Source organism: Xiphophorus hellerii, chromosome 21, assembly GCF_003331165.1.
Source record: "Xiphophorus hellerii strain 12219 chromosome 21, Xiphophorus_hellerii-4.1, whole genome shotgun sequence".
Taxonomy (NCBI): Eukaryota; Metazoa; Chordata; class Actinopteri; order Cyprinodontiformes; family Poeciliidae; genus Xiphophorus; species Xiphophorus hellerii.
This window is the reverse complement of record NC_045692.1, coordinates 14,497,112-15,069,676: the sequence shown is the minus strand read 5'-3', so window position 1 is coordinate 15,069,676 and position 572,565 is coordinate 14,497,112. Positions and strand designations below refer to the sequence as shown.

At 38.3% G+C, this 572,565-nt stretch overlaps 27 protein-coding genes, 2 long non-coding RNA genes and 1 other non-coding gene across 45 annotated transcripts; 16 read left to right on the top strand and 14 right to left on the bottom strand.

Annotated features, from left to right (window-relative positions):
• The first annotated feature begins 2,241 nt into the window (after nt 1-2,241).
• Nucleotides 2,242-5,632, top strand: bdh1 (3-hydroxybutyrate dehydrogenase, type 1). Its single transcript, XM_032551158.1, has 5 exons — nt 2,242-2,502; nt 2,788-2,898; nt 3,415-3,556; nt 3,637-3,789; nt 4,424-5,632. Exons 1-5 carry the CDS (start codon nt 2,290-2,292, stop codon nt 4,888-4,890), a joined length of 1,086 nt encoding a protein of 361 aa, XP_032407049.1. The 5' UTR covers nt 2,242-2,289; the 3' UTR covers nt 4,891-5,632.
• An 866-nt stretch (nt 5,633-6,498) lies between these two features.
• On the bottom strand, nt 6,499-45,056 carry nck1b (NCK adaptor protein 1b). 3 transcript variants are annotated; one of them, XM_032551155.1, is made up of 5 exons: nt 44,801-45,056; nt 25,527-25,575; nt 23,571-23,827; nt 12,563-13,320; nt 6,499-10,922 (listed from the first exon to the last, which is right to left on the bottom strand). In XM_032551155.1, exons 3-5 carry the CDS (start codon nt 23,794-23,796, stop codon nt 10,722-10,724), a joined length of 1,185 nt encoding a protein of 394 aa, XP_032407046.1. In that variant the 5' UTR covers nt 23,797-23,827; nt 25,527-25,575; nt 44,801-45,056; the 3' UTR covers nt 6,499-10,721. The 3 variants fall into 3 exon arrangements, with proteins under 3 accessions (XP_032407046.1, XP_032407047.1, XP_032407048.1); XM_032551156.1 differs by lacking the exon at nt 44,801-45,056 and adding an exon at nt 37,569-37,610; XM_032551157.1 differs by lacking the exons at nt 23,571-23,827; nt 25,527-25,575; nt 44,801-45,056 and adding an exon at nt 20,170-20,393.
• Nucleotides 45,057-46,418: 1,362 nt separating this feature from the next.
• Nucleotides 46,419-52,435, bottom strand: slc35g2b (solute carrier family 35 member G2b). Its single transcript, XM_032551686.1, has 2 exons — nt 52,045-52,435; nt 46,419-50,056 (listed from the first exon to the last, which is right to left on the bottom strand). Exon 2 carries the CDS (start codon nt 50,027-50,029, stop codon nt 48,779-48,781), a length of 1,251 nt encoding a protein of 416 aa, XP_032407577.1. The 5' UTR covers nt 50,030-50,056; nt 52,045-52,435; the 3' UTR covers nt 46,419-48,778.
• A 22,058-nt stretch (nt 52,436-74,493) lies between these two features.
• On the bottom strand, nt 74,494-80,019 carry LOC116712217 (Golgi reassembly-stacking protein 2-like). Of its 3 annotated transcripts, none has more exons than XM_032552096.1 (9): nt 79,789-80,019; nt 79,278-79,358; nt 78,352-78,555; nt 78,138-78,224; nt 77,900-78,030; nt 76,806-76,944; nt 76,616-76,727; nt 75,650-75,772; nt 74,494-75,329 (listed from the first exon to the last, which is right to left on the bottom strand). In XM_032552096.1, the coding sequence occupies exons 1-9, from the start codon at nt 79,807-79,809 to the stop codon at nt 75,085-75,087; spliced, it is 1,143 nt and encodes a 380-aa protein (XP_032407987.1). In that variant the 5' UTR covers nt 79,810-80,019; the 3' UTR covers nt 74,494-75,084. The 3 variants fall into 3 exon arrangements, with proteins under 3 accessions (XP_032407987.1, XP_032407986.1, XP_032407988.1); XM_032552095.1 differs by having other exon boundaries at nt 79,799-80,019; XM_032552097.1 differs by lacking the exon at nt 79,789-80,019 and adding an exon at nt 79,493-79,765.
• A 173-nt stretch (nt 80,020-80,192) lies between these two features.
• Nucleotides 80,193-84,318, top strand: LOC116712218 (chymotrypsin-like elastase family member 2A). The gene is made up of 9 exons (XM_032552098.1): nt 80,193-80,408; nt 80,534-80,736; nt 80,829-80,923; nt 81,003-81,109; nt 81,218-81,346; nt 82,458-82,594; nt 82,694-82,839; nt 83,985-84,134; nt 84,230-84,318. The coding sequence occupies exons 2-9, from the start codon at nt 80,703-80,705 to the stop codon at nt 84,248-84,250; spliced, it is 819 nt and encodes a 272-aa protein (XP_032407989.1). The 5' UTR covers nt 80,193-80,408; nt 80,534-80,702; the 3' UTR covers nt 84,251-84,318.
• Nucleotides 84,319-85,588: 1,270 nt separating this feature from the next.
• Nucleotides 85,589-99,976, bottom strand: csrnp1b (cysteine-serine-rich nuclear protein 1b). The gene is made up of 5 exons (XM_032551243.1): nt 99,723-99,976; nt 91,792-91,991; nt 89,626-89,885; nt 89,238-89,534; nt 85,589-89,117 (listed from the first exon to the last, which is right to left on the bottom strand). Exons 2-5 carry the CDS (start codon nt 91,970-91,972, stop codon nt 88,134-88,136), a joined length of 1,722 nt encoding a protein of 573 aa, XP_032407134.1. The 5' UTR covers nt 91,973-91,991; nt 99,723-99,976; the 3' UTR covers nt 85,589-88,133.
• Nucleotides 99,977-182,235: 82,259 nt separating this feature from the next.
• LOC116712018 (LIM domain and actin-binding protein 1) lies at nt 182,236-198,640 on the top strand. The gene is made up of 10 exons (XM_032551681.1): nt 182,236-182,307; nt 182,541-182,713; nt 182,807-182,894; nt 182,986-183,342; nt 184,428-184,506; nt 186,926-187,077; nt 187,870-187,917; nt 194,828-194,958; nt 196,430-196,613; nt 196,735-198,640. The coding sequence occupies exons 1-9, from the start codon at nt 182,248-182,250 to the stop codon at nt 196,596-196,598; spliced, it is 1,257 nt and encodes a 418-aa protein (XP_032407572.1). The 5' UTR covers nt 182,236-182,247; the 3' UTR covers nt 196,599-196,613; nt 196,735-198,640.
• Nucleotides 198,641-198,774: 134 nt separating this feature from the next.
• Nucleotides 198,775-203,633, top strand: LOC116712017 (solute carrier family 22 member 13-like). 3 transcript variants are annotated; one of them, XM_032551679.1, is made up of 10 exons: nt 198,777-199,218; nt 200,354-200,457; nt 200,555-200,709; nt 201,292-201,463; nt 202,061-202,181; nt 202,259-202,353; nt 202,428-202,642; nt 202,784-202,892; nt 203,007-203,201; nt 203,282-203,633. In XM_032551679.1, exons 1-10 carry the CDS (start codon nt 198,844-198,846, stop codon nt 203,346-203,348), a joined length of 1,608 nt encoding a protein of 535 aa, XP_032407570.1. In that variant the 5' UTR covers nt 198,777-198,843; the 3' UTR covers nt 203,349-203,633. The 3 variants fall into 3 exon arrangements, with proteins under 3 accessions (XP_032407569.1, XP_032407570.1, XP_032407571.1); XM_032551678.1 differs by having other exon boundaries at nt 198,775-199,218; nt 202,428-202,892; XM_032551680.1 differs by having other exon boundaries at nt 199,130-199,218; nt 199,995-200,457; nt 202,428-202,892.
• Nucleotides 203,634-207,028: 3,395 nt separating this feature from the next.
• LOC116712349 (solute carrier family 22 member 13-like) lies at nt 207,029-212,325 on the top strand. The gene is made up of 10 exons (XM_032552221.1): nt 207,029-207,418; nt 207,520-207,623; nt 209,160-209,314; nt 209,501-209,672; nt 209,754-209,874; nt 210,299-210,393; nt 210,483-210,697; nt 210,800-210,908; nt 211,952-212,146; nt 212,238-212,325. Exons 1-10 carry the CDS (start codon nt 207,044-207,046, stop codon nt 212,299-212,301), a joined length of 1,605 nt encoding a protein of 534 aa, XP_032408112.1. The 5' UTR covers nt 207,029-207,043; the 3' UTR covers nt 212,302-212,325.
• Nucleotides 212,326-214,978: 2,653 nt separating this feature from the next.
• Nucleotides 214,979-221,706, top strand: LOC116712351 (solute carrier family 22 member 13-like). The gene is made up of 10 exons (XM_032552223.1): nt 214,979-216,861; nt 216,963-217,066; nt 218,488-218,642; nt 218,829-219,000; nt 219,082-219,202; nt 219,627-219,721; nt 219,811-220,025; nt 220,127-220,235; nt 221,276-221,470; nt 221,562-221,706. The coding sequence occupies exons 1-10, from the start codon at nt 216,487-216,489 to the stop codon at nt 221,623-221,625; spliced, it is 1,605 nt and encodes a 534-aa protein (XP_032408114.1). The 5' UTR covers nt 214,979-216,486; the 3' UTR covers nt 221,626-221,706.
• Nucleotides 221,707-227,182: 5,476 nt separating this feature from the next.
• On the top strand, nt 227,183-230,025 carry LOC116712269 (solute carrier family 22 member 24-like). Its single transcript, XM_032552151.1, has 6 exons — nt 227,183-227,324; nt 227,408-227,669; nt 227,771-227,874; nt 229,293-229,447; nt 229,634-229,805; nt 229,887-230,025. The coding sequence occupies exons 2-6, from the start codon at nt 227,547-227,549 to the stop codon at nt 230,023-230,025; spliced, it is 693 nt and encodes a 230-aa protein (XP_032408042.1). The 5' UTR covers nt 227,183-227,324; nt 227,408-227,546.
• Nucleotides 230,026-230,511: 486 nt separating this feature from the next.
• LOC116712352 (uncharacterized) lies at nt 230,512-231,047 on the top strand. Its single transcript, XR_004337514.1, has 3 exons — nt 230,512-230,526; nt 230,616-230,830; nt 230,932-231,047. It is a non-coding gene; the product is annotated as an uncharacterized LOC116712352 (long non-coding RNA).
• Nucleotides 231,048-232,119: 1,072 nt separating this feature from the next.
• On the top strand, nt 232,120-233,058 carry LOC116712353 (uncharacterized). Its single transcript, XR_004337515.1, has 2 exons — nt 232,120-232,277; nt 232,369-233,058. It is a non-coding gene; the product is annotated as an uncharacterized LOC116712353 (long non-coding RNA).
• Nucleotides 233,059-234,079: 1,021 nt separating this feature from the next.
• Nucleotides 234,080-240,167, top strand: LOC116712345 (solute carrier family 22 member 13-like). Its single transcript, XM_032552218.1, has 10 exons — nt 234,080-235,314; nt 236,238-236,341; nt 237,378-237,526; nt 237,711-237,882; nt 237,986-238,106; nt 238,201-238,295; nt 238,385-238,599; nt 238,692-238,800; nt 239,570-239,764; nt 239,862-240,167. Exons 1-10 carry the CDS (start codon nt 234,919-234,921, stop codon nt 239,923-239,925), a joined length of 1,620 nt encoding a protein of 539 aa, XP_032408109.1. The 5' UTR covers nt 234,080-234,918; the 3' UTR covers nt 239,926-240,167.
• Nucleotides 240,168-243,789: 3,622 nt separating this feature from the next.
• oxsr1b (oxidative stress responsive kinase 1b) lies at nt 243,790-290,980 on the bottom strand. Its single transcript, XM_032552219.1, has 18 exons — nt 290,628-290,980; nt 279,404-279,516; nt 273,309-273,417; nt 266,474-266,615; nt 258,527-258,582; nt 258,203-258,312; nt 254,461-254,562; nt 254,237-254,370; nt 253,917-253,965; nt 253,304-253,369; nt 253,103-253,225; nt 250,351-250,386; nt 250,017-250,196; nt 249,457-249,512; nt 249,302-249,354; nt 249,027-249,095; nt 247,566-247,630; nt 243,790-247,260 (listed from the first exon to the last, which is right to left on the bottom strand). The coding sequence occupies exons 1-18, from the start codon at nt 290,695-290,697 to the stop codon at nt 247,186-247,188; spliced, it is 1,608 nt and encodes a 535-aa protein (XP_032408110.1). The 5' UTR covers nt 290,698-290,980; the 3' UTR covers nt 243,790-247,185.
• Nucleotides 290,981-292,966: 1,986 nt separating this feature from the next.
• On the bottom strand, nt 292,967-297,253 carry myd88 (MYD88 innate immune signal transduction adaptor). Its single transcript, XM_032552222.1, has 5 exons — nt 296,794-297,253; nt 295,859-295,990; nt 294,599-294,776; nt 294,249-294,340; nt 292,967-294,150 (listed from the first exon to the last, which is right to left on the bottom strand). Exons 1-5 carry the CDS (start codon nt 297,101-297,103, stop codon nt 293,996-293,998), a joined length of 867 nt encoding a protein of 288 aa, XP_032408113.1. The 5' UTR covers nt 297,104-297,253; the 3' UTR covers nt 292,967-293,995.
• Nucleotides 297,254-297,433: 180 nt separating this feature from the next.
• cry-dash (cryptochrome DASH) lies at nt 297,434-305,332 on the bottom strand. Its single transcript, XM_032552220.1, has 14 exons — nt 305,138-305,332; nt 303,472-303,644; nt 302,416-302,509; nt 302,073-302,203; nt 301,819-301,967; nt 301,442-301,530; nt 301,266-301,339; nt 301,077-301,166; nt 300,537-300,616; nt 300,392-300,451; nt 300,144-300,301; nt 299,878-299,997; nt 299,542-299,718; nt 297,434-299,018 (listed from the first exon to the last, which is right to left on the bottom strand). Exons 1-14 carry the CDS (start codon nt 305,198-305,200, stop codon nt 298,911-298,913), a joined length of 1,566 nt encoding a protein of 521 aa, XP_032408111.1. The 5' UTR covers nt 305,201-305,332; the 3' UTR covers nt 297,434-298,910.
• Nucleotides 305,333-306,239: 907 nt separating this feature from the next.
• On the bottom strand, nt 306,240-347,489 carry map3k22 (mitogen-activated protein kinase kinase kinase 22). Its single transcript, XM_032551263.1, has 18 exons — nt 347,092-347,489; nt 336,226-336,309; nt 335,835-335,879; nt 330,215-330,312; nt 328,537-328,574; nt 324,349-324,448; nt 322,904-323,020; nt 322,626-322,740; nt 320,695-320,828; nt 320,045-320,118; nt 318,997-319,058; nt 316,822-316,893; nt 315,852-316,016; nt 314,518-314,666; nt 314,263-314,394; nt 312,021-312,150; nt 309,528-309,705; nt 306,240-308,624 (listed from the first exon to the last, which is right to left on the bottom strand). The coding sequence occupies exons 2-18, from the start codon at nt 336,242-336,244 to the stop codon at nt 308,396-308,398; spliced, it is 1,857 nt and encodes a 618-aa protein (XP_032407154.1). The 5' UTR covers nt 336,245-336,309; nt 347,092-347,489; the 3' UTR covers nt 306,240-308,395.
• A 2,068-nt stretch (nt 347,490-349,557) lies between these two features.
• On the bottom strand, nt 349,558-374,331 carry dlec1 (DLEC1 cilia and flagella associated protein). 2 transcript variants are annotated; one of them, XM_032550914.1, is made up of 39 exons: nt 374,221-374,331; nt 368,883-368,980; nt 368,658-368,801; nt 368,422-368,575; nt 367,808-367,921; nt 367,562-367,728; nt 367,179-367,387; nt 366,324-366,408; nt 366,148-366,235; nt 365,740-365,913; nt 365,532-365,668; nt 363,611-363,703; nt 363,260-363,350; nt 363,006-363,168; nt 361,776-361,968; nt 361,620-361,696; nt 361,291-361,453; nt 361,100-361,196; nt 360,854-360,984; nt 360,599-360,775; nt 360,380-360,510; nt 357,054-357,204; nt 356,554-356,670; nt 356,337-356,458; nt 356,070-356,255; nt 355,907-355,974; nt 355,687-355,838; nt 355,493-355,608; nt 355,333-355,403; nt 353,927-354,147; nt 353,712-353,843; nt 353,492-353,614; nt 353,312-353,406; nt 353,063-353,150; nt 352,776-352,967; nt 352,529-352,690; nt 352,292-352,442; nt 351,878-351,995; nt 351,521-351,783 (listed from the first exon to the last, which is right to left on the bottom strand). In XM_032550914.1, the coding sequence occupies exons 2-39, from the start codon at nt 368,946-368,948 to the stop codon at nt 351,618-351,620; spliced, it is 5,085 nt and encodes a 1,694-aa protein (XP_032406805.1). In that variant the 5' UTR covers nt 368,949-368,980; nt 374,221-374,331; the 3' UTR covers nt 351,521-351,617. The 2 variants fall into 2 exon arrangements, with proteins under 2 accessions (XP_032406804.1, XP_032406805.1); XM_032550913.1 differs by lacking the exon at nt 374,221-374,331 and having other exon boundaries at nt 349,558-351,783; nt 365,484-365,668; nt 368,883-369,130.
• On the top strand, nt 371,375-391,301 carry plcd1a (phospholipase C, delta 1a). Of its 2 annotated transcripts, none has more exons than XM_032550918.1 (15): nt 371,375-371,537; nt 379,573-379,731; nt 384,010-384,238; nt 384,555-384,684; nt 384,773-385,001; nt 385,104-385,305; nt 386,242-386,386; nt 386,462-386,614; nt 387,240-387,389; nt 387,479-387,635; nt 387,978-388,094; nt 388,197-388,375; nt 388,550-388,685; nt 389,237-389,386; nt 389,587-391,301. In XM_032550918.1, exons 1-15 carry the CDS (start codon nt 371,507-371,509, stop codon nt 389,676-389,678), a joined length of 2,259 nt encoding a protein of 752 aa, XP_032406809.1. In that variant the 5' UTR covers nt 371,375-371,506; the 3' UTR covers nt 389,679-391,301. The 2 variants fall into 2 exon arrangements, with proteins under 2 accessions (XP_032406809.1, XP_032406808.1); XM_032550917.1 differs by lacking the exon at nt 371,375-371,537 and adding an exon at nt 374,237-374,359.
• Nucleotides 391,302-391,464: 163 nt separating this feature from the next.
• On the bottom strand, nt 391,465-407,106 carry vill (villin-like). 2 transcript variants are annotated; one of them, XM_032550915.1, is made up of 20 exons: nt 406,936-407,106; nt 404,633-404,671; nt 399,394-399,477; nt 399,215-399,289; nt 398,908-399,107; nt 398,489-398,597; nt 398,127-398,237; nt 397,834-398,039; nt 397,646-397,724; nt 397,459-397,557; nt 397,194-397,347; nt 396,589-396,689; nt 396,339-396,476; nt 396,074-396,232; nt 395,706-395,885; nt 395,434-395,579; nt 395,163-395,307; nt 394,871-395,059; nt 392,859-393,119; nt 391,534-391,756 (listed from the first exon to the last, which is right to left on the bottom strand). In XM_032550915.1, the coding sequence occupies exons 3-20, from the start codon at nt 399,463-399,465 to the stop codon at nt 391,643-391,645; spliced, it is 2,538 nt and encodes an 845-aa protein (XP_032406806.1). In that variant the 5' UTR covers nt 399,466-399,477; nt 404,633-404,671; nt 406,936-407,106; the 3' UTR covers nt 391,534-391,642. The 2 variants fall into 2 exon arrangements, with proteins under 2 accessions (XP_032406807.1, XP_032406806.1); XM_032550916.1 differs by lacking the exon at nt 406,936-407,106 and having other exon boundaries at nt 391,465-391,756; nt 404,633-404,763.
• Nucleotides 407,107-408,954: 1,848 nt separating this feature from the next.
• On the bottom strand, nt 408,955-441,921 carry ctdspla (CTD (carboxy-terminal domain, RNA polymerase II, polypeptide A) small phosphatase-like a). 2 transcript variants are annotated; one of them, XM_032551533.1, is made up of 8 exons: nt 441,364-441,921; nt 422,713-422,879; nt 421,453-421,485; nt 417,374-417,475; nt 413,231-413,287; nt 411,904-411,996; nt 411,632-411,817; nt 408,955-410,915 (listed from the first exon to the last, which is right to left on the bottom strand). In XM_032551533.1, exons 1-8 carry the CDS (start codon nt 441,437-441,439, stop codon nt 410,790-410,792), a joined length of 840 nt encoding a protein of 279 aa, XP_032407424.1. In that variant the 5' UTR covers nt 441,440-441,921; the 3' UTR covers nt 408,955-410,789. The 2 variants fall into 2 exon arrangements, with proteins under 2 accessions (XP_032407424.1, XP_032407425.1); XM_032551534.1 differs by lacking the exon at nt 421,453-421,485 and having other exon boundaries at nt 441,364-441,917.
• A 4,507-nt stretch (nt 441,922-446,428) lies between these two features.
• Nucleotides 446,429-452,687, top strand: gars1 (glycyl-tRNA synthetase 1). The gene is made up of 17 exons (XM_032551527.1): nt 446,429-446,732; nt 447,079-447,180; nt 447,610-447,712; nt 448,115-448,256; nt 448,696-448,784; nt 448,964-449,040; nt 449,125-449,270; nt 449,358-449,507; nt 449,805-449,967; nt 450,061-450,225; nt 450,303-450,410; nt 450,493-450,638; nt 450,718-450,803; nt 450,884-450,993; nt 451,556-451,649; nt 451,742-451,932; nt 452,230-452,687. The coding sequence occupies exons 1-17, from the start codon at nt 446,475-446,477 to the stop codon at nt 452,353-452,355; spliced, it is 2,256 nt and encodes a 751-aa protein (XP_032407418.1). The 5' UTR covers nt 446,429-446,474; the 3' UTR covers nt 452,356-452,687.
• On the top strand, nt 448,507-448,641 carry LOC116712395 (small nucleolar RNA SNORA84). Its single transcript, XR_004337536.1, has one exon. It is a non-coding gene; the product is annotated as a small nucleolar RNA SNORA84 (small nucleolar RNA).
• An 885-nt stretch (nt 452,688-453,572) lies between the features above and the next one.
• hhatlb (hedgehog acyltransferase like, b) lies at nt 453,573-461,242 on the top strand. Its single transcript, XM_032551531.1, has 12 exons — nt 453,573-453,772; nt 455,426-455,552; nt 456,750-456,811; nt 456,877-456,990; nt 457,240-457,434; nt 457,509-457,718; nt 458,332-458,503; nt 458,618-458,762; nt 458,846-458,881; nt 458,955-459,156; nt 459,247-459,388; nt 460,667-461,242. Exons 2-12 carry the CDS (start codon nt 455,447-455,449, stop codon nt 460,867-460,869), a joined length of 1,587 nt encoding a protein of 528 aa, XP_032407422.1. The 5' UTR covers nt 453,573-453,772; nt 455,426-455,446; the 3' UTR covers nt 460,870-461,242.
• Nucleotides 461,243-462,999: 1,757 nt separating this feature from the next.
• klhl40b (kelch-like family member 40b) lies at nt 463,000-467,396 on the top strand. Its single transcript, XM_032551530.1, has 6 exons — nt 463,000-464,334; nt 465,162-465,322; nt 465,406-465,513; nt 465,610-465,795; nt 466,636-466,785; nt 466,978-467,396. The coding sequence occupies exons 1-6, from the start codon at nt 463,213-463,215 to the stop codon at nt 467,087-467,089; spliced, it is 1,839 nt and encodes a 612-aa protein (XP_032407421.1). The 5' UTR covers nt 463,000-463,212; the 3' UTR covers nt 467,090-467,396.
• Nucleotides 467,397-467,534: 138 nt separating this feature from the next.
• Nucleotides 467,535-496,834, bottom strand: zbtb47b (zinc finger and BTB domain containing 47b). Of its 2 annotated transcripts, XR_004337360.1 has the most exons (7): nt 496,160-496,834; nt 480,297-481,652; nt 479,792-479,939; nt 479,069-479,184; nt 478,629-478,773; nt 473,586-477,974; nt 467,535-473,555 (listed from the first exon to the last, which is right to left on the bottom strand). XR_004337360.1 is itself a non-coding variant. In XM_032551529.1 (6 exons), exons 1-6 carry the CDS (start codon nt 496,160-496,162, stop codon nt 477,535-477,537), a joined length of 2,208 nt encoding a protein of 735 aa, XP_032407420.1. In that variant the 5' UTR covers nt 496,163-496,834; the 3' UTR covers nt 467,535-477,534. The 2 variants fall into 2 exon arrangements, 1 of the variants encoding a protein (XP_032407420.1); XM_032551529.1 differs by having other exon boundaries at nt 467,535-477,974.
• Nucleotides 496,835-498,351: 1,517 nt separating this feature from the next.
• nktr (natural killer cell triggering receptor) lies at nt 498,352-511,742 on the bottom strand. Of its 4 annotated transcripts, none has more exons than XM_032550757.1 (17): nt 511,608-511,742; nt 510,548-510,626; nt 510,106-510,180; nt 509,084-509,191; nt 508,464-508,508; nt 506,703-506,790; nt 505,901-505,930; nt 505,430-505,575; nt 505,087-505,276; nt 504,821-504,988; nt 503,903-503,990; nt 503,568-503,716; nt 500,796-503,486; nt 500,633-500,713; nt 499,740-499,799; nt 499,109-499,210; nt 498,352-498,882 (listed from the first exon to the last, which is right to left on the bottom strand). In XM_032550757.1, exons 2-17 carry the CDS (start codon nt 510,603-510,605, stop codon nt 498,816-498,818), a joined length of 4,146 nt encoding a protein of 1,381 aa, XP_032406648.1. In that variant the 5' UTR covers nt 510,606-510,626; nt 511,608-511,742; the 3' UTR covers nt 498,352-498,815. The 4 variants fall into 4 exon arrangements, with proteins under 4 accessions (XP_032406648.1, XP_032406649.1, XP_032406650.1 ...); XM_032550758.1 differs by having other exon boundaries at nt 511,616-511,742; XM_032550759.1 differs by lacking the exons at nt 509,084-509,191; nt 510,106-510,180; nt 510,548-510,626; nt 511,608-511,742 and adding an exon at nt 508,222-508,245.
• A 4-nt stretch (nt 511,743-511,746) lies between these two features.
• On the top strand, nt 511,747-516,599 carry sec22c (SEC22 homolog C, vesicle trafficking protein). The gene is made up of 7 exons (XM_032550762.1): nt 511,747-511,990; nt 512,378-512,589; nt 512,856-513,019; nt 513,150-513,329; nt 513,449-513,570; nt 514,038-514,103; nt 514,204-516,599. Exons 2-7 carry the CDS (start codon nt 512,408-512,410, stop codon nt 514,402-514,404), a joined length of 915 nt encoding a protein of 304 aa, XP_032406653.1. The 5' UTR covers nt 511,747-511,990; nt 512,378-512,407; the 3' UTR covers nt 514,405-516,599.
• A 7,339-nt stretch (nt 516,600-523,938) lies between these two features.
• On the bottom strand, nt 523,939-560,162 carry vipr1b (vasoactive intestinal peptide receptor 1b). 2 transcript variants are annotated; one of them, XM_032552216.1, is made up of 13 exons: nt 559,950-560,162; nt 550,497-550,587; nt 546,964-547,074; nt 537,837-537,937; nt 536,099-536,196; nt 532,910-533,042; nt 531,719-531,872; nt 531,525-531,585; nt 531,371-531,443; nt 529,681-529,772; nt 528,973-529,102; nt 528,603-528,644; nt 523,939-527,743 (listed from the first exon to the last, which is right to left on the bottom strand). In XM_032552216.1, exons 1-13 carry the CDS (start codon nt 560,001-560,003, stop codon nt 527,555-527,557), a joined length of 1,329 nt encoding a protein of 442 aa, XP_032408107.1. In that variant the 5' UTR covers nt 560,004-560,162; the 3' UTR covers nt 523,939-527,554. The 2 variants fall into 2 exon arrangements, with proteins under 2 accessions (XP_032408107.1, XP_032408108.1); XM_032552217.1 differs by lacking the exon at nt 559,950-560,162 and adding an exon at nt 552,124-552,202.
• Between the last annotated feature and the right edge of the window lie 12,403 nt (nt 560,163-572,565).

Here is a 572,565-nt window from a genome sequence, read left to right as displayed (position 1 = left end):
GAATATATTAAGCCTCCACTGTTTTCACAATTTTAATTCAGCCAGTGGAGGGTTTTCAAGCAAGCTTAAGGTCGTGCTACCGGAATCCTCAATGGGCTCTTTGCACATAGAGCGCTGAAGTTGCATCCGCATGAGCGAAATGCAGCTTTCTTGTTTCCGCTTTGAGTTACCATGACAGTTGGAAAAGAAAGTCGCATTTCAGACGCAAATAAAGCAATACCATGAACATCGACTCCATCCATCCATTTTCTTCCGCTTTATCCGGGGTCGGGTCGCGGGGGTAGCAGCTTCAGAAGGGAGGCCCAGACTTCCCTCTCCCCAGTCACTTGTTCCAGCTCCTCCAGGGGAATCCCAAGGCGTTCCCAGGCCAACTGAGAAACATAGTCCCTCAAGCGTGTCCTGGGTCTTCCCTGGGGCCTCCTCCTGGTGGGACGTGCCCAGAACACCTCACCAGAGAGACGTCCAGGAGGCATCCTGACCAGATGCCCGAGCCACCTCAACTGGCAACTCGGATTTGGAGGCACTGATCCTCATCCCAGCTGCTTCACACTCGGCTGCAAACCGCTCCAGTGAGAGCTGCAGATCACGACCTGATGAAGCCAATAGGACCACATCATCCGCAGAAAGCAGATATGCAATCCTAAGGCCACAAAAACAGATCCCCTCAACACCTTGGCTTCGCCTAGAAATTCTGTCCATGAAAGTAATGAACAGAATCGGTGACAAAGGGCAGCCCCGGCGGAGTCCAACTCTCACCGGAAACGAGCCCAACTTACTGCCGGCAACAGTAATAACATTGTCTTCCTAATATAATGGGTTTTCAAGTTTTCATGGATTTCCAAACGATCCTGAACTAAGAAGACGGTGGCTTGTAATTATTCATCGCTACCACTTAAAGCTAACATCGCACAGCACAGTTTGCAGCCTTCACTCCGGATCAGCTTCTTTAGCCTAAAACTACCGGGGTGAGACGGAGGGTACATAAAAGAGCCATTCCTGTGTTATTTCCATGGAATCACTTCTGTATTCAGCCTGAAAAAGCGAGTGCATGGGAACGAGTGAGCAGACCAGAGCCAGACAGAACGAGTGAGCAGACCAGAGCCAGACAGCCGGGCAACTGATCCGCCTGTACACACTGCTGTAAACACCATCCTATTTGAGCTCTTCACAACAAGCATGCAAAAGTAATAAAACAAAATAACACAGAGACCTTAAGGAACACAGCCATATGTTTCTAAATGCAACAACTTTGAACTTGAACAGTAAGCTGAGCTCAAACTCTGACACCACTGCTGTCCTACTGTCAAGCTATGGGGCTTGTTGTGCTTCCTCATGCTTTGGAAGCAAAAAGACCAAACCATAATCTCCCCGTTACTTGGTCTCTGACACTAATGACAATGAACACATATATTATACTTGAAAATAAGTACAAAATAAGGTAAAAACATCGTCCTTTAGAATGGATTAAAATGTTTAGATACTTAAATAGCACATTTTTATAAGAAAAATGTCTGAGAATATTGCCTACCAGCATAAGCTAAAGTTAATGTTAGTCATAAAGTAAAACTCACATCTTAAAACCTTTCTCCAGCTTACGTGTTGGGGCTTCGGATCGATGTACATCATTAATTGTTACCTTGGCCGAGCCCTGCAAGCACCTGGTGTAAAATGCCATGTTCAATAAACCGGAAACGACCGAGCCGCTTTTCCCTAAACGCGGAAGCGGATGTGCAAAGAGCCCATTAGATTAAAGGTTTGAGTTCCAAACCATCACACTAGCACCATGTTTGACTGCTGATGTGATCTTTTTCTAAAATATTTGGTTCAGAATACACACCTTATAAAAAGTCTCACTTGTGAGTATTTTCCCAACTGACTTGGGAACTGTGTGTGTATGTATATTCAGAGGTTTCTCCGAAGTGACGTTGTTCCTATTCGGCCAAGTCTGCTATATTTTTACTGGATGTTTTTTTTAGGCAAGAAGGTTCCCCATTAGTTACTTCCGCTTTTACCGTGTCCCGTTAGTCGGCGTCACCGTGACGCAAATAATTTCAGTAAAAAAAAACAAACAAACTAAACCTTTAATCTTAACACAGTCTATGGTTTTTACACTGTGGAACATTTTGTAGCTGTTACATGAGATGCTTAAAAACGTTTTTTTTTTTTTTTTTTCTTAACCTTTATTCGACGTAGGGAAGGGGGCGTGTCGTGTCGTACAGTGCCGTGACCCCACGCTGGTGGGTGATGTAGTCAGCTTTTCCAGGAAAATAAACTCACAGCTGCTCCAAGATGGCTCCTCAGTCCGCTTTCCGAGTGGCGCTCCTGGTGTCCTTCTCGGTTCTCCTCACCGTGGTGCTGGGCTTCGGGCTCCCCGCTCTCCTCAACGCCATCATGAGGTTGCTGGGACTGCCAGAAACGAGCGTGACCGAGTGCATCGTCGTGATCTACGCGACTTTTGTACTGTATGTCGCGACCCCTCGAATCCCAAGGGGATCGGTTGAGGTAAGGGGACAGAGCAGAAACGTGGTGCTTTGTACCCGTCTTATGATTCTGCTGCACATTTAACCAGACTGTCTGAGGAATGTGTCAATATGCACAGCAAATTTATGAGAGGAAACTTCAGGACTTTAGATTATCAGAAAATTTCCTTGAGTGCAAGGTTAACGGTGCATGAGGATTAACCTTGCAATGTCGGCTGCAGCTCTGTACTTGATTATCTTATTTACAGTGAAGTATTTAGTTTTTTGCCTGTATTATGTGGAGTCATGACTGCTTTCTGTTTTATAGGTCCAAGGAAAAGCCGTGCTTATTACAGGTTGTGATACTGGGTTCGGTCTTTCACTTGCGAAACATCTGCACACGCTCGGTTACACAGTCTTTGCTGGGTGTCTACTAAAGGTAATAATCCAATCCTTTTTCAGAACAATTGTAGTGACATCATTTTTGGTGTTTTTCAAAATGGAAACTAAAGTGTGGCCAGTCAATACTTTGCAGAAACACTTATTACTGCCACTGAAGCTTTGGGGAATGTCAGTTCTGCACATAGTGACTAAACATTCTTTGCAAAGTAAATAAAGCTCTATCAGAAAGCAAACTCTGATTCTGAATTTTCATGAATTCCAGATTTGTGGAGTGCACGATTGGGTTTTCCTTGTTAGATTTTCAATGCTGTTGCATACATACAAATACAATTTGATTGATTGATACAGTTATGAAAACATGCAATTGTGATACTTTTATTTATATATTATATTTCTATTCTTTCCTCACAAGTTTTCATTTTCCATCCTCATCCTGCACTTCTGTTGAGCTTAAGCATTTTGACCAGTGAAATCTGTGTCCGGGGTTGGGCCCCAAATGGAGGATTTACTAAATGTTGTTTATGAGCCTGACTATATTCTTTACATAATGCAGGACAAAGATGGAGAGGGTGCCAAGGAGCTTGAGGAATTTCATTCAGAACGCATGAAGGTGGTGCAGCTTGACGTCTGCAGTGATGACCAGGTGAAAAAGGCAGTTGAATACATCAAAGGCAATCTGGAAGACTCACAAAGAGGTAATGTTAACAGTTTATTACCCCTAAATACAGATAAATGAAACGTGGGCTGATTCATTATGATTCTGTAAATCCGTCAGGTCTGTGGGCTGTGGTGAACAATGCTGGGGTGTCGACCTTCGGAGAGGTGGAGTTCACCTCCATGGACACTTACAGGCAGCTGTCGGAGGTCAATCTATGGGGCACCATCAGGGTCACCAAAGCTGTACTGCCATTAATCCGCAAAGCAAAAGGTAAACCCATGGAAGGTTTTTCTCTGTTTGTTACTTATTAACGCCCACCTTCGTGTAAGCATGACATATCAAAAAAATGATGCGTCCAAAGTTCAAAAATCTGAAAGAGAGACATTGTGTGTACAGTGAACACACAATCAAAGCCGGTTTTAGAGAATTTGGGGAGCAAATGTAAAATATATGATGCATTTTGTTTTTACCAAACTATTTTTTATCAGATATATACTGGTTTTTAACACAAGACACTGTAAAGTACAACATAAGCTTAGCAGCTAAAAAGAAATTCATTTAGTAGAATGTAAAAACAAAAACACTACCTTGTAGTAAATATAATACATTTGATTTCAAAATGAATTAAAATTTTAAGAATGCACAAAAATACACTTTAATGGTTATTGAAAAATAGCACAAGATGTTTATTCAAATTCTTTTCTTACTTTATTGGCAGCTGATGCAAAAGTCTTAAGTTCTGGCACCTTTTTTTTCAGGCTGATCTGATTAATTGGGTTTTTGACTTGGGGGAAAAAAATTTCAGAGCACCCAATATTAATATCAAAGATAACCTGAGGAAACACACACACACAAAAAAAACTAACCGATAAATATAAATGCGGTGTGTTTTATCCGCTTGCAGGCCGTGTTGTGAACATCGCCAGCATGTACGGCAGGATGGGCAACCGGCTGCGATCTCCTTACTGCGTGTCGAAGTACGGCGTGGAGGCCTTCTCCGACTGTCTGCGCTACGAGATGAAGACCTGGGGAGTGAAAGTGTCCGTCATCGAGCCGGGGAACTACATCGTGGCCACCGGCATCCTCACCCGAGACATCGTGGCCACCACAGCCAACAAGCTGTGGAACGAGGCCCCTGCCGAGGTGAAGGACGACTACGGGAAAAGCCACTTTGAGCAGTACATGGCACTGATGCGCTCTTACTGCAACAGTGGCGAGAAGGACATGACTCCGGTTCTGGATGACATCGCAGACGCCATCGGGTCAAAGCGTCCGTACACGCGGTACAGCCCCATGGAGCCACACTGGTGGATCAGGATGCAGGTGATGACCCACCTGCCTGGCGCGTTATCCGACTTGCTCTACTTCTAAAAGTGAAGTTTTAGCTTCCTCTCTATCTCCTATTTCACAATAGATCAGTCAGAGTTCACCCAACGTAGGGTTTCTGATTCCTCAGCACCTGAAATCGTTCACTGATTAAGCCTCAATACTTTTTAATGTTTTAAACTGTAAGTAAATAGCTGCAGTTTACGTTTTAATATGTCTGGCTTAGACTATGTATTCAGATCTATTCTCAGTCATTTGTTTTTCTCATCAGAGTTGCATCATTCTTATAGCTACCAATAACGCACTTTTATTGCTTGCTGTGATATTATCTAAAACAACTTTGAGCATGTTCCTTTTTATCTTTTATTTACCATGATACTTTGCAATGTTTTCCCTCATGCAACTCGTTGGGGAGGTTGAGGGGGACGAGGGGGGCTATGGCATGAAGACAAAGCGAGCTTGAAAGGGCTCCTGCTGTTCTGTTGTCGGAACAGACCGGGGCCGGACTTTGAGGGCCGCTGTGATGTTTGCCCCAGAGTTATGTAACAGCCACACAAACTCACTTCGTCCCACATGCGCCATGAAAACCAGCATACTACTTCACACAGAAGGGATTAATGAGGGTACTTGGAAGAAGAAGAAATGTTGTTGGACCACCCCTGTCTTTGTGAGTGAAATGTTATGCAATATATTGAATTATGCAAATGAACAGAGTGATTTATTTTAAAGTACTACAGTCAGTGTCATTTTTCAAAACCTGACTAAATAAACCAAAAGTCATGAGTAAGTTGTTTGAAATCGTTCTGAATCATTGTAAATGTAGTTTTACTAATGACCGCCAGGTGGCACACACACATCATAGATATAACTGCTGAAATTATAGACACTTCTCCATGAATTAGAACATAATTCAGGATTCATTACACACAGATATAAACAGTTTTTTATGAAGTTGTATGACTATTGTTTAGAGCTAATGAAACACTAAAACTAAAGTATTACATAAGGTCAATTACAAAAACACTATTTACCTCAAATGTTATGAATAATTTCGAAATCTCACTAACTTGCTGAAGAGTCTGTGTGCTTAAGAGTGCTGTATCTAAGCATATTGAAGGAAAGTTGAGTGAAAGGAAAAACTCCAGAAGTTTTCCACAGGCAACAGGAATAACCACAATATTGACAGGAATGTTAAGCAAATCCCATCCAAAGGACTGCTTCTACATGGTCCAAACTTTTCCCAGTAGGCTGACATGTTTGGGTTAAACAATGAGTTATTTGTCTAAATCTGACAAGCAGAAATTTGGATTTAAATTACCTGCGAGAGAGTATCAGCAATAAATAACTGAAATGTGTGGTGAATCTGTGGTGAGCTGAGTAACAGAAAAAGGTTAAAAAAAAAAGATTTAATATATTCAGAGCACCTGTGCTCCTTTTTATATCTTCATAAAAATATAACGTGCATTAAAAGTCAAGCAGACAACCTTTTTTTTTTTGCTTTTTATTACATCTTTAACACTCTAAATCTTCTAAATTATTACACCTGAAGACAGTCTCCCCTCCATAAAAACAGTATTAAGAGCATAACATTACATTTTTTTTCACAGCACTGCCTTTTTTTAAAATCATTCCACAGCATGGATCTGTTTCTTCACTCTCACTTACAGAAATAAAAAAAAAAAAAAAAAAAAAAAAAAAGCTTTGTGAGACAAATATCACCACAGAAATGTAAGCAGCACGAAAGCACCAAAATCAAACACGGGCCACTTGTTTTTAATATTATCAAGACATCTGTGTGAAAGTTTAACAATATCTCGGGTGAATTTAGCGAGTTCAGAGCGCACGGTAGTTTACTTCCCATCAGGACGAATAGTTTGACGAGCAGTCTTGATAATATCTGTCACAACTGACTTTTAATGTCTCTTTAAAGCAGACTTTTTTTTTTGTACAGCTTACAAGGCTCTGCTCATGCGGCCTCCTTTTTACTGTAAAATAAAAAAAGATCCCAGTAACAATATCTAAGCAGGGAGATACTGTAGTTCTGTTTTAATATCAAGCTAAATATTTAAATATTGAGTTTGTTCATATTTATGTGGCTAATCTGCAAACAAACAAACAAAAAAAAACAAAAAACAAAAGTGAACTCTTACACTAGTTGTAAATAAAGATGTAAAAATGATATCTTAAACTGTTGACGTTTCGAAACACAAGTTACTTGAGGTGCTCATACAGATTTAGGTCATGATTACATCACACCTGGAGTTATGTTTATCACTCAACGTCCGCACGTGTTTATCGTTTACATGTAGGCATTCACTGTTCATCTAATACTTGATGAAGTCAGCTATGGTAAGGTCACTTGAAATGGAACACACCAACTAAAAAGGGCGTATTATGCATGACCAAGAAAGGAGAGAGGGGTAAGTCCATGACATTTGGTGAGCGCTAAAGGAGGAAATGCTCTTTCCTTTGAGGATATGTCCGGCCGTCCCGACGCATCTGCTAATCGCTCCGCTGATGCACATGCAAAGCTTTAAGCAGATAGCAGTGATAAGAGAAGAAGGAAGTATGGGCTCTACAGAAAAAAGGGGGGGAGAAAATAATCGGGGAGCTAAAGCTTTGGTTGCCGTAAAGCTGTGAAGGCACGTTAAATTCTCCCAAATCCTTTAAAGTGGGGCAGAATGTGTTGGCGGATTCACTTTAATGCTTTGTGGCATCACAGATGCTGCAGAAACTGGGGGCCAGGGAGGAAGTACTGGCAACAAGCAGGTGAATGAATCCAACAAATGAATCCAGAAGATAGCTGCAGATTGGGTATTTTCAAAACCCTGGAATTGATGATATGTGGATTTGATAAAATCCACATATCTGCAAAAGGGAATGCTAATTAATTGCTAAGTTTAATTATAACTCGACAGTTATCTCCAAAAGCTTTATAATCCTGTTTTGTTTTATGTGTGCTACATATCAAGACATCTGTTCAAGAAACTGTAAAATTAGCACTTTAAACACACAAATCTGAATGAATGGTTTAACTATTCATAAAACATTTTCAGCTTTAAAAACTTTTATCTGAAACAAAATAGGGTGGTAAACAAAATCACGCGTTTTTCAAGTTGATGAAATCTAACCAGTGGCCGGGACTCAAACAAATAAACCTGTGAACGCACTGCACCCAAATACCTCCAGTTCACACTGGAAGCAACTACTGAGCGAAGAAGACAAAGTAAGCCATTTTCAGTAACAGAGATCTGAGAATTTGTTTTAAAGTAAACAATTGTATTTGGTGACCTGTCAGTGGTTTATTTGGGCTGCGAGAGAAAGCAAGACTTTCAGCAGATAACAGGAAGGTTAAACAGTGTAGCAAATTTGCTGCTTTGTTATTCTAAGCTCTTAAAATCAGTTTTGAAAATGCTGGATGATGAAATGTTTAACGTTTACATGAGTTAAGGTACAGAGTTACATTCTCCAGAAAATATACACGGAAACCGGTATTTTATCAATGCTAGCCCTGCTAAAAGCCAACAGAAAATGCTGGACTTCAAAGTGTACTTTAATCCTTTTGTGTTTGTTTTAAAAACTAAGACTCTCACACACAGTGTGACATCACCACTACTCATCAAATAATGACGTAAATGTTGTTTAAATCTTCCTGTAACAAGGTTCTCAAAGAAAACAATTGGGGAAAATGGATATTGATAGGTACAAGACTGATCATTCAGATTGGTCCATCTCTACTTCTGCCAATCACCTCAGATGCTTTCATCAAAAACCTTACACCCAGTCCTCCATCAGCTGCTTAGTAGATGATCGACTGGGCGTGGCTGTTACAGTGGAACATGCTCTCCAATTCCTTAGTCTATTTTTCCTTCCCTCATCCTCTTTTCTTTTTGTGCCCTGGTCCAACCAGCTGCAGCTGGAGAACTCATCATAGCAGGCTTTGTGATGATGATGATCATCATCATCATCATCCCCCTGCTGAAGCTGCTCCCTGCCAGCACTCCTTCTGCTGCAGCTTTGATTGCTGCCCTTCCACATTCAGACTCTACCTAGTCTCCTTTCAGTGAAAAAAAAAAAAAAGCTCACTCCAAACCTTCGCTGTACATAGAAACTTGGATCTTTTCTGCCTCCGCAAGGAATAGGTAGTTTTTTTTTTCGTATAACATCCATGCTTTGCAAGTATGCACACTTGATCTCCCGGTGACCCTCTATTCCCTTTAGTAATCACTAATTTAGGAGCGGTGAGATCACCCTGTTGGCTGCCTGAGCCAGTCCTCCTCTTCCCCTCTCTGTTCCAGAGAACTAGATTTATACATTTTCTTTTCCTGATGACAAAAAAAAACAAAAAGAAAAGGACTCTATGACTCCAACGGTGAGCTTTAGACACAAAGATACTCCCAAAACCTAGAAGTGCACTGACCAATCGACCGGAGATCAGAATAGACCACTTTGGTCAGCTTTAATTTGTGAAAAATATGATTTCTCCTCCTCCTGTCATTAAGCACACTTAAGCTATAAACTTTCTACATAAACCCATCAAAAAGCAGCATGTGTCATTAAAAAAAAAAAAAAAACAGACAACTGAAATTTGCAGAGATGAACCAATCAACCAGCTGGAGATCAAAATCTGCCAATTTTTTGCTTAGTCAGCAGATACAGGATTAAAAAGATAGAAACAAAACTAATATTCCCACCATTTTAATTCTACAGATTGCAGTAAAATGTATTTTGATGCCATTTTCCAATTTAGAAAAGGGGGAATCAGATAACAGCGGGGACATGGACTTTGGTCCATTAATGTGGATAATCTTGTAATTCCTTCATAAGCTGTTGGATTCCAAACCTGCAACACATTTGTTCTCATGTTTTATAATCCTTTTGGGGGAGAGCTGGGAAATCATTCAAAATCAGAAATGACAGATCAGTTCTCAGAACCCCAAAAGTTGGTATTAGTCAGAAAAAGTTGATTTCTACCAGCTGTGAATGGATTCTTAACGGAAAATAAAAGGGAGTTTGGTTTGACACTATTCTACTTATTTGCATCATGAGATTCGCCGTGTAATTTGCCGCCTCTTTGTAACATTCACATGATGTGGATACAGCAAAATGTGGCACAAGCAGTTCTATTGTACAAAACAACAACAACAAAACAAAGCCTACTTTGCACAAGAAATGGAGGAAAACAAAAAAAAAAAAGCAAATGCATTGTAACATTTCAATCTTAACAACACGGATCCTAACAAATCTAAATAAATATAGTTTGGTCACTTGATTTTTATCAATGATTAGCTGAGGTTGTGGATTAATGTGTCCACAACCACAAAGAAAGAAACAAAAAAAAAGCTTTAAGACAAACATTAAAGTGAGTCGACGTGTAAGACCTGCAGGCATGGCTCTGAGTAAGTCGTCATCTAAAAATATCTCAGTCATGTGTAGTTTAAAAAAAATAATAAAAATCACATCTTTAAAGGAAATTGTTAAAAAAAAAAGATTATATATTATCAACATAAAGAAATCTAAATGAAACCCTAATAGATACCAAGGGTGAAATACATGCCGTTGCCTATGACCTAACGTGGATAATTTAAAATGCGACCAAGAGGCCTGTAGTCAACTCTCCGGGTCCGTAAGTCTTTTCTTCAGCCCTCTCTCAACGTCTCTCCCATGCTTTTTCCATATCTCTTCTTGGAATGCTCACAAAGTGGCCATTTAAGTCCTGATGATGTGTTAAGTCTTCAGGCTTGGAGCAGAAATGTTAGTGTGTGTTCTGGTGTAAGAATCTGTTTTATATATGGAAGCCATTAATCTCTGTGCATGTCTGTGTGCGCGCGTGGGCGGGTGTGTGTGTGTGCGTGTGTGTGTGTGTGAGGATCGGATCAGGATGCGGCCAGGGCTTTGATCAGGTACAGTTTGTCTCCCTGCTCACTGGTGAAGATGGGAGCCTTTTTGTAGTGTTCGACAAGCTCTTCCATAGAGTTGAATTTGCGCTGTCCGATGCAGTAAAGGCTCTCCTTCAGCTGCACTTTGAAATGCTTGTTCTTGCTCTGCGCTTTTAGGGAGATGGAGAAGTCATTTGGCTGAAAAAGTAGAAGAAAAACTCGGATTAGTGACCACAGACAACAGGAACGATTAGAAGGAAAAGGAGGAAAGGAAAAGTCCAGAATTTTTAAGAGAAGGTCTGTTTAAAGTTTAGCAGCAGATAATACATATTCAGATTGGCTGGTTCCGGAGACTGAAGCTAATGGCTGCATTGAAAGGGCCCAAAAACAAAGCGGACTTAAACCGTAAAGTACCTCTAATCTTAAAAATGTCAGAGGGTTTATGTTAATGCGTAGCAATGAGTATATTTAAGCCATTGCTACGCATTCATTGGACGGTTAGTAATACTGATGATTATTTACACAAAAGACGGAGAAACGAGATCGTGCAACCCCAGTAATATTCCTGTGTGAAACGCAAACTGAGAGCTGAGCATTAGAAAACATTCAGTCAAAGTTAACAAACACAGAAGCGAAGATGGTTTGAAAAATAAAAAATATGTATATGTAACTAGAATATTGTTAGCTTGAACTGCTGTAATAGGTTTGCTTTCAAGTATTTTTTTACTGGTTAATGCTAGTTGGAATCTGTGCAAATAACACATGAAATACTGTTCTTACAAATCATAATGATCACAGTCTTAAAATGTTGAAAATCTGCTTCAGTCTTGGCTCTGCAGAGACTAGCACTTAGCGATAGTCTTCTGGGTACAACTTATTTGCATTTATACTAGACAAAGATGGCAAGAACTTTACAGCAGAAAAAAAAGAAGAGTAGAACCTATCGAAAACTTTTAGGGTAACAACACCTTCCAGACACCTAAAATAGGCACATGTATTTTTCAGGTGCCCTTAAACAGTTCTGGGAAAAAGATGTTAACATAAACTATAAATAGGATCCAAGTCAGCTAACTGACTGGGTAAATAACAGATTTATTTTTGTATTCATTGTCTTGCTGAAAAAGTCCACCCTCATTTCTTGTTTAGGTTCTTATCAAGAATGCCTCTGGCACTGTTCTCCTTCCTTCCATCACTGAGATGAAGTCTGCCAGTACTGCATTATCAAAGACGGCCCAACATCATGTTTCCAACCATCTGATCGCAGTAAACTCCCAGCAGTGAACTGACTTGTCATAGTCTTAAACCAACTTCAAAGACATTGAAAATCTTTTTACTTCAATAGTGGAGTCTTGTAAAGTAGACATTTCTAAAATAAATTGTGGTTTTTATGAAAATTCTGGTCTTTTTTGAAGCTCTCTGTAAGTGAACCGAAAATCAAATAATTCTTTTCACTCTGCTGGCAACCTTATTTGTGAGATTTTTGACATTGTCTTGGGAGAGGGCTGGGCTTAAATTCTTCTAACATGTCTCTTGTGTGTTTCGTTATGGTAATGAGAAATCTTGCATCATCCCCTTATGTAACACACATCTGAATTTACTGACTAATTGGGAGTTGATTTCTTTGTAGGCGTGGATTATTTGGATTGGTACTGATGTTAACATGACAATATAATCTGATTACTCCCTTCAAGAGTTTGAGAAATGTTGGTGTGTTCAATTATTAATCCTTTCTGCTGTATCTACTAGAGGTAAGATAGTAGCTGCTTATAAACTTTTAACAGAACATAATTTCAAAAATTCTGAACAACTCCTTTAATGAACAGATCTTAGTGACTGACCGATGACTCGCTATCTCGGATGAGGAAGTCTCCCTCCGTGCCTCTTTGATTTAGCGCCACCTCTGCCTGGTGGCGCGTCACTTTTCCGTAGTACCACTCCTTCCCGGCAAAGCGTCCACTGCCTGAGGGCGAGATGTAGTCACAGTCAGGCGTTGGAGGCCCGGCTGGCCCTGCTGTGGATTTATGGGAGCTGGAGTCAAGAACAGTAACATAGTTCTTAGGCACCAGGCCCAACTGTCCGTCTGCTTTGCGGCACTTCCACCACTCTGGGTCGTTCTCTGGTTTCTCTATGACCTCCATCACCTCGCCCCGCTCAAAGTTCAGTTCCTCGTCGTTGCCAGTGCTGAAGGGGTAGAGCGCCTGAACCGTGTGCAACACTCTGTTTCCGTTCGTGCTGCTTCTTACCACGTCAACCAGCTTCTCAGTCAGTGATCCGGCAGCCGGATCTCCCAGGCCGCCCATGCCTCCTCCCCCCGCCGTCCCATCCATGTCCTCCGTCACGTAGTTGGACGGGAACCAGCCAGACCGTCCGTTGTAGCTGCCGCGCCACCAGCCGTCGCTGCACTTCTCCATCACCACCACCCGCGTGCCCTTCACCAAAGAGAGCTCGTCCTCGCGCTCCGCAGAATAACTGAACTTGACGAAAGCGGGCACGTTGAGGTCGTACAGCCTTTCGCCGTTATCTGTGCTCAGATCCGTGTCGGCGTTGGAAGCGGTGTCTCTCATCCCTCCCTTCCTGCTTTTTACCTTCCCAATTCCTAGGAGCCAAAAAAACAAAAGATGATTAGCAGTAAGATCTACACATGCAGATAAATTTGTTGGTGCCCCTTTTAATGGTGGTAAATACTTACTCACCTATACCATTTCAAGAAATAAAATAAATTCATATTTTACAGTTCAGCCAGAATTTACAGATATAGCGGTTTCTTCATTCAAGTCAACAATCTCAGAAAATTAAACACATTTGGGGTCTTGGCATCCTCTTCAGAAATCAAACCAAATACAACTAGTACAGTAATTATTTTAATGTCAGAACAAATAAAAAACAGGGGAAAAAAGACATACTGGCTTTTGGCATTGTTATGCCCTGCTTAACATTAATTGACATCTAACGTTTATATGCAATGACCAGTGTCATAGGAAAAGGCTTGTACACAGAAAGGTATTCCCACTTGTGGCAACAGTAATTTTGTTAATTCTCCCCCCCAATTGAAAATCCTGAAATCATATTAAATATCTGAATACAGTAGAATAATCAGAGTGAAATTATTCTACCTCATTAAAAAGAAAGCAAAACATTGAGGCTATTGACATTTTTTTAGCAGAGGTCTCAATAAATTTGCCCATACCTGTGTGCCAAAATAAACTTTTTTTCCCCCTAACTTTCTAATGGTGTGGGACAAGTCTCAACAAGAAATGAAAAGTAAAACAAAAAGAAAATAAAGCAATAATTAGTATTACAGGCTTTCTAAATATCCTTTCCTTTTCACATCAGAGCCCAAACCCCCCACGCTCTAAATCTAAATACATTCTTGAGGATTAGGTGTAGGTGCTGAGGAAACAATAAAAATCTATGCTGGCATGGTGGAATAAAACTGAATGGGACGAAAACTTGTTTTGACATGGGCCTACAAATCCTGTAGAAACTGTTTTCTTTGTGTACCGTCACCTAATACTAAAATCAGACACCTCACCCCCACTCCAGTCGGCCTGCACTCACTGGAACAAAACAGTTCAGCCAGCTACAGCCTCATTGCTGCTAATCACATTGCAATAATCACCTTGGCCTGCACTGCATCCTGATTTGAAACTCTTCTACTTCCCTCCAACTCTACAGTGTTACTGTAGTTTCATTGTTGAAGAGCTGTGACCATTTTATAACGTTTAAACAACTCCAGCTCAGCCCAACCAGACACTGATATCACAGACGGTGACAGATTTAGGCTCATTTCTGATTACGTTTGCAAGGCTATTGCTTGCATAATCAAAAGACAGCTGGGTGAAATTACACAGTGGAGCAGGGTGGAGTCTCCGGGACTGTGCTGGGAGGACGGCGTGCGTCGTCTGTTATCCCAGCCGCTGGGGAAATGCGAGTGTCCTTTACCGCAGATGGATTGTTACTGAAAGGTGCCTCTGACTCAAGTGGAGCAGACAAATTTCACAGTAGGGCTCAGAGTCCAACGTCAAATTGCTTCCAGGTAGAGCCTGTTATTAGTCCCACCACTGTGCATAAGTACAGAGTGCAGACAGGGTGTTAAGAGCTGATGTCTGGAGGCGGAGGTTACGTGCTGCACACACGCCAGTTAGGCATCTTTGTACCAACTCAAACAAGACAAAAAGATATCGGAGGACAGATCGGAAGCTTCCGTCACAAAAAGGAACATATCAGATAAATTCCTGACATGCACAATTTAAAAAGAGATACTGCAGTTGGAACCTTTATGGTTGGAAGTGACCTAATTTAGCCCAAATGAAGGTTAGAGGCCATCAACTACTGATAGAGACATCTTTAGCCTCCAAATGAGAACAGAGAGATAACAAAGTTTATATTTTATCTAAGGAAAGGCTTATCATTGGCCTTGTCACTGGTGTCCATTTACTGCTTTTGTCTGCTATGGTCCCTGAATGCTTTGCATTAAAAAGGCAGAGCCACAGCATTTGCATAGATGCTCAATCTGCAGCCAGGTAAGTAATGGGAAGTTCTGATTTGCCTGCACAGCTAACAGATACAGGGGCTGCTACTGAGAGCAATGTTTCTCCTAAAGCCTCATCTATCATGGTGTTCTGGAGTTATGCAGAAGAATTCACCCGTTGGCTGTGTGGGAGAGCTTCCTTTACAGTTTAGCAGAGATAATATCTTTTCACATCAAACGCACGAAATGGAAATGCTTTTCCAGAGAAGGGCACAGCTGCACTGAGCTCAGGTGGCGCTAACAGATACTGGCTAGTGCTTCCTTGATATTCAGCCAGGCTTGTGTGTTCAATTGAGTTTTGGACATTTGTGTACAAATCGCTGGAAATCTGCAACAGTAATGTCACAGAAGTAATGCAGGAAGGAATCTTGCAGAGCCTTCCAAAACCACGGACTGAAGGTAATTTGGTTGGAACTGGATTTTGTTTAGATGAATAAGAATAAAAGGAGGCTGAAACAATTGCGCACCACAAGTTTCTGATTATTTGTGAAACATTCCAAGAACTGCATATTATTTTTCCTTGCACTTCACAATTATCCAGACTTTTTGTAGGTCCATCACAGAAAATCCTGGTACATATACAAATATTGTACTGTATGTCACTGGGTTATTTAAAATATATATTTGTGATGACTGGAAAGTGCCATTTGAAAGAAGAAGCAGACACCGCTCAGAGATCTAAAAATAGCCCTCTCCCCATTTTGCCTCATTTTCTACACCTGACAATAATCCTAAACAAAGACAACCACTTGAACTTTGTGAGCACATACGGTGTGGGACGTTCAGCTTCCCCTGAAAGCCACAAACCTTGTTGCGGCTCTGCTGCAAGCTGGGAAAACCTTACGAGAGAAATTAAAAACACCGTGCACTGGAAACTTCTCTCGTACAACATCACATGCCTCTTATTTTTTTGCGCGCTTCCTGAGAGAGGGATGTGGGGGAAGGAAATTACACAGAATCAGATGGCTGTAAATCACTGCAAACAATGACAAAGAGCACAACATGCACATGTTGTGTTCCTTCAAAATAAAATAAAATTTAAAAAAAAGAAAGAAAGAAAAAAGAAAGAACAAGAGTTTGTTTACAGATGAAACGCAATAACACAAAGAGAAGAAAGTGCCGGGAAGTCTGTCCAGCTACCGGTGACATACAAGAATGAGGTTTTTTTCTTCTGTCCAAACTCTGGCCTGCCTACGCTAGTTGGCTGTCCATTGTCTGCCAGGGCCCTTTCGACCTCCCGGCTTCCCTCCATTCCAGGGCTCTTCCTCTGTGGACGACAACACCCCGCGTCAGCCTGTCTGACAGGCCTTTAACATCCCTTTGCTTTGACACGGACACTTTTTCCAGCCAGTCAGGTTAAAGCAAACCGTCCTGCTACTTCTTCTGTGGCAAGTTGCCGTCACATCCTACTTCACAATTCTAGTGAAGTTGCTTAAAATTACTGTGTAGCAATGTCTGTCATCTGATTGCAGACACTCAGGAGGAGCTTTGCAAGTTCATGACAACAATATGTCTTCGGACATGTAGTGGAAAACAGCAGTCCTCAGCCATATGGTTTACTCAGAGACGTACGCATTAAGTGTAATGACAACATGTTGAGCCAGAAGCTGTGTGAGTCAATCAAAAGGAGAGGGACAGCGCACACATGAGTGAGTCGGCGTATTTGCGGTTGGGGCTGCCTTTTAGAGGCCATGGCTTCAATCAGGTCTGCCAACATGGCTGACGGATACACAGGAAACGTGCAGAGCTCTTTCAAGTTTCAACTTCAAATGCAGGCAGCCATCGATCTCTGTGATGGGGCAGAGTTCAAGGAGAGGTGCTGCGGAGCAAAGCTGCTGTCAGAAGCTACAGTGTGTTTGAGGTTGCGATCTGTCAGGTTGTATCAAATCAACCAGTTAGAAAACTACTTTCAGTACTCCACCTGATGGTAATCCATGCTCACCTTCATCATTACAACAGCGCTGGAATCATGAGCGCAAATTAAAGGATGGAGACATAATTTTTAAGTCTGTTTTCATCCCATTATCTTTCAGTTAACCAGAAAGACATGAATAAAGTAGGGCTGATCAATTTCAGCAAAACATCCATTTGCATCTATTATAATGAATCTTGTGACAGTAAATAACCCACATTTCTCCCATCTTCTACAGTCATCAAGATGTCTTTACTAACAGTATACCTAAGCAACTCAATCACTCAAACCTTTACCCAAAGTGTATGGATTGACTTTGGAGAGAAAGTTAATTCAACTTGCCAAACAACATTATTGGCATTATTGTCAATATACATACATGGATTCACTAATAAATGTTTAGGATTCTGTGGATTCCTTTATAATACACATCTAACAGCATAAAATCGGTGGTATGTTAATAAATAAACATTTGTGTAAGTGAGAGAACCCAATAGAATCTTTAGACTTAAAAAGAGATACTTAAACAACCTAAGGTGAAACTCATTTATTACACAGACACAGCTTTAATATCGGGATTACATTTGAAGAAGTTAATGAATCTCTACACCCTTCAATAACTGGGTTAAATTAAGTTTATTTTGCACAACTAAGTTCCTCTGTTTTATTCTTTTGAGATATTTTGAGTTCTTAAAAGTTAAAGAAAGAATCCAAATCTTTACACACACAAGCTGCTATTTTAATAGTGCTAGCAGCGCTACCCAAACCAGATAATAGTAGTAGATTTTAAGACACTTTAAGGGCTTAGTTCAATTCAGTCGAGTTATTATTTGTAATAGTTCCACTACCTGCAGTAGAAAGATTAAAACGTTTTGGATATTAAATAACCATGTAATGTCGGTCAGATGTAAACCACCTGTTTTAATTCCCTTTAGTAGTTTGAAAATGACTCATAAAATGACTAATAATGAAAGCTATTATTAGCGAGTATTAACAGTCTGTTAGTGTTTTGTTTAGTTGAAAGTCCATGTTTCTAAGATATGCATATCTATGACTAACTTGTCCATCTCCTGCAATGGTGTTCTCAATTTCCCAACAAGCTCTTAACTGTACAACATCTTTCTGTGAAGTTACCCAATAGATTCACAGGAAATCTGAACTAACCTTTGAAAATATCTTCATCATCCTTCAGTGTATAGCAAAAATAAAATCCTGTTGAATTGAGACTGCTCTCTTTCTCTGAGTAATGTTTACAGTTTGAAGGCTAGAAAAATATTTAACATTCAAAACTGATCTGCGTTTCTCCAATTTGTATTGGAGAAACACAATACAAAGAAACACATTTTAAATAAATCCAGTTGTGGTATCATTTAAGCAAAAACGATATTAACATTTAAATGCCGTAAGATGTGCTCAGGATTTGAACTAATACTCAAATGAGTTATTATGTTTAAATTCCTGCAATGACTGCAATGTAACCGATTTCATAACACAGGAAACAAGAAAAACAACAGCTTAAGATTCAATGAAACAAATCTACATTTTGGACGATTGTCCTAATAAAAACATGTATTTCAGATGTGATACATGACTATTACATTATAGCCAATCAGAAAGTCAGCAATCTCTAATATGCTTACTGTTCTGGCTTTGTGAAGACCACTACTCACTTCGTCTGATGTAAAGAGAAAACAGGAAAAGCAATGCGTGGTGATACAGCTTTACAGCAGAAAAAACATCTTGGGCATGAATGACTTGGACTATTCACACTAATCTTGGCCTAGCTATGATAAGAAGTTTTTTCCTTTCTTTGGTCTCTTAAGTCAGGAAACAGGAGTGAGCAATGTGGAGAAAATAAGCGGGAATTGAAGAGCGAGCCATCCAACAGACAATCCCAAACGACATGATTCAATTTCCCTCCGACTTCTCACTTCCTCTTTGGCTCGCACTGAGCTAAGAGAGAAATGTGGCTCAAATTAGAGTTTCCGCTTGCTGGGGAGGCTGAGAAACAGGAAAAAGGAGGGAGGGGAGCCAGAAAGAAACAGGAGGGAGAGAGAGAGAAAAAGTAGCAGCTTACAGAGTTTACACAAGCAAAATGCCTGTTAGCTCATCTCTATCTTCTTCACCTCCCGCTAGAGAACAAGCAGAGCAGTCAATGAGATTCCTGCAGACAGAGCCAGGATATATCAAGGTGAGATTACGGCCCAGTTAATTTTTTTTTTTTTTAAGTGTCAGTGTGGCTGTAAACCATTGACATTCCTCTGATAACCATGAGAGGTGCATAAGATGGGAACCCAAGTCCCATCAATCATCAAGGACTCCCTTCCTCCTCTTTGCACAATGACTACAGTGTTCTACATGAGAACCCTTCAACTGTAGCTCATGATCGGCGGCAGGGGGACCCTCCCAGAACCAGGGAGCTCGCCCTAAGGGAAACATAAAAGAATACAGCCATCTGCAATGTCGTGAGATACTCCTGAACCGGCTGGAGAGAATGACAGTGTAATCCACTAAGATGTAGCCCACCTCAATGAGGTAAACGTTGGAAGAAAACAATGAAGCAAGATTCTAGTCTGTGTGTGAGTTTTGTGCCTGCGTGAATTCAAAGAAAGAAGGATTGCCGGGGCAATTACAGGCTTGGGCTCAGCAGCACGCTTTTCAAAAGCATATCCACCCAGTGTCTGCAGCCGCTCACACACACTGGGACAGCCTCTCTTTGTCAGACCAAATGGGTTCACACTAAAATCTGTTGCTGCCCGCTCTGATCCTGACACTTTCATTCGGTTAGCTTGAAACAGACATTCGGACAAAGCAAAAATCTGATACACTAAGTTTAAAAAACAGCAAAAAAAGACCTGCATCTTTTTCCTGAGTTGTTCAAAGAAACCAAACTGCTCAGGGAAGTTCAGAGGGATAAATAAATAAAAATCAGATAAGTGGAAACAAAACAAGTCAAAACAACTTTATGGAGCAACTAAGGGCTAGAAAAGTTTAAAACTCACGAAAGAAATGTTTGAATAGGTTAGCCATGTCCATTTTGGGCTCGCTCTCTGTCTCGTTCGCAGTCCCTGTTCTCTTCCCACTGCAGCTGTGGAGTTATTCCATGTGAACACCCTGAGAGCTGGGCGGACTGTAGAGAAGGGCAGCCCACTTGCAGGCCATGTGATCAGGGGTTAGCCAATGAGGGCACAGGTTAGAGAGGCCTCCAGTTCAGCTCTGGAAGACAGACTGCAAGAGGCCTCAAGAAGTAGGAGAGAATGGGGAGTAGAAAGGGGTGGGGGTGAAGCTTAGACACAGAGCACAAGAGCTCCATGCTACACAAAAAGTCTAGGAGGCGATTTTCTAAACATATATACAGCAGATTTAAATGAAAAGGATTTTGAAAAATAAAATAAAATAAAAAAAGAGGAATCTCTGGGGAAGCAGCAGAGTGACTCAGTGAAGTCTCACATGACAACAGCTGTTTGAGAAACACTCATAAGTTTACAACAAACCCAGGGAACAGAAGCCGTTAATCACAGAAACACTCCCAAACAGTAAGAGAGCCGTCTCTAGACACATCATGCCCTCTTAAGCGATGACACAACTTCACACCCAGCAACAAAAAGATCAACTTTTCCTCCCACACAACATATCAGAGTGTGAGCCCGGAGTTGCTCCTCTTACTTGCCAATGTGTGACCCAACCGCCCACAGCACAGATTAGGAAAGAGGCATAGTTAATCAGAGATTACACAATGCCTGGTATTTTTTCCTTTTTCTTTCTGTATTACAAAAACTGTAGATCAACAAAGTGGTTTATTTAAAGTGGAGAAAAAAGATACAACCAAAAATCTGAAAATGTGGAGTGCATTTCAGACATCTTTTTAAAGTTTGATACCAATAATCTGAAAAGGTGTAACAGCAAATCGAGCCTGAAGGGACAACCGTAGGGTAACATGACCATCATTGTTTCCAAATGTTTTGTGCTTGCGTTTACACGGACATGATCTGCATTGCATCTATATAAAGTTTCATTGTGGAGCCAGTTGTCAAACCTTTTTGATTTTGTCAACATCAAAAAAAAAAAAAACATTTATGTTTTAACTGTTCTTGCATTGCCATGTAAATGGGGTCTTAGTCATGCAATCTAAAAGTCTGGGGTTAATAGAATGACAGCAAAGTGAAATTAATGAGAAATTCTGGTGTTGCTGTTGACAGTTTACCAGAGTTTGAGATATTTTGCAAAGAAGAATGGGCAAAACTTTCAGTCTCTAGATGTGCAAAGCAGGTAGAGAAATACCACAACACCCAGACAGTTGTAATTGTGGTGGACAATGGCTCCACAAAACAATGACTCCGAGATGAACGTACATTCAGACTTATGAACTAATGGGACAATAATGTGCTGCTCCATTAGATACAATCTCAATGAAATACTTTGACGTTTATGGTTGTACGGGGTGAGAAAACTTTTTAGAAAACAAAACAAAAGCCCTTCTAGGATTATGTTGATGTTTTAACAAGATTGCTGCAACTTAGTGTTTTATTTCGAGTGTATGGTAAGTTAGACATGACTTGTGTTTTTCCAGCCAGGCAGCTGTTCTTAAAAATGTAAAGATCGAATATGGTGACAGCTGGGATGTTTTTAAGAGGCCATGGGCTTTTGTTTATGGCAACATAACCTCCTACACACACAGACACACCCACACAAACACCGCAGAGGAAAAAAATCATATCATACAAATCTAGATACCTCTGAGTAACACATGCAGGACAGACTTCGCAGAAAATCTTTGCTCAAGTCATTGAGTTGAATTATTTAAAAACATTTCAATTCCTCTTTCGGCCACACTTTTCAAAAATATTGTCACACTCTACCCACAACTGCTGTGCACACACGCTGACACAAACACAAGAAAAAACGGGAAGTTGCAGTCCAACAGATAAGTGTTTTGCAAACACTGGTGAATGTGTGATAATTGTGAAATTATGACACATGACAAGGAGCACTCAAAACCACAGTTTTTTTTTTTTTCATTTTTAATATTTTCACCATTTGTTCATGTAAAAAACTAATTTGGAACTACAGTATGACCGTTTGCATCGACTGGCAATAGCTTCTTCGGTACACATCATCTTCATGCCACATCAACAAGTAACGGACTTATAGGCAACTTTGTTGTCAGCTTACAAGTTAAAAATATATATATATTTTTAACAGTCAATTAAAAAAATACAGATAAAGCATCACTGCAGAGTTGGTAGTGTGTAAAGAATCACCAACCAAAATTACATTCTACAATAATACATGAGAAATAATGATATTTTCCAGATCTAATACCAGGACTGACAATGATTCAACATAGATGGCAGAGAAGAACTCAGTTAAGACAAACAATAACTTTCTCATTCATGCTTAGCTTCAGCTTATAAATATTCTCTACTATTAAATCAAACAGCACACTTGTGAGTTTAGTTGTGTAACCTTGTAAAATAAAATGGCTGAGAATTTATGTTTTGTGTCAATAAATGTGAAGGTAAAAATAAAATCCATGCTATACTAATGTTATGCTTGTAAATCAGAATGTAGTTGTAAATAAATTGTCACCTTGTAAACCAAATAGACAATTTCATCTCTGTGGATCCATAAACAAAGATTTGTGTTGGTAAAGAATAACAACATCTACACATGCACAAAGAAGACATTCTCAGTCATTTTATTTTTTTTTACAAGGTTACAAAACTCAACTCACAACTATGCAGTTTGATTTACAAGTACAAAATATTTATGACTGAAATTTATGCCCATACTGGTCTTACATGGTTTGCAGCAGCTGGCAATAGCTACAAATTTAACTCTTTTGCTAAAGGAAACAAAACAGTCAGGATAGAAAGTCTAGGAACCAAAACTAATTTATACTTGTTACAAAGCCAGAAAGATAAAAAATATCTATAACTCCCTTACCTGAGTAAAAGCTTCAAAGTTGCACTTAAAGTCAGGCAAGATGATCAAAAGTGGAAGTCCAATTCTAGGTGCATGCAAGCAATAACCTGAGAATAACATGTCTGCACTCTGAACAAACACTCTGGTGAATAACGTGCAACAGGTTATATGTCACAGTTGTGGTCAAAACCAATATGAAAGTTGGCCTAGATAATGCTTTTGAAGCAACGTTGTTTCAGTTAATAATTAAAAGAAAATCTACATGTGAGAGAGGAACCCCATCAAGATGCTGAAGATATGTAAATATTTACAAAAGTATTATCTATGCAGCTTAACTGGAATATTATGAACTAGTCGAAAAAATAAATAAGCTTATATGGAATTCAAACCAGCATCCTTTCTCATGATTACTGAGAACCAACCTACTGTAGAAATAAACAGAAGCGAAACCAAAGGAACAAAAAGTAAATTCTCTTACCAAGTGTGTCTTTGAGATTCTTGACAATCGAAGCTTTTCTAGCGCTGTTTTTCCTCTCCACATAGTTGGACGGGACAAAGCCAGTTTTGTTGGTGGCGTTCCGGACCCTCCACCAGGACTTGGAGTCGTCCAGCAGCCACAGGCGCTCGTTCTTCTTGATGTCCAGCTCCTGGTCCTGCTGGGCCATGTAGTCGAACTTGGCGATGACAATCACCTCTTCAGTCATCTTGACCTACGGAGACCGATGCCTCACAAAACTGTTTAGAAAAAAACATAGTCGTCATAGTTTCCTTTAAACTTTAAGTGTTTAGATTCACATCAAAGATAGAGCCCAGATAGGTATAGTCCTGGTAGGAAAACCGAAAAACAGCTATTTCCATCACAACAACACTGTTTTATCGAATAATGTGTAGGACTACAGATGCTCTATTAGAAATGACAAAACTCAACAGAATAGCAACGTTTCTCACTTATTTCACCAAAACATTTTCTGCTGATCTTAACAATAGCATCCACAAATATATTACAGTTACAATAGACATGAATGCATTGCATCTACTCAACTACCTAATATTTATTTACATCCAAACAGCTCTTTGCTGTATTGATCTTGCACACACTGACTTTGCAATGTCAGAAATCATTGATACATTATGCAGCCTTATTGCAAACTAAATGAACTCCTTGTACATGTTTTTGGTGTCAGTTGCAGATCCAGCTGGCTGTACAGAAGGACTGCAGAATAACTAAGAAATCCATTAATGTTTGAAAATCCCTGTATGAACTATCAAAACTGCAAAACACTGCTCGGACTAATATTAGCTATCCAAGAACTTTACATTCATGCTCTCTATGCAAGCAGCATTTTTGTGACGGTTGTTGCTTAATGCAGCACAGAAATGTTTTAGAAAGTAAAGAGGTGGTAAAGTTATTAAGATTATGCATGTTTGCAATGAACTGAAAGCACAATGTCATTAACTGATATTTTATTATTACTTTTGGCAAGTCATGTCATTATCACAACATTCATCCATCATATGGCCATGTCATGTAACTCTACCATGAAGTTGCATTTTGGGTGGCCACTTAAAAAAAAAAATCTGTATGTTATGAGTTTGGCTGCCAAAACTTTTATACAGTGAACATAATGTTGCTGATCAGACAGATCTGGATTTTCCCAGCAATCTGTTTGTACCCTTAATGATCTGAATGCTGAAACACAGACTGCTGCAGCTTCCAGTCTATCATATGATCTCTTCTGCTGTGTTCTGATATCCTCAGCTGTTCTCAGAGAGCAACGCTGAGAGTAGTTGAAACACCAGTCACTAAAAATTATGACATTCAAAGGACAGTATTACATTTCTAGGGCAGAAAAAATATTTTTTTCTGAAGTTTTGCATGGAAATGACAAACTGAAACTACAATGTTATATTTTAGGAACCAAGCTAATACAGTAAATTAGCTTTGCCATAAGTATTAAAACATCTGCAGCAGAACTTTCTTTGGAAAGGAAGCTATACACCTTAAAACCTAAACATTGTTAACACTATAGATGACTTTCTTAACCAAGTCAACCCTCTGTTGGAGCTGAGGAGACAAACTTAATGGAAAACTACAGACAGGAAAACATCTCTGTTGCTCTAAACTTTAAGAAAAATTAAGGACACAGCAGGATCCTGATCATAATAGGTAAATAAGTTGTTGACAATCCTAATCATCATCATCATGACATGACACTGGTGAGATCTATGTAAATTTTTTTTGCATGGCACTGACTTCAGAGAATTGACCTAGAACTAGGTCAAAATCCAGACTTTTCCAAACTGTTTAGGAACAGTGGTTAAACTTCTCTGATCTGTATCCGAGATTTTAAATCTTGATCAAAATATCATAATTGATAAGTGTTACGACAAATGAAAAGGAGTACATTTGGAGACTGAAGCTGGACAGCCATACCTGTTCTGCATCAAAGCTGAGAACAAGCCGTTCTGATACTTCTGCTGACCTAGAACAAGAACAGAAACGATACAAGGAAGTTACAAATTAACTCCTCAAACTCTTTTGTTTGAAATACATAATTATGTGCTACAGTCTTATACAAGCAGGCTTCAGATGACATAATAACACCCCTTGCAGAAAACCTATGCCAAAAAGGTGTGAACCAGGGTTATCCAAATATACCACAACAACCGGGCAGAAATTCCAGCACCCATTTCCACAGTTTAGTCTTGTCGAGCAGAATTTCCCTCCACCAATTGTAGTATTAAAATAACAGACAAATTGCTTTGATACTCAGTCTTTAAAGCCAAGAGCTGTCAGAGAGTCTTCAGAATTACACGGGACGATTTCCTTTGACGAGCTGACAAAAAGTTGCCTTTCTTTGCCTGCCGTCAACTTACGCCAACAGGATGGTAAAGATTACTGTAATGGTGCAACTGGAATCTCTTTCTGAGCCGTGATGATGAAGAGAATTGTTTTAAATTTAGATCTGGCCTAGATTGGTTCACATATGCAAACCGCAATGCCAGTGTGAGCTAAATTATTAAATACACAGGGCTCTATTATCCACAGTGCTCCTTAGCTTCCCTCAACACATCTAAAATTATGATTGTGAAGGACTGAGAACCACTGTGAAAGTTAGTTCACGTTGAACAATGCGCACATTCACAACAACCAGTCTTATGACCTGAACAGCCACAAGCAGAGATAAGCTACGCTTAGTTTAACATTGCAGATCCTTGGGTCAGCTATGGTGGGGAGCAAGGCCTGACTGAAGTGGCTGCTCTGATGTCACGGGAGTGGATGAAGTTTCACCTCTCCCCCACCCCAACTGACTACAGGGAACAGACACTGACTTTATTGAATGAGAGAGGCTCTTAAATTTATTTGAAGCAGCAGTGCTGTCTAGGTTTCAGCCACAGCTGGCCTTGAGATGGGCGTATAACCTGATCTTTGGGCAAACAAGAGTGCAGGGAGCGAAGCAGACTTTCAGCATGGTTAACCAAGACATGAATAAGATGTCGATCGGATTTAAATCAGCTCGTACCGACAGAAAATAAATAATAAACAATCAGGGGGAGGTGGGTTACTTAATGTACCAAAGAGCAATTGGGTGTACACTGTGGTTAAATCTTAAGGCATGTTATTGCCTGCTTCTTTTCCATTAATTGCATTAGTGAACACTGCAAGAAATGCAAGGGAGCGGCACACAAAAACAAAGAGCTGATTTACTTTCCTCGAGTGCCTCATTCACTCAGACAAAAGGCAACAATCTCTCCACTCCCTGGGCTGGACGAAGTAGCTGTGTGCGCGCTCCGTCTGCCTTCACAATAACCCTCCGTTACTTTAATATCTCCACTTCTTGCTTTTTTTTTTAAACCATGTAATGCAAGAACCATCAGTACTCCGTTTCTTGCCTGTCTCACATTTCAGGTTGAATCTTGCATCTATTCTTTTAGCATTCATCTAAAAGGCCGAGTGTAAAAGTTCATGTTAATTCTTCAGTGACTTTTAGAGTAGATCAGAAACAGTGGGTGACAGATGCTCTGAGATAATCACACAGCTGCAGACTGAGCAGAGACCAGTCGCCACGCAGAAGCACTAAACACCAGGTCAGACAGGTCAAACTGCTCATATGGTGGCACTACGGATATTCATTTACACTGATCCCAACCAGTAGCATATGTATCTTCTCATTCAGAGTGTGGTAGCACTGAATTGGTGCTTAATTCCCTTTGTTCTCTAGATTTAACTAAAGACTTTCTCTGTGAGACGCGCCATAAAATTGGTTTGTGATCGGAGTTGGCCAATTTTCAGCAGAAAAAAAATCATTCTCATTGCTGAATGAATGAAACCTAGGCACTACCAGCACATGTAAATGATAAAAACTCATCGGTGTGGAAGTTTTTATGTATTTCTATTAGTAAGATGTTTTAACAAAGTAAAGGATAAAAGGTTGAAGAAGTACTTCAAAGGAATCCGTTTTCCCCAACACGTCACAACACGTCAAGACATGTCTGCCGTGCATTTAGGCTGCTACTTTAAGAGACAGCAAGATGTTAGCAGATAGCAGAGACTGAATGTGTGATATCAAAGTTGCTCTATTTTAACCTTTGAGTTTTAACTTTGGACTGTAAACTTGGGATAACTCCTGGTATGAAAGTATGCCAAGTTATCATTCCATAACCAGTAAGAGTTTCACTCAAATGACTGATGAGATGCCAGAGAAACTGTTGGAGTGACAGGATTTTTCTCCAGCTCTATAGAGTATTAAGAAAGCACCGCAGTCTTTCTCCCAGCTGTGGCTGCACACTGCTGGCCAACTGGCTGATAGAAGTCGCCAATACTTTTTCCACCTGACTTACAAAACTAGACAAATCAAGTCTTCAAAAATAGAATTATTCATGATATGGAAACTAAGGGAATTTCGCCCACATCTCAAATTATTTTAACATTGTTTCAAGCAACATTTGCTAAGCAGATAACTACAGGCTGGATACTGTGGCAGAAAAACTGACCAACTTTCAAGGTAAAATCAGCTTGTAATACTCCCAGATTTCCTTTATAGACAGAGCTGTTACCTTGAAGAAATACTTTCTGTACACAGTTTTGTCTCTGTGCATGCCTGGGTTATTCATAGGCCTGTCGCGATAAACGGTAAATCGATTGTACGATAAATTAAAACTATCGACGTCATTTTAATTATCGGCATTATCGTCTCTTCCGGCCTTTTTCTCTTTCTGTTGATGACACCGAATGAAAAGAGGCTCAACTCCAGTGCTCTCCACTGACCCTCCCTTCCTCATTTTACTTAGTGTAAAGCCCAGCGCACATGAGCTGTCGGCCGATTGTTGGCCCATTTTCAAAACCTGACAGACCACACATTACCCGACAGAAATCCTAGCTATAACGGTTCGATCGGGTTCGTTCCTGCCGTGTGGTGTCCAACAATGGGCACAAAATAATGGCTACAAGTTCAGTGAACTAATTTTAAAACCAGGTATTAATCAATGCTGTACTACAATCTACCTGCAATGCATGTGGCTAGTGTCAGTCCTGCCTGAATGAAAATCATTATAACCTATTTACGTCACGTTAACGAAGAACAGCTGAAAAGTTACCGGGTTTATCAACTGCGGTAGCAATTTCGCTCCAACTCCTCCCCTTGTCATTTCTATATTATTTGCATGTTGAATAAACATTAATGTTGTTTCCACATATCATCTCCAATGTCCGCTGGACTTCGTGTTGCGTTGTGTCAGCTGTTTGGGATTCCCCGACGTAATTTCCCCTCAAAAAGCGCAGAGGAGAATCCGCGCTTTCTGATTGGCTACCTGTCGCATTCAACAGGCTGCGTTAAGATCCCAGTCGGGAAAACCCCTGATTTGGATCGGAGCGGCAACGACGATCTACCGTAACACACCACACAATCTTAGAAAGATCAATGTTCTAAGATTGTCTTAAGGGGAAAAATAGGAGCAAAAAATCGTGTAGTGTGAACTATTGCATCAGGTAGTCGATGTGCCCATCTTCTCTATTTAAATCTAATTATTACTGAAGAGCAACATAATATACAGACTTCATAATCTGCCCTCTTTTGGTTGAATGCAGTATTTATTTCCACTTTGGCTTTATGTTGTTTAGTTTTTTTTTTTCAAGTGAGTTTTTTGTTAATGGAGACTGAGAATCCATTTCATTTTTGTTTTTGGTTGTTTTGTTTATTTTGTTTATCAGTTCCAGTGTTTAGTGTTCTTTTGAAAATAAAGTGTATCTATCTTTGGCAGGAAATCACATGCATTATTACGTCATTTCCATTAAATCAGTGTAAAAAGGTCTTCAAACAATATTATCGTTTATCGCAATAATTTTTGAGACAATTAATCGCTGAGCAAAATTTGCTATCGTGACAGGCCTAGTTATTCAGGTTCCTCCCACTAGCCAAAAACATGCCAGTAAAATGACCTCTCTACATTGCTCTGACCTATCCAGCAATTGAAGGAGTTAGCTTACTCTTTAGTAACTTTGTTAGCCATCATTATCAATTCTGTCCTTCAAAACAATTTTTTTTTTTTATTTATATATTTTTTTTCCATTAGAGGATAATTCGGTTCTTAATTAGTGACATGCAAAAAATGTTGTAATGATTCTATTGCAAAAGATCTACTATCTGTCTTCTTCAGAGGTTTCTTCTGTACCGCTGTAACACAGACAGCTACTGGAGATCCTTCCTGCTCACAGCCAATAGCATCTACAACTCTTTGAAAACACTCAGTACCAGTTACAACATTAAAATTTCCTGTAGGATTAATAAACAACTTTGGAATTAAACTATTTGATGATGTGTTGAAGTAAGAAGGATTACAGAAGGGGGAAAAAAAACTGGGTCAAAAAATAAAATATCTGACGTTTTTTGCATTTGTATTCAAATTAAATTAGGAGCTGAAATGTAAGCAACAACTTCAGCAAGCCATTTGTCTTCTTGGTGCTAACCATTAAAATTGAACAACAGTTCTCTGAGGTAAAATGTAACCAAAGGTGATCCCTGGTCATCTGATAGGAGAAAATTAAAGTTCAGAGCAGTTCTGTTTTAATTTAAATCATTATGCAAGGCATTAAATTGGGCATGGGATGAGCTCTCAATGTGTTGCTTAAGACTTTTTATTCATGAACTATTCTAGAAACAAAAACAAATGTAACAAAATATTTTTTTTGTTACATTAGTAACAAAAAACATTTGTTTTGTAACAAATTTGTTGCATTTGTTACATTATTTTTAGTTTTTTTTTTTTCCCTTTACACATGTAGACCAGAATAGAATGTATGGGTAACCACTTTCTATATTTTGACTATAAGGGGTTAAATGTCCAGTCAGTGAATGACATAGAACATAATTACAGAACAATTGAGCCTGTCTCTACAATGCAAATGGACACAGTTTTGTAAACTATGAGGAAACAAACCATGTCTTATCTGGGGAATGAGCCAAACCAAGGATTAATAAGTGATCCTCTCATGTTCACCCTTCAAGCACTACTAATAAATACTGATAAAAATATTATAAAATATTGTATTTATAATACAAAGTATTATACTTTCTATTTATAATACTAATAAACAAAGTATTTATTGGTACTAAATAAATACTGGTCCCTGTGTTTTAGCCACATCTTTGTGAAGATGTTATCATAAAAAAGTCTTTACAATGAAATCTAGAAAGTATATTTGACTTTAAAAACCACAAATACTTTTTGTCAGTGGTGAAAAAGCAGATGCAGAGTGCAACCTTGTGAATTCTCTTCTTATGGTGAAACACCAGTGACATAAATTCACCACATCCTGTACGCTACAGCTGCTGCGAAAACCTTTGCTGTGTGTCTCGGGAGATGGAGGAGAAAGGAACCCCCGACAACAGATCCAGTCAAAGAGCACACCTAGTGGTCAGTTTCAGCCACAATCCTGTTGGTACACATAGAAGAAATGTCAAACTGGCTTTAGACGGTTTTAGGAAAAGTCAATTTGCATCAGATATTTAAAGTTTAGTAGCCAAGTAGGGGAGAATGAATATGTGTCCTAGTTTTCCTCACACTGGGAGCAAACTGCTGCTGCTCAGGAGGATTGCTGCGGCACTGACACGGCAACGGCATGAGCTCACAGAAGCAGACAGGGTAACCTAATCCCTGTGACAGCCTGCTAAAATCACAGAGCTCTGCTGCCTTCAGGAATGTGCTCTATGTGTTCACTGCTAACTCAGCCCCCTCTGGCGCTGTAGCTCTTCCTCTAGCACGCAAAAAAAGTTGCATTTTAGCCACAGGGACCAGCCTGTTTCACAAAGCGACAGGCAGAGGACAGCAATGGACCAATAAACACAAGCTTGGGTTCGCTTTTTTTTTTTTTTTCCACCCTGAAGTGCATCAGCGAAAGCTCATGAGACTGAAGCTCATCCCGGCTGTCCTGGGTTCTCTCAAAACAAAACAGCGGCACCGCAGCAAAGGGTCATGGGAGACTTGGCAGGCCAGCTGTGAGACAGGAAGTGTGGACACAAGAGTGACCGGATGATGGGAAAGTGATGCTATCTGACAGAGCGTGGACTTGACCCCTGGGCTGAGAGTAGTAAAGATAGCTTATCTTTGAATCAATGTGCGTAATATAACTTGTTAAGGAGATGAAAGTGTTAACTTAAACACCAGTGATACTGAGAGAAGGAATTCCTCATTGGAAAACTGTCCTGATTTGGGATCACACTGAAATTTAATAAGACGGAACTGATAGCCTTACCGCCGTGATTGTTTGAAAGAAGTCGGTTATTCACCCCAGGGGATCCCCCTTAGCAGTAGGAAATATCCTAAAATAGATTGTGGCTTGTGTCCTTTGAGAATAGACAGATCTGCTCTCACAGCAATAACCAACAGCAAAAGGTTTAGTTTTCTGTCGGAACCACTTCACATCAAAGGGCCCATTCTTTTCTCCAAACAGAACTGTGTATAATGTCATAGATAAGCCACTGTTTGGAGACTGTTGCCTGGCAATTCCCCCCAAAAAACTGCTCAGGCTGGAAGCACTGGAGTACTAACACAATAATTAAGACAGAAACTGGGTTTGTTGGAATTAAGAAAACCACATTTTAAAAACTGCAGCTTGCTGAGCAACATCTAATTAGAGAAAACTTACTGCTAACATCTAGAATGTCTGCTTAAAGCCTTAAATTTTAGCAACTTAGAAAGCAATTCAGACTGTAGAAACATTCTTGATGGACACCCAGTAGAGTTAAATGCTGACAAAGAGGCTGATAAACCACCCTGGCAGGCCAAACATAATGAGCTAATGCAAAAAGCCTTTTCACTGTTTTTTTAAAGGACTTTGGATTGAGCCAAACATCTCTAGTTTAAAATCTAAATATGTAGATATACTCAGACTTGATTTGAACCTATTTTGACAATAAATTGAGATTTGCTTTTTATGACTATTATTTTTTGCATTAGAGACACCTAAGATGAGCTTTGACTTACTTAGAAGTTACTTAGTTACACTGACAAATTGTCTAAATGTTCAATCAATGTTGTAGCTTGCAAGGTGAATGCATCACTACTATTGATGCCCAAATCAAGAATGCAGAAAATCTTAATTCCTGACTAAAATGAACTCCCGATTTCTGTTGTTATATTTTATGTCACAGAATTATATATTTAACGCAGCTAATTCAATAATAATAATAATAATAATATTAGAGAGCACATCTTACATTTACATGAATAGCCTCCAAATCAAGGCAGGTCACATCATTTACTTGGCTAACAAATCTGATTTTTATCAAAATGTTTTTAATCCTTTACGGTTAGAGAAACTTCATTGGGTGGCTCACAGTCAGTCTGTGTCATGTGAGCGATTGGTTTCCAACCCTGTGTTGGAGAAACACCTTAGGATTGGTCAGCAAAAATTGAAGTGAAGACAAAATTCAAGCACGTGTATGGTATTGATTTTGTTCATTATGTAATTTTGATAAAAATGCACAAAAAAGACATCCCTATCATTTACATCCACGGTTTTTAAAAATACTCAAAAAATTTTTTAAATACTCCAAGAAGTTCAAACTCTGAATTAGATCTTCCAGAGCAGACATAATTCAAGGACTTCCTTTTAACCAAGATGCTGTATTTGAAATAGCTAATAGAATGTAAATAACAGATACATCTCTTAAGGTGCAGAGATTGTAGCTGGAAGGAAGTTGAAAGATCTATTTCTTTTTTAAAAATTTTATTTTTACCCCTCCAGGGGGTCTTTTGTGGGCTCTAGTGTCCCTTATATGAAAGTAGGCTGACAGGAAGGGGGAAAGACATGCGGCAAATGTCGCCGGGTCCGGGAGTCGAACCCGCGATGGCCGCTTTGAGGACTCAAGGCCTCCAAACATGGGTTGCGCTAACCCCTACGCCACCACGGCACCCCCGAAAGATCTATTTCAAATATGTTTTATGTAATATGCATTAGTGTTCAGAAGATGCTCACAGTCAAAATCTAAACATATTTTGATGTAAGCCCTTTGTTATTAGAAAATACATGTTGCTTAACGTCAGGAATAACCGATCATGAGACACTGGAGAAAGATTAGGTCACACAACCACTTCATAGTGCTTTCACTTCTCCGTTTCACTTTATGCTTCATTCCGGCTTCAAATTCCCCAGTCTGGTTGTTACGGTCTGGCCAACAGAGACACCGTCACAGGTGAAGTAACATTTCTTTTTAAATGGAAAACTGACAAAAGAGATGATCAGGTGATGCAATGATGGTTTATCTGATGGTAACCCAGGAAGGTTTTAAGTGGTTTACTCTTTCTGTATAAGGAATTGCAATTCCATTAGTTAAACTGCATCCCCAGAACCAGAACCAAACGAGGAGAAGCAGCTTTCAGCATCTATGCACCACAAATCTGGAACAAACTTCCAGAAAACTGTAAAACAGCTGAAACACTGACTTCTTTTAAATCTCAACTAAAAACCCACCTGTTTAGGATTGTATTTGAAATGTAATCAATTACAAATTTATTGATGGAACTTGACTTAATGATTGATTCTATGTTGCATTGTGTTTCTGTGTTTGATATGATGTAAAGCACTTTGAAATGCCTTGCTGCTGAAATGTGCTATACAAATAAAATTTGATTGATTGATTGATTGATAAACTAAAAATTTAAAAAATGCATGAGTTTTAACTTGAATCTAAAACTCATGAATGCTATTGAAACTTGCTATTAATTCATGAACTAAGAAGTGATTGCTCTGCCATACTTTAGTTGCTATACTTTTTTAATGATGGTTTTCCATGTAAAGAGGTTGATGGTCTCATTGATGTTTAAGCTATGACAATTGCAGTTTATAAGCTTGATTATGAGGCATTATATTTTAACTACAGATTTAACTATAAATAGATGCAGCAAATCACTACCTAGAATTCTAATAATCCAGTTTTCTTGTGAAAACAAAAGATGAGTCCTATTTAATTCTTTACAAGTCAACACCAATTTTCCAACATGTCTGGTGGGAGCTAAATCCTGATCAAAGCACTCAACATACAGATGCACACTTCTGATCAGAGCCATCAGATTAAACAGAGAGCAAAACCAGGATAAAGCTGATGTGATATCCAAAGTACAAAAGTAGAGCTATAAATAAAGCCAGTTTTTTTCCCCCAAAGATAAATGAAGCACTCTAAATGACCTCTTATAAAGGTTAAAGTGGATCACATTGTAAGAAAATATTCACTATTGTAGGAGTAGAAATCAGCTAAGCAGAGTGAGAAAAAAAAGTGACAATATCATTCAAAGGGTCTCTTCTTGTGGGTGCACACACTGAAAAAAAAAATACTTAGATGAACCAAATCGGTGATCTATATCAGCACTACACAGCCAGAACAAAGCCAGCTTATCATTTACTCATGCTGTTTCTAAGCAGCCTTTTACTTTTCAAGATAAACTATAGTAGCACAGCAGAACAGTTTCCAAGAACCCTAAATATGAGCCAGACCTTCACATAGTCACACAGAAAACACAGAAAAAATAGAAACTTTCAGATGGCTCCAACAATTCTGTTGCCAAAATGAATCACTGGAAGAGGTCATCTGTATGGAAAACTGAGCTAAAAAACAGATTTTCCCTGAAGATGCTCTCTAAAGTCGAAACAATCTATTCTTTAACTTTATTGTTACTAAACTAGCTTCAATGCCTTTCAGACTAGAATATTAAGACTATAGACCTCTGCCAAAGAAATCTCAGCTCTGCACAAATCAGCATCAACCAGATCTTTGATAGGAGATGGGGAAGAAAGAAAACATTTTCCTCAGAAGGACTTTGAACATTTGTGCATGACTTGGACGGCCTACACAGACTCCAAACAGCAGTGAATATTGTTCTTAAAAATGGGCTCCTTTACACTATTCAAGAAAAATTGAATTCCTGTTTTTAAACTAGTTTACATACAGCAAGAAATACTTAACATTTAAAATGATTCATCCAGAACCAAAAAATATTTATTATGGAAGAGATGATTTATGTAATTTACGTCAGCAATTTTGCTCAGTAGTCTTGCAGTATGGCATTTTCACTTCCCACATAAAGAAAAACAAAAGATTAGAAACTAGAACTAAGCACATAATTAATTTTTTTTTTCATAAAGAAGTGATTTTGAACATGGTGTTTTATAAGCAAATACAAATAAACCTCAGGCACTATCTTAAAAACATATATCCTTTTTCACACACTTAGAAATGGATTTATATTAAGATTGCTAAATAACAGAACAAGCGTCAATGATCTTGCCTGTCTATATTCATTTTGTAGCTAGTTGCTAAACCTGAACAACCAGATATCGAGGAGGTGAACTTTCCCAAAAGTTACTATTAATTTAAAAAAAAAAGTAAAGAAGTAAAATTTCTGATGTCAACTCTGGCTTTTCTTAGCGAAAGACATTGCTAAATAATCAACAACTACTGCAGTTAGCATAACTAACATCAGATTATCTGTGTATTTTTCAGATAATAATTAATCCACACAAAATTACCATCACTTCACTAAAGGGGATTTAATTTTGATTGCTGAATTTTGCAATGCTGTTAATGTTTTCAGCATCACAGAAACCAGAAGGCCTTATAAATGGCACAGTGTCAACTTAGTTAAGTTTTCTCCCCAGTTATTTGCACTAAATCAATCCAGCATTTCCCTCTTCAACTGTTTGCATGAAACACTTAACAAATCCCCACCTTGTTTTTTCTCCTTCTAAACACTAAAATATCTCCATAGATGGCCATGCTGAGTAAGTAGACGGTCCACTGGCATGTACAAAGTTTAAGTAATCCGTGCAATCCCAAAAACATAGACACATCACATATGTCTGTCTCTCCCTCTGAACTACATGCCTACAAGCTTATACCTCCAATGTAAAAACAGCATAAATACAAACAACTCACCAAAACGGTCTCTGGATTGGTGGTCTCAACCCAAGAGCCTACCCAAGAATGATGCCAACGTTGGTATCATTATTGGATCAAATCAGTCCAAAAAATAAACTGCATTTAGGTTGGACAGTTATGCACAGTATATTCTTATTTTACTGGGATCGCCTTCATGTACAACTGAATTTGTCACAAAAGCAAACTACAGACATTTAAAATTATAAAGTGGATTCACTTTTTTATAGCAAAGAATTTATAAAGAAAACCAAGCAATCAAAATAACGACTTCAGGGCCTGAATGATTCTACCCACAAGACGCTGTGTGTACAACAGTGCACTGTGTAACTGTGCTGCAAACTTCACACGGCACTCGTGTGTTAGTGACACTACGGAGTTGCCTAAAAAATATCTTTTAATCTGAAAGTAAACTTGCATTTCTAATAAGAAAATCACGACAGAAGTGCCTCCTTGTTTTTGTCATGGATACAGAACTAGAGTTAATATAACATTGTGGTTAGATAAGTGCATACATCCTCATTTTCATTCTGCCAAACCCACTGAAAGAAAACCCCTAACCCTAATGAACTAAGACAGAAACAAAAAGCTGAAGCTGCATACTTCTTTTACCCGAAAGAGGAAGTCTCATCACTGACTCCAAGTGTAAAACGATTGCAAATTTCTCACCACACACAGTCTACACACAATGACATTTTGCAGTAGTGGGGAGAAGAAACGTGAACAGTGATTTACAACTTTGCCTCAGTATACACTTAAAGACACACAAAAGTACTTCTCAGTGGCATCAGAGAATCAAATGCAGAAAGGCTGAGTGAAGTGTTGAATCGCTCACCCCATTTTCTAGATTTTTGACATTGTTCGGTGTTTCTCAACTAATTAAGTAGCAGTCACTTACGTGATAAAACACAATCAGCACACATAACACACTTCAGCAACCTATCCACAACTGATTTCAGATGTATTTGCATGTAGAACATCTATACAACTGACAGCTAAGCTTCCAGAACTAATAAATTTAAGGAGGAAAATCAAGAGCTACTCACTGGGCTGTTCTGGCAAGTCCCTTCACCATGATGTTATATCTCATACTAGTGGTGAGAAAGCAGGTACGTTAGAAACAACCCAGATAATTCTAAGGAGTCTGCAGCTCACAAAAACAGAGGCGGAGCTTTGTCATGGGAGATGAGAAATAAGACTTTTTTTTTTTTTTTTTACATGATTAGTCAGCAAGGATACAAATGCTTTTAAATTAATTTTACACCTCATTTACAACAATACTGTTTTGAAACAAATAGCACTGGATTCCTCTTCTGGAGAAAAGACACAAGAGTTAAGAACTTATCATGTGCATGGCAAACCCCAAAATTTTGTTTGACACTATCAGCTCAATTGTTTTATCGGCAACCCTACAATACCTAGTTGAGTCCAAAGCAAAAAGTAAAGAATTTTATTACTTTTTCGTTGGGTAGTTCAACAGTCATCTTTTCATGTTCCCTCTTGTGACTTGTTTCCTTCACATACTTGGTTCTCTTTCAGTCTTGTGACCTTACATGATGTTTCTGATTTGCTCAACACAATAAGACCCTCATCTTGCCCTACTGACATAACACTAAGCTTTGTAAAAAAGAAAAAAAAACCATTTGAGTCCATTGTCTCTTTAATAAATCAATTTCATCTGAGAAATGTAACCTTTTTTAAAGCACAGTAGCACTTTAGTTGAACTATACCTTAATCTAGATGCAACTTTACCTCAGAATTACAGGTCAATTTCTAAATTCGAACTCAAGTCAAAATGCTAGAAAATGTGGTAGCAGATAAAGTCGTGACTATTCTGAATAATCAGAATTTTTTTAAAAATTTCAATTAGGTTTACTTAAAAAACATTCTAGGGAAAACACATTACTCAAAAACTCTAGTAACATGATGTCAGCAGACTCATGGGAATATTCATTTCTGTTTTGATTAGAGCCTTTATCTTTGTTTGACACTGTTGACCACATTTTAATTATGTGGTTAACAGAAGTAGAAGCTTTGGTGTTTATGCCAATCAGCTAATGGAAGATTCCACCGAACTGAGGTGGAGTACCTCAGGGTTTTGTTCTGGGGCCTATCTTGTTTCTCTTGTACCTCTGGGTTTCATGTTACAGTTCAGTAGTACCAGTTTTAGAGGGTATGCCAGATATATTGGCATCAACATCAAAATTGGCCAATGGTAGGCATTTTCTTAACTTATCTATATTGGTTTAATGAGTAAAACTGAGTCAATATTAACAATGTTCATTTTCATCTTGTTTGCATATGTGTTTCAAGAGAGGGAGGTGGGTTGGCAATGTGGTAATTGTTCAGTCATGTGACAGTGATGGTAATTCAGCACAGGACTGCGCTGTGTTTAACTTGAGCAGAGATGCAACATACATGATGTGGTTGCTTTTACAAAGTGTAAATAATGTATGGAAATATATCTAATATACATATAACATTGGTAGTTATAGGTCCTAACAGCAGAATTAAAAATTGGATATCGGCCCAAATTTTCATATTGGTGCATCCCTAATCTCTCTTCTGATGATTTTCAGTCTACTGTTCATTCAAAAACTCTGGGTGCCATAAACCTCCTTAATTTGTTGTTTATCTTAGATCAGGTCTCAAGGCTGAAACACTAATTAGTGCAAAGGGATGATAAAACGTCACATTAAATAAATTAGAATATGCATTCCAACGAAGCTTCTTTCTCACATTAGAAGTATAACCTTCAAGCAGAGATTAAACTTACTTTTTATTAAGCCCCAATTTTTGTACTAAAAATATGTTTTATTGGTCTGACGTAATATTCTTAGATGTGTTTTCATTAGCTGTAAGTGGAAAATCATCATAATTAACAGATAATGGCTTGAAAACAGTCTGTGTGTACTTAATTATATAGTGTTTGAAATAGTTATTAATGTTTTGACTGTTTCTCGCTTAAACTGCTAGCATATTTTGTCTGCAGGCAATTCAGAATGCTGCTTTTAACCAACTACCTGAGAAATCACTTTACTCCTGATTAGGCATCAAACACTCCACTGATTACCTGTTTATGTTAGAGACCATTTTAAAATGTTGATTTCTCCCATTGATGGTCAAGTCCCATTTTACAACTCTGACATTTTCTACCTCCTAGTTCTGCCCATGTCCGCACGCCAGAAACTGTTAGTTGTTCACCTCAGGGAGGACCAGAAGGGTTTGAGTTTATCATAGCAAACTGTGGAACAAGCTGCCTCTGTCTATACTACCTATCTTTTGATTCTACACATTTCGTTAAAAAGAAAGCTTTAAAATAGACATCTTTATGGTGATGTGCTTTACTATGTTTGTATGCATTTATATGCATCTTTAATTGTTCGTTATTGAAAACACTGTAATTTTATATCTATAAAAGAATCAATTTTAGTTGACTTGGAGAAACAAGGTTTGCATTTAACCCTTCAAAAAGTCAACATGCATGGGCAGTCATTAGAAAAGATGAAAAAAGAAGATCGCAAAAGAAAAAGAGGAAATGGAAGACAACTTTTGCAACAACTTAGACTGTGGAGACAACATGATGAACACAATCCCCATTTCACCACGTGGAACCGATTCCTCAGCTAGAATTTAAAAAGGGAAATTTTTGAGCCACATCACATTTCTGGCTTTTATTGAAATGCAGTTAGCACTTTTCCTCTCAAGACTTGGCCGCTTCAGGCCACTGAGATCATCATCATCCATGTATGTTGTTGTTATTTTCAGTCATGAAAGGCAACAATTACAAAACGAGTGATTCAACAGGACATCTAATTACACAATGCCACCGCCAGTACAAATGTCTGCAGCTGCTTAACTGCGAAACCTCAATTGTGCACAAAAACTGACAGCTGACAGGTGCAAGTTTTCCAAACAAGTTGCCCCATGGCTATTTTTGGAATTCAAATACGAAAATAAAATGAGTGCCTTCAGGCATAAAAGATAATAAAAAAAAACTAAAGGGAACTAGTTCAAATCCGTCACAAGTACGCCCTCAAAGGCAGCTGAGGACAACAAAAGCAAGCAAATCACAGTTCTGCACTAATCCACTATTGCGCTCAAACATATAGCTTGTTTTGCTTTGGATGGCAGTCAGCACCATAGTAGTTCTACTGCAGTAACAACTGGGTTTAGTCACTTGTCATAACTCATAAAAGAAATTTATCAGAATCTGTGCCTGCCTTCAGAATTTTCTGCTGTTTGTATTTACGTCTGTGAATTTGCAAGTCATTGGCTGGAGGACTCAAGCTTTCTGCTGCTGACTGAACAGTGCACTTATGGTAAGATAGTTAATGTATGATGGCATTTAATGCATAAACTGTGGAACTGTAGCACTGAAAAGTGTTACTAAACACTCTAGGCTTTTAAAATTGTTGCATTAGAAGCCTTACAAAGAAATCTTGTATTGCAGTAAAACATGTTCTGCCCTTCCATCTCAAATGTAAACATGAATACCTTCAGGAACTTTGACTTTGATCAGAAAGCCCAAGACCAACAAATAAACATTACATGTTGGTCTAATAAGAAAAAGATTAATATGCCTACTTCTAAGTACAGTGGAGGACCTGTATTAGGGGTTTGTTATTCTTCCAAAAACCCTGCAAACCTTGTGAGTGTAGACAGTGGAGACTTTTAGAATACCAGGAGGTTTTAGATGATCTGTTGGACAATCCAAAATACCTAAACAGGGAATGTCACTAGATCCATACGGTCTAATTTCCATAGGAATTGCCCAGAAATAAATAAACCTTCTTTCATGGCTATCACACAGTGCATTGTGTTCTGCGTCCTGATTGGCTAAACAGTTACCGCTCTTCTTCTCTACCTGTGTGCCAATAACGTTACGGTATTTATACGTTATACAATTTGGCAAATTTTGGCAAATATATTTGCCCAGAAGAAAAAAAGAGCGACAACAACTACCGATAAATATGTTCTTCTCTCAAAAAAACACACCTGCACCACAGGCTTCAGAAGAAAAAGACACTACAGAGCAGAGTCAGGCCGCAGCGTCATAGTCAGAGGCACAGTGAAATATGTGAGTCACAATTTGTCCCACTGTACTTCATAGTGATGATTAAAATGATTATTTTACAGTTGTTATTTGTAACAAAGCGTTCAAACAAACAAAGCATTTAAAAATAAAATGCTTAGGCCTGAAAACAGGTTTTGTTCTTTGGTTTCAATGTATTAATTATTTAATTATGCTGTATAATAATTTTTAAAAAATAAAGGTAACTACTTCACATATTTCGCCTATCACGGGTTCTTTTTGGAACGCAACCCCCGTGAAAAACGAGGGTTCCCTGTATTGGGGTCCCACAGTGGTTGGGATCCTGTGTGAATTTGACATATTGCAGTGCAAATGGCTGAGCCTTATCTTAAGCTACGGGTAGATTATTCTACCCTACATTTTTACAATTCATAGCATACCACCTGTGAGAAGGGAGATACTGTCCCATAACAACAGAAACACACCGACAAATGCCACTAACCACAGAGAGAATGTGCAACTTGGTCCTTATGACGTGTTGATAAAGCTTGTGTTGCTGTGCAATTTATTTAAAAGGTCATAAAAACACAGGTGGCAAAATCTTGCCAGAAACACACACTCATTTCATCCATTGTGTAGCCGAGGCATGACATTTAGTCTCTCTTAGATTAATAAATGCAAGAACAATGTTGCATGAAAAACACAGAGCTTCTAAAATACAAACTAGCCGCATTAGGCCTCTAATTGATGGTTTGGTTGAAAATGTGGCTGTATAGTTACCTGCTTTCAGTTTCAGACATGTTTAAAGTAAACATAATTCCTCGGTGATGATGCCTGCAACTCCATTAGATCTGCATTAGATAATTTCATCATAACAACACCACTAAAGGTGGTCAGTTTTGTTGGGGCTACATTTCAGATCAGCTCAAACATGAAATTTGGGGAAATCACCTTGGCTTATAGGAAAACCATGATACATACTTGATACTGGCTTCTTGAGGTCATGATGATTATTCAATTGACTGTAAAATGTGACAAAAACATGTTGGAAGGAGGTAAAAGGTGATGTGCTTTTTATTAATACCATTTCACCGTATAATAGCAGTCACACAAAAAAACAATTAAAGAAAAATGTAAGAACAAGATGATTTTGTTTCCACAGGAAAAAAAAGTTGTTCTATCCCTGCTTAAATAATATCTACTTTAATAAAAATGTACTTTATATCATTTTTTATATAGTTTGCTCTGATACATAAATTAAAGCCAAATATCAGAATAAACTAGGGATGAATGATATATATTGGTATCGGCATGTGGTATTATTTTGGTCATGTGATAGTAATGTAGCAAGGTATAATGGGATGAAGCAGATTAGCAATGTCAGAATTGTGGTTTTTAAATGGTGATAAAAGTGTTGGAAAATGTACCTAATCTAAATAATATTGCTTATCGGCAATAGCAGCGGTATTAATATTGGGCAAAATTTTCATGATGGTGCATCCCTAGAATAAACACTGTCTAAGATCAGCATTAGTGTATGCTTATTAATAATGCTAAATGTGCAGAGAACTACTCTATTCTGCGTTTTATAAGGTAACATTGGGAGTAAGACTGCACAATATTTCACAACATTGCATTATCAGTGTGTGAGATATTCCAATGCAAAGGACTGTTTGAGCACAATAATTGTCAGGTAATATGTTATAAACTTTCATTTTACAAGTTAATCTAATATTTAGAGTTTCAGGGTAGCAGATACAGTGGACACAAATTACATACCATCATAATATATTCCAATATTATCGCCATTGTGACATTTTCGAATACTGAGCAACCCTTATTGGGAGCCTAATGAGTCAATATAATTTGCAAGACTGCATGCTCAGGTAGCCAGCCTTCAGTAAGCTACATTATTAAAATGTTGTTCATGGCTTGAGTTTCTTCAGTTTTTTCCCCGATTATCTTTTTTTTTTTTTTCTAAATTTGACTTTTTGAATGAATAAAGTCGTATTTAAAAGAATTTAAATTATGACACATTGTGTGATTTTTCATGTCAAATTTCACAGTCTATATTTTTCATGTAAACATGCAATTCACTGACTGAAAGTTTTATCCCAAGCATCTGGATCATATACATTAAAGTGTAAATATATCTACAAAGTAAATTGTTCCAAAGGAAATAGGAAGACACATTTAATACACATCTACTGATATGTGCATTAAATTTACATATGCCTATTGATTAGTTACACAATTTATTGATCACTGTTATCATTACAGCATTAATGTGTGCATTATCTCAAATCACACAAAACTGTTTAGGTGCATTATTTAGTAAGTAACTGTATCTCAAATACCATGTATTTACTTTCTATGACAGTAATACATTTAGCTAGATGAATGGACTTTACATACACATTTTAGCAGTCCCATTGTGTATGGGAAATAGTTGGATAGTTGTGATAACAAAAAGAAAAATGTGGGTGAATCACAGTGTACTTCATTACTGCAACACACGATTTGGGCTGTGATATTAGATTAGTTCCTCAAATATCCCCCTATACTTCATCACTCAAATGTAAATATGGTTGAAAACATAGCATAGTATAAAATATGAAGTGATTTATGGTTCAGAAGATGCTTAGTCCTTGCATGTGTTTTATGATTCCATTTGTCATCTATAATTAATCATGGAAACTTGCTTTTTCCCAATCTCCAAAACATCCATCTGATTAAGCTGAAACCGCCTTTCATGAAAAATATTTTGAAAATCTTTCAAACCTGCCTACTTTATAATAACGGTACAAACAAAAAGCCACTGTGCTTACTAATAGAGCATCTTCTTCATTTTCAATCTCAGTCAATGAACATAACTATGCTGAAACAAGACAGATTTAATGTATAACCAGGATTTGTTGCACCCAAATGTTTGCCTTTTATGTCAAGTTAAGCTTTTCAGTGTGGAGCCACCCAACTTGGTTAATCTATCTGTGAAAATTCAGCAAACACCAACATCTCGTTTTAGAGTCGAAATTAATGTTAACCCCTTTGCGGACTGTATAATGGACCAAGCTGGCTATGCGACAAAGCAGAAAGGCTGGCTTTCTCTGTTTTTGCCTCGGTTACCTTTTAGCTGTTAGCCTATGTGGGTTTTACCGTTAAACAGAGGGGGAGCAGCAGAGGAGTGCGGCTGCAGCAGAAGGCAGCCTGGCACATTCCCTGTTCAGTCATGCCACGTCTTACCTGACTGCTGATGGCCACCTCTTCTTATCTCCTTTTAAATATTTTGTATTGATGGAGGCGTCTCGAAAAAGATGCTCACAGTGGATGTCCACAGTCCTCTCAAGCCAGCGGCCAAATATTTTCTTTCCCAATCCGAGAAGCTAGCCTAGCTGACTAGACGCAGCGCCCCGTTGGAAAAGCATTTCTGCATCAGACCGTGTCAGAGCTCAGCAGCAGCTAGGCTAGCTAACTAGCTGAAACAGCTACACGGTACCCACTCACTCACTTTCCGACTGCTCCTCTGTGATTGGCTGCGGGAGGATAGACTGTGTTCTGAATGGACGAGCTCGCTGCCAATCAATGCCACTGCAGCTGTTAATGTTCTACATTCCCATAGAACGTCCTCCTGAATTTTGCCTTCCAAGGGTAAAACAACCATACCAGCATAAGATTATCCTCTATCAACTTCATAAGGACTGAAAATTATTTTTTTATGTAGTATTAACTGCCTAATTAATTTTTTTCTATTTTATTTACTGCTTAAATAAAATTAGCATTCAATGTTTAAAAAACATTGAATAACGACAGTGACAATATTTTTACAAAAGTCTAAAGAGGGTTTATCACCAAATGAACATAGAAATTATTCACCAGAGCCAAACCAAAATTCTTCAGTGGTCATGTAAGTTCTCAAAGCTAAATCCTATATAAAACATTTGGAGTGAACTGAAGAGAAGATGGAATAAGAAAAGACAAAGACTCTTGATCAGAGACACAACACAAAGTCTTTAGCTAGGTGTGTATGATTTTCTTGCAAGGTTGGTCCATCAACTTGGAAATTGTTGGTCTCTTTTATGAAGGCAAACATGTAAGACTCTTATGTGTTGCAGATTTACAATCATTTACAGAATCTTTTCTTTTTCTTTTTTTTTTTGAGTTGTGGCCAGTGAGTACTTCCAACTTCACAATGTTTGGCGCGCCTTTGCAGAAAGTTTGGACACAAATGTTCTAGTTGGATTGTGAGAAGAACTGTCAGAAAATCCTTTCTCTGTATGCTCCAAACTTGTGAAATGTTAAAGCAAAAGCGTAAAAACTGTTGCTCTGCCAAGAATACTGTACAATCAGAGCTATCAGCAATTGTGCCACCAGCAATTTTGCAATACACATTAATTACTTAATGTTTTTGTTTTTGCTTTTACAGATCTTTACCAAGGGTGCCAATGCAGAGTGATGTATTTCAAGGTATCCACGTTTCATAAAAATGCTCAGTAATCTGTATCGCTCACTACAAGTTTCCATGATAATAGAAATAAGCATACAGAAATAACATCATCAAATTCCGTTCAGCCATAATGCATCTTATAAATGTGTCTGTGGTTAAGAGAGTTGCAGAGTAACTTGGAAGGTTGTGCAGCTCGCTGCAGGATGCAATCTGTTTCCTGCTCTAACAGATGGGCCTCCTCTACGTGTCTTCTTCGTTCTGCACCCAAAAGCCAATCTCAAAACTACTCAACGTGAATTGTCAAGCAGGATTCTCAGTTTTGTTGGGCTTAATAAGCTGTAGGTCATGATAGAATTTATTGCAAAAAGCAAGTAAATAAATGCTGGTTGTTCCAGTTTTAATTGTAAACAAACAGGATTTACACATATCTTTTTTATTTACAATGACAGTGATTCTTTGCAGATGTGTCCAACATTAAACTGAGTCTCACTTATAACAGCCACCCTTGTAATACAGAGTGCATACATCACAACACGACTGCTTCTGCTGAATGAATAAAAAGAGGAAAAGTGATGTGTATTTTGTACAATTGTTGTGATCAAAATGCTATCTCTTCCTGACATTAAGGAAATGGAAGTAACACAAACAAGCTTTATCCTTTAGTGTGAAAACAATTTAGGCAGGGGCACTTCCAAAAGCTGAGATAATATTTGTTCAGGAATTTTATTATAGTGTTGTGTAGAATTGGATGATCAAAGCGATAAATATAAATGCTTAGAATATTAAATTGCGTTATAAAACAAGTAAATGTAAGACTGTCAAGCCAAGTAAATACACACGGCTAGCCTTGGTGGCACCACTGATATCAGCTTTCTTCTTTCACTCCTGGCTGTCAGAAACATTAAGTAGGTCATGAATGCCACCTGCTGGGCTGTTGGTGAAGCACGTCAGTTCTGAATCAGCAATGTGTCCTTGTTCATGGCAAGCATTTTTTCATCACCATTGTGTCTCTATTTCGTTCCTCGGCAGTTCCTTTTGACCCTCAAGGCGGCATCTTAGAGACTGTTTATCTTTGCTCGGTTTCCTGAAAAGACTAAAAAAAAAAAAAAAAAAATGGAGGAGACGTACCCGGTGAACTGCTGACTTAACTGATACAGAAAAAGAAACAGCAGATGGACCGGCATTGTTTAAGGGGGACTTTAATTCAATTCAGTGCACTTGCCTCTGGGCATTAGTTTGACATACATCTGAGAGTAAGCAGAAGCCACAGTCAGAGAGAAAATCACGTTTGTCAAATATAAACTAGCTAATGGGATTGGAGATGTAGTTTGAACAGAATAAATTGCTCAAGTCATTTATTCTAGTTTGGATTTTTCACTCCTAATTTTGGATTTGCCTTATTGAATCTAGTGTAATTCTAAAAAAAAGTATTTGTGTAAACCAAATTTGCATAGTTTCTCTGTTGTTTTGAAAAGTGTTGAATTTGGATTGTATGAAAGTATACAAAAAAATTGTGTATTCACATTTTGAAGTAAAACACAATTATTTGTGCTGCTTTTTAGGCCCCTGCATCCCATGATTTGAAATTCACTTTTTATTTTCACAAGCACAATTAAGTCACTGTACTTTAAGGAATCTGTATTAAATGCGTAGTTAGAGTTTAGATAGAGCTGCCTAAGTAAGTCCATATGCCAAAACAAAACAGTGAAATAGCTCTTTAATAACCTGGTGAATTGAAAACTATCTTCAGCTTCGTGTTACTTTGGGATTTGTAGAATAAGAGTATTTTGCACTTTTGGTTCGAATGTTATGTAAATATAAAAAAAATCTGTAGAGAATTTAGTGTTGAAGCACATGAATTTTCGAAATGGAAAGTGTCTTGGAAAAAGTTTGTTAGAGCCATCTATTCTTTTGTTAGTTTGGCTTTTAAATTAAAACATTATAGATATGGGACTCTCACGATAACGCTTAGCAAAATTGCCACGGTTTTAAATGATCACTGTGTTTGCTCAAAAATTAAAAACAGAATATATATGACATGTTTTTAGCAGACACTGCTCTTGCTTGTTAACTTTACTTTCAAAACAAATTTAGCTCAATAATAGGAGTGATAGTCATGATTGAGAATATTTTGAAGCAGCTAAATATGTCTTTATGGGGAATGAGGGACAGACCAGCAGTGCACAGCAACACATTGGGTGTGGGGGGCAGTAGTGCACTTTTCTATGCTCTGCTCAGCTCACTTTGACACTTTCTTTGGCATCTCAATCAGTTTAAAACTTAGAAAAGCTGTGATAGTGAATTGTAGTTGTTTTGAAAGCAACTATTTAGACCATGGTACTTTTACATCTGTAAACGGCCTATTCATAAATCATTGTGTTTTAGTCTCTAACAACAAATCAGGTCTTTCAGTGAAGCATTTTCTTTTTTTTTATTCCTTGTTACAATATGAATGGTTTCAGGGCTGACATTTACACAGTTTTGGCAGTGTGACGACAGAAGATTATATCAACACCTTGTGGCATCATAATTCACTCGTGCCTCGTTTTGCTGACATTTTAGTCTGTGGCACAATTTGACATTAAAGCATCACTATACGAAAGGGAAATGGTCACAATATTACAATTGTCTTTTATTTCACATGTAAATATTAACACTTTAGCTACACAAACTGGCACTCTGTTCACAGCACAACAATACAAAATCATCAGATGAAGATTCAGACATTCTTTTGATTGCACAACCAAGCAACACTGTAAACAGATAGACTGACAGATTCATTTGATAGGCGAGTCTAGGATTTCTTGGTAATCCTGCCGAATGGCCCTGCTCACTCTGTACAGCTTGACCCCGGTCAAAGTGAACACGCTGACCATGATGACAAGGCCTCCTATCACATCGTACACTGAGGGGATCATCCTCAGCACGATCAGCTGCAAAAACATTGAAACCACGATCTCTAGGTGCTGCACGGTGCTAACTAAGGCTGGATGAAACTTGTTTAGAGCATAGTAGACTCCAAGGAACGCTACCGTGGAGCAGATACAGATCCCAATTAAATAGCCCCAGGTCTCCCCATCCAGGGGAATAATAGGCTCCTGCATTATGAACATAGTGGAGGCGCCCCAGACAGTGCCTGTCCAGCCGAAGGTAAAGAGTGCTGTCCACATGCTGACGCGCTCTTTGATGGCTCTGTAGACAATCATGGAGAGGGCGGCGGTCAAGCCTGCCATAACTGTCATTGTATAGCCAAATGCCTCCTTCCAAAACCCCAGCCTGGACTTCTCCTCATCTGCTACATTCGGCACCATGACTAGACACAGGCCGAACACACTTCCCACCACCGTGACCACATCAGTGTAGCTCAGCCTCTCATCCAGCAGCAGGAAAGCCAGTATGGCACTGAAGACAGTAGTGGATGCACGCCACATGATGGTACCGTTGCTGGGGGGTACAATGGCAAAGGATGTGTAGGCGCAGGTGATAGAAATTACATTGCACACACCATAGAAGAAGAGACGGAGCCGGTAACCCTTGGGGCCAAAGGGTGCCTCATGGTAGTAGAGGACCACCATGATTGACAACACTTGGATCACAGAACGGATGAAGAGCAGCTCGAGAGAGGGAACCTTAGAGCGATCTGCTGCCAATCGGGTAATTAGCGCCACACATCCATGAGCTGCTGCTGCCCCAAACAAGGCCATCCAGGTCACTCTGGAAGCCAACACATTAGCCTCGCCAAAGCTGGCCAGCTGACCCTCGACCCCCTTGTCTCTTTGCACACTTGGCTGCTTAGGCTGAGTCTCCATGGTTCCAAAGAAAGTCCTGCTGCCTTTGGCATCAGACACCAGTCTCTTTCCAACGTTTGCCTCTGCAAAAGAACCAAAATCCTCAAAAGAGGGTGCATCGTCGTACCCTTCATCACCAGGCTGGGGGAAGTGGGTGGCATATTTTACTGTGACTGTGTTTGGGTGAATTTTGACCCGCTTCTTTGATCCAAACTGCAGGGAGGCTGAAGCTGCATCCATGACGTGTGAGGTATTTAACAGTGTTATCTGGAAAACAGGGAAGTAAAAAATATTATTTAAATTACATTTAGGCTCTTGCATTAAATATTCATAGCCCTGGAACTTTTTCACATTTTCTCAAATTATAACCATTAACTTCAGCATTATATTGTGGTTTTACTCAGTACACCAACAAAAAGTGATACATAAAGGACGAGTACAAGGAAAATGATACATAGTTTTGAATTATTTTTTACAGTAAAAATATGAAAAGTGTGGAATGTATTTGTATTTACATATAATCTCAGAGTCAACACTTTGTGGAGCCATCTTTCACTCTAATTACAGCAGGAGGTCTTTGGGGATATATGTCTACCAGATTTGCAGAAAGTTGTGTCCATTCTTCTTTGAATGCTGAGTCAGATTGGGTAGAGCATTTGCACACATCCATTTTTAACTCTTGTCACAGATTCTGATCTGTGATTAGATCCAGACTTTCACTGCACTGGTCTAACCCATGAACATGCTTTGATATAAACCATTCCATTGTGACTCTGGGTTTAAGTTGGGGGTTGCTGTCCTCCTGAAAGGCGAACCTTCACCCCTGTCCTGAGTGTTTTCTAGTCTTCATTCTAGGATAGCTCTGTATTTACCTCCATTCATCTTCTTATCAACTCTGACACCCATTAAAGTCCATAAGTAACAAAAACAGTCTTTTAACAAAAATGGTGCCATTACCATATGGCACATATTGCTTCTTCTGAGCAATGTTAGTTTTCAGCAAAACATAGTATTTCATTTTGGTCAGTACAACCAGATCACATTTTTTCACATTTTCTGTGTCCCCTACATAGCTTGAGGCAAACTACAAATAGGGCGTTTCTTTTTGCCACTCTTCCATAAAGGACAAATTCAGCATTTAATAGTTACCCTGTCAACAGACTTCCTCACCTGAGTGGTGGATTTCTGCTACTCTTCCACAGTTATAATTTAGGCCATTATTTAGGTTTGCAATTCTGCTATGCTCTGTTCATTTTTTTATATGATGAGTTGAACTGTGTTGTCAAGAGATGTTTATAGCTTTTAACTTTCCCACACTTTTCTCTCTGACCTGTCTGCTGTAATCTTTGGACTTAATCCTTTCTGCTCAGAACTGTTCTTTAACCAACTTTCCCATTTTTAATTTTGTTTTCATTGACAACCATGTATTCATTGTCACATCTATGCACTACTTTGTGTTGGTCTATCACATTAAAACTCAATAAGATAGACATTTATGCTCATAGGGGCCAAACATCAAACACTCTGAGGCTGATGCAGTCTGATGGGAATGGGATTACATAACAAGGAATCCACAGAGGGGGCTGATGCATAAATGTGGGCCATGTATGAGATGAATGGAGAGGCACACCATAATTAAGCTACATCTGAATACGCCATGTAGAAAGGATACAGGAACAGTCATCTGGAAAATTAGTTTGATTCTTTACTCATTAAATTTTGCATCCTGGAGTCAGATGAATCAGTGATTTATATTTTAAATTATATTTATTATACATACTGTATATTCATATTTTTATTCCCCCGCCCATATTTTGCAGTCAGTCCAGAACTAATTTTAGAATCACATTAAAAAAACCCAGCATGAGTCCAAACCACAAGGGGGCAGAAAGATACTTCTGACTGTTATATGGTTGGTCCTCTTTCATTAAGATTAAAATTAAAATACAAATTGATGAAAAACGGAAGTTGAAGAAATGACAAGATAAAAAGACGTCTAAATTAAGGCGTATAGGAAACGCTGCAATTAGTGTTTTTTTTTTTAATTGCCCGTGAATTTAAAGCAGGTAAAATCGTTTCTCCTCACGAATTGCGGGATAAAAATAAGAGCAATTCTTCTAATTAACGAGCGCCATATTAATAATTATATAATTTTAAGAGATCGCTAATCCATATCTTTTCTGACAGTCGTTTACATCGAAACCACCCGCCCCCCTTTTTTTAGTAAGAAAATGTTATTTTTAAAAACATCTTACCTGGTGTTCTTTAATGAATTCCTAATGATGTTGGATGAAGCAGAGGTCTGTGTCATAAAAGCAGATTTGGTCGGAATTCCTCATCCTTGCACTTGTCCATCTGCAGCTCCCATTCCCCCATGTTCCCTCCCCCTGAAGCGGAGCTTCTCTGCAAGACGTCTGCAAGACTATTTGTTTTTTCTTCTTCCTCTTCAAAACTGTTTAACCAACTCTGCCTTTGCTTCTGCCGCCTATGAATCTGAAGCTGCTGTTGCTGGTGAGGCGGGTGATGACGATGGTGATGATGATGATGATGATGATGATGATGATGATGGAGGGGGGAGGAAGCAACGGTCGTTGTCACAGCCAGCGGTTTCTTCTTTTCAGTCTAAATCCCACCCTTCCACCCCCCTCTCCCCCCAGCTACATTTGCTCTCGTTCGTCTTTCTCTAATAGTGGCAAAATAGGAAGAGGATGTACGTTGGAAGACCATCGTCATTATCATCATCATAATAATAATATAGCCCGAAAAAAAATGCACATTTGCTTCCTTCTTTAAGATGTTTGTTTCAAAAAAGAAAAGGATGTTGTTACATTTGTGATATGAGTGCAGATCTACTTCCTCTTTAAAACCATTTGTTGTAGATGAACATGGAAATTCCATTCATGTAGTTTTAATCAGATTATTAATCCTCCTGAGAACCCTAACTTGCTGTTCTGTTTTTGTGTGCAACACTCATTTATGTTTGCTCCAGTCACTTAACCAAAAAATAAACAAAGTTGATAATGAATACTTACTGTTTGAAATTCTTGAACTTTTTTCTACTCTGTGATGTGACAGCCATTAACTTTAATGTATTTACTTGAGATTTTATATAATGAACTATCACAAAGTAGCTACTTGTGAGGTGGAATAAAAATGAAACATAGTTTAACTTTGGATTTTTTTGTGTTTTTTACAAAGAAAGACATGAAAAGTGTGGCACGCATTTTCTGCCCTATTTAATCAAATGCCCCTAAATAAATCACGTTGCAGACAGTTGCTTTAATGCACCCCTATCTGAAATAAAATGTACTTTTGTGTAAAACTCTAGACAGCATCTGGAGGAAAGCTAGCTCTGCACACCACCCTTAACATGATGACTTCCTCATGATTGAAACATGGTGGCAGCATCATGCTGCATGCTATTTTCTCTACAGGCAACTGGTCAGAGTTTAGATACATTTATATCTAAGGGCTGAATATGAAGGAACTACATTTTTAATTTGAGTTGTGTTTGTATCTAAACTCACTTGAATTTCTGGAGTCCTGAAATTTGCTTCAGGATGGCCGTCATGGGCAGTTCAGCTTGTTTGACTTCCCATGAGGGAAGTACCTAACACAACCATTCTGCCTTGGACTAAACAGATACTTTGGGAAAGAAAGGTAAACACTTGCAGCAATGAAAACAGCAGGACCACAATAAAATAATATGATAATGTCGTCTCTTCATGCAGCAGGTTTATAGAACTTAAATTAGATTGTGAAGTTTACCCCCCAGGCAATGCACCAAGATTCCCAGCTGGTGATATAAGACTGTAACGCCACTGGCTCTGAAACATGACACCGATTTTAATTATCATGGAGGACCACAGAAGGTGATTTGCAAAGCTGGAGCAATTAACTCTGTGTCAACATCTGCATAAAGCTCCATGCAATCACAATAAATCTGCCAGTAGGGAATGAGCGTGTAATGTAATTGCTTATTAATGAAGGAAATTGTGGTCGGAAAACACGTGTAATTGTTTTCTGCACATGACAGGTAGCACAGTTACAAACAGTGAAACAAAAACAGTTGAGTGAACCCTTAAAATAATATTTCAAGGTGACATAATTCATTTTGTTTTCTTTTTTTTTTTCTTGTAAAACTGATGGTACATATCACTGCTAGAGCTTCAAGTTAATAATCCATGTATTATGATTTGGAATGAAAATAGAATCTTATATTCCTCAATTCTTCAATGAAAACGGCACCTTTTATGTGGGAGGCACTTGCCTTCAAAGGATAAATGAGAAACTTCCATCCCTATGCTGGATAGTTGGTGTGAGTTTGTGCTGATATACTGTATGGTGTGCATACAGTTCCATTTTTATCTCATCTGTTCTGTTTCATCCAGGCAAACATTGACAACCCCATGTTTCCCTGTCATTTAATATCCTCCTCTTTAAAAGGGTGTACTTTCTTTTTGACATGACAGCAAATCCTGTTGATCACATGTTTTCATTCCCACTGTAGATTCCTCTGAACTGAATTAGTGAATCCTCATCCCGATGAAGGGGATACAAATTCAGATATGTCTTACAAATAGCCATCCATCTGGATATTAATATGTATAAAGCCATAACAGCACAAGCAATTACCCATCCTAGGGCTGTTTGAGCACTTAGTGTTTGAGAAATAATAAAAAAAGCATGAAAATGTCCACTGTAAACTCTGCATGGCCTCACAGCTCATTGAACTAAGATGAGAAGTGGGAGGCAATCATGCCCTGTCTTCTCATTTTATCATGCAGGGCGTAGGATTAGTGCAGCTGACCCGGACTATTGAGGAAGTGCTCAGAGGTCTAAAATACTGGAGGTATTTTACAATCTCACAAAACACCCAAGTGATTCTCTTGTTTCTAGAAAATCTCTGGTGATGTAAGAGTAAGGCTAGATTTATTTATTTTAAGTGCATGTTTAGGTTTACGTCTTCTATGTTTGGTGGTTCAATCAGACATTGCATAAGGAGAGATGGCTTTAAGCTGAGGTGTTAGTTAAGTTGTACATTAGATACTAGAAAGCATAATTTCTGATGTTTGATCTATTACACTGTGTGAAGTACAAGAATTTTAATAAATTTAGATGTTGCATGGGCTGGTTAGACATGAAATGACAAATCAGGACTATCTTTTGAGAATGAAGCCCAAAAGAATCCTATTGACCTGCACTAGACTGTAGTAAAACTCTTGAAAACATAGTGGTTCATGCTGATGGTGGGGGTGTACTTGTGTGTTCTTTGTTCTGATGTTCTTACTGATGATTGCTTCCAGCAGGATAATGCACCATTCAGTTCACACCATGTCTTCTCATGGAAATTCACAAAAGAAAAATAAATAAATAAATAAATAAATAAATAAATAAATAAATAAATAAATAAATAAATTCAACTGAATCATACAGACAAATTCCAAGTCAAGTACATACATTCCAAATTGATCTTTGTTATCAAACAATGTAGTCAGTTTATATTTCAGATTGGTTAAGAAAGTTTCATACCTAAGGAAACCCAGTCGACTTTATTAACTCATTATCTTTCAGTATTCACTTTTCCTGGACAAGCATGTCGTTTGAGTGGACTGTGGGCTGCATTGTGTTGTTGACTTTTCAGCAATACTCTTACTGAACATCCTTGTAGCAACAGCAGGAAAAATAACTCCCCTTTATGATGAAGAAACATCCGGGGGAACCTGGTTCAGTATCCGTCTGCCACGTCTGACTGGAGCTTTGAGAAGACACAGCAAAGACACAACAAAGACACTGAAAGATTGATCTGGTGGCTTTGTCTTGAGGAGAAACACAGCTAAACAGGCATGCTCTGGGACAGTTTTCAAGTACAGGATGAAAGGGAACACATACACTTAGTCACAATAAAAGCTCAGCCAATAGCTTTGTCTAGGAGAGAGACCGTTTTAAACACTATAAGATATGCAGGGACAAAGATATCATAAATAGAATGAGAACATTTAATTGTTGGCAACTAAAATTTCTCCAATGGTGCCCTCCAGAAAGGCGTCTCAAAATGCCAGACCAGATGTAGCTCCTAGAAAAAACTGAGAGAAAACACAAAGTTGAAGCTGACAAACAGCAACAAATGCAACAATGTAATGTACCAGTATTACAATGTTTCAATATTGTACTAGCATTGTCTTCCACAGGTCTCTGCCCAGCAGAGCACCTTCGGCATGTAGAGAAACATAAAATCCCCTTCATTACAGGCAGACAACAAATTTGCAGGAACTGTGTGACGCTATCATGGGAATACGGACTAAAATATTTCCAAAAACCTGTTGAATTTACATTAAAAAGGATTAAGGCAATTCTCAGGGCAACCAGCCATGTGAAAAGTACCTGCAGCAGATTTACAAATGGAGGGATGTTTTTCAATGTTGTATTACTCTGTCTATTTCAGTTGAGCCATTTCGTTCTTATTTTGAGTAGCACACCCCTCTCATGAGGTTTGCATGATAAATAAATATGCAAATACCACTTTGGCATTTTCAGTCACACAAATGCTCTTTTCCAGAAAAAGTTGCCTCTATTTCTGCCTTGGCTATGAGCTTTTGGAGTAATTAGCACAAACAACACTTCACAGACTGAAAGAGATAAATATAGCAATGGGACTGTTTTTTATGATCCCTGTGATTTAACATTGAAACAAACAGTGAGACTTTCTCCAAGGCTGAAATTTGAGGCATTTCTGTTCATGCACCCTGAAGCTTATCTCTTGCTTTCAAATGCTCATGCTAAAAGGACCAGCTTCAGTCACAGTAAACACACACGGTAATTCCTTACCTGCAGCAGCAACCGCTGAAGCAGTAGTTTCACTCAATATATTCCAATGAGATGCTCTCAGCTACAAATGGAATTGTAGATTACTCCTGCAGGCTATTTGCGAAAATGTGAGAGCCCCCGAGCGCATTTGTATTGATTACATGTGGGTTTTTATTTGCCCGTCAGTATGCTCCCTCCTAAATGTTACAGATGTGGTACTTATTTACCACCCATTGCAAGCCTCAGCCATTCGTCATCGATCAGGTAGTTATACAGTATTTCTGTTGTAATAGCGCAGGATGAGAAACTCCAATCCCTTCTTGTACTCTGTCAGGCTGAGTTGGAAAATTCATAAGGTGAGAGAAGACTTGTCACTGACATGAAGCGGACAGAGAATACTTTTTTCAGCTTTTGAAAACAATGAAACTGAGTTGCTTGTGGGTGGTAAATGAATGCATGTGGTTCCTGTTTTGTTAAAGCATGAGGGCGAGGAAACATACCAACTGTGTTTGTTTTTTAACAAGATAACAATCGCTGTCCATCGTGTAACACAAAAGATTTGCCAAATCGGATAATCTAAAGTTAAAATATTACAGCGTTAGTTTACTACATAATGTTGCTTTCCAGTAAAATGGGTCACTGTTTCCTCTGTCTGAATGTACACCATGTTAAAGTTCTGCCAGCTGTCTATGTCAAAGCCAAACTTTCTTCTGCTTGAAGGTACTGACAGATATCGCTCCTAAAATAGCTCATCCCTGGGAGCTAGCTTTTGGCACTTTTGTTTTTCGTGTACGTACCGTGCCCCCAAATTATACACTGCCTCATACTTACTTATATGAATACCAAATAGGCCAGGGTAGAGATGTGTTCTAAATGGAGCATTTTAAATTATGAATGAGCTAGGGAAGTTTGAGGCTCTCTAGATTTGATGCTCTCTTTCACTGTGTCTAAGAATAAAACCAAAGAAAACGATGTCTTCGGTCTGTCTAAGATGTGGAATACTGAATGATGCTAAAGCTTGGGATTTTATTAACGTTTAACCTTATTAGTGGTGTCAGAAGTTTTGTTAAGATTTCAATGCAGCATTACAAGCTGTGTTAGAACAAATGCAATGTGCACCCTGCTAGCCCAGGGTACAGGACTCCCTTCTTTCTATCAGGGCTGCCATAATCCTTCATGACATGGACTCAACAAAGTGTCAGAAACATTCCTAGTCCATAGGACATGATGGCTTTACAAAGTTGCAGGTTTGTCAGTTGCACATCCATGGTGAGAATCTCTTGTTCCCACACTCTTAATGGCGCTCTGATGGATTGAGGTTGCTGACTATGAATGTTGTTGGAGAAGAGTGAGTTCACTGTCATAATCAAGAAACTACTTTAAACAGCAGTTATCAAATCACTGTTAAAAAAGAGCAATTTGGGTAAGCTGCAATTGCAAAATTATAGCTTTGGACATGGCAAAGCTGGTAGATACACACTCTATAAGACTTGCACTTGTAATAGCAATCAAAGGTGATTCTATATAGTGTTTGGGGATAAACACAGATGCGTACCATTCTTCTCTAATATGTATTTGGGAAAAAAAAGCTAAAAATGTATCTTTTTTCCTTCCAGTTCTATTTATTTACTACATTGTGTTGGTCTTTCATATAAATTCCCAATAAAACTCTTTAGAGGCTGAACAATTTCAAGAAGCTTGAAGACACTGCACATCCCCAGCAACATGAATCAGTGTACACACTCTGACACGATAGCAGATGATAAAAGTATAATTTGCCTATCAACTGAGCTATGTCTCATCTCTTTTATTTACTTTGAGAGACAGGAGCTGAAACGTTGGACCTTTTCTCTGAGGACTGAAATGACAGCTGCGCCATTAGCTGCTGTGTGTGGGCTCAACAAACTGGAAGCTGTAAAAATATCATAAGAGAACACTTAAGTGGATGAGACATTTTCGAATTTCATCACGGATGGACATTCGTCTGTCCAGTCGAGCATATGAGTGAGTAATCATCACAGCATCTGAGCCCAAAAGAGAGGTTATTCATGTGTTATACTGGGGGACAACAGACACAACTATAAAGCAGCAGTGCAGTGGACCCAATAAATAGCTTGTGTAGGAGTAAAATTTAGGCATCGAAGATAATAATGAATGGAGCTCCTTTAAATCTGATTAAGCCTTTCTATAATAGCAACTGTAATGAAGTTTCCTCTCAGTCTTTGCAGTCTTTTAATGGAAAGTAATAAGTAACTCAAAATTAGATGAGACAAGGCTGTGTGGAAGAGGTCGGAGTTGTTCACTCTTTCTGCACATGATGGAGGGCAAAATAAAAAAGAGGTAAAAGTGGTCATTTTGAGAACTTAGTCTAATATATATCTAAAGATGGTATTTATGGAGCATGAATGTCAAAGACCCCCATTAGGGGAACTTAATCTGTACTCATCACTAATCTCATCCTCTACTTAACCTTACATTAACAGTGAGGAGATGTTAGCCTTACATTAGAGTGAGACCAGGACATGTCCAGTTCTGGTCCTGACTTACTTGTTCCTGTTCCTGTCCCCTTTCTGACTTCTGCAACAGACCGACTTGATGCAGTAGCAGCAGTTGTACTTAATGCTTCTGACACCACACTGGCTGTGAGAAGAACACCACAGGCTGTCAATGCTGGAGAGACTCGTAGCACTGATCACAGTGTTTTATTGGGACCCTGCAAATGTTGAGGTGTGACAGTGCAAATTAGAAATGCAAACCTGGGATAGGCAAAACAGAAAAGCTTGAAAAATAAACTTGATGCCACCTAATCTGACATTTTAAACAACACATGATGAATCTTTAATTTTAAAAACAGTAAAGCGTGTTATGTCTCTAGGACAGGATCAGTTTTGCTGTCTTTCCCTGTGTTAATCTAACAAACTTTGACTTGGTTTCTACTCGAAGAAAAAAAGGATGTGAATGATATGCAGGCACATTTTACAGGAACACTTCACACTGCATGTTGCATCTTGTTCTGTACTTCCTCATAATTAGGAACAGATTTAATATCTAATGTCTGAACACTTTATTAAAAAGGAGAGACATAGTAAAACATGGCTTTTAATATGGCTATATCATGGAGGACTTGGAGTCAGTCCCCCTTTTGCCAAATTTTTGCAAATAAAATGTTCAAAGAAATTCGCCAAAAATTACATAAATTAAAATGATAATTCTTAAGAAAATGATTCCTGGAGAATGAAATAGGAAATAGTGACTATGCTAATTATTAATCCCAGTCTTATGTTTTTACACAAATTTTGGGATGTCCGTTCTGTCTGAGGTTGTTTCACTCTCATATTTGCATTAAAACAGGCTGTTGGTACCGAGAATGAAAATGCTAAATTATTATTTTGGTATCCCCTTACATGGATCTTCTGTCTAATTGAAAGTCCACTGGGGTGCAACAGTCAAGGCCTTGAATGCAATCAGACTCCAACAAAGACAGATTGAAATCAAATTGACTTCAGCTCCTCAGAATAAATGTGTCCTTCAAAGTCAGTTGTGCTTAAAAATAGGAGCAGTTCAGAATTGAGTTATTGATCATCTTCATCATTTACGCCACATTCATTCTGGCCTGACAGCAACATGAGGGCATAATAGATGCCTTGTGATGACTCCTTTCCCCAAACTGTTGTATTGGTGCCGAGACATGAGACAGTAATAACAGTGTAAACCAAAGTTAGATTGTTAAAGCAGCATGATACATTATTTGATAGGGAATTAATCACCGTCTGTTGCAAAGCGGTGCTGTCTGGAACAGGGGGAGCAAAGAAGGTCGGATGTGAAGGTGATTTATTACGGTGGATAATGGCTTGACTGGAAACTTCATGTTAAATGTACTGAATAAAAAAAAATGTCTCATTTATCATTGTATGCAGTCCTGCTGTTATTACATATTAGCTTTATTAAAACAAAGGGAGAAAAAAAATTTTTTGGATTGGAGGTAAAGCTTCCAATATGCAGAGCGACTGTGGCTCTGTAGGTAGAGTAGTCGTCTTGTGATCAGAAGGTTGTAGGTTTGATTCCTCCTGCTACATGTTAAAGTGCCCCTGGGCAAGGCACTTAACCCCAAACTGCCAACCGATCTGCATATTGGTGTATAAATGTGTGTGCGAATGGGTGAATGTGACTCTAGTGTAAAGTGCTTTGAATGCCAAAATCATTGGAAAAGTGCTATATAAGTTCAATGCATTTACTTGTGATCAAGAATGTATAGCATGATCAAAGTAAACCATCAAACAAAAGTATTCACCCACCTAAACTTTGTTACAATAAATACACAAACTTTAATGCACTTCATTGTGGATTTATGTAATAGATAGACAGTAAATAGTAGTGAAAACATGTAAAGAGAGACTCTGAAGTTTGCCAAGGAACGCTGGTGACAGGACAGGCTATTCTTTAACAGGGGGACAAATAATTTGTCAGAGTTCATGGGAAGGTGGATGGAGGTAAATGCAGGGGAATCCTGAAACAAAACCTGATGAAGACTGCAAAACAGTTGAGAGTTGGGTGGAGGTTCATCTTCTAGCAACACAACACTAAAACATAAAGTGAGAGCCACAAAAAAAATATGTCTGCCCTCCATATTCATGTGGGGCAAGACTTAATTACTGTTTCAGGATATTCTTAATTCTTTCTGACTGAGTTTGAAACATTTTACATAGAACATAAGCAAAACAAAATCAGAGTAAAGGTGTGTAATTTGTATCAGGGGCGGTTCATCTGCTGCTGTTCTGAAGTAAACTTCCAAGGCAACCAATTACCCTTAGATGTCACCTACTTAGAACACATATACTGAAATTGAATCTCAGTATAAATCCAGTAGCTGGGCCAAAAGTTTGTTACGAGAATATTAGTGAACAAATAGCAACATGAAGACAAAAGAATACACAGATCACCTCCTGGTCTCCTGTTAAAACCCCAGCTTCCTGAGTATTTTCAATTATACAATAAATCTTAGCTTCTAATTTATGATCGTCAGTGTGTTCATATGTGTTAGTCACAGAACAAACCTTCCTGGGTGACAGGAGATCAATGCAGACAAATTAATAGGTTTAGTTAATTAATCAAGAGCCACTGCTGTTTCAGTCTCTTCTGTTGGGGAGAGAAAACAAGTCATAGCTGTAATATTCTGTTTCTTCCTCACTACTAGCTACAGATGTTTTCTGTCCAGCTGCTCCAATTTTACTATCTCCAGATGATCCCTCAGTGTCTTAGTTCAGGGTCGTTTGGGTCTGAGTTTAGTTGAAAGGAGTTTTTTTTTTTTTTTTTTCAAACAGCACTTGTTGCCTGGTACCACAGGTTATTGATTTAAAAGCCCTGGTCGAGCCTGTTAGCTTTACCTTCACAAACACAGTTGCCATGACATAAAAGCCACCGCTGAGCTGATGTGTATGCACTGAAAAGGTGAAGGATCCAGACAATGCGAGCTAAATACAGTCACTTTAGAAAGCAAATGTCACTCCCGCAGGGGATAAACTTGTAAAATCAACTCTGTGAAGCTGTGGTTAGCAGCAGGCTAAACCACAACTTCTGCAGATGCTACTGCTGAGTCAGATATCTGAGGCTCTGAGCATAGATGCAATTCAATCAGCAGGTTTAGTCATGAATTCAAGAATGTAAATATGATTTATTTTTAAAAACTGTCAGCCCCCCCCACCAAAAAACACAAAAAAACTCCACAATAGCAAGACTTTTTATAAATCTGCCGCAAGAATGTTTCAGTTTGCTATTCTCAGGCATTTCTGACAGCAACTTTTAATGAGGCTAAAAATATAAGTGTCTCAACACCACCTTCTCCATGCATTTAAATTCCTTCCTGACTGAACATTTCTCAAAACATTTTAAAGCTTAATTTTCAAATAGATGTGTAACAGACAAGACTTGTTCATTTTATGCCATGTTACTTCTGTTGTATAACCATCGGGAACCAGGGTGTAGTTTATCATCATTTTGACGCCTCTGCATCGGGAGCCAGACAAAATTCCTCATCGACCTCGCCGAATACAGCTACGGCTCCTCTTATTGACCGCTTTGCCTCTCCCGGGGGGCATTAGACTTTTGCGGGCTCGTTACCAGATGGAGCGAGTCAGCAGTGGTGTACAAAGTAACCCCGTGCGCTGTCATTGAGTGAACAGATGGAGCAGGAGGAGATGGGTGATCTCATATGGAGCAAGGAAGCAAAAATTACAGAGGGAGGCTTACTGACTCTGTGTAACTAGGAAACTCAGCGACAAAAACTGAAAAAAAAGAAGAAAAAAGACAAACTGGTTTTTCAGAGGCAAAAACCAAAGTTACAATAGAGTGATATCAGTCAACGGATCTTCTTGTGGTATAAAAACTTCCTCAGAGTTCAGATCCAGATTCAACTGGTAATACATGTCAAAACTTTAAAAAATGATTTGAGCAAATCCTCTCCCTTCAATCTGAAAGACCCTGATACAGACTCCCCAAGAGTTGCAACTTTACTTGCATTAAATGAAGCATATGAAGCTGCTATATTTAATGTAGCATGGCACCTGCAGTTCCTTCTTTATGTGTCTTCCTGGGGTTGTTGGGGCCATTGGGATGGTACATTCTAGTTAAAGAACTGTGCCGCTTATGCTGGCAGCATGTAGAAGTAGCTCTGTTACATTAGCTCTGATTTGTTCTTTAAAAAAAAAACAAAAAAAACTCATGTTCATAATTGTTTAGTTTGATACATTTTGCTGACTCCAACATCTCTCTGCCCGACTTTAGCCATATGGCCAGATAAAGATTTAAAAAGGAGCAGCAAAAGCAAACGAGGTGGATAAGCAGTGCTTGCTAACAATTTGTGGTGTCATTTGGATATGTTGTTGTGGAATATCATCTGTGTTGGACAGAAATGTAGCTGTTAGTATGTTATTGCAGACATAACGCCTGTCTTCTAGCAATAGTCATCAGTCAGAAGCATCTTCGGATTTGTTGCAAGACTGACTGCTACCGTAGGTAGTTTCTGCTCACAGCATCAATATCAAAAATTACTACGAAGAATTATGAGTTACAACGATGTTTCATTTCTCTTTGGGATAAAATATTTTTGAATTGGATTGAATTGATATTGTTCCAATGAAAGCATCAGAGACTGAAATGAAATGCTTGGCAATTATTTCTGCCTACAGCATTTGAACCTAAAAATATTCTGAAGATAAAAAAAAAACAAAAAACTGTAATTGACAGAATCTGCTGGACTTTATATAAAGAAATCTAAGAAAAACAAGTGACAACTAACAAAATTTTCTACAATGAACCAGCATAAGCCTTAGATGGTCAGAAGAGTCACTGACTGAATGATTGTAGCAGTATTTGCCATCCATGGGGAGATTAGATGAATTTATTTGCCACTTCCCTTCAAAATCATTATGAAGCACAGTAGGAGATATTTCTTTTTCTCTCACAAAGGCATTTTCAGGAGCTGCTGGAAAAACTCCCTGCCCTAATTTCTGTAGCTCCTCCTCTTGGTTTCAAGCAGCATCCTTAGCACATGTTAAAACGAGACAGATCCACACCCCACCAACTGCTCTGCTCTGCAACTCTCTTCCTCTTGTTCGCACATTCGCTCTTCTCCACGAGGGCCTGGCCCGGAGGATGCCGTTTTATGTGAGCGGAGCAGCTGTCAGCAGAACAGCACAAGTGCTCTCTGCAGAGAGCACAACATTCTGAAGTGTGGAATATGCTATTTCTAGGATTTTTTTTTGTGCAAAGTACAAAATTAAAGCCCAGGACAGAACAAGCCCTACTACAAGTAATTGGGTCATGCTGCTTGATCGCGCTTTCACCCAGAACTCAACATATCCCTCTAAGAATGTCAGCTTTCTTATTGTAATGTAAACATTTGCACTTTTTTTGTGCTCAAAGACAAACAATGACAGAGAACAGGACGAGGTAGAGTTGTATTTGTGCCAAAGTGTGCTGGTGCGTTCAAGAGAGCATTTGGGACAAATGTGGGAGAGACTGAGAGGAGGGGCTTGAGAGGAGAACAGATAGTCACGACAAAATAAGGTATGAGTCATATGGTGACGTAGCTAGATGGGTCAGGTAGCACCCATGTGTAGAGTTATCACTGACCCCAGAGGCTGCAGGCAAGCAGCAGACGTGTCGCGGGGATTCAGCACCAAATTGAAAGTATAATTTTATCGTCTATTGAATGTCGGCTAAAACTGCAGAAATTGCTGCAAATCCAAGGGAATAATGGAAAATATTTGAATGCTTAGTGTTTGAAAGCACTTATTAAGGCTTCAGTGTGGCAGAGTATTGGTGCTGGTGATGAAAAAACTGCTGCCTTCTGCTTTATGGTCCAGTGTTTTCCGGCTCAAATGTCATTGATTTAGTTTTACAGCCTGAAGCTTTACTGTTTTTCTGCAGCCACTCTGCTCGCATCGGCCGTCATTGCAGGTTTATGAAGTGTTTTCTGCGAGACTGGCAGTAAACATCATAAAACCAGATGTCAGAAACACAGATTTAACAACTTCAGGGACAAATAAAAACAACATTTAGTCATTTTTAGTATCTGATACAGACTAAAGTAAAGGTGAGCAGGTTTGCTGGTTGCTATATGTAATATTTAGGACTATTTACAGCACATTAAAATGCTGCAGTGAACCTTTACATGTTAGGACTTAACACCAAGTGTTAAAATTAGATGTTGATCCATCAATCACTCTTTTAATATGATTTATGACATTTAAAACTTTTAGCGTTTTCACATTACAGCTTTAAGCTTAGATGTACTTAATTAGGTTTTTAGAAAAAAAATTAGTAGGTGGGAGAAAAATGAGAATTTGTTTTTAAATTACTTTATGAATAAAAATCAGTCGACCAGTTAGGCATTTTTTAAAACCACTTTCTGCTACAATCACAACTCCAACCTCCCCTGGGTATATCTCCATCAACTTTGCACTTGTAGAAATTGTTCTTGTCTCCTGTTCTGTGAAAATAGCTCACTTAGTCAGATTAGATTGAGCGCATTTCTAATCATCAATTTTCAAGCCAACCAACAGATTTTCACTTTGAAGCATTTTTATGAGACACACCAGCTCATAAAAATGCTTCCATCTTAACCTCTCAACCACATATTTAGCTGTGTTTTGGTTTCTTCTTCTAGAAGCTGAATTAACCATCTATCTTCACATCATGATCTTACTGGGCTCCCTGCACCTACTGAAGAAAAGCATATTCACACCATGATGCTGCCACTACCATAAATCACTAAGGTGATGGTGTGTTCAAGGTACCCGCAGTGGTAAAAGCAGCTGTATTTCTGCTGAATGAATTGATATCTATTTATGAATAATCTGAAATGTTGTTTAATGTGTATGAGAAGGGCTGACTATGTATGTACATGACAATTTTTATAGCTTAATTCAAAAACCATATATCATGTGGTATTATTTGAACGTATTTTGTGTTGCGTTCAAATAAAAATCTAATTAAATGCATAAAAGTGTGAGACGATCAAGATGGTCTTTTACGAGTTGCTGCATGTGAATCTAAGAGTACACCGGCTTCAGTACATCTCCTTTTGAATCCCTGACTCAGATCTTTGTGGGATTTAGCACAGAAAAATAAATGCATAAAACCATAAAAAAATAATGCTGTTGACTCATACGCTTTCCTGCAGAGAATCGAAGCTTAACGCTTAAGCAGCTTATCTGCAGGTTCCTCAGGTTGCATTCTGGATTCTCTTTTCAAAATCAATTTTTTTTTATTTTGTTCTATTTGTGCAACAACACTTTTATGTGGTTTCATGACTGCAAAGTCACAAGATTTGCCATTTCAGTATGTTTTCAGCTTTCTGCTAAAATTTACCATTGTGCAGGAAAGGTTATCATTGTACAAGAAAGAGAAGGGTTATAAAATGTAAATAACTGTTTGCGTTTAGATTTTTTATTAGCTATGGATTCCCTCCCTCTGCTGCTCATGTTTGCATACGTGGTCAATCGACATCACAGTCATCGTGTTATTAAATCAACAGGCAAGATAAAAGCCTCCTCTGTTTGTGCTGAGGAGCAGATGACGATAACAGCTCCTGGCAGCAGCCTCAGAGCGACGTTATCACAGAAGACAAAACCGTTGGGGAGCAATTAACAAGAGGTAGCTCTTTTTTTTGTAAATTGCAACCTCAAAACAATAGGATGTGTAGTACCTCTATTTGAGTCCAATGAGGAAACATGAAACATCTTATATTTAGAACCTTATATTTTCCTCTTCTGCACAGTAGATGGCTTGAACTTGTACGAATATCACAGGTCCAAGACAGCTGTTGTGTTACAATGATAAAAAAAAATAAATCTTTTTTCTTATTGCTTTTTTATAGAATAAATGGAGAAAGAAGGAAAGAAAGAAAGTGTGTGCATTAAAACCGAATGAGGAGTCAATACATTCTTTTACATTGGAACTGGTAGCTGGGCAAAAAGAGGCAACAGTTTGAGTTTAGAACTCAGATGATTCTCAGCTATGGCAAATTCTTTGAGTTACTTGTGTTTAAAACCAAAAGAACCAGTCACTGACCCGAGACAAACAAAAGGTGGACATCTTCTCCAGCTGGAGCAGCTTACAAGACAGATACAAACAGATGTTGTCTACATAGATGGGATGAGAAACATCACATATATCAGATTATTGTATCCAGAGATCTGAAACAATAGTGTAACTTGTTCATGCAGTTCAATTAGTGACTCCTAAAATGCTTTAAAGACTAAAACTAATGAATGTTGGGACTAAACCAGACATTAAATAGGCTTTGGCACATGGGACTTGCTTTGCACCAAGTGTTGCAAAGCAACCAAGTGCTTTGCACCAAGTGCCATGGACTACTAAAAATATTGTTGTCTGTCTTTTAAAAATAATAATAATTATTATTATTACACATTGTGAATGATCCTACCTTTATACTCTAGCCACTTCATCTTGAACGCTACCAAACTTCACATGCCATATGGATATAATTTCTGAGCTGGAAACATGATATTTGCTCTCACATCATTAACTGTAATTGCATGTTGCTTTAAATGTCACGTCGTGACTCAATGCAACAATCAGCAGCTAGCAGCTGGTTAACTTCTGAGCACAATGTTAAATTCCCACCCACCCAACAAGCTAAATTATACTGCAGGTGCAGCACAAGATCAAATCAAATCATATGTTTTAAAAATGAACACCTTACAGGTGGTGCTCTGCTCCTCTGACAGTGTTTGGAAATGTTGTGTTCCTTAAACCTGTGGCTCATGAAAGGAAAATAAGGGGGATGATGTGCAGAAAAACATTTGGTTAACTTTTCGTGAATTTTTAGACACAAAGCAGAACCCTGTAATTAAGTCCTGTGTGGCAATTTTCAGTTGCCATAGGGACACAGACAATGAAATTAATTATAGCCTTAGTGTCTAACCATTTTTTTCAAGAAGGTAAAGGTGGAATACTGGGGAAAGCTGCTCTTCTAATATTTCAACACATGTCCTCATCTCCCGCCTGAATACTTGAAAGCTAATTTAGATGACAGGGAAAGATTAACATAAAGCAGAGGAATTAGTTAACCTCTTTACTGCTGCTGCTACCAAAGCTCTCCATATGGAACACGAAGGGAACATTAGGTCTCCAAGAGGAGACCTAATGTTAAATCAGTGAGGCGCTCCTTTCAGTGTCTCCCTCACGTCTGTGTGACTCGTGTAACTGCAAATAGAGATGAAGAGCTGCAAAAACTCGCAGCTGTGCAGTCAGACGACACTGGATGATCACAGTGGAAAGTTGCCATCAGCACCTTAAAAAAAAGAAAGAGAAAAAAAAACGCACACCTACCCACACACACACGCCTTCAAACACACACACACATTGAGATGCAGGCAGATGCTCAATGTTCCTCTTCAAATTATGTTTTTTGTTATTGACAGTGGATCATCTGCTGATGACTCAGTACCAGACAAGAGATAGTCCGGCTCTCTCTGACTCACCTGATCCCCGTCTATCACTGTAAGTGGACACACGGGTCTAGGCAGGAAGACAAACCCACCTGTCAGACCCTTTTTACAGGTCGCTAGGCAAACACAGTTGTCACTTTGTGTGTTTGTTTTGTCCTGACACCAATATGTGAGCTTGGCTGGCTTTGGTAGGAAAAATATAAACTACTCACAACTATTCATAAAGCAACTTAGCAGTAGCTAACTGTGTGACAGCTCTTCAGAATCAGACTAGCATGGATTTTAATTGATTACATCAGTTTTAATTTAATTTTAAGCATGTAACAGTCCTCCTTATATCTTAAATAGCACTCAAATATTGAATTTTTCTTATCACATTACACACCAAATGTATTCAAACATTTATGTTTCAGAGTTGATTATAAGTCCTTTTGACTTTCAGTTAAAAGAATAGACTGGGAAATTATTTGAGAGTCTTCACTGTTCATAGGAAATGAAAAGTACTTATCTCACTCTTGGACTTTCAAGCATGAACTTGAGTCAAAGTGCAAATAGCAAAAGTAGCACTTACCCAGTTCCACCATTTTGTCACATTGCACGACCAGCAGGATGACTCACGCCTGCCAGATCAACAGAGAGGTTTACTGCAGTGCCTGGGACCTTTTTGCATTACAGTCACACACTCCAATGGATTCAGGGGGGATTTTAAGTGTTAGATCAACACAGAGAAGCATGCAGTCCTGACATGGAAGCAATCTGATACTTGGTTTTTGAAATGTTTAGCAGATATTTGAAAACTGTGCCATGCATAGATATCTACCCCACTTTGCTTTGATACCCTTAAATAGAATCCAGCTGCCAAATGCCTTTCAAAGCTTTGCTCAGTAAACAGTGTCCACATGTGTGTTTAATTTAATGATCTGTGAAGGCTTCAAAGGTTTGTTAGAGAACGTTAGCAAACAAACGGCCACATGAAGACCATGGACACATTTTACAAGGCGCTGCTCAATACAAGAAATCATGAAAATGGAAAGAGTATGCCAAAACAGCACAACGACTTTGCTGTCCACCTAAACTAACAGACCGGTAATGGAAAAGACAGAATCCATGCAGGGGACACAGCAAGGATGATGATGTCAAATCCTAAATGTGGAGGAAAATGAACACCGAACAAGCAACACTAGAGCAGTGACAAGTGGTAGAGGCAGCATCATGATGTAGGGAAGCAGCAGATGCTTTTAATCGTGAGTTGCTATTTTAAATGGCTGGTCTGAAACGTCCTCCAACATTGGTTTGATCAACATTGCAAATGTCTGTTTCTTTTAAGTATAGGAGGAACAAAATAAAACAAACAAAAAAAAACAATGCACACCACTCTCCAAAACGATATGATTAATAATTGCAGAAAAAGTATACGCTAAGGAGAATGCCAGTGTTGCTTTGGTCTAACAGTTTTCCACAGAGCTGCACTTATTTTGGCCATGATTTTTAGAGTCTCTCTTATGTGCAATCTGGTTGTTTGCACCTAAATTCCCACCCTGCATCAACCTGATTACACTCTCCATGTTACACAGGCTCAGTGTGCACACTGAGCCACATCAACTCTGCAAATCTAATCTTTAAATCAAAACAATTTTCAACAGAGGAGGTAGATGGGTATTTTTTTTCTCCCATCTGCACACCTCTGATAACACCATAGAATAATTCTGCATTTTATGTATCCGAATGCACCCACGCGTCCTCTTAATCGCCCTCATGCTGGCATTAAACATGCTTCCACAAAGCCGATGTTCTTCACCCCTCACCATACTGCGACGGCTATAACCTGCAGGGACAGAACACCCCTACACACACACACACACGTTTACTCTACTCTTATGACATTGATCAGTGATTTACCGACATGGTAAGAAAGCTGTGTGGTGCCCACGTTGTCAGAATCAAGCTGTCGTCTGTTTTTGAACACATGGCAGAACCAGAGCTGCAACTGGAAGCAAAATGCTGGAGCTGTTTCTGTAAGCAGGCGATCAATCACACAGATGCAGAGGGATTTTTATGTCAGCACAAAACAAATGGCAGGTTGTTTCCAGAGCAGAGGTTGGTACGGGAGTAAATGTTTCAGATGTAGGCTGTGCAACAACATCATCCATAGGTTTTTACACAAAATTGAAGTCGATTTATTTGACTTGAAGGCAGAACTTTGTTAACATCCTGCAGCCCTCCCTGGAATATGAAGCTTGTAAAATCTAGCTTTTCTCTTTATATTTGATCAGCTTGCTAAAGCTTTTAAACCCCATTAAATCAGCATATTTTACTTACACAAAATGTCTCAGTCCAACTTTAAATTTGGCCTTTGAAGTCAATAAAAGATCAAATATTTATTTTTGAGACATTTTTCATGGTGTTTTCTATGTGCTGAGGATAATCACATTACCAAACCATTCTCTTTGTTTTTAACTTCATCCGTCAGAGCGACTGCCTTACTTTGCCCCCACATACTCTATGCTGTGACGCAGAGTTCATAAATAAATCACACGGTCAAATCTTTGACGTAACAGAACAAACCTCATCCTTCCAGATAGAACAAGCCTCATCTCCTGTCCTGGCTGTTCACTAAGCACACAGCTTCAGTGGTGACTGTGTTTGTTCAAGTGGCTTTGGGAGGTGATGGGGCACCAACTGCCTCTGAACGGCATCCGCATAAAAACAAGAAAAAATGTGTTCATTGTAAAAAAAAAAAAGAAAAGCCGTGCAGTATCTCACTCATGCATGTACCTTTTTGTATATTTTGACTGAAGACAGCCATGACTGAGCATGCCTTTCCTTTAAGGGTTGTGGTTAACCGTCAAACATAGATAACTCTCAGAGACAGCGCCCCTACAGGGTCCAAACCCAGACTGTGTAGTGGTGGGCATGTCACACCAACTATGTCACAAACAGCAGGAACGGTGCCGAGTCGTCCTTCTCCATCTACTCGCGTTCACCGTGGGCGGATGAGCCAGACCTTTATGTGTCTGCCTCATTTGCTGCTTCTTCTAGCCAAAACATAATTTTTTTTCCTCAACAGTCAGACTACTTCAGTGGAAAAAAAACAAACAAGTTTGGACTTTACTAGACTGGAACAGCTTGAGATTTAATTGTATTCAAGTTAGTGTTCCTGATTTTGTTTTTATAATCATCTAAATTCTGCTGTGACGTTGACGCGTTGTCTTACTTAGCCGTCTTTGGTGGAAAGTAAAGAAACAAAACCTCCAGATGATTTAAAAATGTATCAATTTCCGACTGCCATGATTTGGACTGATCTGAACTGAAGCAAGCCCAGAGAGCAACAGCGAGATATGACACATACGATGAAGGTTGTTTTTTCTGCAGGTTGACAGGCAGCCACAGCAGCAGATGGGCTTGGACTTGACATCAGCAGGGACATCCTGACAGCAGAACACTGTCTACTGTCTTCTGGGGCTCTCTCTCCTCTCCTCACCCCAGCTGAATGGCAATCAGTAAAGCAGGGCGCTCTCCTGAACATTCCCACTGACAGCGACTATCTGATTTATCTCTTGCTGTCTTATGTAGAGGGAAATACTGTAAATTAGACAAGATTACTGCTCTGTTGTACAATTTACATGGCTGTAAAGAGAGAAATATAATAGAAATACACTGTTACACAGAAAGCATTGCATTGTCCCTTTCTCACAAGCATCTCTATACCACAGCTTAACTCCACTCTACACAGTTTGGGTGGCTTTCCATTACAGTAACAACTGTAGTGGGTGGGGTTGTCATATAATTGGGTGATCCTACAGTCAGCATCTTGAGCTGTTCATACAGACACAAAGCAACAACACAGGACATGGAAGCTATGTTGAACATTATGCGAAGTCTGTTATTGTTCTTAAAAACTCCTAATACTCTCAGTCACTGTTGTGAGACTTTACAAATGATCCACGTGTGAGTCTGTGTTGTACTTTTGATAACCTGTTTTCAGCGACCTTGTAGCTCAGAAAATGAAGTCTCAACAGCCAGTCCCTTTCTCAAACATTCATATTCATATTATAAATGCTTTAGGAGTATGTGAAGTTGTCACCAAAGGGTAAATCTGAGGAGAGCTGGTGTTTAATGGGAGTGAATCCAAAGCTTCTCTACAATACGAGCGAAAACGCTGTCCTTTGGAATCAACTGCAAGATATGCAAACAACCTCCAGATGAATCCAGGACCCATCACAGCGACAGACCTTGTGCATGAATGAATCTAATTATGGCCTGTACATTGGTGGTCTGACACGGACAAGCATTTACTCAGATCACTCCCTTTGTTGTGCATGATGTGTGAATCTTGTATGTAAATGTAACTCTCAGCACTTCCAAATAAAGCTTCCATCTTGTCAGAGTGTCTGTGATGAGGGTGGGGAGGTGATAGAAACAGACAAAAGAAGTCTGGGAGTGTGGGGGAATTTGTTCCCTCGCATATGGACAAAAACACAATTTTTAACAGTTTCGTCAGGTTTATAAACTGCATATACACAAATTGCTAGACAAACATTCAAATGTGCCAATAGAGATTTAATTAATGCCGAATGTTAATCGAGCTGCTGGATGAAGGACTTCAGCTGCATTTTACCCGTGTTTCAGCCCCCAACTCTGTTTGACCCCCCATAGATATTCCGTTTCACAATTTGTCATGCTGCAGCGCGAGGCTGAACGTTGGTGCCTGTGAGCTGAGCCTCTCAGAGGGCTGAGATAAAACCAAGCTGACGTGTGGGTTCAGCTGCGTCACACTGTCCTCTGACTGAAAGAGTCTCAGAAAAAAAGGAGCGCAAATGAAGGGAAGACGTGCTCCTCCAGTTGTGGCCTCCTTTTTGTAGCTCCCTCCTCCCTGCTTCTCCTGGCACACAGATGCTGCCTTTTCGCTTTGAACAGCTGCTTCAAACAAAGCTGTTATTGCCGTTGTCGTATCCAATGCAGGTGTATGAAAACACAGCTGAATTCTGGACTGAAAACAGGTTGATTTGGTAAGTAAGTTAAGGAGTTAATCTTCGAACATCTCAACACTGAAGTTGAGTCTTCAGACAAACTGAAAGGCAGTTCTTCACACAAGAACTATAATCTTTTTTAAAGATCCAGAAGACTCACAGGTTCGTCTCCCTGAGAATGCTGCTCCATCACTGGAGGAGAGAGATGAATCCATCTTCAGGCTTTCCTTACCATGATGCCCATCCCCCTCTAGCTCCCGCTCAACTGAGGATCTCCTTGGTAAATAATTGAGGTACATCCCCCCTCTGCTTTAGTGGAGCTTCTCAACTTGATGATTTTTCTGCTCGTGCAGCCAAAATTTGGTTCTATTTTGTTGAGACTTTGAATAAATTTAAAGGGACATTATTAATTTTAAGGTTACACACTGATTGGGTTTTATGTAAAGACAATGCTGTGTGGTTGCAGACTTCTGCACAAATTTGTGGTTGTTTGTTGTTTTTGAGATCTCTCATATCTGCAACCGAGAACCGACCAAATAATATAATCAGCACTACTGTACATGCCTGAATTATAATCTTCAGCTTTCAAATGTACAAATTTTGTATCCAAACACTTGATTTAACAGATTCCTTTATTCCGCAGAACTAATCTATATCTGAACATCATATTCAAAGTGCTACTCCATTCATGACATAAAAACGCAAGTCTTGATATGTCATCATTTTTCAAGCTGCAGTGAAGGAAAATGGCATTAACCAGGAGGCGTTTGCTGACCCCTGCTGTTGAGAAGCATAATCTCACTCTTAAGCCTCTGTTCAAAACCTGAATTGTGAAAATTATAACTAAAATTTGAAGGGAAATTTTTTTAAAAATCAGATCATTGCATGGATCATTAGTTCTGATGTTTCCTAGCTGGAAAAAAAATAACCTTCTGTACAATAATGCAACCACTTCCATTTTTTAAATAATTATTTTTTTAATATAAATAAAGCTTGAAACATAATTTGACATAAAAACATCCAGAAAAACAGGAGCAGCATCCCACGTTTCACTCATTTACACCAATCAAAACTTTGATGTAAGCACTTGAAGGCAGAAAGTATCAAACAGTAAATGCCTGAGAATAAAAAAAAAAATAATTTTCACACTTGATCCTCCCTAATGAAAAAATAAAACCCGCATTCCATAATGCCAAAAATAAAAATCCCGGCCTTCTTCTTATGCATACAAGTCAGCTTTTTTGCACCAACTCAACTAAGGCTTCATTTAGTGAAATCTTAAAACAAAGGGAAGTACATTCACGATGCTTTACCGACTCTGTAATTCTTAACAGTCGATACAATCTTTTTCTCTTTTTTTAATGTGCAATGCAGCATGCAACAGTGGCACTGGTAGAAATAAAAGGCGTTTCAACTTAAAAACAGGTCCAGTGATAAGAGTTTAAAATAATAATTTTTAAAAAAAGTAGCACTTCTCCATCACCGTGTGCTCTTAATCCTCTTTCTGCACCATTCCCTTTGCTGCTGCAGCTATTTAACTGCCTCATGTATCAGGCTCAGTCATCTCCTGCTCTAAGTGATGGCCTGAGCTGAAAACTTCCGGGTTAGGATTCTGCATCTCTGGGATGATCCCCACGCTCTCTGTGGCGTCGTTGAGGGCAGCAGCATCCGCTTCATCCTCTCTGGGACTGCCGCTAAGATTTGCAACACTCTCTTGCAGTGCTTGATGAGTGTCTTCTTCTTCCTCCCTCTCTTGAGATAAAAGCTTTTGGTCAAACCTGGAATCATCTAGAAAGGATAATCATATAAGTAGTCAAACTGTCGAAAAAGTTTGGTACATCAACTAAAACATCAATTTTCGTCCGTCTGTTGTTGAGAAAGACTAAGCACAAGTATTAATAATCGGGAGTCCTTACATTAAATGTAAATGTTATGTTTATTTTCTGTGCTAGAATAGAAAATAATGCACCTAGACCGAAGGATTTAATGACTTGAGAGCTGGAAGCTGCTTAAACTGAGTTCATAGTTTTTTTTTCAACCAAGACTGCATATTAAACATGTAATTGTTCCATCTAGTGGCACAATGTGATTGAGAGTGAAGTGCTTACCCAAGCTGCATTGGTCACGCATGTCATCTCCATAATTAGCAACCATAGAGCTGTGGCCTTCGTCATTGGTGGGAACAGCTTCGGATAAATCTGAGATTATGGCTCCAGGAGAGATGGAGGCATCTGAAAACAGCGCAAAGCAAAAGCAAATTATTTGGTGTGAAAGTACAGAAAATATTGACTTGTTCAGCATTTCTAGTGGTAAACGTAAATGGTTTGAAGAAAAATTATTTGCCACATTTTGTCATCTTAAAACGACCTACTGTAATATATTTTATAGGGGTTTCATGTGATAGACCAACACAAAGTAGTGTGTAATTGTAAAGTGGAAAAAAAAAAAGATTTTCAATAAAAAAAATGTGGTTAGTATTCAACTTAACTCTCTTAGACAAAAATAAGTAAGATCCAATACAACAAACTTCCCTCACAAAGAAGTCCACCATGCAGCATTCTCTCTCCCACCTGTTGAGCTGCAATATGTAAATTTTTCATTTAAATACCGTACATGAAAAGCTGGTAGAGACAAATCCCAGTTGTAATTAAGAATAATTTCATTTTTTAATTAAATATGTTAGCCGATATTAATGGCTATTGTATATATATACAGTACAGACCAAAAGTTTGGACACACTTTCTCATTGAATTCAATGAGAAGGTGTGTCCAAACTTTTGGTCTGAAATATATATATATATATATTTCTTTTCATATTTGCAGTATCTATTTTAAGAGCGGGAAGGTGGGGAGTTGCCCATTTGGTATTTGTTTGGTAATGTGACAGTGATAGTGACGCAGCACAGGATTGTGGGTGTTTAACTCAAAGCTGAAATGCAATATGGTCACTTTTGCAGTGTTGAAGGTGGATATGTAGATATGTAATATTGATACATATCAGTTATCGGCCATAACGGATGTCAATATTGGCCCAGATAACAGATTTGAATAGTTTTTCTAGGGAAGGTAGCTACCAATGTCTGCAGACTCCTTTGGAAGTGAGATTTTGCTCCAATCGAGCATAACTCCCTCAGTTTCAGTTAAACCTGCTTCATTAGTTGGGCTATTTTCACTCAGTAGAGGCACCTGAGGAGACAGAAACGCAAACATTAAAAGTCACATCAAATGGAAAACAAAGCTATAACAGGTAAGAACAACCTGTACCTCACTCTGACCAGATGAAATCTCCACTTCTCTGGTGCTTGTATCTGCTGGTTGAGGAACATTTCTGTTCTGGACATTTGGGTGAACTGGATGAGACGGGATTCTGTGCAGGTAGCCGTAGCCAATCCCACAGCCCAAGCTGAAATAAATTTAAAAAATGGAAAGACAAGTCATGTATGTGCTTCTATACATACATAAGAAAGTCCAGCCAAAATATATTCACATCTATTAAAAAAAAACTATTTAGACTGCAATTTACATGAACAAAACTATTTATTCTTACTGTAAGAGATAAGAACTAGGAGCAAACAGCAATGAAAAGCTTTTTTTTTTCTCCTTGGGCTGAGAAAGATTTCTTGGTGCCTCTCTGGTCTGTAATGTAATTCAATTTTAACTGATCAAATTTAGATCTGGACTCCACCAAAGACGCTCAAAAACGTTTACCATCAATGTTGCTGCTTGATCACGTACACAACTTAGGCTTTGGATCACAGATGGATGTTTAGCTACAAGGTTTGGAGCTGCTGAGAGCTATGAATTTCTACATGCATGGCGTCCATATTTTATCACCTTTTTCTAATGTGAAGAGGGTAACAGACCTATAATGAATAAATATATCAGTTTATGACACAAAACATGAAATATCTTGAATTTGTTTCCTCGCTAAGGTTTTCTTAGGCTAAAATTATCGAGATTATGCTTCTACCTTTATATTCTTATACATTCATGTTCAATAAATATGCATGTCAATGAGGCTTGTTTTTGTTTCAATGGAATAATGAAATATGAATCTGGCTCATCTTAAATGCTGCATTTTCATTAACTGTAAGTGGAAAATAATCATTAATTAACAGAAACAAAGACTTCAAAATGGCAGTATATTTGTAATTAATGAATGTGTTTTAGTCAGTGAATAGAGTTACTAAAATAATTCAATAACACTCTAATTTATTGAATAGGTCTATCTACACTATAAATATAAATAACGTATTTCTTTAGGTTGTTTCAATACAGAAGAGTTCTATTAGTCAGCAAACATTTTTAATTGATACAAATCTGGTTAATTTATTAATTTATTAAAGCTGATCACCCACCTTCCTTCTCCTCCCCAGGCTCCGTTAGGGGTCACTACAATCTCCCTGCACTGTTCGGTCTGCGTGTTATAAACTAAGAGCTTCAAAGGCTTCCCCTCATTGGCTTCAATTAAGGAGAAGAAATCTTCAGACTGTAAAGGTACATCACAAACAATTGTGCAACTTGAATTTTTTTCATTTTTTAGCTTTTCTGATGTTTTTTCTTCTTTTCTTAAAAGTAGAACACATAAAAACCTACATCTTGTAACACTTGGTCAGCCCCAACAATAAAGTCGTCATGTGGAATAAGGCCAGCGAGTGCTGCAGGGGAATTCTCCTCCACATCCTGAAAGCAAAAAGAGATTCAATGGATCAAATCATTTTAAACAAAATGTTTTTGTCTTTGTATCGTTCACAGGATGGCCAGAATTGAAGACACAAATCTCAAAAAACGAGGAGTAGCCCCGACTTACCAACACGTGCCACACATTCTCGTTGACTCCTTCAAAGCTGCAGAAGCGAACGCTGGCGCCCAGCAACCCCTGACCACCCCACATGTTACTGGGTGTCACCTCCAGCTCCCTCACCCGCTGGGTTTTGGAGTTGTACACTTCAAGCCTGACTGCCTTCTCCATATTGGCCTTCAGCAGATCTCTCAGCAAGTCGTTCTCCTTATTCTGGGGGAAACAAAAGCACCATCTAAGTTAGTGCTAAAGGTAAAAAGTTACAGCTGTACATAGAAAAATTGGACCCAATTTATATGTAACACGAATGATACATTTCTCAATAAGTTATGGAGTTACTGATGAGTTAAGGGATGGACCTAAAACAGGCCAATTCTCAAAGAAAACCTGTTGGAAACTAAAATATTTAAGACTGAGTTGGAGGTTCCAGGAATTCAATAATACCAAAACATTCAGAACTAGTGTAATTTGTTTAGCTTAGATTTAAAGTTAGCTCTAAAGATGATGTTCACTGACGCTCTCTATCCAATTTCAATGACTTTCAGCTATCTACAAAGAACAGGACAAAGATTTTAGTCTATTGATGTGCAAATCTGGTAGATGAAGCTACTCAAAAAATATGTATCATTGTAGTTTCACAATGAATTTACTCCAGGGGGGCTGTATACAATCACCCACCTTTATTTCTAAACCAATAATAATATGTGATTATTTCCACATCACACATTATGCAATACTTTCTCTGTCACTCATATTAAAATACACTGGAGTCTGTGGATGAACTGTATGGGAAGTTGGATGGATACTTTTAGACAGTTGGATAATAAATAAAGTCTCATTAATATATATATTTTTTTCCATTTCTATCCAGTACCAATCTAATTCTATCATTCTTTGTAGAATGTTTCTGTTAATATAATATGGCATTTACTCACAAGTCTGGTGTTCCCTATCGAGAGAATGAAGTCAAAGAAAGGCTCCAGACCAGCCTTCAGAGCAGGAGAGTCTTCTTGAACCTGAAAGGTAAAACAGCTCATTTGTCGTCCTCGTGTGTCTGTTTCAGATATTGCATGTGTCAGAAAAAGAAAGTCTTTGCTGGAAGTAACAAACACATAGCTGGCGCTTCTCGGGTGTTTGCCCCTTGACTTACTTTATTATTTATGCCAGGTCATTTTTCGGAAGTTTGGCACAGAAAACACTGAAATTATATCAGGGCAAAATAACAGCTTTGGGTTGGTGCCAAATGCCACCTCATCATAATGACAGTGTTGGGCGGCGGGTGCCAACAACAAACTTAAAGAAACATCTTCAGTTCTTTTTAAGATAAATAAAAAATGTCATTACAATTAAGAATATTCAGAACGTTCTTAACGCTAAACTGAACTGTAAACCCATTAGCAGCTAAATTTGCCGTAATGACATTAATAACCTTGCACTACACCTTACAAAAACGTACTCCGTGAACATGATAGCCACTGTTACTTCCACCGTCCGACAGGAGGGAGCTCTGCGGTAGCCCCATTGTCTTCAGCGGGTACAGTTCGTGTTAAGTGTCAATGAGGTAGAGTTGTGGTAGAGACCATTATAGGGAGGCATACAGTACACCAGGATGCAGCTAGCTAACACTAGCATGAGAGGCAGTTTAACAGCAGGTGCAACACAGAGTCAGGCAAAGCTAAAAAAAGAAAGGATAGCAGATAAATCGAACTAATCTGTGCTCGTCTACAGTGTGTACAAAGTGAGGGGAACATCTGTATTTGATTAGCCGTGTCTTGAAAGGTTGCTAAAGAACGGACAACAGTAATTTCATTCATTAAAATGGTTACTGTGAAATTAGAAATGTAGTGGTGTTAAATATTGTTGACCTTACAATCTGGAGAACATTTTCTTTACTTTAGCTGCTGCTAAAGTAAACTCTTATCTTGTTGGACCTTTTTTCTGTTTGACTCACCTGTCTCACAGAGGGTTTAGCAGAATTTCTTGTAATGTGACTGGATGACATCATGTGACTTCATCTGGTCTTTTCCCAGCATATCAGAACATGATAAAAAGAAATAAGTTCTTGTGTAAGTAATGTTACTTCTAAGTATAAAAATGCGTTAATATGCATGAACATATGTTTTAATTTGGAGCTAAATTTTGGTACTGAACAACACAAACATAAAATGTCTTATTTTGTTAACCATTACAGTTATTGTATGTTGATCCCCCAGTTTGTGTGAGGAACTCACCACCCTGGCTGCTGATTGGCCAGGTATCTCAACATTTGTGTAACTCAGACAAATCTTTTGAAGGTCTTCCCTTGTGAAACTGATATAAATACTTAAAGACAAACTGCATTGAGTATTCAATACTCCAAAATGATTTGGCTGGCATTTCTCCTGTCCTGCTTTGGTATGCATAGACAACATTCACTTTTGTTTTTAAACTGTGAACATTAACGTTGTCACTCTGTCCTGCATTTATGATCCTGTGTTTTCCAAAAGGGTTGATTTGTGCAAATGAACCTTTAAACTATAAGGTAAACAATGGAAGGGTGATAGGAGGCAGTGATGCTAAACCAAACACCTGGAAATGGCAGGTAAAGTATTAATTATGCTTCTGCTGTAAAATTAAAATCAAATACCACATACAGATGTTCACTCTTTGGTTTTTCTCAGATTTCTCTGCAGCTTGATTTATACAATGAAGGATACTTCAGCCACATCTGCGGAGGCTCCATTGTTGATAGTTTCTACATCATGACAGCAGCTCACTGCATTATAAGGTGGGAGTTTCTTACACTGGGCATCTGTAGGTCTACCATTTCTTCTTTGGTGCTTGATAAATAAGCGCATCTGATCATAGTGTGTTTTTTTCTCTCTGTCTTCGTCAGCTCGGATGTCAGTCAGTACCGCGTGGTGGCTGGTGAGTACACTCTGTTTGAATATGAAGGCAGTGAGCAGTTCACCTCTGTGGAAAAAATCATCATCCATCCTGACTGGAATGGCGATCTGGCCAACGGGTAAAGGAGCAGCTAGCAATATTTAATCTCTTAGTTTAACCTCAAACCTGCACACATAAATGTGAGCTGTGCTGCAATAATGAAAAAATGTAGTACATGAAATGAGTGACTTCTAAATGGTATGCTATATATTTTTTTCTAAAATGATAAATGACTTATACAAGCTTATGGTGGTAACCTACATTGTAGTCACAGCTGCCTTGGAGCAGACTGACAGAAGCAAGGCTGCCATACACTCATTACCACCTGTTGCTCTGGCCACCACCAGCAGGCAAGGCAGGTGAAGTGTTTGTTCAATGACACAATGACAAAGAGTGAGTGGGGATTCAAACCAGCAACCCACCGGTTACAGGACAAACTCCTACCTCCTGTCATCCCAAATGGATTTTGGCATAATGGCATTTTTTCCACACTTATTCATTTTTGTAACTTAATAAAACACTAGACATGTGCAATATAAAATATAATTGAAATAATATTAAATGTATTGGATACAAAGCATTTTTAGGTAATTTTCCATTTGAACAGCCAACAGAAACTACAACTGTTGAAAAACCTTCATTTGCGACATTTAATTTCACTCTGGGGTTAAGAACGTATATTTGAATTGAATTGAAATTAAATTGATCAAATTAAAATTAAATAAAAACAAATAATCCAACAAGATAAAACAGGAATTAGTATATTTTATATTTGCTGTAGTTGCTGCTGATGTCTCTTTGTATATATATATATATATATATATATATATATATATATATATATATATATATATATATATATATATATATATATATATATACTGTATATACAGTATATATATATATATATAGATATATATATATATATATCTATATATCTATATCTATATATATATATAGATCTATATATATATAGATATATATATATATATATAGATAGATAGATATATAGATATATATATATATATATATATATATATATATATATATATATATATATATATATATATATATATATATATATATATCTATATATATATAGATCTATATATATATATATAGATAGATAGATATATAGATATATATATTATTGCATTGGTAAGGCTAGTTATTTTTTCTATTTCCCTCAGCAATGACATTGCTCTGTTGAAGCTGGTTAATCATATCTATGACAATGGTTATGTGGAAATCACAAACCTTCCCTATCCGGACCAGACGCTGCCCCATGGCTTCACCTGTTACATCATAGGCTGGGGATTAATGGACTGTGAGTAATAATCATGTACAAATTACAAATGCACAAACAGCCCATAAAAATAGAAAAAAATATGTTAAAAAAAAATGTATTTTATGCTTACAAACTCAGATAATGGAAGCGTCCCTGACAAACTGCAGGTGGCTCCTTTGGATGTAGTGGAGCATGCAGTCTGCTCCCAGCCAGAGTGGTGGGGCAGCAATGCTCTTAAAACGATGGTGTGTGCTGGAGGCGATGGTGTCATATCTGGTTGCCAGGTTTGTAGACAAAGACGTGGTTTGTAAGATAAACCTGAAAATGAAAATGTTTTGTAAATGATTTTCTTCATGAACTAATAGTTTTTCTATAGGGGGGAACAGCAAGATCATCAATAAAACTAAAAATTTTGCAAGGGCTAATGTCTAACATCTGGCACTGTGGTTCTCCAAATTGGAGGTGGAGCCCCACAGTGATGGTCGTGAAACATGATATAAGATAAGAGATAAGATAAGATAAGATTTATTTGTCATTGTCATCAACAGATTACAACGAGATTGAGATTTGCTCGACTCGAGTTAAGATGCAGGTTATGTTATACAAAGATAAGGAAATAAGTAGTACAAAATGAGAAATAAATAGACATCAGAAGATGGTTGCAGCGCCTGGAGGTGTTGCAACAGAATTTACATTTTTAACAAAGTGGTGTCAAGAGCAGAAGTTCTTATGCCTTTGAATTTAGTGCCATGATTGCCATCGGGTAAAAACTGTTTTTTAGGCGATTTGTCCTGGTTTTTATTGCTCTGTATCTCTTGCCTGATGGCAGCAGCTGGAAGAGACCATGGCCAGGGTGTGAAGAGTCATTTAAAATGTCCAAAACTTTCTTGTGGAGCCTGGAAGTGTAAATCTGTTCCATAGTGAGGCATATGAGGCAACCCAAGGCAAAAGCAAATTTTGTGTCACCGTAGGTGTCAAACAGCAAATCAAAAGTCCAAACTGTTGTCAGTATGACATGAAAGTGCACCTAGTTCATTTTTAATCTTAAAACTTTTGCTATAAAATTGAATTGAATAGAGATTATTGTTATCCTGTTGTGGAACTGTTCCCACTACTTTGACATGGAAATTAGGTCAACAACCAGATCAAAATAATATTCAAAGCTAATTTGCATGATGTGATTAAATATAATATTGGTTGTAGGTCTCATGTCTAGCTGAACATTATGCGTTTATTTCCTTTTCTAAACAGCAATGCTCATATATGTCCACTATTCGTGTTTGGGGCAAAAAGTTTCTGGAAATATTTTTGTGGGGTTAGAAGCTATAACGTTTTGGAATCACCGATCTGTGCAGAGTTGTGCACTTTGTGAACTAAAAGTGTATAGAGTTACTGTATGTAGTGCATATGAATGATGATAATTTCCCAGGGCGACTCTGGAGGTCCCCTGAACTGCTTAACCGATGGAGTTTGGAGAGTCCATGGTGTGGTCAGTTACGGTCCGGCCGGCATGTGCAACCAAAAGTTCAAACCAACTGTCTTCACCAGAGTTTCCTCCTTCCTTCACTGGATTTATTCGGTAAACAACATGAAGCCACCAGAATGAAATGATATTTACCCAAATTGATGAATGCTGGGTCTATTTGACTTTTTTCTTTGTTTTTGTTTTTTCAGGTGATAGATCAAGCTTTTTAGATAGAAATGTGTGGACTTCTAACATGCATGTGGCATTAGTAAAATAAAAATCCTCTTATGTCTCAGTCCTTCACTTCAAATTCTTGAAAAACTCCAAAGTGTGTCATGTTTTCACCACACAGCACAACATTCCTCTTGCTGCAAGAGCCTGACACTCCTTTTACGGTCTCAGAAATGCATTCCTTATTGAACTTATTGCATGTCCTGTTGCTGTTTTTGGCACACACCCAGAATGCTGTATAAATGTTCATTGGTTCAGGACCAACAAGGTTATTATGATCTTGATCTCCTGACCTCCCAAGCTGCAGCCTGAGATGATGGAAAATTCCAAAGGATGTTTTTAAACCAAAGATCACAGGAAACCGACGATTTTCACTTAAATAGCATGTAGGTGAAATGTTTTTTCTTGAGTTGTCAGGATCAAGGAAAGCTAAAAGATTTGTGCAATTTTCGCCTAGGATCCAAGCTATACTAATTGTGACCAAATGTGAGCTAAAAGCAGTCACATACTCCCCCCGCCTGGAATTTCTGGCCATATGTTTGCGGTACTCTGGGAGACTAGAGCATGACATCATATTGGGTGTTTTTCCATTTTCTTCAGACATGGAGATTTTTCACAACAGATTTTAGGGTATTGTGTGAAAAATAATATTTTTTTAAGGAAGGTGAAATAAATTCTGAAAATGTTTAAAATGGCTTGTGCACAAAATGGCTTCTTGACCTCATAAACGATCTGCATTATTAACTTTTATAGGTCAGGTTGACGTTCGCAGTGAAACTTGACATTTTACATCTGTTACATATTAACTTAGTATATATTTTTTTGGTTGTGGCCTCCTCGTTTATGTCTTTTTCAGCTTTGGACATCTAGAGACGGAAAGTTTTGCCCATCCTTATTTGCAAAATAGCTCGGCCTCAGTCTCATTAGGTGTTTGATAATATCAGGTTTTAATTTTTTACCACAACTTTTCTCTTCTTGTAAACCTGGACCATGCAGAAGAAGCTCTGGTTGTATGTTTGGGATTGTTGTCCTGTTTGAAAGTAAACTTCCTCTCCAGCCACAAGTCTTTTGCAGGCTCCAAGAGGTTTTTTTTTCGTTCTTATTTATACTGAGATTAATTTATTTAGGGGTATTAAAGTAATGGGGACTTTTTATAAATGCACACGTTTTTTGCTAACATGTATCTTCTTTTCACTTCCATAATGCACTACTTTTTGTTGGTCTGTCTCATTAAATAATCAGAAAAGACATGAAAGGTTATAGCTGCAAAGTGAAAATATAAAAGTTAAAGAAGCTAAAATAAATGTATCAAACACATGACAAATCACACAAACAGCTAGGCATTTACAAAAGAATGCTTTTTTTTATTATCATTTGGAGGGACAAGCTGTCAAAATGGCTTAGATGAAAGAAAAATGATTTTGAACAGCAGATTAATGTGTGAATATGTAAAAAATAAAGCAGCTTTGTTTGCTCTGCAGGACCTTTTCAAGCAGAAATATGCACAACACAAAAAGGCAAAGAGAACGTAAGACACATTCTTTTGAAATAATAATAAACTGTACTGTAATATATTACACTGATAAACACTCACTGATGTCATTTCTTCATGAGATTGAATGTTTTTTTACAAGAGAAATTATGTTTGCTGGCAAAGAACGGTGCCAATCTTTGTGGCATACGAACATATACAGGATGAAATTATTACAAAAAAAAAAAGAGGCAAAAAGCGAATAATACATTTCCAATGTGCATTCTGCACTTTAAAAAAAAAAATACAATTATTCAGAAGAAGTTTTAACAAATAGGACCTGCATGCATAATTTCTAAAGGGTCCAGAAAAGGCTGTTGAAACAGCCGTGGAAAGGGTGAGGATATGTACATCAGCTCTCTAGTGTCCCTCAGCTCAAAAAAAGTCTTGTTTGATACTCAATGAGGCAACTCTTCAAATTTCAGGGTTCGGGATTAAAAACCGTATAATATATGCAGTTTTTAATCCACTAAAATACAAAAAAACCAAAAAAAAAAACCTTCGCATTTGTGTAATTTCTAACATATTTTAACCCAAGTCACAGACTTCCAGAAATACTCAGAGTACAATCAAATAGATTTTTTGCAATTTACGTTTTAGTGGCTTTTCTCTAAGATATTCAACCATTTGGCTGCCTATTAAAAATACTTCAGAATGCACTAACCTTCATAAGCATACATTTTCTCTATAATTCATATATTACAAAGGTCGTCTCAGATCGAAAATTATTAATTTTGCTTTCTTAATAAAATATTCAATTTGTCAGTGATTAGAATTCTTTCATCCTACATATATTAGAAAATATTAGTGTAATTTTTCTATGGTTATGTTATAGGCAGCAATACAAATAGAACCATAATTTTCTTTATTTGTTTCAGTGATTAGGGAGATTCCACAGTTTTCAGTCCCAAAAGCTTAAACGGAAGCACTGCGCGCACACCTCTGGTCGGCATGGCTCCCCTGATAAACAGGCACATCCAGTAAACTTCACGACAGCCCACGTTATTGCCAAAATGTCTTTAAATTAAATAACTCATAAAATAAAAGACAGAATAACTTAAAACAAAGTGTTAAGAGAATAGATATTAAATACTTTCGGATGGACTTGTGGTCCCATCAGTGGCGGTTCTTGAATGAATGACATTCTGTGCAAGCTCTTCTTTCTGCCAACCAATCAAAAATCCACAAATCCAGCTGGGGTTGGATCAAATGCAATGCAGTTCTTCATAAAGCACGTAAACTAGTCACCCTAAAGACAGCAGGAAGAAGGGGGCACTCTCCCACGACTTCACATGCATAAAAAACAATATAAAACTTGTTCAGGGCAGAAATGTAATACTTTCTAACAGTTTCTTGAGTGCTCCCCTTTGTAATGTCGCCCTGGGCAATTGCCTATATGAAACATCAAAAACCGCCACTGGGTTCCGTTTCCCATAGCAATACCTTAATGTGATAATGAAAAAAAAAAAGGAGGAAGATTGCACTTTAAGGTAAACAAACCACAGTGCTTTGTGAATGGAGGCTTCATCTGAAATAAATAAAACCATAAAGGAAATAATTTAAAACAAAATAAAATACAGATACAGCTTCCTTTTTGTTTAAGAATATGAGCAACAATACCAGCCCATAAATAAGAAACTCCATAATTTAGCATCAAACTGTTGAATCCATCCCAAATAACCAAAACAATGCCTATGCATACATAGTTATTTTCACAGATAAAGTGCTGATCGAGGAGCTCTGAGAGGATTTTTTTTTTCTTGTACCTTAAAAAGACCTTTTGAGATGAAGACTTCAGCTTATCTTTGCTCAAGTCATCTCCAGAAAGGAGGGGGGGGGGGATGCAAACAGAATTACTGTACATCTCAATCTGACTCGGGTTTCGTATGAAGGCAATCACAGCAATGGTCACCACACATTGCCTCCAAAAGCTAGAAAGCTAGAAAAAACTTTAATTCCCTGAGGTGAACATTCAGCTGTGTTGAGATTTACACCCAACCTGGAAACAGTTTTAAGGGTGATTCCTGCTCAGCGAGCGGTTGGTGGTCTTAATTTGGTTAAAAGAGCTTTCTTAGGATTCTCTGATTTCTATTGGCCTGGTCAAATTGATCTCTGTCCACTTTTAACCCCTAGCTGCCATCTCACACAGCAATCATCCCAAACTGCTTTGCTAACATTTTGAAGGCAAGTCTGGAATCTGAATATTTAATAGGCAAAAAAGAGGGAAATCACAGCTTCCTCATAACACATTGACATCTTATGTGCATTTTTCAGTCCTCTTCTAAAGCCCCCCTTACCCCCACCTCTCTCTCTTGTGGGTTTTTCCTTTCTTACATAGTTCACATATTTTGTCAAACTTTCACAGACTCCATCACAGACAGTTTCATGGCTTCCTCCATCAGCTGATTGTCCGTAAATGTAGCAGGGGGCTCTGGGACGGATTCTGAGAGGCCGATCAGAGATTCCAGCAGGCAGGTCCCCGTGTCGCTCGCTGCGGGAAAACTGGGGTAGCTAGGCAGCTGAAACTGGAAATAGTTGTCCATGTGCTCGTACTCCTTCAGGGAATTATAAAGCGAGCTGGGCCCCAAGCACGGGAAGCCATCAAAGAACTCCAGGTCTGACTCCGAGGAGAGGCTCAGGTCCATGTCGTAGCTCGCCGAGCGATCAATGCTGGGAGAAGGCGTGTGCGGGACGCTGCAGCTGTGGAAAATGCCGTTTCCCTGGTTGGCGTTTTCATCCAAGAGTTCTGAAATGGCCATTGCTCGATTGTCTGTGTGACTGTCTGTGGATTCCAACAGCGCAGCGTCTATGTTGTCATTTTCATCAGCAAAGTCCACAATGCTAAAGCTACTGAACGCCTCTGTTGTTGGCTGTTGCTTCTGTTGATTTGGGCAACAAGTGTTTTTACTGTCCTTATCCTCGCTATCCCCGCTATTCGTATCGTTGAAACTCAATATCCGGCTCAGACCTTTCTCGTCGACCTCCAGCTGGCTGTGATGCTTGCACTGGCTCTCGCCTGCCTCAGAGTCCTCACTCTGACCAGATGAGTCCGATGAGTCCGTCATGTCACTGCTGCAGCTGTTCTCTCCGCCTGCCATCAGCTCTGAGCTGAAAGGGAAGGAGGGCACCGCTGGTAGCTGGGTGTTTGCGTCTGTAGTGTTTTCCTCCTCCTCTTCCTCTGTGCTGGACTGCTCCTCCAGCCTCTTCTCCAGCTCCAGCTTCATTATAGTGTGGATGTAATGCGTCTGTACACGGTTAGAGTTGAACTCAATTCGGCCCTCTGTGTTGCCACAGCCGTCTTTGGTGCAGCCACATGGGAAAGAAGAGTGATCCATCTACAAGGAGCAGAAAGAAGCTGTGAAATATTTGCAACAAAACCTTTCATTTGAATTCTCTTTGGTGGCAGTTACCAGCAGGAAATTTTAGGTAATCTTTTATTTTTTTGTTGTTTTTACCTGACATTTGATGCCCGCAAGGCTGCAGCTGCACGTTTCAGGCTCGCAGAAGCCCTGGCAGTCACAACCGCAGTTCTCCCTGGAGAGCCTCAGCTCGTGCAGCTGTCTCTTCTCCTCCTTGTCGATCTTCTTCACACCAGCTGCTTTGAGCAGTGCATAACGTTTCTTAGATGGGAATGGCTGGAGGAAAGAGCCCTCGTCCAGGTTGGCACTGCTGATGTCTATGTCTTGCTCGGGGATGTCGTCTAATGTAAGCCGATCTGCCTCCTCACATTCCTGGGTTCCGTTTTTTGTCAGCTGTAGTAGACAAAAGGAATCATGTGTATTTGCTACCACAGACAGGAGGCTGAGGCCCAGTTAGTAGATTTTAGCCAGAGGCATTTCTCACCTTCATTTTCATAGCATCCAGCTTCTCTTCCCGAAGCCTATCGAGGAATTTTTCCCTGCGCAGGACCCGTTGTTCCGCAGCAAATTCTGCAAGAGTGTATGAACGCCGCATGCTGTGGCGCTGCATCATGCCAAGGCTGCAGCCTCCTCGACTGGGAACACTGGTGAAGCCCTGGCACCGTGGGAAGAAGAACACAGTCACCTGGTCGAATGTGACGTTGCCCCGACGTGCTCTTTTGGATTTCTTCAGAATGGATGTTGCTATGGAAGGACAAGAAGAAGAAGATTAGAACACATAAAGGGTGATCCTACATCATTTTCTACCACTAGATGGCATACTGCTCCACATCTTTGTGCTGGTGCTGCTGGACAAATTGTAAAAGGACACCTCTGTGATTCATTGACCTGGCCTTATCATGTACCCAATTAAATGATACTGCCAAGAGAAGTCTGACATGCGTACATCCTGTAAAGTGAAACCCAAACTGCTGAGAATTAATCTAGCTGTACACTAGCGTGCGACCAAAGGACGCCCAGCTCAGGAATTTCCCTTTTGTTAGTGGTGAACGCAGTGGAGGAAGCACCAAGGATCACTACATGATCAGTAAAATCCCTGGGGCTTCCAGGTGGGATGGAAACCTTCTCACCTGAATCATGATCCACACATTTAAAGGTCATTAATAAGCTATACCTACAAATAAACCACAGTGGGGGGATGAGTGCAGAGCTGAACTTTAGTGTAAATTCTACTTACTCCATCAAGGAATTTTCAACTTTTAAGTTTCCTTTAAAGTTAAGCAACCTTTCCCACTGCTCAAGCTCCAGCAGCCATTTTTAATAAGAGTAGCCTATGTGTTTAAAGAAAAGTCTGGTAATCCCCTGCCCATCTGGTCCCCATTACCTTTGTTTTATGGAAGGGAACTCCACACAGAGTCCCTGTACAAAATCAAAGAAATGTACAAAAACCAGTAGCCTTTCTGTGACTTTTTTATTACAGTTAAAGTGGAAAGTTTGGATGTTCTTTAAGTGACGTTCTTAAAAGATATTAATCCATTATAGTTCCCTTGTATCTAGTAGAGAGTTGCTGTATCAAAGTGAGTTTGTAGAAAAGTGGAAGGTAACGCTAACAGCTAGTTGGTTAGGTTGCACAGTTTTGGATTACCTATGGAAAGTTTTGCACTTTATGACTACATGTTAACCTTTTACCACCACGTAATTTTGTTCCCACAGTAATTCTGTCTACATTAGGTAAAGGACATATTACTGACGACTTCAAAGCACATTAAATTATCCCAATAATGTGAAAAGTTTATGAGAAAAGTGTTCTTTTGCCTCAGTATGGGCAACCAATAAACACAACAGCCTTACTGATTCGTCTGATGTGCTGCCAGGGGTAATACAGATCAACCCGAGTGCCAGGTTCAGCTTCATATCCATCCATCCCACAAGAGACAAACAGCACCCACTCTGTAGCTTCCAGATTAACTATCTTTGCGCAGTGATATCTAGCAAACAACTTTCTGTCCAACACAAACACCAAATCATAATAGTCCACTCAATCAGATCTTCCAAGTAGGCTTGCATGTCTGCTTCCTCCACCGGCCCCACACCTTTTTTCTATCCCTTCACCCAGTTTCTTCCAGCACCTGTGTTGGGTGCACGCCCAGGCTTCAGACAAGGCGCTGTGTGTTCCCAGCCTTGGCAACCTGCCATGCTTCTCTTCCTGGCTTCCTGCCCCACCATCCTGGAAACCTTGCAACCTTCTCCCCAATACACAACACAATCCCCTCTCTCCAAACTCACCACCAGTCCCCCTAAAGACTCAGCCGGGTCCAGACAGACGTAAACACCCTGAAGCTGCTCGACCTAAATCTCTGAAAGGAAAAGTGAAGCAATAGGTCTATCTGCAAGGTTCTGGGAGGAAGGTGGAAATAAAACCGAGGTGAGCCGCCCCCGTGCTTAATGTGATTAACCGTTTTGCAGCTTTAGGGCATAAAAATCATCAGAGGTGTTCATTGTAAAAGTCTGGACCCATTTCTGCAAAGTGTTTCATCGGATGCCAGTGGCATAAATTGCTAAAGCCGTCTTGTATAATGTTTGGGTTGCAATCAGAGTTTAAGCGGATGCTGAAGACAAGCTGAGAGAATGCTTGAGAGAGAACACTCACTGTTGAAATTTGTTACTGGGGAGCACGGGTTGCTGGGATTGGAATCCAGGGTGTCCGAGTAACAGCTCTCCCCCTCCGAGTCCCAGCCCGAGCAGGCGGAAGAGAGGGAAGAGGGCGAGGGAGACGAGTAGCATGGGTCCTCGTCCACCTCCTCAAACTTCCTCTTCAGAAGCCCAGTCATGGCGTCTAGTGTGAAGAATCTGTGTGAATAGGCAGAAAGACAAGGGTTATTAGCACATTATCCACACCACTTAATAAAAAGCAACACGGGTTTCATCTTAAGAACAGGATGTACTGCAAGTATCTGTTATGCTTTTGTGTGGACACAAGACTTTTGCACAGCTAGAGCAGCAAAACTGAGTTCTGTGCACTGCCATCTGACAGTGTCCAGGGATCCAAGCCTCATGCTGCAAATAATGGGAGTTAGCCATGGTGCAGGAAGCAATCAATCAATCAATCCTTATTTGCCTAAGTCAACAATTACTGGACCCTTCACCCTCTTACAAATCCCATCAGCTCAGCATTGATTATACAGACAGGCCACACAAAGGTGACCCAATCATCCAACCACAGATATTCTTTTCAAGCAGGTCAAGGCTAAGAGCAATTTGTCACTCGTCTTCTTTGTCTTCATGTGGAATTTTTACATGAACAATGATGCATGGAGGAATTTTGGGGGTTTTTTTCGGATTGTTGGTATGCAACTCATGCATTTCTTCACGGCTCCCATGAGAGAGTCTGCTGGCTCAGCGATAAGAACAATAAATCCTTTAAAAATAAAAAGGGAGGAGAAAAAAAGGAGAAGAAAGAACACCATTTATCCACTAATCTTCCATAATATTGCCTCACACTGGTCAAACCTGGTTGATGTGTTTAATTCTGAACTTGAACCGGCTAATAAGTGTCTCAGAACTCGAGCAGTTGTAGGAAAATATCGAAGCACATTAAAAACTTGCATTATTTGCTGAGATGGCAGGGTACAACTTGGACATTTTATATTCATGCGACAAAAAGATGTCCCCGCGGTTCTCTGCCAATTCTGAAAAGGCAGTGGTGGACGCTGTATAGTACAGGTCATCATTTTCACAATCTGGGACTGAGCCTAAACTAGGAGGGGAGGAGAGAGGAAGGAAGAGAGGGGAGTGGGAAGACACCACTGGGCTCTGTTCCAGTGTGGACACTCCCAACAACTATGTGGGATGGAGAAGGAGATAATTTCATCAAACTGTTTTCCCTACCATCACCCAAAAAATAAATTATAGCACTCTGGTTGAGAGTGTGTTAAAGCACTGGGTTTCAGCTACAAGAGTGCCATGTGGAGGACAGTGAAGGGGGTGAAAGAGTAATTGAAGGGTCCCTACTTCTGTATCTGACTCAAACTGATACAGGAACATCATCAGACTCCTCACACCCTGTCTGTCGCTTTTTTTTGTCAGAAGGCATGCAGTAGCAAAACCTCAACAGTACAAGACTGCTAAAACAGCTTTCTGCAACAAGATGTTGCAATGCTGAATACCTGTTAATATTATACCATACTTCATATGACTGCTGTCATTTCATGTTGGTTTGACTATTGTCACACTAATCTGTGAAATGATCAGAAACAATATTTCTTTATGATTATCAATTGTATCAAATTTTCTGCCTGTGCACTCACTGCAGATCTTCTTCCGGCTGCTCCAACTTAAGCTAACTTTGTGGATGTGACTCAATTTTTGGGTTATTTTCAGCTCTGTTTGCTCAAATGTTTTCACAGTAATACCTATAATTTAGCAACAAAAACTCAATTAAAAGGTAAGGTTGTGATAATTATAGAGAAGGGATCCTTTGCATTTGCAAGTGAGCTAAATTTAAGTCTTACTAGGCCAATTATTGTAGGCTCAGCAACACAAACGGCAGACCCGTCATGTCAACAAACTACTGCAAGTCGTCGCTCTTTGAAGGTGCCAAAAAAAGGCGAGACAGTCGGTTTACAGGAACTTCCACTCCACGTGCCTGTCCTATCTTGTATGAACACTGTACGAGAGTCAATGCTCCAAGAAGGGACAGAAAAAAAACTAAGCAGGTAGAGGAGAAAAGAGTCTTTTATCAGCATACTGCAGAGAAGAATAGGCAAAATCAGTGGTCAGTGGTGACAAAGATAAAGATGCTAGAGTCAAGGGCAAAAGGTATACACTTTTGTAGTAGTAAGGGGGAGATGCTATTATTGTCTTTGCTGTGGTTGTCCAAAGTACACACATGATGAATGATTCACCTTGCAATAGGTCAAGCCGGCTTGAAACAACTACAAAAAAAAAAGGCTTCCACCAAACAGTAGCTAGTGAGAACACAAGCCACTAATTTCCCCCTCTGTGAACGTGTTGGAGCACAAAATAATCTCCAAATGCCTCGTATCCAAAACGCAGGGGGCTGGGGAGAGGGAGTGGATCTGCCTTGAAACAATTTCCAAACACCTGGATGCAGCATCTGTTGCTTATGTGTTCACTTTATCAGACAACATGTGTGTTCCAAATGTTGCGCGGTATCAGCTCACCTCACATTTTACCATCAGTTCCACCCCCCAATTTTCTGCAAAAAAAAAAAAAAAAGGAAAACAAAGCTATGAGGCATCCTCCAGGGAGCACATAGCGCCAGCTAAGCAAAGTCTTTTTAATTAAAAGCTGCAGTGAGACAGAAGGGGGGGAGGAGAGGGAACAAGGTGGGTGGATGAGGAAAAGGGGGGCAGTGGTGTCAGAACTGGGTCATTGTCTCTTGACTGCAGTCTACCTGACACATTGATTTGTTAATCCTGTTCAACGGGCAGAAACAATTGCGAGAGGTTAATCCCAGCAAGGGACGGCTTGTAGTCAATCTGGAGCTTCTCAGCCACTGCAGCCACAGAGCAAGGCCAAGGGAGCACGGATGGAGCAGGAGACCAGGAGTAAAAGGAAAAAAAAAAAACAAATCTGTCTTGTAATGAGTATTTTGCAAGAGGGTGGAGGGCGAGGAAGGAAAAGAACAAAGATACAAAAAAAAGAGGGGAATCGAGAAAAGGCAGTGCCTTTGAATGCCTACCGCTCTAAATGGAGAATGGATGGGATCGGACAGCTGAGCCAGAGAGAAGAAGCGCAGCATGTTTTCAGCGAGCACTAAATTATGCATTGCTGTCATTCCATCAAGCCACACGCGGGCAGACAGATAAAGGACGCATCCGCCAAGGTGCTCCCCCAGCCAAGTTGTCGAAGAGTTGGGGAGATAAATCTCTGGCGAGGAGATTTGTCACCAGAAGTACTACACAGCTCAAGTCAGACGCAGAACTATGTCAGTGAGACGAGATTATCTCAATACACGCACAGCTGTGTGCTGTTCGTTTGACTTTAGAATCCCTTTACCTTATCTGGAAACATAAGTTATTGTCCCCCTAAAGGATTTGTAAGTAATTTCAGTGGATGACATCTGGATGGAAACAAAAGGTTCCAATGATGAGCACAACGCATATCTATGCTTTTCATTCAAGCAAATTCCATACAAATTTGAAAATGGCATTTAATGACTTCAATTCTAGTTCAAATTTCAGAAAAGCTACTTCAAAAACAACCACCTTAATCTTGGCATTTGTTGGTAAGAAAAACTTAGGGTTAAAACACATTTCTCCATGTTTAAGTTCCATACTTTTCCAGACTCAAATTACCCAGAACCTCGGTCCAAAGTATACTGAACTTTGTATTTACAGGAGACATTTCAATTGAGATGGATGGATAGAGACACTGAATAAAATCTGGAAATACAAATGTTTTCCACTCCCTTATGTCTTTTCCCATATTTATGCAAACAGAAAATCCTGAATCAAATTCCAGACCTTTCCAGTATTTCTACGTGTCACAGGAACTCCAGTACTAGAAGCCTGTTGAATCCCCCCCCGTTACCCTGCAGCCCAACAGGAGAAGTCACAGTTGACTTTGCCCCTTGCACTGTCTGTCCAGCCCCCTTTGCAGCTGATAACAACATGGGTGGGAGCGACAAGTTGTGCTAATCTTGGCCCGCTGAGAGCATTTACATGGCACACTGACAACCTCGCAGCGTCTGACTGACTGAGTGCTCATAAAATGTGATAATGATGAGCCCGGGAGTCCTTCCTGCGTGTGCGGGAGTTGTGTCTGGGCAGGTCAGCCCCCTTCTCCCACAGAGCTTCAGGGTACAACACCTCTCAGGTAACGGATCAGAGCTGCAGAAATGAAGGTGGCCCCGACTCCTGTTCCTGCCCAGCTGGGTAAATTCTGGCTCATTATTTAAAGCCCAAGCTGTCAGTCAGAAGTGCTCCACCTGCTGGAGCAAAGCAGAAAAAGCACATCTGCTGGGTTTTTTTTCCCCCTCTTCCTCCTCTTTGAGCCTGTTGTTCTCACTGAGGGCTCGCTGTGTGACTGTGCCACAGAAACATTCTGTTCCTCTGCTTCGCCCCGTGCACATAGCGATTCCAAAAAGGAGAGGTGGTGGGAAGAAGGGGGAAGGATTGTACAAAACAAATAAATAATGTCATGTCTCCAATCCACAGGAATTCCACTCTGGCAGCGCAGCTCCAGCTGTAACAGTGGGAGAAGAACACAGGCTCTATCTAACCCAGATGTGCCTTCTGCTGCTAAACGATGGAAAGTCCTGCTCACTGAGAAACATGAGCTTTTTGCTTTTTAAAAGCCACACCTGTCAGGTTATGTGCTCGCATATGTACCTCACACATGCCCTCAAGTTTGGTGCAAATTTAAAAGGAATGGTCCAGTGATGCACACAAAGTATAAAACCATGACCTGAAACACACAACGCACAAGATAAACTTGTGTTCGTAAACATTACAGCTGGCCAGCAACTTTTGGCAGATTATGACAGATGCTGAGGTATGTGAACATTCAATTTAAAATTGATCTATTAAAAAAAGAGGCAGTGTCCATTAATGAGCACATAAACAAGTTAAATGTAAAGGTATCCGAATTAGGGCTTCAGATAGTTGTAATTTGTAGTCTCTGTGCCGGATATAAGCAGACATCCAATGACCAGTTTCAGAACTTTAACTGATACAAATCTGTTTTCTGAAGTTTTCCATTTGATTGGTTTCCTGTATGATTCACCTCTTGCAAACTGAATGAGTAGTTCCACGGTTTGCTCACACAGATCAGCTAAATATGCTTTGCTGCAGTTGTACAAAATAAAAGTAAACCTTTTTGAAGGAGGAATTTGATTAAAGCATACAAATAAGGAGGAAGAATGGAGGAAAAAATGCTCAAAGGAAAAACGTCACATCTAATGTGATTTTGAGGGATTTTACCATTTCTGACTAGTAGCTGTAAAATCTAGGGAAGGCTGTTAAGGCACATGCAGACTTGAGAAAATTTCTATTGCTCTGGGTGTGTATGTGTGCAGGGAGGAAGGGAGGAGGAGGTTGTGGGTTCAGGGGTCATGCTCCAGTCTGGGACACTTGCCGTATGGAATGCTGGGAGAGGACAAAGCCAGATGGGAGCTCTCTCTGTCTCTCTCTCTCTCCCCACTGCTGCTGTGTTCAAGACTGTCAGCCGACTCCCCTCGCTCCTACCCCCATCCCGTCCTCTTCCCTCCTTCTCCTGTCTGTGCTCCCAGCACAAAAGCGTGGGGGCCCAGCCTCGCCTGAACTCAGCTTTCTTCTGCTGCTTCTCTCTCCCAGCTGGCATGGAGTGATACCAAAAGTGTGCAAGAGCTTCCTGAGGTTGTGAAACAAACAGAGAGTGGTGCACAGGAAGCGGCCATCCAGATTGTCTGATGCGCCTGACAGCTGCAGCCACCGCAAGGTTAACTGAATACAAGATAACAAGATGGACATGAGGCAGTTAGACGGTGGATGATATTTGCCTTGGTAGATTCAGGGATGCCATCAAGGGTATCCAGGGGAACCAACAGTCACCTCTATAAATTTGTTGACCTCTTTCCACCTCTTCCAATTTACATAATTTTTATGCAAGGCGGAAAAAAAGAAAGACCATTGATAAGGATTTTTTTTTTTTATTGAGAATTTCAAAAGACTCAGTCTTGATATGTTACCTTATTACAAGAATGGGTGTTAATTCCTAATGGGGCTAAATTGATGATCCAATGAGACCCAATTATGACTTTCACAATAATGCCAACTGATGCTCTTCAAAATCATAGACCTAGTGTTATGTATGTTAGACTATTGCTAGAATAGGTTTCAGCTTTTAGTGGATCTTAACCTTAAAAAAATAACAATTAGGAAAACCACAGCAATTAAAAGCTCATCGACACTAAACTTTGTGAAGCATGTTGTAAAACAACAAGAAATTAGCTTAAAGTATTAATTCTAGCTTCCACTATAACATATTAAATAAAACAAATGCCAGAAGTTCTGTTATGGCTTAGTTTTGGTGACCTTTCCAATTTAGATTAATAGTGCCCCCCTTCTGGCCACTCTGTGTAAAATTCTCTGGCTGCAAATGAGACCCATATGGAATAGAAATTGTTTGAAAAAGTGGGCCCATATGGATCTGATGTGTTGTGCTGCATGAGACATATGAGGTGGCCAACTGGTGTTGCCTGCAAGAGTTGTGTTAAATCAACCCGAGTGGGTTACATAGGAGAATCCCGCTGTGAACCTGGGACCACTGAGTGCCCGTCCAGTTTGAGTTAAAATCCATGTAGTCTACACATACTGGCAGAATACTTTCCCTCAAAGACACAGAGCTTTTGTTTCACCACTGCAATACTGTTTTGTTAATTTTAAAAATATATATATTTTATTGTTCTACAAGATGAGACAAGGAGTTATTTAACACTAATGTGCATTAATATGAAAAGCATGTACCAATCAGTGCTGAACAGCAAGGACTAGAAGCCTTTCCTGTAAACAAAGGATCATTCAGACCAAGTCAAAAAAACATGATTCCAAAAATGATCCGGGTGAGGTCGCACTAGAGACGACTTAAAGTATCTCTGATATACATGTGGCTCAGATAGCTTTCGGGAGAACAATAAACGATATTAAAAAAAAAACAAAACCCAACAACAAAACACATCCAGCACATGTAAGCTGATCATCTGCAAATTAACTCATACATTCAGAAATAACTGCTTGTTGTCATGCACAACTATTAGTTCAAACAAGAAAGTGCTCATTGAACGTCCACCTGCCACAGATCATTCACTTTAAAAGAAATGATATCCTAATCAAATTCATCAAAAATCAATTATCAAATCCACTCTGCACATGCGCAAACAGAGTCGCTCCCCTTCACCCCCAACCACCACCCCTCCCTGACCCGATCATTCCTCGTGATTAATGCTAATTCTAATGACAGCAGCCCTGTCAGCTGGGCGCTCACATGTAGTGCCTTCAGGAGTCGCTCTCGTTACAAGAAGCGCACCAGCACCACCGAGGTGAACAACTCCACACACACACACACACACATACACTACACAGAGACTCAATACACAAAGCCAACCTCATCAACAGTTCATATAAATGAAGCCACGAGCACAAAATACGCTATATAGTTGCGTTCAACCACTAAATGAGAGCTGTGGAATTAATACGAACCAGAATAAGAGCATAAAGGAAGCAAATGAATGAATCCGATTGGCTGGAATCGCGACTCGGTCAACTTATTATTTTTAAAATCTTTGCCGCTACCTTTGTTTGTTAATTTTTGCGTCGATAAAAAAAAAAATGTTGCTAGATTAAAACTCACTTTAACAGATTAAGTGTCCAAGCGCGTCACAACAATAAATTGCCAACTTGAGCGACAGTCGTTCTTTTAAGAAATGCAGCAAAGACAAAAAAAAAAAACCCTTAAAATGAACCAGTCACAATGGTTCCCTTGCGCAAACCATGTGGAAATACTTGAAACCGATCAAACAACTAAAAACATTCAAACAGAACAAATAGATAAATTACGCCGCTCAGTAGCGATACTCACCAATTTAAGTATCCGATCACCATTGGGAATCAAAGAAGGACTGGATAATCAATCGATGGGAGAGTAATCCGAATGAGCACAAGAAATAAAATATGTGAATTTAAAAAAAAGGAGGAAAAAAAAATAACAGTGCGCGAATCCCCGCATATATGTATGTATAGATTTGTGTGTATGTATAGACAGCTCTCGCTGCTATTGTCTCCTGGGCTCCGCACCAGCCGAAGCGCTTCCCTTGTCTGAAGCAGACTGCCGAGAAGCGCAGCCTTTTTCGTCAGTGGAAAACTCCCTCCTGGCGTCTGGTCTGACGCAGGCGGTGACACAGGGAGACTGCCCACGCTGCTTCCTGCCTGGCTGCATGTCCTCCCGTGTTACTGTACCCCGATTACCTACTTGAGAAAATAAAAGAGCCATGTATGTTGCTTCATTTACACAAACCACACCAGAGGCTTGTTTTTCTTTTTTTTGGGGGGGGGGGGTGGGTAGAATATCTTAACAGGCAGGCAGCAGTGTGTGGCTGATTTGCAGTTAAACATTGAGTATGAAGCCGTGACTCTAGTGGTGAGTTTGTACAATCATTTACAGATTTACATCTAAATTATCTTTAAAGAGTGATGCGATTACTCAGCAGAATACCATTTGATACGTGAGTTGCTAAAGTATTATTGGTGTGGCCAATGGTTGCATTTCAGGGAAAACACTGACTAAGCTGTCTGAGAGTATGACTCACGTTCTTTTTAGACGGAGCGCACAACTGAAGACTTTTTTTTTTTTCAGAGGAAACGCAATCGTTTACCATAACAAACAGGAATTACCTTATTGTGAACATTATAGGGGAAACAAAGTGCGTTAACAAGAATTGACATGGAAAAAAAGTGAAGAAATTTACACTGAAAGCAAGACGTACTTTGCAAAAATAAAATTTGGATTTAGGCAATAAGTTTTAAAATGCACATTTGAAACAAATTATTTTTTTTTAAATTACTTGACAGGTAATGTTGTAGGTCTTGAACTAAAAAGGTTTTCCAACTGATTGTCAAAAGTTGGATCAGTTTTACAATACTTTCCATTATTTCTTTGCTAAATATCTTATGAAAAGTATTAGAAAAGCATGTGCATGTGACCAAAAGTAAAACTTAAAATTAGAAGGTTTTTGTTTTATTTCCTAGAAAGTCATATATTTGGACATATGAGGTCTTCATCTAACAGTTCCACTATGATTCTAGAGCTGAGGAGCATAAAAACGACATTCTGACAACATCGTTTTGTTCCATTTATCCTCCCTAGGTCCCAAAACACAACTAAAAAAATGTGAGTAAATCAGTCTTTTAACTTTACTTTCAATTTACCACTGTCTGGTGACTTTTAATTAGCTACCCTTGACTTTCTTTGCTCTCTGGAGTATAAATGTAATGTGACAATGAAGTGTATTTCTCAAAGCCACTCTTTAAATCAAGTAAGACAAGAAAAGAAGATGTCATTCTCCATGATATTTCCATGCTTTTCTGTACATATCTCCCATGAGTGACCAACAGGAAAACCATTAAAACTGTAAACACACTCTAATAAATAACCAATATGGCTAAATCTGCATCATCTTTTGCTTTTTTTTTTTAATCTTTGAGCATATTTCCTGTTGTCAGATTGGTTAAGTGATTTTTTTTTTGTTCCACAGGTTATGCTATAATCAGATCCGAGTGTGAGAAGTTGAAATTGAACTCAGCTTTCCAAAAAAGGTGGTTAATCATAGTTAATTCATGACTTAACAAAAGGAAACTGTCACACAAGAACTATATTTTAATTGTTTGTATAATTATCTAAAACATGTAAGGGTGACAAAAAAAAGCAACATCTGGGGAAAAAAAATCTGCAACTTTTTTACAGCACTGCAAACATAAAAGCAATTTAAAATAGTAAAAACATAGACTTTAAAAATAAATATAGGAATTGTTTCAAAGACAGGAAACAAACATGCACATACCATATAAGGGACTGACAAACAAGCAGCCAGTCTTCTGTAACGTCATAAAGTGATGACGATACAGTAAGCCAGCATTTGTGCTTTCGTTCTTGCTCGTCCTTCCTCATTTTTCAGAAGGGCGTCAAACGTGTCAACAAGTAATCCAGACATGTACACGTGCACAGGTGCAGCAGCAAGACATTTATTCTTCCCTCATATTTTATGCTGTGCAACTTTGCAGATTGAGAAAAAAAATTGAACAAACAAGTAGGCCAAACAATAACTGCAGAATTTATTTGTGAAATACTTTAAATTTATTGGAGCATGTGGGATCCCAACATGATGTTATATGCTATTTCATATAAAGCGTTATTTTAAAAAGATGTTTCTGCAAATTATTGGTAGGTCTGTCTATGGATAGACTAACTAAAGTCTCAGAACAAATTTGCAGGCTGTATCATCTTGATTTAGAAGGTTTTATGTTACATTGCTTTTATTTTACTTACTGTACTTACCTATGCTTGCAGGGTAGTTGTGGGTGGGGCTGGTGCCTATTATTGGGTGAGAGGCGGAGTACACCTAGGACAGGTCAGAAGTTTATCACAGGGCAACACTGGAACATGCCAGGACAAACACCAATGAGTACACACGCTCACAACTAAGGACAATTTAGATAGACCAGTTCACCTCACAGTCATGTTTTTGGATTGTGGGGGGAAGCTGGAGTACCCGGAGAGAACCCACACAAGCAAAAACTCCTTGTTTTAAAGAGCCAGGCCAGGATTCAAACACAGGGACGTTTTTGTTGCAAGATAACAGTGCTACTAGCCCGATTTTGCAACTAGATAAATAGATAAAGTGAGCGAGAGAGAGAGAGAGAGAGAAAATTTCCACACATTCTAGTTAGTTGGGTTTATCAGCATTAGCTGATTTTCAGAGAAGTTTTCTTGGAAGAGCTGCTGTAGGTCATTGAACTTGACATGTTAGCTAAAAAATCAAAATCTTTCCTGAGTGTGATTTAACAAAATTTTTCTTCAAATCCTGAGTATGTCTGAATCTACTATTTCCACTTACAGTTCTAAAGCCACTGTTTTGGACAACTGGACAACTGTAATTTACAGTTGTGTTGTTCAAAAAGGTTCATTAATGCACACATAATTGCATTATGTGATTTATTTGCACAATAGTGATTTATTGCACAATAGTGCACAATAGTCATTTATTTGTTAAACACTCTCTGTAACAAATGAATACATACAGACAGCAGCGTACTAGACTGTAAAGTACATCTGTAGTTCCACATCAGCTCGCATATTTGGCATTCCACAGTGTTGTAACTTACCGACGTGATCCATTTGCAACACTTTGCCCATGGACATGCGTTACTTTCTCAGCTGGACCTAAAAACACCTAGCAATCTAGGTGCCAAAATCAATAGAGGGGCTTTTGCTCAGATATGTGGAGAGATGTCTCCCAAAGCTGTGTTCTTAGCCTCCTGCTAATTTCTCCCTACTAATAAGGGAGCCTTTTTCTCAACAACTTGTTGAGCCTGAGGGTCTCCTTGTTTAGGGCGTCACCCTCAAAGGCAAAATAAGCACCAAAGCTGAGTAGGAGCAGAAACAGCCTCCGACGGGGACCGACAGTGTTTGAAGTGCCTTTTCAAATTAATAAGTGGCACAGTATTATCACATAAGAGGATGCAAACATGTTTTACTGGATGCCAGCTGGTTTCTTTGGTAGTTTCACTGGAAACATAAATAAGCATTTATACAGATTTCTATGGTAATTGATGGGTCAGATAACAGAGATCACGGCTCGTCTGGAAATTTATTTGTTAAATAAATGTGTGTAAAAGTGACCTATGTACAATGCTAAAAAAAGGCGTAATATTAACTTTATTATAAATGTATGTTACATATTAAATAAAAATAGACAAGCTGTGTTTTTTAAAAGGCTGAAAAAAGTCAGAATGATGGAAATTATCTTTCAAATTTTATCAGCTGATGATAGATGATTTATGAGAAAAATAAATAAACCCTCAGAACTTCTGTAGTTTTTTCTCAACTCAACAATTTTACTATGATTTTATGTGAAAGACCAACAGAAGGAGACTTTTAGTGCTTTAACTACCTCAAATCCTTAGGGCATTTAAAAACATGTATTGTATCTAATGATACTCCATGTGATTTCTGTTTACTTGGCTCAGACTCCACGTGCTGATAATGATACTTGTCTGAGAGGCTGTTTTGTGTTTTCACGTGTCCAAGGTGTGCCACAGAGAGTAGATAAGGGTGTGTGACGGAGTCTGTGTGTCCAGACAGACTCCACCCCAGCCTCGCTTTCCTGTCGCCCGGCAACCCTTTAAGACACAACAATGAACCATCCACAGCCCGAAGGAAGAAGCTGACAGTCACATGAACAGCGGCAGTCACAGCCGCTGCTGAGGAATTTTGCTCTCCTTACCAAAAAAAAAAAGAAGAAAAAAAAGTACCCTAATAATCAGCAATGTTAACAATTAGTTCTCTGTCCCGGAGACCTTGGAGACATTCTTACTCACTTGGCCTCTTCTGCGGTTCACTTCAGTGCAACGCCTAATTATAGCAGCAGAGTTGGCAAACACTGGATCACCGGCACAAGTTCGACAATGTTGTTTCAACAGGCTCGCGTTATGTAATCGTCAGATCTGGGCAGCATTAAAGAACTCATGAGTTTCTGGGACCGTGATGAAGCATCTTTCATAAACTTCTCTTGAGATAAACAGGAAATGTCTTGACCATAGGACTCCTGCCTTTCATGCTGCCCCTTTGAAGTCCCTTTGTCAGGCCTATCAATTGCTCTTTTTGACAAACAAGGAAAAGTTGTTGGGAATGTTGAGTCTCACACATGTTTACCTCTCTCTTCTGAGAGAAAAAAAAAGGAGCCAAGCGAGTGTGCATGCCTGATGGGGGGATGGTGGTGCCAAAGGCACTGTGAATCAGGCCTGAATACATTACGGCCACTCTCTTTAAAAGTGTGCCAAAGAGTTCATAAGACGCCCCTCAAAGAGCGCAATAATGGGCTTCAATGCTTTCCATCTGCAGAGGGAGAAAGAACTGTGACTGCACGTGCTGCGCATAGTGGCCTCAACAGCCAAGCGGTTTGTGGCCATCGGAGGCATCATAAAACTGATTGTTGGGATAAGATGTGGACATTAGATGAAGAAGCTAAAATTCATAACTTGATGTAAACAAATCAGAGAAAGCCACTAAACAAACAGGGTGCTCTGCCTTGAGAATGTATTCTTGAACGTTTTCACATTTTGTGTCAAACAAAGTTAGAGCTGAGTGTGGGAATGAACATCACAACCCAATTAAGTGTGTTCTAGTTGCATGTCAAAAAAGGATTTGGAACAGGAAGCGACATGTTCACTAGTACCACATGTGCCAGTGGCTTAATGTGATACAAGTAATCAGAAGGGATAATAAATTGTTTAAACCTGATACTTTTAATACCTTTTATATACCTGGTAACAATAGACTACAGGGATGTGGGCCACATCAGCACCAGAATCAGAATTATTGGCCAACATTGTGTGCACAAGCTGAATTTGACATAAGTTTTCAAGTATTCACTTTGTACAGATATTAAGTGTAATAATAAAAAATGTAGAGAGTTAAACACTTTGTACATGCCATTTATTAATCCAAAAAAGAAAAAAAAAGATAGATTGCTGAAGCTATTAGAAAATCCTTTTAAGATACATAAAAGCCTGTGATTGTAATGTGAGAAAATGAGAGAAAGTGCAATGGGTATAAATACATTTGTTCCCCAGAGGATGGCCAGCCCAGATGAGGCAGTCCTACGATGTTTTCGGTGGTGTTGTGGTGGTGGTCAGGCGGAGCAGACGGTCACAACAGGGCCCGGGGGACGGGAGGGGGTCAGCTTGCTGATTGATGGCTCCAGCTGTCCCTGAGGAGAGGAGCGCAGGCAGACAGCTGGTCACCTGTAGCCCCAGACATGAGCACGATGGAGGCCCATGGCATTGTGTTTCACTGCAGAGGCCAACTAGTGCAATGCAGAGTTCAGGCCGCTGTTTGTCACAGTCATGAAAACAAGCCAGAGGAAAACAAGCTAGAGGCTAATTTATTGGATTTCAAACTGGAAAAGCATCCCAATACTTTAGTCTTTTGTTAACAAGATTGCTTGCATCCTAAGGAGAAGACACGCATCTAATCACCCACTTGTGCCTCTAAGTCCTCCAATTTTGCCTGAAATTATGAGGTGGAATTTAGGAGTAATTGCAGAAGTTACAAGAAAGGCATGAAATAAAACACAAAGATGAGCTCGCTTAGGAACAGGGATTAATCCAGAGGCAAGAAAAAACGAAAAAAAAAAAAAAAAGCACCCTCCCCCCTCTCTGAGACCAGCAGCCAATCAGCATGTGGAGGAGCTGGTTTACTTAGAGACCAAAGAATCTGTGTGGTGATATGACATCATCAGCTGCCCAATAAAAGGACAGGTCACTTTTCCTTCCCTTCATCTTTCCCCCACCTGTGACAATGAGCAGAAATCCCAAAACATGTTACATACATTTACTTTTCATTTGTCTTAATACAAATATAGGATTATTGTAGGATTACATTCCAATGTTACTTTCAATAATTGTCTTTTAGTTAAAACCTCATTCACTGGGTCTCTGTTGTTCAGCACTGAGACAGGCACGATTCGCATATTAAGCATCTTCCCTCCACTGTCTTCTCTTTGTCTTGTCACCGTGACAAAAAATGTTCTGTCTTGAATGCTTCCATTCATCCACTGACAAACAAGCACTATGTTTGGGTTCCCCTCACCACATACTATATGGCTTCTCTCTACTGGGCTACGTGTGTTTAGCTTCAGGGTCTAAAAAATGCTGCCAGTTTCTTTTTATTTTTCAACTTGGCAACATCACATGAGGGTCTGACTAATGCACTATGGATTGTCTCTGAGGATACTTGTTCTATGTTTTATTCATTGGCGTGGTGTGCTATAGACTACCCCTGACAAAATCCTATTGATTTTCTGATAGACAATTAAAAGAAGGGCCATACTCAGGACATTGGCAGTTTGGAGTGCCTTTATATCTGCTTCATAACTGTTTAAATTAAACAATAGGGAAGCAATAAATGGTGGGTCTCGGTAGTTACTAATCTGCTTCTTGTCCCTGTATCGTTTTCACCTACATAGCATGACATTTATGGTGGCTGTTCTAATATTAACTTGCTTTTATTAGGACTGAGTGTTTTTCAAGGTCTTTATTTTGATTGCTATCCTTGCTACTGTATGTGGTGTCAAGTTAAATGCCTTTTTAAGCTTTTCTCCTTCAGTATATGTGGACAAGTTTAGAGAACCTGTTGATTTCTGCTTCCTAACTCATGAATATCTCTAAAGTGAATGACATGTTATCTTGGCGCTCAGTTTGATAGGTGTCTTAGAAACATGGGCTTCTATGTCATATCATTCGAATAGCCCAAATATTTAGGAAGTGAAATTATTAATACAAGACACTTTCTAGTACTTCCGTACCCCACTGATTACATGTTTTCAAAAATCTCCTATTTAAGAACACATTTATTTTTAGGACTTTTTACACATGCATATGAAATAATATTTTGTCATCACCAGGAATCCCAATGAACGTAGAAGGTGCTATATTTTATTTTAATTTTATCAATTCTGCCAGAATAGAATTGACAGGAGGAGGAGTTGTGAACGATGACGTTGAGTTTCTGTGCTGTTTTAGAATTGTAATCTGAATTGAATGAATTCTTCTCATATAATGCATATACATATCTGCATGTAGCCTAAATGTCAAAGCTGTGTAGGCGGATATAGAAAAGATGTTGTAAAATGTTGATTTATGCAGAAAAAAAATCTCTGTTGTTACAAAATGTAGCATAAATGAATTGTTATTCTACTCGAGCCGAACAAACGCATAAATTACTATGAGTCTTTATGGTGTTCGAGCAGATCATTTTGGAAGAATGTGTCTCTGTATTTGTTGAGATCATTATAATTTAAGCTGAAGGAGAGTGGAGCGCACTTGCAGCTGAAGGTCATTTACAGAAAGCCTGAAGCCCATTCCATACAAGAAATATAGTAGTTTTATCCACTTTAAGCCACTCGTCCCATTTTTAGGAAGTAATTATGAACAATTAGTCTAAAATAGGAAACAAAATGAAGGATGAGGACCAAACCTGATAGAATACACCTAAGAACGAAGGACAAAACCCTTTTAAACACCTAATACAAGAAATAGATGATTCACTTTCTAACCTATCTGTCTACTGTGTGACAAATTTTCATCTAATTGCTACTGAAGTTTGTTGCTCTTTCCCAAAATTCAATATTTGATCGTTTTCACAGATTCAACCAAACAGATGTGGTTGAACAGAATTTTTTCCTTAGTTAATTTATCCACTTTATGCCAAGTTTTCAGTTGATTATTCTTAGGAATCCAGAATGGTATTTAATGTATGCAAAACGATGTTATCTTTGACATTATTGTTTGATCGATTAAGCAAAATGGGAACATGCTATGTGTCTGTATAGCCGTAACAAAGCACCTAAAGACACTCCGAAATGGGTTCTTTACTAAGATATCCCTTATGTGCCAACACAAGACTTATTCCTCCCTTGGGTTTAAGTCCCTTTTCCTCACTTGAATAATTCATACATCATTGTTGAGTGGCTTCACAAATCGGAAAATCAATTTCTTTGAAAAAAAGGGAACAAAGGATAAATTGAAAACACATTAAAACTCAGAGGAAAACTGTAGGGGGCATTCAGAGATGATCAGGTGGCCCCAAAGCAAAATATAAAACTGGAAAAATTCCTCAAGAGATTTTGAAAGTGTTTGCTACATGGTACATGTTACCTTTTCAATCTTTTTGTTTCATGTGTGGTTTAGATGCAGTGTATCTTCTTCGCTCCCCATACAAAATCTGGAAAGAATCTTTGGAATGACAAAACTATGAAAAGGTGAAAGTTTTAACTTATTGGATATCTTTATTATGAAAATCTGATCTATTTTTTCTTTAGCACTTTAGTACCACTGACTTGAGTATTACTAAAATACCCTTTGTGAAGCCAATACTAAAGCTTTATTTTGAAAGACTATTTTAATTGTTTTTCCATTTACCTTCTTCATGAGTGGTTTTGTTATGAATATGATGTAGAACTTAATTTAATCTATCCTATGATAGATTTAGACTTATTTTGAACAGTATCTGTAACATTCATTTCAAATTACAGATTAGTTACTATTTTGATCATTGGTTCAAAACCAGAAAATGTAATCAATTATGTTCATAACATGTTAAACATGTTAAATAGTAAAGCATCCAAAATAGTCTCTTTCCATTCTATTACTCTGCTTATAATTTAATTTATAAACAAAACAGAGTGTTTTATGTGTCAGTAAGCTTTATTTTGAAAGTCCAAATTAATGCACTTGTTGATTGCATGTGTCCAAAAATTAGCAGTTTAAAACCCATTATTAAGAGATTTTGTTTGCTTTATTCTAAAAGCAAAAATGAATGTCTTTAGCATTGCTGGTCACATACTACATCTTTCGTCCCATAAAAGAGTGAGTCTTTTATTTTAAACTTGTCATGTTATTACCACATTGATTACATGCAGTGTTTCTGGTTTCCCCGGTGATACCCACTTTTTCTGGAAAGCAGGCATGAGACAGAGAGAAAGGTGCAAATAGTTCAGGTATATGTGAGTAAATGGAAAACCTCAAAATAATCCATAGAAACTCCGGTTTAGAAGATCAGAGGAATTTTCCCAACAAAGGATTACTTGTTCCTCTTCCTTTGCAATACTTTCCACACTCACTTTAGTCTGATATATAATGTTTCTGTTGCTACTGAAAGGTCTAATCATAACTGACAGCCCCTTTCAATCACATGCCTCAGCAGTATCTTGGGTGATGAGTCACAGGACTGAGTTAAACCTCCTTTTCACATGAGCCCTTCAAACAACCCACTTCATCACTGAGAAGCTGTGATTGTTGTAGACCTCTAAGCTGTCATCGCACGCTCCTAAATGGTTGTGAAACCACTGTCAGTCTGTGCTTTGAGCAGCAGCGTTGTTGGAACACATGCCTTCCAGAATTTACTACTCTTGATGGCGCTCTGCATTGCCCAGGAAATCAATACATGGCAGCTTTGTGCTTTATGACTGCACAACAGTTCTACAAGACATAGTGCAGGAAAGAGCACTGGGATATTAGGTGAGATGAGAGTCAAACAACAAAAGCGAAACCCTACCTCGGCCTATTTTCCTTTTGACTGCAGCACTTCCTCATTGCTGTGTTTACATGCAGCTCACGTGTTTTCAAAGAAAGACAGAGGAAAAAAAAAATTCTTCTGAAACAGATACCAAAATATTAAGAATGATTGAAATCATAAACAGAGATGAATAGGTTATGGAATTTTGATAAAATCCTAATTCAGTTGCAGTTGTCATTGAGTCTCAAATGATCATTTTTAGAATTTTAGAGGTATTAAGCTTCTTCTGCTTCGTCATTATTGCAGTTTATTTCTATGTGCCGGAAAAACAAAACCAATTTCTGAACAACTGGAGATGAGATTCTATCTTACTGTAGTGGAAACCCCTTTTCGTCACACTCTTGATGTCACAAGGAGAGGGAAATCACACGCTGCTGTGTTTCCCGTTACAAACTTAGCACTTCCGACTTCCGTCTTTCAGTTTTTCATTGTGTGTTGAAATTTCAAAGCGCACAGCCTGCTGCAAAGTGGCAATGCTGAGAAAAAGAAAGTTGTCTTACTAGATTTACAGAAATTGATATCCTGTGTGTATTTAGAGGAAACTTTGGCCTTACGCTCACAGTTAATCCCTTGATAAAGCTTCCAACAGGAACTCTCTCAGTAGATAAAATGTAATAAACCAAATTGTTAATAGTTTTGCTTGCAGAAAAGTATCTGGAAACTCTTTTGGATTTACCTTGCACATTATGTTGAATCAAAATGTGAACGCATGCAATATATCAGTTGCAAAGGACAGATTTTTTGCGGCATTTGGTGTGTTGTCATATTTCAAGTGCCATGCATTCACACTCTGCGTGCCAATAACTTATTTGGCCAGTTGCATGGATGCTGATCGCCCACACTTGATATAGATTTTAGCCATTGAGATTCAAAAAATTCACAGAGTGGTGGGAACATGATGTTGATGACAGAACTCAAAAGCATTTAAAGTTTCACTGTGGTCAACACTGTATTTAATCCTTGAGCCATACAATAAGATGTTTCTTTAAGAATTGATTAGAAGTGCCCTGAACTGCTGGTGAAATCTCCACAATATTAAAGATTTTATAACTTCAGAATGTTGTGCAGAGGAGTTTTCTCTGAATGCCTGTCAATAAATTCTTATACAAATGACCTTATTTTAGTCATTTAGAAATTCAAAAAGCTTTGAGGTATTTTAAATAACTCCCTGGTTGATGTAAAGTTAGACTGAAGTATTAAATTTAATTCTGAAATGTCTACTTGTATGTTTGAATCCAAGGTTTCAGACCCAGGTTTCATCATAGGTTTGAAACCTAGGATGTGAAAACAACCCCTGTCATAAGATTACATTATCCACAGTGATTATTGTTGACATGTAGCCCCTCTCTAGCCTAAAGAATGTCCTTTGAAAAAAAAAAAAACTTTTATTATGGTAAAATGATATGTCCTGCGCTTTTCCCAAATGTACTCTATAAGAAAATTTTTGTGTTCTATCTATTTGGTTTTGGATCAGATTGGGGACTCTCTTCCATAGTTTAATTATTGGCTGTTAAGATGTTGGTAGTAAGAGACCTGTAACTATTGAACAAAATTATATCTTTCACCAATTTACTTAATACTTTTGAACATGTAATTAGTCAGTCAGTTGGGAAATTCCCTATTTCACCAGTAAATAGTGTGTAAAGTAGGATTGACTTTAGCAACTTTGTTTTGAAGATTTGTTTGTTTTTGTTTCTTTTTCTGGCAAATAACCCAGATTGGATTAATTGGTAGTTCCTAAAGGTTTTTTTTCTTCTAATCTTATTATTCCCAGTGAAAGACAGTCATTTTAATATTGATTCTTAATAAATATTCATCTTAGAGAATATACAGAATTTTCTGTGCATTTTGTGGTTGTAACAAACTTTCTATAGAATGGTATATAATTCACCCATCAGCCTGATATTTATGTACATATTTTGACATGCCACATCAATGGTGCAACAACTTTTATATGTGATAGTAATTAATCAGATTAATTTGCAAACTCTAAAAATGCATCTAGGTTTTATCTAACTGCATCTAAACACATAGCTGTCCTACTAATCCACTTGGACCTGAATCTAAATCTCCAAATTCTGACTAACCGTACTCTGTAACTCTTTCTGTAACTGAAGAGTTACAGAAATCTGATTCAATACTGGCCACACCTGAGCCACTGGTTTAAATGTGCAGTCTTGAATCCAAAGTCAGCTGCTGATAACAACTCAACACTCACCTTAGTGTTAATAAATTTCAGACCTTCCCCACACACACATGTAATAAACTCTTTTTTGGTGAAACCTGTTTTTGACTGTGTTGTACCCTAAAGTGTGACTAAGCCATGTGTTCACATGGGCAATCAAATTGGCTCTAACTTGTTAAAATTTCATCTTTTTTTGTGCAGCAGTAGTTGCTATCATTAAAATATAATAACATAGCTTTTGAGGAGGGACTTAAATGTATTTTTCATGGAAGCAGGACAATGGGTTGGTGGTAATGTGGGAACTGCAGGGGACGCGTAGGTTGGGGGAGGCGGGTACATAGAGGGTCTGAGGCTCAGGGAATCAGCATCACAGCAAGTTGTTGTTACCACAGCTACAGGGACATGCAGGCCAACTGCAGGTGCCCAAACAACAATAGGGGAGGCCCATCTGAGCCTCTGGGAAATGGGAGAAAATGAAAATTAGTAGCATAATGACACGGGTAAACTAAGCTCTGAGACATTTAGTGCCTTGTTTGTTTGCTGGTGGGTTTTTTAATGAATTATAGGAAGACATTACTTTCAGTAGTGAAACAAAAAGCATTAAGAGTTTTATGTTGACCAATTACAGAAAAAAGTAAAGACAGTAAAGCTAAAATTGTTTATTGTATAACTTAATTTTTCTTTTTCTCTTCCCTTCATCATGACACATAGCCTAGAGACACACTTCCCCCCTCTGAGAACAACTACCGGACTAGCCGGTACTGAATGGCCTCAGAATGTGAGAAAGGGACAAGTAGCAGTGTTTGCTGAGCACTACTGTCCACACATCCGTTCCCACAATGGCCCCATTGAGGGTGGGCCCAGGTTAAAGCCTATTTAAAAGGCTTGTTTAACACCGAGAAGAGGGGGCCACATACCCAAACCGCAGGGAAGAAGAGGCCGGGAGGGTGGGGGATTGAGGCTCCTCATCGTCCACTCCCTCATTTTCTCCAGTGCTTTTCTTTTTCTCTCTCTTTTTTTCTCTCTGTGTTTCCTCTGTGTGTTCATAAAAACATGCTTTGCTCATGGTGTCTGGGTGAACCACATGTGAAGGTAACAGAGTGTTCTGAGCAGAGGACAGGGGCCAAACAAAACCAGGGGTGAAAAATAGGTGGGAGTATAAGTAAGACTGAATAGTTCTTGGAGGGAAAAAAAAAAAAAAAGAAGCAAGGATGGGCAGAGGAAAGGAAAGAGAGTATAGGACAGCGATGGAAATTTCCCCCCACCCTTCGCACCCTCCCTCCTTCCCGCCTTTCTCATGTGAAGGACAAGCCTTTCGGGGCTGAGGTCTAGCCCAGTGATTGTGTACGGAGCCTCGCGGTGCCTCACACAGGAACCCCATTAATCACTGGAGCAGGTCTCTCACTCCTGGACACAAAGACCCCACACGCCGACTCCTCTGCGCACACTCGCGCATGCAAACATGCGGGCACGATGACTACTCGCATATCTGCTTTGGTAACACAAGAGAAAGAACAACAAGGGTAAAAGAAATCGAAGGAGACTCCGAAATGTAGTCACAGAAGTACACATAATTATCTGTAAAATGCTTTGGCAGCACTCAGTAGAGAGAACTGAGAAAGGAATGCCAAACAGTTTGGAGTCAGACCAAGACGGCAGACTTGAATTGCTTAGCATTTAGTCATGGAGGAAACTAGTTTCTTCAAAAACAGTTGATGCCTCATATTAAGGCATTTAAAATGCACTAATATCACTGTGCTAGGAAGACATATGAATTTTAAAGGCATGGATCAGATTTAAATAAGAATCATATTGATGTATACAAAAAAGGCAGTGGCCAGGTACCAAGGCATGTTATCCATCCATAGCCTATACCTGATTGTCATTACAGGGTTGCAGAAGGAATGGTGCTCATCTCCAGATGTCATTGCACAAGAGTCAGAGTGTATTGTTGACAGATCGCCAGTTCATCACAGGGCAAAACAGACAGACACATATGGCTATTTGAGAGTAATAAAGTGAGTTTTTGGACTGTGGGAGAAAGAAGGAGTACCCAGAAAGTCTCCGGATCATGATTTCAATCGTTGATTCCAATCCTGGTTTGTCAGTTCATCTTTGATGATGAGTTCCATGTATTTGTAGTGAGCCAAAGATTAGATTGATGGAAAGTAAACCTTCGGAGCTCGGACTTTCTATATGATTCAAACTGGAACTCTAGGTGTGTCATAATCTTAATATTTCTTCTAATCAGATTTAACATGTCTGTAAAATGGTTTTGGTTTTAACTGTAGCTGTAGTTATCAATTTGCTTTTTATATTGTTGCTTTTCATTGTTAAAAAAAATGTTAGATCATGTTGAACAATTTTATTTTAAATCTTTGGGGTAATATCATGACTCTTTACAAAAGCTCCTCATACCAGGAGAATGATACTGTCATACCAGCCAATGCATAGTGCAAAGACCTGAAGAAAATACGCATATTTTCCCACAAGTCAAAAAGACGATGTTTTCCAGGTCATTTGGTAGAGAAATTCCTGCAGCATGTCTATTTTCATCGGCTGCCCCAGAGCTTCATATGTGCAGAGTCCATCTCCAGCAGGAGCCGAGGAAAGGACACATCTGAGGTCACCTCCGATACTAAGGCTCCAGGCTTCTCTTAGCGGAAACATGCAACAAAACATATCCACAAAATATGTTGCTGTGCAGTAAAAAAAAATGAACTCCCACATCTCAATCATCTAGTATGCTTCAAGCTTTGATGGCTGCAAAGATTTGCTGCATTAAAACTGCATAGATGCTTATTCTCACCTGTGCATCTGCAAGCATAAAAAAACAAACAACAAAAAAACACAAGAACAAGAAACTGGATTGATTGATAGCACAATTTGTGGGGTGGGAAAGGAGGAGCAGTAAAATGCAGAGTTGTCTGGCATACGAAGAGACAATCATCAGTGTGGAAATGGGTGGGTATGCGTGTGTGTGTGTTCGTTTGTCAGACCTAATCCCAACCCCAGCCACTGTAATTTACTGCCCCATCGGTAACCAGCCATGGACGGGGAATCAGACGGGGAAGAGCAAGAAGGAGAAGGCAAGAGCTAGAGGCAGTCTGAGGGTCAATGGCTGTATCGAGCACATAAACCCCCCATGTAATGAGCAATATTTGTGTACCAGGAGGAAGGTCATCTGGGTGAAATAGCAAGGGAGTTGTACAGCACATGGAAGCATGGGAGGGAATCCGTTCACCAGGAGCTCAAATGCAGTGAAACAATTTATTGACATGTTAATTATGCTTAATTTATTGACGGAATGTTTTAATTGTTTGTCTGATCTGTGCTGCAGCAAATCTGGGCTCTTAATGAGACTAATCTAGATAAGCAAAGATGAAACTGGAAACAGAAGTCTAGGAGGACTGTTTGTTTCTTCTTGAAAGCAGCCGTTAGCTGTCATGAGCAGTAGAGAGAATCATTATCCTAATTATGTTGCAACATAATCAATGCATATTAGGTGATGAAGCAGATTATTCTTATCTCAAATCATGTGCACAACAAGAAGAAAAATGCAAATGAAGGTTGACGCACTGAGCTGACTGCCCACAGCGCTTATAACTACTTCTGCCTGGTGTGTGAGGTTACTTAGATTAAAAGAATGCAAACACACACACACGCAACAAAGTGAATCCTGTCAGTGCTCAGCGTCTGTAAACAAATTTTTTGTCTTTAGAAGGAGTCAGAGTGTGTTTTTAGTTCATGGAAAAGCTGAGGCTTTCTGTGGAGATTAGGACTGCGGATACCAATGATGTGTTTGAGATTTGATGTGGATTGTGGCCACTTTAATCATCTCAGCCCTTCTGTGACATCACACTGTTCCAGCAGACCCTACATATGTAATATGTGGATTCTTCCAGCCTTCGTCCTCTCTATATTCATCCCCTGGTGACAAGATCCCCAGCTGGGATTGGCCCAACAAAAGTGATGGGGCTCAGCGACGCTGAATGACGGACTGTGTTTCATTATGATTAAGTGCTGCGAGACGAGCTCATCATTGTGTGATGTATCACACCTGCAGGTACTGTTAATCATCTAAGCAACACACAGTTTCTATCTGTCGTCAACAGCTGGTCTGCACACATAGTCATGAATCCATCAGTAACGGTATCAGCATTGTGGGGTCTTTTCATGTTAATGACAGTAGCTCCACTGATGAGGGGGGATTATGCAGCAGGACTGGGTGTAATTGCGAGCAAGTTGAGAGTAGGCAGAGATGTAATAATGTGCTAATGGCAACTTGATAAGTTGACCCAACAATATGTCTCTTTAAAGTGTCTTGCAAAATTATCTACACCTCTTTTTCACATTTTTGTTACTATGCGAAAACAAAATTAGATCTATTGAATTGTGGATTTATGTTAAAGGACAATATAGGGTATGTTAGCAAAGTGGATGAAAAAAAGAAGAAGAATATACAGTACAGACCAAAAGTTTTCTCATTCTCATTGAATTCTCATTGAATTCTCATTGAATTCAATGAGAAAGTGTATCCAAACTTTTGGTCTGTACTGTATATATATAGTAAATGGGATGAACTCAATGCATTTTACACTCGAGCGACAATCACCCATTCACACTCTCAAACACACACATTTATACATTTATATGCAGCACATCAGCATGAGGAAGCTGGAATTGAACCTACAACCTTCCACTTGAAAGACAACTTCGCTACCCACCAAGTCTTTCAGTTTTCAGGGACTTTAATGTCTATATCAAACCGTAGCTCTGGCGGTATGTGTAGGGTCATTGTCCTACTGGATGGTGAACCTTAACCCCAGTCTTAGGCTTTAGCATTCACTAACAGATTTTCTTTTGGGATTGCCCTCTATTTACCTTAGTTCATCTTCTGATAAACCCAGGCCCTGCTTCTTAGTCTTTCCTAAAGAAAATCCCCAGAGCATAATACTGCCATCCCCATGTTACACTGTGAGAAATATGTATTTAAGGTGATGTATTTTCCATAAACTTTAGATATGGCCTCATGTGATTATACTTCATGTTTTGTCTGTCCCCAACTTGGCTTGTGGAAAACCTTATATGACCTACATGGCTTTCTCTCAACAATGACTATATTTTTTACCACTCATATAAAAAGGCAAAATTAGAGAAGTGTGTTACTTCCAATTGCCCTATTACAAACCTACATCAATTCAAGCTGTAGATCTGGTTTTATGACAGACAATTAGGGAAGTCTGCAAATGTTATGTGTTCATATATGACATAAGAATCAGAATTCGCATACATTTCATCAAGTGGATGTAAAATTTGTTTTCTAGAAGAAAGAAGCCCCTGACCCCAGTCCAATCTGCTAAATTCAACAACAGTGGCTTTAGACAAGAGAGGGTATTGCAGAATAACATGTTTCCTTTCTGTCTGATTAATGCATCAGTGACAGATGCTGAGGGGATTACCTCTAGATTAGTATCCTTTCGACAGAGCCTGTTTTCCTCCGCCACGTTGCCTTTCCAGTGGTCCTTTTTAAGAAACAAACAGAAACGGCTTGTTTTTCCTCTCGCGCGGTTATTGTTGCTTTTTAGCTCAGTAGTTCAAAAAATTTTTTTCACTGTCATAAATTGACTACTGGTCCACACTTGTTGACTACAAATTGAAACAACAAATTTGCTGAGACAAGCTTTGAAGTAAAACAAAAGACTTGTTTCCCTTCTGGTTTGGATGTTCCTGGATTCTTGCTTTAGAGGCTGAGTCATCATTTCACCTTAAACAACCAGCATCATTAGTCTTTCACAGCAGATCACAGCAGGAGCCATGAAGTTGTATTTTTAATGCTGAAAGTGGTAATGGCATAAACTGCTTTTGGGCTAATGGTCATGCCTGTTTTTGCCAAATCTGATCAAGCTGTCAGTGACAAGTTCTTTCCTTCATTCAAGTTCTTTCCTTCATTGTTGAGACCAATACTCAAGACCTAATGAAGTGAATGTTAGCCATTTAAAGGAACCAGGGTGTGTCTCTTCCCCTCTAACCTAAGTAACACCACTTTTCCCAGTTCTGCCTGAAATTGCATTCACAAGCAGATGTCTCTGGCAGGGCCTGCCAGATAATGACAAAGGATTTAATCGGCTGATTCTCACACCGCCTGCCCAGCGTGTTTGTCTACCCTCTTTAGCCTCAATTTATGGGCTCTGCAGAGCTGAGATAGATTGACTGCTGGAGTATAAGCCTTTGAGGAATAAAGAAGAGCGCTAATCTGTGAAGAATAATTCAAATATGAGGCAGTGATTTGGGATTAATGGAAATGCAAATTTGCTAAAATGTGATGGAATGATCTTTTTTTTATATATTTAAGTTCATAATCTGTCAATCTGTTTTCCTGAAACAAGGATTGCACATTTTGCAGCACCTACAGTGCATGTTTTAATCATTAACCTCGTCATGATTTGGTCTTAAAGATAGCTATTGTAGAACGACACAAAAATATATTGAATTGAATCATTTGCAAACACTGTTAATGGGTTTGGAAGAGTGAGATACAGTTCATATAACCAGTACATAACCAGCCAATATGGTTAGAAAACCACAATTATATACAGTTTCCATTTGTTAGAAAACTATTTTAATAGGTTTTATAAGTTAAAATGACTTTTAGTATTTTGCAAATGCAATTTTATTTGGCTTATTAGACACCACAATATGGTTCAGTAGCTTTAGAAAATATGATCAGTGGTTGTTTTTTGGGTTTTCTGAAGAAAGCTAGAAAACTAAATGAAACAAGCGCTTTTATATAATCTATCTGTTCCCCACATTAGTCGCTGTAGCAACAGAAACACTGGGCCCCTTTGGCTGAGGAATGTACATATGATACGTAATTGTGGCTTCAAGAACTGTAACATGGCTAGATAACTCTTTGTAGACTTCACTGGCTAGATGACAAGATTGATACCACTGGATACTGATACCAGCAGAGGGAATTTCGTAACAATTGCCAAGAGAATTGAAACGGAAAACAGTGGGATCAACAGAGAAGTTCAAAAGCGAGTGCAGAGCGTCAAGAGTCATTTCCTGGATCTGACCCTTGTGGCTTTTAAGATCCGTCTGTTCCGTTATAAGATTACCGATAGCTTTAGTTGATTCTGCTTGGGAAAAAAATTGTATGAGCGTGATTACTTGGTCCAATAAACTTGGATAAGGTTGGAACCCAAACCAACAACAGGTATTTACCATTGACAAATGAACAAAAAAAAAAACATATCTTTATTTCAATATTTATGTTTTAAAACAAAGGAAAACTACATTTATCAAGTATTTTCAGGAAACCTATTTGTACACAGTTTTGTGAAAATAATAATTTGTGTTAACCTAATTCTTTACTAAACCAATGATAAAGTGTCATCAAAGCTTTGTCCTCAGGCAGCTTTTCATTTTCTGAATGAAACATCTATTGGCAGATTAAGTAGCTCTTAAATCCAGATGAGTTAAGCATATGATTTTTGCTTTGTTACCAATGTTCTTATAATGATGCTGCTGACATCTTTTGACACTACTCAACAATGTTTTTTGCCTTAAAGCTGTCCAGATGTAGACTGAAAGTCAAGCACATGTATTTCTATGTAAAACAAAATATCCTAGTCTGTCTTTTCTGTTTGTTTGGATTGTTAGCTAAATGGATAAAATGTACTTTTATAGCAAGCCGTCTCTCACATTCCTTCTGCATGACTTGTACCAGGTGTTAGTTTACAAAACGATTGTTACTTGTACTCGTTATGCTTGTATATGCAAGTCAGACATATTAGATTTTGAACTCATGTACTGAGAAAGATCAAAGTTTTCTTTTAATTCCTACTTCTAGAAAGTTGGAGTTGTCAACTTCTCGCAAAAAAAATGGAAAAAATTCAACTTTGTCCTTCAGTATCTTATGTGTCATGGATTACTTTTTTGTTAACAAACTTAAAAATTTAAGTGCTGCTGTATTGCTGTTAAAATGCCAGACACCATAAACCTTTTTTTGCTGCCCTCCCCCTCCCCCCAAATGAACAAATACTTTGAAAATAAGATCAAATCCGAAACATACAACTAATTTCATAGATATTGTCTGCATGCAAACTCAAAAATCTACCTTTTTGGCACTCATATTCTCAGTTCAGCAGCTGAGTTTTGGCTGCAACTCAATAACAGTAAGCCTACACAAATGTCATAAAAACAACCTGATATTTTGACTGTGATCATTTGTCAGTCAAATGAAGTCAAGGGGAAACACTGATCTTGTATCTAGCACAGAGGAAATCGTTATTGCAGGAACTCTCTCCTTTTTCCCTTTTGCACCATCAAACACACTTTCAGATTTACATTAAAAATTACCTTCTTTCACTATGTTAATAAAGGAAGCAAATATTATGTGACAAACGTCTAGACAAACAGGATTATGCTTTTGTTAAAAATAAACACGCAGTCTTCAGAAGAAGAAAACAGCACGAAAAGAACTAAAATATACAGAACAAAGCTCATCATACATGATAACCTGCAATTTGAAGTCAAAACATTGATTTTTTTTTTAGGGGGTTTATTTCTAAAATGAAAGCAATTTTTCTCTAAACACAAGGACGCTTTGAGCACGCACTGCTTTTTTTTTTTTTTTTTGAAGTGGATGATTTGTGTACCAATCCTGGCAGACTATCATTGTGTGCTTTTTAATGGAGAGTCCTGGAGTTTTGCGGATCACCCAAAATAACACAGTGTGTTTGTCATTTCGGGATAATATAGCTGACTGGCAATGAAGAACAGGACAGCGAAGCAACAATTAGAGAGCTGTTCTCTCCGGCTCGTGAACAGAACACGAGGGGAGGTCGCTGTTTTCATTTGGCAAGCGCTGCTCAGCCGCAGTGTAATAATCAACCACTGAACTGTAAAGCAACAAGCACCAGAAGGTTGAAATCACATGTTTAGAGTGTTTATTCCAGGATGGAACATTTGGATCGGAATCGGAGATTTGCATTTATGACAAGTATTTATGGTCTTAACTGTGTTGACGTAGATTTCCATTTATGATGAGAGGCGACACTTTCCACCAGAGTGTGTGTGATGAGGAAAGAATCCTGACAATGCTTTTCTTTGTTTGCAGTAAACTACAGCACTCACCTGTGACTGCAGTGGCATTGGCTGCTGTCCAGAGCTGTGTGGAGGCTTGTGTGTACTGTGTGTGCATGTGGGTCTTTCTGCATTTGTGACTGCGAATGAGAGGCAGAGAGCGGGCCAGTCAGGCGCCTGTGCATGGGTTTGCCTGTTTCCACACAGTCTGGGCCCCAGAGGAGGATTTGCAGACCAGATAGGATTAGGCTCCTTCTCTTGACACAACAGTGATGAGGATAAGGAGTCTGCAGAGCTCAGGAGCACTCCAAAGCCCCATTAATACAGCCTCACAAACCACATAGATGAGTACCTTAAACAGCTGAGCCCAGTCTCTCCATCTTCAGCTGGTAATGATCTGATGGTACACCATCGGTCAAATTTATCCGGACGCAGAAATCCAGGATGGAAATTATACAGAATGCATTATCAGAGTTGCCTTTGCGTCACATCACGGCCAGTTTTCATCACACACATCTCAGTGATTTGAAGATGAAAAGCTTTCTGGTTCATACACTACTGTGAAAAAGTATTGACCTCCCCACCCCCATTCAAAACATCTTTTTTTCTTAGCTTTTTTTTATTCCACTGAACTGATAAAGTTTGTTAAACAAATATTAATATCTAAGATAATCAGAATAAATACAATGAGCATGACTCAAAGGCAAGAAAGAGACACAGAGGTCTATCTCACACTGACCAAAAAACTTAATGAGGTATTTTTCAATGAAAGACAAAGTATGAAATAATAATATTAATTGTGCATTAGAAGTTGTCTTACTTTGAAACATTCATGTTTGGTAGATGCCAAAAAAAAATCAAAAACAGAAGATGTCTGAAAGAGGGCAAATCACAACTCTGTGTATTCCTATTTAATAGAAAATCATTTGTCATGGCTAGCATGTGATTATGGGACTAAATGACTATAATGTTTGGTTCATTTAATCAACATGTAGCTTCTGCAGCTTCCTCAGACACAACATACAGTATGACCTGTTATTTTATCACTGAGTCTGGCACTCATGCATGAACCTGACTCCAACACCTGCATGCCTGTCAGTCACTGTAGTTATTATGCATCTCAAGCTCACAGCTTCCACATCCAACAACAACTTATTTTTCAAAAGAAAGGTACATTATCGGTGAGCTGTCTAAATAAGCCCTTTTCACAGGAACACTTCCTGGAGCAGGTTACATAAGTGTGGGGTCTTCTGTGGCCTTTGAGGGTTCAAAGAGCGCTAATCTCATTAAGGCAAGCCACTTATTGCTGAGTTCAGTCTGACTGCAAACTGATCTCAGATCAGACCTTTCATTCAGGCAAGACACAATGTAATTGTCATGTTGTTTCACTTTGATGTATACCCCTCCACTCAACTGTTCTGGTAATCCTCAAAGGAATCAGCTATTATTCACTTCACTAGTACTCTAAGAAAAAAAAAAGCTTTTCATAAGAGACTGTCATTAAGCCGTGGTTCATCTTGTCCTGCTCCTCTAAGCATTAGCCTCATCTTTTTAATCTTATTCTTATGTGTTTATTGCGTATCTCCTTTATTTGCTTCCTCCTGCCAAGCTTATAGATCTCCCCGCAATCTCACAGCCTCATCTTAATCAGCAGCTGATTGGAATACAACATTGGACTGGAAGTTACATAACAAAACATACCATTGCTTGTTCACAGGTTTAATGGTACTTACACACAACAAACACCATACCATTCCAATTTTAGCTTTTAAAGCTGTGAAAATGTCATTTCAATGGGTGATAATAATAAAAAAAAAAGGTTTATGCAAAGATTCAGGCATAGCACATGGTTCTCTTTGGTAAAAAGGCTGGACCTCTTGAAACAAATTGATGATGTGTTGACACGTTCCAGTTCAACCCTGGTCAAATCGAGTTTACGTCAAGTTGAAAAAGTGTTGAACTTCTGACCCTTATTTGGCTGGACGTATCTGCAGTGAGAATAAAAAAAAAATCCCCCTAATGATCCCATTAGCCCAAGCATAAATTGTAGGTTAATTGGTTGTAAAAACTCAGCCTGAAAAGCACAGTGAATCAGTGGTTAACACAGCTTTGCAGCCAGGGCTGAACTCTTTCTGAATGGATTTTGGATGTTTTCCCTGTGTGTCTGTGTGGGTTTCCTCTGGGTACACTCACCTGACATGGAGAAGGCAGAGGGTTTGAATATTGGATGTCACTTTTTATGAATTTTGCATATTCATCCCTTTATGTGTTTGTTTTGTTTTTATTTTTATTTTACTACATCAGCCTACTTTGCAACAAAGTTAGCCTAATTGGGTGACTACAGGCTCTTAAACTAAACAACCCAAAAAAGTTAAAAACTGAGCCATTACATCCTTACACAATGAGTGGTAGCTTACATCAGCAATATTTACTGAGGTCACAAAACTTTCATTTTCCGCAATAAAACTATAACTGTTGACTCTGTTGGAGCAACTGCATTGTGTCACTTGTGTAGAGTCTCTACAAAGTACACGGATGCAGATTTCTGCTCCTCATCAGTTTTGGGGCAAGGCAAGAGGACAGGCAGCTCAAAAAATAAATAAAACTCACCTTTTTTAGCCCCAAAACTTGTCAATATTTCATGCTGTTTATGATAGCAGAAAGTTTAAAGTCAACGCAGCAGGAAGACTTTAGCAATTAGTGCTACATGTTTTTCTAGCGGTCTCTATAACTAACAGCTTCACTGGAAAATGGGTTAACTCAGTTATTTGCCACACCATATAAGTTTTACAACAACACTATGTTAGCTCGCAGTATCACCAGCATGTCCAACTGCTTTCAAATATATTGCTGTAGAAATGGTCAAAACAAAAAGATGTCAGTCAATTACACCTGGTCTGTACTGGCAGCTCTAAATAACCTCTTTTATTTAGAGCTTGTTTGAACCTGCAGTTTCATGCATGTCAGCTTGAAGCAGCATTTATTTTGTGAACAAACAAATCTAAATAAAGAAATGTATGTAATTTGGATATTGACTGAATTATTTGTTGTTATTGTCTTTAGTTTAATGGATGTTAAATATTAGTAACTTGTCCAGGTCCTTCAACTGCCTGACATCAGTCTTTACTAAATCCATTTGTATGACGCCTAATCCAAAATTTCATACCATGAAATTACCTTTTGGTTGCAGAATGCTGATGTGCAGTATTTTACTCGATTTAGCCAGGAGGCTGACATGCAGCCAGTTAGACAGCACTCTGTCGAGATAACTGTAACTCTCCCAGGATGTTTTGCCATTTGAGATTAGGAAAAAACAGCCAACTCTTAGGGAAGAAAAGGACATTAACAACCAGAGATGTGCTCAGGACTTAATTTCAACACCTCCTAAGTCTCTATCAGCATGTTTAGAGCTGATAAGGAGGCCCAACTCAGAATCCAGAAGAAGCAGAGAGAGTGAGAGGGTGTTGCTCTGAAGAAAAACAAAAAGCGGCAGGTCATAAAGAACCCTGTTTCCGACACCACAGACTGTGTCTCCCTTTTTACTGAGTCTAATACAGAGGTGGAGCTGTGTCTTTGCGAGTGGGGTTACATCACGGTCATGGACGTTTTCAGATAGAAGAACATCAAGTCAAAACAATGACTTGCACAAAAGTCCAAAGCTGAGAGCTCATTAAATCTCACAGCTGTGGGGAGATAAGGGGGAGGGGGACTGTAAATTATCACAAAAGGGAGGTAACTTTCCCTGTCTGTTCTCTGTGTGCAGATCTGTAGATGGTAGAGAAGAGAGAAGGAGGGGAGGGAGGGAGAGGAGCAGCTCTATTTAGCATGAGAAGCTTCCTGTGCGTGGGCCTCATGGCGCCGAGAGGGGGACAGGATCCACAGTCCAACTCGCTGTCTCCACAGAACACCCTTTTGCTACAAAACACACACCCTCTGGCTCGAATTCTGATCTCAATTTCCTGCCTGTAATTCTGGCTGCTGGTCAGAGAAAAGCAACTTCCTAAGAGCAGAGATAACCAAACAATGTTATGCCCCATAGATCACATGGGAAAATTTCCCATGGTTTTGAAATGAAATTGATTTTTCATTTCTGTTTGAGAATTTGCAAGTTTCACAATTCTTTTTCTTCTCTAAGTCTTCTCAGAGTAGCTCACAGGCTCACATTGCAGCATAGAGTGAATCCAAGTGGACATAATAACTGTACAAAATTCCAGATTCTTAAAAACTCTTTCCCTTTATTGTGTCTAATCTTTTATTATTATTATTATTATTATTTTAAGTAAGTGTCCATCAGCATTCCACATCTTGCTTTTTTAACATTTGTCCAGTTTACCTTTCAAAGGTTTTACAAATTTATCTTGTACATAGAACCTGATCAGAAACTGATCAGAATCAGTTCTGGATTCTAGTTTAGCCATTCCAGAACTTTTTTTTTTTTTTTGATTAAAAATAAAATAAAAGCCTCTTCATCTTCAGCTTTCTTGTGGAAAAGTGAAGGTTTTAGGACACTTATTAAAACTTTGAAGATCAGTGAGGTTGATCTTCAAAGCCCTTGACAAAAACCTACTCAGCATGATGCTGCCACCACTGTGGGCTTGGTGTTCTTTTGGACATGTGTGATTCCTTTTATGTACAAATTTTGTTTCAGTTCATAGCACATGTTCCAAAATGTTTGTCTTTTTTCTAAAAAAAAATTGAGAGAGACCCAGGCCTGGGAGTGTACTTTGTTAAAATGTCTTGCAACCATACTCCTGAGACTACATGAGATTGATGTCACGTGAACATAAGTAGCACTTTGCATCTCTGTCTGGTCTTTTCAGCATTTTTGGAGAAATATAAAGTTTTTGTACTGTCCTTATATGTACTCCATATTTGACTGGCAACAGCCTTCGCTGCACCATGGTGTGAGAACACTGTGTACATAATCATTAGTAAAGTTGTGTTTTTGAGAATTAATTTTATTGTGGAACAGCTAAAGAGCTCTCAGTGAATCCAAAATGTTAATAAGAGTCAGACCTGAATAGTCCAAAATGTACAAGGTAAATGTTAAAACATTCTTAGGAGAATATCTGCAAGCAAGCAGAATTAATTTGATGAAAATTAAAATGTTCCCATCTGTGTTTATTTTAAAACAGGCAATTGAATATTTGCAAATAAAAATGACAATTTTTCAATGACAGTCGCAAGCTTTCTGTTTGTTGAGTTTGTCGGTTTGTAGTTCTGTTGATGATCAACGTTTTGAGGAGCAGCAGCCGCAGCTTCCCAGACTGCTCAGAGTGTTTTACAGCACCTCATTGTAAAAACACAGATTAAGAGAAGCATGCAAGTTCTTGAAAAGCTTCCGGTCAGATAATTAACGGTGACATGTCTATTCTTTCATCTTCAAGGTCTTTGGGTATCCAGTGTGTCAGTATAGCAGAGAATTGTCATGCATACAAAATTTTAGTATTTTTTTTATATCTCTGGAGGAATTATGTTCCACTCTTTTGAGAATTGTTGTAAGTCAGCCATATTGGAGAGTTTTTGAGCAATAATGCTCTGTTCAAGGTCATGCCACACCAATCAGAATTAGGTCTAGACTTTTCTTTTTTTTTGTGGACTTATTGGTGTGCTATTGACAATTATGCTGCTGAATAACCCAAGTATGCTTGAGCTTAATGTCACAAACTAAAACCTGAACATTCTCCTTTAGGATTTTCCTGTTGGCAAAATTCACTTTCTTTAGATTCCGTCTTCAGACTGCATCTTGTCAGAAGAGCTCTATTTTACTGATTTCTCCATTCCATTCCATTCTCCAACATTTTGATAGAATTTGGGCATGGGTGTGGTGAGGAAAGTTAAACTCACCTGTCTAAATATATTAATAACAATACTTTCATTGCTTAGGAAAGGGGTTAACTCATTAATTCTCCCATTAATGGGTGAATTAATGGGTGAATTAATTAACCCATAAAATCATCGTTTGAAAATAGCTTTTTTTGTTAACTTAGGTTTATTTCGATTTCATTTGTTGATAATTGTTCAGAATGTTCATAATTGTTCATAATTTTGAGTTACTAACAGAAATCCAACAGATATACGTCCAGTTAATAAAAAATAAAACACACTATTTCACAGTATTTTAAGATGGGGTTCATACTTTAGGCATTCAAAAGCAAAGTTAACATTTTCTCTTTAAATAATGTTTTTTATGTTCTACAGTAGAATGCTTTTTTTTTTTTTTGCATTTAGAAGGGAAAACGACATATAAATCTTCTTTGAAAGTGTGAAAGAAAGTGTGATCCACTTAATCCAGAGGAGAGATGATGTGAATTCTTCTGTGAGAAATGTTAGTGACATTTCATTACACATAAAGACGAGAGCAAGTGTTTCACACAATGTGTAAATCATGTAATGTAATACACAGCACCAAGTATTTATTAATGACAGGCAACAGATTGCAAATCTCTAATTAGCTTAAGATCTTAACAATAATAGACATCTTATTGAAGAGAGTCTTATAATTAAAGCCTGCGTCCACATCTTTTAATACACAGTTTTATGTCCTCTGTGCCGCTGTATGGTGGCCATGGCTGCCAAAAACAATTCCCTAATTCACAGGCATCACATGGCGCAGAGGATGTTCCTAATTACAGAGCATGTGCAAACCAAGCTGACCCATGTTACCCCTGAAGGGATAAGAGCGCATTGGCATTAGACAGGACGGATTTTTACTGTTCTTACCAGGGTTGAGAAGAAAGAAAAACAGAGCATGAAGGAAGTTCTACATTAGTCCCATTCTGATTACTGTACAATTACTGAGGGTCGTACAGTAGTGGGGAGAGCAGGATGGGAAGAGCTGCAAATAGTTTTAAAAACTCATTAAAAAAAATCTTTAAGAACAAGTTTGATTACTGGATTTGGGCTGTTTACGTTTTTGAAAACAAAAAATCTAATTATCAACAATGTTTTCTAATTTGAATAAGAGTAACATAAACCTTTTGGCATTATATTTTAAGACTATGGATATTCTATAAGATGCATAACTCCATAAATAAATAAATAAAAGATGCATGACCATGTAATGCTGTTAATGAACGTGTAACTTTAACTCCATAGCATAAAAAAGTCGTAAATAAATTTGTGAAATTTATGGAAAAACAATCAGATTTCCAGTCTTGATTGCAAAATTTCATCCATCCATCCACATTATTATAAAAACTGAATATTTGAGAAAGGAAAATAACAGGTTTGGCCATAACTAATATGTAGGAACCCTGTTATGTACTCTTAGCTTTGCTTTTACAGATAAATAGGGAGTGGTTCTGATAAAGGCTTTTTCAAGGCAAATTATTTATCATGAACTGAAAACAACCTGACAGTTTGTTTATTTATCTTTTTGTTGTGCCAAGGCTTTCTGCACATCCTGCAAACATTCTATTAATTTTCCTGCATTTGAAATACAAACACAGGCATGACTGAAACGTGTTAGTTCAAATAAACAAATCAAAAACATGAGAAGTTTATTTAGGTTGCTGTGAAAAGAAGTCTGAGGTGAGACAACCACACAAAAACAGACCTGTGCAATCTCTTATCAGCAAGATTTTAGAGTAAAACAAATCCACAGAAAACTTAAAGCGCTTTGAAAGTAATGGGTCGAACTTATTTCCAAATATTATGTTCCTCCGATAATAAAGACGCCATTTATTTCAGCCAAATGAACAGTTTCGCAGCCAAGAACAAGGACAGTGTAGCATATTGATTCCTGCAAATGCTTATCAATCTTCTCTTAAAATGTAGGTCAAAAAGGCTGCAGACTCGCTCAAGTGCAGCTCCAGTCAGATATTTAGGTCACACCCCAATTACAGAGAGGCAGAGAGAGAAGCTTTGCAGGAGAGATATATATTTATGGAATGAAGCCATTCCTTTTGAATATTATTTTGTAGTTATTTTGAGGCCGAGCCCTGGCAGGGGCTTAAAGCAACAAGCAGCGGCGGCAGAGAGATGACAGCTCGGGTGATTGAGTTTGAAAGTGGACATGTCTAGCCTCTATGCTAATGCTCTGGCTCCGAGACAGTCTTCTGGCTGGCAGAGAGCGTTTGGGAACAAGCGACATGAAAGCGAAGTTGTCAATTTATACCTCGTGCTGCTTCGTGGGCTCTATTGTTCTCTTTCGCGAGACAATTTCTCTCGTGCATTTGCATATTGTCACCGCCGCTAAGACCTGATTCACATCAAAACAAATCTTTGAATCCGTCTCACAACCCGAAACTCACTGTGAGGTTTTGCAATAAGCAAAAAAAATAATGCTGGCGAACCTATTTCGTCTTTCTGAGGGAAGTCCTGGGAGAGTAAGCAGGCTGAATGTAAAGTCAATACCGTCTTACACAAGCTCTGCATGTGGTCTGCGGCGGATCAGTCCTGGGAGCCGCTCTCAGCCAGGGGTTTCAGATGGGAGGGCTCATTTCAAATTCTGGAATTCACTAAAGAATTTAGAATAAGATGCCATCAGTGTGTGTCCTTTTAATAAGACAAACTCTGCCATTTTAAACAGGGGGAAAAAAAACATTATTGAGCCAAAAATGTCAAATTATTCAAGAGGATAACTAATTCAAAATGCTAGGAGTAATGTGACAGATTTAATGTATTATAACAAAAGAATTGTGCCCTTTGTTTTTGGGGTGTTTCGGAGTTTTATCCTTTTTACAGCTGGTTTGGTTATGGTAGAATATGAAATAGTTTACATAAACCATTAAATGCAAGATCTATGCATGCCAGCTTGCAATATCAAAGTGGTATTCCTCAAATGTTGAAACTGGCATTTACACATTTAGCTGAGTTTGCTAAGTAGCAGCTTCTCTACAATTGGAGAAATTAAAGTCAGCAGGACAATGCAACTTATGATTTTCCTGTGTTAAGAACAGGAATTTTTAACATGAAGCTTGGAACATTTTAACTTCAGCCCTTGACGAAAAGCAGTTGTTTTTCTTCTAGTCCAGCAAAACATCACTGCCGAGATGGAGCCGGCCTCTTTGGTGTCTCATCAGTGGAAACATTCCTAAGCAAGCATTTTCCCCCAGCTTAGCAAAAACTTGTTTGGTGGAAATCTACACTGCTAGTAAATCTCTTTAGGCACATGGCAGGTGTACGCACTGCACAAAGTATCTTCTAGAAACTTTGTGCAGCTTCACAGAGAAGTTTTAATTTGCTTCATCTTCACCTGAATTTTCACAAGTGTTGACACATAAAACAACTTTTTTTGAAATGCTAAAGTTGAGTTCTTTTTTCATTAGTAGTTTCAGAAACAAGCTCAGGGGAAATCCCTCAGTCTTAATGATCAACTTTGTTTCCGTTCAGCTGTTACTGTCCTAGTCAGAGTTTCAGAAATGAAACTAAACAGCTCTTTCAGCGTTTCAGATCTTGCTGCCATCCAACTTGTGTTGCAAATCCTCACAACTGAGCTTACAGAAAAAAACATTTTATGTATTTGCTAGAAAACATGTGTTTGGGCGTATAACTTCACCATCAACAAAATAAATCAGGATCCAACCTGAAAAACGAACATTTTTATCAATAAAAAAGCAGACTTGTCTGAGCTGCTCAGAGAGGACTGATCAACCTGTTGAGATATTGCATGTAAATATGATTTTTTAGGAATATTCATCTATTTTTGTGTAAAGTTTCTTGAAGATTAAAGGTGTTTCCCATCATACACCCATCAATCTCTAGACACCCAAAACCCAGAAACCCAAAACGACCAGTCCCACCTTCCAGGGTTTTGTCCAGACCCCCGAATTTTGTCTCAAGACAAGACACAAAAGGTTGGGCAGCTGCCAGAGTAAAAATGCAGATTTATGCTACACAGATTACATCAGATGAAATAAGTCACTATTTTCCATTATGTTGCTTTGTGTCTGGTGTTGAAAGAATGACGGATCAAGCTGGTTCACAAGCCGGGTTTCCGTTTCCTCTTTCCCAATTACTCTTGGATTAATGCAAATAATAAAACTAGGCCACAAAATTCCTTTCTAGATTGATAATCTCTCTACATTTTAGATTTTGTCCTTGAGAAAGCCTCTCCTTTCATTTTTAATTGAAAGGAGAGGAATTATTGTTGTTGCAGTAGTTAGCAAAATTGTTTTGGTAGCCTTTTTATTTGTTTGCATTTGATAGTCCTGAGAGAAAGAAGACACATTTAGTGGCTTTTCCAATACTATCTCTTAAATCTTCTCTAAATTATTGCTTTTGTTTTGACTGTGATGCTAGAGTTACATAAAGCTTTTATCTAAGCCCGCTGGCCAGAAGAAACAGTTGAAGAAGTTTGACAAAACAAACAACAGAAGCATAACAACGGCACTAACATGACAAAAATTACAAATAAAACAGGCAAGAAAAATCCTTCAAAATTCAAAATAATGTAATATGGATTTTGTGTTGTGTTTCTTATTTGCATGACATTGTACAGTATATGTAATTGACTTACGATTGCATGGCTTACATCATCTTGACACACTCACAAGCTTGAGCATATACTTCGGGATCTGATTTTTACTAAATGGAATGTATGATGTCAGCGTGCAAATGAAGGACAACACTATCCACTGCCAGACCAAGCCCTCAACGTTAGTGAGAACTCAACAACATGACAAGGTGGGGTTTTCCCGGCAAAGACTACCGTGTTCATTTTGTTCCCAATTCTGCTGATGGGATGGAAACTTCAAGGAAGTCAGGAAATAAAGAGAGGTAGAGAGACAGAAGGGATCTGTTTTGTTTTTCCTCTTCCTGCTACCTGGCAACTTGGCAAAGTTTCAGGGAAAAGAAACTAGAAGTCTGCAGAGCAGGAAGCAACACCCCATTCCCAACAACATATATCCTGATTGTTTCTACTGGCACTTGGTCAGATAGCTTTTGTGTGATTGTAGGCAATTCTAGATCAGATTGATTATGTCATATGGCAACAATGAATTGCAATAAATCAATGGACTTTTTTTATCCAGTTTCTATTAAGAAGGCACATGTGTTTTCCATATAACAGAGTTTTTTTTTTTTATCAGGAGGAGAAAACATTCAAATTGGGCCGTTCAGACGTCAGTGAAAATATCAGAATTGGGTCACAAATACCTGGTGTGTACAATTATACTTACACAAATCATTTAAATACTAAAATGTCATGGAAAATTTCATTTAATTTTAGATTTTTTTGGGCAAGTTTGATAGGAAAGATAAGGGATGACATCCTAGGCAGGTTTATAGTCCATCACAGGGCAACATGGTGCATGGGATGAACAACCATACACACAATAAATATGGTTGGAAGCCAGAGTACCCAGAGAGAACCCATACATGCACAGGGAAAACATGCAAACTGTGCACAAAGACCCCAGGCCAGGTATGCATTCAGGATGTTTTTGCTGCTAACCACTGTTCCATCATGCAGCGGTTGATGGTTATTAGCAGACTTTGCCAGCAGCCATTTTATCTAAATGATTGTCTTATTCTGTTTGCAACAGTAATAGCATAAATAACCTAGCAATAAAAAAAAATAAATAAATAACATATTTAGTACTCTGGGATCTAAAGATCCCACTCTTCTTTATTTGCAACCCCTTTTTTGGGGACCATTGTGGTAAAGGAAGGCAGTAAATATTAAATGATCATGTTCTCTCACTGGTCTTGAACAGCATTAACATATTCATGCTGTCAACCACCAAAGGTGACTCTTTTGCTTTTTTCTCCTTTCCTGTCGGCACACCGAGCTGACATTTACCATCTTGATATTATAAAATGCTTAATGTGCCATCTAAAGGCCCTTAAACATAGTCTCTATATGTCTGTGAAGCACCACAGAGGGAAGGAAACTCTATCATTACAAATGCAAACATGACATCTAAAGCACTCAATTACAGAGGAGGGAAGGGGAATGCCTTGGCTTATTCGTAGCTCCATTGTGCTGAGAAAACAAAGCAAACCGTTTCTTATCGTCCATTTCAACGCTCATTCTGCAATAAAATAGCGTGACATTCAAGATAAGTCATAATCAGTAGCTTAATGATTAGAACTGGTGATTACTCAAATGTTAGAGTGGCAATTCATGCAGAGGATGGCACATCCATCGTGCTGCACAACTTCTGTGTGTCAAGCAACTTCTTTATGATGAGAATGGTTCCCCATTCATTTCGCACACAGACACAGAGCCCTCCTCATGTTCCTTTGATGCCTCGCTATTCAGACACATCAAAGGGAGGAGATCCGCGAACATCCATGCATTAGGGGCAAACAAGCTCCTCCGCAGACACAGTGAATGCTTCTCCAGGTTAGTTATTTTAATGAACACTTCAGCACCGTCGCCTTTTTGTCTGCTTTCAATATCGCACTCGGGTCAAAAGAAGTTGTGTGCTTTGTCGCTGCACTCTAATTAACCAACATTTTATTTTCTTCATACACATCTAAAATGATTAAGATTGCAAGGTTTTGGTAGAACAACTCAGTGTCAGCAAATACTGTTTGGTGTTTGCTCCAGGCTATATTTATCTGGCTCTTTTGTGCCTCTTGTCAGTCATGCATTGAGCTAAAGAGGAAAAAACACAGGGAAAGCATGGAGTTGAGCAGTGAGTTAGCAGCTTGTGACAGGTGTACGTGATGTCCAAAGAAAATGAATAGAATGTTTCATGTTCTCATGGTGAGTCTCCAGGCCGTGCTTCTGATTCTTACAGACAGAACCAAATTTGCATGTGCCTGCATTGAACCAATGTCATTTACTGTTCCTAAACCGTCGCAGGTTACACTTAAGTGGGCACAGCCACTTCCCTTCTCACAGCTGCACTACTGAGACTCCAGCACTTGTACGACATTCCTCATCGAGCTTAACCCCGGGTCGGGAAGTTTTAAGAATTTTTATTGTGCTGCTTTTTGAACAATAGGGACTCGTGCAAAGGAATGTACGGAACTGTTAAGGGTGACTTAACCCAAATTAAAGAGAAAGTATTTTTCACATACTTTTATCAGTGAAGAAAGATTTTTAAAAGAGAATGTCTCAATATTTTTGACTGAAATGTCACAAATTGACCGTGTTTATGAACAGATAGATATTTAAAAGCTTAATCAGCTCTTAATTAAAAAGGCTTCTCCCAATTGTGCTAAAATCCCAGCTTAAATTAAATGGGCTCACATCCAATTTTCATTCATCACAGTGCTTTAATTATTCACTTAAGTACTAAACTTAGTTTAAATAAACCTTTATAGTTTACCACATCATTTAAAAAAATGGAGAACAAGAACTTTCTACCATCTGTCCACTTTTACATGACTTTTTATGCCTGAACATCCGCAGCTCAGGTGGATACCTGCACACATTTCAGATTCTGTTGTGAAAACATGTGAGTCTCAAATCTATCTCTCTCTCACAAACGACTACGTGTAGCTTTAGCACAGTAGATGCGAAGAAAATGCATAGTTTTTGATTGGACATCACAAAATGATGTCCAATCTGAAAGACCTTCTTCCACCATAAAACCCTTCACAGGCTATTACACACACATCACACTTCAATTTCATGACTGGACAGACATATAGAAGCTCAATTTGGCTTTTTTTCTATAAAAAGAAAAAATATGGTGGTTCTGCAGCACATGCTCATTTTCTTTTCATCTAATGCCTGTGGCCGCGAACCCCTAAAGAAGAATGAAATGCATTCTTCTCAACCTCAACACACTAAAACCCCAGACTTCTAAATTCCCCATGAGTCTAATTTGGATGGGTTCAAGTCTTACTCTTCGAAGAACGTCGATTAATAACTCTCTCCCACTACTCCCGCCCCCCCATTGTTTTTGAGCCTCAGCAGGTTTTTGGCTCTTGCTGAAAGGCACGAGGGCAGAAGGAGCCCCACTTGGCAAGACGGGAAGATGATTCCCAAGCAGCCTGTCAACTTCTCTCCCTAATGCTCTTTCGCCTGCCCCACTGACTGAGATTTTAATAAATGATGACATGTGATATAAATAAACCACAAGGCAGTGCTCCTGCCAAAAGGCAGTGAGAGATACCAAGGTACCACACAAGAGGTGATAAATAAGTCAACAAGGCCTCATTTGCTCCACTTGTTTTTTTTTTTGTCATTATGGTATTGCTTTGAATAGATATGAGATGTAGTTAGTATGTTGGTGTACTTGCTTAAATTCCTGAAGGAACAGAACAAATCCTAGTTGTGTTCCACTTCTGCAGAACTGCTAGTCATAACTTAAAGCACTTCACTCTGTTTATGTTAATGTTTTATGCTTATTAGGGCTCTGATTATTCATTTTGGTTTGACTGTTTCACAGATTAGACCTGCATCATGTTTCACAAACCTGCAGAGTTACAGTGCATACCATGGCCGAACAGTAAGAGATTATTTCCATTGAAGATTTCAGAGAAAAAAATACTACTTAATTTTGAGTTAGTTTTATATTATATAAAACAACTCCAATTAACGGGTTTTAGGGATAGTGGGTTGTGGAAATAGTAAAAAATCTGATTTAATTTGGTTAATATTTAAATCATAATAACGTAAAACAATAAATCATTGAGTTTGGGGGAAAACCAAAACATCTTTTGCACTTGGAGATGAGTGAATTGTCTTGAATCGAACATTTTCCTCATACCTTTTTGAAGAACCTTCTCTTGAAAAAGGACATTTATTAAAATATGGTGATTACATAAGAACATCAAAAATTGAACAAAGAATCAAAATAAAAAGTATAATAAATGATAAACATATTGTAAATGAAAAAAGGCAATCATCACAAGTAACATTTAGCTTGCTGAGTGATACCAAGTGTGCACATGCAACCATAAAATTTGACCTTTGCACCGACATGTCCGGCAGAGGTCCACTTAGAGCCCTCCCCAAGTACATGCAGATCTCCTCCCAGTGAAGTAAGAGCATCAAATTTATAATCTGCAGAAATTGTGCATGCTAGATTGCTTGCATTCATTGTGAGGTATGCTGATTTCAGTCATTACAGACTTGACTTTGACTTGGAAAAAATACTTTTGAAGTTCTTTGCAGCATCTCTTAATAGATAATAGACAACTTACTTCCAAACGGCATGCATCGAAACTTTCCTGTAAGTTCAAAAAACAAATTTTGAACTGTTACCCTTTAAGTCCATAATGTTGTTAAAATAGAACAATGAGCAACTTAAGTTCATGGTGTTATTTCCAGGTTTTCATCATATCTTTTGCAGTGAGCAGTTGAAACATTTTGTTTCATCAATAAGTGATTGATTTACATCTCAGGATGTATTAGGACAGACCTGGCCTCTCTGTCTTTAGACAAGCAGTGGGAGAACAGGAGTGTTGTGCAACCGAGCTGCAGACTTTACTCCAGCTCTGCCACTGCCACTTCTGTTCCAGTTATGGTCTGCAATCACAGACAAACCTTGTCCTAGATTCTGCAAGCTGGAGGAAACTGAACTTTAAAACTAGGTGAATTTGTACTTTGCAGTGAGTTTTTCACTGAACTACCAGGTGGACATCAACATGCTACCAGCACTTTGAGCCATGTTTTTGCAAAACAAACATCATTTATCAGTCGTTTATGAAGTTTGAATCTGAGTCTCACATGGAGGAAATTTACCGGGAAATATGATCAAGGTAAAATTTGACAAGACTAGTCACTTCTGTTTGGGGAAAAAAAGCCTAAAGGTGAAATATGTGTTGTTTATCGAGGTTTAGCTTCAGTAAATTAGGCTAGTATGATGAAATGGGTGATGAAAGGCTGGGGTGGAAAGCTGAAATGTAGGGGGGGCGGAGGGGTTTAAAATGTCCTCCATTTCATCAAAGTGATCATTGGGGGTACTTGGTAGCTTTCATATTAAAATGATTAAGGTCGATTTGAAAACTAAGAGCTGGTGTGGCTCCAGTCGGTGGGAGGCCTGAAATAAAAGGCTCTGGTGGGCAGGAAAATAGTGGGGCTTAAATACCTTCCAGAGAGCAGGATACGTGGAGCTTATTTTCTCCGTGCGTTGCTTCTGCTCACTTTCAGGTGCCCTCTATTGTCATGTTTCCTCTTTGTGGACAGAGATCCATACAAAAGAGAAATAAAGGCAAAGCAGTCATGCTCAAAACCATAAAAACCTATAATCAACTCAAAATATTATGAGAAATATCAAATAACACCAAGGACTTTGTTTTGTGAAAAATGTTTTCTGAATTTGAAAGCAACATTGTCAGCTCCTGGTTTGCTTTATGGCATTTATTGTTCATTCGCAACAGGTAGCTGTGTGATATAAAAACTTAATTTCAGGGAGAATGAAGAGTAGCTCCCTGTCTTGCAATTTAAAATAATTGTTGAAAAAGACAAAAAATCTAAGGCAAAAATACACAGTTTAAAGACATAAAAACTGTTAATCAGAGAATCTCATTGCTACATTTCTTACTTGTAAGCTAATTTAGATTAACATGAGTAGCATAATAGAAAAGATAAGCTGTGTTACACAGTACTGGATTCACAAGACTAGCATTTCATAAAAAGTTTCTTTAACACAGGGGTCAAGGTATATTTGGTATTCAATCATTTAATCATCAACTCTGACTTAATTTTAACAAGAAATCTGGCATTTTAATTTCACAAACTCTGTACCAAATCATGTTACATCCCTAGGAAATATATGAACAGACAAATATAAGTCTTTAATCATACTGCAATAGTAAGCTGTTGATATCAATTAATGCAATGTTTTATAGAAAACATTATAGAACCAAAACTTTTAAATGCAATGCAAATGAAGCAGGGAAAAGCTTTTTAGGTAGGAGTATTTAATACAGAAAACCAGCACTGAGCTGCACCTTCTAAGCCAATTAAAAGGCTTCTCTCTTTCTTCTTTTACTGTTCCTCCTTTAAGGACATGCTGTGCACACACAGAAAACACAGCAGTCAGCACATTGTAAATTGTTAGGCTCAGTAAATGGTACACAGGAGTAAATATTGATTGATTGATTGATTGATTGATTGATTGATTGGTGTCTGAATGTGACTCTGCTTGGTTGAATGTTATTGGTAGCTAACAAATGTCTATTGAGGCTCTACCTCAAAAGAAAAACCTTAGTAAGGTCAAGATCAAATGTCTACATCATAAAGAGTGATTTAAGGTAATACAAATTAGAAGAGAGACAATATTGGTGAGATGAGACTGAAAGAGCATAACAGATATTATGTAGGCTGTAATAAAAGGGCTGGCCATTTCTGAGAATGTTTTTAAAATCTTTCATTACATTTTGTCTGGGCGTTAGCTGCCTGAGAACGATTTAACATTATAACATCAGTTGATCTGCTAGAGCCTGGTGAGAAACAGTAAAAGGCATAAACCTTGCTGCTGAATTAGGTTATGTATTTGTTTGCCCTCTGTATGTAATTTTACACTTGCAACACACAATTAAAAAAAAATTGTGTATTTCTACAAAACTGTAAGGGACTGTTTATGTTTCAGTTTTACTCTATTGGTTTTCAGAATTAAAAATGTGTACAGTGTTAAATATGCAAGGTTTTATTTCAGATGTATATCAAAACACAATTGTACACAATTGCACAAATGTTTAACTTGAAATGTTTCAAGTTAAACATTTCAAGTTTAACTTGAAATGTTCCACTTTGCTACGAATCCCTTGTTTTTGAAAACTCCACTTATGCTCATTAGGGAGTTCTTCATTTTCATTGCCTTTGCTTTTTTTTTAAATAAATTATTTTATTTTTTGTAGGTCTCACCACCTGTAGTTGATTTTTATCAGAAAGTGAAATCCATTAGTTGATTTACTTTGATAATTTTGAAAGCCTTCAGATGCTACTCCCCTACTCAGCTCCTTCAGACTAGCCAGCATGGATTAGCAAACAACTGGTGAAACTGGGCATCTGCTGAGCTTATTATATGAGATACTTCTCAGTGAAGCACTGAGCTTCACTGAGAAGACATTGTTAAAGGGTTAATAGAGGAGCGATGTTGTGTGGACTTTCTGAAGCCGGATTGTCAGTAAGAGCAGGAGTTTTTTTTAAAGAGATAGAGACCCAATTTCAAGACGTTAAATTATGAAGTCAAATTTCTTAGAAATCATATATAACAGGATTTTTATACCAACTGAAGGTAACAGTTACCTGATTGTGCTACAAAATGGCACTATCAGACTGGAAAATACATAATACTGCCCCTTTAAGGCTTCTGACACCATAGTTTCTGAAGTAACTCATGCAGTTATGTTTCTTTCCCCAACACAGGCAGGTATGGGATCACAATGGAGAGCTGAAATTCATCCCAAGAAAAAAATGACACATCACTTTTCTTCACCACCATGCTTTCCTAGTTTTAGGAAAACTAGTGTCTTATGAGACTAAGAGGGATCCTCTGTGTTTGTCAAGTACGACACTATGGTTAGCTTATATACTGACCCTGGGTTGTTGTTGAAAATCCCAACAACCACCCACATAGACACAAATTGTAGTTAGAATGTCTCGAAGAGGGAGTCTAGACATTTGCCACCAGGTCACCAGATTAGATGAAATGGGACAGTAACTGTTGAAGCTTGAGGGGTTAAATACAGGATGTCAAAAAGCTTTGGGAACCAGAGGGCTCTGTGCTGTCCTCACTTCATTCACACAGAGATTCTCCCAGGGGACAGAGAGGCAGTCAATCACTCCTGGCAACTAGGGCATCTTATCCCCGGATCACCCTGTGTGGTTGGATGAGCTCAGAACCACAGGGTGGAAACATGGGGAGGGGGCCCCATCCTGAAACCAGGCTTCTTTTACGAACAGATGGCCACTTTGTCATTTCAGAAATGTCTGCAATCAGTTTTTAACAAAGGAGTATACAAACGTGTATGTATTATCATAAGATCTTGAAAGGATTAAATCACGAGCATAGAGCTATTTATCTATATAGTTTATATTGTTTATAGCAGATAAGTCAATTTAATACCCTTTTCTGAAACAAAACGAGGCTTTAAAGTCAAACCTGCTAGGGGAAGGTATTACCACATATAGATGACATGTCATCCTAAACTGCCTTGAATCATCTCTCTACATGTGTAGTAGACAGGTAACAGCTTATTTTGTTTTTACTAAAAATAACATTTTAAGAGGAATATGCCAAAGGGATATGTGGACGTGAATTTACAGTCTATCTGCTGGAAGCACTTTTTACTTTCAGGGCTATAAAATGATTAAAATCATGGATTTAAGGGAAGCAACAATCCAAAGATGAATAAATGGGGGACATAATGCAATTTATGCCAAACAAGAACAGAGTCAACAGCCAGACCACTGAGTCAACTGTATTTATTATTTTGAGTATAAAGCTTTCTTTAATCGCTATTAAACTGTCTGAGCCAAACGAGGAGAGGTTTAAATTAACTGTAATGTTTATTGCTTGTTTCATAATTCATCACTGTGTGATGTTTTTATAATATAAAGAACTTTTGAACTGCCTTGTTGCTGAAATGTGTTATACAAATAAACTTGACTTAACTTCTGTTCCAGCACCATGTCTAGGGATTTCTTAAGGACAAGCATCAAATTGTTAAGAAAAAATTCCCGACCAACAGACTTATAAAGTTTGAACGGTATGACAGATGGTGAAATGTTTTGCTAGCTACATTGCCGTAGTGTGGCTAAACTGAGTATGTGAATAAAAGTGAAACTTGCAGGATCACTGCATGGCTTGCTGATATGAAATAGGCCATTTTAATGACACAGGTGTTTGGGGAGATTTTGAGGGTTGTGGCTGTGATTTTCAAAGTAAGAATGCTAGTCAGAATTAGCATGGTCATGTATATCTGAATACTGTTACAATTGTGGTGAACTATAGTTTTTTTGTCACTAGCCGTTATTCAACAACATTGACTTGTCAGAATGGTTTTAATCGCCATACGGTGCTGATTTGTTGCTCTCAGACAACAGTTTTCCTGACATCCTTCTCCTCTCCAGATAAATAAATCACCCCTTTATGTAATCAAGGAAGCATTATAGCAAAAGACCATCATGGGATTACTTTGGTGTTGGGTGGGCACTGGAGAGAAATATTAATGCCCAAATTTAGCATTCAAATGTAACATCATCACTTTTCATTTTATTTGCTTCTGTTTTTAGCTGTCTTGCTTATGTTTTTTTCTTTAATGTTCTTTTTAAATTTAAAACCTACTATTGGGAGCTACAAATCTGAATGCAGCTGAAATGGCAAAGCTGATGATTGAGATTTTAGCTTTTTTCCCCCATTTATCCAATGTTTTCCACAAACTGTACAGCTTGATAACAAAACAAGACCATATATTCAATTTAACTAATACTACTCTACTCCCAGACCTCATCAATAAGTCAGACCTTTTGCACAAGAATTTTATGTCGGAGACTAAAATACTCTTGGCTAAAAGGGAGTCTTTTCTACCCCCACTATAAAACAATTCTTTATTTTTCGTATTCAGGGGTAACTTAGAAAAAAAGGAAATCAGAAATAGGAGATTCCTAACATCACTGCTCCAGTCCTTTTCCACAGAGAGCTCAGCATTGTCTAGAGACAGTGCAAAGATCTTCTACCAGGGCTTATTAATTCACCACTCTTGTCTCCCCGAGCCGGCTATCATTACAGTCCTATATATAGAGACGCGTGGGGAATAGCAAGGGATGCTCACGCACATTAACATTAATGACTTTAGGCTCTGCTCATATGCCCTGGGTGCTTAGACACACTTACGTGTGCAACTGTGAAATAAGAAAAAAAAAATGTGTTCACATCCCATGAAATAAACATTCCTTTGTTTACAAACAAAAGAACGACAGGTTTCCCTTTCACCACTTTGTCGTCTGTCGCTTTGCCTCTGATTGCTCAGGAGATTAGGCTGCAGGGCAGAAGCAGAGTCCAGGATCTTCAGTGGATTGCTTGACTGTGAACTCCTACTGAGTTTGCTAATGAACAATCATCAATGCCTCCCCCTGTGGCTGCTGTTAAGGACCGGTGCGCTGCCTACCGCGTTGTGAAAGCCGGATTACACGGTGTCGGCCCTTGTGTAGTTATTCTATCTCGAGCTCAGCAGGAGGCTGCACAGCCCATTTCATTTTCCACTTTGTGTTAATCAGGATCTAATGTCCGATACTGCTTCCCAAGATTTTGTGTACAGGATACATTTGAAAGCTGGGGCTAACACTCCCACCCCACTATCCCCTCCATCTCCCCCCTTACACACCCACCTACCCTGAAGCACCCCGGTCCTCAGGCTCCATCCTGGGTGACTCAGTAGCGGAATAGCAGATGGCGCTCATGGAGAGGGGAGGGCAAAGCACGAAAACTCCTGTCCCTCTGCCCGAGGCTTTGAGGGGGTTGTTTGCAGCTAGCAGGAGCTTCCACCCTGCAGAATGTGACCCCTCTCTCTCCTCGAGGTGCCCGCAGGCCTGAACACTGTCCAGCACACAGAAATCAAAGACGAGGCTGATGCTCTTCTGCTTGACAAACACTAAAGCATGCGGTCACAAGGGCTGTAGGGATGGGTCGATTCCCTGATATTCCCCAACCTTCCAGGATCCAATAGGTGTCTTGTTGGTGAATGTCGCTCATACATTCAATCAATCAATCAATCAAATTTTATTTGTATAGCACATTTCAGCAGCAAGGCATTTCACATTGAAGCAGGATGAATGATTTATCTGGGGGTGATCAATTGTCAGAGTCGGATGGTATCAATAGGGGTTTGTTGCCTTGCAGATGAATCAGACAATTTGTTACCTTAATCAAATATTTCCTCGCATTGTCGTACAAAAATAGGAAGGCAGACACAGGTGAGAGGAAGTGCACAGCTTATGTAAATATGTGCCAGTTAATTTGAGAGTATGGAGAGGATTTAAAACTCTCACTAGAGAGTCTAACACAGAAGCAGAGGACTGTGGATGGTGGGCGGTGGGGCAGGGGGGAAGGAAGAGGGCTTCATACCCCTGAGCATGGTGGCATCAGCTGTCTGACTCCAGGCAGGAATGTAAGGGGGGAAGATAGAGCAGCCTGGCATCTGGATGCAAACTATTCTGTGTGGTCTCACACACCAAGTAACACCAAGAAACCTGTAATAGTGAAATGTAATGCAAGTGAAAGATAGTTTTCAAATAAAAAGAGATCTTCAAAGTGTGACGCGGATTCATATTCAGCCCCCCCCTCCCCCTTTTTATTTTACTATAAATAATAGTACAAAAAATTCTAATAGTAAAAAAAAAATTCTGTAGAAAAATGCACTCAAAACAGTACCAATTTTGACTTCAGACTGTTTAACTTTAGTCAAATTCTTTAGAAAAAAAAAATTTAATGATATTCATCTAAATTAAAAATTTTTAGTCCTTAAAAAGCAGATGAATTTAGGTTTCAGATTAAATGTGTTGAGACTGATCTAAGCTATGACAGCTGACGAGACTAGCTGAATTATGATTGATAATGTAAAGTAGATATTAGTTTAAAGAAATGAGTGGTTTAACATTTTTGCGCAGTATGATTATTGTATGTAAACTTTACTTTCAAAGCCTTCTGTCTAATAATAAATTGAGTTCTCTCTCAGAGAGCATTTTAAAGACTTACCCTAGGCATGTCGATGCCCCTCTGGGATTTTCTGACAAATTCACCCAGAAGCGTCATGTGAATTTGAATAAGCGCCCATTTAGATTATTTAGCTATGGGAATACAACAATGTTACACAACAGAAACCAGTTAATGAGGAAATAAAGCAGCATTTAATTTAAAATGAGTGAATAGGGGGAGATAAGTGGAAGCAATATGATTTACGTGTGCAGATTTTGATTTAATTTGCATTGTCTCAGAGTGAAAGTGCCACACATTAGACTGCATTGAACTGTGCAACAAATGCAATATAGGACTGAGCTTGGGCTGTTCCTGGAGGCACTCTGCATGCTCTCGTGTCAGTCTCGCTCACTGCTGGCAGTGACCAAATCCATCATGACATGTGGACAACAAAGAGCTACAAGAACGCCCGCCTTATTGTTCGCCCTCACACATCACAAATACACTCCGTCTTAGTGCACTATCTCTCCAGAACACAAGCCTATCCCCATGCACGGGGAGCATAACATGTCACAGAACACTGTGAAATCTTTAAGCACCATATCCAAATGTTAAAGCCCCCCCTCATCAAATAGCTGCCGCTCGACATGAATTGCAGTCAAAGCCGTGGATGGTGTCGGAGCGGAACTAGTCAGCCAGTCTGGGAATTTTCCAGATAAAGCTTTCTGGTAGAAAAGTGGGAGAGTCCAGTCATCAGTATGTTCCAGGCAATTCTTTAAATTAGCCCGAGATTAGGGAGTGCACGGTGATTAAGCTCATTTGAAGTATTGAGGATCCGTCTGGGCATTGGCAAAAGCCGCACTTTAATTAATCTGGTAATGGATGAGAAAAATAAGCACTCTTATACGCACATATCAGCATTTTGCTTAACAGGAGGAAGTAGGGGGGATGGAGAAGGGGGGTGGTTAGGGTATGTAGGGGTGGGGTGGCTTTTTAAAGGCAGACACTGGGAGTGAAATGGAGCATGTTGCCTACAGGGAAATTAGCGCTGAGTGTAGTTTGATGAATGCCCCATTGTATCTATGTTATGATGGAAAAGAGAGATTGTATGGTGTTTTTTTTTTTCTCTTCTTCTTCATGTTTTATCACTGTAGCCCTTGTTTGTGAGTTTTCCCTGGAAACAAGAAATCTGTAAAATTACTGGATTACTCAGAAAAAGTCTACTTGACCATTTTAGTTGTAGAAAATTATTTTGTTTCTAAGAATCTATGAGGATATGACTACTTTCCTTTTGATTACTTGCTCCGAAAATAGCCATTTGTATTCTATGATTGACCAACAGACTACTTGTCTTTTAACATTGTTTTTTGAGTTTTACAGAAATGTGTAGTTTTTATATTTTATTAATTTGTAAGGCTGGACAGAATCACGGTTCCAGAGTTTCAACGTTAAGGAAGACATTTACATAATCATAGATAATTCAGTAAACCTTTTGATGGCATACATTCAACAAGGTGTCAAGAATTGTCTTCAGAGATTTTTGTCTATTTTGACATGGTAGCATAAAGCTGTCATGCAAAGGAAAAATATTTAAATGCTCTAAAAATATATTGTCACAAGACAAAACCACTGTACCATGTGCTGGATGTGCAAATCTATGATGACATCCCATAGGCACTCTGCTGTCTTAAGATTGTGTGACGGTGATATTATTGTCAGGTTCAAGATACAAGTTTAAGATGACTGAATTTTTCATGGCACATTATTTTGCAGGAAGTAGCTATCAGAAGATGGGTACACTATGGTCAATGGACCAAGTAAAGGCTTTTCCAATCTATTATTTCACAGTATTGGTGAACCTCTGTGTAGTGTAACCACAGCTTCTTGTTTTAGCTGACTTGAGCACTTGAGCCCATGTTGACCTTTGCTGCTGTAACCCATCTGCTTCAAGGCTCCACTTATGCGTTTAGAGATGTCATTCTGCAAATCTAGGTTTGTAACAAGTGGCTTGTTGAACTGATCTTACCATCATTTAAAACAGACTCTGTACTCTGTGACCACACAGCATCCACTCAATTGATGTTTCTCTTTTTTTGGTTCATTCTCTTCAGACTATGTGAAAATCCCAGGAGATCAGAAATACCCAGGTTAGCCCGTCTGGCAACCAACAACTAAGCTATGTTCAAAGTAACTTAATTCCCTTTTCTTTTCCATTCTGACACTCGCTTTGAAGTTTATCAAGTCATTTTCCCCACATCTAGATACCAAAACACATTAAAATGCTGCTATGTAATTGGCTGAATTATTATTTGTGCTGACAATTACTTCAACAGGTGTATACAATGCAATGGCCTGTGGGAGTAGATTAAAACAGACATCACAGTGGTTGCAAAATGATTGAGAAACGTACCAACCCTTCAGTATGAATCCTTAAAATGTAAAGGTAAGTGTCAAAGAAAAGCAGGAAGTTGTGAATTGGGATTTTGGTTTTGTGAGTACCCAACTTGAGAAAAATGAAAAATATTCTCAGTTAACAACATTTTCCAATGTAGTGTAATTAGACTCACTCCTGCTTTGCTCATTAGTACTCATTTTAACCCCTAAGCACTCTAAGGGTGTCCCACCTTTTTTACACACAGATACATTTTCAGAGCATAATTGTAATGCTACAATAACCACTGAAATGTTTAGTTTGCTATCTTTTTTCCTAATTCTATAATTGCATCTATAAATAAAACAAAGATCAAATATTTCCTCATTTTTATCAACAGTCATTGAAATATGTTGCCTCATGCTAACTAAAATCCAGAAAATCCAAAAAAAAGGACAGAAAAAAGGACAAACAGAAAAAACAATCTTAAAGTAAATCATCACAAGATCAAACACACAAAAGCCACTGTAATATCTGCTAGATGTGCTACATAGTACATCTATGGCATGTACATAAACTTCCTTTGGTACTAAGAACAGAGCTCTATGATACACTCTCTTTAAAACTTTAAATTTGTTTTATTTCAGTGACTTTGAAACTTCATTGATGGTGTGATTAGGCTCAGTCTTTTTTCCTCCAAATCTAACTATAGTCATTAGCTTCTGCATCTTTTTACATCAGATCACTGGACGGTTTTTATTCTTGGGTATTTGAAAACTGTTCTGACTTAATGTTGAAGTCATGACTTCATCCTCTATGAAGGACCTTTCAGTCCATGTCATACATGAACTTTTGTCAAGGTGGAATCTTCACGAAGTTCACATATTTTGCACCAAAAAACTTCTTTGGGTCACAGAGCGTACCTTCCTCCTAAACTATACCTTGGCAGGACATTACTTTTACAGAATTGCTTAAACAGATAAATGTGGCACCTTCAAAAATCAGGCCAATAAAGTCCATAAACTAAACTGAATTAAGTGCTAAAGTGGATAAGGATAAGTGTGTAAACATGGTCATGGTGTCAACAAGCATAAAAAGTACTGCTGCATGCCGATCACTATTGTGAGTTACAAAACATAGTGATGCATCATGAACACATTAGTACTGCTTGTATAGAATATGTCTGTAAAAATTAACACAGGGTCAGGTTGTTGTAGTAATGGCCATTTTATAAAGGAACATTTAATCACTTGTGATTTCAAATGAAGGGGAGACTGAAAAATCTAGAGTTAGACGTAAAACAAGGAACTGGAATAGGTCAGTTCAGTCCCTGAACTACACTAATGCTTTGTAAATTATTTATGTATTTTTAAAAAATCCCTGGAGAAGGCTAAAATAGCCTGCAGAAACCATGATGTTTCTACATGGTGGTCGGGAATACATCATGAAGGTTCCTCGCTCAGCGTTGCCCCAGGAGTGGACTTCTTTGCCTAATTAGGCTTACAGCCCTTTAACATTTAATAACGGCCAGCTGGATCTACAGTTCAATATTTAATCCAAGTCCATACTGAGGGATTTCACCGAGATTATCAGGATTAAGGGACAAAAGAGTAGCCCTCCATGGTAGAAACCCCACCCCCAGTAGTTAACAGATATATGAACAACTCTCACAGCACTAAGTGGAGACATAAAAACATTCACTGCCTGCAGTTTCCTTTGTTACGCTGTAGAATCTCAGACGTCAGAGAAGAGCAGATGCGTGCTCTGCATCATGCAGCCGGTGAAATCTGTGTCAGAGCTGTGAAGGTTATGAAAAGCCGTGAATAGGATACCTTCAGAGAGGCTGTCCTAAAAAGCCTCATCACATATGGGGAGGTCAGTCGACCATCTGCTGACTGATTGTTATCTTGGGCAGCTTTCCACATATCTGACCATAACATCGACACACTAAAGGCATTCTCTCAACTGCTCTGATTTGGAAATAAAACCAGAAGCCATAAAGGAAATTTGAAAGTTCTTGAGCAGGAGATGTCAGGTTCAATTTCAGGGAGCCCACACAAACTTAAACCTTAGAGAATTAGTGAATCAGTTGAACTGAAAGGAAGTGTAAATTTAACAATAGGATTCTGGCTCAGTTTAACAACACTGAGATTCCTCACCTGTCTCTAAGTCCTTGTTGGCTTTCATCTGAACTGACTTCCCACTTGAAAAACAGATAATGCTAACATGGCCTACTTATTTTCCCCTGCCTTTGCTCCTGTGTGTAATCAGTAGTGATGGCATGTCCTCTTAAGGGAGTCTAACGCTGAACGTGAGGAGGCTTTGTAGCAAAAGGAGAGACAAGAAACAGACACACATCTAACAAAGAGGAACCTACATATAAATAAAATAACTTTGATCAAACATATTTAAATGTCAAAATAATGGATCCAGTATCATAATTCTGGTTGATAGGTTTATGAAGAACTTTCTAAAATAACCTTGCTAACGGTTACATACTGCTATCTCTGTTTTCATTTGTTTTACAACTTCTAGTTTTTGTTTGTTTTAAGGGAGTAATGGAGAAAAGAAAACAGGACGATCATAATGCTTTGAAAGAATCCGCTTTTATTTAGCTGAATTTAATTTTTGTTTCAACTGGTTTTGATTTATTTCAGTATCATTTGCTTTAATTTAGATTTTCACTTTTGGCTTACATTTGTTTGAATTGTTCTATTTTATCTTAATATAATGTATGTGGTTAGATTTCTTACTTATTAGTTGTGATTTACTTCACATTGATTTAATTTAATTAGATTTCTATTCATCCATCGATTGTCTACATCTGCTTGTCCTTGCACGGTCACCAGTCATTGGGTGGGTGGTTACATTTCATTTAATTTTGTTCATTTTAACTGGTACTTATTTTCATTTGATTTATTTTATTTCAGTTTGATTTGTTTAAAATTAAAATTACTACAAGTAATCTCACATGCTTCACACAACCATCGTTGTGCAGTGGAGAGCAGGAAAAGAATCTACTGTTCTTCCTGCTTCTTCAAAATGTCTTGGAGCTCCATGCATTGTAACGCTTTTAACAACTCCGAAATGAATTTCTTTATCTATAGGGAAAAAAAACTCTATAAGATGTTTAAAAACACAAACAACTTTCAGAGAAAAAAGTTCTAAGCAACTTTGCAAAGCACAACAGATTTGGAAAATGATATTATTAGAGTAGATGACTTACATGTTTTACATCAGCAGCAATAAAATTAATTATTATTGTAAAGACTTGGTCTACCATTTTACGCAAAAGAGAAAGAAACCTAAGATAAAAACATAAAAATACATTTTATAAAAATTATTTATTACTTGGCTCACACTGCCCCTGAATGCAGCAGCGTAAGGCCATACAATCAATGCATTCCTTCCTCAGAATGAAAGTTCTTTGAGGCCAGAGTGAAGCTGTCTGATCCACATGATTGTTTGTTTGAACTGCTTTTAGCTTAAGAGCATGGAGATGTTTTTGATGCCTGTGTATTCAGCAGCTGTTATCCTGAAAAGTCAGTCAGTTCCCTCCTTCTGTCTTTCAGCTGGGAGACCTTTGACCTTTGTTTACTATGGGTGAAATCCTAACGCCACATAATTACCTAAAATGAACACATTACTACTTCACAGTGCCCGCTAGACTGCTCTCATTGTTCACAGTGATTTTCTCAGTCCTTTGAGAGCATAATGTCAACAAGCTCCTCCAATTCCTCATAATGACCTAAAAACAACTGTGATGTCAATATCCGTGAAAAATAATTGTAAAGTCACGTATCCTTCTCTTTCCACTTCACAACTACTCACTAATTTGTGTTGGTCTACTGTGAAAAATAAAATTATATTAAAAAAAAATACAAATTGCTGTCACAGTGACATAACAGTAGTCTGAAAAACATGTTTACCAAAACTGAATTAGACCCTTCAAACACAGTGCATTTGTCATTTACATTTATTTCAGTTGTAGTCACCACCATTGTAGATAGCTTCTGATTTTCCAATGAGGATAATAGGAGTGAGGAACGGTTCAGGAAGTTTCTCAAAAGTATTTCATGAAGCAATATTGTTCTCTGTGAGCCGCAGAACTAATGTAAATTTTAAAAGCATGCTATGCAATAACAGTATTATCCTTACATCAAACATAAAACTTGAAGTCAGATCAAACAGATCCCAGAAGAGACTTACTGTGAAGAGTGAAAATTCATTCATGCATGCATAAGTATGACAAACAGCTGAAGAGGAAGTTAAAGTTTTGCTGTGTGAACTTGTCAATCAAATATTTTAATAAATGTCCTTACATTGTATGATGTACAGCATTTTTTTCTTATTTTCTTATTTATTTAAAAAAAAAAAAAACTTCACAATATTTTCAGCTACTGATTTTAGTTTATACAAGGGGAATTCAACAATTTGTTCTTGGCTTTTTTTTTTTTTTCACAGAATCCAGTTACACCTGAGAATTAATAACTTTGAGTTCTGCACCGTACCCACAGGACCACGGACCACAAAGCTGTAACCACTAATGCTGAACAGATGTTCATCAGCTGCTGAAATGGGATGAACTCTTCCCGCACGGTAGCTGGTTTCCACTGGGGGCTTTGGCTGCATTAAGGCGTCGCCACAGTTTATTTGCTTGCTGCGACACAAAAATTGCGTGATTACAAGGTAAACGGTCACGACCCAGTTCAGTCGTCAACTCGCAGCAGGAAAGATACGTCTTGCATATGAGACAAATTCAAAAACAGGATATGTTAATATGTGTGGGTGCTCGTGTGAGCCTCTTTGCGTGCGTGCACGCGTGTGTGTGGGAGGGGTATTAGCATTAGATTGTGTGATGTGTCTTCGATTTGACCGATATCTAGTAACTGATTGGCAGGTTGCTGTTTAATCACGGAGTAGAGTTGCTCCCGTGACCCAAAAAGGAGATTGAAACAGGAGCAGTTCTTCTGACTAACCCGGCAACACAGATGGGCCGTGTGGGAGGACAACAGATTTCTGAAAACTACTAATAGATGGAGCGAGTTCTGCTTTACCCAGAATAGCACCTAACCTCTGCTTCCCTTTCTGTTGCGCCGTAAGAGTCAGACAAATTGGGACCTCTTTGTCTCCAACATGAATATGCGTTTAGCATTTTTCACAAGGGAAGTGATTTTTCAATCCACATAGTTATCAGTGAGGGGAGAGAGGAAGCATTAATGAGCCAGGAGATGCTTGAACATATGGTTGTCTGATGAGACTACCATTCGCCTGCTGACTGAGATCCATATCCTAAATTAAGATTCCTCTGCCCCAGCAGGGGAGGGACAGTGACTGGAGGGAGCTGAGGAACTGAACGGGGCAGTCAAGTCTTTATATGTAGGTTATGCTGCAGGATTGTTTTATACAACAGGCTTGTTATGGTGTGTTTACGTAAGTGGTCCAGGGAGTGTGGGTCAGTAGACCTAATCCTGTGTGTGGAGAGTAGCTGTCTTAACCAGAGCCATTTGATGGACTTAGCGCTGCATGGTCATTTGCTGACGTGAGCCATAAAATAGCTCCTTGTTGTTTCATTTGAGCGTTCACATGGAAGTAATGTTGATTCTCTTTTCATCCTGACAGCTCTGAACCTTCAGTTCATGTTTAGTATAAAACACAAACAGGAAGATATTTTGAATTCAAATGTTCACCAGGCCATATTTTCTAAACATATAAAACAGTAATGGCCATCTCAGATTTTTTTGTTGTGCTTAGTCTTTTGTTTGACATACGTGACTGTTAATGCAATATTTACTGCAACAGCTTCTTAAGTGTTTTAAGCAACATATAATGTCAGGATCCATTATCACATCTGTTATTAACTGGAAGATTATGCATGAACTTTTCTGAATGTATGTTTATCTACAGCTTACTGCAAAAGTCACAATTGAGGTAACTGCTACTCGGTATACACCGTGTTCCAAATAATTATGCAAATTGGATCTAAGTGTCATAAAGATACATTTTTTTGTTGTTCTATTAAATTTATAGATGGTATTGTGAGTCAGGGTTCTTTGAATCACTATAATTAATTTCAGAGAGCTGGGTTGATTAGTTTGCCTGGTGAGCTCAATTAAAGGAAATCTACTTAAGAAGGATGTTCCACATTATTAAGCAGGCCACAGGTTTCATATCTGGGAAAGAGAAAGGATCTCACTGCTGACGAAAATCATCAGATAGTGTAGTGCCTTATGACAAGGCATGAAAACATTAGATATTTAACGAAAACTGAAGCGGTATCGTACTATGAAGAGATTTGTGGCTGGTTCAGAACAAAGATGGGTTTGTACAGATAAAGGCATAATGAGGAAGGTTTCTATTAGACAAATTCATCGGATTAAGAGAGCAGCTGTTAAAATGCCCTTACAAAGCAGCAAACAGTTATTTGAAGCTGCAGGAGCCTCTGGAACCTCAAGGTGGAGGATCCTCCAGAGGCTTGAGGTCCATGAACCTACTATTCGGCCACCCCTAACCAGAGCTCACAAGCAGAAACGGTGCAGTGGGCCCAGCCTACATGAAGATTAATTTTCAAACAGACTTGTTCACTGATGACTGCTGTGCAACCCTGGATGGTCCAGATAGATGTAGTAGTGGATTGGTGGTGGAGGGCCACCATGTCCCAACACAGCTGTGATGTCAGCAAGGAGGTGGTGGAGTCATTTTTTGGGCTGAAATCATGGGGAGAGAATCATTGGTCGGCCCCTTCAGAGTCCCTGAAGGTGTGAAAATGACCTCAGCAAAGTATATGGACTTTCTGACTAATCACTTTCTTTCATTGTTCAAAAAGAAGAACCGTACCTTCCATAGCAAAATCATTCTCATGCATGACAATGCACCATCTCATGCTGCAAGGAATACCACTGTGTCACTGGCTGCTATGGGCATAAAAGGGGAGAAACTCATGGTGTGGTCACCATCCTCGTCTGACCTCAACCCTATTGAGAACCTTTGGAGTTTTCTCAAGCAGAAGATCTGAGGGTGGAATGCAGTTCATATCAAAACAGCAGCTCTGGGAAGGTTTTCTGACATCCTGCAGAGAAATTCAAGCAGAAACTTTCCACAAACTCACAAGTTCAATGGATGCAAGAATTGTGCAGGTGATATCAAAGAAGGGCTCCTATGTTAACATGTAACTCGGTCTGTTAAGATGTTTTTCATTGATATAGCTTTTCATTTTAGTACATGTGACCACTTAATACTGCCCATTCAAAGAATGACCATTTGTAGTACTTTATAATCCATAAAATGTTTAGAAAATCTGCTGTACATAATCATTTGGAACAGTGCGTTTTGAGTTTTTTATTTTTGAAAAAAATACTGTTCTCATGGGGAGCTTTGTTCAGTAAGATTTGATTTATACTGTAATAGTTCATGGCTTGAAAATTATACTGACCATCATTTGCATTGACCATTTAAGAAAATCTGAGAAAATATCACATGCATAATAATTTGGAACATGGTGTATGAAATGAGCAATAGCCAATATTATGTTATGTTCTATTATATTATCAGAAATTATGGCTAATAAGTTCATTTGGAGTCCAAATACCAATATTTTTAGTGACAACAGTAGAGAAGAGCAATAACTGTGATGATAAGTCATAGGATGGAGATCTCCCACAAATGGAAATTCATACAACACCCTCTTCCAAATTACAATTAATAAATTCAACAGTGACAGCTGCTAGTCATCAGATTACATATTGAGTGTTAATATAATCCTGCAGTAAAATGTGTGAGAATGTTGCTTGTGAGAACTCGTTAATAGAAACTTGAACTTTGTACAGATATTGGGGGTTTATTGTGAAACTGTAATGTTTTGTACGCTTCAGAGTAGCTTTGACACATTTTCTTGCAAGACTGGGTTGCTATAATTGCTTTGTAATGCACTTCTCTCAAAGCTTCTCTCACACTGTATCTTATGTTGCCATGTCTGTTGGCTAACCTAAAAATACTTTTTATGTGGGTTCAAATGTGAAAAATTGGTGCATGTTTTGTAAAGCATTACATCCAGTCACATCTTTGCAGTCATATAGGATGCATCCTTCCTTTGTAAAGTGCATGTGTTTTGGGATCAAGTAATCTTGATCCCAAAACACCCAAAAGGGTTTAAAGTATACATTATATGTCTGCAATAGAAAAATGCTCCTGTTAGTCAACATTTCCAAGATGCAATATTTTTTAGGATGCTATACTTCCTGAACTCACGCTCTGCATGTTGACAATATATTTGACCACTTAGTTGACTTTTAACAGTCGTTAATGCCCAATCTTAAAACAAAATATTTAAAATAACTGAGATCTGAAGACCCAGAGAGAGAGGGGGAGACATTGTGTCAGTGGTAAAGACAAAACAGAGTCAGAGAAGTACGGGTTACTTGCAATTTTTCGCTTCTATAAATTTTCCTGATCTCACAAAACTCTAACTGACAAGAGCATAAACATGTTGAAAATGAGATGTTGCTAAAATACACAATTCACTGTCTGGTTGTAATGATGTGGTTCTTTTATGTAACTTTTGAGTCAAGGTTGTTGACTATGACAGTAATGTTCCTCTTCGGATGTCATGTTATAAGCACCGGTTAGTGTGGTTTCCTGCATCTGTAAACAGAGAGTCCTCCATGGGATTGAGTTTCAGCAGACACTCAACCAATGAAATGTTAAACATCCTTGTCTAAAACTCTCGCTATTGAAAGGATTCCCGTGATCAGGGCTCAGACATATGATCATAATACTTCCAGGATTTTTCCTATTTTTTACTTCACAATTTCCGAGCCGGAGGGAAATCCTGAGGTAGACCCAGACATATTTATACCTTCTACAGTGGGAATGATTCTGGATCCTCCATGAGGAACTGGAAAGTGGTTCTAAAGAGAAAGCCTTCTTGGTTTCCCTCCTGGATTGAACTAAATGACAGCACAGAATCCTTAAAACTTTCTGTATTAACTTTACCTCTTCTCCTATTTTAAGTGAAAAATCTCATGCTTCAGCCAAGTAAAATTTGTTGCTACAATGCCTTACTTTTTCAATTTTGACACTGATAATGTGAAAAAAAAAACAACCAAAGCAGTAAGAGTTTCATTTGAAAGTGCTGTAGAAAATTTGTGAGTTCAGATTGTTATTGCTAGGTATGCTAAGTAAATTTTCCAGCAGTTTTAAGAAACCAGTGGCTACCTTCTTGTTTTCTGACTGTCCAGGGGTGTAGGTGCACATTCCTGTGTGTGCTTTTCTTCTGATTCACACATTCCAAGGGTTTTAAGAGAGGCCATGATGAGCATATTTCTACAGTGGTGTGGCAGCTCTTTGTTTACATACCAGACATGCTCCAGGGAGAAGGAGAGACTGATGAAACAAACTCGCCTGGACAGTCCATGCAGTCACTCTGCACGTTGCAGTTTCTCAAAAAATGGAGAAGGAAAAAAACAGAACAGAAACAGGATAAATGTTTGAGAATGGAGCTTATTTCTTATTTTTTTTATTATTTTTTTTACATATCAATCCCATCTGGAGATTCCCTGTCATAAGTAGCAGAATATGTAAAATAGACAGTTAATTTGGGCATAAAAGTGAAAATCAGGAAATCAGGAGGCAAAAAATACACCTTTACATACAATAAATGTTTTTCCTTTTCATTATTATGAGACACTGAGCTTTCCCCCCAATGACATGGGTGTTTGAAAAGTTAGACCGACTATTGGTGGAGACTGGTGACCTTTGGCCTAGACTCTGATACCTGACCTGTCTCTTTGTGATCAGCTAATTGGAAGACTCAGAGGGGCCTAAAAGCTTTGAGGGAGGAGGATGACTGTAGAGAGAAAAATCAGTTCTACTTTACAAGAAAAGACGCAATAATTCCTTTTTTGCAGCTACATAAACTGAACAAACATATTTAGGAATTTATCTATGCAGGTGTGGCGCCACAGGCTGTATAAAGCACCCAGTCGGCAGAGCTTTAAACATTTCAGTCATCAGTATTCAGACAGTCTGCACAGATTTATGAACCGCAAGATTGCAATCCCTTTCACAAGCAGTTATCTTATGAATAATACACATAAGCCATATTTGAGGAGCCATCTAAAGGCAACCATAAAATGATTTTATTTGCAATGCAGAGTCTGGTCTGTAGTGGCTCCTGTTCATAAAACTGGGATCTTTACTTCTCCGACTCGAGTGAGGTAACTGCACCATTTGGATAATGGCGCACTAATATTTTACATCAGCTCGGGGAGCCCTGGTTTCCTGCAACATTGCGGGGAAAATGCTCATGCTGTTACAACACTGCTTCGTCTCCCGCCGCGCTGCTTGAAAGATGGTTATGAAATCGGAAACCTGAGCACTCTGAAAATGACTTGATTTATTTTGCTTGCAAAGCTGGTTTGCTAAACTTGCGTAGTTTGACCAGTTTGCATTTCTGTTTGCTGTTGTTTCTCCAGGTGGTACGCATTTCATTGATTACACATAAAAATAAATGAATGCCATTGCAAAAGTCATTTTACCTTGGGAGGTATTTCATATTCTACAACGTTACATGTCTTTTCTAAACAAATTCATGTGATGAACCATCAATAAGTGAGAGGGAAGTGATGCCAGATTTTCAATTCTGTCAATAAAGAAACTTTTTGTGTGTATTAGTTTTTCCAGCCACCTAAACTGATATTGGCCAAAGCCAACTTTTGCAGCAGACAGAACCAGGTACTTTGAGGAGTGACTCTTCTTCTTTACGATATAGCTCAAAATCAGTCAGGTGTGATGGGAAGCATCTGTCAGCACCAGTCTTTAAAATTCTCAAATTATTAGCTAAATTTAGATGTGGACTTTGGGTAATTCTACCAAATGAATAACAAACTATTTAATTGTAGTCCAGTCTGTATGTTTTAGGTCGCTGTCCTGCTGGAAGGTGAACTTTCACCTCAATTGCAAGTCTTTTGCTCCTTTTTCTGGATTTCCTTCCAGGAATGCACTGTATTTAGCTCCTTCCTTTTTTCGATCAATTTTGACCAGTTTCCCCATCTCTGCATAAGAAAACCCTCCCCACAGTATGATACTGCCACTACCAGATTTTACACCAGGGAAAGTGAGATTGAGGCGTGTAGAGTTAGTGTTCAACTACTTTTAGTTGAAGTAATATTTGTAGGATGAACCTCTTCTTGTGACTCATGAAATCCCTTTTTTTACTAACAAAATTAAACCTATAAAGAGTCCGGTGTTGATAAATTTGGTCGTCAGGTAGTCATCCTTATTTAAACTCTACACCCTTTTTTATTCCTAGAAACTCCAACTCAAAACATAGAAACAACATTTTGCAAATACTTTAAATGTTGTTTTTTTTTTTGTTTTTTTTTTACAGTTTTCCCTGTAGATTTATAAATTAATTTGAAGTTAACTTATTCACTTCTACATTGAATTTGTCATTTGTGCAGTCATTAAGTAGAGTGTGAAGGACTTTATTTTGAGTATCGGCTTATGCTTGAAGGCAGTTACAAATATAAACCAAAATATATTACCTGGAAGTCTTGTGCAATTTAAAATTACTTTGAGTTAAAGATTCTCGACACAGCTCAAGTTCCAATTGACTTAATCCTGAAATAAGAACGAAAGCGAGCTTTACACCAAAGCCGTTGTGTTTTGCATGTAGCTAAAAAGTTCAGTTTCAGTCTCATTTGAGCAGAGAATCTTCTTCTACATATTAGCTGCGGCCCCTGATATTTTAGTGCAAGTTACAAATGAGACCTGCATCTGTATGGTTACTTTTTTATGCACGGTAGGTTGAAATTGTTGTTTTAAAGCTTTAAAAGTCAAGCAATGCCTCTCTTTAGCAAACAATCTAAAAGTCAAATGACCTTGACAATGATTGCATACATACTAAACCACATACCCTGGCTACTGATGGTATTTAAGAAGAACTCAAAAATAAAAAGGTCCTAAATCACTTATAAGCCAAGCTGGAGGGAGGCTGTTACGAACCTGTTTCTGACATTCCTAAACTAGATAACCCCATAATGTGAGTGTAGTGTAATGCTGTGTACACACACGCAAAAGTGAGCTTGCTGATGCGTGAAAGCGAAGCGTGAAGCACGTCACACCCAGCTGCAGCCTGATACAGCCAGCCTGAACTATGACCTTTGAACTCCAGCCCTGTAACAATCTGCCTTACCTGCCAGAGGCTTGCATGGCTCTCAAACAGACACACATAGTATGATGGTGACTCAAATATTTAGGCTTTCAAATTCTAAGTGGTGCACTTTCTTATCTGTGTCATTTAGAACCTGAACAGATTCCTTTTAAGACTAGAGTTTAAGAAGCATGGATTATTATTTTCATAACTTTTATTTCTCAGTCATGTTCAAGTGAAATTAATACATTTCAAGAGATATGCAAATAATACACTATTAAGTAGATAGCATGCTGAGATGCGTGCATGTGCACACAGTTAATGCAACACAATTGTTAATAAATGTAAAAAATTAAAAAAAAGAAGGTTGGAAAGGCATCAGCAGTGCAGGCTTTCACAGGCTTACAGTGCATGTTAATTTTTTTTTTCTTCTAAAATATTTCCTTGACACAAAGCTAATTTTCTATTTTTACTTTGTTGCAGTGAGGAAATAAATGGATGTTTATTGAAGATTATCAACAGGGTACAGTGCAATGCAAAAGTATACTTTCCTTCAGTTTTATCTTATTAGTGACACTTAAATGTTTCAGATCATCAAGCAAATATTTATATCAAAGGTAGAAAAACCTCAGAAAAAAGTCTTAAATCAAAACACAAACATATCCAAACCAGCCTGGCTCTGTGATAAAGAGAAATAGTTCTGTAAACCTCATCACTGGTTGTGCCACTCTTGCCAGAAAGACCTCTCTTGGTTTTTCTTTTTTGTTTTTAGTCTCTTGCCTGAAGAATTAATTCAGCCACATTAGAGGGTTATCCAGCATGAATGGCCTGTTGAAGCTTAAGTCCAGACTTTGAATAGGCCACTCCAAGACCTTAATTATGTAGGTTTTGAGCTACTCAGACGTGTACTTGTTCTGCTTTAGAGCATTGTCCTGCTAAATCATGAAACATCTCTCAAAAAGCTTTGCTGCTTTCTCTTCAGTCCACCAAATATATATATTTTTAAATATCAGGAGTTCACCAAGGCATTCTTTGGCAAATGTGAGGCAGAGATGTTGTGTTTTATTTATTTTTTATTTTAGCTCAGCATTGGTTTTCAACTTGAAACTCTTACAATGTTTTTTCCAGCTTCACTCTTGTTGAATCATGAACATCAACTTCAGCTGAGCCAAGTGAGGTCAGTAGCTTTAGAAATAACTTTTAACACTTTCCAGGTTGATGTTAGTCACTTTGTTTCTCATCTTATTTTTGATTTCTAACGTCTCCTGAGATTGGTTAGCCTTCTTTGTGTTGTCAGAAAACTTCGATTGAAGTTGAACGGAGGGTTTATTATACAGGTGGTGCAGTAATCAAGTCTGGAATGGCTCATGAAATGAATTTGGTTAATAGTAGACAAACATATTTTTAACTTTTGATATTAAATTACAAATTTAAAACAGCTCTTGGCATTTTCAAACTTATCTCAACAATATGTTGCTTTTACTAATTGTATTATTATAAATAAAACATGATTACAGTATGACAATATTATGAAAAATTACAATTACTTGTGCGGCATTTGTCCCATGTCTGACCATGCAAATTAAATAGATAAAATATGCATGCTGTTTCTATCTGGAGATCAGAAATAAAATTTCTTAAAAAATAATAATAGATCTGCACATTGGTAATTCTGTTTTGCACTGCACCAGGCTAATGCAGAACTGATGAGAAAAGCAAAGAGTTGGCCAGCACTTGTTGAGCCCACACCACCACGGAGGAGGCATGTGCCGAGGCTGAGTCACGGAATAGCCAGAAATCATCAAGTCATGAATCCTTCTGTGTTTGGGCGTACAGAGGCACATATTAGTCACGGCAGCGAGAGAGGCGGGAGAAAGGGGGTTAGAGAGAAAGAGACAAAATACTGCAGAAGCAAAGACAGAAGACGGGCAGTCTTGGGTCACGCATACATTAGTTCCACCGAGTCGGCCACAGCGGCAGACAGACAGAGTGTGAACTTAGAATAAACCCAGAGACAGTGAGTGACACAGTTTCACTGCTTTTCCATTCTCTGATCCAAAAACATACCAGAAGTTACTGTGGAAACTGTGAACTGCTTGATCTTTGTCCTATATTTGGCAACACTCCGAGACTCCCTGGTCATTCTGTGTCAAGACTGCTCAGAGCCACAAGCAGAGTGCAGAAAGAAACCCTTGAGCAATCCCCTGAACAATATTTGTCACTCCGTGGAGTATCTCCATGGGGATTGACACTCTAGCCAGGCGGTGTTGTGTAACTCTCACAGTGGTGGGGGCTTCTGTAGGTGAGGGGAGAAAGGGTGCAGCAATCAGTCAGGAGCAGCTGAGGCTTTTGTGTCTTATAATAGGTTAAAGCCCCTTACCTTCTGCTCCCACCTGGCATCTTTAGGAACAAAAGGAGTGTTTTTTTAACTATATCTGTGTGGCTTAAGACTTACCTAATACTTTATTTATCTTACCTGAAAATCTGTGATAAGCTCTTAATGTGTCTCTAACTAAAGCAATGTTTTTAAAGCAAGAGTTTTCTCCCTAATGAGCAAAATGGGAAGTTGGTATTTCAGTACTGAAGGGAACCTGCTGTTTGTTCTGCAGATGCTGCCTTTCGGTTCCCAAGGAGTCCCCATAGATGGTGAGGAGTGAGTGGTGCATCCCAAGGGCCTATCACATTTCAGAGCAAAAACAATCCAACAGGTCTCGGCCAAACAGAATCACTCCTCGCCTAAACCTCTCATTTCCAAAGTTCTTCGTTGATGGAGGGTTTGTTTCCATTTCTCTTTTTTCTATGAAGTTATATTATATTCTGTCATATTAAAATCCACCTGTTTCTACCTGTTGCCAAGCAGAAAACAGCTATTAGTATGATTATATGTTTATTTGTATGCACAAGTAAAGGATAAAGAGTTTTTTACTTTTATTTTAGGAATAAAACTCATAAATATTAAATATACTGTACATGTGTCCTCTAATAGGAGAATGAAAGCATAAGCAGTACCATCAAGCCCAAGACATGACTGTACAACTGAACTGAAGAGCGTTCACCAGATGAGCAACACTGTCTCCCATGGCAACTCTGAAAGAATTACACAGATCCACAGCTTAGGAGAAATAATATATCAAAAGAGAAACTCTGCGACATGGACCCCACAAATCTTGTCTTTATGGAAGAGTGGAAATAAGGAAGCCACTTTTGGAAGAAGAAAAACAGAAGAAGTTGGATTTAAAGTTTGCCATAAAGGCATGTAGGTGAAAAATGGTCTGGTAAGAAAACCTGCTTGGCCTACATGCGTAGAGTAATGCTGAACCTTATTAGTGAAATATAGAGGGAGAAGCATCACACTGTAATGTTTTTCTTCATGAGACACAGGGAATGGATAATGGATTAAGGCAGTTACAGGTGAGTCCCATAAAAAACAAAAAACAAAACTGTTAAAAGTTGTAAGCTTGGGTTGGTTTAGGTCGGAACATGTTCATGTGTAAAAATGGCTCAGTCAAAGTCAAAACCTTAATCCAAGTGAGGCAATTTGGTCAGACTTAAAAGTTGTGGTTTTCTGATACTTTGACTAATGTTGAGCAACTTTACACAAAGACTGACATGAAAAAAAAAAAAATAGATCTGTAGAAATGCAAACTGGTACAGACTACAAACCTCCACAGACTTTGGTGAACAGTTCACAGGGACTGATTACAAAAGCACACCATACCAGATGTTTTTATATGTAAAATATTTTGAAAACCATCTGTCATCCTGAGTGTACTTCACGATTATGCATTAGTTTTTGTCGGTCCATCACATACAATACCAATAAAATATATTAAAGTTTGTGGTAAAAGAAATGTGTAAAGATTCAGTACTTTTACATGGGATTCTGAAATGGCTGTAGTAAATGTTCAGTGGCTATAGCAAGCCCACTGGAACTCAGACTGTTTCCTATTTATTTAGGAGTCATGTTTTTGTGGTCATGTATGTGACTCACTGAGTTCCAGCCACAGCAACAAGCAGTAACTAACACTGTGCTGCTCTGGCTGCGAGCAAAAAAAAAGTCTCCCGTTGCTGGCATTGATATAAAAAGCATCAGTTCCTATTAATAGACTCATTCCGAGGACATAGAGATGACATAAGTATCTCCATCTACCTCAGTGGTGCAGCTTGCTTCCTCTTTTAACTTCTCTCTATTTATCTATTACCACATATGGGGGAGAGAAGCTTGTGCTGCTGATTTCATCCTACTACAAATAGAGTGGACAGCAATAGCACATGCAGCTAAATGTTAACTTTAGTGATGTCACTCTGTAATATGAAGCGCCCAGTGATAAAAGTGAAGATCACCGTCAGGTTATCGATGAGCAAACAGCTGCATGCATCACTTTTGCTTGCACTAGAATAGACGTCTCTTGATACTCTGTTATGACTAATGCCTTCGTCAAGACATAAGCAGACACTGTGAACGTGTGCCTGATTGGCTTCTCCAATTAGGTCAATAATAGTGAGCATTTCTGAACATGCTGCATTCACAGAGGCACATATTTCCTGTAGCGTGACTCATGAACTCCACCAGAGGAGGAGTGTGAGAGCGGAGGACCTTCATCATCCTTTTTTTTTTTTTATATATATAGTGAAGCTGATCTCATGCTGAGTCATAATATCAGTGCCTTGACATGTTGGAGCTCAACTACAGGTTCCTAAATCCCACTTGCTGCTTGTTGTGATTGTCTCACTGGGGGGAGTTGGATCGAGGATTTAACTACGTAATCAGAAGAGTGATGCGGCAATCAATAAGCGAAGGATCAAAATCAGCTGGTTCTCTTGATTAAATACTGAAAAATCTGACTTTTTTCCTGAGCTTCCAGCACATAAAAGTTAAAAACTCTCAATTTGTCAAGTTTTATATAAATCAGATAAAGGCTTGGGGAAAATGCATTGGTGCTTAATTTGAAAAAAATCTAATTTTGTTGGAATCAAAGCCTCAACTAAATTCTCTTCAGTTTAGTTTAGTTTATTTATATAGAGTTGATTCACAGCAACTTATGGTTCTTATCAAGGCAAAAATATAGTATTTTCCTCATTTGTATTGCTTAATGAAAACCTGGTGAAAGCATTTCTACTCCAGATATAGTTTCTAAAATGCAATTTTTTTCCCCTAGACTTGCAAAACAAAATGTCTTTCCAAACAGCAGCACAAATGTCAGAAAACAAAGGCAGGTTATTCAGAGCATACCGTGTTCTTTCCATAAACACATTTCCACTGCAGGAACCTTTTCCATCAACATTAGTAATTTTCTATGGTGATTATTTTCTTCCTGTTTTACCAACATCATTACTAAGTTAAATTTAGATTAGCAGGACAGAAATGTACCGGACACTTTCAGGGATCCTATTCAGTATTGAAAAGCACAAAATAGCATGGAATAACTCCTCTTGTTGTCCTGGTCTGGATAATTATGTGAAACAAAAAAAATTGAGAATGGAAAAACGGTTGCTTTTCCACACTGTTTTCTTTCTTCCACTTTTTACAGAAAAAAAGCAAAATAAATCCAATGGTTGATATATGTTAATTTGTCACACACTTATTTTTTTACATTGTGACTAAATATGCATTCATTCAGCAACAAAAAAGGCAATTTTCACTACATGTTTGATTTCTAAATCACTTCAAAGTGAGGTTGAACTGAAACTGTGGCTTTTAATGTAGGTCTAAAATACCAAACAAAGCACCGAAACTACTCTCTTTGGTAATTTCTGTTGATGAAATAAAGCCACCAAAGTTTGCAAGTTCTGATTTAAGAATTAGACTCAAATAAAGGTGATTTGTTGGTTGAGTTACGCCACACATGTTCCACAAATTGGAAACCAATTTTAATATGGTGAAGTTTTATGATTGGTGGAGATTACAGATTATTAAATCTAGCGGCTAAAAATATTTAAACTCAATATTTTGTATATAAATGAATACATTTCACTTAGGGTTCAGCAAAAAGGGACAAAAAATATTTTTTTCTTGTCTCCTTCCAAACAACTGATGCCTGGGTGACACCAAAATGCTGCTGTGCTGCTTTTACAAAGCTCTAAGAGCGAGCTTTGTAAAAGAAATATTTAACTCCTTTACAATCCTCCTCACTGTGTGAGAAAATGAATTTGAATCCTTGTCCAGCGTAGTGGCTAAAACAAAAGGGCCTCTGTGCCCAATTATTAGGGAAGCAGGAAATCATGGATTAATATTTACAATTATAGATGCTTTGATTAACCAAAAATGTAAACAATAAATAAGAAAACTGCCCGAGTTTCTGTTTCTATTTTGTAGAAACAGTTAAGCCTGACAATGTACCACTTTCTTCACTTTAGCATTCATATTTTTAGTGTCGCCTTCCCCTTCCGTTATTCTTTACTTCTATAAACTGATTTTTCTGTAAGCTGATTTCAGTGACAAATGTTAAAACTATAGATCATATCAATATTGCCACATCTTCCACTGTAGTTGTAGTTAGGACTGCTTAAAGTTGTCCAAACACAGTTAGGATATCTGAAGCAGATAAATTGCATTGAAACTCACAAATTTTGACTTTATTTGATAAAATAACTTGCTTTTGACTTCAAGAGCTTCATTAATAATGCCTTCAAATTTAGCTGTTTTTTTTTGTTTTTTTTAGAACAAGATTCTCTTTCCTTTCCTGGTTCCATACACGGAAGCAGGAAAACTCCCGAGCAGAACCCAATCAGTGAGTGATTTGTGCTTCTTTATTGCCTGTGTACATCATGCCTAATGACTTGATACCTCCTGGCTTTGAGAGTATGAGATACATAGGGAATGATATAGAAAAACTGAAAACTCGATAGATACATTTAATATCTGATAAATCATTGCAATGAACTTACAAATCAAAAGGAGTCTTCCGTTGGACTAAAATGGCAAAAAATTGAAAACTTATGCCCTTGCTACTCAGCATTAAGAGCAGATATTTAAGCCTGAATTTTCTAAAGACCACAGCATTACTCACATTAAGGAAATGAAATGCCAGCATACTCATATTAAATGCAATGTTGAAAGTGCAAGTTTCAGCATGACTTTCATTATCACTGAAAGATTAAAACCAGAGAGCAGCACATTAAGAATCAGAAGGAAAATAATCCCACCAATCCTTCATCGAGCCCCCCTTCACAGGACTTGGCCGTCTGCCCTATGACTTTCTTGACTCCATATCACCTAGCAACCAACTACCCCACCCCAAATCCCCCGACCCCATTACAGCTTTCACGCTCGACTTTGCCTTCATTTATGTCATGGTTTCAACAACAACCATATGGCCTAGACACCATTATCCTATTGCCTCTATACTGTATTAGTACCTGAGTTAAGAAACATAGCAACAGGTTATCTGATGTAAGAAAAAATAAAATAAGCCTATTACACATGCACAGAATATTTCTTTTAAATAGAAATAATAAAAGTAAATTAATTCCTGGATCATACAAAGATTATTTTTTTAGGGGAAACGTTTGAGCAATTATTGTATGAATATTTGAGGAAATCACCTTAGCAGCTATGTCATCAGCAATCTCTGTAATATAGTCATATTCCATAATTATAATACACATTGTGTTGAGACTCATTTGTCTGATTAAAAGTACCAAAAAGTAATTTTCCTCTGAGTCTCGTCTTACTCTGAGTGGCCTATCACTCTGTAAGAGGGTAAATCTGGAATCGATTACCAGAGACATTTTTTTCTCTGGTAATTCTTGACATCCCTTTACATTGTGCACATGGGAATGCTCTCACTTTCACTATTAAACATAGCCCTGAGTTATAGTGTTATTTCTCTTTCATTTGACTTTACCAAATGTTTAAGTGCTCACTGATCATGGTCATTCTGGGGTTTTTTCTAAACAACCAAACTTTTCCCTCAAAGACAATTTATGATCGTTTTTCATAAATAATCAGGATTAAACAGAATAAACACCTAAATCTGAGGTGTTTGAAAGCATGATTTAAGTGTTTTTGGCTGATAAACTTGTAATTATGTGTGTTTCTGTCTTCGTTACGCTGGCAACACATTTTGTGATAGCTTTTATGTTGTCCTATAAATTCTTTTCTTTCATCATCAATCCCCCAGACTATTAAAAAAACACTTTAAAAAAATAGCTGTTTATGAATTAGGTCGCAAACTGTCACTGAAATCAATGACAAAAAAAGGATACCATATATCATTCTGGAAGATAAATATGTGCCATCAATAGAAGTCACAATGAAATGTATGTTCCTGAGATAAATGGCACAGTAACCAAGAAAAAAATGCTGACTGTGATGAAGACTTGCGAAGCCAATGACGTTAATATCAGTTGTTCTTTCGACTTAGAAAATGCTGATGCTTTAATTTACTCTTTCATTACCTATTCATGGCTTTGCACCAGTCAGCCATTTTTTGTGTGACAGCCAGATATTAGATTATCAGTATGATAAATCTGGAGTTTGTCAGAGACAGATAAGCAGCTGATCTTCTGTGTACAACATCAAAATTGCACGCCTGGAACAATCCCTTTAGTTGAAGCCATTTTCTAATGAGCTACCTCTGTTTTCTGCTGATAATAATCTGTACGAGTGCAAGACCGGTTGCAGCGTTCCCTGGAGGGAGGGAAATAGTGATGGTGAGGGCTGTTATGTGACAATCTGCCTCAATCTCTTCCCGTGGCCAACATAATCTTACTAGTTCACTGTGTGCTATGCTTGTTTGCCTGGGAACCTCTGTCCTCTGGCCGCCGATTGCACACTGGAGCAAAGCTACGTCGAAGTAGACAAAGGACAGGGCATCACTGTTCTCTAAGCGTGGTGGTGCCAAGGGTGAGCCGCCAGCCGGGAAGCCTGCCCGGAGTGTGTGTACAAATAGATAACAATCTGAGAGATCTTTTCCACTGCCTGCACAGCAAACTGAATGAGGGTTACAGGGTGGTGTCTCTACAGGTGACAGGAGCCAATACAGCTTATCTTCATCCAGAATGGAGGATTATCTTGGGCTGGATGCACATAATAGTTCTGAGAGTGAAGGTTTAAGCTAAAGTCCACCACACCGGGTAAATCATGGTAAGGCTCGACACTCGCTGCAGCAAATTACTCGTTGAATTATAGAGCAAACAAATCCAACAAAAAGGAGTAACTCTTACATGTGAAAAATTGCAGCAAGAGTGAATATTAGCACTTTTGTTTTACAGCAAGAAGACATTGGGTATATGTTTTGTTTAGCACATGTGAGCTTTGCCTGGGTATTTAAGCTTCCTTGCACAGCATGACTGTTTGGTTAATTGGTCACTCTAAAATGGCCTTATAGGTATTGGTGTGTGTGTGTGTGTGTGTGCATGCTTTGCTCTGTGATGGACTTGTAACCAGTCCAGGGTCTACTCCAGCTCCCATACACACACAGCTGGAGATCAGCACCAGTACCCCTCCATTTTATTTAGTTTTCATAGAGTAAAGATTCTAAAATGGTTTAAAATAATCTGCGATTAGAGTAAAATATCCTAGCCCAACTCTGACTGGTTTTTGGTTCTAAACTATATAACCAAATGCAGTACTGGCAGCAAAAATGTATAAAAATGAAATAACGTTCTTCTTTTAAAGACTTCAAAACAGATGCTAACTTTGGTGTTGTTAGTGGCTGCAACATATTTAGTGTCCTAAAAGTATTTTCTGTATAAAGTCGTTATACGTACATGTAGTTTATTTCGATAACACTTGTGTTCTATCAGGTTACTTAAACAACAAAGAGCCACATAATGTTTGTTGTCCTAAACAAACTTTTCCCTGATTCTAGCTAGATATTAGCTCCTCTTGGAAGAATGTATTTAAACTGTTTGGTTAACTATTTTATGACTGATAGACAAAGAAAATTGTCATAATCATCTGCCATGAAAAGAGCCTGTCATTTTTAATGAAGTTGAACTTTCATCCATCTCAAAAGATTAATGCTGTCCTGCTTTATCCATTCCCAAGTCGGTTTGTGTTTTGGTTGGGATCACTGGGACACACAGCTGTGTCCAGCTTTCAATTGGCTCACTGTTGATTTGAGGGCAGATTGAACAATCGGGGAATGCTGGTCCGTCTTCCTTATTATATCCATGAGCAAATACAGAGTGAAACAGATTCTCTGCATGACACCACCACTGCACTTGACAATAGTAACAGTGTTCTCAAATTTTTTTAAATAGATAAACCAAATTAAGTAAACTACTTTTCCCAAAGAGAACTGATAGAGATCTGATAGTGATTGCAAAAAGTGGGATATTTTGTGACAGTGTTCCAAAGGACATTTAGCCACATATTATTAAGGAGGAGTGCAGATATTTGATCCATTATTCAGAATTTTGAGCTTTGAGGATCCGAAAAAATTAAATTCTTATTTTTAAATATCAGAAAAATTATAGTTGAAATCGTAAAATTTCTGGGCAGCTCTCTGTCATTATTCAATCCACTTTACCAATGCACAATATATCTGGCAACAGAACACCTGATGGTGCTACTGTCATGCTCAAAATTTGATACATTGCTTGGTTCCTCTAAACATACATCTTGTCAAATTGTCTTGCCTAAATACAAAAAGGACAGTAAAAATGTCTGTTTAAGAAATCAAATTTAATAGAATATTCCTAACATTGACCTCTTCTCAGCGGTCAGTGCGAATGCATATTTGTTGGCTGTTCTGCTCACACTACAGGCAGCATGGGAGACGGCCACAGACACAATGCCGTGAGCTGAAACTGTGACGTGACGTCATGTGGGTGGCCGTTGAGTGCAGTCAGCACTTTTTTTCTACCCCCGCCCTGCTCCTCCTCTTCCTCTTCTCCTTTGCCCTACAGCTGCACATCACAGACTGACCTCTGTGGGGCCCAGGAGGGAAAGGGCCAGCACCTGGAACCCTGCAGAAAACCTCGAGGGACCCAGGCTGGAGAACCGAGAACTTTTTAAGGTCATCAAACATCTATAGCAAGAGCGTGGTGTTAGTCTGGCAGCCCTGTCTTGCTGTGGTGTCCAGATAAAGTGACAGTCAAAAGGGTGAGAAAGACTAAAAGCTGCAACAGCAACCTGGAGTCCCTGTCTCACATGCTTCCCCATGTGAGAGTCGGCGGAGGGAAAACGGGCGCTGCTTTATGTAAGTGTCTCCGAGCATCCTGTGGGACGGCTGGACAGCCTCACATGGCTCAGCCAGACCAGGCCACAGGCCGTCCCGGCTCAGAGCACTTATCATCTGTCTCCCTCTCTCACTCGTTCTCTGAGTGTTTGCTGTCTGCCTCGCTGTTCCTCCTATCAGCGTCTACTCATTCATTTTTTTTTTCTTCCATTCATGCCACTGCTTCCCATTTCACCCCAGGGTGTAAGGGCTTGCAGCTGGGAAGGGGGAGTGGGGGAGGAGAAAGTGGCGGGGAACCAAAGACCGGGAGGAGGAGGAGGAAAGGTGGGAAAGGATCAGGACAGATCAGAAGCACCAACTCTTATTCCTCGTAGACATAGCAGAGATCAAACATAAATGCAAAATTCAAGCCTTGCTGCAAATCTTCACTAAAGTAGCAACAAAGCATAATCTGGTGAGAAAAAAAAACTGCCACTTATTAATAGACACGCACTAGTACAAATGCTGGAAATATATTTTACAAATGTAATTTCTGATGAGACGTTAAATGCATGACATAAAGCAAACGCGCACACAAATGCTCAGCTTTGACTCAACCTCCCCTCCTTATGCCCTCCTCCCCTTCCCTCCCCTCTTCTCCTTCTTCTCTCAGGGCAGCTGGCAAAACACAAAGGAGAGAAGTGTGCAACTGGTGCGATAAAGCCGGGAACATCTTGCTATTCAGGCGTCAGCATAATAAACTGGAGGCACAATTAGGAGGAGGAGAAAAAAAAATCCCCAAAACCGCAAGAACAACCGCCGAGTGCTGCGGCAGCACTCGGTGCCTCAGCCCAGCTGTGCATCGACTTTAACAGGAAAAATAGAACAACTGTGCTGTTCTGTTGCCCCCCACCCCCCATCCCCCTTCTCTTGTGGGAATGCAAATGATTAGATTCAGTGATAACAAAGCGTGTGTGTTTTAAGTTCAGATGTGTATCACTAATACTATTGGAGAGGTCTGACACATCATTGAGGACAAACATAACTCCCTTTGTCTAAAGTTCCCTCAGGGAAAACAAAGGCAGCAGGAAAACAAAGGAATATTCATGGAAAAGCAGTTGTCAAAAGGTGTTTTATAACTTTGCGCCTTAACAGAAAAGAACAGAGCCCTTTGCAATCAAGCAAGATTATTAAGGTCTTTAAAATACCCCCAAAAAGCACCAAGTTTGGAGGGGTTTTTTTAAGGCTTGGACAGATTCCTCCCCCTCAAACCTCCTCTCTGTTCTCTCAATCCCCTAAGGAGGCTGGTGCAAAGTCTGCCAATGTCTGGCTGTTCGCATGGCAACCACCAGGTGAGTGGCTTGGAAGGCACGGCGGCGAACATGTGACTCGCTCCACATGCTCAGGCAGCACACGCTCAGTGATAACACTCCCTCCTCCATTCAAAACTTGCAAGAACACGGCACAATGTCAAAAAACAAAAACAAAAAAAACTGTGTTTGGAAAGTCTAGGAAGCCAACAAGCAGATGACCAGTCTGCCAGTCCGTCTGTTTACCACTCTTTGTCTGCCTCTCAGCGTGCTGTGACACACGTACACGCGCACACATAAATAACCGTGCAGTTTTTGTGGAGGTCAGAAGAAGAGAAAGCCGCCCTTGAGCAAGAGGCCGGGTGTGGGGGGGCGAGAGGGGGCAGTGGTGGGGTTCTAAGATGTGTCACAATCAGTGAACATCAAGCGGTGCTTGTGTTGTAAAGTGTGAAGGAGACAATAAAGCAGCAGGAGGAGTTGAGCTTGACAAAGCAGCAGGAGTGGATGAAAGATGAGCAGCGAGTGAATGCAGAGTGTCTGCAGGTTCCCTTTTAGATCCACTCTCAGTTCATGACATCTGGATTCTGTAAGCAATTTTTAAAATGTTGAACTTAAAGGGATAGTTCGGAGTTTTAGGTGGTTTTCTGTGAAGCTCTTTTCATCAGTCGCTACTTTGGTGGCTGAAAGACGTCATGTCATAGTGTATAAGAAGGAAGATGGAGACATCCTCGTATTGGTGGAAAACTGACAACTATTACCAAATTTTTCCTGGCAGTTAATGTTCAAATGTCACATCTAGATAAATTTAATGACATCATTTTAAGAAGACTTTATGTTGCACCACATTTTCATAGTTTGTGGTTCTGATGTGTTTACACTACACTTTCAACGCTATGATTAAACCATAAAACGCAGAGCAACCTCCATCTGCCACCTGTTGTTTATTAGATTGATAAACCACATTTCCTTACAGTAAACCTTGAAAAAGAGGTAGAAAATGTTTTTGAATCAAGCAGGAAAGAAATGATCTGGAATGACCATAATTTCTTCAACGGATATTTTAGTTTACTAAAAAGTATCAAGTTCTCATACGCTCACTGAGGCTAAGCTCCAATACATACTAAACTAAAAGAAACAGACATGCTAAACATACCTTCCCTGAGTGGAATAAAACAACTATTTCTGCTGTTCTTCATAATAACAAATCCAGAGGAGAGATCAAGTGTGGAAATGTGCAAATTTCTAATCAAGACTTTCAAGTGTTTCATAGGGAATTGATATATTTACAATAATTTAATGAAATGGAAAGTTATACAAACTGTTTTAAACTTAGGAAAACAGTTTCCTAACTGTTAAATTGAACAGATTTAAAAACTGTTAAATCATTAACAGTTTTTATGTACCTTTTACTATGGTGTAAAGTCGAAAATTATTGAACATTATTAATCAAAATTCTATAAACTCCATATTTGATGTCTTCACAGTCTACTAATCCTATGTATCATTTTATGTCAGATGGAGGACACAAGGTGAAAAACACAAGAACAACTTAATATTTTTTCGCAGCAGAGCAACATAATCCTATAGAGCCAATCATTAATCATTAGGTTTACACTCCGACAAGTGACATGAAGCCATTGCTGCTGCAGCAGGTTTGAATAATGTTGCACATCAAACGGATCACTGTGCAGGTTATTTATCGTGCTATGTTTACACTGTAGCTACATTGTTCAGCACTATAAGTTACAGGAGTAATACAATCACAAAAAAATATTAGGTCACCTCATTGAGCCTCAGTGTCAATCAACAGAAACCTTTCCACTTCCACATATATCTTCACACCTCTATGTAATAGCAGTAATAGAAAATTTCCACAGGCAGTTACATTCTCATTACATGCTGAAATTATTATATTTCAAAATTATTTCAAGTGTAGTGACATGTACACTGGACTGTGCGCGTTACTGGAATAGGACATTGCTTATTATTGGCACTGTTTATCACTGAGAAATTGCCTGTGACTGTTGTGCTGTGGCCTCTTACGCTCACAGCTTCCCTGCACAGAGCAGCAGAGCGTCAGCCTCTGGCAAATACCCCCCCCCCCCCCCCCCCCCCCCCCCCCCCCCTCCTACACAAACAATCACCGGGCTATAAAAGCTGCGAGCCATAAATTTGCCGGCACTTCCTGGCAGCTTCGGGTGATAAAGATAGACGCGTTTCAGGATAGGAAGATTCCCAATTAGCCAGATCAAATTGTTATGATGGGACACAATAGCAGGCCTGTATCAAGAAGCTCTTATTAAAATGTCAGTAGTGATGAATGAGGCAAAATCAACCCTGCGCAGGTCTCTGTTGTGGATCTGCAGTGAGAAAGAGATGCTGCACCTCTCCTTGTTCATCCTCGTAGCTTTGACTGAGATTTGCATAATCAAGCAGATGATAGAGGGCAGCATGCACTCAAGTTGCTTTTCATTATTCATTTATCCTCACCTCTCTGCCCATGTCCAAATCCTCAAGATGATACATGATTCCTTAAGGCAATACCGATGGATAGTAGATGCAGCTGACCTAAATCTGACACTGAATCAAACGGATCTTTTATTCATATCTATTGGAAAACTAGCTGTGGAAAATATTTGGTTCTTAAATATGGTCACTGTTTTGGAATTTATATGTACTTTGTTAATAATGATTAAAGTTGTATATGACCTAGTGATACTTGAGGTGATCATAAATAAGTAAATGTAGATGGTCGTAATGACTTGTCACTAGTTCACTATTCTGTCTATAATTTCTACTGAATGACTGAAGAAGTAAGTCAAAGAAGTAACCTTGTCTTCAGATTTTATTTACCGCCATTTAATTGTTTTTTAATATACAGTTTTTGTAAGGATTAAGGGGTTAATTAAATTGGCCTACAATTTAAGGCGCACAACACAAAATTAGGCGAAAATTATTGTTGTGGTGGCTGATTGGTAAAGATGGGGACTTTTTTTTATCAGACAGAGTGTATTCTCACCTGTCACTTTTGGTTTGCATTAAGAAGACCAGAGGTTATTTCCCCCCATCAGTCCAGACTTATTGATCAGTTGTGAATACGCTCAAGCAAAGTATTTTTGATGCGGTCTTGGTCCGCTTTCAAACAAACTTAGGTGTGTTTCGCTTGTATTTGGGGAAAAATAAACTGTGAATATTTATGTTGGAGAGAGATGAGAGTAGCTGGAACTGGGGCCCCAAAAGGAATTATGCCCAGGGCTCCATACATTCTTGGACTGGCTCTGCTTACATCTGCTTTTATCCACAACAGTTTTCCCCGTCTATAGCTAATAAAAAGAAAAACAAAAAGGAAGCATCCCTTCGGTGGGCAAGTTGCGGTCCCTGCCTCTGGTCCTCACATCTGACTATTTTCTGAGGCAATTTTTGCGGAACAAGACTTCTGAATAGATTGGCTCGTGTTGCTGTGGATTCGCCTGTCCGCCTGCAGGCTCTATAAATAGCCTCTGTCAGATATTTTCACTTCTGTGTTGAGCACACTCAGTGGCACAGCAGTGTATTAATATCCACTGTGACCGGAGTCGTGCCTCACCAGTGGGAGAGAGTACGGTGTGGAGGAGTGGAGTGGGGAAGGAGGCAGAGGAGCGTACAGTCAGCACCCAGCAGGACTGCACACAACCAGCAGGCCCATCATTTCTCCTCCAAATTCCCTCTTCAGAGTCAAGTTGCAACAATGAAGTCTTTATGTCAAACACTTGAGCATCTTTCCATTGTGTGCAAGCGCACAGATGCAAAGTGGATCCAAAAACGGATGTGATTTAAGCCACCTCTTCACTCAGATTATCTCATGCTATTACTCTGAACAATGTGGCAATTATGCAATCCGATGCGATAAGCTCCGAGGGTTAACCTCCGGGAGGGATATCACTTTGATCCCAGGGGTCAGAGATCCTTCCGCCGAGTAGGAGTGACATTGCAAAAAAAAAAAAAACTGAAGTCCCAGGTGCACAATAAGAATCATCCCTGAAAAAGTACAGATGTGTAAATAAAGTTGAGGGTTTATTTGCACATCTGTACTTTTTCAGAAGTACAGATGTACTTTTTACCCTCAGCTGTGTTAAATTCATGCGTGCAAAATATATAGGTTACCGAAAGGTCACTGTGGATTAAGTGTCACACAAAAGAAAAATTTTACATAAAACCTGTCAATTAATATCTAAGATATATGATTCCCTCTTAAAAACAAAAAAAAATAGAAAGATACTATTTCCGCAACTAAAATGTCCTTTTTGTTTTGGTTGCTGTTCAAGAGGCAGTAATTAATCATTTCTGTCCTGGTCATGTGTTTCCCAACCCTTCGCCACTATCACACACACAAACACACGCACACATCCAGTGACTGCCTTGTGTAACCAGTAGGAGGGATTCTGCATGTGCAGCTGCAAAGCATTACATGTGCAACTGAGCAACCTGAGCTAAACATGCAATATTCAAACAGTGACACAAAATGTGTTTAATCTTTTAAACTCTGCATATTATTGTTTGTTTGTTTGTTTGTTTGGACCTTTATCTATAACAGGTTTTTTAAGACAGACTTGTTTTTCTCACTCTTCTTATCTGCTTTTGAAGTTTCTTTTCAATTTACCGTCTTAACAGGAATGCGTATGTAAGTGCAATATCAACTGCAGAACTACAACAGTATCACTCACAATTGTATTATATTTCTGTAGTATCATTTTCTCTAACAGGGATTGCTCTGGAGCTTGCGGAGTAGCGCCCCTCATGGTGGAGGCTGGAATAACCAAAACAGATGATGCAGAGCTGTATGATCAACAACTTGGAAAGTACGTGTGATCACGTTTCTTGGAGAGTGAAGTGGGGAAATGGACTGAAAATTAAAATGCACTAAAGAATTAAAGGGGAGACTATATAGGATTACATGAGTTTATGTTCAGTTCACCCAGTTTTTAAATGGGATTTTTGCAACATCTGCTAATGCTACAAAACAAGTATAAAATCATTTAATTGGAGTTCATCGAGCCTTTTCGTTCTAATAAAGTCAGGCTTAGAGGTTTTTTGTTTTGTTTTGTTGGGTTTTTTTGGGTTTTTTTGTCATGTGCTTTCAAACCTTTGAGCCTCTCTCAGTCATAAAGACTCAGATTAACTTCCTAGTATTGCAAAGATTCTAGTTTTTTTTCTTTTCCAGCATGTCCAACTTCACAGGACTCCAAAATTAATCCTGTTGACACAAAATAACACAAATATTTTCTAAACGGCTGAAGCTTTCCCTTTTCATTTACTTCTTAGAAATACATAATGAAACCTTCTTCACAGCAATTCCTAGAATAAATCTAATTATTTTAAACATAATAAAATAACAAAAAACATGCAACATTCACAAAGACGCATCCGAAATGTAAATATTGTGACTCCTCTCTGATAGTTTTTGCAGATACGAGCCAATTTGACGGTGTTGCAGAACAAAGTGTCACAGTCAGTGATAAGAGATAAGTCCTGGCCTCTGTCTGAGTTTGTTCTGTCTATGCAGGACATTCCAGGAGCCACGCAGTGTGACGTCTCACACACAGGTGTCACATTTCAGAAGGCAACCAAACCACATGAACTCTTTTCCTGGTTGCAGATAATTACCTGTGAGTATTAACTAAAACTGTCACGCTTATACGTAAGATAGAGGAAGGGATGCACAGTGGAGTAATTCATTTTTTTAGAAATTAAAATGGAAACTAAAGAGGAAGATGAGATACTCCAGGTTTTTATTTATTCTCAGTGAAAATCATCAAATTTGAAACTTAAAGCATTTTTCTCTGTCTATAAGGGATTTATAATATATGAATTTTAGTTTTGGATTGAACTAACTAAATACACTAACTTTGCATTGATATTTAAATTACAGAGATGTACATGTCATCTGTTTCACATAAGCTTTTATGTGAAAGAGTCCTTTCACTCTTTTATTTCGTTTACTTTCTTACATGTGTACCACACAGGTATTGTCTGAAGGTTGAACATTTTTATACAGTGAAGTCATAAATGAACCTCAGACAAAAAGGGCATAAAAATCTGTGGGCAGCAGAATCACAATAGTGGCAATAAAGGAAAGCTCATTAAATATATTTTAAGATTCTCTGTTGCTCATATGCTACCAATTATCCAAAAGGAGACAGAAATTCCCTGCAATTATAATCTCCAAGCAGCTCCCAAAACCCAAAGGTGACAGTGGTGTGGCTGGTGCATCCTTAGAGAGCAGCAGATAGTGACTCGACGCAGCACCGCCACGGCTGGCGGAGAAGGAAGAAAGGTTGAGGCGATGAGTACAAACTGTGCACACAGACTGGAAACCTGATATTCCAGCTCCCGGCTCGTGCTGAGCCTGCAGGGGAGGGAAGAGTGTGTGCCTGTTTGTGATATCGACAGCTGTGAACATTAAGTCTCGCAGAACACACTCTGCACAGAACAGTACGATGCATTCGTGTGCGTCTGTTGTGTTCCCCTGCACCACACTTAATCATTCCCGACTAAACTGTGGCAACGCAGAGCCGAGCTTGCTCCTTTTAGCGGCTAATGAAACACCAGAGCAGGGTATGTAAATGATGCACTTATATGAGATGTGCATTGTGATTAGGAAGTAAACAGGGAAGGATTTTGGTTTCATCGACTGAAGGAAGAAAGCAGCACTTGTGGTCATGCACTGAGCAGTGCAAGGCCTCTGTGGGCTGCAGCTGACCCAGCACTGTCATGTGAAACCCCGGGCATCAAGCTCCAGCGCTCAGCTATGCTGTCAGCCCCTCCAGGCATGTAGAGAGCACTGCCCTTTTTCGAATAGCCAGTGAGTTGCTGCCCTCCTAAGCTTTGCAAAGCAGCTTAGGAGCTCCAGCTCCCTCCACTGTGCTCCACACGTGTGAAACGTACTCTCTGACTGGCACACAGACTCACACTGGCCGGTCCCCGTGCGTGTTCACGCTGAGGTAGGCGGGCTTGTGCCTTGTGCAGACTCTCGCGGACAGCAACGAGGATAGAACCGGTCGCTGTCCCTCCCACTGAGCTGCATGGAAGCACGTTTTTTTTTTTTCTTTTTTTTCTGGAGCACAAACACACCTGCAGAAAAGCATGTAGGACGCACACAATGCGCTGTTCCTCTGCTCGTCATGCTTTCCTTCGGTAAGGGTGGGGGCCAGTGTTCTCGCAAATGAGAGCCATGTGTTGGTAGAAGCTGACAGCATGTTCCTGAACTTTGTGAGCTGGAAACAGAACACTTTCCTTATGACACACAGATTCCCATTCAAATCCCAGGCACAAATCAAATGAGAAAATTCTTAGTTTTGTTTACTTTGCTTCAGTGTTCTCCAAAACAGTTTGTAGCCGGGGTGAACTGCCACATCCAATTAGAACACCAAAGGAAGCAACTTAATGTGGTAGAAAAGACTACAGAACAGGAAAGCATTTCTTTGTACACGCACAATGCAATCTGCTGTTATTGACATTTTGGTTCCTTGCTCTTCCTTGTGTTGTCAAATTACATCATTATATGTATTTAGATTCCAGTTGACAGACCAATACAAAGGGTGTGAGATATTGTTTTAAAACACAATCCTGTCTCACCATTCTTCACGTCATGAATGGATTCTAATGATGCATGAAGACTGCATCATTGGTCTTCATGATGCAGTTTTTACACTAACATTCTCAAACAAACTCCTGAGGCATTCGCAGAACAATTTTATACTGATTAAAATCACACAGCTAAACTCTGCTTATGAATGCTTAGTTGCATTTAACTTTGTTTAGTGCAACCACTCGATACTTTTGTCTGTAAAATCCTAATAAAATGTAAAAGAAGTCTGTGTTATAATGTGACAAAAGGAAACCACTGGTTGGAATACTTCTATAGCAGACTGCATGATTAGTGGTGATGCTTATTGTACAAATTAAGCTTGGTGATTTTCTTCCAAAACGTGGCTTCTGCAAAGTTCTCCTCTAATTCAGCTAAAGAATAAATGCACACACCTTTTTCTGACTCCTTTCACTCTACTCCCACTCATTCTTTTTACCCTCCTCTGTTTAAGGAACAAGCCATGTGGAGAAAGAAGATGGAAAGAAAGGACATGAAGAATTCTCCTTAAATGTATATTTTTAAGCATTTCTCACTGCTTACTTGAACATATATAGCGTAGCAAGCACCAAATGATTTATATCCTCACCTTTAATTATTATTTTTTTTTTCTTTTACATGCCTTATCTGATCTGATACTTCCGTCTGGATGTTCAATGATTATTCAGCAAAACTGACAGCCAACCTTTTTGCAAATTGTCTGTTTCATCCTACAAGTTCAGGTGAAAAGCGACATCGAAACCTTGCTGTCAGATACTGACTCTGCAACCACAATATCCTCTGAAACTTTCACAAGCATAAGCAGCGGTACATGTAAATGTGTTCACTGAATGTCATGGAATAAAAATGTAACCCAATTTCCCAAATCCATTCTGCAGTGCTTTGTACTTATGTAGCTACACATTTGTAATATTCATAATTGAACCAAAGGCATAGATATATTTAATGACAAAGTGGCTTACAGTACAAAATATTTATTTTTTTGTCACTTGAATCACAAATTTTCATGTATTTTATCATAATCATATGTAATAGACCAACACAAAAATGTGCAGTTTTGAAGTGGAACGAAGAAGACACAGTTTCAATATCTTTTGCTATAATAATCTAAAGTGTGTTGTTCATTTTAATTATAGGCCCCTTAAACTACTTTGGTGCAACCAGTTTTCATCAAGAATCAACTAATTACTAAATAGAATCTGCCATGGTAGTGGTATGCTACCACTACCATAAGACATGGTAGTGGTAGCATCATGCTCTGGGTAGAACGCCATTCCAACAAGAGACAGAGCCTAAACATATAACCAGGGCTGAAATGGAAAGGTTAAGATGAAGGTATCTACCTCCATGGGGATGGTTGCACTCGATTTTATTAAGAGCTGTTAGAGTAAAGGGGTCTAAATACAAAAGTACATCGCATATTTTATATTTTTTTATATTCATTACAATTTGAAAAGCCGTGTATCTTCACACTTAAGCAATACTTTTTCACGTAAGTAAGATACATTTAACTTTGTCATCATAGTGTGAACCAATGTGAAAAAGTTTGAGAAATTGAATTTATCTACTATTGCCTGGTTTTGGATTCACACATGGTGCGTTGTTACGTCATCTAAACTTATCTTGTTTAACAATTAAAACCAAAACCTAAGGAGTACAGTATATTGGACATTACTCCTTCTGGGTTTTTAGGAAGAATTTTGTAAAGCTGTTGAAACATTCCTGACAAAATTATATATCAACATTAAGGTGAGAACATACTGGATAAAAATAATGTGCAACCACGAAGCTACAGATGATCTGAATAGTGTTACAAAGTGTTTAACAGCTAGTGCTTACTTATTGAATGAATCATGTTTTTTCTACTGCATTCACCAATGCCAAGCCTGTTTTTATTTGATCTCAGACAGGATCTGACCGATCACCACCTAGATTACCTCAATTACATGTTGGACAGTGTCATTTTTAGTAGCAGAGTGAATCATGCACATACAGACACACACACAAGCATGCACAGTGCTGCTGAGTCACGCAGCCACTGTCCGTGCATGTGTCACGAAGCATGCATACGTCCAACTCCGACCAACTCATGACTGCTGGCTTTGTGAGGTGTGTTTCTGTTGCTCACATCCAACAACCAGCATCACATGTTCTGAAAAAGCAAAACATGCGTCCTTTTTTTTACCTTCTGTATTACTTTAAATGTCAAAAACAAGCTGCTACGCTGCAGCATTTAGACACTATTAAATATTTACTCCAATGTCCTAAAAAATGCTCCTGCATTTAGAAGTTTTGAACTGCACTCAGCACTTTGACAATATTATCCTTAACCATCCTGCCTCTGTTCTGACTGCTCTCTGTTCTGGGTTATTTTAGTAACTTTTAAAGAACATAATTTGGCCTTGGATAGCCTCAGCATAATGTTCCCACATAACCCCAGTGTGGTTAAAAACACTAAGCCTTGTTGTAGTGGTCTCTATCGCCCCCTGCTGGGGAAAAGGTGGCCCTTCTATCCTCATTGTTATTCACTCAAGAAAGGGATCCTCATGCAGGAAGCATAAACACTGTGCTTTTCTTCATGCAACTCTTTATAATCTTGGAGTCAGATCTACTGCTGTTTAACTTACCCTCAGACTACCCACTAACCTTCTTCATAAACACAGGACTCGTGTTGTAAGTGCAGACCTGTAAAGTTCCCCCTAATATCGGTGTCCAGTTTACAGTCATACAGAGCGCATTGCATATTCCCTTTCATCTCACCAGTGCCTTAGAGACAGAGACGGGAGCTGGTTTGAGAAGCATAAGGAGGGGCATGAGAATGGAGAAGGAGGAGGAAGAGGAGGGAGGAAGAAGGAGAGAGGGAGGGGAAGCAGCCAGGCTGAATCTCTTGGTTTTTGCCCCAGGGGTGTGTGCTGCTGCTGCTGCTGCTGCTACTGCTGCTACTGCTACTGTTGCTCTCTCTTTGTCTAAAGACTGATTAACAGCAAAAAGGACCAAAGGGGAGTAAACAAATAGTGTGTGCCAAATACAAAAGCACATAGACTTACCGTAAGTGCTACAATGCTGGTAATGCTTCAGAAGGATGTTGGTTGAGTTTCAACAACACAATCTCTCAATGGTGAATTTGGAAAGCCGTATTATGCATAATTAAATTACATCCTTCTGCAAAACGATTGCAAATTTAAAATCTTATCAACATGAGGAAATTATAAAATTATGACAATAAATACATTTTAAGGGTGCGTTACTGCCCTCAAGTGGAAAGGAAAATCGCAAATTAAAAGACTTGTTTCATCAAAGTGATGTTAAACCATTAGTGACTTATTGGACTCATATTCATGTGAGTCATGAATATGACTCAGGAAGTAGACTGGTTCTCCAGAGTTTTGGTGGGAAATATGCAAATAAAACCCAAAACAAAAAGACAAAAGGAATTAAACGACCTCATGAATATCCCAACTGAAGCTAGTAACAAACTCCTGCACCAAGACATGGTGACGTTATTCCACTCTGGTCCTCTTCACAAAACCTTTCCATCTGCCTTTTGTAAACAACGTGGAAAATTTTGGGGGGGATTTTTGCAGATGTATTAAAAACAGAAAACCAAGAAAACACGTTTACATATGCATTTACAGTCTTTGCTTAGTAATTTGTTGATCCACCTTTGGCAGCAATTGCCGACACGCAGAGCTATGGCTGTTCACAGTTTAATATTTATATATACATATGCCTTTATATGTAGGCAGATCTGGAAAAAATGCACATATTTATTCATACAAGCTTGGCTATCTCTACTTTGCAGGAGTTTGCGGTCAAGGTTTTATATATTTACAGATTTACAGATCCAATCTAAACAGGTAGAGGCAATAAGGAAGTAAAAGGACTTTGTTCCAAAAACGCCTGTTATCAGGTGCAGGTCTTATGATGCTGCGGAAGTGTCTCTACCAGGCTGTCGCGGGGAACAGGCACTACATGACATCTGTAAGGTAACCATTCATTAAATATAACCTCTGGAAAACATGATAGATGGCATGATGTTGTTTCTTGAGATTAAGATTGTTAATGTGGCAGTATGTTTTCATAAAATGATGTGAAAATAGACTCAAAATGAAAACTACAGGTGAGAGGCTATGTAAGTAAATTGTCTGGAGACATTCTGACTACTGCAGAGATGTAGTGTGTTGGTGATAAATCATTCATTTTTGCTTGACAAGTGCTTGAATAAAATTGGAGAAGACCTGACCTGCTTTGATTCGACTATGGAACGGGAAAAGGATCTAAGGCGCAGCCAGTCTTTGAAGAGTCTCCCCTCGCAGTCTGACAAGGCGATCTGGACAGATGCAGGACTGCAGGACAGGACGATATCTGTGTCCCAGCTAGTGGCCAGGTATAAAAAAAAATCAACTCTTTTCTGTCTCTGTGATAATGGAACATGCAATGACGTGTTAAAAAAAGGCTTTTAAATTTGATAATGGTGTAGGTATCAAACTACAGTGAAAAAAAGGACATCAAGTCAACCTGCGCCAGAGAATAATGTTGAAGGAAATACAAAGAAACCACTAATGGAGGTAAACCTGTTAATTAGCGATTCTGCACTAAGAAAAATAATGACTTCAGTCATATCCTAACTACTGTTTTTTTTGTAAATATCTTTTTCAGATGACTCCATCTCCCCTGCACAGCAGAGAGAATCATCTGGAGTCCCTTCTGAAGAGAAATGAAGAGCGGGAGAGAGCTCGGGCCACAACCACCCTGACCCGCAGTAAATCAGTGGGTAGCCTCCAAAACAGCACTGGGTCCATAGAGGCCTTGAAGGCTCTTTTTGAGTTGAAGGCAACGGCTAAGCTGAAACCAAAGAGCAGTTTTAGAACTGGAAACGTAGCATTAAGTTACGCTGTGGACGAGCCAGAGATGAATGGAGAGACTGAGGATGTGCAGAGTGCTACAGAGGAGCAGAAAAAACCTGCTGAAAAGAAAACTAAAAAGGAGCCAAAAGATGATTTTCTGACTCAAAAGGTAATTACATAACCCAACTATTTTTTGGTTGTTCTTGTTTTTAACTACCATACAAAATTCAGTTGAATTATGTTAATTCCTCTTGTTTAGGTGTGTGTATGGAGCTGTGTGTGTTACATTTAGGAAGTTTAAAAAACATGCATCTTTCATTTGCAAAAGCTGTCCTTTCTTCACTTTGTTTTCCTTGCACCCACAGATATTTATGTTCATGACGTTACACAAGAGTAGGGGCCACTTTTTAAAAACTATCAGGAAATATAACATATTGACCAATTGATGGTTCCAGTCCCAGAATAAAAACCTTCCATGAAAGGATTGAGCATAACTGAACCTTTGGGATGGATTTTGAGTTATATTTTGCACTGTTGTCTGGCAAGAATTTGCGTCTCTCTTTGCTTGCAGAATTTGCAAGAATAAAGCAATACAAAAATTTAAGCCATAAATGATCCAGTCAAGCTCTTCTGATACTGATAATTGCTTTACTTTGAGTGTCTGACCAAAGAATTTTGAAAACATGTCCTGCAAATTCTTTTGAATCCAACTGAAAAGAAAGTAATAAGTAGAGTAGCACATATTTATCTAACATCGTCATAAAACAAGCATCAAAATGCAGGCTGTTTGTGGAAGCATTTGTAGACTGAAAATATTTGAATTTCCCTGCTTCGATGTAATTGACATATCAGGGATAAAAAATACATTTCCCATTACTTGTTCTGCTGGTCACTGTTCAGAGATGATAAAGAGATTATTGACTGATCTCTAAATGAACTTACTTTTCCTGAATCATTTTCTTAACCTATCCAAATAAAGCTAATTGTGGCACAAGTATAGGTTATTCCAAACAACTAACATAAGCTTTGAAAGTAAAAACAAAAACAGCTTGCAGACACTGCTGCGTAGATGCATTAAAGCTTTTCAGAAAGTGCTCTACTTTCTGCAGTGGCTGGAACTATTTCTTTAGACTTTGAAAAATAATAACACATCCAGTTTATCAGCAGTGCTTTGGTTTTGACACCTCCACAGTTGCACCAGACAGACTGTAAGGCCACTTATTAGCAGTGATGATTTCTTTATTCTCTCTCCAGGTGGTGAATCAGACCCAGACAGAGAGGAACAAAACAATAGCGGGCATTGATTTTGAAAAGCTTGCAGCATCTGAAGCTGGTGAGTTTCTCATAACATCTTTTTATTAGGACTTATCAACGTTTTCTCCATGAAAACTCCAGTTCAGTAAATCCAAAAATCAGTAAAATGTTCCAAGTGTTTTACCCATGAAGGTGCAGCTAAGGTCAAACTTGTACCTCTTCACTAATCAGGTGTAAGATAAAGGAATGAAAGACAGGCTGACAACAAAAGACAAAACTCAGCAATAGCCTACATATGACTGCAATTAAACCATGGACTAGCGGATGCATAATTTACGCAGTCAGGTCAAAATCCAGCTGATAAGAAAGCACTTGGTTTTCACATTGTATGCTCATGCATTGAGAGCGTGTTCCATCTCCATTTAAATCAAAATGCACAGACACTGAAGTATTCTTACAAGTACACTTACATTTAAAACAAAAGAAATTTCTGTGAAGCTGTATGCATCTATGTAGATGTGAGATATCCACACGGTGACTACGCAAAAGCTGTGATTGACTAAACCTTGTGTGGAAAACACGGGGTCACTTCAGAGTGGGACAGAAATAGCTGCCAAGCAACAAGTCCTGAATAAGTATAGGAGGGTGAAACGGTCAGCTGTCTCCAGGACAGATGACCCAGAACGAAGGAGCGACACAGCTAGGCAGACACTTTCTTTCAAAACACAAATCAAAAATATATCTAAAACATTTTATTCAGATAACTAGAACAAATCAGAAGATAGGATCTAAGGAATAAGAATTTCTTCATATTCTGTGAGTATGAAGCATTATTATTATTGAATAGATCTCCATGCATTCCTAAGTCTTTTAATTATCACTTACTTGGAGATTATCCTCCTTTGGTTTTGTTTGTTAGGCCATTTAACTCTGACTCATATATTTGACTTCTGAAGGCAAATGGTTTTTCTGGGTTTTATAGAGGAAAAACAGAGTAGAGAGGACTGAAGACAAGAGCATGCTACACTGCTCCATTTTTTATTTTCCTAAAAGATTTCAAGATCATGTATCATTTCCTTGCAACATGACTCTTATGAGCTAATTTATGCTGGCTTGCCGCCTAAGTCCTCAATATAACCTACATGATTCAACAGGATAAAATGAGAATAAGTACCACAAAAATCTGCTCTCAAACTCAAGGTAGCAACCTGTAATGATTATATAGAAAACATAGCCAGTTTTAAATGGGATCTTTTGAAACATTTTTACCAGCAGGCTCAAAGAGAGACAATTTTTTCTCACAGTTGCTTAAAGGTTTGGGGTTTGGGAGTATTACCTATTTTCCAGTAACATAGTGCCATTTTATATCACAAACAAATAATTATGTTACCTTCAGTTGTTATGAAAATGCTGTATGTACCAAAAACTAAAAAGAACTTTGATTTTGCATCTGATTGGCTTGGAATTCGCCTCTGTGCTTTTAACAACTTCCTAGCCCGATAGTGACAATGCCCCCTTCAGCAAAAAAAATCACAACAACCATTCTTAGGAGAGGTGCACTGAGAAGCAGTTCGTCTGATAACCTCAGCAGATGCACAGTTGCACCAGGTATTTGCTAATTGCTGTTGCTGCTAGTCTGGAGGAACTGAGTTGGGGAGGAGAGTGTGTGATCTGTGTGGCTGAAGCTCAGCGGGGGCCTAGAGCCGAGCTCCATCGTGTCAAGTAGCGCTGTTTAGGTATTTCAGCTTTCCAAGCAGCATTTACCTTTGAATATTTTTGTGCCTCAAAAATACTATGCAAAAAGGCAGATTTTCCGCAAATAATTTGGAGTTACATTAAACAAAAAAGTCTGCAAACAGGTGTATTTGTGAATAAGGAACCTCAAATAGGCAGGGGTCCACTGCAGCATGATATGCATTATTTAGGCTAAAACTATTCATACCACTTGGCAATTTTGATTTAAAATCCTTTTACACTAGACGTTTGTTTCTGATAAGAAATGAGAAGGGTTTCTCTCCAAAGATAATTAAATAATGTAAAGCAGTTCCAAAAAAACATATTTTTTTAGTCTTTTGAGGTTGGAAAGCTTGGAAGGCCTCATTGCTATCACCCTAACAAAGTGAATTCACTATTAGACTGCACTCCTTGTTTAGCTTTTGCTGTGGGGATTCACTCGTGCTTTAACCGTCAGTATGTGTATCAGTGGAGTCAGGTATCTTTCCTGCTCCACCACAAGTATACATTTATAACTCAGCCACATGACAGCTGGTAAATATCAGCTCGGGAAGAACTCTGAGCAGGACCCTAAATTAGTACCTGATAACAAATACAGTGGTGACGTGAACATTAACACAGGAGAATTAAGCATTATGTTAGCGGATGACTGACTGTTTAAAACCCTCTTTACTCAATTGCATCGCTCACCAGGCCTTTTTTTCCCTCATGCAAAGTACAATGCGTGTTAAAATTTCAAGCTTACACATCTAATGTCTCTGCAGATGAAAAGAGGAGGTCAGCTGCTGACTTCAGAGACAGCTCTTTCATCCAAACCACAGAGATACCGTCTGTCTCGGTCAAAGCTATGTCTGCTCTCTATATGTCAAAAGTGGCAAATAAGGAATCACCAGACAGGCCTTCTAAAGTGGAAAAGGTCAGTCTGTTAATTATCTGTTTCTTTTCATCCAGGTCAGACTAAACTAGTTTTAGTCATAGATCTGAATCAACATCAACCTCTGTGTTTAAGTAAGATAGTGTCTTATATCATCCATTCATTTTGCATATCTTCCCTAAAAACATTATTTATGTTACTTATAAATAAACTGCGTAGTTTAGCAGTAGCTGGAGATAGGTACCAACAACCCTCCCGACCCCATTAGGGACAAAGGGTGAACAGAAAATGGATGGGTGGATAAATAAACTGTAACATTTATAAGTAATGTAAATTATATATAAACATAATGTCTGAAGGCTTTGGATATCAAATGTGAAGAAACACAAAACTCTACATTTCACTCCATATTTATGGAAACTGTCATTATAAAAGACATAATGAATGACAAAATAAAAAAAATTATAATAATTTGGCTACCCTGGTGAAGATATATAAAAATCCTTAGTCAAGAAATTGTCATAACTGGGTCAAATCTTTCTGTGAACATATACCAAGGATAATAATTGGAGGCACTTTGCCACCATCTGATTGTCAGGACATTTTTTGAAAAATGTTATGAGTGAGTTTGTTCTGTAGGGATGAATCATAACTATTTCTATAAAAGAAATATCATTGAAGCCCTTATATTTTGCAGTTGATACTATAGTTTTTAAGTTGTCGAGTGTCTGGCAAGTAACCATGACCGACTGTTTTCTTGGGGCACAATGGTCACAAAGTAACGTCTGGCAGTGGAATCACTTGGTTTATCACATACGTGTTGTTTCCTTTCAGGATCAAGCTCAACCACAAGATTTGGGAAAGTGGACCAAGATAACTAAGGTAAAGCAGTCCATCACCAGATGTTTTGTTGTTGTTGTGTGATGATTTGGTTGGTGGAATTGGTTCATTTACATTGTCACAATAACAATTCATTTCCCTACTGACTGCCAACTGACTGCTTGACCTGAGTGATGAAAATTGCACAGTTGCTTTTGAATGAATAAAATAATCTAGAAAGTCAGTCACTCTGCTTATGTTCACTGACCATGCATAACATTAAGATAACTGAGATGAAATTGATTTAGAAAAATATGCAAATATAAGGGTTTCAGTGAATTTAGCCAGGGCCAAATTGTGATGGCAAGACTGGGCGGTCAAAGGTAATTGATGCACATAGGGAGAGAAGACTGTCTATAATCCAATCCAACAAGCATTAATGCTTATTGGAAGGTCTCTGAATACACACTGAATCATAGTGTTTGGAGTGTGGGGCTGCTTGGCTGCAGAACAGTCAGCTTGCCTATTCTGACCCATGTCCAGCGTTGAATCACCAACAAGAACAGAATCAAGGACTAATGAAAGACGACGGCATGGGCTTATCAATAATGCCACTAATCTGGATGTTAATTTTGATTTACCACCTACCTAAGTATGAGTGCAGTACATATACACCCTTTCATGTACACAATGGCTATGGCCACTTTCATCAAGATTCTGCCACAAAGCAAAATTTGTTGAGGAACACAAACATTTGGTTTGGTTGGAGACTTGGCCTCCAAATTCTCCAGATCTCAATCCAGTTAGCATGTGTGATCTGCAAGTTCAAAACATGGAAGCCCATCTTATAATTCATAGGACTTAAAAGAACTGCAGCTAACATGACATAATGTTATTGCTGATCAGCACATATTTCATTCCTTCTGCTGCTTCATTTGTTGCTGCAATGCAAGTTTTCTTCCCCCTGTTGGAGTTTTCCCAATCCGTTGACACCCGGCTTGTTGAATGGTATGCATTCATGCCTGAATCTGGTGATTATACGCAGCTCCCTTTTCATGATGTGTTTGCCTTGACCCTAACCCTTCCACTGGAGCATGGCTTTTATTTAATCGTCATGTTTCTTAAAAAAGATGGATTTTGTAAGACCCATACTTTATTCTTCTAAGATGGATGAAGACTCTGAACAAAGAAAAGATGACTATCCACCACAGCCCCCAGAAGAGCCTGAAAGGGGACTTGAAGACATTGCTGGCGGACATTCTGAACAGTTGATGTCTTCCCAACTTTCCAGAGAAAAGTTATTCCAACAACGACAGAAAAACGAGCTGAGACGGCTCCTGAAGCATACCTGCCCAGAGATAAAGATGCTGGACGATGTTGTGAATGAGGAGTTTGCTGAAGTGTTGAGCTCTAAATCAGAGTCTGGTGGGGAGACCGGATATGAGGGAGAGGTTCTTTCAAGATGCTTGATATTTGAAAACCGTGGCAGCAGCTACAGCACCCCAAAGATCTGTGTAGAAGAGGGAGCTGTGGAAAGACAGGATTATCGGAAAATATCAGCGGTTTTGGAAGGGCTAAAAGATGAGCCTTGCACTAAGAGTTGTGAAGGGATGATGATAAGTGATAAATCTCCTAACTTAACATTAAATTATAATAAAGAAGTAGAGGAACAGATGGCAAAAATAGATGTTAAAGCTACAAGAAAGGTATTTGAGAATAAGTGTTCAAGCACCGTAAAGTCAGATGAGATTCAGGGGAATGTTACTATGGTTTTGAACAAACCACCTGAAATATCTTCTGCTGATAGCATACAAGGCGATAACAAAAGTGGGGATAAGAATTTAGAAGAGCAAAAGCTGTGTGCTAGTGCTGTTGGTAAAAGTACAGAAAATGACATTTCTTGCAGAGAGGCATTTCCCTGTAATGATTTCCCACTTGAGGGAAGTTTCATAAGTTTTACTGAATCAGAAAGAAAAAGAGAAATAATAAAAACAAATGCAGCACTTTTCCAAAATAACCCCTTTATTTCCTCTAACATTGAAAGAGAGAATTTTTTAAGCCATCCATCAAAAACTCAAAATCAAAGCATTGTAGCAAGTGAAGACTATCCGACTGCCAACGTAAAGAACAGAACACATCTGTTTGAATTGATGCCATTTGATAAAATTAGACATCAGAATCAGGATGAAATTGAGACGCTGGTGGAAAATATCAAAGAAACGTTAAATTTCCTCTACCATGTGAAAGCCATTCACTCAGATGGGGCAATTATTGAGGTTAACGAGACAATGATCGCTAAAAAGGCACAGTTCATAATATCAGGCAGGGGACCTGAGATAAAATACGATAAGGTGGCTGAAGGTGGTGCACAAAATTTTATAGTCCAGCTGCTACCGCGGGTAAACCTAAAACCTCAGATAATTTACCTTAAGGAAGATAATAAAGGGTTTATGGAGGCCACAGTGGTGGATGCACTGGCTCACCAGCATAGATTCAGTGCAAACAAAGATGCTGAGTTAAAAACTGCCAATGTAGTACAGTTGGTTGAGGATATCCTCAATCAGGACAACTCCCTGAGAAAAGGGGTAATCATTCAAGAAGATGCCAGAAACGGTGCAAAAGTCATTGTTTATTTCCTCTACAAATACTTTGATGAAGAAGACGTAAAGAGCTACAGCCCTCCAAACAGTGCAGATCATGATGAACCTGAGGCGGAAACAATCCCAGTTTCAAAGAGCATCCAAGACCAATCCAGGTCAGGGTCAATTAGGGCCAATGTCAAATTGTTCAAAACTTGCATCGAAAGGGGTGACCTGGGATATTTAAGATCACTTCATGATGATGAACAAACCATTCACAATACTGAACATAGTCAAAGTGAAGTACCTGTCAGGCTGGATGATGAATCTCATCATCACCATATAAGTAATCCAACTGAAGAGTGTATCCAAGTGGATGTAAAAAGACTAAAAGGCATGTTCTCTGAAGGAACAAGTCCTAGTCGTAGTAAATGTGTCAAATCTTCTGCAGTGACATCTGGAAAAAGTCAATTTCCTATAGAATGCAATACAGGGGCATTCTTGTTTCCACAGTCCAACAACAGTTTTAATGCTTGCTTCGGTAAAGAAGTTCTGGCAAATTCTGGACATCAAAATCAAAACAGAGTTCAACAACCTGAAATGGCAGAAGTCTACACAGAACAACTGTTTGAAATACCCATTGTAACACTGTCAGGAGCAGAAGCAGAATCAGCTCAAGAAATTTCAAGCACAAAAGTGGAATCATGCTTAGAAAAAAGTAATAAATCTCCATTAGTTGAAGGAATTTTCTCAGCACCTGAATCAGACTGGTTACCCAAAAACACAGAAACAGTCAGTGAAGAGGCCAGTTCTAAGAACGAGCACACCTCTGAGACATGCAACAAAATTAATGAAGGATTTAGAGAATTAGCTAAAAATGAAAACGTTAACATTTCTTTGGTTCCTGAACAAATTTCAGAAGCAAAATCTGAACAACAAGAAGAAGTTTGTTGTCAGGGCACAATACAAGCAGCTTTGGATTCCTTGGGGAAGTCTAATATTAATGTGACAAGAGGAGACATCAGGGCAGCTATGATATACAGACAGTCCAACAAATCTTATCAGAAAAACTCACAAAGTTATGTTCAAAAGCACAGTACTACAGACTTTTGCTTTTTGGCTGAGCCTAAATCAAATCAAGAACAACAAAAGCCAGAAACACCCGACCAAGAAGTAACAGTGGCAAATGTGGAGCCTCCACACCCAACAACAGCAAATACTGAGCCTCTACACCTAACTGAAGACCCACTACACCTACACATGACTGCATCAAATGCAGAGCCTTCTCACCCCTCTGAATCACCACTAAACCTAAAAGTGACTCTGATAGATGCAGAACCTCCACACCCAACTAAAGAACCACCAAACGTAGATGTGAATGTAATGAATGCAGAGCCTCCACTCCTGGCTAAAGAACCATTAAACCTAGAAGTGACTGTGAATGTAATGAATGCAGAGCCTCCACACCCAGCTAAAGAACCACTGAAGCAAAAAGTAATTGTGACAAATTTGGAGCCTCTGCACCCAGCTGAAGGACTAATGGACATACAAGTGACTGTGTCAAATGCAGAGCCTCCATGCCCAACTACAGAACCACTCAACCAAGAAGTAACTGTGGCAAATGTGGAGCCTTCACACCCAACTAAAGAACTATTAGACCTAGAAGTGACTTTGTCAGAGGCAGAGCTTCCACACCCAACCAAAGAAACCCTAAACCTAAAAGAGACTGTAGTGAATGCAGAGTATCCACACCCATCTAAAGAACTGCTAAACCAAGAAATGACTGTGGCAAATGTGGAGCCTCCACACCCAACTACAGAACCACCCAAACAAGAGGTAACTGTGGTTAATGTGGAACCTCCACACCCAACTGAACAACTAATGAACACACAAGTGACTGTGTCAAATGCAGAGCCTCCATGTCCAACTAAAATGCTGCTCAATCAAGAAGCCACTGTTGCACATGCAGAGCCTTCACACCCACCTAAAGAACCACTAAACCTAGAAGTGGCTGTGCCAGATGCAGAGCCTCCACACCCACCTGAAGAGCCACTCAACCAAGAAGTAAGTGTGGCAAATGTGGAGACTTCATCACATGCACCAAAAGAGCCACTCAACCATGAAGCAGCAATGGCAAATCTGAAGCCTTTACATCCAACTGAAGATCCAGTAAAGCTGCAAGTAAATGTGGCAAATGCAGAGCATCCATGCCTAACTAAAGGATTACTAAACCAAGAAGTAAATGTGGCAAATGCAGAGCCCCCACATCCAATCAAAACCCATAACAGGCCTTCTCAAGGTGTTGTGTCAACAAAAAGCAAAAGAGTCACTGGCCCCAAACCACCAATTCCACCTAAACCTGAACATTTGAAAGAGAAACAAGAAGTAAGTCAGCCATCTGCTAGCAGGCATCCAGAGGAACACAAAATTAGTACTATGGGAACTGAAGAAATGTTCTGTCAGGTTTCCCAGCCATCAGTAACAACATTGTTTTTAGGTCAAGAAGACACTACCAATAAGTCAGTGGATCATCATGAAAACTACAATTTAGACAAATCTACGAAGATGTTGCAACAAATAAAAGGGAAGTCTGACATACAATGTTTGACTATGCTCTTAGAGAGGAATGAAACAGATATAAGAAAAATAAATGAACAACAAAAGATTGAAACCATAGAAAAGAAAGATACGTCTGAAAGCGCATTCATACATGACATAATATCTGAAACAGATGAAACCCATATAAATTTCCATGAGGCCCGGCAAAAATTCACCGGCAAAGTTGTGTCATCAAAAAAGAAGGCCCCTGTAAAGCCAAAACGAGTAAAACATGTTCAGTCATGTGACAAAACCCAAAAACACTTAACAGGAAAATGCACTACAGATGGCACTGTCCACATTGGAACTGATCCATCATCCAGCAACTGTGAAATAACTGCTGACAGTGCAGATAGGCATTACAAGGACGCAAAGCAAGACATCAAAGTTGAGATGAGGGAAAAGAAAGCAAGAATGGAAACAGATGATGAACGCAGACAGCGACTGTCCATACACATGGATGAGATTGTGAGAGGAAACGTAACTGAGGCAATGGAAATCTTTGAACACTTGAGAAAGCAAGAGCAACTGCAAAGCATTCTGAGTCGTGTAGAAGAAATTGAAAGCGACACGAGTGAGGTTGATGTGACATCTCTCAGGAGAGTATTTGAGAACTTCCCAGACTGGATTGTCAATACAGACAAAACAGGACGAAAGAAGGTCAAAGCAGAAAATAAAGACAAAGTGATGCAGTCGTCAGCAGACAAAAAACATTGCAAGTCCTCAATGGAGCATGTTTATGGAGATCTTGAGCGTGCTAGTGAGGAAATAATAAATCTTAAAGAGCAGACTCTAGCTAGACTTAAGGATATAGAGGACACCATTAAGAAAGCACTTCTTTCTGTTTCTTCACTAAAATCTGACTCAGATATTGCAAATTTATCAAATCTGCTCAAAGAATCCCTGGGGGTTGTGCAAGAATCTCCCCATTCTAGTAATATAAGCAAAACTGATTTAAGCAGAACCAAACCACAGCAATCAGAAGAAAGTTATTTTCCACAAAGAAGCAGCTCTACAGGCACTGCAGCAGCTCCTAGCACAGATCAGTTTTCTACAAAGCAACGGCAAAGCCCTCCATCTTCACCTGCATTCATTTCTATTCAGTCAGCAGCAAGAAAAGCAGATAAAACAGACATTGTGCCACCAGAAACTTTAATCTGTATGAAGTGTCAGTTGAGCCCGAGGCCAGAAGGAAAATTCAGAACCACAAAGACAGTGATGTGCAATAGCCCCACTCAAGGTAAAAAAGTAAAACCCAAGAAAGGAGAAGGACAGCAAACTTCTAACAGCCAACAAAATCGAGAGCTTAGTGTGCTCCAGGTACAAACTGACAGCGAAGGGAACAGCATCAGAGGGACAGCAGTGGAAAACTATGAGAGGACAGATAACTCTGATAACAGGTCTTAGACATCCAAAGCCTCTGCTCTTGTTGCTACTCAGCCAGAAAGCAAAACAAGTCAGGCTGTAATCCAGAGGTTCAGTAGTCAGTAAATCAGGTTAATGATTTGGGTATCTGGACAGATAAGTGTTTGTCTTTCATGTTCTCACAACATGTTCATTTTCTACTAAGTACTTATTTGAGTGCTAAATAGAATGATCTTTTATAAGTTTATTGCTGAAGGTATTTCTTAGGTTTTTAACTGTTGCTACTTCAACATTACGTCATTTTCTTTTTGTTCTACTTTGCATTTGAATTGTAGTACTTTTTACATTTCTATCAGCAACTTTCTAATAAATTCTTTTTGTGAAAATCCTTCTTGAGCTTGAAGTAAACCTAGTCTCATTTTTCTTATCAGTTTCAACCAACTTCTCGAGAGATGTGCTCAGCCTGTCAGAAGCCAGTTTATCAGATGGAAAAAGTCACAGCAGACAAATATATTTTTCACAAAACGTGCTTCTGCTGCAAACAGTGCAAGAAAAAACTAAGGTGGGATATCAAAATATGTTTCACAAGGATTTCTTTCAGTTTTAATCAGGTCTTCTTCCTCTTTTGATTCCATGTTTTACCAACATTAACTGCAGGTAGGCTAAATGTTGTTCATATCCTTGGTAGTTTAAGTTTAATACAATCTTAGGCAACATGTTTCTTCTAACAGGAAATAGGATTGAGATTATGGTGTGGCCAAAGTCCCAACTCTGACAGAGAATCTTTGATGGCAAGGAGATAAATCATCAGTCAAAAAACTGGTCAGCACGTATTATAAGCATTTGATTGGTGTAATGACATTAACAGTTTTCCACTCACCATTGAGTACGGTACAATGATTCTTTGAAATACTATATTCTTCATTAAATATTTACCAAAAAAAAAAATTCTCAATCGACACTTTATTACAGAAGCAGTAAACCTAAATCTGCCAGGGGTATGACATTTTTTCTTCTGAATTGTATACAGATTTAGCAATACAATGATAAATGGGAAACTGATGGAAATAGTATCCAAAAGCAACATATACTTTATACCATGGCAACTACTGCTGTTAGCTTTACCATTGTATAGAAAAAAGGCAAAACCACACAGATATGCCTAAATTCTCTGCTGTTGTTCACATTTAGGCTACAAAGAGCTAATATTATCACTATCTTACAGTAAAACAGAAAAGGAGTCATGTAGATCGTACACAACACAAAGTATAAAAAGTGCTAAAAACTACTTACCATAATTTTATTTGGACAACCTATATGTATGCTGTGTGACGGAAGTTTACAAAACACTCATGAAAACTGACTTAGAAATAGAAATATTTTGGATTTTGCATGATATTAAAACAGACCAAGCTAACTCCATGTTTACATTTAGCAAATACACTGTAAGCAGATTCATCACACTAGCAGCATTAAAGTACTACATACTAGACTAATGTATAGACTAATATTATCCATCTATCCATCCATTTTCTTACACCCTTATCCCATTGGGGTCGGCAGGGGTGCTGGTGCCTATCTCCAGCTGTCAACGGGCAAGAGGTGGGGTACACACTGGACAGGTCATCAGGTCACAGGGAGACTAATAATTTGCTGCTACAAAAAACATAATGCTCAATGCTGAAAGTAACAGGTGTAGGTTCAAAAGAAACTGTAGCTGGCAAAATGTAACATATACAATATAGCAAAAAATATACACAAAACAAATTTTAAAAAATCCTTTAAAGGTAAAAGGTAAAGGTAATTTTACTTATGTAGCACATTTTCAGCAACAAGGCAATACAAAGTGCTTTGACTACTTCATTGGTTGTATCTATTTTAGGCTGTTTAAATCAATCTTCACAATATGTTATACTGCAATGTTTCAAATGTGGGAACTCTGTCCTTTTTAATGTTTTCTCTTCCAGTAAAAGTTTTTAACAACTAAGTATCACAGGCAATTAGATTTGCTACTAACTTGTACTTTTTTTTAGCATGCAAACTTACACACCTTTGAATGGTGAATTCTACTGCATATTTCACTACCAACAACTGTTCAAACGAAAGGGGAATTATGATGAGGGCTTTGGACACTCTCAGCACAAGAACAAATGGCTGTTCAAGAATTCATCCAGCACAGTGAATGATGAATCTGAGGCGTAACTCTGCAATGTGAAAGTGAGTAACAACAAAAGGCAAAAAAAAAAAAGGTCTTAATTGCTTGTGTTAATGAATTCAGTCATTTTTGTTGTTAATCACTGTAATCATCTTTGTAACCGTGCTCTCTTTGTGTTCTCAGCCAATGAGTGACGATGACAGCACAGACAATCCTAATGAAGATGTTTGAGGCAGCTTGTTCAACGGAGTGCAACAGAATTGCACAGGCATATAAACTGCACGATAATTAATGTTAGACAACATATCATAAAATCTGCTAATTATTTTTTTAAATGTCTTGCTTTGTGTTGAGACACATGTAATTGCAATCTGTTATTCATTTTATATTCAGCTTCATTGTGCTTTTCTTAGTTTAAAACTGCAGCAACAAATTACTGTAAGGAAGAGCATAATAGAGAAACCAATTACTGCTTGTAATTACCAGATAATCAACAACATAAAAATATCAGGCGAACTTATGAAGATTTCCAAAGTGACATTGTACTTTTTGCATATTTAATTTCGTTCTGCAAATTTCTGAAGAATGCTCATAAATAAGTAAGCATTGTTTTGTAAAGTGATTATTTTGTACCACTGTAAATCATTATCAACTTTGTGCAGAGAGAAAAAATTAACATAAAATCTAATTTTAATTTCCTTGTGTTTCAGTTCAAAGAGACTTTTATGAACTGTTGCCTCAATGTTTAAGTGCCTCTATTTTGTGCAGTTCTGGGTCTGTTACTTTGCTCCCAGTGCCTTCAGGTTTATTGTTCTTAAAACGCGGCTCAGCTGATATTTTACAAGCTTTCACTTGGTCCAGCCAAGCAGTCTACTGTAGTTTGTTGCGTAGTAGAGGTCTGTGAATTCACAGATCTGTAATCTTAAAAGAAAACATATCCTGACTTTTTGTAACATCCAGATGTTGAAAACAGTTACATAATCTTCAATATGGGCATAAAGAAAACTTACGTTGAGACGTACCAGATACTGTTAATATTGTGCCCAGGTGTTTGCCATCACAGTGAAATCTCTCCCACAAAGGGTTACTCATTTACCGTCAGTACAAGACTTTCCCTTCAAGTAAATGCAAGCTAATACTAAAATACTCTTACTTTGAAGTAAGAAAGAATGCATTGCAGCATAAACAACATGGCGATGTCTGTGTGTCAACATTTTATTAAAATTTATAAAAAATAAACAGCCTACAGTATTAATACTGTACTGTTTTTTTTTTACATATAAAATAAATATTTCCCCAGTGAAGTCTATTGTAACTAATTGTGGATGCCTTTAGAAGAAAAAAATATTCTGCATGTTATATTTTATGTTTATATGGAAACTTTGTGACCTCCCATGATGAAATTTACACATTTATGCACATTGACTACTAAGTGTAGTACTCAGTGTGATTGACAGCAGAAAGAGCCTAGCCTCACCATACTCACCAGCAAAGAGAGTACTTCTTCAAGACATAGGGATGCCTGCACATGAATAAAAGCAAAGTTAAAGTTGTTCAAGACACAAATGAAAGATAGTTATTATTTTTTTACTATTTATTTTGTGCATTCTCCTGTAACGCTGTTCTCGGCAATTGTCCACATAATTCATATCAAAATTACTGTTAGTCAGATTATGACAATATGAAAATGGTGATTTCAAATTAAACAAGAAAATTAGATCAAAATAGATTTAAAGACAAACACTAAATAAAAAAACAAAGAATTAACAGATTAGGATGAAGCGCAAGTCCAGAACTCCTATAATTAGCAATAACATTTGAATTTTCACTAAGGTTTACTCATTATTTTTGTTCGCAGTGTTGTAGTGGATAGACTACAGTGGAGAATATGCAACCCAGAGAAGAGCATTATATGTAAGAGCCCACATGTCTGTATTCAAACTGTTGCTGATTTTACAGCGCTCATTCAAGCTTATAAGTATAACTGCTGCCCTGATGTAACATTTTTTGCCACAGTGTGGCAAAACATGGATGGAATGACGAATATTTTTTGGTTGTTTCATTAGAGTCTGTTAAATATTATTACCAACAGGTGTGCTGTTAATTAAAGGAGAAACCCTGATAGCTCATATCTGACAATATTGTTGCTGGTCTGTTAGTAATTTGACAGGTCATGAAAGCACACTGATTGCTTGTTTAAACATTAACTTAAAGGATGGGACTCCTTCTCTTCTCTTGAAACCAAAGCTGCCCCTTGTCTTCATTACTTGCTGAGGACTTTAGGACACCATTATGAGCAACTTTGGGCAAATCTTGAAGGAGATCGGGGAATTTGGCTTCTTTCAGAAACGCTTGGTGGCTGCATTATGCATCCCCAGCGTGTTTCTGGCATTCGATGTGATAGGCCAGGTGTTTACAGGTATGAACTTCCCGCACCAGTGTAACACCGACTGGATCTTGGAGCGGGGACCCAACCTGACTGATGAAAGACAAAGAAACCTCACCATACCCACTAACAGAGAGGGAAAGTTTGACAGCTGTAAAATGTTCACACCTGTAAGTTTGGACCTGGAAACCATTGAAAGGTACGGACTTAACGAAACAACGGGGTGCATAAATGGATCAGTTTTTGAGATGCCCAATCATGCCTCCAGCATTGTGACAGAGGTAAGAAAATCTTGAGCAGATCAACATAGAGAGATAACTTTGGCGAATCTGCGATATGCCACATAATTGTCACTGAATGATTGACTGACGCTAAATAAGTGCTGACCTTAGAACACTGATCTGCTGAAAGTGCATAATTATGACACAAAGTACTTTAAAGTCAGTTGACATGGTTTTTTTTAATCTGCCTATAGTGACATAATACATGTAAAAACCTTTGAACAGATTAGAGAGTCAACAAGATGTTAAACACTGGAGGGAGGCTCAGTGTCTAGAGACTGGAGATTCCATCCATCTCACTACTTTAAGCTATAGATACTTGAGATATATGGGATAAAAGCGGAAAAAAACACAAAACACATTATATGAGGTGTAACTAAGGACATCAAAGAGACATGCAGTAACATGATGAAGACAGTGGAAGCAGCATCATAAGATTGCATAAAAGTTGGCAACAAATACAAAGAAAAGTAAATAATGTTAAACAAAATGTTTTACAACCTATCATAATGGAGGAGGCAGGTTTCAGAGAAAGGTTATATTTTTTCATCTATTGTCTATGCCCACCTAGCCAATCAGGGCAGTAGCGGTCAGGGCTGATGCTACCAACTTTTAATTAGAGAATATTTTAAATTTACTTTTCTGCTTACAGTTGTTTCACATTATTAAGTGTAGTATTCAAATTTGCTATCTCTAGAGTGCTTTTCTAGACCCCTGCTAATAATATTTTGTGATTAGTATTTTCATTTACAGCCTCTTAACGTGTTGTCTTTCAGGATTGCCTGGTATTTGGCTTTCTTGTCCCTGGCAAAGAAAACAAAAGTCCCCGCAGCATGATTCTGACAACACCATGTTTGATTCCGGGGATGTAGTTTTGGTTTTCCTCCACACATAGCATTTTACATGAAGGCTGAAAAGTTTAGTTTTTGTTTCTTCTGATTAGGGAAACTTCTTTCCCTAATTTTCTTATCGTTTCAAGATGTATAATACTTTTGAAAAATATTTATATGTTTATAACAAATTAATACATCCAAAAAGTAAAATATATCAAAGTAGCTGAAGCAAAAGATTAAAAGGCTTAGAGAAATGAAGTATAACTAAATTTTTCTTTATGTCTCTTCAATGTTGTTGTCAGTTTAACCTTGTGTGCGACAGAAGCAATTTCATTGAGGCATCTCAGTCTATTTACATGGCCGGTCTTCTGGTTGGAGCCTTTGTTCTGGGACAGATGGCTGACAGGTGATGACCACTTGTGTCCAACCATTAACTAGGAAACAGTTAACTAACAAAGTAACTTTTAGGGACATGTGTAACATTTCAGCCTTTCTTTCTGTAGGTTCGGCCGACGTTTTGTGGTCCTGCTGTCTCTCCTCATCTTATTTGTGTTTGGAGTAGGACTCAGTTTCTCACCCAACATCTATGTTTACATTGCTCTCAAATTTGTTTGTGGCTTCTCAACGTCTGGAATTGTTGCAAATGCCTTTGTCATTGGTAGGTTTCACAGCTGAATTTAATGGCAACTTTATTTCGAGTGCATAAACTATACCAATCAATACCGCAATTTCCAGACTATTGAGCAAACCTGAATGCAAGCCTCACTTAGGAGGCAAAAAAGTGTACATAGACTATATTTGTCTATAAGCTGTAGATGTCGATGAGATATTTAAATAAAAAGATTATTTTTTTACATACCCTACATGCTTTTTCCATAACAGTGTCTGTAACACAGCTGCTTAAAAAGCAAGAAACTTCAGGAGCTGACCAGAAAAAGCCACTGATCACATCTTCCTCCTGCACACTGGAACCACCAAAGTAGTCTTCTTCACTATCAGAATTGAACAGCCTCACACACTCAGTCTCTCTTTCTTTGTTGCTCTCAATGTCACTTTCGTTTCACTCTTAAGTTTGTGCTGTCCTCTTCATCGGGCAGCAGTCCAACCTTTTGAAAACCTGGAAAAAAGGCGTTATATTAGTCACATCGCAGTGTTCAAAGCGTGTGAAAAAGGAGCAACTCATAGTCTGGAAATTACAGCACATAGATAATTGATTTCACACTTGTTATTTCCTTTAAAGGCGGAGAATGGAGTGATTCTTCAAAGTTTGCTCTCTGCACCATCATCTGCCATGCATTTTTTCCTCTTGGACTGATGATACTTTCTGGAATTGCTTATTTCGTCCGCAACTGGAGGATCCTGCAGCTTGTGCTCTTCAGCCCTCTTATCCTCGTACTGGGAATCTTCTACTGGTTAGTATTCGTTTGACTGCCTCTAAAAGTAAGCATATGTATGATTTTCGCAGTATTAACTTGAGTAAAAAATAATGTGATTTTATGACCATGTTGACATGATTTAAAACAACTCGACCAGATTATTTAATTTGAAACAGCTTCTCAACTTCAACTTTAAAACAGTGTTACCTCAGTAAAACTGATGGGTGGAACTTCTTTAGTTTCCACACCATGTCTGTCTTTTACATAAGGCAGGCAGAGGAGATGGGTGCAGACAAATTTCTTTCCTCAAGAGAATGAAACAACCAAAAAAAATTAAAGAGATGGATACAATTCTTGTTTCTTAGCAGTTGGTTCAAAGTGTATCATCACTTCAACTCTTTAGTATCAATGGATTCCCTGTGATCTCAATATTGTGAGGATATGACTGCAATCTAAACAACCGAAAGCTACAAAGCCTGTGGCCGATATACAGTATTTCAAAGCCGCAAACTCTTTTTTTGCGACTAGTAGAAATATGTTGTAGCGTTCAACATGTCATGCAGCTGAAAACAGCCACAAAAATAATAAAAAAAAACAAACACAGTTTGTGATCCAGACTTATTTGTCAAGCAGGATTCTTCCAGAGTCGGCTCGCTGGCTCATTACACAGGGCAGGAAGGAGGAGGCCATAAAGGAAGTACGGAGAGCCGCTAAAGTGAACAACAGAAAAGTGCCAGAGGAGCTGCTAGAGAAAGTGAGTCCCACCAATCACACTCTGACCTCTACCAAAAACCAAACACGTGCTCACTAATCACACCCACAATTTTTCAGCTGGATGGTATGGGAGCGAACAAAAAGGGAACCATGCTGGACATCTTCAGGTTATCATATTTGAGAAAACGGGCTCTCATAATGAGCACTGTCTGGTAAGCATCCAGTTGGCACTTTAGTAGCTTTAACTTTATGGGGGTCACTTAATGTCTTTGTCATGACTTAACAGGTTTGCGACAAGTCTGATGTACTATGGACTAAGTCTCAATGTTGGCAACTTTGGTCTGGATATTTACCTCACACAGTTCATCTTTGGCGTAGTGGAGGTTCCTGCTCGTGTGGGTATTTTGCCATTCTTACAGTATTTTGGAAGGAAAATTTGCCAAGGAGGAGTCCTGTTGTTTGGAGGCGTTGCTTGCCTTGGCATCCTTGTTATACCAAAAGGTAACAACCTTGGCTTGAAATGTACTATTTTAAAAAAATCACTTTTACCCTTCTTTTTTTTTTTGCTACTAGGTCATCTAATGGTTATGGTTATAAAAAGTCCAGCCCTCATTACAGAAATGCAATTTGTTTGCTCATCAGATCTTCCCGTCGTGATCACAGTTATAGCCGTTCTGGGTAAATTTGCTGCCACTGCCAGTTTTGCCACAGTTTATGTTTATACAGCAGAGCTATACCCCACCATTCTGAGGTAAGAAAGTAATGACCTGAAGGCAACACTAAGGATCCATCTTTATCATTTTGGAGAAGATTAGCTTTATTGAAGTGATGAGACAGCTGACGACTTGATCTTCTGTCCTTCCAGGCAGAACGGCGTGGGTCTGAACTCCATGTGTGCTCGAGTGGCAGGAATCCTTGCTCCCCTGATCCGTCTCTTGGATGTTTACCATTATATCATCCCCATGTTGATTTATGGCACTGTCCCCATTGTGGCTGGAGGTCTCTGTGTGCTTCTACCTGAAACTCGCAACGCCGAGCTGCAGGACCTTGCTGAAAACAAGTGAGTTTGCACATTTCCCCCCACCCCCACCAGTTGGCTTATGTTGACAGCTAATCACTCAGTTCTGTTTATAATTTCAGAAAATCATCTGATGAAATCACAGAGAAAGGATCCTGTGCTCAAGAAGAAAAGAGTACAAAATTGTGATGTTTTGGAGGTTACTGACATTATGACTATCTGATATAGTAGTTATGTGTTTTTATTGAGTTAACTGTAGAGTTTATCATTTGAATTACCGTATGTGTCACATTTTATTAGTTGTTACAATCTTAATTTTTTTTGACAGTCCAAAGATAACGGGTCACTTATAAATTATAGTGCTTTTAGTACTTTTTTCCCTTTTCTTTTTAATGATATGTAAATGTTATGCATCTTTGGCAGTTATGTGTATTATAACAGAAAAGCAGTGAAAATAAAACAAATTCTGCCTTCCTGTGTGATATATTAAAGTCCTAAACAGGTCTACTTATGTGTTTTATTATTAGCATATATATGTATTGTAAACCATTGAGAAGAGATGGAGCAATTATTTTGACACTAATCATTTAGTTGTTTATTGTTATAAGAAGAAAACAGTTATTGTGAGATGTTATGATTGATTATGACACATATAACTGACATTTGCAAGCCCTAAACGCCAAGAGTACCATTTGGATTGTTAATTTTGCTATTTGAACAGTTTTTTTCCAAGTTGATTCCATGACAGAATAAGTTATATCAATGTAATTATATGTGGACATATGATTGAATGCAATCATTGTGTGCTGTTTATTTATTTATTTGCAACACTTAATTTAACTATTATTCTGAAGTGACCTATTTTATATTGAAAGGTGGATTTGCAAGCTATTCACTGTATACAGTCAAAAACAATCAAAAGGTAAATCACCTGTAATTGTAATATTGTTGGTTATCAATATAAAAACGAAAAAATACAGTGAAAATAAAACAAAAAAAAAAACACTGATCCAACCTCCCTGACACACACTCATACTGGCTGATGGTTCCTTTAGTGACTCTGACCTCAGGAATAAAATTATAAAAATAATTTATTTCTTGTTAAATACTATGTAGGCATAGCGCATTTGCATTAGTGGAACTAATGTTTATGATTAGTGCTATAGGGTTAGAGCAACTTCTTGTTCAGTTAGCGGTCCCCGCCACTGTGCATGTGTAGCTCTGATCATGTTTTTTATCTGTCAGAAATGAAGAGGGCATCTCTGATCCTGCAGGCCAAGTTAGCAGCTGGATGGTGCAAGGAAGCATTTCAAAAGCATGCTGGTTCATGAGATCTACAAAGAAAGACTGAAATTATCACTCAACACTAAAACATTCAATGAAAACATTATTTGCGGAAATCATGAACAAAAACATTAATAATGCTCGAGCTTTACTTGCAACAGTTGACAAGCCCAAAACTCTCCTGTGACTGAACCATCTGAACTTCATTAAAGGGTCTGCAATGAAGTTGACAACTTATGGCAAAGAAAATTAAAAAATATTACAGGGTTAATCTGCACATTTGCACCACATCCAGTAGCGAACCAAACAAATGCAGAATAAATTACCCAATTCCAACTACTCAACTATAAAAGCTTAGAATAAATTATGAGTCAATTAAGTTCAAGTTCCTTACTTCAGCAACATGGTTGTACTGAAAGCAGTTGTCTCTGACTGTGTCTGCTGTTTTGGCAAAGAAACACCTTAGTTGCTGTTTCTTAATGACAAGAAAATCTTAATGCTTCCTAGCTAATTTTCTGCTAATTGAAACTTTTATTACTGGCACAGAGAGCTAGACGGCATGGTATTATACAGTTATTATTAACAGATTAAACTATGGGTTGCAGTGAGGCTTGTTTGTCACTTTAAAAGTTCCTTTTGAAAATAACCTTTAATCATGTATTAAACATGCTTTTCATTAAGCACACATTTCTGTCTTAGAAATGTTAACTGGTCTGATAATACTCTGATCATTTAAGAAACTAAGTCATTGTTTTCATTAACTACAAGTTGAAAATTAGCCTTAAACCAGCTTCAAAGGCTTAAAACGTTGGTCTTTGTGTAATTAGTCACTAAGTGAACTGAGTTAAAAAAACAGAGTAACTTTTGAAAATTCAAAAGTATTCATTATTACTATAATTGTCTAATTATTGCAGCTCTGTGCAATACTGATGTACTGTATGGCAGACCAAAACTGCCATACAGGAAGGGTTGTGAATGACGTCAATTTTCTGTGCCATTTTAGAATTGGAGTCTATGGTTGTAGTTTGGCAATGGCAGCAGAAAAAGAGAAGTAACCTATTCAGTCAGGTTTTCAGTCCAACATTTCATTGCTGACAAAGATGTCGTACTCCTCAAAGGATTTGGCAAAAGCCTAATTTTCCATTTGGCTCCGTTAATAACAGAGGAGGTGGCTAAGCTGAATGTTAGAGAAGCACACGACTTTATAGCTTGATTTCATAGTGTAACTTTTTTTCACAATCGTGTTGCCACATTACATATGTCACAGACAAACATTAGCTATTGGGTAAAATCAAATCCAGTTGTTTAAAACTTCAACGCAGTCCATGCTTCTGATTTTTGTTCCTGTTGGAAGATTTGCTATTAATTTACCTAAGCCTTCATCTCCATTGTAGATTCAGCTATAAAAAAATCACCTTGTTACAAGCAGGTAGGAAAAGATACCCACCCAGGAAGTGGAAATTAAATCAAATTATGGTGGTATAGCAAAAGGATCAAATAGTATTAATTATAATTCAAACCTGAGCCTATAAAATTTTCTATCATCTCACACTTGCTTTAGTTACGTTCCAGTTGTGAGATTAAGGGACCCTGGCTGGGACATTTTGTGACACTTTGTAACATAATGCTCTGTTGAAAGATAATTTTAGCTATCAAATCAAATTACATCTATCAGTAAATTATAGAATTGAGTAAACAAAGTAATGAGCTTTCTTTCATTTATTGTGGATTTTTTTTATGATAATAATCTTCCATTTGTATCTATACAATATAGTTGTTTTATAACGCATCACACACCTTTAACCTCATCAGAAAAGCTCATAAACATAATAATCTTGCCTTACTCCTTATCTTATGTTCTTCAAAGGGAAGAGTTAATGCTCCAGTTCAGTCATTGCACTGTAGGTGTGCCATGGAAACATTTTCATGAATTGTGAACTACCAGAGTGAAGTTGCTAAATATAACAGATGACAGATAAACAAAACAGCTGCACGATACAATGACATTTGAAGAACAAACATGAGCGCAATCAATAGCTTCCCAGGCATGGATAATTACTTCACTGTGATTCAGATTTCACCTGAACTCACACATACCTGGTACTTATACCCACCCTGGGAAATCTGATGACACATGGGAGTAAATACTGATATGAATGCATTAGTTTCTAAAAGATAGAAGTAATATCTTAAAAGTAACATTTCTGCTTGTTTTGAAACATAATTATTAACTAAAAACTTAAAGTTTATCAATGATTGTCAGTAGAAAAAAAAACTGCATTGTAGAGGCTTTATGGATCAATAGACCGCAGGGTGGTTTACGGGTGAGTTAGTTTTCTCTTCTGTGTAAAGTTCATTTAGATTTTTGAAGCTGACTCTACCTGCTGTGGTCATTGAATTGGAAAATATGCCGAGTCACTACTATCTGTGTTGTTTCCCACTCAATGGCATTTTATTGCTGTCGTGATAACTGTTGTTCCCCTCAAAGGAGTTACAAAGGCAGTTACAAGGACTATCTTATTTGTGATTAGTTAAAAATTAAACCTGTCTCTACTGTGTACATCTATGAGAAGCCTCTGTTAAAAGTGCCACATGCCAAGATGAGCAGCTTCAGAGACGTCCTGAAGGAGGTCGGGGAGTTTGGTTTGTTTCAGAAAACCTTACTTGTTGCTTTATGCATACCCAGCATTTTCCCGGCTTTCGATGTCAGCAGTCAGGTGTTTGCGGGGCTGAGCTTCTCTCACTACTGCAACACTGACTGGATCTTGGAGAGAGGTCCAAACTTGACAAAAGAGAGACAAAGGAACCTCACCATCCCGGTGGACAAGGATGGGAGATTTGAAAAGTGTAGCATGTTCACCCCTGTGGATCTGGATTTGGAAGCTATTGAAGCATATGGCCTTAACAGGACAACAGAATGCATCAATGGCTGGGACTACGAGGTTCAACAAGGAGTCTCGAGCCTTGTCACAGAGGAAAGCAAAAATCCATTATTTCCTTACAATCTTGCATTCCTCCTTATAATTCTTAGTGCATTTTTATCTTCATCTGTAATAACAGCTGCTTTTGTTTACAGTTTGATCTAGTTTGTGGCAAAAGTGGGTTAATCGAGGCATCGCAGTCAATCTACATGGCAGGTATCCTCATTGGATGTTTACTGGTTGGGGCTATTTCTGACAGGTAATACATTTCCTTTTACCTCACCATTTTGCAAAGAACTCATGGTACGAATATCAACCTTAAGCTATTGGTTCCAGGTTCACACATTGTGGGAAATAATGTTTTTATTTTTATCTTAGTCAATATACTGAGACAATTTTCATTTTAGTGTGTATGTGATGTTAGATTTATCAGATTTTAGGCTCTTACAGGGCTTCCGCACAGTCCTGACAAGTTTGGAAAAGTTCTTTTTGTCATATTCCAGGTTTGACTAAGTTTGGGTGGAAGGAAAAGCTGCGGGAAAAATGGCTGAATTTACAGACTTGACTTCTTACTCCCCAATTTAAAAGATTGGGTCTATATTCATTTTAACTGAAAGAGAAAAGAGGCGCTTTTTATCTTAATTTATATCTAAATTACTTATTCTTTTGATTTTCCACAGCACAACTTGAATTTCAAAACATTTGGGGTTTTGAGAGGTTTTGAGAACCCTCACATTCAAAAGTCAAGAGAGGAATAATTTATACATTTTCAACTCTACACCTTCTTAGATGTTTATGGGGTGCTGTTGGGATGCGAAAGAAATATCCACTTTTATGAATATCTGCAAAAGTATTCATAAAATGTGAAGAACTGTGACTTAGTGGTGGGCAGTCAGGTCTGGTATTTGATGGGCATAACGTAATTTTTTTATTTTTGGTATATGTTTGTTCCGATAACAAATCAAAATAAACAAACAATAAAATGTGAAATAGCTCTTTACATCACAGCCTCATCAGAAGCCACTTTGACAGCATTGTGTTGTTTTTTGTAGTTTGTGGAACTGGCAGAAAATAAAGCCAGGCAAACATCCTAAAAATGGTTAATAGTGTGTCACAGAAGAAAAGGAGTCAAGTAAACAATACACAAAATAATAATATGAAAACATAACCTTTCAAATAAACTCACAAATAAATGAACTTAGATAATTTTTCTAACATTCGGCCTTAAATATTATAAGTGATGAAAGAAATGAAGAAATCTGACTGGAAAAGCGTTTAACTGTGAAATTAAAAATGTGCAGGAAGCCCAGGTCTTTGAAGTTGTCATCCTTAGTGATCATCATCAGTATAATACCGATAAAGCTGAACTAAAGTAGCTGTAAAGTTTTGTTTGTTGGTCCTGGAGGTTGGAGCCAATGACTGTCTGATAGCACACATGAGTAAAGTCGACTTCTACCATTTTATAGCAACACTAATCTCAAAACATCATAGGTGTTTAAGAGAATGCATTGGATATTTATATAGAAATATGGAAATGGTTATTTAAAGACAACATAGAGATATGAATCCTTACTCGTGCACTATTAAAGATTTTAATTTGTGAAACGAGTACTGAGAATGTAATATGCAAAGCACTTCAGAACAGCTGATATGCCTGAAGGCTGTCTGTAACTTAATGTTAATTTTATAGAGTCGTGTTGAGTATTATGATTTTAAAAAAATCAAGAATTTTGTGTGATTTCTTTGCACTCCTTTTCAATTTTGTTCTCTAATAAAGCTTTGTTTTCTTTTCTAGGTTTGGTAGAAGATTTGTAATCCTGCTTTCACTTCTCCTTCTACTGTTGTTTGCTGTGATTACGGCTTTCTCACCAAACATCTACGTTTACATAATCTTTAAATTTTTATGTGGGTCTTCTGGTGGTGTCATTATTATGAACACATGTGTCATGGGTAGGTCAAAGTTTTATTCTTTTGTTCTGTTTTACTTCAACCCTGACTTACACAGATCTTATGTATTCAGCTCTAAGCACAGTATGAATGTACAGTTGTAACATTACAAAGGTTTTAAGCTCTTACTCTTCAGCAGTGTAAAATAATTATGACCATAAGTGACTTTTCTCCTAATCTGGTTTTCAGCGGTGGAGTGGACTGACGTTTCAAAGTCTGCTCTTTGCACAACGTCCATCATCAGTTTCTTTTCAATTGGACAGATGCTTCTGTCTGGTATTGCATATTTGACGAGAAACTGGAGGATCTTGCAACTTGTGCTCTTCAGCCCTCTTGTCATAATCCTGTTGACCTTCTACTGGTTAGTAGCAGAAAAATTACATTACCAACTAAAACATTGCTTGGGCAGTCTTTAGTTGCATTGGAGGTCTTGTTTCAACAGGCTTCTCCCAGAATCATCTCGATGGTTGATGACGCAAAACAGGAAGGAGGAGGCTGAGAAGGCACTCCACCGGGCAGCCAAAGTTAACAAACGAAGAGTACCAGGACATCTGCTAGAAAAGGTTTTCATCCACACGTAAACTTCAAAAACCTCGAATGTCTTCCTCAGACCTGATATTAAAATATTTACTTGGATGGTCTTGAATTTACAGTTTTATGTTTTCACATGCGTCTTTAAATATAAAAAGTTTTTCTGTGACATCACAAAATACAGCCAACTAGGCTTTATTTCTTGATCTGAATTGTTTCATTTTTACATACATAGATCAATGTATGTACATAGATACATACATTGATCTATATATCTAAATACCTAGATCCTAAATAAATATATTTAGAATCTAAAATAAAATGCCACGGAAATCTCCTTAAATTGGATGAAAGTCAGTTAGGACGATGCACTATCTAAATAAAGCCATAAACACCAAAATGTCTATAACTGTATTTCTGTGGAAATTTTCCTGAAGTTCATTTTCCACATTTTAGGTAAATTTGGAAACTACTCCGGACAGAAAGAACATGATGGACATCTTCCGCATATCATATTTGAGGAAACGCACTCTAATAATGAGCTTTAACTGGTTTGCCTTCTTAAGAATCCGTTTGCTTTAAAAAGTTACCATGTGCAGATATACCACAGTAGTCAAGCTAATGCTGCATCTGATTTCAGGTTTGCAGCCAGCTTCCTGTTTTATGGACTGAGCCTAAATATAGGGAGTTTCGGCCTAAATATCTACCTCACGCAGCTCATCTTTGGCACTGTTGAAATTCCTGCCAACGTGGCTTGTTTGACTATGATTCAACGTTTTGGGAGGAGAATATGTCAGGCAGGCTTCCTTTTCCTTGGAGGAGTCTCTTGTTTGGTTGCCACTGCTGTCCCAAGAGGTAATCATATTAACTGTTTGTTGTTTGTGGTTTTCTTACACTTTTTTTTGTTTTTATTTCTATTTTTTTATTTGCTAAACACATTTGTTTTATACCCACCAGCCCTACCTGTGGTTGTGACAGTCATTGCTATGATGGGAAAATTTTCAGCTACTGCTGCCTTCAGTACAGTCTATGTCTATACAGCTGAATTATATCCTACTGATATAAGGTATTACTGCTTATTCCTTAAAAAAACTAAATACACTGTGAGATATAGAAAAGAAGAAAAAAAAGCTGATTTGGCTAAAATATGCATTGAAATAAAGACTCAATGAAAAAGCTGAGACAACTTTTTTCACTTATTTTTTTTTAGCAATTAAACATTATAAGTAAAATACAAACAAACAAATAACTAATTAGTATATCAGTATTGTTATAACAGAGAGAAATTCTGATAGTAAATAATGAAGTGCTTTAATTTGAAACATTTCTATAAGGGACATGTTTCCATTAAGCTCCTTAATGTGTATTTGTGCAATGCAGCCCAAACATGACATTATTTGTTCAGAGAGAAATATTAAAATTTTTAGATGCCAGCTAACATTGAGTCACTCCAAACTCAATAAACAAACTTTCAAATAGACATTGCAAACTCTCACTATATATGTAACAAAGAATACAGACAACATTGTCCAAATCATATTAACTTGTCAGTTAACCTATTTTAAACAGCATCTTCCTTTATTTTCTAGGGAAGTAACATTACCGCCACCTAGTGGTATATGTGTTCCCTATTTTCATCCTAGAGAGATTCCACAAGTTTTGATGCACTGGCCTAAAAAATCCTGTATCCTCTGTGATAACCAAGTCAAGGCACTAAAAATAGTCTTTTCAAAATCTCTGGAAACTGTGACAGTCATGTAGTGTGTCACCTGCTAAAGCCACCAAGCTTCTTTCGAAATATACAAATGTAAAATAAGAAAAATGTGATAGTTGAAGTTTTGGTGTTGAAACTATAATCCAACTCTAACGGCTGTGTAGGGGGTTGATAAAAAGAGCTATTTAAAGAATTAAATGACTGTGAACACCATATTTTACATTACATATTCTTACATATTTGGTTGTGTAGAGCCAAGAGTTGTTTGGTATTAGTGCTCAACTCATTAATTAATTCCTCTTACAAATATTGCATCATTTAAAATATGTCTATACAGACATATAGACATATTTTAAATGTGTCTATATTTAAAATATGGCTGTGCTATCTTGCAGACATAGCGGCATGGGTATAAACTCTATGTGTGCTCGAGTGGCGGGCATCCTCTCACCACTGGTCAGGCTCTTGCAAGCCTACCACTACAGCATTCCCATGGTTGTTTATGGCATCATCCCGATGGCTGCTGGTTGTTTCAGCCTGTTGCTCCCTGAAACACTCAATGTTGAACTTCAAGACTACATTGAACTGAAGTAAGCTGATGTCAGTGAAAGCAACATGAATTATTTTCACTGCATTACACTGTAATTAATACGTGTGTTGCTTGTTATGTTTTTGAAATAGAAAAGCGACAAAAGCACCAGAGGGGAGCCAATGCTGTGATGAAGGAATGGATGAGAAACTATAAATTTGAATATAAACTACATTCTTGTAACAGATCTAACTCAAAAAACATTTTAGGAGGAACTGATTAAATATGTTAAATGTGGTGTGTTCTCATTTTAATGACTGTTTATTCTATCATAGAAGAGCTGAATGTTGGTCATTTGTGAAATTATTAATGGTAATAGTAATAATGAATAGTGTCTTATGTGACTGATGGAAGGCTTGAGAGAAGGATTACTGCCGATCAAAGGAAGTTAGAAAGTTAGACCGAGACTAAGAAGTCTCGGTCTAACTCGGTCTAACATTTTTTAATCTTCTGCCCACTTGTTTTTCCAAATGATCTGCCTTTTGAAACATGTTACATGTTCTTATCGTTAGGGGTTACAGTAAATCATTTTCTCACAACTTTCAATCTGCTTGAAAGAATGACAACTATCGGTAGGACAATGAAGTGTCATTCCAGAGTTGTTCATGTTTTGTCAGGTCCATGATTTTCTACAGGGGTTTCTCCAGATCCAGTGAAGGGAGGGTGGGGGAGTGGATTCTTTTAAAGCTGTTACTGTTTCTTTACAACAGAAGTTGTTGCCTTCTTTTCAAGTTTAAACTTTTTAATACTTTCTCAGATTGCAAAAAAGTGAACTCTTCTCCTCTGGTACCAACTGCGTTTCAACACTCATGTGTTGATGTATTGATTCTGCTGTTTCTTTTGATCAGCTGCTGTTTTGGCAAAGAAACACCTTAGTTGCTGTTTCTTAATGACAAGAAAATATTAATGCTTCCTAGCTAATTTTCTGCTAATTGAAACTTTTATTACTGGCACAGAGAGCTAGACTGAATGGTATTATACAGTTATTATTAACAGATTAAACTATGGGTTGCAGTGAGGCTTGTTTGTCACTTTAAAAGTACCTTTTTAAAATAATCTTTAATCATGTATTAAACATGATTTTCATTAAGCACACATTTCTGTCTTAGAAATGTTAACTGGTCTGATAATACTCTGATCATTTAAGAAACTAAGTCATGTTTTCATTAACTACAAGTTGAAAATTAGCCTTAAACCAGCTTGAAAGGCTTAAAACGTTGGTCTTTGTGTAATTAATCACTAAGTGAACTGAGTTAAAAAAACAGAGTAACTTTTGAAAATTCAAAAGTATTCATTATTACTATAATTGTCTATTTATTGCAGCTCTGTGCAATACTGATGTACTGTATGGCAGACCAAAACTGCCATACAGGAAGGGTTGTGAATGACGTCAATTTTCTGCGCCATTTTAGAATTGGAGTCTATGGTTGTAGTTTGGCAATGGCAGCAGAAAAAGAGAAGGAACCTATTCAGTCAGGTTTTCAGTCCAACATTTCATTGCTGACAAAGATGTCGTACTCCTCAAAGGATTTGGCAAAAGCCTAATTTTCCATTTGGCTCCGTTAATAACAGAGGAGGTGGCTAGGCTGAATGTTAGAGAAGCACACGATTTTATAGCTTGATTTCATAGTGTAACTTTTTTTCACAATCGTGTTGGCGCATTACATATGTCACAGACAAACATTAGCTATTGGGTAAAATCAAATCCAGTTGTTTAAAACTTCAACGGAGTCCATGCTTCTGATTTTTGTTCCTGTTGGAAGATTTGCTATTAATTTACCTAAGCCTTCATCTCCATTGTAGATTCAGCTATAAAAAAATCACCTTGTTACAAGCAGGTAGGAAAAGATACCCACCCAGGAAGTGGAAATTAAATCAAATTATGGTGGTATAGCAAAAGGATCAAATAGTATTAATTATAATTCAAACCTGAGCCTATTAATTTTTCTATCATCTCACACTTGCTTTAGTTACGTTCCAGTTGTGAGATTAAGGGACCCTGGCTGGGACATTTTGTGACACTTTGTAACATAATGCTCTGTTGAAAGATAATTTTAGCTATGAAATCAAATTACATCTATCAGTAAATTATAGAATTGAGTAAACAAAGTACTGAGCTTTCTTTCATTTATTGTGCATTTTTTTTATAATGATAATCTTCCATTTGTATCTATACAATATAGTTGTTTTATAACGTATCACACACCTTTAACCTCATCAGAAAAGCTAATAAACATAATGATGTTGCCTTAGTCCTTATCTTATGTTCTTCAAAGGGAAGAGTTAATGCTCAAGTTCAGTCATTGCACTGTAGGTGTGCCATGGAAACATTTTCATGAATTGTGAACTACCAGAGTGAAGTTGCTAAATATAACAGATGACAGATAAACAAAACTGCTGCAAGATACAATGACATTTGAAGAACAAACATGAGCGCAATCAATAGCTTCCCAGGCATGGATGATTACTTCACTGTGATTCAGATTTCACCTGAACTCACACATACCTGGTACTTATACCCACCCTGGGAAATCTGATGACACATGGGAGTAAATACTGATATGAATGCAGTAGTTTCTAAAAGATAGAAGTAAAATCGTAAAAGTAACATTTCTGCTAGTTTTGAAACATAATTATTAACTAAAAACTTAAAGTTTGGGCGTGCCGTGGTGGCGTAGTGGTTAGCGCGACCCATATTTGGAGGCCTTGAGTCCTCGACGCGGCCGTCGCGGGTTCGACTCCCGGACCCGACAATATTTGCCGCATGTCTTCCCCCTCACCTTCCCCGTTTCCTGTCAGCCCACTGTCATATAAGAGACACTAGAGCCCACAAAAGACCCCCAGGAGGGGTTAAAAAAAACAAAAAAACTTAAAGTTTATCAATGATTGTCAGTAGAAAAAAAACCCACTGCATTGTAGAGGCTTTATGGATCAATAGACCCATAAAGCCTTTTTACGGGTGAGTTAGTTTTCTCTTCTGTGTAAAGTTCATTTAGATTTTTGAAGCTGACTCTACCTGCTGTGGTCATTGAATTGGAAAATATGCCGAGTCAATCCTGTTTGTATTTCCTAGGTCTGTTGCATCCTTACCTGTTTGCATGTTTACATTCACAAAAGTGTTACTCTAGTTTTAGTCATCATGACTTTTGGTGGCCTAAAAATGCCACAAAGCTGCAACTCAAGTGAGTCTCTATTAAATGAGTTAAAAAGGTTCAGGTTCAAAGATTTCATGTTATCACACACAAACATTTATACAATGTTTGTGTGTCACAAACTAGCGCTCATAGCACATTGTGTGACATTGACTACTACTTGCATGCTAAATGCCTGCTTATTTATTTAAGGAGAGGTGCATATAATGTTTGAAAACAAAATATTATATTTTACAGCCAGCAAACCAAGAAATATTCAAAGTATGAAGCATGAAAACACAGAAAAGTGTTTTGAGTTAAGTTCTCAAAACCAGATATGCACTTCTATGTATATATGGGTTATGACATATTTTATCCTGCTGCACCTTGTAGAATTTCATCATTGTATTTGGCAAAGAATGCATTATTTTCTTGACGAAATACATGCACATATACATGCACAGCTATTTATTGAAGCAGGAAAATGTAAACACCTTGGAAACTATAATGTATTCTGAAAATATTTTAAATCTGCACTGGATAAATTACTGATGTAGCACAAGTGCTAAGTATATACTATTAATGAAAAAGCTATAACATAAATTCTCTCTATTCATAATTTGTGAATGAGTATTTATTGTGCTGTTACATTTAAAAAAAGGTCTTGTGGCCAAATGTTATTTGGATTTGAAGGAATCCAAATAAACTAGTATAAACTAGTTATTGGTTTTATTATGACTGATTATTAAGCCATCTGTGTGTATAAACAACATAGTAGATATGATGAATAAGATATTTAAATAATGTGCTGTTATTCATTATGATTAGTCATAAATATTGTTCACCCAATAGTTTGCATAAATTATTTCTTTTGACTTCATTGTTTGGATAAAAGTGATAAAAATGTTAGAATACCAAGTGTTTAGTAGAAACCTATAATTTGTATGAATATCTGATGGATATATGCTGAAGGTGTGAAATCACAACATCTACATTTCCTTGTAGGCCCAAAAACTGATGAAACAAAGTTTAAAACTTCTGTGTCGGCATGGAAATATTCAGATTTACAGCTCTCTGTAAATCGTTGTTCCCCTCAAAGGAGTTACAAAGGCAGTTACAAGGACTATCTTATTTGTGATTAGTTAAAAATTAAACCTGTCTCTACCGTGTAGATCTATGAGAAGCCTCTGTTAAACGTCCACATGCCAAGATGAGCGGCTTCAGAGACGTCCTGAAGGAGGTCGGGGAGTTTGGTTTGTTTCAGAAAACTTTGCTTGTTGCTTTATGCATACCCAGCATTTTCCCGGCTTTCGATGTCAGCAGTCAGGTGTTTGTGGGGCTGAGATTCTCTCACTACTGCAACACTGACTGGATCTTGGAGAGAGGTCCAAACTTGACAAAAGAGAGACAAAGGAACCTCACCATCCCGGTGGACAAGGATGGGAGATTTGAAAAGTGTAGCATGTTCACCCCCGTGGATCTGGATTTGGAAGCTATTGAAGCATATGGCCTTAACAGGACAACAGAATGCATCAATGGCTGGGACTACGAGGTTCAACAAGGAGTCTCGAGCCTTGTCACAGAGGAAAGCAAAAATCCATTTTTTTCTTACAATCTTGCATTCCTCCTTATAATTCTTAGTGCATTTTTATCTTCATCTGTAATAACAGTTGCTTTTGTTTACAGTTTGATCTAGTTTGTGGCAAAAGTGGGTTAATCGAGGCATCGCAGTCAATCTACATGGCAGGTATCCTCATTGGATGTTTACTGGTTGGGGCTATTTCTGACAGGTAATACATTTCCTTTTACCTCACCATTTTGCAAAGAACTCATGGTACGAATATCAACCTTAAGCTATTGGTTCCAGGTTCACACATTGTGGGAAATAATGTTTTTATTTTTATCTTAGTCAATATACTGAGACAATTTTCATTTTAGTGTGTATGTGATGTTAGATTTATCAGATTTTAGGCTCTTACAGGGCTTCTGCACAGTCCTGACAAGTTTGGAAAAGTATGAAAGTTCTTTTTGTCATATTCCAGGTTTGACTAAGTTTGGGTGGAAGGAAAAACTGCGGGAAAAATGGCCGAATTTACAGACTTGACTTCTTACTCCCCAATTTAAAAGATTGGGTCTATATTCATTTTAACTGAAAGAGAAAAGAGGCGCTTTTTATCTTAATTTATATCTAAATTACTTATTCTTTTGATTTTCCACAGCACAACTTGAATTTCAAACCATTTGGGGTTTTGAGAGGTTTTGAGAACCCTCACATTCAAAAGTCAAGAGAGGAATAATTTATACATTTTCAACTCTACACCTTCTTAGATGTTTATGGGGTGCTGTTGGGATGCGAAAGAAATATCCACTTTTATGAATATCTGCAAAAATATTCATAAAATGTGAAGAACTGTGACTTAGTGGTGGGCAGTCAAGTCTGGTATTTGATGGGCATAACGTAATTTTTTTATTTTTGGTATATGTTTGTTCCGATAACAAATCAAAATAAACAAACAATAAAATATGAAATAGCTCTTTACATCACAGCCTCATCAGAAGCCACTTTGACAGCATTGTGTTGTTTTTTGTAGATTGTGGAACTGGAAGAAAATAAAGCCAAAGGTGAATGTTTCGGCCTTAAATATTATAATAAGTGATGAAAGAAATGAAGAAATCTGACTGGAAAAGCATTTAACTGTGAAATTAAAAATGTGCAGGAAGCCCAGGTCTTTGAAGTTGTCATCCTTAGTGATCATCATCAGTATAATACCGATAGAGTTGAACTAAAGTAGCTGTAAAGTTTTGTTTGTTGGTCCTGGAGGTTGGAGCCAATGACTGTCTGATAGCACACATGAGTAAAGTCGACTTCTACCATTTTATAGCAACTCTAATCTCAAAACATCATAGTTGTTTAAGAGAATGCATTGGATATTTATATAGAAATATGGAAATGGTTATTTACAGACAAAATGGAGATAGGAATCCTTACTCGTGCACTATTAAAGATTTTAATTTGTGAAACGAGTACTGAGAATGTAATATGCAAAGCACTTCAGAACAGCTGATATGCCTGAAGGCTGTCTGTAACTTAATGTTAATTTTAAAGAGTCGTGTTGAGAATTATGATTTTAAAAAAATCAAGAATTTTGTGTGATTTCGTTGCACTCCTTTTCAATTTTGTTCTCTAATAAAGCTCTGTTTTCTTTTCTAGGTTTGGTAGAAAATTTGTAATCCTGCTTTCTCTTCTCCTTCTACTGTTGTTTGCTGTGATTACGGCTTTCTCACCAAACATCTACGTTTACATAATCTTTAAATTTTTATGTGGGTCTTCTGGTGGTGTCATTATTATGAACACATGTGTCATGGGTAGGTCAAAGTTTTATTCTTTTGTTCTGTTTTGCTTGAACCCTGACTTACACAGATCTTATGTATTCAGCTCTAAGCACAGTATGAATGTACAGTTGTAACATTACAAAGGTTTTAAGCTCTTACTCTTCAGCAGTGTAAAATAATTATGACCATAAGTGACTTTTCTCCTAATCTGGTTTTCAGCGGTGGAGTGGACTGACGTTTCAAAGTCTGCTCTTTGCACAACGTCCATCATCAGTTTCTGTTCAATTGGACAGATGCTTCTGTCTGGTATTGCATATTTGACGAGAAACTGGAGGATCTTGCAACTTGTGCTCTTCAGTCCTCTTGTCATAATCCTGTTGATCTTCTACTGGTTAGTAGCAGAAAAATTACATTACCAACTAAAACATTGCTTGGGCAGTCTTTAGTTGCATTGGAGGTCTTGTTTCAACAGGCTTCTCCCAGAATCATCTCGATGGTTGATGACGCAAAACAGGAAGGAGGAGGCTGAGAAGGCACTCCGCCGGGCAGCCAAAGTTAACAAACGAAGAGTACCAGGACATCTGCTAGAAAAGGTTTTCATCCACACGTAAACTTCAAAAACCTCGAATGTCTTCCTCAGACCTGATATTAATATATTTACTTGGATGGTTTTGAATTTACAGTTTTATGTTTTCACATGCGTCTTTAAATATAAAAAGTTTTTCTGTGACATCACAAAATACAGGCAACTAGGCTTTATTTCTTGATCTGAATTGTTTCATTTTTACATACATAGATCAATGTATATACATAGATACATACGTTGATCTATATATCTAAATACCTAGGTCCTAAATACAAATATTTAGAATCTAAAATAAAATGCCACGGAAATGTCCTTAAATTGGATGAACGTCAGTTAGGACGATGCACTATCTAAATAAAGCCATAAACACCAAAATGTCTATAACTGTATTTCTGTGGAAATTTTCCTGAAGTTCATTTTCCACATTTTAGGTAAATTTGGAAACTACTCCAGACAGAAAGAACATGATGGACATCTTCCGCATATCATATTTGAGGAAACGCACTCTAATAATGAGCTTTAACTGGTTTGCCTTCTTAAGAATCCATTTGCTTTAAAAAGTTACTATGTGCAGATATACCACAGTAGTCAAGCTAATGCTGCATCTGATTTCAGGTTTGCAGCCAGCTTCCTGTTTAATGGACTGAGCCTAAATATAGGGAGTTTCGGCCTAAATATCTACCTCACGCAGCTCATCTTTGGCACTGTTGAAATTCCTGCCAATGTGGCTTGTTTGACTATGATTCAACGTTTTGGGAGGAGAATATGTCAGGCAGGCTTCCTTTTCCTTGGAGGAGTCTCTTGTTTGGTTGCCACTGCTGTCCCAAGAGGTAATCATATTAACTGTTTGTTGTTTGTGGTTTTCTTACACTTTTTTTCTTTTTATTTCTATTTTTTTATTTGCTAAACACATTTGTTTTATACCCACCAGCCCTTCCTGTGGTTGTGACAGTCATTGCTATGATGGGAAAATTTTCTGCTGCTGCTGCCTTCAGTACAGTCTATGTCTATACAGCTGAATTATATCCTACTGATATAAGGTATTACTGCTTATTCCTTAAAAAACCTAAATACACTGTGAGATCTAGAAAACAAGAAAAAAAAGCTGATTTGGCTAAAATATGCATTGAAATAAAGACTGAATGAAAAAGCTGAGACAACTTTTTTCACTTATTTTTTTTAGCAATTAAACATTATAAGTACAATACAAACAAACAACTAACTAATTAGTATATCAGTATTGTTATAACAGAGAGAAATTCTGATAGTAAATAATGAAGTGCTTTAATTTGAAACATTTCTAAGGGATATGTTTCCATTAAGCTCCTTAATGTGTATTTGTGCAATGCAGCCCAAACATGACATTATTTGGTCAGAGAGAAATATTAAAATTTTTAGATGCCAGCTAACATTGAGTCACTCCAAACTCAATAAACAAACTTTCAAATAGACATTGCAAACTCTCACTATATATGTAACAAAGAATACAGACAACATTGTCCAAATCATATTAACTTGTCAGTTAACCTATTTTAAACAGCATCTTCCTTTATTTTCTAGGGAAGTAACATTACCGCCACCTAGTGGTATATGTGTTCCCTATTTTCATCCTAGAGAGATTCCACAAGTTTTGATGCACTGGCCTAAAAAATCCTGTATCCTCTGTGATAACCAAGTCAAGGCACTAAAAATAGTCTTTTCAAAATCTCTGGAAACTGTGACAGTCATGTAGTGTGTCACCTGCTAAAGCCACCAAGCTTCTTTTGAAATATACAAATGTAAAATAAGAAAAATGTGATAGTTGAAGTTCTGGTGTTGAAACTATAATCCAACTCTGACGGCTGTGTAGGGGGTTGAAAAAAAGAGCTATTTAAAGAATTAAATGACTGTGAACACCATATTTTACATTACATATTCTTACATATTTGGTTGTGTAGAGCCAAGAGTTGTTTGGTATTAGTGCTCAACTCATTAATTAATTCCCCTTACAAATATTGCATCATTTAAAATATGTCTATTCAGACATATAGGCATATTTTAAATGTGTCTATATTTAAAATATGGCTGTGCTATCTTGCAGACATAGCGGTATGAGTGTAAACTCTATGTGTGCTGGAGTGGCGGGCATCCTCTCACCACTGGTCAGGCTCTTGCAAGCCTACCACTACAGCATTCCCATGGTTGTTTATGGCATCATCCCGATGGCTGCTGGTTGTTTCAGCCTGTTGCTCCCTGAAACACTCAATGTTGAACTTCAAGACTATATTGAACTGAAGTAAGCTGATGTCAGTGAAAGCAACATGAATTATTTTCACTGCATTACACTGTAATTAATACATGTGTTGCTTGTTATGTTTTTGAAATAGAAAAGCGACAAAAGCACCAGAGGGGAGCCAATGCTGTGATGAAGGAATGGATGAGAAACTATAAATTTGAATATAAACTACATTGTTGTAACAGATCTAACTCAAAAAACATTTTAGGAGGAACTGATTAAATATGTTAAATGTGGTGTGTTCTCATTTTAATGACTGTTTATTCTATCATAGAAGAGCTGAATGTTGGTCATTTGTGAAATTATTAATGGTAATAGTAATAATGAATAGTGTCTTATGTGACTGATGGAAGGCTTGAGAGAAGGATTACTACCGATCAAAGGAAGTTAGAAAGTTAGACCGAGACTAAGAAGTCTCAGTCTAACTCGGTCTAACATTTTTTAATCTTCTGCCCACTTGTTTTTCCAAATGATCTGTCTTTTGAAACATGTTACATGTTCTTATCGTTAGGGGTTACAGTAAATCATTTTCTCACAACTTTCAATCTGCTTGAAAGAATGACAACTATCGGTAGGACAATGAAGTGTCATTCCAGAGTTGTTCATGTTTTGTCAGGTCCATGATTTTCTACAGGGGTTTCTCCAGATCCAGTGAAGGGAGGGTGGGGGAGTGGATTCTTTTAAAGCTGTAACTGTTTCTTTACAACAGAAGTTGTTGCCTTCTTTTCAAGTTTAAACTTTTTAATACTTTCTCAGATTGCAAAAAAGTGAACTCTTCTCCTCTGGTACCAACTGCGTTTCAACACTCATGTGTTGATGTATTGATTCTGCTGTTTCTTTTGATCAGCTGCTGTTTTGGCAAAGAAACACCTTAGTTGCTGTTTCTTAATGACAAGAAAATATTAATGCTTCCTAGCTAATTTTCTGCTAATTGAAACTTTTATTACTGGCACAGAGAGCTAGACGGCATGGTATTATACAGTTATTACTAACAGATTAAACTATGGGTTGCAGTGAGGCTTGTTTGTCACTTCAAAAGTACCTTTTGAAAATAATCTTTAATCATGTGTTAAACATGATTTTCATTAAGCACACATTTCTGTCTTAGAAATGTTAACTGGTCTGATAATACTCTGATCATTTAAGAAACTAAGTCATTGTTTTCATTAACTACAAGTTGAAAATTAGCCTTAAACCAGCTTGAAAGGCTTAAAACGTTGGTCTTTGTGTAATTAATCACTAAGTGAACTGAGTTAAAAAAACAGAGTAACTTTTGAAAATTCAAAAGTATTCATTATTACTATAATTGTCTAATTATTGCAGCTCTGTGCAATACTGATGTACTGTATGGCAGACCAAAACTGCCATACAGGAAGGGTTGTGAATGACGTCAATTTTCTGTGCCATTTTAGAATTGGAGTCTATGGTTGTAGTTTGGCAATGGCAGCAGAAAAAGAGAAGGAACCTATTCAGTCAGGTTTTCAGTCCAACATTTCATTGCTGACAAAGATGTCGTACTCCTCAAAGGATTTGGCAAAAGCCTAATTTTCCATTTGGCTCCGTTAATAACAGAGGAGGTGGCTAGGCTGGATGCTAGAGAAGCACACGACTTTATAGCTTGATTTCATAGTGTAACTTTTTTTCACAATCGTGTTGGCGCATTACATATGTCACAGACAAACATTAGCTATTGGGTAAAATCAAATCCAGTTGTTTAAAACTTCAACGGAGTCCATGCTTCTGATTTTTGTTTCTGTTGGAAGATTTGCTATTAATTTACCTAAGCCTTCATCTCCATTGTAGATTCAGCCATAAAAAAATCACCTTGTTACAAGCAGGTAGGAAAAGATACCCACCCAGGAAGTGGAAATTAAGTCAAATTATGGTGGTATAGCAAAAGGATCAAATAGTATTAATTATAATTCAAACCTGAGCCTATTAAATTTTCTATCATCTCACACTTGCTTTAGTTACGTTCCAGTTGTGAGATTAAGGGACCCTGGCTGGGACATTTTGTGACACTTTGTAACATAATGCTCTGTTGAAAGATAATTTTAGCTATCAAATCAAATTACATCTATCAGTAAATTAGAGAATTGAGTAAACAAAGTAGTGAGCTTTCTTTCATTTATTGTGAATTTTTTTTATGATGATAATCTTCCATTTGTATCTATACAATATAGTTGTTTTATAACGTATCACCAGTGTTGTATAAAGTACTGAAATCTCAGAGTCAAGTAAAAGTATAGGTACCTCTCCAAAATATGACTTTGGTAAAAGTCCAAGTCACTGACTGAAATGTTACTTGAGTTAAAGTCTTAAAGTATCTGAAACGTCTTGTACTTAAGTATGGAAATTACTGTAAAAATGGATGTACTCAAGTAATGTAATGAAAAGTATAAGTAAAAAGTAAAACAAGGCAAATGTAGTTTGAATGACTTTTTTAATATTTTGGTAAACTTGTCAAATACACTTAAAATAGTATACACAACCAAGTGCAGGCAAAATTAAACCTGCTAATAGATATACCTGCAGGCATCATTTAGTTAAGAAAATTAGGTGCTTTACCTATACCACAAGGTCAACTTAACCTGCTTTACAACTGATTATTATTCGTTAAATTTAGTCTAAATTGCTATCGCTATGGCTTCCGTCCCCCCTTGAACAGAGGAGTCTAGGTAGTGTTGAGGAAAAATGATTATTTTTAGTGCTTAATACAGTTAATCTTACGGCATGTGTAAAAGGTATATTGAACACTCTTATTTTGAACAAATTTCTTAATTTTGAACAGGTTTGTGTTAAGGATTCAAAATTAAACCAGATGACCAAGCATTCAGACAACGGGGACCAAATGCAGATCTCTCAATGGGGACTCCTGCTGTGTTGCCAGAGCACAGGAGGCCATAAAATTTACATCTGCTGAAAGGCACTATCATTTGAGCTTGGGGGAGAGAAGCCTGTTTTGTTCACAGAAGATCAAAAGCCTTCCAGAAACCAACATCTGGGATGGTGTGAAACTGAATACAACATAGAAGGTTGAAACCACTAACATTTAATTTCTAAGACATTTTTCTAAGTATTAATACCATGTTTTTATCGAAGATTGTATTATCTCATTTTAAAACTACTAATCTAGTAAATGATGAATGTATTTGAAAATTGTACTATCTGTGACTATATCAGAATCAAATGGAAATTGTTTGAATGAAAATGTTTTGTTTAGTATTAGAAAATTGCTCAGGAATTATACCTCATTTTGTTCTGTTGATTTTATGTGTTATTTTTGGCAGGACTCAATCTTTTGAGGTGCTGATTGTAGAGGAGCAAAACTGGGGTTTGTAAAGATAACCTTTCCTTGAACCAAAAATTACTGGATTTAAGTTTCTTCTGAGAATTTATGTAAGGAGAGATAATGGGAGAGACTTCGGATTTCACAGGCATCTGTGAAATCTTATCTCAGGTTTCTCTGTACCCAAAATGACCGTAGAACCAGAGGGGGTCAGGACGCAGCTGTTGGCTCTTTTGTTTTAACAAGAGAGCAAATGGCCTTTGATCTTTGGCGTAAATTAGGGGGAGTTTCTAAGTTTCTCTGAGTGTCCAAGGTAGCTTCCAGTTGGCCGACGAGAGCTACGCCTTAAGTGAATATATTAAAAAGAAAAGACACACCTTCAGTATAAGACTTCGTGTACAGGAGTAAAAATTCAGAGAGCTGCCACTATTTTGCTTTTTTGCATCGCTCTCTCCAAAGACGCGTCTTTGTTTTGTTTTTTTTTTGTTTGTCTTTGTCTTTGTCTGTCTTTGTCTGTATAAGGTAAAGAATGCATATCTCTGTTCCTCTGCAGCTTTGTGTTGATTCATGCGTTGCTTTGTATGGGATTAAACTCTGTGATTCTGTGACGTTAACATGCATTGTTGTTTTCACTCTGGCTGCACGTCGCCCGCTGAGAGGACCCGGAAGTTTAAGGAAGAGAGAGCCAAACTTTTTTTCAAAATTAATTTTAAAATATTCTTCCTTAACATTAGCCTGCTACAGTCAACATTAGGCCTAAGCTAAATACACCACGTGTGGAACTGAAACAATGCCAAACAAAGTTCATTTATACAGGTAACGTTATGCTCAAGATTTCTCAATAGTGCCTAGTGACCAAGCTATAGTTACTGAAACAGGATGATTATAACCATTTCATAAGAAGTTACCTCGATGTGTTTCTTCAAGTTGGACGGGGAGTTTTTGTAAGATAGAATTTCCACATCTTTGGGCAGGAATAACATAAACTTCATGCGGTACGACGAATCTTTAACACCCAAGAAAGAGTATATTGTGTTTAAATAAGGCCATGGGCTCTCATCACCAGCTGGTGGTTCCCCTGGAGCCGTGTCCGACATAGTTGCAGTCGTTGTGGTCTCCGTCTCCTCCTCCATGTGGCTGCTGCTGATTGCGAGACTTGCTTTGTGTTTAATGGGAGAAGCGAAACAGGTGTATCCTATTGGTGGTGGTGAACAAGACCAGGCAAGTAGGCTACCGACTTTGTTGCAGTCAATCAGTAGGTGGGGTCAAAACACTTGCGTTTCTCTCTCTCGCTTTTTTGTAACGAGTAACTAAACCACACATTGAAAATGTATCGGAGTAAAAGTACGCAATTAAGTTTGGAAATATAGTGAAGTAAAAGTGAAAGTTATCAAAAATTTTCATACTCGAGGAAAGTATGAAGTACTCCAAAATATACTTAAGTAAAGTAGTGAAGTGTTTTTACTTCGTTACTTTACAACACTGCGTATCACACACCTTTAACCTCATCAGAAAAGCTAATAAACATAATGATGTTGACTTAGTCCTTATCTTATGTTCTTCAAAGGGAAGAGTTAATGCTCAAGTTCAGTCATTGCACTGTAGGTGTGCCATGGAAACATTTTCATGAATTGTGAACTACCAGAGTGAAGTTGCTAAATATAACAGATGACAGATAAACAAAACAGCTGCACGATACAATGACATCTGAAGAACAAACATGAGCACAATCAATAGCTTCCCAGGCATGGATAATTACTTCACTGTGATTCAGATTTCACCTGAACTCACACATACCTGGTACTTATACCCACCCTGGGAAATCTGATGACACATGGGAGTAAATACTGATATGAATGCATTAGTTTCTAAAAGATCGTAAAAGTAAAAGTAAAATCGTAAAAGTAACATTTCTGCTTGTTTTGAAACATAATTATTAACTAAAAACTTAAAGTTTGGGCATTCCGTGGTGGCGTAGTGGTTAGCGCGACCCATATTTGGAGGCCTTGAGTCCTCGACGCGGCCGTCGCGGGTTCGACTCCCGGACCCGACAATATTTGCCGCATGTCTTCCCCCCTTTCCTTCCCCGTTTCCTGTCAGCCCACTGTCATATAAGGGACACTAGAGCCCACAAAAGACCCCCAGGAGGGGTTAAAAAAAAACAAAAAAACTTAAAGTTTATCAATGATTGTCAGTAGAAAAAAAAACCACTGCATTGTAGAGGCTTTATGGATCAATAGACCGCGGGGTGGTTTACGGATGAGTTAGTTTTCTCTTCTGTGTGAAGTTCATTTAGATTTTTGAAGCTGACTCTACCTGCTGTGGTCATTGAATTGGAAAATATGCCGAGTCACTACTATCTGTGTTGTTTCCCACTCAATGGCATTTTATTGCTGTCGTGATAACTGTTGTTCCCCTCAAAGGAGTTACAAAGGCAGTTACAAGGACTATCTTATTTGTGATTAGTTAAAAATTAAACCTGTCTCTACTGTGTACATCTATGAGAAGCCTCTGTTAAACATACCACATGCCAAGATGAGCAGCTTCGGAGACGTCCTGAAGGAGGTCGGGGAATTTGGTTTGTTTCAGAAAACGTTGCTTGTTGCTTTATGCATACCCAGCATTTTCCCGGCTTTCGATCTCAGCAGTCAGGTGTTTGCGGGGCTGAGCTTCTCTCACTACTGCAACACTGACTGGATCTTGGAGAGAGGTCCAAACTTGACAAAAGAGAGACAAAGGAACCTCACCATCCCGGTGGACAAGGATGGGAGATTTGAAAAGTGTAGCATGTTCACCCCTGTGGATCTGGATTTGGAAGCTATTGAAGCATATGGCCTTAACAGGACAACAGAATGCATCAATGGCTGGGACTACGAGGTTCAACAAGGAGTCTCGAGCCTTGTCACAGAGGAAAGCAAAAATCCATTTTTTTCTTACAATCTTGCATTCGTCCTTATAATTCTTAGTGCATTTTTATCTTCATCTGTAATAACAGTTGCTTTTGTTTACAGTTTGATCTAGTTTGTGGCAAAAGTGGGTTAATCGAGGCATCGCAGTCAATCTACATGGCAGGTATCCTCATTGGATGTTTACTGGTTGGGGCTATTTCTGACAGGTAATACATTTCCTTTTACCTCACCATTTTGCAAAGAACTCATGGTGCTAATATCAACCTTAAGCTATTGGTTCCAGGTTCACACATTGTGGGAAATAATGTTTTTATTTTTATCTTAGTCAATATACTGAGACAATTTTCATTTTAGTGTGTATGTGATGTTAGATTTATCAGATTTTAGGCTCTTACAGGGCTTCCGCACAGTCCTGACAAGTTTGGAAAAATATGGAAGTTCTTTTTGTCATATTCCAGGTTTGACTAAGTTTGGGTGGAAGGAAAAACTGCGGGAAAAATGGCTGAATTTACAGACTTGACTTCTTACTCCCCAATTTAAAAGATTGGGTCTATATTCATTTTAACTGAAAGAGAAAAGAGGCGCTTTTTATCTTAATTTATATCTAAATTACTTATTCTTTTGATTTTCTACAGCACAACTTGAATTTCAAACCATTTGGGGTTTTGAGAGGTTTTGAGAACCCTCACATTCAAAAGTCAAGAGAGGAATAATTTATACATTTTCAACTCTACACCTTCTTAGATGTTTATGGGGTGCTGTTGGGATGCAAAAGAAATATCCACTTTTATGAATATCTGCAAAAATATTCATAAAATGTGAAGAACTGTGACTTAGTGGTGGGCAGTCAAGTCTGGTATTTGATGGGCATAACGTAATTTTTTTATTTTTGGTATATGTTTGTTCCGATAACAAATCAAAATAAACAAACAATAAAATGTGAAATAGCTCTTTACATCACAGCCTCATCAGAAGCCACTTTGACAGCATTGTGTTGTTTTTTGTAGTTTGTGGAACTGGCAGAAAATAAAGCCAAAGGTGAATGTTTCGGCCTTAAATATTATAAAGGATAAAAGAAATGAAGAAATCTGACTGGAAAAGCGTTTAACTGTGAAATTAAAAATGTGCAGGAAGCCCAGGTCTTTGAAGTTGTCATCCTTAGTGATCATCATCAGTATAATACCGATAGAGTTGAACTAAAGAAGCTGTAAAGTTTTGTTTGTTGGTCCTGGAGGTTGGAGCCAATGACTGTCTGATAGCACACATGAGTAAAGTCGACTTCTACCATTTTATAGCAACTCTAATTTCAAAACATCATAGGTGTTTAAGAGAATGCATTGGATATTTATATAGAAATATGGAAATGGTTATTTACAGACAAAATGGAGATAGGAATCCTTAATCGTGCACTATTAAAGATTTTAATTTGTGAAATGAGTACTGAGAATGTAATATGCAAAGCACTTCAGAACAGCTGATATGCCTGACAGCTGTCTGTAGCTTAATGTTAATTTTAAAGAGTCGTGTTGAGTATTGTGATTTTTAAAAAATCAAGAATTTTGTGTGATTTCTTTGCACTCCTTTTCAATTTTGTTCTCTAATAAAGCTCTGTTTTCTTTTCTAGGTTTGGTAGAAGATTTGTAATCCTGCTTTCTCTTCTCCTTCTACTGTTGTTTGCTGTGATTACGGCTTTCTCACCAAACATCTACGTTTACATAATCTTTAAATTTTTATGTGGGTCTTCTGCTGGTGTCATTATTATGAACACATGTGTCATGGGTAGGTCAAAGTTTTATTCTTTTGTTCTGTTTTGCTTGAACCCTGACTTACACAGATCTTATGTATTCAGCTCTAAGCACAGTATGAATGTACAGTTGTAACATTACAAAGGTTTTAAGCTCTTACTCTTCAGCAGTGTAAAATAATTATGACCATAAGTGACTTTTCTCCTAATCTGGTTTTCAGCGGTGGAGTGGACTGACGTTTCAAAGTCTGCTCTTTGCACAACGTCCATCATCAGTTTCTTTTCAATTGGACAGATGCTTCTGTCTGGTATTGCATATTTGACGAGAAACTGGAGGATCTTGCAACTTGTGCTCTTCAGCCCTCTTGTCATAATCCTGTTGACCTTCTACTGGTTAGTAGCAGAAAAATTACATTACCAACTAAAACATTGCTTGGGCAGTCTTTAGTTGCATTGGAGGTCTTGTTTCAACAGGCTTCTCCCAGAATCATCTCGATGGTTGATGACGCAAAACAGGAAGGAGGAGGCTGAGAAGGCACTCCACCGGGCAGCCAAAGTAAACAAACGAAGAGTACCAGGACATTTGCTAGAAAAGGTTTTCATCCACACGTAAACTTCAAAAACCTCGAATGTCTTCCTCAGACCTGATATTAATATATTTACTTGGATGGTTTTGAATTTACAGTTTTATGTTTTCACATGCGTCTTTAAATATAAAAAGTTTTTCTGTGACATCACAAAATACAGCCAACTAGGCTTTATTTCTTGATCTGAATTGTTTCATTTTTACATACATAGATCAATGTATATACATAGATACATACGTTGATCTATATATCTAAATACCTAGGTCCTAAATACAAATATTTAGAATCTAAAATAAAATGCCACGGAAATGTCCTTAAATTGGATGAAAGTCAGTTAGGACGATGCACTATCTAAATAAAGCCATAAACACCAAAATGTCTATAACTGTATTTCAGTGGAAATTTTCCTGAAGTTCATTTTCCATATTTTAGGTAAATTTGGAAACTACTCCAGACAGAAAGAACATGATGGACATCTTCCGCATATCATATTTGAGGAAACGCACTCTAATAATGAGCTTTAACTGGTTTGCCTTCTTAAGAATCCGATTGCTTTAAAAAGTTACCATGTGCAGATATACCACAGTAGTCAAGCTAATGCTGCATCTGATTTCAGGTTTGCAGCCAGCTTCCTGTTTAATGGACTGAGCCTAAATATAGGGAGTTTCGGCCTAAATATCTACCTCACTCAGCTCATCTTTGGCACTGTTGAAATTCCTGCCAATGTGGCTTGTTTGACTATGATTCAACGTTTTGGGAGGAGAATATGTCAGGCAGGCTTCCTTTTCCTTGGAGGAGTCTCTTGTTTGGTTGCCACTGCTGTCCCAAGAGGTAATCATATTAACTGTTTGTTGTTTGTGGTTTTCTTACACTTTTTTTGTTTTTATTTCTATTTTTTTATTTGCTAAACACATTTGTTTTATACCCACCAGCTCTACCTGTGGTTGTGACAGTCATTGCTATGATGGGAAAATTTTCTGCTGCTGCTGCCTTCAGTACAATCTATGTCTATACAGCTGAATTATATCCTACTGATATAAGGTATTACTGCTTATTCCTTAAAAAACCTAAATACACTGTGAGATCTGGAAAACAAGAAAAAAAAGCTGATTTGGCTAAAATATGCATTGAAATAAAAACTCAATGAAAAAGCTGAGGCAACTTTTTTCACGTTTTTTTTAGCAATTAAACATTATAAGTACAATACAAACAAACAACTAACTAATTAGTATATCAGTATTGTTATAAGAGAGAGAGATTCTGATAGTAAATAATGAAGTGCTTTAATTTGAAACATTTCTATAAGGGACATGTTTCCATTAAGCTCCTTAATGTGTATTTGTGCAATGCAGCCCAAACATGACATAATTTGTTCAGATAGAAATATTAAAATTTTTAGATGCCAGCTAACATTGAGTCACTCCAAACTCAATAAACAAACTTTCAAATAGACATTGCAAACTCTCACTATATATGTAACAAAGAATACAGACAACATTGTCCAAATCATATTAACTTGTCAGTTAACCTATTTTAAACAGCATCTTCCTTTATTTTCTAGGGAAGTAACATTACCGCCACCTAGTGGTATATGTGTTCCTTATTTTCATCCTAGAGTGATTCCACAAGTTTTGATGCACTGGCCTAAAAAATACTGTATCCTCTGTGATAACCAAGTCAAGGCACTAAAAATAGTCTTTTCAAAGTCTCTGGAAACTGTGACAGTCATGTAGTGTGTTACCTGCTAAAGCCACCAAGCTTCTTTCGAAATATACAAATGTAAAATAAGAAAAATGTGATAGTTGAAGTTTTGGTGTTGAAAATATAATCCAACTCTGACGGCTGTGTAGGGGGTTGAAAAAAAGAGCTATTTAAAGAATTAAATGACTGTGAACACCATATTTTACATTACATATTCTTACATATTTTGGTTGTGTAGAGCCAAGAGTTGTTTGGTATTAGTGCTCAAACTCATTAATTAATTCCCCTTACAAATATTGCATCATTTAAAATATGTCTATACAGACATATAGACATATTTTAAATGTGTCTATATTTAAAATATGGCTGTGCTATCTTGCAGACATAGCGGTATGAGTATAAACTCTATGTGTTCTGGAGTGGCGGGCATCCTCTCACCACTGGTCAGGCTCTTGCAAGCCTACCACTACAGCATTCCCATGGTTGTTTATGGCATCATCCCGATGGCTGCTGGTTGTTTCAGCCTGTTGCTCCCTGAAACACTCAATGTTGAACTTCAAGACTACATTGAACTGAAGTAAGCTGATGTCAGTGAAAGCAACATGAATTATTTTCACTGCATTACACTGTAATTAATACGTGTGTTGCTTGTTATGTTTTTGAAATAGAAAAGCGACAAAAGCACCAGAGGGGAGCCAATGCTGTGATGAAGGAACGGATGAGAAACTATAAATTTGAATATAAACTACATTGTTGTAACAGATCTAACTCAAAAAACATTTTAGGAGGAACTGATTAAATATGTTAAATGTAGTGTGTTCTCATTTTAATGACTGTTTCAGGGGAGTTAGTGCACAGCATTCTAGGCAACTTTATCTTTTAAAAATGTGTTCTATAGTTTATTAGTTCATTTGATTTTAATTTAATAATTTTTTGATCACAAAAATCCCAACTTTTCCACATTTGTACATTTAATAAACTTAGGAAACCAATGCTAGGCTTCCCAAGACTTTCAAAATTCCTTACCATCGCAGTCTCCATTTTTTTCATTTTGATATATCAATAAAAAATAATCTTTGTGTTTTTTATGGGTTGTCTAAAGTTTAAGCGAAAGTTGAATGTGATATAAAATATTTTTTATGGCTTATTTGTTCTTGTTTTAGCAACTAGAGTATTTTTGCTCAGCTATATGTCTATAGTTTATGAATTCTGGACAAGATCATCTCACACTAAATACAGAAGTACAGTTTATGATCTGTTCATTATGTTTAGTTTAAAGTTATATCTCCGCATAGATCCAGACTGGTTTGGGAGGCTTTATTCTTAATCAACATTTATTAAATCATCATTTGTGTCTATCTTCTTCTGAGCTCTTTAATTCATTTTTCTTGTGGCACTGTAGCTGGTACACAGAATATTTGTGTCAAATATATCCAAAACTTTTTTCTGGAGGCCACCCCATTCGTCAAATGCCAAGTGCGAGGACATTCAGCAAGAACCCAGAAACAAACAGTATCCACTCACTTACTTTATCACTCACAAATTCAGAATATCATGTTCTAGATTATGGGAAGAAACATGGGTACAACCACCCAGACTCCATGCAGAATCAGTCCAAATGGGATTTGAACTGTTGATTCATCTATGAAGGAGATGCACCATCATCAGATCCAACAGCCTGTCAGTTTTTTTCTGAGTTGTTGCAGCAGCTGTAGATAAATTTGATCGGGTTAAAAAAGGATAAAATTCAAATCAAAAAGATACTTCTAAAAATGACTGTGAAAATTGTTCTTTTTCACAAAAATGTAAACATGTATCTGTGTGTATTAGAATGTTTACTTAATTACTACAAAATGAAATATCTTATTTTACTCTAGAATGATATCAAAAATGATCAATTATAAAATTATAGTTCCATTTCCTGTACTAAATACATACTTCTCTGATACATAGATGATGCACATAGTGGGTGTCCTAAATAGATACTCCATTCTTGCACCTTATTATCAGTATGCATTGTCTAGTCACTGTTCAGAACATTAACTATATGGAAGGTAAAAGCGTATATCCTGAGACAGATTGGACTTTAAGTAAATTATTCTATCATAGAAGAGCTGAATGTTGGTCATTTGTGAAATTATTAATGGTAATAGTAATAATGAATAGTGTCTTATGTGACTGATGGAAGGCTTGAGAGAAGGATTACTGCCGATCAAAGGAAGTTAGAAAGTTGAGGGAGTGACCCAGGGTCTAAGGAGAGGGAGAGACCCAGGGCCACTCCCTCAACTCTAAGGAGAGGGAGAGTAGAGGTCTAACTCGGTCTAACATTTTTTAATCTTCTGCCCACCTGTTTTTCCAAATGATCTGCCTTTTGAAACATGTTACATGTTCTTATCGTTAGGGGTTACAGTAAATCATTTTCTCACAATTTTCAATCTGCTTGAAAGAATGACAACTATCGGTAGGACAATGAAGTGTCATTCCAGAGTTGTTGATGTTTTGTCAGGTCCATGATTTTCTACAGGGGTTTCTCCAGATCCGGTGAAGGGAGGGTGGGGGAGTGGATTCTTTTAAAGCTGTAACTGTTTCTTTACAACAGAAGTTGTTGCCTTCTTTTCAAGTTTAAACTTTTTAATACTTTCTCAGATCGCACAAAAGTGAACTCTTCTCCTCTGGTACCAACTGCGTTTCAACACTCGTGTGTTGATGTATTGATTCTGCTGTTTCTTTTGATCAGCTCTGTGTTGTTGCACCTGTGAGAGTAAGAACGCATTTGGCCTTTTGAAACTTGATTGACCTAATTTAAATATTGAGGGCGTTTCCTTCAACCTAAAACATTCACAATAGAATAGGCTGATTTGAAATTCTAAGTTAATATTTGGTTTGTATTTCATGCTAGCAGTTGGACTAGCGTGGTTACTACAGCTCTAAAGGTATTTTTACTCTTTCTTGTTATTTAGTTGGTTTAACCCCATTTTGTTTGAACTCTTCACTTGCATTGTTTACAGAAGAGTTATTTCTTTAACACTTGTGTTATCAATCATTCTAGCAGTTTGGCTGTGTTGCATTTTATTGTTCTTGGGACAATCATAAAGTAATAAGAACTGAGGACATACCATTACGTTTTTGGCTTATCTTAGCTATGCTTGGCTAATTATTAAGTGTGCTTAATAGTGGCTTTAGTGTCTCTACTCCTCCTTCAGATCCTCAAACTGATAATGGATGAGCCACAAGCCAAGATGAGCAGCTTTGGAGAGGTCCTGAAGGAGATAGGGGAGTTTGGTTTATTTCAGAAAAGCTTACTTATTGCGCTGTGCATACCCAGCATTTTCCCAGCTTTCGACGTGACAAGCCAGGTGTTTACTGGAATGAGTTTCCCACATCACTGTAACACTGACTGGATTTTGGAGAATGGACCAAACCTAACCAAAGAGAGGCAGAGAAATCTTACCATCCCCGTGGATGAGAACGGAAGATTTGAAAGCTGTAAAATGTTCATCCCTGTGAATCTGGATTTGGAAATGATTGAAAAGTATGGTCTTAACGGGACAACAGGATGCATCAGTGGCTGGGACTATGAGGTCCAACCTGGTGTTTCCAACATTGTGACAGAGGTAAAAATAATAATAATAATGTGCAGTTGAAGCCAGTTATTTAAATTCATAGTTTAAAAAGACACAAAAGTTGTGTTTTTTTCTTAACCAAAGCCAGAATAAAAATGTCCTTTATTAAATCAGATCGGATTTTCTAAGAGATTATTTTGGTTTTGGAACTTGTTTTGTAAAATTAGTGCACCAACCTCTGGCAAAAGCTGAAAAAAAGATCATTATCTTCAGCAGGCATGCCCAATGTAAGGCCTGAGGGTCATTTGCTGTCCATTGGGGGATTTTGTGTGGCTCCTTTCCAATAAAAAGGAGCCACCCTTCCACTGAAAACTTGACTCAACAGCACAAGCAGAAAGGAATCTTTTTTTCTTTTTCTTTTTTGAAGGTGAGCAGGAAAACTTTAACCCCATATTTGGATCATCAAATCTGAAAAAACAACTTTTATGAATTTCTAAAGAGGTTCAGAAATCATGCACTTGAACCTTTTTAGTGCTTAGACAAAATTATTTTCAAATTTGTTTTATAAATTTTTTTCTACAAAAATCAGACAATGAAATATGGCATGTTCCGTTTTCTTATATGCAGGTGTCTCGTGAGTATATTCAACCTGACAATTTTGGCTCGCGGGCCAAAAAGTTCGGACCCTACAAGTCCTAGTTTGCAGTCAAAAGCCCCCTCCTCATTGAAGAAAGGAGATACTTCAAAGAGCTAGATAGTAGTGCCGATACACGTAGGGAGGAGTCCTTAATTACTGGAGATATAGTGAGACAAAAATGGAAGTTAAAGGCAATGATTGTGTGGGTTTTTTCATGGTTTATTCAAATATCTGCCATCGACAGTATATCTGTGTTTTTCTTGCATACTTTGCAGATTATTCATGTCTATCTTTATATTGTCTGTCCCTTCTCTGTAACGATTGCTCCTTTTTGCAGTTTAATCTGGTTTGTGACAAAAGTGGTTTAATTGAGGCATCACAGTCCATCTACATGGCTGGTGTTCTGGTCGGTTCACTGATGTTTGGGGCAATTTCTGACAGGTATTACTTTTCCTTTAAACATCAGCAGATCTGTTGCCAGAGCAGGCTTCACAAATTTAAGATCATTCCAAATCCAAGCCAGATTATGTTGCATTCTTTAAAAATCTCAAACAGGGTTCTGAATTCCAGTGAGCGATTAATGAACACAAGCTAAAAATGGAAAGGTTGTTTCTAGAGAGTTGTCATCAGCAGACAATATCTTACCTGAGAGAAACAGGTCTCTGAACATCAGAACTAATCTCAGATTAGATAAGCGGAGCAAAGGTCTTAAATGGGTATCTAATAATAACACCATTGCAATTCATCCTGAAGACCACATCAAGTCCATGTCCATCAAAGCTATGCCGCATTTGTTATTGTTAAAGTCAGATTGCCAGCTGAAGAAAAAGAAAAAAAAAAAAACATACATTTGTTTGACTTAAATTAAATACTTGTCTTTTAGACTGTGTCTCTGGACAGTTTCTTCAACAGTGTTAATTTCTGCATTTCAGAAATCACATGTAACATTAGCTTTACATGTTACCTCAGTTTTTTGAATTTGAAATTGTCAAGATTATGTCTTGATTCAGATGTGGACTTGGATCCGTATCGAATTACAGTTTGTCCATCTCTCAGTTCATTGTTTTCTGAACTGAGACTGCTGTTGATTCTAGTCTGCTCTGCATCTTCAAGATCTGAACAAAATTTGAAGAAGCAGTCTTCAATTTTTATGCTTCACAAATCTGCAACAAACTTCCAGAGCATCGTGTCACAGCCAAAATACATAGTTCCTTTAAATCAAGGCTACCTTCGATTAATAAAAACTGGATCTTTTAAAGTAATATCTAGTCATAGAAATGTAATTTTTTTGTTTGTTTATTGAGTTATGTTTTTATTATGTAAAGAACCTTGAATTGCCATGTTGCTAAATGTGCTCTGCAGATAAACTTGAAGATGATACTGGCAAATAATAGATGTATTGCATTTTTCACATTAAAAAGTAGAGCACAACCTAGCTAATTTAGAAAGTGTTAAAATCTACTATTCCTCTCTTTAGGTTTGGCAGAAGATTTGGGATCCTTCTTTCAGTTTTCATCCTGCTGTTGTTCAGCGTCAGCACAGCTTTCTCACCAAACATCTACGTTTACATGACTCTCAAATTTTTATGTGGAACTGGTGTTGTTATCATGAACACATTTGTGATGGGTAGGTTCATTGTTTTGTTTCTCCTTTATGTTCAAGAGTATTGTTCTGTGTCCTAATATTAGAAGCAGCAATATTGGCAAGTTTTTTTTTTTTGTTTTTTTTTTAAGTATCAAACTTTTGAGACTTAAAAATGTAACATAAAGCCTATTTTACCTAATGTATTCACTTCTGATCCACTTTTCAGTGGTGGAATGGACAGATCCTTCAAAATCAGCTCTCTGCACGATGTCCATCATGAGCTTCTTTTCAGTAGGACAGATAATTTTGTCTGGGATTGCTTATTTGACAACAAACTGGAAGAACATGCAACTGGTGCTCTTTAGCCCTCTCGTCATTGTCCTGGTGACCATGTTATGGTGAGCAGATGGTATATTATTCTTAAAGAAACAGATTTTACACCATAAAATTCTATTCAAGGAAATTTAGGGTTCAAACTGAACAAATTTTTTTTTCTCCCAGTTTTCTTCCAGAGTCGCCCCGATGGCTCGTGTCTCAGGGCAAGAAGGAGGAGGCTCTGAAGGAGCTCCAACGGGCCGCCAAAGCTAACAAGAGAAATGTAACAGCGGATCTGCTTGATAAGGTCTTCATCCACAATTAATCTTTAACAAAACCAGATTTAGAAAGGCTTTGGGTTGATGTGAACAATTTCTACCAACTCTTTTCTAATTTTTTAGATCAATGTGGAGCCTTCTCCAAACAGAAAGAACATGGTGGACATTTTCCGAGTAGCCTACTTAAGAAAGAATACTGTAATCATGGCCTTTAACTGGTATGCACTATTTAAAAATGTGCATTTAAAAATGTCACATCTGTAATCGCTACTACATAGACATGGAAACTAAATGTATCTGATTCCAGGTTTGCAGCAACTTTTCTGTTTTACGGACTGAGCCTAAATATCGGAAGTTTCGGCCTAAACATCTACCTCACGCAGCTCATCTTTGGCTTCATTGAAATTCCTGCCAACATGGCTGGCTTGACTCTGATTCAGCGCTTTGGGAGGAGAATATGTGAAGCAGGTTTCCTGATCTTTGGTGGGGTTTCTTGTTTGGTGGCCATTATTATCCCAAAAGGTAGCTTTAAAGTCATGTCATATATAGTATGTTGTTGCTATAAAGTGTAAAACAGTTTTGCACCTCTATGTTTTGTATCTTGTACCAATCAGATCTTCCAGCGATAGTGACTGTCATAGCAATGCTGGGAAAGTTTGCTGCTACAGCTGCCTGCAGCACGGCCCATGTCTATACAGCTGAATTGTACCCTACAGATTTAAGGTAACTTTCTTTCTTCTACCTTTGCTCCACAATCTATAATAATCTCCTAAAGATTAGCTGCTAAAAAAAACCGTTAGAAACATACAGTCCACATTGAAATGGCCATTTGTGTCTAGTCTAAGGTTGCTAGTAAAAGCATAGCATGGTCTAAAAATGTTACATAGGTAGAAGAAAAATAGCAATGTAGCCAAACCTGCACATGAGAAATCTTTTAAATACCTATATACATTGATTCAAAGTAGAAATTAGATCAGGACAGTGATGAAGCATATCTCCGTTTCTAATGCCATCATGTACACCAAGGAAGATGGAGATGCAAAATAATTAACCACAGTTGCAATTCAATAAAAGTCGGGTCCAAATTTTCACCATACTGCAAAGCATGGTGAAAGTTTGCAATAGGGAAAGCCAAGTATACAAAGGAGGACACTTTTTATGCTGTGTTATCTATGTCTTTGATAACATCAAAGAAATGTTTTCAGTCATAAATATTTAAACAGCTGTACCAGGGTGCTTTGACCTTGAAAGTCCATTTTGTTCTTAGAACTCAACCAACTAAAACAATAACTCATTCTAAAATCCAATAAAGCAAGAATGGCTTTAGTAGTTGTCTTAACTACCTAAATATTAGTAGAATTATTTTATGCAAATTTTCCAAAGAAGAATTATTCTGAACATCTTTCAATATGTGGAACTTAATAATGCAGACTTACAGTAGCTGTAAACAGCTTTGATTTGGTCCAATTGTTTTTTTGTTTTTGTTTTGTAGACATAGTGGTGTCGGCTTCAACGCCATGTGTGCTCGTGTGGCTGGCATACTCTCACCACTGGTCAGGCTCTTGGAGATCTACCATTATAGTGTTCCCATGGTGGTGTACGGCATCATCCCAATGGCTGCTGGCGGTTTCTGCTTGCTACTGCCCGAAACACTCAATGTTGAATTTCAGGAGGTCACAGTGATCGGGTAAGCTGAATACAACAACAAAAATTTCTATAAGTAATGCAATTGATACATTAAAGACTAACTTTATGGCATGTGCTCCTTTCCTGTTTTATTGCAGGCATAGAATAAATGGACCACTGGAGGACCAACGTTGCACTGAAGACACTGTCAAGAGTTCATAAACTGTAATGTTTATCTTGGTTGTCTTATGCCAGCCTAACCATGCTTTAAGCTTTTCCACTGTCTACAGTTTCTTTGCTTTTATGATTGTGTTTGTTCAATAAAGTCCTCTAACAAACCTCTGAGGTCTTCACAGAGCAGCTGGATTTATACTGGTGACTTTATTGCATTTGGTTGGATAATAATTTGTGAGTCTGAAGTAGAAGGGGGCTAGATTAAAATGCCACCCTTTTCTGATTCGTTACAAAAATGCCTAAAAACCTTTTCTTCCATTAAGTAACTGTGGCCTACTTCCTAAAATCCCAATAAAAACTTGATTATTGTGAGAAAACATACAAAAGTCCATCCATCCATCCATCCATCCATCTTCTTCCGCTTATCCGAGGTCGGGTCGCGGGGGTAGCAGCTTCAGAAGGGAGGCCCAGACTTCCCTCTCCCCGGCCACTTCTTCTAGCTCTTCCGGGGGAATCCCGAGGCGTTCCCAGGCCAGCCGAGAGACATAGTCTCTCCAGCGTGTCCTGGGTCTTCCCCGGGGCCTCCTCCCGGTGGGACGTGCCCGGAACACCTCACCAGGGAGGCGTCCAGGAGGCATCCTGACCAGATGCCCAAGCCACCTCAACTGGCTCCTCTCGATGTGAAGGAGCAGCGGCTCTACTCTGAGTCCCTCCCGGATGACTGAGCTTCTCACCCTATCTCTAAGGGAGAGCCCAGCCACCCTACGGAGAAAACCCATTTCGGCCGCTTGTATCCGCGATCTCGTTCTTTCGGTCATGACCCAAAGCTCATGACCATAGATGAGGGTGGGAACGTAGATCGACCGGTAAATCGAGAGCTTCGCTTTTCGGCTCAGCTCTCTCTTCACCACGACGGACCGGTACAGCGCCCGCTTGACAGCAGACGCTGCGCCAATCCGCCTGTCGATCTCCCGCTCCCTTCTTCCCCCATTCGTGAACAAGATCCCGAGATACTTGAACTCCTCCACTTGGGGCAGGACACCCCCCCTGACCCGGAGAAGGCACTCTACCCTTTTCCGGCTCAAGACCATGGCCTCGGATTTGGAGGCACTGATCCCCATCCCGGCCGCTTCACACTCGGCTGCGAACCGCTCCAGCGAGAGCTGCAGATCACGATCTGATGAAGCCAAAAGGACCACATCGTCTGCGAAAAGCAGAGATGAGATCCTAAGGCCACCAAATCGGATCCCCTCAACACCTTGGCTGCGCCTAGAAATTCTGTCCATGAAAGTGATGAACAGAATCGGTGACAAAGGGCAGCCCTGGCGGAGTCCAACTCTCACCGGAAACGAGCCCGACTTACTGCCGGCAATGCGGACCAGACTCTGACACCGGTCATACAGGGACCTGACAGCCCGTATCAAAGGGCCCGGTACCCCATACTCCCGGAGAACCCCCCACAGGGCTCCCCGAGGGACACGGTCGAACGCCTTCTCCAAGTCCACAAAACACATGTAGACTGGTTGGGCGAACTCCCATGCACCCTCCAGGATCCTGCCGAGGGTGTAGAGCTGGTCCAGTGTTCCACGACCAGGACGAAAACCACACTGCTCTTCCTGAATCCGAGGTTCGACTATCCGACGGACCCTCCTCTCCAGGACCCCTGAATAGACCTTGCCAGGGAGGCTTAAGAGTGTGACCCCTCTATAATTGGAGCACACCCTCCGGTCCCCCTTTTTGAACAGGGGGACCACCACCCCAGTCTGCCAATCCAGGGGAACTGCCCCCGATGTCCATGCGATATTGCAGAGTCGCGTCAACCAACACAACCCTACAACATCCAGAGCCTTAAGGAACTCCGGGCGGATCTCATCCACCCCCGGGGCCCTGCCACCGAGGAGCTTTTTAACCACCTCGGCGACCTCGCCCCCAGAGATTGGAGAGCCCAACCCAGAGTCCCCGGGCTCCGCTTCCTCAGTGGAAGGCATGTTGGTGGGATTGAGGAGGTCTTCGAAGTACTCTGCCCACCGGCCCACAACATCCCGAGTAGAAGTCAGCAGCACACCATCCCCACTATAAACAGTGTTGGTGCTGCACCGCTTCCCCCCCCTGAGACGCCGGATGGTGGACCAGAATCGCCTCGAAGCCGTACGGAAGTCTTTCTCCATGGCCTCTCCAAACTCCTCCCACGCCCGAGTTTTTGCCTCAGCAACCGCCCGAGCCGCATGCCGCTTCGCCCGCCGGTACCCATCAGCTGCTTCCGGAGTCCCACAGGCCAAAAAGGCCCGATAGGACTCCTTCTTCAGCCTGACGGCATCCCTCACCGAAGGTGTCCACCAGCGGGTTCGAGGGTTGCCGCCGCGACAGGCACCGACAACCTTGCGGCCACAGCTCCGATCGGCCGCCTCGACAATGGAGGCACGGAACATGGTCCACTCAGACTCCATGTCCCCCACCTCCCCCGGGACGTGTTCGAAGTTTTGCCGGAGATGGGAGTTAAAGCTCCGTCTCACAGGGGATTCCGCCAGACGTTCCCAGCAGACCCTCACAACACGTTTGGGCCTGCCAGGTCTGACCGGCTTTCGCCCCCACCACCGGAGCCAACTCACCACCAGGTAGTGGTCAGTGGACAGCTCCGCACCTCTTTTCACCCGAGTGTCCAAGACATACGGCCGCAGATCCGATGAAACGATGACAAAGTCGATCATCGAACTGCGGCCTAGGGTGTCCTGGTGCCAAGTGCACATATGGACACCCTTATGCTTGAACATGGTGTTCGTTATGGACAATCCATGGCGAGCACAGAAGTCCAGCAACAGAACACCGCTTGAGTTCAGGTCGGGGGGCCGTTCCTCCCAACCACGCCCCTCCAGGTCTCACTGTCATTGCCCACGTGAGCGTTGAAGTCCCCCAGCAGAACAAGGGAGTCCCCAGGAGGAGCACTCTCCAGTACCCCCTCTAAGGACTCCAAAAAGGGTGGGTAATCTGAACTGTCGTTCGGCCCGTAAGCACAAACGACAGTCAGAACCCGTCCCCCCACCCGTAGGCGGAGGGATGCTACCCTCTCGTTCACCGGGGTAAACCCCAACGTACAGGCGCCGAGATGGAGAGCAACAAGTATGCCCACTCCTGCCCGACGCCTCTCACCTTGGGCAACTCCAGAGTGGAAGTATGTCCAGCCCCTCTCAAGGAGACTGGTTCCAGAACCAGAGCCGTGCGTCGAGGTGAGACCGACTATTTCTAGCCGGAACCTCTCGACCTCACGCACTAGCTCCGGCTCCTTCCCCACCAGAGAGGTGACATTCCACGTCCCAAGAGCCAGTTTCTGCAACCGAGGATCGGACCGCCAGGGTCCCCTCCCTGGCATACAAAAGTCAGAGATACAAATACTTTTTCAAGGGACTGTGTTTAGATGCAGTTTAGATGTGTTCAAGTTGTACTCAGAATTGGGAAATTTCAACTTTCCAGTCAAAACAATTCAACTGGAAAGCCCTAAAAAAAATTTCCCCCTGGGAATTTGGAAGCAACACTGATTACCCCCAGTTATGACTCATAAGGTGGACTGCGCACTCCAATATGGCCGTTCCTTGCATCAACAGGAGTAAGATGTGATGAATTCATATTTATTTTACAAGACACACAAGCGAGTCCATCTTAAATCAGTGTTACAAGTCTAAACAGAACAAATTAAAAATGGTGTTTGCTTATGCAAAGTAAAGCTAAAAATGTTTTAAACAGGTACTGTAAACAATATTAATGGGCATCGCCATGTTGCAATCCTGACTTTTTATCTAGAAAGCTGTTACCTCCGGTCTGCCATCAAACATAGCTCAGAGTTCCCACTTCCCAAGCAACTGCAATGCAGCACCAGTGGCAGTCTTAATAAATAACAAAAAAGACAAAAGTCTAAGATGCAGATGTACTAATTATTTTAATGAATAAAAATAAGAGAAACATGCCTGAACTCCAAAATAATCAAAAAGAAATGGAAATACTGAACAAAAACAGTTATAAATCATATAACGACCTCAATTAGTCCTAGACAAACATTGTTTACTCTTTTATCTGTTCAGTTGCTACAGTTTTGTTAGACGGTGTGGAAAAGGGACAGAAGATCGAGAAAAGAACAAAGCCACAAGATCATCTCCACTTGAAGCCAGACTCAGTCTACACAAAGCACACACAAACACAATCTCATAAGGCTCGATCATAAAAGTCCTGACCACCTTAGCAGGGCTCAGTCTGAGACCATCAGCAAGTGATGAAAGACACGATCACTGCTTTTTGTTCCCTCACCTTCGCAAGTTTCTTTCAGGAATTTTTATGTGAACTAGGACATATATCTAAATCAAAATCACCTCCTAAATCCCACCAAAAAATAAAAATAGAAAATAAAGATTAAAAAAAATACACTTGGTCATTTGTGATTTAAGGCTTGCACATAGGTTTACATCTTCACAGGCAAAAACATAAAGCTTTTCTCTTAGTTTTCTTTGATGGCATCCAAAAATGGCATCTGGAGAGTTGTGACAATACATCATTATCTAATTAAATAGATAAACCACACCACAGTCTTAACTGTTTCATAATGCAATACACAAGTTCCTCAGACTTGGTCAATAATGCAAAATTTGCAAGAAAATTGACTTTTCCAACTGTTTACAATTAAGTTTTTATTTATCAGCTGTAAGAAACAAAGATGTGAAAGCATGTGAGAGTGACTGTAAACGGCCCCCAACTGGGGTTTAATGAACGGCGTTGACAATACTTTAAGATTTTGGAAACTCAAAGTGATTTAGAACTTATGTTCACAATTTTCAAGGACATTAACCTTTTCCGATAGGAAATTATGAACAGACATCATACTTGTCAAATTGTTGCTGACATCAAGGCCTTCAAAAGTATACAACCCCAAGCCAAGAACCAATCGCCACATTTGAGGAACCTACAATCATGTCGTGAGACAGAAACCCAAGGCAGAGTGAAACAGCATGAAAATAAAACCAAATGACATTATTTACATCCTCAGGTTTAAGTCAAGTACTTATTTTCAGCCCTGTTAAAATAAATGTTAAATTCAGAAACTAATACCAGACAGTGAGAAGAGTTCAGCTGCTGCACTTTCACTTCCAACTAAATAGAACAAAACAAAAAAAATGTCAAGAAGGCTTTTGGATTTTTTTTTTTCTGGTGATAGTCTGAATTAACTGGAGTTCTTCAGAGCACAGTTTTAAATATCAGAAGAATAAATCAGCTCATTTAAATGCATAAAAGCCAAAACAGAAGAGCCATTGTAAATTTTTATTGAAGTACTGGGTTTTGTTCTTTATGAGGAACTGCAATGCTTTATATCCTGCTCTAAGACTGATGATAGATACTTTCATTTCAGTTGGTTGGAAAAGAGTGAGATTGCCCAGGTTGCCATTTGTGCAAGAACCATCACTAACTAAGCATAGTGTTTCTTTTTAAACAAACACTTGGATGTTAGTTGAGAATTTGCATTTTTATTTATCCAGTGACCTTAATAATCAAATAATTAAGCACAGTATCAAGAGTTCAAGATTCATGTAAACCATAAAGCCTTCAATTATTATACACAGTTTAAGTTAATCTGATGTATAAAGTCCATTGCTTAAAACAGTCAAAACATGCGTTCACATGTGTTTGTCCTCCTTATGGGCACACGTTTAGGACAAAAATATTTTATACCTTTAAATCCAGTTTTGTAACACTGTGACACAAAGTTCCTGAGAAATTAACATATTAAAACTGCGCATTACCCATTTGCATGAGCCAGTTGAGCTGAAATTGCAAACAGAACCGGGTTGTTTTGCTGTATTTAAAATAAAACTGTGGAGGTAACTTTCTCAACTATAAATCTCTGTCATTTTCACATATAGTATGAAAATGAGATGAACTGTATAAATCATTTCTGACGTACCATTTTTAAATGTAAATAGTAGCAGTTATACTGTATATATATTTTCAAAACTCTTGGGACATGGCTGCCTCATTTCTTATCAGGAACAAGAGTCTTGGTCTACTTAAAATAATTTCAAACCTAAATCTGCACATCAAGTCAGTTTCTCAACAGTATACCCGCTTTTAAATTTGCATGGGTGTTTTTAGGGTAGCAAAGCCGTAATCGTTGTATGTAGTTTTGGAAAGGGCTGCTAAGAAAAGAATTTGCATTCTAATTCTAGAGGAAGTAAGCATTGTAGAAAAGAAATGTCATTCATCATTTGCAACTTTTGAGGATCAATTTTGCATAAGTAAAAATTCTTGCAGTGAAATATTTGTTAATTTACTCCTTACACTGATAATAGGAATGCAGAAGCTATGGTAGTTAGCTAGAGAGTGAAGCTAATAAAATATTTCCTTGTTCGCCATTTTGATTGATCACTTTTCAATCAGTTTGAAGCGTAACTGCGGCAGCAAAGCTTAAATTTGTATCTCAAACAGTTGATACAGATGGGATGTGAGTTTTAAACAAACATAATGCAAAAAAAATGTATACCAAAAAAATATGGAACATTATTTCACATTGCTACAAAGCTAGAATTACATGTTCAAAATATGCTAGGTCCAAATTTGTTCCCATATCACCTGATTTCCAAAATGACACCATAATTTTATAATATGAAGAAGAGAGAGAGTTTAGGGCTAAGAATCACCAAAAGACAATGGTGCTATATTCAGTATTACAAATTAAAGACTGAAAAAATTAAATAAAATCATATTTTGGCATTACTTTATTTTCCATCTCATCAGCACTCATAAAAAAAAAGAAAGGTAAAAAGTTTGGCATCAGCACTTGAAGCCACGTTTGTGCATTTCAAACGACACAATGCTCCACATGGGGGAAGAGGAGGCGTCTCCTAAACGTGCATTCAGTAGTTCTTATGATTATAAGGCATTGTTACACTTATCAGGATCATCGGGATTTGAGGGTGTTGGATCAGATTGTGCAAATGCATCACATATTAATGAGAGAATAACAAGATGAAGGAACCAGAATGTTAAATGAAAATATTTGTCTTGTAAATGCTCAAATCCTTCTACATATGCACTGTAAACTTTGAGCGATTCTCACACTGTACGTTCTGATACTACGGCTGACCACCTAATTCAACAAGGTGGTATTGTATAATCCTATGGGTAGCAAAATGGCAAAATGGTACTATTTTCTTTGGCAGTAGTGGTTTCTTTACAGCCATGGAAAGAGGAAAAAAAATGCATTAAACTATTTTTTTTGTTTTTAATTTTCACATTTTTTAGGCAAGTCACGGTTCCAGGTAGAACAACAGTTTAACTAATGCTGAGCTGAGCGAAGCCCATCAGCTTGATGTCATCTGGTATTTCAGATTCCTCCACCCCAGAAGCCTGTGAAGAGATCAAAATCAGTCAGGAAATATTCACTAAGTTGGATTATTTCAGTTTTAATAAGTACATGTGTATGCTCCTTGGAAGAAAAAACTTGAATGGAAGATTTGTAATATTCCCACTATGTTTCAAAATGTGTTGATGGGGTTTTAGTAGCAGTAAGGTTTATCACAAAGCAAGACGTTTAAACTACTATTCTTGAAAAATCTGGGAGGAAAAAATTCTCCTTGTTGGATGAATGAAGTATTGTTACTGTAATAATGTAGTTGATAATATTACCAACATGGGAAAAAGGCTTCACTCACCAGCTTGAATGTTACATTTTTATGGGCTTGAGGCTCATCGACTATCTTCTGCAAATTTGCAGCAACTGAAAGAGAAATAAAGTTTCAGTACAAAGAAACGAATACAATAATCTTGGAAGAGAATGTAGATGTAGACTGGCTTCACTGCCATTTTTGTATGCTGACTTTACACTGGAATTATTCTTTGCTTTTAAATGCAGTGTTGCTTAGCAGTGTACTGTAACTTAAACCCTTACTTCTGAACTTCTTTTTGGACCTCCTTCTTTTGGATCTTTGTGTTAACATCTGAGGAGCTGCTGGGTAAAATACTTTTGAAGTTCTGTACAAATAATCAGTGCTAAAATATAGATTTCTTAAACCCCAAAAACAAGCTGTTGAAGGACCACAGGGCTGGTATAATTGGACAGCAATCAACACTCTTCACCATGGTATATTGCTTAATCAACTGAGCTACATCAGAGTTGAAAAAAATCACATGCAGGGTATCTCAAGGCTCCATCTTGGTTTCCCTCTTGTTTAATATCCACATGCTCCCATTATTTCAGATTATAGTAAAGACAAGTTAGCAGAATCACCCAGATGATACACAGCTCAACATTACAGTATCACCATACAACTTTGAACCCATCCAAGCATTGAGTATAGGCATAGAGTGAATTAACGCATGGATTTGCCATAACTTTCTTCAGTTGAATAAAGACTAATAAAAAATTTTTTAACAGAAGACTAATGTCCCAGCAAAATCTTCAATAACCTCATTCAGGAGTTTATGTTTAGTCAAATTGATTACCGCAACAGTGTCTTCATGGGTCTGAATCAGAATGAATTCAGAATGTTGCTGCTAGAATTCTCACTATAAATAAAAATAAAAAGTGAGCACATCACTCTTGTTCTAAAGTCCTTATATTGGCTTCTTGTAGCTCAGAGAATAGACTTTTATTAGCTTATAAATCACTGAAAGGTTTAGTACCAAAATACATTTAAGAACTGTTATCGTAACGGCCTCCCAGACCACTGATGTATTCGGGTTCAAGTCTACTTTCCATCCCCAGAATCAGACCCAACCATGGAGAAACAGCATTCAGGTTTCTACTCCACTAATCCGTAATAAACTTCTAAAAACTGATGAAACACTAAGTTCATTAAAATCAAGGCTAAAAACTCATTAGTTTAGTGTTGGCTTTGATTAATAACTAAAACATCATTAGTCTGTATTCAAATTTTTCTTCATTTTGCAACTACAATACTGTGTAAAAAGCCTGGTTATGGTGGACTTGCATTACACATACAAAACAAAGCTATTCAGGGTTTGTTGGCAGATAGCTCTATCTGCAGAAGGCTTAGTGACAGCATAGAAAATAACCTTGTTTAAAGCAGGTCAAAAGCAAATTTTTAATCTTTAAACAAATATGCTAAGAACTTAAAATGATAACCAAAGACAGAAAATTTTGCTGAACTCACCTATTACTAAGTCCCTCCCGTCCACCAGACCGGCTGACACCAGCTCCTGGGACACTCCATCTGCTGTGTCTGAAAAAATCCATAACATTAGGCAATTCCCACACAGCTTAGCGTGAGGGTATCGATGCAGCACAGAGAGGAACATCTTGTGACACTCATAGGAGGGGGGTCAACAAGGACATGACTAAAGAAAGAGACTTCCACAATATAAAAGAAACACAATCAGACAGGAGTCTAGCTTCTCTGAGTCGTTTTCAAAAATAAACTACACTTACCTCTTCCTGGCATAAATTCAAAGCGGATGTCATTCAGCTCCTTCTTTGAATTTCTGATGAGAAACAAATGATAAAAAATGAGGTGGCAAAAAAAAAATTATTCACAAGATGTTAGATACCAATATATGCCCCTAGAATGAGTTTTAAAGATGTACCTTAACCTTAATACCAAACTAATGGGAGTGTTAATATCTCCTGAGGCAGCCGGGATCTGTTGAAACAAATTTAACAAATTAATTTGAGTAAAACTAAGCCAGTAGATGGAAACCCATCTAATTCACTTCTTTTTTTTTGGTGACATTTTAAAAGTTTCCTCAAAATTCTCATGACAAATAGATGGAAGCATAGCTACAGATTCAATAAGGAGGACTGGACCAAAATTCCAACTTCTGGAAGGATATCCACATGCATGTGGATATCCACATGCTTGCTCCAAGTCAAACTGTTTGAAAGCAGTGCTACTTGGTAAGAAGTAAAGGTAAACTCATAAATTCAAAGAAAGTAGTAAAAGTAAAAAAAAAAAAATGAAAACGACTCATTTAAAATTAACTTGTAATGCTCAAAAGAAATTCTGATTTATTGTCAGTGAGAATAAAACATATTTTTTGTCCCCTCCACGTATGTAAATGTCTTGTTCCAATTGTACTCAAAGTTCCACAAAAACAAATAAAGTTGCAAATAATAAACTCACAATGGTAAGCTGGGGGAGACTGACCTGAGTGGGAACACCAGCAGAAGCAGGAACACTGAGTGAGGGGGATGCAACCTGGGTGGGGGGTTGAGTGTTGACTTGCGTGGGTTGCAGTAGATGTTGACCTGCAGCCTGAGGTAGTTCAGCCTGACCTGGAGGCATTGGCTGGAGGTGACTACTTAAAGGCTCAGGAGTCTGAAAAATCTGAAAGAGGTTCATTTGGTTGGTCCTCTCAAAAACATTTTTTCACAGACTCAAAACTAAGACTTAAACTCAGAACATATTGACTTTAGCAGATAAAACGTAAGGATTTCCTCCATTTTCCCATGAAAATTCAAATAAATCTTTTTAAACTTACCTCTGAATTCTGGGGACCTTCCTTCACTCTTGGTGACTGTTGATGACAGATGGAAGAAACGTCAGAAGAAATTTATGGAGACAGATTTTGAGAAGCAAACAGAGCGGCAACAATAACTAGTAAACACATTAAAACGGATCACTCGTTTACTTTCCTCAAGGACGTGTCCATTGGGCTTACATTTCCCTTTTCCAACTATAGTGAAGTCAAGTGAAGATTTATTGTTGGCTACAGAGATTTTATTGCCAAAAATTAAAGGGTTTGTTTATTTTATTGTTGAAATCCTTTCTAATAACATGACAACCTTATTTTATTTTCTACTTGAAAATCCAAACCTGTAAACGAGTGACGGCACATCTTGCACAATTAGATTTAGTAGAAGAAGCAGAGCAGAAGTATTAAGTGGGATTAAAGAAGCGAAAAAGTGATAGATATAGGTTCAAATTGATTATCTGGAAAAAAAGTCCAGTTGAACCTATGAGGCACCTTGAGGCTCAGAAAATAAACATTTTTGCAAACTTCGATTGATGCCCAATGTAACCACATATTTTTCATAAACTGTAATCACTTACTCTAATGCTTTCCCATAAATAACTAGTAAATGTAACCCTCTGTCTTGACAGGAAAACAGTTTTAGGTGTGATCACTCCCCTAGACCACCAGGGGCAGAGGAGCGTCTTCAAATAATATTTCAATGGAGGCCTTAATCTCTTATTGCAAAATGCAATGCAATATAAAAAAAGTTAACCACCAAAGAGACAATTTTGATAAGTTGGCATTAACATAAAAAGTGGAATGAATAAGCTAAGCTAAAAGACATGTTTGACAGGTGACAGAATTTTGAGTTAAAGAAAGCAAAAGTAATAAGACATGACATTTTATGACAAAAAGCACATAAAGTCCCCAAAACAAATAAAAAATACATATCTATGAATATGTCTGAAGTTAAAAACATAAAAAATAAACATTATGAAAATCTACATGTTTAGGTCTGAAATAGCTTTAAAGAATGTGATGTATTTATAATAATAAATATATATATGTATATATATATATTGAAAGTAAGCAATTTCATCACAATTTTGTTAGAGGAATTATTTTGGGCCTCAGGGTAGATAAATAAATATCATTAAAAGGTGCCTCAAAGGTTAATTAAACTGAAAGGAGTAGGGAGGAAAAAGCATTGTGGGCTAAATGAAGGCAAACTGATTCGACTTTTGGGAAAACTGTTACCTGTAAAAGGAGGCAGATCTAACATTAAACTTAAAATAAATGGCAGGAATTCCAGTGTGCCAACATGTTACCACAAATGATGATTGATTGGGAATAAACTGGTCAGTGGTCAATGTATTGCTTAAAAATCATTGTAAAGATAAGTAATTTGCTGCTCTCAGTAAATTTAGGCAGTGTAAAAACAACAGTGACGGAAGAGAAAAAGAAGTAGAAATACAGATGGCTTCCAGGACAGGAATCTCTCACTGGCAAACTATTTAATCTATCCTACACTCTATTACTAGAATTGATTGTAAAGAGCTCAATGCCTGCTGGTATTTCTGGAAGAACCAAAAGAAATGTATTTGTTGAACAGAACTAAACTACATTTTCAGCATGACCAGCTGTAAATGCACTGTCCAATCTGATTGTTTAAGTAGTTTTTCCCCACAATCCATGGATGAACCAATGGCTAAGCATTTACTTTTGCTTTTGTTTAAACTGCTAACTTTGAGGGACTAGGAAACATATAACAACAACCAAAAAATACACACACACACGTCCACCCACACAGAAAGGTACCTTTTGTGTAAAATCGTTTCATCAGTTGTTCGAGATTTTGACGATACATTAAAAATCTGCAACTTTTCAAAGGTTCTAGCTTGTAACAGAAACAGTAGGAATTTGCAGTGCCTGGTAGAAGTATTAACACCCTTTGTACTTTTTTTTTTGTCACGATAAAAGCACAAAATTCAATGCATTTTAATCAGATTTTATGTTATAAACCAGCACAAGGTAAAGGATATTTGTTCTTCCATTGTAGCTCTGGCTTTGTGCTGCTGCAGGGTGAACCTCTAGACTACCCGAGGCAGAGGTGGTCTAGTTTAAACTTATATCAAGTGTTAATGTGTGCCTGTGACTTATGCCAAGTTTAAACTACACAAAAGTGGATAATAATTCGGCGAGTTTTGAAAGCGACTGGTTGCACATGATTTTAACAGTGAAAAGAGGGAGGAAGTTTTTGAAAAACATACATCGGTTTTCTCCATCTTTGCAATTATGGGCTATTTGTACTGGTCTGTTAATTTAAAGCCCAATAAAATACTTTAAAATGTTTTGTGTGGACAACAAAATGTTTGAGCAAATCAAGACACCTGCACAGCTATCTCACACTAATGGCGGTTGACTTTCTTTCCCGTCTTTCTTAGCTGTGAGGACCAACATGTGAGAGTCCTTCCTTGTTAGGGCAATGCCATCTGTATTTCTGTGACAAGTGAACAACCCTGGATGTAGGCAGCTCGAGTGGGTGGGCGAAGCGCACTTGTCGCCTCGGGGCACTAACAGGCTTCACCTGCTGCTCCTTTGCGTCAAAGACAACATACAGAGAGACTCACTGGAGAGACAATGGACGGACATGCTACTGCACAGACACGAGGATGACAACTTCATCAGAGTACAGCGATTAAGAGACATGGCGTGTGGAGTAATAAAAAGTGTTAATGTGTGCCTGTGACAGAGAAGGAGGTAGGGTTTTACTCACTCTTAAAGCTGCGACAGCTGCTTTGCCTTCCTCGCTTTCTTCATCGAGCTCTTCATCGCTCCATTCCCATTCGCCGTCCTCCGTTTTATGGAGCCGGCCACTGGAACCAGGCACTCGTCGTACCTGACACAAGAACACAACTAAGCTTGGCTTCTGATGATTTTATAAAGGGCAAGCAGCAAATCCATTGCTTTACCTTACCCTTTTAGATCTCTCTGTTATTGTAGGAGCCCTTTCGATCAACTTCTCGTGCAAGTATTCATGGGTCTGAAAGGAGAGAGAATTGCTATTTGCTTTAAAATAATGAATGACAAAGCATGACATCTACTGTTTACACAAGATTCTTCAGCTGAGAATTGCATCTAACAAAATCCCCCAGGTTGTATTTGGACTGGATTTTTTGTTATGCAAATGAACTTCTTACAGTTATTGAGACAAGAATCACATTTGTTTTCTTCTGTCCGAAATAATCCCAAAAGAAGAAATGCTCTCATTAAAACATGTATCTAGGGCATCCCTTGTCCACCCAGACAATACAGCCAAAATTAGAAATAAGTGAATGCAAGGTGATGCAGCAAAACTAGTTAATGAATTTGTTGTTTCTAGCCTGGAATGTCTTTAAAAGGCCTGAAATTTCAGTAAAAATGCAGCTGACCTAAAATAACAAAGCAAGAGTTATGAAAATTAAAAAAAAGAAGAAACTATATGTGCCGTAAGAACCAACTTTCTTTATCTTATTTTAAAGATTTGAATATTCCCAACAAAATACAGGTTCACTGCTTGTTCTTGGAGTTAAAAAAAATTAAACACTTACTTTTGCTTTTTGAAAGAATTTATGCTTCAACAACTCTGATGACGTTGGCCTGAAAAACACCATGTGTAAGAATAAGACCTACAGAGAGCTCTGTAAAATACTATGACACATAAAACCAGTAAATTCAAAAGTAATAAAATGACCACTATAAGCTTCTTTCCTTTTTATGTACAACCCAGAGTAAATCCACTATTGTTAACTAAATACCACATTCTGCTTTATCAAAGAGCTAACTAGAACACCGCAAAAACAGATTGATGTGGCCTGGAAGCTTCTCTAAAGAAATGTGTGTTATATACGACTTCCTCACGGCAACACACCGTTTCTCTGGCTCCTTCTGTAAACATTGGGAGATCATCTTCCTGAAAGATTTGCCATATTTCTTCACCATCTCCTTATCTGTCACACCAGTGTCCAGAGATGGTGGGTCATTCTGCAGTGTCAGCATCAAGACCTGAAAACACCAGAAATGTTTTTAATGACCAATATTCTTATCTTTATATTCTTTTATATAAACAACAGATCATCCCAGCAGTGTCCTTACCTTCATTGGTGGGTATTTATGATAAGGTGCAGCTCCAGTGGCAAGCTCTATAGCTGTAATCCCAAAACTCCAAATATCGGCTTTGAAATCATATCCCCTCACCTGAGAAAGCAAATAAAGCACTCAGTAAAACTAACTGAAAAATAATAACTGAAGCTTTTTGCTGTATTTATTTAGGTTCATGTGAACTAATATGAATTACTATTTGTTGTAAACCTTTTTTACAGTCCGCTGTGACTTTTTTTTCTTATAATTTTTTTTCATCATTGTGTCAAAGAATTCAAGCACTTTGAAAAATCTGTTCACCCCTTCACCTGTGGTGATGCTGCACCAAGAACTCCTAAAGGAAACAACACAAAACCTCTGAAGAAGTCATGAGCACAACTTCCTTATTCACAAAATATAAACAAAAATGGCAAGGTGTCAGAGTTTGGGATTTCTCTTTGGTAAAAGACCCCAACCTATTTCTCCCACTGCCGTTAGACTCTTGTGTTTGTTTAGGTTGTATTTACCCGGGATGTGGGCGCTATAGCTCGCTTGAGAAGCAGTCTCTGGTGTTTTTGGGATCCACATATGCATTCTAACTGCACGAGATTTCACTAAAACTGAGACTAGAGACTAGTTTTTTTAGAAAAAGTATTTTTTTTTTGGTCTGCATCAGTTTGATTGCGTATTCACACTTCCCAGTATGAACTGGTTCCCTAGACAAACAATCAGAGTTCAATTACTGACTAAACATGGCTGGTATGAATGCACCCTTAAACTCAAAAGAGCAGTTTCAGCAATGAGAAAATGTAAAAAAAAAAAAAAAAAGGAAGCTTTATTCTTCTCCAACAACTCTTTAGATCAGTGCAAGTTTGGCAACAAAAATGAATAAATGATACCTCTCGCACCTAATCAGACAAGCTTAGTGACTCACTGGGAATTCAGTGTGCTGTCTCACTTTTCAGCATTCAGTAATTTGCCAAACATGAACTGTGGCACAAAAGGCTGAAAATCTCTGAGGCAAAAGAGCCCAAATGTTTTTTTCTCCTGTCATTTGTAGCCACAAACTGCTGCCTTAAATATTCACTGCTATGTGTTGCTCTCTTACCTCCTGCTCTGCTCCTGTCTCTCCCTCACTTTGACTTCCTGCCTCAAGCCCCTGATGTCTCTGAATGACATTAACGTATTTTTAAAAACATTACATAGTGTAATGAACAGTACTAGCATGTGACTTACTGAAGCTAAAAATTATTATTTTTTTATCATACAGAATGAGAATTTTTAACAACTGATTTGCATTATACATGCTGCCTACTCTTCTTATAGCATAACTTAGCCCTTCAGGAAATGTTTTCACTCATTATTTTAAGACCTCACCTCAAGCCCTGTACCTTCCTCTCCTTTTCTTGTCTCCTTACTACTGCTGCTGCTGTATTGCTGCTCCTAGACATACAAAATGGCTTCAGAGATGCATATCTAAGCTACAGCTCCTGAGTATAAAGTTGGTTAGAAAAAAAATAATAATAATCAACCCAACAAGAGTCTTCACCTGTACTTCTTTCTGGGTCTATTATATTAAATATGAATTTCATACCTCGTCTCACACTCTGAAGCTCCACCTGGCTTTCCTATTTCTTCTGTGAATCAGTTATTCTCATGATAAATTAATATTTAAAAAGTAATAACAGGTTAATACATATTTAGCTCAACTAATTTAAGAACTCACCTCTGTCTCTACATTACAATTTTTCAATTGCATCACTACTCTGAGTTCTATCATTCTCCTGATTAGACATTATTAGGTATTATATCTAATATAATAATCATACATCTTTTTTTGTGTTTTTTTTGTTTTTTTACCCATCCAGGGGGTCTTTTTGTGGGCTCTAGTGTCCCTTATATGACAGTAGGCTGACAGGAAACGGGGAAGGAGAGGGGGGAAGACATGTGGCAAATGTCGTCGGGTCCAGGAGTCGAACCCGCGACGGCCGCGTCGAGGACTCAAGGCCTCCAAATACGGGTCGCGCTAACCGCTACGCCACCACGGCACGCCCATAGTCATACATCTTGATAAATAGTCATGTATGATCAGGTGTTGCCCTTGTGTTGTGTAGCCATTACTTGGACTGGCATTACTCTATCCTGACACGATTAAGATAAGTGAACCAAAATGATTTTGGTTTCTATATAAGAAAGTAAACCAACAACTAGTCATTGTAAACAAGCCATATTGGTGAAATTCCCGCCAAACAGTTTTACCTCATTCAAAACATTCAGAGCCTTCACAAAAGGGCTCTGACATGATGCTGTATTGCACCTTGAAAATAAAAGAACAAGAGTTGAACATTTCAAAATCAAGTATTTTTCTCCACTGCGGTGAAGTTCTTGGATGGGACACATTCCCCACCCGATTCCTACGTCTATAGCTCCAGGTGCAAAACAATCTTAGATGGGAAGAGCTTCACAAGTCAGCAAAAAATGCATTTAAAAAAAAGGTGAGATGATTTCAGAGTGATGTTTCTCAATAAAATACTAGGGAAGACTTTAAAAATCCCATCATATGCAGTTCACAATAGCATAACCAGATTTTTAAAAATCTGGGAAAAGACCAAAAGCTGATATTTAATGGCAGTCTTTGATCGCTGGGTACAGAGGCAGGACCACATTAAAAACTGGTTTAATTCTGCTGCAGAAGTTGTTGTGTAGGCTCAGGAACATCTCTACAAGGCAGTAATGTTTGTGAACCTATTTTACTGAGTAGTCCATAAATTCAAAATAAAGTTCTGGCATGGAAGAAGAAGAAGATGCTTCCACTGCGATCTCCGAGCCATAGCTCAATTTTAGATCAGGCAGAAAATGACAGATGTCACATCCTCTTTATACCTGTTAGGAGCACAGAGTTCAAAACCCTGCATCTATGACAGCATGAGGTGCATTAGTGCCTAACGCAGAAATAGCCAAGTCCAGTTCTTGAGAGTTGCGATCCTTTAATTTTTAGATGTATCCTTCTCTCCAACTTACCTTGATAAAATGATTTATCAGGCCTCCAGAGAGTTGCATGACATGCTGATGATTCAAGTGTTTTAGAGCCGGGTTGCATACGAGAGTTGTAGTCTGGCACTTTTACGCATACATATTATATTCAGGAGCCTAGAAAGATTATGCTAAAAGCATACTGGGCTTTGTAGCAGCAGAGTCTTCCTGCAGTTCACACTTCTCAACAATAATTAAAAAAAAAAAAGATTTGGAACAATGTTAAGAATTCATCAATTAAGATGCACGATAGTTGATGAGCCAGAATCCCAAATGTAACATTCCCTGCCAAAAACTTCAGAAATCAGTCTATTCTGTTCCCAGAACTTTACCGACTATTGTTAAAAGGAAGAAAGGTTTTTAACAAAAAAGTAAACATGGCACTATCTGTTTTTTTTATAAGTGTTGCTTCAATTAAATTCAAAATTACCTTCATATTTAGACAATGCAATTATTAAAAATTCTGTTTACAATTTTCTTTTGCAAATAAAAAGGTTTGAGATTTCCTACATTTCACAATGTCAAAATAGCAAAAGTTATTCTTTAACTTTAAACTGCAGACAATTCACACATATTAGCTTTTGCTGTGATAAATACTGCAAAAAGGAAAGACTGCATTTAGGTTATTTAATACTTACTAAATGGTTGCTTTGTCACAAATTGTTTTACTTCCTGAAGAACAGTTTTCTGTTTACTTCACGTTTTTATTCTAAACAGTACTGACCTGCTCCATAACCTCTGGGGCCATCCAGCACGGCGTTCCCACAAAAGTCTTGCGCACTTTGTTTCGGGTCATGTCACCACCTGTAGCTAGAAAGGCACTGACGCCAAAGTCTGAAGTTCAGAGAGATAGGAGACAAAAATAATAATAATAATGAAGAATCCCAAGCAAGCAGGACATAGTAGTATTGTCAAGACAGATAATTTTTCTATGACCATCAATATTTGTTAAAGATGCCAAAAGCATCTGGATGAAGATAAGGAGTTTCTTTAGAACTGATGTGTTACAAGTGGAGGCAGATGAAAAAAGCTTTGTTGGAAAAAATACCTGCAATTTGCACAGAACCGTCATCTCCAAGGAGAATGTTTCCAGCTTTGAGATCTCTGCAAAAGTAAGTAACACCTTATTTTAGCAAATGTCTTACAACACTGTAGCATAAAAAGCTGACATTTGGTTGATATCAGAATTTCTTCGTCTTGAAACGGCACATAAGCTCTGAATCACATTTGCTGCAGCTCTCTTATTTCTTGCATAGTCTGTCGTTAAAATTTTCATCCCTGCTCTGCCTCCCCTGTTGGTGATAAGAAGATTCAGCAGGGACAGCTGTCTGACTGCCACACGCAGCGCATACTGCCATCTCGCCAGCCAGACAGTGTCGTCATAGCAACAGACTTTTAGAGATAGAGGCCGTCGGTCAAGTAAAAGGCGAGGATGTAATAGTTAGGACAGCAGAAGTGTCACTATCGCGCGTGTCTCTGCTATCCCTCATTTAGGACAAAAAGAGGAATGAATACTCCACAGAGCGCAGAGAACAAAACCGTCACAGAGCATTTCAGAAACAACATCCAGCTGTTCTGGTTTATATAAGCATCTGTCCTGAACGGACTTAAAAGTACACCATTAGAAAAAACAATGACAGAAAAGAAATCTAAACCATAAAGCAATTTTATGTTGCCACCAGATGGGGGCGCTGGAGCAAGAAAATTGATTCTTCTGCTGCTTCAGAAAAGAAAAAAAAAAAATCAGTGGAAGTATTCCAGGACACATTATATAAATAAATATTGAAGAAAATATATTTTTACAGAATCTAAATCATCTAGAAAAGTAGATGCCTTCATGTAAACAAATTACAAAGGAAGATTAAAGGTAATCTCCACATAAAAGCTACCAATGGGACATTATTTACTGAAGAGATGTTCACAAAGAGCTCAGATCCCAGTTTAAAGGCTGCTGTATGCTTGAGTGAAGAGGCTACTTTCACTAAGAAGGGCTTCAATAAATTAGCAGACAACCAACACGTGTGTAAGCGACAACAGCAGGGAGTGGCAAACACCACTGGGATGAAGGCAGCTAATGTTCCTAACAGCAAAAAAATGGTAATTCCCATGTTAAGGAACAGGCAGACAGGGAATGCTACAATGCTTTATGCAGATAGTTGCCTTCAGGGATCTAGTTTATGTAAAAAAAAAAAGAAAAATAAATTAAAAAAAGAAAAAAACTGATTATTTCCTACGTGTGATGCAACGTTGATGAGCATTTATGTCTAGACAACTTTAATTACACAGCTGTCATGATGGTGATGATGATTCAGAAGAAAGGGGATATGGATGAACGAAATGAGAAGACAAGATATTCAGTGCAAGTGGCTTGTAAAACCACAGATGGAGCTGTGCAATAGACATCTGAGCTCAAAATATTTGTAGTGTGTCAGTCACTTTGCAGCTGGGTGATACCAGGTTGCATTATCTTCCTGATTTTTGCACTTTCTGGATACGAGCACACTTGGCCCTCAGTAACAAGTAAAAATGGGTCATTTAGGACACTGCCTCAAACAATGACTCTAGAGGAAAAATCCTGGTTTAAAGGCATGGTTTGCATGGTTTTGTTAAGTGAGTACTTAACAAAAATTAAAATAATGGAAAAAAATGAGATCTAAAAACGGACATTTAAAAACAATAACAACTTTCACAGATTAGAAACATAGAGAATGTTGTCTTTTTCCAAACAATGAAATCACCATACCTAAGCGCTACATGTTAAGGGAACACTCTTCTGTGTCGAATTTGTTAGTGAAGGAAGAAAAGAAAAAAAACTCAAACGTATCTTTTTTTCATATCAGTGAAGCATTATTTATAAGGAGATTATTTTCCACAACAGGTTGAGACATTTATGGGGCTCACTTAGGATGGGAGAGAGAGAGAACATGACGTTGCTTTTAAATGGTCTGTTGTCAAAGCAGGTACAAATTAATGCATGGTTAGTACAAAATATTTTTTTCTTAGAAAACAAATAAAAATCATGGCCTATGAATACATTCATCTTGGCAATTTTGGTCCTCAGAGAAAAAGGTTTGTACATCGTTGCATTAAGCAGTAAATTTTGTTTGCTGAAAGCAAATCTGCAATAAAAAAAAAAAGTCACGATTTCTCCATCTACTTTGGATGCTGAGCTTTTGTATGTAGTTTTAAAGTCAGTCATTCATTCATTAGCTGGAGGAAGCCTACAATTTACTTGATGGGTTGAGTTTATCTTGATCTGCATGTAATTCAAGATCCAAGTTCACACATTTGCATTTTAAAACCTATATGTCAACAAAAACTGATGTAAAATGGATTAATTCCAATGCAGTGTCATTGAGTGACCCTGGTATGATATTGAGAATGTTGTTGAGGCTGTATAATTAGCATCATCTTAAGAGCAAATGTATGGCAATTGAACACATCATGTAGAGCAAGACATAAATTATCTGATGCTAAAACAGCCCTAGAGGTTAAGTGAAGAGTAACATGGTAGTGTATCAATGCAAATACAAATGATGGATTATGACAGACGAGAGAGGGAGAAAATACTTGGGTTCATTACTGTAGCTAATGTTGGAGTACCTTGAAAAAGTGGAAAACGTCATGATGTAGAGTGCCATGAAAGTATTTGCCCCCTTGTAGATTAGATGTATTTAGGGAGGGAAACGGTATTCATGGCCAGAACAAGGTGAGACAGCAAACAACAGTTGTCACACCTACAACACCACATATTGCTCAGACACATTGTGTGAAGTTTTGAAGTTATGTCCTGTCCTGATTTATTGACTACAAAAAGTTCTCTAAGCTGGGTATGATTTTTTAAAAATTTTACTGACATCTTTATTTGACAAGTCTCCTTTCTGTAATGGTGAATTGCTTCTTCTTAGCTTGTTAAAATTCATTGAAAAGGAATGCTGCAGATACAAACCGTTACTTTAATGTGCATTCAAGCTTTATTACTCCATGCTACAGTAGGTGAAAAAACATAATTTATGAAGAATGATCAATCCAATCTTGGTGCACTCATTTAAAATCCATGGCGCCCATGGTTCACTGCAGCAGATCATAATGCTCAGAGAAAGGCTGAAGAGTGCAGACTCTGTACAGTCATTAACATTCACAGAAGAGGAAAAGGAGGATGGAGGAGGAGGTGCTGACACAATGCACCATGTAAGTTCAAAGAAAAGCTGGAGCAGATGGGTTTAAAAACAATCTTACAGCCCTGAGTTATTCCAACAGCAGTTGCTGGATGGCATTGATTTTAATGTGTTGATCCAAATTAAGCCTAAGTCCTTACATTTGGCCTGAATTGAGAAGGTGAAAACTGAACAGCACATGAGTGGTGCTCTCATAAAGGTATGACATAGTGAAATATTAGCCAGCTTGCGGCCAGGTGGGAACAGCCGTGGTATGAAACTGTCAGGGAGATTTATCATTCTCATCTGGCAGCCGTGCACCTTGCAGCACCTTGCAGCACCAACAGGTCACCTCCTAAGACATTACATCCCAGTGCCTGGCTCACCGTGTTCCTAACAGGGCTGTAAAAGGGGCTTTATTGGATGTTTTGTGGGCCATATATGGGCATAAAATAACCTTTTCCATCCTCACCCCTGTTTAAGAATACCCCTATGGCCGTAAAATGATCTTTCCTCTGGAACTACATTTTGATAGATCTTTTCACACTGCTGGATTTTTTTCCTGTACTCTATTCAATGTAAACACAGATTCATCTAAAGCATCTCTTCTGACAGACAATGAATATCAGTAATTTGCTGTTCAAATATCTTTCAGGCACAGTACAGATATTCATACTCTTTACACTTTTGGCACATTACAGCGACAGCAATTCAAACATAATTTTTGTGTGATAGCTCAACTGTGCATAACTGTGAAGGAAGAGGAAAATGATTAATGGTTTTCTGGATTTTTTTTTTTTAATTCAGGGTGTGCCCGTACAAACTTTGCACATCCAAGAGATTGAAATTCATGCCAGTTCCTCTTTCACAAATGTCTTAACTCACTAATAGCATTGCATGCAGAAAATTAATGTTTAAGTCTTGCTAAAGACTTTTAATTGAATTTAGGTCTGCACTTTGATTGAACCATTCTAATGCATGAGTGTGCTATTCCTGTGCACAGTCACCTTAAACATTCCGGCTATATGTTTAGGGTTGTTGAAACACATGCTTACTCTTTTACAGTTTATTACAAACCATAAAAACGGAAACAAACATTCAAACAGCTACTCTGATCAGATGAGAGGAAAAATTAACTTGTTGACCTTCATTTCCCTGTCACTCTTCTATCAAAATTGAGTTTGAAGGTGGAGGACTAATAAGTTGTCATGTCAACCTGGCCTGTTGGTCTCTGTAGCTCCTCCAGAGTTACCTTGCGTCACTAAGCCGTATCTTTGAATAATCCTCTTGTTACCCTGTATGTGAGTTTAGGTGGACAGCTAATTGTTGGTAGGTTTGCAATAGGGTCACACACCAGTTCCAGCTTCAGATGATGGATGGAACAGAATTCTATAGGATCTTCATAGCTTGGGATATTGTTTTATAACCCAACTCTGCTTTCAACTTCTCCACAACAGTCTCCCCAGAACCTGCCTGCTTTGTTCCATAATGTTTATGTTCGGTTTTTTCCTCTCTTATATTCTTTATCAAACCTCTAAAGCAGGGGTCTCAAACTCCAGTCCTCGAGGGCCGCAGTCCTACAACTTTTAGATGTGCCTCTGCTGCTCCACACCTGAATAGAATAATTAGGTCATTAGCAAGGCTGGGAGAACTGATCTACACAAGGAGGAGGTAATTAAGCCATTTCATTCCAGTGGTTTGTACCTGTGGCACATCTAAAAACTGTAGGTCTGCGGCCCTCGAGGACTGGAGTTTGAGACCCCTGCTCTAAAGTCTCCATAGAAACAATGAATTTATAAGTGAAATAAAACTGCAAACTTCCTGGTGACTCCTAAAAACAACTGTTCTATTTCACTAAAGATTATTAAAACATTTCAAGCTGTTTACAATGTATGCAACACTTCTTTGGTATTTTATGACAAAGCCTTGCATCATTCTTCTTCTGCTTCACAATTATGCGCTACCTTGTGTTGTTATTACATAAAAATTACCCAAACTACACTGGAGTTTGTGGATGTAACATGACAGAATGTTGAGGCGTGGAAGCTGATTTTCTCCAATTTAACTGAAATAATATGCTCTTGCTCTCATACATGTAACATATCGTCCACCTGCTGTCAACATTTCGGCCCCCCAGTAATGACTTTCCAAGCTGCTGAGAATGAGGAGGTGAAACCCTTCACCGCCTTGTGGTAAATACCTCCAGCTGAGGCGGTGAGGCTCTAATTGCTTTCCGGCTGACCAATGCCGGATGGAGCAAGTCATGTGACATTGTCTCCCGTCTCCTTGTTGCCGTGGAACCTCAGTTCCTGAGCTCTTCCTCATCCCTATGCCGAGGCACCATCGCCATATGAAATTAAACACTCAGGAACATATTTAACTAACACAGGCCCCCTCCTTGGCTAGAATGTAAATTATTTTCAGTTCTGTGGGACAACCTCTACTTTTCTTTCTCATGAATCAGAGCTACATGTAAGAGCCTGGGGATAAAGTGCTCTGGTGAAGACATGATCTTTTGACATTTCCCTAATTTATTATTTTAAAAAAAGAGCAGCAATACTGTTTTCATTTGGCCTTTTTTATTTCTTTCATTTGGTTCCCAATGTAAGCTTATTGCCACAGATTTGGTAAGCTATTCATCCAGAGGCAGAAGCACCCTGCAGAGAATCTTCTCTTCAGTTTTCCTTCTAATTTAAATGCTGCAGACATTCCTTATATTGTCATAAAGGAGAGTGGGCATTTCTAACCTCCTAGTTAGTACATTTCATATTGTTACTTTGAATTTCTTGAAAAAATATTTCAGAAACAATAGGTATATGGACAAGAAACTTTTCTGAAGTAGTTTGAATAAATCATTAAAGGGAATCATTCAAGTTAGGCAAATTGCCAAATTGCCTACTATTCCTGGAAATTAAGAATGATTAATAGCAATTAGTTTTAAATCAAGGGCACTTTATAATGTCCCTCTGACAGAACTTCATAAGGAATCGGTTTTAGAGACACATCTGAGTGACTCATAATTCACCACTCTCTCAGCCACCTGTTTCTTCCGAAGCCAACAGAGTCACTTTGCTTAATTCTAATAATTATGCAGCAAATGTTCAGCTTGAAATTGCTTGGTCTGTTCTTGTATTTCACAGACAATCAATGAAACCAGCACAGATACAATATTTAAAAGAAAATATATGAGTCACAACTTCCAAACTTTGCATCATTAATAAAATTATTTCAACACCTCTTCAACCCTCACCCTGTCAGACACTGACTGTAGATTTACTCGTTAATCAAAGTGATATAAAAACTAACTTTGTTTGTTCTGGCAGACATAACTTACTGCTTTCAGTTGTTCCTAATAGCAATGAGACACTTTGCAGAGCTGTTTCATTCAAAATTAAATAAAATAAATAAATAAATACTGTTAACAACGTAAAATAAACAGAATTTAGAATTTATTGTTTGTCACTGAACAGATGTACAATCAGATTAAGGTCAGCTCCAATAGTGCAAACAATGTAGGACATACATTATATACAATATAAACATAAATAGGGTGTACCATTATTCATAATATTAAATCAGTAACATTTTCATACATATACAACCACCATATAATTAGAGCATATGAGTGCCCAGGGTGTTAATTGCTCTTGGGAAGAAGCCGTTTTTGAGTCTGTTTTTGTTTTGATGCACCTGTAGTGCCTCTCTGAGGCAGCAGGTCAAACAGGCAAATAAGAAATTTATGTTTCCATGAAATGAAAACAAAATAAATATTGGGAAAAAAAAATTAAGCGGAAGCTTTTTTTGTCAGTCATAGCTTACCTTTATTTATTTCACAATTTATGCATCTATTTCATATATTTTTTTATTTAGTTAAATCTTGTTAAATAAATTTAACTCTTGAAAAATGTGATACTTTATTTCATGTTTATGTATTCAAATGATTTCTAAATGAAATAAATCTTGCAGAAAATAAAACTTTAATTGACAAAATAAGCTTCCCATTAAAAAACATTTTTTATATTTATTTTTGCTTTATTTGATGGGGAAAATGTAGGCACTGAGCCTACTTTATTTAACAAAGTATACATGCATTTTTTTCAGTCAACTATTTAATTTTGAATGAACCCTATCCTTAATTGCCTCAAACCTCACAAAAACATATTACTGTAAACATCTTTAACAAGTGTTTTTAATTGCTTTAAAAAATGGCATTTTAATTAAAATATTTATATTAACAGGATGAGTAAATGTTGTCTTTCTGACGGTACTGCAAAACCGTCAAAGTCTCAAGAGTATACATTTAACTGGTGTGTTAAATGCATACATTTAATATACATGTATATTAAATGTATAACATAAAAGTCGCAGTGTCATTGACTTTTATGGCGACGACACTGCAGCTCATCCGACCTGCTTAGAAAATATCTGGTTTCAACTGATCAACATTTTGTGTGCTTTGTAATAGTGAGATGCAGCAAAATGCAAAGACAGATACAGAATCAGCAGATAGTCCATAAACAGCATTCCTATGCCTTCTTCATGTTTGATTTCAATACTAATCTACACAGAAATTACAGCTTGCGGTCCTATGTGTAAACAGACAAATGCACCTCAAAAATAAAATAAGCGACAGGTTCATGGACAGATGATGATGGATGACAGCAATACTTCTTCAATAGGATGAAAGAATAGATGGATGAATAGCGAAGTATTGTTTAGTTGAACAAATTACTTTCCTTGAAAGCCCCTCAGGTGAAGTCCAATAAAACGCACAGATATAAATGCCAAAAGGCCGCTGTGTCACGTTTATCGTGGCACCAGTGCCGGAGTGGGCCTACCTGTGGATCTGGCCGTTCTTGTGCAAGTACTCCAATCCCTCCAGCACATCTTTCAACACTGTAGCTATGCTGGCCTCGTCCAGGACACCGTTCTTGTGCTCGCCACGTGAGATGATGTGCTTGATCACGTCCAGCACTGAGCCTGGTTAACAGACAAGACAAAAACATAAAAAGACTTGCACAGAAACTGCACAGACTGTGGGGGGAAAAAAAACCCCCAAAAAACTGACAACACACCAGTGTGGAAAGAATCATGTTAGATTTATTATTTTGGATCTTTAGTTAAGTTTAGTTAAGATATACAAATATTTAAAGTAAATGTAAATTACATTTTAGAACAACAAGATTTTTTATCCCATCATTCCAAAAAATGAATTGGATTCTGTTAACTGTAAACAGAATCATGCCATTTTCTTTGGTTGTAAGAAATAAACAAAAAGAGCACAACTATTTGATATTTTAGAACCATGCATTTTATTAAGTGCTAGGTTCAAGATCAACTAAACCCGCTCTGAAAGCTAAAACCCGCCCCTGGCAAATTTTGAAAAATTCTACCAAAGTGGGCAGAGCCAAGAGACATGGCCAAGTGTGGGAAGCGCTGTTGTCTATTTATCCTCTTAATTTTTCACACTCCTCTAGCAATTTTATTTTTTTAAAAAGAACAACAATTGATAAACCTAGCGAGTCTCTTTCTGTGTTTTTGGAGACTTTTATGGCGACGACACTGCAGCTCAACCGACCTGCTTAGAAAATATCTGGTTTCAACTGAGCAACATTTTGCAAATTTAAGTGTCACATTGCGCTATATGCAAAAACTGCCCCGTTTGAATATCAAGCATGTGCAAGGACTTTATACAGAAATCGAGCACTTTCCAACCCTTGAAAACACATGATTCAAATTAAAAGTATTTGAGGATTTCAAACACCGGTGTGAACCATGTAATAGACACTTTCAAGTTTCCTGAAAATAATATTTAAAATCCATCTACAAGACTCAGATTAAAAGTAATGAACGAATTAATGAATGAAAGAATTAAATTCTGGGTTAAGATTTGTGTTTACAAATTGAACTGATGTCTTTGTCTTCATTGAATGCAGAGTCGGAGGCAGGGGGTGCTCTGCTGACTAAACCTGTAGTCATGTCTCCCCCGCCCCGGCTCCAGCTTCACAAAGGAAAACTCCCACTGAAAAGTCAGTTTGTCATTTCCTTTGTGCACCTTTCCGAGCAAACAATCGGGAAGCCTCTAATGAGAGGTCCACTATTTGCAGAAAACTGTGCAACACTGGTGAACAGAGACAAAGCAGAGAAATTGAAATGAATGTGAACTGCCTGACAAGCTTTATTGTGCTGCATTGAGACAACAGCATAAACATCACACTGACTGCTGCCTCGTTTGTCTGCCTGGTGTTTGTCTGCAGAACAGATAAACACCACCTGGAAATGAGCCAGAGGTGACAACGCTCTAGGATCAAATTTGCTGTGTTTTTTTTTTTTTTTTTTAAACCAACAATGTCTGGCTCAGAGTTTGAAGATTTTAATTTTGTTTAAATATTTTAGGATGTCCTGACCTTCAGCACAGAATTTAGCACTTACAGCATCATAATGCCAGGACACCTGAGACTAGATAGTGTCACTGCAGAGCCACAAACTGAATAAGAGAAACTAGAGGGGAGTTTAATGAATTCTTCATGATTTGGCATTCATTGAGCCAGAGACAAGGAGAGGCTGAGGGAATGCTACAGTAGCCTGCAGACATATTCACACCTCATGAACTTGTGTTACTATAATCTTCTGTCTATTTTGGTAAAAAAAAATTTTATCAGAGAAACCAAAGTGATGAATGTAGAAGGAAAAGTATAGATGTTTAACAATGTTTGAAAAATCTCATACTTTCAGGCATGGCTGATATCTCCTGACCGCAAATGAGAGTTGAAATGTAGATAGACAAGTAAATGTAAAACTTTGCTTTGTGGCATCTCTGTCTTAATCACAACAGATCTGAGTAGCACCAGCATTACTGCACATAAAACTCCAATCTGTTGGTCCATCTCCAACTCAATCCAACAATCACTCCTGAACATGGTGCCAAGGTATTTAAACTACTCAGAGAATGGTGTCTAGTCATGTACTCCACATATTTCTTCCGTTGTGGAAGAAAATGTAGGGGCAAAGCAACAACAGCAGTGGAAAATGAGACAAGATGAGACAAGAAATGTAAACTTCACATTTTGGCCTTTTTGTATAATGCTAAGTGTGGCAAGAAAAACAAATAAATCAACATTATTGTTATTATTTTTTGCAAAAAACATTTGAAGATCTTTTGCACTTTGACAACTCCTCTGGACATGATTTTAATTGCATCAAGTGTGCTTTTTCAAGAAGGTACTTGAATGTTACTTGCATTTTAAATATTAATTATTAATTACAATCATGTCTTTATTCAGGAAAGTTAAGGGCAGCAATTTCAACTGTTTTGTAAGACGAAGTAACGGCAAATATGAAGCTTAAGAATGTACAAATTTGACTGCAACCTTTCAAAAGAGTGTCACAAAATTGGGGTAGTATTTTAGCCGACAACAATCACAAAAAAACACTGCAACATCCTGGAGGGAGTGAATGAAAGCTTTTCACTCTGATGGGACATAATGTGAAAAAAAGCTATGCTTTTACAAGGCACTGTAAACAAGGAGCCATTCTGAAACACTTTTTCTACCGACTGTAAACAGCGAAGTCCCCTTTACAGTGGTAGAAGCATGCGCAGCATGACGCAGGCTTTGGAGTCTCACTAAATGCCAGCCTTGTCAGCCCGCTTCAAATTAAACTCATCTGATCGAACTCCTCATGCCTCATTAGGTTGTTTCAGCGAGCTGACACGTACTGACGGGTTAACAGTGGAAAGGTTCATTCAGCATGGGAAAGGCAAGACACCCGCAAGCCTAATTTGAAAGCTGCCTTTCGAAAACCTTGAGGAAGAGTTTATATAAATCACAGCAAGCAAATTAAGTCCTGACAGGGCAGAGCAGCATAGAGCATGCAAATACTCTGGAAAATGTCAAATCATAGTTTCAGTTACATGGCGGATTAGGCAAATATTTTGGTTTCTTTGAATTTTAAACAAACTCCAACTGGGCAGAACTTCAAGCTTCATTCGGAAACATCGCCTCCTAGCTGTTCTTTTAAACAGAGCGGCAGCTGTGAAACAAAGGGAGAATGGGGGGCTGAGGGGAGGATGAGGAAGTAGATGAAGGACATGAAACCTGGTGCCAACTGTGCTAAAGGCCTTTGTGGAATGCCAAGTGAAGCTGTAGGAGGAAAGTGAGGGTGGGGCATTGGAGGAACTGCAGCAAGGCGTGGAGGGTGTAAAAATATCATTGTGGGCTCAGACTGAAGGAAGCCTCTGGTGAAGTTGCATCATTTTCTGAGGGGGTGAGACCAATGTAATGCAGGAGAATGCAAAGATTAGTTTCATTAGCTTAGCATCTATATTCAGTCTGAAAACCAGGAGATGAATGGCAATAACCAATAAAGGAAAAAAGGCTAATTCTATTTGTCATCCTCTAAAAGTGGAAAATTAACTTTTGAGATCACTTCAGGAGGAATGTATTGAGAAGACAGCAAGATCACATTCAGTTTCTGTGGTTATAAAACAGCTGACAGCGTTGAGTTTCTGCTTTATGATGTGCACCACTAAAAGCCACTCTTTGCAGTGAGGACAAAGTATAGACATGTTGAATACTTTATCAAAACTGAGTTTGACTTTTTATAGTTCCTCTTTTAAAAGAGCCATTAAAAAGTGCAACAGTTTAGTTCTAAAAATCAGCATATCGAGTTGAAGATCTAGAAATGAAAATGGAGCAAAAGCAGTGTTAAACTGTAGCACAATTCCAGGAGGAATATATTTGTCTTGTTATTTATGTCTATGCAATTTAGAATATTAGCATTAAATCTATTATTTGCAAAAATATCACTAAAATGTGCAGGGCGCACCATAGACAGTGTGCCTATTTTGAGTATTGATTGCATAACCCTAAGATAACAGATACAAGAACAAAATTGTTTGGACGATTCAAGGTCTTTTCAGCTCTTCCAGTTTTGTGAACCTTTGACCTGCCAATTATAATTTTACACAAAAGAAGAACACTAAAATATTTGTTCCTAAGCTTCATGTCCCAAGTGTTTATTAGTTATTTACAGTAGGATCAAAGGCAGCATCATTGCGTACGAAAAAGCAGCCATTGTCTAAACAGTTTTTAGCACCCTTTATTTGCCATTGGCACAATGCCAGCATTGCAAAAACAGCAGTGTGCTGACAAGAGAATGTTGATGATTCTTGAAATTGTCAAATTCATCTGTGTTACATGACAGACATCTAAAGCTCAAAAGGTCAGAAAAACACCCACACACTGTTTTCCGTCTTCCTGTTATCTATGGAAAGTCTTGCTCTCTCCCACCATTTCACAGCCTGAATAAACCACAGATATGTCTTAACATTATTCTGATTACCAGCACATTCTCACTGTATAAACAACCAGATCTTTACAGTTACTCTTACAGCACTGAGTGACATGTTGGCATGAAAGCCACCAGTCAGAATTTTTTAAATAGCTGAGGATCATATGTTTTCATTGAAATTCTTCCAAACAGGCATCCTGTGAGTGATATCTGAAAAAGAAGGTAGTAGGTCAAGAGTAACCGCCTGTGATCTCCAGGAAATACATGCATTTGCCTACACTGACTCATAATCAGTCTCTCTGGGTGATTCAGTGACTACATCTCAGATGTGAACTCACACAGTGGAAGGCTATGGAGCCTTCTGATGAAACTATTGTTTACGTGTCACATTCACAACAGGAATTTCCTGAAAAGCCTTCGTGCGCCTATTTCAAAATTCAGCTCTGCAGGTTTTGACTTGAATGAGTTGTTCAGAGAGCAGGTCAGTCCAGGTAGTGCTGACTGATTTGAGTGAATAGTATGTTAGTCTCAGCCCACAGATTTACTCAGTCTGTTCAGGATCAACATTTCCTACAATGCCAGTTCAAAAGATTAGCAAGTAAAGTAAAAAAAAAAAAAAAAGATTCTCTCCAGCAGAGATGATTGAAATTTGAGCAAAATTTGGCACCACATGCCGACAGGAAAAAGTAAAAAAGAAAAGAAAATATAACTGGGCAAAAAAAAAAAAAAACAGACTACATTTTTTATTTTTTGATGAAGAAGAAGAGTGAAATAGGCAGCATTTGCTCTAAGAAACTGCAAGTCTTGAGGCAATATGATGTATTTTGATGAGTCTCAACTTGTACTCATCTGTCCAAAAATCAAAGCTATTGCTGAACTAATCTAAATGCGGTTCAACTCTTTTTTTTTTTCTTTTTTAAAATCGTGAATCAGACCTGAAAGAATGCTCCTTTCTGCCATTGTCAATATTAAAAAAAGTCTGGGCAATGTCTGGCTAACCGTTGAGCTGTTTTTCAAAAAAAAAAAAAGAAAAAGCAAAAGACAGAAGCCGGGATGGGGTTGAAGAGTGGACAATCAGGAAGGGGCTGTTCTCCCTCTAGTCTGGTATGCTCTACCCTGTGGAGTGATGCTCTAGAAACTCAACCTCAATGTGGTCCGTTTCCATGGCAGATGTCGCCACGGCTATCATTTAATTACTCCACTCAACAAAGCTCAACATCAAGAGCTTCGGTTTAACGGGGATAAGAGGGAACGAGGCCATCTTAGGTTGCGTCTGCTCCTGCTGTGAGGCTGGCTATCGGCTCAAGCGTCGCTTGGTGGGCACGGCGCCCTGAGCCCAGCTGCGGAGCGGCTGCCAAGGGGCTTGTATGCAAGTAAGCCTGGTGCGCCACCTGGGCATGAGCCGTTAGAGCGGGACAAAGCTAACGCAGGGAGGGGCTGAGAATGTCAGCAACAGTTTTCATACTTCAGCGGTACAACCACACGTGTTTTGTTTGGAGTTTGTGTGGCAGACCAAACCAAAGAAGTGCATAAGCAGGAGGAAATTAACATTCATCTTTTTTCAAATGAAATTTGGCATTCATTTTGTATTCACGTTCAGACTTTTAGTAATTACAACGTCTTAAAGGATTTTTCACTTTAGTCCTGCTTCATTATACGCTACTTTGTCTTGATCTATCACATAAAACACAGATAATTTACACTTAAGTTTGTGTTTGTAACATGAGAAAATGTGTAAAAAATAAAAGGGGCGCAGCATGAGTACTCATGCAAGAGACCGCTATCAATGAAAATCAGAAAAAATTTGCATTTCTGACAAACACAAGTTTGGGGGAAAAAAATGCTTCATAACTAATGGAAAATCCTAACTAGAGTCATATCACTCATATGTTTTAAATGTAATAAATAAAAACAGAACTAAATGATGCAAATAGATGGAACCGTCTGATTTTGATGATCTCTTCCTTACGGGGGCCTCCTCTTCATGCTCCTTTTACTTGGTAATTGCAGCACTGCCACATGGTTGCCATGTGGGCTGTTATTACCTCTGCACTGTCATTAGCTCTGAAACAAGTTAAAGACCACAGAGAGCTGCAGCTTATAGGGAACACAATGAAAACGTGTGTCGTCACATTTCCTGTAATAACAGTTAAATCACAGGCAGCAAGTCAACCCGTTCCTCTGGCTGGCACCCTATCGTCACGAGAACAACATCTAAAAGAATCATCACATTAAAACCAGCAAGACAAAGTGAACCATCCTCATCCTCTTTTTTTTGTTATATTTAGATTATATATATATTTTTTATAATGTAAGCACCCTATTTGGAGTAGCAAGGACTTTTATTTGGCAGATATGAGATGAAAAATGATGTTCACTTACCCCCACTGAGCAGCTTCATAACCAGCCACAGTTCATCCTTCACAACAAAGGATGTGTAGTAAGACACAATGTTGGGGTGGTGGCACTGGCTCATGGCCTGAATCTCTTTCTGTTAGAGGAAACACAAAGAAATTATCGTCAAAAATACCCCATCAATAATCTGAAATGTCTGGGCATAAAATAGTCATCATTCAGTTATTTACATTTTGAAATCGGAGACCATCCTTAATCTGAACATTTCTCACAGTGTACAGAAAATGACACTATGTAATCAGGGCATTATGCTAAAATACTTCTGAAAATAAAATACTGGGGAAACAACAGAGCAGATGCGGAAACTTTTATTTCTGCACTGTAAAACTACTGCAAGAGAGAAATAAACCAAATCCTAAAAGCTTCTGCTTTTCTTTAATGTGATGTTTGGGATTGATGTGACATCAGTAAGCAAAGGAAACCTGCTATGTCACTGCAATGCACAGCTATGCAGAGGCATAAAAAAACACTGCCAGCACTTAGCTCTTTAAACAGATTTAAAGCTTTGTTATCGCGTGAGGGTATGTGGGTTGTGTGTGTCTGTGTGTGTGTCTGCCTGGAAAGCAGCAGAGCTGAGGTAATGCTGGCATAGCGGACTAATTCATCACTTTACCACCAAACCAAAAGTTGTTCACAGAGAGACGAGCTTCCTTCGAGACAGAAAATACAGCTAACTTTTGGCAGTAGGATCACTGACTCGAAGAGGTTTTGTATTTTTGTGTGTGTGCTGGAATACTTAGACATGAAGGATCTCATGGCTAAAGAAAAAATCAGATGGTGTAAATACCCTGTTTATTGTAAGGCCACAATAACGACAGACAGAGTTGGTGTAACTGAGCTAGGTATGCAGACCACTTGCACTAAAACAAAGATTTTACTATCCTTGAGCTAATTTTAGACTAATCTGGTGGCATGCTTAGCATCAATGTTCATTTGAAAGACCCATTAGTCTCCAGCCTTTAACTTCTGGGTGATATTTTGAGATGTTGCTTTGATTTTTTTACAGTAATTGTTACTCAAGTTGCCTATCTATTTTTTAAAGTGTACCAGATCTTCCATCAGTAAAAACACACAACGTGATGCTGCTACTCCTGTGTTTCACTTTCTATTCTCTAAATAAAAATCAAGTTCAAAACCTTATTAGATGAAAGAAACAATGCTACAGTGCAGTACCACCAGGCATGTACATAATATAACATTAACTTTGTTAATGAGTAAATATGTTTTGGTTTTATATTATTTATTACTGATAGATTCATGCAACTCTGGAAGTTACCACATTTTTCCTAATTTCAGAATATATATTTTTTTTGTAAAATAATTAATTTAACATAACAGGTGCACTGAAGGCCTGAGAGGCATTTTAACTCTCAAGCTAAGCAGACTTGTTAAAGACATCAGTCAATAGATGTCTCTGAACCCCCCCAAAAAACTGCATGTAATCAAAGTCAGATACTCCATCAGCATAAATGCTTAGCTCACACATTGTGCATTAGCTGCAGAGCGGTTCTGCTGCAGAGTCATCACTATTGAAGCTGTGGCTCTCAGTCTGGCACTTCAATAAGGAATCTCTTCAGCAGAATAACTTCATGATTCCGAGTACATTTAGCACAAAAAAAGTGCTACAAGTTAGAGCAAGACAAAACAAGGTTGAGTACAAACTGAACATTTCTCTCTTAAATCTTCATGACCTCTCGGTCTACACCGCACACAGCTGTAAGGTGACAGCTGTGCGAGGAGATAAACCCGGAAAAATAAAATATGGAATAACAAGGAGCTTATTCGGCAAAGTTTCCTATCTTTTTACATATACACTGAGAATGGGATTTTGAAAGTTTTACTTTATCTTTCAAAATAAAACTTAATTTATTTTGAAACAATTATGGAAATACTACTTTTAATCAAAATATCCTACATTATAATCTGATGTTTTGGCATTGTATTAAAACAAAAATGTTTTATTACAATAACACATGTTCCCACACATGCTATCAGTGTTTTTATGCAGCTTTTGTTTGATGGGTAGGTGCTGCAACAACTGCTCTAAATACTAACCCAGGCATACCCAGCAGTTGTTTTTCCCCATTCACCTAACTTTGAAAGTAGACCAGACACACAAAGACGTCCACACCGCAAACAGTTTTCTTATCTTTTGATTAAATTATGGACTTAAAGTCATTCATTAACCTGTGTAACCCGTTACGCTGTGAAGGCCATTAGGACAAAGTAAAATGACCAACTGTGTCCCACTTTTGTTGTCAATCTAGACACAAAAAAGTATTTTTTAAAGAAAAACAGAACATTTGATTCCATTAAATTCTATCTATGATTTTTATTTTATGTGTTTTAAAATAAAAACTTAAATCATCATCTTTAGACCTAAGAAACTAGTCATCAGATCTGAAATCTGGGTGTAGCAATGGGCTCAGAACCTCCAGAGACACATAAAGATAATTATCAAATCAGCCTTCTATCACATAAAAAACATTTTCAAGGTCCAATGTTCCAAGATCTCAACCACACGTTGCATCAGTGTCTTCACAGGTCTTTATAAGAACTCAGACAACTGCTTATTTGTTGTTTTATTTAACTTCTAATCAAGTAATGCTCTTTCAGTTGCCTTGTTGCTGAAAATTTGTTATCCACAAAAGTCTCTTGTTTTAAACTTATAGAAAACCACTATTGGGACATTACAAACATTTTTATTTACCGTAATTAATTTTTGCTATTTCATCCTTTATTTATTACATAAACCTTCCTCCTCTATATTTCTGTAGCATTTATTTTATTATTGTGCTTCTTGTATGTTTATTTCTATGACAGATCACCTGACTGCTACGATATCAATGACTTTAATAATAAAACTTGTAGTTTCCAGTTGAGAAAGTGACAGGTCATGCTAAAAGTCAGCCCCTACCTAATCTTTCTCAATAATCTCCAGACATCTAACCTACACAGAAACACTACTCACTATTAATAATATTTTTCTAGCCAAAATTCCAGTTCTATGTGATCTGAAGGCACAAATGCAAGAAAATCAGCTTTTACAATCGTGTTAGCAGGGCTGAATGTGTGTGAGATGTGTTTATTTTCATAAACAGAACTGAAACTGACCGATTGTTGCAACATCGTGTTGTGTACGATAGAGCGCTGCAGCCTTTGAGCCAGTTTAACCTAAAAAAAAATCTTCCCACTTCTATTTTTCGACAGCAGAGCTCTTTAGATCTATTAAAAAGCTGCCACGTCTGAGAACTTTGAAAGTGAGCGGAAAATAAATGACCTATTGTAGCAAACTGAATAGAGTGCAGGGTCACAAACTGGTGCAACAGAACCGTAGAGATGGCACACACACAGAGAGGCCTCTATAGAAGCAGTATTACATCACCTCTGGTTACTCAGAGTGCCTCACATCCACTATGACTCAATCCCTCTGCAGCTTCCACACATGCACACACACCAAAACTATTTGGAAATGAAGTAGGTGCTGTACTGCAAAATATTTCAATATGTATTCACAATATATAATCATATAATTATAAACAAAACTGATCACAGAGATTATTTGAGAATCTAACCGTTCTGAAGATAGCTCAGTGGTTTTTAAATGATAATAAAAATAATCACAGATTAAAAATAGGAACACGGTGTTGCTTTTCTGTCCATCATTTGAACAAAGCAAGAGAGCGATGCAATATAAAGGCATGCTGTTAACCAAGAAACTGTCACCAACCACAGATTGACTGCCAGTAATAAAGCCCCAGACCTCTATGGTTGCTGGTAGCACATTGAAGAGCGTCAGACTTGAGGACAACATGTGTGCCTGCAACACGGGCGTCCGCCTGGCGCCAGCATTTGGATTTCCTCCCGGTTAAGCGAGTGCTCTCAGCGTCAGGAAAACCAAATGACCAGAATAAACACTCAAGAAGAACTGGCAATTCTGGTTGGCATTGTGTCAGCAGATTTGGCCCTTCAGACAAAATTAAAACATCAATGCTAAATCATCAGTAGTCTAGGCAACCTCTGACTCAGCTTAGTGATTCAAAGAGCGCCTGATTTGCTTCCGCTTTGCGTTCAAATGGAGAAACAATTTTTTATAGTTGGACAATAATAAGAACTTGGAGAGTAAAATTGTAATTAAGGACTATATTTTACTCTGTATCCCTAATATTCAAGTGTAACTTTAATGCTAACTAGCCATTTTATGAGAACTGTGTCTTGTTCAGATTAAACAACCACCTTTCACTTTTAATTATTCACCTTCTGATATCACTTCGAATAGGATTTTATAATTCTTTTTTACATTTTATCTAATAACTCATTTTCATTTTATTGAAAAAACTGTAAAACAGTGACTTGCAATCGCTGTCCTGTCAACACCCGAGTTATGAATCTCTCCATATCCCCCAGACAAAGAATTTAACAGCGCTCTCTGAATTGTTCAAAGTTTGGCATATTGTTTAGAATTTAACCGGCATTAAATTTCAACACAACTTTCTACCTGGCCTTTCTGCCAAGCCCCCTGATCTTCGTGATGCCGTTTGTTCACTAATGTTCTCTAACAAACCTCTCAAGCTTTCAGAGAACAGCTGGATTTATGCCAAATTAAAACAACACATAGTTGAACTGACATAGCTGAGTTTTGAAGGTGTACAGATGCACTTTTTATTTACTGACATCAAAGCACATCACACTTCTGAGATGTTAATCTGGGTTCAGCAACTTTAAACGCATGTGTCCTTTTATTCCACTTCAAAATTATCCATTACTCTGTGTTGGTTTATTACATAAAATCCAAGAAAATACATTGAAACTTGTGATTTTAACATGATTGAAAGTATAAAAGTTTTGCCGGGCACCATAAATGCAAGAGAATATTTAAATATTGCCACCTTACATTTTGAAAGAAGTGCCCATAATATCTGCTCTACTCCATCCTTCCAGAGCACTGGCCTGGTATATTATCATATAAGAGAAAAACTACAAAAGTAGACCCAGAGAGATGATGTACTATTGCTTCTCTACCATCAAAGAATTTCAGAGACGAGGCTAAATACCTGCAAGCTCTGGCAAAAACCTTCTGCAGCCTACTTTAAAGCAGAGATCTTGGAAGGGACAATCTGGCTTCAATTTCGTGCATCCTCGCCTTTTAAGTGGGCACCCAGCACACTGTGGAGCTGTGGGAGGAAAACCACAAGCAGGAAATCCGATCGCGCAGTACTCCATGTGACCTCCTCCGCCGAGAATCTGGGAGCAACATTCCCCTGATTCATTCTGCAGGATTCAAGGGGGTGGGGAAGGGTTTAGTGTTGCCGGTGAGTACTGAGCAGCCTGGCTGCCGGTTTTCTCCGGCCATGATCTTCGAAGGATGCGTGTAGGCTTACACAATATTTATTTCCTGTGAGATCCTATCTCGGATTTCGGGTAGAGTACCTGGAAGGGCTGTAAAAGCACATTACTCATCCTTCTCTGAAAGAGAAGGGTAAATCTAACTTCTACTACATTATAATACCTCAAACCGCACCTACTTCAATCACAGAATCATATTTTGACACTCTTAAGTGATAAAAAGATTGATTTTGAATAGAAAAGACTGTTTTGAGCCAACACAATTAATCACGTGACGGTTTGACAAATACAGATGAAACCACTTGCTGTTCACGAACCGGAGCCACAAACAAGCATCCGATTATTTTTAAGTACAGAAGAACGTTTATGAAATGGGACATAATGTCACCCCCTTTGGAGCTAAATCAGCCGCATGTCATTCAGTAAAATATGCGTTTACCTGCAGTGCAACACTGGTTTAAACTGCCTGGCATGAAGACGCAGCAAAGCGCTGCTGTGAGAGGCTGCTCCAGCAGTTTGCCATCTGTAAGTGGAGCCCCACTTTAAGGGAGCAACTGGAATAGTGTCTAAAGTGACAGGATCGATTGGAGGCATGCCCAGAGAAAGTGAGTAATGAGAAGCAGGGGTAGAATAAATTCCACACGCATACAAAGAATACAGATTTCTTAAACTTAATCTAAAACTAAAATTGGACTCAAGAAAAAGAACCAACTTACCAGGAGTTCATCCATACTGGTCTGGCACTTCTCTAGGTTGATCCGTTTGATGGCAACCTTCTCCTTTCGGGGTGTACAGTAGGCTGCCTGGACCACTGCTGTGGCTCCACTACCTGGGGAAAAAAACCCAAATTCTTCACTTACTTTTATTCCAGCAGAGAGTTGTTTAATACAATATGGTACGGGATCTCATTAAAACTTTTAACGGCTTTATTCCAACACTTAATATAAGACGCTCAGTGACGCTCAGTGACAGTGAGATTTCCACATCAGCTGAGAGGTAACAAGATCCAGACCACAATAAGACGCACTGATGCTTCTGATGAGGCTTTTTTTCTGTTGTCGGGGAAATTGGTGAGTCTTAGGTGTTTGAGCCCTAGAATCCCCCTTTGCTTCATTTTCTCAAACTATTTTCTCTCCAAAAAAAAAAAAAATTGTTTGCAACCTCTGTCTTTAAACTCAAACATCACCACTAATGTGGCAAACTAGGGAAAGGCAGGTAAAGTTAGAAAAGTACTGTATATAGAAAGGATGACACTAGAATACAACTCTTCATTGAGTTAATAAGGTTAAAACTTTTAATGCACTGGAGGCACTAATGATCATTTTTAATTCATGCAGTCAGTCTGTGCATTCCTTATCAGATTGCATATTTATGCACGGTCTCTACTAAAAACAGTATCACTGCAACATTGAACCAAAGTGATATCTAGTGGTGTCGCTGGTTTGTCTTGCAGGTAAATGCAAGCCCCTTTTGTAAAATGTAAAAGAGTTTTAAGTTTCCAAATTTACGAATTGTTAAAAATAAGAAACATCAGTTGAATAATTTAGTTTTCCTACATAGTTGTTGCTTGGGTTCATATAAATTCTGTCCACAGTTCGTCTGACTTCAATTTGCTACAGCAGCACAACTCTGTGTTCATCAATTACAAATCAGCTTCTCCAAATCCTATTTGATAAAGATTGAGGCATGACTCCGCTAAATCAAAGACAGAGCAGGAAGGTTTTTGGTCTAAGGCCCAAGATAAGATCTTTCCCCAACTTAAAATATTCAGTTGAAAAAATGATAATAAATATATATCGCATGCCTCCAATATATATCCTGAAGTGTCATCAGATACTTCATCAGACAGGTCATCAGAAATTACACAGTAGTAAGACCTGTTAAATAAATGATGCAGTGAAATACAGTCCACTGTGAGCTTCAAGGTTTATATTATTTAAATATGACAAAGTGTGCCAAAAAGAATACAACAGGTCGCACAATTTTCATAAAACCAAACTGGAGAAGCAAGTGTGAAAAATCTATTACACATTTGGTTGGCAGGGTGTTGGTCCTGTTCTGATTATTAAATGTACTTGAATGGCAGATCATTCAAGTACATTTGAATAAACTGCTTAAACTGTATAAGCAGTTTAATTAAATAGTGTGCGTGTTTAATTTATTGCTGAGCAGTAAAAACAGCTTCATTAAAGTTATTATTACATTTTAATTAATAACAAAAATTGCGGCCAGTAACAGGAGCTCCTTCAGTTAATTCAACAGGATGCACCACAGCAGGATGCACCACTCTATATTCCTCCAGCCCAAGTCCAAAAGCATCACAAACGGGAGACCTTAATGTCATTTTGCTAACATGAGACAGAGTTTTATTCATTTAATCAAGTGTCATTTCTACTTACATCTCAGTCAAATCTCTACATCCCAGATGGATGATTAAACTAAAATACTGCAACATCATTTCCCTCACAAGTTAATAAAGTATTCCAGTGTGGCTCAATTTGAGTCAACAATAAGATACCATTGTTGACTCAATGGTATCTACAACAAAATAGCTGATAAGGAAAAGAATCAAGGTGGTCAGACCTCAACCTGATCGTACTGCTGTGGTGAGATCTTTAGAGAATTGTGCAGAAATTAATGCCTGAAAATCTTGAACAAAAAAAAAATGATGCAAGTAGGAGTTAGGTCATAACTCCTCCACAATGTGGTGAAAGATTGATGAAGTTAAACAGAAAAGTGATCATGGAGAGTTACTGCTGCAAAACCAACGCTGACAACATTATTTGAGGAAGCTTTTTGTAAATCCTTCAAGAGCGGGCTCTTCGGTTTGGAGTGCCATCTGATAAGAGTTAAAAGCTGATAAAACCCTCTGCAGGAGAGGCATGCCTGTTGTTTCTGCATCGTGTGAGGTCAGTTAACTTCCCCCTCACGGCTCTTATTTAACACCATGAGCTTAAGGCTATTTTCACTGGTTCTCTGGTAGAAATGTGCTGGGAGGCTTCCTTCCCTGTCAGAGTAAGCTTTTCCTGACTTCATAACTGCGACAGCCAAACATTTACAAAGTACTCATTGTTTGAAGGATTTAATTGGTCCAAAAATGGAGTGAGGTTTAAAAGAGGAGTTTAAAAAAAGCCTGCAGATCTTAATGAAATAATAAAGCTGTCCCTGTAGATATGTACCATTTTAATCCAGCCTTTTTTTAATCAAATTAAATACGACTCCAGGCAATAAGGCAGCATAGTGGAAAAAAAGAGAGGCTAACATTATTTAAAGAATAAATAAATAAAAGGCAGGGGGTAAAAAGAAATGCTTGCTGATTCAAATAATCTAATAAAACAGCAATTTCCTTGGAAGATCCAAAGAGTAAGCATAATTTATTTATCCCCAACAACATCTGAAAAAAGTAAAACCAATTTCCTAAGATCACAATGGTCTATTCTCCTGATTCTGTCTGGCCGGCATTCAACAGGATTATCAAGATAAGCTAATGGGCTGTAAATTTATCTCCCAGCTTCAGCACCTTTAGCCAGGACTAACACCAAACGAGCACCTGGAGACGGGCCGCTGATGGGGCAGAACCACAGTGAGCCTGTTTCCCTGTAGCACCGGTTGTAAAAATCCTTTACAACAATGAATTGGAATGTTGGGTTTAAAGGGTTCTGCATAGTCAAGCCGAAATCAGTGCTCATTGTCGCAGCTGCCTCACGAAAAATCACATAATTTTGTTCACAGACTTGGTCCTTCTTATCACAACCCTCCCTGGTGAACTTTTCGCCCCCCTAAACACGCAAATTTGTTGCGTGGTTGGTCTGAATTTCATGCAGGCGGAAGAACTATGCTCTGTACAGAAAAGTCCAAAATCAAACTTTTTGGGCTGTGTGACCTTTTTGAGGCTACATAATGAGGAAAAATTAACATCTCCACAGTGATACAAATTCATGCCACAATTTCATATCTTTGTTACATAAAAGTACAATACGATACACATGTGAAAAGTATTGCAGCCACTGAATACAGTCTCAGGTTAACACCAGGTGCGATTGTATTAAGAAATGTATACCAACTTCACAGATGGAAAAAAATAAAAATTAGATGATCAAGCTATTCTATCAGAGCCAAAGGAAGCAAAATGGAGCTAAACTCACCAAGGGCAGGATTGAGGCCAACATCCAAACTACAAAGCTATCTGGCAGAGACATAAAAGCAACATGAAAAGCAGAAAGGTTTTTTTCCGCAAATACTTAATAATTCAATGCTTAAACTGTATTAATCATATAAACTGAAAAAAAAACAACAACTTTACAGTTGATTCTTTGTTATTTCATGTTCCAAGATTGCAAAAGTTAGCTCATGGTGAAATAGTGACCACATTAAATATTACAGCTCGTTTGATTTTTATTTTTTCTGCAAGGTCACAACACAAAGCTTTCACGCTGTTTTGATTTAGTTATACGTAAAGCAAAGCAGAGGCCCAATTTCTTATTTTTACTTGAAAAAATAGAATAAAGTAAATTATTTTTAAGAATTTAAAAATATGCGATAAAGTAAAAAAAAAAGGACAAAGAAGAGTAGTTGCTAAATTAGGTCTTTTGCTTTTAAATTTTATACTCATTTTTTTTTCAAATTGTGCCAAAACCTGCCTCACATGCAGATATTCAGGAAAAAAATCATGCTGAAGATCATGTGACCAAAAGTGCACAAATCCGTTGGACAAACATTGCCAAAACAGTCGTGATCTTCTCAAAAAGCAATGTTTTCGGTAAGCATGTTTTCCTCCAAACAAATCGTGCTCGACATGGGAACCCTAGAGAGAACATTGTATCATAACCTGGCACTACATGACTGGAGCACAACAGCCACAATGTTCTTGACTGTTTTAGCCTCAGTGCCCTCTGGTGAGGGCTTAACCCAGCTGACGTGTTTGGTCTTTGGGGAGTTGTCAGTTTGCGGTCCTATTATTCTGCTTTTTTTTTTTTAACGCAGCCTATTGTCCGAGTAAACAGCATAACCCAAAGCAATAATGAACAGAATAAAATCTTAATATACAGGCTCAGCAAACGCATTCAAAGGAGGCACTTAAAGACTATTATAAGAGGTAGAATTTCATGGGAGGATTACAAAGCACACACTAGTTCACACAGTTCAACGAATCTATAATTTTCACCACAAGAAATCACACACACACACACACAGTGATATTGCTCAGCAACGCTCAGAAAGGTCTAGAGCAAAATTCAGGTGTGGAACACAGGATGAACCAGAACTCTATAGCAACACACACAGGCCTCTATCTAACAGGGAACATGTTGAAAAGTCTAAAATAAAAACCACTCCACCACTGGTGCAGAAAAATGCATGTAAATGAGAAGTTGGTTTTTATTATGCTGCAGCAATAAAAGCAAAAAGCAAAAAAAAAAAAAAAAAAAAAACGCATTATTTTAATGCCAACAAAAGTGGTCTGCACTGTAGGTGTTGCAAAGTCTGCATTTAGAGCTGCAGTCTTGCTGCAAAGCACTGATAGAGATCAATGAAAGGAAATCAGAATGATAAACCTGAAGAGATGGCCAGTAAGATAAGAGAGTTCGAGCAACAATGGCCTTTTTCACACAGACCAAAGAGAGGCAGGTTGGCATCACATCAGTGCACCTATACAGAATGAGGCAGCATTATTGTAAAAAGCTGAGTGACAACAGCATTGTTGGTGAGAGCAATGTGCTCCACTCCGCACACAAAATGCAACTTAAGTCTATAAAAACATCTGTCGCCGGCCCACACTCTGTAATTTGGCTCACAATGATGAAATATAATGGAGACATTTTTAAAAGGTTCTGTGTAAGAAAGACAAATGGTTGGCAAAGCTGCAGATGACTCTTCTTACGGGGAAACTTTAGTATATATCGGATGACGTATAATGAGTATTTTTGTCATTTATATTAAACAGTGTGAGGTGTACCAAAGAGTATCAGTATTCACTTTCTATGTCTGTAACTCTGCAGCTTGACTTATGTTTCCTGGCACAAAAGTCATTGGAACATCTTAGCATTTTACAGTACAGATCAAATCCAGAGTCTTAAAGGGCTAGGCAGGTCAAATCCTGCACGATTTATAATCAGGACAACATTTTTGGACCAATACTAAAGCTTCAGTGTTTCATTTTTATTTTTAATTAGCAATAATAAATTATGCTTTTACTTGCTACTTTGTTGATCCATATTTCATATTTTAACCTAGAGGCACACACTGTGTTCTAATAATGCATATTGATCAATAATATAGAAGAACTTAGGCCAATTTTATAAGTTAAATAGTTATATGGCCTTTGGGATAGTCATTTGCTGAATTAGAGCTTGCAATAGTCAATATTTACTTAGAGTTTATAAAAAGACATGTCTTTTATTTATTTTCAAGTAGCTAAATTTGTTCCTTACCTGTAACTTATGCACTTTTTGCATTTTTAAGTACAAATTTAACATAATGCTTAAATTGATTTGCAACTACAGTAGAATGGGAAAGCATGTTTTTATAAAACTGAAAAACATGCCAGAAAAAAACAGTCTTGGTAGTGAGGAAGCACTTCCTAAATGGATCTTGAAAATTCTGTATTTGTATTTCCAAAACAAAATTTCTCTAATTTTGTTATGGAAAGATGTAAAATAACTCCTATTAGCTGAGCATTTTCTAGTCTCAGATCAAACTCGTCTTCAGCTTCAGTGTTTTTGAAACTATATTTTCAAAAATAAATTTAAAAAAACACTACACAATAGAAGCAATTGCTATTGTTTAGATTTTAATGTCATTCGTCAGTATTTTACAGTGCTTGTACTCAAATAGATTGAAACATCTAAGTAACATATCAAATAAAATGTAATAAAAAGCACACACACAACAATGAGGTCATCAAAACCATTTTTAGAGAACAAAAAATTAATGCTGTGACAATTTACAGACTTTATGCTTTGTCGCAGCACATTGTTAAAGCTTTAATTACTATTTCAAATGTCCTCTTGAATGGAAGTGATTTCGATTCGGTTTTATATGCAACCGATATGAAATAACTTAACGCTTTGTCTTTAGTACACCCACTTATAATCTCTGACTGAGTTTTCCTTCCATCACATAAGTAAACATAGATAGCGATGGCAAAATTACTTTAAAGTTTCTTTCCATTATATATTTCCATAAGTTTTATAATGACTCTACATAAGTTATATAGGGTCATTTTTGTGAAACAATCATTTAGTTTCATTGCTGTTAATGGGGAGCGCTTGGGAGTCAGGATCCAAGCAGCCAATTTAAAAGCACATTTCTGCACATAACTGCTATGAAACGACATGAGAATAATGGTGCATTGGTCTGATTTCACTGTTTTTAATTGCGTGCTGGACTCACTGGTTCGTTGCAGCGGTTGCCAGCCATTGTTTCCAGCTCAGTGACACTTTTTCAGGAGGACACTCTTAGTCTCAGTGGACATGATTTACGTAAAAAGCTCCGTTGTGGACCCCAAAGTGAAAACACGCTATTGACTGACAGGGTCAAACGAGGTTTCTGGAAATAATGTACAGGGGAGAAGAAAAAAAAAGCTCACAGGTCACATAGTGGAAATTCACCCAATCAATCCACTAAAATAATTTCAGATTTCCCTGGTCTTTAATTTCTTACACTTGCAGTGAACTTTGTTCCTCATGTGTGAGTTTCCTCCAAGATGAGCAACAAGCAGCAGTGTGGCAGCAGCTTTGAGTTTCTTTTCCCCCTCATCCCCAAGCCAGTTTAGAGCTTGACGTCATGCGTCTTTCATATTATATGTCCTCAGATACCTGTCTTCAGTTTCCAAATGGTATTCAAATGTGAAACAACCAACCGCATCAGCACCCACTGATTTACAGCATGCGTTCCTCGATTGCGCAGGAAGCAGCATGTTAAAACCTGATGCGGCCTGAACCGTCATATTAGAGCAGAAGTCCTTTTGCTGTGGCTTTTTAAAACCATAAGGAGGGCTGAGTAAAGAACAGGGAGGAGACTTGGTTGCCAGTGGATACAAACAGTGGGAGCATAAAGTTTCCATTGCAGATTTGCCAAGACCAACGATGCAAAGTATGATCCAGGATTGAAGAGACAGGTCTGCTATTTTCCAATGAGCTCGGTCCGGAGATCAGTGGGATGAAAAAGAGTGGGCGTGAACCGTGTAATAATAAGTCCCCCTTTTCCCTCGGGAAGTCAGCAAAACAATAGCTCTGCTGGTCACAAAGTCATCCTCAAATCCAACACTTGCACACACATAAGAAGGCAAACTCCGATCAGGCGAGTTGCCTTCAGTAAGATGTGTGGAGAGATGGGATGTAATGTAAGAAATGTCTAAACTGTTATTGTAGTTTAGCTGTCTTAAAAAATGCCCATATGAGCGCTATATATTCCTTCAAGAAAACCTCAACGCATTGTTAAAAATCTAGAAAACAAATTAAGAGATTTTTTTTATATATATCTATAAATTAAATAATATTTTCTGGACAGTAATTGTGGGCGTGTTTCTAACTTTTTTTAAATTTTTTATAACATATAGAAACTGAAAATGGAGATGCACTGAGAAATTAACTACCACCAACACGTGGTACTGGCAACAACAGTCTTCAGTGCCGAAGTAATTACTGAGCGAAAGGAGTTAAATATTTTTAAATATAAAGGAATAATGCCAGGAGCGCAAAAGACCTTCTGAAACGGAGAATTTTCTGTAGAGACATGTCATCTGATCTTTCCAGCTGCTAGAACTGAGCGCTGGAAGTCAACTGAATGTATTCTAGGAAAGTTGCTCAACTTTACCATTTGCACTTGACTGCCATAAGCATTAACCTTCAGCTTTATTAATGAATCTATCACCTTTGTCTTTTAATTATTTCTTCACATCTAGTTCTTTATGAGTAGATATGATGTGATGTGTAAAATTGTCCATGATTTAAGGTAAAGAACGAAATGTTTAGTGAAATTTCAAGTTTTTCAGTTTAGCCTAAAACACACAAGAAGTTGGAAAACCCTGCATTGACATGTAGGTCTTAGTCATTACATTAATTATGGTACTCTTTTCAAAACACTTGAAAGTTGAACAACTAATGGAGCTAAAATTGTGAGAGATTCAGAACTCTGGCTGCAGGATTCAATAAGTGAATCCAGTTTAGGGAGATGACTAAACACAGAAACTGAGACATCTCAGACCAAACTTTTAAATAAAAAAAACAAAACATTGAGGGAAGGCAGAATAGTGTAAATAAAGGAAGATGTGTAATAATAGCAGTTTTATTGTTTAATGTTCTCAGAGGAACCCTGCAGACAAGTTGCAAAAGACAAGTTGTGCCTGTTTAGATGAAATACAAACTAAACCACCTTCTTTACATTTAGGGAACAAATTCTGACTAGTTTTAGCATATCCGTAAAATAAAACAGAATCTAGGCTAACTGCCCTAATAATTTCTAAACCCCTGCATTAAGACAGTGATCCCTATCCCTAAATATTTTTAAAGTCAGCGTGGTACAGGTCGAAAGCTTCAACAGCCTCAGCAGCTTCAAACCTATGGGCAAGTTGTGCTTAACGCAGCACAGGAAAATGCCACAGAACTGGTTTCTGTACAAGAGTCTTTATCTCTGAGTGCAAGCTAAAAGTGCCAGCTGTTATCTTGAGGGGCTTGAATTTTCCAAGAAAGTATAAGGAAAAATTACAAGTATTTAAAACTCACAGAAAGGAAAGATAAACATATTACAGTAAGCTTTTAATCTTGACAGCCATCCTCTGATCTTCTTTGGACATTAAGGAACAACTAGAATCTATCAAATAAGCAAATATGTCATCATTATGCAGAATATGAATGCATGACAATTGAAACACCAAATATTGCATCCAAGCAGTCCTTTAAAATTGCAATTCTGCATTCACTGACGCTGTTTGAGTTATTGTGCAGCATTAATATATCTTGCTTATATAAAATTGATTTCATAGTTAGAAAACTATTATTTCTAGGTTTTCTGATCAAATAAAAACATCAACATTTTTAATGGGCCTTTCTGTATTTTTGGTGAAAAAAAGGGATGAAAAGAAGAATAGCTTGTGGCCAAATTACAAAAAAAAAGTCTGAACAAAAAACTATTTCTGACACCATTTTAAAATATAGAGATATTTAATGAAACCAAAGAACACATAGTAAAAGTAGCCTTTTTAATCAGTAATGTATAAAAACACTACAAAATTTGATCAAATTATGTGCTTAAAGTTATTAAGAGCCCCATGCAGCTTCAGAGATGCAGGTGGACAACTCCTGATTTAGAAGAAGCATTCTCAGAAAAAGATATAGTATGCTAGATACAAAACATACAATACACATTTGAATGCTAAACTAATGAAAATATTTTGGTTGTCTACCAATGCTAAGAAACAGATCATTCTTGGCTATACAATGCATCAGCACTATTGCAGTAATTCCAAAATTTGGTGCTTCAAAATCACTTACTGTTGATTGATTTTTACTGTTGATTTGAGATCTCAACAGTAATTAGTTGAAGTCCTGAAGTATTGCTAATATGGCGATTAAAAAAAGGTCTTCATTGTTCAGACGAACAGTCTAAACAACTATGATATTATTTTTACCCATTTGTAACTGGTAGGAAAAGAAATCTAATGGCTCAAGAAAGAGTGTGAGAAATCTACGGCTGATTAACTGTTAATAACAACAATGTTAAAGTTAGCATCTGCTACATGGCTTCCCATCAGTGCTAAAGTGCTGTGTTTGAGCATTTTTTTTAATGAGTCTGGATTGTATTCAATCATGTCTACTTCAAAATCCTAATTGCTTAGATTGGTTAAACCTGAAATGAATAATTCCAAACCAAATACAGAAAAAACAAAAACTTTGAGATTTATTAAACCCCTATTCTGTTTATAAAAGCACAAACAGGGAGAATTTATTTGCTTTTCTTGAATTCGGACCATCTTAGAATTAAGTTGGTCAAGTTAAACCTGGAGTGAACTATTCTACACAAATTAGTTTCTTAAAAAAACAAAACGTATTGGCATTTTCAATTTTTATTAAAAAATTAGCTTCCTTGTGAACCCAAAACGTTAAATCAATAGCCTCATATGCTCTCTTATAATAGCCAGTGCGTCTAATCTCATGTAGCAACCATCTTTGACTTTTATATGACTTCATCACAAGACCGTCCACGGGATGTTTCACGACCCACAGTGAGATCACGACCCCCACTTTGGGAATATGTGATCATGTGTTGCAACTTAGATGGTGCTTGCATTTTTATAGAGTTTTTAAAAAAAAGTTTGACTTCTAGTGTAGTGTATATATTATTTCACTTCATTAAGTTGTATATTTTGTTTTCAGTCACGTAGCTACTCCCAACTTAGAAACATGTGAATCGGTTTTTCCCCAATGAGTGGGATGGGCGTGAACACAGTTTAAGTTACTGTCTTATCATGCAGCGCTAACGACACGGCTGATACAGAAGCTTTAAAATGCAATGTCCCTAAGTAGCAGTGGTTGCTCACTTTTAAGGCCAAGTCAGGCAGGAAACTCTTGTTTCGGGTTTCGCTAATTGATTTAGCATGGAGCACATAAAAGGACCTTTAAGAAAGTATCACGAGGACAAACAAAAGCGGTTATTTTCCAGCAAATAGTCTGATCCTGGCTGCACGTAAACGTTGAAAATGCCCATTTACAGCCTCGTAAATTATTCTGTGTCCAAGTCAAAACACAGCGAGATTGGCCAACTCTCCCAATGCCTTCAGCTCAGCCTAGATTTAGAAAAAATAAAAGCCCTATTGCTTGTCTTTTCGTTTTCCAGCTACCTAAGCTAGAGTTCAGCGCTGTGAGTTCCGCTTTGGGTGAGCCAATAGTGAGGCATTCACAAACTGCCGGTTAACAACATGCTAACAAGCTAATGATCACATACCAATCACCTCCAGGAGCTCGTAATCATCTTTGTTGATGGACCAGGGTTGGGAGCTCGGGTCCTCGGACATGGCTGAGAGAGTCTGCTAAGGCTATTATCTGTGGAAAAGGTGCTAAATCCACCAAAAACTGCAACTGAGAACAAGTCAAAGTAATCCAAACAGAGCCAGCAAGGGCGACACTTCCCCTTCTTTGCGAATCCCGCAGCACTCCTGTCATTCCCAAAGTTTGACACCAGCCGAGCGCGGCCCCGCCTACCGCATTCCTCCCGAGCAAATACTGGACCTTCGTGTGCAGCTACCAGATAGGTTCGGCTCGGCCTGCCAGATCAACCCGGGGTCCTGCGCTTCAAGATGAGGTTACATGTTATGATTGGCTGGACTTCCGTGCGTGCTGCGTAAATGTCTGTACGTCTTAACGTGAGATAAGAGAAGTGGAGGGATAAGAAAATTATATTTTTTTCCATCATTTGTTATAGTTATTTTCTTCAGTTTATTTTTTTTAATTCCATGATGTGCCTAAAGTACAGTGCATGTTGACAATAAATATATTTAAGGTTTTTTTTATGTTTTTGTGAGCTCAGGGTGATTTTTGTAATATTAAACTGAAAAACGACGTTTACTTAAAGTGAACTATTGATTTATGATTATTTTTTTTATTTCTCCTAATTTTCTCTAACGTTTCTAATTTTCCAAATGAGTTAGAAGTTAGAAGTTGTTCTTTAAGAATTGCTCATGAAATGTTTTCTGGAAAAAAATGTGGAAAAAGTAGTACCATATAAACTCAGTTTAACAATTTATTTCTTTGGCATTAAAGTTCTGACAAATATCTAAATCATAGGCTATTTTCTTTATTTAAAACTTCTCATTTGTCTTACGGCGGCTGGAAGGAAAAGTTCTTAATAAACAGTGTATCATTAAGCTCTGTAATGAGCAAATAAGTAAACTTTAAATTAAATTCGACTAATACAAAAGTAAGAAGATGATAAAGTAAAAACATTTATTTTAACTTTACATAGGCAGGATAGCTTTTATTTATCCTATGTCAACAGAATTCTCCATATTAATCTGAACACCACATTGACATAACGCACACTGTTCCTTTAAATATTGATTGTTGTCAATTTATTTTTCTCTTAGATACATTTGTGTCTGTTTTTGTATATTTGTAACTACGACATGATACTATATATATGAATGAAGTGCGAAACTGTGATTATGTAACGACCTGGTATAGAGCAAGGCTTTCTGGTGATATTAAGAACTGCAGCTGGTGTGACACATATGCGTAAAGACGGGGACGTCATCTGCCCACGCAGGACCCCCAGCTTGTGTGGCATCAACCAGTGGGCATATGTGGCATACGAGCCAAACTTCACACTGTAAATCCGAGATTACGCTAAAGAGATTTGTTTTCTCTTTATTGTAGAAACATATTGTCAGAGCTGATTCATCTCGGAACTGCCCTAAACGCGGAAGTGCGACATTACAGGCTCAAATAAATAACATCACTTTGCAGAGCTGTGCCGAGAAAAACACTCCAGGAAGGGCCAATAAGTGGCAGTGTTTGACTCACGCCAACAGTAATATTGTAGAATATGTCCCGATTATAGCACGGCTCGTTCTTATTGTTTACTTTTCTGGAGTTGAAAGGAGGATGTAAGTTACAACAATAAAGTTGGTTTCTTATTTGTTAGACTCACGTTTAAAGGACTATTTCATCCTTCTGACGGATTAGGTCCACATTTGTTCACCTACCTCCAATTCACAATGTAACAAAGACAGAACATTTTCTTTTTTGGAATCAGAAGAATTTCCACACAGAAAATATCTTAACAAAATAAGTGTATAAACCTGATCTCAGTCAGCTGACAGCTCCTGCACTTTGACATCTAATTCAATTTCACACTTTAAACAAGAGCAGTTTAAAGGTGCTGCAGATTCGATTAACAGTGAAATTGCCCTTATTTCAACGAAAAGGTACCGAAACGGAGGCCAACTTCGAATTTGCGAAGACCTTTGTGAATCAACCTTGCGACTGAAATAAATACGAATATGTTCAACGTCTTTCTATTTTCTCTTTAACATAAAAGGCTTTGCAGAGCGTAAAGGCGAATTTCCAGCCCGGGTAAACAGCTAAAAATAATAATAATAATTTTTTTTAAAAGCCAAGGAAATAACAGCTTTCATGTGAGCTCCCCCCTTTGTAATTTTAGGGTTCAACAGCGCCATCTGCAGGAGACTTATTTTTATTTCACAATCACACTGGATAAGAGTGACTCCAGAACAGCCCGTGCTTTCAGATGTTCCCACGCACTTTTTCAAACCAAAAACTCCCCAAAGAATAGAACAAAAGGGTGGTTTTATTTATAATAATTTCAAACAATCATTTTCTAAACATTTATGCAGGTAAAATACACACTCATTTATAATTAAATAGTTCTAAAAATTCATTGTAAACATATAAATCTGAAACATAAAAAGCACGAGGCAAAGAGCTGCTAAGCTTGTGCAATAATTACAGTCACAATTTCACTTCCTGTTCAGCTCCAATCTTGTCTTAATGTTGACTCAACAGAGGAAGTAAATTAGACACCTAAAAAAGCTTGTACGGAAAACGTAGCACATCCTGCACTGCATCTGAAAAGATGTCCCACACTTAGAAAATAACAAGCAATGTAACTTTCATACTTTAGTTACATATTAATAACTTTAATGTTGTGCCCGATGAAATGAATTATGATGGAAATGTAAGGGAAAGTAAATAAAAATGTGCTAAAACCCTCAGTGTGTTCCAGTGCCAGAACAATACACACAAAGAGAGGGAGAAAATGGCGACAATATCTATTGGCATCCCTGGTAAATATGTGTAAAAAGCCTTAAAATATTTATTTGATTTATTTTTCATTTTATTTTACTTTTTGCAGTAGCACAATCTCACACTGAAAAATAAAATATTTACCCTTATTTATAGAGATATATCTTATTATAGCACACATGGGATTTTGAATGTTTGTTTTGCCCTTCAAGCAGATAATGTATTCAAAACAAATTAATACTGAAACAGAGGCAAATACTGAAAGATGACACTGTCTTGGAAATAGGACAGAGGAATGGTAAAACAAAAAAATCCATTTCCTCCAGCCTTTTTCCTCACCAATCCAACATATAAAAGATGAAGGTCTGATGTCTCTAAAATTTTCAGCTTGTGGTCATATTTTAAGGTTTATCACACGTCTTTAGCAGACATGCCGATATATGTGGAAACAATGCATTTGAGTCTGCAACATCTGATCATTGTCTAACATAAAACTTACAATGCAGTAAGATAATGGCACCCACAGATACAAATCCACTCCTTGCTCTGCGGTTAGGGCAATGAGAGCGCTTTGGCGAGCCGAACCCAGAACCAAGCCTGGGTGCAGGGCCGAGTGTAGTCACATATTGTCAAGAAACGCAGGATGCTGGGAAACGGTTTTGTCATCGACTTGTAGACCACCGGAATGAGACGTTTACTTCGAGCCCCTGGAAAATTTTTAAGGTTTAGTGACGGAGTTTGTTGCAAAATACAGATTTAGGCTGTTTTAAACTGGCAAGAAATGGAAAATAAAAATCCTCTTTACCAGGGCAGAGGCTAAGAGCGAACTTGGTCTGAAAATCACAGGCATCACTGTCCAGATATTCATCAGAAATCACCACCACCATCCTCTTACACCTGCACACATGAACACACACTCTACAGTCGTGAGTTGAATGTGACACAAAAGTAAAGTGGGGAAATTTGAAGACTTTCGGCACATGAAAAGCTTTTTTGTTGTTATTCTCATTCTATGTTTAAATACTAACAATCCAACTTGTTTGAGCCTAATTAAGTCTCCACAATCACTGAAAGTTGAATCTTGCTGCAAAAACGTTAAGTAATTAAGAGTTACGAAACAAACAAAGAATATTGTATCGGAAATATAACGCCCACCTTCTCTCAATCAGCTCACTGGTGATGGTCCACACACACGAGCCTGGGAGCACATTCCTGTCGAACACGCAGAGTTTCAAGTTGTACTCTGTCTGCTCCAACTCCCGGATCATCTCAAGGACAAACTCAAAGTCGCTCTGGCAGTAGCAGATGAAGGCATCAAACATCTCTGGGATACCTGGGGTCAATGCGTTTCGATTACTTTCAGCAAAACTTTAATTTAGGGTAAAAAGAAAAAAAAGGTACATTAAATGCAACCCAAATGTAAGACATTCGCCCACACAATCATGGTCAAAAAAAAAAAGACGAAAAAAAAAAAAAAGATTTCCATAGAAGTCCAAAGCCGTTTGTTGCATTTATGGCTGATGTGCAAAACATGAAAACCCACGAGGCTGTGCACGAAAGTGAGAGTGATGCAAACTTTCTGATAAGGTTAGTTCAAGTTATCTCATTTCTGAGATAACTTGGAGCTTTTCCTGTGTTGATGCTCTGCTCAGAAACAGTGGTTAGACTTAAACTACTACAATTATTTTTTTTGAGAACATAGAAACAAGTAGCTCTAATAAGAAGGATTTTATAGTGCAGAAAGAATGAAATAGGGCCATTTCATATTAATGAAAAACACGTAACTTTTTCTAAGCTTTTTTCAAAATGCCTTGGGTGGTCGTAAACAAACACCGTGCAACACGCCATACACCGTCCGCACAATGAAACATGGCTGCCGCAGCATCATGCTTTTGGGTTGGTTTATTCCATAAAAAAGCATGTTTATGTGTCAGAAGGCGACACACAGAGTCTTTGTCAAGATGTTTCACTTTTCCAACTTTATCTGTAAAAAAAAAAATCTATATGAAATAAAGCTTCATTTTTCGTCCACTTTACATTTTGGGACAACTTTATCACATGAAGCATAAAAACATATGAATTTTTGGTTGTATTGTATAAAAACGAAGAACTTGAAGGAGTACAGATACTCTGTAAGGGCACATGCACTTGTCTTTTTTATTAGGTGAAAGGTGTTCCTTATCTACTTTGGCTGAGCATCTCAGTACAAGATAAGCAACATGAAGCCTTTATAGTGATGAACCAAAGACATCCTGCAACCCTTATAGCAAACTGATCACTGAATTTGAAACTACAAGCTAAAATACTTCTTTTGAAATCAGCATTTCAGCTGATCTAGACTGTGTCAAACACATCTTTGTTGTAAATATTTTACTCGGAGAAGAAGTGTAATAGTGAATTTAGAGAAAGACAAACCTCCTGGGATGTCGTCCACAGTGATTCCAGACCTCTCTGGTGTGCGAGGGACACAGCTGTCGACCTCGGGAACCTGGACTGGCGGCTCTGCTTTCTTCTTTTGGGTCTCAAGGTATTTCCTGACGTCCTCGTCTGGTGTCAAAACATACATGTATATGGATGTATATGGAAATAAGAAAGACACAAAAAGCAATCAAAAGCAACTTCAATGTGAAAAAGTAAATGTCCCAGTTCTAAGGTGAAATCAACTATTTAGCGAACTGACACACATTTGCTCTTCTAGGAAGTGAATCACTTGTCATAATTGATGGAAACATGAATTTGTCTCAAGAAGAAAATCCCGAGGCAGAATGGGCAAACCAGCAGTTCTTGCTATATGCCGCCCCCTAACTCACTTGTCATAATAAAGAATAAAGTGAGAAGTTTGTTTATGTTTTTTAAATATATAATCCAGTAAAGTAGGCATGACTAACTGTAATTCATTTGCATATCTAGATCAGGAAAAAGCAAACAAACATGCTGACAATTGTTTTTAAGTTTTAGTGACATACTGTTGAGCAATAATTCATACACTGGATGGACAGAATAAGAATCAGATGAAATTAGGATGTACTTGGTAGCACAAACGGGGATCCTCTCATGTTCGCTTCATTTTCGACTGGATTCAGTCGAAAATTAATTCAGAAAAAACCCTACAAAGAAACCTGCAGCCCATTATGTTTGATTTTATTGCCGGTGAATAACATAAAAAATAATCGGGAGCTCAAACCCCACAAAAAAACGGAAGTTAGACCGACTACGAAAACTGTAATGGCCTTAGTTAAAAATGAACCCCCAAATTATTTTCTGCATTTGGCCCCTTTGGTCGGTTCCGTTAGTCTATCAAATCAGTAAATTGCATCACTATGTATTAATATTTTGTATAAGTTGCGCACCTATCAAAGCTCGGAGATCTTCCACGATGTCTTTCCTCTCCACCTCCTCCAGAATAGAGACCAACTTTCCGACCGAAGTCTCCGAGTTCCGAGCCGCCCAGTCGTCTAGGATGGTCTTGGTGGGGTTCCTGGAAGCCTCGTAGTTCTTTATCTCCAGGTAAGAGAAGCCCATGGTCTCCGCTACAGCCGTCCAGTCGGCAGCCACCGTGTGTTTGGGGTTCAGATAAAGTCCCAACTTTTTCCTTACGGTCACATTAAGCGCAACCAGAGGGATCGAACCAAGATTGACTTTGGAATCGGTACCGTCCATGTTGAAAATAGTTTTTTCTTTTTTTTCTTCCACGTCCTGGATTCTGTTTAAAATGAGTGGAAAACAACCTCTGGTGGCGACTGGTGTGATTTTTGAAGGCTGACTGTGTAGTTAGGAACAGCCCACCTGGCTTTTAGTGGAACAAGGAAGTGTTCGCGGCCGACTGCGTCACATCTGGGAGGAAGTTACCTCTCAGTCAGATTCATATGGTCATCTGTCTGCAGAGAAATGTTTAAAACTAATGTTGGCAGAACTGCTTAAGGTTCTCATTCACATAACGCTGTAAAAAAAAACAAAAAAAAACTTTAAGGCACTTTTTTTTTGTTCCTGTGGAGTTTTGAAAAACTAACTTTATTATCCAGATTTATTCAAATAAAGATATTGCAGCATCAAAATCAGGTAGATAAAATAATCCGTGTTGCATGTCCACCTGGTTGTAACAGTCATGGCAACAAGAGGGACGAAAAATAAAAACGAGAAAAGTTCTCAGTGGTTCAGCTGCCCAGAACAGGAAGTGAAGCTGAGACTCTGAAAAGAGTATATAAGGCACATGAAGTGTCTTGCAAAAGTATTTATGCCTTGAACTATTTCACTCTGTCACATGACAAGCAAAAATGTATTTTATGTGGTGGGCTAACACAATTCTTAGAATCATGGCATGTATTTTCATTCAGCCCTTCCCGAGGAGATATTTTGTAGAATTATATTTTACTGTAACTGCAGCTGCAAGTACTAAGTTATATCTAGAGGAGAGTGGCAAAGTTCTACCCATTCTGCTTCAGCTCAGACTGGATGGAGAGCAGATGTGCACGTCAACGTTCAAGCCATGTTACAGATTCTTTAGATTGGATTTTAATCTATCTGGACTTTGACTTGGCCTTTATAACTAATTGATTTCTTTGAATCTAAAAAAAATCCTGTTGTATTCTGGCTGTTTGCTTGGTGTAAATGTCCTAAAGGAAGTTGAACCTCCCACACAAGTCTTTTGAAGCCTCTAACAGGCTGTATTCTCGGACTGCCCCATTTTTGACTACATCCATCTTCCAATCACAAAGTTGTTGCTAAAGAAAACAATCCCCATTGCATGACACAGTAACTACCCTTTTCCACCATCAGGCTATTATGTTCAGAGTGATTTGCACGTCAGCCAAAAGGCTCAATGTTCGTCTCATTCAACCTTGGCGTTCTCTTTCACTGCATGGCTTGTGGGAAACTGCAACTGGGACCTCTTTTGGATTTCTTTCAATAGCCTTCTTCTTAAAATGCTTCAGCGACGATCCGATTTGTGGAGTAAACGAGTAACACTTGTACTGTCAACAACTTTTCCCACATGAAGAGCGATTCTGTGCAGCTCCCCCAAAGCTCTCAGGAGTATTTTGCTGCTTCTCTAAGTAATGCTCTCCTTCTCAGGCCTGTCAGTTTAGGTGGACATCTGCGTCTTTGCACGTTTCCCATTCGACAGGGCTCCGCAAAATGTTGAAATCTTGGGGAATCTAAAAGCAATGGCACTGGATTTAGTGGCAGATGTGTAAATGAAGCTAACTACCACATTTTTCAAATCTCAAATTTTAAGCGAATCTTTGTGTTAGTTTGTCAACACAAATCCAAATAAAATACATTCATGTGAAAAAGTTCGAGGGGTGTGAATGCTTTTGCAAGGCTTGATAGTATCAGTTCAGCTTTCAGTAGCAAACAAATAAACATTCTCTTCAGACAACTTCCCTATGTAACTGTGTAAACATTTACAGCACATGTAACTCTGAATTTGCAAGATTGAAGGACTGTCCATCCTCTGCAGTAAGACATTTCACAGGTTTTTACTTCTGGAGAAATAGAAGTCGATGCCTTTATCTCGATGCTGCTTGGGAGTGTGAGACGGGCCTTTCTTTCCTCTTGGCGATGGTCCTGCACCGCCCTGCAAAACGAGGTCAACAGATGTTGACTTGTATGAATCGACTTTATCATAGATAGCTAGACATTGAAGAGTGTAAAGAAAAAAAAAACACTACAGGACTGAAAATAAACTGCATTGATCTTCTTTACAGTAAAATGATTAAATAATTCATGCATAATAAAAATTACCATACGATAAAGGTTTGATTATGACTTAGACCATTTCAGAAGAGTAGGAACCCTGACATTGAATAATTTTTAATTATAAATACAAGACATTAATAGATAAAAACTAAAATAAAAAAGTCTGAGTTATATTATTCAACACCCAATTCATGATAAATTCCTTCCCCTTAAAAGTTGGTTGCTATGATTTCACAATAAAAACTATAAGTTGTTTTTTCAAGAAATCTCTAAACGCTACTTATATGTAATGATTCAGGAAATGCATTCTCTTTCTCTCACCATTGTTTGCAGCTGTTATAGAAAAAAAAAAAGCACCATTCCCTTTGAGTTTCCACTTCCCTTTTCTCTAAAACACCTACCGGTTTCTTGCTAAAGTGTCGACTCCATTCAGGCGCCGTGACAATGGGGTTTGGGTAAGTCTCACCGAGCGACACGCCAGAGTGTGACAGTGCAGCAGAGCTCAGGTTCCAGGGCGTGTGAACGTCTGCCCCTCTTATAGCGCCCAACTCTGGAACCCATCGGCGCACGTACTCCCCCTGAAGCAGAAGCATGAGCCCAAGTTTATGCATCAGTAGGTTTTCACAAATCTATGCTTGTGACTGTAAAACAAAGTGTGACTCAGGTACTTTGCTTCCATATCCAGACAAATACAGAAGGTGAATAAGATGAGATTAAAACTTTTTTTTAAAACATACGTTGTTGTCATAATCGAGAGCTTGTTTGATCATGTTGAACTTCCTGTTTTCTCTGGGGTCATTTCCTATGCCAGCGCTGTACAGCCAGTTCCCATAATTGCTGCAGACATCATGATCAATCTTTGCAAGAAAAGGAATAAATTAATCAGGGTAAACATGGAGAAATTTAAAAAAAAAAAACCTGTCAAAAATAAAATTATTTGGATGGGCTTTTTTTGTGGTTAAATAAGCTGATCAATAATATATTGAATGTCTACACATCATACCAGCAGATATTCAAACCACTCAGCTCCAAGTCTCCAGTCAAGGCCCAGATCCTTTGTAAGGAAGCTTGCAACGTTTTGTCGCCCCCTGTTGGACATGAAGCCTGTCAGCGCCAGCTCTCTCATGTTGGAGTCTACAAAGGGCACCCCTGTACGGCCCTCTGTAAGTGCAAAGGTCACAAACAAACCAAGACTTACATGAATTTATTCTAGCGTGAGACTATGATCAATTACATGCCATGAACTCCAACCTTTCCATGCATCAAACAGCTTCGTGTCCATCTTCCATGGAACAGACTTTCCTTGAAGCCCTAAATTTAAATTGCACCACTGTATTTTAGTTCTGCAGACTATATTTACAACATTAATAACAGATCGAACATTTTCTAACATTACCTTTGACCTGAAACATTTTGTTTCCGTACTTAATGCCCACAAACTTGAAGTAGTCCCTCCACAAGAGCTCAAAAATGACCCTGCAAGACAAACAAATTTCAAACAATCATGACCAGATTGTTTTATGGGTGCATCATTTTAACGTTTCAATAATTTGTCACATTACAATTACAAAAAAGATTTGTTGTACAAGTAAAAATGCTAAGACTGTTGAATGACTTTTCATACTAATACTAATATTACTGAGAGTAATACACCCCAATCGTGCACTGCTTGGAGGACAGCAAGCACTGCCGATCAACATGAACACAAAATCACCACAGCAAACAATGGTGATGGCAGGATAATGTTGGGGGCGGGGGGAGTACTTTTTTATGTATTGAAGCCTGCGGCTTATAATATGACAAAACGTAATAAAGTTTAAACACTATGAATACTTTTGCAGGCCACTGTCACATAAATATTTTTAAAAATCATTATTGTGTCTTAACTTCTTAACAAAATGACACAAGAAGCACTGATACAAGTACGAATACTGACCAGTAGGTGCTCTGATTCGCTGTCCGCTCCCTCTCATACTTTTTGATCTGATGGTAAATATACCTCGGAGAAATGCATCCCAAAGCCAGCCTGCAATGTGGTATCATAGAAACATGTTAGAGAAGCAACAAGAAGGGAAACATTTGAGAAATAATCCACAGTGAAAGTTATATTTAAAAGAAAACTCGCCATGGTGAAAATTTAGTTGAGTAATCCACCCCGATCAAGCCGTTACGAGTTTCTTTGTAAGTCGCCACAGCATCCTAGAAAAATAGGCAGGACACTTTATATTTCCTCCCAAAAATGTTTTTGATCAACAGTATCAAAATAAGTTTGTATATTTCTGTAATGCAGGTTGCACTCACAGTGTCCCAAAAATAGTGTTTGAGTCTTGCAAGGGCACTACTTTCTCCACCAGTGCAAGGGAAAGATGAGCGAGGATCAGTCACCGGCTCTGGATGATTAAACGGCACAAAAACAATGAAACACAATGATTCATAAAGGCTTAACTATATACAGGGATCCATCTACTAAACCAAAGCTGAGTTTTAATGAAGAGATTCATGCTCAACCATTTTCCACTGAAGTTTGATGTGGAGAAGTGGATTTACACACGCTTTGTGAATATGGAAGAATGTGGAGCTTTAGGAGTCCAGACTAGTTTGAAAGGAGGAATATGAAGACGTAGAGGGAAAGCACTGGAATTAAGCTCTTCTCATTGAACAACATTGCCATCATTTACCAGTCTGCTGCAGGTCCTCCGCTGTGGGAATGGCTCCTTCTTCCAGCCCCGGGGGAAGGGGATTCAGCCTCTCGGGGGTTAGCAGCACAGGCCTCACCCTGCTCTGGCTCTCCACCGCCTTTCTGAACTCAGTGTACACATCAGGCAGCCTGCAAGAATTACACAACATGCCTAGAATTTCTTTCTCCTGGAGTAGCTTCTCTAGCATGAATCAGATTTGTTTTATGTTCAGCCGAGCAGCATCCTCCCCACACCTGGATATGTGGTGGAATGGCAGGTCTTCTCTGTGGAACAGCGTGGAGCCCCAGCAGGTGTGAACTTTCACGTTCAGCTGAGCACAGACTTCCTTCACCTTTTTCTCCACGTTCAGCTCTTCAGAGGCAACCTGGATTTGAGTACATGAAGGTAAAAATATGTTTTCAAACAGAATCATGCCTTACACAAAGTACTCACCTACATACACATTGCAATTCCTATGTAAAAAAAAAGAAGAAGAAAAAACATACATCTTCTACCTAAAAATGCACTACCTTTGTGTTGGTCTTGCACATAAAATCACAATAAAATACATTAAAGATGAAGAGAACATCAAAGTACCTCTTCATGGAAAGCCACGCTGCTAACGGAGCCGAGCTGCTTGATAAGGTCAGCGACCACCTCCTCCGGCTTACCCTTCCTCACCACCAGATTGCTGTCACACAAAAAATAAATAAACACACACGACTCGCAGTTGGCATAATACCATGCAGCTGCATCCTGGGCAGAGGGATAGCTGGGCGGAAAAAGTTATGGGAACAATGTGTGCACCAGCAATGTTAAACCCAGGTGTATCCTGATCCTGTCAGAAACGAGTTAATGTAGTCCTAGAAAGCTAAAAACATTTTCTGCACACGCTGTGACTTAGAATATATCCTCAAATCAAGTAAGCAAGGTTCTGCCAAATGTTTGGTGTAAAAATACTAGACTTTTCCAGATTCAACATTCTGGGATTCTCAGTTCTTTAAGCTAATTTTCAAACTGAAAATACTAAACTTGACTATGAATGTACGGCATATATTTCTAAAGTAATGAATGAATATGAAACCTAGAAAAACCCAAAACAAAAAAAAAAAAACAGAAGGGTACTTGAAGTATGAAATAGACAAGGAACAGCACAAGGAGGAAAGCAAGAAAGGAGAAACAGAGAGAACACAAGCAGAAAGGAGAACTCAAAGAGGGAAAGTAAGTAGGGACACAAAGAATGAAAAAACTGAAGAAAAATGTGTAAGAAGGTATTTAGGACACATGGAAGGAAAGAAAGAAACGGACAGAAGGATTTAATTGTGGAACCAATTAAAGAAGGAAACAAGAAAAAAAGAAACAACCACAAATGAAGAATGGTATATTTGGCCGGCCAGCACAATACAGTTAATGTAGATGGAAATTTTTTGCTGACCCATTTTTTCAGAAGGAAAATTTTAGGTTCAACACAAATTCTTTATGTTCTATGATCGTGGTTTTTGCTTTCTATTTGATTTGAGCAAGTAGAACCAAATACATGGACTTTTCTGTGCCCTTATTTTAAATTTACATACTTTTCCAGACTGTGTGGGAACCCTGTGTCAAATCTCCAGTCCATATAAATCATATAAAGCTATAAAGTTAATAGCGAACCTGCCCTTGCTGAGAAGCGTGTTTCTGAGGTCTCGGACGCTCTCCAGTAAGAAGCGCAGACGGAAAGGTCCCGTCTTTGGCAGGTTGAAGTTGTACGTGCCCACATAATGTCTGGGGTCGAAGCAGTACAGAGGGACTATGCGTTCGGCATTTCTCTGAGCCCAGTGGAGGACCTGAAAATCAAAGAGTACAATGTCAGGATGGTTATAAATCTGGAAAAAAGAACAACATAAAAAAAACATAAAACCACAAATGTAACTAAATCATGTTGCCTGTTGGTATTTAAAACACAAAATCTAGAATTATTTAGTTTTTTCCCATTTCAGACAGGTTGTTGGATGTTTGAAAGGATGATATTACATATGTGCACTACTTCCAAGAGAGACAAACTGACTGATTAATAGGAACTATTTTCCATCTTTAAAACTAATGGAGTGCCATCCAACACTCTCAAAAAGGCTGTTTCCAGTCAGCATGCTATGAGCAGCATGTTTGTTAGCTGACTACCTACAGTGATTTAGCTGCTCAAATTATCCAGCGAGTGTCAAGTAATAATATTACAAATGTTGCTTTGTGCCGAGCAGAAAATTCATGCACATGCAATGGAAAATTAGAGTAATCAGTTAACCAAACAGTCATATTTCTGGACTGTAAGACGACCAGGAGAGAACCCTCCATGCAAAGGGAGAACGGCAAAATTCATAGAGATACTGCATAGTATACTGCATAGTTTTTAATATCGTTTTAAGTCTACGTATTGAAATAATTGCTAAATGTTATGAAAAACATCCTGGCAACTGAAGAAGTCCTAATTGCATTAGTCTTAAATGTAACTATGTAATTTTACATAACTCTAACTCATATTATACCCAACTAAAACAGAAATGATCAAAATATTGAATCATTTTGCAGGATGGAATACTACTTCAATATACTGGTTTAAATAACCCAGTCAAGGGAAAACAAACCCTGACTTTCAATGATACACTTCTTTTGGTATCATAGTTGAAGCTTTAATATTTTTCTATTAAAATAATTGAAAGATATTTACTCCGTAGCTATGTTAGGTTTACATTGTATCATGTAAACCTAATGTGCAGTAATTAAAAGGAAACATCCAAACCAAAATGTCTGAAGAATTCATACATAAAATGCCCTCATCTAGAATTTATTAGATTAGTGCCTGTTGATTTAGAACACCCAATGCTGTATTTTTTTTTTTCATATACAATTTGTAAAAGTTGAAAAAAAGTGAAAAATAAAGGAAACTTCATAATAAGTACACAGCAGGGTAATAGATGACTTACAGGATTTATTAAGGTGACTTTGTCTTGACATATTAAAATAGCATAACTGACAATGAAAGGTTGTACTATAAGTGACGAACATATAATGGTAGTTTCGCTGATAGAATAAATTCTGACTAGCATCTTTATTTTACTCTGAAGTTGGGGCTTTTATTCTAAAGGAAACGGTGCCGGAAGTAAAAAGTTTAATTCCTTGTGTAATTTGATGCTGTTTTAAATGTGTAGATTTGTAAACTCGCCAGTAAATACAGCAAATATAAATGCAAATGTTAGCTAGAATTTATTTTACCTCCACAATTTAATCATTCAAGTCCGAACAAAACATTACCACACGTTTATTTGCAAGTTTACATTCTTACCTCATTGTCGTGAAGTCGCAGGTCGTTTCTCAGTAAACATATTACAGTACGAGAGGCTGACATTGTAGTTTAGTTTACAGATGAACAGAAGTTTTAAATGAAAAGTAATAAAACTCCAGACTGACTGGAAGAGCTTCGTCCGTGTGAGACGTCTCTGTGTTGCTGCGGCTGCTGCTGCGTTCACGGTCACGTTTTCAGGCACGACGTTACAAAACCTCAGGTTTTATAAGAAGGTTTTCTAACAGCTGATGAGGAGCATCAGTGTTGGCGCAGTTCAATATAAATTGTCTTTGTAATACTCCGTCTTTGATATTTGTTTATTGATTGTGTACTTAAGACTAACGTACGGAAGAGGATTAGGGCCACTGAAAAAAATTATTCAGACTTTAATCTCAATTCTGAGATTGAGACAAAAATATCATTTCCTTTATCAGAATATCCTATTCGTTTAAAATGAAAATATGAGAATATATATATAAAGGTTAGGTCGCCAGTCTGTCGCACAGCAGTATTTCTGAACTAAATAAACTTTATTTACTGGTCAGCTGTTATATATATAGTTTTTAACCCTAAAACTATATGAGGGGTAAACTTGTTTTTATATTTTCAGAGCTTAATACCAAACTGCTTGTGGAGAGTGAAGAGTGTCAAATGACAATAAATAACTTATGTAACAAGTAAATCACAAACTTCTTTTCATTTTGGTGTTTCTGAACTATCCATCCATTTTCTAACATCCTTATCCCTAGTGAGGTCGGGAGAGGTGCTGGTGCCTATCTCCAGCTAACAAGAGGCGAGGTACACCCTGGACAGGTCGCCAGTCTGTCGCAGGGCAGTGTTTCTGAACTGAATAAACTTTATTTACTGGTCAGCTGTTATCCTGAATTATTCCACAGCATCATGGCAGCACAGCACATTTTAAATAAAATAACTGATGCTGCTTTGCTTTATTATACAACAAACCATAATAAGACTAATTATGCTGTTTATATTTTTCACTATTTGTTTTGTGCATAATCTCATGCACAAAACAAATGAATAAAATGATGTAATCAATGAAGGTGAAACAGAAACAAGACGGAGGAAAAAATAATACAGAATATAGTCTTAGACCTTAGATTTATTAAGTTAAATGTACAAAAGATCAATGACTTGATACATTTCATGTTTTAAGGCTTTGTCATTTCAAACAAAACAAGCTCTGTATCAATCAAAAGCCTTCCAGTCCTTTAATATTGCCTGCCAGCTCTCAGACAGTCATACACAATCTTGTGGCAAGTTGTTTTTTTATTCTTTTTAGCTGCAGTAGTCTGCTGTATAACGTAGACTCTAGTCAAATAGATCTGCCTATAATGTAAAAGAGATTTAATACAAAAGCGCAGAACAAAGTATTTACAGAATAAGTAACTCCTGGGTGTGCTCTCTAACAGAGCAACCTTACAGGGAAGCTCTTGGCTTTGGCAGTGAAGATTTTCATTTACAAAGAGAAACAGATAAGGCACCGAGAAGGGTTAAAAACATTTGATCGTTTCATAAGTGCCAACAAATCGTAGCTACATCCAACGTCAGTTTGTCCCTAAGGTTTTATTTAAGGAAAACAGTTTGGTTCTGTGAGTGTCACACAGAGCAAGATGTGCTGTCAGCTCGGAAAGTGGTCCATCTGATTAGAGCTAAAGGAAGGCATGGTGGCTCACTGGATTGATACTGAACTTACAAACATAAAGAGAACTTCAATCTGTTTTTTCCTCAATGCAGGGTTCCTATTAAGAGTCTGGAAAAATATGGATTTTCTTTTTTAGTATTTTCCAAATCAGTAGACTTTATTCTCGAGTCCATTGTCTACAAGCACTCCATCCATCCAAACATCCGTTTGTCCATCTAACCATCAGCCTATCAGTTTGGTAACTGAATAGTCTACAATTCCACCACCCATCTTTACATGCATTTGTCCATCCAGCCGACTGTCCATCTATATGTCTGTCTAACCATCAAGCCATTAATTTTCCATCCAGCTATCCATCTGTCCATCCATTCATCCTGCCTACTGTCGAGACATGACACTAGTTTATAGTTTATACTTTAAAAATTGCTAAAAAGCACTAAGAATTTCAGCCTGAAAGTTTGTCATGCTGCTTAGGAACCCTGCAAACATTTAAAACACCACAGTAACGTAATGCATCAGATTTGGTCTGTGCAGTTCAAAGTGCACAAAGCTGCCATAAAGGAGAAAACAAGGCTTTCAGGGCTCTGAGGTGGCAAAAAGTCCGCTGTGACTAATACTGCATGTTCTGCAAATCCTCTTTGGCCAACGGAAAATGGAACAAGGCTCACCAGACGGGCAAGATGGGATGATGGGATGACGGTCTCTGACTCATACAGCAGTGTTGTTATTGCTTAAGAGACATTGCACGCAGTTGCAAATGTTTGGTTTTCTTTACATATCAAAATAATAGTAAAAAAAAAAAACATATTAGAAAAATATCTCCTCGGTTGATTATCTCGCACATGTAAATGTTTCAATACATGATATCAAAAGTGCAACTTTATAACATTCCTTCTGAATGGGGTTTGGAGTGCTAATAGGAAAAAGGAAAGGCTGTTAGAAAAAAAAAAAGACATTCATACTTACAAATCATTATTGTAAGGCATTGACAAAAATGTATCATATTTGTCTTAAAGGTGACAGTAGAAATCGGATCTAAAATGACCGTGCATGTTGTATAAAAATATTTTTCCATCTTAATTTCATTCAGTTGAATTAAGCTGATGAGGAAGTTACAGTACTATCAGATGTGAGCGGCGTCACCAGTCAGTCACAATGTCAACTCATTGTGGAGACGCTGCAGCGAGACAGTAAGACGGGTAAAGAGAGACCCAGACAGCTTACAACCTCTCTGTGCTCCAAGTTTGGCCACTTTTCCTTCTCTCTCCTTGAACAATGTTGACCCGGATCCTTTGAGACTGTGAAGTGCCACCTTGGCGGCCCGTTTCTGAGGCAACCAACGATAGATCCCTTAGATGACTCTGGAGGTCTGATCGCAGTCAGCCCTGCCTCTCAGTAAACAGTCTGTGTTGAGCCAGGCGTTGAGAACTGAAGGAGTACAGACAAGGCAGACACTGATCGATTATAGAGCAGGGAAGCTGGAGTGTTGCTGAACCCTGCAACCAGGTGACGGGAAGAGGGGGAGGAGCCGGGATCGCCGAGGCCATGGAGGCAGGCACGGAGGGGGGGTAACTCTGCCAGGGGTCCCTCAGCGTTCAGAAGCTACCCTGGACAAACGGGTGGCTGAGCAGAAAGTCCGCCGTGGGGCGCCACTTCTCCTCCACAAACACTTGCCGCAGGAAGTCCCTGCACGAGTCAGACACACCCTCTGGAAGCATGGGCTTGGTGGGCTGGGTAGCGATTTTAAAAATGGCGGCCATGGCCTCGTACTCGGCCCAGGGAGGTTTCTGAGTCAGCATTTCAACAACAGTGCAAGCAACACTCCTGAAGGAGAACAACACAGGAACACAGATTAGTTTTACATGCTCAATTCATCATAAAACACTGCACCATACATGGAGCAAAGGTTTTGACTCTTCCCTCATTTGTCTATAACCTGACTCTAATTTGCTTACATTTTTTGTAAGAAATACTGTTTTAGACGTCAGAAAGGTCTTTTAAAGTTATTTTTTGCATTTTAGATGATTTATCACTCATTTTTTTGTTGATTTATAAAATTAAAGCTGACCTTGACTATCTTGAGTTACACAATTGATTACATCAGCTATATGTCAACAAATCTTGGCCCACAAATCATCCAAAAAGATTACCTTTTTTGGAACTGTAGCTTTATTTATTGAGTCATTTACAGTACCTTTTAAAAGTGCTCATAATAGTTACATTTAAAGAATAAAAATGGCCAGGTATACAGATTGGGTGGAAACACAGCATTAAGCAAATAAAATCTAAGGAGAAATGCCTACGCTTTAGATTTCTACATTAAAATGTCACCAGAAAAATCTTACTTTTTGGCAACACTGCATAAAGTTAGAGGTGATTTTTAGAGTTTTGCATATTTACTGTACATACCAGTTTTATGTACCCATAAACAAACGGAAATCATGCATTTCAAATGTTAGTGAATACCACAACTAACCTGTAATACTCACCCAGCAGTACTCTGACTTAAACCTTTATTATGTTTTACATAATTAAACAGTAAAAAATATAACATTTTACAAAATGTGTTCACATCAATTTGCCAGAAAATGCCAAAAGCACAGTTTTAACAAAAGTCTCATGAGGTTATTTCAGTGCATTTAATGCTGCTTTATAATTGTATTGCGCAACAGATTGATATCCCCTCTGGGAATCATTCCTTTCTCCCCCATCTGAAGGTATTCTTACCAAACATCAGCTTTCCGGCCATATCCCTCCCCGTTTATCACTTCGGGGCTCATCCAGTAGGGGGTGCCAGTGACAGACTTGATTCCTGTTCCAGTCATGCAGATGGTCTGGATCCGTTTGCTTGCTCCAAAGTCTCCGAGCTTGACGTTCCCAGAGGAGTCTCTCAGGATGTTAGCACCTGATGGGACCAAACAAAACGAGCTCAGAGCTTTTCACGACTCCTCCGAGAGCTGCCACAGAGAGTTCATTTACCCGAGCCAGCACGTCCACGGACTTCAGAGAAACTGTTGAAGTCAAGAGCTTGACTAATCTGGCAGGCTATCTTTTAAAATACCAACTGAGATCTTCAGGCTGTCATTATATGCATTCTTTCCTTCCTATTTATTCATCATCCACTTTCCCTCCCTTTAAAGTGATTGCCAAGTGGGCTTATATGTATCAGAAGTTCAAATGCTGAATGAACTGCTCCACGTGAGACAAATCAGACCTCAGCCCAGTCTCCGCTATTTCCGTAGTACTTTTCCAACATGTCCGTCCCACTTCCTCTGGGTACGCCACTTGTTAGATCAGTGACTAACGTGAGCCACTTGCCATTCGCCCTCCACACCCAAAGAGGGATTAGATAGCCGCAGAGAGCGACTTGGGAGACTAAAATTGTAACATTTACTTGCTTGGTTCCACTTGAAGCACATATATTGACGTTAAGTCATCTGAAAACTCAGGGATTTCCATTTGTTTGCCTTCTTTTGAAATATTAGCTTGAGAAAAAGTCTCAAGCTATAGTCACATACCACCTGAGCTGACATTTTCTGTTGAAGAAAAAATATGTTCTTGTGTGGTGAGCTGACCTCACGCCATATATTAAACGTGTAGAACATTTCCAAGTGGAAAATCCCACCCACATGTGCTGTCATGGAGCCTGGCTGTGTCCCGGGTGACCCACTATCTTTTTTTCCCTCTGCTGACACAACCAGACGGGATGTTTCCCTCTTTCTTGGCTGCTGCGGCCTAACGAAACAGCGACTCCCAAAGCTGTGGGCAGAAAAACCAAAGCCTTTCCGTCCGGTGTCGAGCATTTTTAGACTGGCCACCTTCACCAGCGTGAAGCCTTTTATACCTCAGAGGAGATGTGAAAATAGTGCAGTTTTCCATCTACGTTCTGAGTAAGAGAAATGAAATGAGAAACTATGGGAACAACCTTACATGTTGAAAAGAGGAATTTTTTTCTGACAGACCAACATGAAAATGGTGAATGTTTAAGAAGTTGGAGGCAAATAATAAGTGATTTATACAAATAATCTTAAAAGTGTGGCAAGCATTTGTTCTCCCTCTGCCAACAGACCTGCAGTCTTTTGGGGTATGTGCATATTAGCTTTACACATCTGTAGATTAGGACTGAAACAATCAATCAGATTAATTGTGATAAATTGATTTTGTAAATAATTGTCCACTAATTTACTAATCAATTAATCGTTAACAGGAGTATACAGACTCAAAACAGGAAGAAAGAACAACACACAGCAATTAAGCCAAAACTGTACAAAACATATTTACATTTTAGATAAGAAAGACTTTGTCTGTAAATATGTTCAACCCAGAACTCTTCAAGTGAAATAGTTTTCCTGTAAGGTACATTTTGATATCCAATTATTAATCAGATAATCCATAAAATAGTCACCAGATCAGTCCTGTGCTGTATAATGTTAAGTCAAGAAGAAAGAGCTGAGATTTTCACTTGTAGAGGATGGAAGTATTTTTTTTTTCTTTTTAGATCCTTAGCTACAAATAATGAAGCGCTCACTCAAGGAATGCTGTTATTATATTTTAGTTAGTTTCTTATTTTAAGAAGGAATTGGATTATTTGGGTTTCTGTTTGCATTTTTATATTTATTTTTAGTATTGCATAGAAAAAGCCTGAAGTAGTTAAATAAAAAAAAACTGGAGAAAGTTACAATTAATTGTCCAAATAATCAATAGAATAATCAATTACTAGACCAACTGTTAGTTGCAGTCTTATCACAGACCGCAAATTTTGTCCGTCTTTGCAAACTGGTTCATGCTCAGTCACACTGGATAGAGAACGTCTGTAAATGTCAACTTTATGTGTGTATAACGAGATTAAATTATACACGGGTATATTTTATGCTCCAAATACCAGACGACTTCTGAAGACGTTTTGTAGGATTTTATAACGTGATTGAGCAAAGAGGAGTGAATACAAATGCATGCCACATTTTTTTTGCACGTTTATTTGTAAAATGTTCGGAAAACTATGCATCATCTTCAACTTCACTGTTGAACACCACTTTGTGTTGATTTACCACCTAAATTCCCCCTAAAATACGTTGAGGTTTGTGGTTGCATTGTGGGGAAATGACTACTCTCAAAATGTTATAGTCTTCTGAGCGACTGTTCAGTTTCTCTGAAGTTTGAGAAGTCATAAATCAAATTAAAGCTCCCCTTTGACTTTTACAAGATTCCAGTTTCAGTTACCTTTGATGTCCCTGTGCACAATCATGTTGCTGTGCAGGTAGGAAACTCCCTGAAGGATCTGCCTGGTGTATCTTCTTGTCACCTTCTCCGTCAGAGCCCCGTAGGCTTTCAGCTGGTCCTTTATTGAGCCCTGGACGGACAGAGTAAGAGCAACAACAGGTTTTATGAGAATGTGTGGAAAAATGAATCACGCTTGCAGCGAGATTCATCATAGCTACCAATACACTCAAATAGTTATTTTCTGTAATGGAAACAGCGCCTCGCTGCCAAATTCCAAACACAAAAACCAAATATGTAAACAACGCTGGAAGAGGATTGTCTGATACTGAGATCAAACGGTGTTTTAGTTCCTTTTTTAAGTTCTTCCAAAGTAAATCTTTGCGGAGTGAAAGTGTGATCCAATACCACTTAAGACGAAATTTTAAAAAACAAAACAGTTCTCTTTACTTTCAGCTGTCAACAACACAACTCTAAGACAAACCTCGAGCTTAGCCCTCCCACTCTAAACCACCGGCTTCTTCCCTGGGCCACTCAAGTTTTATCGAGGACAGACCCACAAAATCTTTGGCCTTTGTCACCTCCTCTCTTACATCAGCCAACTCCAACACACTATAAATGTTTCCATTTCCAGACAATGTGTGACTAAGACCGAGAAATTAGAAAAGAAAAAGATCAACAGGCGACAGTCTCTCACTAAGGAGCTCATTTTCACAGAAAATGATCCAATAAAACAGACTGTTCTGCTCACATTAACCACTGAGACCATGTTTGGTGACAGCTGGGGACGTTTTTCAAATTGTTTTCTAGCTGAAATCGACTGCAGGAATCGTTCTTAAAACAGACGAGATGAAACGAACGCTATGCAGAATGTTTTTGATTGTCCTCATAGTCATCATCAAAAACATTTTGAATTGAAGCCACAGTTCCAATACAAAATTCTTTAGCTTTCCTTACTAATTATTTGCAAAATAATGTAGCACTGATCCAAATTTTCCTGGGTTACTAATGATTTCCAGTTTTGTTTGAGTTTTTGAACAGTTTTTTTTTCTCTCTCTAAAGTAAACTAGCAAATAAGATACAAAAGCCAGATGTGGGTTATTTGATAGCGGTGGTATTTTTTCAAATCTTAGTGAAAATGAAGCAATTACATAATTATCCCATTTTTGCATCACAGCTCATGTTCACAATCTTAATCTGATGTGATTTTTATTCAACTCAAAAGGTGCATCAAAGTACTCACTGTTTCTTTATGCATCTGTAGACCAGAAATGATTAAGTTCAGCAATAGCTTTGATGCATCCCATGATTAGGGGTAAAACAAAATATCAGCATTAGCGTTAGTAAAGCACCAAACTGAAGCCTCATTTGCTCGTCTCTGCAAACCCACAGCAGGAGTCAACCTCTGTCTGCAGCCGATCACTGATTAGCAACAACTCTAAGAAATTTCAGTTTTGACAGCTAGATTATATTAACCCTAAAGCAGGATGGGCACCTAGTTAAAAATGTATGTTGCTAAATACAGCAGAGGCATTGTAACTTAATAACATCAGACAAGCCACGTGGACAAATTAAACGTTTTCTTCCTATAAATAATTGTTACTTTGAAAAAAATGTCAAAAAAAGGAAACAATTATGGCTGGATAATCTGATTTATCCGAATCAGTGAAACTCCATCCAACAGTATGAATATCATGTTGCCTTCTTATGACAACTGGAAATAACACCAAGCTAATCTTGCATTCTAGCAGTCCTTTGCAGTACTTTTAATGTGCAAACTGATACTAAAGAAGCATGTACTGTTGAATGAGGGTACTGAAGTAGCAACCCAACAGTGGAACCACAGCAGTCACCTTCAAAATAAAAGCATTTTCTTTTCACAATACAATTAGCTTTGTGTGCAGAATTTAATGCCTTTGGGCTGTAAAATGCTCAGGTCTCATCTAAATAAAATGGAGGGATCTAGTGAAGTTTTAAAAGCAAGAAGATATCCTTCTAGCTTCAGGTTCTTATATGAATCAGAACCAGAATATGCACACAGCAGTCACCAAGTTCTCACCTTTGAAGATAAATGTAGCAGCTCTCTTCAGCATAAAGTAGGTAAAATTTATGCTCAGTTCATGTTTGTCATGTAAATATAAGCCTTATTATGTTCAAAGTTCCCACAAAACCACAAAAATAGCTTGCTTAAAAAAAAAAAAAACAGCATTCCACAAGCATGAGTACTAGATGGCAGAATACACACCCCAGGCATGAACTCAACAAAAATGGTGAGTTTTCTATGCTCCAGGTCCCGCAGACAGCCGTAGTACTGAACGATTCTCTCATGACGCAAGTTCTTCAGCAGCTGAATCTCGCACTCCAGAGCATTCACTTCCTACAGAAAAAAGGTCACTTAATATCTTTACATTTATTAATATTTAGCAGAAAAGAAAACACACACACACACACAAAAGAATCTAGTAGATTTATTCCAAACAAATTTGCCCACAAACCTCACCTTGCTCGTTTCTTGACTGTCAGGATCAAAGGGCACCTGCTTGGCGGCCAGCTCGCGGCCTGTGTCTGCATCATAGCAGAGGTAGACCTCCCCGAACGCCCCTCGTCCCAAGAGCTTTCCCTGCCGCCAGTTGACTGGCGCCCGTGGTGCTGCAGAAAGCAACACCAGATGATGAAAACCCACCACTGGCAAATTTTTTGTCAACTAAGCCCCTCGAAGACAGACGGCAACGGCAGCACTGTGATAAACTGATCTGAGTGAGCGCCGAGTCCAAAGCAATAAAACACTACTTAGACAGTAAAACCCTCCAAGACAAAATGTCAAATCCACCTTGGTTTGTCGAATAGCTCCAACCGCAGACCCTCTCAGATTCAGGGAAACCCCAGATAAGACAGCCAGGCGGTGAAAACCCGCAACCCGCCGACGCAAAGTTGTCAAAACCTTAGAAAGATCGTCTCAGCAGTGCTCATCCACTCCAGTCCCAGACTCAGAGACTTTGTTTTGGAATTAGCCTGCTGCTTTGTGGCCGCATTAGACTGTGTGGTTGTGCGTGGGTGAGGACAGTGAGACGGAGACGTCGACCACAGACTGCTGAGCTGAGCTCTGGCAGGATGACAGAGGCTGTTTCTGAACAAACTGCAGATGTGATCAGTGAGCCTGAGACATGCACAGGTCTGCGTGATCAGAGAGGAATTATGCCTGTGGAGACTTACAGCATTACTGTACATCACTGCTGCTCCTTCACACTCTGCATCACCAAGAATTAAAATAAGGCTGACGGAGGGTTGAAGGGAGAACGGATTATCTTTGATTTGCCTTTTCGGCATAACAACTGAAGATTTTCCCCACTTGTGTTAATGGAAAGAGCTTTGCTGAAAAAAACTGTTTAAATATTAAAGCATGGCTATGTTTTATCAGTTTATAAGACTAATTAACTCAGGGTTTAAGAAAAATAATATCTATTTATGGGTTTAAAGAGAAATTAAGCAACAAATGGTTACAAAAAGCCAGATGTTCAGAGTTCCAACTTAAAGTGTGAAGATTTTCTGGGGGGTTTTATTATTGTAAACAGATTTTTTGCCCCATTTTTGGTTTGCCTCTTACACAGTGTGCAAACATTACCCCCAGCCTTTAGTTTCGCTGCCTGTTTGGATCCAAAATTACATCACACACAAACATCAAAACTCATCTGCAGATTGATTTGTTCATCCAATGTGGCTCTCAGACATTTCTCTTGAACTGAATTTTACCTTCAGTGGTCTCACTTTGTCTCTTTAGCACATTTTTGAAGATAGTCTTGCATAAAAGTTTTCGGGTTAGGCCACCCTACTCACATTTGGCTGTGCCGCGCTGGCAGCTTTTGTCGGCAGTCCGGCCCAGCGAGCGCAAGTCGCTGAATGTCAGCGAGCTGTCACCGTTATAACTGCGTGTGCGACTGGAGGGAACCAGCTGGAAAAGGTTCTCCTGGGGCATGAAGCTGCGCGGGAGTGTCCTGCGACCTGCAAGCAGAAACACATTGGTGAGGTTTTTTTTTTCCCCCTCTCATTCTGTTCCTCATTAGAGGCCAAGACTCAACGCCGGTCAGAGTCTCTCACCACTCAGTCCCACTTCCCTTTAGACAGGAAGAAGGCCGCTGTATTTTTATACAAGTTTGGGTTCGCCACAGGGAGACGTAAATCACAGCTAGTCAAGGTTAGCCTCAGAGTGAGCAATTACTTGCAGCTGCCTGGAACAGCGCTGCAACACTTAATACACCAAATCTATATGAGAAAAGTGTTTCGTCAGGGACAAAAAAAAAGGGGAATGTTGAAGTAGAAAAATTATAATTCAGAAGGGGTCAGCTGCCAGACACCAACAGGCACAGAGAGCAGATGGTTCCCTTAGTGTGTATGATTCCGCACAGTGCCCAAACAATGTATATTCATAATAAATTGCATTAATGGAGTATATTTTTCAGATTACCCACCAATAATGTCATTGTATGCTTTCTGCTATGTGTAAAGCAGGAGGTAACTATGGAACTGACACACCAAGATTATCTTGACTGATGTCATTCTAAGATATATAACTAAGATCTTATTGTGAGAACCTGGAATTTTCCAGCCAGGAACTGGTAATTGCTTCAATCTCGACAACCTGCCATAATATGCCAGAAAAGAACTCTTTAATTAAAATCAACATGCAACATTTTTGAAACTCGGACAGGGCACATTTTCAGGTATTATCAATCTGACCATTAAGGTTTGTGCTTTCTTTATTTAGTCATAACAATCTGTTGACTTTGTAGTAAAGGTGATTTCTTACGATCGCCATAATCCTTGCTGCGATTGGGCAACTGGAACTGCCGTGGGAAAGTTCCTCCTTTCCCGTGTCGACCTGAAAGAGGGAGCAAAGAAGCAAAACCTTCATTCGCTGAAACACTTAGTTTCCCCTTACACCCATCCACCTCTCAGTACTTCTCACGTCAAACCTCATGCACTCCTCTTCAAATGTGCACCGACACACTGATGGAGTGCAGTGATTAGAGAAGCTCTCATTTCCATAGATCACATCTGACAAGTCCCAACGCACTGTTCCTGCTCATCCGTGCATGTCAAATCAGAGTTGAGCTCAGCAGAATGACACGCAGCTTTCCACACATGTAGCCCCGCTGCTGCGTCACCCTGATGCAGCCGAGGCAGAAATTGAAAACAGTCCTCCACTCTGTGGAGGCGTATTAAAGGCAGGTGGGGAGCCCCGTTGACGCACGTGAGCGGCGACCCTCGCAGCACACGCGCTAGCATAGGAGTGGTGGTTGTGGTGGTGGTGGGAGGGGGGGCGGTGAGGGGGTACTGGGTCTCAATTGGAAGCAGCTGTTCCGTCACATGATGGCCTGCTCTCGCGCTGTTATTGTGGTTGTATCCCCATGGAGACAGGAGTTATTTTCTGTGTTTGGTAACATGGGATGGAGAGGAAAAATCTACTCACAGGGAATGATAAACACTGTAGGGCCTGACAGGAGGGGGCTGGGCTCTACATCTGGGGAGAGGAGAGCCTGTGTGTGCAGTTGTGTCCTAATGTACCGTGCACACGATCTGCAGCATTTCTTTCTTTTTTTAATTCAGTGCATGATGGGGAGCGAGCGGCGCGAGACAAAAAGAAGAGAGCAGATTGGGAAAGCCGCTCCGCTCAGAAGAGTTAGTGTGGCGTTGTCTGCCATGCTGCTTTCTTTGATCCGTGTTCTGAAGACACAGACGGGAACCCAAGGGACCCGAATAGAGGGGCTTCAAGGGGCTGATGACTGGTCATGAAAAGCCACTAAAACAATGGTAAAATGAACAGCGCCCTGAGACCACTAACTTTAATGCGTTGTACTGGGATTTAAAGTGATGGATCAGCACAGAATAGAGCATGTGACGCAGAAGGAAAATGACACATTGCTTTCAACAAACTTTCAAATAAAAGCTATTGCTTGGACTAATTTTAATTTTGATTAATTAATTACATAGATTTTAAAAAGATGTTAAAAATTTTAACTTAACTTGTTGCATTTTTCTGTTCTTCATAAAAAGGTCCCCAACTGAATCCTTTTATACTGTGTTTCAGTATGTTCTTAATTCAGGCATCCGCAAACAGCAACAAAGTCGCTTCTCTTGTTAATTTTTGCTTCAAAACAGTCGAAAGGGACCGGGGACAAGATCATTATTGTGTACAAGTTCGGCTCAAAGGAGCACCAAAGCTATTAAAGCCTAAAATGCCATCTCAAAGGTAAACATGTTCCAGCAAGCGCAGACGTCCCCGACGGTAATGTCAGTGTTCACAGTTCACATTTCTGAAGTAGTTTTTCCAAGAAGTTATGAATGATCAGGAGTTCCTGAAACATTTGAAAGAAACTCCCTTGAGATTGCACCACTCTGTTGGCTGAGTAACCTAAATACCAGATTTTAACACTAAATAACATTTTTGCTGAGCTTATGTAGATTTAATCAATGATTTAGCAGCAAAAAGGAGTCTTACGTTGAAAAAATTGCTTACTTTGTCAATATATTGTTTTTGATTAAAAATCGATTAATTTCAATAATTAATTGCAGACCCTGCAATTAATATGATAGGAAAAATTTTAATCAAGTCACAGTACTATTAAAAATTTTAATTTGGTGGGCATTTGTATTCATTTCCCCCAGTATTTTGATACTCCCAATTACCTTCAGGTATCATTTAAATAGTAAGTAACATAATTGGAACTGCATCTCAGTCGGTATGTGATGAGGTTTATTAGAGAACATTATTCAACAAAGACCATTATAAAGACCAAGGAACACAGAAGATAAGGATACAGCTGTGGAGAAGCTTAAAAAAGGAACTTTGAACTGTGGACTGTTAAATCCATCATCAGAGCATGGCACGGATCCAAATCTTTTGATCACAGCCGTCTAACTAAACTGACAGACTAGACAATCAGAGCACTGAAGTGGCTGCAGTAGATTGTCTGTCTCTTACCTTTGTATTCGTAGTTGAGGTTCAGGTAATTATTGTCCCGGTTGTTCTGTGAGAACGGAGGGCTGAAATGATAAAGAACAAGTAGAAAAAGTTCAGGAATCATTTACTTGTTTGGTTTAGCCCTAATTCCCCCCTTGTCTTCAAAACAGAGTCTGGCCGAGAGCTTCGCAGTAAAGGGGAGCCTCAAAATGCTGCTTGTGTTGAAAGTATTTTACAGTTAGACATGCTGGGTGTTTCAGAACAGTGTTCTGAATTAGAGCAGATAAGCTGGAACCTCTTTGTAATAATAATAATAAGAAAACAGTGAGAAAAAACGTTTTGGCATTGCTGACCTGGCAGTCAAGCTGAGTGTATTGTATGTTCTTAAATGCACTCCCTCCCATCCCCGGTTCTTTAGCCTCCAAGCTTTCCACTTTCCCTGGGTGTTTGTGACCAGCCCCTCCAGAGAGTGACGTCTCTGCTGACCGCAGGGCGGCGCGGGGCCACGAGACCCTGGATAAGGGGCACGCATGCCCGCTCGCGGGGAAAAGTTCCATGCACTTGTTTCCTGCCATTGTTCTGCAGCCTGGAGCGCTGATAAGCCTTGTGCAGGTAGAACTGTTTCCGTCCTCTGGCTCTCTCAAACCTCGCTCTGGCTTACTTTTTATTTTCCTTTCGACTCTTATTCAGTCCTCTCTCTCTCTCATGTCGGTTTCTCTGTTTTTTCCTTTCTTGTTTTCTGGCTCGGTCTTTTCATCGTCTCGCTCTGTCCGTCACATCTCCCACTCAGTGACCAATATCCTTGCTCCCGTGATAACAGAGGAATCCAGGCGTCCAGATAAGAAGTTTAGTCACTATGGCAACAGCAAAATGACCTGATTCCTATATTCTTCCCACACAGTCAGCTCAGGAAAGGGTCAGATATACAAACTTCAATCTGTTGCTGCTTTAGTTAGTGGTGTTTTTTTTTTTTTAAACCAATTTCATATCACTAACGCTGGTTTGGAAAGATGAAAATTAATCTACATAAATGATGATCATGAATCCCAGGGTCTGCACCAACACTCACCTGTCCAGAGCTTGATCTATTGACTGACAGCTGCTTGACAGCGAGTTGCCTGCACTGCCGAAGGGATCCAGCATCTGACAGTTGCAATGACACAGAGAGAGCAAAGGTCACATGAGCAGACAGTGATGTGGTGGAGATGGAGACAAATGGATTTGAGTCTCTAGCATTTTACTGCGCAGCAGAATTCAAATAAGGATTCAGGAATTTTCACAAATGTCAAGCAGCTGCATCAGAATGAAAAATTTTCATTCTAGAAAGCAAGAAAAAACTGCTTTTTTTAAAGTATGAAAAACTTGAAGCTGTGAAAGGTTTGGGAACCTTTGTATTAAAAACTGTCAAAAATGAAAAGAAAAAAGTTACACCTCCATTTCACTAAAGAAGTTAACTTTTTGAAGTTGACATCAGAAAACGTTTCTGAGATCGACTTTCACCTTTTCTTTTTGTCTGTTTTGCTTTCACAAAATATGAATGAATTAAACAAGATTTTAAAATATCCTTCATAAATGTAAATGTCTGCAAATGTAATTTCAGACGCAGAATGAAATCTTTTCAGCCTTAAAATGAAGATCACCAAACATAAAGACATTTTAAGACCTCCCAGAAACCCTGAAAACTGTTGAACAACTTTTGTTACGCGGAGCAGAGCTTACGTTCTGGTCTGGGGTCTCTGGGATGAACTCCCCCTCACTGTGGATGCTGGTGTACGAGCCCTGACGAGCGATCTGCTGCTGCTCCTCGGGGACGCTGCCTGGAGGCGGGGACGTCCGACCGGTGTGGAGAGAACCTGAGAAAAGCCGCCGGTTAGAGGATGAGAAGCAGAAAAAGATGAAATGCAGCCGAATCAAATGAGGGTGAGGAGATAAAGAGCGTCGATTGAGGGAAGACGGAATAGGAGGGAGAGAAAACAGTCAGTCTGTTATTCTTGGATTCAAGTTCAAGAGAGTCGGAGATGATTCACTAAACCACGCTGCCGCCACCTCTAACCTCAATTACTGTGACAAACGTTCGCCCTGCCATGCTGCTGCAGAGCCTGAGGACTTGTCCTTGTAACAGAGACTGAAACTATCACTGATTGAGCTGAGAGGGATTTCAAGAAATTCACCAGAAAGAAAAATGCTTAAAATGAACAATCATAAACGATCAGAAACTACAAATCTCTGTTTAACACAGGTCAGTGTTCCTCACTGCATGATCTCCCTCCCCTCTCCTGCAGTTGAATGTCTTCAAGGTATCCAGGCTCACACTCTTTGCTCAACCATAGACTGTAACCGCTCTCCTGTCGCCTCCTATCTGCCGCCACTCCTTCTCCTCCTCCTCCTCTTTTCATGCTTACAGCAGGAGAATAGATGTAGTTGATGGGTACTGGTACAGGGACAGCATTCAAAAGGAGATAGATTGGCATGAAATTTCAGTGCTTTTACTTTAAACTGGAAAATGCAAATAGTTTGCTGCTGCTCGTGTTTAAGATTTGGAACATGACCTTTGTGAACAGAGCTGATGTAAAGGACAGAGAAAAAGCTGCTCTGCAGAGAAGACTTCCTCTTCACGCCGAGTTACCAGACATGCCAGGAGGGACAACAGACCTGGACTGCGCTGTGTTATCCAGCCACAAAGACTATGACACGACACCAATCTGTCTGGGAGGATTACTTTGACATTTTGGGGAAACATTCGTCTCACTCAGAGTTCGATTAAAAGATTAAATCTACAATAATCCGCTGTATATTTCCTAAAAAAAATAAAAAAATGTAAAATGTCAAATGATGCCTTCATAAGGTAAAAAGGGATTCTTCATACGCTGGTGGTGGCTTGCTCTGAAGGAAAGTGCGTCCTTGCTTTGACATGACGTTTCCCTGCCTTCGCTTACAGTTTGCGTCTTCTGTTCTGACCAGCAGCAGCCTTCATTTTGCCAAAAACATTTTTGTGACAGGCAGAAACAGATTAAAAAATCCTGAAAGTAGAGGATTTCATGCAAAGTGTCCTGATCTGAGTTCTTATACCCAGTAGATTCCCAGTAATAGGTTTTATCCTAATTTATTAAGTCTAAACAACCCATAAGTAAAGAAATCAATCAGAAAAATCAAGGGCCATTTCCAGCATCAAACGCCGCAAGAACACTATTAGTAATCTTTTTTATCCTTCCTGTGACAATATCACACCTCATGTGTCAAAAACAGTAATTATTGCCAAAAAGGATTTTATGGTTTTAAAACAAAGACAAAATAATTACAGAGATTAGAGTTTATGCCCTGAAGAATGTAGATTCTTAACTTTACTTTGAGATCTCCAAACATTTGACAGCATTTCCAAATCCAACATGTTTTCAGACAGAGGCTGAAAGCTCGCAAGAAAAAGATAGCATAACTCTGGTGTTCTCCTTTTAGCCTTCCTGTTGTCTGCTGTAAGTCTTGCTCTCTCTCACTCTTTTGCAGGTGGATTGGACTACAGGCATTTCACAAATCTGTTGCATTTTACTGCGACCTGATGGGTCTTAAGGACATGTTGTTCAGAGATCAGCTTTTTTTGGTTTCTCAGTGCATCTTTTACCCATGACTTTTCCGTGAGATTAGTGGAAGCTCACCTGTTGAGTGTTTGCGGACCCTCTCCGACCCTTTGAGCAGAGAGCCCTTCAGGTCTCCTAATGACCGCGATGACTTCATCTCACTCTGCTTGTCCCGGCTGTTCACCTGTAGATACTGCAAGCAAGAAGAAGAGGACATCAGTTGAGGAAGTGAGGGCAGTATTACAGCCGTATTCATCGCTTTTTTTGGAAGAAGTATGACTTTATTCAAATCTGACATTCATGACAGCTGGGGTTTCAATGATGCACATGTACAGTGAACAATGAGAGCGACTCACAGGGTTGTTTTTAGGGGTCTTCAGCAGAATCCTGAGCAGCCCGTTAGTTCCTGAAGTGTTGCCCAGAGACAGCACCGCCTGATCCAGGTCCTCCTGGCTTTTCAGCGGCAGCAGCAGCTGAAGAACCAAATACAAACATAACCTTTCTTTTCTTATTGTTGCATAATGCAACAGCAGTTTCAGAAAGGTTGAGATGGGAAAGGATTCTTATTAAAGAAAGTAAACATTCTTTTATCTGATTTTCCCTGTGCACTTAAGCTGAAAGTCCCTCTTTAGGATGCAGATGCTTTCTGGAGTTTGACAGTGAATGTTCAGCTCCTGGCAACTTTTAAAATCCACATAAACATTTGAAGCCGTTTTTTTCTTTTTTCTTTTTCTAACGGGAAATATGACTGCACTTTGAGTTGCATTTCTCCTGTGAAGTTGCTCAGGGAATCGCTGCACATTTGTGTAATAGGGAGATGAAAGGCAGTGAAAACCTAAAACTGAAAAACTGAAATGTTTTCCTTCATCCATGTTTTTTAAAGTCTTTTAAAGCTGAAAACAAAACAAACGGAAAGTACTCCATATCTTTTGTGCTTGGCTTTGTCTCATACATTTTGTTTTTCTCTCCTATGGAAAGTACTCTGGCTCAATGCCAACATGCGTCTCATTGCTGCACAAACCCATTGATGGACCATTTGTCCATCATGGCATTTTATATGAATCTGACTGTGATTTGATTGTCTTGGAATAATTTGCATCAAACAAATATGTATTCTGACGGAAACTGATTACAGGTAATACAATTTCAATTGGTTTGTCTTATGAAGTGTGAACATGTTTCCTAATTTAATCTAGCATTAACATTGATGAATAAATGTTTATTATTCAGCCACACTCTGTAACTTGGTACTGATTATTAGGTTCTGAGTGGGTTGTTGTTCTCTTTTTGCAAATCTGAAAAACAAAATCATGGCTTTTCTGAGTAATTAGGATGTTAGCAGCTTGGAGAAAGAAAACATGTTTATGCAGCTCACACAGTGTCTGAGGTCTCCTAGAAGCATCATTAACCAAATCACTCAGCTACAGTTTGCAGATTTCAACAAGTGAGACTGTCACAAAGTCAAACGTTTACTGCATAATTACCACAGTAATAGTATTACTATTACTATCACCAATAGTAATACTATTACTACTTTTGGTAATAGTTTTACCAAAAATAGGTAATACTATTTTTGTGGTGTTGAGATAAAAGATCTGAAGACATAGCATCCATCATCCATTTTATCTCTTTTCTTTTCAACTACTTCCTCTTGCAGTAATTCTGGGTGTTTGTAACTACAGAAGAAAATGTGTAAAAAACAAAAAAAAAACCACATTATATGTATTTTCACATATTTTCTGTTGTTGCATTCATTCTACTCAGTCTGTACAGTGTTAGAAAATAACCTTCCTTCTCTTACCTCCTTCTCCATAAAGAAGAGGTCCATCTGCTGACCAAAGGCCTCTGTGACTTTTTGCAGAAGCTCTTTGATCTTCAGCGGCCTCTGAAACGGTATGATCCTGAAATGGGGTGGAAACATCAGCAGCGTTAGGAATCAAAGGGATATTTATGTCACATCTGGGTGCAGACACTTTGCAAGGAGATCTCTCATAAACAGGAATTAACATTTTCTTTTCTGGTGCTTTTGGTAGCCACAAAATAAGTCATTTATTTCACGAATGTGGCGAAGAGAGCGGAAAATGTTCAGGTCGGGCTGGGTCAAGGACAGAAGAGTGGAAAGGCGTGCAAGATACTGACAGCAGATTAATCAACAAAGAAAAAAGCGAGGAAATAAACCTTCTCAGAGAAAATGCACAGTCTATCTGCAGTTATCTATTCAGAGGGATCATTTTGCCTTTCAGTCTGATTGCAAGAGAGTGTGTATACGGGGCAGCGTGTTTGTAAAACTACATGCATGAGCGTGCTTTCCATACTCTGCTTTCCAATCAGAGTATGCATCGGCCGCTGTTTCAACAACGGCCGGGGTCTCTCCGCTAAGCCAGCACAAAGGCAGATGGGAAACTTCCTGAGAGGAAAGAAGGGGGGCTGAAGCGGGGTTTTGGGGGGGGGGGGGGGGGTCCAGAGCGGCAGCTAAAGCAGCAGGATGTGTGTCTTTCCCTCCACTTTTAGAGAGTGACAGAGTGATAGATATAGAGATGTGGAGATATTTACAGACTGCGAGTTACAAAATAAAGGGGACAGCCTGAGAAAATAGACTCTCTGCAGCAGGTCTCTCTGCCTGCTTTCAGTCTCATTCTGCTTGCAAAGAATCTGCAGCCGCCACTAACTCTTTATAGTATACTGATAAAAGAGCTTGTTTTTATCCCATCGCTTCCTCATCAGAGGCCAAAGCTCTGCCTATCTTAATGACTGCTCATTGGTTCCCTCATTTAAATGAGAGGATTCTGGGAATCGGCAGACCTGCAGATCAGAGGCGAGCAATGGTGCAGCTAAACGCTCCCCGACTGTTTAGATTCAGCGATGATGTGTGCGATAAAGAACAGAAGGGATGTGGCGGAGGGCTAAAAAAGGGGGTTCTGCGCTAAAAGATATGGCTTTCCTTCCTCTGCAAGCAAGCATGGGGAAGCAAAGTTGCAGAGAAAAAAAAATAGAAGAAGGAACAGATTTGCAGATGAAAGATTCCCTTCACACAGCGCGCTGGCTCTGTCTTTTCCTAAAAATCACAAACATACACACACAGAAAGAAAAAAAAAGAAGAAAAGAGTAAAGGTCTGGCTCTGGTCCTTCACTCTCTGGCCAAAGGAAGAGAGAGACACTCTGCAGCGCTTATTTCCTGCCTCAAACCTTCAGTGCCTGCCAATGAAAAGAGAAACCTTCCAGTTTGAGTCCATTGTGGACAGACAAAACGATTATCCTGACTCATGGATTCCTAATACCTAAAGTGCTGCAGATGCTTATGGGATATGGCATTATATTTACACAGTTCCTGCCCAATCCAGTTGTCTTAAAGAGCGAAAAAGGTCCCACCACGGAGGCTTACATAAATAAAAGAAAAGTTTGAGCTTCTTTTTTTTCTTTTTTGCTAAATTGAAATGTGTCCTTAGTTGCTAGCTCATGATATTTGCGGGATGGAGGCTCTTTTCTGCTTTATAACCAGAAATAAAACAAATATTTAGATTTTAAAAAGAATATGCACTTAACAAGATTTAAATTTTAAGCAGAAATGCTTTTCAGTGAAAGCATAACCAAAGCTTCTGTTTATCTAAATCTTCTAACCTTTTATGTATGCATGGCAAAAATGCAAGTAAATAATGATTTACTATAAGGTCTTTATAATACTTGAAAAAAATGCACTAAAGTTGGTAACTAAACAAAAATGTAAGTCTACAAGTGTTATGCCTTCATTACGAACACACACTCTGGACAGAGATTATTCTTTCGACAGAAAAAATGAAATACATAGTTTTCATTCAAACATCACAGTTTTATTAATAAACTTGCTATAGCTGCTGCTGTATTGGTAATGAAACAAACTGACCTTCTTAGTCCACCGGAATATCTTAATATCATCTTAAAACATTTGCTGCTGTTTTTAACAACAAACATGACCAAATCTATGGTATCCAGAGAATGGATACATTTAGTTTATATAATTAGTTAGTAATTGTCGTTTTTTTAAACCTCCTCAATTGAAGGATACTAAGACATCTTCTTGTTAGAAAAAGTAGAATCCCAGAGAGCTCATGATTTACATGAAATCAGGGCATGTGTAACCTGGAGCTGGATGGTCAGTGGGATAACATGAGAAGATTAAACATTAGGGGTGTAATAAATGCACTTATACCCAGTACAGCTCAGTTCAGTGCACAAATGTACAAAAAACTGAACTCAATTATGCACCTGAAGCAACTTTAAGCAACTAATTGGCCAATTAGTTGTGGACAAAAATCAGCTGATTTCCAAAAAGTTTTCACGTTTTAAAGTTTTAGACAACAATAAGTTCAAATTTATAAAAAAATTAAAAAAAAAAACTTTTTCTTTACTGCTGACCAAGGTTTAAAAGATTTGTATCTGGTTTACTTAACACAAGTAAACCAAAAAAATGTATGGATTGTGGCTTTAAAACTGAGATAAGTACCAAACTGTGATTTTCTGTGCACCATAACAACCCTTGTGAATGTGTATTGAGTTAACGCGAGAGGAAATGTCTTGTGACTGTATGAGTGGTGCCTCCGCAAAGGGAGATGTCTGTTCTGGGAGACCAGAGTGATGTGAGCAGGCTCATGAGGAAGAGCAGATAGCCGCGAGGCTTAGAAAACAGAGGGAGGCAGGAACACAGAGACAGCAGCGTGGAAAAACTTATCTCTTCCACAGCAGCAGCCAATTAAGGCTGTGAAAAAGTGGAGAGGCTCATTGTGGATCCATATTCTGCTGGAACAACATGCTCCTTCTCACTTCTGTGAGCCTGCAGCTTTCTAATCACCAAACCAGTTCCTCTTCCTTTGGTCCAAATAACTGTGAATGAAGGTGGTGGGAATTCATGTAGTTTTCGCCTCCGTTTCTCCTCACTAGCAGAATAAAGTGCATCAAAACTAGTTTTGAGATGGATAAAAACAGGCCACCATTAAGTTTCTTCTCAAAGACCCGCCATTAATCCTATAGAAAATGTGTGGACAATGTAAAAAAAATAAGAGCTGCATAAAGTTCTACCTTATTTTTTGCTCTGCATCACACACCTGCAGCTTTTTCAACCTCTTATTTTGTACTGGTCACAATTCAGAGGCCAGTTTCAGAGAGGAAGAGGATGTACTAATTTTATTCCAAATGAATCTTCCTTTTACATTATTTTGTTATATTTTGAGACATTTCTGTGTCAATTCCTATTAAAAACACCAGGTGACACTAAGCTATTATGAATGGATGCAACACACTTGGCAGAAGAAGAAGCATCCTCTCCTCCCACATTCACACACTTCCAAAAAAGGAATGGAAGAGGTGTTAGCCATAGTAGGAATTAATTTAGGATTAACCAGGAAACTAAAAGTTTGTAGTCCATCTGAGGACTTGCTAAAAAGCCAAACGTTTCCCAGAGGAGCCAAAGACAGAACAACATGAGCTTATTTCACATGGAACAAAGTTACCACCATTCAGAAGATTTGCTGTTTATTCTTACATACTTAGTGGACAAAGTGTTCCAAAGGTTTTCATCAAAGCGTTAAGCACTTTCTATGAGAGTTTTCCTCCGTTTGAAGCCAGTGATGTGGGATCAAACAGCACCAAGGATGCAGCATGAGATAAAATATTAATTCAGGGTGAGGAGAGGACAGTGAACTGAAAGACTTCCCTCTCTCCCCGCCTTTAATCACTCCCTCTCCTCCAGACCTCCGTGCATCTTTTCCACTCTAAAAACCGACTCTGGAACACAGAGCCTCGGCTAAATAATCCAAGCAGGAATTTTCCTTCTCTTTCTGCCACTCTGGCATGTAACTGTGATTTCCTCCCTTAGACACAAAATCCCCGACATGGCAAAGCAAAACAAAAAAGATCCAAACTGACAAAGTTTGAATGTGGACAGTTGAACGTAAAAAATAAAAAAAAGAATTTAAAAAAGAAAGAAAGAAAAACAATAAGGAGGTTTCCAACATACCGCTTTTCTCTCTCATGCTCCAGCTTGACTCTTAAATCCTGTTGAGAGGAAGAATAACAAGAGAGAGGAGTTACAGAGGTGGAAAGTTAAAATGATTCATGGCTGTATGAGGGATTTGGCCTGAAGAATAAAGCTGGGGAAAGAAATTAGGTGAAGCACTATGATGCCTGTTGTTTTTGTTCAGAAATTAAAAAAAAGGAGGACATGACAGTCTGTGTGTGTTCTTGTAAAAGTCTTAACCAAAGGGAGCAGGAATCCAGAGGAGCCTGTAAGTCTGCATGAGGTCATTTTGATAAACTAACACTGTCATCATATCAGCGCAGGAGATTGGGTGAAAATTAGGGGGAAGGGGTATTTGGGAGTTTACCCCTTCTGACAGAGGAGAGCCGCTGTCCGGGCGGAAACTCTCTCTGCTCCTCACCAGCTTGTTTACCTCTCCTCATAAACACTGAAGCTTTAAGAGGATTCGCCAATTATCATTCCATGGACGGGGAACAAACGTGTGAAGAGGCAACTTGAAACCAGCACTGCTTTCATTGACCAATCCTGCATTTACTGAGTTGATTGGTTTTAATCTCGAATGAAACTCAATCACAATAAGCTCATTCGTTTGAGAATGCACCTTTACTACAACCTTTACCTGACTTTGGCAGCAAACAACGTCTCAGTCCAGAAAAATAAATCCTGACGACAGAGTGGCTGAGGAACTGCGAGTCAACGCCGGTCAAGGTTAAAGGAACAAGTTAATAAATTGCTATTGAAAAAGGATAACAGTCAGATTTAACTTAAGGAGATATTTTAATATCCACCCCTCATGATGCTTGAGGAATGTTAAGGTCAATACTTTTCCTTTTTCTGGGTAAAATGAAATCATCACATTGAAGCTTAATCTGCCAGGTATAGGAACAATTGTGGGACCATCGATTTTGTGTAACATTCTGGACATTCGGGTGCAAAACATTAACCTGGCTGGAATTTATTTAATGTTCTTCTAATTCAGGCTTAACTCACCGTAATTCTGGCATAAAGACGAACTTAGATCAAATTATTTTTTGAAATCAGAAGCACTTTTTTATCCTTAGCCAAATATCTATTATTATTATTATTATTATTATTAAGCTAAGCTTTTCACCTTTGACAAGTTTAAAGAAGCAGAATTAGCTTTAATGTTCTAACATTTAAATCAGTTTCAGTTCAGTAACTATAAGTCAAGTTTAAAACACCAACCTAAGAAGGTACAAAAGCAAGAAGCAGTAAAATAATTTTTTTTTATATTTAAAAGCTTTTAAAATTATGAATCAATGTAAAAAGAACACTTAATTTTCAAGAAATATTTATGTTTGATTGATAGAATATTAGAGCAATAAAACACTAAACAATCAGCTGTGAGCTTTATTAGCTAAAATCAATTTTTATAAAATTCAGTTAATATGTGAACATTATTTATAAACAGAACTCTTTCCTATAATACTTTGTTGCAATTATAGAAACTCATCTGTAAAATCTAAAGTTTTTATATGGAAATTAGTATTTTCCATGACTTCCTAGTTAGTTTTGTAACAAGAGAAGGTGCATTTGGACATAATTATATTTAAGCCAGTCAGACATTCTGGATGATATGAATATTATAGGTGCAGTAGCAGATGAGATATGAATGCATGAGATATGTGATGTGTACCTGTTTGTAGAGTAAGGTTCTGTTTTTGTGCTTGTGGCTGGAGTAGCGACCCAAAGCGGCCAGGTCCTGCATGATGGAGTTGAGCGCCTCCTCGTCATCTGCAGCCGGAAGACACACATAAAAAATAAAAAAAACGAGAGAAATAAACAGACACAACTTAAGTTTTATTTTATAAAAATGAGTCATGAAATTAGCGTCCACATGGAGGCTTTTTTAACAATTCGATTTGACGACTGTCATGCAGTTAAAGCTGCAGCTTGTGTTGCCTCAGACCACACTTATGAGGCAACACCTGGGCTGCTACTTCCTGTTCTTGCACCATCTGTCGAGTTTCCACTAGTGGGAAAATTCCAGTGGTTGTTCGCTAATTTATTTTTTATTTTTTTAACTCACACATGCTTCTCAATCGTTTGCACTCAAACAGAGAGATCTTCATTAACTGGGTGCTTTCAGCGCTGCTGTTGATGAATCAATAATATTTAATAATGCACAGAGTATATCTATTGCGTGAGTTTCTGTTGCATGAGGCTGTTAGGTTCTGAGTTTTTCCCTTTCTGAATAGCAGCAACTTTTTTCAGGCAAATAAATCAAAACAGGTGAAAGCTTAAAATTGAAAGCGAACATTATTTACACTTAAAAGTAAAATGGGACAAAATTTCTGTTCCCGACATCTCTCTTATGCCATATAAACACACACGCTCCCTCATGTAAAGGAGATAATCATGCAGACGAGCGTGTCAGGCATTACCATATCAAGAGGCGTTAATGGAAGCGATTATCCGAGCCGTGTCTACGGTATAAAGAGGAGGTGGTTGACCTCCACTCAAGCCTGCCTGCTGGATGAATGAGTGACGAGTACATTCATGGCTAAAATGCACACACAATTTTTCCCACGCAGAAACCAGGCCAGGTGTGTGAGACAAACAGCACCTGCAGGAAAGATCGCATTCTTTCAGATGAAGAAACGCTCTGGAAGAGTGTCTCCGCGTGGAAGACCACTGGGGACGTCTGGAGGCCGGCTAACGCAGGCAGCAGATGGGAGCCGAGATGAAATTTGATCCCGCTCCATCCGTGCGGCCGGCTGTCTGCTGGCAGCGGGTCTCTCCGCTGGGTTCACCCCGAGGTCAGGGGGAGACCCTTTAACTTAGGGATATGATGTTACTGATGCATCAGTGAGACTTTCTCTGCTCACGTCTCAGAGGGACTAGAAGCAGCCAGCAGTGACTGAATAAAAGTGAATGTCTCTATGAACTCACACCCCGAGTTTCACACACGCAGAAACTGAAAATGTCTTCCTGAGTGCCTTTGAAGAACTTGTAAAAATAAATATTTAGGATTTTGGAATGCTTCTGCTGTTACAATTACAAATAAACCGAGAAGGTTACAAAAAAAACAAACTAACACTGTAAATAGAGTCACAAAAAATGGTGGCAAAAATCTTTCTCATTTTTAAAAGATAAACTGAGATAAAGCCCCATCAATTACACAGCAGAAATACTGAAATTACTTTTTTTTTTTTTCTTCTCCGAAGAGTTTTTGCGGTGCTAGTGGCTCGTATTTTTTCCACAGTAGGCAGACAGGAAGGAGGGTGAGGAGAAGACATGCGGTAAAGGTCGTCGGGACCGGGAGTCGAACCTGCGACGTCCGCGTCGAGGACTAAGGCCTCCAAACGTGGGGCGTGCTAAACCCCTGCGCCACCGCAGCACGCCCCCTGAAATTACTTTTTAAATAGAAATTAAATTTTATTTGTTTATTTATTAGCACTGATTAATTGCATCCTGAACTTTCTTTCCAAAATAGCTTTACCTGTAAATATCAGCTAATAATTAGTGTTAGTGTGTTATTGGTTGAAAAAATGGTTTAAGGGGAGAACATAAATCGCACGGCAAGTCTGTTTGCTCTGACCTGATGGTATTAAGAGGAAATGAAAATTCTCCCTGGGCCATTTTGGTTCCCAGACATAAGTCCTAAAGAAAACCAGTGGGATGAGCTGAAGAGAAGAGAGCATAAAAGAACATCCAGGACTTTGGACAATGTAGATAGTGTAAAGACTAATGATTAAAGATGTTTTTCTCTGCAAGCTATAACCTTGATCTCAAACGATTGAAAGCAGGAGTGAAAACTAGTTGTAATTTTTTTTATTGCATACAAATATGTACATTAATGCAGGAGTTTTTTCCCATTGATTAATTGAGCTCACATTAAATCTTACTGCAGGAGTAAAGTCTTACAAGAAATGCTTGAATCTATGTCACTGAATTGTGTCCTGTTTTGTTTGTAGGTCAAAATCCACTCAGCAGAGTTTCACTCAATCCAGATTTATCAAGAAAATGGCCTAGCTGCTCACTAGGAAACTCTAACCTTTCAACCCTGATCTATAAATCTGTGAGGCTGGGTAGCTAACATGAAAAGGCATCGATCCCCCTCAGCCAAACACATAGAAGTGGTATATCATTATTTATTTTTTCTGTCCCTAAACCCACATTGCAGCTGGAGTGAGGTACGAAACGACCCACAGCCCTCTGCTGCACAGCACACTCCCTTCACTTAGAGACAAACTAAATAATGGAGCGCGATAAGAAAAGTTACACCCACCATATCTCAGCTCCAGTGCAAATAGTGGAAACAGTGCAAGGGGTGAACTGGTATTCTTAGAACAAATGGCGATAAATCCGGCAAAATATGGTGTAATTATCCAGTCAAATACTTGTAGCTTTATTAAGTCAGGGCACTAAAAATAACAGAGTTGGAATAATATGCTTTTCCTGTCTTGCAGAAAAGTTGCCCAGTTTTTTGTTTTTTTTTCCTGTTGCAGAAAACTTTATCCTACAGGTATTTATTCATGTAAACAACTCCAATTTTGACACGGACAAATCACCTCCAGTATCTTCCTCCCTGAGTCTTCGAAAAGAAAGAAAGGTGATCACACGTGTAAATAAGCCCCATACTTCTACAAGCAAAAATGTGCAGGGCTTCACGCCGAAACTTTATTCTTGATACAAACACAGGAGGCAGAGGTAGTTATAATAATCTGTGGCGTCAACAGAGGTGAATGACTAACAGCTCGGTCCGGCCTGTCCGAGCAGGAAGGAACTGAATCACTGCTCTGAGCGCAAGCAGGCAAACCTGGTTTATTACTCCACACAGGAAATTCATGGATTTCTGACTGACTCAAGGAAAAACTGTTTTTTTTCTTCCCTTTGCCACTCTAACTGTAGAACGAATATTATGGGTGCCATCTTTTTTCTAGAATGAATGGTTTCTGTCAGTAGAAAAATACACAACAAAGAAATAAAATACGCTTTAAGACTTTAACCTATGGCTACTTCACTCCGGTTGATGTCTAACCAGAGATCTGCTTTAGATAAAATCATGTTTCAAAATGGCCCAGTCAAAGTCCAGAGGAAAATCTAATTCAAAATCTGTGCCACGAGTTGAAAATTGATTTTCAAAGCTCTTTGGAAAAGAGAAATAAGAAAAAACAAACAAAAAAACCCAACAAAAAACAATTCCAGATGTAAAAAGGTGGCAGGGAAGTTCCTCAAAATCTGTAAATGCAGCAATAGGCATTCTAAAGACTAACTTGGGGGGTTGAATATGAATACTTTTTTAATTTTTTGTAAAACATGTGGAATAACATATTCATCATGACTGGGCTATTTGTGAATTTGAAAGTGTCAAAATAAAAAAAAGTGTAGTTAATACTTTTGGAGGGCACTGAACAAGACAGATTTTTTTGTGCCTATTCTTTTATGAAGCATTTTTCATAATGATGGGCCGCAACCAATTTCTTCGTCATTTATCAATATATTGTATGAACATGTCTTATATACATTAAACAAAACAATTTAAAACAGAAAACCTATCACAGAGTCTCTCTAGTGATTTGTTGAGCCTGCACAGGCCCGGAGCTCTAGACTAACCGAAGCCCTCGCAGTCAAGGATACAAAACAAACACAGTCCCACAAGTGTATGGGATTGTGTGTTTCTTTGTAGGAGGCTTGGTTTGTTGCCTGTGGATAATAGCAGCGTGGGGAGAGCAGGAGGCTGACGGGTGCAGGGGGCAGTCGGTGTGTGAGAAATGCGTGGTGGTGAACAGAGCCGGCCTATAAATGAAATTATTACCTCACTCGGGCCTGATTCACGGCCACTCGCCAAGGTACAGGCCAGCCAAGGCTAACCGCCAGCGCGGTGGGAAGCCACACCAAAACTGTCAGTGACTCAGAAACTGCCTGCAAAAAAACTCCTGAAGCAGAGAGAGTGTGACCAAGGATTTGGATCCGATGTGCCGAACAGTTTGGGATACCTGCAGTTCGTTTCCTGAATTCCCCCATTCAGTCTTGGGCAAAATGTGACCCCCAAAAGAACAGGGGGAATTCCAGGAAGCCGGGGAGAGTGAGCAAAGTTGCACAATGGAGACTGATTACAGGACATTGCATCATCACTGCATCTTTTTTTTTTTCCCCTCCCCTTTTCTCAGGATTAAGTTGGAAACCGTGAAAGTGGCAGGAACTGCTGTCCGAGACAGTCGACATAAAAGGAGGCGTCTGCTTGCAGCTGCTGCTCAAGCAAACTAAACATGCGGGCTCGCATTTTTACCTTAAGTTTGTTTGGAGAACAGCCTCTGTTTTAAGAGACGAGTATTACTACTTGCAAATCAGTGCTGTGCACAGACCAGGAAGGCTGTGAGGAGTGAGGCAAACTGCCTGGAAAGACATTGAGGGGATTTCCTTGAGCCGAGAGACACATCATGGCAAAGGCATCCGGCGGGATTAGCAGCAGGAGCCAAAATATGTCCTCACTCCCCTGCAGCAGCCAGGTCCAATCTCTGACGCACAACACACGCTCAGATGCACACACATGCCAGCAAGACCCACTGTAAACACCAGTCTCTGCTCAGCTTATCGAAAAATGAAGCACAGTCAATTTAAAACCTAATGGATGTAATGTTTAAGTGTTTAGAGTTAATCTTTCACTAGGAGTAATAGCTCTGATGTCATGCTGGGAATTGTAGGTGTGTAACAATAGCTGTGCAAGCAATGTTTGCACAAGGCTTGTCCCAAAAGTCCAGTTTTTGATCAATAACTTGACCAAATCTACATATTGCATGACTTTTTTTTAAATATTGATGTAATTAGATATTGTGCATACAGTTAGGTGGATGCATAAAACTGCTACTTAACTTCATCTGCTCCTTTAGCTATGCTCAACAAAGACCTGTTACCGGAAGTAATTCCTTGCAATGCCAAGGAGCACCATGTTGTTACATAATGTCTTTATGTAATCACACGCAGTCATTTTTGGTATTTTTGCTTTCAGTAATGCATATTGCAATAAAATCATAATAAAAAAGGGAAGGATATTTTATCAGAGCACATGAAAATGAAGATTTTTATTTGTTTTAGTGTGTTTTACATCAGGCAATGACTAAAAGATTAGCGGGAATGCGTCATTATAGTTTCCCTTTTTAATTTTCTCTTTCCTTGACTGCTTATTAGATGTTATTGTTACTAGATTGTTATTTTATCTTACTAGATGATCAGATTTATATTATGTGCTATGTTAATAAAAAAAGTAAATTTCCCACATTTCTCTAATTTAAGCATTAGTGCTTCATTACCTTGTGTGTTCCTGTGCTGTCCAGGTCCATTCTGGAGACCGTCATCTGTAGCAGGAAGAAAGCAATATTCGTTTAGGATCATGATAGAAACAGCTCTGAAGCAAATATTTTAACTGCTGATTGCTATTCTTCAGAAATCTTCAGGCAAGTTCGTTAATCTTCAGATGTGGCTGGTTTAAAGATCAATGAAGGTACAAATTCAACATTTCCAAATGATAATGTTACTTATCTCACATCCCTTTTTTAAATTATAACTTTGTCCTTTTTTGAATTGCTCCTATCTGTACTGTTCCTGCCAGAGGAAGTGTAGAGGATGGGTGTGTTTTATGTGTGGAAGTAGAAGTTTCTGTATGAACGCACATAGAGCAACCTGCTTTCAAAAGCAACTTACCCATGTTTACTGTCATCATCAGGAAGTGGCCCTGTTGAACTTGAGCACAGAGCTCAACTTCTCTCTGAAAACGAAGACTTCACCCTGAGGCAAAGAAAAACAACAGGTTTTCAACATCCGTGAACTGGGTCATTTCTCCTTAAGCTAGCTGCATAATATTTCTGTGATTACACAAAAACAATGACTAAACAGGACGCAGGTGGTGGTACCAACACAAAGGTTTTATTTCCTAAATCGCTCTCAACGCTGGTGTTATTTACTTAATCTTTTCTCTAACCTGCTCTCCTGAGATTGGCATATCCTTTTATGAAAAAACAACAACACAGCGGCCAAGAGCTGCGTTTGATGCTGGCTGGTAACGCACGTATCTTTATTGCCTCTATCAAAACTGCAAGAGAGTCTCATTGAGGGAATTCCTACTGTTTAATGATAGAGCCGCATACCGCCTAAATCCCATGATGCAGCCTTTGGGAGAACAGGAGAAAAACCTGCCTCAGGTTAAGGGCATAAGCTTTCAAAGAATAAAATCAGCGCTTTGCGCTCATTAGGTGACACACACCAAAAAAGGAACATAACATATAGGAAGAATTATCTAGCTCTGAAGACAAAGCTTTTCGTTTATGACAAAGGAAGAATGCTGAATCATTGACATTCTGCCCTACTTGACCCAAATACCTTTCATACATGTTATAGCAAAAGATTTACTAAAATGCCTACTATTCTTGGAGACAATGACTGTGCCCTATGAGAGGCCTCATAGATAAAATTCACTGAAATGCTGAGGGACATATTTGTTTATTATTTAAGAGCAGAAATAGAAAAGGGGAACAGGAACTTTAGAAAAAAAACCAAAAAAAAAAAACCAGCTGCTCCACAGTGCAACAATGTGGTTATGAGCTCATATGTTATCCATTACAGTATCTATCAATTACCTTAACGGAGCTTTCTGCATATTTGTGTACAGCAAATAGAGTAGGGTTAGACCTAACACCAATCTAAATATATTTTTTAATTTGCATTCAAGAGGTCATATTTGAGGCCAGGAACAAATACCGGTGAGGAAATTCAATCTTTAAAGCCATTACTAGGCAATACATCTGCTTATGTTAGCGCTAACTACAATGGAAAAGGCCAGAGGTTCGTTAAATTAAGTCAAAATGAGAATTTTAGAACTGAGCTGCTGGTGTTTTTTGTTGTTTTCTTTTCCCACCAGCACTAACCAGTGCTGGTGTTGGAACCAGTTCTTAACCGGTTCTGAGAAAGAACTGGTTTGTTTTTCCACCACCCCAGAGTCAAGTCAGAACCACGGCATTGTGACAAAAACAACATTTTTGTAGTATTGTGTTTTATAGTTTTTAAAATGTTTAGTTTGACCAAAAATATTCAAACTAAATTTTGGAATTTTAAAATATGAAACTCACAAGGTTTCAATCTTCTGCTCTTCCCAATGATCCCGCCCAAAGCTCCTAATATAAGATGTTTATTCCTTTAGCAAATCAGCATCTGGGACTGTCTGGGATATCTCCAGTTTTTGGTGCAATGGCCAAAATTTACCTCAGAGGCCACAGAAAGAACTGGTGCTTAGTAAGCTCTAGCAGCAGGTAAGCTGTGGAACCGGTTTGGTGGACAAAGCCCAGAGAGGTAGCTGTTTTTTTTTTTTTTTTAAACTCACAGGATTACAGCTACTTATGTGTGTGGTTTCAGACACAGTGTTAGGGCCCCTTGAGTAAAATAAGTTAAGTTGCTGAATGAACGTCTGATGCCCAATTTTTGAACATCCAGTCCAATTCAGAGACAGAGACAGAGTTTCCTCCTACCTGAGTAGTTTGGCGAAATAAAAAGCAAATATCAGTTTGCTATACTGGATTTACTCTATCTAGGCCATTGCCTTCCACTAGATCCTCATTTCCCTGCAATGCTTCTTCTACAATTTGTCCCATTGAGCTTGATTTCTCTGATCGAATTTCAACCGGACCAACTAGCAAACAGAAGGAAATTTGTAAATAATCCAAATGCTGACATCACTCTCCCACGTAACAGCCTGGCAATGCGCTTTCATGTACCATGTACCTACAAACACTTCACCTTTCCTTATGATTCGTTTTGATCCCTGATTTTAATCCGTGACTGTTCATGTTTTCATCATGACTGTTCACAGATGAATATATTTCCAAACAGCTGCATTTTTCTTTTGTTCAAACACTAGTAGAGTAAACTAGTCTAATTTCAGATGCAGAGCAACAAGTGGGGGAGAACCGCCATGTGTTACTCCATCCTTTGGCCACTCCTCCAGATTCTCTGGCATTTCATTGGAAAGACTGCCAACTGTAGCAACTGCATGATGGAACTGTGGGATATATATAAACATCTGATCTTAATTGTTTTGGTAAGATATAGCAGGATACTAAATACAAGTCAAATATGTGATGTTCCCATGTTTTGTGCTATATACAAGTAGAATTGGCAGGTATCACTCAAAAGGTGCTTTTGAACCCTTTCTAGGGATACAAATAATTTCAATATCGACTTACTTTTGCATTTAAACGTTTTGTCTTGTTTGCCTTGAACAAATCAAGCTTGTTTTCTGGCTTTCAGTGTATGGAGCAATCGTTTCAGTGAACTCGTATGAAGCAGACATTTGACCTCCTTGCCATACTTGTACAGTTTTGGCCATTTTGCACTAAACTCTCATACAAAATTATTCATGCGCTACACATAAATTCATATCACACAGATGTTTATTACCTGCATTAATAAAAGACATTCATCCGTCTATTAGCATCTATTATCTAAACTCGCCTATCCTTGCAAGGTTGTAGTGCTTTTGTCCAGCAGTCATTGGGCATTCTTGTAAAAATTGTACTTTATATTACAGTTTACATTAATTTTGTTGTAGTGAATAATGTTGGAAAAAAATAAAGCTGGTAAAAACTTGATAAGAGACAAATTATCTGGTAAATATGACTAAAAGGTAAGTGGTTCTTCACTTTGTACGGGCATGTTCAGCTTCTCAAAATAGGCTGGTTTTCTCAAGTGTTTTGAATCCTCTAAGTCTGTGTACAGAAAATACCACTTGTCTCTAATACTTATGGCAAAAAAATGGTTCTCCTTTCTCTTCTTGGATTAGCGAGAAAACTTTTCACAACCACAAGAAAAACGGGCACAAGAGCAATTTAAAGATGAAACACAGAAGCTAAACGTCTTGAATGCTAAAACATTTACAAGAATAAACATCGTATGAGAAATGGCACTTGACTGGCCAAAATGGATTCAGGATTCAAAGTGAAGATAGTAAAGAAAAGTAAGACATCACCTGATGACAAGTTTCACAGTGCGAAAAGAAAAGAAAATCTGATATCTTCACTGCGAATATCTGAATTAGCCTGTGCTTGTTTGTCTGCTGCCACTGACCACGCATGAAAGAGACGAAGAACATGACAGGTGGTCTTCCAACACCATGCCGCCCAGTCTGTCGATGCCATGCACACACACACACACACACACCCATAGACAGTCACACACAAGCAAGCCTCTGTCCTTCTGCTGCCAGTCACCAGATGGTCCATCTGCTTCGGCCCTCTGCACAGCATGATGCCGAGCTGGAGGTGCCCACTGATCGCCAGCCCACTTCTCCACACAAGTGGGCAATGTGACAGCCCTGCTTATCGAAGATCAAATACTAAATAGTGCTCCTCCTGTGCTTGTTGCTCAGCAGCCACACGTACTGAGTGACAGGACTGTGTAAAACAAACCTGCAAACATTGTGACACATTTCTCGTGGATAAAATCAGCCAATAGGATAAGGTTTCTCACTTTCGTCAAAGAACGAAACACCACTCTAAAGCCGATCAAAAAGGACATCCCTGGAATTTCAGAACCAGCCAAAAAAAAAAAAAGTGGAGCTAAACTCTTTAAACTTTATACTGCAGTTTTATTTTTGTTGCAATGATTGAAGGGAGAGTGCAGCCCAGACTATGCGGGTCAGCATGTATATGCTGGTGAGCACACACTAAGCTCTTACAGCTCTCTTACATCACCCTCCAACCAAGCAAACACTGTAATGCTGGCGTTGGTCTCCAAGGGAACCCCCTCTTTCTTTAGACTGCTCAGCAGCTGCCTGGTGGTCTGAGCAGCATGGCCTCATATCTGACATCACTGTTGTGGAGTCCCAGAGTAATCAACATTTCTGAGGTCAAGTATCTAAACACTGTGGAGCTCAGAGGGCTTCCATCTCCCAGCTAAGGCCAAAGCAGATGGTCCGCAGAATTGTGGCAATTGGTACGTTCTGGATTAGAAAAGATGCCAAATATGCTGCCCCCTCCCCACACACACACACACCCACAAAAAACTTTCTTTTTTTTTTTAATCACAGTTAGCAAGGCATGCGTTTTAAGATACTACAATTTCAAAATTGGAAAACTTTATGTTGTCATAACATGACAGAGGAAGGACACTTCACTTTTCTCTTTCTGACAAAAGAGACAAATTTAGGTTTTTGGAAATATTTCTGGCCACGAAGAACATGAATAGTAATGTTGCAGAAACTAAAGTAGCACCACAAATTCCTCACTAAAACAGGCTAGGTTGTTATACTTGAGATAACATATAAAGAGCAAAACAGCAAAATGGCACAATATTTCATACAGTTAGCCAGGAATAAAATAAAGGAACAAAGCTAAAACCAACAGAATTTGTGTGAATCTCTGAGTACATAACAACATGTATGTACAAACTAGTTCTGGTCTTCCAAATAAAATCTGAACAAATTTAGTACCTTAATATCTAAAGCTGTTCTGTCAGTATTTTTCAGATCAACTTTGTCAAATGCTTAACTAAGATTCAGCAACACCATACCAAATGTTTTAGATATATCGTTGAAGATGTGTATTAAATACAACTTTTACAAACATGGATTCCATTCTATGTTGTGGTCAAAAAACAGACAGAAAAACAAAATGGACATATTAAAGGACATATAACTATAAGAAACAATGAAATACTTTAGCAGCAGTAAGAATATTTATTGCTGATTTGTTATGAAAATCATTATAACTTACTTGGTAAAATGCCATTTTTCGCTATAAATACCATGATACCATTATTTTTACTCAAGCTTTTGTTGCTTTGAGACTCTAATGCAAAAAACCAACTGCGGAAAATGTATTTTTGACATATTTTGGAAAGATTACAGTGGATTTCAGGGACAGTAAACAGAAACATTCAAACTCTAACAAATATGTGAAGGGAAAAGTACAGGTAAAAATGCATTCTGAATCAGCAAGTGTGAGGTTTTGTGGGGGGTTGTAACAAATGTCCCTTGACTTAATGACACATCACTGATTGTCTTAATCACACAACGTACAGGAAGTGAAGGGTAATTAGTAAGTCGTAGCTATTTAAGTGACTTACTCTTTTCACAAAGGTCAGCGGTGGGGGTGTCCTGCATCCTGAACGAAGGCCAAGACTGCCGTGTGGCTTCCCCACATGAGTCATAAGGTGTATGTAGGCTGATTCTGGGAAGCAGGACAATACAGCATGTCCTTTCACTCACTAATAAGCCGGACGAAGTGTTTGTATTCTTGTCTGAGGAGCTTATTTTGTTTGAGGTGTAAGCTTTAATTTAAGTGTCCAAACCCTTCGTCTCTTTGCTTTGCTCATGTATGTCATTGCAGTGAGGAAACCAAAGCTCTTACACTGGGCCTTAAAATCCACATATAATTTTTGATGTCATCGTTTGTAAGGTCCTAACTTTTGTTTCAAGTGTAAACAGAAATGTCAAGTCTAAACATGTTGAGAAAAACTAAGAACATCGCCAAACAAAAAATATTATTGGGTGTGAACTTTTCTTAATCTTACAACCATGACTTATTAGATGCATAAAAACATAAAAACACCAGGTGACAGAACCAGATAGCCACAATTCTGATTTGTTTTTGCTCACTATCGATGAATTTAGCAAAGCTAAGTGGTCAATTGTTTTTAAAAAAGCACACGTTCTGTTTCTAAGGTCAACTATGTGTTTCAAAATGAAGTCACAGGAAGCACAAAAGGTATAAATGACATTGCTATAAATACAACTATATATTTTTTAATAGTTTGCCACTTATACATGAAACATGCCTTTTTTGGTACCCCTCCTGAAGTGCTAATGCAAATAAGAAACTAGCAGATGAAATGACAGCAAGTCAATTTATTCATCCATGTATGGTAAATACTTCACGACGATTACAGAGTGGTCTGTAAAAACAGAAAATATCCATTATAAATCAGTTGTGTGGACAAAATTGGCTTGATGATGTAAGAGCAAAATGGGTCAACATTATTAATGGCTTATTATGAAGTGAGTCACAGAAACTAATAGTGTCCAGTGGACAAATATCTTATTCTGATTATTCTAAATCTAATGCCACATGAACGATGATATAAAATACAATTGTGACACCTTGGATTATTTCAAAATGTATTTGAGATTAAGAAAAGTAGTTAGTTTTATTAACTTGGGTAGCACCTGGACCATTTCTGCTACGTACGAGGCTACTAATCTTTTTTTGCCACAATCACCTGAAGAGATTACTCAGACCCTATAAATCCTGCGAGATTCCAGGTGACGATATACAAGTTAAATAAAACTTTCACAAAATTCACTGATGACAGGAGAGATTCTTGAGATAACGTCGGCTTTACACTCATCCGCCACTATATTAGATACACCTAATTTGCCGCTGACATCCTTTAATTCACATTCTGCCTTGGAGCAGAAGCTCAAGCTGCTGGTAGTGGTGGCATAAGGGTGTGGGGATATTTTCTTTGCACACTTTAGGCTCCTCAGTTCTGTTTGACTAGAATTTAAATGCCACAGTCAACTCAAGTATTGTCCCTGACTATGTCCGTCCAATATCATGGCTGGATCTTGCATGCAGATATCTCAGTCTGATTCTGAAGTATCCTCAGAATTGAGATAAATTAAAGAGAACTACAATCACTATCAGCTGATCTAAAAATAACCAAATGTACAAATTCCCCTGCTTTAACTGTCCACAACCCACCTACTGCCTTCCTCACAAAACTCTACAGCAAAGGGGAATCTGTGCAATCTGTAAAGTAAGCTGTCTTTTCCATTATGAGATGATGTGCTATTACAAGCACATTTACTTATTATGTTTCTCCACCCAAATGAAGCCAAGCAGAGCAGAGACGCAGCTCATAGACTTGAATAAGTCATACGAAACAAAGTGTTTGAAAACAGCAGTGCTTCAGGAAGAGGCATGGGTTGTAAAAATACAGCCCATAAAAATTACCTTGGAGCGCAGTGTTAATAAATTTGTGGTATTTCTAAATGACTGCAATGCCTGTCCAGTTGCTGCATTTTTTTTTTTTTAGCACTGTGGGGACACACTCGTCCTCCGTGTTATTGTACGACCCAGAGTGTGTGTAGTCTATCCGGCTGTCCTTGCAGCCTCAGGGCTCCATTTGCTGCTGATGGCATTGTCCTAACATCCAGACAGGCCTCGCAGACAAAGCTCAATCGAGACAACTTCCTCTGAGTTTCTGGAGCGCCGACCTCGCTGGAACCTCGCTGCCCTTTCCCAGATAAAGAAAGGAGACCCAGACTGACTCTACATAGCACCATGAACCCTTTCACTCTGACAAGATGCTGTCCTGTAGTAAGCTCAGTTCAAATTTGATTACATTTGCATTTTTGGACTTTGCAGCAATGACATTTGATAATGGTGAACAAATTTACAGGGAAAACAAATCATAAATGTTACATCTCTGTACAAAACAGTTAGGAATGTTAGGTCTAAGGACATTTTCTGAGCCTTTTGGTGGCAAAGATTGTTTTCACTGATTAATTAATTAATAATAAAATTAATTAATTAATAAAATCACTACATTTACCATGGTTATTAGTGAACAAAGATATCATTGTAGTTGTACAATCACACGCAATCTCTAAGCCCTGAATATAAGTGTGCCCCTGCTTCTTAATACTAAAATTAACCCAGCTGTCAAAGACACAAATAAACTGATATTTCAAGGCAAAGGAACAGAAAATGAACAAAACAACACTATTTTGCTGGGATTTTTTGCGCTAGGCCAAAAAAAAAGTCGTGCCTCACTGTGAAGTGAAGGGAAAACAATACATTGTTTCTAAATGGTTTTATAAGAAAACAAATAAATATCTGTCTACATCTGTATTCAACTCCTTCTTATATCCCTAAATACAAAAATACTGCAGTTAGGGGAAGAGCTGTAGTAAGTTTGCACAACCAATATAAACCCATCCACATAAAGGAGAGCATTATTCAGAAAATCAGACAAGTAACCTAATAATTCTGGAGGGGCAGCAGTGAAACACAGCTCATGAGGGAGACAGTCTTTTGACATGTCAAAAAAAATCCTCTTTGCAGCTTGTCATAGGTCAACTAGGGGACACATAACATATTGGACATGAGTCATGTAAATAACCCAGCAAACAGGTAAGAGAAGTTTGATGAGAAGCAAAATGGAACTTTCTCCCCTACAGTAATAATACTTTGCATGACAAAAGAGTAACATCACACTGAACACACACCATACCCAGAGTGAAATATGGCAGGGGAAGCATCAACCTGTAGACATGCTTTTCTGCAGCAGGAACCAGGAAGTGAATGGAAAGACGGATGGAGCTAGAAGAAACCCTCTTAGAGGGACTTAGAGACTTCAAACCAAAGCGGAGGGCCATCTCTTTGATGGGTATTTTGAAAAGAATGTACTATTATATCTCCATTTGATAATTATCCACCACCAAATATTGGTTTGTCACATAAAAGTCCGCAGTTGCAATAAAACAAAATTCCATTGTTTGTCTTTTTATAGATTATTTACAGTACTACTGTCTGAAAACAAAATTTAAAAAGAAAATAAGATTCCTTTGTCACAAGAGGATGGAAAATGTTTTTCTTTTTGTATTCCATCAACTCTGTAAGAAACAACTTGACTGAGTTTTTATGAGGACATAAACATACCCTCCATATGATTCATGGTAAACTTTGACCAGACGTGTCTGCTCTGTGAGCGTCTAGTAAACCATCATGGAGCATAAGACACCATTATTCCTCTCAGCTAAGAAGCAAGTTGAGTTTTTCTTTTCTAAGAAATTATCTGGTAGATCAACAATTTACTCTGCATGCCATATTTCCATGCTCTCCACTTCACAAGGAAAACACATTCCAAGCCAACCCTTTCCATTACTCATCAACATTTGCAACAAGTTAACGTGTAAAACGCAAAAATCTGTAATAAATTCTTCGGTTAGAGCTCTTTCTTCATCAGCCCCCATCAAAACATTAGTATTAGGTTCCTACGTGTGCATTCACTAGGATCCACAGTGGGATCCAGCCTCTTTATCAGGCCTGCAGATTGTTTTACCAGAGGCACAACAGCCATATCTGAGGGCTGTTTCCATTAAACAGCTAAACTATGGCTTTAGAGCTAGTTGTGAGAACTAGGGCATGTCATAGTGCTGATTAACTCATCCATCCAAATTCATCTGATTCTTCCAATATATATATTGCATCATCTGAGTGATTAATCACCTCAGTCATGGGTTTGAAGCACAATTTCTTATACTTCTGCTTTGATGGCTCAAACACTGAACTGGACCAGGAAGACAGTTGGGATTAGAAAATATAACTTTCAAAGTATATTTTGATTAGCTTGTCGTTTTCCAGTAAGAACAACTGAATACAGAAAAAAATAAAATTAAATAATAATAATAATAATAATGATAATAATGTTATGATATATGTCTCATCTCACAGCCTTGTTCCTTTTCAAATTCAATTTGCTTTTTGAGATTCACCAACCAGCCTTTTCCTAGTCGATACAATTTCTGGTTTTCTTTGAGGTCTGACCTTCCGATTCCGATAATGACCAATTCCATACCAATTTTTTCTAATCTAAAATAAAAATGAGAAAAAACGTGATTCTGACCAGATGTTTTGAATTCAACAAATACAAGTGATTACAGAACAATCTTCAATTAAGCAACAGTCCCTAAACATCAGATTTAACTGAAAAGAAGTATTGAAGTATATGTTGTCTGATGTGTTTACATACTTAAAATAGTTTAAATGTTTTTAACTGTTTTCTTAAAAATCTGATTATTTATACACTTGATCCCTCACCAGTTGGAAAACTGGTCAATTAATTGTTGCATGTCTATTAAATATAAGCATCACATGTAATTTAGTCACTTTGAATTCTTATATTTGGATGAATGGAAACAGATGGAAAGAGGGATGGAGGAGTGCTGGATAATTTTTTAGATAATAGCATATCAAATAAAGACTGGAAGTATAATAATTTTCTACAGATTTGTTTTCTTATTCTACTTTTATCCAGACGCAAAAAAAACATCTCAATCCGAGTTCCAAACTTTTCAAGACAAAACTAAACAGAAAAATAGGGGGGAGGGAGATTGATTAGTTCAAAATGATCTAGTCATCCAGGTTATATCACTGAAAGAAAATTTCCTGTGCAGAAAAAAAAAAAATCTTAACGTTTTCCAGAAAGCAAAACTAAGCAGGATGAAAAAACAGGAAAAGAAAAAGAACATTTGTTTAGTCTGTAAAGCATAATTGTGGGGTTTTCTCAATTCAAACTCACCACAGTAACAATTGCATTGAAACCAACTGGAGTCTGTCCAAGTAATAGTTTCCATTTGCGAGAAGAAAAGCTCTGTAAGCCTGCTGCCAGTGCAAACATTAATCCATACACTAACAATGATCGGAAATAAAATGTATTTTAGTGTCCAGGAATTTCGTTTTCGATCAAAGAAAAAGCTCAGTAAAAAAGTAATGTAAAGCAAAACGAAACCCTTACCTTGTTGGCCAAGTGTGTCCATGTTACGCATGTGGATGCAAGATTTGTGAAGGTGAATGTCTTTCTTCTTGGCTATAATTCACACTGGACAATTCCCAAGTTGCAGAGCAAATCTTTCCAAAAAAGAACCGAGAGCTCAAAATCCGGAAACTGCGCTCAGCAACACGCAGAAATTACAGCGAGCCAGCAGCACTTTGGCAGAAACAGCTCCTCTTCCTCTCAAAGGTGCATAATCCAGAGTCGGTCCCTGTGTTTAACGGGAGGGGGGAACAAACTGCACCGGGAACCCGATGGGATGCGGGGTAAAGTTTTCCCGACCCGCGCTCGGCTTGTCTCAACACACTCTCCACAAGAAGCGAGTTTCTGATCCGAGCTGCGACTCTCTGATGTCAGCAACAACGTAAGCTCCGGGAAGTGGTGACGCTCTCCGGTGGTGAGTTACCAAGGCAGCGGAGACAAACAGGTGCTAGTGCTGCCCCCCAATGGACTTCTTAACCCACTGCAAATCTGAGGACTTTTTTTTAGATTTTTAATATCTTTGAAATGTTATTAAATTATATTTACATCACAAAAATCACTGAACTGAGAAAAACGGACCATTATTAATTTGAAGTAAATGTCACATTACCAGGACCATTTATTGAACAAAACTTTGTTTTATTATTTAATGGTTCTAAATAAAAATAGCAAATGATTAAACAGAATGCATTGTCATATTACTGTAAATAAAAATAGCTTAGGAATTGTTGTATTCAATGTAAAAAAATAAAAATAAAAAATATGTTACTAACGCTGTCTAATAAACAAATGTCACAACCCCATTTTTATGTGTAACAAAGGTAGCACTCATTAAAATAACTAAAAAAAAAACTTTAGTGCAGTTTTAAAACACAAATAATTAATAAATCACAATTCATCCCAAATCCATTAATACAGTGCAAAAAAAATAAATTAATAAATAAATACACAGAACCATTTTTGGTGCATATAATTTGAGAATAAAGTAGATAACTAAGTAGACATATAAATAAATATCACACTATTGGAATTCTAGTAGGAATGGTAATTTAAACGAGGCTGTGTTTAATACGTTTTTGTTTGTATAGTTGGTCAATTAATGATTTTCAGAAGGTTTATACATGAAGTACCACAAGAGATAATTTGGTGTAATTTTACTGTTTCTGCATGCAAAATTACACCAAACACGTTTCAAAACCTATGTGAGAATATGTAATATATATATTTTTTTCTTAAATGCAAATTGATTTATTCATATTTATTTTTTAATTTTTCAGCAATTTTTGGTACCTTTTTGCTGCATTTGAGACAAACTGTCACATTCTCTGGCACATACCTTGTTTTTCTTTAGAGTCAAGAGGAGCAGCAGTCTCTCTGATGATGACAATTTCACACAGTTGGGTGTGATAAGCTCTCATTTGTTTGGCTTCAGTGCCAAACAAACGAGCAGTCTTAAATCCTCATTTTACCACAAACACCTGATGTCTGGATTACTAAACTCCCTCCTTGGCTTCAGCATCACTCAATTTACTTTGGTTCCACACAGCAGGTTTTTTTTTTTTTTTTCCATTGTGACCAGACATGTCCTTGTTCTGTTTAGGACTGCTCGAGTGCAGTGAATATCAATTGGACATTTGCATCCCTCTATGGACTCGGAGTCATTGCAGATGTCTGTGCTGCTCAACAGCGCTGAAGATAAGCACATCATGCAGCTGTTCTACACAAAACAAGCCTGCCTGTGTGTCTGTATAAGTAGGAATGCGTGTTGCTTCATCTCCTGGGATTCCTTAACAGCCAGAGAGGACTAAAGTCTCCAGAGAATTAAAGAATATCTTTTTGCCGTCTGTTCTGCATGGTTTCTCTCTGCTAAAGTATTTCCATCTGAGCGACAAATGAGTAGCATTAACTCTGTAAATATATAAATATATCATTTAGTCTGCAGCTGCAACATTTTGGATGGCTTTTGTGGATGTCAAAGTTGCAGTGCAACATTGAGGTGAAACAACATTTTACTCATCATTCACCGTGTTATTTAAATAGCTTGCCACTAATCTATAAGAAGATGAATGTGCAAAAGGGAAATGTTAACATACTTATCTTTCCAGCTGTGTTATCTTTATACTTAGCTAAATAGGTCTTCTTGGAAAACTCAATTTATCCCTCGTGGGGAAAGTACAGCTGGTATCTCTGAAAACCGATAAGGCTTTTGGCAGGCTAGTGATTACCTCAGAAAGCAAATGCTAAGGCAGCCTTTAACCATTTTTATTGATCCAAAATATATATCGTTGAAAAGTTCATTCATTTCAGTAACTCAGTTCACTAACTGAAACACATTATCTATATTAATTGTAGTTGCTTTCAGGCCCTTATTTCTATTGAATATGAAGATTTTCTTCTTACAGCCAATGAAAACACAATATTTATGGTTAGAAAATTACATCAGACCAATCAACTTGAATAATTTTAATAGAGAAATGTGGGCTTAGCATAAAAGTTGAAATGGTACAGATGACAAAGGTGAATGTGATACTAATGCATATACTAATGTATTTAATGGGTGTAGACGAATTTAATGTATGAATTAGCCCTGAACCCTGAATAATAAAAATAAAACTATTGGGTTGTGCTTGGTGTTTGTAATTCAAAATGATGAGTAAAATTTGTATTTCAACTTGAGACAAGACTCTGGGAAGAAGTTTCCACCTGGAACGAGTGTAAGTGATCACATTCACCAATTTAGGGTTTAGTTACCAAATATTTTCTTTCCACCAAATGCTCACATATTGATGTCTAATCTAGTATTTAATCTAGGGAAAATATATGATTTAGCTTGACCTAAATATCAAAAACTAGTCTTGTCTTCATATATGTCTATGATGTCTATGATATGATTTAAACAAAATTGCACTTTCTAACTGAATAAAGTCAGGACACCCCATCCCACAGAAACAAGACTTTTCCCTTTTGAGATATCTTCAGAAAGATGCTGCTTCTAGACATCTTCCTGTTGCTGACACCAATCTAAAGTTTTCCCCAATGCTCACTTTTCACAGAGGAAAAGTGAGGGTTTATTACATTGCCTGTTTCAAGTCATGCACATAACATTTTAATCAGGACAAGGTCTGTGCTTTGATTTTGTCCAGAACTTTCTGTTTCTAAACTCTCAGTCAGTCCTTTGTGGATTTATTGAAGAATTTTAGGTCTTTGTCATGCTGTAGTTTTCATTCAGCTTTAGTTTTTTACAGATGGTGTCATGTTTACTTCAAGAGCTCTCTGACACAGAATTCATGGTGGATCCTATCATGGTAAGCTGGCCTGGTTCTGCTGCATAATGCATCCTCAAACCATGTATATCCATGGATATGGAAGCATCATGGTTCCATAATCCATGGTTCCAGATTAAAACAACATTCCAGATTATGTTCCTGGAATGTAGTATTTTTTATGCCAAACATGTCCTCTGTTCTGGTGTCTTATTATATTTTTGTCCAAAGAACACTTTTCTAGAGGTCCCAGTCTTTGTCTCTCAGGCAAACTTGAGTTTTTCTAGAAGGAGAGAGCAAAACTTTTCTTCTAGTATACAGGGTCTCCCACAGAAGATATGCTTGCTCTTGCTGATAAACTCATATCATTATATCAGCAGGGGCTTGCTGCAGATCTATGGAGACTTTTTTTTTAGCAATTTGTAATCTGCTCACAGAGGGATTTTTAAGAACAGTCAGACCTAGGCATAGTGGAAGTGGTTTGAATGCTGTCCACTTGTATATAAAATTTTAAAAATAGTGAAATGACTGATTTCTTCTGAGACCTCTTTAAGTCCCTTACCAGACTCATAAACTGCTACAATGTTCTTAAAGATCTTAGACATTTTTTCCGATCTCACCATGGTGTGTACTCTCGCTTGTCTAGGTTTATGTCTAAGTTTAATTATGTCTACGTTTAATTATTTGTATGTCCAAATATTTAAACTTAGACATAGGCTGTTCTAATCTTTTAAAATTGGCTCTAACTCTAAAGAGAAAAACGACTCACGTGTCCCTGAAAAATAAGTTAATTATGCTGTTAGAAATTGAGAAGAACCTGTTATGACTTGATGAGCTCTGACGCCACGTTTTTTACTTCATGCATTCATTTCATTACAATTTTCATTGCCTGTAATTATGGGTGTGTAGCTGTATTTGGCTCCCGAGTTGCCTATTTGCGACTTGCAGTAAACAACCAGGCACGTCACTTTTCTTTTATGATACTGTCTTTCCTTCAGTTTCAACATCCTGTCCTTTTCTCTCTCTGGCTGGCAAAGCAAATGATCACCCTTCCCAGGTTTGGCACAGATTAATAACTTCTAGTCAAGTTTAATCTGAAATAACATGCTAAGTGGATAACTGAACCCATGCAGCTTCAGTGGAGCAAATATTTTTAAAACTTTTTTATTGAACTCCCTTGGAAGTTTCGGTCTTTATCAGAAAGCAAGTAAGAAATTGTCTGTTTACTTTTTGTCAAACACATATTTACAATCCACCAAAAACCATTTCATCGTCAGCTGTTTTGCCACTCAAAAAATATGTCGATATGTAGTCCTCATCAAAGGATCCGACTCCCAGGAGCGGAAGAGTGAGGGGCGTCTTCACTAGAGGCGACTCGATAACCAGCAAAGCCGTGAACTCTTTTTGTTTGCTGAAACACATGACACAAAGGCAACCGAATAATAAACATGATTTTTATGTGTTTGTTTAAAGGGAATGCTTTACGTTTCAGAACTGACTGCTACCTTGGAGTGAAGCTAATCTGCAGAAACTGGCTGCTGGAGGTTCTGACCAGTTCCCTGGATTGGAAAACCCCAGAGTCTGGTGCAACTTCAAACACCTGAGGGTCTCCTTCATCTGACTCTAAACACAGTGAGACTCGATTAAGGCAAATGAACAACAACAAACATACAGTAATCATCAACTGGTGGTATCAGGTTGCTTCATATTTATCATTTCAAAGTTTGATACTCTTCCAGAATCACATTTCTGTGTGTCCTGGTCAACTGTTCCACCTATAAATGGATGGAAAACTTTTCTCTTACAAATTTGGAAAATATTTCATTAAAAATCCTACACTTTCTAGACATTTCAACACTGTTGAGCAACCATTTGCTATTGGGATGTGTTGGTTTTCAAAATGTTGTGAGGGCGTTTACTTATTAGTGATTTCCAGTAGGTGTTTGATCCACGGCAGGAGAGGCTTATTTTCCTGGTCTGTCTGTCTCCAACATCGCAAAACCCGAAAGTTAGGCAATCAGTGGAGAGACTGAGTATAGGCAGTTCCAGATAGGCACACAATGGCACTTTCTATACACAGGAAATGCATTTGGTAAGGTCACAAGCTAAATAAGGTTTTGTAAAGTATAATATTTGGTTGTGAAGCTGTCTCCCACTTGCAGGTTGTTGTTGCTGTGGTGGATAAGGAGGTTTTGCTGCAACCTCAGCTTCTTCCGACCAGTTTTAGTATGGATCAGACTCCCTGCAAGAGAGAGGTCTTCCTCTGTATGGTTTAAGAGGTCCAGCAGTGAGAGAGAACAGTGAAAGGCCACTTTCACCTAGAATTCACAGAAGTAGCAACACTTACTGATGAAACAAACAAAGACACCCTCATAAAATAGTCTAGGCTTTTTTACAACCAACCTGCATGCTATTTTGAGGGTAAAGTACCAATGGTTGATTGAGACCATTGGTACTTGAGATGCTGGTCCAAACTCCAGAGTGAGGCCTCACAACTGAAAATGGCGGCTGTGTCTCAAGTTTGAAATGCAGAGGGGTCTCTTTAATGTTTCTCAGTTGAAAGCTCTCTACAATGCTAAATTCACTGACAACTACCTGCACAACACAGCAAAAAAAAGGCCCAACATGAGCTCAGAAATACTTAATACCCTTAAAATCAGTATGTCTTGTATGTGCTAATGATTCCCAACCTCATTGTCTGACTCAACCCTCAGTAAATCACCAGCGGAGGCATTAAACTCCAGTGTCTCGCTGTCCTCCTCCATCTGCACCAAAAGCCTACAAGCAAAAGGAGATCCAAGAAAAAGATTTGCAGCCTGATCAGCCCATCCCTGAACTTGTGTTTTGCCTAACATCAGCTTATTTTAATTTAGGAAACATAAATTGAGCAAGATGCATGAGGGATATGGGGTATAAATAGTGTGAAGGTAATTGCTTACACCGCCGGCTTAATGGTTCCTAGCAGATCCAATTTGACAGGCTGTAAATCCAAAGCCAAATCCCTTCTGACTTTACCTGGGATGCAAACTGCCTTCTGTAACATACACAGAAACACATCAACCCTTTGAATATTTGGTCTCTTTTATGATTCTGTGTTTGTTGTGAACTTGGATTGTTACCTCTGAGTTCAGGTTCAGGAAACCACATGCCACACCCACACATCTGGACTCACGTTGGGACTCAGAAAGATTAAAAGGGGTGAAAGACACGTGGATGCATCCAGTGCTCTTTGCTGGAATCACCTTGGGTTTTACACACCAAAGAAGTGCATCATTAATAATATTAAACTGTGAAGGTTTTTGAGGAGAAAAAGGCAAAAACATGGCTGAAATAATTTACAATTTGTTGCGGTATAATGGAGTATGGGGAATCTGACAGGCTGCCTATGTAAGGTCGTGTGTGGACAGAGATGAAGTTTTTCTTTGCAGGATAGAGATGTCCTTCCTCTTCATATTCTTTCTCTTTTCCGTTCTGAGGAATCAATAGAGAAATATTTAATGCCCATACAATCATGTCCCAAGTAGAATCTGGATTCTGCTGTTTGAGATACTCACAGTACCACTTTGAAGGGACATGCTTGTCCCCACCAATGTTGGTGTCTGATTCTTCTCCCACTCTGTTGGATCGTTTTCATTAAAAACCCTAAATGTTCCTTTCAGCAGCTCATTACCATCATCATCCTTCAGCGGGAAGTGGTCTCCATATGTATTCACGAGTTCAATCAGTGTGTGGTCATTCTCGTCAATGTTGTAAATCTCCCAGTCCACCTGGATATCTGTCTCAGACAAAAGACATTTGATCATTTAGAATGTTGGATGAAGTATGGTTATGGAGGCGCCTAGAAAAAGCATTCATCCTCCCTTAGCTTACTATCCCAGACAGTCATTTATCTTTTCGGGGATTTTTGTGATAGACCAGCACAAAAAACTGAAGTTCTACGAAATTGAGCTTTTCAAATGTTTTTCCAAGTGTTTCAATCAAATTGTAAATGTGCCATTTCATGGAGTGCCGTACAATGAGTATGAAATAAATAGACGATGCAAAAGAGAAGGAACTAGCTGCTCTGGGGAAGCCGTAAGAGGTCCCATTTGTTTTTCCTCATGTAAAGAGTCTGCATTCATTGGTGCTGCGAGGGATTTGTTAACTTTTCCAGATCGATAGATGGATGAAGAACCATAAGAGATCCAACGTGTAGATTGTCACAAGCTATCGAGGGAACACAAGCAAACATACAGAAGGAGCTCTGACCAGACTTGAATAGAACTTTTAAGTCTACATGAAAAATGTTGTGTAAAAACAAAAATAACTCTTAACGTCACCCTTAATACACCTTTCCAACCGTAACACATGGAGGTGGTGGTATCATCCTTTAGGGACGCTTTCCTTCTGCAGGGACAAGGAATCTGCCAAGAATTGATGGTTAAATGGATGAATCAAATTATAGGGAAATACTGAAAGAAAACCTGCTATTGGGGTGCAAGTTTTCCTTCCACCTTACCAACAAGGCTAAATATATAGCCAGAGCTGCAATGGAATAATTTAGACCAAAGCATTCTCATGTGCTAAAGTGATCCAGTCAATGTCCAGACCTAAATTTGACTGAACTTGAGCTATTTTATAAAGAGCTTTTAAATAAAAATCAAAAAAGTCTGGAAGAGGTGGATCTACTGGTATGTGTGGGACAGTGTCTCACTATGAATATATGCCACGGTTTTTAAACTTTTGTTTGTAAATAATTTTGAAACCCAATCTTTTTACATTTCTTCTATTTCAGAACTATGTTCTACTTTGTGTTGGTCTATCACATAAAATCTCAATAAAACACACTGTGGTTTTATCGTTCTAAAATGTGTTCAGGGTATGACAACTTTTTACAGGAACTGTGCAAAACAGAAGTCATTGTTTCTTTAATAGACAGTCAAAGTTTAAGCTTAGAACCAACTTACAAACAACAACTTACCAAACATGGTTGGATTATTGATGCGAAGAGGTTGAGAAATGGTGTCTCCTCCTGACAAGTGAGTTCCAAAGCTAGCATTTAAATTTGAACCAAAAGAGAAGATTCAATCAATGACGATACACAATTAGGCGTCAATTTATTTGAAAGGTGTGTAACTAACTGCATGGTTGGACCCTGACACTGGTCATCTGGTTGGGGGCCTATCATTTGGAAGTAGAGTGGGCAGCCCTTCACGGTCATCCGCATAGTTATGTGCATCGGTTCAAGGTCTCCGACCTGTAAACAAGATTAGATCTAAATTGGGTGATAACAGAGAAAATTGCTTACTTCTAATTCTTTGAAATACTAACACACCTTGCATATGAGATGATCTCTGTATTCTCCCCACATTAAGCAATAGGCGGTCACATCCACTGTCTTGGTCTCAAATGGTCCCAGCTGCCCTGAGTCTGGCTGGACCATGAAGGCCGCCCCATTTCCATGAGCCAGAAGGCCGGTAACAAAGTCTGACAAAAATCAAATAACCTCAATTGTGTTCCCAAGACCTGCAAATTATACAAAAGTCATACTATACCTTCATGTGCTTTGGCTTCTACTTTTGTCACTTGTTCAGCGAAAAGTGGAGTCTTTAAATATGTGAGTCTGTAATTAAGATGCAGACTTTGTAACATTTCTGTTATTGTGAGGTGAACTCAATCTAAGATCTTTTATTCTGGTCACAGAGCAGAGTATTTTACCTCTTCTCTAACAAGCTGTTTGCCATTGAAACGTTGCAGGTGAAAAACTCTGGCTTTATAGTAAAAGCTGCAGGAATAGCGCTTTCATTGGTCATTAGGAACTGTTTGGTTACCTCCGTCTTTAAAATGACATCTTTTCCAAAGTCAATTATCAGTGCTGAAGGACTGTCACTATTCCCTATGTGACTAGAAGTACAAATATTTTAGTATATGAAACTGGGGAAAGGTGAAACTGGAATGAAAGTTTTCAAGATCCAAATTTGGTACCAGGTGCCAGGCAGCGAGTAGGACACAGAAAGTTTCTTGGATTGGGAGCCCACAATTTGAAGAACAAGCGGCGAGTTCATCCCTTGCACATCACAGATAGCAGCCACTTCTGTCAGCTTCAACTACAAAGAAAAAAAAAGAAAGCAGGAGCATCTTTAACTATACACGTTACAAAAGCACATGACTGTCTATTCTCAGCAGCACAGGTGGTACTTACATCTGTGTGGGAGGATAAATTTACATTGATGTTCATGGTTGCATTGGGTCCCAGTATACCAGAAGAGGGATCAAAGGTGACTGTGCACAGTGAAGCCTGTTTACCCTGAAGATGTTCCTGTCGGGAGAAAGACAGCGACGTCCTAATGGACTTAGAATCCTAATCCCAGCATTTTTTCCTTGACTAAATTCAACTGCTTATATCAGCCACACCCTTAGTAAGCAAAACAACAAAAGCAAATTGCATAACCAATCTAAAACAGAAGAAATCTGGAAGAAAGCAACAACTTTTTCATCATAATATAAGCTGTCTCTCCTCTTGGAACAAAATACCAGCTGCTTTCAAAGAAATGGGTTTGACAGTCTAAACAATCTCACCTACAACATCAAACTGCATATATTTCCGTAGAAATTATCAAAAAGGAGAATACATTATTGAGACTGACTTTATGGGATTTAGTGGGACTGTTGCGTAATATTTTGAGAAGTAGCGGAAAGTACCTTCCAGCTAAAGTGTGATGGCAGCAGAGTCTGGTTGAAAAGTGTTACGGTGCCTGTTGAGGGAACTCCCAGGTAAAGATCAGAGAAGACCAACTTGCAGTTTAAGAAGCACACCTGAGGAGACTGCACAACTGCTTGGATCCAAACAGGACTGTGAGGAACATATGATGGGGAAAAAAAACTCATCCTGAATAGAACCTGGGAACTGAGAACCATCTTTAATGTTTTGATAGTGGATGTGTATTAAGAACTATTTAAGTACAGCAGCTCTCAAAGGAGTTCACATCCTTTCTAAAACTCCATGTTCATGAGACTAAAAAAACAGTGGCTACATAAATATTTTCAAAGTTTTTCCACCTTTAATATATATCCTGTGTATTTCAACAGAAAAAAACAATATAAAAAGTGTGCACATCCTTAAAGTAATACTTTATTGAAACAACCTTTGATTCAATTTAAGCATTCACTCTTCTTCAGTTTATGCTAGTCATCAATTATGGTGAATATGGTGAACCTGAAGTAAAGCTTAGTTGTCCTAATTACATTTTCCCATGGGGTTTTTGACAAGGTTGGTACACTTATCAAGTTCTGATCTTAAACCTTTGGGCTAAAAGTTGAGAGTGATTTCTGATGGATTTCTCAGCATCATGGTGAATTCAAATTGTCAAAAGAATGGCTTTATTAGAAAAAACAAAACAAAAACAGAAGCTTTGGCTTTACCAAACAGACAGTGTAGCAAATGTTACCATGTGAAGATGTGACTACAGATGACCCAAAGCTGAACTTAAATCAAAAGTTATCAAAATAGTTTAAGGGCAACTACAATTATGCTACCAGGTTATTATGTAAATATCAAGAGTATACAGGGTGTCATGAAGTGCGGGTGTGAGGTGGTGAGGCAGATGCAGCGGAACCAGGTATGATGAAAATGTTGATTTAATGTCGAAAACGCAGTCCAAAACAACAGGCAGCTCGCACAGAGACACACCGACGACGAATAGACTAGACATAGACGAGGACCCGACGAGGAACAAGGAACACAGGTGGAGTTAAATACACGGGAGGGTAATCACAGAACAAGACACACCTGGGAACAATCAAGGGGAGGACAGGACAACGAAGAGACGCAAGGACACAAAAAACTCTAAATGAACACAGAAAACACAGATCCTGACAGTACCCCCCCCTCAAGGGCGGCTACCAGACGCCCAAAAAAAAACACAACAAGGGTGGGCGGAGGGGCGCCGGATGGGGGGCCAGAGTCCAGAAAAACAAAAAACAACCCACCATTGTGGGCGGAAACACAGGAAGGGCCAAGAGTCCAAAAACAAACAAAAAACTACCCACAGGGTGGGCGGAGGCAAAGGAGGCGGGAACCACGGAGGTGGTCTGGCGGTCGACCGCGGCGCTGGAGGCGGGAACCACAGAGGCGGTCTGGCGGCCGTCCGTGGCGCTGGAGGCGGGAACCCCAGAGGCGGGAACCACGGAGGCGGTCCGGCGGCCGTCCGCGGCGCTGGAGGCGGGAACCCCGGAGGCGGGAACCACAGAGGCGGTCCGGCGGCCGTCCGCGGCGCTGGAGGCGGGAACCCCGAAGGCGGGAACCACAGAGGCGGTCCGGCGGCCGTCCGCGGCGCTGGAGGCGGGAACCCCGGAGGCGGGACCCCAGGAGGCGGTCCAGCGGCCGTCCGCGGCGCTGGAGGCGGGAACCCCGGAGGCGGGACCCCAGGAGGCGGTCCAGCGGCCGTCCGCGGCCCTGGAGGTGGCGATGATGAGCCCCGGGGGCCGCCCACAGTCGGTGACGACGAGCACCCAGAGGCAGGGTCTCTGGTGGAGCACAGGGGGTCTGGGTCTCGGGAGGAACGGACAGAGTCTGGGTCTCAGGTGGAACGCAGGGGGTCTGGGTCTCGGGAGGAACGCAGAGGGTCTCGGTCTCGGGAGGAACGCAGAGGGTCTCGGTCTCGGGAGGAACGCTGGGGGTCTCGGTCTCGGGAGGAACGCTGGGGGTCTCGGTCTCGGGAGGAACGCTGGGGGTCTGAGTCTCTGGAGGAACACAGGGAGTCTCTGGAGGAACACTGGGAGTCTCAGTCTCTGGTGCGCCGGCTGGAACGCCGGCTGATTCGGCCTGGGGTGCGCCGGCTGGAACGCCGGCTGATTCGGCCTCGGGTGCGCCGGCTGGAGGTGAGCCGGAGCGAAGCCTGGGAACCGGCTGCGGGGGCGAGCCGGAGCGAAGCCTTGGAAACGGCTGCGGTGGCGAGCCGGAGCGAAGCCTTGGAAACGGCTGCGGAGGCGAGCCGCAGCGAAGCCTGGGAACCGGCTGCGGGGGCGAGCCGGAGCGAAGCCTCGGAACCGGCAGCGGAGGTGAGCCGGAGCGAAGCCTCGGAACCGGCAGCGGAGGTGAGCCGGAGCGAAGCCTCGGAACCGGCAGCGGAGGTGAGCCGGAGCGAAGCCTCGGAACCGGCAGCGGAGGTGACAGCTCCGGAAGGCGATGAGGGGCCGGGTCCACCGGCGGCTCACGTCGCTGTCTCCGGGCTGACCGTGGAGGTGACGGATCCGGAAGGCGACGAGGGACCGGGTCTGCCGGCGGCTCACGTCGCTGTCTCCGAGCGGGCAGCGGAGGTGGCGGCTCCGGAAAGCGACGAGGGGCCGGCTCCACCGGCGGCTCAGGTCGCTGGCTTCCCGGACGGAGGTATCGACGGGGGCCATATCCGGGGGGTGCCAACACCAGTCTTGTCCCCCGGAATAGCTCCCGCTGCAGGTCGGCGAGGGCTTCAGCCAGCTCCCTGTCCTCCCTGCCGGACCTCCGCCTCGGGCCGCTCTGCCCTTTAGGAGGTAACCTCCTGAGTGCTGGGTCCATGTTAGCAGCCTCACCGATCGGTCTGGTCGGGTCCTTCTGTCATGAAGTGCGGGTGTGAGGTGGTGAGGCAGATGCAGCGGAACCAGGTATGATGAAAATGTTGATTTAATGTCGAAAACGCAGTCCAAAACAACAGGCAGCTCGCACAGAGACACACCGACGACGAATAGACTAGACATAGACGAGGACCCGACGAGGAACAAGGAACACAGGTGGAGTTAAATACACGGGAGGGTAATCACAGAACAAGACACACCTGGGAACAATCAAGGGGAGGACAGGACAACGAAGAGACGCAAGGACACAAAAAACTCTAAATGAACACAGAAAACACAGATCCTGACACAGGGAGGTGGATAAGGGGGTGAAAATTTGTATTTGATTTATTATGGTCTCAGTTTTTTAGGTTCGGTAAACCTAGAGTTGCAGAAGTGATGGGTACAGTTCCGAGAGCTGCTGTAGAAGTGCTTACCTCGTAGTCCCATTCTCCACAATCAGTTCCATTTCTGTTTCAAACTTCTGGCAGAAATCTAAGTTCAAATGCAGCGCCACACTGCAACTAGCAAAGGGGGGCAGCACACCTGTTCCTGGCTCCACTACGACCTGAGCACGAATACAAAAGTTACTATCAATGAGATTTAAACACTAATCCTCTTAATTTTTAACCCAATCTTTCATTTTACTGGCTTACCTCCTGTTCTACTGCGTTTGTGTCTTGGTGATCCTGCTTATTATTGATCTTCTCCTTAAACATCCAGCAGGCCTCCAGAGGGGTGGTATTGGTTAGGGAGAGTGTGGTTTGAACTTCATCCCCGAGCCTCACAAGCCCAAAGTCCACACAGGGAACACTGAGCTTCACTGTGGGACCCTATTTAACATTAAATCACTTTAATGCAAAAACATATTAAAATGGAAACAGGCATTTCTAGATGTTGCTAAATCTTACCTTAAAGGAAACCTCGATAGGCAACTTGACAGGTTCGTGACGATGCTGTATGTTGCAAACCAGGTTGGTTTTAAGCTTATCTGGTTTCCCTCCAGTAACAATGACATCAAAGTCAAAGCACTCGTTCTCTTCTGAAATGAATAAAACAAATAAAAAAACTCAATGCAAAAAGACAATACATGAAAATAGTCAAATTTAAACTATGTGCCCTAAACCGCCATGAACCAGCTTTAAGATGCAGTGCACCTATTCTCCCAGCAGATGGCTCTACTTCTATAACATGGGAGCCGCTGTTCAACCTCTCCCATTGAAACAAGATGAAGGTTTTACTGTGATTCCACATCTGAAACACAGGCAGCATGAAATAAACAAAATTACTTATTTGACTGGATTAATTGTTCTGCAAATAAAATGAGATAAACTCTGTTTTAATTAACCTTAAACTGCCTGTGAGTAGCGATGGAGATAAATATTTCTCCAGGGATTATGACACCATATGGCTCCAGTAAGACTCGGTATAGCTCTGTTAACCCTTTGACCTCTATATCCATGATGATCACATTGTTCAACTTGGAGCCAGAATGAACCGGATGAAGGACGCTAGATTTTCCACAAAATTAAAAAATTAAACACAAAATTATCAGCAAAAACCAAAAAAAAGAGACATTTCTCATTTTTAGTTCCCTTATTTTTGTATTTTGTGATTTTATTAGTTGGATTTCATATTTTGCTGCACTTACTGCCTCTTTTGCAAGTATAAAAGTACCTGTTATCGTTAGGCTCTAGAGGCATCAGGGGGATGTCCCTCAGGACCAAGTGAAAGACACTGTGATAATCCTTCAACTTGAACAAAATGAAAACATTATTGACACATTAACCCTTAACATGTTTGTTGCATTTTACACTTAATTTTGTTTCATACCTCTTTTGGACAGAAGGTTAAGAGAAACTCGTGTTCCTGACAGGGAGCCAGGAGGCCTGAGGGGGGGCTCATCTGGTAAACGTCGTTTGTGTCCGGGTGAAACTGGATATGCGATGGCTCATGGGTCTCCCCAGGAAGAAGAGAACGCAGGTTAGGTTTCATAATTTGCCAGTGGAAGGCCAGCTCCAAGTGGCTTCAAACAAAAAATAAAAAGAAAGAAGGAGAAATAAACGTTTAGTATTTAATGATCCAAGAAAGAAGAATGATTAGCTCAAGTAATTATTTATTGAAGTTCTTGAGAGCTAGGGACTTGCACAATTTATCCTCCAGCTAAAAAGTAAAAAGTGGCTGGTGGAAGAAAGAAGGAAGACAACACAGATGCTAAGTTTGATCACCATGGTTACTCAACCAGAAAGCATTAAAAACACGTATGCCTGTAAATGTTATACTGTAGTCAATGCGTTTTAACCACCTTTGGTCCTGGTGTCAACAAATTCTCCTACTGGTCTAGAGCAATCTTTATAAAAATATATATATATATAAAAAACCACCTGTTTAAATTGTTAATTTATTCACATCACAAAAGGACAAACATCAATGGATTTTAATAGTGTGGCTTGCATTAGTATTCAGTCCCTCTTACTCTGGTAAAAATATACCATGTCATGGAAGGTTAGGTAACTAAATAACAACCAAAACCTATGGAGGAGCAGCAAAGATCCACAACTCAGATCTACAAATTACGTGGGAGAATCTGTCACCAACATGATACTCCACAAATCTTGCCTGCTTGAGGAAGTGGGGAAAAAAAGCTAAATGTTAAGGAAAGCCAATAACAACCCATTTGAAACCATGTACGGGAACCAACAAACAAACATGTGGATGAAGGAAAGAAGTGGCAGAAAAAAGTGAAAATGCTGGTCTTACTGACCACTCACAGCTTTTTCAACTATAGAGCCACATTCACTCAAATATACTCACAAACATGAACACATTCATACATCTATTGGTAGTCAATTAGGTGCCTTGTCCACATCAAGATATGGCTAGAGGAAGATGGAAGTCCAGAACCTTCAGATTGCAACTACTCATCCTACTGAGTCACAGTCACTGGCAACTACAGGGTTGAATGCAGACTTTTCCGAATATAAACACTTTTGTAAGATGCTATGTTGTTTTATACACTAAGAGGTGCTTAACGGTGACAACACACAATAAAGTCAGCCTTACACATTGTTTCTGATGACAAGTCTCTTCTGTTGCTCAATGTGAGGGTGGCATTCGCTGAAACGGACAAAGTGCTCCGCAGTGAGGTCGTGCATCTCTCCAGCAGTGAGGGGCTCATTTTCTCCAGATATAGACACAAGCTCAACGCCAACCAGTTGACTCTCACCTGTAAAAGCCAAACACATTAATCCACCTCAGGAAATAGAATGAAACAACAGTGGAGGAAATTTCTTGGTTGTCTTGCTTCAAACACTGACCTTCAAGGGAAATGTATTTCACCTGGCAGTTGTCACAGATTATGGCAAATGGCTGAGAGCAATGCTCCACAGTAGTTGGAAAGAAAACAACCTGGAACATGTAAAAAAATAAAATAAAATGTTAAACGCGTGATGCCTATACATATACCTTTAAATTCTGATAAACATTGTCCATGTAAATCTCATAAATGAGTAAGTTTACTGAAAACATTACTGACCTTTCTGAGAAAAAAACACTACACATTAAATTTGCTGGGACTGTTTATTTTTTTCTCTCATGCAAAGCAGACAAATTTATGCAACGAACATACTGTCCTTGTTAAAATTTGCAAATTCAAGGAAACTGGTTACCTCCACAACAATGGCTTCTCCTGGCTGCAGTGAAAACACACAGGGGCCTACGGCAAAGGGTGGCTTCTCAGAAAAGTATGTTGTTGACAAGGACTTCAAAAAGAAAAAAAGGTGTCTTTAATTATTTCAATGCACTTAGATCTCAAGCCCCATTTATTGCCAAACCTAAAGATCTGCAAAGCACCTTAACATAACATATATTTTTTAATTACAGCAGCAGAATCTCACACTGAAACCTACCATTGATTTGAGCACATTTATTAAGAAATCCCACATTAAGAAATTGTTGTTTTGTTAACATAGTTATTGATGCCCCCTTCAATTTCAATAAAAAAAGTAACTGAGCCATTTTATGAATTTCTTATGAAGTCTTCTAATTGAAAGTGTCCATGAATGCTTAATCTGTAAACTATGCCTTCCCTGTTTAGCTGAGGTATAAATAGATGTAATATAGGTGACCATACCTCGTAACTGTCATGATTCATGTTCTGTCCTGTCCATGCTGTGCTTAAACACTCATTCAGCTCACCTGCCACACCTGATTGCTTACCTGTTCCTCCTGGGCCCTGCCCTACTTAAACACCTATCAGCCTCTGTCTCCTTACCAGATTATCAACAGCCAAGAACCACTAGAGATCCAGCAGTTCCTTCCAAGCCTTCAGTGTTTCTACAACCCTTTTCTGTCCACGGGTTGACCCCCCCACCCCCCTGCCAAGCCCTTCGCGGATCCCTTCTGTTCTGGATTTCTGGACCCTGACCCAAGCTTTGCCTCACGACCACTGAGTATTGCCTGCCAGTCAAGCTAAGTTTGCTCTCTCTGTCCTCCTGTGTATGACCTCTGCCTGATTATTGTCAAAGTCCCTGGGTGTTGCCTCTTGGATCTCCTTGTGGAGATCCTCATTGCTTCCACAGTAGCCTGTTCTACCTGGTTTCCTGCACCTCCCTGTTGTCAGACCCTTGGTATCTCAGCTCTACAGGTCAGTTAAGCTGAACATTTCTAATATACCCCCACCACCCCCTTTATCAGTACATCACCAGCCTTCTTCCCTCTCTTCTCAGTCCTGTGTTTGACAACCTCATCCTGAACAGCAACCAGAGTCTGAAAATTTAATTAAACTTTTTGTCCTTTGCAAACTCCTGTGTGTGTGTGGTTGAATTTCCGGGTCCCCACTGAGTGTCCTTGCAGTAACCACTTTTCAAAAAGGGGAAAGATAAGAGAGTATGTCATTTGAACAAAGCAGACCTATATTTATAAGTCAGAAAATGACGACAAAGCAAAACATTTTGCCTGAACACACAAGGTTTGAAATGAACAAAAGCTGTGGAAACCAAACCACATGTTTAAAAGTGTGATTTTTTTTTCTGAGCTTTTTGTATTACTTAATTCTTATATTAGTATTTTAGACTAGACAGACGACACTGATGCATTTTACAGGAAGGGCTTGTGTAAAGACCTGCCTGATGAGGAGACTGAGATCTCCTAACAGAGGGGGAGCACCTGAGGAGCATGTTTATCCCTAGGAGGAATATGCAGTGCTTGAAAAAAGCATTAATAATCTTAATGACAGCCTTTATCCCATCCCATGAGTAGCACCATAATTGCACTTCAGCACTCATTTTGGAACAGGTTCTACCCTTAATACACAAAGAACTATTTTCCCACCAAGTGTTGTAAATCCAGAATTAACACAGCTCCAAACAAACCTGACCATAAACCCAAAAAGATTCAAGCACTATGTTTCTCCAACTTATTTTAGTGTATGTGTATATTTAAAGTCAAAACAAAAACCCAAACCTCATTGTTGGAGAACATTTTGTTTCAACTTGCAATTAGGCAACTGCAATTAAAAAACATTTAGTTTGAAGTCTTTACCATAAAAGTTGAGGGTGCAGTGAATAGTTTCAGTTTTGCAACCATTACCCTGAGATTTGGGGCCGGCCACTGGTCCTTGGGGATGATGTAAAAAGTCCCAGCGCTGAGTCCAACATTTTGACACATGAACTCCAGAAATTTTACTCCTCCAACCAGACAGTACCCGCAGTCCAAAACTCTGGGCACTATAAAAACATTTTAGATAAGGATTGTTATGCAAAGTACAGTAAGTAAGGCTGTTTGCAGTGAGGCTTACAGGTAAGTACAGGAGGAGGTCTCCGTGCCTCAATGGGCACCACAAATAGGTGCTGAGATTCTGTCTGCACCATCATGAAATCCTTGAAGTCTCCCAAGGAGTCTGGAGCAAATCGCAGTGTGTACTTAGAGCTCATCCCTGGGGCAACAATGCCTTCATCACTGGGGAATCTTCCTGCAAACACAAACTCTTTACATAAGTAACAGTTTGGTTTTACAGCATCTGATGCTCAAGACAATTTGGTATTGTTTTATAGTCAGGGTGACTCACAGCTGCTACTCCCAAGTGGGGAGCTAATAAATAGGAATGACATTCCAAAGATTTTTGACTTGATGTTTCCCATCTGCTAGATAAGTTATTTTGATTTACCTCAACATCACGTGAGCTGAGAGGCTAAAACAGACTCACCCAGCCCTATCGAGAAGTATGGAGTGGTAGGAGGGATGACTCTGAGGTGGCGGCTTGAGTAAGTCATGTTTTTCAGCTCCAGTGTAGACTGATGCAGCAGGGGGATAAGTTAGAGAGCAGCATATTTTCAGCCTACGTCAGGTTCAGATTGTTCTGAGTCGGTTACTGAAACAAACCTCATAAACACTTCCAATGCTGTATTCTGTGAAAAACATCACTTGGGGAGTTGCCTGGAAGACACAGTGGAGCTCATCTATAGAGCTTTGAGAAGGAAGAAGAAACGGACAAACAGAATTTAAAACTCAATTTCAGACATGTATCCGAGTGCAAAGTTGATTGTTAGCAGATTTTCCTAATGTTAGTCAATTCAGAATTTTGAACTTAAAAATAAAAACAGCATTACCTTCCTCTCTGAGTGGTCTTTAATTATTTATATCAGGAGCAGAGGTGACTTCACATCCTGTGTAACTGAAATAGCTTTATATGGATTTTGTGTGTGTCTCTATGTGACACACACAAGACACACACAACCTCTCCCCAATTGACCACTGGACATAGGAAATATCTGCTATGCGACCCTGCGCGGATGAGCATGGATACGTGTGCATAGATGTGTATGGATGGAAAATAAAAACCCTGTTAACAAGACGCTTATACTTCAGTCATTTTTGTCCTGACTGTATTTGTCTTCCTCAGCTGTGTAAAGATACTGAACAGACCATGACTCTAACGTTGCAGCTACCGAACAGTTTGAAAACAGACAAGAAATGGATGATGTCAAACACTGCCTGGTTTTCACTGCCTCGGTGGTTCAGGTTCAACAGTCACATTGTGAAGCATTTGGTATCAGCTTACACACACCTGCTTTGGTACAGCTGGGCAACTATTTGCACTGAGGTAAAATGACACTCACGTTTCAAGTCAATATTGATCATTATATTGTTCATAACATTGCACTATGTTGTACACCAACTATTCACCATTAACCTGATAAATCTACATTTCTCTTTTATTCTCAGATTATTTGGTACCTTTGATTGTCAGAGTTTTTCTTCTCTTGGTCATTCTTCACTTTCACTTTGGGTAAGCTGAACGACTTTCTACACTGCTGCGCATTTGGAGGACAGACTCGTCTATCGAGCAGGACGCTTTGTCTTCTCTTAAACTTCTGAAGTTGCTCCCAACCCTCTGTGCGGTTTGTTGCGCTTGGTTGGCCAAACCAGGTTGGCTTAGGTATGGTCTGTTTAAGAACAAGTGGAACATATTCGTTTTTAAATCATTTTGTCACATACAACCAAAAACATTAATGTATTTTATTTAAATCATTGCAATATACAGCTTTACCTTAACCCTAATCCTTACCCTACCTAACCTAACCCTATCCCTTTTTTTCTACTTAATTACTATTAATTACCATTTTAGGGATTCTCTTGCTTTGTTGGGGTTCTGAGCTTGATTCACAAGTAAGACTGTCATCCAACTCATTCATTTCCAACAAAGTCTTCTGTGGTCCGCGATCCTGAGACTCCCGGGTTGTGCGTATGGCAAATGAGATAGTGGGTTTTGCAAAACTCGATTTTACTGTCAAAATGCCCAGACAAAGATGGTCACTTTCACACAGTCAATCATTACTTAAATGTCACTTAGGAGCATCTCATACCTGGGGCTGGTGCTCGTATTTGTGGTTTCTCTGCCGGTAAGTAGTCCCCAGGGGAGATCAGGTTGTTTCTTTTGAGAAGATCATCATCGACACACCAGCAAAAGGTGGATTTTACTGAAAACAAACATGAGGAACAAGATCAGTTTTGAAATACCTGTCTCTTGAACTTTTCACATTTTTCTTATTACAACTTTAACAATCGTTGGATTTTTTTTTTATGTGACTGGGTTACACAGTGCAGAACATATTTATGCAATATTTCATAAAACCACATTTAATTGCATTTACCACTACAAGTCTTCTGGTCTCAGCTCTGGACATCTACAGACAAAAATTCTAATTTCCAGTGGTGACACTGTGCCACAGATTCTAAATTGGATTTAGACTTGGACTTTGACTGGTCCATTCTGCCACATGAATATGCTCTAATTCACTGCTTTGTAGATTTGACTGTGCGCCTAGGGTCTCTGTCTGCCCTCTTCCCTGAACAGATTCCCTATCTCTTTTGAACAAAACCATCCCAACAGCATAATGGTGCTAGCACCGCGTTTAACATTGGTAGTTGTAGTTTCGCTGAACTTGTTCATACAACTATAAATCAGAGAGCAACTCACCTGGAAACATTGCATAATCACAACCATCTACAAGGTCTGCCTTCATCCTCTCACAGTTCCGGCTTTCTTTGGCAGCAGCCTGGGCTTTACCCTTACATATGTGATCCTCCATCATATCAGCCATTTTTATACACTGCTCATATTCAGAACGAGCCTATCAGTATAAAAAAAGAGAGAGAAGTTTCCTTTCACTCTGTCATACTAATAAACTTAAAAACTTTTGTTCCACTGGTTACCTGGTGCAGCTCCTTAACATATTTATCATGATAACTGTTTTTTCCCACATTTGTTTTGATGAGATTGGACAACAGATTCCCTTTCGCGATTATGTCTTTATTGTAAACCTCCTTGAAGACGCTCATTAATACATGAGAGATGTCCTGGGATAAAAGAAGAGGGATACAATTCATATGGAACTCACTTTATGGATTTCTTTCCCCAAATTAAAACATTCAACTTACCTGTGACGTTCCCGACGCAGGTCTGTGACTGTCCATCAAGGGTTCAACGAAAGTGTCTTCTGTCATTTTCTTCTTCCAGTGCACCTCAGAGGTAGAAACTAATGGAAATAGCGCCGAAAGATCGTAAAGTTAGAAATATACACCGTCACGTTAGACTCGCAGCACTCGTTCATGACCACATAAAGTGTACAATGACTAACTTTAGAAGCTCAATACTTTTAGTAACTCCCGATGCCGTGGTTGGCCATGTGTGCGTACATGTGGTTGCTAAGCAACCACAGGTGGCGCACCGGATCTGAAAGCTGTCCGCGTGTGACCTTTTGTAACAAACAATTACGTAATCAAGAAATGCTAAATAGTTTTACTCGTACATTTCCAAATCAATATAAATAAATAAATAAACAAATAGATAAAGTTTTCATCAATATGACAAAGGTAAGAGAGCAAAGTTACTGGAAAACTTCTTTACATAAACAAAACATTACAATTGATGCAAAACACAACAAAGTGAACATTAGTACAAAAAATGTGTTATGAGATTCATTTTAAGGCTGTCTATAAAATTGGTATGAAAAGTCTTTTCCGCCAAAAAATAAAATAAAAGCTCTGTCTTGTACCTGAATGAAGACACTGATCATGCAGCACTTTTACAGTTAAGTGTAAGATAAAGGCAGAGATTCACTAGAAACACACACACAAGAGAATTATCAAAATGTTAAAACCAAGTGACAGATAAAACAAGTAATTACTGGCAAAAATAGTAATGAGGAAACAAAAGTGAGATAAATTAAGCAGTTTTTGATATTAAGAAACTATGGAAATGAGATCACGAAAATTAGATTAGCAATAGAATGCAGGAAATAGAAATATAATGTACTTGTAGAGAGGTAAAATGTAAAAATTTGGAATAATTCTAAAATTAAGACCGGGCATAGTAAACATATAATCTAGAATGATGAAAAACAATACTTGGCATAATTATTATTTTATAAGAATAAAAATAGATAAATAGATCAAACAAAAGTTGCTAAAGCTAAAACATAGTCATGAGAAATGAGAGGTAATAAATAGTTCCAAGCTTTTACTGAAAGTCAGTCTGAATAGATGTGTGTTTTTTGTGGTTGTAAAGACATTGAAAGTCTCAGCTGTGCTCATATTTCACAACTGAGAGCTTCCATTAATTGATAAATACATGCAAGTATTGTCAATATACTAAGATGTTTATATTTTAAGACCCAGAAAACCCAGAAAAAAACCTAATAGATTAAGACCCAGAAAACAACCTAATAGATTAACATTTTTTATTTAATACAACGTAATGATTGTGGCATGGTCTCCTTTATATTAGAAAAAAAGCACAACTAAAGGGTGTTATTCCAACAGGAACAGGATTCACTCCACCCACCAGGTGTTTTCACACATTGTAACATCTAACCAAATCATCCCTACAAGTTGGTCAAGTAAGAGAATCACACCACACAAAGAAATGTCCAACACAACCCACATGATAAGTCTAAGTGTTGGTAGCAAACATGTGAACTATGTGTGATTCTCCAAATGGGTACATTTAGAATGAAAATACACAAAATACTCTCAACAACCAAGCAAGAATTTTCTGTATTTAAGCAGACAACAATTTCAGTCAGCTGTCTGGATAACTTCAGTTATGCAAACCACATTCCCCGTGGTCTCATGCAAAAAGACTGGCCACTGCTTGAAAAGTTTAGTTTTAGTTGATCTGCTCATGAATGCCAATTGCTCTTGTTGCATAAGCCAAGATTCCTGAGGTGCCTGAAACAAAATCTTTAGTTGTGCTGATCTACTTATGTGGGTCTGAAGTGGGTTTCTCAAAGAGGGAATTGTTAGAGCTTTTTTTTCCTTCTTTTTTATTTTATTTTACATTACATCATTTCATGCTTTTTTTCTCCCTTTTTAATCAAAATAATTTTTGCAATGGGTTTAGAGACACCACAATAATCAACAAACAGATAAATACGTATCCAGGCACTTTCATGTTTTACAATAACAAATGACCTGTGTTTACCTCATGCAGAAGTGATTCCTTTCCAAACATTTTCATGGACTAATGGTAAGAATGGTTTGTTGTTATGCAGAAGAGGTGTGGGGTGGAAGTACAAGAGCAGCAAGAAAAGGCAGGTCTCTAGCAGTTTTGAGCAACACTCAAAATTAAATCATATGCACTCTTAGAGGCCACAGAAAAAAAAGTCTAATTTCAGCATTATTTTAACTGTATCAAAACACCATCTTGACGACGATAAGGTTTGCACTGGATTTATATGGATTCTAAGTACATATTTTCTGGCTGTGTTTATAACATTCCTTCTGAAGGTGTAGCTTCTATCGGGAAGCATGGGGGAAGTGATGTAGTCATGAGAGACAGTGGAAGACTTGTCAAACTGGTGCTCAAGTGGGTGTGAACAAGCAGGGCTGGACTGGTATTAAATGTGCGCTTTGTGGGTTGGCTCAGAGGGGAGAAATAGAGTAGATATTTTCCTCTTAGAAGAGTTGTGGGAATTTCCACTGAAACGGACAGGACCGTGCAGTAGAGGCGAACAGGAATTTCCTTCTGCTGTGGACGGGGACTGATTTTATCTGGATTCAAAATGGAATCGGAAGGGGACTCTAGGATAGACGGTGAGTAGGGTGGAGATAGTGAAACTGTTCACTACATCATTGTGCACAATGTCTGTTAAAATGTTGTTTCTTGATCCACATTTGAAGTACAGACTCTTTTTTTGTTGCTATATTAAATGAAAGACTGTGTTCATACTTTTAGTCCCAAAAATTCATATATGCAAAATAACAACTGCTTTCATTGCCTTGAAATGAAAGCAGAATATTTGATTTTCTTGAAGACTGTTAAAATACCTTCATTTCCTGTTGCTTTCACTTTGTCCAGTGAGAATTTGTAAGGTAAACAGATTTTAAAGGATAAAAACCTAATTTACAAACAGACATTAACTGAAATATCATATTATTTCAAGTATTTTAAGTTCATAGTCCCTGTGACGCTACTCATCATATTCAAGTAACACATATTTGATTGTAAAGTTCATCATTGTTTTAAATTCTTTTATCATTTTGTGTTTTATTTTCAATTCTGAAGTATGACATTGATAGTGTTAGTAGTATAACCAACAAACATTCCAACAAGGACAATATGAAGGTCATATTTTCTGAGCTGTGGTGAGTCAATGGCAGGTTCCCAAGTCTAATTCAGTGTATGCACCCTGGTTTAGTGTTTTGGATATTTTTCTAAAACATAAAGTGATTCTGATTCTAGATGAATAAATAAAATTCATATATAAACCAAACAGATTTAAACCCCAGAACCACAGAGTCAATTCTGTAACAGATAGGGCATTCAATATTTATTTTATTACTTTTGTAACCTAAATAATGTACTAACAAGGTGAAACCATGACAATAAAATAAACTTATGCATTCCGTTAAATATCTAAAGGACTAAATCTGTATTAAAATGTTAACAAAAATAAGCCTAGAGGCGATCAGAATATTCAAAAGAAACATTTCTTTATTAAAAAGTTTTACATTAGACACTGCTGCTGTAATTCAAATATTTACGAAGTTTTCAACTCATATAGCCTATTTATTAATCTATAGATCTGGTTTTAAATACATTTTAACAAACATGGTACTTGCACAAATTCCCCTCCATAAAAAAGAAGTTAAGTCACAAGTCGAGTTTTTATTGATCCATTTCCATAATAGTGTTTTAAATGCTTTTGGAACTAATTATTTCAGTTGTAATCCCCTATAAATTATCGACTGTACAACAGCCTGTTACCTGCTCACTCACTACTGTTGTACAAAATACACAAAAAGGTGATTGGAGGAGCTATTTGAGTGTGGTGAATGGGAACAAAGGTATGTCTTCTTAAGAACTTGTTTCAAGTGACTGGATGCATATGACGTAATAACAATAGCAATGCATTTGTCTAGTTTTATGTTTATGTTTGTTGCTCAGCTGACTGGCCTCTACACCTTTGACACATCCTTTTTCCAGTTCCACTGTCTCCTCTCTGTACTGTTGTACCAGTCATATAGGACACTAGAAGCAAAAGATTTTAATATTTGCAAGTATGCTAAAATTACAAGCTGTGACAAAAATCCCATATATGCATGCCAAAATGCCCTACATCCTTTGCATAGACAATCCAGACTTTTGGGACTCAATTGCCATCATCACATCCTGTTATTTCACACAGTGAGTGAAAACAAGGTATTTGGTTTTGTTGGCGGACACAGCTGATGATCAGCATGCCCTGTCCTCGGTACGCCATGATTCATCTTCCTGGCCAGTTTCAGGCTGGGACAGTCTTCTTTGTTGTGCCAGATCTGCAACTAATAACGGGTGATAGTTTTGGCTTGAATTCTAATCCACTCACTGTTTTGGAGTGATGGATTGGACACTTTTTTTTTTTTTTGCGTTATTTACACAATTGACTCCCACTTTTTTAGAGCATAATATCTTTTACAAACACTTTAGAAGCACTTACAGCGCAAATGGCTTTGTTTTAATAAAACTAGCAGAGCAAGTCATTTAACTGGTTCATTTAGGTTAAAAATTAACATAATTTTATCTCAAGCAAAAATTCAGAAAGCTTCCACAACTTGATTTATGTTTTCAAAGAATATTATATTCATCACGTGACTTCACTGCCCAAACATGTTAGGGGAATGCTTTCCCCATCTGAGCCAGATGGGGATATTTGAAAAAAAAAATATATATATATACTAGTTTATATTAGTAATTATTACAAATACTATAAAAAACAAAACTCACCAACGCTTTAAATGCGTCTTCATGTTATATGTATTTATGAATTCATAAATACGAAATAGTACATGGGACAACGCAACGTCTAGCCAAACTAACCGCAGATACATTTAGCTACTGCCACACGGCGGCGCCATTTGTGTGTCTCACGTAGGGGTACGTACACATTTTCAAAACTTTTGCAAAGATAACAGAAGAACATTTTTATATTTAATTTATTTTGAGTGCAGTTGATCTTATTAAGTGTAGACGCTGAAATTAAATACTCACAAGCAAATAAAGTAAAAAAGAATCCACTATGTGTGTATCTTTCCCAAAAAAGTTAAACCAAATTATAAATGTAACTTTGAGAATGAATTTATTTTCTACACCTACAATGTTTCTCCGAAGGACCAATTTACCCCCTCTCTGCGGTGAATATGGGTGCTATAACGAAGCAATACATTTAAAGACCCGCCCCGTGAGGAGAGAGAGAAAGAAAAAAAAACTTATCCTCCCAGCTTTTTTCTTCCTTACCGAGCTCAAATTTTACACCGAGCGGACTTTTACACAGCGATGTCTTGCTTCTGTCTACGTCCTAAAAGGACAAGCTCACAGGAGAAAGTATTTGAGGAGCACCAGAAAAAGGTCGCGCAGGAAAATGGGAAACGCCTGGGTGAGTCCTCTTGTTAAAGGTACACTTGGAGTCAGGGGCGCACGCGCTTTAGTTGTTGAGCCAACACAAACAGGAGCACCCGCGCATGCTCGGGGGTTGTGTTTGGAGAACTTGGATTTGGAAAATATGTTCCTCTTATTATTACGCCTCAGTAATCCAGTGTGTCCACATCTGTGTTTGTTATGTGGACATATGTAAATGGTTCTTAATCGCCTGGAGCGGTGCATTCTTTCTTCTGGAGCGGTGCATTCTTTCTTCTGATGACAGACCAGGCTTCTGCCCGCCGCCTCTTAGACTGACACCCCCTGCACTCCGTTTTCGATGAGGGGAGAAAAAAAATAAAACACACAGTGAATGGTCCAGTGAAAATTTCCATTGAAACAACAAAGATCATTTGTGATCTCCTTAAACGCCAGGGCAGGCCTATGACTATTATTGTTTGTGTATAAACAACAGAGACATTTAATCTTTTTCAGAACATCAGCTTTTAAAGAGATACGTCTTTTACTAGACAATGCCAAATGCTGAGGTTTTCTTTGAGGTCCAACCTTCCACTTCCATTTTTTTTAGATCACGTAAAAGAGAAAAAATGTGTTAACTGTTAAGAAACTAAATTACTAAATTACTCCTATTTATCTTATTTATCTTATTTAAACATATGGGTGTGTCTTGGATTCTGGCCTGACCCAAGGTTGTATGGGGCCTTAAACAGAATTTGATTTGCTGTGCCCCTTCAATGGTGTTGATGTTAAGAACATCACCACCATTAAAACACACTCACCAGTAACACCAGCTCATGCAGTAATCCATACAACAACAAAGAAGAGTGTCTCTGAAACCCCCGCCCCAGAAAATATCTATTTTTATTATTATTATTATTGATATACTAATATCAATAATAATTATTGATTATTAATAAATAAAAAATAATAAATAAAAATATATTTTTTATTTATTACTGATTTTCACATTAGAATTTTACAGAAGCCAGAATGCAGTTACTCAAATGTTACTTCTTTCTTCTTGAGGTTTTTAAACGGAAAAGAAGAAGAAGAAGGAAAACAAAATCAAATATAAGTCCATAGCCTTGATATTGAAACATTTTTCACTCATCTAATTGTCACTGGCATCCTGAGGTAAACTCATGAATGTCTGAATATCCTGCGTTGCGGTGTGTGTGTGTGTTTACTATTTGAAGATGAGGATACCTTGTATTGTAATTTGAAGTTTTCATTCTGCTGGGAAAAGCCATATAAACACACCTGCACCAACACTGTAGTTGCTGGTATTGGGTCTGGAAAGTCAATTGTTAGTTCCTTTTCACCTAAGAAATAAAGAGAGTATATATTTGTCTCTGGTCGCATTTTCTACTGTAAACTCCTCTCACTTACAAGGTTGTATCTAGTGCTGATATTCCTCTAATTCCTTCGGGTTTTGAAAATGGAATAAAAAAAACTCCCTTGCTTAAATATAGTTATCGGCTATATTTGTAAACAAACTGGGTTGAAATACAAACAAAAGATTGAACTCGTAGCATCACTTTATTTCTATGTTTACGAAAAATAATAATTAAAAAGAGATTTTTCTTTCCACTTCCACAAAGTAAACTTATAAATATTAAATTTCAATTTCAAGCAATTTTAAATCTTGCTAAAGTATTCATGCCCTTTGAGCTTTTCCACATTTGTCACGCTACAACCAGAACCTTCAATACATGTTATGTAATTTTATGTGATAAACCCACACATGTGTACAATATGACTTGACAGAAAATACCAAAATTTTTTCCCATTACAAATAAAAAAATTTTCAGTTCTTTTTCTTCTTTTATGGTATATCTCTTCCAGCTTTTCTCATTCAGACTGTCACTCTCCCTGTAGGTTTAGGGTTGTCCTGTTGGACACCATCGACCCAGTCTTGAGTCTTTGGTTGTCACTGAATTGGTTTTCTTACAGGATATACCTGATTTTAGTTCTATCCCTGATCCCATCAACTATGATCAGCTTCCTTGTCCTTTCTGTAGAAAAGCACTCACACACCATGCATTTTGCTTGTGGGCCAAAGCATATAATTTTGTCCTAACTGTTGGCTTTATCTCTACACAGCTCATTGAAAAAATAAAAATGTGACTTTTATGGGGTTTTTTTTAGAGTAGGTTTTTCCAAGATTGGAAGAAGCATGATTAACAGTTTTGTCAACCTATTTTCCCACCTAAACTATGAACCTCTGCAGTGATTTTGAAGTTACCTCCAATTCTGTGATATGAATTGAAGGCAATTGCTTGCACTGGATTTACATTATTAGGAGGAAGAGGGCTGACAATTGTCTGTCACATTGTTCATATTTTCATAGTAGAAAGGTTGAAAAAAAATTATCTTTCCTTTCCACTTCACAATTATGAACAACTTTGTGTTTTTGTAGTACAAGTAAAATATGATGGAAATTTGCATATGCAACATTACATAATCTGAAAATGTTCAAGAGGATGATTATTTTTGTAAGGCACCGAAGGTAAAGAGTTTCTGATATGAATCAACACAGTTGCTTTTTTGATCATGCACTTATCTTAACCAACCTTAACAGAGAAAAGGCAGGGTAAGAGTGAATACCTTTTCTGCAGGTAATTTGAGAGAATCAACTAGTCATATTATTTCCCAGTAATTCTAAGAAACATCATGCCCTAGCTTGTCTCACATGGTGTAAACAGTGGGTTACAGATTTGTCGAGCCTTCCATCTGAAATTCATTACTCAGCTTTAAAAGAAGCACTCATGACTTGGGGGGGTGGGGGGGTGGGGGGAGCGTTCCTTGGATTCTGGAACTATTTCTTATTTTCTTGGAAGAATAAAACACGCCCCTATGTTGTCAACTGAAAAGCTAAACTTACTAGGTCGGCTGTTTGACGTGTATGTTCAAAAGAATTCCTTCAATGCCTCCGGCGAAACCATAAACCACGTAATGGAGCTCACGGTAAAATCTGTGGGAAAAGGCCTGTCACGCAATCTCGCTGGCAATCTGATAAAGCTAAAACAGGTTTCAATTCCAATTCTATTTTGTAGAAACCATGGTAAAAACTTATTGTTTGAAGTTGTATTGCAGATCCCAGCACCACCCACAAAATACTAAGCATTCTCTACCCAGTATTAGTATGGCTTCACACAGAGGGTTTGGCTTGTGAATCACTCTCAGCCCTAATAGGAAACTCTGCAACTGTTTTAGAACAAGCTGATGTCTTTTGTATCCATCCAAGAGAGTCCATATAAAAATTCAAAGTTTATTATATTTAGCAGTTTGAGAAACAAGTAGTATCAAAGAAATTCAGTGATTAACTGTGATTAATTAACCCTCTGTGATTAACAGAAACTGCAGCTTGGTGCAATTCCAAATATTTTATTGATCTATTTTACAGTAGCATCAACTTAATATGTTTGCAGATTCAAGATGTACGGTAATTATTTGATGATAGAATGCTAAGAAAGTATGCTAAGAATGTTATGATTTGCATGAACATAACATGATAGTTCCGTTCGTGCAGAACATTCTACCCAGAGATCCCAGAGGAGGAGTTTTCTTTCTGTGTAGTTGTATTGCTAGTATTTCTACTAGAACTAAAGGAAGCAATAAGGCTGTACTTCAGTGTCTGTGGAAGCAGTGGCCTGATGGGTGAATCAAGCAAATAATATGGTTCTTTCATAGAAATGGAACGTGGAAATTGCACTTAGTATTTTTTTTTATTTCAGAATAAGATGGAAAATGATGACTAGGAAAAATAAAAAAAACTATTCTTATTGTTTTCATTTTACTAAAGCCACTCTTTAAGGGATGAAAATCTACCTTGTGTCTCTCTAAGTTAAATGATCTTTTACTTGCAGATTATTTTGTAAATTGCAACTTGCAACTTCCAAACCTCAAGTAAGTCCACCCACGTACTGATGTTTCTAAGCATAGTTTTACAAAATGAACCTCATACAAAATGAAACATACAAAATGAAATTGCACCTGAAGGAGAATTCTGAATATTTTATTGGGAAAACATAAAGAACATGATTAGGAACCAGTGACTTGAAAAAGAACGAATACCTCTTTTTCCACACTTTGTTACTTAACAATCAAACTTCAATGTGATAGACTATCAAAAACTTGCAACAGGAAGAAAAACTCAAACAGCAACAAGAAAAAAAAACTGAAGGAAAGCTTTAAGAAGCCTGCTGTGAAACATGGTGGTGGCAGCATCACACTGTGGGCAATTCTGCAAGAAAACCTGTTAAAGGCTGCAAGGAACCAGACTCTGGAGGAGGTTCTCTTTTCAACAGAACAACAACCCAAAGTAAAACCAATGACTTGTGAATGAATTTAAATGAATTGCTTACAACTAGCAGTTGTTGTAAGCAATTCGGCCACCGATTTGTCAGCCACCGATTTATCGGTGCCGATCTCCTTAATTTTGGGAGATCGGTGATTGGCCGATTTTTACATGTAAAGCCAATCTTATCCACCAGTGTTATCAACCTCGGGAAAGTCTAAAGATCTACCACTGTGCTTTTCTTTTCTCCCGTGAGAGAGGTTTGACTGACAAACCGGCTTACCAGGTCATGTCTGCACATTTACAGTTAACAACAGTCACCTCATTGTTGCCAATTCAGCAACTTTCTTGATATGTTGGCAAACATTTCAGAAAAAAAATGGTATCGGCCAAAATCGGAATCGGTAAGTTGGGCTTTTTAAAAGATTGGTAATCGGCGATCAGCCAGAAAACTGCGATCGGTGCACCCCTAGTTACAACAATGGACATTAAATTACTCTAGACCTAAATCAAATTGGGACTTTGAGATTTGAAAATCAATATTCACAGAGATTCTCCACTCAAGTCTGGTGGACCCTGACTGATTTTTTTGGAAAGAAGAATGCACAAAACCTTTAACAAAACCTGTACTTCTTTTAGTCGTTTTTCCATACACGTCAAAGACGCACATTGTTCTGAAAAACATATAAATAAAAAAAAGCAATAAGCAAAAACAAGGCAGCCCCTCAAAAAACATTTAGTCACAGGATGTGTAAACCAGGTGGTTACCTCCAAACTGTGCTTTGCTAAAATTATTATCTTTCTTTTCCACTTCTCCAATTTAATGTTTTACCTGTTCATTTTAGCTTTGTAATAATGTCCAAACATTCATAATAATTCTGATATTTCCTCTTTTGTTCCAAATTGTCTAGGTCTAAAAGATGATGACGACCTTCAGTTCCTGCTGGCCGGCACGAAACTCATCAAGATTCGCTCAAAATCCTGGCAGAAGAGCCGCTACTTTAGTCTGATGGAAGACTGTAGAACTATCTTGTACTCATCTAAGAAGCTTTTCAAAAAAGACCAAACCTGTGAGTTTCATATTTCTTTTATCATATGATTCATAAAAATGAGATAAGTCTTGCTAAAGAAAAATTACCTTGTGCAGTACATCGTGCTTCTTCATTGTTTGGACACCCGCCTGGCTTTTACTGTGTCAACTAAGAGCACTCCTTTCAGATCAAAACAAAAGCTTCTTGCTTCATAGTGTGCACACACATGCACCCATCCCTCAAATTCCTCAGGTGATTATGTGAGAAATGTTGGTAGTAGAATAAAAACAGCTCACACATTCATCATGGTTGGGGTAAGAGTCAGACCGGAAAAATCTAGTGTAGATCCTGACTATGTGTGTGCCCGTTTGAATTATTTTCCTTCTTCTGGTCCAGTGATCCACTGTCAGACTGAGAATGACTATATCTTTCTCTGGGTCTTTGGTGACTCAGGTTTCCCTCCCACCCCAGTGACAGTCAGTGCTGCCAGGACTGATAACCTCTGTCCCAAAGCCTGAGCTTAGAACAACAACAGAACCCGAAACTGGTCTTAAGGTGGTCAGTGTTTTGTTTTACGTCTCTACAGCATGTTTTATTGTTTTTGTGCCAGAAAGCCAAAGTGACAGCTCATCTCAAAAGTGTTGAGGTTTACTGGGCAAAAGACTGCGAGTGAAACAAATCCTGGTTTTAACCACATTTGAAAAGAGATGTTTAGAGACCAGTGTATGCGTACTTTTTAATTTTATCAGTTTAAAACCACAAAGTCAAGACTGTAAATCTGCATCGATGTTTAGTCTGAATTATGGAGAGAAATTATCTTGCATTATGTACAGCCATGGAATATTATCTTTTAAATTTCCTAGTATTTCAAAGACTTCGTATTATCATGCACTAACAGGAAGATGAACACACCCACAGCATCACATTTCCACCACTGTGGTTAACAGCGTGTATCTGTTGTTTGCACATTCTACCTTTCGTTCATGCGAAACTAGTTTCGAGTGCTTTGACTTGTTGTTAGCATGTAATAGCTGTTATGAAGTCTCAGCAACTCAAACACTTCTCTAACAGAGAAAACATTGGAGACCCATAAAATGTAATCTTCTTTTGTATTTAGTTCACTTCTAGTGGTGGCAGGATAAGATTGCTCTAACTGTAGATGTGAGGAAGTTTACCCAATTAGAGGCAAGTAACTATTTTTTGATTTCTGAAGCTCAACACACTTTTGCTTTACTTGAATATTTTCCATCTTTCCCATTTTAAAATTAAGGCTAAAACTGAGATCTTTTTTTATTGCGTCATACCATAATTGTTGTTTTACTGTAAAACTGGAATATTTCATTGAAAACTAAACATTATCAAATTAGCATGATTGTTTTAACCGCAATGACATTTTGAAACGTATCCAAGACGATATGTTAATGTAAAATGCAGCATTAAAATCTAGCAGAAAAAGTATGCATTGAGCTAGACAAGAACTTAGCAACTAAGCGTAGTTAAATTTGCTAAGAAAGAACATTTCTCTCTCACAACTTAACCACCCTTGGAAAAAAAAAATTAAACAGTATTAAAATTAACACATCTTTCTTTGCGGGAACACAATATAGCAGTAACATATTTGCTCCACTTCTGACTAGTACTAGTAGTTGTTTATTGTGGTCATTTCCTGACTTATGAAGATTAACACACACATGCTTTGCGTGAATAGCAGCCTCTCTTATCTTACCCATTTTGAAAACTAGCTAAAACAAATTGGCCTCCTTGTCATGTCACATTTATACCCTATAGAAACAGGGAGTCATAAATTTCTACTTAAAATTTTCTAGAGAATCATCAGTATCTTAGCTGCTAAGTACAAATATACTTCCATTAAGTGCTGCAGCGACATGGATGGATCTACACATCTACTGCTTTCTTTCATTTTCTGAATGAATGCTTTCACATTGAGAAGAAGTCCCTGAACAAGTTTAGATGAAGTCAAAAGCAGATATTTTTGTCTGGTAGTCATGACAGCATAGAGTGAAAAATGCGAGAGATGCAGGTTTACATATTAAACACCAGTTACTGTCAATCACTTAAACTAGTTCTTTGCTCTTGAAAAAAAAATATTTCTTTAAGTTGAATTTCTTTTGTCATACAAATAATTAACCTCGTTTATCTCTCTGTAAAAACTTGAAAGATTCTTAACAATTTCTTTATTCATCCAGCAGACCCCACAAATTTACTTTTAACTTGTAGAGTTTTTTGTCTTGCTGTTTGTTGAAAAATTACATTGAACGAGAAATCTGCTCCAGCTCTATTTGTTTGCAAAAGTCTGTTCAGTTAAGTACTGTAAGCATGTGTACTTATCTTTCAGTGTTCAATTCTATAAACAATATCGGCCAGTCATCTAATACTAGCACTGTAGCTGAACTTTTCTTTGTTTTTATCACAAGGTCAGTAGTTTCTCTTTAGTGTGATTACATCATGTGTGTTGGTACCTGCTCCTCTGTAAATTAAGCTGCTCAACAAAGGATCTGTCTTCCAGTGTATGGGCGGAAACAGGCTGCATGTGTAGAGACCTTCAGTCATATTGTTTGAATCACACTGATGATAAATCAGCATAACAAAACCCCCTATTACTATTTTTATTAAACCATGTTTGCTAGTTGGACAAAGCAATAAGCGATGTCATCAATCAACTGCATCACAATAATTAAAGGACTTTATTATCTGTTTACAAAGTATCCTATTCTCTTATTTATTTATTTTTGTAGAGAAGGACAATCTCTCACTTATTAAGGCTCTTGAAATTTGATATTTCTTAATTATTTAAATAAACAAGCCTGAACAAGGACCCATGTTGATATTTTTCACCACCCAAAACACAAACAACATTAAGGGAGGTAAAAAAAAATGCTGAAAGATTATTTTGAGAGAACCAAATTATGACACTTCAACGCAATAATGTATTTTAATGTGATCTTTACCAGACAAGTGATAAGTATGGCATGTGATATATCTGGAGTAGTTATTACTATTATGCTTGTTACTTTGAGTACTCTTGTACGTTTTATACTCATTTTTACCAGATGTCCTCTGTCATCCTCTGTCCACTTACATCTTGTCTCCCAACAAAGATGCAAACACTCAATGTTGTTGTTTTCATATTGTTTTTGCTTCTTAACATCAAGTGAACCTCTCCCTTAGATGATCATTTTATTCTCCTCTTTCTATAAGCTGTTGTGGTGCAAGGAAAACCTTATTTAATCAATTATTAATAAAGCAGGAAAAGCATTACTGTAAATTTGATCTAATTTTTTCTCTATAATACTGGAACTATGATCAAGTATCAAGTCTGCATTAGTTCCAACATAACCCAGCATAGAAATACGAGAGAAGAAAGAGGGCGAAATCAAGAGCAGTGAGAAAGAAAACAGTTTGTCTCTCTTTTAATGACAGCAGACGTCAAGGGGTCATGACGTCTGCTGTTGCTTGCTACTGGAAGTAATAAATCTGACTTTTCTGTTAGCAGAAACAGGCAGGCCCATGGCCCTGAACTGGACAATCATTTTGTACTTCTTCAGAATGGTCAGATTGCCAGTCCGCCCCTGCCTGAAGACTCAGGAATGCCAATTGCGTGTGATAAGGTTGTTGTGTTTAACTCTAAAAGGTCCAGCAATATTTTGAAAGGTCTTAGAGGAAAGGAGTTCTGTGACGTGAAAGGTCTAATCTGTGTGTTTGTGTGCAACACATCACCCACCTCTACACTCTCAAACACTTCTGTTAAGCACCATTGTATCTTTTTGCATCATTTCTATTCTCACTCACTCTCACTTTTCTTTTAATTTGCTTGGTATCAACCATTTCCACATTGAGGTGGGCTCAGACTTCTTGGAAGCATGTGACTTTTCTCAAACACTTATGTAAGAGGCCACCAAAGGCAGCTCCCTCATAAACAAGAGTTATCTTGTGGATAAGATACAAAAACAGTCTTTGTTGTAACCAAAGAGAAAAGTAGTATTTCACAGACAGATAATGACAGGAGGAAGGACTGTGCATTAGGTGATAAGAATGCCTGATGGGTACTAAGTGCTTAAGACCAGATCTTAAATTACAAATAAAGCTATCACTATCAGACAACTTTGGAATGATTTATTTTGGAAGAAGTCCAAAATCCTTTATAAATAATTTTACGTAAGTTTTAGATCCCAAACGCTGTCTTAAACTTGCTGTAAGTTTAAAAGTTCAAATGAAGTTGGCTTATAATTAGTTAACATAGCCATGTTGTCATTTCTAAATCCAGGTACTAACAAATGTCCTGCTTTCTCCACACAGTCCTCATTGATGACATTGAATCTGTGCGCAAGGGCCGCCAGACCGAAGGACTCAAAAAATACACGGAGCCCTCCGAGGAAGAGATGTGCTTCTCTATCATGTTTAAGGGTCACAACAAGTGCCTCGACTTCATGGCGGACTCTAAAGAGGAGGCCGATCGGTGGGTCTCCAGCCTGCAGAAGCTCATCAACCATGTGGACAACCTCAACAAGAAGCAGAAGAGTGAACAGTATCCTTAATGTGATTTGATTTCAATTTTGTTTGATTTATTTCATACATACACCATCTGGTTTGTTAATTTAGTTTGTTTAGAATGTTGTTTTGTGCACAGGGACATGTAAAAGCACATATGGTTGGTGAGGTTTGTCACAACCAGTAAGTTCAGTTGTGCATTTATTTATGCATTTACGTATTTTTGTATGTGTGTTATACATTGTACAAGGGTGCATCAGTTGAGATTTGGGCTCTAACATGGTGCTCTATACAGTTATTTTTTGCAGTTTTGTTCTTCTGTTGTAAACTAAATCCTTACATCTGAGTTCCAGTTGGTTTATCAGCTGCATGCGAAAAGCAGACAAGAACAAAGACAACAAGTTAACCCTGAAAGAGCTGAAGCATTTACTGCGACACGTCAACATTGAGGTGAATGACACCTATGCGGAGGAAATATTTAAGGTGTGGCACTCTCAAATTTCTTTTCTTTTTGAGTTAAACCAAATCAATAAAGTTAACAGTTTATTGAAGTCCCAATGTGCTTATGCAGAAATGTGACACGTCAAATTCGGGTACCCTGGAAGACTTGGAGATCGAGGAATTTTATAACCACTTGACAAAGCGGGAGGAGGTAGATGTGATCTATGCGAAGTATGCTGAAACACAGGGTGAAATGAGCGCCGGGGACCTGCTGAATTTCCTACTGAATGAGCAGAGGGAGCAAGCGACTATGGAGAGTGCGCTCAAGCTGATTGAGAAATATGAATTGGACGAAGCAGGTTGGTAAACTTGGAGCGGGACTGTTAGTTTTCAAGAGTTCAATTTTCACCGGATTTGCCTTGCTTCATGGGTTATTCAACTTATTGTGCTCATCCTCATAGCAAAACAGAAGAAGCACATGACTAAGGATGGCTTTATAATGTACCTCAACCAGGAGGATGGATCCATCTTCAACCCAGCTCACTCACTGGTGTATCAGGACATGAGTCAGCCTCTCAATCATTACTTCATCTCCTCCTCACACAACACCTACCTGATGGAGGACCAACTCAAAGGACCCAGCAGCACAGAGGGCTATGTAAAGTAAGCATTTCAATACTGTTTGTTGTTAGACGAAAATTAGAAAACGCCCTCGGTTTTAATCTGCTGTCTGGATTTTGCAGGCCTGACATTTCATGAGTCTGTCCAACAATTATCTACTTTGCTTAATGCGCAATTCAATGAAATCTTTACCTATATCTTTTTGTTCTCAGTGAGTTAAAGATTTTGGACAAGTCTCTGTCTCGTTTTCAAAAAAAGCCGTTCTACTGAGTTAGCGCTTTTCAGAGTGCCCAACGATTTGTTGTTGTACAGAGATGAAGAGGGACCCTGATCCTTGTCCCTGTGGATCATTCAGTGTAACTTGGGTCAATTAAAATGTGGGGCGAACATAAATAAAATTTCTGTCGTAAACTCAAACCTTAAAGCATGTCCAGTTACTCTTAAGCATAGAGTTTGGCTGGTGTTTGGCTTAGCCATATTATTTCTACTTTATCTGCTTTCCCTACTACACTGACGATGTTCAGATTTTTATTACATATGAATCCCAGTGTTTGCTGGAAGTTTTAGTTCATGTTTGAAACCTTGTCAGATAAGTTTGTTCAATTGAATGAGGAGCAAATGAAATTTGTTTAACATATTATATGGTCCTCCAGACTGATAAAAACGTGACTATACTTTCTGCACAGGTTTACCTCGGTATTATATTCTGGGGCTGGGTCTTGAGTGTAATTTATTATTTGATCCAAATGACAGAAGTGCTGCTTATATCCAACCTTTACTAATGAAGGAAACTGAGAGCTATTAAATACACTGCTGACATAAGAAGGATTAATCATAGTCATAAATCCTGGCATACCTTAATAAAACTTGATTATTCGTTAGTATGGACTCCCCACATATGTCTAGTTGTTGTTTCAGTTAAAAAAAAACTGATCAAATGGATGGAAAAGGTAGTTTTACTCACTCCTCTTCTTGCAGCGCATTGATGAAGAGTTGCCGTTGTGTGGAGCTGGACTGTTGGGACGGGCCAAATGGAGAGCCTGTAATTTATCATGGCTACACTCTAACATCAAAAGTCCTTTTCAAAGACGTCATCAGAGCCATCAAAGACTATGCCTTCAAGGTAAATAAAATGTTTATTTTGCCTCTAGGAGAATAAAAAGCTTTGAATGTTGATGGTTGATCTTTTGCTACCCAGACATCTCAGTACCCTGTGATTCTGTCCCTGGAGAACCACTGCACAGTGGAACAACAAAAGCTCATGGCCCATCACTTAATCAACATCCTGGGTTCTGCTTTGGTCACAAAGCCTTTGGGTGACACCATGCCCACCAACCTCCCCTCACCAGAGGTATGTAACCATAAACATACTCAGGTTAGGTTTAATTCAGTGTGAATCCTTACTATAAATATTCTTTATAATTAAGAACTGCTCTGCCAGGTTTTTCTCTTTCCAGGTTACTTGAGTGTTAAAAGCTAAGGGGAAATGAATGAAACTAATCTGATTAAACTACAAAAATCTTACCCAAGTTGGAGTGAAATAGACAATTGTTCTTGTGGTCTTCTAGCCATAAGATCTAAATGGTTTGGAACTCCAGAGGGAACATTGTTGGTTATTTTTCCAAATATCTGAAGCTGGACAAACTTGACTGAATGAGGACTTTGCTACTTTGATGCTTAACAAATTCCCCACATTTTCTCCTAAAGATATTACAGAAAATGTGATTTATAGGAGTTACTGAACACAAATTTAATCTCAAAGGGTGGGGTGGAGGCAAAATAATATTTATTGGATGCCTGTGGCACTCTTAGCCTTAGAGGATTGTTTTACAACACTGGAATGAGTTAGCAAAACCACATGCTCTTTGCTGTACAAAATTAAGAAATATGTTTCCTTGTTTGCCTTGGGATCCTTCATGACATATTTTAATAATTGTGCAACAAAACATTGAAGCATATTTTGTGTTTGTGTTTAGGAGCTGAAAGGCAAGTTCCTCGTCAAGGGCAAACGGCTGAACAAACTGGATGCCGTGTTCTCCAACAACAACACTGTTGAAGAAGAAACGGTGTCTGAGGAGGATGAGGCTGCGGATTGCAAGGAGAACAGTCAAAAAGCAAAGTCAAAGGTGAGCCACGTGATTTGTACCTGTTTATAAAATCTAAAACATAAAAGAAAATGAAGAACTGGTTTGACTAGTCATCCATTTTCTTTCAGAAATCAAAGATCAAACTCGCCACAGAACTGTCAGATATTGTTATCTATTGTAAGAGTGTCCATTTCGGTGGGTTTGAACATGCCAAAGACAACCAGAGCTTCTATGAAATGTCATCTTTGAAGGAGAGCAAAGCTTTGCAACTGGCTGATACTTCAGGTAAATTAAGAAACTATCAGTGGTTGTGAGAACTGTAAAAATCTCCAGCAATCTAAAGGTTTGCCCACTATACAGAAAAACTAGAATAAGGGTAACAACAGAATATGGTACCTACTCAAAAATTTAACTATAACACTATATTAGAAGATATGTAGTCATTCTGTTCTCACAGTCTGTGATTAAATCAGATCAAACTGTCAGCTATGATTGCTACAATTAATCAGATCATTCTTGATACAAGATAAAGATTAATTTGTAATCTAAAGTCAGATTTTCTGAGAGAGTGTCACCTCAGACAGCTGCCGGCATTAAACAAGTGTTTATGTTTATGTTCTCCTACAGCCACTGCCTTCATTCATCACAACATGGACAAACTCACCAGGATCTACCCAGCTGGCTCTAGGACGGACTCCTCCAACTACAACCCTGTTCCTCTGTGGAACGTTGGCTGCCAGATCGGTATTCTTCCTAAAATTCAGTCTAGAATATAATAGAAAATTCTTAGCCTACTGAATAATGAGCAGTGCTTTACTCTGATCCTTTATCTGGCTTTTGTTTTAGTGGCGCTGAACTTCCAAACTCACACTAAAGAGATGCAATTTAATCAGGGCCGGTTTCGGCCAAACGGATTTTGCGGATACATCTTGAAGCCCGAATTCCAGAGAAGCCTGTCGTCTCAGTTCAATCCCCAATCTCTTACCAATGGGCCATGGCTACAGAAGAAGATCCTCCATGTCATGGTGAGAGTTAACCCCAAAAATGTTGCTCCTGGTTTATCTGGTTTAACTATGTTATAAATTGGTCTCTCTAAATTCTCCTTAGGTGTGTGTGTGTGTGTGTGCATGGTTGTTTGTCCTGTCTGTAGTAATAACTTGATGATTTTATTCTAAATATTTTGTCTCTTAACACAACAGGTGATCTCAGCTCAGCAATTGCCTAAAGTGAACAAGGACAAAGAGAAGTCCATCGTTGACCCTCTGGTGAAAGTGGAAATTCAGGGGGTCGCAGCAGACAACGCCAAGAAGATGACGAACCACATCGAAAACAATGGTGACCGTAACCCACAGATGTGAACATGCACATCTCAGTGGATTAGAGTTTCATTGAAAAATTACTTTTTCTGTTAATAAATGATTCACAAGCACTTTGCTACCACACTTTTATCCCTGGGCTACACAGTGGCACAGTTTGTAGCATTGTTCCCTTGCAGCAAGAAGGTCCTAGATTCAAATCCTGGCCCGGGGTCTTTCTGCATTTAGTTTGCATGTTATTCTTCCACTAATCTTTCCATTAATGTGATTAATACAGCACTCTGTGAACAGCCAGTTTACTTGTCCATGACTTTGTGTCACACCCTCATTGAGGAGGGTGTCAATGACTAAGTCTTCCTCTTGACTTAATCAAGAGGAAGATCAAGTCAAGAATCATAAAATATACCTAAAATAACAATTATGTCTAAATATCTTCGCTTAACATTTTTTGATGGATTGATAATTTCTAAAATAAGTCTTTCAATGATATTCTAATGGATTCCAGCATGCATTTATGCATGCGTCACAATAAACGAGTGTGCTGCTGACCTAAAGATCTGCTCCTTGCAGGGTTCAACCCCATGTGGAATGAGAAATTTGAGTTTCCTATCAGCGTTCCCGAGCTGGCCTTGTTGCGGTTTGTGGTGGAGGACTACGACACAGCATCCCAGAATGATCACATTGGGCAGTACTGTCTGCCGCTCACCAGCGTTCAGAACGGTAGGAAACTACAGCAATATATAGAAGTGTGACAGAGGTCAAATACTCTTTAGAGGACACTTATTGGCAAGGAAATATTAACACATCAAAGTATTTCACTTAATAAAATTTTATGTTTTTGACATTTTCTAAATCATATGACTTCTGTTGCACAAAAATCTGCTTTGCTGACGAGGCTGAAGTTGACTTCCTCTTTCCAGGATATCGCCAGGTCCCATTGCTCACCAAGAAGGGCGTCAGCATTCCCTCTGCAGGGCTGTTTGTGCATATCATGCTCATGGACCAGCAGTAAGATATTATTGTAAGCAGTAAGCCTTCATGCAATCAGGGACGAGTTTGAACAGGAAACGACAGAGCAGTGACTAAGTATTGCAACTAGGTTGGATAAAACCTCGTATAGGGAACCTTCTGTCTGTTTTTTGTTATTTTCTTTGGACATATTTGTTTTGAGCTAGTGTTCATTTTTACTATTATTATGGGAAAGGGAGAGTCATTGAAGCTGTGAGTGAATGAGAGGGTTAGAAGTTATTTCATGACAGTCATTTAACTGTTTTATGCTCCTGTAGGAGAATAATTATTGTAAGTTTTACATAGGTGCCTTCTTCTAACATGCAGTGCAATCTCTGAGTCTTATTATATCATCACCTTCTTTAAATAATGGCCTAAGTCATTGTTTGCTAAAAGGGATTTTGGTATAAAGGGATTTTTTAGTTTTGGCTAAGAAGGCCATGATTTTAGGAAGGTGACAATATCAAGGAGCAACTATTTGTGCATTTATTGTGTTTTTTCTAGACTTTGTAAGTAGAACAAACCTTAATATATATAATTGCAAGGGTCTGTACTAGGCATGGGCTGGTTACAGACATCAAGTAACACCAAAGTGTTTAAAGGTCACAAAATGAAAATTATAGACATTTTCCTGAGATGCCACACCAAATGAATCTGGTCCAGGTCCTTGACCTGTTGCTTCTCACTGCCACTCTGTTTACTACACTGAACAAAGTTTACTAACTTTGGGACTTTTAGTTTAACTTATGTTTCTGTTTTTAACATCTCTTTATTCTTTATTTCTCTATAGCTTACCAAAAACAATCCAAAGCTTAGTTTTTGCTTGGGATTTGTCTATGCAAATTAGTATTTATTTCTCTTTATTGCCTACATTGGGGTTCAGGTTTCTTTCCTGCTTTTTTTTATTTGCTGTCGCCCTCTCCTCTGTTCAGCTGATCCAATACTTCATCTCTCCCATGCCTGTGTTTTCCCTCAGGCTGTTCCTCATCTCTTGATTTGTACTTCTGCATTAATACTCTTCGTTTCCCTGTTAGTTGGATTCTCACATGTTCTGAACCCACTAGATCTTTCAGTAAGGCTTTTGTATTTCTTTCATTAAACATTGCCATCATACTGTTGTCTTGCCTGCATTTTAGTCCGACCCTGGATATCAGACAAGCGGTATTTTGTAAGGAAGGCTGGTAGCTGTTACACGTTCCAAGTGTTACTTTATGAGCAGAATGGCAAAAGGGTGCAATAGTATACATATTAGGGACTTAAAAACGACCACCTTTGTACATTTTTGTTGTAATTATTTGAAATGTTATTTTGGTGTGACACTCTACCAGTCCATGCCTAGTCTGTTGTTATTTTACTTTCTTAAATAGCAATAATCTTATCTCTTTAGAGAGTTTATGTGCCTTTGTTCACCTTTTCTCAAGTCAAAGTCTTTGATCATAGGTAAAACTGTCTTATAATTTACATTTTAGACATCATGACTAGATCGTACATAGTTACAGTTAATGAAACTAAACTTAATGTCCTGTATTATAATTTTCTTCTCAGTGCTTGTTTTAGTGACAACTTTGTGCCTCCAACATGTTAGCATTTGCACTAGTTCACGAATAAAAGCAGCTTTATTCTCTCAGTGGTGGTTTTCTCTTTATTTGTTACGTTTTGATTCATGGTAAGAGCAAATACATTTTTATTAGGTGATCAGCTTGAGCACATTTGAATGCTTTTAAAAGAAGAGCACATTTATTAAATACCAAAAAGTCAATCAGTTTATACGTAGATTTTTCTTTATGAATCACCCGAGCTTGTTAAATGGTCGAAAACATTTAAGTGAATAAGTTATTCGAATAAATCGCTGCTGCTGCTCCTGCTTCTGTCAACAATGGCAACAAACCGTCGTTAACTTGGATTTCTCGGTATCTTGGACGGACCGGTCTAACGCCGCTTCCGTGTAATCCAGAAGATAAATCCTTCCTAGAAGAGTCCTGCCTTTTTCTTCAGGTCGATCTGACGCCATTGGGGCATACCCAGGAACTCAGACCGACTTACACCGAGCAGGTTTTCAAAATCCTCGTCAGACAGGTAGTCCTGTCAGAAGAGAGGTTAGGACACAGTTAGGCTGAACCCTACTGGTCACAATGTGTTATTACAATAGTCAAGGTCTATATAGAACATTTACAACAATCATAGCTGAATAAAGTATGTCACAATAATTACATCATGGGTAGATGTGATAAAATTAGAAATAAAATTTGATAGAAACAGGAGGAATAGGATTAACGATACAGAAAAACAACCAACCATCCTCATATGGTTAAAAAAAAAAGACACGATACGCCATGTTCCTAGCACAGTAGATCCATGCTGACATTCCCATGCACACAGTGCACAAACATGTGGAAAAATTACAAAAATATGTGTTAAGTAAAATAATTATTCACACTGTTATTACTTTTACTAACCAGCTTATTCATCCAATTCTTACATTTTATCATATATCTTAGTTATTAAAGGTGAAGTTGTTCTCCTGTTCAGAGCTGCACCTGCATTTTCCAGTTTCAGGAAATTGTTTGGACAGGAAGCGCTGACCACATTCTGCAGAGTTCAACAAGTTATTTTATGTATAGACATCTAGCTGCTGACGAAGAAATAGTTCTCACACTTCTGTGGCTTGAACTATTGAACTTAGCGTGCGAAATGAGAAACATCTATTGGAAATACTGTACATTTGTGCTGACTACTCTGTACAAAGATGATTTGTGGTTAGTACAATGTCATGATGTCTCATCTAAGATGTCTGTTTGACTGAAACTTCACCTACTTCCTCTTTCTTCTAAGAGGGTATTGATCGTTTAGCGTCCAGGAATTGTCTTGCTCCACCTAAATAAAATCTGACATTCTGTGTGATGTAGTCAGAGTTGCTCCGACAGTGTTACCGATCAGTGCTCTCTCCGCTTGCAAGCGAAATAAAGCTGTTCTTTGTTCTCTAACTTTTGACTCTTGGTTTTCCCGAAATTCCCAGATTCCACATATGTATGTACAGTACGTACACTTGATTTTTGTGATTTTAAATAACATTTTAACTTCATATGTTCAATCAACACCCCAGTGTGTTCTTGAGTTAATATCTGTTTGACCTTCTCACTAATTCATTCATAATCAAACATTTTACTATTTTCTCCAAACCCACCTCTCGCTGGCTGGGGTCCACTCCCTCTGGAAGCTCACTAGCAGGTACATTAATGAGCAGCTTAGCGTCCACAGACATCCCACTACTACCAGCTGGGGAGTAGGTGCCTTTGAATGGGCTGGTGGGAGTGGTGGACTTGGGTGACATCATCCCTCCGTGGGGCCTGTACATTGGAAATGTGCTTGTGGGCCCTCCGGGAGCACTGTAGCCTCCAAAGTCTGTTGTGTCAATGCCTTTATTTAAGCTGCCGGCATTCATCTCCTTCAAATAAAAACAAAATAAATAAAGAAAAACTGGCCGAATAGAGGCATTAAAATCAGATGTTGGATCAGTAATATTAGCACAGGAAGTAAATCAGGATCAAGATTGTGATCAGTCAATCACTTACTACAGTCATCTCAGAGATAGATGCTGCATCATTCAGCTTTTTTTTTTTTTAATCCTCGTAGGAGTTTCCCCCCTTTTGAGAAAATCAGCTTTGATTAAGGAATTAGTCGGCATGCAGAACGCTCCTCATCAATAAATAAGACATCAAATCATCCATGCAGGAGCAGGTGTGCTGTCTGATTTCTGAAATGATTCGCTCATACAAGATTATTTATCCCACTCATCTGAAATCTGGGAATTTTTTCTGTAATCATGCTTGATAATGCAATAGAAATAGTAAATTATTCAATCATGCTTTATTTATTTATTATTAGTAATTCTATTTAAAAAGGTGCAAAAGTTTGCATACACTCATTGTGGGCATGAATGTAATTAATCTGGGGATTTTAATGATGCATTTGTACACATTTGAATTTATTGTGGATATTTTCCTAGTTCACCCAGGGTCGACATGCAGGCTGTCATTTATACTACACCCCCACACTAATATTTAGATGAATGTTCCCATTAGAAAGTTGAAGAAGAACTCCTTTCTTTTTATAGTGTTTAAGAAGATCCTTTTGTAAATATTCTTCAACTCGTCTTGTTAGAAATGGTAGAGCTCAGTTTAATAGATTATTTTTCCTCGCACATACACAAGTCTTCAGCCTTGACTACATATCTACAATAGGAATTAGGACCATTCTTTATCCAGTCTGGGACTAGTTTTGTTCTTGGTTTGAGGTAATTCCCTTAAACTATTGTTAGATTTGAAAGCTTCATCTTAACTGCTCCAAACACACTTCTTCTTATGAGGTTGAATTGCTTAAATCTGTCTTGCAAGACCATACATTTTCCCTGGACGCATCTGGCTCATCCATGTGAACAATTTTAATTAAGCTTGAAGATGTTACATTTGACAGGGGCTATTATCTGGTCTATGGTGATGTCTAACTGAGGTTAGATTGGCTTTGAATTGCCTCCTGGCTGAAATGAGCGATACAGATAAATTTGCCTTGTCTTGGGCTCACGGGACAGTGATGTTGGTGTTCAAGCATCTTTCACAACACGTTAGGCTTGAGTCCTGGGTTGTTCCTGAAAATTATACCCAATTTTCCTTCTATCTAGGTGTGACAGTCTAAAAGCACAATGATCTCCAAATAACACATAAAAGCGGTTTTTGAAGGATTGAATTAACCTTCCTCAATAGTCCTTCAAAAGCCCAACTTCTACATTAATGAAAATGGGTGAACTATGTTTGAAAACTGGGTCCATGCCATGAATCTGACCTATCTAAACAAGCTCTATCGTTTTCTTGCCAAGCAGACTGGTCAAAAATGTAGTCAGAAATGCCAGATGCTTGTCAATGTTAACAAAAATGCTGTAATCAATGTTCAGCTTTCTAAGGTACAATTAACAATATAGCGGAGGGAGGGAGAGTCTGCACATAATTGAGCTTGTATGTTTTTACTTTTGTGATTGGGAAAAAAAAAATTAATTCAAACGGATGTGTCCATATTTACAAAAAAACATCAGCTCAAACGCATCACTAAAACCCCAAAATGGGTCTGAAATTCATTCATACAAAAAGTCTGCGGTATATTTTTGACCATTAATGGATTTGAGTGACCTCCAGGTAAACCTACACTCCACTTGAAAGGATCCCATGCGTTAAACCAGCCAGTAAAGGTGAGAGGCTCATTTCCCTGTTTCACGAAGATGATGGTTGTGTCAGGGTCGCGGCCAGCTGGATGTGTCTTCAGGTAATCGCGTGCGCTGTTCCAAGACTCTTTGGTCTCAGTTTCATTGGCAAACTTTCCAACCCACAAGAAAATCTGAAGAGACGCAAATAAAGGGGACATGAGATGGAGAGGCTAAGTGCAGTACTTCACAGTGTATGTTTGATGGCGTGTATCTGCAGGAACTCCGCCCTCTGACCTCCTCCCAGGTGTCCAGCAGCATCACGTCCTCTTCGTCCAGATCACTCTGGTCAAAGCTATAGACCTCGGTCATCCTGAACCGACCCGTCTGGTTTGAGCACTCAAACAGACGGGGGGAGTGAAGTGGATTCTCTCGCTCCAGTCTATATGTAGTAAGAGTTGATTAAATTACATTTTTTAAAAAACATAATATGATAGTTTATTGTTTTCAGAGGAGAAAAACACAAAACGTCTTAAATTCTGTAATTTAATGCTTTGTCTTAGTTGACCTCTTGTCGCTGGCATAGGGGGCCTTTCCCCCGAGAGCAATCCAGAACTCAGCTGGCTCCTGGCCCTCCATCACAACCTCCTTATACTGCCTAAACAGGCGGTCAGACATTTCCGTGGCCATCATCCTCTCATCTCCGCTGCAGCCCTACCGACATGCACAATTTACACCAATATAAGAACACATGTCGAGCAAAATGCAGGGTTCTTACTTTAAACAACATGCCATTGTAATTGTTAAGCTTGCTTTGCAGCTTTAGAATGGGATTCATACCTTTCCATACCACAGATAGCATTTCTGAGGGGTCCTCAGCAAGAACACGTCATTGCTGTTTAGACATGAGGCCCTTGCTGGAACTTCAATGGCCTTTGTGTTCAGTTCAGAGGTTCCTCTAACCTGGAAGAGGTTGGCGGTGGTGTTAGGGCTGACTGCTCCAGCCCGACCTGTTCCTCCCTGCAAAAACACACATTACTATTATTGCACCTGTACACCAGCGGGTGTTTCTATTATTGTTATTTGAGATCCACAGTTCGGAATAACGTTTAATAACATAACCCTGCTTCAAACCTCTCCACAACTTTCTCCTTGACTTGTCAATGTTACTGGTCTTAATTTGGTATACAGTAGTGTACAAATCACACCTCAAAGATGATGAGTTTTCCTTTGAAGATAGCCAGGAAGTGGCGAGGCTCCTTTCCCATCACCACTCGGACCTGGACAGGGGCTCCATTGTACATATTGTCAACGGCAACAGCCTGGTAGGCGCAGGCTGTGATCTCATCTTTGGTAGCATGACGTCCCTGATGCAAAAGATTTAAGGTAATAAATCAGCACAAAGAGCGGGTTTGTAGGTTTGTTTGTATGGTAGGAAGAAAGAGTGGGAAAAACTTTTCTGATGAAACTGACCTGCCACATGTAGAGTATGTACTGCTCTCTATTTGACACCCGGTATGTGTACAGCACCAAGTAGCAGTCTCCTCCATAAAACTGCCCGTGCATATTTGGCTGGACCTCAGCCAGCTCCAAATTCTCAATGCGCCACACCTGAAAGGGAGAAAGTAATTCTTGAAATTTTAGTTATTCTTTATGGCAGTCATAGTATGACTACGGTCTTGTAATGGTTTTATATTGTTACATCAAAGTGTGTACTTTGTACCTTCACTTCTCCTGAACCATCATCAACCAAGTGCTGCTTTGCTGCCATCTCAGGGTGAGCATGGAGCTCCATCACATCAAACTTTACCTGCTCAACCTTGGCTGTATGATAACCCAAATTATGTGTTAACAAATAAAAAATGAACTCAATTAGTTATCTGCAACTAGTAAAAATATTATCTGAAGTAAAATTAAAAATGAATCAAAATTGCACACAAAAACAGGTGTCCTGAAAGTGCTGATTGATTTAAAGATGAACCAAGATAGTCATAAACTCACTGATGTTATGTTAAATTACAAAACTATTTTGGCCCGTCTTTCACAGTACTAAAATAGTTAACGTTGTTTAAATAATATTTTAGGGATATCTAGGATTATTTTCCTATGATTTGTGGGGACCCAAAAGGCTTGGCACTCTGTCCTCCTCTCATCTTTTATTTCTCTGCTCTCACCTCTTTTATTTTTTCATTTTCTGTTTTACAAATGGTGTCAGGAAAACATTTGCTCTTTATAGTTTGCATTGGCGAATTTTTAACTAAGTGAAAAAAAATCTGCCTGGCTTGCATTTTTAGTGTAAGTAGATTCGTTATGAATTGGTGGTATTACCTATCTTTCCAACAGTGTGGGTGTTACCCAGTCCAGTAATTTGCCCTTTTTCCCTCCAGTTTTTGAACATGTGCTTAAACATGGCTGACTCTCCTCCCTCACTCATCACCTCCACACTGGTGCTGGATGGATAGTTTTTGGTTTTAATGTAGTTCTGGTGAGAAAGAAAATGCAAACGTCTCAATTACAGAGCTCCAAAAGACAAATAATAATGAAGACTGGGACATAATTCAGATTTAGTCTTGAATTATCTTTAGTTTCATACCAGTGCTCTCTTCATAGCTTCTTGACGTTCATCCTTTGAGGCCTTTTTGCCCTTCCACACCATCACATTACACCCACTGTTGTCCAAAATATAACAGTCCTGACAAACAAATAATGACATGTAAAATGTCCTATTTTTTTAACAAACGGCTCCAGAAGAAAAATTCAAAAGGATTAAACGTAGTTACAGCAGAGCTTAGCAGATCTTGTGTCAGAGGCTGTATGGCCACTTCTTGGATCACTACGTTCCCAGCGTTGTCATACACACTGTTGACAGACAGGAGAAGTGTATGGAAATATGAAATATAATTCTCTGAAATAATATCACAGTCATGATGCAACAGTGGAACAAAATATCAAACATTTGTGTTCTTACTGGTAGAGTCGGACGCTGTTGTTCTGCTCCTGGTCATGTTTGTCATCAGAAACAGCCTTCTTCAGCTGGCTGGGTCTTTTGCCGAGCACATCGGCCATCATTTGTACCAGCTCTGGTGTCTCCTTCTCACGTGCTCCCTCCACGACGACGACGTCAGCCCGACCTCCACGCTCCCTGTCCCGGATGTCCTGAGCCAGCAGCACCGCCTGCAAACACAGTGCAATAGAATAGAATAGAATAGAATAGAATAGAATAGAATAGAATAGCTGCTTTAAATGCACTTTTGCTCATACCTTGAGCTTTTCCCTCCTGTCGCATTCAGGGCCATTCCACTGTATGATAGTTTTCCCAAGGTCCAGAAGAAACACATCTCCATTGTTAAAGCTGTTCCAGGACACCTCAACCTGCAAACAAAAATGGAGTTTAAAATTAATTTAAATGGAAATACACAATTTTACAATATGGCACAATCACAGCTTTGCTCAGTTTATTAACACCTTCAGTAACAGCTACAACAAATCTGCTATAATCTGTTAACCAGGAGCATCAACACCTCTTTGGTGTGACTGTGCGAAGCCTTAGATAACAGTAGTGGGAGGTACTACATAGACTGTAATAATGCCTTTCATATCCACAACTATTCTTCTTTACAAACCTCTGCAGCTGACACATGCTTCCTCCCTTTGACGTGCAGCAGCCGTACGATGTTGTAGACGTTTGTGTCGACATGATTAAAGCCTGACGCCACTCCACCCTTCTTGTAGCTGCGGAGAGATTAGTGGCCAAAGTTCCATTGTAATAAAACAAACCTGAAGCTGCATTTGTTGTAAAGACACAAAGATTTTTGATTGATTTGGTTTTTTCTTCTTTACTACCATAAAAGAAAAAAATCTGAGAGAACGAACTGGATTTTTTTGAGCCATTCCTCAAAATAGAAAAACATAAACATTTCAGACAAAGCGATTAGCAGTATAAACCGTGTTTTAGGGAGATTGTAACATAGTTAAGTGTGTGACCTTTTGGGTTTCTTATAGTCCCCCCTTAACATTGAGGCAAGTGTACTTTATAACTTACATCAGACCATTTTTAAAGTAGCTCCTGAACTTTGGTGACTCGGAGCCCTGCGCCTCTCTGTACTGCACTGGACTTCCACCCAGATACTCATCCAGCTGCATGACGTAGAGTGCTGCAGATCCCTGCTCATCCTGGGAGGAGGACTGTCCTATCCAATAGTGGATGTCGATTGACTCTCCCACACCCATATTCTTGCTTATCTGGTTTGTAGTTGGGAATTGATAAAGGCGCATGGGTAAATGATTTACATTTGTACACGTAACCTTATCAGTGCTCATTAAATTAAATCAACCAGTGCCATACTCACATTCAGAATAATGTAACAGTCACCCTCAAAGAAGTTACCGAAGGCCTTGGTTGAAACTGGAGTCATCCGCATTTTCTGTATAAAGAAAACAACAACGCTTTAACCCATGGAAGCAACACTTGCAATATTTTGTGAAATGCACTAGAAGATGCTTATTCATGTTTTTGGAGTTGCCTTACATTGATGGTCCATATCTGGAGGCCTGGCTTCCTATTGATGTTTGCAAACATATCTCTGTCCTTGATGCTCATCTTTGCAGTGAACTAAAAAAAGCACAAGAGGAAAAAAGTGACTCTCTAAAGTAATATTTTGTGACTTATGAAAGAGGATTTAAATAAGTTACAGACCATAATGACAAGGAATCCTACCGGAGATTATTTTTGAATAAACAATCAGTATAAGAATAACTGTATTGTTATAAACTTAATTTAAATTAAACTATGACAATCACTTGACTATAGCAATAAATGTCTTCATTTGGAATGAATTTTATGGTTACAACTCCTGTACGTCTTTGTAAACTTTAACATGAGATAAATATAATATAAGACAGTATTAAAAGTTGAAAATATATATCAACTTGAATCTTGATATAGTTTTGTGATCAATCAGTCTCACTAGCTACACTCAGGTCGCATTACTGCCAGACATGTACAATCAAGAAACCCCTCAAATAGAACCTGCCTGACAACATGAAGTAGGCTAAAAGAGCTGAATAAATTTAAAACAATACTGCCCACATCTGTCATTCTGGAATGGGTTAAAAAGTAATTTCTAAGTCTTTTGGGTTCTAGTGAACCACAGTGACAGTCACTATGAACAGAAACTCTCCAGGAGATTGCAAAATAACCCAGAACCATCTCTATGGCCCTGCAGACCTAATTTGCTTCAGTAAATTTCCGTGCTCACGACTCAACAAATGAATCACAACCAGAAGTGACCTGAACGCATGCTCTGTTTCTCCTTGCTGCGAATATTGAGGTTGGTGTGCCTCACCACAGTTTTAAATGTTGGGTTTGAGAGCTGTCTTTTTCCCTGTATGTCATCAAACATGCAAATGGTGGGCATCCAAGGTAACGCTGAACCGCGAGTCAATGGTGAAGTCCGAAGTATTCAGGGGTGAAACCGACGATGGCACCCCAATTAAACTCCATCAAGTTCTGCTAAATACTCAAAATGGATCTACAGTACATATCATCAGCTTCTCTGCTTCAACTGATTACCCATAAAATGTCAGTGAACACAATCACTTCAAATGTCATATCATACCATATATCCATTAATGATATCCACTCAAGACACATAAGACACTTGTAAAATTATATTGCTATAAACCTTTCAAATAGTTGATGTTAGCCAGTTGGATCAGCTTCTGATGGTAAAATGACCCAAACTCTTCTGGAATATCAAGATTTTGGTCCATGTTGACATGAATGCATCGTACAGTTAATGCAGCTTTGCCAACTGCACATTCAGGATACAGTTCTCATCAGATCACATCCCAAAAATACTCTGTTGGATTGAAACTTAATGACTGTGGAAATCATTGGAGTACAGTAATCATATTCTCACATATAAGAAACCAGTTATAGCTGATGCAAAAGTTGAAATATGTTCCATTTTGCTGCTGGGTAGACATGGTCAGTAACAACAACAACAACACATAATTAGGGTGAGGCGTTTAAATGATGATCAAAAGGGGAAATGGTTGTGCCACAGAGATATATCTCCAGATCATTACACATGAACCAGATTATATTGATATATGACAGAATAGATCCATATTTTCATAATTATTACTCTAAATTCTGATCTGAATGTTGCAGCTGAAGTAAAGTCAAATTTTTGCAATTTATCACTGTTGAGTTTTGTTGGACTTTGTTGAAATTGAAATTTCCTGCTTTTGGCTGAAAGAAGCGGCACCTAGTGTGGTTCTCTCCTGCTGTAGTCCATCTGCTTCAAGCTTCTCTGTACTTTCAAAGATTTTATTTTGATTACCTTGATTGTAACGAGTGACTATTAGAGCTGCTGATACCTTTCTGTCATATTGAACCAGTCTGCCATTTTGTTTAACATTTTTTTCAGACCGTTCTTTTTAAACCCAAGAAATGGTTGCATGTGGGCAGCAAGCATGCCACCTTCAAAATACCTTGAATACCTTTTCTTCCTCATTCTGATGCTTATTCTGAATGACAAGTCATATGACATGTGTCATATGGCAAACATCAGTAAAATGAAATGTTTGTCTAGCTTCTCTGTTAATAAAAATATATTAAAATGTGTGCAATATGATAGCTATATGTAACATTCATATATTGAAACTAACAATGGTGAAAAACTCAGTAAGTCATAACTCAATTAAATACTGAAAGGGAAAAACACAAAACTTTTATGAGACCTTTTCAAGATTTATATTCTCCGTCATTTCAGTGGAAAAAGATATTTTTAAAATATCTAGAAGATATTTTTGAAAGATTACATAACTGACAGCGAGGCAGCTGTGGCTACACTAATGAGCGTCAGTCTGGAGTCAAAGCAGCGTGCAAGTCCTGCAATCAGCTGTGCTTTAACAGCCGCTTTACTGATCAGAAACAACAGCGGTGATAAGCAAACACTGAACACAGGAGTACAGCTGTCACCCTGCATGACTCAGTGGGATGTCGTGCTACTTTTAATGGATGACAAGGGCCAGAGCATAATCAGTTTGTTGTCTGACTGTCATGTGTCTAAAAAGGCTTTGGGTTCATTTAATCCTCAGATACAGTGCCTTTGAAAAAGCTTTAATGCCCCGTGAACCTTTTCAGGTTTTGTCACGTGATCGCAAACTTCAGTACATTTTACTTAAATCTTATGCAAGGAACCAACAGAAGGTTCTCTGTAAATGTGAAGTAGAATGAAAAAAGATGTACAAATTTCATTATTTCTTTTTACAAACAAAAATCTGAAAATGTTGCAGAAATTGTTTGATAAAAGGATCAGCAAAGACAGATATCACAAGAGAGCTGGAGTCTTTGAATCTTCTTACTTGCAGCGAAGAGAAGTGCAATGAGGACACAAGTTGTTAACTATGGGCACTCCTAGTAACACTGTTCAAGCCATTTTGATTATATACACTGTCTGTCTGTGCAGCTGTAGATATCTTGTAGATTTATAAAAACATTGGCACACAGGCAAGAAATCAGCTAATTTCTGCAAGTGGGCAAGAGTAATTTTCAGACGTCATTCTTTTCTACAAATAGGTTATTGTCAACAAATAAATAAAAGGTAAAACAAACAATGAAATTAGTAAATGTAATTTAAAAGTAAAGCATAAAATGATGATAATAAAACAAATCTTTTTATTAATTCTAATACAGCCAGTTGCTTTCAGAAGTCACCTCATTAACACTAGTCTGAATATACTTCTATTTAAAGCTTGTACAATAAAGCTTGTTGTTGTAACACAGAGAATCTGAAAAAGTTGAATGGATAGGAGACATTTTGAAAGGCACTTCCAAACACATCTTGAATTACACCGCTGATAGTGTCTCCAATGTCTTGCACAGCTGATTACTAAAGTGAGATAGATCAGGCCAGCTGTACTCCACCAGAATCTTAATAAAACATACCATTAATATTAACAGAGTTCTGCTATTGGCTGACCTGATAGTGAGGCGACTGTGCATGGGCTTGGCTCAGGCTGGAGAAATGCTTGGGAATGTAGCATTTTATGCATCACTTCATTGGGTTTTTTATTGGGGAGACAGAGTCTACATCTTTTTAATGTAAACTCTGTTGAAAGTGACTTGTTGTTACAAAGGACTCTGTCTCTGCAGTGATGCCCTTTCACACTGAGTTCAAATGGTGTGCTAATCTCTCAGGGTTGGGTTTTCAGCAAACACGTGAACATTTATCTGTAGTTTATGACATCAGACTAACTCCTTCCCCAAAAATGGAAATGATAGTGCAAAGTATTTAAGGCATATTTCAAAATGTACCTGATATCATACAAAAATACAACCGTGATGTTAACCATAAACCACAGATTTACTGTCTTCGTATCAACTTGCAGCATGAGTCTGCAGCCTTTATTACTCTTAAGGAGTTTATTTGAAGGATTCAGGCCTCTAATAGAATGTGCTGTGTTGGTGTGCAGGGGTGAATGAAAAAACAGCTGAATCATGCCTAGTGGATGAGGTCTGGAACTACTCCTAATGTCCTTAGGCCTTTCTTTATGCAATCATTCAACGTCATCTTCAGCAGCAGAGCTCCAGGCTTTCTGCTTAAGTTTTCTCTGGCTGTTTATCAATTCAAATAAAGTTCCAATCAATTCATGGACAGTGTTCAGAGAAAATAGGTCTTTTGCTCTGTAAATTGCTCTGTAAAGTGGTTTCATTTCCACTGTGACCACATGCTTGCTCCAAAGAATGGGCTGCTGCAAAGTCATTGACTGGATACAATTAGAAAGGCTTTCTTAAACATACATCTTTAAATATGGGAACAAAAATGGAAATTGACTGTATTGTATTAGAGATATTAGAAAAAGGATTGAACGTGTCTACAAATAACTGCATTAGTAGCTTGGTATTTGATTAGATCATAATGGATGGATTTAAATATATATAAACTGGATATGGATTGGACATGTTTATCTTGCAAATTCCCTTGACAAGACATTAGTTGTCAGTTGCCAGCATTTGAATAAACCTTAATTGAATTAGCAAGCAATGATAGTTTTGGTTGAATGCAAATTAGCAAATAAAACTAAAATATGTTGGTTGTACAATACACTAAATAATAGGAGAAGTATTGCACTAAACCGGGTCATTCTAAAAGACACATTAAGCAGATCTAAAATTAAGAAATGGGACAAATGCAAGTCATAAATAAAGAACTGACATACTAGCAATAGTACTTACAGCTCATATGAACATCTATTCAGAGTTAATTCACCCTTAGTTTACATATAACTTAACATTTGACTGATACCTGCAAGAAGAACTAAACAATAATTCCTATTCTCTCTATTATTTGATTAGCTGGATTGTTGTTGAAGACTTTTGTTAAAGCTAATTCCTGGTGAAAATCCATTTTGCTCAAGCATCAGGGAAGAAAAAGCAAATAACGGATTGAAAGAGGAGAGCAGCATGGCATCAGGTAAGACTGGTTTCCAGTCAATTAGCAGCCGCTGTCTTTTCACTCAGCCTACACAATGAGCTTTGTCAATGCCACGCATTAAACCCATCCCAATTTTTCTGTCTCCAAATCAAGCAAATCAAATATGTAATGCTAATTACAAGACTTTAAAATAATAATAAAACAATCTATCTATTTTCTGTGATTTTAAAGTGTATTTTTTTCAAACTGCAGTAAATCATAAAAACAAATAAAAATATGTTTAAACAAGTGGTAAACTTAAAACATAGGAACTGCTCTTACCTTGTGATCTGCTGGATGTGGCGATTACCTCAATGTCTCCTAATCAAAACAGATTTGTGAATTTAGTTATGTATTATTAATCTCCTGTTGGCTTTCCTTCCACCAGTGTGTGTGAAGCAGAGAGGGTTTGATGTATTTGTGTCCACACCCAGGTTTAACCACACCTGCAATTTCCTGTCATGATATTTACATTGTGACAACATTAAATGCACCTACTCTCACCACCTCCTACACACAAGAGATGACAATAAGGAGGAGGAGAACCTGACCTGATGTTTGCCATTTTGTGGTTTGATGATGATAATTTATAGTTTGCTAAAGGAAGAACGTTCACAACTGAGTTGGATTCAAACTCCTGCTTTTGCTTTAAGAAGGTTTTATGAGTTGAGTTAATGTTTAACAGCAGCTCTCAGCTACACGGGGGAAATTACAGGGGCCATGAAGCTTATTATTGCACAAGTGTTACACCTCTAAGGCAGTGAAATCAGACTCAAGGAGCTATTGAAGGCATAATCAAGGAATTAGAGATTCTCTGAGTCACTTGAGAAGTAATTTCAGATTTCTTGACAAATGTATGGTCCTTGTAAAGCAATGGTGGATTTGGATATGGACAATATGGTTTCCACCTAGGGTGCAATACTACCAGGGGGTTACCCAGCGCTATGTCAGGCCATCCAAAAATAAGTCTTCTATTTTGATTAGTAGGTCTAGTAAATTTATAGTCTGCATCCTCTTTCCCTTATATGCATAGTGCAAGCTCTGTAAGATGATAGGCTTTGGGTCCTTTTTAAGAGAATTTGTGAACCCTGAGAAGATGCTGGCTGAATCTGGTTATAGAGTTTCATGATCAACAGAAAAATGAGTCTTGTGCTGACAAGGACTGAAAGGCCACTCAAGGAGGAAGAAGTAAGTGTTCCAAAACTGAAAAAAAGCAATCACAGTTTGCAAATAAACTTGGGGACAAAGACTATGGCTTTTTGAAGACAAGCCTTGTTGTCCAATAAGCTAAAATGTAAGTGCTTGAACAACAACCATTGTTATATTAGAAGGAAAAAGCTGGAGGGTTGTGAGCCTAAAAACAAAACGCCAACTATGAAGCATGGAGGTGACAACATTGTATTGTGGGGGCATTTGATATGGGAGGAACTGGTGCACTAAACAGAATTGTTGTCATTATGAGGAAAGAATATGAAGGGGATTTAAGGTTTGGACCCAAATGGACCTTCCAAGTAGAAAAAGACCCTACACATACTGCCAAATTAGTTATAAAGTGGCTTAAGGACAACAAAGTCAATGTGTTAGAGAGGCCATAACAAGCATATATTGAGTTCCCAAAGAAAATCTGGACAGTGCTGAAAAGTTTGCAATGCTGCAGGAACATTGTTTCTGTCAAGAGAAATGGATTAAACTTCTAGCAAACAACTGTGATTGGCTGGTGAAATCCTAAAGGTTTAACCCAAGTCATTAATTGAAAATGTAAAAAAGTGTATGTATAGTTCTAAATGTTGAAGAAAGTAATATAAATATAATTGTTCTCTTTGTTCTGGTAGACAGTAAACATGAATTATTTTAGTAATCCAAACTGAGTTAGACCATAAAATGTTTAGTCTGATTTAATGTCAGTAAGTGAGAAAAAACTTAAAGGTTATATGCCTGTGTATACCATTGTTATAAAAATTAAAATGTCTACTTTGTCTACATTTGGTGCAGATGGAGAAGCAAGCCCAGGACGCCAGTTGTGCAGAAACCGCCAGTGTGTTTTCGTAGGGAAATTCATGCAAATTGGTGTTTATGTTCACGTGCAAAGCATGAGGTTTATTCACACTTTGCCTCCAAACGTATTTGCACAATCTTTGAGATAACAGAGTGAAACACTTTGCAAAGAACAAATGTTAGTCCTTTGCCAAATAATAACTTTAAAATATTGTTACAGAAGCTTAATGGTTCATCTTAAACTTCAAGAAATGTCTGCTGTTACGTAGAGTTTATTTAACTTTGCAAAGGCAGGCCACTTCAACACGTGAAAAGCAAAAGCTCTTTAATTCCACTGATGGATCAGCTTTGCCTGTTTTCAAAGTATGTGAACAATCTGTCAGGTTCTTTTACTTTTATACAGCTATCAAAGATGAATCATAGATTAGACTTCCTCATGCTTTCTTGCAGATATACTGTACATCTACTGCATTTATTTTTAATTGAAATAGCATCGTATTGATAACGCAGTCCCTCACAGGGAATCTAAAGAGTTCACTGTTACATAACTATTATTGTTATCAACTTGATCTCAATAAAGTTGCACTTACCTTCAGTGATGGCACCTCATTTCTTCATTCACTCTTGAACTCCATTCAAAATCTAACATCAGTTGCACTTTATGAACTTTGGCCCTTTCATATCTGAAGGGAAAAGTTGAAGGCTAGAAGGAAACACCAACAACAGGAACAGTCCAGGCTTGAACAATAAGCCGTATAATGCTTAATCCACCAGCGCAACTCAGCAACGTAAGCGGAAGGCAAAAGTCCACATCTTGACTTGGTTGCACATTAACTGGTTTATAATGGTGCAATTAATGCAACTGCATGCGACTGAACCCTGCAGACAACACAGCTCAGCAGGTTCCTGCTGAAAGATAAGTTTATAATTAAAGGGACTTTTAAAACAAGTCATGATGTAGTGGACGAAGCTGTTTGCCTCACTTTGTTGAGAAATTGAGATTATATCAAATTTATACTTCTACTAATTGTTTTTTTTTTTAATACATTATTTATTTATGTATTTTCTTACTTCTTTTCTCTTTGGCTTCAGCTGAGTTTCGACATAGTTTGATTTTCAATGTAAAAACACCAAACAAATAAACTTGATCCCTTTGAGTGACCAACACCGATAACTTGATATGAAGAAATCCTTAAAAGTCATGGCTTTGCATTCCAGCAGATACGGTGTAAATTTAACATTCTTGTGGCATGATAAAGGCATTATTTGTCTTAAATTGTGCAATATGTGTGCAATTTGAAAGCAGACTCTCCAGGAAGGTGCCAGTCTCTGCAATGGACAGTCTGCGGTGTCAGCTTACTTACGGGAGAAAGCTAAACTGTGCTGTGCTGTTAACATTCATTTTCCAGTTTCTGCTCCTCAGCCCACATGTTTATTTAGCTGCTTTCACTCATAAACCAAAACAGAAGACCATTACTGTTGAATACTAGATGACAAATCACTTAGTCTTAGAGCCAAGACAAGATACATGGCATGTTAGAGGTAGTATTAGCATTGATATGGAATGGTTAAGGTTTCCATATAGTTACTAGCTATCACATGTTTAATTGAACATTATAAGACCTTCGTTCCTGTAGCCTGAGGAAAGCAAGTATAATCAAAATTGGCATGAATGTTTACTGTAAAAATTGAGGCCTGTGTACGAAGGCCATTTTTTGGACAAGCTTAAAATGCAAAAATATGTCAATATTCCAGTCGATGATCATTTATATGAAATTCTAAACTATCATATGATGTCATATTTGGTACCCAATTATTGTCCAAGCAAAAATAAATGCAAATATTAAATATCTGCATTTATCCAGCTTGGATCATTTTAATATTAATTACTCCCTCCTGCGATATGTTAAAATCTACTCATGGAATAATTCGTTCTACATAATAGTAGTAAAAAGTGTAATTATTTGTCTTGATTATATTGTGAGATTTGTAATGAATGCTGTGTTTTAACATTAATCTTACACAAAACACTGTAGACCTGAGGCAGCCAATCAACAGTTAGTAGTTTTAATTAATTCATAATTATAAATATTCACACATACACACAGTCCTTCCTCAAGGTAAATAGGGCTGCTTACCCTGAATACATGAAGAATTATTTTAACATCTCATTTTTAAATGACTATGAATGTTTTTCTGTGTTGTCCAAATCTTGTTCCAGTAAACATCCAGATTTTCATCTGGTACTCTGTTTTTCTCCCACAGAACAAACGCGTCTGTATTAGATTAAAGGACAAATGTAATATTTTAAAACTCCCAGATCCTGTAAGTAAAATAGCACCAACACATCACAATAAATAAGTAACAAAGATTTACACAGAAAGATTCTTTGGAGCAAAAACTCTTTAAAACATAAAGGCACAATCGACTATTGCAAACAGAAGAAGTAGTGGGCAATCTTACCCCCCTCACCGATTTTCTATACAGGAAAAATTTCATTGGTGAACTGAGCATTTTTCTCCTAACCAGCTAAAAATAAAATCACCAAATAAGTTTTTTGTAACATCATTATAATGAATAAGTTTGTTGAAAGTGTAATGTTTTTCAGGTATGAAAATGTGTTAACTCTGAGTTTTTCTTTTTTTTGTAACCTCTGTCATAACAAGACATTTGATAAAGTCTATGGATCCCGTTAAGAGTGAAACTAACACCCACTCTTTCCAAGTTTGCCTCCAGCGTGTTATTCCATGATAATTACCTGGACCAGTGTCTTACTCTCAGTGTCTGGACCAAATGAGTAGCAGAAAGTATATCAGTTTTCTAACCTCCCTTCTAACTTACATGTTTAAGCTGGAAGATACGTTTTTTTTTTGCATTAAAGGGACTTTTAATTATAAAGTATGGATGTGTTGTTTTTTTATGTTTTGGGCACATTACTTAACATAAGAATAATGATTCTGGTCAGAACTGAAGCAGAAATTTTGTTAATATGAATACTGCCAGTGTTTTAGTTGTTTTGTCATTTTGGGGAATTACATGAATACTGGACTCACCACTGATCAATTATGAATTTTTGGGTAGAGTGCCGGTCTGTTAGGTCTCTCATCTACTTTTCTCAGACATTATTTCTCTCAACTTTCTTTTCTTGATTGCATATATTTTCTTTATAAATCTTCACCTTAAGAACCCACACTAGACTGGAAAATGTCTTATCACTATTTTCATTCTGGGTGACCACTGTGTTATTCATTGATGCCTTGTTTGATGTTCTGCACATAAAATCATCACTCTTTACTAGCCAGGAACCTTGTTTGGCTGACTTGTGATGCGTTTTTCACTCACATACTTAAAAACATATTTCAGTCATGAAAATTTATATAGCTACCATGAGTAACAAACTGTAACAAACCTGATATGTACCATATAACTTCTGAGTCTATCTAAATGAAGGTCTTTGCTGAGTTTTGCCAAAGTTCTTACACTTTGATAACAAGCTGACAGTGTGCAAATTTGCAACTTTATTTTTGTCGTACAGTACAGTTTTAACAGCATTTCTTTACAATTCATCCAAATCTCTTAGCCTAAGTAAACATAGTCCAGTAAAACATAAGCTAGATTTTCTTTTTTTCAAATTTCTAAGTTTCATCATAAATGCAACATTTATCAGTTGATAAATGGTCACAAATGTTGATTTTTATCTTTCAAAAAAAAATTAGGCAGGCTTTTTGTATGTTCCAGGGTCAGAAATTTACCGCCACTGTCAAGGATTAAATGTTGTAGTTAAGCCACGGATCACATTGAACTGTAGACGTCTTTGGCGAATTGAACAATTTACTGCTACTGATATCAAACACCCTACAGTAATCCAGGCTAGCTTGATAAATGCCGGACTTTTTTTCTGTTTTACAAAATCATTTTCAGCTTCTGTTTTAGGATTTACAAATAACAATGTCTCTGGCGATTCCAACCCCATAACCCGAAACAACAAAGTAAGCACAGTAATGAAGGCACTTCATTCTGTAGGAGAAGGTAAATCACAGTTGTTGGGACAAAAAAGAAAACGACACAAAAGAAAATAAAGCTCACACAGTCTTCAAAATAACAAAACAAAATATGATCTGTGAATTTGATTGTTTTTAGTAACTAAAATATTACCTGACAGAATCTTGATAGAATAGTAAAACTGCCTCTCTCTGATAGAAAAATTATTTTCTGTATATCTTACTCATAGAAACATTTACTATATACATACAGTAATATAATCTTTTGTCAGTCGGAGTCCTGTAGAAAGAGTCCAGGAATCAACAGATGGCAAGAATCCACAGAGTCCTTTTCTCCAGATTAAAACCAGTTCGTTTCAAATGCTCAAACTGGCCACCCTTTGGATTGGAGAACGGGAGCCAGACTGCAGGACCGTGGCAGAGATGGGGTGATGTCTTTTCTGCTACCTGTTCCTCAAGCTCTGTAAGGGGCTGTAAACGTCCTCCTCTTTACTGAGACCCTCAAACAAAGGGATCAAATCCAACAGCTCTGTGTCTGTCATGTCATCAAACCAGGACTGCACCGGAACCTGAAGAGAGAGAAGCTTTGATTTGAAAGTGAGCAAAGGGAAAAAAGCTGAGAACAGCTTCTAAAGACTTGCGTTATGTGTGAGGAGCTGGTGTGAGTTTGGTGTTAATAATTAATGGGGAGAAATACATCAAAGGCTGGAAGAGTTGCAGAAAGTTCTCCATGGAGGAGAAAAGTCTTAATTTTGACAAACAGGCTGAACACTGATGAAGAACAGGAGCACTAAATCTCTTACATTCTCACTTGTAGTATTTTAACTAAAGAAAAAAATTATTTCTGTTTGAGCTCTAGTATTTTGAGCTATTTTTTTTAAAATAAATAGAATAGAAGTTTTTAAGAAGAAAATACTCTCAAGTTTGACAGATGTTCAAATCCATCCTGAAGCCTTTCTGTGCGTCTGTGCATGTGTGGTATTTCTCAGGGTACTCCTGTTTTCTTCTACAGTGCAAAAACATGCATGTTTAACGCATTTCAATTCACATTGCCATTAGGGACTATAATGCAACGTTTGTTGGTCTTGTATGTGTCTGTTTTGGCCCTGTGATGGACTGAAGATACATTCAAGAGCCCCAGAAAGAAAGTCCACCTGCAACCCTAAATAGAGTTAATATAGAAAGAAAAGTGGACAGATGGATGGAAATTCTTCCTAAGATAATGTTTTGAACTATTGAAACTTGACCTCAAGTATGTTGGACTATCCGAAAAATAATGACTCACTGCATTTTCAGGGTGGAAGATGTACGAGGCAGGCGAGTTGTCTACAATGATGACTTTTCGGAGCTCTCGGCCCAGCCGGCTCAGGTCTTTGACGTAATTTCCCCTGTGGAAAACACATGATTCCCTGAAGAGCCGAGCGCGAAACACCCCCCACTGGTCCAGCAGGTCTGCCACGGGGTCAGCATACTAACCAGACCCAAAAGGAAAGAAATTATTGACGTGGCAATGGAAAGCACTACTGTGCCTAATGTGGAGGTCTCACATGAGCCAACCTTGGCTAAACTGGCGGTGAAGAGGACACATTCAAACAACTCCCCCATCTTCTGGAGGAATTCGTCCACATGAGGCCTCTTCAAAACGTACACCTAAATGTGATGGTTAAAAGAAAATTCATCATTAGCAAGAAAACTGTCATTATTCAACAATTAAATTATCTAATCACTCAGAATCAAACCTATTTTCCCATAACAACGATAACACACTAGTTCTCAATCTGCCAGGAAAGATGTTTTTTCATGCAATCATGATAGAGAATTATTGTTAGAGGGTTGTGAATAATACCTCTTAATGAGTAAAAGCAAACATCTGTTCAATCAATTCACAAAAAAAACGAAAGCAGCCTGTGTTTGTTGTTCTTTTTGTCTGCGTCTAACATGCAATGTTTTACCACTGGCATCTGCCCTAACAGCAGCGTACAGATAAAGCAAACAATAAAACTACAATGCAATTCATGTAGTACAGTAATTTGCAAATGTTTTATTTGAAAGACTGTCATATTCTTAAACAAAAATCCTATAAAATTAAGAATTAAAAGTCACTTTAAACAATTTAATAAAATTCCAGTCATTTTTGTAAATGTAATGTAAATAAAATACACTGTGCTAAAATTGTAACAAAACCAGCATTGATTTGGTAAACAAACTTTTCAAATAAGAAAGCACAGTTTTTAGGGATAAGGTGAGACACATATTTCAGATTGTGATCCCTTTGTTATCACGGCATTCCCTCTCGCAAATCAAGAGTGCATTGCATAACATTTTACATTTATACAGCATAAAAAAGATTTGGTAGCCCATATCTGTCTGCTCTGCTGTTCTCCTGAGGAAGTCTTTGTGGGTTAGTTGCTGCTGCCAAGTGCAAGTAATCAAGGATGGGCTGAAGTAGATCCACAAAGCCTATCCTGGATTACTTGAACGAGGTTGCTGCTACAGTCCTGAATCTTGTTCTTCCCTCTGAAGTCAATGGATGGCGCAAAAGGAGTCTCTTTGTTCACTTCACCCAATTGCTTTTATTGTGTGAAAAAAATCCTGCATTTTCAATAGTGTCTTCAACAGGTCCGGGGACATGTAAAGTTAAAAAGGCCAAGTCAGAATCCATTTTCCGTTACAGTGAGCAAGGAGAGAAAAAAAGCAAAAACTACTAAGATGTTTGAAGTGGTTGGACTTTGATGCACGGTAGCTGTGGGATAACAGAGAATAATAAATATAGAGACGAATGAAACAAGTTTCCCAAGGGAAGCCTCACAAATTAAAACAGGCAGTATAAAGTTATTATGTTTACGCCTACGTACAGAGGTCCTCCACATCACAGCGGCATTACCTGATGAACAGTGCCGTCAATCTCCACCGGGACGATAAAGTCTGCATTACTGATGGGCTGCGGGAAGACATAAAAACAACAAGAGGATTCAAAACTTGTCACTTGTTTTGCTCATCTTAGCACAAGAAAAGACACCCAGCCACACACCCACATCTTGTTTTATGGAAAAAAAGAAGTAAAATAGCCCGGCAATATGCCTCAGGCAAGTGATGACTCTAGTCATCATGTGGCTCCCTTTGCTCCAGCACTCTGCGAGTGTTAAATAAAAACCAGTGCTCTGGAGAGGAACTTGGGAGCTGAGGAAAGATGACAGATATGAAGGCGAAAGGAAGAGCTGCTGTTTTCTCTGTGTGACTTGTGTCATTTTGAAAAGCGGGAGAAGGAAGAGGAGAAGGTGCAGAAGGCAGAGGAAGACAGATACCAGAGGGGGCGTGGGTGGAAGATGAGCGGAGGATGTAAAGACAAGGATGAAAGGATTAGGTAGGAGGCACAGTCATTTTGTTAAGAAGAAAAAAAGAACTAGGTGACAGGTAAAAAATACATTTCTGCATGTACTCAGGGGAGAAGAGCTGTAGCTGTCACCTATTTGGTTAAACACTTAATAAGAACTTATATTGTAGGGATAAATTGCTATAGCATCATACCAGCGTAGAACTAAGTAACAAATCTGAATTACGAATCTAGAAAACAAATTTGTTGCCAGCATCTTTATAGCAGCCAGCTTTGACTAAATATGGTGAAACATACCAGCTAGCTTAAACTTTCAACTGAAACGACTGATGATGGCCATCTCAATGTTGTTGGAAGACAGTAAAAATTGTTCATACACATGATTTTAATGTCAGAAAATTCCCACAAATATCCTAAACATTAAGTTTTGGAGCATTATCTCTTTCATTAATTACTTAGCGCGAGGACAGATTAATGCTTTTCTCACTTTTCAGGACTTCTGGTAGGCAGCGAACATAAAGTGTCATGTGAGCTGCTGGCATTATGAAAGAAACAAGAGTACTCCTTTGATCTTTCACCCTATTTGGACCTCGGCAAAGTGAAAAATAAAACAGAAAGAGTAGAAAGAAAATGTCGTGAAAATAAGTTTCTTTACAATGCTTCAGGTAAGACTCGTACACAAGCACTGCAAAGCCACAGTGCTTTACAACAATTACTTATTTCCTGTTAATTGCTTGTATATCCATCTGACATCCATGTCATTCTCAGGTTTTTCTGGTAAAGCATTTTGACAACTTTTGTTAAACACTAAAGAAACTCCAAGGCCTGAATGTATCCTCAGACTTTATAAAGTTGGTATCTTTATTGGCTCTGGCCTTCAGGCATAAGAAATGTCAGGTTAGAAGCAACAGTTACATGCCATCCAGCAGAGGGGGTGTTTGCTTCAGAAATGATAAGCACTCTTTAACTTCTCACATCATAAATTTAAATACATCATAAATAACATTCAGACAAGCTGTGAGCAGAGCTAATAGGCTTTAATATCTACTAAAATACAGTTTCTATGACTTCAACCTTTAAAAAGGAAAACAAAGGAAGGTGGGTCACAAAAACAAACTTCTCTCCGCTCCTTTGGTTATTGCTCTTCTGCTGAATTGCTCCATCATCGGAAGACTGCGCATTCAACAGCTGCTCATCGCCCTGCTTTGTCATGGATAAGAGGCTGGGATGCATGAAGGAGAAGGTTGAAGTGTGCGTAAGACAGAAAGTAGGTCTAGATTAAATAACGGAGAAAGGAGAGTGCTTAAATGACTCAACCTTAAAAGAGTTTAGAGTGGAAGGTTTTATGGTTTTTGACATATTTCATATCGGGAAATAAATGTTAGGAAGACATGCTCAAGATCGATTAGGCTGCATCACAGGAAGGGCAAGATCTGACCTTCATCTGTCTGAAATCTTTCCATCAAAGATTTTAAATACACACACGCACACATTTATATAGTGATAATCAAAACCTAAATTGAAATGAGAATTTGTTTTCAGTCGGTGTGTTGACTGAAAACAATCAACACACTGAAAACAGTCAAAACTCTTATTGTACCTTAGCTAGCCAAGAACATTTTAGTCCCTTTAATTTCATGCAGTTAATCACATTAAAACGTAACTTGCAAGTTTGGTTTTATTACCACATGAAATCGATTACTGCATAAAAGCAACCAACTTTTGCCACAAACTAAAAAAATAGCAGCACATGTTCAAATAAGTAGAATAAATGTTATTTGTTATTATGTAAATAATCCTTTCTGCTGTTTTGACATGTCTAGCACACACTTTATCTAATCCGGGAACCGGCCTGGGAATTATCCCCTCATCCATAACATGCAGGATAAAGCAGAAACTGCGGAGTGTTGCGTAATGTTGCTTTTTTAATCTATGTCCATCTGTGCATTATCTGTGTCCCTGTTGTTTTCTTTTTCCTGCATTCATTGTTCAGTTCCAGAGCTTCCAGAGAAAGAATGCGCATAATATTTCAAATCATTATCACATCTGAACAGGAAACCTGGGGGAAATCCTGCGCAGGCCGAGAACGGAACTGAAAATGCTGCGAATGTGTCGTTTCTGTGTTGTTCTGTTTCCTCACAATCAACTGATTTCCATCCACTGCCCTGTCTGCTCCTAGCACATATGGCATACTAATCTCTAAAGCAATCTAATTTTCCATGGATCCCAGCTCTTGAGAATGTGAGCGTGTGACTTGTTTTGACAAAGACAAAGAAAATTTATTCAAACTCGCACTGGATTTCTGGGAAATCCGTGCCACAGCCATTCAATGCAACAGTACACTGTACAGGACACACCCTTGTGTCTGAGAGAGCACATGTGTTTGTGGCATATGATCGCCATGGGTGTGTGCGCATATTTTCTTTTACATTTCACAGCAAGTGTGGAACTCAGCTTGTAGTCACATAAAAAACTTATTTGTCCGAATAAAAACGAGTTAACTTCTTCACTTCTGAATGAAACTACAACAAAGAGCCGTCACCTGGGGCTATTTAGTTGCCTTCAAATCTACTGTCTTTGACTTTAGGGATTTTTTTGTTAAAAGAAAATATAACCAGGTATAATAAGAACAGACTGAGGTAGAGTGATGCTGAAATAGGTCACCAGGTTGGCCAGGTGTGTAAAGCAGCTTTAATGCAGAAAGGAAGGAGCTTCAAACTGGATGCTAAAAAGCAAGATCATTCTAGTGGGTGAATAGAAATGTATTTATTCTAATGTACAGCCTACACTTGAGAGCTAAAACCGTCTGCGCACCTATCTAATGATATGAGCAACAAAAAGGATTACAAAAGGTTCTCACTGTAGAGGTGTGCCTAAATATTTAACAGATAATATATATTAATTTATATATCATATCTGACAGCCTGATCCTCTACTCAAGGTCTACAGGGACATCGCACCAGATTTATGATGCACCAAAATCACTTTTCTACTCTGCACACTATCAGTCACTCAGATACAGAGTCCTGCAAGGCCAAGCAGTATAAAGAAAACAGAGCTCATACAAAGTTGTTGTATCACATATGCTTGCCTTTTATGCAGCAGGTGTTGTGTTGTGATGTGCCTTCAGTGAGTGTGTGAAGCAACAGACAACCTAACAGCAAAAATGACATGAGCGTTGAGGGACCATCTACAAATTGCTAAAATATCAAATAACATTGGGCTTCAAATATAAACTACTAAAACATAAAAAGGCTGTACGGTGTGAAGGATTTATAAAAAAAACCACAAAACAAGTGATTCAAATTATATTTAAAAATAAAAATAAAATAATTATTATTTTACTTTCAGATGAAAAAATGATCAAAAAATAAGTGCCTGATTCAGAAGTTTACATTAGAATTAAGCCTAATTAGATACTAAATAAATGTAACTGTTAGGTTACAGAAAACCTTTGGATAGCGAGAACCAAAAATAGCTGGAAGATATTTTATTTACAATTAGAAATGAACAAAAAGTAATTGAAGAAGTCTGTTTATGTAAAAAATAAAATAAAATAAAAAAATCTAACTGTCAGCTACTGTGTAAAAGTGCAATTTTGTACACATGAGAGTATTATGTATTTTTCCTTGAGAAACTTTTAAACAGCTTTTCCACTGGCTTAAAGGATGGAAGGATGGATAGATGGTGTACCTTAAAGGAGCTGTGTACAAGGGTTTCATCCAGGTCGATCACCACACAGTTCTTGCCATAGTCGGCTATACTGACCTCAGGCAGGAGGAACTTGGCTGGAGGCTGCAGAGAAAACACAGACAGGTTACATTGGTATGTATACTATATTTTGTGGTCAAGGGTAGGACAAACTGTCACGAGATGTAATACCAGCTCAAACATTTTCACAATTAAAGTTGGAAAAGATTGTGATTCTTTCGGTAAATAAAAGACCTATTTTAATACACATCAGAGCAGCTTTATTTTTACTTATTTGCTTATTAGTAGGAGCTTTAGATTAACAATACAGTAACAACCTTGATATGATACATGATTACTTACCGCTGTTTTGGCAACAAATCGATCAGAAATTATTTTATAGACTGTGCCTCCATGGCTTGAGTGCGCCTGGTATTACTTTACACTGACTGAGGTCAGTCAAAGGTTTCATCAACACTGTAAATAATTTCAGTGATGTTTGAATTGTCTTAATGTTAGGAGGACATACTGTCAAAATAAGAAATTAAAATTCAATCTTCAGTGTTGTCACACAAATAAAGAAAGTATCATTCATTTAAAAATGCATTTTATGATCATTTTTAGTGTAGTGTTATCCAGGTCAGGTTTTGTCTGTCTAAATACTCAGTTGGAATTATTAATACAGATAATTAGCCCTTTAATTTAGAGCAGCAGGCCGACTTCAGTGTGTTTAGCCAGAAGCAACGTCAGCCCACTAATCCTACCCTTATTTTCTTACAGTACTTAAACTGTGCAAAACAACGGGAAGGTGCCCACTTCTCTCTGACTGAACATGCAAAAAATTTGTGGCCCCATGGTAGCATAGCGACCGGAGTGGGGATTCATATCGCTCTTCTCAAGAACGACTCCTGGTGCTGCGTTCAGGGTCAGGGGAAGGGAGAAATGATTGTGTCCTTTGCCAAAGCCTGGGGTTACACACAGGCATGAGGCAGATGGTTCAGCCACAGGGGGCACACACTCACATCAGTGCTATTATTCACACAAACTACACACACCCACACACAAGACTGTACAGAGGTGAAGATCAAGGACTCTTTCAATCCACAAACACGTTCCCACAAGTGAGCTGCCACTCATTGTGCCAGGCATTTCCTGCATGTCCCTGTGTTTAAGCGTGCTTTTCCATGGCAGACTGTGTTAATCATGTCTTATCACAGGATGTATTGCAGGAAGAATTCCCTCTGAGCAAGGACACTGAATGACACCCAGTATGCCAGTGATTTATTACATTTACTCTTGCCAGCTGAGCTGCTTAAGTTAAGAAAGACCGACTTCACATTTTCACCAGGCAAACGCAATAATCTTTTCCACAAGATCAAGCCAGACGATACAGTGATGACCAAATCAAAACATGCTGACTGGATGGAAACACCTGATAATAAATAAGAGCAAATAAGCATGTAAATGTATAAATGAAATAACAATGTGTCTCATGGTGCTTACAAACAGCATTTACATATGATTTGTTCTGGTTGCCAGTTTTAAAGCACAAACACATTTAAGAAAATTTTGCTTAGTTTTTATGACTGTATCAACATATAGTAGCAGTATGTTGTCAGTCAGTTGTGCATGATGGCAAAATAAGAAATATTCCCCTATCTATCACTTTTGGAGATAGTCCAGCCTTTTAGACACTGCTGCAGGCTTGGTACCTGGGTATTTAACACATCTGATTTATTAGCTAACATCATCTTGCCTCCAGCCTCATAATTTTACTTTAAAAAGAGCAGAAAGGCAAAAAAAAAAGAGATAAAAATATGTGCGCTCAGTAAAAATACCTAACAACTACCATTGCATTCAAAATCTATACTTAAATTTATTGGCAACTTGACAGAAATTTGAACCTTCAAACTTAAAACATCTAAAGTTGACACTTACTGTATATTGCAACAATAGAATCGATATAGAAATTAAAACCATTAATATTATAAATAAATTATCATCAGCTATACAGGAAATTAATGATAAACAAGCCATATCATTTTACCAGCAGTTTGTAGTATTTATTTAATAACAACAGTTTAAATATGCATCTTTACATTTTATTTTCATTTTAACACAGAATAAGTGTTAAAACATGATGTCAGAATATGACACGGTATCAGATCTCATCCTGTGAGATCTGACTATCATCATCTGACACTCATCAAAAGGCTTGTCACATAAACTATGAGACTAATGAAAAAGTTAAAATTACTGCTGGCTAGTTATTTTGCATTTTTTTATGGAAGCAAAAATAAATCAGCAAAATGAACTTTAATCATCAGTTATCATTTAGTTAAGCAGTGCCAGATGGGATTGAATTTTAAAATAATTAAAGAAATATATGCTTTGAAATGCCAGAGGAACTTTTTTGTATAACTAGCCTGTTTGAAGCCTTGGGAGAGTGGTCTCAAATTGCACATAAAGTTATAGCGACTTTTGACGCAGACCTGACTTGTCTACCCAGGCTTGAGTTATATAAGTCACCGCTCAGAATAGTTGACTCTGCTCTCATCCTCCTGGCAGTACAAAGAGCAGCCCTCAACACCATATGTATTTCCTGCTATTGAAGGGAGCCGTCTGCTGGGTGGTGCAATTTAAAGCTTGGCTGCAGACGTTGGGATGCTGTGAGTGTGAATATTCGAAATTACAGTAAACCACAGGAATCTAACACATTCCAAAATAGCTAAATGAAATGCAGCATCAGCACCGACTTCCAATACCCAATCTAAACAAGGTGGAGGCATCTATTTGTTGACTCACTCTCTTAAAAACACAGGTTGCGCAAAGGAATTGAAAAGTTGACAATGGCATGTAAGGTAACACCACACATAAATAGCATTTTTCTGGATTTTAGCAGTTACTTTGCCTAAATTTAAAAGACTTTGGAACTTATTGGAAGTTTCATAGTGCTCACTGGTTACTTGTCCAGTACTCAAAGGTTACTTTCTGGAATGTATCTCGTACTCTCCTGAACTATTTACTAGTCACTCTTCAAGGAAGGGGTTACTCACTTTCCTGAACCTAGAATGTACTTTCATGAAACTTTAAAGAACTTTGCCAACACATTCCCAGAACTTACCATTTACTTACTGAAAATTGGAGTTTTTGTCCTGAACTTCCACACTATTCCTGTATGTTGCAGAAAACCTGTTATGCTTCAGGAAAGTAACTAGTAAGTACCAAAAAAATGTTCCAGAATAAACTTAGTAACTTAAAATTAAAAAAAATGCAAACCTATCAATTAGATCCAGGAAAATGCATTTCAAGCTCCAGTAAAGTAACCAGTAAGTTCAATGAAAGTTCCAAGAAAGCACCTGGTCAGTTCTGGTAAGTACCAGGTAAGATATGTTTTGAAGTTACCTCTACATTCTGGTGAAACCCCTGATAAGTTCCAAGAAAGTAATCTATAAGACCCAGGAAAGTATCTGAAAAGAGCGAGAAATGTCCATAATTTCTGTGAAGTAACTTCTAAGTTCAGGGGAAACACTTGTAAGTTTCAGTAAAGTAACCAGTAAGTTCCATAAAAGTTAACTGGAAGTTAAGATAAATTCCTGAAAGTAATATCTAAGTTTGAGTAAAGCACACAATAATTTCCAGAAAAGTAAGCAGTAAGAGTTATGATAGTTCTAGGAAAGTACCTTGTAAGTTACAGAAAGTTTCCAGAAATGTTTTGCAAAGTAAGCTCTAAGTTCTAGAGAACTAGTGAACTCTTCTGTGAAAGTTCATGGTAGGTTCTGGAAAATAACCACGAAATTCTGGGGAAGTAGAGTCTGTATTATATAGTGTTGCCTGAAGGGATAATTGGTGAATCTGAAAAATTATTTTAAAATTTTAATGATTGGAGAGTTAAAAGCACAAAAGAATTGTAAGGCACATAACCTGATGAACTGTGGAAAATCGAGAATATTTCATCGAATGAAAAATCACCTTTATATCAGCAGCTGCATGAAACCCGAATGATGAAGCACCTCAAGCATGGGGAGAAGGTTAGTGTGATGAAGCGTGATGGAGAAAAAATGAAATACAATCATACGTACACTGAGTATTGGGAGGACCCGGACCTCGTCATACTGGAGAATATAAGTGGAGAAAGAAAAAAACAGACACTGAGAGAGATGGCGTGGAAAAAACATAAAAAAGAAGAATATGGAAGGAAATGAAAAACAGCCGAAAGCGCAAGTCTACAGCAATACATTAACCAGCGAGTGGAAAAGTTGGGAAAGACAGAGGAGGTGGACGTGGAGCACAAACATTGTGGAAAGTGAAAACAACTTACAGAAAAAAAAAACAAAAAAACAAACAGAGCTGCCATAGTAACAAGATTCGTCTGGTTAGAAATCCAGCAACACTACACTACTGGGAGGGAACTGTGGGAGCAGACCCAGTTTGAAAATCAGTCTCTAAAACAATGTTTTGGGGGAAAGATCTCTAAGATCACGCTAAATCAGTGGGAACAGATTTATTACACAGTGACCTGGAGCAGGTTAGCATTGACAACATCAATAGTGACCTGTAAAGGACAACAGGTTTCTTCCCTCAGTGTGAGACATTTACAGACAAACAAGAACGAACATGTGATGATTCTGATTCCATTTTTAGCCCGATGTACCTGCGTTTGGCAGCAGAAGACTGTTTGTAGAGGAGCTTCAGTGTTTGGCGCCTTTTTCCACAGCCAGAGAGTTTCTCTTCACACTTTGTCACTACACTGGTCGGAGTGTACAAGAGGAGAGAGGGAGGCGCTGGTGCCAAGCAATCCATCATACCAGACATGCACAAGGCCAACTTTATGGGATTAGAGAGGCTCTGGTGTGATTGCATATCTATGTGCACACGTGTGTTGCCGTGGCAGGACGTGCTGCTCCCTGATGCCCAACCAAGAGTGAGCAAGTGTATGTGTTTTTAGGGGGTTCTAAGTGTGCTCAGTGTGTTATTTTGTGCGCGATTGGGTGTTCAGGCAGATATCGAAGAATGCATGATGGGAAACTAGCCCGTATTTTTTAAGCAGCGGACGGTAAACAACCTCTGGGTTCAATGGGTTTGCAGCAGCTGGAAAAATTTGCGGAGCGAGAGCTCAGAGAGGCAGTACAGCGCCTCTGCTCAAGGCCCCAGCAAGAGAAGGCAAATTCCAACAAACTTTTTGTAACGAAACCAAACAAAAGTTATTTGGCTCTACAGTTAAACTCGGACTCTTGTCATAAAACATTAACTAATTCTCTGAAGGTCTGTTTGGTCTTCTGAATGTTAATGGTATGTAATTTGGACACTGGCCAACAATAAAAGCAAAACATGAGCTTTACCTTAGGAGGACTGCCATTCTCCTCTGGAGGAGGGGGCAGAGAAAGTGTCTTGTTGTTGGCGGGCGGTGGCTCCACATGGTAGTCATTGTAGTTGCGGAAGCAGCAAAAGAAAGGACTAAAAATGCTCCTACTTCGGTGCTTCTTTAGGCTGCTGTTGGACTGGGAGACTGGAAGAGACAACCACAGAGAAGAACAACACTGTTAATCAGACCGCTATCACGCTACATACAGTTTATCTGGGACAATTGAGAAAGAATGAAGTATGTACTATGTAAGAACACTGGAAAAACAGTCAGAACATAGTTTGATCAGTTTAGTCTAGAAACAATGTGGTATAAATATTTTCTAACCTTTCTGTCCACTCTACAGTAATGTGAAAAAGTATGTGCCCTCTTCCTACTGTCAACACAAAGCATACTACCAGCTATCATGTTTGTCTGTAAGAATGATGTTCGTTTTCAGCAACACCTACTGAACACGTTCCACAAAAAATTACTTGTGTCAGTCAACAGAATATTTGCCGAAAGGACCTGGGGATTATCCCAAAGCTTCATTTGATGAATGCGAAAAGGGATTTGAAGTATGTTTGGTCAGAAATGATTTTTCACCTTGGAAGTGACCATTTCTGCCTAGTCTCTTTCCAACTTTTGAACCATGAACTCTGATCTAAACTGAGGAAAGTGAGGTCTAACACTTTATAACTTTTCTTTTAGAACTTCTTGGATGAGTAGTTGATTTACTGTAGGAGTAATTTGTTGTTGACTAGCCTCTCTTAGGAAAGTTTCTGACCCATGTTTTCTTAATTTTTACAATAAATGCTCTTAGTTTAGTTTGCTGGATTCCCAGAACCTAAGAAATTGCTTTGTTATCATTTCCAGACTGATAAAGGGCAGTAACTGTTTCTCATCTGCTCTTAATTCTTTTTAGCTGAGACTGATCTTTTTAAGCCTTTATTTCTGTTAATAATGATGTTTTGTTTTGTTTTTTACTTATGGTTGATGAAACAAGACAAACAAGCCTCATCGAAAATACTGTTCATATTTTAATTTACTGAATATGATACGTAGTTGTGGGTTCATCTCCTCCACCTCTGTCTCCAAAGCCCACAGCCTATTTTTAGCCTGAGCAGAAACAGACTGGAAAGATCTGTGAACCTGTTAAAATTTGCTATAAGAATAAACGTGTATCTGGATGCAATCTAATGCAAATGTTATCTGTTTGTGAAATTGTTAAGAAATATATTTCAGTTTGTATCACAAAACAGTTTGTATTACAACACAGTTTGTATTTCTTTGTTCTCTTATTTCATTTTAGTGCATATCTACTGATATTCACCCCCAAAATTTGAATAGAAGCAAAAAACTAAATTTCATGAGTAAAAAGGGAGCAGAGACAAGAAAAACAGCTATTATGTAACCGACCCCTCTCATATTACAATACAACTGAGTAAATACAGATGGCCATACCAAATCAAATGGATTTGCAAAACTAACAACTACATAGCAAATCTTTTTCAAATTGTATTACTGTAATGTATTTACTTACTATTCTTTTTTTACAGCATGTCCTAAACAAAACAAATTCACAGTTTTAGTCCATAAATGGAAATGCACACCTATTTCAATCTAGTTTGTAAATATGTACTTTAAAAAAATTCTCCAATAATCACTATCCTTGTGTGTTATTACAGAAATCATCTGCCCATCATTTTGCAATAATTTCTTTCTAGTATTGTGTCTCTGAAGGACAACTTATGCAAGACACCGGCTGTAGAAGTCATCTTTAGAAATGGAAATCCTGAGGTAGGACTGTGAAGTGAGGACTGACTGAGTAAAGCAGGAGTCATTTCTGTGCCTTAAAGCTGCCATCACTCAGCATCCATGTTTGCTGCTGTCTTATTAATGCATCTGTGTGTCACACGCAGCACAGTTAACTGTGCATGCTGTGGCTGCAGAACGATGCCTAAAACTGTCCTTAGGCTACTCCTACTGGATCTGACGGGCTGTCTGCATTTCATTTTCTTTGTTCTCTCTGTCTTTGTAGTCCAAACTCACTCCAGCTCTTCTTCAATCCTCATTAAAGTCCCAATCAAGTGGCACTTTGGTAGCCTAGCAAATGATAAAATGAAGGTAGAATGACTTTCGTATAAAGAACAGAGCTTTTAATGGATGAGGCATGAAATAAAGTCATAGGAATATACACATGGACAAATGCAGACACTGCTTATGTTTACAGTCAAGAACATACAGTTTAATGTAAATTAAACTGAAAAATGTGGTCAATCACTGGTAAAGCTTCATTAAATATGGAGGGAGGTTACATTTCAAGTATTCAGGACCAGATCTATTAGAGCTCTGTGGATGATCTGTGATGTCCAGATTTGTAAGGTTGGCAAAACACCAATGCTAACACTGCAAACATTAGCAAAACACTAGATTAAACTAAGCATCAGCCCTGATTCTAAAACTATGATCGCAGTGTTTTGCGTCATTGTTTGATTCTCTATTTTGGGACAGTTTTCTCTCCCAGTTCTGTTGCCCAGACCAACTGCCTGAACAAAACAGGTGGGAGTGAAAAAAGGGGAAAAGAGCAAAGAGGGAGGCAGAGAGGGGGACCGAAGGGTGCAAGATGGGAGGGGAGAATAACTGTGGTGAAGTAGCCTATACTTGGGTCTGATTCTTACTCCACCCCCCTCCCAAACCACCATCCTACGCAAACACAGCTCTCCTTTCTCCTAGGGACACAAACAACATAGCTGAGAGTTGACTGCTTCTGGCGACTGAGTCAAGGCACACAGATGCATGCATCGGGAAAACCGTATGGATGGTCAACAAACCGCATACTACAGAGACTGATTTACGACAGAAATTTTTCTTTCAATGGCCAAAAATGTGTCTGAAGCTAGGTCCGCTTTCATGAGGTCTGAAAATAACTGCAGAGAGTTAAAGGTTTTCCATTTGCCATAAAGTGCAGAGGCATTGAACAGACTATAACAACAAAAACGACTTTGAGCCAGTTCAAAGAAAAGAACTAAAAGAGCACTCATACTTCTAGGAATAACTGTGTGGTTCATTGTTCTGTTGACAACAGGTATGGCTAGTAACACTGAAAGGCCAGTGCATGAAAATACTTTTTATGTCCGCAGATGTAGAGATCTTTAGAGCAGGTGCGTATTATTTGCCCACTGAGTAAACGTCATGACCCTCAATACCTCCTCTCTTGATGTAAGAGCTGTGTAAAGTGCTTTAAGAGCCGGCGTGTGTATCAATGCTACTGCTGAAGATCAGGTAACAACAACAGAAAGTGCACTAGTCAATCAAAGTGTGCAGGGCCCGGGCTTTCTGTCACATGTTCAGGCGCAGTCAGTAACAAGGCCGGAAGAGGGAGAAAACGCAGGAAATTCTCAGCATTCCTGACAGGAAGAGATAATCACCCCATGACCCACAGTGTGGAATATTGCCAGACTCCAAGAATAAGATCCGACGCTTCACTCAAGACTTTAAAAGGTGGAATCCACTCATCCTGCTTTAAATGCACGGAAATACAGATGGTAACTCACTCAACGCCTGACAGCATTAGAAGCTTTTCTCAAAGCTGAACTTGATCTATAGCTACTGATCTTATCGGCCTTTTCTGCGTGTTTTGCTCTTCAACCTTACAACGCTTTGCATTTGAAAACATCCAACATGGTATTTATCATTAATCAGCTAACCATAGGCATTATATATGACAAATTCACCATAAAATAACTGGATACTCCGTTAAAAGCTGAAAAGTTGAAAAAGTTGTTCAAAGACGACAACGCAAGCAACTTACTGAACAGACTTTTTATCGTTGTGCAACACAAAGGGAAAGCAGCATTACATTTAGTGTGGACACAATCTTTTTTTTGGTGGCATAAAGAAAAACTCAATGAAAAGCATTTTAGCCAAACAATAATCTTGCGAAGTATTTGCAGTTCGGAGCTGTTACTTTACTTTTACTTAGTTTTGGTTACCAGAACAAATGTTTTTGAAAATCTTTAAGTTTTTCCAATCTTAAAAGTGATTATAACTACATTTTTTTATCAAGTTACTTTAAAATCATTCCCTGGCACTTATCTGAGATCTGACAACAATTTTTAAAACAACAACAACTTATTTCAGGTTTAAATAAATTAAATTAAATGTCTATTCATCTTAACATGCTGTCTTGTTTCACCCAAAAACATTCCGTTCAGCTCTTTAGATTTAAAATGTAATCGTCATTAAACTTTAGGTTTTACTTTGACTACAAACCATTCAAATCTAACGACAAATCAAAATCTAACTTTTGATACTGTAAAATAGAAAACCCTGACAAACAAAAATGACAAAAAGTGTTTATTGCAGGCAGATTTATTCTTGCTTAAACACATTGGCGTATATGTCAGACTTTAAGCAATCCTCTAATAGCCCTTAGAGATCATCCAGGTGGATAAAGACTACAGGTCCTGAGGGGGTATGAAGGTAAACATGAGAACTGTCTATGTGAACATGCATCTTTAATAATTCAAGTGGAAAACAGACTGGTTTTAAATGGCACAGCAAAGTCCTGCTTACAGTGAGATAAAACAAGCCAGAGGGCTTTCTGTGCCATCTCTCTGCTTAACTCACAAAACACCTTCAGATTATGAATTCAACAACCACAAAACTTAAAACGACATGATGAAACTCTGCCATCACCAAAGGCGGTGGGCGCGATTTCACAGGATATCTGGCGCCTCCCTCCTTTGCTTTGAAAGTGGAACCAGCTGTCTACATCTTACGTAAGAACGTCCGAGATAAAATACTTATTTGACAGCAACAACAGACCCAACACACTACAAACACACACACATAGATATACAGGTTGTTCACCATTTGCTTTTACTTTATCTAATGTATTGGGCTGACAATGGAGACAGTGTGAGAAGATGAAGTTGTTTCCTTCTCTGGCTGCCATTACCTAAAAGAGGAAACTCCTCTGTGCAAGTTGTCAGCAGAGTAATACCACAGATGGAACCTTGACAGGGATACAGTATCTACGTACTGGAGAGGGATAATAAGTAGTTTATAACTCAGAATTTGCAGGAGTTACACTGTATTGCAACATACATATCCTGGCGATAAAAAAAAAATGCTGCCTGAAAAAGTGCTGCCTTAATAATTTCTCAACTTCACTAAATATTTCATGGAGTGTATAATTTTTGTGAGTGTTTTCCAAAAAAATCTAGCAAAGTTTTGTTTTTTAAATGCAAATTGTAGTATATATATATATATTTATATATATATATATAATTTAAAAATTCTTACTTTTTTAAAAGAATAAATATATCACAATCCTTAGGTATCAGAAGTACTACTAAGCAAACCTTTTCTGATGCAAAAAGAGCCGTTGGAGCCATGCATCTCTAAAAGTGTATTACCATGTATGAAACAAGATGTGTTGTGAATGCCTATGGTTTTAAACTGAAAACGTTTTTGCTGGAAAATATGCTAAAAGGATGTGTTAGAAGTGGGAACACAGAAAAGGACAGAGTGAGCGCCTTGACTATCCCCAAAGTGCTTGCTGGGTGAGGTTTGTGAAGTAAACAGATGAAGTGGAAGGATTTCTCTTCCACTTCAAACAGTCTTTTACATTGCTAAACAATTAGCTTCAATCTTGACTTCAACAGAAAAATCCTAGGCTGAGTGACAAGCACACAATGAAGTTCATGCCACGGTCAGGACAGGTAGCACTAGAGGAGTCAGCAGAACAAGTACAAGTGTTGTTTGTGAGCATAATGTTTTTCACACTAATTCAGCACAGTTGAACCTTCACAATAAAAACACGGAGTGATTGTGGGGAGCAAAGTGAGACTTTAGGTACACTGTTTGCGTTCGATCATACAGGGTCAAATTGGTGCAGAGTTATGACCAAAATAGACCCGAGGTCTGTCTTGGTCGGACAATCGGAGACGCAGTCGCAGGGAGTCGCTTGCGGTCTGCAAAGCCCCATTAACTTTAATGTGTTGCAATTGCTGTGTACATCATCCAACCAAATTTTCTGTCGGATCCTATGCCAAAGTGGACATGGTGGGTCTTGGCCTTTACGCTTAGCTGTTTCCAATCACTGCCACTGCTCTGTACAAGCAGAGATAAAGATAAACTGAGTGCCATGTGGATAAGCACCTAACTTTATTACACTTTGTCTTCTTGTGTTCTTGGCCCAGTAAGCAATAAAAATCCCCAAAAAACAACTTAAATTGAATATGCCAAGCAATGTATTGTTCCAAAACATCCAAACTAAATATAATTTCAGTCACTTTATCACACAAAGTCATATGGATAAAAGAAACTCTCAGCCTCTTAAAGTGACACTTGGGATAAATACCGGACTGTCTAGATACAAAATCACTCTACCACAACACCATCTTATGGGAAAGTCAAAAATGGCTCCAACATCATGTTATTTTTCCTTTAAACATAAACACTGCCCAAGGTAAAGTGATCACAAGACAGGAAAACACCTTGCTGATTGTGAATAGAAAAGTGCGACTTTTAACTACTGCCATTCACTGCTGTTATTTTTGACACAATATATTGGTGACAGTGTGGTTGGAATGGAAGTGCCATTGCCTCTGATGGGAACAAAAATGACAATATCTAAGATTTTCCACAATTTACAGTACAGACCAAAAGTTTGGACACACCTTTCTAATTCAATGGGTTTTCTTTGTTTTCATGACTATTTATAAGGCAAGAAATCCCACTTATTAACCTGACAGGGCACACCTATGAAGTGAAAACCATTTCAGGTGACTACCTCTTGAAGCTCATCAAGAAAATGCAGAGTGTGTGCAAAGCAGTAATCACAGCAAAAGGTTGCTACTTTGAAGAAACTAGAATATAAGGGGTATTTTTTGTTTGGTGCATATTTCCACATGTGTTATTCATAGTTTTGATGCCTTCAGTGTGAATCTACAATGTCAATAGTTATAAAAATAAAGGAAACTCATTGAATTAAAAGGTGTGTCCAAACTTTTGGTCTGTACTGTATATTTAACTTGAATTTCTTTCACAAATGTCCATTCATCTGTACACGGTAACTGGACTCCAGTCATTTTCCAACTCTCTGCCAAATGTTCCTGAAATTAGTTCAGTAGATTCTTCTACAATCTTTTAAACAGATCCAAGAAGTGAATTAATCTTCAAAGGTGGCAGAATTGTTTCTAGGATCTTCTTTTGCCTGTCAAATAATAATAAAAAAAACACGCTTGGCAGGAATCTACATGTAAATTAAAAAGAGAATGTGAATTTCTGCCTGAATACTCAACAAACTGTTACAGCTCTTCTTAAGAATCTCATTAAAGCAAGCTCTGCCGTTGATCGTAAAAAAAAAAAAAAAAAATCTTGTTTATTTTACCAGAGAGAAATTCCCGCCAAGAGGGGTGACGACAGTTATAATTGCTCTGCTTATGAAACAATATTTACTCCAAACAGCAGCTGCTTCACAATGCACTTAAACACACACACAAACGCAGCGGACACACATAAAAAAGCTGAGTGACAGTTGTTTGTGTCACACTGTGTGTTCTCACCAGAGTCCACAGTGGGATATGTACGAGGCCATCAAGGCAATAATAGCTCAGTATGATAAAATTAACTCCCAATAAGCCTCTGTACTTTCCCACACAGACAGCTGAGGCTGGAAATTACAGTGTGTGGAGGTACACTCTGTCCACATGCCTTTTTCTGTCAAACTCACTGACCCTCAACTGGCCTTCTGGATTTACTTCCAAACTTACCCAGGAAGAGTCATATATATATATATATATATATATATATATATATATATATATATATATATTCATCCCACACTCCCTTATGCAAGTCACATTATGCCATAAACAATTTGAATATGGTGGTTTGCTGTGACTTCAACATATAAATGATTTAGTTGGGCTTCGGAGCAGATGCAGGTGGGTCTACCCCTGGTTTTCCATCTGTAGAAGCAGCAGCGACAGAGCCAGCCTGCCTGCAGCTCCTGGAGGATGAGCTCTGCTGCCTTTCTCTCTGTCTGCTGATGAAGATGACAAAAAACGGAGGGGACAAAGTCAGAGAGAGCTGAGGGGGGAAAAATAATGAGGAAGATCTGACTATTCTGTAAGCGCTGCACAACAGAATAGTCTCAGTAGTCCCAATCACTGCTCGCGCTGTATGAGAGGACTGTCTGAAGCTTGTTATTTATCTATTTTTAATATTCACCTCAACAGCTGTTCTCTAGAAGCCAAATGCTTAGTGACTAACGGGAAATCCCCTTTGCCTATATGATGATAAACAACAAGCAGAAGTAAAAATAATGTCAGAGGTGAATAAAGCCACATCTTCAGGCCTCATGCATGTTCAAGCGAGTTTATGATGCAACTTTAGAATTAGTAATGAACACAGGTAATGGACTGAAGGGAGCTTAAAGTGACACTTTTTTAAGCTGCCCTTTTAGACAATCTTTATACTCATTCTAATCTAATGTCATCTCATTTAGAAGGTAGGATTTTTATTTTATTTGAACAGAAATTTTATTCACACTAATTATTAGACAGGCTCTAAAAAGAAAGTTGCATCTTTTTGAACAGTGAGTATTTTAAATTTTTTCAGGAGTTTGCATTATTTAGTAAAATTAGGTAAAAGGATGAAACTTGCTGGACATATCCAGGTCTAGATGAGGGCTCTATGTAGTCCTGATGTTGGAACTGTGTCTGCTGCTCAGAGGAAAATTGACTTTTCATTCACAGCTGTCTTTGTGTTTAAACAAGAAGGATCTAATTGAGGAGAAAATGCTGAATCTTCAGACCAAGCTCGATCCGATAACACTAAGACGTCATCAGCGTTCTTTTTTCCAACTTTTGGAAGCTCCTCTGCAGGGACAAGTCATTACGAACTGATTAAATGTTGCTAAGCCTTGCTCTTCTGAAACCCGAACAGCTTTCAGTTTTGTTCTCAGTAAAGCCCACTCATGATTGAGTAGGCACTGAAACGTCAAATTGCATTTCTTGCTGTAAAATTCTTTCTTTTTTTGCACATTAAATGCCTGCTTGTTATGGATGGAAGGGAAGTAAACAAGTAGGTCATCTATTTGTGTCTGTGTGTGAGTGTTGGCGTGAGCATGTTTCCCATGCCTCTTCTTTCTGAAAGGCATTCATCTCTTCATTTTCACACACAGCCATGTCCTACTTAGGGGCCCCTGAGATTCACAGTTAAACAGAGTTCACCTTTACCTCTGGAGGATGAGAAGAGGTCTTCCTTGTATATGTTATAACCCCCAGTCCTGCATGCAAATGTTTAGTTATTGTATTGTTTAAAAAAATGTCATGCTATTCTGTCAAATATTACACAAACTGCTATGCCGCATAATTCAGGAGGTGTGACGGAAAATCGTTGAGAAGAAAACACGATCTCTGTTTAGGATAGCCAATTAGTGATGATAAATGCCAAGCAGTAGAGGGCAAAATATGCAGAAAAACCGTTCCCTTGTCACAGAAACCCAAGCACTTTCTCCTGCTCTTTCTTCTTGACATTCACACGCATCCTCACTCTTGACCTCTGCCTCCTTTTCCGACTGTATTGATCTGTTATGACTACGTTCGTTTGGCTGAACGGATGCCGAATTAAGAGGAGCTTGTGGCGATAAACAATCTTTGAAGTGGAGAAAAGCAGCCTGCAGCAGACGGTTCTTTGGCTCCAAACGGAGTATGATGCAAGTCAACAACAATACAAGCATGCTCTAGCAGAACAAGAATGTCAGAGTTAATGAGAAGTCTGAATTTTGATGGATCAAAAGCAGCTATATCTGTCAGCACAAGTATTTATATAAAGCCAAATGTTATTATGTAGTTGAAATCATCAGTAATTCTCATTTGCAAGAATTTTTCCTCAAAACAAACAATATCAGCATTTTTGCTGCACTGGGGGCCCAATTCAATCATGAAACTGGCCAACAATGCTGTCAAATAATCATATCCAATCTAAACGGACATAAAAATAGACCCGGTAAAACCCCCAAACCCTGTCCTGCAGAAAAACGTCCAAGAATAGACGCTACAAAGAAATATTGAGTTCAACACATTTTAAGAGTATTTTGTAAAATAAAACCACAAAATTCAATGCATCTTCTTAAGACTTTATGTGATGTACCAACACAAATGACTTTGAAATGGAAAACAAAGAATAAATATTTTACATTTTTCACAGAAAATTAAAAAAAAATGCTGGTGGCAAACTGTAAAAAATTACTTTTCAGACTTTCTTTCAACAGTAAGTCGGCTTCTGAAGCCAACTAATTTCACTGGGTCTCAATTAGCTGCTTCAGAGTATCAATAAATGCAAATGCACACACCACTTTTCTAAATCTGTGTTTTAATTTTCATTTCTATATTTCATAGGCTATGTCCAGGTCCATTTACATTTCTGTTGCACATGGAGCGTCTGGATTATCAGGCTCTGGTTGACGTGGATACAGGATCTCAACAAGACAATATTTATGAAATTGCGCTCTAAACTGGAAGCTAGCCTGGAACTTGTGAGCAAGACCATGTGGACTTCCTGTAGCATATGGTTTAAGTCTTAATAGTCATCCAGTGTAGGAGTGAGGAAAGATACGGCCCACACCGTTTTCCCCAGCGGATTTTTACAGGATGAGTTGGAGAGTAGCTGCTTCTTTGCAAAGTCTGACAAGTTTTAGATATAAAGGATGCCTCATATTAACTGCCATCCTGAATATTTATTGTGAGCAGATGTAATCATGTATCTTACTTATTTCTAATGCATTCTGTCCTAACACAACTAATTATAACTCCTTGCCTTTTTATATAATTATCAGTTTCAGATGGAAGAATGAAAATACATTAGATAAACTCCAGCTTAACTTGTAATTGTGCTTTAAAAGCAAAAATATTAGGCACACTGAAGAAGTTACACTAAATAGACCCAAAAGAGATAACTCAAATCTTCAAGTGTCCTACAAATATTTTTATGCCTCACACAAACTTCAATGCATTTTATCGGGATTCTATGGGGTAGACCAGAAAAAAATTGTGCAGGAAGATTTGCAAAACCATATTTTCCAGTCTTTAACTCTCCCACAGTCGTAAGAGATGGGGTCACACTGGTAGGGTCACACAGGCCCAGCGTGCGCTTTTTACAAGTATTTTCATGTGTCGTTTCTGGGACCCCACAGTCTGACAGGAAATCCTCCACCCCCAAATGTGTTTCTACACAATGGGCTTTAACTACAAAGATTCCAAATAAGCAGCGTTAAATTGAATGAGCAAAAAATAAAAATAAAAATATACACACAGTAAGTGGGGTACTGGTTGCCATCATAGAGAGTGTTGGATCAGAGTGGCTGTACATAAAAAGATAAAGTAGAAAGCCATTATGCTAGGGATATAATATTAATAAAAAAAATAATAATAATACATTTCCTTTAAATAAGTATACAATGTACAACACAACTCTCTTTTGAAAGTAACTTCCTCCTGTGTCATCCATAGCGGTCAGATTTGTTGAGTGGATGACAAATGTCAAGAGATTCTCACACCTGAGCTGTGGATCTTTCCTGCTCCGCTAGAGTTACTGATGGCCTCTCAGCTACTTCACTGACTAATACCCTCTTTTGCCAAGTCAGGATTTTGGATAGCCATGGCTTGGTTTCCATTTTCAGATTAATTGATTGGTTGTCTGTAAGAAGTTAGTACCTGAGTGCAACTGGTTACACTGAGCTGCCCAAATTGGAACTGGACTAGAGAAATAAAGTTGTCTCAGGAAATGTCTACCACTCTAAAACTCTTCCCCAGAGGTAAATATAATCAGCTTTTCTGAGCTGCTCTGGATGAAAGGAGTTTATAAATTGGTAATAAGGACCTGAACCTCAGGGTACCGAGTTCAACTTTTTTTTTCTCCTCGTCCCCTCATTCAAAATGCTACACTGAATATTGACTTTACTGTATGCACACCACAGTCCAATGCGATTCCCAGAGGATGGCGAAGCCTCTAACCGAGCACAAGCTCCCCAACACTTTGAGGCTGGCCGTGGCCGCGGAGTGCAGTACACAGGAGACTGCCAAGTTGTGCCAGAGACTCAGAGACAGCCAAAACTCACAGTAACTCTCCCCACTTAGCAGAGCTGCTCACTCTTCTGCAGGTGTGGTCCCCTCATCATAAACACTTTAGTAATGTGCAGCATTGGGTTCCAGGAATAACCTCAAAAACCAATTGCGCATGAAATCAGAGGCTTTTTCAAGATTAATATATAATTACAGCTTCAGTGTTTTTCTTTCCTTGTTTCTCCAGGGAATGCAAATAGTTTCTAACCAACAGTCAGAGGGAATAATATTGTTTAACATGCTATTAGTGTGCAGAAATCCCAGCATCTGCTGCTCCTCCATGCTTATTCTCCAGTTACATACATGTTTCTCGCTCATATAGGCTCATAGCAAATAAGAAGGTGCTTTTTTGAGCATTCAGTTGAAACTACATATTTACATACACTGTATAAAAAGATGCAACCTTTAAATATCACTGTGTGTTATTAAATCGGACTAAACACTTCCTGTTTTAATTTAGTTAAGGTTGTCACAAATATTTGCATTTGCTAAATAATATATAATAATAATAATGACAGAGGATTTTTTAAAATTATTTTCTTAAAACTAAAAAGGCATATGTATATGTCTATATATATATATAGACAGGGGTTGAGGTCAGGGCTTTATTGCCATGCTAATACATATGCTTTATTGTCCTTAAACTCCTTTGTGATTAATTTCTGCCAATTTTCGATCAATGTCTCGAGAAATAAAACTATGTTGCCACCTCCGTACTTCAAAGCTGGGATGGTGTTCTCAGCATTGCAAGTTTAACCCAAAGTGTTTGTGGCCAAACACTTCAGCCTTTACTTCCTCAGGTCACAGGACATGTTCTCAAAAATTAGGATCTTTTTCTCTGAGTGCATTTGCAAATGATAATCTGGCTTTTAATGCTGCTTTCGAATTAATGCTTTCTCCATTGATTAGCTGCTCTTTCATCCCAAGATACCTTTCCCCATGGATAATGATACTCCATCCAGATTCAGGCAGAATCTTAACTTTGTTAACTTTTGCTTTCAGGCTGATATGCTTATTTTTGCACCAAAGCGTGTTCTCTTCTGATACAACACCTTCATACACTTTGATTGAAGATAAATGTGGCACCTTCAGACCACAAGACATCAGAAAATTTTATTCAAAGAGGAACCAGACATGTTGAGGTTGACAAATATCTTCTTCATATATTGATTGATTTTTTTCCTAATTGATGATTTTTTTTCAGTATTCCATTTTCACACAAGGAAGATTTATGTGGAATGTTTTGCCTTAAAATCTATCCACAGGCACGCTTAAACTGAATTTAAAATTTTGTGAATTAAGCTAACAAAAACATGGAAAGCCATGGAATTATCCAAGTTTTCCCAAACTGTTTAAAAGCATAGTAAAACAGAAAATGTTTTCTTCAGTTTTATATCGAACAATGAGAAGAAACGGTATATATCGTTTAACCATGTAAACATCTGGTTTTTATTCTAGTTGGTATTTAAAATATTACCCTGTATCTGCAGCTGGTGTAACCCCAGGGTAAAAATGACCATTTCAGTTTAGGATAATTTACACTATTCCCATTCAGAAAGTCATTTGCTTTAATTTCCAGGATAATGTTTTTCCCACAGACTCCTGAGTAAACTCACAAATAACAAAGAGCCACAACAGTGGGATTGAAGCTTTCTGTTCATGAGACTCCAGATTAGACTTAATCTTCTCAGGTAAGCAACAAATATTAAAGAAAATTCAAAAAGATCATCAATAAATAGATCAATATGCAATGGCTCCATTAGTCTGCTTTCAAAATCGCTGTGCGGCCTGCCTGACATACGTATATCACACCTTAAAACGTGAAGAGCTAAAGTCAGATTTAATCTAATCTGATTAAGGTAAATAGCTTGTCCATTGACACCTGCCTTGACTGCTAGATTAGGAAAAGCCAGAGTGAATTACTAAGTCAGAGTGAGGCCAGCCGCCTCATGACTCCCCCTCCCCTTTTTGTTAGTCCAGCAATTACATCTCATTGCATCATACTATGAAAACTGTGGCTACCTAATTCAGTGAACATAGATTCACTGAAATCTATGTTTAAAATGTGAGCACACTGAGAAGAGTGTTTGCTAAATTATGATAAAGTTAGCTATTTTAGACTCAAGTACAATCTAATTTTGGGTCCCATTGTAGATTTGATCAATATGGAGAAATGCATAAATGGTTTTGAAGGAAAGTACTGCCCCACCACAAGCTCCACACAAGCACTTGTGATTAAGTAAATCTGTTTAACAGAAAAGTTGAATCTGCACCTAATAAAATGTTTAGAAGAAACTCAAACGTGGGTCTTATATGGCATGACTTCTTCCAATGAGTAGCACATTCGTCGAGCAAAAATAGCCGTATAATGCTCTGAAATATTCAACGTGTGAAAGCGTGTATTCATTTGCGGCCTCACGGCAGGCAGGTCAAAGAGAAAACCTGCAGAACGAGTGCTGTTTGCCGTCAGCTTTGGCAGAGTTGGGAAGTGAAGGGCAGGGACTCCATCCCTGAAGCCCCCTGGCTAAACCCCCCTCGGTTACACTGATTGACTGAGAGTGTGTTTGTTTGTTTTCAGATAGTTGTGGGGACCAGAAGCTGACAGGATGCTAAAAGCTTGAGGGACATTGTAAATATTTTGGATATGGGTCAGTTTCCCCTTTGCCAATTTATACCCCCCATTTCCTACCTTCATGTTGAGTCAGTTCAAACTATTGCAGTTTAGTACTTTCATAAATCATGAGAAACAAATAGACATAAAAATGCTCAAGCGTCATTTATAACGTAAATGTATATTAATTACTGAAAACTTAGTATGACAAACCTTTTACAATTATTTTAGATTTGATCCCTATTTGAGTCAATTTGCTCTGGTAATATATGAGAGATTAACACATCTGAACATCCTAATATAACTGAACAACTCCTGTTGACAGATATCGATTATCCAAGTCATGAAACCACATTTAATTAGATAGAATGATGTGCAGAATATAGTAAAATTACTTTAAATCAGTGGTTATCATAGTGAGTACAAATGTTCCAAATGAGTTTACAGAATGACTTGTTGTACAACATATCCAGTGTTGGACTAGTACATTTCATACACACAAGTGGGCAAACTGCAAAGGGGACCAACTTCCAAAACAATTCCAGAATGATTTCAATTTTCCAAATCAAAGTTTGTTTGTTTTTATTTCTTCATAAATATGGCATCAATTTGTGAAATGTTTTCACCAAATGTATTTGGCACTGTAATACTACCATACCAATATGCAAATAAACAAAATGGAGAGCATGCACATTGGGCAATGACATCATTGCTAGGCCACAAGCTATGTATTATGTTTTTGTTTTTTTTTAAAAGCTGTGTTCGTTCGGGACGCACAAGCCAAATTAAAAGGTCTGTACCTGAATGTTTTGGTATAATTACATGGTACCATAACACAACCAGTTATTACATAACACCATTCCTCAGTGGACACCTTAATTATAGACTTAAGTATTAGATAGAGTGTGTTAAAACGAGGTATGACAGTACTGACTGTAGGCCTTAGGAATTATATGAGTCAACAGTGTCTTAAAGTTGACATAAGAACAAAGATGAGTGCTTGTAGTTGAACTTAGCTTAAGGTTGGGGTGTGCTTTAATGTCATACACCAACAGTTTCCTTTCAAATATTAACCTGTAAGTAAGTAATTAAGTAACCAGTGTTTACTTAATTTTTAGTCAAAATGAAAGACTCATATTTGTCATGATTTTAATGCATTTTTGTTATTTTTTATTTTGAGGGTATTTAATATTGTTCTCATTTTTTTTAATCTCTCTTTGTTTTACTGTATTTTTTGCTAATGGTGTTAGTATTACTCAACTTTAAACACATCTTTGTAATTGGCTTTCATTTTGTTCTGCACAGCAACATGATTGAAAGTCATCATGAAGCTATTAATGTGTATCTGAAATAGCAGTCGTTCGAGTAGGCACAGTGTGTGTCAGTGTTTTAAGTCGTCTCTGGTCAGCGGCTGAACCCGGTTTTTGATCCCTCCAGATTAATTATCAGATTTCACATGCCATCTGGGATGGCACTGTTCAAAACGAGCAAATGCTCTGAACAAAGTGTGGGAATTCTGAATTAAAATAAGCTAAAAAAAATTAAACAAGCTAAAAAAAGAGGAGAAAAAAAAAACATTTTAATAGCACAAACTTCTCCATTCTCTGTTGGCATTTGTTTTAGGTGGATTTACATTAATGAGCTCCTTGGAGAAGAAAAATGGAAACAATGGGGTAGCAAGCAAATCAAGACTTTTGGAGATCTAAATAAACATTTTGTGAATAGAATAAAGATTACACAAAAAAACTGCCAAATTAGATTTAGTTTTAAATTTATTTACTCAAGTAAAACAATCCATGAACATGGCTTTGATTGGAATAAAAAGTGTTTTTCATTGAACCAACTGGTCAATAGACCCAAAATCCTGATTTTTCCAGTCAGTGAACACATTTTATCTCAGCACTACCAGCAAACAGCAGCACTTTTCAGTGAGAACATTGTTAGTACAACCCCCCCCATCAAATTAGCTGTTTTTAAAACCAGTAAAGTTTTTTAATAATGAAGCCATAATACGCACAAATATACATATATTTTAAAGAGAAACTGCATTTTCTACGACATACTGTTACATGTCACTCATGCTGGAAGACAGTGAGAGAGAGCAAGGCTTTGTTTCATATCTTCCATCTGTTACACATAAGCACATCTCAGCAAATTGGGATACGTGACCCAAAGAGGCCATTTTATCAAATCAAAAGCACTTTTGAAAATAACTTTTTCACTACGCATGCATTTCTCTATTAAAAAAAATGTTTTTATTGGTCTGATGTGATATTCTAAGCTTAAATATAATATGCCAATATAGTTAGCAAAAGTAAAAGTGTCATAACATCCTTCTCTGTGTGATCTGTGTTTCATTCAGTGAAGTAAGTGATGTGTGTACATAAATACATAAATATATATGTGTATATGGATGTGGTGTGTCTGTGTGCGCTCTTAAATCGTCTCGTATTATATTTTTAAATTTTTTTTTGTCTAAAACAGAATACTCCAAAGATCCACAGAACAAACGCTGCATAAAACATTATCTCAAATTGGCCACAAAATTCTGATTGGTTTATCTTTACGAGCCATAAAGGAGATGTCGTCTTAATTGGGGGGGGGGTTACAGTGATTCAGAATGCTGTATGTCAGAGCTGCTCAGAGGTTGGATGAGACCAAAAGGTGACCTTTTTCTCCAAGGAGAGCAGTGAGTGCAGCAGGACACTGTGGTCCCTCTGGCCTCCCAGCACCCTGTGGCTCGCTGGGATGGGTGCTAATGAGGGAATATCGGCCACTAAGTAAACCTGTGTTACTCGAAAACTGTTTTGTTATGACCATTGGCTAATAAATGCACTTGAAATGTTGATGAAACCCCCTGACTAATGAGGAGGATCTGCCATCAGTCTCTTTACAATTGTTGCACAGGAGAAGAAAAAAAATGTGCTGTCTCTCAGTTTCTGTTGTCTGCACAGAAGCTGCTCAGCTGTTTTTTATGCAGGTGGAGGTTGACGTTTATACAGAGACTGTTCCTTATGGAGTATATTATAAGAGAACTGATGATGCTTATGTTCTTTTTTTTTGCAGCAGATGGTAAATATTTGAACATGCACTGCCTTATTAATTTAATTCTCTATTGGTGTTCATGATGTATTTCAGCTTGCTGCACAATTTATCTTATTTATGTTTCATGAATTTACTGTAATATCTGTTAAGTTTTTAATGGTTTGCCACGATTGCCTATTTGCACACATTTAGCTACGGTTTATTTAAAAATAAATAAATAAATAAATAAATAGCTAGCATCTGTCATGACTTTTGCAATGCTGCCTCAAGATTATCAGCGGTCACCATCTGGCCACCCCTTAGAAAGGTTTCTAGGGGCGTCCCTGGTTACAGGCGTAGCATAGCACAATATGTTCCCGTGAATTTCGATCAATTCATTGCCTTAGTTTCCCCAATAGTAGTGGCAGATCTGTGCTCCTGTTGATGCTGGCATCTATTTGTGAGCAGTGTAAAGTAGAAGGTAATGTTGTACCCGCCCCCCTGTAGTAAACCCTCACACTTGAGGGGAAAAAATACACATGATTTAATTGAGTTAAATTAAACGTGTGCGTGGTGGCAACGAAATAAAGCCATCACAAAGTTACAGCGCACTCCCAGCCGAATTGGGGGTAAACAGGCAGGTTTTGGTGAGTAATGTTTCCCTGCTTCACCCAAACAATGGAGGATTTTACGTCGATACTGTTTTGCTATTGCGGTCCGGAGATTCCTCTTTGCACGGAGGGCAACAGATCTGCACAGATTGTCGCCGTGCAAACAGCAGAATCCAGAAATAAATAACCAAACGCCATAAAAACAAACAAACAAACAAAAAAAGGAACAGATTGTGTCAATGAACATTTCTGCACGGGCTTACCTTTATCTTGACTCGATGAGATGCTCTCCTCCTCTTTCGGATTTGCAACCTGTGTTATTATGGACGTGTTGTCCATGGAAACGAGATGTTGCGCACCTTTGGGCTGCACCGCTTTATTCTTCGGCGATCATCACCCGGCGCGCTGCTACAGCTACGGTCCCCCGGCTGTGCACAGGCTACTGCTACGTGCACCATTAAAATCCCATTTCACTGGAACCGTGCAAGTCCCATCCGCTCAAAAACATTGGAGGGGGAGAAAAAAAAAACAGTTCAGGAAGATGAAAGCGCACCAAGGATCGCTTTCAGACGTGAAGTGACAGCGCCGACGTGCAAGAGACAAACAAAAGCGTCAGTCCTGCTCTGAAGCCGCTGTATGTGTCCTCTGTGGTCGCTGCTGCTGCGGGCAGCATAGCCCCCGCCTTCTGCCGCGGCTGTAGCTGCTGCTGCTGCTACTGTGCGCTCCGGCTTCAGTCCACACACTACAATATCAACTGCGTAATATGGTTACAGCGTTTACCCAGAGATGGCGACCGTCCTCCTGCCTGCCACAGGCTTGCGCTCCACAACAACGCGCCTCCAGCGTGGCTATGATATAGGAAAGTGCATGCTGAATAACAGCCCGTTTGTCCGACTTCCCTCTTTTTTAATGTGACATTTTTTGACAAAAAAAATGAGATAATAAATACTTTAATTCATTTATATTTAAAGATAATGTTTAGATACTTCCAGTGCCCTTCAAAAGTATCCATAACCACTGAAGTTTCTCAAACATTTTCAAGGCACAACATGAAGCTTCAATGTATACTGGAGCTTTCCTGCAAGTGAAAGACTAACACAAAGTAGTGTATAATTGTGAAGACGGGAAACTTTACTTGGTTTTCAATATTTTAATTTATTTTAACAAATGTAAAGCTGAAAAGTGTGGCGTGCATTTGTATTTACCACCTTTTACTCTGCATAAGCAGAATCTATTGTGATCAGCTGCCTTCAGAGTTCACCTAATTACTGATACAGGAAATATAATTACCCAACAAAACTAGTCTTTTTGGAACAGTGGGAGTAAGGTATAAGTTCTGTTTGCAGTTTAACTAAATACAATCAGCAAATAAGTTTCTTCAGCAGCCACAGGGTGGTCAGATTTGATGGGCACAATTATCGGAGAAGCACATCCAGGAAGAAAACCTGTTGGAGTCTCAAAAGGTTTTGAAACTGCAGATGTTTAACCGTAGTGTCTGAGGGATTTCACATTACAGTGCATAACCAAACAGGACAATCTACAGATATTTTTTCTCCTTCAACTACTCTGTAAATGAGCACAAATGAATTTTAAGCAAAATTTAGAAAAATGCACACATACAACCCTCTGAAGCATCTGAAGGGCAAAAAAATAAATTATTCATAAAACCTTGAAGTTGTTTAAGATGGTAAATAACTACTGAACCAATGTAATTAAAAATAATTTCAACCCCAGAAACAAACAAACAAACAAACAAAAAAAAACATTAAACGAAGCTAAATCAGATGTTGACGGTGTAAATTAGTTTAACTGAGCTATCTGGACCAACCAAGCCTCGTGAAAAAAAGTAATCACTCCTTGTTAAATCATAGCTTAATGAATTGTCTGCATTTTTTTTTAAACTTAATTCAATTTCAATTGTCGCAAACATACCTGATTACTGACTGATCTGAAAGATAAAATAGTTAGAGAACCTGTCTGACAACATTAAGTAGGCTAACAGGTCTTAAGAAATAAGACATCATCTAAAGAAAAGTGTCTTGTTACGTATGACTTAAAAGAAACAGAAGTTTTGTAAAACATTATGGCACAGTCAAACATGATAAATTGCCATCATTAGTGGAACAATGTGGCTGAAGGAAAACATTTCTGCAAAGAAGAAAAAGGCAAAAATGTCCCCAAAGCATGAAAAGTTTATTTACGGTTAGAGCGAGCAGTTCTCACCCCCCAGCGTGACCCATTCAATTATCATGATGAGGGAGTGATTACTTTTTCACATAGAGTCAAATTACAGCTTGCTTTATCAGTAAATGAAATTATAAATTTTAAAACTGCATTTAATAAATACTGATCCTTGATTTTACGTTATGATCTGAAACAGTCAAGTGTAAGAAAATAGCAGAAATATAAGAAATCTGTTCAAAGGCAATTATTTTTCTCACACATTATCTTGGACCTCAAATAAGATTCTAAATACCGTTTTATTCTGAATGCTAGACTTGATTTTTGATTTGTGTGTGCAGCCATCAATTTTGATCACTGGCATTTCTTTGGACGTCGGTCTTTTGCTTCTATGCTGTTTCAAATTAAAGACCCTCCTAACATGTCTTCAAACAGAAATTATTCCTAAATTAGTGTACAACATCAGTGTTAATCAATGTTAAGACCTTTACCCTGTTAATCCCCTATGAAACAAGCAGGACTCGTACAGCTTCAGCCTCAATGGGCTGTAGAATAACAGCAGGGGACATAAAGTGGTTTTCTGGTCCACTGCCAGTGGTGATGCATTCACAAGTCTTCCCTAGTCACATCAGCTGTTCCCTTTAATGGAGCCCAGGAACACATCGCCCCAAAGGACCCCACCTGGGAAATGAGTGTCTGATGATGGCGTACGGACAGAAGGGAAACAGTGGTAGGTGCGGACTGTCATCTGCTGATGCTGCTCATAATTAGTGTGTAATCTCCTTGCCGACATGTTGCTCTCAATGTGGGTCAGTGGCTGTGTCCTGGTGGCCCACAACGGCGTATGTGTACAACTGACACCACGACACAGCTCTCACAGCTACTTTGCACAATCACGTTCCATCCAGCTCAGGTTACCGAGTCTGCCCAGACTGGACAGATAATTGAAATCTGATGACATACAAAACTTCACCGCATGATGCAGGTTGCAGACACAATAAATAAGGAATGAAATGTTTGAGATTTTATAATCAGGTAAACACCTCACCACCGCATTTTCACCGCTGATGGTATTAATCTATTTTATTGTGAAAAGTGGTAAGTAAAGAACTACTAGAACTACAACGTAGATATTCTGCTTACATTTGAAAATAATTTTCAGACATTAGATTACTTTTACTGGAAATGATAAACTGACGAGTCCTTGGACAAGGTTTCATGTATTTTGTACTTTTCCTCATTTAGTTTCTTACAACAATAACCTATAAATATGTATTTTACAGTGATTTGATGTAACAGACTTACACAAACAGAACATAACGGTGGTTTATAAAAGTATAAAAATCAGAAAAGATCAAATTACAAACAGATGGAGTCGATATACTCATTAGGTAACTTGAGAAGACAGTACTTTGAAGGCATTGTACATTCCAAGTTTGAGTCCGGGATTCGAACCAGTTAAATATGTAATTTTGATCCAGTAATTTTCAGTATTTCTACTTCACTTTACTCCAAACTTCACCAGAAATTGCAATGTATGAGTTCAACTTTCACCTCAAAAGTCTACAGCAGCGCTGACAGGAAAGGCTGTTATTACAGATCTGTAGCCTGAGCACAGAGCTTGTTTTCAGTGCCCTCTAGTGACTGAAGGCAATTACTGCATATCCAACAAAAACATGTTTTCAAAATAACCTGGAAACAGCGCCTGTGTTTCATTTTTGAGGTGGGGGGACCATGGGGTGTTTCGTCACCTCTGTTACGCACTTTGAATGTCAGGCGCGTGCACTTGTTCAATTGATATGATGGCACCTGTCAATCAATTCAGTGGGTTTGTCACAATTTGTCCCGAAGTAAATAGTAAACACCCCTCACCTGGAGGACAACGTTTTGGGGTCTACCATGCGCTGCGGTCTGGCTAGATTTGATGATGGTTTGCTATTAAATACACTGCAATCATAGAGATGTGGTGGAAAATAATCTGGAAAAAAAATTGTTAAAAGTTGTCAGCATAGGTGTAGGAACCGGGAGGAGAAGGGGGTGAGGGAGAGTAACATTACTTGTTACTGAAACAAGGGGCTAGATTAGAGGAGCGTTACTGACGTGTTGATGGCACAATTGTTTATGACATTTCTGCTCAAGTTATTTACTGATCTGTCAGGTTTCCGATATGGGTCCCACCCCCGACCCACAATGACAGACTCCTTCCTACGCCCTTGGTTGTCAGTGGGGAACATGCAAGGCAGCTTTACACAGAGCATTTAGATGGCGGAATGGACTTTATTCCATTTTCAAAACTGGAGTCTGCAAAAATGTGAAAGACGGATAAATGCCTGCAGCCGACCTAAGAACAGCTGAATACAGAGATCGACGGATAAAAACACCGTGTTTGTATGACGGTTTTGTCATCATTACATCATTGGTGTGAACGCACCAGTAGCTAATTAAACAGTTGTCCAAACCGGTGACCCATCAGCTCTCCAGTTCGCCAAACCACACACCTGGGCCGTCGACCAACCACACGCCCAGGTAACGCTACCACCGAAACGTCATTAATAGTGTGGCCCTGTATAAAAACACAATGTCAGCACACACAGTACAGACCAAAAGTTTGGACACACCTTCTCATTGAACTCAATGAGAAAGTGTGTCCAAACTTTTGGTCTGTATTGAGTACAGACCAAAAGTTTGGACACACAGTTGTGTCCAAACTTTTGGTCTGTACTGTACGTATTCCTCCAAACCTACCACAGCCAGCAAACAGTGGAACGCGTGGGTCCAACACACACCTGGTCACACACAGAAAATTGACACTCGGCCACCACCTTTCCAGCTTCCCTTTAATGGAAGCTCATGCTGTGGAGGGTGCGACACCTGGTGGTGCCACCTGTTACAAAACAGTTTTGATATTGTTATGCATGTTACTTTTAAGCATGTTACTTTTATGCATGTTACTCCACAACCGGTTTTGGACTTGAACCCCGAGGACTTTCATTTAATTTTTACTAGATTTTTTCCCCGTAATTTTAGTAGAAATAATAATAATAATAAAGTATTACAGTTTTCAACGAATCTGCAGATAGATTCCTTATTATTGGGTGTGATTTGTAGCGAAAGTGCCGAGCCCGTGCTGCAGGCGGTGTTTACTTGTTTCCAGAGATTTCATCATTCTCCTGTGGTTGCAGTTCACCGGTCCATGCTTCTTCTCCGCATCGCTGCATCAGCTCTGCTGAGGACCACCACTGAGATTCCCTCCCTCTGTCCGCTATTCACGGCCCGCTTCGTCCGGTTGTCGCTTCGCCATCCGCCCGGAAGAAGACCTTTTTCAGCGTCGGTCTGTCTGTGTAGTAAGAAGCAGAGGAGCCTCTGGGTGCAGCTCACGGAAGGACAAACCATGGGGGACGGCAACTTTGAGGAGATTCTCGCCCCTTTGAGGCAGGCAGTCAAAGAACAGGTACTGTTGATCTATTTGCTTTTATTCACTATTAGTTAACAGAATGGGCCCCATACGGTTCAGTTTTAACAATAAAACACTTGTATATATACCGCCTGATACAAACTGTCAGTGCACAAGAAGCTAGCTGCTGCTAGCTGACAATCATGTGCTGTCTGCCACGTTGAGCCGCTTCTGCAGCTTCAGAGAGTGGTTAGCTGCAGGGTGGGGTGCAGAAAGGAGGCTGATCTGCTGGTGCCAAAACTCCACATCTATAATCGGCCTTTAGCTTTGTAAAACAGGCCCAAACTGGAGCCCAGTGGCGCCTGTAGTTGTCTCAAGGGTTTGCTCTAATTATTTTCCTCAGGGGGACCTGGTACGCAAAATGAAACAGGAAGGAGCTCCTGATGTGGATGTGACCAAAGCCGTTGCAGAATTGAAAGCAAGGAAGAGGACTTTAGAGGCCAAGGTAAATCACTTGTGATCTTCATTTGATTTTGATCAGAATGCACTCAACAGAATTACCCCATGTTCACAAATTCACCTTCAAGTCTCATGCAATCTGTTGCACTGTATGAATAGTTTTGGGCTTTTGAGTGTGCGTTCAGTAAACCTGGATGATCATCTCCACTTTGCTCAAATATGAAATTATCACCAGTTCACCACAAATGTCAGTCCAGAGACATTTCTTATAGAATCGCCTACGATCCAAACAGTAGTTATTAAACAACCATCTGATTTCTGCAACATGTTGCTTGATCTGGTCTTACACTGATTCTACTTTAGGTTCACATATAAACTGTTTTGATCCATTTTGTTTTACTAAGCAGCTAGCTTGCATCCTAGCATTTGTACGTGTGCAATACTCTGACATGAAAAGGTGGTGTAACATTCACAGGAGCTGTCGCTGCAACCCAAAGATGATATTGTTGACAGAACCAAGATGGAGGACACCCTGAAGAGGCGGTTCTTCTATGATCAGGCCTTTGCCATCTATGGAGGTAATGTGTTACATAGCTACTAGTAGAGTGGGCAGTTGTGAGATTTTTTTATCATTATTATAAGAATTGTAATTTATTGGGATGAAAAATCTTAAATGATGTTTGCATACTTTTCGTTCTTTTCCTTGAGATCTTTCTTTTAACTGATGCTGTTCTTCCTTTCAATACCTTGTGTCCTTCAGTTAGTGTCTGGCTTTTGCTGGTTTTTCAATCTAAGCTAGCCTGCAGAAATTCTTAGTGATGTTTGTATTTTTAAGTGAAGATAAACAAACTAAAAATAGTAGGAAATTTGTCTAGAAATCTGTTACATTTTCTAATTAAATGTTAAAGAATTCAGTGAAATGGTGTTAGCTGGTCAAAAAAGGATTATATTTGTGTTTCTGATTGGTAACCGTTCCTCAGGTGTGAGCGGCCTGTATGACTTTGGCCCTGTTGGCTGTGCCCTAAAGAACAACATCCTGCAGGTGTGGAGGCAGCACTTCATCCAGGAGGAGCAGATCCTGGAGATCGATTGCACCATGCTGACTCCTGAGCCTGTCCTCAAGTAGGTGCAGTGCTGGAAGCCTTATTCATGCAACAGAAATGTTTTCGATTACGTCTGCACATCTATCTGACTTATGTCTCTCAATAAGCTCAATTGAAGTGCAGACATATCATTTTAAATTCGAACATTTCGTCTCTTATCCCTTGATGTAATCTACTGAAAAGGCCAAATCGGTTATTTGACTTTTTTTCTGTGACTAAAGTCAGAAAATGTTATTGTTTTGTACTCAATCACTGCCTCTGCTGAAGGCGCCTTGTGGTTCCTAGAGTCGGCTAAAAGTGCCGAGCTGTAGGTTTTTATTGACGGGCGCATACAAACTTCTGCGATTTTATGCATGGAACCTGCAGCTACAGCAGCGCTCCATAGCCCGGTTGCAGATACATTTGACTTTGGTTTAAATGTCCTCCTTGAAGCTCATTCTTTCTGTGTTTTGCTCCAGGACATCTGGACATGTGGAAAAGTTTGCAGATTACATGGTGAAAGATGTCAAAAATGGCGAATGCTTCAGGGCTGACCACCTTCTGAAAGGTAAAAACACTACTTAAGGTTAAGAGATGAGTTTTTAAAAGTGAACTCTTGACTCATTAGGAATTAAAACTTATAGATTCTTCTTTTAATGGTTTACTGACTGTGCTTAACATTTTTCATCTTGTAAACTGGTCAGTAATAGTTGTCATAACTTTACTGCTTTATTTGTTCACCTGCAGCTCATCTCCAGAAGCTCATGTCTGATAAGAAATGTGCAGCTGAGAAAAAGGCAGAGATGGACAGTGTCATCACTCAGGTCAGTTTCACAAAAAGATATAATTTTCTCGGTGAGCAAATGGTTTCTGACCAGATTATTAATGTTATTAAAACAATTTTTTAGTTGGACAACTACTCCCAACAAGAGCTGACGGACCTTTTTGTGAAATACAACGTCAAGTCTCCCACCACAGGAAATGAGCTCACCGCTCCCATCTCCTTCAATCTGATGTTTCAGACATCCATCGGACCAGGAGGGAATATGCCAGGGTGTGTTAAAGCATTTAAACTGTAGGGACAGTTTGTAATGTTTTTTTGTTCTTTTGTAAAATCTCTGAATATGACATACATTTCCAGCTATCTGAGGCCTGAAACTGCTCAGGGAATCTTCCTCAACTTTAAGCGGCTCCTAGAGTTCAACCAGGGGAAACTTCCCTTTGCCGCTGCTCAGATTGGAAACTCTTTCAGGAATGAAATCTCTCCTCGCTCTGGACTCATTCGGGTTAGGTGAGCAGTCCTCAGAATTCCTCTTTGGGGTTGTATGACGGGGAAAAAATAAAGTCTGGAATTGGATTTAAGCATCTTTGCAGGTCTGGATCATGATGAAAGAAGACAAGAGTAAACAACTTAATTTCCAGGCAATTTTTAATCCACTCTTATTTAAAAGTTGCATTTATCTATCTGTCTTAGGCCTATGTCTGGATCTCTATAAAATTTTAACATGGAAATGTCTAGTAACACTGTTGGTTGTGCATTTGGATGGCGAGAACAAACTGGAATGTACCTGCTACCCTGTCTGTGTAGGGAGTTCACCATGGCTGAGATCGAGCACTTTGTGGATCCAACTGAGAAGGTCCATCCTAAATTCTCCAGTGTGGCAGACCTGGACATCATGTTATACTCATCCAAAGCACAGACAAGTGGCCAGTCAGCCCATATCATGAGGCTGGGAGACGCTGTGGAACAAGTAAATATCTGTGATTCTTACCCAGTTGTAGAAGCGTGATATTACTTGCAATCTAAAATGGAAACTGATTTATTTTTTTATCGTTTTCTTCAGGAAGTGATTAATAACTCTGTCCTGGGATATTTTATTGGGAGGATTTACCTCTACCTTACGAAAGTTGGTGTTGCCAAAGATAAGCTGCGTTTCCGACAGCATATGGACAACGAGATGGCTCACTACGCCTGTGACTGTTGGGATGCTGAAACCAAGACCTCCTACGTAAGCACCAGTACAGTGCAAACTTCAGACTAATGTAGTTTTTCTAGTTCTGCTGCTTAAAATATAATTTTTTGTAGGGTTGGATTGAGATCGTGGGCTGTGCTGACCGGTCTTGTTACGATCTGAAGTGTCATGCAAGAGCCACAAAGGTCCCGCTAGTTGCCGAGAAACCTCTGAAAGAGCCTATATCCTTTAAACTACTAGTTTACATACTACTAGTATTAGTATTTGTCCTGTTAATTGTATTTGCCTTTAACCTCTCTGCACAAAACCGTTAATGTCGTCCAGTTTGAGCCCAACAAAGGAGCAATTGGGAAGGCTTATAAAAAGGATGCTAAGTTAGCAATGGAATATCTGGCGGTGTGTGACGAATGCTTCATTGCAGAGCAGGAACAGCTGCTGAATGATAATGGGTTAGTGAATTTCTTATGTTTATAGGACTGTTGAACATTAGTTTTCACATAGTTTCAATAATTTATTTCTGCTCTACAGAGAGTTCACAATCGAGACTGAAGGGAAGACCTTTAAACTCACAAAGGAAATGGTCGGAGTAAAGAGATTCCAGAAGACCTTGCATGGTGAGATTGTCTTTTGAGGAATAAAAAGAATTATTTACCAGTCATCAAATGTTACAGCTTGCATTTCCCTTCAACTGCAGTGGAGGAAGTTGTTCCCAGTGTCATTGAACCCTCCTTTGGAATCGGTAGAATTATGTACACCATCTTTGAACACACATTCCACATCAGAGAAGGCGATGAGCAGAGAACGGTAGGTTTAGTTAAGTTACCAGAGTGGGTGAATTGTGTAACACTTTAATTTCTCCATTAGTTTTAAATACTGCTGTCAAACTACAACAATCTAGTTCAGGGGTGCCCAAAGTCTGTCCTCGAGGGCCGGCATCCTTCATGTTTTAGTTCTCTTCCTGGTATAACGCACCTGGATCCAATAATGGCTCGTTAGAAGGCCTAAGAAGAACATTGACAAACTGAAAAGGTTGTTACTACCACCAGGGAGAGAACTAAAGCATGCAGGATGCCGGTCCTCGAGGACCGACTTTGGACACCCCTGATGTAGTTGATAAGCTTTTATTATTCTTATTTTATGCATTTCACTATGGCTTCCAGTGGAGTTTGTGGAATGGTTTGCTAAAACAACATTTAAGTGAGTTTTTGGACTCTTGAAGCAGTTAAATACATTCTTCAACCATGGATTTTTCAATGGCTAATATTGCATTTATTTTTTTTAAACCTATATTTACTATATATTTAAATGTGTTCTTTAAAGTCAGAGCCTTTTCTGTTTGTGTTTATCATACGTTTCTTTTTTACAGTACTTTAGCTTCCCTGCGACTGTAGCTCCATTCAAATGTTCTGTCTTACCTCTGAGCCAAAACCAAGAGTTCATGCCTTTCGTGAAGGAGCTATGTAAGTTCCTTCCTACTATTTTAATTTTCACCCTTAAAGAACTGACGTATTTCAGCATATTTACCCACTGTTCCTATGTTCTTCCACATTAGCCGAGGCCATGACCAAAAATGGCGTGTCACACAAGGTGGACGACTCCTCCGGATCCATCGGGAGGCGCTACGCTAGGACAGACGAGATCGGCGTGGCATTCGGCATCACCATTGACTTTGACACAGTGAACAAGACGCCTCACACGGCCACACTGAGGGACCGTGATTCAATGAGGCAGATCAGGGCTGAGGTACAGCAACCGCTCCCGTTTTTTTGTTTTTTTTTTCTGTCAACTTCAGCTTCAATTGGTTCATAATACATTTGGTGTAAAGCTATAGCACCATTGGATAAGCAGTTAGGGGTGGTTAGTTACCATGTTAGGTCATGTGGGTTTATATAGTTTTTCCCCCCATTACGAAGTAGTTCATTTGAAAACTGCTTTTTTTGTAATTGCTCAAATTATCTTTATCATCTATATGATCTACACACTTCCTAAAAATCATTATAGCTTTATCTATTAATGCCTTTCTCCCCCATTCCTCTTCAGGTTAACAAGTTGCCGGTTATTGTTCGCGATTTGGCCAACGGCACCCTGACCTGGGCAGAAGTGGAAAGCGAGTATCCCATCTTTGAAGGACAGGAGACGAGTAAAAAGGAGACAATTGAGGAGTAGAGCTCGCATTTCCTTTCCAAGCAGCCCCATAAATATTTCGGACTCGATGCAAACGCACCACCAAGAAGAATCCTGCAGTTATGTTGTGATGAACCACACAGGTGGACCAATCCCACTTCAATCACTAAAATGTGTTTATCTAAGAGTTGAGGCAACACCTACACAGGACGTCGTCAGTGAACAACTTTGCATCTGTATTTGACTGTATGTTCTTTAAAAAGGGAAAAAAATGTAATCAGGGTATCAGTGGAAGACTTTCACTGCTCATTTTTCAGCCAGAATGGATCGATATTTAGCAAGTTGAATTAAAAGCAGCCAGCACTTCCTGGACACCTGTGGTTTAAGGGTTTTCTGTAAAGTTGTTTAAAAGTTAGGAGTCATAAGTTTTAATGTTAGTTCTGCAATGAACTTTTTTCCACCCACAATAGAACTGTAAATATAAAGTGAATTGAAACCAAGAAGGTCCCAGATTAATAAGAGCCTTTTATAAAATCAGTAATATCAGATATTTACATATTATCTATAAGTATCTACATTGAAAATAAGATTTGACTTTGGTAAAATTTTTAAATACTGGTACATCTAAAAATAAAATATAGGAAAGTCATGGTGTCACACCCTAATCAGTTTAACTCCTGAGCCTAAACTGTCTCCAGGTCTGGGTCAGCAGGATACAGAACTAAATACACCGAATACAAATCTACACAATGCTTTAATGTACATGTCTGTGTGCTGATGGGTCACAGAACATCCTAATAAGATATGTTAAAGTTTATGGGGAAAAAAGAAAAAATGAATACTTTTGCAGTACTTAAAACCACCAAACGTCACTAGTCGGCACTGCCTGCTGGATAACAGGCTCACAGTTTCTTTCAGAATCTGAGACGTGCATATCGAGACTGAAACTCAAAATTGCAACAGGATTAAACCTTCCTAGAGCAGATTTGGCAGTGAGGGAAATGGAAAACATGTATTTTCATTTAATGCAATAACTATAGACAGTTTTGACAGTGTGCACTGTTTCAGTTATGCTCCAGATGATTTTGGTGACCTTCTACATAAGTTTCTCAAATTGCATACATACAAGAAATGGAGAAATGCTGAATATCTGTTGCTCAGCTGACAAACCGTCTTGTATTATCACATGGCCTGCAGTCTATTACACTGATTTAGAAGTCTTGTCCCGCCCCTGCTGTCAATGGTCAAAGTATAAATACATCATGTCACCTTTAACCAGTGGCAGCTCCCTCTCAGGGAGCCAGAGGGACCCACTGTCCACCCTGCGCTCTGTGGATGACCACCACACAAAGTTGACATTTCTTTCATTTTCTTTCTCTTCACGTTTTATCTCGAGTTTTCATCCATCTGTCCAAACTTAAACTCTGGTGGGAAACCTCTTGGGACTGCTGTGTTCAAGGTCAGTATCACAACAGGTGCTGAGGACAAACTGAACTGTGTGACCGTGTGGCATTTGAACAGCAGGCTGTCTTAACAGGACAATGTGGGGACTGAACTGGGGAGAGGGTTAACTTTACATTTATGTTTTGTGACACTGAAAATCAAAACTGAAAGTCCAGGTTAATACAAAGCGTTGTGAGTTTAGTGTGTCATTTTGTCCAGCATATATTGCTGCTGGAGTGCATGAATTAACTGTAGAGTTGTCTGGCTAAAAATAGCAGACAGCTGCACTTTGTTGACACATTACACTCTCCCTATTGTATTCAGTCCATGTTATCCTCGTGCTACTTTTAGAAAAAAAATATTAATACATTTCCTGCAACTCTATAGCACATAACAAAATCCCTGCAGTTAATTTATTTGAGTAATTTCAAAGCCAAAAGCTTACATTGTTGATTTATTACATATTTATGCTAATGTTGGCTTGCAGCTAACTAAATCCAAAACTTACTCTATAGAAATTACTCTGTTAAAGTAACTTCTATCAAATTACTTTATTGGAAGCCTTCAGCTCGCCTGGATTTTTGGGTCTGACTTCCCCCATCTTCCTAGATTCTTTGTCAGAGCAATTGCCAATTTCTGCTGGACAATGACACCAACATCTTCATAAAGTTTGTCACAAAGAGGAAGCATGAACATTTTCTGACTTTTGTCTTGAGAAAACACATTTAAACAGGGATCTTCAAACCGAGGCCTCCATTTCTGGTCTCCTGCCACCTTTAGATGTGGCCCTGCTTCAAAACACCTGAGTTAAATAATGAGGTCGTCAGAACACTGCATACTGAGGAGGTGATTCAGTCATTTGATTAGGGTGTGTTGAACCTTTACTCCCACATTAAACACAAATATTAGTCTGTTGAGACAAACAGTTTTGCTTACAGAGTAAATTAAAAGCAGAATAAAACCAGTTTTTCCATTTGAACCTGCAGAAAGCCCTTCCACTCTTGCATGCTGGTCGGTTGTTACCGTGTGGAAAAACTTGAAAATCATGCAACTGGAATTCAACCCTGATTATCACACCTTGCATTTCCCTGTTGATTTACCCAAAAATGTCTGCAGTGAAATAGACAGATTGAAGCACTGCAAAGTCGGGTGTGTGGTTATTCCACGATCAATCAGGGAATATACAGTGTTTTTCGAGCTTTTTGACCTACTTCATTCTGTCAGACTGGTTCCTTTCAGGTTATTATGATTTTAAAGGTCTGGCAATAATTCGACCCGGGTGTGGTTAGTGAAGTCTAACAAAAAACACTGTGAAGTCATGATTAAATGGGAGTGCGATTATTTTTCCACATGGGGCCATTTTGATTTGGATAGCCTTTCCCTTCTTTAATGCATAAAATTAGCATTAGAAAACTGCTTTTTAAAATTTTCTCAGGTAATCTTTCTCTACTATAGAAATTTGTTGACTGATCTGAAACATTTAGTTCAGGCATACAAGCTTGAAAGCAGAAGAAATTGTTAAAAGCTCTGCAGTGATTGGCAGTCATGTCCTTTATTTTTCAGTTTTGGCAACTGGGGGAAACCCCGCGGTTCTGCGTATATCATTAATTGAGATAATGTTTAGCTAAACATGTAACACACTGCATTGATTGTGACTTGTTCTCATTAGCCTCCAAAACTCATTGTCATCATGGGGATCAAAGCTGCACTTCCTAAGTATGAGATCTACTTCTACAACACCGTGCTGTGTCTGGCCATGTTCTGGGCAGCCAGCTGGATCTCTGAAGTGTCAAGCTGTAAGTACGCTGATGAGCTCTTATAACCGAACAAAAGACAGCATAGAATGAGAAGGATATCCTATGCTGACACACACAGTGGTTACAAGCGTCAAAATTGTGCATATGGTCATTTAATTTCACAAAAATGTAAAAACTCACCAGTATATTATTGGTGTTTACTGGCACATATTTATTTAATATTTAATTGGCACATCTTATTAATTACTATAAACTTTAAATGAAACTGGTGCTAGGTTTTATTTGCAAAGACATCAAGGACTACAAAAATCTGAAAAGTGACACTTGTACCTTTTTGAAAATGCACTGAAAGGTTACATCCTGGTATTATTTCCCACACAGCGGAATGTTATTTGCCATTCTTGCTCTTCTACAACTGGAAGCACATACACACCAATCAGTGCTAATTTTAGATTATTTTAGTATTTAATTCTCGCATATTATGAAATCAAATCTTACTATTTGCTAAGCAAATGACATAAACTGCTGCTGACGTAATATAAACTAGCTGGACTAGCTGGACTATTTATTTACTTTTTTTTATCAGCTTTGTTTTTGTTTTCCCTTTTAAAGGCAAAGGGAAAAAATTAGGCCAAATGCCCAACACTGTTTAAAACATAGTAAAGATAATATGGTAGGAAATCTATAATAAAGAACTTAAGAAATTGAGTAGTTTTAAATATAATCTCATGATGCATATAACATATGTTGCATTTTGAAATTAGATAGAATGAGCACACAATATAAAAAGATGAAAATTATAAATTTTTTGGAAAAAAAAAGAATTTGGGATTTTGAATACAATATTTTTTTTTTTATCCAAAAAACGATACAAAAATAAGTCAATTTTAAATATGGGGGAGTAACTTTACATATAAACAAAACAGAATCTGCAGTATGCGCGTATGTTAGTTTTTCAGTGTGACGCTAAAGAGTCAGAGCTATGCTGAGCATGCTCAGTAGATCGGGTGTCACTATTAATACCACAGAGGACAAAAAGAAAACTGTTCTGTGTTGAACCCTTTGTTTAAGTCTAATAAGAGCACATATAGATTCAAAACAACTGGAACATACTGTATATTTGTCATGATAAACCCAAGTTCTGTGACATTAAATTATAAATTTGCAATTATTCATTATTTTTGTCATTACTAACATATTTTATTCTCACTTCCATCCTGTTGTCATGCTTCTCAGCCAATGTAAACAGAAAGACATTTAAAGCCAGTGTGAAACCAGGATACTTTGGGAGAAAAATGGTAAGTGATGATGTGATATTTAACACCATTGGAATAGTATTAATTATTTGCGTTGCTATCCACAGGACACTGCAGATTTTGAGTGGATGATGTGGTTTTCCACCTTCAGAGAGCACATCCTGTTTGCCCTCTCTGGTCACGTGCTCTTTGCAAAGATCTGCTCCATGCTGGCTCCTCAGGTTGCTTAAACTTTACCATAAATCATACTTTATTTTTTAGATCATTCTTAATCTGTTAGCATCTGCAGATCACAACTGCATGAATGCTAAGAGGATAAGAAAACTGATTGATGCCTTGATGTGACGTTAATTAGTTAATCTCAACCTGTATTTGGTGAGTTTTAAATAAGAAAAAGAAGCAGAAAGTAGACTTAAAATTTACTCCTTTTCAATGCAAATTAGCCTTTCTGTGTAATGTGTCTCTTACAGTTCAGGTCCTTGGTTTACATGGTGTATGGTCTCCTGGCGGTATGGACCAGCATGGGTTGGACCTATGTCTCCCTCATGCTGTCCCACTGCATCCTGCTCTACAGCATCTCCTTAGTGAAAATCCGCTGGCTCTGCTTCGTCGCTGGTCTCTGCACCCTCGCCACATTCAAGTGCGAACCTTTCGTGTCCTGGCAGGTGAAGCAGGTGGCAAACTTTGAGTCCCTCATTTGATTATCGGTGTGCAGAATCACTGTAAGTTTTCCACACAGGCAGGTTTTGTGGAAGGAGACTTTGAGCTGCGGCATGTCCTCTTCTATGGAGGCTGTGGGTTCACGATCATGCGCTGCTTGAGTTTTGCTTTGGAAAACTGTGAACGGAAAGATGGGAACTACAGCATCCTGGAGCTGCTCAAGTACAACTTTTACCTCCCTTTCTTCTACTTTGGACCCATCATGACATTTGATAAATTTTATGTGCAAGTGAGTTTCTTTTAATTGACCATTGATCATTCAACTGTTTAAGGATTTCAGGATTTCCTATTTCATGCACTAGATGGCACCGGTTTCTTTTCTTGTTTGTGTCCAGGTTGCATATTAATATTTTTGTTTATAGTGAATATTATCTATCGTATTTTCAGACTTTTACAGTGCCCTGCAAAGAGTATTGCAAAGTGGAAAAATGGCCTCATGACTTCCTTATGTTTTAAAATAAAAATCAGAAAGTGCGACATGCAATAGTATTCATCCCCTTTTTCACTTACACAACTAATATCCACTGCATCCAACTAACTTCATGAGTCAGAATCATCTATCTCAGTGGTCCCACACCCTGGTACTCAGAGCCCACTGTCCTACATGTTTTCGATGTCCCCCTGCTCCAGCAAAGCTGACTTACATGATTGCATTACCTCCTTTGCATGCCTGCAACTGCTGCCGAAATCTGTTAATCGCCTATTTATTTAAGCTGGATGTGCAGCAACAGGAAAGCACTTAAAACATGCAGGACAGTGGTGTCTGAGGACTAGGGTTCGGGACATCTGATCTACAGTATTGTACAAGATTAGTTGTGTCATGTCTTTGCTGCCCTCTGCAGGCCAATAAGTCTGACCTTACCAGAAAAGAAAGGGAAATGTGGAACATCAGCCTGCAGGGTTTGATCCATTTGGGAGTCATTATCGTAGTGGATGTCCTCTTCCACTTCATGTACATCCTCACCATCCCCACTGACATAAAGCTCCTGAAACACCTCTCTGACTGGGCTTTGGGTATGTGCCACAGTATTTGTGTGATTGTTAAAGTTTTATCTACTATCATGGAGAGGAGACATTTTTCTGCACGCCCAAAAATGCAACAAAACTAATATACCTGCACGTTTCCAGTGGGTCTGGCTTACGTCAACCTCGTCTACGATTGGATAAAGGCAGCTGTCATGTTCGGAGTCATCAACACAGTATCCACACTGGATCACCTGGACCCACCAAAACCACCAAAGTGCATCACTATGCTCTATGTGTTCTCTGAAACGTAAGTTCTGCATACAAAGCTCGCCTCCTTTTGGTTAAAACTGAAAACTGCATGGCATAAAACATTTATTTTCTTTTTTGTAGGCATTTTGACAGAGGAATTAATGACTGGTTGTGCAAGTAAGATTTATTGAATATTCATTATATTAGTCCAGCTGGGTGCAGGAGGTTGTGATGGTTTTTGTGTCTTCAGGTATGTTTATAATTACCTTGGTGGAAAGCATGAGAATGTGGTGGAGGAGCTGGTGGCTACGCTTTGCACCTATGGCGTCACCATCCTCTGGTTGGGCCCCTGCGAGGTCGTCCTGTTCTGGGCTTTCTTCAACTGTTTTGGTCTCAACTTTGAGCTGTGGACCGCTAAGGCCTTCTCCATGGAACCATTTGCATCCTTTGAGGTGTGTTGTTGCAGTTTTATTCTATATTTTTGCTTGTTTGATTTTAGATATGAACTTGTTGATGTCTTTTTTCTTTTTTTTTTTTGACAGGCTGCTATGTCAGAAGCAATGTCCCGCCGCATAAGAGCAATCTTCAACACGTTCAACTTTTGGTGCATTGTGCTGTACAACCTTATGGCTCTGAACAGTTTGGATTTTGTCAAGTTGGTCACCAAGCGACTGCTTCTGAAAGGTAATTTGAGTTTTACTTGGAGATGTACCGATCAGGCCCGATTTCAAATTTCCAGTTTTTGTAAAGCTTCAAACTGTCAATAAGATTAGCATATACCAATTTCTCTATAAAAGCTATAATTGATAGCATCCTAATATAGTTTTCCTACATTTTTTATTCTTTAGTGCTTTAGAAATAAGACAAAAATGATTATGGTTAGGGAATTTTAAACTTTTATTTACACCATATTTGATTAATTAGCTTCACTAAATGTAAAATGACAACCTTTATTCCCAAAGAATATACATCTTTGGGGAAAAAACAAAATATGGCTGCCCATTTTACAAATCTGGCATGATCTATGACAACCAGAGCCTGTAATTTTGTTGTCATCCTATCTGTGGAAATTAACTCCAGGTCAGTTTGCAATTTTGATGGCGCATCTGCAAGCTGAGTAAAAATATTTCCTAAGGCATCTTGCTTTTGTTCATAACAGCAGAAATATATATTTTCAAAATTACAACAAAAGTATTAAGCATCAAAGGAGCAAAATAACCAATACCTTTTAAAGTCTTGCTCTCTGCTGCTAGCATAAATATGTGTCTCCACAGAGTCATAGAGTTGTCTATTTCCAGCATTCATTAGGTAAAAGATGAGTTGAGTCCACTTACATATTTTCTGTTTCCTCTGTCTTAATTTTTTAAATATCCCACTAATCCTAAAATATGTCTCTCTATGAGTCTTCTTCCAGCAGTTATAACTTCCACACAGAAGCGTACTATTGGTATACCTGGTACGGTACATTCACAAATTTGGTAAAATGTTTGATTTTTGAGTCAGAAATTCTTGTCAAAGGCTGATTTGACAGTGGTTGTTCACAAATAGGTAAAAAGGCCTAAAATCACAAAATGGCAAAGGATCAAATTGACCGGCACTTTCTGACATCTTGCTCTTTGGTAGCAGTCTGAATAAACGGCTAATAAGCCTCCAAAGAATAAAAATTTTCCTTTAAAAAAACTTCCTAAATCTGTTTCCTCTGACTTTACTTTCAAACACTTAACTGCAAAACTTTGAGTTCAGCAGTAACAACATCCATAATCAGTGCAATCTGATATTTCTTAGCTATGTGTTACCTGTTAGATTTTCTGATAGTCACTTCCTGATTAGAGGTGATTTAAGGACTTTCAGGCCAATTTCACTAACCAGCTCATTTCTTGGTCCATCTCTTCTTTTAGCAACATAAAGATTGTTGTGATTTTTTTGGTATGGTTTTGAATTTATAACTTCTCCTTTCTCCAGGCTTCCCTATAACTACCGTCATTGTCATGTTTGTGACCTACTGTCTAATTCAAGTGATCAAGGAGCGAGAGAGAAGACAGGCCCTCATCGATGACCCTGATCCACTTCCTCCTGCCCCCCCTCTTAATGCTGCCACCCCCACCTGTCCTCCCACTGCTGCTCCACAGGCAGTGGCTGATTCCAGCAAAGAAAAAGCAGAGTAGAAATTTGGCATTCACCAAAAGGTTCAGAGACTAACAGACCATCTAGTCGAGAATATTGGAAGCTTCATTATGTCCTAATTAGCTTTTGTAAAATGAATCTTTAATGATTCTAGGAAGTCACAGGCTGTAAATAAGATTGAGTATTTATATGGAAGGGGTTATTAATAGTTAGTGGAAAACATTAGGTCATATTTATTGTAAGATATTGTACAGTCCTGGAGTTATAAAAATTTACTGACGAACAAAGCACTGACTTCCCTGACACTCATAATTACTACTTTACTGTATGAAAAAAGTGATATGTGACTGTATGTCTACATGAAAAGATTTTTCTTGTAATGAGTACCAGTTAATAAAACTCTTTTTAATCCCACATGACTCTTATACGTAAGCACTTGATGGAAACGCTTCAACAAACCAGTGACATCCGATGCTTTTACTGGCCTTTAAAAAGTTTTCTTTAATAACAAAAAATGATTTTTTTGCAAGAGGTTGTGTTTTTCAACATATGCTGCTGACATCACCATCTTTTACTAAAATTCACTATAGACTGAACTGATTTTGCACAAACGACCCTCACTTCTACTCAGGAAATCACATTGACTTTGCAATACATTGTCAGTAAGGAAACCAGCCAGAGCCAGAGCAATAATCAGAGAAGTGGCCGAAAGCTTCTGGGGGAGCAACAGATATCCACAGATATTTTCAACATGTATTTGTGCACTTCATGAAACTGAGTTATAAGGTGAAGCAGCAAAAATGACATTGACATTAAAAGTACAGACTACAAAAACCTTCTGTAGTCGCCATTTAGCCAGAAGACATGTAGAGGATCCAGCAAAAATGTGTAAGAAGGTGCTCGGGTGAGATGAGACCAAAATCAAATGTTTTGGTCTTTATGCAAAACACAAACGTGCTGGAAGCTTTAAGAGAGTTGAGACTGGGGCAAAGGTTCAGCAGAATAGTACGTTTCATATAAATGTGAAATGGTAAGTAGCATGTATTTGCAAAGTACGTTATAAAGTCTAGAGGACTCCAAAGCACCCACCATAGTGACAGCTTCTGCATTGCAGCCACAGCTGCCCTGTAGCAGTCTGGCAGAGGTAAAGCGTTCTGTGACCACTACCAGCAGGTAAAGCGAGTGAAGTGTCTTGTCCAACGACACAGAGACGGACAAAGCTCAAACCAGCAACACCCGGTTATGGGACGAACTGCTATACCGCCATCAACACCCATAGAAACGGCTAAATGAAACACACACATAGGTAAAGACTGTTAAAGATTGAGACTGGGACAGGGGTTCTGGGCTTCTATAGAACATAAACCAAAACTGGACTAGCAGTATAAAAAAATAGCATTTGATTTGAAAAAGATCCTACAACGAACACAAAACGTACGTGGATGAATTATTTTTTTAAGGTGATGACAGATGCCATGAGTGGCATCTTAAAGCAATGTAGACTCTTCCTGTGACTCCAGAAAAAAAACTTTCCGGATAACTAAAACCAACAAAAATCACAAGTCTCTCCAGAATTTTAGGAAAAAGAGCATGGAGATGAATTGGTGATCTCTTCCACCAATTCATACCAGTCATTCTGGTACAAGAATGACTGGTATGCTCGGACAAGGTCCCAAATCTTTTGCGACCTTGTAAAACCTGGGGTCGTTTCAGTTGTTCAGGTCCAGTTTCAGCATCATTAAAGATGACCTGAATAAAGTCTGACATACAGAACATTTTGTTTGCTGGACTCGTTTTACAATATTTAATTTGTCAAGAGATCAGCTTTGGACTGAAGACGTCAAGAGTTCTGAATTTGGACGCAGCTTTAGAAGGTACCTTTCCTTCCCTTAAATTGTTGTTCTTGGCAACTTAAATCTAGCCTTAAATTTCAACCACAGTTGAGATCGCTGGGATAAGATTCAACCTCAATGACGACATGGCTAGGTTGAATTGGTCACAGAGGCCTCATGAAGTATCACGGTTTGCTATATTGGAAATGCTTCCAATGAGATATGCCTCAGCTGTTTGAGAGTGGGCGGATTATCCAGGGGAGCGGGTGAGTGGGAGGTAAAAAAGCCAGACAGAGACAGGGTTATTGCATTTCCAGCAATGTTCCAGAATAAAGCCCCCATAGCTCTGAAGCAAGCAAGCACTCTAAAAATAACCCTCCAGTTGGAGCTCAGTTGAAGGGTCATGACAGCTGAGAAAGCGAGCCGTCCCAGGATTCAGCCGGTGAGCAGGGTCGCTGTTCATCTAAAGCCACTCTGGACTGGAAAGCCAAATTCTGTGCAATAAAGAGGATCCGATTCTACTTTATCTGTGTCATCTTAAAGACTTCTCAGATGGCTGTGCCTATAAATCCCATGGATGAGCCCAGGGTGTACCAGCAGACTCTCCTCCAGGATGGCCTGTATGATTTGCTGGAGAACGACAAGCTGGTGGACTGCGTCCTGAAGATCAAAGACAAGGAGTTTCCTTGTCACCGCCTGGTGCTGTGTGCCTGCAGCTCATACTTCCGGTCCATTTTTTTGTCTGACCTGGATGAAAGCAAAAAGAGAGAAATCGTGCTGGAGGACGTTGAGCCCGGTGTCATCGGTCTGATCCTCAAGTACCTGTACACCTCCAAGATCAATGTCACAGAGCAGAACGTCCAGGACATATTTGCTGTTGCCAACATGTACCAGATTCCTTCAATTTTCACTGTTTGCGTGTCTTTCTTACAAAAGCGCCTCAGCCTCAGCAATTGCCTGGCTATCTTCAGGCTCGGTTTGATGCTGGACTGCCCCAGGCTGGCTGTCTCTGCCCGGAACTATGCCTGCGAGCGTTTCCAGCTCATCTCCAAAGACGAAGATTTCCTCCAGCTTAACGCAACCGAGGTGGCAGCCATTTTGACGAATGACAACTTGAACGTGGAGACGGAGGAGGTTGTTTTCGAGGCTCTGATGCGATGGGTGTGCCGGGATACCGAGAGCAGAGAGAAAGAACTCCCAGATTTGCTGGACTGCGTTCGTTTGCGTCTTGTCACAGACGATTACCTGAAAGAAAAGGTGGAGAAACACCAACTCATCTCTGCTAATCCAGAGCTTCATCTGAAGCTGAAGCTGGTCAAGGACGCTCGAGGAGGGAAAATGCCGGAGATTAAAAAAAGCAAACCGGAAGAGGGAGGGGCAGCGAAAGATGGAGAAACTGAAGACAAAGAGGATGAAGAAAATCTTCTACCGGCTATTCTAAATGATAACCTGCGATTTGGGATGTTTGTCAAGGACCTAATACTGATGGTGAACGACACCGGCACTGTGGGGTACGACCCGTCAGGCAACGACTGCTTCATGGCGTCGGTTTCCACGCAAGTTCCCAAGAACCATGTCAGCCTGGTCACCAAGGAGAACCAGATCTTTGTGATTGGAGGATTATTTGTTGATGAAGAGAACAAGGAGGACCCTCTGTGCTCCTACTTCCTGCAGGTATGAAAGCTGTTCTAAAAATATATGAGACATTATAAAGTTACTAAATAGGTAACATCTGGAATCTGATTAATTTGAGAAAAAAAAAATTGTACTATTACAAAACCATTTTAAATCTTACCGTTAAATGATGTTATCATAAAATTATGGAGGTTTAGCATAAAGTTGAGACCAGATATTAACATACACAATATAAAAAGACAGTCAGAGATTAGTTCGGATTCCTAAAGTTATTTCTATTCTTTAGGAAAACAATGAGAGTTTTACTACTTAAAATTCGGAGGTTTACATATAAAATGCAAGACATGCTGCAGACAAGCTTGTTTACAGTTCACACCTTTAGCGGCTCCTGGTCAAATCACTCTTTCATATTTACCCCTTATCTATTTCCATTTTGTACCAGTAAACAAATTCTTTCACTCCTATCCATTTAAATTATTAGTACACTGTCCTTTGCAGCTAAGTATTTTCATGAGTTATGGAAATAAACATGGCCTATATATCTATAAAAATCCCCAAATCCCATGTATAATTTAAGTTTTTTATTTTCTAAGAATTTTGTATTAAATCCAATTTTAATTTTATTTCCGATGTCTGTTTGAGGAATAGGACTCATGAAATATGAAAAACTTTGAGTCCACATGAAACCAAACTAACTGATGGAGGTCCTGAGAGTGGATGTTATTTACTAGAGTCGCATAAGAGTAGAAAAAGTAGAGTACAAAACGATCAAAAGGAAAGGAAATGTACAAGGTGGCCAAGAAGGAAAACAACCAACTTCTACCTTTAACTGCAGAGCTAATTTGTAAATATTTCTGTGACTGCAGTATGACCCTGTTAGTACCGACTGGCTTGGGATGCCTCCCCTCCCGACTCCAAGGTTCTTGTTTGGGATGGCCGAAGGTGAGAACTCCATCTTCGTTCTGGGAGGGAAGGAACTGAAAGACAAGGAGGGCACACTGGACACGGTTTTGGTCTATGACAGGCAGTAAGTTACAATTAAAATAATTTCTTGCTCTGATTTTTCAAAACAACCTGTTTTCACTTGCTTCTGTGATTGATTATTCACAGATCGTTCAAATGGGGTGAGTCCGAGTCAATTCCTTACCCAGTTTATGGACATTCAGCCGTATCACACAAAGATGTTGTGTATGTAATAGGAGGAAAGGGAGACAACAAGTGAGTATATGTTGCAATCGGCACGTTACAATCACACCATATAAAAGTAACACAGGAAACCCTAAAAGTTACTGTGCCGTTATATGTTAAAAAAAGGAACTGCCTGAAGAGGATGTGTTCATATGATGTCAAGAGGTTTGAATGGAAAGAGCTTGCTCCAATGAAGACGGCACGCTCCTTATTCGGAGCCACTCTTCATCAAGACAAAATATATGTAGCAGGAGGCGTGACCGACGACGGCCTGACAGACACAGTGGAGGTGTACGACATTGCTACCAATACGTGAGTTCTGCACCGAGTCCAAAATCCAACTAAGAAATGGCTGGATAGCCTTAAGCAGACAATTTATGATAAAAATATAAAACATTGTTGACAGCTGCTGCTGCCATGGGTGGCAGTACCGATGATTAACTTTAGGGACCAATTACATGATGGCCAGATTGGTTTGGAGAACTCCTTCCTCCTTGATGCAGTCTTTATTTGAAACCTGTTTTTTTTTTTATTTCTTCAGGTTGCAATTCAGATATTTAAAATAGATCACTGGTTCATTTTCAGCAGACTAATAATTTTGAGAACTTCAGCCCTATTTCTCTTTACAACATATAAAATATCTGTTTATAAAATATGTTGAATTAAATTTTGCTTAAAGATAACAAATAAGACAAAATTACTAATATTTATGTATGCATGTTGGTTTAGCAAGGGTCCTTATGGTAAATGGCCTACACTTGTACAGCTAGGGCCTTATCAAGTCTGAGGACTCTAAAGTGATTTACACTACAATCTGTCATTTATCCATTCACACATTCACTCAATCATTTATCTAGAAAAAACAAAGAAACAAACATTTTATCAATGGCTTGAAATTAGTTGTAAAAGATTCTGTATAAAAACTTATATCAGTTTTAATGGGCACCACCTTACGTACATATTTCTGTATGAAATGTGGCAGATATGATTCAATTTAAACTGACTATTTTCACCAAAACAAAGGGGAAACATTATATAAAGCTTCTAAGTCAATTTGACCTAAAACAATTTCATCACAGCTGTTTCTTCTTTCTAAAACAGCCATTTTAACTGTGAGTTTATTTATGTATGCCTGTTATTTTCAATGGTCAGGTGGTCAGATTTCGAGCCATTTCCTCAGGAGCGAAGCTCTCTAAGTCTTGTATCTTTGGCTGGTTCTCTCTACGCTGTGGGAGGTTTTGCCATGATGCCTTTAGAAGACAGTGATGAAATCCTTCCCAAAGAGACGAATGACATTTGGAGGTACAACTTTTCTCAATGTATAATTCCTTAAATTATTCTGTCCTGCAAAAATAGTTGAGAACTGCCTTTAAATTAAATCTGGAAACTAAGATGAGCTCAGTATCAGAAGTATGTTCTGATACTGTTTAGCCAAACAAAAGCAATTAAGGATGTCACTCAACCCAACTTGACTCTTCTATAAAACCTTCGCAGGTATAATGAGACGGAGAGGAAGTGGAACGGGATTCTCAGAGAAATTCAGTATGCCTCTGGGGCCACAGTACTGGGGGTCCGCTTGAACACCCTGCGTCTCACCAAGATGTGAAGCTCTGCACACTTCCTGTATCTCAATGGAAATTGACTTGGAAATAATTGCACCATTTTTACACTTTTCCAGGGCACATTAATTATCAAAGACATTAGGATTTAATGAAAGATTGGTAATAACATGTTCATTTGATTTTCACACAGAGTTGGGGCTTTTCTAATTAGCACTGTGGTATAAAAATGATTTTTTTTTTCTGCAATAAAATTTTTGTATGCGTTTCTGCAAGTAATGGATGGTGATTTGAACATTTATATCTACAGAATCTACATTCTTTCACTGAACTGAATAAAAATGATGAAACCAAGCTAAAGCCTTCTTTTACACATATGTTTACTGCCCAATAGAGGGCAGCAAAGTCAAAATCCCTGCTTCTTTCAACAAGCTATAAAACACAATGCACAAACAGAAGAGTATGCATAGAAACAAACACAAGACATGCAGATAATATCTATATTGTTTAATATTGAAATGATTTCAGAATGCTCTACTGTGTTACAGACAGTTAACACATGTCAATATTACAATAAAAGGAACAAAAAAATACACCCTACTGTCTTTAGCACCTCTAGACTCTAATGTCCTTGTACTGTTTTTGTGTTATTATAGATGAATGGGACAACTACTGTCTACACATGGGTTGTGAATACCAGAATCACCCAATACATATTGTACTGTTACCATTATAGAGCAGAGAATCAGCGATTAATAATACATTTCATGATTTCTCAATGCTGTGGTAGCAATAAGTGCTGGAAATACACTTGAAGGTATATATAGATTTAAATATGGTGGTATTGGCTGAGGGGCAATGAGGGGTTTGGATGAGATATACAATCTTAAAGCATCTAATCAAAGGTTCTAATTTTTAAAAAAAACATACAAAAAAATTGTAGTTGTCAAAGGAACTCCAAAGCTGACAAAACTAAATCTCTTCTCTCTTTTTGAACATGATCCCCCAAATCATGCCGCCATGCATTTTGAGGTTGGTCAGGCCTATTAAAAAGTATGAAAGTGTCTCATCTTGTCCTAGCTAATTAATGACAAGACATAAAAGTATAAAAAGCTATTAAAATATTACAAGTACTGTCCAGCTGTGTCTTTCTGAACTGCTGCAGTGCTAACATTGGCATTGCTGGCAATATTTCAGCTAACAGGCTAATGAACAAAATTAGCATTTACCACTGCTGACATTCAGGAGTGTTTAGCTAGATTTAAGTGCACAATCACATTAAAACTAAGGCTTTGTTTTTATTACTTTGCTATTTACTTAATTTTAGCTTTTTTTCTACCAATCGTCAGGAAATTACAACAGAAATTACATGTATTATAATTAGCACATTTTGATTGCGATTCTAAATGATGTGAAATCAAATTTATTTGCATATTTTTTTCCTTTTAATCTACATTATCATGTAGTACTAAAGTAATTTTAATATGTATAATTTTGCCTCTTAACTGATCTATTTCCAAATGTATTTTATTATAATAGAAGTCATTCTTCTACTATAATTGAATAGTATAATTTTAATTATAATACAAGACTAATTTCTAGATTATACATAAGAACTGTAAATATGATAGGTTAAGGCAGATAAAAAGGTCTAAAGACAAATACCAACAGCAAACATACAAATTATTATGTTTGTGTAATCTCTTTCTTAATTCAATAGCCAATTCAGTTTAGTCAGTTTTGAGGCTCCAAATATTTGAACAAATATGGAGGAAATGGTCATTTAAAAAATAACAAAAAATGAGGATAAACACAGAAAAAAAAGACAGAAACAGACCACAATATACCACTAAATTCTTTCTTACAATACTTTTTCTTCAACATCCAACAAGAGTTTTCGTAATGACTTGAGATGTGGCCCTTTTCCAAGCAATAGAGGAAAGGCCACAAAATCAAAATATTTTTTGGACACATTTTTTTAGCAGCTGACCAAGGCACTGGTCATTTTCCCCTTTGTTGCTTAGTTTTGTTTTGTTTGTTCATATTTTCTGGGTTACGTGTTATCTCTGCCATGAGATCTATCATACCAACCATGCGCATTTATATCCTCTGGGGTGATATTTTGTTCCTGTATTAACTTTGGTAACATTTTCTAAATTCTTTCTACGGTCTAATGTAAGAAGAAGATATTTTATGACTTTACTAGGAAAAATATCCATCATTAAGAGGTTAATCATAATTATTTTGGTCTTTATTTTCCATATTTTATTGGCATTACCTTGGCCATCTGCGGGTCAGAATCAAATTCAGTAAAATGGGATATAAAACAAAATGTTATGAAAATGTGCTGTGAAACATTTTTATGACTAATTACCTCCATAATTCTTTAAAATACCCATAGAAATAAACTGAGATGTATAGGTGCATGAGTACAAAAGAATTTGTTTACAGGCAGAAAATAGGAAACCATACAAAATGGAGGAACAAATCAGTGGAAGGGGAAAATGACCCAGATCTGCAAAATCCAAAACACATAGAAAAAGCCAATTTCATGGGTAGTTTTAACACAAAACAAGACAAACTCCTTCCTAAAACACATTTAAGATGTGCCTCCTTTTCTCTTCAACCCAGCATTCACCCCAAAAAATAAATGGACGCAAAAACCCTCCATTCTGACAAAGGATGTAACAGTTGAGTAATATTTCCTAAATATTTTTGGCATTTGTGTTTACTTTTAATGTTCTTGTGAGAGAAATATCAAAAGTAAACTGCAAACACACCAAGTTCGATGATGCATTTATATCACAGGTTGTTTTGAACTAATGTTGAACCACTAAAAGAACAAACAGTAAAAGAGCAAGAAGTATTTGTTTGATTTCTTTTCCATAGTTGATGGCTCTAGGAAAGGGGTCTCCAACCCTAAACCTTGAGCTCGACCATCCGGTATTTTTTAGATGCAATCCTGCTCAAACACCTAAATCGAATTCTTAAATTACCTCTTAAGAATGTGAACATGTTTTGCAGTGACCTGGTAAATAGTCATTCATTTGATTCAGGTGTGTTGGACAATTGTTGCATCTAAAACCAGCAGAATAGTAGATATCTAGGATAACATACAACCAGCAAAATAGTTCTTCCTCACTTTTTTTTTTACATTGTGGATTAATACAGAAAGCATCCAAACTATGAAGGAAAATCTGTGTAGTGAACAAAGTGTTTTCTATTTTAGATTTTGATGAGCAGTTTGTACACGTTTGGTGTTTTCTTAATCAGCTTCCTGAGGTACCTGGGATGATTTTCCAACAGTCTTGGGGTTGTTTCTAGAGATGCTGAGATCTTATTGGCTTTTAGCTTTGATATTAATGTATATTCATTTGTAAGTAACTTATTATAAAAGTACCTGGAATCAACCACTCTTTTTGTGGGTGAGGGTCTATGCAACAATTTCAGACTTTTCCACACTCAACATTTCCGATTTCTCAGTCTTTAGCAGCCATATTCGCTTTTGCCAAATATTGGAATCCAGTTCTGTACTTTTCAGACTGCATAGGAACCCCGAATAGCCTTTATATTGGCTGGAGGTGTCTTTGGTCTTTCTTCTTTTCTTTGAAAAACTAGCAATGGTCCAACTAAACAGAAACCAGATGGGATGAAACTGTATCCTAATAAATCTGCTTTTGGATTTTAAATAAATTACCAGCAATATCACCAGTAAAGCACCCCAACCATCCCAGTATCTCCTCCACCATGATGGTTTACAGTGTAAACCATGCATATAGGAGTCAACCCCTGGATAAAGACAACTATTTATCTTCCATTCCTCACAAGGATTCCTTTTGAGAACAAGTTTCATCAGCGTTTGATGGTCTTTGCAACAATACTTGACATTTTTCCGATTTTCTGACGTTCGTGTCTTCAAGTAGCGACGGACAATAGTTTCTCTTTACTTAGTTGAATGATTTCTGATATAAAACCAGTTCAGGAGAATACCTAATGAATTGAGAAATTGCAGTGTGAAAAAATGTCATCAAAGCAAAAGGTGACGACTTTAAAAAAAAATCTAAAATATGAAAATATTTCGTTTTCCTTCATACTTTGGAAATCTTCATCATAGGTTACAAGTAGAGAATAAGGAACAGATAGAATTGCGTAAATGATTACTTCAATTTTTAACAGATACTCTTCCCTAAATGGCTTTAAGAAGAGTAGCTTCTTAAATTAACAAGAAATAAAAATAACCAACAAATGTTGTCGTCTACAGCAATATGATTTGCTCACTCTGTCCAGGACGAGATTAAAATATTAAAATAAGACATTTTAGCCTTTCTCCACAGTTTTCCCAACACATTTTCCAACTAGGCCATAAAACTGCTCTCACATTATATCATTCACTTACAACATGAAAGATAGAATGCAGTTTGATGGATTTATATTATTTCAAGAGGTTTTTAATTACTCCGATCTCATTTCATGATCCCATTCCATGCAAGTATTGTGGGATGTACTTCAAAACCAGTTTTTTTCAAATTTAGTGTCTGAGGAACCTGCCAAGGACACATTTAATTCAAGAAGAATTTTTCTTATTTCCTATAATCTTTTGGTATACAGACACGCATGTGCGCGCACACATACACTGTATCAGCTTTTTTTATGTGGAGTAAGTGCTACTATGTCAGCTTTAAAACTCTATGGAGCTGAAGAAGAAAATAAAGTGCTGTTAGAATTAATATAATTCCCATTACTCAATTAGGCAACTTACATAAAAATAAACTCATGTTTAGGCTTTTTTTTAATCTTAAGGTATTATCTTATCAGGTTATTTTCATTGATAATAAAAATAAACTAACCAATCATCTTAACTGAACTGAACTCTTCTTACTTTTTACCTTGTTGGATGGCAACATCACAAATATTAAACTAGGCTTAACACTCCAACAAGTAACATACAATTTTTTGTGATTTTTGAGGCTTTAATACTCATTTGTGTCAATTTATCCTTTGTGCATTTAGAAATCAAAAGTATCTACACTTAAAAAAAAAAACTACAAAGGATGTACGCATTTCCATCTTTACAAATTTCTGCAACTTGTTTTCACCCTGTGTCTGCATACATGCCCCCTTTGTTGGCAAGTATGGCAAAGGAATTCAAAGTGCATAAATCAGTAGTGTTCATCACAATATATCTGTCAGCTATAGCTCCTATGCTTAACACAAAAAACGTGGAAATCCCACCATTTGTAAGGCAAATACACAAACAGTAATGTCAGTAATGTCTCTTGCGATAGTGCTTCTATAGCAGAAACAAGAGAATGCTCTCAGCTTTCAGAAGATCTTAGTAAAATCTGCAGACAGATTGTGATGTAATAAACCGCAACGACAGAGAACCAGTTCTTAACAGTCAGAGGCCACAAAATGCTGCTCCGCATTCGTATAAACTCCAAATATTTTTCACATTTTGCCATGTTACAACCAAAAACTTCAATACCTTTATTTTGATTTTATGTCATAGTGTGGTGTGTGTATTTGCAATCTGACCCCTTTATTCTGAAACCTCTAGATAAAATCCAGTTCAACCAATTTTACCGTAATATAAATAAAGCTTTTCTGTGATTAAAGTATTAATCAGAGAAGACACCCATGGTAACCGTGGTGAAGCTGCAGAGATCGACAGCTCAGTTTGAGGAATCTATTGACAGTACTAGTCATGCACTTCACCAGTCTGATGAGCAAGAAAAAACATTGCTGAAAGAAAGCCATAAACAGTTCAGTTTGCAGCTTGTCACATGCCATGAAAGCAGTGAACATGAAACAAGGTGCTAAAGCGAGTTGTGACTGAATTTGAACTTTTTGGCTTACATGTCGATCTATTAGCAAAGTAAATTCCTATTTAAATGCAAAAGTCCGTGGTTGTAACATGACAAAATAAATATAGGCCCATGGACTATGGATACTTTTACAAGACACAGTACATATTAAGATGTATAACTTTAAAGCTTATGCAATTTATTTTCCTACTGAATGCTTGGTAGTCGACATGAATATAGACATTTTAAGTGACTTTTAGTTTTAAGAAGAAAACTTTTTTTTTTTCTATTTCTAATTATCTTCAAAGACAGGAAAGTTCATTTCAACTTTTAAACTGATAGATGTTTTGCCTTTTTGCAAAATTCCAGCTAATTGTCCACTAAGGTTGAACTGGATCTTATTACAGCCAGAATATAATTGAGTTAAATTACAATATGGAAGCTCTAATTTTAAAGGGGCAATCTTAGACTAGACCCTGTACAAAATAAACAAATCAAAATGCAAAAAAACGGATGAGTATGTAGGAAAATTTTCAAAAAGTACCATTATTTAGATCATGTCCAAATATGTTCCTCATGTTGGCTTATGAAAGACACAAATCTTGGGCTGATGTGATATTTTACCAAAAGGACTCAGTTTTGTTTTTGAATTTTTTAAAAATTAACACAGGCAGAAAACATTAAAAAATTGTCTTTTCGTCGTACTAACCTGAAAACACATTCAGCTCTCTCTGTGTACCTGAAAACACATTCAGCTCTCTCTGTGTAAACATAAAAAAAGAAAAACCATGTACATCCACATCTGAACAGTACATACAGGGGGAAGCAACACTAAGACTACAGCATATAGATAAAGTGAGTAGGAGTGCACTAACTGAACTCAGACACTTGCCAATTATGACACTGAAATTTTATGGGGTTAATTCTTATTCCACTTAAAGCTTTCAGTCTTATGATTTGCTCAATGCCACTCAAACCTGCTAACTAAAGCAACTGGAAAGCTTACGCAAAGGTGAAAATTGGCTAAGCTCCATATAGCCTCACCTTTATGTAGCTCCAGATAGACTTGAATTTTATTGACGTAGGAGGAGCTGGTATTGTAGATGGGAAAAAAAAGAAAGAAAAAAACACTCTGCTTTGTTTGTCTAAGCATCTGATACTGTAGCATGCAGGATTTGATCTCTGATCCAAGCTGCGATGGACTTTTTTTGGACGTGTTGAAACATTTCTGGGCTTAAGTGTCACAACTCTGAAAGTCCCTATATTAATATTGCACATATGCAAAATTGCTGCACATACACAATTATGCAGCAACTATCTGACATTAACTTTTATTGGTCTCATGCTATATTATCCTGACATTCTATACAAACTCATAAGATTCAATCACGTTAGCGTACCGAATGATTGAAGTGGCTTCAACTGTTTGCAGAATAAAATGTTACTACTTTTAAATTAATCCTATTTATACATATATTTAATAACTTGGAAAACCTCAGGCTATGTTTAGAGCTTTCAACTCATCCTGAGCTGGACAACTGATTCTTCAGGGGATTAAAACAAAAATAACAACAAAAAACCCTGATAGGGTGACATCACAGCAAAAGTAACATACGCTATCCTGACTCAGCAGAACAGTAAAATCCACACCTTTGATCCTGATACACATGCATTGTTCAGAACAAGAGCGCATCATCAGCGCACAAACTTCACAGGGATGACAAAACCTGATGTTCCATCCCAAGCCTTTCATTTTATCAAATTCAGACCCACATAAACACATTTTATGATACCCCAAAATATATAGTAAGATAGGAAACAGTTGTTCGTCAACAACTAAAGTAATGTAGTTGCTGTTCTGTGCATAATTCATTTTATGAACAAACTTGTTTTTGGAATGGAAAATCTGGGTTCAAAAACTGCAGAAATGAACCTTCGCAGAAATCGGAAGAGCTTTTCCAAAACTATACTGCTTGTAAAAATAAATCTTCAAAGCAAGAGGCTGAGCTAGAGCTTTTTCTACACTGAAAAAGATCTGGCCATATTTCAATTTTTAAAAGGATTCCTTCAATATATCATATAGATGAGACATTTTTAGCATCTTTAAACAGGGGGAAGCTAACAAACTAGCATAGTGCAGAAGAAATTTACTCTCTTGCTTCAGAGAAACTTCCAGATGTAGGCCCTGAATAGAATTGGAGATTATTTGGCGTTCCCAAACATATATAAATAGTTGGAAATTAATATAAGAGCTTAATTAGAAATGATGTACCAATTAACATCAAATATGAAAAATGATTAATATGTCTTTGAGTGGCGACAACTTTCTAACTTAAACTTTGAGTAAGAAGCAACAAAAACCCTCTCCATATACTTTAAAACTAGTCCTTTAGCAATCTTTTAATAATAATCTTTACTTTATTAATAATGTATTGTACTGCAAGTCAATAACTTTAATTTGTGGCTACAAATGATTGTTTCACAAAATATACACAGTTAATGTCATTTAGTAGACTTAGGCTTTGGGTTGTTGTTTCTGGGATTTGATCATTTACAATACGCGTTAAATCATCTATAGATTAAAAGCACACATTTAGTTTTGCGAGCAAACTTCTCTGAATTTCCTTTCTGAAGGAAGAAACAGTATTCAACTTTACCAATAACATTAGAATTTGATATACAAGTACAGCTATACTGTTTGAGTACATGAGGTTTTGGACCTAGTATATTAGCAGTCACAGAAAAATGCCCCGTTGTCTTACATCTCTGACTATATATACAGTGCCTTGCAGAAGTATTGAACTTTATCATGAATTGTCACAACATAGCAGCAAACTGCATCATATTTTATTGCAGATTTTTTTTACAAGCAAAAATCTGAAAAGTGTGGCATGCATTTGCATGTGGGACCTTTCACTCTGACACCTCTAAATAAAATTGCTTTCACAACCACAAATCTACTGAGACATGACCCATCCAACTAATCTGACAGACCAGGCGAGGAGAGCATTAATAAGAGAAGCAGCCAAGAGCCAAGGCTCTGGAGGTGCTGCAGAGAGACACAACTCAGGTGGTAGATTCTGTTAACCTCAGAACTAATAGTCTTGCACTCAAAGAATATGGTCCCATTGAAGAGTGAAAAGAGGAAGCCATATAAAGTCATGCTTGCAGTGTACCGTGTATGAAACAGCATGAAGACTACATGCTGAAGAATGTTGACCAATGAAACCAAACATTGTGGCGCAAATGTCCACGCAATAAAAACTCCAACATTAGACATATCCCTGAACACACCATCCTGATTGTAACACATAGTGTGAGGATGCTTTTCTTCAACAGAGACAGGCTAGCTGGTCAGAGCTGATGCGAAAACTGACAAAATACAGGGATATCTTTGAGAAAAGCATGAGAGGAAGCAAAGGACTTGAGGCTGGGAAAGACAACCCTAAACATACAGTCAGAGCAACGATGAAATGTTTAAAGTCCAAGCTTACTCATGTCTTAGAATGGCACAGCCAAAGTCCAGGCCTATAGAAATTAAGAATATTAAAAATTGCTGTTTACAGACACTCTCCTCCCAATCTGACTGAGCTTGAGCTTTTTTGCAAATTACCGTCTCTAGAGGTGTAAAGCTGATGAATACAAACTCAAAAAGACTTTCAGCTGAAACCACAGTGAAAGGTGGTTGGACACTTTTTGTAAGAGTAAGAAAACCGAGAAAATCATGCATCATTTTCCTTCTACGTCAGACTTGTGCACTACTCTGTGTTGGGGTATCACATAAATGAAAAACATATATTAAAATTTGTGGTTGCAACACAAAATGTGAAAAAAAGTTCAACAGGAGTGAATGCTTTTGCAAGACAGGGTACATAAATAGTCAGACCTGTAAGAGAGTTGGGATGGTTAATGGAAGCCAAACATAAGAGTCGCGGATATCTTCATCTGCTGACTTTGTGGAAGCTCAAGTGTGAATTTGTTGTTCTGAAGACTCTCAGTTCCAGTCTCTGCTTCACAGATCACTCTAACACACCAGAACAGACAAAAAAAAACAACACACACTCACTCCACTACACACATTGTAGCCTCTCTAATGTCTTTTGAAACTAAAGCCACGAATTACCCAAGCACAACCAGAAAAAAAAAAAAAAAAACAGGAGTACATATTAAATGTCACAGGAGGCAAATGTAAGGTGCAGGATCGATTATAAATGCTATATTACATTACTTATCCATAGCAAGGGAGCTACAGGTTTGGTTATTGGTGACGTCACAAACAGGTACATGTTCAAAGTCAAAATGAGGGTTTGGTTATTGCTGGGTCAGACTGGAACTAATCGCTACATCCTGGCAGAGAACAAAAATATTTTACTCTCATCCTTTATGAGCATGTGTAACAGTTATTTGGTAAAGGATGTTACAATCTATTTGTTGTGCAAAACTCTGGATTTATAAGTGTGGTGTAAAGGTTATGGGATAAGTCGGATAGGACTTTGAGGTTATATACTGTATTCAGCTGAGTAAAAAATAACTATTTCTTATTTATGCAGATGAAAGAGTCTGTTACGAGGTTTATGTCTAGCCTTTTTTTCAGTTTTGTCTTCTGTGTAAATGTCAATCTCCAGCTGCGAGTCTGCTCTTAAACAAGGAGAAACCAAACAAAGTGCTTTAAATGCTACAGAAATTTGTTAGTTGTTGGAGTTCATCCTACCAGCAGAGAACAAGGGAGGAGGGGGGGGTAAACGTGAGGCAGTTGCCAGCCCCCCCATGGGGTGCAGCAGGGAGAGAGACAGCTGGGTGCTGTGGAGGAGCTGTGGGCTGGAGGCGGCGGAGGGCGTGGCGGCGGAGGCTGGCGTTCCCAGCTGTGCTGGACCGGAAGAGTCCGCGGCAGGAGAGACGAGGGGCAGGTCGAGGCCGAGGGGGTCACCGCAGTTTGGGACCACCATAGGGTTGGTGATGTGAAAGCACTTCTCCCTGTGGGCCTTGAGCATGTTGGAGAAGCGGAAGCGCTGACCACACACCTCGCAGGGGTACGGCTTCTCTCCGGTGTGGGTGCGGCGGTGGCGCTTCATGTTGGGCCGACTCGTGAAACTCTTCCCACAGATCTCACAGATGTACGGCTTCTCTCCTGAAGGATAAAGGACACCAGAGCTGTGTCATGCATCTTAAACATTACATTAAAGTTTAAACCCTTAGATAACTTGAAGAAATGTCCAATGAGTCTAATTTCAAAGGTTTATTTACCCCCCGCCTTTTATTCAAGATTGGTATTTACTGTTAAGTGTGTTTCTATTGTGGCTTGCAAAGGTTTTGATAAACATTTTGCCACATCTACAACTTTCAACATATTTCATTAGGATTTAAATTGAACACAACTCATAGAAGCAACAAGGAGGCTCATAGTAACTGGAGGAGTGGCTGAGATTCACAGCTCTGAGAATCGGGCGATAGGACACATATTACGAATAAACTACACCAATCTGCTCTTTATGGATTAGCGGCATGAGGACAGCCAATACAGAAAAAAACGTCATAAAAAATCCTGTCTACAGATTCCCGCAAACCACGTAGGGGACTAACCAAGAAGAGAAGAAAAACAAAATTAGAGTTTGTGGACAACATACGAATGGTATATGTAGAGGAAAACTAACAATAAATAAATAAAATATGAGAAAAACTGACAATTGTTGACAAGAGTATACATGTAATTCTTCCCCAAACTATGAAATAACTCTGGAACACATACAATAAAAACTTTAAAAGTGTGGCAAAGGTGACTTACCAGTGTGCGTCTTCATATGCTCGTCAAAGTATTGCTTCATGTTGAAGTCCTTTCCGCACCACTGACACATGAACTGCTTGTGTCCGATGTGGATGCTCATGTGTGAACGCAGCTGGTATTTGTACTGGAAGCGCTCGCTGCAGCTCTGAAATGACACAGAGTGGACACACTTGATCAATCTTCTAAAAATCACTTCTGGAGGAGGCAGTGATCAGTCAAACCAACGTGGTCAACATCAGATTAGAGGCTGTTTTGATGGACTATTGTAAAATAGGATTTTTAATAGAACAGACATGCAACAAAGACAAAAGCTGCAATAACTGGAATCCTTTTTGTATTAAGGGAACTGTAATAAAAGGCTAGAAAAGCTGGATTTCACCACCATAGTCATTTCTTGATACTCTAAAAACTCCTACAGCACTGAAAAGGGGATCTCAAACCTCACACTTGAAGGGTTTCTCTCCTGAGTGCTGCAGAGAGTGGACCTTCAGGGACATGCTGCGCTTGAACGACTTTCCACACGTTTCACAGGTAAACGGCATGTCCTTCGTATGGGCTACACAAACAACAAAATACACAAACATTAAAAACACACCCAGACTTCAATCCGATTGAGAATTTGTGGCTACACTTGACAGAGATCAAACGGTTTTGGATGGAAAAAGTGAGTAAAACTTCACCATCCAGAAGTGCAAGTTTGACTCAGACCTACTCACAGACTCTACACTAAAGGTGAATCTATAAAAGTCTGACTTCAACGGGGTGACTTTTATACAAACTCTAATGTTATGTTTTATATTTAATTGTCATCATTTTGGTAGAAATCAGTTGTTGCTTTAACATTGAAGGATTATTTATTTTTATTTTTTAAAAAATCAAAATCTGTTAACCATAACTAATTTGTTAAAACATACTTGCATACGTGCATACTTTTTACAGGCACTGTAAGTATGAACAACAGATAATACATGCAAGATATTCTTGGATGGATGTACACAAGCAGTCTGGGAAAGTAAGATGCTTATCCTTCAGAAAAAGTGGAAAAGGAAAGCAACACCCAAAACAAATCCTGCTTAACAATTAAAAAGCTGTAGAGGAGGAAGCCCAAAGTACACAAGGGAATGAAGTGACCCAAGGAGATAGTTGATGGCAGTGTCACTCACCGACCATGTGCTTCCTGACATGAGCCATGGTGTAAAATTTCTTCTCACAGATCTCACATGAGAACTTCTTCTCCGCGTAGCCGTGGACAATCTTGTTGTGCTCGTGCAGCGACCACAGCTTCTTGAAAGCCTTTCCACAGGTCACACACTTTCAAAGCACACAGCGAAGAAGAGGAGATGTTGTGATTACTGGGTTTATTAGGGTTTGACATGTTTGAGGGGTTAAAAGCCTAACCAAGAATTTGTTAGAAGGCTTGAAAATTTATGTTTACAGACACTCTCCATTTTGCAAAAATAAACATTGCTCTGTCTCGATCAAACACAAAAAGACTTGCAACTGTAATGGCAGCAGAGGTGGTTACACAAAGTACTGGCACAGATGGTTGAATACGAGTAAATGCCACATTTTCAGAATTTTGCAAATAACTTTGAAAGCCAGTTCTGCCTTTCCTTCCACTTCCCCGTAATCTGAACTCTGAAAGGTGAGAGCATAAACAGTTCATACCTGGATGCTCCGCTCACAGTCCGTCTGTTGGTGCAGCAGCAGCTCACTCTCCAACAGGAAGCGCTTCCCACAGTTGTTGCAGATCTGCATGCGGTTGTGTGTGACGTTCATGTGCTTCTCCAGGTACCAGCGGTTGTTGAAGATGCGAGGGCATTTTTTACACGGGAAGTGTTGCTTTTCCTCCAGCCTGACCTTCTGACCTAGGCCCTCTGCATCCAGTGCCTTCTTCCCGCCCTGGCGCTGATTGGTCAAGGTGGCCTCTGCGAGCGTCTGACGCATAGCAGTGGTGCCCACCACGGCTAAGGCTCTGGTTCCCCGGCGAGGTCGATCCATTACGGTGGGCTGCTCCAGTCCAGGAATGTTTAGGGTGTTCTCCTCCTCCTCCTCGTCCTCCTCATCTTCCTCTCCACTGGTATGCCCCAGTATGTCTGTCCTCTTTAGATCTTCATCGCCCTCCTCTTCATGCCCATCACCATTCTCCATCTCATCGTCCTCATCACCCTCAGAGTCTCTCTCGTTTTCATGACAACGGCCAAACATGGGTTCTGTGATTGTGGAAGATTTTCCATCGGATCCCTTTGAGACGTTCAGGGTCTGGTTGTTGAGGTTGACTTCAACAATGATCTGATCCCTGTTGAAGGAGGTGTGACCATCCGCTGGTTTTGACTCCTCTCCGCCGCCCTCCACTTTACAGAGAGTGGCCACACCCGTGCTGGCTCCACCACCTGGACCATCCTCTTCCTGGTAGTACTGCTTTGTCTGGGCAGCCATCTTTCCCACCTCTTCCACTCTGATGGAGAACGGGCTGCTGCCTTCTCTCGTGTAAACCCTGCCAAGCTCAGACTCCTGCTTGATCTCCCGGTACAGCTGGCAGGGAGGCATCTCAGCTGGAGAGAACCCTTCCTGATTGGCCATCTCTCTGCAGGTGGCTCTCAGCGAGTGGCTGCTGAGGAGATCTCGACAGGACACCGCGATGTCGCTCATCTGAAGCACGGTGGCAGCGTTCAACACGTCACGGACGGTGCTGCTGCTCACCAGCAGCTTGGAGGTGTAAATGAAGTTGAGGATCTGCTGGAGGCCCTGAGAGGTCAGGGCGTCCAGAGACAGATCCACGCGCCGCAGCTGTTTGCTTTGGGCGAAAAGAGAGTGGAAGAAGGGGCTGTAGGCTGCCAGTACTCCCTTGTGGGCAGGAAAGGTGCTGCGCTGGCGCACCAACACGATGTCCACATCACAGAGGTCAGGCTGGAAGAGGCGCTGCTCATTCAGCCTGTCCATCAAACAGGTGAAGTGCAGAGCCACATCCTCCACCAGAGAGAACTCAGCAGAGGGGAAGTCTGTGGTCTTCTCCACTATGAGCTGAAACCAAAATAGAGACAAAGAGTTCTTCAAAATTCACATAAAAGGAATTTATGTGACAGAAAAAAAAGACAAAACTATGGATTCCCAGCTCTGTTCTTTAAGAATCACTGTCTTGTATGATTCATGCTTTTGCCCATTGCAACTTACTAAATTAAATTAAAGGTTGTTTAAGAAGCGTGAGTAGTTACAATTGTTGCCTTGAAGTAAGAAGGTCCTAGTTTTCATGACAATGTTTCTGCCTTGAATGTTTCTGCATGGCTTGGAGTCACTCAGTACACCTCGTCCTGCCCAAAACACGCATGTTAGGTGAGCTGGTGTCTCTTAATTTAGCTTATATTTCCAGTAGATAAATTGCTCAGAATATATTTGACCAAACTGAATCTGTGTGTGGGGGTGGGCGTTTGTGTTTTTGTGTTGGAGCAAAAACAGTTGAGAAGAGTGAAACATATTTGCAGACTATAACCCAAGTCTAGAAATATGCCTATTAATTTCTGTAATTACAACTTAGCCATTGGTCCAAGCAGAAATTTTGAAATGTTTGCTTCATTTTTTGCTACATTTCTGGTAATAAAATCTCCCAACTCAAAATACAGTACAATAAAAAAATTCAGTATGAAGCCACACATAATTAATTCATTCATTTTTAAAAGTACAACATCTCATATAAGTAATATTTCAGCCATTGAGTTTCTCTGATTAGGGCCGTTTATAGGAAAGGAAGTTTTTTTTAAAAGCTGTATGTAATAAAGTTATATTGTCTAAAGTTTTTTCTTTAGTGTTTTTTTTAGGTGTTTTCCTGTTTACCACAAAATCAGAAGAGCAATAAATCAATAGGCAATAAATTATGTGCAAACTAATATTGATAGGAAAGCATGAAGACAAAAGGAAATGAACAAGAACAGTAAAACTCTGTCAATTCCTGTGATCCAAAAAGTCAAATCAAATAATTAAGTAAATGTTGCTAAAATAAACTCTCATGCCAGTTTCTGTGCATGCTTTAAAGTGTAGGGCTGCAAGCAGAGTGTGACCCAAGTCGGGGAGAAATCAAAGGTGTAACAATCAGCACTCTGTGCAAGGTCCTCGACATCCCAAGGTGGGTTTATTTTAGCACAGGAAGGGCAGGGTTTCGATCCAGACGGGATGTGACTGAGGACACAGCAGCAAGCAAACAGAGTGCAGGCGGCCGCGCACACACACGAACACAGCACACACATGGGATGTCCAATCTTCCACCAAACCCACACACACCAGACAAAAACACAGTGTCTGGTCTCTCTGCAAGGACTGACCGGCCTGTGAATTGGTATTCAATGCCATTCCTCCTCCTATTAGTCGGCTCCAGCAGCACACCCACTCGGTGCACTCTCCCCAAGGGAAGACGAATCATGCACACAACAAAACATGTCAGGAGAAATAATTAGGGAAACATTGTTGAATAAATACTTGCTAATCCTCAAATAGATAAACAAATAGATATTAGGATTCAGGAGTAATTTAAAATGCGCTGATTCGAACTTTGCTTATACTAAATGCTGCAAATGATCCAGCTAAATTACCATGACATAATGACATTAACTTAAAACAATAACAAACTTCTATGTAGCAGATTCAATTCTGGATGGGGGATGAAATGTGCCATTTTCTGTTCTTTGCACCATTTTTCATCACATATTTTCCTCTTTAGGATTTATGATGCTTCGTTGTCATTGTTCAGGCTGAGAAATAGATTTGCATTCTCTCCTAACCTTGAGAATCCGCTCCATTCGAGGAATTCAATTATGTAGTTTTAGATTTATTCATAGTTCTGAACTGCTAAATTGAACTCAGAATGAGAGGAACAAAGATTGGGATATCTCTCTCAGCACAAGGCTTCAGACATTGCCGGAGGGTAAAATGCCACAGTTGTAAATTTTAAAGTGGAGGTTTCACTCCAAAGTCAATAATGACCTGGTCTATCTTCAGGGATTTAAAAACCAAAGCAACCAAGCTGAAGGCCTGGATTGGAAGTTGGGTATAAATGTTTAAAAAAAACAAAATTGTTGGATTTTATTTCTTTAAGCTGATTGGGAAAGGAAGGTGCCACCAAGTTTTTGTCAGTCCAAAAAACAAAAAATGTTTAATACAAAATATTTCTACTTTTGTTTAATATAATAATCTAACTGGTCCAACAGATTCAGATTTTGAGTGCTTTTCAGACAGTTTTATTCACATCACCTTATATTTATATGGCCAAGATTAATCTTCTATTCACATGTCTTTTCATATAGTCAGTCAACTTGATTTATACAAAATGAATTTAAAATTCAACACAAAACTGTTCACAACCTGTTGTGTGGAAAAGGGGTTATTTCACTACAATCTTATGTCATAAGAATCCAACACCACAGTGAAAAGTTGAACCATCAAAAATTAAAAAGAAACCGTTAGAAATCTCTCCTCATATTTCATCCAAAAGCAAATAGGGAAAAGAAGCAAAGTAACCTCAGAACAAAGACTTAAATTTTAATCTGCCGCTATGTAGAAGAGCAAATCATGATAGAAACAAATCTTACAGAAAATACAAAGGCCAGGCACCGTAATGTCACAATTACAAAAGGAATTATTAGTTTTACAAAAAACTGTGTGAACCAAATGTTTTTAAATGTGTCAAGCTCAGGCTAGCGTTATCCAATGTGTAACTCAAGTCAGACTTAAGATCAGTTTTAGTGTCAGATGGTCAGCAATGAAAACAAATAATCAGCACAGAAATTCAAACCAGCAAGTTTTACACAGATCTACAAAAAAAACAACAACAAAAAAAAGGATTCCATCACAGATTCATCCATAAACAAAAATTGCTGCACTGCTTTTTGTTTGCAACAAAAACATTCAAACACAGATGGTCTGAGTAATAATCAATAGATTCCCGAATGACAAAGGGATTTTGGTCATTTTATAATGAACTTAGTTTCAAACAGACGGATGCTTTATAAGAGCCTAATTCAGCAGGAAACAACTATCATGTCTCATCATACTGTAACCAAACAAACTGAGCATAAACTCTAATCCAACTCCCATGATCTCTCTCTGTCCATCTCCTCTTCTTTCTCCTTCTGCTTCCCTCAGAAATGTCAGAGAGCTTGTTTGCCATCATCAGAGGAGCGCCTCCTTTAACCAGCCTCTCAGTCAGATGCCTCACTCTACATTATTCATACGTGGCTCGACCTGAGACAAACTCAGTAACGGAGATTACCCGTGCACCACGACACAGGGCGACAATTATACTGGCTTCAATCAAAGCATCCCACTCACAGTTCAATCACAGATTATTTTATCACTGGTCCAAGACAGCAATGTGACAGGATTCCCCTGCACTGTAAGGGCCTCAAAGGGCCCGTTTCACAAAGCAGCTTTCGAAGCTGACACAGTTAAGTCCCATAAAATCATTCTTCACTTTGATGCAGAACATTTTAATCCTAGGGATGTGTATTAGTAAAAGGGAGAGTTGTTGTATGGCAAAGAAATCCTGAATATGAAATCATCTTGCGCAATAAAAAGGTTACAAATGCTTAATCTCTCACTTGCTAAGGGCTCGACATGCTTGTCTGCATCATGATGATCGAGCTGCTGAGAGCATGCTGACATGAGCACACATTCACACTAACTTCATTTCAGATGCAATCGCGTCTCACCAGGTGTTTTTGTTTAATCTTGGTCTGTGAAGGTTGGACAGGATGAACCTGGAAGTCCATTATGGACTAGCAGAGTGGACTTCACAAGATATATTAGGAACAGATTTTTGTTCACTTCCTTGGAAATCTGAGCTCTGATCAGTAAACGTCACTGCATTCAACTTTCTTTTTCTAGTTGCAAATTGGAAAATAAGGATTCAAATTGTTGCTAACAACTAGGAGCAACACAAGCTAGAAGCTTAGCATTTTCCTGCACTTTATGCATTCAAAGGTTTTGAGGAAGTAGGGCTGGTAATCTGCTTTGTGGTCAAATTTTGTGTATCTCGATCCTCTGCCAACAATCAAATACTTTGAAGAGAAAAGAAAAAACAAGCATGTGGCCATGGACTACTTTAATACCACAATAAATGTCTGCCAAAAATTGTGAAATTTTGAAAGGATTACATATGTACAAGAAAAAACTTGGATATTATTCTCTGAAGTCAAAAATGTGCAAATTTGCGAGAAAAACATGATAATTTTTTCGTTTTATGATAAAGGCCTGAATTTAAGATATTTTCAGACATTAGTCATAAATCTGTATGAAAAAAAATGCTGGAGAAGTTAACTAAGATTATAAAGTCAATGCACTGACAGATGTTTGCATGCATGTGCTGCCATGCATATTTTCAAATTCAAATAACTTAATTGGAAAGATAGAAGCTCTGCAGTCTAATAAATTTAACCACTGAGAGGCAGAAGTCCTTTTAATTCATTTCAAGCCTTTCGTTTAAAAGCTGCAACATTCAAGGTCAAAGCACTTTATGCAGGTACGTGCCACTTGTCAAATATAGCCAGATTCTAAAGAAAAAAAATATTCCAGAAAGCTAATGAAGTGCATAAGATATGACAAGACTCCTTTGATTGAAAGCTTAAGTTTCTGACTCTTCTGGCACTTCATGTTTAATCCAGTTGGGTTGCAGCTGTGATGGATGATGCACAAAATTACAGCTCTGCCTGAGTGGAGCCTGCATTACTTAAGAGAGAGGGCAAAAAAAAGAGAACTTATCATGTTGTAGTTAATTTACTGCTGCACTCGTTACCTTCAGATGTTACTTTGACACCAAAGTGCAAGAAGGACCCACAGTGAGCGTGTCAGTCAAAGTGATTAAAAGCACCATGTGGAAACCTCTGCTGGATCAGCCAAGTCAGGATGGATGGTTTGACTCTGGCACGGTCTCGGCTCAACTGGACCTGATCCAAAGTGTGAAGATGAAGCTCCTCTTGTTAATTTCACTACCGGGAAGGCCACTTTTCTCCCACACCTTGCACCAGGGGGCTCAAGGAGGGGTGGACTGGTCACCTGGCGCAGCAGCAATGGGGCTAACTCACATCTATAGGCTGGCCTGGGGCGGCCGTATTTTAACCATAAAAGCATAATAAACTATTTTTGTCAGTCATTACAGCAGATTGGTTTATTTTCTTGAAGGACATTGAGCTAATCTAATTAAATCTCTGAGCCACTCCACTCTCCTTTGACTAAACTTGTCAGATTTTGTCATTTGAGCTAACCTAATAACAGTAATAATAGTAAATTAAAAGAGAAAATGTGAAAAACTAAGAAAAAGAAGAAAGTTAGAAGTAATATAATTAAAAATTCTAAAAATAGATTCGACACACATCTTCACTATTGTCTGGGGAAATTGTAGCTAAAGTGTTGAAATACTTAACATAGAAAATACAAGAGTTATTTTGTTCAGTCAGACTTGAAGCATTCATAAGGAGTGTGTTTGTCATTTGTGTACAGATGTGTGTGAGAGAGAATATTACCTTCACAGCTTTTGTTTTCAAATAATACTGAGTTGTGTTAGTATCCTTTTTTTTTTTACATGGCTACTCTTTTCTTTGCAGGCTGCTATGATTTATTTTAACCTTTCAAACAACACAATCTGCACATATATAGTCTTATATGTGGTGTGCCTTCACGTGTCGTATAAATAATCATGGTGGGCCGCCATGGCCAAAAGCGCCAGGGCCGTTTGTTGGGCCCAGTCCAGGTCTGGGCCCAGGTGGATTTACGACTCCAACTCTGGTGTCCAAATCCAAACAACAGTCTGTGTGAGGTCTCTGCTGTTGCCATTTAACAGATAGTACCTTAATCTTTATGAATTATTCATTTTAACATCTTCTTCCTGCACAAACCAAAAGATATAACAAACAAGCAGCATCCAGCCAGTCTATCTCATTTGCTTGCTGAGCCAGTAGCAAAGGCCAATGTCAGAGTCATGAACGCATCAATAGTGCGAGGGAGGGCAGGTTGTACTCAGGCAAGAGGAAATCTCTGAGATAAGGCATTGCAGGGGGTTAAAGCTTTCTCTGCCTGCACACACTATACTCTGCCTCCTCAAACAGAACCCGCCTTGGTGTGATCTTTACTCAAAAGCTCTATATGTTGCTTCAAATTACACGTGAATTGCTAGGTGGTCAAACAAATATAATTTTGCATAAAGCTGCCTTAAGCACAGAACCTTTAGGATTCATAATTTGAGATGACCACAATTAAAAAGAAACACACATTATCAATGTTCAGAAGGTTAAAAATGTTTCTAAATTAGGGCTGGGACTTTAATGCACTGTGGAATCCAAACACATACGGCATATAAAACTATTGTGATTAAATGGGTAAATATAAAATGTCCAAGTGTAAGTGAATGCACCGCAGAATGAGCTAAGTGTTAAATCTGCTTAATTCTGTGTTCACACAGTAGATGGTATGTGTTATTAGAAAATAATTGGGAAAGCTGCAAATAGTTCCCAGCTTTTGGCAACTTCCATACAGTTTCGCAGACATTTTATAGACCTTAAATTTAATAATATCAAATGGGCAAGAATATGCAAAACGCTGAAGATCTGACCACACTGTAATTCATTTAACCAACACAAACAAACGTTAGACTACATGTGTTAGAGACAGGCACAAGTTTCACATGTTCCAAAGTACGCTGTAAAAATGAAGTCAGAGGAAACATTAAAGGTTCCAAGAAGTTATTTAAACTCTATTTTCTGCAGATGCATATGTGCGGTTCATTCAGGCTGCTATTTGGAGAGTGAGACTCAAGCAGAAAACAGGAAGTCTCAGCATGGTTAATCTAAATGGCCTTGTTTGATCCTTTGAGTTTTTAATGTGAAAAAGATGGCTACCTTTTAGAAATCTCAATTGAAGTAAAAATCCAACTTCTAAGGAATAAAAACAGAGACTCTTGTTTGGAGTTAATACTGTGTAAATCATCCAAATAGCTAATCTCTTTTATGGAGGGTGCTATTTCCAGTTGGAAATACTAAAAGCTACAATAAGGCATTTAGCAATAATACTAAATACCTTATTTAGCAATAAATGCTAAATGCTAAATAAAGTGCTGGGAAAAGAGGGCTCGAAGTGTCTACTTCAAAATTGTTGCAGCTGTAGTTTTATGAGATTGTTGTCAGGTTGTTAGGGCTTATAATGACATTTTAACAGGAACTTCATGGGTTAAAAATAAATGTTGTGCTTTCACATCTTTACAGAGCACACGGTCTTTCAAACTGCAATCAATTTGCAGCACAACTCAACTCACACTGACCTCCTCAAATCCCCAGCAAGCTCGATAAACCATCTTACACATTCACAAATACGTTCAGCCAGCAAAATGCAGACATGTATTCTATGAATAAGGAAGGCTGACGTTACTTGCTGCTTTGACCCAGAGAGCCCTTCAAAGAGCACACTCAGCAGCCCTACTCACAGCGCGCTCTCCGGCGGAGGGGCGCAGCATGGGCTGACATGACTGACACCCAGAGGAAGGAGAGCGGGCATCGTGTCAGGCCTCATCTCGCTTGGTGGTACACAGAGATGGCAGGGGAGCAGTGCCCGCCTCTACGCACACAGACGAATATCCCTTAGTCATCATGAGGGGATTTCAGAACGGAACTATGACGGCTCTGGCTGCAAACTCTCTGTGCGGGACAGTAACAGTTTACAGCAGCGAGTTTTTGGGCTCACAGTTACATCAGAGCGCTTCGACTTGGAAGGAAGTAGATCACAAAGCAAACAAAAGGGGACAAGGGCACGTCATTCATGATGGAGTCCAATCAGACAGTCATTAAAAAGTCATCAGAGTAATGACTGATGCGGCGTCCTCTGTGTGCTCATCGGAGCAGCTCCTTGCTTGCTGACTGTTGTAGACCTGAATGTTCAAAGATGTGAACTCTGATTCATGCCTCACTCCTCAGCTGCTGTCTGGTTTGGCTAAACAAGAGTGGTGAGGAGGGAAACTTCCTAGTTAGTTTGCGAAGGACTCTTAATGTTTTCAGCATTTGCATGTAATTCGGAAAACGATTCCAAAAAAGTTTTTTTTTCTCAGGAGTTTATTAAGCCATTTTAGTTGTAAAATGCGCACTGTAAAGTATTTTCAAATGGAAGCCACTATGTAATCTTAAATACTTGTGTTGATACCATGACAACAAAGTGCTTTAGTGAAGATAAGCATACTGTTAGAACCTCACGGAAAGCCAATATTTAAACCCTTTTCTTTTTACGAATGCAGTAAAACTGACCAGAAAGTTCAGAATTTTATCCTGGTCTTTAAACACCTAAATAATAGTTTTGATCACCAAACTCATTAGCTAAGATGCTAAAGCACATGAAATTAGACTATTTCTGGTGAAATGAAGAATCATATCAGATAAAGGACAAAAAAAAAAAACCTTCACAACTTGCTGCTGGTTTTTCCCCTCTCCTCCACTTGAGCTAATTATTTTACACCCTTCAGTCTATTCAAATATTTTACTTGTCTAACCACATTACTCACTGCTGGCTGCAATTAATAAAGACAATATTATCAGCATTCCTGCTGCGCTAATCCCTGACATCCAATCTCCCATCACTCCCCACTGTGGGTTTTGCTCCATCCTATTCTGGAGATTTGGACTCAGCCAAGTCTCGCCTTGTTGGAGCTCCACCACCTCACACTGTTGGATTTAAAACACGTTTCCATCTATATGTTAATACAACCACAGGTGACAAGCCAATCTAACTGTGATACGAGTTTAGCCGAGCATGAAATTGGGGGAACACAGGCAAAAATAAGGACAAGAACCCAGCAGGAGCAGCATGTTGGACAACATCCGCGATGGAAACATTTGACAGCATGTGTGGGACAGGTTTGGCCGCAGGGGACGCGTGTCTTTTGAACAAACCGAATGCTGTTGGATGAAGCTGAGGACAGCGTGTGTGAGCAAGTGTTGCTTAATGCAAAGCCACATTGAAAGGAGGCATCAACAGGCAGCTGAGATGATGAGCGAGCTGGATAATCAAAAGGAGCCCCACACAGGCTGAGAAGGGCTAGAGAATAGCGCACCGGGACAGGAGCGTCCACATTGATGCTCTGCCAGGAAGCCTGTGTCTGGGCCAGTGGTCTGGTATAGGAAGCGCTGAGTCAGGAAACCTGGCCAAGAGAGAGGGGCCCGTGGTGCAGCCTGGCATCTCTTCCACACGCCACATTGCTTCACACAACACTGCCCTGCTGGAGTCATAACACACTGTTCCCAAACCAGCACACTGCAGCCTGCACGACACACCCACTTGCAATAGCAAACAAGGACGGTAAAAACCTGCCGGGATTAATGTGTGTCTCCAAACACATAAAGTGCCTCGCAGAGGCATTCATTATCCCATCACAGTTTGACACGTTACAATACAAACCTCAAAGTACTTTTATTGGACTTTTCAAAACTGGTGCAAGATTGTGAAATACAATAAATGAAAAGGAAAAATAGAAAAAATGTGGCTTGCATTTGTATTCAGCCCCTATGAGAAGACATTTCGCTGCTGCAAGTCTTTGAAATTACTTTATAGGTTTTGCCCATTTTTACCAGATTCGCTTAATGGCAGGTCACGCTCAGTCAGAGTGGATGAAGAATGTCCTTAACTATTCATTTTCAAGACTTGCCTCAGATTCTCGATTGGAGTGAGGTCTAGACTTTGACTGCACCATTCTGACACATGGTTTATCTTCCATCTCACAATTATAACTGGGATTGAGTTGGTCTATCACATAAAATCCAAGTAAAATACAAAAGTTTGTTGTAACTTGAATATTTTTGCAAGGCATTGTATCAATAGCCACAGTGAACAAAAATCAAGCCTGACTCAAAACTGTTAATTTTTTTTAAAACTCAAATCGCACAAAAGGTGAACATCTACCAATAAAGATGGTTATCATAGACAATTGCAGAAGACATAGAGTGCAGGCAGTCCTAACAGACATCAACTGAGACATGTTGTAATATATTTATCATCTGTTTCATATCTTGAAATAAAGAGCTCCTCTTCAGAGCAATCGCTCAAGTCCGTCAGTAACGTGTGTCTGTGTGTAAGTTTGGATACCGCTGACATATTTCATGAGAAGGTCAGAAAGGACAGAGAAGAAAAAATAAGAGCATCGGCTTTCTAAAGCAACAACCAGTGAGCAAAAAGCAAAATCATGGTGCCAGATTAAAAAATGCCCTGTTTTCTCAGTTACTCAGATTTACATTCTAAGCTGTTATTTAAAATAGATAAGTTACATAACACACAAGTTCTGTTATTCACGTGGAAAGGCAGAAAAAAAACTGATTTTTACAAGTAATCTTTTCCAAGTGATTGATGGATTGATTATTTTTGATGACACTAACAGAAAAGCCAAGTGCAATATTTGCCATAAGATTGTGTCAGTCAAATCCAGATAAATTTGCATCATCAGTTAAGACAGCAGACATTTGCATCAGAACCATGACAAGTAACAGTACTAGACCAAATCTCCAGCATCATGTTCTGGCTTCAATCTAGGTTTGTAATTCATTGGTGAATACCACTTCAATCATTGCTTACTCTACAATATTTTCTTTTTGTTATAGTTAGACCTCATCCTGCATGTTTACCTTGTGCAGGCTTCTCAATTTGTTTCGAATAGTTTTTGATTTCAAATTTAGCTGCCAGGGAACAATCTGTGTTTTTGTTTCACAAGAATTGTTAGCTTTGCTTTGCAAATGGATTATGCTTTCCATTCCTTCACTGCACAGCTCTCTTGTTTTCTTATAATCAGCTAGGTGAGTGCTGAGCTCTCTGAATCCGCCTGCTTTCTTGTACGGTATTTGTTTCAAACAAGCAGACGTCAGGTGGATTCTCTACTGGTTTATGTTTGACATTGGTCTAAAGTTTAAATCATCTCAAACACACTAAGCAAAAACGAATTGGATTAATTTTTCTGAGCTATGGGGGAGATTCTTAGAGGGCAAATAACTAAAACAATCAAGAATAGTAGAAAAACAACAGAATAAATGTAATGAATGTAATGAAAACTGTTTTCATAACTGCAAGCAGCTCATTAGCATCTTAAAAGTTCAATAAATTTCTGAACTTTGACCCCAAATCTCAGAGGACTCTGTCTGGACTGTCTATCCATGAAGAGAGAAGAGTTCAAACCTTACTTTTAATTATAAGAGGCAAGAATCACATCCTGCATTCCAGTCGTACGGCAAGACAAAGATCTAAAGAGGAGCAGCAAAAGCAAATAGGGTGGAATAGCAACTGATGGCATCATCGTCTCTGGTGCCTGGAAAACGTGCTGTTAACATGTCATTGCATTTTATGTTAGATAATTTTATCAATCATCTATTTGTTTGTTCTATTTGTTAGTATTTGTTTTTATCCTTCGATGTCCCTTGCAGCGATCACTATGGTTCCTCATGTCACCAAAAAATTTACTTCAGTTTTGAGATTTTTATATGCTCCTCTTCAAAGAAAGAAATCCCAATATAGGAAACAATTAAAAATTGCTCCGTGTTTCTGGTCAAAATCAGCAACTTTTTTTTTCTCCTTCCGACACGTGCCTCTCGCACAGGACGGCAAGAGTTTAAGAAAAAAAAAAAAAAAGGTCACATGTAAAAACAATGTGTGTTTTCCTTAGCGTAAAAAAACAAAGTAACCTCCTTAAAACAAGCTTATGTCATTTGACGAAACATGAACAAAAGAACCCTTACATAAGCTATGTGTGTCTCCTTGTGTTTGACCTTGTTGTCTGCGTAGCGATGTCCACAGCTCCCAATCTCTGGGGCATAAATCTGCAGCACCTACAGGGAGGTAAGAGTTTCTCAGAAAACCGATCTCCCACCAGGACAGGAGCATGCCTGCTGCCGTTTGTTGCCAGGTCTCAGGAATGGCTGCACTGTAACGGTTTAACAAAGACTGATGTTGGTTTCATCCCCCTGCACTCAGAGACAGACGAGTCCATGGCTTGGCAGGAGTGCCATGAATAGTGAGTTAAAAGCTGCTCAGGCCTGTTTAAAAGAGACGACCTACATGGCTGATACTCTAAACACAATCATACTAAAAAGAAAGAACACCCTGTTGTTTCACGAATGTTTGAGGTGTACTTAGTTTCACATTTTGTGCTTATTAAAAAAACATTAGGGGCTGTTAAATGAAAACCAAAGAGAGGGAGTGTATATTTACCATGCCTGCACATGATCCGTGTGCTGATGTTTACCACTGAGCAATCACGATCTATGAGAACACGGACTGATTAACACACACGGGCAAGTACAGTCATGAGGAAAAATAACGGCTTTAAGAGCTCCGATTTTTTCCTTTCGTGGAGAAATTATGTCAAAATTCATTTTAGTGTAAAATAAAACAAATAAGAAGAGAAATTCTGACAAGTTTGTCACACTACCCTACTAAATACAGAAGAACTTTAACCTTCTTTCATTTCCTTAAATATAAATATACTTTTTCTACTGTTGTCTGCAATTGACATGGTGATGTTTTAAGTCACTTTTTGTGACAGTTTTTTTTAACCCTTAGGGGTCGTCATGTTGCAAGTTTGTGTTTTAGAACAATTTGCACACATTCAATATTCCTCTGAAATTTTGTTTTCTGTTATTTTACGCCTGTTTTGTTTTCTGCAATGGCTCTGTAGCAGCTCTTTTTTTCAATTTTAACTTTGCATCTTTCTACAATATTGTATAATGTGCCTCTTTCTGTCACCATTTAGCGTTTCTATTTGCCTCTCCTTCAGGTTTTACACCACTACTGTAGTCCTCATCTCCATCTGGTTTGGTTTGAGAGCCTCCGTGGTCTCATGTAATTCAACCATTAGTTATGTAACCTATGGCTAATGAGAAACAGGGACTTTACATGAAACCAATCCCCTGTTTGAGGTACATAAAGTACTTGCAGCATTTATCTAGGACCAAAAACAATCAGAGATATACTATCTTTATATCAGCGAGGGATAACAATCACTGTACTCACACCAACCACGCTGCGGTTTCTCTCTCATGTCTTTCCAACAGAAAAAGAGAAGAAGAAAAAAATCCCAGAGCAATAAGCAAACTCCCTGTTCCTCCTAGCTCCTGGCAGAAGCCACCCAGTGAGAACCAGGGCTGACCTGGCTGACCTGACCCAGATATTAACCCAAGCCTCCAGATGTGAGCATGCGCTGGGATTACTCCACCGCTGCATCCAGCTCCACATGCTTTCCTAATGAGGCATCCTGAAATGACCCCGGAGCCAGAGCGGACCATTGGCTTCACTATCAGACTCCGGAGCAGCCACGCTCCTTCCTGTACGCTTGGGTATATGGATAGTATTTATAGCACTTATTTAGTGTTGTTTTGATACACAAACTGTCTGTCTTGCAGTAGTTTCCAAGCCTTTCGGAAAGCTGTCTGGCAGTGTGCAGCCACTTGCTGTTTTAATCTATAACTAAAACAGCTAAATAAAAAGTTGGTTCCTCCAACACTTTCTTTACCATCTTATTAGAAGGTTTTTAAATCTTTAAGAATGATGAATATGCTAAGAATCTGAGTTGCTAATTCTGTAAATCTTAAAAACAATACTTCTTTACAGGCACAGCAGATGTAAAGTGGTAAAAATGAATCATATTAAGCAGCAGATGAAAGGTACTGCAAGGCCTCCTCTTTCTTTGTAAAGACGTAAAGAAATTTCTGTTTAATCATTTATATACAGGTGCAAGTCAATAAATCTAAATATCATTGAAAGAACATTCTTTTTCAGTAAGTACGTTCAAAAAGTGACATTTGTATTATGTAGACATCTCTCTATATAAAGTAACCTACATACCATAAATCCAAGAGCAACACCAGCAACTTTACATTTAGTAAAAATAAATAGTCCAGTCCTTTTCCTCCTCTGCCCTGCAAAGACACGTCTGACATCTGGTTCAGATGTGGTTAATCAAAAGGAATATAACAGTAATTAAATAAATGTTTCTGAATTGAATTACTGGAATAAATTCACTTTTTCATGCTACTGCAATTTACAGAGATGCACCTGTGCGTAGAATTTGCGACCAGGTTAAGTTCTGAAAACATGGAGAGTGACATTTCTTCCTCTACTCAGCTGATTCTCCGTCCACATCTTTTCCTGACAACATTCAAGCACAAGTGCTGCTCAGACAAAAAGAAAAAGGTGCCCCCTTTACTTTCCCCCGACCTCTGAACATGTGCGCCCATCACGACCCCGAGGTTTGTTGCAGAAGCGCCCTGAGATGAAGGAATTTAACTCCTTCCGCGCATCTCTGTAGCTCTTGTAGCAGCAGCTGCACTCTTCAGGGGCAGCCTCGATTTCCAACTCCAGCCTGTGTGCACAAGTTGCAAACTTCTCTGCAAACGCTGCAACACCCGGATAACAACAACCTGACGGGGCGTCACGATGATGAAGTGTGTTAAGTTCAATCGGCCCGCTGAGTGACTCAACTTGCAGAGGTGAAGAAAAGGGACATAAAATAAACAAAAATGCAGCCTGCAGCCTACCATTTTGATCCAGCGCTTCGAGGCTCCAAGGAGTCCCAGAATAACTCCTTTCGCTGCGGTTTCCCCGTCGCCATGAAAACGATCGTTGGATTGTCACATTTCTGCAGTTTTTTTTTTTTATTTTATTTTCTTGCCCTTTCCTCTGTCTCTTTCCCCCCTCAAGAGTGTAGCTGTGGCGTTCAGACAGACAAAAATGCAGAGACTGCTTTTGCAGAAGGAATTGGTGATTGGAGCTCGGGGATCATATGGGCTTTTTGTCAGACGCTTTTAAAGGGACACGGTACTGTTTTTAAACGGAGGGACAAGAGGAAGTTCACGTTCAGGCGCATTTTCCTTCCACTGTCCGGGTTGATGTTTTAAAGGCGGGATGCGAAGGTCGCGCAGCGGCCGTGTGGCGCAAAGCCTGGTGCGAGCGCTTCCCAGTGTTTTGCGCTCCTGCTTGCAACAGTGTGACGTCAGGTGGCGGGCAGACACGTGCGGGGGTCAGAGAGTTCACTCATTTCCCACATGGCAGCAGTCACTGGAAGTCCAACTGCAGCACAAGCGCCCTTTTACTGCAAGTTTTTCGCCCTATATATGCGCATATCCGTGTTAAAAAAAATATTCAAGAAGGTAAAGTTATCATTTAGATTCATTACAGACACAGCTATATTCCAAATATTTATCTATCTTAATTTGATAACTTACAGCAGGAAAGTCCGAATGCAGTCCGAGGGCCATTTGCGCCCTCGGACTGACTTTATGGTCGCCCCGAATCGAATTCAAAAATGGTGCAAAAATGGTGTATATTAACCATTTATATATATATATATATATATATATATATATATATATATATATATATATATATATATATATATATGTGTGTGTGGGTGTGTGTGTGTGTGTGTGTAGAGGCACCAGCCTCTACACATGGTGCGCCTGCTGTGCCAACTGAGCCACAAAGTCTGTTGGTGTTTGTTCTTACAATGAAACTAGCATAAAAGGGATCTTGATGTGGTTGTTCTGAGCCATTTGGTGCATGTGTTCCAACTCTCCCTCCACCCAACCACCCTACTTGCTTTCTTTAGTAAAGGCCAGTAGCACTAAAAACAAAAACTAAATAAAAACAGATTGGCCAAGTACAGCAAATGCTTTCGAAAACTGATCATCCCCGTCACCACTGAGCTCTACCGTGTTTGTTTTCAAAGACTGACACATATTCAATTTTTCCAGTTTATATTTTGAAAAGTCGGACTACATGATTTGTTTTGTCAAAATATTGCACGTTTAGTTATTAGTGAGCATGTAAAAAGAGAAAAAGATTTTTATCGTTCAATGTGGTACTTTTTGGCCAATGTAGCAAACGTTTGGATACCACTGGTACAGCTAGTGTAAAACCAAAATCCTGTCTCAGTTTTTATATAAAAACGGTTAACAGGATTTTAATATTTTCAATATATTTGAATTGCTCATGTATTTCTCCTATTTAATATATTAAGTTATTCAGTTTAATCTCACAATATTACAGAATGTTGTTTGTTTCAAAAGCATATTGAGCATTAGACCTAAGATTAAAAAATGTATTTAATCATCTTAAGAAACTGCAATACATTTTCTACTTAAACCAAAATCCTGTCTCAGTTTTTATATAAAAACGGTTAACAGGATTTTAATACTTTCAATATATTTGAATTGCTCATGTATTTCTCCTATTTAATATATTAAGTTATTCAGTTTAATCTCACAATATTACAGAATGTTGTTTGTTTCAAAAGCATATTGAGCATTAGACCTAAGATTAAAAAATGTATTTAATCATCTTAAGAAACTGCAATACATTTTCTACTTAAACCAGTTTTTTTATATATAAATAACTTTGGAAACCTTAAATATTCTTGCGTACTTTAAATAATATAGTAAAATCAATGTAAAAATAAAGTCACCTCAATATATCAGACATATTATATATAGTTAAGTATAAAAATATAAAGGTTGTTTACTTTTTTCCTGTTATATATGATATAGAATAATAAACTGAAATCTAAAGCGTGATCTGATCCTGTCTTCACTTAGGCATGGAAACCTGCCCCCTGCAGATCAAACTGAAGCATTGCAACTGACAGAGCCTCTCTATTAGCTCACTCCCAATAATATCGGCACAATAAATGCCATCCAAAACATTGTTAGGTGCCAAAATAAAGAAACAGAAGTTCAAAGAGTGGTGATATTTAATAAAAGTCATTAAAAACAAAAGTCTGAGATAATATACTTTAGGTACAGCTTCTACATTCATCTGTTCATTCAGAGACAACAAATTATTACAAGGACTTTTAGACACAGATTTTACCTCATCTCGAAAAAGTAACCTTTTCCTGCTCAAACACATTAAAGATGTTTTTTTATGTTTTAATAATTGCACCATTTAGCTTATAAGAAGAAAATGTTAAACAACACATAAATATATGACAATGTTAATTTTTGACTCCTCTCTCACAGCAAGCATGTAAAATTTCAGCAGAGTAACTAGATGCTCTACTGATTGCTGTCAAGATATATTCACATTCATTACAATAATGATCATCCCTTCATCTCACATAATGAACCTTAGCACAGTATAAAAATATGAAGAACCCTCCATGAGAGCAGGCCGTCGGTGTGTCAGCTGAGGCGAGGCTCAGCTGTAGCGACTGCTGCGGCTGCGCCTGTGCCTGGAAGAACTGCGACTTGAAGAGCGGGACGACCTGAAGCAGACATATCACAACAAAACATTTCAGCTTTCAGTTGTCAAGAGAGACGATCACAAGGATGCAGACACCTTTATTTCATAGGGAAGCATTGGCATAGGAAATGGCTTAATCAATAAATTACTCATGAATATTTTATCCAAAACATGAAGAGAGAATGTCTAAGAAGATAGAATTAATCTGAATAAAGGTTGAATAGAGATCCACTTCACTGTTGTTTTACCGTGAGCGGCGCACAGAGCTCCTATAGCTCTCACTTCGCCTCCGCCCTCGTCTCCTGCTCACGCTCCGACTTCTACTGGAATAGCTGTCATAGGAGTCGGACCTGTAGCAAAATAAAAAGAACAAAATGTAAAAGATTATTTAGGTTTGGTTTTAATGGTATTCAGAATGAGCATCAGAACATTCTTGTGTTACCAATTAATTAAGTACAGTAAATGCAACGCTAACTCTTGGGATTTAGAGTTAATAAGCACAATCAGCCAAACTAAACTGAAGCCAATAACGAGCCAATAGCAATTTAATCATGTTCCAGATGCTGGTTGGAAAACAGTGGGGTATGAGATTTGAGATTTTACAGTAGAAATGTACAAACTGTCAGTTACAAACTGTCAGAAGTGCAAATAATCACTATTGAACTTTTTTCCCCAATTAAAAATATCTGTGATATTTTTAATTGGGGAAATTAAATTGATATTTGTAATTTTTATACATTTTTACTTGTATGCAATAAATTAAATGTCATATATTAAAGAAACACATTGAGATGTTTATTAAAAAGCAATCTATAAATCATTGTAAATCTGAGAGATGACGACAGTGCCACAGGTTTGAGTCTGAGGAGTTTAACACACTTGGACCTCCGACGGCGATGATGTGAGTGGCTTCTGGAGGGACTTCTACTGTACGACCGACTGTTGGGAATGCAAAGGAAAAGCATAAAATTAGATGATTGATATCATAAAACACACTCCATAAACAAAAATTATGATCCAGTGAAGAAAAAGAAAAAAAAACGTTATTTTTATTTACCTCCAGGACTCTGCTGCTGTATACCAAGTATCAATAGTGCCAAAATGCCAATAGATAAATGTTTTAATTGCCTAGTTAAATGAGCCCCAACTCTGACAGGTTTGCAGAAAAATTTACTTTTCGAAGTCTATTGTTTCCATGAATTACAACGCTTGTAGTAGTAGCAGGGTACCGCTCACGGTACCCTGCTACTGCAGGGTTCTGCCTTTCGGCCAGAACTACAACATAAGGAACAAATGCATATTGTCAAGAATGAACAAACATTCAAATTTAAGGCTTAACTCTGCAAACTTTCAGACCCAACATTGAGAATCTAGGCATATTCAAGACATTTAAGGGCTAAACTTAAGACTATTAAATTAGCAGAAACCATGGTATAGAACTGTTTCAGGAGTTCTTGTGCGGTTGTGCACTGAGAAATATTTCAAACTCCTAACTTGCAAAATACACACACTATTTGACTGGTTAATCTCCAACCAAAGCAACTTAACTACTGTTGCTACATTAAATTAATATTAAATGTAGTAGTAGTATCCACATCCATTTTGCATATATATCTTGATTGAAGAACATGACTGTATGAACTGAACATGGCACTCTGGGGGGCCCATCTTGATCTAGTCAGGTTGTGAATTTTGGCACTTTTGTAGCTCCATACAAAGAAGCTACATTCCTGTTAATTAAAATAGATTATTAAATAACAGAGATGGTGTACCTATGCCTGCTGTAACTTCGATATGTGCTGCTGCGAGAGCGAGATCTTCGTCTGCGGGTTCTCCGACTCCGGCTGCGGCTCCTTCAGGAACAACAATAAAAATGACTTAAACAAAAGTCATGATTTGGCAGTTTAAACAGGTGTCGTGATGTTTGTCACTTACCTGGAGGAGTAGTTGTAGCTACGGGATCTACTTCTGGATCTGCTGTAGGAGTGAGACCAGCCTCTGGAACGGGAACGGTGGGTGGAAGCAGAGCGAGACTTTCTCGATGCAGAGCTGGACTTCTTTGGCGAGCGCGATGCACCTCTGGCCTTCCCCACAGATCTTTCAAGTGAGGATCTTTCCTCACTTGAACTCTCCTGGTTTCGTGGCCTCTGGTTGAGCCGTACCGTTTTACGAACCTCATCAAACAGCGAACCCGGTCGGACTCGGTTTGTACTCTTGATCTCCATTTTCACTCCCTGCATGCCCAGAGGCTGGATGCTCTCGTTGTTTTGCTTGCTTTTCACCATGACGGCCTGGACGTTCACCTCTGGTGTGACTGGCATTCGTTTTAATGGCTTCCATTTGAAGTTTATGACAGCTCTGCCAGGAGGTGTTTCTTCCTGTGGTGTAGCAGTTGTTGATGAGGAAGTGACATCAGCCTGGGCTATGCTCTGAGGCAATGCATCATCAGTGCTTGCCACTACTGATGATTTTGAGGTAGAACTTAGGGTTAATTTAGTGGCAGTGTTGGACAAATCAGGAGTAACAGGGTGTTCAATGATGTCAACATTGTGTTCCGGGGTGCAGATTTCCATATCATCTAAAGAATCTTGGTCTTTGACGCTGTTCTGGTTGGATGCTCGCTCAGAGTGATTTGTGCTTTCAATGTTTTCTTTGGATCTCAGTTGAATCTTTTCTTCTTCTTCTTTTACAGGTTTCTTATTCAAATCAGCTGAATCTTGGTTATTTTTGTTAAAGTCTTCACCCATGTTTTCTTCAACCTCTCTACCAGGACTACGGCTCTCCCTTTTAGATTTGTCATCCTCTTCCTCCTCGTCGAACTCCAACGGTGGTTGCCAATGGAAAGTCTCTTTCAGCTTCTGGTGTTTTCTCTTGGACTTTTTAGCTTTGTCCTTCCCATGATGAGAACTGCTCTTACTCTCTCCTTTCTTCTTGTGTTTATGCTTCCTTTTGGCTTTTTTCTTGCTCTTCTTGCGCTCCGGTTGTACAACTTTATGAGCACTATCATCTGAGGGACAAGAAGAGGAAGCGGCCGCTACCGCCGCAGCAACTTTATATCCTAGCTCGGTCACGGCTTTTGACGTCTTCTTCAAGGCCTCATAGTCTGATTCAGAACTCGCTTCTCCTTCCTCTTTTTCAGAACTAAACTTTTTTCGGTCTGCTGGATTCTCAGAATCTCTGTCTGAATCCCATCCGGTCGCCAGGATCGTGCTGGACTGGACCGCTTGTGCCTCAGTTGCAGTGTTGCTTTGGGTAGCTTTGTCACTGTCACTATCCCACTCAGAGCGGCTTTTGAAGCTTTCCTCTGCCAGTGAAGAGTAACGTTTTGCTTCTTGCTCTTCAGAGTTTCCCCTCTCTCTTTTGTTCTCTAAAGAGGCACTAAAATCAGGGCTATGCTCACTGCTCACTTCTTTTCCTGAACCCGAGAGTCCGTCTTGACTTTTGTTGGCCAAAATATACTTATCTAAATTTTTTATTCTGTTGAGAGAACTGTAGTACTCCTTCCATTCTTTGTCTAATGAATTCTTCTTGCTGCTTCCTACTTTTTGATCCTTTTCAGAGTCTGATCTGTCGCAGGAGGATGACTTGCTCTGGTACGGCTCGCCCGATCTTGACCTGGACCTGCTAGAACTACGGCTCCTGGAGCGACTGAAGGACTTGCTTCTGGAGGACTCGCTGTGTGATGTTTTGTGAGCTGACTTTTCTTCAACATCTTCTAGTATGGACTTCGGTATGCGAGTTTTTTTGGAGAAGCCGTCCCCTGCCGGACCAGGGGTAGAGGGCTTACTGTGCATAACTTTAGCTTTGATTTCTTGAATATGAATGTAGGAGGGCTTCCAGGGCTTCTGGTCTGGTTTCCAACGAGAAGGAGGAGGACTGTCACTCAGTGGGATCACAGGAACTGTTTCAGCTACTGGGAGAGCTGGCAGTATGGGAACAGGTGTAATCTTTTTATCTTGGACCTTCCCAGTCACAGGCATCATTGCATCCACTTTGGGTTTGGTTGTCTTCCTCTTCCTTGGAGATCTGGAAAAACTCCTTTTTCTAGAGGACAAAGATCGGGATCTGGACATGTACCTAGACCCTGATCTCGACCTGGACTGAGAAGATGACCGGGATCTTGATCTGTACCTTGACCGTGATCTTGACCGAGACTGAGAATAAGACCGAGACCTGGATCCAGACAAAGACCGACTTCGTGATCTAGAGAAGCTTCTGGACTTCGAATAAGACCTGGATTTTCCTCGTGATCTGGATCGACTGGATGTGTAGGACCTGGAGTAGGATTTAGAAAAAGACAGGGAGGATCTCCGCCTTCTCCTGCCAGAAGAACGATGTTCACTTGAGGGAGACTGGGTCGCTGATCGGGATCTGGACCTCCCAGCAGAAGTTGCTGATTTTTCACCCTCTGAGTCGTAGTGTTCTCGAGATTTGTTCTTGGAGCTTTTCTTCTTGCCATGTTTGCGCTTTTTGGCTTTCTTCTTGCGTTTGGCTTTTTTCTTCTCCTTTTTTGGAAGCCGGTGCTGGCTTGACCTCTCAGAGCTTTGGTCTGAGGAAAGTTCACCAGAGTAAGACTGAGGAGATTTGCTTCTATTATCCCACTTGCTTGAAGAACGCTCTTTAAGTCTGTTAAAGCAAAATAAGCATGAAGGCAAATGAGTACAGGAAAAACATCCAAAGGGGTGGAAAGTAGAACATAATTCCTACTTGTCTCCTTTGCTCCACCTTTCCGGGCTCTGGGGAGGAAAAACTTTGGCTCTCTTTGTTTCCACTTTCCAGTGTGGTGGAGTTTCACTGCCCCCACGCTCTTCAACAGATGTAGAGCGTGATTTAGATCTGGTTGGAGTGTGATATCTCTAAAATGAAAAGCAAAAGAAAGGAGAACGGTTAATTTGCAGGTTGAAAATCTACTCTTTACATTTAAGGCCCAAAATTGAGTTTCTCTTTGATAAATTGTCTTGACAACAAAAATTAAAACAGACGATTTTAATAATTTTACATAAAACAAATATGGAGTCTTTAATATCAAGAGAAGAACATACAATTGTTCCTCTGCCTCTGATCTTCCGTCCAGACTTTGTCACCGCTGGTTTCTGTTCAGCTAAAGGACCAGCTTCTTCTTTCTCAAGACTGAAAGATACAATTACATTTTAAATTAATTAAATAACTACACTAAGTACTGCATACACTACCTTGCAAAAGTATTCATGCCCCTTGTTTATGTGTAAGGCAAGTTTGAATATCTAAAAGAGAGTTGTTAAAGAAATATCCCAAAAATTTTAATTTTGTGTGGCACAATTACTCCAGAACATGGCTGGCTGGCCAGATAATGAAGCATTTATCAGAAAAGCAAAAACTGTAGAATGAAACTTATGTGAAGACATGATTGAAGTTAATTACAAGCCATGTAGGGTGCACACCATGGTGGTACACACCGCCCCTGTGGAAGAAGGTTGTCTGGTCACACAAACTCAAAGTAGAAACTTTTGCCTAACATGCAAAATCCAACAAATACTAAAACTGCAATTAACACCCTTCAAAAGCAAAGCAGGTTGAAGTTGATGTGACAATAAATGGAGCTACAGCACAAACTTAGACACTAAAAAGCATCGAAGCATATTCTCATTCTGAGAATGGCCCACTCGAAGTCCAAACATACATCTAATTGAGTATCAGTAAAAATAGATATTTAGAGACGTTTTCCTTCAGCTATCGGTTGGCAGAGATGTACTCCAAAAGAGTTCAGGGGTAAATACAAGTACATGGTGTATTTCTCTGAATTTATTCAGCAAAATATACAATTTCTTTCCTTTTCACTTTGGTTTTGCCTGTCATATAAAATCTCACTAGGTTGCATAAATGGTTGTAATGAAACAAAGCATTATTAAGTTCCAAGGGATTGAATACTTTTGAGGTGTGTTATATGTGTTTAATATTTTGTAATAGTCTTGATAACTAACGGTTCTGTTTTGTCCTCTTGCGTTGGCATGTCCCGTCGTAGCAGGAAGCGATTCTCTGGCACAGGTGGGATTTCCTCAGGCCGAACAACAGGCTTCTCCCTCTTCCCACCCGTTTCCTTCTCCTTTTCAGGTTTACTTTCACCTTCTGCCGTCTCTTTTTCTGCACACCTTAAAGAGCAGGAACATAACCAAACATGTACTTTGTTTGCATTTACATCATAAGAATTAATCTTGAACATGGAAATATTTTAAATGTTAAAACATACCTTTGATTAGAAGGCACATTTTCAGCTTTCTTGACCTTCTTTCCTTCTTTCCTTTTCTTTTTAGATGGTTTACTTTTTGCCAGTCGCTTTTGATGTTTGAGCTTTTCTTCTGATTCACTTTCAGATGATGAAAAATTGGACAAGTCATTGGAGTTGATGGATGAAGTCCTTTTCCGCTTGCCCTCAAGCACTGAAATTAAAATTGTTTTTAAATTTTTAAAAAAATTATAAAGGCTTTTGCATTTTATATTTAGTGATATCAAATAAAGTGATATTTGTCAAATAAAACCATTTTCCCGTAAGTGAGCATAACATGGGTTTTCAAGAAAAACGTTGCACTGACCATCATTCGCAGACTTTGTGATCAGCTGTCCGCAGTCGACCACTCTCACATCAGCGTAGGGTCTGCTTGCTGAATCAGTCTTCAGTCCCTCGATCTTCTTTATCACTTCAAACCCAGAGATGACGAGGCCGAAGACAACATGGACGCTGGACGGAGATAAAAAGAAAATGTATTCCTGGAACAATTGAAGTCCAAACTTACTATTGTTTTCCGTTTGGATTTATGAAGAAAGTTCAAAGGTAAGTTAGCGCCTGAAAGGTGCAGTGATTCATGCCCTGCATGTTTATGCCCGCCTCTGCTGTTAAATAAAGGAAAAGGGAAACCGCTATCGATCAATCAGATGGAATTAGGGATGAAATGTTATTTAGGGCTTTCAAATATTATTTAGACACATTCTATGAAACCTTTCATAGCACTAAAGGTGAGATTCTTTTCTTCTATATACTTGGAAATGACTGAAGAGCTTCTTACCCATCAAGGTGAGGAGCCATTTTAGTTGTGCTGTTTGTGGATAATCCAGTTGAGTCGATCAATGACAATGAAGGGTTCATAGAAAAAAATGAAAACATTGATAACTGAGAAAACAAAATCACTCAAACAACATGAGGCTGCAACTGAATAACACAAAAAAGTCTCCAAAAAATATGTAGCATACAAAACCACTCTTGGCTTATCTTGCACTTTAAATTTTGAATTATCACTTTAAAATGTAGGAAGCTGTAAAATTATGTTTTAATTTGATCAAATCAATGAAGGAAAAAATACAAATCCTCCCTAATGTCTCACAAGTATCTACTTGTGAAGGAAAAGTTCAAAGTGATAACCATTATGCCTTTTTGTGATTCAGGAGATCTTTCAGTCCAAATAACGTGATCTGCCTGAACTTATTAGCGAAACTTAAGCATTTCCAAAATAAACAGTGCATTGTGATACATGTTTGAAAATACAAAACTACAACATGAAAAAGAAAGTCAGGAGAGAGAGAAACACAGCCTTTGAGACACATTACCTTGGAAGAGCAGGATGCTAGAGTTTCTGTAAATTTTACACAAAAACGGCAAGAGAAAAAATGTAACACATTTGTAGGTAAAAAAAGAATGAATCCAATGTTGCTCTGCACTTTGAAATCTAACACACATACAGAGAGAGGGGATTTTAGATGGCAAATACTACTCTGCAGGGTCATAACAGGGCAAGGGTCAGGAAGTAAAAACTAAGACAGAGCTTCAGTTGGAATGAAAGTTGTGCTTTATATGAATTGAGTCTTACTCACATAAAAAACTGGGAGCCATTGGTGTTCTTCCCACGATTGGCCATGGACAGCAGGAAGGCTTTGTCATGTTTGAGAATGAAATTCTCATCTGGGAACAGACAGAGGGGAATCAAAGTTTCAGAGGGTGTTCCCCAATTAATGTTAATAGAAATACTTTTGGAGATAAAAAATATATATAATTAACCAAAAAACATAACCCTTGTTTCTTCCAGGTTTCTATGGACCCAAATGTTTAAATAATTTTCTAAAGCTTCAAACTGGTGGTTTGGTGAGCTTAAAGATATTTAAAGGGAGTTTGTCAGTTTCTGTTGTTCTTGTTAATAAACCTGATACTTGCTAAAAGTCCAAATGTTTAGGTTAGAAAAGAAAACATTCTATAGAGTAAAATTCTCCTACTTACACCCTACAAGATAAAAAACAAAAAATTCCTTTAGACTTGTAACCTTTTAACTTTATATAAATCAATGTCAGAGTTTGTAAGCCTGGAAATGCAATTTAGTTTCCCATTAATGTCAAATAAAATATTCATGTTAAGTTTTTTTAATTTAAAATGAAGAACTTTTATTTTTTTTTTTAATAATTATCTTTGTCATAGCTGGTTTTACACATAACCCATGAACAAACAGAGCTAGGTTCAGGTACTGCCTCAGCCATGCAGTGATAACGTCAACAATAAAAACATAAAATTTTAAAAGAAAATTCTGAGCATGACTCAAGTGGTGCAAGGTCAAAGATTTGTCCAAAAATGACAGTAATTTGGGTTTTCTTTCACACTTCGTGAGCTTGAATTTAAAATCAGGACAAAGCAAAACAAAATGTGTATTTAAAAACCACCTAAACTCTTGATTGAATCTTTAAAAAAAAACCAATAAACATACATCTGGATAAATGAAGCACATCTCCATCATTGTTCTGAATAATCTCTGCATATACAGTCCAAACCTGTATGTCATAGTCTCTACTATAAAAACTTTTTTCCTTGAATTCGTAGGGTTTTCCTCCGAGACAGTTTGTCTTTATGGTAACTTACTCTTTTCTCTTATTTGCCTATGGGACTATATTTTCTCATACAACCAATGTCTCGATGATCTTTCATTATTAGAGAACTGGAGACACAGAGTTGGAACTGTGTAGTTATCAAAGATGGTATGATAGAAAATTAATTGAAAATCTTGGGAATAATTTGGAGAAACATGCTTCAAATTGAGAAATGATTTTATTGCATTGTAAAAATGCTCTGTAATTATTTATTATTCTAGAACAACTAAGATCTCAAAAGTGAAGTAGGTTCTATTTTCTACAGTCTCCATCGTAAATTTCATGTCATCAAGTCAATAATTAAATTATATCCGTCATATCAGATCTACAGATACTAGAAATGCAGGTTGCAGCCAAACATTGAGGACAAAAGGGATATCTGACTGAATGGAAAGTGTGTCAGGGCATGTAAACTTTTGGGTCAGACCTTGTTGTGATGACTATGTTGGCATGGTGTTACTGAACTGTGCACATTTCTTACCTTTTCATTTTGCAAAAGACCACTCTATAAATAAGAGAATATGTTGATAGTTTTAGCAGGAGGATGGTAGCATTTAGTAACGAGAATGGCTACTTCCCGTGCTGATTTGATTAAATTCACACACTGGGAAAGCCACAAGAAATTAATGATTCAGCTAGAAAAAACATGCAAAACTTTGCTCAAATAGCACAGGATTACAATACTTAAACACATATTTATTTTAAGAATCAATATCAAAATACCTTCAAAGTAGCCACCATATATTGATTCCCCTCCTCTTCCAGTTCCTGCAGTCATAAATAAAACAAACTTTGATTTTTTTAATGTCAAATTAACATCGTTTTTTGTACAGCAAACAAAACACCTAATGATCAAAGCTTGCTTATCAAACACTTTTTTGTAGACGTTGCTGCCATTTTCAGGAAGCAGCAGGTTTCCAGGTTAGCAAAGCTGCAGTGAACCTGTTAGTTTCAGGCACCTTAATGAAAAACTCTTTGCATAGCTTCAACAAACATGTTTTCCTTTTTGATAGATTTTTATTTGCCCAAATGTATCCTTAGATGCCAACCTAATGTCAAAACACAGAAGCTAATCCAATTGCTTGTCAATTCTAGTGCTCATGCACCCCTGCTTTGCATGTTTTAGATGTGCCTCTATTCCAGAACAGCTGATCCAAATGACTGCATGCCCTCTTCTGCAGACCTCAAGTACTGCAGAAGCCCGTTAATCACCCACAGATTCAATCCAGGTGTGTGGAAAAAGGGAAACACCTAAAACATGCAGGGCCTGAGGACAGGAATTGAGAAATATTGTCCTAATCCCACATCATATTTCAAAGCAGCAAGGATATTTATGTTGTTACCTTCTGTGAAGTCGCCTCCTTGAATCATGAAGTTTTTCACAACTCTGTGAAATGTGGAGCCTTTGTAACACAGTTTTTTCCTTGTGACTTTCCCGGTTCCCTTTTCACCTGAAACAACATGATTATTAAGAAAACTCTCACAGAACTACAAACTGAATAGCAATTCTAGAAAGTGCTTCTATGTAAAAAAACAAACAAACAAACCAAAGCAAAAAATTTTTTAAAAGTTGTTCTGAAATGGAAGTCCTGGGATGAGGCTACTGTATTTTTAAAAACTTGATACCAATAGCTGAAGTCAATGCTGGACGGTAGAAATATTTAGTCTTATTTCATTTTTTAAAAATCTGACTGCAAAAAATATCTATAAAGATATCACATTCTAGATTATCCGTGTTACATTTACAAGATAAATGTTTAATTTAGAAGCTTCTATTGCAAAATATGGTATCTGATTTCACTGCCAACACAAATATCCCAAAGTTTGGTTAATTATGGTGTAGAATTACCCTGTTCTATAAGTACCATCAAAATAAAAGTGAAACAATTAAATTGTGTTCATTAAAGCAGTTTTGTACAAATGTAGGAGCCAATTATTCAGTCTGAAACAATCCAATCTTCATCAATGAGATGTAGAGGAAATAAGAAGAGGGATAATTCTGCTGTCTGTCTGCAAATTTATGATTTCTGTTGGATGTAAGACCGCCTCTACAGTAGCACAGGGCTCCAATCAATGGGAGCAAATTTACTGGGTGACCAATATAATTGCATACCATAGTAATCTATGGTATGTTCATTGTTTATTTTATTATTTTGTTGTTGTATATATTAAAATATATCAATCTACCAAATTACTATTACTAAAAATATAGATTGGCTAAATAAGCATTAAGAGTAACAGCTTGTTCGGTTTCACATCTAATCCAGCCAAGATCCAGTTCATTAAATGACTTAAACACAAAATGTTGCTAAATGTCTGGAATGAATAATACAATGGAAAACACCACTGAGTGAAAATAACTTACCAGTGCACAAACAAAGAAAGTTTTTGCTTGTCTTGGGACAAACATCCGAGAACAGCTGAAAGACAATGCGCCCAACTACAGAAACAAGAGAGAATTTATTACATTTATTAAAAATTTTTTGCAACAAAACAGCATATAAACAAATGAAATATTGGCTATATAATCTGCTTTTATTTGCAGTACATAGTTACCACTGACAAAACAAAAAGAAAACCACTCCAGGACAACAGTTGCAAACAACCCTTCAATACTGATACACTGATTTACAACAGTTGAGACCAAACCAGTCTATCAGGTTAGTGCACTACTGTGTGTTGCACTTTCATTTGTCAGAATTAAAGAAAATATCACAGTGAAGGTTTCTGTTGAAAGTTTATGGTTTAAATGAAACATGTGCTGTTTACTTGTTTTCTCTTAATCTGACAAATAATGATTTCCTTACCTGGCTCCCGGTTGAGTTCCACATCAAAGTAACACTGAGGGCGGTCTTTTACCCCCATTGTGATCAAAGTGCATGTGACCTAAAAACACAGGGCAAGTACAAAGAAAATGAGAAGAAATTGCCAAAGAGTTAAATAAACTCTTCTATTAGTTCTGATCTTGCTGTGCCTGCTTTTAAACAAATTAAGAAAGTACACAATTAAGATGAAAACCCTAAAGTGATGGTGTTAGTGACTTGTTGGCGCCACCACCATCGCAGAACTGCATTGTGTTGGTTGCATAATGTGCATCATGTTACAGATATTTACTTTGGAGGTTTAGCCGGGAGTGCCACATTCAGACTGCAAAGCTACACTGCTAAAAATAGAGAACAATTTATTTCAACATCAAACGATATGCTACAGTTGTGTAGAGTATTCCCCCATAAAGCTCAGTATTTCATAACTGCACATCTATCTTAATGTATTAAAGCTTATTTATTTCATGCGGTCTCATCCTACATTGTTTTTAGACCTCCACAGCTGGATTTTTTGTTCAACTAGTTAAAGATGAGGAAGATGGCATTTTACATGAGTTGTCATAGTAACCCGAAAAAAATATAAAAAATGTGTTAAAACAGCTATTATAGACCCCAAATATAAATTCAAGATAAACTCGCTAAAATATAACAATTTTATAAAATTAAAGGATACATCCTACTTTAGAAAAACAATTGACCGTTTTACAAAAGAACACATTTAAGCCGTCTATTGCAATTCCGTCACAAGATAACCCGACAACAAAGCTATGTTACAGTTCATTAGGAGAGTTAAAAATACAATAAAAAGAGAATACATTGTTCACTTGGTAAAACAAAAAACATAGGCGCTATCAAAATGGTTGCATTAGCTACCTCTCAGCTATCTAGTGCTAGCTGCGCTAGGTGCTGTTTGCGTAGTAACTTCCATTGCATTCTCCACCGTTTCTTTCATTAAACACATTTATCCGTGTACTACACAAATTTATTCAAAGCTTCCAACTCGCATTATATATTTAAAGCTGATTAATATTAAATAACTTACCCACGTACAGTAGCTAGCCGGGTAAAACGAGCTAGTCACTGACGGTAAACCGTTAGCTTGTGCTACTTCCTTCTTCTTTTTAAGAGTAGGGGCTTCCTTTGGGAAGTTTGTCCCTCCTGCTGTACCGTAGAAGATTTGTTGTGGTGGTTGTTATCCAGAAACAGAAATCACGTTAGCTCCCTGGACAATTTAAATCAGCCGTCCTACTCGCATTTGTTTATAGGTTCTTCAAGCTTGTTTATATGAATTACTAATTACCCTCGTAGGTTGTTTATCGGAGGTTGGCTTTTCAGTGAGCAGTGTGATTGGCTTGTATGATGCTATTGTGAGCTAACTTACAGTAGCATTGTAACAAGGTGCAGCATGAACTCCATAACAATGAGGTAAGGTGTAACTTAAATGTGTAATCTAAATGTACATGATTAATTAAAGTTAATTTCTAAATTAATAATTATTTTCCTTCTTACGCAGTATATGTAAAGACATATTAATAATCTCTGAATATTATTACGTTAATATAGACATTTAATTGGACTTTTGTATGTTAATTGCAGGTTAATGAAATCTTTATTACACTAGGTCCATTACATAATAATCTCATAGTTTCCAATAAAATTTCCAAAACTATGATTAGACATATGATTGTAATATCGTGGATTCATGTTTGATCTGCGTTAGAATGACCGCCAAAGATAACTGTTGTGTCAAACTAAGCAAAGTGTTTTAAATGGTAATTCTCTTCCTCTTTTTTTCCCGTCTGCCCCATGTAGGCCGCATATCCTCCACAGACTCAGGCTATCATGTCTCTGATCCTGTTTGCGTTCGTGGTGCGGGTCAGGGATGGACTCCCTCTGTCAGCTTCCACCGACTTTGAGCACAATAAAGAGCTCCAGGAGAGGAAGCAGCAGCTCAGGACCATCAGCAAGTCTCTGCCCCGTCTCCCTGAGAGGGGCACCGTTAAAGGCCAGAAGCTCAATATATAGTAAGGATTCTGAAACCTGAACAATTATTTTTATTTAAGAAAGAGAACATATTAGGCATAGCCCATGATAAAAACCCTGAAAAGTTGTGGGTTCATCTCTAATTATGATAATGTCCTAGTTCTTTATTTTTCTTTGATTCCTGCTTTATGTGCTGGGAATCAGCCCATGCCTGGACCCTCTGGTGCTGACACGAGGTCATCCATGCATGCCTCGCTGTGCCGGGCTGTTTGTTTACCAAACACCTTGTCTCCTCTCACCTGTTCAGCTTCGTCTCCTCAGAGGGTGTATCCTACATGAGCGTGTGCCACAGCAGCCTCCCTGTTGCTAAAGCCTTCTGCTTCCTAGAAGACCTACGTTGGGAGTTCACCGCATGCTTCAACAGCACCGTCATTTCCCTGGCAGCCAGGCCATATCCATTTTTGGAATTTGGTGAGGGAAGAAAAAATTATTTAGCAAAACATTGTCTACCCAATGCTGTTATGCTTTTGTTTAATGAGCAGTTTGTTTAAAATAAGTCCAATCTATCCATCCAAGTATAAATATTGTTTCTACCTAATAGACACCACTATTCAAAAACTGAAGCAGCAGTACAACCAGAGTGGTGGTCCTGCTCTGGAGGTGACTCTGGCAGAGGTCCAAGAGGACCTGAGGATCCGTCCACCTCAACTAATCAACCTGGATGAAGTAGAGCTGACCAACGGGACAGCAAATGGGCACCTAGAACAAGGTGTTTCATCCAGTAAGGCAATTCCCAATCAGTCTCTTATACTTCATGCTAAAATAATACAGATATTAGGTGGGTTTATATTACGCTATCTTAATGTGATAAAGGTATGTTGTTGTTTTCTTTCATTCCAGCTGGTCTAAATCAGAGGCTTGAACCAGTGACCACCCCAGGCATCCTTTCTCTTGTCCTAAATATTATGTGTGCATCTTTGAATGTGATCCGTGGGGTGCACCTCGCAGAGAACACATTCCAGGTGTGACCAGTTCAAGGGTCTGATCAAAGGTTTATCAGCTGAAGATGTTTTTGTTTTGTTTTTTTTGTTCAGAGTAGCCTTGGCTATATGTAGTGAAATCCTTTTTCATTATTATTTGAAAATCATAATACATCTGACAGATTCAAAACTGCAGTTTAATACAACTGCATACAGCTATATATGCGAACCTTTTGCGCCCAATTCTTCTTTTTGTATGTTATCAGTCCACCCTGAACAAAGAATGTTAGAGGTAAATTACTAAAAGCCCCAAATTTATTCTACTAATTTGTATTTGCAGACTTCTGACCGGAACTGTATAGAGCAAGCGCTTACAAAAAGCAATCGCACTTTAGCTGTTTTAACATTTCCTTTATTTTTAGATGGCTAATTTAATCTAAAATATGCAGTAGCAGTTTCTCAGCCAAGACTGAAGTTAACCCAACTGTTTTTAATGTGACTTTCCAAAGGATGACTACGAAGGCATTTGGAACGTTGCGGCATTTTTCTTTGCATTTATCTGCTGTGCTCTTCAGGTAAATAATAGTTGGCAGGTTGACACAGCTGCTCATTGCAGACAGTAACAACCTCTTGCCAAGCTCTGGCTAACACATCTTTTTGTTACCGTGTCTGTAGTGCCACCTCTACCTGTTCCATTCGTCCCTGAAGAAGCTGAAGTCCTTCCTTCTTTTAGGCGTGATTGTCCTATGCAACTTGTACCTGCTCGGCTTGAGGAACATATGGCAGCTCCTCTTCCACATCTCCGTCGCCTCCCTCTCCACCTCGCTCACCCTCACTCGCAGAATCCATCATAGGACCGATGACTGTGGAGTGTGAGGAGCTCAGAACTGTCCAATGTGCTGCACCGAGCCAGTATTCAGACTGAGGAATATGTAAACTGCCCACTTCACCATGTGGATTTGTTTTAATAATAACTTGAAGACAATAATGAATGAAGTTGTGTTGCGGAAGATCAAAGCAAGCTTGTACATAGCTTTGTTTTTTAAGGCAAGAAAACAAAGACGAGCAGTCAGTCTGGAAGCTTTCAAATCAAAATAAGAAAGAAAAAGACATTTTCAAGAAAGCCGGAGATGTTTTTTCATACATGGTTTCTCACTATTTTCTACATGGAGACCATTAACCTGTCTCAACAGTGGTGGCTACTTTTTATCATATGACTCATTTTTACTCGTGTTCTGCTTCCATTTTTTTCAGCTTTTCCAGGCCTTTCATTAATGTCGGATTATCGCTTTAAAAAGTTCTCTGACGGTTTGTAATTATTGTACTTTTAAGATAGGAAGGACGTGCTTTTATGAGTGAAAACATGTTGCTTTTATAGTAACATAATTTCTTATTTTATAGTTTGGATTAGCAATAGATAAATTGAAGGATAGCTCTTAGTGCTGCTTGTTAACTCTCTATGATCCAGTACGCATTCATCCAAAACAAAAGCCTAAATCAAAGTTCTTTGCAGAAACATGGCCCGGTTCTTGTTTTAAAATGTGGCAAAGTTGTTGGGTTCAGCTATCTTATTTTACGTTTTCTCAGGCATGTGCTTAGCTGCTATAACACTGAAGGGTCTGTTTGACATTAAAGCTATTTATGCTTTCAATAACCTCTGCTATCTGCACACATTTTCTTACACTTCTAAGTATTTATTGTATTAAATTAGCTAGAGATGTATCTTAAGTAGAGATGAACTGAGAAATCGGCCAGTGATTGAAATCACTTAGTTTTGGCTTGATCTGCACTGACTGACTGGTCGGTAAGAAACAATGTACTGAGTGCTACTGAGTCACAGTAACAGCAGTTTTCTGCATGGAAGCCATTCCTGTGTGAAGGAAACTCAAATTAGCTATTTTACAGATCAACAAGGTGTTTAAAAATAAAGTTAGAAGCTATTTAGAGTGAAGCATTTCTACGACCACCTAAGAAATTGCTTAATTCAGGCTGCAAAATTGGACTTCAAGCAAAGCCACTTTTGTTAGCATCTCTGTCTTATCATGCAATATGTTGAATTTTAAATTGTTTGTATTCTTATGGATATCTCATAGTTAAGATAAGGACCTACATTCCCCAGGGATAAAACACAAAGACAGCTGTCTGATTTATGCTAACAGTACTAATCATTCCAAAGTCAATTGAGTTTTTCCGTAAGCCCGTATTCACTTGGTGTGACGTAGCCTTTGTGCCTAATTTAAGTAAGTAAGAAGGATCCAAAATCATATTTTAAATGCTTTCCTTCTTAAATCTTCTTGTATTTTGGTTCTTAGATAGAAATTTTAATCGACTAAAATTGATGTGGGCAGCTCATAGGTTTACAAAATCAACTTTAAAAATTCTGATCAGGGCATTTTACATTTTAGTGTCTTTTTCAACATATAATCATATGAAAGCACTGATTTCATAAATACAGTTTGTTTTAAAAATCTGCACTATTATGTAACGATTGTTTGTCAAGGTTTTATTACTGAATGTTTAAAATTTGGAGTGAATTTATATTTATTTAAATTTTTCTATATGTTTCTGGAACTCAACACATCTTCCTTTAAGTTGAAGTTCTCTCATTTATGTTTGTGTACAAATTTCTGATAGGAAGATAAAAAAAAGTGTCATTTAATAACTCTTCTAATGATTGTTTTGTTTTTACAACAACTTTTAGTTGCAAGTTTGAGTCGTACCAAGCAGTGAAAGTTAATGTTAGTAGCTATTAGCATCATGGTCAATAGAGATGTATGGAATCTGTCTTTTCCCTATTAATTATTAAGTCATTGATAAATGTAAAAAGTTTCTTTTTTTAAAATAAAATTACAAATATTTGAAATGATCTAATAGTCAAAATTATCGTTATTCCTCTATTATTTCTGTTTTGCTACAGAATATGTGTTCTATTGACTAGATTTTTTTTCCATAATGATTGTAAACGGAGTTAAAATTATGTTTTCTGTCAGTAATTAAACTGATTTCCCCACTGCTGATCCTCAAGTAATCAAAAATGATGAATATAAATAAATTAATTTGGAAATTTGTAATTTTTTAGTACATATTTTTTGTATTATGTTTATAATGTCAACATTAAGTAAGAGTTTCACCAGCAAGTGTTTCACATAAACTCGTCTTGTAAAATCATGCCTGCGTCTGCCATTGAAACGCATCGTTGTAGTTTCTCTAGCTTAACACCAGATGGCGCTGTTTACAATGCTGAAGTTTGGATGTCTCTGTTGTTGCAGAGTTGGCAGCGATTTTACAGATTTTGCTCACTGCACAGTCTGACTGGAACAGATAAGCTAGGCATGATTATTTGGCTTTAAGCTAGAAAAAAGCCCAAAGATTAACATAACAAATGAAACTGCAGAGAATAATAACAACATTGTGCATATCTGAATATTGTCCAGTAGTGGTGTTATGGACTTCCAATATGGGCTTTTTCTCGTGATACTCTCAGGTATTTATTCCCACAACAATGTAACTAATGATGACAGATTTTACGCACTGCACAGTATATTTTGATATTGATTTGTTACTGTAAATAGTCTACCACCTTGTAAATCCAAATACTGTTTTAACGGTAAAACAGTAGAGTAATAGATCAAACAGCATAAATACCAATTACTAGCATAGTATCAGTTTTAGGCTTATAAATATGGATGAATTTGGTCATTTTTTCATTAGCATTCCAAGACATTAAGAATGTTTGAATATGTGCATGAGTGAATATGAATGCTTTGGCCTGCCAGCACAGAAATTTCAGAGCACTCATAGAGGTGAAGTCATAATTAAGTAAAACACTCCCGTATATGAGTGATAGTTAGCGTCATCTCTTTTGTTTAATTACTTTGCAATAGTTGAAATATTTGTTTCCCTTTCTGTAAAGCTTTTAGTCTTTACTTCCAAACAAAGGAGTTTTTTTTATTATTTCATTTAGTTCAAAGCTTAGAAACAAATGGAAGTTCTCTAACAGGGCTGATGGATTCAATTTTAAAGCACTGATCCATCAGTCACAAATGTTTTTAGCAGCATGGGTGGTCCTGGTGAAATGTTTATGGCTCACATTTTTCCTCCTGTCCCTCCTCCCATCTTCACAGAACAGCTGCATTTATTTTCCCTTTTAAAATAAATGTTTGTCTTATGATCATCTGAATAATTCAGCAAAAAGGAAGACTTCCATTACTTCCATGTGTCAAAATGGTCTGACTTCTTGACAGACACACTAGTTTGCGTTCCTCGGTGCTGTGTAATGTCACTCACTGATGAATATGCACAAATGTTGACTCTACATTCATGTCACTCACACGTTCAAGTGGTTTTTTTTATGTGCCAGGTTTAAAGAGTTGCAGAGTAAGAACATCATTGCTCAGACTCCTGACAGGACGTAAAGCCATAACAGTGCAGACTGCAAAGCACCTGTAGTAAAGATGTTTTAAAACGTGAAAATAAATGAAACTTTTAATGCAGTAATATTTTCAGCCTTACATTTGAGTGCTTTTATTTTCGAATTCTTGAACAAAACCAAATATGATTGCTTTAAGGTATGTTTTTAAATTATAAGCTTGCAATGATATTAAGTAAAAATTACCTTTTGGCCTTTTTACTTCAGAAAAATTGATCTCAATTTATCCTGATAGGAAGAAAAACGCCCTAAAAATAATTTTGTTTGGAAGGTTCAGGCAAGATGTTGAAGCTAAAGTTGGTGTCTTGGAGTGGGACTGTGTCAAATGAGTCTGAGGTTTGAAGGATTTATTCAGAGTGAGTCATTTTGGCACCCACTCCTATCTTTTTAATATTTGCTACAGGTCTTTTGCCCATTTGATGGCCCCCGCTTCAGGGTTTTCCATTACGTTTTCAATGAATCACTCCTCTGTCATACCCGGGTCCTTGAGTTTTGCTATTTCTTTGAAGAAGCATCTAACATCAGGAAATGAGAAATGTTATTTTATTTTTCTGAGCAAATAAATTAATCCTCTGACGCTCATATTTTTACACAGAAATACTATGAATGAATCAGATTGTTGCATCAGAGAACGTCCGGTAATTTCACATCTGGGTAATTCTGAAACAGAACAAAAACGATAGAAAATATTTGTATTTACAGTCGTTATTCCATCCATCCATGCCTTACAAAATGTCATGAATTAATAAAAACAGGTTTACAGGTTTACATTTTGAAAGTGGCAGTAAAAAAGGACTAAGTTGAATCTGGAAAAGTATGAACTTGCTGCTCAAGTATGTGGTCGGCGTTGTGGCAAACACCAGACTCATGAGAAAACGAATAGGATGAGGCTGGAATCCCAAAACTATTTATGTTTTTATTCAGGATGACACCTCATATCGAATATTCCCCTACTGACATAGGCTGACAACGATCAGACAATGATGGATATGGCAAGACTCCTATTATACTGCAGATAAGCAAATGCACAGACTATCAAAAGTGATGAATTGCACGCCTTAAGACATTCTGGTGAATGAGCCCCCAACAAAGTTATGTACAAGGTAATATTATGACTTTGATCTTTTTATTTCCCATATGTTCTGCAGGAAACAACTGAAGTTACATCCAGTAATAGAGTAGATGAGTGCAGAGAGACTAAACCAATTTGAGGGAAATAGAGTTAGGATTGTCATAGATGATGGATTGTCATAGTTGATACATGCAGTCTGTGTACAAATATCACTGTTTACCTGTCAGAAAGAATTGTGTGTAAAAGATCCAAAATCCATTTTTTTCCTGTGTCTTTGCAGCTTGAAGTTGTTTTACTATGAATGCTAATACAACTTTCAAATGTGATTTATTTACTTTAATTTGAAACCCTGAGCTGCTGCTCATGTTTTTCCTCCTGCATCTGCTCCCTTCTCTTTGCTAAGTACAGTGCAAAGGTTTCTCTTACCTACAACTTCACTTAGTTTCCCTCTATCTAGGCTGTTTGTGCAATTTGGAGCTGTGTGTGCATCTTCCTAACTGGAAGCCTTCTTCCAGGTGAAAGCCTGGTCTCCTTTATGCAAAGTGTCTGATCGTGGCTTTGTAGCTTGGTGAGAACATTTTGATTGCAACCAGTGATGGCCAAAATACCAAAAACCTTACAGTACATTAAGTTATATGGGCTGCTCTCAGTTCATTTTATACTGAAGAGGTTGCAGGATTGACCTCTGTCAATTCATCTGAAGATTTAATCTTAAAATTGTCAATCTTTTGTTCCAAAAGGCAAATGAGGGCTAGTGGATCACAGTGCGGTATTTGTTGCCTTGTAGAGTGGGACAATTGGCTGCTGTAGCCATGTGAGTAGAGAGTAGCATGATGCTATTCGCTATACAGTCATTCATGCTGCAAATTCTCAAAGATGAAGTGACTCTGCACATGAGCCACATGTCATGGATACATTTACACTGCAACTATAAACCACAACAACCTTACCGTAGAAGCTTTGTGCAATCTTAAAATGTTCTGGGTAATAAAATCCACGTTATTCTCAATGTGCCTCTGAAGACCTTCTCAAAACTATGCTAGATTCCTTTGTTCTTGTTGATTGGTATTGTCAGATAGTTGTGAGAATTGGTCTTAAAATAAACATAAAATGTGATTGAAAATTTAAGCTAAAAAGAAATTTTTTGATCTCTAAATATGGTTGGACGTTGAGGTCTTTGGACTTGCCAAGTGTGACTATTTTTATGGCTAAACAAAATCCAAGATTTGCTGAACTGGTAACAAAAAAAGAAAGAAAGATGCCCATAAATTTCTGGTGTTTGGAGGGTTTGTTTGCAGCCTCCAAGTGTTGTCTAGAGGATTTATTTAGCCCATTTCAGATTCCTACTGTTTTCTCTTAAAGCTCAGAAACTTTCAAACTCAATGTGTTCCAGCTGTGTGGGTCCTGAGTTTGGTATTAGGATGCTCAACAGTTCATAAAGCGAGGGCTTTTTGGATAAACTAGTTGTAAAAAGTAAGCTGTTGAGCCACACCATTTTTTCTCTGACTTGTGGACAAGTAAGAATCATAAAACAAGAAACTGCTAAAATGATTTATGGTTGTAACTTTACAAAATGTGAAGCAGTATCAGTAGTCTTTATACTATAATTCTGCAAGGCAGCACATGTCCAATCTACAAAAAAAAAGTTTGATATGTGACTCAAATAAATTTAATTCTAGAATTATTTTGTCAAATAATCGTTGGTCAGGGTGAAAACCATAACTTCTTCAGAGCTTCTCAGTCTAACAAAGAATATTCTTGGTAAATCAGCTCAGACTAGAATGGAAAGCAACCACAACACTGAGCCAAGATTCTAAATCCTCGGTGAATATGTTCTGCAAATGAATGATGCATTGAAATCAATAACATCCTAGTATTATATAAGTGTAAACAGCAATTTCACAAGCTTGCTTGCACGCTGCTTGTCCATAAATTAAATTCTACAGCTTTTAAAATCACTTCCCCTGTGTTGTGTAATGAACATTGGGAATGTTTGATAAATTACTCTCCAGTAAACCAAGGAGAAATGTCTGAAAAATCTGGATGAAAGGACAGGACAACAACAGAATATCTTTAGGATGTGGGAATTATGCAGAAAATCTTCACACATGTGACGCTCTGTCCAATGATTATTGCCTGTTTTTCTCCATGGTGTGAACAAAAGAAATATGATTAATTAATACTAACAGCAGGCAGAGATAATCAAGGATATGCATTCTCTGTGTTTTGCTTTGAAGGTAATTACAAGAAGACATTTGCAAGAAAAGATCTACGATTAATCACTACTAACAACAAAAAATGTTGTTTTAAAATATAATATAAACTTGTGTAAAAATTTTTAGACACTGAAAAAATTGAGCCTGTCAAAATGTTCACTGATTTCTAAATATAAACACAAGATCCATAGAAAAATAATATACTAATTCAATATTTAGTATATTGAATTAGTATATTCAATACTAATTCAATTCAATATTTAGTATATTGAATTAGTATATTAATGGTGAATTCTCATTCACCATTAGCTTAAATCTGCATTAAGAACTTCTTTGATATGCATGGGTATTGTTAGCCTGTGCACAATATGGACAGCAGAAACTGCTTTGATTTCTAAAGTTTTATTTTTACACCTCTTTACCAGTTGCTTGTATTTGGCATTTTACAATAAAAATGATAAGTAATCAAAGCTTAGCAAGAGAAAATGTCCTTTTTAAGCAGGAGGGAAATAACCTCCTGCTCTCAGAACAGCTGTGTTGTTGATCAAAGCACTCTCTTAGCTGTTTGACTACAACTTACTCAATCACTTAACTCTCCAAACTTCTCCTTCAATCCCCCATGATTATTTCATCAGTTTCATAAATTTTGAAAAATGCTCAAGGGCAAGACAACTGTCTCAAAATTTAAGAGTTGCAAAAAAACTCTAGAATAGTTTCATCAAGATTCTGTCTCACATGTTTCTGACAGGTTCTGCATAAAACCTGAGTTTAGATAAAAACTCACCTTTCTACTCTGAGGAATAGTTACTGCAGATTTTCTTTGTATTTTATTTTATTTTATTTTATTTTAGTATTAGGTATTTTTTTGTTTGTTTGATTTGCCTTAGGGTTAATGTTTTTAATCATTACAAACAGTTTGATCATATTGTACACATCCTCAATTGCATTTTATTGCACCAAAGAAATGTTGGATCTAAAGGAAAATAAACCAAGGAATCTGGATTAACAACATTTCGTATAGCTGGGTTTGTCTTTCCTTTTGGTATCACACATTGCATGAAGTCTAAGATGAACCACAGAAAAAATCCTTAATGCTTAGAGGTACAACTGACAGACAAACACTTAGGACTAGTTTTAAACCATTAAAGTGTGTTGATTGAATTTATCTAACAATGTTAGTGAAGGAAAGAAGAGCAAGATTTCACAGATAGCAACACAGCAACTCTAACCTAGGCATATTAGACCACTTTTATCACTTGTTATGAAGGTTGTGAATAAGCCAGACCTGCAAATGAACCATGAAGAATTCTAGAGCACAAAAGACTCTTGAATTATATCATTTTGAGTAAATTTGTCAGCCAAAGGAGCTGCAACACTGGCAATTGTGTTTCTACAGGATCAGATATTTAGAAAAATCAAATCCCTGCAGTAGGCTGCACAGTGGAGCAGCTGGTAGCAAGGGCATAAATCCCATCTCATTATTGGGGGGGACCATAAACAGGAAAATTTCTTAGGACCAATTTTGAGGGGGGTCGGCAAAGTTACAGTGAAATGTAACGTAAAATGTGGTTTATAAAGTTTTTAAACCACATTTAAGCTGCAGGACCAAATATGACTAGTGACCCCCCCCCCCCGACCCACCCGGGATTTACGCCTATGGTTGGTAGCACTGTTGCTTTGCAGCAAGAAGGTCCTGGGATCGATTCCCAGCCTGGGGTTTTTCTGCAAGGAGTCGATTGTCTCCCTGTGCACGTGTGGGTTCTCCCTGGGTACTCCGGCTTCCTCCCACAGCGAAAAAACATGAGTGTTAGGTTAATTGGCCTCTAAATTCTCCCTAGATGTGAGTTTGTGCTTGCATGGTTGTTTGTCCTGACTGTGTATGTGCTGCCCTGCGACGGACTGGCTACCTGTCCAGGGTGTACCCTGCCTCTTGCCTGAAAGGTCTCGCTTGAGATAGGCACCAGCACCCCCGTCGACCCTACCAGGGACAAGAGTGTACGAAAATGAATGAAGAAATGAAGAAAATTAATTCCTGCACTGTCTCACTGACAGTACACCACCACTCTACCACTGGATCCTAGATCCTTTGCAAATGAAAGTATTAATTCCTTATCCACCCTACCCTAAAGGTGAGTCATGGCTTGACTGACCTTTACAACTGGAGAGCTGTAATGTTTTTTCTTCCTCTAATCGTGTGGTAAAATATCATTGTAGTACAGCATTTTATATACGGAAGCTGCTTACACTTACATTTTTTAACTGAAAGTCTGAACCATATTTTGAAGGCATTTTCTGGTAACTTTGTCTTCGAAGGGCACTGCGACCCTTTGCACAATTCAAGTGATAAAATACAATCATTACTGAGATAATTCCTTTTGTGAGCCTCACAGAGTACTTCCAGACTTCTTATCTGCCTGTTACAAAAACAGCTTCTCCTGTTTTCCGATGGCATTGCACATTCTTATCAGGTGAAACACTAAAGTACATAGATAACAGCAATAAGTGCATTTGACCGGGTATTTGACTGTTCTATCTGTTACTTAAATCTGGAAAAAATGTCAAATGAAATAAAAAGTGCTGGATCTAAAATAGTAATATTTAAACACAGTGTGAACAAGTTGTTTCAGGTTTACCGTTAGGGTCATGACCTTGAAAATGTCTCTTAAATCAGAAAAGAATCCCACAATCAGGACGACCTCCATACTTTTTGCTCTAAATTTATTTCCTTCATTTCAAGTGGAACAATGCCAACATTTTATCAATAATCATCCCTGTCAATATATTTCTGTTTGCAGTGAAAATGACATAATAAAATTACAACAGAATGATTAAGATGATACAAAAACAGATTCAAAACATATACAGTTTTGCATTTACAGAAGTGTCAGCCATATAAACACACACAGTACATTTGAAGTTTCACAACAATATGCACTGGATGAGCATTACATGCATAGCATAGTAAATATGAGATAAATATCTCATATTTACAACTTTGCCCAAAAAAATCATACACACCAATTTCAATACAGAATATTTACATTAAGCCCACATTAGAATATGTGTTGGTTCAATGACACCTTTTAAGGTTTACTCATTATTTTTCACTGTAGCAAAAACAGAGTGGATCAACATGTACAGCTGCTTGTACAAATCTATTTACAGTAATCATCATTAATAAAGGGTAAATATAAGCAATTCACACAATTACATCAAAGGCATCTTGAGACACACAGTATGTTTATTGGAAGAGTTCAGTGTTGTTGTTTTTTTGTTTCTTCTACTGGTTTTAATGAGACAGATTTTATATCAGTGTGTAAACTGTGACACCAGGGCAACTTGCTAGCTGAGTCACTTCCAGTCCTTTACTGCTTACATCAAGTTCTGCTGATCCTTGATTATATCAAGGAAGAGCAGACTGTGTTCAGAAATCCAATGAAAACTATAATATATCCCCTAAACTAGATGAGCAGGCCAGCACCGATTATTTAACTGTACTCTACATCTGGCTACACATGAGAACACAACAATTTTAATGGCATGTCATTGTTTAAAGAATTACAGTTCCTCAATGAAGTAAAAAACGGCTTGTTCTTTTAGGACTCAGTATCTTTCTGGTATTGTTATGTCAGGCTGAAGATAGTCCACACTCTAGATGTGACTACGAGAGCAAAACTGGAGTTTCCCACAGATTCCCATGCTAAAGGTTTTGGGCCCGTGACTTTTTGACCGCAGTTTTTTCCATTGCCCTTTCAGTTTTCTGTTTCACGATATCTTGCAGATGTTTTCTTTGGACTTTTTAAAGTGCACAGTAGGGATGGAGAAGGGTGGTGTTTTTAAAAACAGGATTGGGTTGCAAATGGTGCAGGTTCCTCAGTTTTGTCAATTTATGACTTTGGTCTCTGCTGCTATGTGAACACTACTTGACAGAAAAGTACAGTCTAGGTTAGTATTACATTGTTATGTCACGTTAATAAATGCTTCTATTTCTGGGTTCTACTTTGTTAAAAAGATAATTAAGGATTTTTAAAGTTAGGTTTTCTAAAAGTTGTAAGCCATTATTATCTTGCCAGATATTTTGCAGATTAATTTTAGAAGTAGAAGGCAACATCCAGTAGAAAGAGTCAAAGTTCTAATGTCATAAAATAACTTCAGTTTGAGAAACATCAGTTGTTTAGGCAAATGTTTATTGTAAACCTTCAAATCAATGATAAGCATACGATTTGCATTGGTATGTCCACAAAAGTTTTGCAGGATTTGGATGCAAGTGATGAAATTACCGGTAGCTTCTTGTGTTAAACGTACTGAGAACGGAAGATTTGCAGTCAAACTACTTGCCTGATACAGAAGTAAAACATTGCAAAACACAAGATCACTTTATCCAATTTAAGTGAAGTTTTTTTTAATGAATTTTAATACTGCCTTGCTTCTGTCTGGTGTATTTACTCTGGCCTAAAATGCTTTATCTCCCAAAGACAATCTGCCCATTTTTGCAGCCTGCTTGCTCAAAAGGACATGGACAGAGACAGATAAAAGGGGGAAGCACTTGACAAAGGCCTAAAGGCTGGGAACTGAACCTTGGACAGCTGCGCTGTGGAGCTACAGTCCCTGCACGTGGTGCACCTGCTCCAACGCCTCGCCTCATAACCCCCAGGACAAAAAACCTTTGAACAGTTGGCATTATAAACTGGATTAGACTCTCCTGTTTTACTTTTAGTATCAGACTGAACTGTGTGTCTTTGAATCTAATCTGTCTACGTGATAGAATTCTAGTATGAGTTTGTGCATTTCAAGATATTTGGAATTATCTGGACCTGCCTTTGTCATAAAGTTTCTCAGCCGTGAAAATGTCATGTTGCCTTTGTCAACAATGCAAGTGGAACTGGGACGTTCAGAAAAATGTTTACAATGGAAGATAAAAAAAAAAAAACAGTCAAACCTTTAGGACAGTTTTTTTTTTTCTTTCTGGGTAAACTCTCCTGGATGCTCCACGTTGCATCATGAACGTGGGAATGACTTGAAGTCCACCCCATGTGAGCTGAGAAGCATGACAAAAGCCTTAATGTGACAGGACTAGTCAGCCCTGTCACTTTGCTTTGCTTTACAGCGTTCTCTACTGCCTTGTCAGTTTCAGACTCCGGTGACAGTAAGTTTTGAATATAACAAGTCGGTGGACCTTTCCATAAATATTAGACATAATGGAGGCTTTTGTCAGTCCACTGGAGCATGATCAAGGAGGCATCATTGTGTAAGCATTACTCTTCCGCATTATAAATCTGAGCATTTACTCTACCAGACCATGAACCGGAAACTGTCACATTAACAAGCCTGTACAACAGTGTAAATCTGGAGGCTTTTGATAATCTATAATGCAATGTTAAACAATTACTAGTAGCTAATTAAAGCATTTGCAGCCATAAATTAATCCACACTACACGAGAAGTATAGCCACACGCTTTATGTACACTATTCACTTGTCTGTACAGCATTAAATTATCTTCCAGAGTAAATGTAAACATTCAATCACTGAGTCGTGTCAAGATATTTTCTCTCCAAGGTTATTGTGCAGCCTGCAGAAATCAGAGATTGGGGTGAAAAGTGTTGCTTGATAACACTGAAACCAGGCACTTGTCAGTGCCTGAAATGATGAAAACCATTCCCTCAATCAAGGGATCAGGAAAACAAAGAGAGAATGCAACATAGATGGAAAAAAGAAGGCAATCAGTCTGTATGTAAGAGAGATAGTGTATAAGAAAAAGCATTTGTGATCCAAACCCCTCACGTAGTCACACACTGGTCTTCCTGCTTAAACTTTTGGCATTTGTGAGAATCCACACAATAAAATACAGGAACGTCAGATCATTATTTCCTATTGATGGCTTATCAACGTTCCAAGGAGTTCCTAAATGCCAATAAATGTTTTTTTAATCAGTTTAAAATAACACCTAAAATGTATCTTACAGTGCATTTCACATCTAGAGATACTTTTAATCACATTATTATATGTTTTGTAACAATGTCTTGTGTCTCTGCACATAAAACAACAACCGTAAGAAGAGTTTAAGAAATGATCAAAAATGTTCAACTCAAACATTTACCAATTAGCATTTTCCTAAAAGTAAAATAATAAGTAAAAAATTGCTCAAATGAGAAAGTTTGGTTTTTAAACAAAACAGGATCAGCAAAAGATTTGCACAATTTATTACAAGTGCTGATTAGTGAATGTGTAGTTTTTGTGCACGAGTTTCCATGACAGGCTTTTGTCATGAAAGAACACAGCTGGCTTGTCTGCGGCTCTGGTTTTGTGACTCATATGGAGGACAAGTCGTCGTGACAGGAGGACGAACCGCGGCGCGTTTTGGGACTGCAACGCGTCAACATGGTGATTTGGGTGCTGAAATTGTTACTGCTGTTGGACGGGTGCTGGTATTTGGTGTCTGAGCCCATGTATCTCTGCAAGTGCCACCTACGCCACTTCCTTTTAATCTCCCCTTGGACCTACAGTGGGACAAGGAACTATAGTCAAATTTTCACAGCTGCAGATCTCAACTTGTACTTAAAGGTCAGAGCACAAAGAAACAAAATAATGAAAAAGAGAGGAAAATGTAACAGTTTTCAAAGAATTATAGTATATTAAATACAGCAAAGGTTTTTATAGATTGACTATTTTACTTTGTTTTATAATATTACAAGGGGACTTGGATTATTTTTTTAGATAATTGAAAATAAAAAAAATTATGTACCACCACCAGTTGAAGAAAACTGCTGAATTAGACTTTACAATTTGGAACAATATTTTTTTTTTTTTTTTACAATTTGTGATTCATTGCTCAACTAAACTGCATTTCTTTTAAGCTGTACAGCAGATGTACCAAATGTTACTCTACTTGTATTAAGTTTTTTTTTTACAGCTTTTCTTGCTCAAAAACAACACATAAATACTTACATTTTGTTCCTGCATTTTGTCATTTAAAGATAACTACAAACCACCTTAAGGAGTTAAACTTTATAAAGGACTTATGAAAATGTCCTCCAATTATTATTATTATTCAGTGTAGAATCAAGTGATTTAATCTGGTACTGAGGACATAATTAGTCTCTCCACTGAGAGCCTCTGCACACGTCACTACTGAGATTGACCATTTTTTTCTTTTCTCTCTCTTTCTCCAGGCGGCAGAGGAAGACTGTGGAGAACAACCTCAGTGAGGGGAAGATGCCTGGAATGAGCAGTCTGAAATCTCCATCCACTTTACAGGACTGTGTGTGAATGTAAATAGGGAAGCAACAGAAGTTCCTCTCTGCCAGGGAAATGTGGGCTTTAAAAATGAGAGTTTATGTAAATGTTTCATGGACCTACCTCAGCGTTGAGGAAGCAGTAAAGGACTGCCACCACAAAGCCCTAGGGAAAGAAAAACAGAGGTGTAAGAGTCACAAAAAAGTGATGGTACTGGAACATCATGGTCGGTTTTATCTGGCATTTGCAGAATTCAAATTTATGGTTGACCTTGAATTTGGTTGTCCAATTTCAAGGACCTAATTTTGGTTCTTTGAAGAGCTTGATATGTGGTTCTCATGCATGTTTATATAAGCTAACAGTTATAGCATCTTAAATGGTTTCTTTAGATCTTTACAATGAGGAAGAAAATAATTTAGAAAACTAACTGGCAGAAATATAATCTGCATGTAACATTTGTACCTATAATTTCAACCTTAAAGACATTTCATACCTGAAACGATCCCAGAATCAAATCAAAAATGAGGCGTAATTCAGTCTTCACTTGCTCTGGGATGAATGCAAACACTATGAAATTGATTCCAAACAGAGGAATCAGAAGCAGTGTTGATTTTGCAAGTCGCCTGAAATGACAAAGCAAAAGATTGAAATCCCCCCACAGACTTTTTCCATCAAAACCAATGATTAATCTGTCCTTATATACACAGCAATAATAATATTTCATCTCAGCAGACCAGAGATGGAGGGAAACACACCATTAAAATTGTCAGTGGGAAATAGCTCATGCATTATCGCTGATATATGAGATGCTCTCCATCACAGAAAATTCACTTGAACACTGTGAGCGCTGCATATCTGTAGCTATTAGTGGAAGCCTACAGTTTGCCTGGCAGCACATAAAAAGGGAAATTTTATAGAATTTCAACGAATTGTTTTTATTTATTTATTTATTTTACTGAAACCCAAACGAATTATCAGCTTTCAATGAGCGCTGAAAATATGCAACAACCGTTGAGTGGACAAATCTGTGTATTTTACAACAAGCTTTAAAAAAATAAGTATTTAAAGACATTGATATTTTAACCTTCAATAAATAAAAAATCATGAAAAGATTATTTATTTTCTCAAAATCTTAACACGGTCAGTTTGTATTAGCTATTAAAAAGCACAGGGTATAAAAAAAAATGCTTCATATACTCACAAATACTGGTTGGACTCATTTCTTCCAATATCTGGGCAGTTTATCTTCTGGCGAAGTATTCGAATGATGCAGATGAAAAGACAAAAATTCACCTGTGGAGAGTTTTTCAGAAGAGAGGTTTTGTTGAGGGTGTTTAATATTCTAAATGTAATTTAGCTTGGGTGGCCTGTGAAAAAACATGAGGGCTTCTAAATAGTTAATTTGAGTTGAACTCTGAACTGGCATTACATGCATTTTCAGGCGACAGTGAGAGAGACAAAATGTGAGCTGACAGCTGAGCCTCCTCATATGAAAGAAAACAACAGTAGCATCAGTAGGCATCTGTGAATGATGAAAACCTATTGCCATCATTCTTAAAATTAGGAAAAACATTTAACATTAGCCACTTATTAAACCAGGAATGACAGTACTTCTCAAACGTGCACACACCCTTTTACTTAAAACATGAGATCATGATAAATAATTCTCTAACTTTTTCCATATTTAATGTAATAAATGTAACAATTATGTTGAAACTTATTAATGTGGAACAAAGTTCATCTTCCCCAGTTGCATGTTACTATGTTTGCACATTTGCATCCTTTTTTAAAGGTGTACTGGGCACAAAGGATCAAAATGATCTCAGACACGTTTCCAATAGAGTAACACCTCAGAAGCTGCAAGAATTTCCACTGGGTTCTGGTTGCATTCTACATTTTGCAATCATCTCCATTTGTCGGGACTATTTCAGGAAGTTTTCTTTGGAAGTCCTTCCTTCCAAAGAACATCTTGTGGGAGAGTGTATAGTTTGTTTGGCAGAAACAAACCATACACCGGTAAAAGAATGCTGTGTCTATTGTAGTGCCACATTGTGGTGGCATTTCTTTAGATTGACCTGGTTTTGACCTTGAACCTGAGAGGCAAATGTTAAAAAGCTATTGTCTATCTACGTATTTGTCAAAACAATAAAAGGGAGAATTTTAAGAACTTTAAAGTTAGACAAAGTATAGGAATTCTAAGTTTTCACAAAATGTTTGTCATTATCATGTATAATTCTGTGAGCTGGATGCATTGTTATAAGGGACAGCAGGGATTCTTTCAAATGATCTAGCAATGGCTTCGTGTGGAAGCATACTCTAAGATGCTGGACAGGAGGCTCTGACTAATTTTCAAAACTTGGACCCAGGAGGAGCAAAGTGGCTTTCATCCTGGTCTTCATCCTGCAGAATTGCTGAGGGGGTTGTGGGAGTTTATTTCTCTGAACCAAATGTGGTTTGTGGATTTGGAGAAGACCTCAGGCCACAAGGTATTTTGACGGCTCGATGCGTCTCTAATTTTTGCATTGACTCAGTTAAAAATAACTGGAAATTTAGTTGCCTTCTATATGAATGGTAAAGAAATACTGGTGCCATCAGTCTTAAAGTAACCAGTGGTAAAATCACATACATATAAAAGATACACATCTTTCCTAACAACATTTGACTGTTTTTGTCTTGTCATAGACAGTTATATACTCCAACCCATCAAAACACGACTGACTTTTCATCAGGCAGAACTTCACTAACCATATCTCAATGTTTGGAGAGCTATTCTCTCCTCTCAGCTGAGGTCACAAAAGAAAATGTATGTCCATTCACCTTTCAAAGCAGTACCAACAAGTGAGAAGGTTTGAACCGACTTGACATAAATGATTGACAGATTGTAAACTTACCAGGATTGATGCTAAAATGGGTGTTTTAATAATCCACCAAAACACATCAGTGGTCTCGATAATGTCCCAGCACCTAGGGAAACGTGAAACAGTACTAAAAATATGGAAAACCAAAGCAAGAAAAGATTGAACAGTTTCTGGTTGTTTCTCTCACCCTACATCATTGTAGTACGCTTTACCGATGCTCCAGGCTGTGATGATAATCGCTGGACCTCCTGGTGAAGCAACAGAGAAATACAGTTAGATAAAACCCGAATCAAAAATAGGATTATATTCTCATAAAAGTTCTCCTGCCTTTTTCTGCAGGCACTCCATAGCGGCATTGTAAAAAAAAAACTGCATTCTCACCCCAGCCAATCACAATGTAAGCCCAGAAGTATTTCCTCTCAGAGAAGAAAGAGACAGCCAGCAATGCGTGAAGATAGAGGCCCTCCACAAGCAGCCAGAAGAAACTGGCCATCACACAGTACTGAAAAAATACAATGACGGCTTTGCAGCCAACCTGGAAATACACACAAAACCAAAATTCATCCAATTAATTAATTAATTAATTAGTCATAATAGAAAAAATATATATATTCTAAAATATATATTGGAAAATAGGGTTTTTTGATTAACTATGTTACATATGTCCTTTATGTGCCATACAAAAAATGTAGGACCAGGTACACAACTCTGTGGTACACCAAAAGAGACTCGATCATGCATGTAAACAATATAAAAACAGTACATTACCTCTTACAGAAAACTATGTTTGAACTTCATACTGGTTTGCAATGGTTAAAAGGTTCAATAAAAAAAAATCTGAATTAAATAAATACATGGTCTTCCAAAGAAAACTTCCTGAAATAGTCCCGACAAATGGAGATGATTGCAAAATGTAGAATGCAACCAGAATACATGGTCAGGTAGAAGAGAGAGCTTCTACAGAAGCACCATAGAGAGCATTCTGACCAGCTGCCTCTCTGTGTGGTGTGGAAGCTGCAGCGCCTCCGACTGGAAGAACGTGAGGAGAGTGGTGCGGACAGCAGAGAGGATCATCGGGGCCCCCCTTCCCTCCATCCAGGACATTTCATCCCAGCGCTGCGTGTCCCGAGGCCGAAACATCATCAGTGACCCCTCACACCCCCACCATGGACTGTTCTCCCTGCTGCCCTCTGGAAAGAGGTTCCGCAGCGACCGGTGCAGGTCCACCAGGTTCCGAAACAGCTTTTTCCCACTTGCCATCAGACTGCTCAACTCTTAACTGGACTGCACTTAAAATCTGGTCTCCACTTTATACCTTGCACATGTACAGAGCTAAATAACTTATATTTTACTGTCACTCCTGCACTTTATATTTTATATTCATATTTTTATACTGTATTTTATTTTATTCTGGAGTAACCTCACAATTGAAAGCTCAAAACATTGTCCTGAGCCGTATGCAACGAAATTTCGTTCTGTATACACCCTGTGCATGCAAAATGACAATAAAGTCAGTCTAAGTCTAAGTCTAAGTCATATAAAGGTAATTAAATGATAAACACGTAAACTCACAGAGCCTAGGGAGCAGTTGTCGACCTCTCCAAACTCGTAGAGAACCACATCCTTGGCGAACACAGCAATGGCCTTCAGGATAAACGAGACAAATAAATGCATGTGGATGTAGTTCCTTGTGCAGTGGAGTTTTCTGGGATAAACAGAAAAAGAGAGACAGGAATACAGATCGAGGAAAAGAGACATGATGAAATTTTAATTAACACAGTCTAATTATCCCCAGCCCTCGGCGTTAATAGCAGAATTACTGACTGAAATAAATCAAACTTAAAGTTCCCACTTCATTTACACACTAAGTGATTGGATCCACATCACACACCCTGAGCGCTTTATATGGGTCTTCAATAAAACAGACAAAAGAGATGCATTTCAAATCGACTAAACATTTTTAAAACTCTCCATTATTCAGTGTGTAATAGTGCTTCAACTCCTGATTACATTATCACAACTAGAGTGATTAAATAATTAGTGAAAGAGATGAGAATTGACGGAATATTTTCCAATGATTCAGAACATTTTAAAAAATTTGTTTCTAGATTTAGTTGCTCCCAATTATAAACATTAATTTCTTACAAGTGAACCTATTTCCATTGACTTATTTGCATTTGCAACTTATCTTGAAATATCTGCATTGACTTCTTAAAATCAAATGGCACTTTTGATACAAAGATTGTATTTTTTGTTCAGATACTTATATGTCATTACATTGCACACTTTGTGGGTTTTTTTCCAATCATTTTTCAGCTATACAAAAGATTCCTTTAAAAAAATACAAGCTTTCTCTCATTTTGATGCTTTCCTTTGTTCTGTAACCTAAAAATAAAAATAAAACTGTGATAGATTTAACCATAAAACAAACAAATCATATTAGACCTGATTTTCCTTTTTTTTCAAAGGTCAGGTAGATTTTATTTAGTAGGAGCAAAATCAAATATGGCTCTTTGCTGATCCCTGGTTTAGACCAAGATGGAGATGTTCAAACTGGTCAAACAGCGACATAACCATAAGGAATTCGATTCAACTGTGATGATTTGGATCACTGTCAAATGTTAAGACACTGTTTATTTTGTGAAATATTTTATATCAAGACCACCCCTTTGGTTCTCTCCATAATCACACTTGCCACTTTGGTAACATATAACTCCTTTTGACCTATTACTGACTGTCACTAAACCTTTCCACTATCAGCTTCCAGTTCCCAATCCCCCTCAACAGGCCTCTAATCTGTGGGCTGTTTCCCTCGTGTTTATTTTATATTTCTGGCCTTGTCTTGTTGCATGGCTTTTGATGCAACCGGTGCCAATAAAAATCTCAAGGGGACAGACTTTCACACCTTGCACACGCCTGTTGGCAGTTCTTGACTGACTAGTTAAATAATGCTGATTTTTGAGGCAAAATCCAGAAGCAAAAAAGTATTCTCTCTAAAATAAATAGGGAGAAGTGTTGTTTAAAACTAATCAGTGCTACGCTTTCGAAAACCAATTTTTTTTCATGTAGAATTAATAAATGCAGTTCTGAAGCAAAAAAAAAAAAAATCTAGTAATAAGTTGAGGCTTATAGAAAAGATGAATAGCGATTTTTGCAGGAAAATTATTTACAGGAATTTAATTCCCTTGTAAAAAAAAAAGAGCACAATATATAGCATGTGTATCTAATAATATGAGGACATATCTCTGTTTTGAAAAGTCTTCTGCTAAAGTTTTAGCTGAACAAAGCAAAATAAATAATCTTACTGAAATGTAAAATTTTCTTGCCGTGAAAAGTGCAATTGTATTTATACAACTTATAGCCAGTCTCTGACAATCAAATATATAAAGGGATTTATTTCCATCATAATCCTTGCTGGAGATGCCCAACCTAAAAAGGATTCCTCAAGTTTGAGTGACATTTCAATGCATAAGGAAAGTGTTTGCATCATTCATATCATCCTTTGTGGTTTAAAAAAAGGACGAGTGTTACGCTCCAGTGTGAAAATGCATTAATCCATGAATGATAAATCTGATCAAAAGGGGCTCCATCTTTATATGACCCTGGAAATGAATAACTTGTCATGTCATCTATGATACATCATCTTTTTTTTTTTTATAACCCCTCCAGGGGGTCTTTTGTGGGCTCTAGAGTCCCTTTTCATGAAGTAGGCTGACAGGAAAGGGGGGAAGACATGCGGTAAACGTCACCGGATCCGGGAGTCGAACCCGCGACAGCCGCATCGAGGACTTGAGGCCTCCAAATGTGGGTCGCGGTAACCCCTACGCCACCACGGCATGCCCGATACATCATCTTTATTTCATTTTATTTTCTAATTTTTATCAACATCAACTGATTTATTGATTTTAAACATTGTGGTCTTGGTTCATAAACAGATTGTAGCAATTCTTTAGAGTATCCAGAACCAAAGAAAACCTGGCCTTCTGATATTCTTCACTCAAATATTGAAGACATAAACAGAAATGGCAACAGAAAGACCAAAATTAATTACAGTATAAATAACAGTGAAAAAACAGTGAAATGAAGTTACTTAATAAGCACAACAAAGGTAATAATATAAAATAAAACAATGCATTCACATACTTATCAATGTGAGAACAAATATTTTAAAATCCGTTATGACATGTCTGGGTAGCCAGCACAAACTGATGTTGTGTCTTTCTTGTGTTTGTTAAAATCCCGCTAATGTGTCCTGCCTCAAGAATGGACCAGGACCCAACATAAAGCAGCAGCATTCAACTTTAATGCTAATCAGGAAAAAAAAACTCCAGAAAACTCAGGTGAAATGCTGTGTTTTTTGTAATCAAGGCTTGGCTCTTTGTTTAGAGGTTTTTGCTTGTTTGTTGTTTAATTTTTCTTTTAATTATGTAGAGCATTTTGAGTTGCTTTGTGGCTGAAAGTGTGCAAAAATATCACAGTAAATAGTGATGTGTAAAACAGTCAGAAACACAACTGAAACATAATATCCTCTGCAGCTACCCTTATTCAGTTTTTAAAATAAATTGGAATTTGGAAACAGATTTATGGTTTTTAGATGTACTTAAACTAAACTCTTTTTAGACCTAACATATCAAGATGTTTAACCTCGCTAAGCCATTGCACATGTAAAACTACACTTATCAAGAGTATTTTATTATTTACTCAAAACACTAATAGATTTGAGAACTGTGTGAAGCTAAAGTCAGCGATGAATTTACTGACCTGAAGATGCAGAGGACCACAATAGCTGTAATCAGAGAGATAAGCGAAACACTGTGACCAATGGTGTAGCCAACCTTGACTTGCCAGAAAAACTTTCCCTAGAAATGACAAGAAATGTGGGAGATGTATTTACACACATAATTTTGTGCATAGCAGTTAAAAAATTCTCATTTTTTGCTGTCTTACTAGTTTGAACATGAGGAGACACTATAATTCATTTATTTCATTGAAGGCTTATATAAAACTTTAATTTTATATCTGAGGGAGAAAAATCCCAATGTAGAGGAGTTGCTTCTGTTACCAGAAAGCTTGGAAGTCAAGCTTTTCTGCCAGAGAGGTGATTGTTCCCGATCTACTATATTCAAATGCAACAACCAAGAAGGTGTCACACTTCACAAAAACACACATTTTTGGGGGGGTGAGAGAAGATTGCTCTATTGGCAGCTCAAAACGAATAGGTGTCTGGGAAGATAAACATCAGAAAACACTGTTATCTGTGAAAAACAAAATTTTTCTAAAAGCAAGAAAAGCAACAGAAATCTTACTCCATGATTAACCCTGGTCATCAATCCTGGCCCATTTTATATGACCTTTCACTGATGTCTGTAATGAATCAACTAAACTAACATCATTGTTGCTTTTCTGAAACTACGGTGCTGCATCTTTCTTTCAACTCAAAAATCAATTCCAACCATTTTATAAAGGTTTAGTTTAGGCTTAAGATATGTCTTTGTTCCCTCATGTGTTTGTGCCATTGCCCTGTATGTTCTACTTCAGACAAAAATTAGATCAGAAGCTCTGCATCCTGCGATACACTAAGACATCAAGTATGCAGAGAGTCGGACATCAAATTCCTTTTAGAGTCCCCGACTCGTTCAAACCTTGCTGAATTCCTATGAGGAATACTAATGAGACTCTGTGTGACTCAGAAAGCAGACTGCCCACCAAGAAAGCTTTTTACCGCCGTGTAGTGCTCCTCCGCTCCTCGCCCTGCCCCGCCTTCATCAACACAGACAAGCTTTGCTCTCTCTCCGGTTAAACAAACCAAAGGAAGGCAACGTCTAATGTATTTATTCCCTCCCTGTCCTCTGCAGGCATAGTGAATAACGTCTCGTAAAGCTCGATAACACGAGCGGGACTTTCTGACTGACCCGGTCATGTCAAAGTATGTCTGATGCATCCTGCTTCAAGACTGCAACGCTTCAGCAAACAATCAGCAGTGTTGACTTATGGGTGTGCTCATTTTTAATGGAGGCAGCATATTTTACCTTACACATCATGAATTGTTTAAAGTATTTTTAAATCAAAAGCAACCCACACACTCCCATGCAATGAAATCAAATGTTCTCATAGTGTTACAGTTTTATTCATTATAACTCATGAAAAATAAATGTATTTTTCATTTAAATCAACATAACTGAACTCGTCCCTGGGAAAATATCTATTGAGTAAAAGTGTAAATTCTAGAGATTTGTCTGAAGTGCTAAGATTAAATCATCCCCTGCAACAGACCATAACAAACATAAACAAAAGCAGATCTGAGCTGAAAACTAGAGCCAATAATCAATACAGCCATCTTGCTGATAGACCTAACAACACTGACCCACAGAGCAAACAAAAGAAGCTCTCACTGAATTATTGCTGCCCACTGGCTCTTGACACGCTCCCCTGTCGCACTGTTGCATTCATTCGCCACGGGACCTCGAGTGCAGCCTATGGATGTCGGCGGCTTACTTACATCATCGCTGGTGCCATTGAGATTGTAGCCACAGTTCACAGCGATGTCAATAGGATGCATCTCGGTCCAGCCGTCAGCTGTGCAGGTTTTGGAGAGGTTACCTGCAGAGGGAGAAAGAGAATAGGTAGAAAGTGGATTTATTTTCTTTCAGTTTTACAAAAAAGGTTCCAAATTAGTTTAACTATGTGTAAATTTGACTTCTCAGACAATAACAAATAGTCAAGCTCACCAGAGACAGAACATGTATGACTATCCCCGTGCTTCTTGGAAATAAAGTGAGAGCGAACACCCTGGTGAGATCAAAAGAGCTCACTGAGGCATTGAGGAAGAATGTTGTTTATGAGTTTCAAAGGGGCTTCTTAAGTGTCTCCAAAATTGTAAAATCAGGCATTCTAGTGTTTGAAAAACAATCTGCAAGAAGAGGACATTCAAAGCAGCTCACCCTAGCAGCCTCCCTAGCAGCAACAGGCTCTTGCTACTGATAAAAGTGGATGTCAGTGCGATCAGAAAGAGACTGCTTGAAGGTTGAACTTCGAGGAGGAAACCTGTCCTCTCAGAGTAAAAGCATGAAGGCCAGAGTAAGATTTGCCAGACAGAACATAGACAACAGGCAGTTTCTCTGGAATAGTTTTCTTTGGACAAATGAGTCTAAATTTAGAATATTTTGAGACTGGGACATATGAGATGTTTGGTAAAAATCACATACAGCAATCCAGGAATAGAACCTCATCCCAACAATGAAGCATAGAGGTGGAAGTATAATGGTTTGGGGACGCTTTACTGCAGTAGAGGGTGGTTGAAGAAAATGTAAAATCTTTTACAACTTTATATTTTGAAACATAAACAAAAAATAATTTAACACCATTGTCCAAAACCCCCCAGAAGTTCTGACATGGCAACATGCCTAATCAAACTCTAAGTTTAGTTATAGCTTAACTTTTTGGTTTGCCACTCTTGGGTTTTATCGGGGGGCTTAAAACTTTGCATCAGCTTCAAGGTTTTAACATTACAAGCACAAAAACAGCCAGATATAAAACAATACAGTAGAAAGTGTTGTGGTTGGTGTTCATTTTCATTAGCAAGAAGATGGAAATGCAACTCTTTCAAACTTCATTGGCTTCTGGAGAACAAATAATAAGTACTCTGAATAATAAAATGTATTAAAAACAAGATGTGTACATCTTTTTGTGTGGGCGTGTGTGTGTGTATTTTTTCCTTGAACTTTTGTGCCCAAGTCTGTGCATGGTTAGACATCAGAGGTTCACACCAATTGTAATTCTTGGTTAAAACACAACCAAAAAACGTTTTGTATCCTCTAAGGTTTAAACCTTCTTCGGAGAGCTGTCTGGATTTCTTAACTTCTCCGTTACTGAGTACAGGAAAATACAGCTTCATTATTGCTAATATCTACACTATGAGAGAATGTGTTTCTTCAATAACTTACAAATTATTTGTAAGACTTCATCAAAGATTTGTTCACATATTGTGAATCAACACACTGTCTAATCTGGAGCACAGTGGGACAGGCAGCAGATCTGCTTTGTGACTGTAAGCATGGCTAATTGCAGAAAAATGTCATCACATGAGCCGAGGAGCGAAAACGTGCAGGAGGAGGTTTCGGTGTACCACGATGTTCTGCTCAGTCAGAGAAAGGTCAGCGTGTGATTGAAATGTCAGGTTGTCCTTACTGTAGCTGGGTGTAAACATGCTGCTTGTCAATATTCCGCCCGTTTTATAAAGCAATTAGATCATCTCCAAGACAGTTTTGTGGATGCTCTTCTTCACTTTCGGGTGGGGAAGGACTTTGTAGAGAACTTTTAAAGACGTCAATGCCACCTTTAGTCTAAGCAGAAGACCTTCAGTCTTTGTAGTGTATTTATTGCCCTGTTGCGGTAAATTACCTGGCTGAATTATCTAAATTGTGTTTTAAAACGTTTTTTAAAACAGATTCCAAAGCTTGATTGTTGAGCATTCCGACAGATACTTTACACAAAAAGATTAAGAAATGACTCAAATAATTGTATAATTTTTTCTTGAAATTGGCAGAACTGAGGCAAACAGGATATGCATCTCAACATTCTGTAGCATCATTCGTTATTACAGAATGTCTTTCTGATATTCCTGCACTCAGTTGTGGTTGTTAAGGTTTTGTGAATTGCTATATGGCGTTCTCTGTTTATTAAAATAATGGTAAAAAAGTAAAACAGTTTTTTTTTCCCTCTATGATCAGTTTAGCAGCTGATGTGTTTGTTATAAATTACTACAAGTGAACATGGGTATAGGTGTATTTAGTGCCATTTGCTTTGTGAATTCATTTCACAAATAAAGAAAGATCACACAGAGTACAAGGAACTCTTTCTATAAAAGATAGTCTGTGTGCAGACATGGGTTGATTTTGTTTCACTTTTGTTTTTTGCATATTTGTATTCATACAGTTTTATCCCCTTCAGCTTTTTTAACCTCTTCCTGTTTGGTGTTCCTCCGCAGGAATTCGTCTCAATCTGTTTATTTGCTGTGCATACTGCTGATATCCTCTGTTTGTTTTTCATCGGCAGCTTTGCCCTTAGAACAGCACAAACTATATAAATTGAACGCAGCTGGTCATCCAGTACTGGCAAAACTAATTTTAGGAGCTCTTTATCTGTACAATATGGATGCAAAAAACGCAAACATTGAATCCCAACCTATTTAAAAGTTGACTGTTTTCTCTAGACTTTAGAGATAATTTCGGTGTTGGCTCTAAAATGTTAAGTTGCAAATACACGTCTTCAAGGATTACAGGATCTAATTTTCTCTTCCCATGTTACTTCAGTGAAGCAGTTTAGAAAGAATATTGAAATATTTCACTTTATGTTAATTTCACAGCTTAAGAGCTTAGGTAAGGTTCTTTCTCAGATGCCATTTCAAACTTAGGTGCAAAGCTCTGCCTTCAGGTAACTTTGTCAGTTTCTCTTTTGCCATGTCACTTCCTGTCAGGTACACTTTATAAAATTCCATAATCCGCCAGGTAGACAGTGTTCTAACAAGGTGCATCTTGCAATTTGGACTCTGATATCCCTGCTACAGGAGAATGAGGTTGAATTAATCAGAGAAGCGACTCATTGTCAAATCTGACATGACTGTGTTCCTCTTTGAAGGATTGAGTACTGGTTTAAAATAAGGAAAAGCATAAAAATATGCACATCATTCTTTAGCAAAGTTGTTTCCTCTTTTCAAAATTTGAAACTTTTTTACTTATTCATTAAAGCCTCGGTGTGCTGTATTTTGCTCAGTCCCCATGTTATAATACACAAAACATGATCCAATAAATTTTGTACTAGAAGAATTTTGTTTTAATCTATAAACAGAACATTCAATGGCACAAAGATCCACTGCTCTCAATGAAAAATGATCTGCTTACAGACAAAGACTCAAAAACCTGAAAGGTTTTCGAATAAGAGAAACAGTGTTTCCTTCAGTGAGCTACAGACAACTTTTTATGAATATTAAGAAAACAAAAGAAATGCTCAGAGAAAGGAATAATTATCTCTCCATCCAAGATTAACGGGGAACTGGGAGAGAGAGTCTCAACTTTCAAACATTTAGGAGTTGAAAATGACTATGAACTGTTTTAATCATTGAGCACAGAAAAAAACAGAATACTGCAACACAGGGTGTTACTTTTGATGAAACTGAACATTTTGAAATTAGACAGCAGCATTCTCCAACTATTTTAATATGCTCTTTTTACAGAGGGTTTTATTTTTTGAGAGTATTGCGCTTTGGGAAATATGCATGCTAAAGATCATAAAATATTGCAGTACGTGACTAAATTATCCAGTAGTGTTATTGAAGTTGACCAGGTATCTGCAGCACAGCTGTACAATGAGCTGATTATTAAAAAGATGAATGAAATTCTTGTGGATTCAACACATCCTCTGCTTTAGAAATTCAGCAGAAGGTCAAATGGCAGAATTTTTCAAAGGAAAATCTGAGCTACATGATTCCACAAGTCATTTGTGCCTACAGCAATCAGACTGCAAAATAACAAAGCACACCTGTTGCAGTTTATCCTAGTTTTTTTGGGGAGGGAAGGGGGGTATCTGTTATCTTTTATCTTAGCTATTCATCCTCTTTTTTTTTTTTTTACACCATTCTCGTTAAGATGTACATGTATTTTTGTCATGTCTATATTGTGCCTCTGGTCTGTTTTTACACTTTTTGTCTTTATAGATGTGCCATGATGGATCACCTGAGTTTCTTCTGGTGGATAATGTGCCGTGAACTGGCACTGCTTTAAAACGACACAGAAACATAAATAACTTTAATGATTCTGTCACCTAGGCAACATGTGATAACTGAAGTACAGGGTCAATTGAAACCAGGATAGGAGACAATGTAACCAACTTTGAATGATTTCTATCACACCTCCTTATTTATTTGCCTTTAGAGTGAGAGGAACTGGGTGGAAAGGAGAAAGGACTTCACCCAGGACCCGTAACAAGATTATTTCATAGCAGTTAATTCTGAAAACTGAATTAAACTTACTTTTATGTCAGATGAAGAGTGTAATAATCCATGAATGTTTTATATTTAAAACCTGTGGGACATATAATCTCCCGCAATCCTGGGGGTTGGAGTTCATGAAATGTGTAACTTGGGACATAAAAACTGTAAAACACTTCAATATTGCAGGTTTAAATGCCTAAAAGTGACTTTGAAGAGAACATTTAGTCTCTGGGCTTCCTTGGATGTGCTTTTTTCAAATTATATTTGTCCTTTTGATTCTGACTAAAAGAATGTTGTTTATCTTTGGTAAGTATTTGTGATAATTTCCCTTAGAAAGTGGTCAATGTTAAATAATTAAAAAGGACCTAATGAGAATTTGTCCCTTTATTACTTATCATCATGCCTCAGCAGGTTGCAGATTTCTCAGGGGTCAAGTCTTAGGGAAATTATATCAACACATCACATTTTCAGAGCAGTTTTCATTCTCTGCAGGAGAGAAAATCCACTCGACCTCCACCCATGATCAGCCTTTGGAATCATGTCTCAGATGTAATTAACTGGGATTTCTAATCATTACAGGACAACTTGTATCAAAATGTGGGAGTAAGATAGACCAGAGAAAATATACAACATCTCATGCTTAATAAATTTAATTCTTGTTTTGATAAATAAGAATTTCGATTCCTTAATTTATTCCTGCTTTGCATGGTTTTGACAGTGACAGATGGGATAAAGTTTAATCTAAAGTCAAAGCATATCCCTGATCTGTCTCACATTGTTGAGCAAGACATTTAACAACTGAGATTTTCTATGTCCTGCACTGTCTGCCCTTTCTTACATTTTGTCGTGCAATCAGAAACAGACTGCAAAAACCGAAGCTTGCACAAGAAATTTGCAGATATAAATGGAATATAAAATCGTCACTGTAGCAGTAGTTGCTCAGCTTGTGTTTAATGCAGTTTGCAAAAAAAAAAAGGACTAGTGTCAAACCATTTACTTTAAAGAAGTGAAACTGCGTAAAGGCTGAAAAATGTTCAACGGTTACCTGAACATATCTGCTGTGATGCTAATTTCACGAGGAGATTCACAGGTTTGTTTGAATTTTTTGCAGGATGTTTACCGGCACCTTCAACATCATTCCTCTCTCCTGCTGCCATTAGTTCAAGCGGGGTTGAAAGTGCACCCTTCATCTGCAAAGCATCACGTTTTCCTGTGTCTCTAATTTGAAGTTTGACCCTGAAAAGGTGCTAATGCCACCATGAGGTTGGTGGTGTGGAGTGAGTGGGGTTCAGCATGAACAAATAGCTATATGTGGTGAATTCTACTGGACGCTTAAGAGGCTTTTCACAACTATAGAATAAGCAAAGGTGAAAGAGTCTTCCTGAATGCTTGAACTGTGCACGGCTGAATAAAACCTGACAAAAAAAATTGAAGAGCTGCTGACAAATGACAGGTTCAAGTAAAAGAAATGCTTTTAAGAGAACTCTCTACTTAAAGGGAATGACTGTTTCTCAGAGTACTGTTGGAAAGGATATACATGCAGCTCTGCTATTTTAACATCTACTAAAAAAAATAAACCAAGGACAAGTGAAAGGACTGGGCTATTTCACACACTGGCCCTTTTATCCATGAAAGCATGCATTGGAGGTGCACAAAACTATCATATCCATGTCCTTGGAGTACCTGCATGTGATCTGTGAGTGGTTACACCTAACAGCCAAAAGCTCCATCACCGTGTCTCTCAGCAGGGCTGTCAATAGCTGGATTTCAACATATCTCTCAGTGGGGGAGCAGGAATGAGCACCGACTTGCTGGGTCACACGTATGAAGCACAGGAATAGCAGAGAAAAAGCCCTGAGGTGTGGATTGGATATTCATCACTCCCCTGATCTCAAAATGCCTTAAAGAGAGAGCGAGAAGGATTTTTTTTAAAGTTTTGAGTCAGGCCAAGTGTTTTAACAAAAGATTTATTCATCTGATTACATTGAAGACATGTTATAAGCACTATATATGGTATAAATATATTCGGAAAAAAACTTCTACAACCAACTGAATCAAGGCAGGTGTATTTTTACAGCACCATTCATACATAAGGCTTTGAATTTAAGAGTTTTAAATTACATGATTACAATATTATTACTGTGGCAGTACACTATGGTGAAAAGAAAAGGTTGAAAACTGAATAGATTCTGAGGTATGAGTGCAAACAATTTTGTTTGGGGTATATCTAACTTTTATATGGAGGAAAAACAAGTTTTACATTTTATTAGACGTAAAAAAGAAGCAAGACTCAAAATGTAGTCATCTGACAAAAAATATCTTATTTCATATCTCTATAAAAGATAATTACATCAACAAATGAAGCAAAAACAACAATTATGAGCTAATATTTAGTTTTTTAAGCATAACTTGATTTCCTTATTTTTTTATTTATTTATAACATCTATTTATTTCATAATGTTTTTCGATTTCCCTTTTTTATATTTATTTTAAAAAAATTATTTATTCATGCATTAAATTTTGTTCCCATGAAGTTATTTTTAAAATTATTTCCTGTACATGTTTTAATTGAAAGATGTTATTTTGTATTGTGTGGATTATGACTTCCAGCTTAATTCTTATTTTCATGTGTTGCATTTCCAACCATCTGTCCATATGAAGACATGTAAACTTCATTTTATTCGCCAGAAGAGGGACACAATAAAACAAAATAAACAAAATCCTAAAATGTGAAATCCCTTTCTATTATGACTGTAACTTCTGGTTTCTTTTCATGTAGGACAAAAAATACTGACATCAACTTTGCAGAACCTCACCTTAATGAAAGTGATTATTTTAAGAACTGAGATAAGCTATGTGGTTAGCTACATTAATAATTCTTTAGAAAACCGTTTATTTTCCTGATGATTGATAGTTCTTTGTTGAAACATTTACCAGTTAAAGCCCAAGCACTCTTTTAGAAAGAAAAAACAACCTCATTCTTTGCTTATCTCAGATTTGTCCTTTTCAGCGGTAAAATTGCTGAACTAACTTACAAAGCATGATCACTCCAGAGTCATTCCTTTGGATGAAGGACGCTGAAAAAGTAATCACATTAATACCAAAACATACTTTTAGGGAGAAAATGATTAAATGCTGTTACCCAACTTACAATAATCTTTTAAAAAGATCCTTTATGAAATCTTTTTTGATGGAGGAAAATGATAAATTCTTTGCAGATGACGTGTGATGATGTGTTTTTTCTCCTCTTTTGTTTTCGGAGTCCTAGATGTACGCCACTTTCTATTTATATGTGTTTTCACCAAGCTTTCACAGTGCAAGCATTGATTGTGAAAGTCAGACTTAGATGCAGCATGAGCAGATACATTTTTACAGTGCTCCAAAATGTTTAAATGAGTTGCATTTTGCATTGAGTAGAAATGGAAAAGGCATAAGTTTAGTGTTCATTTTTGTTGTCGGTGACATTTTTTAATTTATTAATAATTATGTTAAATATTGTGGGGCTGGGACAAATTCAATTTGTCTCTGTATTTTTATAACGCCATCACTGTTCACTTTATTAGTTACACCTGTCCAGCTGACACACAAATTACTCAATGCGGGTGACTTGCTGAAGTAAAAGATTAATAGCTGAGTGGGTGAAAAGAGAAGTTTCTTCTTTTAAAAAATACTTCTTCAGACAACACACAGTAGCCTTTTTAGAGTCCCAGCAGATTGTTTTTTTGAAGACAATATTAACACTGCTTCTGAGGGGGCCAAGAGAAGCAGCTTTGTCTGCGAATGTTGCTTGTGCGTCTGACTTACGGACATAAACACGGGGATACAAAGGTACTGGCCAAAATTCTTTGTATGTAAAAAAAAAATGCAATTAATTATGTTTAAAAAATATTTCATGTTAAAATCTATGTAATTGAATTAATGTAAATTAATGCGTTAAAGTGCTGGCCCTAATTTCAAGACAAAGATGTTGCTACAAAGTAGCTCCAACATATAAAAAGAGCTCAGCCATACTGCGTAAAAAGTCAAGATGAGGGTTTTCAGCAAAGTTTTAAATCTACACAGTGAAGAGTTTTGTCTAATGAACACTGGCAGTGAGTTTCAGAACCCAGGAGTTGGCACAGAAAAGGTCTGAAAAAATAACCTCTGGCAGCACTTGTTGACAAAATCTCTCTGCCATGATTAGAGAAAGGCAACCGTAGCTCCAAAACCCACAATATTATCTAGAATATATTAACATGCACCATGTCAAACCTCGACGCAGATGGACTACCTGAAGAAACTGAGGGTACAGCTCACTCAGGCATGTTTCCCAATAACAGACTGAAAAATGTAACTGGGTGTGACGGGTCTCGATTTCAGCTGTGAAATGATGGTAGAGTCGGACTTTTGTGTAAGCAATATTAAAGCATGGATTCACTAAGACATATATTGCAAAACTCAAATTATCTAAAACTAACCTCAAACTAATATGAAAATAAGTTAATTGTGTTCCATTGGTCACTCCATTTTAATCCAGGGGAAACTAAAGTACAGGTTACAATTTTTTTTTTTTTTACCTTTTCTTTTTTAGCCATATTTGGTCTGAAATTGCAAGAAACGGTACTTTAAGCCATCAGCCCAGTGTTTGTGATAATTTTACCTCTCTCTTTGTCACTGAAGTAGCTGAAATATGTTGGACAGGTTATTGTCACCACTTCTCCAACTCTGGCTGAAGGCCAACAGGCGACGATGTCCCACATCCCCTGGCAACCTGCCAAAAAAGGTCGACAACACAAACATTGCATCATTCACCATACGACAGGAGACATACTGAGGGAGGGCAATGACAGAACGAAGTCATGGCACAGCGGAGTCCTGAATCTTTTAGTGCCACAGATCTGCAAAAGGTCTGGTTTACTAAAGTCACCTGTGTGGAATTTATGAAAAATTTCTTATTTGTATTTTATAAATGAAAGCAAATAATTGTTATGCCAGACATTTTGTAAATTTTGTGGTAGAAGGAAAATAATCTTGTTCTGAATACACAAAATAATCAGATAATAATTCGGACATAAAATTATTTATTGTTCAAACATTTCTGTATTCAGGTATAAACAAATAAATACCAGAGAACTGAAAATGAGGTTGTTGTTTAGGATAACTTTGTGAGCTGTAGTGATTTCTTTCTTAAGTCTTCATAGAAATCTGTTTCTATCATTTTTCTGTATTACACGCCAAGGTCACAACCTTGTCAGCCGTCCTCATTCTGCCACCTAACACCTCGTAAAGCCTGAGGAAGGTGTGAAAACACAAAACACAAGCTGTAAACTACCCCTGTGCAAATTTAGTTTATGGAAAGTTCAAAACAAAGAAAGTTTCTCAAAACATTTGAGTCTTCAGAACGAATCCACTGCGGCTAAAAGTTTCTCAGCCATATGTTCGTATGGATGTATGTTCTCCCATAAATGGACAGTCAGCTAATTCATTTATTCAGGATGTGACCTCAGAGTTCAACGTTCACTACCTTCCTGTTGAGGAAGCAGATAGGAGAGCAGAAAAATGAGATCAGTGCAGAGATAGGGAAAGCTGTTCTCACACCAGCTCTTTATATGGGACCACTTAAAATTTGTTTTTATAAGGTTGTATCTTACAGTTGTGACTATTTTCAGTTTGACTTGTTTTAAATAGCAAACGTGTGCAAACCATTGGCTCACATGGCAGTAAGCTTCCCACCAATTTTTTTCACTTTTCTTAAACTCAATGCAATACGACAATTTTTAGGTAACATGGTTTATTACTAACAAGAACTGCACACAAACTCACTTTAACTGCATAATCCCTTAAAGATATAGTTGTTTGGCAGGTTTTTTTCAATTCGATGGGCATTGAATTGAAAAAAGTAAACATTTTCTTTATGGTCATTCTTAGCCACATGTCAAATCAAAAAAATCTAATTTTATTTGTATAGCACATTTCAGCAGCAAGGCATTTCAAAGTGCATGTGTAAATTTGTTGTAAATTTACAAATGTACAATGGATCCCTATTGTGCTGAATATGTAATATAATAAGAGAAAACCTAAATGTTGGAATCTAATGTATCCAAAAGAAAAATGAAACCTCACTTCTCCACTTTTAAAGTCATTAGAAAGCATGAGAACACAACGTGAGGAATTAGGAGATCAGCTAACTCTCCAAAACTTGCAAGCAGGATAGTATATAGAACCAAACTCATATTTACTTAGGAGCAGAAACAAATGGACTGTTGCCTTGCAGCAAGAAGGTCCTGGGTTCAATTCCCACCCTGGGGTCTTTCTGCATGGAATTTGCATGTTCTCCCATTGCAAACTCCATGCAAAGGGAGAACATATGTGGGTTCTCTCCGGGTTCTCTGGCTTCCTCCCACAAAAAAACATGACTGTCAGGTTAAAGCAAAGTACAGTATGGCCCGCAGGTATATGGATGTATGTTAAAATGAAAGCAATTGGAGGAAAGACTGATACTGTCTAATAGGTATAAGTGATTTTGTGCGCTTAAAAATGACAGGAATCCCAGAAAACAATGATTGAGTGGGTGAGAATATAAAGCAGTAGTAATTCAATTTTCAGATAATGCATTAAGAGGCATTCCTGTGTTGTTAAATGATTTTGCATAAGTGTGTTGAAGAGGCCTGTCCATTAGAGGGATAATTTCTTACACCTACAGATGATGTGACTTATCACAACTTTCTAGCGCATTCAATGTATTTTTTTTGTACTTTTATGACTTTTCTCTTTATTTAAGTTGTTTAACCTTTTACTGTAATTGAAATGTTACAACTGGTTGTACATTAATGGGTCTGGATATGTAAATATGAGTGCTTAGTTACACTGGTTAGTAGGGCCTTTGGCTTAATCTAATGTGTTGTGTTTCAATAATAATAATAATAATAATAATAATAATAATAATAATACATTTGTATTTGAAGCGAGAGACCAGCATAGCTAAGGAGAAATCTGATTCTTAGAGGACAGCAGCAAAGACAAGGTTATGAAATGTCTTTAATGACCATCTGATCATATCTACAAGCTGACTTGGAGGCATGAAAAGAAAAAAAAAACAGACAATTTTGTCCTACACTGAAAAAGCTAACAAGTGGAGTTTTATTTTTAAACTCTCCTGGAGCTTCAACAGGACCTATGATATTTGGTCAGATTACACTAAGATTGAGCTTTTCAGCAACAAACTGACCAGTGTGGTGGGTCAGGTGGGTCTGATATAAACCAAGCAAAGCAAAGAACTGCTGTCATGGTATGTCTTAGATAAAATCTTTGTATCTCTTTTCTGCGATCACTTAGTTCGATAAAAGTGCCAACCTCTGATTCAGAGCTCCCACAACCAAAGACGACTGGCGACAAATATCAAGCTGTGTCTCATAAATTCTGGGAAAACATTGAGGTGTGACTGCAGCAGCATCGACTGACAGGGGATTCCTTTCCTCTTGTGCGCAGTTATTGCAGGTTCTCCCGCTGCCTCTCTTCCCTCCTCACCTCTTCCTCTTCACCACCCTACTCTCATAATAAACACATTGACATCCATAACATGCTGTCCGTTTATTGATGGACCGACACGTCAGACTCGTCTGACTCGATTGTGCCGAAGCTACAATTCATGCAGTTTGTCATTTTTGGCCATGCCGTGTGACAGGAGCTACTATAATGTCTCGCTCAAACGGTGTGACACATTCAAGTCCTGTGCGGTTTTTGAAAAGCCGGGATTAGATTGTGTTAAAGCACCTCATGTTCGGTCAAGCATGGTGAAGGATCTGTGATGCTGTGAGCTTGAATGTCTTACAAAGGTCATAGAAATCTTGTTAGTTTGTGTAACTAACTCTTAAAAAAATGTACATTTTATTTGAAAGTGTTTCAAGTGCTGTAGCTTAGAGTTTACTAGTGGCAAAAAAGCACTACATGAGAATCTATAATGATTTTTAAGACTTCATTTCTGTTTCAAGATTGAGCCCAAATTTACTGGTTGAATTAGTCAACCGTATAAAATACACACACTCTATCCCTGCTATTGTTAATAGCACTTTAGGGGAAAGGAGGAGAGTATTTCCTCCTTTCCTTGAAGTCATTTCACCCTTGCACACTACTCTTCCCTCCTTATAGCCCCCTGTACACACTCAACAAACAGAAAGAGTTTTCAAGAATGACCTGAAGTGACATTCCCAGAGGTGCGATTTTCACAGTGCTCTTTCTCCAGCTCGATCTCGTTCATCATGTCACACATCTGTACTGATAGTACCTGCAAAAGATTAAGAAAACAAGATCTTATGAGAAAAATATGCATCATTTCACTGTGACACAGAAATTACTTGTAAAAAGGTTTTATTTTAGTGATTAAGAGGTTCAAGTTTTTCTTTACTTTGTTTTTTTTCTTTTACAACATTTTAGCTTCCTGTAAGGCCTTTTTTCCTTCAGAATCAAGCTCATGCTGATAACTCAGTCAATGCACAGAAATGTTCTCTATGTCAGAAATCTAAACAAAGTCTCTTCTTGGAAAAGGAAAATAGATGCTATCATGCAAATGGATTAGGAAGTGTAGAGGGGAGCCACTGAGTAATCTGCTGCGATTATTCATCTGTGTCAACAAAGGCTGAAAAATGCGGGCTGACAGCCACTGGCAGAGAGCCGGTGGGCCAAAGAAAACGTGTAAGACGAGCAGCAAAAGCCTGAGAAGGTCAGAGGAGATGAGCAGAGAGAGGGATAGAGGAGTCAGTATGAACCAGAGCATATTCATGAACTCTCCCAGCCCAAGCTCCAAAGCAGTGAGAGCAGCAAAGGTCAGAGTAAAAGGAGTGCTGGAGCAAAAAGTAGTTGATGTATTAACAATTCACTGAACCCTGCATGGCCAGTAATTGGTCAGTATCGACACTTTAAGCCGCCCTGCTGTTGCAAATCATCGCTGTCAGGAAAAAAAGAAGAAGGCATATAGGAACAGCTGTCATTTTCAGACCGATTTTTTTAATCTGACAGACATCGGAGCTCTATTAAACATGGCTATTCATATACCACATATATGTTCTTTTATTTATGTTTCTGTAATTTATGTTTAACAGGACCTCTCAGCAATAAATCTTTTACTCTTTTATATCATGCTCCCTTTTTTTCCTTTTAATAAACAGCTTTAGGTTTGTGGGTTCAACTGCAGACTGGAGTACAAGTACGTTTCTCCATGTTTTCTCTGTTTGTGGCTAAAGGCTCTCACTGTGCGTCACTGGACACATGAAACCTAATAAATTGCTTAATAACCCATTTGTTAGCTGTATAATAGTGGCAATGACTTTGTTTCTTATCTGTTCTGGAATTTCTTTGAATCGACTCATAAAAACTTTCAGCCTGCTTCTTGATGCCAGGTAGGCTCTGTTTGAGTGATGTACTGATTCTTTAGGTCTGATGGCAATAAACCTGAGTGTGACTTGTAAATTTGATTTAAATGAAGCACTAAGAAACAGTGAGACCAGTTATATTTTGACAATGAAACATTTAAATGTTTGGCACTCCGCACATTAAGACCCAGCAAATAAATTCGCCTTAATAAACAAACCTACTACAATACAATTAAAGTTCATGGTTGTAACAAAACACATGTAGCTAAAGTCCAAGAGACATGAATATTTTACAAGCCACAACATTATATACCTCTCCTGTCTTGTCTGGGTTTAATTTATCGCTTTATTTACCTCCCCTGACCTGGATGAGGTCACACTGACACCATCCATGAGGTTTTGCTTATGGGAGTCTTTTTCTAAAATTGATTACAGCATCAAATCCGACATACCTGAAGTAATAGCAGCAGAGCAGCCGGGAGATCAGACTTTAATCTGCAAACTGGATGTACATAAATCGAGGCAGAATGAAATCTCCTGTTGAACCATTTGGTGACCTTAGTATTGATTGACCTGGAATAGACTCTGGGTCAATGTACCAACTGTGCACTTATTTAGTTGCTTCATTTGAACAACAAAGCTTCTCTCTGAGAAAGACACTATTATCACAATGAATTTTCAGCACAACATCGAACTGTAGCTAGCACATTATTAGAGACATTACACTTGAAAGTCCTCAGTGGAAAACAAAGCAATAATTTAAATATATGTGAGAAATGTCCTGACTCTGCTCTCAAAAGACCAGTCATCTGTCATACATGGAAACACATCCAACTAAAGCTGTATTTCACTTTGTACAGAACCGACTCAGCAGAGTTTCCACTGTAGTAAAGACAGAGTTCGAACACAACATGAAAGGCATCACTAACCGGGTGAAATGAACTGAAGAGGGGGCAGCACTAAAGGGTCTAAAATGCAGTTTGGTAATTTTGTGTAGGAACAATAAACACAAAACCCTCTGTAATTAAGCAGTTTTTATTAGAATTTTATTACAAAATGACATGTCAGGAAACAATTAAAGAAAATATCCTTACTGCCATTATAGCACTCCAACACTTTCAGCTTGTTTCCTCTGGAAATTTTGACATTTTAGTTTTAGGGAAGAGCTCTGAGACTTTAAGGTTGGAAGGACTTTACCATCATTTTGCGTTCAAAATTATTCATAATCATTTTGTTACTGATGTGGATGTATCCTCAAATGCAGGAGGAATCTTGAGAGCAGCACTGTCATAGGAGAAAACTTCTGATTCTTTGTTTCGCAGTTCTTTTTCTGCTGTTCAATGCTTTTGTAAAAAAAAAAAAATTGTGCCACAATAAGTGGGCTGTGCTCTACCATTCACAGCTAATATGAACAGGTAAGAAAAGACCTTAAGGAATATTACCACATTGTGTTATCCGTTGAGTTTCCTCCAGACACTGTGAAAGCAGATTCCATCTTCTTCAGCGCATATTTATGGATTTCACATTAAACTGCTGTAGACCTCAGTTTGAGAAACACAGCTCTCGGGAAATGTTTCAAGTGGCAAGACGAGGCCCTTGTCATCTGGTATGCAAGTAATTTTTCCCAGGGTGAAATTTCTGTTGCCATTTATATGATGCAAGCTTTCTTTGAGGTGACCTGACCAAGAAATCAGTGGAAGCTAAATTCTTTGTTGGTTTCACATTTCATGTTCAAGCTTTGAGTGGCGTCACATGCAAATATTTGTGTCAAAGTAGATTTCACACCAAGTAAGGATATCTGAAATTTTAACAACTTGGCAACAGAGGACCCAAACACAAACAGAAGACAGGCAGGAACATGAGCACCTTAATATGTCGTAAAATCTGGAAGAACATTTACAGAAGTATGGAAACTCGTCGTTTTTTTTCATTCTTGCTATGGTATGGTAGTGTCATGATGGTTTACATGTCTTCTACATTTTTCTTATGATCCTGAAGTTCCTAATTGAAACCTTGGTTCAAATAATTTTCTGGTGAGGGGTTGTCTGTTGCTCCTCACCTGCTAAAAATCAGAATAGGAAGAAACTGAACTTACTTATTCAATGCTGTTACATGGAGAAGTAAAATGACCAGGATTTTTAAAAATTACAAAATATTACAAAGCAGAGACTAATAGGTAAATGTGCCCACTGCCACAAGTCTGAACAAAAGATCTCAGGCTTTGACAGTAAAAAAAAAGTTCAAAATAAAAGCCACTGTAGTGTTTCTGTATCTTGAATGAATATTGTTCGAGCTTGAATAAGTCTGCAGTGTGATGAGTGAAGTTCACAAAACTAAGAGAAATCCAACATTTAGTCCCCCACTTTCCTCCTACTTTTTCTTTCATCAGAAGCAATAAAACAATCCTTAGTGTTTGGTGTTTTTCAAAATAACAGGCTCAAGTTTCAAGCTGAAGATTCCCAAAAATTATTAATGCTGCATAAACAGAATAAACTTGGAGACAAAGTCCCTCATCAGACAAGCAAACAGACATAATGGAGTGACGTCTGCACTGCCTTAGCCTGTAGGCTGCTGGGATCAAGGGTTTTTTATTGCTCAGAGTTGGTTTATTTTTTCAGAGCCAGAATCACAAAGAGGGTGACCTGTGCTGAAACAATCATCCAAGTTCACTGCATGGATTCAATCCTGTCCTCAAAGAAACTGAAGGACAGAAAGGGCAGTGATTTAAAAAAAAAAAAAAATTTATTTGGTTTAAAATGCAGAAAGCAAAATGACGTATGTACCACCTGAGGTTGAAAATATACTTCAAACATCTCCAGCTTAACACTTCTTCCATACCGACAGCAAAATTGAACAATAAATCAATCTCCATGTCCTAAACCTTGCAGCAGATGATAAGTGGACCTCTGCAAAGCCCTAGGGAAGCACACATACACACTGCAGCTTAGAAAGAAAAAGATCTCATAAATACCTGTCAGCTCTGATAGTTTGAGCAGAGCTCATCGTGAGGGCCTGCCAGGCTGGTGCTACTCAATTTTTAGGGGCTGTTGTTCTTTAAAATGGCAGCCATGTTTTCCCTTGCATGATGGGGAGATAATGATCAAATAAAAGATAAGAAGAGTTGAGGGAAAAATGAAAGGAGAGGGTTGTGTTATTGTGCGGCCCATCAATCCAGCGTAATGCCTTTATATCCAGGCTCCATCTCTATGTGGAGCAACATCTACACCATGTGCAATTCTTGCTCATTAATTTTAGGATTTATTAGCAAATGTGCAAAAGAAAAGTATTAGATATGAATGACTCTGCTAGCCAAACACAAAGAAACGTCACTTTTAAACACTTGTTTAGTGAACTGATAAATAACATCCTGAATTACTGTGGAGAAAAATAATCTGAAAAAATCTATAGAATCCTTAATTACATGGATCCAGTCCAGATAAACCATTTTTTTTACACAACCTGAAAGAAAGAAAAATTATATAATCATTTTAAATTCAGTTTATTGAGGTTTCAATAAGGGCAACAGAAAGTCAATGTAAGATTTTCAATGTAAGAGTACGTCCTAGTAAGTCAGTCATTAGTATTCCACCACATGCCTCCAAAACACAGCAGGGGTGAAGTCCGACAGCCATTTAAGCAGCATACGTATCAGCTCCAGTCAGATGTAGCAGTGAAAACAGCACAAGCAACAACCGTTTGTGTTTCGAAAAATGAACAACAATGTTGCTACACTTCACGCTTCACCGTTAATTTTAAAATCTGAAAGAATTTATTATTGCCTGAAGAGGCAATCCTCAAAAGTTTTGAGAACAATGTCTGACTGAAGGATTGTGTCCGAGCTTCTAAACATGATGATGGTCATGAACTATTTCACATCCATCTCTACTTTTGACTCTGCTGCACAAGCTGCGTATGTGAGCAGAAACATTTACATTTTTTTACATCTTTACCTTGTTTTCTGTGAAACCAGCTGCACAGCATTTTGCCCTTTTATCCTTTTTTTCTCCTGTACAACCAGCATCTGTCAGTAGATGGGTTTTTTTTCAAGACAATCAGTGTACTGCAACATCCATCGACTTTTGCAATGCTAAGATATTTGTTCAGATTGTGAGTTACAATAAGTCAGGATACCATCTTATCCATAATGCCTCATTTAAATGTGGGTAAGGCCTGTTCATTCCTAGAAATGCTATTTACCTGGAAACAATTACTATTGGATAGAAAACTGATTGTTCATAGGGGTTCATGATAAGGACACACAGATTCAGGTTTACACAGGACCAGAAATGGCTTCATGAGCTGCCTCCTATTTCATTTTAGATTTCAAAGACATTTATATTACTGTGAAAATGTCAGAACAGCAGGAATTAGTCCTCCTTCAAACCAGATTAACGCTGCCCAAAACTCTAGAACCTCAAAGGCTATTTGAACATTGATGGATCACGTCAAAGTCAGAAAACCTATTCAGTGCAAACATGAAACTACTGTATGTCACATCTAGGTTTTTGTTTTCTGCTGCTTTCCTGGCCATCTAATGACAACACTGCAACAAATTTCTGTACGCTACAAACCTCCTTAGATATATATTAGTCTCAGTTTCAGCCTTGCAGCAAAGAAGGAAATAAACATTAGTATTTTCTTGAGCTCATTCACAGCATGAGAGAGCAGCACTGCTCCATCTGCCACAGCCACAGCATTTTGTGTGCATATACTTCATACAGTGCTGTCATCACTAAACTCAAAATCCAAAACATATCCCCAAGAGACTGTCACACCCAGGCTCCAAAACCGGAACCTGCTTCTGCTGCAATTAGTTTGAAATTTTGTCAGAAACCATATCACTTCTTACCTTTTTAACACTCTGTCCTTCTCTCTTACCCCCTCTTGAAACAGTATGGAGCTCCTGTTTTGAGGCTCCAAAACAAAAAAAAAATGAGAACAGCCTATTTGCACAATTTGGAGGTGTGTGTGTTCTTTTTGAGGACCACGAGTCTGTTAAATAAAACAATCCTTTCCATTCAGGAGATCTATCTCATAGCAAGTTCGGTGCATTCCCATCTCCTTGTACAGGTGGAGGTGTATTTATTGGCTCAGAGATCTTGTCTCATCTCTTTAATGAGATCCTTTTAGTTACAGACAAATCATTGGTAAAATGCAACACAAATAGCAGTTGCCTTTGAAATGTTGGTAGACCAACAAGGATGTGACAATGTTTCAATCTCACTCCAGCTCTCTATCTTATGTAACGGGGAGTAAACTGCATTCTTGGTGCATCACAGAAAATCTTTCCAAAACCAATTTTTTTGAAATATTAGAATTTAGCAGATTTCTACAACACATTCAGGCTTTTAAAAAACTGTTATTGCATGCATTTAAGCACAGCAGATGTTCATAGATAGATCTTTTCACTTTGTGCCAAATTCCTGTTTGTCCAAGTGACTAAACATCTTAGATATAACAGAGAACAAATTGCCAAACACATCGTGGTTTAGTGTTATAACAAAGTGGAAAGTGGGTGCCAAAGTCATACATTTTTAGTTGTTATAAGTAGCTTAATTTTAAAAGTACTCAAATATTTAATGACGAAACAAAAGGATATGTGCCTGGTAAAACAAAAAGGTGCACTTCATATGATTGTGAACCTGCTTGATTGTTTCTCTGCAGAAACTCAGCTGGCACATCTTAGCAGGGTCTGCTTGCTCGCCCCTGAGGGGGTTTAAAGAAACAAGTAGCTAGACAAAAAAAAGTGAGAGGAGGTGATCTGTGTCGTGATGTTCAGCCAACAGAACATCCAGCTGTATTATAAGAACATGGCTGCGGTAATGTTTTCTCATTTGTTATACGTCGGAGCAACACTTTGTTGAGTCTCACACCAGACACAAATTCAAACAGTTTCTTGCTTGCTTCTCCAATTGTCTGATACAAAAGTGAAAAATGAGACAAAAGAAAGAGAAAAGAAAAATGTTTTCTTACTGCTCGGTAAAAATGTGACTAAACGTTGATTGATTGGAGCTGCATTGAAAATGAACAATACAACGATACTAGAGTGATCGCATGGTGACTGAAGCATCGCACTGAAAGAGTAATCCAGTTCATGTCAGCTGAAAGTAAGAGGACAGCAAGTGTCTGTCTGCAGAGAGGCAGCGTGAAACAGTGAAAATGAATGTTCTGCTTGGTTGGGCTTGGGAAAAGATTACAATTTAGGTCATCAGTACAAATGATATCCTGGAAAGATGGGAGAATGGTAAAATGGCTTCTTGAACTGTTGGAAGCTCAGGCAACAGGAAACGGGGTGCTCACACTAAAACATAAAGAGACATGATAATTAAAGTTAGTTGCTGTGTTTCAGTCAACATTGATGTTCATGCTGACTGTCTCATTCGTCTCTAGCAGCCATTTGTTTTCAAAGAGCTCGGTGTTATCTCTGACCTGATGGATGACTGCTTAAATTTTGCTTTCTATGCTGATTTAAAAATGCTGCTTCACAACCTTTTTTAATAAACTGAAATAAAGCACCCTCTCTGTCCCCGCTAAAGAACTTTCTTTTAATTAAGCTTTGTTGTGTTATTTGAAGTGTTCTGTTTATGGTTGCGGTGAGGGGAAACTCATTTGTTAGGGCCTGCTCTGTTAACCAGCAGGAGGCGTGTCAAACAAATGCTTTCCTTCAAAATTTACCTCATTTCTCACTCTGTAACCACAACAGGAAATCACCCAGCTGCACTGGAACACAAACAGTTTAGATGAAGACGGACTTTATTTATTCAGATAGTTCCTTTCGGTGTCAGTCAGGTGATTTTGTTTTTCACATCCAGAGGGAAGGACGAGTTATTATTGCACACCGCGCTCTCTGTCCTCTTCTTCCTCGGTCTCCCATCTGCTTTGTGTTAAATCGATAACAGTGGCATTCAGCCGCTGGCGTGCAGTTTTACCCACTTAGGGGACTTTCTGTGCAGGCTTGAACACCACATTTTCTCACTGGATGTATTGATGTAACATGTCAGGCTGTGTCACTTTAAAGCCACCACAGAGGACTTTGGGAAAGACACCCGGCAAGAGCCACTAAGTTGGATCAACAAGTGATGATTCCGGTTAATGCAAGGCGTCAGGGTGGCCCAGAAGTAGTCAAAGGAAAGGAGGGAGAGAGTCTTCGCTATTTTGGGCCTCAAGGGAGCCTTCTTCGTGGGCAGTAGCTATACTTAATCCACAACCATCATTCATGTCCTAGAGTTATCTTTGATTGCCTCTCACAAGTATTTGAAAATGGGGAAAAAAAGTATCCACTTCTTTGAAATCACACAAGGGTCTGAACAGCAGTGCACGTAAACAGAGCTCAACACAAGTATAAATACTTCTGATAAAAACACGAGATTTCACGGGGGCTTTGAGAGTCAATAGATAAGACCAAAGTGTATGGAGCCACTGAATTTCCCATCTTAGTAACGGAGGTTTAAATGGTTAAAAACGGAATCTAAAAACAAATGGGATAGTAAAGCAATCTGCTGCATAGTTCCACAAAAAACCAACACTCGATGTATGGATGTATGGATGTATGTATGGATGTATGTATGTATGGATGGATGGATGGATGGATGGATGGATGGATGGATGGATGGATGGATGGATGGATGGATGGATGGATGGATGGATGGATGGATGGATGGATGGATGGATGGATGGATGGATGGATGGATGGATTAGGAAATACCTATATTTTTCCAGACATTTCTTGTCTTTCTCTATAGTCATCCACTTTGAACGTACTTTTTGCTGCACATTATTTGATAGCGAAAACAATGATTGAAGGTGAAAGCAGCTGAATTCAGATCCCATTCAGTTGCTCTGACTCACAATCCAGTCTGTTGAAAAATGTCTACTTTATACCAGAGTGGCCTTGGCTTAGACCATCTATTTGAATTATAAATGTTTTCGTCAATGAACAGAGAGCATCTGTCGACGGCTACCGAGAATTTAAATGTTCTGAGTCACCTTCTGAGAAAAGGATGAAAAAAAATGTTTCAGAAAAAAAACAGACATCTTTAGGTTGTCAACCACTGGGAGGGAAAATGTAAAAAGTAGCCATGGCATCAACAATTCAAGGTTTTCATTGTAAATCTAAGTGATTAAATGACTTTAATTTCATTTAGTAGGAATATTATTAAGTCATTCAATCACTTTTGGGTAAACATTACATTCTTGTAGTAGTGAAATGCATAATAATCAAATAAATTAAATGCTTAACATGATTATCAGTCTATTTTAAATTTTAAACAACACTTACTTTTGGAAGACATCCATACAGCAGCAGCAGAAAAAGCAGCTGGAAAGAATCCATCCTGTTGTCTGTTTCTTTTCCCACTTTCAGCAAAGGACAGCTGGTGGGAAGTTTAATCAGTCCTGTTTGGATCAGGTGATTTCTTCTCTGTAAAAACTACTTGGACACGAGGAGAACTGAGTGAGGAAAAAGGCAGCTGCTGCTAGATCAAACCGCTCTCCTGTCTGTGCGCCTCTCCAGCAGCAGGAGAGCTACATCTACTCCACCTCCCTTTCCGACATCCCTCCCCTCAGCCATTCACAACTCCACGGCGCCGGTCCCAGGGGGCCGTTAACAAGGCTGTCATCTCGCTACGTGTTGTCGGAGGACTGTGTCGGTAAGAGAGGCTGGTAATTAATTCCTGTGTAATCCCTGATATTCCATTTAATCTTCTTCAAATAAACAGAGGCTGAACGCAGTCTGACAGGCACGCTGAAAGATGATTTTATCAGGAGCGTTGGTATGGCCAAGTTAAAACAAAGTGTACACATACTAGTAAACCTTTCTAAATGTCTTTATGAGTATACCCTAAAACGCATAGAAAATAAATCTGTTTTATTTGTATTAACTCAGCGAGAAATCACTGAATTACCAACAATACAACTGAAAATGCCTAGTGTATTCAACAAAATGCTTGCAGAAGTCAAATGAAACCGTAAGTGGAAGAGAAGCCATATGAAAAAATAAAAATGATCCTATTTGGTAGTTTGAAAATGTTGGGGCAAATGTTGAGTAGTTTTAACCAGACATTAGGTGAAAAATGTGACCCAGTTTATTGGGTTGCAGAAGAGACTCGTTAAACTTCATATGCCTCCATTTTGAGCCATACAATGATTTTGACCTCTGCTCCAAGAGTAGCTGTTCAAATTTTGAACAGAGTGACATGAACGAATGAAAAAGTGGTAATTCAAGCATGAACGGGACATTGGGTGAGCCTTTCAAAGAAGAAATGAAACCCAATCCAACAACTTTTAATGTAATTAATAACTACACTGGACTGATATTACCTGATCCAGACAGATAACAAAACAATACAAGTAACTCAATTAGATATGATCTGATCATATTTATGTGGTACACTGAGAAGACCTAGTGTGATCTAACTTCTAAGGTGGTGCCACGTCTAAGAAAATACTCTCTTTTGAAGGCGAATAACATCTTAATGAGTTGCAAATTTTGATTTTAAGAATCTCTGTTCAATGACGAATATTCCAGTTGTTATCTCAAAAGTTTACATATTTATGATTTTTCCTACAGATGATCAAATTCTGCCCAGAACCCAAAACCCCCCAAATAACCATTTAATTTAATTTAATTGTGAATCCTTAAGTCACATTATGCAGCACCAATATATTTTTTATGCTTACAATGTTGACAACAGAAAAGATATTGTACTCTCCACAACAGCCTAATAGTATCTTGCTGAAAACACTGAAGAACCCAAACTTTCTCAAAAAGTAGAGTCTGTTTGTCACTTCTTGTACAAAGTTTCTCTTTATGTTGGTTAATTTTTCCTGACCAGTTTAACCAATCTTCTTTCGTATGAGGCTGACTAATATTTCCTGACATATTAGTGGGATGTTACTGTATTTGAGCCAATGTTGATTAGAGAAAATCCACAGTATATTTTAAAAACACTGAAGTGGTATGCTTCATATAGAACTAAATGCTGCTGATCTATTTTAGTGTTCATAAAAAGCAAATTTTCTTCTTCCTTATCTATTATTTCCTTATGTATATGTCACTATGTTGTCATACACCTCACTGTGCCTTGAGGGTTAATATCTACAGCCTTGAAGTCAAGCTCCTGCAACTTTAATAACTAAAAAAAAGTGTGGAAAAATCCTAAAACAGCGTGATCTCTTGAAATTTCCATTAGCGGTGGATTTAGGCAGAATGGGACACAGTGACCATCCAGACCGAGGAAACAAAGGATGTCTACAGGAGGCGTCCAGCATCTCATTATCATAATGGCAGAAAGAAGCAGCCAATTGTGACACATGGTCCCTTAAATAAATAAAGACACATCTGCTGAACAATTGCATGAATAAAGTCTGCCATCCATAATGCTGGAGTAGTGCATTTACTGCTGATGCAAAAAAGATGTGTCCAGACTAACCATACGTACAAAAAGAAATTTAGAGTCATCGTAGCACTTTTCATCACTATTTTGTCACTACAGCTCAAGGAAAGTCATGAAAAGGTAGGTGCAGAAGAGATGTATCAAACTGTGGGAGACAGTTTTATCTCCAAGGTGTTTGAGCATCTTTAAATCCACCTGTCCTCTGTCAAACACCCCCTGCAGTCACACGGATGCAGCCTTCATCCGTCCTGACTGCCACGTCGGATGTTCATCCTGTCCAGCTTCCAGTCCAGCGCCTGCGTGTCCGTCCCAGCTGATTGGCCGCCACTCACAGATGACTGGACCTCACAGCTTCCTTCTCTGTCTCTGTGACTGACTTCACTCTAGCTGTCGTCTCTCAGAAGGAGCTCATTCATGAATATGGATGGAGAAGGCAGAGCAGTGCTGCAGAAAAATACAAACAGAAACCCGGACGTGTTTTTTATTTGTTACCTGCTCTTTGTGAGGTTACACGTCTTAACACACACCTGCCTCAAGTGTGAAAGCCGACATGTTCTCTGAAAACACTCAGAAAACATAAATTTCATAATAAAAAAAATGACATCTATAATCACCATGAAAGGTCTTTTATTCCCTTTGGCTGATATCTTCACTTTTCTGCCATAAGAGTTACACTGAAAGAATCTCTAATGAAATGTAATTCATTTTTATTTATGTGCACATACATTAATCTTTACAAGAACATTTTGTTGTTGTTGATTTCTTCTACTATAGGACAACTTGTTATCGTCAGAAAACTGTTAACAATAAGTTAGCACGGATTTTTGAGTAAAATCATTAACGTGGAAAAAAATATTTTAACCCTACAGCAAGCACGCATCTCTTTTTTCTCATTTATAACAATACTGCAAGACAATTAAACAGAAATAATAAAACTATCATTATAAAACATTCTCTTGTGACCACACAATGTGTTTTTCCATTAGTCCTCCCACTGCCATGGCTGCCGTTCATCCATGCACCGAGCGCTCTCTCCATTTAAAAAAAAAAAATGCGACTGGAGGTGAAGGTGAGAGCATTAGTGTGTGAGTCGCCGTTGTCAGCTTGTAATTCAGGTGTGTAATTCAGGACTTTAGCCAGCCGAGCCTGGTTAGAGCTAACAAAGCAAGAGGAAATTGGGAATGGATTATAAAAAAAAAACTGCAATACTTTATCACTAAAAGCAACTCTTTGTTGTTCGTGAATGAGAGAAACAATAATTATGACCTGGCTGATTCAGCTGAAGTTGATGTGGGAATCTAAAGCTGAAATAATAATGAAACTTTAATAGGAAGCATGCAATTAGTTTTGGTAGCAATATTCAAGAAAGCCCGATATTTAAAACGTTTTTATGAGGCAATTAAGAAAAACAGACCTGATACCTACCGATATCAGGGTATCTGTACATCTGGGTACATAAAGTACTGTTTATTTGGACATTTCAGAGTATTTGCTGAAGTCTTTGAAAAGAATGACATATTTTGCACAAAAAAAAATATGTTTTGTACAAATTTATTCTCTGCAAATTGTGGGCCAATTTAAGAAATTCATCTCAGATTCTCATGCAACCATATTAATCTTACAGATTAAACTCTTCAGAGGAAACTATAGTTATAATTTTCACAGCTTAAGTCTATTATGAACGGGTTTCCCACATAAATGATCCACAAGTAACAGATGTAAAAAAAAAAAAAAGTTAAAATATTTCTTTAAATCCATACCAAATCAAATTACTAACAAACAAGGCCTATTTTCTTATCTACCAGTTGTATTCTTTTTGATAGACATGCAAGCAGTTTCCACATTTCCATTTGCACCAGTCCAGATGCTCTAGCAGGTCAGGATACACTTCCTTCCAGGAATTCCCATTTCCTGAAGATTACTTTAGCTTCGGTATGGCAGTGTTCTCGTGTGCAGCGAAGGTGTTGGTAAACGCTGCTGCAGGCGGCTGGCAGAAGCGAGAGGTAGAACATGACACACATAGAGCAACATAATGGAGGTACATCGCGTTGACAGCAATCATATTGACAGCCAACCTGATTTTCTGTCTTTCAGGTCAGGAAGACCAGTGTGCCAGCTGTGGCGCAGCCAGTCAGCTGTCATCTTTCAAACACAGCAACTACATACTCTCAGCCGCGTCTGACGGTTCTTGATGCACTTCCCTCTGATCCTTTTACACTTAAATCTAAGCAAGATGTAACATAGCTGGACATTTTCTTAGTCCATTTCTTTAATTATGTAACTACTTCCAGACGCAAATAAACTCAGTCTACATGTGCTATATTACCAGCAACTCCTTATATAAACAAAATCCTTTGAGAAGTCTTGTTGTGACAAGTCGATCTTGGAGAGAGTTGCAAGGGAGGTGCAGGGTGGTTAGCCTGGCTGATGCAAAGAAAATACAAGCCAGCAAACATTAAATTCAATCACTATTCTTCTGGGACTTTTTATATAGATTCAAGCTCCTGTTTATGGTTTTGTAATTATTCTAGATAAAGATTAACCTGATGAAAAATTACATCTCTCTCCCCTACATACTGCAAACCTGCTCCTAAACAAAACCAAACGAGGCCAGAGGAAGGTAATCTGTAGCCTTCCTGTAGCTTCAGGAAAGATTAACACAGTCATTTATGTGGCAAAAAAATCCATTTATTGCTGGAGGGTGACAATTATTCGACACAGAATAATATCTACTGCATTCTGTCACAGCATTAACATTATTGATAGTTTTGTGCTTGTTTTAGAACGAGCTTAGATAAGACTTCACCGTTACTTGAAGAGGTTGTTTGTACTTCCTGTTTTCCTCTATGGTGGAAGAAAACCTCCATGCTTAGTTGAAACAGGTTTCATTTCTGGTAAGATGCACTTACAGCTCAGTTAAAGATGGAGTCTGGCTTGGGTGTTGTGTGCGTGTGGGGGGGTGTTGGGCGGGTGTGTTGGGCGGGTGTGTTTTTGCAAACTATTTGAGTTTCAATGTTGCTGTTGAAATAATGCCTTCTTCCTCTCTGAGAGGCCTTTCTGTCCATATTTGTACAGGACTTGTTTTCTGTGAATAATGAGTTCTTCATAAAGACTTTTTTTGTTTGATTTTTGTTTTTTGTTCTTGTGTTGCCCACATTTTGAACAACAAAGTTACAATTCATGTACAATAAATTAGAATATTATTGAATAGCTCATTTATTTTTGCAACTCATTTCACTAATTGAAACACATTTTAAAGATTAATTGCACACAGAATTATGTTTTCAAGCCTTTAGGGTGATCTTCGGCCTCCAGCTAATGAAAACATATTTCACCAAAAATGTCAAAGTATATCTTTAGTTCAGAAATGTGGGCTTAGTGAAAAGCCTGTTTATTACCTACACAAAAAGTTGACATTTTCAAAAGATGCTTTTAATCCCACAAAAGAGGCTCATCATAATGCATATTCTAATTTATTGAATTTACGTGTATGCACTGAAAGCATACAAGGATAACACTTGACTTTAAAATTAAATCAGGTTTTTTAATATTCCAGAAGGCCGTTTAAATGCTCATAAAAATCCTTGAGACAATTGGGTGGGCTATTTTCATTGGTAAATGTTATTTAGAGCGGACTTTAAGGAGAAAACAAAAAAATCTGTAGCATCATCTCGCAAACTTCAATCACAAAAGCATTAAAATAAAGTAAGTGGTTATTCTGCTGAGAGAAAATTGCTTTTAATCCATCGGGTGCAGCTTACAAAAGTAGCGAGTGAATAGTAGAGCCTGAGATGAGCTTCAGTCAGCACAATAAGTTCTGAATGCTTAACGTTCTGATAAGATGACAGAATCTGCCACTTGGCTGAAAGACTTTCAAATGATGCCCACACAGCAGGAGCGATGTGACTGCACCAGAGTCAGTGTCACGGTAGCCTCCTCCACCGTGACACCGTGCCGTACCTTCAAAGCCTTGAAGGTACGGCAGGAGTGTCAGAGCTGCTGCAGAGAAAAAGCCGTGTCCATCTGTGACAGAGAGCCGCTCCTCCTCCCCGTAGAGAGGAGAAATTAGCTTAGCACAACGCCATTTCACTCAGAGATGTCACCTTTGATCCTAAAGTAATACGTTTCCTGCAGTGTGAAATGGTTAGAGCCATCAAACATGTTATTTGAAAGATGTGATGGTCTGAGACACAGTCATATGGAGAAGAATTTTAAAACCTGAGTTCAGATAATATGCCATTACATTTCTTGCAGCTACTCTATAAAAGGGCTTTTAACATTAAAATTTATAGCGCTAATGCTCAGATTCGTCCAGTTAAGCATTTTTATGCCTGAGGATTAAAATATTAATGGTAAAAAAAAAAAAAAGAATGTTAACATATCTTTTTGAATGAGACTAGCTTCATTTCAATCCTGACCTGTTAAACTGCAGCTCTGGGTCTACTAATATGAACAAATATTAAACAATAATCAGTTTTAAAAGTTAATCCAAACATTTTTGCATTAATCTTTGCACACTATTCTTGCTGCCTTCTCTATTTGGAAGTCAAGTCCAAAAAAAAAGTGTTTGGGGACAAATAATCCCACCTGTAAGTCTCTTTTTAATGATTTGTGACTGGAATCATGCTTCTCGTCTTCTCATTCAGATGCTCAGGCTACCAACCAGCTGAAGAGATGTAAAGCTGGGCCACATCACACTAATTAGAGCATTTTGGCTCTGTTATATCCACTAACTGTGTTGTAGCTTTCAATAGGAGCAGCAATTACAGAAGTGGATTGTTATGAAGACCAGGACAAAAACTGGAACAGGTGCATTTCAGAAAAAGTTCAAATCTTGCTTTTCAAGCTACCGACACCTGTCAAAGCAAGACAAGTTAGATTACCTTTGCGTTTTCTCTCTGTTTCAATAACCTACCAATGTATTATTCAGGTGCAATTTAATGTGCCTCAAAGTGAGGAGAGGGACTAGTGCATTCAGCTCATTTCACAAGGACAACTCCAGATGAAACCCATCCATTTATACCCGACAGAAACTCTGAGTCATGTTCCTGGAAGTATTTTTTTTTTTTTTTTTTAATCAAAGTAACAGCAGTGACAATTAAAAACTTAACATCACTGCCAAAGTGCAGTTATGTCATGTCATGCTATAAAATCCGCCAGTGAGTCTCCCACTACCCAGAAGCATTAACATTATACAGTACTTCCCATAGCTTTTCAGATAATAAAATGGTTCAGCCATTTTGGTCATAATGGCTTACAGTTGTGAATTCTACTGTGCTGAGAGCTTTTCACAAAAAAACATGCTCTTCACCGCTGTTTTAAAACTCAGACGTAATCCTTTTCAAAATATTTACTTTGTATTTATGCACCAGCTGTAATAAACTGATTAGTTTCAGAGCTAAAACCCAAAAGCTTTAAGTAAGGTTTACCCATTTACATATTTATATACAGATCTGTTGGTACTGAAAGTAACTAATTTTAGTTTAAATTAGTTTCGTTATAGAAATGATCAAATCTGTAGGTTTCAGTCAAAGCTTTCTAGCATGAGAAAAAATATTTTTTCTTTGCAAAATTTGTAAGGTTTTATGTGTTTTGTTGTATTATTCATATGTCCATATACAATCACATTGAAGCTTAAACATTTGCAGCAAAAAATCTAATCTAAACCAACCTGGGTCTGAGTGAAAGCATAATTGTACCTGAAACCTAATGAATCCTTCAAGGTGGCAAAAACTACCATAAAGTGTTGAAACAACTGGGAATCAGAAGACTTTTACCTCAGTATTAATTAAAGATTTGTTTTGCAGGAACATTAGTGGAGTTGCTCTTTAAAGTTATTGTGCAGCATCTCAATCTAACTAAAGTTAATGACTCACAATTTGTTGTCTGGAGTCCTAAAAACTTAAAACTTGCTTTGTAACCAGCTGATTTCCTGACTGATGCATGCCACTTACTTTGTTTCTCTTATGTTCTCAAAAACCTTTGGATTAATGTTTTAATGTCTTGCTTTCTGTTTTTTTTTTTTTTTTTTGCTACTTCATGTTGTCATACAGGTTCTGTTTAAGTGATTTATTTTTCTACAAGTTTAATCAGGTCTGAGTGTGACAACCAAAACAGGATTTAAAATCTGGTTAATCACAGTAAATTCACATGGAAGACAGTTATTTCTACTTTTGTGCACCACCTTGCCAACACTTTGACCCTCTCTATCAACTGGGATGTGTCTACAAGTAACAAGCCATCCAAAAGAAAGAAAAAAATAAGATTTGGATGACAGAAAGTTCAATTTAAACAAATCATCTCTGCCACACTCACAGTGACACGCACACAGCTCTAAAACACAGACACTTGGATTTTATTTTTTTTCCCATAGCCTACTATATCAAATACAAACCGTTTAATATTCTTCAAATAAAAGACATTTCCGTTTTATTCACTGGGCTGCTATTAACATGATCTTATTTATCATATACTAATTGAAGGTGCGCAGATCCTTTTCCATCAATTTTCGGGGAACCAAAATATTTTTAAATGTTTTTCTCTTTCAACAGGTTTAGGATGGAAATCTTACCTCAAATTTATGTCTTCAGATGAAACAAATTACAATGATTCAGGAGGGAGAGGACTCTGAATCCTCACAGTCTAACCAGCTAAGCTCCTGCAGGGCGTAGTGAATAGTACATGTCCTCTGAAGTTATTACATAATTTTGTACGTGAATGTTTTTGTGTTTTTTTGTTTTTTTTTTTTCTTCCTGGCTTTACAGGAGAGAAAACAATATGCTTGTGAAATTGTCTCGTGGAATTACATCACTGCTGGGCAAAGGACAGAGTCATAGCCCTGCTGTGTGTGGAATAAAAAATAAAAACTTTAACCGCGGGTAGGTTGAGCCTCAAGCACAGGCAGCTGCTGCAAGCCAAAAGCTCAGTGAACAGATTTACACAGAGATGCTTGTATTCTCTGAACTACAGATGAACTTTTGCTTTTGTTTGCACCTTGTGTTGGTGAGCAATAATTAGTGTTGCTCACAGGCAGCGGCTGCTTCGGTTATCTGATATATAATTTACCCGCCTTATTCTAAAATAAAACAGAGAATAAAAAAGGAAAAATAATAAAATTTTCATAGGTGCACACCTTTAAATTAGTACTTTGGTGAAGTTCCTTTTGATTCAGTTTTAGCAGTTTTCTTCAGTTCATCCGTTTCTTCTTAAAGGTAAAAAGGCATAAAATTGCTTTACTTTCAGCTGAGTTGTAAAGGATATATGCCACATTAACGTTGAACAAATATTAGAATTTCTTTTCAACATAATTTCCTGTTTTACATCACAAAGGTCTGCAGTTTTATGACAGATTTATTAACATTTTAACAAAATAAAGCTATCTCCATTACATTAGGATTCTTAAACTTATTTATAAGTTGAAGCGTTCTCCATCTCCAATTTCAACTACTTCATGTAAAGCTTTGAAAATGTAGCTTATTAAATAGATAACATGATTCCGTCTTCTGTTTCTTTCTAAATGTTTTTTTTTTTCATATCACAGGGTCAAAATTTATTTTTGTGATGGAAAAAAGATTTAAGTCACAGTGTCGGAGTCTCTTGATACGTCCATCTTTATTTGTCCTGCCCGATCATTTTATTTAAAGTGTTAAAATTGGTAAATTTTGATGTGCTATTCCTTCTAAAATGCACCACTACGACAGCATGAGTCAAATGTCAGTAACAGTACATTTATGAGAATACCATGCAAACATCCTGCTCAGCACAAGTTGCAACATCTCTGGTCTTCAAAACACAGGGAGGAAGAATAACATGCTAAACCTTGAGGTTAGATGCGTAAAATGTAACTAAACATGTTTTTAGAAACTGTTTGCAACAGGTGTTTGCTGAAAAAAAGGAAACTAAAATTAAAAGTGGACATTTCCAGTTTCCACTCATATGCCTAGCTGCTAAATTTAGCGCGCGCACACCTGCCAGTCTTCACCCATCATCCATCAGCCATTTCACCCGTTCTCCCCAAAGCCCCCACACCCCCAGCCCTGCAGGATATCGCTTGAGCTACCTGTCATCTTGATTGTGGTCGTACGGGCAGATTTGCACTTTCTGAAGTTGAGGCACCCGGCTTCTGGATCAGTGTGTGTGTTGACCTAATGCCTGAACATGGTATACATGGTGCTTCCAGTCGGTACTCGGCGTTTCGAATGTCTGGGTAAGAAAGGTTGGAACCTGTGAGGACTGATGCCAGTTCAGGCTGTCAGAGTGGAAAGTCTCTCCACTTAATCATTTTTGTCTGATCAAGGATGACAGCTTTGAATTTTTCTGTCCTTTCCTGCACTTGTGTGAATAATGACTCCTGCCTATCAGAAGCAAAAGGAAGAATGGAGTGCCACAGTGAGGGCTGATCGACCTGTTTTATTTCTAACTAGAAAATTTATACTTTAAAACAAACGAAAAAAAAATATTTTCTGAAGTTCTTAATAAAATATCTGTGACTTGATTTCTCAAAATATAACAACGTAACATGATAAAAAGATCTTTAAGCTTTACAATTTTATGTGGCATAATTATAACCTTCACTCCAAACCTTGTCTCTCTCTGAAGGTTTGAGATGTAATAAACCATTAATCACAGCCAGTAACTCAAAACAAAAGCTGGCAGTGTCTGTTCTGATCGTTCCCAATGTCACTTACAGTGCAATGAGCCCAAACAACTGCTCAGTGTATTAATAGGAAAAAAAAATGCTACTGGTGGTTCAAACTCAAACCTTCACATTTCTTTTGCTTTCAAAACAAACTCTAAACAGCTGAGGTTTTAGTCTAGATTTAAAGTCACTCAGTGTTTCAGCTGTTTTGCAGTTTTCTGTAAGTTTGTCCCAGATTTCTGACTCCCTGTTTGTACATTTCCACGTCCCTCAATCATCTCCCTAAAAAAACCTGAGATGTGTGGAAACTGTTGGCTCCATTACTTTAGAAATTAACATTTTTTATGTGCTTTTATGTGCCTTGCCTAATAAAATAGGTGAGGCCTACTTTTTACTGTTCAGTGAAACAGTAAAAATGATTTTTTTATGGAAATACTATGTCAGTGGATTCCTGGAAAAGAAAACAAGACTTGAAAACATGATGTCAGGATCAGAAGTCTTTCTTATTTCTTAAAAATACTAAATCACATCTTGTAGGAAAATGCTTTTTGTTTATCCCCCTACATTGATGTAGGAGGATAAAATAAAATGAAATAGAGTCTCATTTTATTTCAATTTTTATCACGGCTAGTTCTTCAAGGTGTGAAAGATCAACTGGCAGCTTTGATGAGAGAAAGGATTTCCAATATCAGGACGAATTTGTCCACTTACCTCCGGCCATGCTTCACAGCACACAGCCACAATAAGAGCTGCAGGCTTGTTCCTATATGTTACTTTTCTTATAGCACCCAGGAGAGAAACTATCCATACAACTACATACAACAACAGAGACAGTCATAACATGGACTAAACACACGCACAAGGATCGAAGCCACTTCAAGACAAAATCACATTTCATCTGAAATGTACTGTACCAATATGAACCACAGGAAATTCTCACTTTAAGTTCAATTTGGAGAGCCAATACCATTTTGTGGTTTAAAAGATTCACATAAATCAAATAGTATTATACCAGTTTCAGAAAGAAATGTTCTCTCTTAATCAAAAAATGCATCCAGATCATAAGAACAGCCAATATACTGGATAAGAGCTATATGCAGTTACAGTCAGATTTTCCGATGAAAAATTATGTTCATCATGTCGACTTTCATGCTTTTAATTGTTATACTAAATATTAACACAAGAAAACAGCTTCTGTGCATTTTCAATATAAGAATCAGTGTTTGATTTCTGTGATGCACAAAGGGTTAAACTCATACATAAGGCCTCAGTTATAAGTTACACATCAATCACGTGCTTTTTGTCGCCATCTGCAGGTTTTTGTATAATCCTGGCTGGATATTTCACTCTTGGTAGAATAAGCTGAGCTGGCTTGTTTCCAGAAAATACACATGATTTGACTTTTAAGAATACTCCACACATTTTTAGTGTGTTAACAGAGCTCAACGTTTGTGCAAAGAGAGTCATAAGAAAAACAAAGCCACCGTCCAGAGCCACAAACAGACCACAGAAATGTCAGGTTTTGCTATTCTTGATTGTAATACAGCTTCCTACCATCTCCTGTACGTAGGTTTTTTTGTCGCCAATTTCATTCCAGGTAGCTTTAAAAGAGTTTTTAAAGTCTTAAATTTGACTTGCTGAAACCTGCAGATACCCTGTGTGATGGTTTTCTTTTGGTACTCCAACATCCTCTTGATTCCTGGTTGTTAATTTGTGTTAATTTACCTTCTATTAATAAACTTATCAGTTTGTCCCAAGTATTATGTCATACTTTTAAAATTTAAAAGGCAAAAATACAACTAAAACTCTGCAGTGTGTCACAGTCATCTTGAGATTTTAAAGAGAGCAACTATAAAGTGTAA

Bases quoted from the DNA above. Each gene is read 5' to 3' on its own strand.
- LOC116712018 (XM_032551681.1), top strand. From the start codon at position 182,248: ATGATGCTGCGGAAGTGTCTCTACCAGGCTGTCGCGGGGAACAGGCAC. The intron at 183,343-184,427 runs GTAATTACATAA...TTCTCTCTCCAG, and splicing joins ATGATTTTCTGACTCAAAAG to GTGGTGAATCAGACCCAGAC. The intron at 194,959-196,429 runs GTGGGATATCAA...ACTTTTTTTTAG, and splicing joins CAGTGCAAGAAAAAACTAAG to CATGCAAACTTACACACCTT.
- dlec1 (XM_032550913.1), bottom strand. From the start codon at position 368,948: ATGACAGAAGACACTTTCGTTGAACCCTTGATGGACAGTCACAGACCT. The intron at 365,669-365,739 runs GTAAGCCTCACT...ATGTTTTTATAG, and splicing joins ACCTCCTCCTGTACTTACCT to TGCCCAGAGTTTTGGACTGC. The intron at 356,671-357,053 runs GTACTTTCCGCT...TTCTCCCGACAG, and splicing joins CATCACACTTTAGCTGGAAG to GAACATCTTCAGGGTAAACA.
- plcd1a (XM_032550917.1), top strand. From the start codon at position 374,260: ATGTCTTGCTTCTGTCTACGTCCTAAAAGGACAAGCTCACAGGAGAAA. The intron at 385,002-385,103 runs GTTGGTAAACTT...TCATCCTCATAG, and splicing joins ATATGAATTGGACGAAGCAG to CAAAACAGAAGAAGCACATG. The intron at 387,636-387,977 runs GTAAATTAAGAA...GTTCTCCTACAG, and splicing joins GCAACTGGCTGATACTTCAG to CCACTGCCTTCATTCATCAC.
- vipr1b (XM_032552216.1), bottom strand. From the start codon at position 560,003: ATGGATTCTTTCCAGCTGCTTTTTCTGCTGCTGCTGTATGGATGTCTT. The intron at 531,444-531,524 runs GTGAGAGAAACA...ACGTTTCCCTAG, and splicing joins GCGTACTACAATGATGTAGG to GTGCTGGGACATTATCGAGA. The intron at 528,645-528,972 runs GTATGAAATGTC...TTCTTTCCCTAG, and splicing joins TGATTCTGGGATCGTTTCAG to GGCTTTGTGGTGGCAGTCCT.
- LOC116712017 (XM_032551678.1), top strand. From the start codon at position 198,844: ATGAGCAACTTTGGGCAAATCTTGAAGGAGATCGGGGAATTTGGCTTC. The intron at 200,710-201,291 runs GTAGGTTTCACA...TTTCCTTTAAAG, and splicing joins TGCAAATGCCTTTGTCATTG to GCGGAGAATGGAGTGATTCT. The intron at 202,182-202,258 runs GTGAGTCCCACC...ACAATTTTTCAG, and splicing joins CAGAGGAGCTGCTAGAGAAA to CTGGATGGTATGGGAGCGAA.
- LOC116712351 (XM_032552223.1), top strand. From the start codon at position 216,487: ATGAGCGGCTTCAGAGACGTCCTGAAGGAGGTCGGGGAGTTTGGTTTG. The intron at 220,026-220,126 runs GTAATCATATTA...TATACCCACCAG, and splicing joins TGCCACTGCTGTCCCAAGAG to CCCTTCCTGTGGTTGTGACA. The intron at 221,471-221,561 runs GTAAGCTGATGT...TTTTTGAAATAG, and splicing joins CAAGACTATATTGAACTGAA to AAAAGCGACAAAAGCACCAG.
- oxsr1b (XM_032552219.1), bottom strand. From the start codon at position 290,697: ATGTCCGAGGACCCGAGCTCCCAACCCTGGTCCATCAACAAAGATGAT. The intron at 266,616-273,308 runs GTAAGTGAACAT...TCTGTTAACCAG, and splicing joins TATGAAGCTGCTCAGTGGGG to GCTCAGTGCTGGACGTGATC. The intron at 258,583-266,473 runs GTAGGCCCACTC...TTACTTTTGCAG, and splicing joins AAGAACGGCCAGATCCACAG to AGATCTCAAAGCTGGAAACA.
- LOC116712349 (XM_032552221.1), top strand. From the start codon at position 207,044: ATGAGCAGCTTCAGAGACGTCCTGAAGGAGGTCGGGGAGTTTGGTTTG. The intron at 210,394-210,482 runs GTTTGCCTTCTT...ATCTGATTTCAG, and splicing joins CTAATAATGAGCTTTAACTG to GTTTGCAGCCAGCTTCCTGT. The intron at 210,698-210,799 runs GTAATCATATTA...TATACCCACCAG, and splicing joins TGCCACTGCTGTCCCAAGAG to CCCTACCTGTGGTTGTGACA.
- LOC116712345 (XM_032552218.1), top strand. From the start codon at position 234,919: ATGGATGAGCCACAAGCCAAGATGAGCAGCTTTGGAGAGGTCCTGAAG. The intron at 238,296-238,384 runs GTATGCACTATT...ATCTGATTCCAG, and splicing joins GTAATCATGGCCTTTAACTG to GTTTGCAGCAACTTTTCTGT. The intron at 238,801-239,569 runs GTAACTTTCTTT...TTTGTTTTGTAG, and splicing joins TTGTACCCTACAGATTTAAG to ACATAGTGGTGTCGGCTTCA.
- hhatlb (XM_032551531.1), top strand. From the start codon at position 455,447: ATGGGGATCAAAGCTGCACTTCCTAAGTATGAGATCTACTTCTACAAC. The intron at 456,812-456,876 runs GTAAGTGATGAT...TGCTATCCACAG, and splicing joins GATACTTTGGGAGAAAAATG to GACACTGCAGATTTTGAGTG. The intron at 458,504-458,617 runs GTATGTGCCACA...GCACGTTTCCAG, and splicing joins CCTCTCTGACTGGGCTTTGG to TGGGTCTGGCTTACGTCAAC.
- LOC116712217 (XM_032552095.1), bottom strand. From the start codon at position 79,864: ATGGGGCTACCGCAGAGCTCCCTCCTGTCGGACGGTGGAAGTAACAGT. The intron at 76,728-76,805 runs GTACAGGTTGTT...CTGTCTCCTCAG, and splicing joins TTTCATCTGGTCAGAGTGAG to GTGCCTCTACTGAGTGAAAA. The intron at 75,773-76,615 runs GTAGCTACCTTC...CGCTGTTTTCAG, and splicing joins AAAGGAGTCTGCAGACATTG to ATGCCTCCATCTCTCCTGGA.
- zbtb47b (XM_032551529.1), bottom strand. The intron at 479,185-479,791 runs GTGAGTGACACT...TTGTTTGTGTAG, and splicing joins TGTCAGGAAGCACATGGTCG to CCCATACGAAGGACATGCCG. The intron at 477,975-478,628 runs GTAAGTCACCTT...TTTATCCTTCAG, and splicing joins GCATATGAAGACGCACACTG to GAGAGAAGCCGTACATCTGT.
- klhl40b (XM_032551530.1), top strand. From the start codon at position 463,213: ATGGCTGTGCCTATAAATCCCATGGATGAGCCCAGGGTGTACCAGCAG. The intron at 465,323-465,405 runs GTAAGTTACAAT...GATTATTCACAG, and splicing joins GTTTTGGTCTATGACAGGCA to ATCGTTCAAATGGGGTGAGT. The intron at 465,796-466,635 runs GTGAGTTCTGCA...TTCAATGGTCAG, and splicing joins TACGACATTGCTACCAATAC to GTGGTCAGATTTCGAGCCAT.
- gars1 (XM_032551527.1), top strand. From the start codon at position 446,475: ATGCTTCTTCTCCGCATCGCTGCATCAGCTCTGCTGAGGACCACCACT. The intron at 450,804-450,883 runs GTGAGATTGTCT...CTTCAACTGCAG, and splicing joins ATTCCAGAAGACCTTGCATG to TGGAGGAAGTTGTTCCCAGT. The intron at 451,650-451,741 runs GTAAGTTCCTTC...CTTCCACATTAG, and splicing joins GCCTTTCGTGAAGGAGCTAT to CCGAGGCCATGACCAAAAAT.
- csrnp1b (XM_032551243.1), bottom strand. From the start codon at position 91,972: ATGACTGGGCTTCTGAAGAGGAAGTTTGAGGAGGTGGACGAGGACCCA. The intron at 89,886-91,791 runs GTGAGTGTTCTC...GTCCTTCCATAG, and splicing joins CCCAGTAACAAATTTCAACA to CAACATCCATTCTGAAGAAA. The intron at 89,535-89,625 runs GTGAGAAATGCC...TGTCTACTACAG, and splicing joins TGGATGCTATGAAAATGAAG to CTGACAAAAAACGGAACCCA.
- LOC116712269 (XM_032552151.1), top strand. From the start codon at position 227,547: ATGTTCACCCCTGTGGATCTGGATTTGGAAGCTATTGAAGCATATGGC. The intron at 227,670-227,770 runs GAAAGCAAAAAT...TTTTGTTTACAG, and splicing joins TCTCGAGCCTTGTCACAGAG to TTTGATCTAGTTTGTGGCAA. The intron at 229,448-229,633 runs GTAGGTCAAAGT...TCTGGTTTTCAG, and splicing joins TATGAACACATGTGTCATGG to CGGTGGAGTGGACTGACGTT.
- slc35g2b (XM_032551686.1), bottom strand. From the start codon at position 50,029: ATGGATGCAGCTTCAGCCTCCCTGCAGTTTGGATCAAAGAAGCGGGTC.
- map3k22 (XM_032551263.1), bottom strand. The intron at 320,829-322,625 runs GTGAGCTTCCAC...GGCTTTTCTCAG, and splicing joins GGTCCGCAAACACTCAACAG to GTTCTCTCCACACCGGTCGG. The intron at 320,119-320,694 runs GTAAGCTCTGCT...TGCAACTGTCAG, and splicing joins CAGAGACCCCAGACCAGAAC to ATGCTGGATCCCTTCGGCAG.
- vill (XM_032550915.1), bottom strand. From the start codon at position 399,465: ATGAGCATCAAGGACAGAGATATGTTTGCAAACATCAATAGGAAGCCA. The intron at 397,558-397,645 runs GTAACTACGTTT...TTTGTTTGTCAG, and splicing joins AAGATCTGCTAAGCTCTGCT to GACTGTTATATTTTGGACAA. The intron at 395,886-396,073 runs GTGTGATTTGTA...GTGTTTTTGCAG, and splicing joins GAAAACTCATCATCTTTGAG to GGAGGAACAGGTCGGGCTGG.
- sec22c (XM_032550762.1), top strand. From the start codon at position 512,408: ATGTCTCTGATCCTGTTTGCGTTCGTGGTGCGGGTCAGGGATGGACTC. The intron at 513,330-513,448 runs GTAAGGCAATTC...CTTTCATTCCAG, and splicing joins AGAACAAGGTGTTTCATCCA to CTGGTCTAAATCAGAGGCTT. The intron at 513,571-514,037 runs GTGTGACCAGTT...GACTTTCCAAAG, and splicing joins TCGCAGAGAACACATTCCAG to GATGACTACGAAGGCATTTG.
- nktr (XM_032550757.1), bottom strand. From the start codon at position 510,605: ATGGGGGTAAAAGACCGCCCTCAGTGTTACTTTGATGTGGAACTCAAC. The intron at 508,509-509,083 runs GTAACAACATAA...TTATGACTGCAG, and splicing joins AGGAGGCGACTTCACAGAAG to GAACTGGAAGAGGAGGGGAA. The intron at 499,211-499,739 runs GTGTGTTAAACT...ATTTTGCTACAG, and splicing joins CATCGCCGTCGGAGGTCCAA to GTCCGACTCCTATGACAGCT.
- nck1b (XM_032551155.1), bottom strand. From the start codon at position 23,796: ATGACTGAAGAGGTGATTGTCATCGCCAAGTTCGACTACATGGCCCAG. The intron at 13,321-23,570 runs GTAAGAGAATTT...TTTGGCTCCTAG, and splicing joins GAATCTCAAAGACACACTTG to GAATTGGGAAGGTAAAAAGC. The intron at 10,923-12,562 runs GTCAGTCACTAA...CTACTTTTTCAG, and splicing joins TCCGAGATAGCGAGTCATCG to CCAAATGACTTCTCCATCTC.
- LOC116712218 (XM_032552098.1), top strand. From the start codon at position 80,703: ATGATTTGGCTGGCATTTCTCCTGTCCTGCTTTG. The intron at 81,110-81,217 runs GTGGGAGTTTCT...TGTCTTCGTCAG, and splicing joins GCAGCTCACTGCATTATAAG to CTCGGATGTCAGTCAGTACC. The intron at 81,347-82,457 runs GTAAAGGAGCAG...TATTTCCCTCAG, and splicing joins AATGGCGATCTGGCCAACGG to CAATGACATTGCTCTGTTGA.
- bdh1 (XM_032551158.1), top strand. From the start codon at position 2,290: ATGGCTCCTCAGTCCGCTTTCCGAGTGGCGCTCCTGGTGTCCTTCTCG. The intron at 2,899-3,414 runs GTAATAATCCAA...TACATAATGCAG, and splicing joins TTGCTGGGTGTCTACTAAAG to GACAAAGATGGAGAGGGTGC. The intron at 3,790-4,423 runs GTAAACCCATGG...ATCCGCTTGCAG, and splicing joins ATTAATCCGCAAAGCAAAAG to GCCGTGTTGTGAACATCGCC.
- cry-dash (XM_032552220.1), bottom strand. From the start codon at position 305,200: ATGTCAGCCTCTCGTACTGTAATATGTTTACTGAGAAACGACCTGCGA. The intron at 301,531-301,818 runs GTAAATGATGGC...TTAATCATCCAG, and splicing joins GGAGGACCTGCAGCAGACTG to AGCCGGTGACTGATCCTCGC. The intron at 299,719-299,877 runs GTATGTTTTAAA...CTTCTGCTTCAG, and splicing joins CTCTCGATTATGACAACAAC to GGGGAGTACGTGCGCCGATG.
- ctdspla (XM_032551533.1), bottom strand. From the start codon at position 441,439: ATGGACAACACGTCCATAATAACACAGGTTGCAAATCCGAAAGAGGAG. The intron at 422,880-441,363 runs GTAAGCCCGTGC...TGTCTCTTCCAG, and splicing joins CTCATCGAGTCAAGATAAAG to TCTCCCAGTCCAACAGCAGC. The intron at 417,476-421,452 runs GTACGTATGATT...TTTTCTCTGCAG, and splicing joins GGGTCCTCCCAATACTCAGT to CCTCCAGCCAAGTTCCTCCT.
- myd88 (XM_032552222.1), bottom strand. From the start codon at position 297,103: ATGGACGGTACCGATTCCAAAGTCAATCTTGGTTCGATCCCTCTGGTT. The intron at 295,991-296,793 runs GTGCGCAACTTA...TTTTGACACCAG, and splicing joins AGATCTCCGAGCTTTGATAG to ACGAGGACGTCAGGAAATAC. The intron at 294,777-295,858 runs GTTTGTCTTTCT...CATTGACCCCAG, and splicing joins TGTGGACGACATCCCAGGAG to GTATCCCAGAGATGTTTGAT.